Here is a 538,452-nt window from a genome sequence, read left to right as displayed (position 1 = left end):
GCACAACAGAACAGCTAATTAGGAGTCCTGGTCCACGCCCTAACAACTTTTCCATTTCTTTTTTGGGAGTGTATATATATTTTTTTAAGTTTATTTTTATTAAATTATGTTCCACACTCCCTGCCTCTGTATAGCTTTTCCAATTCAGTGCCAGTCAATTCATCTTACTTCATTGCTTGTATGCATAGTTTGAGCAGTTTACAATAGCTCTTATTCATACTTTTAAAATTTCCTTTTAGTTTTTTTTTTTCTTTTTTTTTTAAATGTGATTGTGGTCTGTCTCCTTGACTGAACTAGAGATTGCTTTGGTCAAGAGCAATTGTCCTCTCTGGGATTGGCAACACCCTCACGGGGAGTATTTGATCTTCTCTGTTTCCTATTTTCCCCAGCTCCCTCTGCAAGCAAATGGTGCCCCCACTGGGTGATGACCTGTATACAGTTTTCTGGGTGTTCAGTGGTTGTTCTGTGTTAGTGGTTGTCTGTTTCTCCACCTCACCAAAGGGGCTTAGGGAAATGGCTTGGTTTAAGGGCCACCCTTCCAGAGAAAAAAAGAGAATGTAATGCATGATCTTCCAGAGGAAAAAAAAAAAAAAAAGAGAATGTAATGTGTTATCCTTCATGGTTCCCAAGGATTGGAGAATGAAATGAACTTAAAATGATACACGTGAGATGCAAAATACTTATATGGTTAGACAACATAAGTGTTTAGGTATTCATCTCACCATGAATGGGAGGGGGCACGGATAATTGCAAATCATCATTAAAACACAACTATAGTGAACTTTCCATTAGCCCAAACTGGTAGAGGCGGGGTTGTGTTTTAACCACAGTTACAGTGCAGCAGGGACTCAAGGACTTGGAATGTGTTTACCTCTTTGGCAGCAGCTGGTTAGAGCTGATTGCCAGAAGGAGCTGTCTTAGGGCTGGGCCTCTCGGTAGAGGCCACGCTGTTTTGACCCAAGCCACCGAGGGCCCTGCAGCAGGGAGCTGCTGTTTGGTCACTGTGGGATTGCTCTCCCTGGCATAATACCCCACTTTTACCTCCTTCCATTCCCTCTCTCATATCAAGGCTCCACTGGCAAGGTGAGCTCTGTTCTTCAGCAGACCCTGCAAATAGGTTTCCAGAAGCCATTGACAAACCCATTCTCCCTTGCCTTTCTCAACTAAAGAAGTTAGAAATCTACAATATTCACCATCCCAGACTCCCTGGTAGCTCACAATTGCTATGAGACCAAGTTCTGACCAGTGAGATTGTAATACAGAAGACAGAGGATGCCTTCCACAAACTCTCTTTAAGAGAAGATCAGATTTGGCCAGGCGCGGTGGCTCACGCCTGTATTCCCAGCACTTTGGGAGACCGAGGCGGGCGGACCACGAGGTCAGGAGATCGAGACCATCCTGGCTAACACGGTTAAACCCCGTCTCCACTAAAAAATACAAAAAATTAGCCAGGCGTGGTGGTGGGCGCCTGTAGTCCCAGCTACTTCGGAGGCTGAGGCAGGAGAATGGCGTGAACCTAGGAGGCGGAGCTTGCAGTGAGCCGAGATTGCGCCACTGCACTCCAGCCTGGGCGACAGAGCGAGACTCCGTCTCAAAAAAATAAATAAATAAATAAATAAATAAATAAATAAATAAATAAATAAAAACACAAAAAAAGATAGGGCCAGAGACTCAGAGGTGGCAGGTTGGGGACATCATGAGGACAGAAACAGGGGAAGTGAGGCTGAGGAGCAAGCATTCTAGGTCTGGGAGAGGGGAGTCTCTCCATCCTTGCCCAAGTGTTTTGGAGGCAGGGTCTCTCTCTGTCACCTAGGCTGGAGTGCAGTGGCACGATGATAGCTCACTACAGCTTCGAACTCCTGGGCTCAAGGGATTTTCCCACCTCAGCCTTCCCAGTAGCTGGGACTACAGGTGCATGCCACTAGGCCCTGCTAACCTTTTTTTTTTTTTTTTTTTTTTTTTTTTTTGTAGCGATGTGGTCTTGCTATGTTTCCCAAGCTAATCTCAAATTCCTGGTCTCAAGCAATTCTCTCAACTCGAGAGGCCGAAGCGCTGGGATTACAGGTGTGAGCCATTGCGCCTGGCCCCCAAGCATTCTTAATTGGGTTCTATTGGGATGAGGAGCAAGTGAAATTCATAAAATACGTGGCTGTCAGTGCTGAGGAGCTGTTTTTGAGGTTGGCAAGCCCTGAAGAGTCCATGAAGTAGTAGGGCCCACTCGAAGATCATCTGATTCACTCCCTACCCCCAGCCCTATCACTCACAGGGTCCTAATGTGGGAGTCTCTCCTATTCTCAAGATTCCCAAGAAAGGGGTTTCATCCTTCTTCACCTGCATATTCTAGGAATGTTCCCGGAACATACAGTGAGGCCCTCTGTAGCACACTACTCATCTGGAAAATTGTACCTGCTTGATGAAAGATTCTCAAATAGCACATTATGGTTGACCTGGCTTCCAAAGCTCACTATATACTTCCAAGGCCCAGCCTATCATGATAAGAAGCAGGCTTCACAAAAGTCACTTGCTCACTCTCCAGGGGTAGAGATCCTAGTCTAGTACAGCATGGACCACAATAGCACTCCATAAAGACTTTCTGAAGAATAAATGAAGGCCCCATGAATATGTCATCTAATCAATATGTGACTCTCCGCAAATAACATATACCTTTCTCTGATTTACTATTGTGGACTATAGCAAGTGTTTGAACCAAAGACCTTGGTTAAATCCCAGCCCTGCCTCTCACTGCTGTGTGACCTCAGCATGGCAGGAAACTTTCTCAAGCATAGTTTTTGTGATGGTTAACTTCATGTGTCAACTTGGCTGTGCCACAGTGCCCAGATAGTTGATCAAGCATTATTCTGGATACTTCTGTGAAGGTGGTTTTGGATGAGATTAATATTTAAATTGGTGGACTTTGAGTAAAGCTGAGTACCCTCCATAATGTAGGTAGGCCTCATGCAATCAACTGAAATTCTTAATAGAACAAAGACTGACCCCCACCCCGCAAGAGGGAACTGTGCCAGCAGACTGCCTCAGGACTCCAACTGCAATGCTTCCCTGGGTCTCCAGCCTGCTGGCCTACCCCTGCTGGTCTACCCTCCAGATTTTAGACTACCAGGCCTCCATAATTACATAAGCCAATTCTTTAAAATCAGTCTCTCTCTCTCTCAATATTCATATACTACATCCTGTTGGTTGTTTCTCTGAATCTCCTATTAGTAGGAGAATCCTAAAAAATACAGTGTTCTTCAACAACAACATGGGATGAAAATTATTCCACCCTAAAGTATTGTTGTAAAGTTCAAATGAAGCAAAATAAATTGAAAGCCTCTACCTCAATAAGTTCTTCTGAAACTTGGAAGGAAAAGGATGCCTCAAAATTTCAAAGTCTTTTTCATCCTACCACTTATGTGGTCAGTATCAATCTGCTGGCTCTTAGACTCTGTTCAGGGAGGTGTCAAACTTTGTTATCAGGTGTGCTGTTAATGCCTAGAAGGCAGAAGCAACTTGTCTTGAACTGGACCCCATCCAGCACAGACACATCACACTTCAGGTATTTTGATCATGAGCCTGATCCTGGGGCCTATCCTGCTTCTGTCACTTCTAGTAAGGGATACAACCTCCACTGTTCAGGACAAGACTCCTGGACTTCTATTATCTCACGGTAACTTCCAAGGATACAGCTAAAGAGAGAAAAAGCCCATGGCTACCACAATTTCTTCCTGAAAGTACATACTTATCAATAGAACATGAACTGCATGTCCCAACAACTTGAAGATATTTTAGGTCCTCATTGTCATGTGGTAGAAATGACCCCAGAATATGGCATGAGAAAAACCTGGTTTCTAATTCCAGCTCTGACTCTTGTAAGTAAGAGCATCATTTCACTTCTCTGCAAAATTCAGACTAATAGAAGGACCAATCCCATGGTGCGAGAGTAAGGATTAAATTGCAGAATATTTGTACCTTACAGATGACCACTGTTCTTATATGCCTTTTCTTCTCTTTGCCCTCTTTCCTACCTCTATACCCACTCCCTCCACCCAACACACACAGCTCCTCTGTTAGTTAATTTTAAGAATGTACTCAACGTTAACGTACAGGTTTCTGGAGTCCAGCTTTCTGCAAACCTCTTTCTTGGAGTTAAGAAATCTCCCCTGGCTCAAGCATAACCACAGCAAATAGGCAGCAATCAGAAAATTGCCCCCATAAAGGCCATCTCCTCCTGAGGAGCAGGACTGCATTTTTGAGAAGCCTTCTCAGGTTGTTTGCAGCAGCTTTGAGGGTCGGCTCTGCTGCCTTGCCTACGTCAAAACCCCAAGTGTTTAACCACAAGACACACAATTCCAGGACATAGTGGCGGCGGCCCTCCACCCCCGCAGAGAGACAGGCCACGCGTATGTCTAATCTGGCATGTGGCCTCCCTCAAAGGCCAGCAAGGCAACTGTGGCCCACTGCACCACACCTGGCCAAATTGAGAGGGACTATCGCACAGTGAGTAGAGTGCCAAAATGGGTGGGAAATGGAGTGGAATTCTTTTCTGACCATCCTCCTGCCAATCTGTGATCAGAGCCCAAGGTCCCCAGTCTGCAAAGGCCATTCCTGCTAGTAGCCACCACCACTTTTGTTATTTCTGGAGCCAGGGTACTTGCACTGTCATGATCACATACAAAACTTCCATTATACCCCATTTTCAGTAGCTCAAAATCCTTTGAAAAATAATGCTCAGGGCCAAGTATTCCAGTTAGCTTCAGGGTAAAATTATATTTTGGAATATTTAAAAGAAATAAGTTTCCCCAGGTGATCTATATTGGGGGTGATGATGGGTCTCACACACACACACATACACACACACACACAGACACACACAGACACACACATACACATTTTTCTCCATTGAAAAATAGTTTGAAACTGCTTACAATGTTCAGGATGTGTGACTTTGGACTGGCATATGGATGTGTGTGCAACTGAGCAAAGACTCAGGGACATCAGGAGAAGCATGACACATTTCATCATTCAGTGGTTTTGTCTTTTAAAGGAAAATAGCTTAAAAATGGTAAAGTGATAATGTTAAGAATCTGTTCTTAATTACCACTCAGTAACTTGGCAATCTGTTTTATCCCATTCATTTCTTTCAGAAAGTTCTTAGCAACTCGTCTCTTAAGCTGTGTGTACACAATCACACTCACAGATATAAAGAAAAAGAAAACTCAACCTGGTTGCCCTTGGAAAGAGCACAGGACATTTGCACATTTAATTTGCATACACATTCTTCTGTATGCCAAATATTTATAAGCACAGATTTTCACACACTGGCAGGTTTCATAAGCACCCAATAATAGGCTTGTCTGACTATTGCATGTCGGTGGTTTGGGACCCCAGTGTGGAGACCTTTCTTACTTTCTTTAAAAGAAGAAGTAAAGAAACCCTCCACTAACACTTTGGCTCATTCGGTCCTGCTAGGTGCCAGGCACTTTCATAAGCCCTGGAGATATAAGATGAATAAGACGAGGTTCCTCTCCACAAGGAATTCATGGTCTAGTGGAGGAACTACGCCATTAAGCTTTACCACAATCAGGTTTAAAAAAAAGCAAAAACATAAAAACACATGAAACTTTCAAAATTCCCAGGATGAGGAGTAGGTGAAGGACAATAACATGTTGTCTCCCTTAGGCGAGTTTTCTGGATGAAGAAGAATATACCTTTCCTTTCCACTGGTACCTTCCAGGCTAATATTTCCAAAATACCTCCTATAGAATACTAATCCTTTGAAACAATTTTCAAAAAAGGTAGGGGAGGGGTCCTCATGGTCAAATAATTTTATAAAATCTATAGTCTATATGCCCTACTTGTAACTTCGTAGTTCATATTAACATAGTGAAGAATTTGAGAATTCCTATAGCAAAAGAGATCTGCCTACCTTTGCTTACCACAGTATTTATTCCCCAAAGTTATTTTTTCCTAGGTCCCATTTTTCACGTAATATCTATGAATATCCCATAGCTTTAAGAAACAGTGTTTAGTCTGATAGGGACCAGAAGTCTCTAAAAATAAACACGAGTGTAATAAAATGCCAAATTGGAAGTTTTAATGGGGGCAACAAGATACAATAGATAAGAAATTCTAAAATAATGTTTCAGAGTAAGAAGCAGATTTTCAAAAGGAAATATTTGGGAACCAGTTTTATGCCTCCAAAAATCCCTTCCTACAAGGAGTTTTTAAAAAGAATTGGAAGTGTGGGGGTTGAGAAAGAATGTTATGAGGAGGATTTCTTTGAGAGAACTGTACTGAATTTTTTACCCATTCCCACATTGAGGAGAGCTTCAGGGAGATGACTCAAGGACCTCACTAAGTGCCCCCTAAAGTTGGAACTTATGGGCAGTGTTGGACTCCAGCCTGGAAATCTAGAAGACAAGAGACACAGACGGTGAATTGATTTGGTGGTGGATTAAAGAAGAGTAGTTGCTTTGTTGGGAAGGCTGGTACTCCTTGAACTTGCCAGGACAAGGATTAATGCACATTTCCTGAGGACCATATATGGGCCACATGAAGAGAAAGTGAGCCAGGAACTATTTTCAAGATCTTTTCCGAAAGGACTACCTGAAAAAATTATGGGACCATGATGTTGAGAGTTAGTGTGAAGTGGACCATTGAAAAAGCCAGCCAAGTAAGAAAGAAGCAGCTGAAGGAAGAGAATACACAGCCAGTGTCATAGGGGTTTCAGTTAGAAGGGCCCAACTGAATAGGCTCTCAAGAACCCACCAAAGAGCTCACAGAAGAAAGAGTCTAATAAAGCCATTTTACAAGTATACCAGTCAAGTAACTACTTTCCTATGGAAGGAAGAACTTTTAGCTATGGCTCAGGTAAGGAGATCAACAAAGCTTATACCCCCTAAAGCAACTATACATCTAGATATAATTAACAAAAACAACCATTTCAGCACTCTGAAAATCAATCAAAGGCATATAATAATCTGAGAAGTATTTATACTTTAAAAACTGCTAAACTTTGGGTAAGAATAGTGGAACTCTTCGGTGTTCTAGCTTGTGACTGAGTCAAATTATTGGCTGACCACTATACTAGGCAAATACAAAGATGACCCTTAGAAAGGCAATCTTATAAATAAAAATTTGAATATTAAAAACAAAATTGAGCTGAGACATAATTGTTCACATGCTGCAGATTTCACTGATTCAGCCCAGGCAAGTTACAAAACAAATAAATTAAACAGCAACCTTCACGGGGAGAAATATCAGAATCCAAAGTTGTTGTAACAGATTATCTCAAATGTCTAGTTTTCAACAAAAAAAATCCAAGACACACAAATAATAAAGTGTGATTTATATGCAAAAAAAATTAAATCAATACAAACTGTCTTGAGTGTCCTCAAATGCTGGCTTTAGACAACAAAGACTTAGGCCAGGTGCAGTGGCTTACGCCTGTAATCCCAGCACGTTGGGAGGCAGAGGCAAGTGGATCATGAGGTCAGGAGATTGAGACTATCCTGACTAACACAGTGAAACCCCATATCTACTAAAAATATAAAAAATTAGCTGGGCATGGTGGCAGGCGCCTGTAGTCCCAGCTACTCAGGAGGCTGAGGCAGGAGAATGGCGTGAACCCGGGAGGCGGAGCTTGCAGTGAGCCGAGATTGCACCACTGCACTCCAGCCTGGGTGACAGAGCGAGACTCTGTCTCAAAAAAAAAAACAAAAAACAAAGACGTCATAGCAGTTACTATAAATATGTTTAAAGAACTAAAGAAAGCAATGTTTAAAGAATGAAAACAAAAAGGAGCAATAATCAACAATTTGAGATTCTAAATTAGGACACAGAAATTATTTTAGAAGAAACTAATAAAAATTATGGAGTTGAAAATAATAGAGCTAAAATAAAATTTACTAAAGGGTCCCAGTAGAAAATTCAAGATGGCAAAAGACAGAATCACTGAACTTGAGGATTGATCAATAGAAATCACCGATCTGAAGAACAAGGAAGAAAAAAATGAAGAAAAATAAATGGACCATCACAGACCAGACCTGTGGAACAACATAAATTGTGCCAAAATATATGTAATGGGAGTCCCAAGAGATATCAAATAGAAAGGGACAGTGAAAACATTTGAAGACATAGTGGCATAAAATTTCCAAAGTTTGATGAAAATCTTTAATCTACTGATCCAAGAAGCTCAACAAACTCTAAGTGGGATAAATAAAAAATTTAGACCTAGACATACCATAAACTCTTGAAAGACAAAGAGAAAATCTTGAAAGAAGCAAAAGAAAAATAATTCATCATGCACAAGAAGCATCAGTATGATTAATGGCTGACTTTCATCTGAAACAATGGAGGCCAGAAGGCAGAGAAATGACATTCAAAGTGCTGAAAGGAAAATATTGTTAACCAATAATTCTATATCCAACAAAACTGTTCTTCAAAAATTTAGGCAAAATACACCAAAACATAGCTAAAAATAAACATTAAACAAAATGGTACCCTTAAATTTTTATTTAATATACAAAGCAAGCAGTCAAGGAGGAATAGGAGACATGGGAAAAAAATAGCAAAACGGCAAATGTAAATCCAACTATAAAAATAAGTACATTCAGTATAAATGGTCTAAAAAAACAAGAGGCAGAGATTTTTAGATTGTATTTTAAAAGCAGGAATGAATTATACGCCACCTGCGAGGAACATATCTTAGGTTCAAAGTCACAACTAAGTTGAAAGCAAAAGAATAGAAAAAGATGTATAATGCAAACATATCCATAAGAGAACTGAAGTGGCTGTATTATTATCAAACAAAATAGACTTCGAAACTCAAAATAGTTTCAGAGACAAAGAAGGATATTTCACAATTTAAAAAATGGTCAATACATTAAGAAGATGTAACAAATAACAGAATCCCCAAAATTCATAAACTAAAAACTGATAGAATTGAAAGGAGAAATAGTGAATTCAATAATAGAAGTTGAAGAATTCAATATCTGACTCTCAATAATTGATCAAGTTCTAAACGATAAATCATCAAGGATTTAGAAGACTTGAACAATTCTATCACCAACTTGACACAACATTTGTGTATGTGTGTGTGTGCTCCTGTACACTATGCTTTGACTGTATCCCCTCCAAAATTTGGATGTTACCAAAGTGGTAGTATTAAGAGACAAGACATTTAAGAGGTAATTAGGCCATGAGGGATCCTCCCTCATGAAGGGGATTAAGGCCTTTATAAAGGAGGCCGTATGCAACATTTGGCTAGCTTGCCCTTCACCTTCTGCCATGTGAAGGCATTTCTCCCTTTTAGTTCTCAGACAATCAAACCTTCCGGTACGTTGATCTTGGACTTCCCAGCCTTCAAAACTATGAGAAAATAAATTTCTCTTCTTTATAAATACCTAATCTCAGGTATAGTCACATGCTGCATAATGACATTTCAGCCAGCAATGGACTGCATATATGACAGTGGTCTCATAAGATTATAATACCATGTTTTTGCTGTACCCTTTCAATGTTTAGACTTGTTTAGATACACAATAATTTTCATTTTATTACAATTGCCTACATTATTCAATACAGTAACATGCTGTACAGGTTTATAGCCTAGGAGCAATAGGCTATACCATATAGCATAGGTGTATAGTAGGCTATACCACCTAGGTTTATATAAGTACATTCTAGGGTGTTGGCATAATGACAAAATAACCTAATGATGCATTTCTCAGAACATATCCTTGTCATTAAGTGATGTATGACTATATTCTGTTATAGCAGCACAAATGGATTCATGGGTGTGTGTGTGCGTGTGTGTGTGTGTGTGTGTGTGTGTGTGTGTATTGTGGCCTAGTATATGGTATTTCCTGAAGAATGTTTCAGATGTGCTTGAAAACCATACGTATTCTGTAGCCATTGGATGACCATTTTATCATTATGAAACATCTTCTTTGTCTCTAATACTATTTCTAGTCTAGCACACCTGGAACATTCTTCAGGAGAAAAACCATATACTAGGTCATAAAACAGGTCTCAATAAATTTTAAAGGATTTGAATCATAAACTGATCACAAAGGAATTAAATTATAAAACAACAACAAAAAGAAATTTGGGAAATCTTCAATTATTTGGAAATTAAAAAACACACTTCTGAATGTTCATGGATTAAAACACTCAATATTGTTACAATGCCATTTCTCCCCAGATTGATCTATAGACTCAGTGCACATCCTATAAAAAATCTCACCAGGGTTTTTTGGTTGTTTTTGTGTTTTAGCAAAGAAAGAATTAGCAAACTTATTGAAAATTTATATAGAAATGCAAATGATATAGAATAAGGAAAATGAATTTGAAAATAAGGGACAAACTTGGAAGATTTATACTATGTGATTTCATAACTTACTATAGCCACAATAATCAAGACAGTGTGGTGTTTGGCATATAAGAATGGGCATATAGAATCTACACATGATCTATATTATAGATCACTGGAACAGAATTAAAGTTTAGAAATAAAACTTTACATTTCTATACAATTGATTTTTGATAGTTCCATTGAAAAATGATAGTTTTTCAACAAAGAGTTCTGAGACTATTGGAAACCCACATGAAAAAAAATTAACTCAGATAGATCATAGTCTTAAATGAAAGAAATAAAACTATAAAACTTCTTAGGATAAAAACAGGAGAAAAATCTTTGTGACCTTGGACTTAGCAAAGAATTCTTAGATATGACACTAAAAGCACAATCCATAAAAGAAAAAATTAATAAACTAGACTTCATCAAAATTTAAAATTTTTCCATTTCACAAGACACTGAAAATGGAAAGACAATAAAAATAAAAAGGCAAGCCATATATGGATTACATATTTTCAAATTATTTATCTGATAAAAGACTTGTCTCCAGAAATATAAAGAACTATTAAAACTCAATAAGAAGACAAACAACCCAATTTGAAAATGGGTAAAAGGTTTGAATAGACATTTCACCAGAAAAGTTACACAAATGACTAATAAGTATATGAAGAGATCCTCAACATCATTATCAAGGAAATACAAATTAAAACCACAATAAGATACCTCTACACACCCACTAGAATGACTGCGATAAAAAGACAGACAATAATAAGTGTTGGTAAGGATATGGAGAAACCGGAACCTTCATACATTGCTAATGAAAACATAAAAACAGTTTGGATGTTTCTTAAAATCTTAAATACAAACTTAACATTTAACCCAGAAATTCCTCTTCTAGGAACAAACTGAAGAGACATAAAAAGAGATATCCACTCAAAAACATATATGTGAATGTTTCTTAGAGCACTGTTCATAATAGCCAAAAACTGAAAATAATCTAAGTGTCCATCAGCTGGTGAAGGAACAAAGAAGACATGGTATATCCATATAATAGAACACTATTTAGCAATAAAAAGCAAATTTCTGGTTAATTTTATAGAGACAGGGTTTTCCATGTTGCCCAGGTTAGTCTCCTGAGCTCATGTGATTCATCCACCTCGGCCTCCCTAAGTGCTGAGATTACAGGTTTGAGCCATTGTGCCTAGCTAGACATGGTCTATTGACGTTTGGTGAGCAGTACTAAGTTCCTGGAACAGAAAGGTGAAAAGTCTACAGGGCTATATAATACAGCGGTTAAGACTAGGGATTCTAGAGTCAGACTGCACTAATACCTAGACTGAAATCTAAGTCCCATCCTTTTTAAGATGTGTTAGTTGGGCAAGTCATGTATAACTTAACCTCTCCAAGAGGGGATAATAAAATTTATCTATTAATTATAACCACTAATAGGTATAATAGTTATCTAACAGTTACACCGACCTTATAAAATTGGTGTAAAGATCGAACAAGTCAGCTGGGCGAGGTGGCTCACACCTGTAATCCTAGCACTTTGGGAGGCCGAGGCAGTTGGATCACGAGGTCAGGAGTTCAAGACAAGCCTGGCCAACATGGAGAAACCTCATCTCTACTAAAAATACAAAAAATTAGTCAGGTGTGGTGGTGGGTGCCTGTAATCCTAGCTACTTGGGAGGCTGAGGCAGGAGAATCACTTGAACCTGGGAGGCAGAGGTTGCAGTGAGCCTAGATCATGCCATTGCACTCCAGCCTGGGCAACAGAGTGAGACTCCATCTCAAAAAAAAAAAAAAAGATCAAATGAGTTACATGTGTAAGAACAGGGCTGAGGCACAAAGTGGGGACTCAACAAATGATTCGCTTTTCTTACAGACAACAAAAATGCAGATATCACTGGATTTGGACAGGAAGAGATTGTGCATGAGGCTCATGAGAGGACTGTCGATTCAATATGGAAGTTGGACTCTATATGCCTCTGACTTGAGGTACAGCAGGAGAGGAGCAAACCTAGGGTGTGTTTAAGTGACCACTCTGCCATTTCAATCTGTGAGACCTGGGGCAAGTCATGCACCATCTCTGGGCCTCTGTTACCTCAGGTGTAAAACAATAGGGCTGATCTCCATGATTTCCTGGGCCTCTCCCATCTCTGACAGTCTAAGACTGTACGTTGACTCCAAACAGCCATTTGATGTGTGTCCCTCCCTCCCTGCAGCCATGAGAGCTCACCTATAATCCCAGCAGAGAGAGCATCAGCCAAATCCCCGCAGCTTTTTGCACCAGAAGTGGATCCAGCAAAGACCTGAAAGGGGTTTTTAGTATTTAGAAAAGCTCTGGCAATAGTTCCCACACATACAACAAAACTATTTTAAGCCCTGGCCTTTTGAAGAGTGGGTGGATTTTAAGACAAACTGACTAATGAGGTATATGTTAGCATTGCCACAAAAGCAAAACAGTCAGATTTCCCAACACAATGCCAAGTTTGGGCTTGGAATTTGGAGGATTAGATGGGAAGCCCGGTGGTAATTCCATTTCTCACGCCCTACAGTCTTGGCTTTCTAGTCAACCAGCATCTCATCAAGCCTAGTAAGGGGAGCCTCCAGGAGGGTCCCCATTGGGTGTGCAGGGGTGGGGACAGTGATAGTCCCTCCTTTTACTCTCCAGGCCCTAAGTTAAGAGCAAAGACACCACAGACACTTAAACAATTAGGGAATAATTTAAAACAAATGTGTGCTGGAGTCCACACAGTGCAAAGGAGAATTGGTTTAATGTGCAGTGAAGCAAGAGTCTTCCTAAAGCTGCTTCTTTCACTGGGGAAAAGAGACTCCTTCCTGCACTGAACACACCCAGGACTGGATAAATTCTGCCCCCTCCTCCCACCACCAAACACACACAGGCACCTTATTATTTTATTTGCTGTCCCAAAGCAGCCTCTAGCCCAGTGGAACTGCCTTTGAACACAAATTCCCTGGTGCACCAGCTAAGTAAGTTCTGGCTGCATATAGCAAAAGATCCAAAATAACAGTAGCATAAATAAAATAGGCGAGTGCTTCTTGTTCAAATACAAGAAGTCCATGGGTAGGGATTCCAAGGCTGTGGCATATAGGGTGTGAGAATGTACCAGGAGTAACCAGGGAAGAAGCCACCCTGTTGGACCTTGCAGGGACGTGACTCTGCCCTCATGTAAGCAAGGAGGAGGGCATCTGCCCTAATCTGCCTGTTGGCTTCCTTATTGGGCATGTATAATTTTTCATTCATTCAACCTACAAAATATTTCCCGAACCCCGAGCAGTCACTGTGTGCCAAGCGCTGTGCTAGGGCATAGTGTGACAAGGCAACTAAGGTCACACTCTCGTGAAGCCCACAGTCTAGTGGGGAAGATAGAAAAGAAATAAACAAATGAAATTAAAATTATAGTTAAGTGGTATGTAGGAAACAGCCAGACTACTGTGACAGAGAATAGCGGGGGTGACCTACTTTACACAGGGTGGTAAGGACACAGCTAGAATTCCACAGACAAGGGAGGGGAAAGACAAACATGGAGAACATGGAGAAGGTCTCAGGCCAGCCAGGATTCTCAAGCAGCAGACAGAAATGCTGGCAGACCTTCTGAGCATGGCTGCAGCCAACCCAGTGGCCGCCGGCCACACTGTGCAAGGACCAGATGGACTGAAGTGAAAGCACGTGGCACCTGTGCCAGGCCTTGCACAATTCTGCTAAACCTGGGTGCAAGAGAGGTGAGGAGGCCTATTTAAGGCAGCTGAGGCTCACTCAGGAGAGCTGTAGTGACTGGTGTCTGCTTCAGATCAAACAGCAAGAAAGAAGCAAAGCTGAGATTTGAAATCAGGTCCTTGAAAACCAAGTGCAGGCCCTTTGTATACACAGCAGCTCAACTGAGAAGAGAAAGCCGACCTATTTTTGGAGCATCCATTGGAGTTAGGGAGTTCAGGACACCCGCCTAGCCTGAAAAACTCAGTGCCCACGGAGAGACAACAGCCCTACAGGGGCCACAACAGCCACAAAAGGATCGCATTACACTCCCCAGACCTAATTGCTTTACAGACTAAACAGCACAATTTACAGTCCGCTCTGGGATAATGACGTCTCCCCCTCCAGTTCCGCTCTGTTCCGAGGGATTCCAGCATTTTCCTCAGAGACATTAGACAGAGGCCTGCATGACTGAGGATCTCTGTACTCAAAGGCAACCATTGTGAAAGACCCTGAGGAGGGGCCTGTCCAGAGGAAGAGGAGCTAAGCGCTGTTGCAGGCTCGAGCTCAACTGAGGGGCCACCCCAGATAAATCTCACCAGAGCTCATCTGGAAAGGACATGCTGACATGGAGGTCAACCAGAAAGCCGACAAATTAACTGCCTTATGCTCATTCAAGTCTTTAAATAATCAAATAATTCAAACCAAGGTGGACAGTCTTAATCCCCAGAAATAGCTGGCTTTATAAATCACCCACAGAAAACTATTTCTTTATTTCCCCCAAGTCTCCCTTTTTAGTAGAAAGTAGTCATTTCTGAAAGATTAAAAGTAAGCCTTTGCAAATAAGTCAGATTGTCTTTCTGTGGTCATCACTTTAAAAAATAACACCTGAACTTCATAAAGGGTTCCTCCCTTTCTCTACAGAGTAGCATCTTCATCCGTTTCCAGGCCATGCCCTTTCATTATAACCAGAAGGCCCCATGTTCTGAGTGCCATGATCTGATGTGTAGGAATGTCAATGTGAGCATTCTTATCATTCTTATCTAAGTGTGTCCCCCAGTGTGTGTGTGAGAGAATCAACAAAGTCACTGCCAGCGGGCTTCCCCATTCTCTTTATTCCCCACATTTTTTTCTCAATTTCCCTTTGAAGCTAACAAAAAGTAAATACATGCTGGAAAAAACTGGGGGCATAAACAAATAAACAAACAAAAAAACAAGTTGAAGCTGAGCCAGTATCATATTTATTCATGGAGTTTTCATCAATTGTTCAGTGGTCTGCGTTTCTATTCAGGTTGGGCATGCAACTATCATTGGCCTTATAATGAGGTCAGATCACAACCACTTAGAGGGCCAGAGCTCTGTCCACTTTATTCTTACCCTTAAATGTCCCTGGGGCACCTTTCCACTTTGCTGCTGAAGTGGGAGTCCATGGCAGAAATAATTCTGCTCGTTTGGTTTTATGAAATTTCTTGGGCTATACACATATCTGTAGCAGCAGCCAACATCAGACAGTAATGTGACTAGAAGGCAGACTCAGGAGGGTGACGTGCCTGGGTTTGAATCTCTTTGCTATGCCTTAGTAGCTATGTGGTTATGATCAAGTTACCTAACCTCTCTGTGCCTCCATTTCCTCCTCTGCAAAATGGAAATGATAGAAATGATGACAACATAATTCATATGTGCCACAGAGCATGGTACACAAAACACTAGCTGCATTGTTATAATAATTATTATCATCATCATTATCATCAGTGTAAACAAGCCTGGAATGAATATCACTGAAGTATGCCTTTTAATAAAAATGGATTTCTTCCTTCAACAAAATCATGTATCCATAAGTCACTGATATATTATTTTCTACCTTTTCATCTGACAAACCCAGAAAATAAATAAACTCACACATATAAATGCAACACCTCTGTAAACATGACGGTGGGAGGGAACAGTGGTGTGCATAATCCTACCTGGCAGATAATCAGGATTTGAATGTTCAGCACATGCAATACCTGCTGTGTAGACAGACCCGGACATTCCTTGCTGGTCTCTACAGTAAGATTAAGGGTGTGGCTCCAAAGGGCAGGGCAGTGTGAATAGGAGCTGGGCTCCTGTTGGTCCTGCTTCTGCCTCAGCAAGGGCACTTCTAGGACAGACCACCAGCCCTCTAGGTCCTAAATGAGGGGGTGGGAGGATGGGATATTCAGGTCAGAGTCTGAGGGGTCAGTTCCAAACCCAAGACCCAGAGCTTGGGCAGCCAGAAAGGCCAGGTCAGAGACAAGAATCCAGGTAGGGTAGCTGGATCATGGCTGTGATCTCACCTCAATGTAAGGCTGAGACAATGTCAAGGCTCCCGGGTGGTCCCCTGGATGCCCTTTCCACCCTTCCTCTGCACACCTGCTACCTGTGTAGCTGTCATTTCAGTTGCCTGCTTCTGTACTTCCTCTTTGGAGGCTTGTCTTCTGGCTCCTGGAGCCACTTTGGCATCTCACACAAGAGCTGGAAGGTCTGCTTCTGGACCTCTCCTCACCCTCAAAAGCCCTTAAGCCATAACTATGGGGTAGGGAACATAGAAGTTTGGATCATTGGCCTCGGGTTGCAAGTTCTGAGGCAGGGCTCGCGCACCATGAGGCTGAATCCTTCCCCCACTGGACCTGCACCTGAATTGGCTCCTTGCTTCTTTTCCCCTACTTCCCTGCCCAGCCTCCCACTCCCTTATGGGTATCCCCAGGAGTAATTTCTTTTATTTTCTTTTTTTGAGACGGAGTCTTACTCTGTTGCCCAGGCTGGAGTGTGGTCACTCGATCTTGGCTCACTGCAACCTCCACCTCCTGGGTTCAAGAGATTCTCCTGCCTCAGTCTCTTAAGTAGCTGGGATTACAGGCACATACCACCACACCTGGCTAATTTTTGTATTTTTAGTAGGGATGGGGGTTTCACCATCTTGTCCAGGCTGGTCTGGAACTCCTGGCCTCAAGTGATCTGCCCGCCTCAGCCTCCCAAAGTGCTGGGATTACAGGTGTGAGCCGCCATGCCTGGCCCATAATTTCTCAATGAATTACTCATACATAAGTTCTCAGGTCTGCTCCTGGGGAACTCTACCTAAGACATGGGTCAAGGCCAGAGCCTAGAGCCTGTGAAGCTTCTGAACTCACCCCAAAATTCTTTTCCCTTTAGCGAGATACAGAATCCACATTTCCCTTTCTACTGGTCTTTTGGAATTTGATCCCTTCTAGATAAGCCAAGTCTCTTTCTTGCATTTGCCCCATTCTGATCCTTGGCTTTTATTCTTCCTCAAACCTGTAGCACACAACAGTGGCACGTGAGGTCCTGGGACTGAGTGCACCATCTTCCAAGTGGTCAAACCTCCTGACTCCATGCCAGTGGGTGGAGCTGCTGCGGATGAGACAGTGGGTCCCAGTCTCACCAGCAGTACCCCTTTACATACTTTCTGTGACTGGTAGTTCAGCTTTGGCCATCGTTCTGCATCCATAGGTTAGCCTGATCAAATCATGAGTGAGAGTCCTTTCAGCATTGGAACTTCTGATTGGCCCACAGCTTTTTCCCTCACTCTAAGCTCCTCAGCAAGGCGCCTTGGTGTATATCCAGGACCCACAATGAGGCCCTTGGAGGATAAAGCCCTGTTGTGTTCCCCACCAACCCTCCTTGCTGATGAGACCTCTGGAGAAGACAAGTAAGGAGGCCAGGAAAGTCCTCATTCTTGTGTTCTCTCTAGTCTGTCATCTGTGTGTAGAGGGTAAACTGGGAACGCAAGCTTGGGAGAGAGAACAGAATTCAGCAGCTCCCACATCAGGATGAAGCAAGTGTTGTATCTCTTGGAAACCTAAGTGAGCAGTGAGGAACTTGGAAGGATACACACTGGGAGAAAAGGAGAAACTTGGCAGGGGCTCTGGCAGCCAGGTCCAATGCCATAAAGAAGTCCCGCAAATCCAAAGTAGCCATAAATAGCCAATCAACATTTATGAACAGGACTGAATAGCATTATGATGTTCTGAATTGATATAATTTTAGCCATAAGCAAAGAAACCTATTATTTACTCAAAATGTGCAGTCTTAATATAGAAGAGGTAGGGTTCTTGTTGGTTGGTTGGTTGGTTGGTTTTGTTTTAGCTTTCTTGAAATACTGAAAACAGCTCGTCACTTTTGATGGACCTTTACAGCCTGGAAACCTCAGGCAAAAGGCAGCGGTTTCAAGGGTCATTGCCATCCATGATGATGTCTCCAGTGGGGGGCTTGAGGCAGGTCAAAATAGAGCTGGCTGCACTGATTTTTCCTAAGATAACCCCAACTCCAACCACTGACAGACCCCTGCTAAAATATGGGCTATTGTGAGGGTGGTGAGAAAGCCTAAAGTAGCCTTCAGGAATCAGGGCCAGACTACTCCTCTCTTGGTTTCCAATTGTTCAGAGAGGCAAAAGGGTGGACTGCACTAGAGTCAGAAACAAATGTTTCCCCTGTCATCCTGGTCTCATCCAGAGAGACCAGGCCATTCCCCAACTCTCCAGCTGCATATTTGCTTTGGTGTTTCTCTCTGCAAAAAGGAGACAAATAAACATCAGCAAACCTACCTTGTGGGCAAGCTAAGAGGCTCATTGCAAAATATCACAGGGAAGCAATAGTTAGGAGTCCTCTCTCATATGTCCCAGTGTCCATACATGGCGCTTCTGTAGACAGCAGAATGTGTCTGGAATGTCCAGACAGCAGACTCGGCTGGGCAGTTTTGGGTTGGGATATTTGGCTGCAACACCAATGGCTTCCCTCCATTGTACACTACTTGTTTCTTTTTATCTTGCTCCTAACTTTTTATGGGAATCCGCATGTAAGGCCAAAGTTATAATGCCAGCAAGCACACAGTGTATCCATGGGGAAATCATTATTCTTGTGTGTTTGAAGCGCTTGTTTGAGCCATTTTTAAATTATTTCTTTGGAAATAGGTCTGGCTTAAATGTGTTTATCTCTTTGCCTTTGTTAGTCCTTGTTTGCATTCACTGGGCATTAGTAACAGATGAGCACAGTCATATTAAGGTATTTAGCTCTTTGAGGCAGTGTCATTGCTTTCACATTTCTAGCCTAGATAAGATCAACAAGAACCAGGGAAGGATGCTGTGGCTAGAAGCCCAGGAAAAGTGAAGTTGGGTTTGACTGAAGATAGACAAATCACTATGGAGACGCTTGAGAGTGTATCGTCATTTATATAACTGAGTGTATGTGTGTGTAGACATGTATTCATTGCTAATATTAAAATATATTAATACACACACCTTTTTTTCCTTCTGAAACACAGGAGATATTGTGGGAGTCCCAAATCAGAAGTGAGGAAATGAGGGGATAATAAATAAGATGCTCAGAAACTTAAAATAAAACAGTATGGAAGTACCAAGTTGGGCCTTCTGTAATCCCTTTGTGAGCCTAAATAAGCCACCTTCCTTCTCTGAATAGTGGAAAATGTGGACCAGAACCAAGAGCTCCCCTGCCCCCACAATTTGGATTTTCCATGGTTCTAAAATTCAGAGGGGTTAATGGTGGAAAGAATTCCTAGGTTGGCCAGGCAGATTGGCTTTCCTAGAATCAGAAGGTGTGCTTCGAGTGGGAAATGGAGAGGTAGGTGGTATGACATCATAGTTAATAGTGTGGGTTCCAGAGCTCTACAGCAGGGGTTCAAATCCAGGCTCTCCTACTTCCTAGCTATGCAACTTTCAGCCGGTTTTTAACTTCTCTATGCCTTTATAACCTCATATGTAAATTGGGACTGATAGTGATAGTGACCTCAGAGGGCTTAAAGGAGGAATAAGTAAGTTAATGTGTATAATGCATCCATAATTCTACCTGCTCACATAGTAAGTGCTCAGTGGTTACTTTTTGGTTTTTTTTTTTTTTGAGACAGAGTCTCACTCTGTCACCCAGGCTGGAGTGCAGTTGTGCTATCTTGGCTCACTGCAACCTCCACTTCCTGGGTTCAAACGATTCTCGTGCCTCAGCCTCCCAAGTAGCTGGTACTACATATGTGCGCCACCACACCCAGCTAATTTTTGTATTTTTAGTAGAGACAGGGTTTCACCATGTTGGCCAGAATGGTCTCAAACCCTGGCCTCAAATGATCTGCCCACCTTCAACTCCCAAAGTGTTGTGATCACAGGCATAAGCCACTGTACCTGGTACACCTGGCCACAGTGGATACTTTTTATGTAAGTATATATCCATACTTACATTTATGTGTGTATATATACATATATCACTCTGGTGCGGTCTGAAGGTCTATCAGTGAGTGTGGCAGAGGGTGCCAGATCCCTCACAATAGCCTTTCTCCTTTAGGGAAAAAATCATTTCCCACAGAGGTAGGATTCAAAGCTCAGCAAGCTGATTCCAGAGCCTGGACTGCAGGGGTGTGAGGAGAGTTAATAGGCTATAAGGTTAGGAAAGCTAGTTAGGGGTCAAAGTATGAAGGACAAGTCTTGTCGTCTTGTCTGTGTCTTGCAAATACCATGGAAGCCTGGGGAGCTTTAGAACAGGGGCGTGGCTTGATCCAGAACGCTTAGGAAGGTCCAGGGTAGGGTGGAGGAGGATGGATCATGGTGGCCAGAGACTGTGGCAGGAAAGCTGATGAGGAGTTGTTTTCATCCTTCAAGTGAGTGATGAGGGAGACCTGGGCTAAGCGAGGTGACAGTGACAGTGAGGATGCTGATGAGGGTGTGATCTAAGCACTAGGGGATTCAGAGTGCTCTGAATTCCCTAACTTAGGATAATTTGGCAGCGGTCATGCCAATGACCAAGGTAGGGAATGAATCAGGGGAGGCATTTCTGAAGAGGAGAACATGGTAAGCTCAGTTTGGGATATTTAATGAGTCACATTCAGTGGTTATTAAAAGGGGAGTCTGTTGCTCGGAAGAGCAATCCAGGCTGAACATAGAAATTGAGAGTGGAGGGAGGCATATTCATTAAGGTGGAGGCCAAAGCCCTAGGAAGCCTCACAGAACAGAAGACAGCATGGCAGGAAGCCAGCATGCAAGGCCTTCTGCCCATCTGCCAGTACATCCAAGGCATCAGACACCAACACTGGGAACTCCATTAGCTCCCAGATTTTCACAGTGTCCTAGTATGCTCTGTGGCTTCCCCTGAACTAAGCATGGGGACTGCCATCTAGCGCCATCTGCCATCTAGCGTCTTGGCTCCCTTACAAAGCCCTCCTAATCCCTGGACTAGGATACTATTACCAACCACTGACCACACTGCCCAGCCCTCCCTATGATCTCCGTCCATGGTGGGCAGCCTCCCTCTGCTCAGTTCTCATTCCCAGATGAGCCGGAGACTCTTTCAGAAGAGACCAGACTGGGAAAGCCTCTTTGCCTTGATCTTCCAACCACAGGAGAGGCCTCTCGTGCTGCACACAGATGCAGCCAGCTGTGCTGAATGGTATCTGAGGTCCAGGCAGGAGAGGAGGTCTCTTCGGCGCTCCTGGTCTTCTGTGTTCCTGTCAGCTGAATCGCTACAAGGACATTTCTCAGCAAAGAAGTTTAATACAGCAATTGCTGTTACATTTTTACATCCAACACAGTTCCCCTCATTTCCAATTTCTGTTTCTTTATCTATCTTTTAACTCAAGGGTCTTGGGGAATTGGGGGTGGAGGGAGTACATGGGTAGGAAGGATTGTTGAGAGCACTAAAGATGTATTCCATGCTAAATTTTTTAGGTGGGAGAGACCAGGAAAGGTTAAAACCTAACTGAGTTCTAAAACATGAGATGGATTTTCTCAGGCTGCTCCATTGTCTGTACTGACAGGCTGTGTTCTCCTGTGTCCCAGAAAGGCCAGTGAGCAGCACCTTCACAATCCATTGGTCTTTGAGGTGCTTTTATGTGAAGCTGCCCTCCCTCTACAGTAAGAGCATAGCAAAAGAGAAGGCTTCAGAGTACAGCAAGAACTATTTGGGTCAGACATAAGAAAGAACTTCTTGGCAGTGAGAACCATTTGGAGAAAATACTAGAAATTATTTATCTGAGGTAGTTTAGATGTAGTTTCATTGGAAGGCAAAAGAACAAATAAGGCAAGAGTTTCTTTCCAGACCTAGTAATGCATACCCAAGAAGAAAGTTAAATATCCCTAAATTCTGGGGGAAAATTAGTTGGTGTGGCAGCATGGTGAAATGGCTGATGCCTGCATGGGTTTTGGAGTCCAACAAACATAATATTACATCCAACTTCAGCACTTGTTAACTGGGTGGCTTTGCCTAAGTGGAAATAACCCCATCAAGCCTGGATTTTCTAGTCCAGAGATTAGATCAAATAGGGATCAAAGTGAACTGACAGGATTATTTTACCTACTAGAGAAAACACATGTAAAGCAATCCACACATAGTAGGTACTCAATTTTTTAAAACTTAGACTGGGTTTTCCATTTATTTCTCCTTTTCTCTGCACATAATAAAGCCCCAAAGCGCTTAGCTCTGGTTTCTATTACAGCTGAAAATGCATTCAGAACTGACTGGGACTGAGCACAGATTCTCAGGGTGAAAAACAAACTCCATTGTCTGCTTGTTTATAATTAGTGACATATAAGCCATTACATCGAGGACTGGCTGTGACTGGTGAGGGAAACAAAGCTGTGGCACTTTTCCAAAGCCGCTGTGAAGTGTCTAGTTTGTGTTCTGGTTTAAGCTGCGGAGTCTTTATGACACCAACATCCATGGCTTACTGTCATGGGAGCGTGGTCCAGATCCCAATGAAAATGCCCAAATGACCCATGGGGAACATAATGAGGGAGAATTTCACATCAAAGTAAAGTTAAAGGCAATACTTCATGTTTTCATTATGTCTCCAGTGTTTACCATATTGCTTCTCTTATACACAACTTCCATTCCCTCTATTGGCCCAGAAGCAGATTTTTTAAACTCTCTATCTTGGAGGCCTCTCAACAGCCAAGGTAATGATGTTGCCGTTGTATTTGTGAACTCAAGGGAACAAGAATGGCAGGACAGCATCTCCTGATAAAGTGTTGTATTTGATGAACGGAGAGGACCTACCACCTTCAGGTCTTTCCAGAGCAGAAGGATCCATTTGCACCATCTCGTCTGCACCATCACTGGAACTTTGTGTAAGATGGCTGGCAGGGTGGGCATCCTTTATGATCATGGACAGATGGGGTAAGCAGTCTTCACGGCCCAAGACCCTTCAGCCACACGCTCAGTGCAGCAATGTGCCTAGCTAACCGCTTGGTACATATGTCTCTGAGTGAGTTCTCGGGACCATTTTGACTACTAAGTGTCATGTCTTTGTAATTTTTGTTCTTGTCCTGTTCTAGAAGGATCTCAGAAATCTCGAAGATGAAATCAGCCAGATTCTTCTCTTTTATATATATATAATATATATATTATATAATATATATTATATAGCATTATATAAATTGTATATTATATATTATATATTATATAAATTATACAATATATTATATAATATATATTATACAATATATTATATAATATATATTATACAATATATTATATAATATATATTATACTTTAAGTTCTAGGGTACATGTGCACAATGTGCAGGTTTGTTACATATGTATACATGTGCCATGTTGGTGTGCTGCACTCATTAACTCGTCATTTACATTAAGTATACCTCCTAATGGTATCCCTTCTCCCTCCCCCCACCCCACAACAGGCCCCAGTGTGTGATGTTCCCCTTCCTGTATCCAAGTGTTCTCATTGTTCAATTCCCACCTATGAGTGAGAACATGCGGTGTTTGGTCTTTTGTCCTTGAGATAGTTTGCTGAGAATGATGGTTTCCAGCTTCATCCATGTCCCTACAAAGGACACGAACTCATCATTTTTATGGCTGCATAGTATTCCATGGTGTATATGTGCCACATTTTCTTAATCCAGTCCATCATTGTTGGACATTTGGGTTGGTTCCAAGTCTTTGCTATTGTGAGTAGTGCCACAATAAACATACGTGTGCATGTGTCTTTATAGCAGCATGATTTATATTCCTTTGGGTATATGCCCAGTAATGGGATTGCTGGGTCAAATGGTATTTCTACTTCTAGATCCCTGAGGAATCACCACACTGTCTTCCACAATGGTTGAACTAGTTTACAGTCCCATCAACAGTGTAAAAATGTTCCTATTTCTCCACATCCTCTCCAGCACCTGTTGTTTCCTGACTTTTTAATGATACTTTAAAGTTCATATGGAACCAAAAAAGAGCCCCCATTGCCAAGTCAATCCTGAGCCAAAAGAACAAAGCTGGAGGCATCATGCTACCTGACTTCAAACTATACTACAAGGCTATAGTAACCAAAACAGCATGGTACTGGTACTAAAACAGAGATATAGACCAATGGAACAGAGCAGAGCCCTCAGAAATAATACCACACATCTACAACTATCTGATCTTTGGCAAACCTGACAAAAACAAGAAATGGGGAAAGGATTCCCTATTTAACAAATGGTGCTGGGAAAACTGGCTAGCCATATGTAGAAAGTTGACATATGTAGAAAGTTGAAACTGAATTCCTTCCTTACACCTTATAAAAAAATTAATTCAAGATGGATTAAAGACTTCAATGTTAGACCTAAAACCATAAAAACCCTAGAAAAAAACCTAGGCAATACCATTCAGGACATAGGCATGGGCAAGGACTTCATGTCTAAAACACCGAAAGCAATGGCAACAAAAGCCAAAATTGACAAATGGGATCTAATTATACTAAAGAGCTTCTTCACAGCAAAAGAAACTACCATCAGATTGAACAGGCAACCTACAGAATGGGAGAAAATTTTTGCAATCTGCTCATCTGACAAAGGGCTAATATCCAGAATCTACAAAGAACTCAAATAAATTTACAAGAAAAAACAAATAACCCCATCAACAAGTAGGCGAAGGATATGAACAGACAGTTCTCAAAAGAAGACATTTATGCAGCCAACAGACACATGAAAAAATGATCATCATCACAGGCCATCAGAGAAATGCAAATCAAAACTACAATGAGATATCATCTCACACCAGTCAGATTCTTCTCTTAGATCACAGACTCCACACAAAAAAATCTCCAGTTGGTATTAAAATTTGCCCTATCAATTAAAAATGAAATGGGATGACGAATGGATCTGGAGGGCCAAATGGAAGCCATCTACCACAGTCATTGAACAGAAATATGTTCTACCACCACCTGTCTGGTGCTTGGTAATCTTTCTACATAATGAATGAAATAAACCCACTGAAGTTTGGTCTGTTACAGAGCTGACTCCATTGGTTTTGGGAAATGGGTCAGAAAGAACCTCATCCACCATAAGATAATTAACACCACCATCAGGGAGTTTTCTTAGGTTTCGGTGAACTTCTTAACATGACCCAATTTGGACATCTGATTACCAAAGACTAAGCCAAATGTTAGCATTAAAATTTGGTGTCATGTTTATGCATTTAGTGTAAAGGTAGTGCCTGACCTGTATTTGAATTTGCCACAGAAAGATCAGGTCTGATATTTCATGCGCAGCAGGAGGTTCATGGGACCTGAATCGCTGTAATGAAGAAAAAGCCGCTGAACAGTTCCCTGGTGACGAGTTAATCAGATTTCACCAAAGATTTTGCCACACTGTGGAAAAGAATTTACATATGGGAGACTTTGGCTTGTTGCCTCTACATTTTGTCTCTTTCTTCTTTGAAGCAAAGTATTTACTACACGGTGACTTTTTAAAACTGACCATTTAATTTGGGGAAACAACTTTTTTGTATAAAGGGAAAACTCAACTTCATGTGTTTTCCTCCAGCTCCCCTGACTTTTTGAGACTATGTATTTTGCTGTTGGGGAACTTTTCCCTCGTCAGTTATACAATAAAGTCTTTGTTGTTCAGCATTCTATTAACCACAACCCTCCAGTAACCAGCACATCTGTAAATCTCTAGTACAATAATTGTTGTTCATAATCATGACCCAGGGGCTCTGCGTGGTCTCAAATGCCTTCTGAACCATCAAAGAGAACATACTGAAATGAGCTTGCATTCCCAGAGCACACATCAACCAACCACAGAGGGCAGGAGTCCAGAAAGTGCTAGGTAGAAGAAGAACTAAAACAGGAATGTTGAATTTGCCACAGGTACTTCCCCCTGTGGATAATGAATACCTACAGTACACTGGTTAGACCTTTCTGCTGTTTCTGTGCGTTTCTTTGTGCACAATGTAGACTCAACCAAAATATTAATGCTTGTGCTCAACTTTTGAAAGCACACAGCTGTAAAGGCAGATGTCAGTGTACCCAATTAAATCAAGGCTGTTTGTGCTTAATTTGTATTATCCATTGACAAATTAGAGTTAGTTAAAAAGCTTTTAAAATTTGAAAGTTTCTGAGCTTAAGAGTGGGTGAGATGTACCCTCTCTACTTGGCTGCTCCTACACTATAATTCCCATATGCTGACCACAGAGCAGCAAATTCATAGGTCATTTGCAGGCCTCAGGATGGACAAAACCAAGCATCACATGGAATGCTCTGTGTACATGAAAAAATGAAGAAGGTAATCAGGAAAAAGAGATTGGAGTTGAGAGGTGCAGTTTTATGACCAGGCTGATCAGGAGTCCCAGATCAAGCTCACTTGTTACATATAACACTGCAGGAGAAAGATTAGACAGTATGCTTCTTCAACATGAGGTGAATTTCATCCTGGAGGAAAATCAACTAATTCAGCCCAATGTAAGGTTTAAATATAAGTTAGGTTTAACTATCATCAAGCACTGGGATTGAAAATGTATAACTGGTTGATTTGCAGGTGGGGAAAAATCAGTTAGATTAGGGAAGATTCTGTGCATAGTTACCAGGAATGTCTGTTCATAGCAAAACAGAACATATTTTATATTGAACAACAACAACAAAAGCAGGATGTCATGATTTCTACAGATGCAGATAAGCCAATCAATAGAAGGAAGTTTTCAAGTGTTTATGGTACAGTTGCCCTTGTTCTCTCTACCTTCCTTCCCCTAACCAGTTCTAGTCTTGTTTCTATATAAAATTATAACCCTCCTTGATTCACCATTTAACATTTCATAAAGACTATGCCACTGAGATAAATGAGAAAATGCATGTTTTCAATGATAGACCTTTTTTTTGGTATGTGATCTAAAAAGTGTATTTTCTATAGGCACCATACTTCCTGCAGTTGAGCATCATACCTGACTCTGGTCCTACCAGAAGACAACAGCCTATCATGGGTTATGGCCATCCTTGCATCTTCCAACATCCATATTTTCTACCCAAATACCCTACATCACCCCAGTGGTCTACCTAGCACCTAGGATGCTACTTGCATTTGGGCCAGAACAATTCTCCCCAAGAATGTGGCATGCTTGGATATTTAGCATCCCTGACCTCTCTCCACTAAATGCCATAGCACTCTTACCACCACCAAAAGTCTTTAGGATGACCACATTTGCAAGAACTCCCTAGGAGGGTACTTCTGTCTTCCTGAATGAAAACCAGGGATTGCAAAGCAGCAATAGGGAAGCCACTTGCAACCAGGACAGGGCCTGGCAACTGGCTGTGCTTTTCTGGCCCTAACTTTTCTGGGCCACTAATCTCTTTTCCCTTTACCTAAAGCCACAAACTTACAATGTCATCAGTGATATAAAGACGATGCAAAAAGGCTTTGTTTTTGCACAGATGTTTAATTTTTAAAGATCCATGGTATCACAGGAAGTCTGATTAGTGTTAGTATAATCTTTCCAGCTCCTTTTCTTCTGTCCCCTGGAATTTCTCTGAATCAACTTTCTGTTGTGCTATCTCAGAACTTCTACCTGAACTTGGTCCCAAGCTGTCTCAGCATCACTGGCTTTGCCTCTAGATAGAACTCTCTCTGCTTACCCTGACTTCACTCTCTTCCCCAAAGCCATCCACTGCCATCCTCACCTTCTCAGACTACAGTAGAAAGTCTCCAAAGTGTACTGCCATTGCTTCCTCTCCTTTTCACGTGTGCATGCTACTCCATCAAGATGAGGGAACTATTTCTCCTCCCTTTGAATCTGGGCTGGCCTTGTGTCTTGCTTTGACCAATAGAATGTGATAGAAGTGACAACTGAAAACTTCTGAGACAAAGTTGTGTCTGTTTTCTCCCTTTTAAAATACCCATGGCCACGTAAGAAGATGGACTACTCTAAGACCACCACGTATAAGAAAGCCCAAGCCAACCACATGAAGAGGCACATGAAGGAGCACTAATTCAACAGACATGTGAGCAAAGCCTTCTTGGTTCTTCCAACCCAAGCCAGCCACCACCTGAATATAGCCAAGTGTCCCCAGCTGACAAAACTTGGAGCAGAAAATTGCTCAACTGAATCCAAAATTGGAGAAATAACAAAATGTTGTTGTTTTAAGCCACTAAGTTTTGTGGAAACTTGTTATGCAGCAGTAAATGTAAAGAAGTCTCTTGCCCGGGATGCATTTGTGGCTGTGCTCTAAATTTCTTTCCTTTTTTTTTTTTTTTTTTGAGACGAAGTCTCATTCTGTCGCCCAGACTGGAGTGCAATGGAATGATCTTGGCTCACTGCAACCTCTGCCTCCCAGGGTTCAAGCAATTCTCCTGCCTCAGCCTCTTGAGTATCTGGGATTACAGGCATCCACCACCACGCCCAGCTAATTTTTGTATTTTTAGTAGAGACAGGGTTTTATCATCTTGGTCAGGCTGGTCTCAAACTCCTGACCTCAGGTGATCCACCAGCCTCAGCCTCCCAAAGTGTGGGGATTACAGGCATGAGCCACCATGCCTGGCCCTAAATTTCTTAATTGGACGGGACTCTCTTAAACAGATAGAATGTGAATGTGATGGGTTCCTAACTCACACCAGGAAAGGAGGAGAGGCCTTTCTGCTGCTACTACAGCTGTGGTGCTAGCCCTCATTCATTGGCATATCTGAATAAGGATTCCACTTATTTGCAACATTTTGTATACAACAGAGACCTCAGAAATAACACCACACATCTACAACCATGTGATCTTCGACAAACCTGACTGAAACAAGCAATGGGGAAAGGATCTCCTATTCAGTAAATGGTTCTGGGAAAACTGGCTAGCCATATGCAGAAAACTGAAACTGGACCCCTTCCTTACACCTTATACAAAAATTAACTCAAGATGGATTAAAGACTTAAATGTAAAACCCAAAACCATAAGAATCCTAGAAGAAAACCTAGGCAATACCATTCAGGACATAGACATGGGCAAAGGCTTCATGACAAAAACGCCAAAAACAATTGCAATAGAAGACAAAATTGACAAATGAGAGCTAATTAAACTAAAGAGCTTCTGCTCAGCAAAAGAAACTATCATCAGAGTGAACAGGCAACCTATGGAATGGGAGAAAATTTTTGCAATCTATCCATCAGAAAAAGGTCTAATAAATATCCAGAATTTACAAGGATCTTATATATTTACGAGAAAAAAAAAACAACCCCATCAAAAAGTGGGCACAAGATATGAACAGACACTTCTCAAAAGAAGACATTTGCGCAGCCAACAAACATGAAAAAAAGCTCGACATCACTGATTATCAGATAAATGCAAATTAAAACCACAGTGAGATACCACCTCACACCAGTCAGAATGGCGATTATTAAAAAGTCAGGAAACAATAGATTCTGGTGAGGTTGTGGAGAAATAGGAATGCTTTTACACTGTTGGTGGGAATGTAAATTAGTTCAACCATTGTGGAAGACAGTGTGGCGATTCCTCAAGGATCTAGAACCAGAAATACCATTTGACCCAGCAATCCCATTACTGGGTATATACCCAAAGGAATATTAATCATTCTACCATAAAGACACATGCATGCCACACGTATGCTTATTGCAGCACTGTTTACAATAGCAAAGACATGGAACCAACCCAAATGCCCATCAATGATAGACTGGATAAAGAAAATGTGGTACAGCTGGGCGCGGTGGCTCATGCCTGTAATCCCAGCACTTTGGGAGGCCAAGGCGGGCAGATCATGAGGTCAGGAGTTTGAGACCAGCCTGACCAACATGGTGAAACCCCATCTCTACTAAAAATACAAAAATTAGCCAGGCCTGGTGGCTCATGCCTGTAATCCCAGCTACTCAGGAGGCTGAGGAAGGACAATTGCTTGAACCCGGGAGGCAGAGGTTGCAGTGAGCCGAGATCGCACCATTGCACTCCAGCCTGGGCAACAGAGTGAGACTCTGTCTCAAAAAAGAAAGAAAGAAAGAAAGAAAATGTGGTACATATACACCATGGAATAGTATGCAGCCATAAAAGGAATGAGATCATGTCCTTTGCAAGGACATGGATGAAGCTAGAAGCCATCATCCTCAGCAAACTAACACAGGAACAGAAAACCAAACACTACATGTTCACATTCATAAGTGGGAGGTGAACATTGTGAACACCTGGACACAGACAGGGGAACAACACACACCAGGGCCTGTTTTGGGATGGGGGTTGATGAGAGAGAACTTAGAGGACGGGTCGATAGGTGCAGCAAACCACCATGGCACACATATACCTATGTAACAAACCTGCACGTTCTGCACATGTATCCCATTTTTTTAAGAAGAAATAAAGAAAAAAAAAGAAAGAAAGAAAATCATGTGTCCTAAGTGCCACAAATTCTCTATGTAGAGGTAAGAGACCTATAAATAATTTTAATATGAATAGAAAAAAAAAAAACAGAAAAAGACTACTCAAGTGAGACCAAGCAAAGTCTTGCTCATCCAGAGCTTGCTATCACAAGGAAGTAGCCACCATCACTTGCATTTCACAGAGACTCAAAAGCAGGCAAAGAAGTGAGAAGTATACCTACAGTCAGGGAATTTAAAAAAAGAATGCTTTAGGGATGGTCTGACTGGAAGCTGTTGGCATGGGGAAGCTCTAAGGTTAATTAGAACCTGGGCATCCTATGTGATTGATTAAAGGTGCGTATTTGACTTTCTTAAAAAAAAAAAGTGGCATTCTTTCTATCACTGCAGGTATAACCTCTTCTTTCTGTACAGAGGACACAGGATCAGTTCTGGCTAAGTATTCTAGGAACTGGCAGTCTACTCTTGTGGTTATTACTACATCCCGGTTATCTAGTGGCTGGAATTTTTCCTCAAGGGATGTCTTGGCAACTACATTCAGAATTCCATTCTATTCTTCCAGAAATAATTTTTCCCCAAAGTACAGACTCATGTTTAAATAAATTAATAATATAATTTGTATGATTTATTTTACCTTTGAACACTAGTTGCTTATCTAGCAGATTTTTAGCATTATTCTGAGTGCCAAAAGGTTTTAGTTACATTTCTATTTCTGTTTTAACTTGGAGGAGTGCACCATCACACTTGAAAAATGGCAAAAAGGTCATGAACTGCCTGTTACTATCTTTGCATAATCCTGCCCTTCGCCTTCACAAAGCTCTCAAGGACTTTCCAATCCATTTTGGGGGACTAACTTTCTCTGAAGTTTAAGATCTGTAAGAAGTAAATTTTGATTTGCAACCTCTGTTACCTAACCTTAACCCATACCAAATCCCTTGCAAACTAAGAAAGAAAGAACAATTCTAAATTAGGCATCATTTTGGCAACTACTTTAGGAAATGTTCTGATTTTTTTAAATGAAATTTATACCAATTAGTTTATACGTTCTTTTGAAATTTGGACACATCAAAGCCCAAAAAAATTAGGCTGTTTAAAAAGATTATTTTACCATGACTACTGTTTTGATGGTATTACTTACTGTACTGTTTCAAAGTTCATTCTGAAAACACTTTAATAGCATGTTTATAGGGGCCAGATGTGCTCAACATTGAGGCAGAGGGCAAGGATTCCAAATCAGGTTGATGAAATCAAAGCCAAACTGTGGGGAAATAATTGGCTTTATTGAACTGGCATGTATATCTATCAGTATTTGAAAATGACCCTGAAACTCTGATAACACCCCCAGACTGTAGGAGTGAATGACAAGACAGTACAAGAGTAAGGAGTGAAAAGTCCTGTGCATCACAATCTAATAGTTCCATGAAGACCTCCAAAGTGAAGATAGGCTATTTGACTTATGGGACTGGCAGTTTTGGAATCCTTTTAGGTTTTGGAACTCTGCTCTCCTAGAGAAACAGCTGGGCTTATCTGGGCTCTGTAGGTGGGTTAGCTCAGTGAGCCAAAACAATGCTAATGAAACAAGGTGAGACACCCATTTATTCGGCCCCTATGATGTGCCAGGAGTTTTTATGTATATCATCTCATTTAAGCTTCACAATAGCCCAAAAAGGTATAATAAATTCAGAAATTAGGAAACAGAACCTCAGAGAACTGAAATAATTTGCCCAAGGGCATTCATTCCTCCAGTAAGTGAGATAGCCTGGGACTTGAACTCTGATCTGATGACTCAGAAACTCTTTCCTATACACATCAGAGACTCTCTGAAGCCAAGATCAAAGACTGTTAGCTTGCTCCTGTAACAACCACAGACCCCACTCCTAATACTGGCAGATAGCTGCTGAATGGATGCTCTGAGTAATGGAGATTAGACAGAAAAATGTGAATGGGTAACAAAAAACTCACCTAGCTATGAGCAGATGGTGGATCTTGCTCACTTCTGTATCCTATCCCTACCCCCACAAACACATGCACACTGCACTAGACCCTAGCGTAATATCTGGCAAGTGCTCAAGATCTTTCTTGAATTAGATCTGTCACTAGTAAGAATGATAATGATAATAACAGCAACAATCATAAGAGTTAAAATGTCATGAGCAATTTACTACATCATAGGCACTGTCTTACACACTCAGTAACCATCAACTCTTTGGGTCCCCGTAGCATCAGGTGACAGAGGCACTGTTCATTATTGCACTTTGCAGGGAAGAAAGTAAAGCACAGAAATGTTAGCTAATTTCTCCAAAGTGACATAGCAAGCGAGGGTCAGAATCTAAAAGAAAACATAATCAAGCTGGCTTTATGTACCCAGGTTCTTAACCATTCTACTAGTATCTTTCAAATACATCTGATCCTGAGGCACTTGTTAGAAACACTTTCCCAGTGCCATTTTTCTGAGCAGACTAATTTGGAAGTATAGCTTGGGACGCAGAGTCCTGTAATATTTTTAAAGAGCCCCCATGAGACTCTTATCATGTTAAACATTTCACTTCCCTCAGCTGTCTCTTGCTACTAAAGAAACCCCTCTACCAGCACAGTTGAGCACTGTCAGAGGCATCATCTTGGTGAAAGAGGAGTCAATTTGTTTATGGGCATGGGGAGAATAACTCCCCATGGAAAAAAAAATGTTATTGTTTTGTTCTTTCTCCCTTTAACATTCAGAGCTCAAAAAAAATGTGTGGTATAGAAGGGGGCAAGGATGGAGATAAAAGGCTGAGCTTGACCAGGCACAGTGGCTCACGCCTGTGATCCCAGCACTTTGGGAGACCAAGGCAGGTGGATCATGAGGTCAAGAGATGGAGAACATCCTGGTCAACATGGTGAAACCCCATCTCTACTAAAATATACAAAAATTAGCTGGGCATGGTGGCACATACCTATAGTCCCAGCTACTCTGGAGGCTGAGGCAGAAGAATCACTTGAACCCAGGAGGCAGAGGTTGCAAAGAGCCGAGATCATGCCACTGCACTCCAGCCTGGCAACAGAGTGAGACTCCATCTGAAAAAAAAAAAAAAAAAAAAAAGCTGAGCTTACCTTGGTGTTTCTGCTCTTCTCATTCATACAAGGATTCCTGGGCACACTGTTATAGCCTCTGTAGTGTTGCACAATGATTTCCCTTTTGCTGCTAAAAAAGCTTGAGAGGAAAGGAGGAGTCTCGGATGAAGCAGAGGAAGCCTTTGTTCCTTCCACAGTCAGGTATCTAGAAAGGCAAGACACAATCTCACTGACAACTGAGGGACTGGCAAAATTGAGGAGGGGGCTGGATAAAGAATGGCCTTACCTGTTGTGTCAGTTCAGGTCCTCTGAGAAGCAGATGCCAAGACCGGATTAGGCATGTAAGAAATTTACTGAAGAAATACCTGCCAAGCCTGGTGGCTCAAGCCCGTAATCCCAGTGCTTTGGGAGGCCAAGGCAGGTGGATCACTTGAGTCCAGGAGCTTGAGATAAGCCTGGCCAACATGACAAAACCTCCACTCTACTAAAAATACAAAACTTAGCTGGGTGTGGCGGTATACATCTGTAATCCCAGCTACTTGGGAGGCTGAGGCATGAGAATTGCTTTAATCCGGGAGGTGGAGGTTGCAGTGAGCCCAGATCGTGCCACTGCACTCCAGCCTGGGTGACAGAGCAAGACTCTGTTTCCCACCCTCCAAAAAAAAGAAAGGAAGAAAAAAAAAGAAACACCTGTAAAGATGTGTTAGTCCCTTGGAAATGCTATAAAAGAATACCTGAGACTGAGTAATTCATCAAGAAAAGAGGTTTATTTGGCTCACAGTTCTGCAAGCTATACACCACAAAGCAAAGTTTTGGTGTCTGCTTCTGGTGAGGGCCATAGGAAGCTTACAATCATGGCAGAAGGTGAAGGGAAGCCAGTGTGTTACACAGCAAGAGAGGAAGCAAGAGAGTAAGGGAAGAGAAACCAGACTGTTTTAAACAACCAGATCTCACATGAACTCATAGAGTGAGAATTCCCAGTCATTACTGCAAGAATAGCACCAAGCCATTCATGAGGGATCCACCCCCATAAGCCGAACACCTCTCACTAGGCCCACCTCCAAAATTGGAGGTCACATTTCAACATGAGATTTGGAGGGGACAAAACATCCAATCATATCAAAAGATAAAGGGACAGAGAACAGGACATGGGAGGAAGAGCCTTCAGATTGTAATGTAGGTCTGACATCTGTTAAGGAAAGAGGGAAGAAAGGAGTGAGTTGGACAAGCCTCAGAAAGCAGCAGTTCCAGAAATCATTGGCCAGGCTGATGAGGAGTTCCCAGGCATAGGTGGCCTGTTAGAAAACTCTTGCATTGTGCAGGATGGCTCAGCTTTAGTGCAACCATCTGCTCAGTGACTGGATAAGTACAGCCTGGACCAAGAGTGGAGATGGCATGAGTGCTGAGATGGATCCCCAGTGTGGCAGCTGGAGGCTGTCAGTCAGCTCTGCTTCTTGCAGCAAGTTCTTTGAAAGGAGATCTGAATGGCACACCTCCGTAAGTCATCACACGTATGGCTAAGAAGTTGGTGTTTAATCCTGAAAGCAAGAGGCACCTAAGAAAATGCAACATGGTGGTAAAGAGACTGATCACTAGGCTACTGCAAAAGATCAGCCAAGAATAGAAAAGAGCCGAACTTAAGGAAGTGACTGAAAAAAAAAAAAAAAGAAGAATGAGCCAGATTTAAAAAGCTAAGCTCACCATTCACAATTGCAAAGATACGGAACCAACCTTAGTGCCCATTGACAAATGAGTGGGTAAAGAAAAGGTGGTATATATGCATGATGGAATAATACTCAGCCATAAAAAGGAATGAAATAATGTCCTATGGAGCAACTTGGATGGAGCTGGAGGTCATTATTCTAAGTGAAGTAACTCAGGAATGGAAAACCAAATACCATATGTTCTCACTTGTAAGTGGGAAGTAAGCTATAAGGACACAAGACATACAGAATGATATAATGAACTGTGGGGACTCAAGGGGAGGTATGGAAGAGGGTGAGGAATAAAACGCTACATATTGGGTACTGTGTACACTGCTTGAGAGATGGGTGCCCTAAAATCTCAGAATCCACCACTAAAGAACTCATCCATGTAACCAAAAAACCCTGTACCCCCAAAACTATTGAAATAAAAAAAATTTAAGTAAATAAATACATAAGTAAAAGAGCTAAGAAATTTAAAATGTTGGCTCTTCAAAAGACATTAATAGGAAAATGAAAATGCAAGTCACAGATACAGGAAAATATTGGGAAAGCATATAACTGATAAAGGATTTGTATCCCAAAAATATAAAAATCTTTATACTCAATAGTAACAGACAAACAACCTAATAAAAAAATAGCAAAATATACGAATAAATACCCACTAGAGAAGATAGATGGATGGTAGATTTCATGAAAAGATGTTCAACATCATTTGTCATTAGGGAAATAGAAATTAAATGATAATGAAATGCAATGGTACTCCTATTAGTACAGCTACTGTTAAAAAACAGACAATAACAAGTATGAATAAGGATGTGGAAAACTCGTACCTTAACACACTGCAGGTGGGAATATAAAATAATACTTCCAATTTGTAAAACAGTTTGGCAGTTTCTTAAAAAGTTAAACATACGTTTACCACATAAACCAGCAATTCCAGTCCAAGTTATCTATCCAAGAATAAGGAAGAAAACCTCTATCTACAGAAAGACTTGTATGAGAATGTTCATAGCCACATGAGTCATAATAGCCCACACTGGAAGCAACCCAAATGTCCACAGATAAGCAAAATGTGTTATAGCCATGCATGGAATACTGTCAACAATAAAAGGAAACAAACTATTGATATATGCAACAACATGGATGAATCTTAAAAACCTCATGGAAAGTGAAGAAACCAGACACAAAAGACTTTGTATTGTATGATTCCATTTGTATGAAATTTCCAGAAAAGGTAAAACTATAGAAACATATAAGTGGTTGCTTGGGACCAGGATGGTGTGCAAAGAGTCACCAGGGAAATTTTTGATGTAATGGGAGTGTTTTAAAACTGGATGATGGTTGCAAAACCACATGCATTTGTTAAGACACATCGAATAATATATTTAAAGTGTATGAATTTTATAGAATATAAATTAAACCTTAAAAAACTGTTAAAAAATAAAGAGCTAAGAAGACAAACACAATGGTATATAGCAACTGATTCAATCTGGAGAGTAAGGTTGAGGGAAACGTCAGGCATGATGCCAAGGTTTTTGGCTGGGGTCCAGTACGAAGGATGATGTTGTTACAAAATAATATTCGGAATATGAAGAAGAGCAGCTTTGGAGTTTAACTTTGGACATATTAACTTTGAGCTGGCTGTTGAGCACTCAAGTAGATATTTCCAGCAAAGAGTTGGATTGGATGGCCCAGAGGTCATGAAAGGGATAGGAGCTGGAAAGACATTTGAGAAGTATTCACTTTTAGGAGGTAGCTGAAGCTGCAAGGGAGGCTGAGGTCATCCAGGGAGAATGTGCAGTGTGAGAGATTCTAGTCAAGTTGAAATACAGTTTCAGATAATTAGGAGTAGCCTAATGAAAGCCGGCTTCCCTAGAGAGTATTTTACTATTTGTGTGGTGATAGGAGATAACTTCCCTGTATTTCATGTATTTTTCCTGTAGCTTAAGATCTTAGAAAATCTGTTTCAGGATCTCAGGCGAATTAGGTAGAGGTAATTTAATCCAGCCTGTATTGTCAAACATTTATTTTATGTCACATAACTGGAAGCTGAAATATAGCCGACTTAACAAACAATATCTGAGGATCTACTGTATGTAAGATAATGTACTAAACATTCTTAGGACTCTGAGGAAATTTAAGGCTCAGAAGCTGACTTCAAAAAATTTACAATCTGGTCCTATAGATTCTATACTTTTTCAGCATAAAGATTTTGAGGTGGGCAGGGAATGGTGGAAAAGAAACTAAAGAATTAATTGACCTATTAGGTTAAAGAAAAGTCTAGAAGGATCTGTTGGGTTGTCTCTATAAATAAGCCCTTAACTGGAGTAAATTTGAGGAAGTTATTCAGGCCAAAAACTTCTGTTTTGTTTCCAAAAAGTTTAGTTTATGTGGGTTTCTTTTTTAAGCTTGCATTGGTCATTTTATTTCAGATAAATTTTATCCTAGTTTTCCAAGAGGCATGGTAAGCCTTATTTTCAGAAGCCGTTAATACATTGTGCAATTCCTTGCAAAGATGGGTATGTTCCAGACAACAGAGTAATGAGGCAGCCCCGATGGCCCGTTAGTCAACAGCCTCCCTACATAGAAATTCAGATAGAGGAGCTTGAGCTGGGTCTGACAAGTGAGTTGAATTATGGAAAAGGAAGAAAGGCAGCCCTCTAACTCTGTGGCCAGAGAGAAGGAGCTTATTGGCTGAGATTGGCAAGTGGATAAGGAGGCCTTTGAAAACCAGTGAGGAGGATAAAAATAAGCAGACATTGGAAGTGAGGACACAGAGACAACATGTTCTGATGATACTGAGCAGTGGATGGCATCCCACTGTAGCATGTTAAGGAGACTACTGTGAAGACAACTGCAATCATGCTCCAGTGACCCCACGTGACTAGGTGAGAGAGGGCTGAAGTGAGCCATAGGTTTCACTGTCAGACAAGGGAAGGAACCCACTGTTGTCTGTGTTAGGTCTGTGTTGACTATAGCTAAGCTTAAATCAAAATGTTATCCTTCAAGTTTGCTCCCCCCAAAATGGTAAGCTCCTGTCAGAGGCATTTGAAAGAGTGCAACCCCATCTTGAATAGGGGGTGGGTAAAATGAGACTGAGACCTACTGGGCTGCATTCCCAGGAGGTTAGGCATTCTAAGTCACAGGATGAGATAGGAGGTTGGCACAAGGTATAAGTCACAAAGACCTTGCTGATAAAAGGATGTGGTAAAGAAGCCGGCCAAAACCCACCAAAACCAAGATAGTGACAAAAGTGTTACCGACTGAGGGTGTCTAGGTCCTTGGTGTTTTGAACAAATAGTTGGACAAAACACACAAATAAAGCAAGGAAAGAATAAAGCAACAAAAGCAGGGATTTATTGAAAGTGAAAACACACTCTACAGGGTGGGAGCAGGCCCAAGCAAGTGGCTCAAGGGCCCGGTTACAAAATGTTCTGGGGTTTAAATATCCTCTAGAAGGGCCTGACGTGGTGGCTGAGGCCTGTAATCCCAGCACTTTGGGAGGCCAAGGTGGGCGGATCACAAGGTCAGGAGATCGAGGCCATCCTGGCGAACACGGTGAAACCCCGTCTCTACTAAAAAAATACAAAAAAAATTAGCCGGGAGTGGTGGCAGGCGCCTGTAGTCCCAGCTACTCGGGAGGCTGAGGCAGGAGAATGGCGTGAACCCAAGAGGCGGAGCTTGCAGTGAGCCGAGATCGCGCCACTGCACTCCAGCCTGGGCAACAGAGTGAGACTCCATCTCAAAACACACACACACACACACACACACACACACACACACACAATCCTCTAGAGGTTTCCATTGGTTACTTGGTGTATGCCCTATGTAAATGAAGAGGATATTTCTTGTCATAGCTGAAGTGTTTTCATTTGATTTAGTTCTAGGAAGTCCTTAATTTCCCTGCCTCCACGCCCTATTCTCCTGCTGCATCTCCCCAGTGAAAGATGTGATCCCTATAAATCTTTATGGGACGCAGAGGGACTGATGGTCTTTCTTCTGTAACTGCTTCATGCTGGCTTGGGGGATTGTCCCTACCTATTGAGGATCATGGAACGCTCACCCTGCTCTGTCTAGTGGAGGCAGGGTAGCTCCATGATGGCCAGGGGTGGTGTCTTCACCTGGAACCAGCTGAAACCTTTGTAGCATGATCATCTGAAGCTTGATGGTCTCTAGGTGAGAGGAAATGAATTTGGTTAAAAGATTTAATGGGAACTTCAGGGGTGGATACCTATGCTGTCAGGAATGTTTGTTATAGAGGTTTGCAGGAGAAAAACAAAACCCGGTCTGTGGTCTGTTCTAGAATCTATGTGTTTCCTTAAAGTCTTAGCACGAGCAACTCCATTTTGGTTTGGTTTGGTTTGGTCTGTTGGAGCCTAGTGCATCAGCTCAGTCCAAAACAATGGCCTCCCATAATTTTATTTAAAAATTTGCCCCTTTTTGGTTAGGTTCTCAGGTGAGAGTGTGACCAAAACTTAGGGCCTTAGCGCCACTCTCAGTTACCATCATTTTGGGTTTCTGGTCCCAGCACGTCATTTATAGGTGTCCTCATGGCTGCACGTTTATTTCAGTTTTTATTCTAGTTGAAGAGAGACCATTTGATATTCTAGAGATGGTTGCATGTAAACATTTAAAACCTTTGAGAGAATACAGTGCACCAGGGAGACTATTATTATGACTATTGAAAGGATACTGGATAAATACCAGGCACATAAAGAGATTCTTACATAGTTATAGTCACCACATCTTGCCTAAGAATTGTTTTTGTTGTTGTTCTTAAAGATATCACCACTAGGGTATGGAAGGTCAAAAAACAAACAAACAAACAAACAAACAAAAACCTAGCCTGAGGTGAAGGAGCTCACACATCCCTGAGGCCTTGGGTTAGCTGAAGAAGGGGCTCAGCTGGAGGTCCCAAATCTTGTCAGTCGTCCCTCTGACTGTCTGAGACCCACAGAAAGCAGTTGGCTCAACCCACATATCCATCTGTCCTGGACAGGATTGTGAATTCTTGTGCCTATGTCTGGCTTTGATGCCTCTGAATTCTGTAATTATGATCATTTTCTTTAAGAAAAATCTTTCAGCTGGGCACCGTGGCTCAGGCCTGTAATCCCAGCACTTTGGGAGGCCAAGCGGGGAGGATCACCTAGATCAGGAGCTCGAGACCAGCCTGGCCAACCAACATGGTGAAACCCCTTCTCTACTGAAAAATACAAAAATTAGCCAGGCATGGTGACGGGCACCTGTAATCCCAGCTATTAGGGACCTGAGGCAGGAGAATCTCTTGAACCTGGGAGGCAGAGGTTGCAGTGAGCCGAGATCGCGCTACTGCACTCCAGCTGGGGTGACAGAGCGAGACTTCTTCTCAAAGAAAGAAAAATCTTTCTAGTAACTCACAGGTGTTTTTGCACGTGGTGAGGGCTTGGGTTTTATTTTAATGTGTATTTATTTTTTTCCTGCATAAGATTTTATTAAGCCCATTTGGTTTGAAATTTGTCCCACCTCATCTGATGCTAGGGATGATTTAAAAGTGGTGTACTCACCTTCTGAGATGCAGTGGAGGCTCACGGATAGCTTCTTCTAACCATTCAGGAGACTGTTGACCTTAGTATCAGTGTCTCAGGTAAAGCCAGCAAATACAGGACATTCTGTGATATTTTAGGCTCTTTATATGCCATATCAAAAAGGCACAGTATGTCATAATCTGCGGGCTTACTATAAGCATGAGTTTCACCTTATAAATAGAGTGCCCAAAAGTAGTCTCATTGACTACTTTTGTTGAAAGATTGTATTAGTTTCTCATAAAATTCAACTTTTACTGTCATTGTTTTTCGGTGACTCTAAAGTCCCATTTTATATTCTCCAAAGTATCTGTTTGTGTCATAATTTACACTTAACCAAATTGCCACTCCAGATAAGCTCTCACTGTCAAAGACTCTGTCTGCTCAATGGAAAGCATTGCCCACACAGTGCCATTCTCAGCTTGGTCCTCGGATGTGAAGATCAGTCATTATGTGTAAAATCAGATTTTTCTTCCTAAAGAATGAGAGTCCTACTGTAAAATATTGGATGTAGTTTTAGATTATTTAAGGCAGATTTATAAAGATTGTTAGTTCTAATGCTATTTGCATTTATGTAAACTAATATATCTATTTGTTTGCCACTACTCTGGATAAAGATATATTTTTAACTATATTTTTAGTGTAAAAGAGAATATTGATCACATTTAGCAGAGTATGTAAATCACCGCTCTGCCTTCTATTGGCTTCAGTGTAACACAGAAATGAACTTTTGTATATTCCTTCTGAGGCATATTGTATATTCCGATATATATCCCATCTCACTTGATATTTTATGATGTGACTGTTCCTCTCTTGAGCCCGCACAGGAGCTCCTGACTGCTTCAACCAACAGAGTATGGTGAAAAAGATGCTATGTGACTTCCCATCTAGATCAAAAGAGTTTCTGCCTTAGCTTCTCTTATTATCTGTCTGAAGATGCTAACTCTGAGAAACCAGTCCTAGACCATGAGGAAGCTCCAATTACCCAATGAGGAAAGTCCCCATGATGGCCCCTTGATGGAGAGTTGCTCAGCACCCAGCTAATGGCCATCATCAATAGCCAGACATGTGAGTAAAGGAGCTTCCAATGAGTATTCCTATCCCCAGCTTCCAGTCTTCCAGCTGAGGCTCCTGACATTGTGACACAGAGACCAGCCTTGACCCCTCTGTCCTTTCTGGATTCCCGACCCAGAGAATCCATGAACAAAATAAATGGTTGCTTTATGACACTAAGTCTTAGAGTACTTGATTATGCACCCGCAGGACCTGGAATACCTTCCTTTTTCCTTCCCATCTTTTCTTTCCGAGCCCTCTAGGATTAGCACAGAATGGTTCTGAGGATATTGAAAAAGATGTAATAATAAGGTTGGTGGAGGTATACTTTTTGACATTCTTGTTTAATTTTCCTTTCTGCTTCCTTTTTTCATGAACCAATAAGTAATTAAGAAACTGGATTCTGGGGCGGGGCCAGGCCGCTTGTGTCAGAATCCTGGCATAGTTTTTTACTAACTGTGCGACTATGAATAAGTTATTTAACCCTTTTGTGCCTCGACTTTTGCATTTGTAAAACAGGCATAATAATAATATTGCTCAAAGAGGGTTTCTGGGAGGACTAATTTACTTTATAGATGTAAAGAGCTTCAAATAGGGCCTGGTACATAGTAGGTGCTTATTAAAATATTGGCTATTATCATTTTATCTTTAAGACACTCAATTTTTCATGATTTGAACTTACTACCCAAACATATTCCAATATAAAAATAGAAAATTTAAACACACACAATCCCAATACCCTATCGATTTATTTTATTTTCCATGTTTTCTTCAAGACCCACCTATATACAAATATTATTTTAAAAATCATAAGTTATTGCAAAGATACAAGAGGACAGAAATAATTACTTAGGGTTTACTCTACAAGAAGACTATCACTGTGAGCCAGGCAACTACCCCAAGAGGTAGACATATCCTCATTTTAAAAATGAGGAAACTATCATTTCTTTGATCAACAGAATGTTACACAGATATCAAAATTATAAGTAAGGACATTAAGTAACTTTGTGTGTATAACATAATGTGAAGTAAAAAGAATAGGATATAGGATTCCAGATATTAGAATCATTAGAGACAGGCTAGAAAAAACAAAACAAAAAAACTATGCTTATTATGTCCAATGAGCTAAAAAGGACAAGCTGAAAATTACAGCATGGAACTGGAAACCATAAAAAGTGACCTGCAATACTTGAAAATAAATTAAATAAAAAATATAGAATTAAAAAATATAATAACCAAATCAAGACTTCAACACATAGAGTTAGTAGTATCTGAAGAGAAAACTATAGAATTGGCATATGGGTCAAAAATATTAAAAATGAAGCATGGAGAAATAAATAACCAACTCAGAAAATACAGAAGCAAAAATTAGGGAATCACTAAGCTAAAGGGAAAAGTAAAGCTGGGAACTGCTTAGGGCAAACCTGCCTCCATTCTATTCAAAGTCATTCCTCTGAGACTCACCTGAGACAAATTCATATCTGATTGCTTCCTCTGCCCTATTGTTTATGTAAAAATGCAGACTCACTGAGCCAGACTAAATTAGGTGTTCAGTGGAAGGCTGATCAAGGACTAAAAAGAATGCAACTTTTTGTCTGGGCGCGGTGGCTCACGCCTGTAATCCCAACACTTTGGGAGGCCGAGGCAGGTGGATCAAGAGGTCAGGAGATTGAGACCATGCTGACTAATACAGTGAAACCCCGCCTCTACTAAAAATAAAAAAAATTAGCCGGGCATGGTGGCAGGCGCCTGTAGTCCCAGCTACTCGGGAGGCTGAGGCAGGAGAATGGTGTGAACCCGGGAGACAGAACTTGCAGTGAACCGAGATCATGCCACTGCACTCCAGCCTGGGTGACAGAGCGAGACTCCATCTCAAAAGAAAAAAAAAAAAAAAAAGAAGAAGAATGCAACCTTTTGTCTCTTATCTACTTCTAACATGGCAGCCCCCAGTTCGAGCTGTCCCACCTTACTGGACTGAACCAATGTACAACTTACACATACTGATTGATGTCTCATGCGTCCCTAAAATGTATAAAAGCAAACTGTGCCCCTGATCACCTTGGGCACATGTCATCAGAACTTCCTGAGGCTGTGTCATGGGCACGTCCTTAACTTTGGCAAAATAAACTTTCTAAATTGAATGACACCTGTTTCAGATGTTTCGGGTTCACAACATCAAACCAAAATTTATGCTCTAATTCAAGGAACATAATGAATTCCAAACCATGTAGATAAATGAAATTCTTATCTAGTTGCATTGGAGAGAAACTACAAAAAGTCAAAGACAAGGAGAAATCCCAAAAGTAGCCAGATAAAAAAAAGACTACCTTCAAATAAGCCGCAGTTAGACTGATAGCTGACTTCTCAATAGCAGCAATGGATGCTAGAAGCCAGAGGATCAATATCTTTGGTGTGTTGAAAATAATAATAGTAACTGCTATTCTTCATCAGGAAAAATATTCTTCAAGAATAACATTTTCTGTCAAACACTGAGATAGTTCACCACTAAGAGATCACAGTGAAGGACATTCTGAAGGTTGTTTCTAGGCAGAGGAAAATAATTCCAAATCTCAAATTAAACCATTTGGATGGTGAAACTAAAGTCTTATTTATTTATTTATTTATTTTTTTTTGAAGCTGACTTGATTTTTTTTAGAGGGAGAATTCTCACTATATATAATACCAGTTTTGTACATTTTGTATTCCATTCTTGATTTAATTTAATAAGCCTACATAGAAAGTGTTACTCATAGTACTCTCTATATAGTAATGTAACAAGATTAAAAGAAACTTAACCGAAAGTTGTGGTTAGGAAATAGAAAAGAGAGTGACAAGAACTGCTTTTAGAACTGCTACGGCAGATGGTAAATTAACGTTTTCTCAGCCATAAAGTTACACATGTACAGCTGACCCTTGAACAACATGGAGGCTGGGGACACTGACCACCCCTGTAGTCAAAACTCTGTATAAAATTTTTGACTCCCCCAGAATTTAACTACTAATAGCCTACTGTTTACCAGAAGCCTTACCTATAACATAAATAGTGGATTAACACATATTTTATATGTTATATATTATATATTGTGTCCTTACAATAGGGTAAGCTAGAGAAAAGTAAATGTTCTTAAGAAAATCATAAGGAAAGGAAAATATATTTACATTCATTAAGTGGAAGTGCATCATCATAAAGGTTTTCATCCTCATCTTCATGTCAAGAAGGCTAAGGAGTAGGAAGAGGAAGGGTTGGTCTTGGCATCTCATGGGTGGCAGAGACAGAAAAAAATCTCTGTATAAGTGGACCCACACAATTCAAACCCATGTTGATCTAGCGTCAACTGTGTTTATGTCTCTAGACAGTGGGGATCAACTGTAGATGTAACGAAAAACTAACCAACACAATGCAAAGAAATGGAATGTTTTCCATCATACACATTATCTTTTAATTTAGATTTCACAGAAGCCAAACTATTCAGAAGGACATATCAGATTCAAGGCTACGAATTTCGCTTGTCTTTTCCATTTCATCCTAGAATAATAAAAATATTATGGCACTTGGTAGTCTGTATTGTCCCAGCTAAACAGCACAAATGCTTGTGTTGATAAACTATAAAGAATCAAATAGACCAAATCATAATATCTGGGGACTGGCAGATACTCAGAGACACAAGAATTCCCTCTCTATTATGCCTAAGAAACTTGAACACATCCACTGACAAGGAGCTCACTGCTTTTTGCTCTTGTATTGGACATTCCCAGTTGTTTAAAGCTTTTTAATTGGGCCCAAACTTTCTATCTAAAACTGGCTCATATTTGTCCAGCTCTGTTCTTTCAATGGCAAAATAGGACAAATGTACTCCCTCCTCTATATAAGAGACCAGTAAACATTAAAAGGAAACTACAATATCTCCCTTCAGAATTTGTTCGTATAGGCTAATCATGTCTCATACAATTAAACCTTGCCCAGTCAGCCTGTGCTTGGGCAGCCAGAGGATAAACAATCTGATTCAATGAGGAAGGAAATAGTGGTATGAGAAGTAGAAAAGGTCAAGGTGGAGAAGGGGAGGTAGGTTTTGAGAAAATAAAGCATGCTAACGCATATTTTATAACTTAAGTAAGATTTTCTGTACTTGGTGATTATTTTTAAAATTTTGGGACTTTGCATGATACATTGAAAGTAGGACAACTATTTGACCAGATTTGTAAAGGTACAAATCTGGAGCAGAAGGTCAACTAGAAACTTTCTGCTGGTAAGATAATGGCATTCAATTCTGAGACATGCCTTGTAAAGGGACTATCAACCTATGTCCTTCAATGTTGAAATAGCACATTGATTACAGTGTGCTAAATGATTCCAATTAATCTATCTAGCTAAAGATCTGGGTGTAAGAAATTACACTTGTGAGGTCTGGCCAACCCTCGTAGTGTAACTACAAAATGCACCTATAGTCATGGAGAAAGGGATGCCAAGAAATGTATTAATTTAGGAATAAAGGTGAAACAGGAGTAGACTGTTATTCCACGTGGATACTCTCTGAGCATTGCAATAGATGTTTTATCAACTGCTAATAATCAGGGTTTGTTAATATTATTAGGGAAAGACTGGATTTTAATGGCTCTTCCTACTGCCAAGAAATTTGGCTCCTACAGCTCATAACCTGTGCCATCACTCCATGCATAAATCATAATACAGCAAATTGACAGAAGCTGCAGGTCCTGGGATCTAGCACTTATGAGGACAATTAAGATGTGACAGTGTTTACATTCTATAATTCTGGATACATTCATCTTACTAAAAGCATACTGAGAGAATCTGCTCAGAGTAGATTCTTGAAGAATGAACCTGGCTGAAGAAAAATTCATGAGAAGATAGTTATTATGTCTGCAAGTATTCACTTGTTTGTTTATCCTACCAAATAACAATTGGTGCTGGGTTCCACATGGACATGACTGTCCATGGGAAACATGATTGGGAGACTGGGAGATGGATAAGTGTATTAGTCAGCTATTGCTATAACAATGCCACATAACAAAACTCAGTGGCTCATAAATAACAGCATTTTATTTATTTATTTATTTATTGTTTACTCACTGGTCCTTGGCTAGGATAGCTCTGCTTCAGGATAAAGGTTGCCTGGTTTAGGTCCAGGCTGAAGATCAGGTGTGGGTTAGCTCTATGTGTTTCATTCTGGGTCTAAGCTGAGGGGATAGAAGCTAACTGGGTCATGCTTTTTTCATGATAATCACAGGAGCACAAAAGGACAACCAAACCATGTAAGCATACATAAAGCCTCTGTTCATGTCACTTCTACTATATTTCATTGGCCGAGTCCATATTCAATAAAGAGGAGTTTAGGGGGAAGCAAACCCCTCTCACTATCTCATTGTCCTGTGGAGGAACAATGCAATGCTACAAGGCAAAGGGTATAGATGTATAATCCAATTGCAGGGGAGTAAAAAGTTGGAATGAATAATTCAGTCTTCCAGAGTACATGTTCTGTACTTTTTTTTTAAAGGCTGGCCTACACCATTGCATTTTTTTAAGTTCAAGGGTAATATTTTAGGCTAAAGCCTGACAGAATCATATTATAAGTGAACCCATAAACCCTAATGAATCAACAATAGTGAGAAAGTCATCAATCATAAATCCAAGAAATTAAAAAATGCATCCAGCTGTGTGTGAAGGTTTCATTGAGTCCAGTGGTGATGGAGATGCCTCAGGCCTCAAACACAGTGGGCTTGGCAGAAAAGCCATGCTGCTGTTCTCGCTGATTTGGGGCTAAGAAAGGCACTCAAGCGTCTTGACATTGCCAGCAGCATCAAAAGGGATGTGCTGGTTGCCAGCAAAAGTGCCATTAAAAATGGAAATAAAACATACAAAATATGAAAGTTGGGATAAAATGTCAAAGTGTGTTTATGGGAAGACCTATCCATTTCTAAGTGATGTAATGGAAAATCTATCTTTGGTCTACCCAAATCAAGGACATTTTATAAACTGGATAATGTGACAATTTATGACAAATCCTAAACCCACTAACCAAAATCTCCTGCTTCCAGGAAAAGGGTAGCTGGAATTTCTAAACAATTATGGCTTAAAGGTCTAGAGAGAGGCAATTGCTGATACCTCTTTAAGTCTACAGATATGTGTGTGTGTATAAACGAATTGATAAATACATAGATAAGCGTGCATACTTTGTGTTGATTTTGCCAACCAATACTTTGTGTTGATTTTGCCAACCAATACTTACTCAAAGCAAGGAGTAGATATTTTCAGCATTTAATATATTTATTCTTTATTAACAGTCATTGCAGTCAACCTACTTAATTAAAATTAAGCCTTTCTTTGGTTCAAATTTGCTCAGCCTTAAAGGGGATTCTTATTAGAGTTATAACCCTGATATAAGAAAATGGAACATCTTAAGGCTTACAATGGTTGAACTGGAAACAGGGCCTTCCAACATAAAGAAAAAATGTCTCTCAAAGGTGTTCAATTCAATTCAATGTACCTCACACCTTATACAAATATTAGTTCTAAATGTATAAGAATGCATTATAGAACTAAATGTGAGATTTTTGATACAAAACTATAAAACTTCCAGAAGAAAGTCTTCATGACCTTGGATTAGGCAGAATTTTTAGATATGACATCAAAAGCATGAGTCATAAAAATAATAATAATACATTAGACTTCATCAAAACTTTTTTAAAACTTTTGCTCTATGAAAGAAGTTATTCAAAAATAGAAAAAATAAGCTACAGAATTGGAGAAAATGTTTGGATATCATATATTCACAAACACACACAATATTTCAACAAAAAACAAATCAGCATCTCAATTTAAAAAGTGACCAAGGGCCAGGCACGGTGGCTCACACCTGTAATCGCAGCACTTTGGGAGGCTGAGGCAGGCGGATCACGAGGTCAGGAGATCGAGACCATCCTGGCGAACATGGTGAAACCCTGTCTCTACTAAAAATACAAAAAAATTAGCCCAGCATGGTGGCGGGTGCCTGTAGTCCCAGTTACTAGGGAGGCTAAGGCAGGAGAATGGCACAAACCCGGGGGGCGGAGCTTGCAGTGAGCCGAGATTGCACCACTACACTCCAGCCTGGGCCACAGAACAAGACTCCGTCTCAAAAAAAAAAAAAAAAAAGACCAAAAGATTTGAATTTTATGAAATAAGATATACAGACAGCAAATAAGCATACAAAGAGATGCTCAACATCATTTGTCACCAGGAAAATGAAAATTATAAGCACATAAGATACTAGCACTTATTTATTTATTTATTTTTATTATACTTTAAGTTTTAGGGTACATGTGCACAATGTGCAGGTTTGTTACATATGTATATATGTGCCATGTTGGTGCGCTGCACCCATTAACTTGTCATTTAACATTAGGTATATCTCCTAATGCTATCCCTCCCCCTTCCCCCACCCCACAACAGGCCCTGGTGTGTGATGTTCTCCTTCCTGTGTCCATGAGTTCTCATTGTTCAATTCCCACCTATGAGTGAGAACTTGCAGTGTTTGTTTTTTTTGTCCTTGTGATAGTTTGCTGAGAATGATGGTTTCCAGCTTCATCCATGTCCCTACAAAGACATAAACTCATCATTTTTTATGGCTGCATAGTATTCCATGGTGTATATGTGCCACATTTTCTTAATGCAGTCTATCATTGTTGGACATTTGGGCTGGTTCCAAGTCTTTGCTATTGTGAATAGTGCCACAATAAACATACGTGTGCATGTGTCTTTATAGCAGCCTGATTTATAATCCTTTGGGTATATACCCAGTAATGGGATGGCTGGGTCAAATGGTATTTCTAGTTCTAGATCCCTGAGGAATTGCCACACTGACTTCCACAATGGTTGAACTAGTTTACAGTCCAAACAACAGTGTAAAAGTGTTCCTATTTCTCCACATCCTCTCCAGCATCTGTTTTTTCCTGACTTTTTAATGATGGCCATTCTAACTGGTGTTAAGATGGTATCTCATTGTGGTTTTGATTTGCATTTCTCTGATGGCCAGTGATGATGAGCATTTTTTCATGTGTCTTTTGGCTGCATAAATGTCTTCTTTTGAGAAGTGTCTGTTCATATCCTTTGCCCACTTTCTGATGGGGTTGTTTGTTTTTTTCTTGTAAATTTGTTGGAGTTCATTGTTTTCTGGATATTAGCCCTTTGTCAGATGAGTAGATTGCAAAAATTTTCTCCCATTCTGTAGGTTGCCTGTTCACTCTGATGGTAGTTTCTTTTGCTGTGCAGAAGCTCTTTAGTTCAATTAGATCTCATTTGTCAATTTTGTCTTTTGTTGCCATTGCTTTTGGTGTTTTAGACATGAAGTCCTTGCCCATGCCTATGTCCTGAATGGTATTGCCTAGGTTTTCTTCTAGGGTTTTTATGGTTTTAGGTCTAACATTTAAGTCTTTAATTCATCTTGAATTAATTTTTGTATAAAGCGTAAGGAAGGGATCCAGTTTCAGCTTTCTACATATGGCTAGCCAGTTTTCCCAGCACCATTTGTTAAATAGGGAATCCTTTCCCCATTGCTTGTTTTTGTCAGGTTTGTCAAAGATCAGATAATTGTAGATATGTGGCATTATTTCTGAGGGCTCTGTTCTGTTCCATTGGTCTATATCTCTGTTTTGGTACCAATACCATGCTGTTTTGGTTACTGTAGCCTTGTAGTATAGTTTGAAGTCAGGTAACGTGACGCCTCCAGCTTTGTTCTTTTGGCTTGGCGATGCGGGCTCTTTTTTGATTCCATGTGAACTTTAAAGTAGTTTTTTCCAATTCTGTGAAGAAAGTCATTGGTTGCTTGATGGGGATGGCATTGAATCTATAAATTACCTTGGGCTCTATGGCCATTTTCACAATATTGATTCTTCCTACCCATGAGCATGGAATGTTCTTCCATTTGTTTGTATCCTCTTTTATTTCATTGAGCAGTGGTTTGTAGTTCTCCTTGAAGAGGTCCTTCACATCCCTTGTAAGTTGGATTCCTAGGTATTTTATTCTCTTTTCAAAGAGAATTGAATTCTCTTTGTGAATTCAATTGTGAATGGGAGTTCACTCATGATTTGGCTCTCTGTTTGTCTGTTGTTGGTGTATAAGAATGCTTGTGATTTTTGTACATTGATTTTGTATCCTGAGACTTTGCTGAATTTGCTTATCACCTTAAGGAGATTTTGGGCTGAGACGATGAGGTTATCTAGATATACAATCATGTCATCTGCAAACAGGGACAATTTGACTTCCTCTTTTCCTAATTCAATACCCTTTATTTCCTTCTCCTGACTGATTGCCCTGGCCAGAACTTCCAACACTATGTTGAATAGGAGTGGTGAGAGAGGGCATCCCTGTCTTGTGCCAGTTTTCAAAGGGAATGCTTCCAGTTTTTGCCCATTCAGTATGATATTGGCTGTGGGTTTGTCATAGATAGCTCTTATTATTTTGAGATACGTCCCATTAATACCTAATTTATTGAGAGTTTTCAGCATGAAGAGTTGTTGAATTTTGTCAAAGGCCTTTTCTGCACCTATTGAGATAATCATGTGGTTTTTGTCATTGGATCTGTTTATATGCTGGATTATGTTTATTGATTTGCATATATTGCACCAGCCTTGCATCCCAGGGATGAAGCCCACTTGATCATGGTGGATAAGCTTTTTGATGTGCTGCTGGATTCGGTTTGCCAGTATTTTATTGAGGATTTTTGCATCGATGTTCGTCAGAGATATTGGTCTAAAATTATCTTTTTTTGTTGTATCTCTCCCAGGCTTTGGTATCAGGATGATGCTGGCCTCATAAAATTAGTTAGGGAGGATTCCCTTTTTTTCTATTGATTGGAATAGTTTCAGAAGGAATGGTACCAGTTCCTCCTTGTATCTCTGGTAGAATTCGGCTGTGAATCCATCTGGTCCTGGACTTTTTTTGGTTAGTAAGCTATTAATTATTGCCTCAATTTCAGAGCCTGTTATTGGTCTATTCAGAGACTCAACTTCTTCCTGGTTTAGTCTTGGGAGGGTGTATATATCCAGGAACTTATCCATTTCTTCTAGATTTTCTAGTTTATTTGCATAGAGATGTTTATAGTATTCTCTGATGGTAGTTTGTATTTCTGTGGGGTCGGTGGTGATATCCCCTTTATCATTTTTTATTGCGACTATTTGATTCTTCTCTCTTTTCTTCTTTATTAGTCTTGCTAGCAGTCTGTCAATTTTGTTGATCTTTTCAAAAAACCAGCTCCTGGATTCATTGATTTTTTGAAGGGTATTTTGTGTCCCTATTTTCTTCAGTTCTGCTCTGATCTTAGTTATTTCTAGCCTTCCGCTAGCTTTTGAATGTGTTTGCTCTTGCTTCTCAAGTTCTTTTAATTGTAATGTTAGGGTGTCAATTTTAGATCTTTCCTGCTTTCTCTTGTGGGCATTTAGTGCTATAAATTTCCCTCTACACACTGCTTTGAATGTGTCCCAGAGATTCTGGTATGTTGTGTCTTTGTTCTCGTTGGTTTCAAAGAACATCTTTATTTCTGCCTTCATTTCGTTATGTACCCAGGAGTCATTCAGGAGCAGATTGTTCAGTTTCCATGTAGTTGAGCGGTTTTGAGTGAGTTTCTTAATCCTGAGTTCTAGTTGGATTGCACTGTGGTCTGAGAGACAATTTGTTATAATTTCTGTTCTTTTACATTTGCTAAGGAGTGCTTTACTTCCAACTATGTGGTCAATTTTGGAACAGGTGTGGTGTGGTGCTGAAAAGAGTGTATATTCTGTTGATTTGGGGTGGAGAGTTCTGTACATGTCTATTAAGTCTGTTTGGTGCAGAGCTGAGTTCAATTCCTGGATGCCCTTGTTAACTTTCTGTCTCATTGATTTGCCTAATGTTGACAGCGGGGTGTTAAAGTCTCCCATTATTATTGTGTGGGAGTCTAAGTCTCTTTATAGGTCTCTAAGGACTTGCTTTATGAATTTGGGTGCTCCTGTATTGGGTGCATATATATTTGGGATAGTTAGCTCTTCTTGTTGAATTGATCCCTTTACCATTATGTAATGGCCTTCTTTGTCTCTTTGATCTTTGTTGATTTAAAGTCTGTTTTATCCGAGACCAGGATTGCAACCCCTGCCTTTTTTTGTTTTCCATTTTCTTGGTAGATCTTCCTCCATCCTTTTATTTTGAGCCTATGTGTGTCTCTGCACGTGAGATGGGTTTCCTGAATACAGCACACTGACGGGTCTTGACTCTTTATCCTATTTGCCAGTCTTTGTCTTTTAATTGGAGTATTTAGCCCATTTACATTTAAGGTTAATATTGTTATGTGTGAATTTGATCCTGTCATTCTGATGTCAGCTGGTTATTTTGCTCATTAGTCAATGCAGTTTCTTCCTACCCTTGATGGTCTTTACAATTTGGCATGTTTTTGCAGTGACTCGTACCGGTTGTTCCTTTGCATGTTTAGTGCTTCCTTCAGGAGCTCTTTTAGGGCAGGCCTGGTGGTGACAAAATCTCTCAGCATTTGCTTGTCTGTAAAGGATTTTATTTCTCCTTCACTTATGAAGCTTAGTTTGGTTGGATATGAAATTCTGGGTTGAAAATTCTTTTCTTTAAGAATGTTGAATATTGGCCCCCACTCTCTTCTGGCTTGTAGAGTTTCTGTTGAGAGATCAGCTGTTAGTCTGATGGGCTTCCCTTTGTGGGTAACCTGACCTTTCTCTCTGGCTGCCCTTAACATTCTTTCCTTCATTTCAACTTTGGTGAATCTGACAATTACATGTCTTGGACTTTCTCTTCTCGAGGAGTATCTTTGTGGCATTCTCTGTATTTCCTGAATCTGAATGTTGGCCTGCCTTGCTAGATTGGGGAAGTTCTCCTGGATAATATCCTGCAGAGTGTTTTCCAACTTGGTTCCATTCTCCCCGTCACTTTCAGGTACACCAATCAGGCTTAGATTTGGTCTTTTCACATAGTCCCATATTTCTTGGAGGCTCTGTTCGTTTCTTTTTATTCTTTTTTCTCTAAACTTCTCTTCTCACTTCATTTCATTCGTTTGATCTTCCATCACTGATACCCTTTCTTCCAGTTGATCGAATCGGCTACTGAGGCTTGTGCATTTGTCATGTAGTTCTCATGCGGTGGTTTTCAGCTCCGTCAGGTCCTTTGAGGACTTCTCTGCATTGGTTGTTCTAGTTAGCCATTCGTCTAATCTTTTTTCAAGGTTTTTAACATCTTTGCCATGGGTTTGAACTTCCTCCTTTAGCTCAGAGTAGTTTGATCATCTGAAGCCTTCTTCTCTCAACTCGTCAAAGTCATTCTCCGTCCAGCTTTGTTCCATTGCTGGTGAGGAGCTGCATTCCTTTGGAGGAGGAGAGGTGCTCTGATTTTTAGAATTTTCAGTTTTTCTGCTCTGTTTTTTTCCCATCTTTGTGGTTTTATCTACCTTTGGTCTTTGATATGGTGACGTACAGATTGGATTTTGATGTGGATGTCCTTTCTGTTTGTTAGTTTTCCTTCTAACAGTCAGGACCCTCAGCTGCAGGTCTGTTGGAGTTTGCTGGAGGTCCACTCCAGACCCTGTTTGCCTAGGTATCAGCAGCGGAGGCTGCAGAACAGCGGATATTGAACAGCAAATGTTGCTGCCTGATCATTCCTCTGGAAGTTTTGTCTTTGAGGGGTACCTGGCCTTGTGAGGTGTCAGTCTGACCCTGCTGGGGGATGCCTCCCAGTTAGGCTACTCGGGGGTCAGGGATCCACTTGAGGAAGCAGTCTGTCGGTTCTCAGATCTCAAGCTGCGTGCTGGGAGAACCACTACTCTCTTCAAAGCTGTCAGACAGGGGCATTTAAGTCTGCAGAGGTTTCTGCTGGCTTTTGTTTGGCTATGCCCTACCCCCAGAGGTGGAGTCTACAGAGGCAGGCAGGCCTCCTTGAGCTGCGGTGGGCTCCACCCAGTTCGAGCTTCCCGGCCACTTTGTTTACCTACTCAAGCCTCGGCAATGGCAGGTGCCCCTCCCCCAGCCTCACCGCCACCTTGCAGTTTGATCTCAGACTGTTGTGCTAGCAATGAGCAAGGCTCCGTGGTCGTAGGGTCCTCTGAGCCAGCCGCAGGATACAATCTCCTGGTGTGCTCTTTGCTGAGACCATTGGAAAAGTGCAGTATTAGGGTGGGAGTGACCTGATTTTCCAGGTGCTGTCTGTCACCTCTTTCCTTGGCTAGGAAAGGGAATTCCCTGACCCCTTGCACTTCCCACGTGAGGCAATGCCTCGCCATGCTTCGGCTCACGCTTGGTGCACTGCACCCACTGTCCTGCACCCACTGTCCGACAATCCCCAGTGAGATGAACCCAGTACCTCAGTTGGAAATGCAGAAATCATTCGTCTTCTGTGTTGCTTATGCTGGGAGCTGTAGACTGGAGCTGTTCCTATTCGGCCATCTTGGCTCCACCCCCACTAGTACTTACTAAATGGCTAAAAAATTTCTTAAGTGTCAATACCAAGTGCTGATGAGGATAGAGAGCATCTGGAATTCTGAAATATTTCCAGTGGGAATGCAAAATGGTATATTCATTTTGGAAAACAGTTTTGGGAGTTCTTATAAATTTAATCATACACTAACAATATGACCCAGAAATCCTTCTCCTAGGCACTAACCCTAGATAAATGAAGGCTTACATCCTTAAGTGGTTGAAAGGATAAACAAACAGTGGTACATCCAATCCATGGAATACTACTCAACAATACAAAAGAACAAACTATTGATACTTGCAAAATAATGAATGAATTGCAAATACATTACACTGAGCAAAGAAGCCAGACTCAGAGGTTACATATTGTATGATTTTATTGATATGACATTCTAGAAAAGGCAAAATTATAGGGATCAAGAATAGATCAGTAGCTGTCAGGAGCCCAAAGTGAGGAGATGATTTGATGACAAATAAGCAACATGAGAGAATTTGGAGGTGGGAGGAGTGATAGAATTGTTCTGTATCCCAATTATGGTGATGGTTATATGGCTGTATACATTTGTCAAAATTCACAGAACTGTGTATTTCAAAAAAGTGTACTATACCGTAAGTGAATTTTACAATCAAGTTTAAAAATTCAACTCAACAAACATTTAACGTTTGAGTATTATATGCCAGGCACTCTACTAAAGGTAGGATAGAATACAAAAATGAGAAAGTCATGGATCTGCCCTTGAGGGAACTTTAAACTGTCTTAGAAAGGCATTAGGCTAGAGGAAAGAATGGCACATTCTGAATGCTATACTAGAAAGCAGTCTACATAAAGAGCTTCAAGAGAAGTAAACACAGAGACTAGAGGGTTTAAAGGCAGATGAGATGGAGACCTCACTTTGTAAGTGTGATGAGAAATGAAAACTTATGGGATTTAAGATGTACCTTAAAAGGTGGCGTGATTTAGCAGGCAGAGATTGGAGATGGGGGAGAAGAGAGGTCAGGGCAGAAGGAGGCCCACAGAAGGTGATGGGTGCTGGCGGTGAAGCAGGCTGTGTAGGGACAGAGACGCGTGGTTCAGTTTGATTGGAGGGAAAGGGGAACATGTTGGAACTAATTTGTGGAGTGTCTTGAATGGCTTGGTAAGATGTTCTTAATTCAATGGAAAGTGGGGAACCATTAAAACATTTTCAGTAGAGCTTGACTTTAAAACAGAATTTTCCAAATTTCTTTGACCATAGGGCACTTAAAAATTATAATGTAAACACAGAACACCAACACATTGCCCGGGAGAGTTAATGCCAGCTTTTTGTCCTTTAATCCTTTAAATCCTTGATTTAGCAACTGATCCACAGAGAAAACATTGTATAGTACAAATGTTTAGTATATAAAAAAGTGGAATATTATCAAAACTATATATTATAAGACACACACAGACACAGATTAGAGATCATCAAATAGGTAAATAATACTAAAAGGATGATTGGCTGACGAACGTGATCTAAGCATCTATGATTGGATGTTATGTGTTCCTAGAGCAGATGAATCTTGTGTGGTTTACTGTGATTCTATAGGATGTTATACTATTATCATTTAGAGGTAGATGCTGTTACTTAGATAACCACATACTATAGGATGTTATAATATTATCATTTAGAGGTAGATCCTGTTACTTAGATAACCACATAAAACTTAGAAGTACACAAGTATGCTTGGTAATTTTCTAACATACATGTTTTTAATTTAGAAATTTAGAAGAAAAACATCAATAGTGCTGACCATAGAAGACACTGTTGATACTCTGCCCACTTCTTCCCAGTCCACCCCGCAGATCATTGCAACTTTAGTGGACATACCTATACATGCCAAAAGCATCCTGCCTCCAGGGTCTGCACCTCTCTCTGCCCAACGGCTTTCTCTGAATGTCAGGGCACACAGGGTAAGTTGGAAGTGCTGGGGAGGTAGAATATTCCCACCTCCGAGAGCAGCCCTCCAGCAATGAAAAGCAGGAGCTGTTGAATAAATACCCTGCTTCTTCGCCCCTTGGGGAGCAATGCTGAGGTGTGCTCTGTAACAGTCTTGTGGAGGGTCCTGGTGGGAATGAGCCCTACTTTCCCACTGGGAAAATCCACCCATAAATGCACCTATCACTGGTTTTCTTCCTTTCCCTGTTTTCTTGGGATCATCTCCCAAATAAATTCCTGACACCCAAATCCTCATCTCAGTGTCTGTTTGGGGAGAATGCAATCTGAGACAATGTTGTTTTTTCCCCCAGCAGGCATGTTTTTACCAGTTTAACCATTATGTCATTTCTCATTAAATAAGTATTTATTAAACACTTACTACATACAAGAATGGAATACGATGATGAGCAAGTGAAAAGTGATCTAGGCCTTCATTTAACCTAGACTAGTAGTAATTATAAAGTCCAAGGTGCTAAGGGCACATGTAGCTAGGGCTCTGAATCTAGTCTGAGAGGGTCAGGGGAGACTTCTCAAAGAGAGTGATGTTTCAGTTCTGCCTGAGCAGTGAGCAAAGGCTTGGAAAAGAGGAGGGAGAAAAGTGTTACAAGCTGTGTAATTTAGGAAACATTCTTTTTGTATTTGGGGAAATAAAAGTCATGGCAGAGGAGGAAGAGCAAACTGCCTTTGTCAAACATCTGAAAGTCCATTTTAATACGAAATAAAAGAAGGTGAATAAGTATTTAATTGGTGATTTGTAAACGATGCATTCTTTTTAAATTAAAAACAAATTGATCCCTAGAGTCATTAAATGCTTCCCAGACATCCTGAAAGAAACTCACTAATTTAACAGTGGGCCACTGTGCTTCTATACCTATCACTCCCTCAGATCCTGTTTCTGTTGTCTTCCATTGATACAAATGTTAATGTACTCTGTTTATCACCCTGGGAAATTTGCAACCATTTTTTTTTTTTTTTTTTTTGCCTGAAAAAAGAAGGTTCAGAAATGGAAACCATGATTTAATTCTTTCTCTTGCTAAATGTCTACTCAATTTGTAGATTGTCTTTGTTTTCTTGGGTGAAACAGGAAGAGAAAGTAATTTTCACTATGAAAATATGAAGCTCTAATAAAAATTTTTAATTTGTAAAGGTTTTATTGAATCAATTCCTTGCAATGAGTTCTGCATCCACTCATTCATTCAATACACATGTAGAAATCTCCCCAGTACCTAAACCTTGTTAGTCACTGGAAATACAAAGATAAACAGGGTTTAGTCGCTGCCCTTAAATAATCCTAAGAATGATGAGGAGACAGATACATATTGACAACATTGGCAGCGAAAGAAGCACTAATACAAAGGAACGTATAAAGATGTAGCTTCACAGAAGAGGGTCACTAACTTCGCTAGGGGAGATGGAAGGGATGGCTTTCCAGACCGGGTGACATTTGAGCTGGATCTTGAAGTATAGGTCGAATTTTCCTGACAAAGTGGGAGGCAGCACTGAAAACAGAAGAAATGGTCCTGACAAAAGCATGGAGAAATGAAAAAACACGGCGTGCTTGGGAACTGCAGGAAATCTGTGGCTGGCGTACAGGGGCAGGGAAGAGGAGGTGGAAGACATGGTAAGGGCTATGAAAGTGATGTAAAGACAGCTGGGGACCAGGTTATGAAGGACTTTTGGCCTTGATTCTATTTGTAACAGGGATTGGAGGTCTTCAAACAAGCACTGATGTGAACTGGTTTGCATTGTATAATCTTGCAGCGGTTGTAACAGACGGAATAAAGGGGAGGGCGGGATTAGAGGCAGGAAAAGCAGTTAGGAGAACTTTGCTAGTTCTGGCAAAGAGACTAAGAGCCAAACTAAAGCAAGTAGTAAGTAGTGAGGACAAAGTTGAGGGGAGGGAGGAAAAAATTATTCAGGAGGCAGCATAACCAGGACTTGGAAACTATTTGGATGTAGATATGCTAGAGAGAGGAAGCAGCAAAGGGCAACTTTGAGGTCATGCCTAGGCAACTGGCTCTATCATGACAATATTCCAAAATGTACAGACAAAAGGTGTCACTCTGGAGGTGCAAAGTTTAAATAGGTCCCATGGAGGAGGAGAGACAGAAACTAGACTGCAGGAGGTTGAAAAGTAAATGAGAGATTAGGAAGTAGAGACCTGGATAGATTCGACTGCCAAATACCCAGATTCAGGATGAATAAGGTGTGGTTGGATGTTGTGACAATAATAATGTGTCAGATAAGGCTCTCTGCTATGTGAGCCATTTTCTTTTACGTTTTCAGTTATTTGTTGATAAGCATTTTTTCTAATTCTGAAATATGCAAAGAAGCACATTTAAGTAAACACCCTCAGGAGATAGGACAGCATGGGTAATTTAGTTAGAAGAGAGGCGTTCTAGAGCTATTTTTAACTCAGCCCATCCCTTGTTTCCTCGGGATGTTGGTGAAACATTCAGGTTGTTTATGAGGAGCCTGTGTATAAATACACAGTCATATTTTCCATTCAAAACTGGAGGCTTTACCAGCTTTCCCTCGATGCCATGGCACTGTCATTTGGTTCATATGTTATAGTCTATAATCCGGCAAGAGCCTGGGCTGTAATTCCATATGGCTGGCCACCAGCTTCCAGCCCTAAATGGCTTTGATGTTGTTCTTCAGGGGGAGCTCCAGGGGGTGCTGCAGGAAGAGATCAGATAAATTGGGAGAAAGGGGCCTCTGCTTCTTAGCCAAAGAGGTAAGAACCAGCAGGAGAGAGAACCGAGTGTGATGGCAAAATCCTATCGACCCAAGTGCTGGTGACGTTTTATGAATTCCACTCCGCTATATGTGGAAAGATGGTTATGCTAATGAAACTATGCTTTAAATTAGCTGAACATATTCTCAGAAGAACATTTTTTGCTAAAATTATATATTACAGATTTTGTGGTACCCTTGCTCTGCAATTTAACAGCATGTTGTTATTATTTGGCATTTAATGAGTACCAGAAATTGCTCTGAGTATTCTCCACTTGGTTCAGAAACAATGAAATAAATTACCTTCTTAGACTGCCTGGTATTAGAGGATCCTTCTGGTACTGACCACCCACAGACTGATAGGGAGGGGATTTCTGATGAAAGTCTCCTCCGCAGAAAATATGTTTTTTCTTCCTCTTCTTTTGACTACTTCCCATGAAATCCTCAATCAGGGACACCCAGGAATCATACAGTGCCCAAAGTCCTACCCAGTATCACCAAATATAAAGGGACAGTTTACATAAGTTGATTCTTTTTTTTTCGAGACGAAGTCTTACTTCATCGCCCAGACTGGAGTACAGTGGTGCAATCTCGGCTCACTGCAACCTCTGCTTCCCAGGTTCAAGTGATTCTCCTGCCTCAGCCTCCCCAGTAGCTGGCATTACAGGTGTGTGCCACCACGCCCGGCTAACTTTTGTATTTTTTAGTAGAGACAGGGCCAAGCTGGTCTCAAACTCCTGACCTCAAATGATCCACCCGCCTTGGCCTCACAAAGTGCTGGGATTACAGGTGTGAGCCACTGCACCCAGCCTTGGTTGACTTTTGTTCCATTAATATTGCTATTTATTAATAAGTGGCAAATTTCTGATGACTGGCCTTGCTTCTTGGAGGTAGTTATTAAAAGAAGACCCCAGTCAAATGTTTTCTCTCTTGTTAGTGAAGTCTCCAGCACCTGTCTGGAAAGTCTTGTTCACCTTATAATGGCGGGGGTGGGAGGGGACAGTCATGCTGTGACCATGAAAGATTTTTGAACAAGCAAAAACATAAATTCCCCAAAGCCATGGATAAACTAGGGGAGGAGGAAATTGACTGCAATTAGGTAATTTTATGTACATATTCTATATCAAAATTACAGCCCATAACATTTTTACTGGTCCCTCTTCAGACTTGTAAAATAAAATAATGCATTTTATAGTTGTAGCAGCAACAGCTAAAGAGGTATTTGAAAACTAGTGCGAGAGCGTAGTTTCATTTTTTTTTTAAACAAAACAAAACAAAACGAAACATACAAGCAAACAAATCCAACTAACTTACCGATAGACTAATTCATTTCAGGCACAGCTTAATTTCTTTCAGATTTGAGGCTTATAAACCCTGGCTAATTTGCCTGGTACAATTATCTGTTATTTTGGCAACTACAAAGTTCAAGCATCTTTTAAATAGTTGAAAAGCATCTTAATTCTCACATTTAAACAAGCAGATAAAATACAAATAATAACACTGAATATAAATCCAGGGGTGGGAAAGACACTGTGACTTGGAGATTTAATCTCAAAACCTATTTTGTACACATTACAGCCATCTGTTTGAGATTTAGGTAAACCTGTCAGAGGCAGTGGGCCTGGGAGTTACTGAGGTCAGTTATACCAGAAACAGAAAAAGGGGTTGAAGTATGGTCCTGCAAATGTGCTTTATTTAGGCAGTACTGTGCTGTAACCATTTTGAATGTGAATGGTTTTAGTTGGGGCACTAGTCTCCAGTTCACCATGACGCTCCCTATTGTCATATGCCTGTCTGCTTGATGAATTTACATCATTGGTCTGGCCCCAGGAGACATTTGAGTTTGCAATCTCCAATATGTCTTACATGCATATGTATGCCATTGTTTCTGCTCTTTAGAAGGTGTTTACAATCAAAGGAATTCAATCCACAGGTCAGAACCCTTTAGATATGAGCATTCTCTATTCACCGGAAACCACGTTAATGCCCACATTACATGTCCATGATAACCCCATGAGGTAGCTATTGTTATTATCTATCTTCATTTATTGGATGAGGCAACTGAGACTTAAAAGCATAAATTACTTGCCCAAGGTCACACAAGTAAAGATGAACACAGGATTTGGGAATGACAGATGCAGGATTGGAACCCACATTTTCTCTCCATCGAAACATTTAATTGTATGACCCAGAGCTCAAGACAGGAATTGTTAAAGATCCCACATCCTGGACCCACAGATTTCCCTTCTTCCTTTTGCAACACTTCTTCAAAGACCACAGGTATCTTTAAGCAGCCTAGACTTCATGATTAAAATGCTCCTTTGTGAATACCCTTGGCTCCCTGGCCTTGTCACCTTCCATTACACCCTCTTGGTAAGTGCAATTGCTCATCTGAGGAAAACACCCATTCTCTTCTCTCTTCCCCATACCGTCAACCTCCCCTTGTTTATTAGATATACCCCTTTGGATATGGACAAAGACCACTGGTACGCTGGGTTCCTCTAGCTCTCACCTGTGTGTTGCTTCTTCACAATCCTTCACAACTAGGCTTCTGTGAAAAGTAGCCTATCTTGACTGCCTCCACTTCCTAACTTCCCACTTATTCTTCAGCCTCTGGCAACCTGACTTCTGACACTGCTACTCCACTGAAATCTATATTACTAATGACTTTCTAGTTGCTGAATGAAATGGGTGTTTTTCAGTGCATTGTCTTTACTATTCAACACCGTTGAATACTTTCCTCTCAAAATGTTCTCTTCCCTTGGCTTCCATGGCATAACATTCCCTTTTCTCTCTCAGACCTCTCTGGCTGCTTCCTTCAACTTCTTTTGCAGCCCCTCTTCCACCTCCAACCATCAGTGTTAGGATTTCAACCTTGATGCTCGTGAGTGACTTGGTTACTTTCTGGAAAAAACTTTGTGATGACTCCCAAGCCTATATTTCCACCATAACTTACTCCTAAACCTTATCCAGTTACTTCTGAAGTCCCACAAGCAATTGAAATTTAACATGTCCCCAACTCCTTATTTCCTCCTTTTTCCCACTCCCATCTATTTTGCTTGTCCAGGTGAATACCTGCACCCAATCTTGAGTCATCTCTTCCTTGCTAGGTGAAAAAGCCCCAAAGTCTATATAATAAATACCTGGTTCTCTCTTCTTCTCAATTCCTGATATTGCAGCACCTGTTCATACTCAATCTTCTTCTTTTTTTTTTCTTTTCTTATTGTGGTACAGTTTATATACAGTATAATTCACTCTTTTAAGTGTATAGATAGTTCTATGAGTTTTAACAAATGCATATACTTATGTTACCACAACCACAATCTAAATATGCAACAGTTCCATCACCCCCCAAAAAACTCTCCCATGTTCATCTGCAGTCAACCCCTTTTCCTACCCTCAGCACCTGGAAACCACTGATCTGTTTTCTATCCTTACAGTTTTTTTTTTTCTCGAATGTCATATATATATACAGATATAAATATAATTATATATGACATATAATATATAACATATATAACATATTATATATGATATATATAATTAGATATATATTATATATAATTCAATTATATATGGAATTATAAAGTACGCAGTGAGTCTGGTATCTTTCACTCATCATAATAAATGTGAGACTTAACCATGTTGTTGTAGGCATCTGTAATTCATTCCTTTTTACGGCATAGATATATCAGTTTGTTTATCTATTTACCAGCTGAAGAACATTTACTTTGTTTCCAGTTTTTGGCAATTGTGAATAAAGCCACTATACACATTCATGTTTAGGTTTCTATGTGAACATAGTTTTCATTTCATTTGGGTTAATAACTAAGAGTGGGATTGTTGTGTCATATGGTAAGTATGTGTATAACTTTATAAGAAATTACAAAACTATTTTACAAAGTGGCTGGTCCATCTTGTTTTCTCATCAGTGATGTTTGAGAGTTCTAGATGCTCTGCATCCATGTCGGCACTTAGTTTTGTCAGTTTTATTTTCTTATTTTTCGCCATTCTAAGAGATGTGTAGTGGTATCTCATTGTGGTTTTAATTTCATTTCATTAATGATTAATGATATTGAGCATATTTTTCATGTGCTTATTTGCCATCCATAGATCCTCTTTGGTGAAGCGTTTGTTCAAATCTTTGCACCCTCCCTTCACCTTAAACAAATGAATTGTTTGTTTTTCTATTATTAGGTTTTAACAGTTTGTATATATTCTGGATGCAAGTCCTTTATCAAGATACGTGTTTTGCAAAAGTTTTCTCCCAATCTGTAGTTAGTCTTTTTGTTTTCTTAAGTGTCTTTCAGCTGGGTGCAGTGGTTCATGGCTGTAATCCCTGCACTTTGGGAGGCTGAGGTGGGTGGATTGCTTGACCTCAGGAGTTCAAGACCAGCCTGGGCAAGATGATGAAATCCTGTCTCTGCAAAAAATACAAAAATTAGCTGAGTGTGATGGCACATGTCTATAAGCCCAGCTACTTGTGGGGCTGAGGCAGGAGAATCGCTTGAGCCCAGGAGGTTGAGGCTGCAGTGAGCCGTGTTCATGCCACTGCACTCCAGCCTGGGGTACAGAGCAAGACCTTGTCTCAAAAAAGAAAGAAAGAAAAAAGGGTGTCTTTAATAAACTTTTTGTTTTGTAAAAAATAATACAGAGAGAACTCGTATACCCATCTCCCAGTTTTCCCCAGTGGTAATGTTTTGCATAACTATAGTACAATATAAAAATCAGGGAATTGACATTGATACAATCCATCAATCTTATTCAATTTTATGTGACTTTTGCCAGTTTTACATGTGCTTATTTGAACATGTGTGTAATTTGTTCTATGCAATGCTATCACATGTGTAGATTTCTGTGATCACCATCACAGTCAAGATACAGAACAGCCCATCACAAGGATTTCTTTTATAACCATACCCTGCACACCTCCCTGGCAATAGTAATAGAACCATACGGTAGTTAGCTTTCGAGTCTGGCTTCTTTCATGAAACATAATTCCCCGAAAATTCAACCAATTTGTTACGTGTATCAACACTTCCTTCCTTCTTAATTGCTGAATGGTATTCCAGTTATTTTAAACTATCAGCTGAAGAACATCTGGGTTTTTTTTCCAGTTTGGGGCTATTACAAATAAAGGTGCTAAAACTATAAACACACATGCGCAGGTTTTTGTGTGAACACACGTTTTCATTCATCTGAGATAAATGCCCAAGAGTGCAATTGCTGTGTCTTAGAGTAGTTGCACCTTTAGTTTTGTAAGAAACTGTCAAACTATTTTCCAGAGTGGCTGTACCTTTATACAGTGTATGTTTTACATTATACATTCCTACCAGTAAAGTGCAACTGATTCAGTTTCTCCACATCTTTGCTAGCATCTGGTGTTGCCACTTTTTTTTTTTTTTTTTTTTTTTAAGCCATTCTGATAGATGAATAGTGATGCCTCATTGTGGTTTTAACTTATATTTCCCACGTGGATAATAATGTTGACTATCTTTTCATGTGCTAACAGTGTTTGAAGAGCTCATCCTTTCTTGCCGTGACCATTGTGTGGGAAACAGTCCCCTTCATCCAGTTTTATCCTTTTCCAAAACAGAGCTAGCCCCACTTCTAATTCCATCATGGCATAGTTTGTATTCCTTGGTTTTGATTTCCTGTTGAAAATCTGTCTCCTTGTCACTTGAGAGACCTTGTGAAGGAAAAAAAAAATCTGTCTCCTTCTTCAGACTGTGATCTCCAAGTGGGCTGGAGCAGTTCTGCAATCTTGGCTCACTACAGCTTCGACCTCCCGGGCTCAAGCGATCCTCCTGCCTCAACCTCCCGAGTAGCTGGGATACAGGCGCGCCACCACGCTTGGCTAACTTTTGTATTTTTTGTAGAGACGGAGTCTCACTATGCTGCCCAGGCTGGTCTCAAATTCCTGGGCTCTAAGCGATCCTACCACCTCGGCTTCCCAAAAACTGCTGGGATTACAAGCATGAGCCACCACGCCCGGCCCAGTGCTGTATTTTTTTTTAAAGGCAAGGGCATGGAGAATAAAATGGGTGAATGAGCGGGGCGGGGCAAGGCATGGTGGTTGTTCCCCTTTAACCACACGGTCCAGGCCGGGTCCGGCGCTAAACCCAGAGCCCAGACACTCGCTCATGCGCATGCGCAGCGCTCTCCTCTCCACCCCCGCCCTCCCCTCCCTAGCCCCGCCCCGTAGTGGCCTCCTTCCGGTCGCGACCAATTAGAGGGAGGAGGCGGGATCCTGGCTGCCAAGGTGCTCACTGGGTAGTGTCCCTAGCTACTGTTGCTAAGACTGTGGGTCGCCGGAGGTGGTGGGAGTTAGTTTTGGCAGCCCGGGCCTGAGAGAGGTCAAGGGTCATTGCAGAGCCAGGGAGGAGATGGTGAAGCAGACTATCCAGATATTCGCGAGGGTGAAGCCCCCTGTCCGGAAGCACCAACAAGGGGTACGGGCTGGAGCCTCCGGGGCGCCGGCGCGGCGGGGCCTCTTGGGCTGGGGTCGGGCGGCGGCACGCGAAGGGGCTGGGCGGAGGTGAGGGGCTTGCTGGTGGGCGCCGAGGCCGCCCGGAATCCCGCACACACTGACCGAGGAGCCCTGCAGCCGCGAAGACCCCCGCGCACTGCTGTCAGCTACGCGACCGACAGCCAGGCCACTCCTACCTGGCACAGCGCAGACCCGGCAGAGAGCCATTTTTTTTGCACCCAGGCACACGTGTTCACGCGGGGGCAGACTAGTGCATGTTCAGTATGCCTGTATAGTGTGCGCTTCAACTACACATAAGCACTTATTGCACCTTTCTGGGAAACTCACGCAGCACCGCACATGCAGATACACTCAAAGGTACATTTTGGCACTCGGGCAAAACGTGCAAGCAAGAGATGCGTGTTTATGTACCTCTGAAATAATACAAATATAGATAGACACAAATGCACAAAGCATACACATATGTAGTACTTTGCACCCAGTGGGGCCTCAGTAATTAGTTGACTGTTGTTATTCTCCAACATAAACGTGAACCTTTACATATACTCCTTGTATTAATAGATATAGGTAGATGCTTAAGCATCCTGACCCAAAGAATACGCATGTGTACTTCATTCAGAAACAATTAACTAAATATTTACCAGGTGCTTCCTCTAGTGTGCTAAATTCAGAAAGGTATAAAGAAGGTTAAGACATTGCCCTGACTCTGAGCAATGATACTTTGTATGCACCTTTTTTTTTTTTTTTTTTTTTTGAGACGGAGTCTCGCTCTGCCACCCAGACTGAAGTGCAGTGGCGCGATCTCGGCTCACTGCAAGCTCTGCCTCTTGGATTCACGCCATTCTCCTGCCTCAACCTCTCAAGTAGCTGGGACTACAGGTGCCCGCCACCACGCCCGGTTAATTTTTTGTGGTTTTAGAAGAGACCGGGTTTCACCCTGTTAGCTAGGATGGTCTCGATCTCCTCCTGATCTTGTGATCCGCCCGCCTCGGCCTCCCAAAGTGCTGGGATTACAGGCGTGAGCCACCGCGCCCAGCACTTTTTATGCTTCTTAAATATTTCAAAACATCCTCTCTTCTGCCTAGAAGGGAGCATAGTCATTCTTATGTATCTTGAGAAATGGCCACCTGACAGGTGCTTTATCTGCATTATCTCTCATTCTCACAAGAACCCTGCAAGGTTGGTGTCATTTTCCGCATTTTACAGATTAGGAAACTGAGTCTCAGGTTAAATAATGTGACCAAGGCACCCAGCTGGGGAGTGGCATAGCTGTAATTTTTTTTTTCAATTTTAGAACATTTATTTTATTCGTTATTATACTTTAAGTCCTGGGGTGCATGTGCAGAACGTACAGGTTTCTCACGTAGGTATACACGTGCCGTGGTGGTTTGCTGCACCCACCAATCTGTCATCTACATTAGGTATTTCTCCTAATGCTATCCCTCCCGTAGCCTCCCACCCCACGACAGGCCCCAGGGTGTGATGTTCCCCTCCCTGTGTGCATGCGTTCTCATTGTTCAGCTCCCACTTATGAGTGAGAACATGTGGTGTTTGGCTTTCTGTTCTTGTTTTAGTTTGCTGAGAATGATGGTTTCCAGCTTCATCCATGTCCCTGCAAACGACATGAACTCATCCTTTTTTATGGCTGCATAGTATTCCATGGTGTATATATATGTACCACATTTTCTTTAACCAGTCTATCACTGATGGGCATTTAGATTGGTTCTATGTCTTTGCTATTGTGAACAGCAGAGCTGTAATTTTAATTAAGGATTTTTGATTTCAAAGCTATCCCCTTTTCGGAAACCTTTTTTGCCTCTCAAAGTGACAATTTAGGCAAGGGCAATTTGGATCATATTTGTGAGTATATGGAGTGGGCATATTAATAATGTTGTATTCCTGTTCCATATATATACTGGGTATATGTCTATGTGGAATATCATAGCATCTCATGATTAAGCATTTGCCTCGTATAATTTATGTATTTAAAACAGGAATAAAGTGGTGTAGAAAGAACCATGGGTATCTTCCCATTTTCTCTCCTCTAATAATCACTTACATGCATTTCTTTTTAGAGTGCATCATATGTAAAAAGTGTATTGTATGTAACATTTCCCCCCAGATTCTTAGCTTAAACTGTTGAGCTTATCTACATGGGCTCAGCAGTCAGAGCAGAGGCTGGGATAAGGTCAAGAGACAGGATGGGTAGGGGTGGGGCTCAGGGAAGTGGATGGAGAGTCTTGGATTTAATACTGAACTTTCTTTTCTCTTAAAATGCAGTGTTTGGATATTTTAATGTACCTCATTTTGTATGTCTTTGGTGAGTCTGTAGAGTGGATTGTTTGATCCTCCAGGAAGTAGTTTTAGGTGTCATATTTTTAGGTGTCACACACACATACACACAAAGAGAATGGGAATGAATAAATATTGAATTAGTATATCCCTGTTCGCCCTTAAAAACTCCACAGTTTAATGCCATATCTTCTTGTCCGCAAAAGATTGTAGAGTTCTTTCTCTGACTAGAAATGCTTTTTGTAGTATTAAATTGAGAGTGACTCAAAGGAATTTTTTTCTTTCTCTTCATTTTATAGCTTCATTACTGCATTACTTTTATTCTTTAAGGCATCATAAAGTAAATTGTAATAACAGATTAATAAAAAGGATATATAAAATGAATCTTTGATAGTTTTAACAGTGGTAATGCTTTCCATTTGTACAGTGCTTTATACATTTCAAAACATTTTCATAATCATCCTTGCACTTGTTCTGTCTTCTTAAAAAAAAAACTTCACTATCTCAAATAATATTTTTATGAATAAGGATAGAAAGCCAATATTACACTAAACAAGTGATCTGGTTCTAAGGGACTTTTCTTAAGGCCTCAAAGAGTGTCTTAATCAGAGTAGTGGAGGGTCATTAATGGCAGTTAATATTCTTTTCTGTCTGCTGAGCAGAGAAATATAGACTTTTTAAAAATGGATGTAACTCCTCACTCTTGTATGTTTCATGTCTTATACACCCCCTTCACTCACCTGTCTGGCTATAAAACTTTTTTTTTTAATGTAGTGCCCAACAGGATATAATTTTTAAATGTCTCTTGAGAAAACCTAGCCAGAAAGCCTTGAACCTGATGCCATTGCTTTCTACAAATACTTTATTTTATGTAATGACTTTTCTGCATGAATTCTTCACATTTTAAATGAGAAGTTTCAATAAAAATATACTTAGGAAAATATTCAAACTTTCTGGAGATTTAGGTAGGCTTTTACTTGCTTAGGAATATGACTTTTTCCTCATAACCAAGCATCTAAATGGGTCTTAAACAGGAAGTATTGCCTGTTAGAAGGAATTTTATTTCATGGTAAAAGACAAGAAGCCTTTAAAAAAAAAAAAAAAACCTTTAAATCTAATGACTTTTTTTTTTTATGGTGCATTACAATTTTATGGTGATTTCCATTACATCATTTGATCCCCACAGCAATCTTGTAAGGGAGGTAATTCTGTTTTCCTCATTTTATGTACAAGGAACCTCAATTCTGAAAGTGGTGGCTGGTCACACAGCTGGTAAATTGAGCTCAGTGTTGGACCCAAGTCTTGGGACAAATCTTATGCTTTTATTTATTCCACATGACCTCTTTATAGGCTTGACTTTTAATTTTCCTGGCCAATAAAAATGATGGAGTAGGAAACCAGGAAGAGAATCAGAGAATGTTACAGTCCTAAGGGTGTTGGTTAAGACCCTCTATTTCCATATCAGCTTAGAAAGGCTTAAGGATTTCTCCCAGGTCACTTGCTAATTAGTGGCTGAGTTGGAAGGAGAACCTTGAAAATGACATCAAATACATGAATTACATGTGTCTTTTGAAGCCACATCTCTCTTATCAAATGCCTGAAAATGTCTCATGGAACCTTAGGCTTCTTTGAACATAACTTGAATTAGAGCATTCTTGGTGAGCTATCTGAGATGGCTCCAAACCTAGTCCCTTTATCTCTGGTATTTTGTAAATGCTCAGAAATGCTTATTGATTGTAGTAAAATGTTAACTCCTGATACACAATACTAAAGCAATACTTAGATAAAATGTTGCTTTCAGGCTATTAGTTTCTCAATGACAATAATAACAGAGATAGTCAAATACTTATATTTGAATGTTAGATCATTCAAAGATGATCTGACTTTGATACAGCATTAATTTAGGTTTTACTTCTGGTTCAGTTCCATATATTTGTCTGAATCCACACAGTTCAAAGAGAAAAATTATTCAAATTATATGATATTATGACTTTTTAATCTTAAGAGTATAATTTTCATATCATTACAAGTCATAATAACATGGTGATAGTTCAAGCCATAATTTCACCATTTTATATCCATTTGTTGTCTTCACATTTGCAGATTTATTCCATAGATGAAGATGAAAAATTAATACCTAGCTTGGAAATCATCTTACCACGTGATTTGGCAGATGGGTTTGTGAATAATAAGCGAGAAAGCTACAAATTTAAGTAAGTTTTTCTTTCTCCTTTTTTCATTTCTGTTTCATTATTGAACTAACTCTTGTACTGCATTAATATTCATTGTGAAATCATTAGCACCATTTCTTGTGGAAAATGCAACGCAGCTCTTCATCTCACCTAGTAGACTGAACTCAAGTTGCCTTTTCACTGCTGTGCCCAAGGTCAAAAATAATGTGTATTTCTATATCTGAGATTGTATTCCAAGATTCCAGCCTTTCTTTACTAGCTCTGTTTATCTAGTATTTTCCTACTCAACCCACTCTTGTTTAGCACTTACAGAAAGTTCCAATGCATGATTAAACTTCACTGACGGTAAGAACTTACAGTATCATTTGTGTGCTACATAGGTAAGCCTTCTTTATAATATATATGATATTTGGACCTCATATACACATATGTATACTCTATATCTGTGCTGTCCAATATAATAGCCACAAGCCACATGTGGTTCTTGAACACTTGAAGTATGTTCAAACTGAATTGAGATGTGCTGTAAAGTATAAAACATATGAAGGATTTTTGAAGACTTAGCATGAAGGAAAAAGAATGTAAAATATCTCAAGACATTTTTCATATTGATTATTTGCTGAAATTGTAACATTTTGGTACATGAAACTTCTAACTTTGGTTAAAAGTATATTATTAAAATTAATTTCAGCTGTTTCTTTTTGTTTCTTAAAGTTTTATTTATTTTATTTTAAATTTTTAAGATGGGGTCCTGCTCTGTCACCCAGGCTGGAGTGCAGTGGTGGAGTCATAGTTCACTGTGGCCTTGAACTGCTGGGCTCCAGTGATCCTCCCACCTTAGCCTCCTGAATAGCTGGAACTACAGGCCTGCACCACCATGCCCAACTAATCTTTTTGCTTTTTTAAAAACGTGGCTAGTAGAAAATTTTAAATTACATATGCCCTCACATTTAGGGATGCCATTATATTTCTCTTGGGTAATGCTGAACTATAATGGCTCAGTTGAAAAATACCAAACAGCTACCCTTGCATGGTCATCAGTGTCTTTGGTCTGAATACTCTTTTTGTAGCTAGGTCTTGAATTTAGGGAGTATAGCTATTTCACATTCTCTTTAGTCTCCATTTTCAGATTAATCTATTTCTTTTAATCTCCACTTTTGATTTCTGGGGAAGTTTGAGCCCAAATTAAATCCGTCTTTGATCTCTGGCCCAAATTTTGGTGACGGATTTCTGGATCCTGCTGAAAGAATCCTAATTCTTCTCTTCAATGTATCTCTAGACTGTTTTACAAAGGCCCTGTTTTGAGACTATTCCTGCCTTTGCCCTTTGGATAAAACTATCCCAGATTTTTTTTTATTCCTCTCTCTCTCTCTCTTTTTCTTTTTAAATTCTTTTCTTTTTTTTGAGACAGAGTTTTGCTCTGTCGCCCAGGCTGGAGTGCAATGGCGCAGTCTTGGCTCACTACAACTTCCGCCTCCCGGGTTCAAGCGATTCTCCTGCCTCAGCCTCCCAAGTAACTGGGATTACAGGCACCTGCTACCATGCCCAGCTAATTTTTGTATTTTTAGTAGAGACAGGGTTTCACCATGTGGGCCAGGCTGGTCTCGAACTTCTGATCTCAAGTGATCCACCTGCCTCGGCCTCTCAAAGTGCTGGGATTACAGGCATGAGCCACCGTATCTGGCCTTTTTCTTTTTAAATTCTTATTTGCTTTTTTTGTTGTCTCATAAAGAATTTCTCCTTGGTCTTCATAACTCTACCTTTTGTCTTTCATATATAATATACATCTCTCCCTCCACTTCCACCTCATTTTCTTATTGTGTCTTTTACAGTAAGTACAAGCAAGGCTTGCTAACCTATTGTTGCCTAGTGGGGCGGTCCTCACCTTGTCTTTATGTCTCCCCATTGTCTTTCATTATATCCTTTAAGGAATAGCCCTAAAACCTGTGCTTTTCTTTTTCTTTCTTTCTTTTTTTTTTTTTTTTCTAAGACAGGTTCTCACTCTGTCACCCAGGCTGGAGTACAGTGCTACAATCTCAGTTCACTGCAGTTCTGACCTTCAGGGCTCAGGTGATTCTCCCACCTCAGCCTGTGAGACTTCAGGTATGCACCACCACATCCAGCTAATTTTTTTTTTTTTGGTAGAGACTGGGTTTTACCATGTTGCCCAGGCTGGTCTTGAACTCCTGGGCTCAAGCGATCTGACCCTCCTTGGCCTCCCAAAGTGCTGGGATTACAGGTGTGAGCCACCGCGCCTGGCCCCTGCTTTGCTTTTTCTGAAGAGGACGTTCTCCCACTGATGTAAGCATGCTACATACCTTCATAATTGTGACTTGTTACCAGCTGGCCTAGGCCAAAATCTATTACATAAAACAACAGTTTGCTGAAATATTTTATTCAACATGATTCCATTTGATTGATAAGAACAATTTACTATGTCTTTATCTATGGACCCTATCCAAAGTATTCTTTTTTTTTTTTTTTTTTTTTTTTGAGATGGAGTCTCACTCTGTCGCCCAGGCTGGAGTGCAATGGCGCGATCTCGGCTCACTGCAACCTCCGCTTCCTGGGTTCAAGCAATTCTCCTTCCTCAGCCTCCTGAGTAGCTGGGATTACAGGCATGCAACACCACACCTGGCTAATTTTGTTTCCATTTTTAGTAGAGACAGGGTTTCACCACATTGGCCAGGCTGGTCTAGAACTCCTGACCTCGAGTGATCTGCCCGCCTCGGCCTCCCAAAGTGCTAGGATTACAGGTGTGAACCACTGCACCTGGCCCCAAAGTATTCTTTATATAGATACAAACAAAGTGCAATTGTTGTAAAAGCACCATTGGCTTATTTTTAAATCTCTGAATTGAAAATAATGGTTTTAATATTCAAAATTAAAAATTAATAAAATATTCAACTTACACATATGTTCAGAGATAAATATTTAAGCATTTTAAAGGCTGTTTTCCCCCAAGAACATTTATTCAACCAATAAATACTTATTGGCTACCCACTGTGAGCTGTTTTAATTGCTAGGAATACAGCAGGGAACACAACAAAGCTCCTGCTCTTAGGGAGCTTACATTTTAGTGGGAGGAGATAGAGGAGAAGATCAGTAAGCAAAATGTACGTCAGAAGGTGCTACGTGCCATGGAGAAAAGTGTGACAAAGAAGGGGAATGAGGAGTGCTGGATGAGGGGGGTGAAGGAGAGGAATGGTTGCAACATTTAATAGGTCAGGGAAGGTGTACAGCAAAGGAACATTTGAGCAAAGACTTGATGGAGGTGAGGAAGCCAGCCATTCAAGTATCTAAGGGATGAGACTTTCAGGCCAAGGGAATAGCAAGAGTGAAATCCCTAATGGGGAGAACGCCCGGCATGTTTGAGAAAAAGTGATCTATGTGGCTGGAGTAGAGTAAGCAAGAGGTAGAGGGGAGTAAGCATGAGTAGAGTAAGCATGAGGAGTAGAGTAAGCATGAGGAGTAGAGTAAGCATGAGGCAGCAGAATGGCCAGATCACTTAGAGCCTTATAAGTCATTGTGAGGACTTGAGCCGTGAGAAGGCAATGGAGGGCTTTGAGCAGAGGAATGAAATTATCTCACTTATGTTTTAGCAGGATCACTCTTGTTGACATGTGGAAAACAGGCTGGAAGGGGGAAAAGACTAGTTAGGCTATTGCAAGAGATACCAGGCAAGAAATTATGGTAGCGTGGACCAAGGTGGTAACAGTGGAAATGTTGAGAAATAATTGAATTCTGGATATATTGTGAAGGTCTCACCTGACAGAGTTTGCTGATGGATTAGACATAAAGTATAGTAGAAACAGAGGAGTCAAGCAGATCCTAATGGTTTTGGACTGAACATTTAGAGGGATAGAGCTGTTGCTTTCTGAGATGAGGAAGAGCACAGGAAGTGCACCATTCTTTAGGGTGGGAAGAAGTCAGCATATGCTGAGTTTGAAATGGAGTTTAGAAAAAGCCTACTCAAGTTCCTAACAAATGAAAAGACCTCCTAAGAATCAGGAAACCTAAGTTATGTCTCAAGGCATATTATTGATGAGCTCTAAGACTCTGAGTAATTACTTTATCTCTGTGGATCTCGACTTCTTCCTCTGTTAATCATTAGACTGAACCTGTTAAAATCCCTTCTAATTGTGATCCTATTGTGCTCTTCAGTGGTTTTCAGAAGACAGCTGATCAAAATGCCTTTTCAGATTACTATGCAACTATATTGTATAAAATGCAATATTTTGGGATGATGACATTTGATGCTTAATATATAGTTAATGGTTTATTGTAAACTTTGGTGCTAAAATCGTTCTTCTAAAATGTGTGGGGAAAAGTCAATAAAAAGGGAGATCTGGATTGCTTGTGTTTCTACCACCTGCTATTTTAAATAGTGGAGGATGTCATTTTCCCCCAAGGAATTCAATATCCTTTATAGATATTTTTAATTTAAATCTTGTTAGAAGTGACTGGTACATGGTAGGCCCTCAGTATGTGTTTGTGGAATGAATAGATCAATTAGAAATGAAAATGCTATCATTAATTTTACACAAGGTACCTTTCAGAAGATATTCTGTGTGTGATTCACTGCCTTCTTTAAAACTTCTGCTATCTCTTTTATTTACATGGTAGTAGATATAATTACTCTTTTTTTAAAGAAGTGGGGTAGAAAATGGCTAATTGATTCACCCAGTCATCACCCATCTGATAAAAGAAGTGAACCAGCGTTATCATCATTCTCCTCAAAAGCTGAGAATATGTGCTCAGACCTCATACTACACAGTGCTCTGAAAAGCAGTTCAGCAGCTATGTGTTATGTTGACCTCTGTGTTATGTTGGTGTTCATATCTGAAGCTGTGATACATCTATAGAGTTTTGAGAAGCAATCTGGGCACACTAAACAGTAAATATTACTGTCTAAAATACAATCTTCCCTGCTAAATGACATACTAGCCAGAGTGCCTTAGATTATCTCTTTGTATAGTTCATTGTTTGCTTCTCTAAAATGGAGGTAGGTCAGCTGTCTCTACTAAACTCTGTCGCTACTGAAAATATGAAAATTAGCCAGGAGTGATGGTGCACCTGTAATCCCAGCTACTCGGGAGGCTGAGGCAGGAGAATCGCTTGAACCCAGGAGGCAGAGGTTGCAGTGAGGCGAGATAGCGCCACTGCACTCCAGCCTGGGTGACAGAGTGAGACTCTGTCTCAAAAAAAAAAAAAAAATAGATTCTGTGTCTTCTACCCCGAGTGTTCCACTGTGCTTGCAATCCAGTACTAAGCTAAGTCAGAGAAGCATTGCAAGAAGAGTGAAATTGACACCACACCTCCACTCTCTTCCCCTAAGCCATTGCCAATCTGATTAAACCTTCTCTCTGTGGGACAGGTCTATCATAATTTACTTTTTGACTTTTGACTCATGGTCAACAAAATGAAACAAAACCATCCTGAGAATTAAATGGTTGATGCTAGGATATAGCACCAAATTAGTGGAAAAATAAACTTTAGTTCAAAATACTAAAACTAAGTTCAATAATCATACAATTCACAGTTGCATTCTTTTCTCACAGGTCAGATATTAGAAGTTCCTTGGCTGTTTACATCCTGTTCTTGGATTTCCATTTCATGCAGCTATCTGGTTTTGAATTTCTTGCCAATTGTAGACACTGTCCCTCTTGAGAGCTAAAAAGCACACAATTTGTTATTTGGTTCAAAGCTGCTGCAGTTTTTCAGAGGGATTTATTGTGCAGATCTTGTCAAAGCAATACTGTTTACCCACCATTTGTATACAGGAGTACAACAGCACAGTGTGGTTGAGACTACAGGGCAAACATTGTGCTAAGTTAGGTAAGCCCAGTGATGTAAATATGGGGTAATTAATAGAGCTTTCAGAAAAACAAGATTTATTAATCTGATAGTGTTTGGAGGTGCAGCTTTTAAATAATTACTATTTTTCACATTGCAGATTTCAAAGAATTTTTGATCAGGATGCAAACCAAGAGACCGTTTTTGAAAACATTGCCAAACCAGTTGCTGGGAGGTAGGATTTCCCATATTTTGTTCAGTGGGCTCGTGGTTTTTCATGTTGCCTTCAATTCTCAGATAACTGTGGTAGTGTGCTTAAGTGTATCAATTATATACTTAGGCTGCAGGACATGTAATGATGATGGCATTAATACCTTCTGTTCCTATAACCATTTGTTTTAGATTTAGATTCTGAGTCTCAAAACAAAACAAAACAAAATAACGCAGCAAAATAGACTAGCTATTGTTACTCCTATTTGTAAAGATATATAAACTGAGGGTCACAGAAATTAAGTGACACTACTCAGGGTTGCATGGGTAGTGGTGGCAGAGTCCTAGATGATTTTCTGACTGTTAAGTTCAGTGTTCTTTCCTCAGTACGGTACTTCAAACATATGGTTAGATGGACAAAGGATAAGGTATGGGTGGCACCTGGGAGGCTGCCTAATGATGCTGGCCCTGCTCTACCTCAGTGTCATTTCAAAGCTTGGCCCTTTGCTTTAATATATCTAGCTAATTCTAGGCTGCTGACTACTAGAACCAAACTCACATGAGGGTACCAAATAAATCAGAATGCCAATTTATTAATAGGAATTCACAGTCTCCTAGGGACTAGACACTCAAGCACAGAGTCCTCTTATAAGGAATCCATATGGAAAACTACTGCTCATAAGCTTGCTTTCTGATCTGAAATCATCTGGATGATGCTAATGACCTAATGATAATCCCAAGACACATTCATCTTTACAGTTAAATAATGAAAATTATACCTGCTAAATGATCCCAGTTTTCAAGTCTGCTCATCAGTACACCTTTTTTAGTGGACATTGCTGGGAACACAGTGCCACATTTTGTCTCTCAAACTCCTGTTTTATGAATCCTATGCAAACCATGCCCTTGTCTTTTTAATACAGTCTCCTTCATTAGGTAACTTACAATCAAGTAGGCTTAAACTATTTCAGAGTTATAATCAAAATCCAACAATCCAATAACACCTCTTTAGATGAAATTCAAGTCTCCTTGATTAGATGTCAAACATTTCTGAAATTCCCTTCTTTTTAGTAATCATTTGGGTTGTGTCATTTTTCAGATAGCTAGTTTCGTGTGTTTTATTTTTAAACTTCCTAACATCATTCAGGAAGGGAACCTTAAGTTTCTTTTTCATGGATGCCTGGGTTTTCCTTCCACTACAGACTCTCTCATCTTGACCCCACTTTCTCCTCCAGCCACTGCCCTTTGCTTCAGCTTTACTTTACAGAAATGGCCTACTATATTCACTACTTCAGTTCCTCTCCTAAACCCTGTTCTTGTCAAGCTTTCGCCTCCACTGCCTCACTGAAATTGTTTTTGTCAAAGTCAACTATGACTTCTATTTGCTAAATTTAATAATGATCATTTCCCAGTCCTCATGCTATGTGATATGTCTGCCATTTTGACACAGTTGATCACTCCATCCTCCTCCAAATACTTTGTTCACTTGTCACACTCTCCTGGTTCTCCATTCCTTCTCAGTTAATTTATGCAGCTTTAATTGTGTGCGGTGACCATTTCCTCTTGCTGTTCCCTCTGCCCGGAATTCTCTTCCCTCAGAAATCTGCATGGTTTCTCCCTCAGCAACTTGAAATCTTTGCTCATAGCGGCTTTCTCAGTAAGGCCTTCCTGCAGTACCTTATTTAAAATTGCACCTCCGTTACCCTTCCCTATTTGACTTTATTTATTTTAGCACATATCACCATCTGACATTTTTTAAATTATTATTTTACTTTAAGTTCTAGGGTACATGTGCGCAACGTGCAGGTTTGTTACATAGGTATACACGTGCCATGTTGGTTTGCTGCACCCATTAACTCGTCATTTACATTAGGTATTTCTCCTAATGCTATTCCTCCCCCTGTCCCCAACCACATGACAGGCTCTGGGGTGTGATGTTCCCCACCCTGTGTCCAAGTGTTTTCATTGTTCAATTCCCACCTATGAGTGAGAACATGCGGTGTTTGGTTTTCTGTCTTGTGAGATGGGGTTTCACCATCTTGGCCAGGCTGGTCTTGAACTCCTGACCTCGTGATCCACCCACCTCGGCCTCCCAAAGTGCTAGGATTAGAGGTGTGAGCCACCGCACCTGGCCCTGACATATTATATAGTTTAATTCTATATTAGTTTTTGTGTCTATTTGCCTCCACTAAAACAAAGCTCCATGAAGGCAGGGGCTTCGTTTTATTCACTGATGTGATAAACTCCATGATAACAAGGTTTCAAAAACGACAGGCAAGAGCACTTTTATCCAAGCAGCTCAAGTTGGTCCCGGTGGGTTTTATCTTTTATCAATAAGAAATATTCCTCTTTATCCTTTTTATTACTTTTCTCCTTGTATTCTTTTTTTTTTCCTGAAATTAGTTTTGCTATTTTTTTCTGTCAGCCTTTGTCTTGTCTTTCTCCTTCTCCTAGTCAACTGCCTTGTGACATTTTGTTTTTAAGAATGGGCCTGATAAATAAAATATAGCTGCTTTTGCCTTTTTAGCTAAACCCACAGTTCTTGATCTTTAATTAGTTACTTTAACCAGTTTATCTTTTTTATGATCGCCATAATTTGGAGCTATTCCTCCTATGTTATTTTCTTTCTCCTCTTTATTATACTCCCTAATTTTTTTTCCTTTCTTGCTTTTTGTTGGTTTGACTGTTGTTGCTGCTTCCATTTTCTTTCTCAAGTTGTACATTGTACTTCAACAGCTCTAGTTTAAATTCAGATATTTAAACATTTGTATTTTTCTCAATATCAAAAACTTTGTCTCTGTCTCTGTCTTGCTCTCTCTGTCTTTTCTCTAGTCAAGAATGTTAGGATACTTTTACTTTGCCTCTCCTATACCTCTACAACTTCCACTGTGGAGATCAACTGATATTTCTGTCTGAATTATTATTATTAATTTTTATTAACGTTTATTTTAATTATCTCAAAGTTATACCTATTTCTTTGTCTATCACTGTTTCTTGTATTCATGTCTAATTCTTAGATTCCTTTTGGTAATCATCCTCTAATAACCTCTTAGAAAAAATTCAGGACTGGGGAACTTTCTGAAGTCTTTCCTTTCCCTTCACAGTTAAATGAGCCCAGGAGTTCAAGACCAGCCTGGGCAACATAGTGAGATTTTTGTCTCTGTAAATAATTTTAAAAATCAGCTGGGCATGGTGGTGCATGCCTATAGTTCCAACTACTCAGGAGGTTCGGGTGGGAGGATCACTTAAGCCCAGCAGGTTGAGGCTGCTATACCCAGCCATTTGACTGGGTATAGCACTCTGTGTTAATAGTTCTTTCCTCTCCAAACTGTGAAGATACTGCTTCATTGTCTCTTTGCATACAGGGTTGTTGAAAAGATGTCCATGCCAATCTGATTCTTATTTCTTTTTAGACATACTTTTTTTTTTTTTTTTTTTTACTTTCCAGGTGTTTTTAGGATTTTTTTCTTTTTTTGTTTTTATGAAATTTGATATTAATGAGTCTAGGTAAGGATTTTTTTTTCATGTATTCTTATCTCTCAGTCAGCTATTTCAATCTGAAAACTCAGATTCAAGGGTCATCACATGGACCATTTCTTTGGTAATTAAAAAAAATTCTTTCTTTTTTTTTTAAAGTGATCTCATTTTTATTTATTTATTTATTATTTAATTTTTTAATTTTTAGTTTTTGAGACATAGTCTCACTCTTTTGCCCAGGCTGGAGTGCAGTGGCATGATCACAGCTCACTGCAGCCTTGATCTGCTGGACTTAAACGATCCTCCTGCCTCAAGGCCTCCCGAGTAGTTGAAATTACACATGCATGCTACCACACTCGGCTAATTTTTTGAATTTTTTATAGAGATGGGGTCTCAGACTGGTCTCAAACTCCTGGGCTCAGGCGATCCTCCCACCTCGGCCTCCTAAATAATTTTCTTACCTCTAACATATCTATTCTTTATTTCTGGACCTTGCAGTCCTATCCTTCAAATATTACAACTTCCCATTCATAGTTCTCCTCTCTTTGCCCTGTGGTTCTGAGTTCTGCAAGAATTTGTCAGCACAGACTTCCAGCATGGTAATTTGCTTTTCAGTGGTGAATTCTTCTTTATCCCTCTAAATTTTTTAATTTTTGCTATTATTTTTCATTTCTAGGAAATGAAAAAGTCTATTCTTGCTTGTGAATGTGGTATCCTCCCTTTCCCTCTGAAGATAATGATCTTTTGAAACACTGGGTTTTTTTTTTTTTCTGTCTTCTTTTTCTTTATGTGCATGTTCTTCTGATGAGTTTGGTGCCTCGCTTTCCTGGTGCAGATTTCCCTCAGATACTGGTGATTCTTAGAGGTGGGCTTATCCCTGTCATTTGAGAATGCGTTTGTCTGTTTGAGCATGCTGTTTCTGTTCACTGTGGCCTACCCATGTGTCTATGGGGAAGGGATGGCATGTGCTGAGGGCATGGTGTGTTTATTTGCTAGGCGTGAGGCCCTCTTTCCTCCAGGGTGCTAGGAGTATCTTACTGTCCCTAATCCAAGCTTCTCCTCTGCAGAAACATGTACTGCACCAGTGAATAGACAGTTGGGGGCAGATTCACATTTTCTTCTCATTCATCTCTGTAGGAGAGTGTTGTTAAGCAAATTGACTTATTTAAGAGCCTGGGGAGGGAATCACTTTTTTCATTGACTTTAAATATGCTGTATACAGGATGTTTATATTTTATGCAAATTGTATGACTTTGAAATGGTAAAACATAAAATACTGATAAAATAAAGTGTCATTTATGCACAATATTTAAAGTAATGTATCCCCATACATTGAAAATCAAATTTTTAAGAATTACATAATTTGGCAGGCCTTTGAATAGACACTATACCACTTCAGATATTAAACAGAAATGTCCGCTATTCCTAGTGAAGATTAGCCTTCAAGAACACATTCCCAACATAAAATCTGACCACTTTAAACTAGCCCTTTAAAGTTATTCTACTGGGTTAACACATGGTAACTTAATTCTGGTTACTGTATGCAATTAAGGCTAAATAAAACTAATCACATTTCTGTCCAAAATTCTGTAATTCAGGAATCTCACCAATTTAGACATCTTTTCTACTTCGTCCAAACCAGTGATATTATGTGCATGACTATGTAGCAGGGGTCCCCAAAGCCCCAGGCCATGCACCGGTACCAGTCTGTGGCCTGTTAGGAACTGGGCCACACAGTAGGAGGTGAGTGCTGGTGGAGGGAGCATTACTGCCTGAGCTCCACCTCCTGTCAGATCAGCTGCGGCATTAGATCCTCATAGGAGCACAAACCCTATTGTGAACTGTGCATGCGAGCAATCTAGGTTACACACTCCTTATGAGAATCTAACTAATGCCTGATGATCTGGGGCGGAACAGTTTCATCCCAAAACCATCCCTCCGACAACACACAATTATTTGGTGGAAAAATTGTCTTCCACAAAACCAGTCCCTGGTGCCAAAAATGGCAGGGACCAAAGCTGTATAGGACTGCATGTATGGGGAGAAATAGTAAAGCTTGAACTTTGTATTATTGGAAATAAAGTAAAATAATCTTTGTGGTTATTTATTATTTAGTACATTTCCACTAGGAAGTGCTTCATCATGATGCCTCTTCTAATCTCAGGTGTCTTTGAAATCTATTTGGGTTGATTAGTAACATTGTCAAAACTGCCTTTTGTCATCTGAATTTTGCTCATTAATTTCTGGATGAATTTTTTTATAAAGGTAAGATTTAAGAAGTCTACAAATGTCTATGGTATTGCAGTATACAAAAGAGCGTCTTGTTTTATTTGTTTTTTTTTTTTTATCTAGTGTTGTGCTTCTCAAACTGAAGTGCATCAATCTCTGGAATATGTGGTAGGCTATCAGAGAATACCTGAAGCTTCAAGCAAAAATAGTACATTATCCTTGAGTGCCCATTTCATTCAAAGACTTAGGGAGGAAAACTATGAAGTCTAGACATTTGTGAGGTCTTAGCACACATCTGCAAGTTTGCAGAATTCCAGTTTTCTAATAGAGCCAATCTATGTTTTACCTAAAAGCTTGGGGTGTAGGAAATTTACTTTATGTGCAGTGAGTAATTTTGCAAAAATTTGGAAATTCAATGTTTTGTAAGAGCATGATGGTTTGACCAAAATGAATAGAATGTGCACTGGCAGGAGGACTGGCTATGCTATGACACAGTCCCAGTAGCTGGTGCTGAACAGCTAAGGCACCTACACTACAATAAGGCCAATGAGGTTGGCTTTTGGAAAGCTATTAGTCATTATGAGCCACCACTGGTTAACCTTTGATTTCACCAGTGATGAACATTATCAGGAGCAGCCTTTCAATTTATAGTAAGAAGATTTCTCTTTTCCTTCACTCTCTTCTTACTGTAAAGGGACGCTACCCTCTCAGGTTTGGAGAAGGATGTGCTTGACAACTTTTGCACATGAGCTCTTGCTGGGTGGGAGGCCAAGGCTTGATGCAGGGGATTTTCTCATGGCAGGGGGCAGTACCACACTCTCAGTTGTGCCAAGGTCATTGCCCAGCAGGACTTTTGCCTGTTGCTCTTTAGGAAACAGGCTTTGCTGATAATGCCGTGGGTTGCCTAGCACACCCAGTTCTGCTAATCCAACCAGAGAAGAGATCCTGCTCTTTCAAGACAAGGAGGACAGAATAGGGAGAAAAAGGCTCACAAAAGAGGATTAAAAAAATCTTAGTTATTCACTTCTGTGTACTCATGGTTTTACCTTTTCTGGCTCAAAATATTTGGCATCAAGTCAAATAATCCAATTCTGGCCCTAGCCCTGTGACTAACTCCCTATGTGACTCTGAATCAGACATATCACTTCTGAATCAGTTATCCCTTCTGAGAAAGGGGATGCTAATAACACCAAGTTTACAAGGTTGTTTTAAAGATGAAAAGAAACAATGTGCTTTACAAGCGTCAGTGCCCTATTCAATGTAAGGGATGAAAAAATTAGAAATCTTTAATTTCTTTGCCACTCAAAAAACATGCTTAGTGACCTCTGGTTCCAGACCAAGATAGAGTAGACACACTTCTCTCTATTCCCCTTACTAAGTACAGCTAAAGACTCTGGACGTCATATACAAAGAAACATGACTCTGAAAGTTGAAGAGAAGATAGCCTAGCTAGAGACCTCAGGACCTGAGAAGTGACAGAATGGTGAATCCCCTTGGATTTTTCCCCTCATATATCTGCACAGAGCGGGGACACTTAACCACCCTGCCCAGATTGGATGCTGGAGAAACCAGACACCCAGAAACACCAGTGGGCTCAGACAAAATCCTCAAGAAGAGTCTACTGTCTCTAGCAAGAGGGCCAGGGGACTGGCAGCCTAGCAAGACAGAAAACTTGTAGATACTAGTTGCCTTACTCCGTCCAGATACCATGGAAAAACCCGTGACTCCACCCCTATGTGTTTTAAAGAGAAGGGGGCCCTAAGGGAAGTAAGGTTTCTACACTTCATTCAAACTGGTAAAATGTTAACACCAGTAGATTTCTATAGTGATAGAATAGTTCTGTATTTTGATGGCAGTGGTGATTGCTTAATTCTACACATGTGAGAAAACGGCATAGAACTATACACATACATTCTACCAATGTCAATTTCCTGGTTTTGAAAATGTACTACAGTTATGCAATATGTAACCACTGGGGCAAATGGGGTCCAGAGAACTATTCTATACTCTCTTTATGACTTCCTGTAAATTTATCATTATTTCAAAATAAAGCAGTAAGAAAATCCTCAGTTATAAAAATTTTAGTGACATTTGTTCTGTGATATTCTTCTATTCTGTAAATTAGGCAATCTCAGTTATTGCACTGGAACTTCTCCCCCAGGGGATTCAATAAAGCTAATCCCATCTGAAATTCACAAAAACACCAGTGACATTTTGTTTTTTTTCCAAGTTTACAGGAAACGTTATTCACCACTGAATTGTACAAAAACTCATTGCCTGTTCCCTAAATCTGTTCAACTTCTGGCCACAGTTGCACTTTGCCAGATGCGTTGTTTATAAACATGTACCTGCACTTGGCTTTACTTGCTGCTATGCTGAATTTCCTGATGACATCACATTTCTGGCTTTTGTGACTTTACAATTATACTTAAATCTAAACTTTTAAGTGTGACAATTTTAAAATTACATTTTCAACTGAGAACATGGTCTTATGATTAAAAACAGGGACACTAACATATCAGCTTAAAGCCATGTAATTATACAAGATGATGACCTTGACAAGCTCCATCAAGGACTTAACAAGGAAGGGGATAATATTCCCATTCTACCTACAGCTGTTGAATGTGAATAAAACAACAGCAGTTGATGTAACCAGTATAGAATGTATTAAAGATGCACATTTCAAACACAGATTTTATTACTGTAGGTAAAAAGTGAGCCTAAATCTCGGTTTCTCTTCTTAAGAATAATTGATCAAGAAATTGCATACTATCATTTTTGCAATAATAACTACAAGTTATTCATAATTTTTGATAAAATACCTACAGAAAAAAAAGCATAAGAGTTGCATGAAGCTATTTGATTGTAAGAAGTAGGATTCCTTGACAGAATATTGTATATGCAAGGGGTGAAAATTACTGGGTCAGCGGTAAAATAAAAAGCGTTACTTGGATTAAAAAGTTAGTTGGGGGTTTCCTAAGATAATAAAAGAGACGAACCAGTGGATCGGAGATGCACTGATTCTGCAGCATGAAGAGACATCTCTTAAGCTGGTGCCACCAGAAGCAGATCCTGAGGCTAGGATTCCAGGGAAAGTAATTTGTTTGGGAGGTGAGTTCAGGAAGCACCAGGAGTGCAGTAGGGAAGTGAGAAAGCGAAGGAAAGGAAGGTAGGGTCCTTTAAGGAGCAGGTTACCACTGTAAGCAACTGGGACTTATTTCTACTGGTACCCACTGGGGAACTGTTAGGAACATGTCTCAGAGTTGTCCCACCCAAGGGGCAAAGAAGCCAGGGTACTTGACCACTCCTGCCCATTATTGGTTGAAGGCTGCTTCTGGGGTGTTCACATCATGGCACTTTGAGCCTCACCTGTGTGTGAATTAAACTTCATGGAGGCAAGGTCTCCTCTTTACCTTTGTTCACTGTAGTGTTCCTGGCTCCTAGAATAGTGTCAGGTGTCTATTAGATACTCTGAGTATTTGTTGAGGAAGAGAATTGGCAGATAGAGGATGATCCTTTAGCACCTGTCAGCCTTCCCTTTATTGCTTAAATGCACAGTGATGGGCTTTATTTCTTATAAAGTGAGTTTTATTTCTGTTTCCTTCCTGAAGTACTTTTTGGACAGAGATCTTTTCAATGACTAAAATCACGCTATATAGACACCTGCTCTTTTGTCTAGGCCAGTGGTTCTCAAAGTGTGGTCCGTAACCCAGCAGCATCAATGTTACCTGGGCACTTGTTAGAAATGCACATTCTCAGGCCTCACCCAGACCTATTGAATCAGAACTATCTGTAGTTTAACAAGCCCTCCAGGTGATTCTGATGCACACTAAGGTTTGAGATTCACTCACCTAGGCCTACAGCTAGGCTGTGGGGTGATGCAGATAGGGACAGATGATACCAGTGGTATTTGTTGTTAGTATCTTCCTCAGAGATCCAAGATGTGCTCTAAACGACTTTACAATTCCGAAATTGGTATTTGTTTGTTTATAATTTACCTCCCACTTATTTCTAAAATAAATTAAAGCACCTTATCCTAAAGCCAGAACCGGCTTCATATACATGAGACCTATGTCATAACACAGGGCCCCATGCTCAGAAGGGACCCACTCTTGATTTAAAGCACTATAGTTAACATTCACAGGAACGTTACAAGTTAAGAGAAATCTGAAACTATTTAGACTAAGTTAGGTGCTTAACAGATTATTTTCAGAAAGCTGAACATTTTCTCTAAAGATATAATTGGGGGAGACCATATAACACATTGACTAAGAGCAGGGACTTTGGAGCCATATAAGTGCAGTTCAGATCCCAACTTTAATACTTATTAGCTCTATGTCCTTGGGCAAGTTATTTCATCTTTCTCTGTTCTAGCTTTGCTTTTTTTTTTTTAAAGACGGAGTTTCTCTCTGTCACCCAGGCTGGAGTGCGGTGGCACGATCTTGGCTCACTGCAACCTCTGCCACCCAGCTTCAAGCAGTTCTCCTGCCTCAGTCTCCCAAGTAGCTGGGATTACAGGCATGTGCCACCCCACCCTGCTAATTTTGTATTTTTAGTAGAGACAGGGTTTTACCATGTTGGCCAAGCTAGTCTTGAACTCCTGACCTCAGGTGATCCACCTGCTTTGGCCTCCCAAAGTGCTGGGATTACAGGCATGAGCCAACGCGCCTGGCCTGAACCAGCTTTTTATCTTTAAGTGGGGAAAATGATACTGTAATATCTACCTCATTTGCCATGACAATCCAATGAGCTGTACGTGAAAATCACATGCCCCAGTATATGTGATTGCTCAGTAAGTACATAGTGCATGCTCAATGAGTATTAGCTATCATCCATTTTTGGCTCCCCACTGACATTTTTATAGAAAAGGATTTTCATCCCAATTCAGAATTTTACCAAGTTATGAATGTTTTTCTGTATGATTTTTTTCCCCCTTAACTCTTTTTAGATTTGGTTTCTCCCGAGGCACCAAAAAGTTTGCAATTTTATATCAGATCTTCAATTCAGGACTTGAGGATACACTTACAAATAAACCAAAGATATTTCTAGTTATTATTTCTCACCTTGATAGCCTCCAAAAGAGAGATATAGAAAGAACACAAGTAGGAAGCAAGGTGTTCTGGAAAATCCTTCCTATACAAATGTGTAGTGATTGATTACAACTGGCAAGATTTTTACTATAGTTATTTGACTTTATAATTGACTGGCAAAAGCAAAATCATACTGAAAATATGTTGTTAGAATGGTTGGAGAATATACAGCAGTAAATTTATCTCGTGCTTTATCACTTGCAGATCTAAATATCTTCATTTAAAAGTTCCTTTACTTGGAGCAGAGCACTTTTAGCAGAGTTTCTATCATTGTCAGTGAATTTGAGCCTTACTTTTATACTAGGCCATGTGTTTCTGGTCAGAATTTTTAGTGTAATTCTTGCTAAATAATAGGAACAAATTTACTTATTAATTGATAACACTAAGAATATATATTATTTTATATAAAGCTTTGCCAATATAAGAGCAGTTTCACGTATATTATCTCACCTAATTTTTATAATGACCCTATGGGTTGATAGATATTATTATTCCCATTTTAGATGAAAAACGGGACCCTGAGCATTTAATTGGTTTCTGCGGGGTTACCCAGTAATTAGGTTGTGGAGCTGAAACTAGAATAGATCTTCCTTTCATAGTCTTTTGTTTCTTAAATTGCTTTATCACACCCAGCATTTATGTGTTTCATTCAATTTCATTGAAATCATCCTTGCTAAATTCACTAATGATGTTCATGTCACTGAATCAGTGGGCTTTGTTCAGTCTTCATCCCATTTTACCTTTCAGTAGCAGTCAACAGTGTTAACTCTTTCCTTGTGGCCATGACAAATAGGCAAAATTGAGATGTTTGTTTTGTCTTGGTGGCCGGGAGTGGGGGTGGGGGGTTGGTGGATTTTGTCTTGGTGGCCGGGGGGTGGAAATGGGGGTGGGGTGGAGTTGGGAAATGAAAGGCAACTTTCCCTTTTACTGCTCACCTCCTGAGTTTTTTCTCCTGTGCTCCAGATGCCCAAGTACTTTACCTACTGCATCCAACTCCCATGCTCTGTCAAATTTTTGCATGCAAATGACATTTCTTCCTTTTGTTTATAAAATTTCTTCATTCAGTGTAGCCGTTCTCAGAGGAAAATAATTAAATTAGATATATGAAACTTCATTTGACATTCATTCTGCTAATATTTACTGAGTGTCAGCTGTATATCAAGCACTGCAAATAAGTCTAACTTTCTTAAAGGAATTTGTGTTATTAACAGAAAGATCCTGACTGCCTTGGTGGCTCATGCCTACAATTCCACCACTTCGGGAGGCTGAGGTGGGAGGATCGTTTGAGCCCAGGAATTCAAGACCAGCCTGGAGAAAAAGATTTTTGTTTACCAAAATTAGTCCAATTTCAGGCACAGCAATACACTGAAATGAAAGATATTAAGTTGTGTGAGAGACATATTGGGCAAGCATCCAATTATGTCATTGCCATACTTACAGTCCTCACAGCTTTTGATAAGGAAAAATGTTCTACCCAGTTTCCAGTGGAACTATGTTGTGATCCTGTGACACTGTCGTCTGCAGCCATGGCCGAAGGAATCTGAGTCAAGGGCAGCAAAACAAAGGCTGCCTGCTTATGGTATAGGAGGTCAATCTAGGGGCTAGAAGCATTGCCCAAATAGAAATGAGCTGGGGCCATCAGACTATCACTCTTGGCGGTGTGAACTGGGAAAATCTGGACAAATCAGGCTATTACCAGGAACAGAAGCTGAAAGGCATTCAGGTAGAGAGAATGAGAGTCTGGAAGGATCACTATGGACAAGGAGATGACAGTTAGGAATCAGCAGAGGCTATACTAGACAAAGGTAAACAAGGAGAAGGGTCCTAAGAGATCTGGAAGTCTGGAGGAAATTCCCATTTCCACATGCCCTCATATTCTTACAATTACCTTCCTTCTTGTTGGTTTTTATTCATTATATCAGAAGCATCTAATTAAATCAGGGCCACATTTTATAAGTAGACTTGATCTATTTTGTGTATACCAAATTTGTTGACCTGAGTAAAGATTGAGAAATTCCTTTTGAGTTCATATTGAATGTCCAAAAGCAAAATAATAGTTGTGTAAATGAAGTTTAATGCTTGAATCAGAGGATTTTATTGAGCCTAGTCTCTAGTGTGAAATGCAAAACCAATATTCTTCACTAGTGACTGCAGGTGAAGGATATGATGTTACTTCTCTGCTCAGAACCCTTCAGTGGCTCCATATTTCACTCAGAGAAAAAGCCAGCTCCTTGTGATGGCCTAGAAGGAACTCTGGCTTCCTAGGCCTGGGCCTCGTGCAGTCCATTTGTTTTAATGCTCAGCGGTTGCTGTCTTGAAATTCTTAACAATTTTATCTTTGAACGTATGTTTTGTAAGTGAAGTCCTGTGAGACAACAAAGCATAAACCTGAACAGGGGAGATCTGTGGAGCAGCAGCACACGCAAGTTGTTATGCTCCAGCAGCAGTTTGTGCGCAGGCAGGCTCGGGCACAGAGCAGCATCCACGCAATAGCATTTGGCCCGCTGTATACACCTCAGAGCAGTCCAGGATACCATGGGGACCCCAGCAGGAGGATATCCTGGAACCTGGACCCAGATTGGTGGTAGCAGCTGTGACAGCATGAGCAGAAGTGGCAGTGTGGCCATGCCAGAGCAGGGCTTCCCGTGGGGGCTGGACCAGGACTTGCCTAGGAGGTGGCTATCCCATAGGTACCAGAGCCAATCTCTTTGTCCTGAGTGTCTGAACAGAAACTTTTGGAGCTCAGGCAGCAAACTTAATCAGTAAATTATTACAAAATTAAAGTGTGCATGTTAACATCGCAATAAAACATATCAAGAAGTTGTTAGAATTCTTCAGAATTTAGAATTACCAGTTTTGAAAACTGCTGCAACTTTGTAAGGCAAATATCTACAGGCTTAGAAATAAAAATTAAATTTAAAGGCTAGGTGCGGTGGCTCACACCTCTAATCCCAGCACTTTGGGAGGCTGAGGCAGGCAGATCACCTGAGGTCAGGAGTTCAAGACCAGCTTGGCCCTGTCTCTACTAAAAAATACAAAAGTTAGCTGGGTGTGGTGGCATGTGCCTGTAGTCCCAGCTACTCGGGAGGTTGAGGTATGAGAATGGCTTGAACTGGGAGGCAGAGGTTGCAGTGAGCCGAGATCGTGCCACTGCACTCCAGCCTGGGTGACAGAACAAGATTCCAACTCAAAAAAAAAAAAAATTAAAATTATGGATACCATTTTCATGTGAAACTTCAGATGAACCAATTATTAATAAGGAAGACAATTTTGAAGTTAATTTTTTTCTTGTAATAGTAGATACAGTGAGGGAATGCATAAGCAGGTGTTTTGAATTATGAACTTACCATGAAGCTTCTTTCAGTTTCTTGTTCAACCTCCACAAGTGACAGGAAATATCATAGGAAACATTAAAATGCATTGTATATATTTACATTTAAAACAAAATTCAAACTTCCATGAAACTGACTTGCATGTAGGGTTAAATCTTTTTAGAAAAATTAGTTTGCAAGGATCATCAGCTTGAACATACTAAAACTTACATTTCGAAGTAATTTACAGAAATTTACCTTAATGTTGTCACAGTTTATAAAATACTCTTAGCTCTAGTGATAACTGAGATCAACTGAAAGATCTTTCTCCAAATTAAAAGTTAGCAAACCTTATAGAAAGAATGAATAAGACCTACTATTGAATAGCACAACAGGGTGACTATAGTCAATAATAACTTAAGTGTACATTTTAAAATAATTAAATGAGTGTAATTGGATTATTTGTAATACAAAGGATAAATGCTTGAGGGGATGTATGCCCATTCTTCATGATGTGATCATTATGCATTGCATGGCTGTATAGCCATATGTATCGCCTTAAATATTTACACCTACTATGGACCCACAAAAATTAAAAAGCTAAAAAATAAAAATGAAAATCAGAAAAAATGATTTGTGAGCTGGAATGTATCAAAAATAATTGACATTGCTTTCAATTATATCCATTGAAAATGAAGTTGCTAAAAATATAAACTTCAATGATCAAATAAATGAATATGTAGAAAAGTAAGCGAGGAAATTTGTGTGATCAGTCAAGATATATTAATAAAGTATTATTGTTTTATATTGTATAAAATTATAGCATCAACATATTATATTTTTGCAATTTGGAAATTTATCCCTTACTCATTTATTATTATTCCTCTAATTATGTTATCCCTATATTACAAATACTAAAATGTTTTTAAGGGAAAAAGTTTTATATTTTGGTACCTTTAACAGCACTTTTCCTCTACTTTTTCAACAAGGGGCCCTGCATTTTCATTGTGCACTGGGCTCCACAATAGTTTAGCCAGCCCTGCCAAAAAGGCCAGCTTCCATGATCCACTTCCCCCTTGTAAACAAAGGGGACCTTACCTTATAGTTTTGTTTTGTTTTTCTAATATTCTCCCTTTTGCTTACTCTGCTTCAGCTTTTAACATTCCGGAAACCTCTAGCCTTAAAGGCTCTTGCCCTGGCTGTTTTCTGTGTCTGGAATGCTCTTTCCCCACATACCCAGATAGCTCACACTGTCACCTCTTTAAAGTCTTTGTTCAAATGATACCTTCTTAGTGAGGCCCATTCTGACCAGGCTACTAAAAACTGCAGCCCATCTCTGCCCCAACCACCATGGCATTCCTCACTCCCCTACCTGATGCCACATTTTTTTTTTCATAGCACTTATCATCTTCTAATATATAATTTACTTATGTGCTGTGTTATTGTACATTACCTATCTCCTCTGCTAGAATGCAAGCTTCACAAGTACAGGGATCTTTTTGTTTTCTTCACTAATGATTCCCAATCACATATAATAGTGCCAGCCCATAGTAAATACCCAGTAAATATGTGTGGAATGAAGCCTGAAACTACCAGTTAGACATGCAGCTGCTACGCAAGCCAAAATTATTCACATAACTGCAAGGTGTTTTTCCTTGTTGTGCAATAGGCAAATTAGATTCTTGATTCCTCAAATTGTTTACAGCTACTGCTTTTGTATTTCCATTGATTTTAATTAATGAAAATTCCCATTATAGAGCCATGCACTGAATGTGTGCTAATTAAATAGTGTTGTTCATGTAATTGTAGCATATTTAGAGCCATAAAAAGCTTTCAGAGTGCTAAAAACTTTGTTATAAAAGCTAAAACAGTTGTAAAATAAGAAAATCCCAATGGCTGAATTCTTTATTTGCTTGTTAAGAATATTTATTTCTTAGGAAACCCTATTTTGCCTCAATCTAAATGATAATAGAAGTACAGTATATTTTCACTTGGGAGTGTCTGTGTTTTCACTCTGAGTTTCGGTGCCTAGCCAATTGTGTCAGGAATTATTCTTATTCATAAATAAAATATTCTTCATCTATGGCTCTGTCGAGATTTAAATGTATGTTTACTAACTTGTATTCACTCTCAAGCACTAGAATCTTTGGCAATCAATATTTCTTTTTCTTATAATTTAAGTTGTGTTTACTTTATCATAAGAACACCACATTTTCTTCTTACTGAGACAAAAATCAGGTTTAATGTTACAACTAGGCAGTATCCTTTTTAAATAAAATAACAAACTTCTTTTGTATGATTCTTTTTAAAAAATGGAATTGCTTCTTTAATGAGAGAAATTGTGCTGAAAGCTGCTATGCTGTGTTTATGTATCTGGTAGAGGAAGTATTTCTATCAGTACATGAAAATCTGGATTTCCAAGGAAGCCACAAGAATAATGTAACATTTAAGTAGCAAGCCAAAGTCATTTTCTAAATGTTGATATGTAAAAACTGAATTAGCTTCTTGAAAAATAATTAGAAGGATGAAAATCATGGCAATAGTCTCATATCTATATTAGATGAAGTCATGCTGCAAAGATTTCCCAATTTCCATGTGATATTAATAATTATATGAGTAATATTATATGAGTAAACAATGTAAGGTGCTAAGGAGATATTAAGATAGACACTGAAAAGTTGTTGATGCTGTAGTTTCCCAATCTGTTTTATCCTTAATATGCCAGTGAACTTGTTAGGTCACATAGAAAAATGATCAGTCTAGGCCGGGCACGGTGGCTCATGCCTGTAATCCCAGCACTTTGGGAGGCCGAGGCAGGTGGATCACCTGAGGTCAGGAGTTTGAGACCAACCTGGCCAACACAAAGAAACCCCATCTCTACCAAAAATACAAAAAAAAGATTAGCCAAGTGTGGTGGTGTGTGCCTGTGATGCCAGCTACTTGGGAGGCTGAGGCAGGAGAATCACTTGAACCTGGGAGGCGGAGGTCACAGTGAGTGGAGATCATGCCACTGCACTGCAGCCTGGCAAAGAGAGCAAGACTCTGTCTCAAAAGAAAAAAAAAAAAAAGAAAGGATAAAGAAAAATGGTTAGTCTAATATTAGTCTTGAGATCTTTTTCAATGACAAGAGATGGAAACCCCCTGCAAAAGGGAATTTATTGGCTTACATAACTGGGAAGTCTAAAAATATGTTGACTTCAGTCTCAGTTTCCTCCATGTGGCCGACAGCACCAACCTGATAGGCTTATGAACCACGACCCTTAAGACAGGACATTGTCCTTTCTACTAGCTTCAGTAGAATTTCCATATGAGGATTCTGGAGTCACATCCCCATCCCCAGACCAATCACTGTCACTAGAGGCATGGAGCACTCTGATTACCTTGGCTTCCTCAACCTGATTGTCAGTCCTATCTGCACCATTTGGAAATAGGGAGAGGTTTCACCAAAGGACAGAAGTTGGTGATGCCAGAGAAGAGAGATAAGAAAACAAACTTGGCAGATAAACCTCCGCTTTGGGTTAATAGGAAAAGTAAACAAACCCAAATCAATTAGAAGATACCTAGGAGATATTTCAGGCTTGAGGACTTTTAGAGATGACTATAGAAAATAAAAAAGAGTAGGGCTTGTTCACATTTTGGCTGTACCTGTGGCATCTAACAATTTTTTTTTTCTAATTCTGCCATCTGTCTAACCATGGGAGGTTTACAGATACCTATACATTTTGAGTTGATTGTAGTTATACTAGATTTAAAAAAGAGCTAACATGTATGAGGTTCCTACTATGTTTCAGGCTGTGAATACTTTGAGATGTGTGTGTGTGTGTGTCCAGTATTTACACTGTACACACACACACAAACTTTGAGATACACAGACATACACAATATCTCAAAGTATTTACAGCCTGACACCTAGTAGGAGCCTAGTTTATGTTAGCTGTTTTATAATATATATATTTATATATTATATACTGTACACACACACACACATTCTAGTTGAAATCTGTGAGGTGTAGATTCATCAGTGAAGAAAAACTTAAGACAATAGTGACTTAAAGTCATAACCACTTACTATTTCACATACAAGAAACCTGCAGGTAGGCAGTCCAAGGCTGTATTGGCAGCTTTCTGGTCACTAGGGACTCAAGCTCCTTCTCCCTTGCCGTTGCACCATCTTTATCACATCAGCTTGTGACACAGGATGGCCGCTTGAACTCCAGCTCAATTATGCACCTTCTAGGCAACAGGAAGGAAAAAGTGGGAGAAGAAGTTTGGAGCCCCTCATTTTTAAAGAGAATGTTTAGTACTATTATTTTTAAATTTTAGATTCAGGGGTACATGTGCGGGTGTATAACATGGGTATATTACGTGGTTCTGAGGTTTGGGCTTCTAATAATTCCATTGCCCAAGCAGTGAACATAGTACCCAACAGGTAGATTTTCAACTCTTGTTCCTCTTCCTCCTTCCTCCCCTCCACTCCCCCTTTTTGGAATCCCCAGTGCTTATTGTTCCCATCTTTGTGTCTTTGTATACCCAATGCCTAGCTCCCACTTACACGTGAGAACATGTGGCATTTGATTTTCTGTTTCTGTGTTAACTCACTTAGGATAATGCTGCTGCAAAGGACATGATTTCATTCTTTTTTATGGCTGTGTGGTATTCCATGGTGTATATATACCACATTTTCTTTATCCAGTCCACCGTTGATGGGCACCTGTGTTGATTCCATGTCTTTGCCATTGTGAATAGTGTTGTGATGAGAATACGAGTGTGGGTGTCTTTTTGGTAGAATGATTTGTTTTCTTTTGAGTATATACCCAGTATTGGGTTTTCTGGGTCTAAAGGTCATTCTATTTTTAGTTCTTTGAGAAATCTCCAAATTGCTTTCCACAGGGGCTGAAGTAATTTGCATTCCCATGAACAGTGTAGAAAGATTCCCTTTTCTCTGCAACCTTGACATCTGTTATTTTCTGACTTTTTAATAATAGCAATTCTGACTGGTGTGAGATGGTATCCTATTGTAGTTTTGGTTTGCATCACTCTGATGATTAGTAATGTTGAGCATTTTTTATCTTGGTTGCCCATTTGTATATCTTCTTTTGAGAAGTGTTTGTTCTTTGTCCACTTTTCAATGTGGTTGTTTGTGTTTTTCTTATTGATTTCTTTAAGTTCCTTATAGATTCTGGATATTAGTCCTTTATCAGATGCATAGTTTACAAATATTTTCTTCCACTCTGTAGGTTGTCTGTTTGCCCTGTTGATAGTTTCTTTTGCTTTGCAGAAGCTCTTTAGTTCAATCGTCAATTTTTGTTTTTGTTGCATTTGCTCTTGAGAACTTAAGTTATAAATTCCTTGCCTAAGCCAGTGTCTAGAAGGGTATTTCCTAGGTTTTCTTTCAGAAATTTTATCATTTGAGGCCTTTCATTTAAGTTTTTAGTCTACTGAGTTAATTTTTGTATATGGTGAGAGGTAGGGGTCCAGTTTGATTCTTTTTCATATGGTTAGCCAGTTTTCCCAGCACCATTTATTCAATAGGGTATCCTTTCCCCATTGTTTATTTTTGTTAACTTTGCCAAAAATCAGTTGGTTGTAGATGTGCAGCTTTATTTCAGGAGTGTCTATTGTATTCCATTGGCCTGTGTGTCTGTTTTTGTAATAGTACTATGCTTTTTTGATTACTGTAGCCTTGTAGTATAATTTGAAGTTGGGTAATGTGATACCTCTGGCTTTATTCTTTTTGCTTAGGATTGTTTTGACTCTTTGAGCTTTTTTTTGGTTCCATATGAATTTTAGGATAGTTTTTTTCTAAATCTGTGAAAAATGATGTTGGTAATTTGATAGGAAAAGTGTTGAATTATTTGATTGCTTTGGGCAGTATGGACATTTTGGTAATATTGATTCTTACAATCCATGAACATAGAATACTTTTCCATTTGTTTGTATCACCTATGATTTCTTTCAGCAGTGTCTTGTCATTCTTCTTGTAGAGATCTTACCTCCTTGGCTAAATCTAGTGCTAGGTATTTTTTTGGTGTGTGTGGCTATTATAAATGGGATTGCATTCTTGATTTGGTTCTCAGCTTGAATGTTATTGGTGTACAGAAATGATAGTGATTTTTGTATATTGATTTATGTATTCTGAGACTTTGCTGAAGTCATTTATCAGGTCTAGGAGACTTTCGGCAGAATCCTTAAGGTTTTCTAGGTATAGAAACATATCATCAGTGAAGAAATAATTTGACTTCTTCTTTTTCTGTTTGGACGCCTTTTATTTCTTTCTTTTGCCTGACTGTTCTGGGTGGGACTTCCAGTCCTATGTTGAGCAGGAGTGGTGAGAGTGGACATCCTTGCCTTGTTGCAGTTCTTAAGGGGAATGCTTCCACCTTTTGCCCATTCAGTATGATGTTGGCTGTGGGTTTGTCATAGATGGCTTTTATTATTTTGAGGTATTCTTTTGATGCCTCATTTGTTGAGGGTTTTTTTTTTTACCATGAAGGGATGTTGGATTTTATTGGATGCTTTTTCCATATCTATTGAGATGATCATATGGTTTTTGTTTTTAATTCTACTTGGTGAATCACATTTATTGATTTGTGTATGTTGAATCATCTTTGCATCCCAGGAATAAGATCCAACTGATCATGGTGAATTAACTTTTAGATGTACTGCTGGATTTGGTTTGCTGGTATTTTCTTGAGGATTTTTGCATCTATGTTCTTCAGGGATATTGGCTTATAGTTTTCTTTTTTGTTGTGTCTTTGCCAGATTTTGGTATCAGGATGATGCTGGTTTTGTAGAATGAGTTAGGAAGGAGTCATTCCTCCTCAATTTTTTGGAATAGTTTTAGTAGAAATGGTACCAGCTCTTCTTTGTACATCTGGTAGAATTCTGCTATAAATCCTTCTGGCTCAGGACTCTTTTGGTTGGTAGATTTTTTTTTTATTACTGATTCCATTTTGGAACTCATTATTGGTCTTTTCAAGATTTCTGTTTCTTCCTGTTTCAGTCTTGGGAGATTGTGTGTTTCTAGGATTTATCTATTTTCTCTAGATTTTCTAGTTTATGTGCATAGAGATGTTCATAGTAGTCCCTGAGGACCTTTTTAAAGATAATTATTGACAGTTACACACACCACATAGAGCTCATTAGCCATAACTTAGTCACATGGCAATACCAAGCTGTAAGTGACTCAGGGAAATGTAATTCTTTTAGTTGGGTGACAGTGTACCCAATTAAAATCTGGGGTTTTGTTACTAGAGAAGGAGAGAATAACTACTGGGAGGCAGCCAGGCATCTCTCCCTCACACTTTATCTCCTAAGATATGCATCAAGCATTAGTTATTGAGCTGGAAGACCTTGTGACTTGAGTTAGGAAAGTCTTAATATCTCTGGATTTGTGCTACTGTGGTGCCCTTAACAGCTCTCTTCCTTTCCTTGTTTAAGGCCTCAGTCAGACGAGCTAAAACAAAGTGGCTCCTGGAGGATATTCTCATAGTACCAACCTCCCAGGGGCATATGCGTACATTGATCTGGGCAGCGCAGCTGTACGCCAGTTCCATGTGTGACCACTACTGAGTCATGCCCTTTCATTACCACCTAAGTGAATCCATTCTTCCCTGAGGGAATTGATAGGTGAGAGTTGTTTATGATAGTTATATTTTTGATGCTGAGAGGCTACTTCATTTCTATCCTAACTAGCAGGTGCATTGCTATATGACTTTTAAAAGTGAGGCTTTTTTATATTAAGTACAGTATACTCTTCTCTAATGAAAAAAAAATATGGAGGATAACTCTTCTGTTTCATCTCATGTATTGCAAATCCTTTAAGGACGAGTAAGAGTACAATAGGGTTGTTTATTAATTAACCATCAGTAAATTTATCAAAGTATAGGTATGGTAAAAATGTTTCTCCTTAGAAATTACTTGACAAAATAAGTAATGAATGGAGGTTCAGAAGTATCTCAATGATATAACCATCATTCTATCACAGTTTTAGCTTATTGAGGAAGTACTTGGCAACTTACCTGATGTTGTCAACCTAAGATTAGAAGTACCAGCAACAAGTGAGTGCAAAGCTTCCACAATGTAATTCTTCCTGTGCGTGATTCTGAATATCTATTATAGTGACCTCAAACAAAACCAGACTGCACAGTGTCTCCATGTGACCATCATGTTATGAAAAGAATAGCAATATTTACTTTGGGGAAAGTTAGGTGATTGTTTAAAAGTGAGTACAGACAAGCTGATTTTCTTTAGTTTTAAGTTTGAGCTTTTGTTGGTTTCTTGCTCTACCAAAATATTGGAAGATAAAAATGAGAAGAATCAGGGCAGGGGAGACAGGTTTGTTTGCAAGTTCTTTATTGACCAGGTTGAGATGTTCTGAGGATGATGATTTACGTTTTTTCTGTACACAGTAAAGAGTTATTTCCTGAATGCTGAAGAATCTATGTTTTTGTTTTTGTTTTGAAACGGAGTCTCGCTCTGTTGCCAGGCTGCAGTGCAGTGGCGAGATCTCAGCTCACTGCAACCTCCGCCTCCCACGTTCAGGTGAAGAAATCTATGTTTTTATCTGGAGTAGTATCTTCCAAATGTTTTCCCTTGTATTGTTAATTAACACGTTAGTCTTGATTTGTTCCTTTTGGTTTGTTTTTGTTTTTTAATAGAAATGTATCCTGTATTCTGTTAAATTGGCCACGGTGTTACACGGTGACTGTAAGAAGTGAGAATTCATATCTCATTTTCTATCTCAGTCCTACAGGAACTGGATCAACCCAGCAAGTCTGCAGTTCCCAAGGTCTTCAGGATGAGGCACCAGTGCAGTTATGTAGTATTTTTCCGCCAAAGTGATATGTTTTAAACTGACAGATTTTCATTGTTCCATTTGATGCTAATATTTTCTTCTAACAATAGCTTTTCTCTTAATGATGCCTTTTACTTATGTAAACATGTTTTTCTCATAAAAACTTAAATAGTCATTTTGCTTTTTATTAATGGAATCACCACCAAGCAATCTTTATAAGATTGTCATTTATATGGCTACATTAAATAACACAGTTCTGTTTTCATACATAGAAATTCTAATAATATAAAAAATTATGTAGCCAAAAATATTGAAACATTTATACATGAAAAGCTTGAGTCACAGAAACCTAGGGTTGAAAGGAACTTCAAGGTCTTTAGCCTTCCTCCAAGAAATATAACTTACAAAAGTGAGCAGAAGTTTTTATATATTCACTTGCCCTTAGGCTCTTAATTTAACTCCACACTGAGCATTTTCGACACTGACTTGTTTTGAGAAAGGTTATCATAAGGGAGCTTTTCCGTTTCTGCTACCTCAAATGCGTGTATCTTTTTTCTTAGCCTTTCTTCCTTTACTCTTCTCTCAGAAATATTTCTCTTTACTATCCTTACTACATGGAGCTTTGTTTCCAGCTAAGTTTGCTTTTTTCAGAAGTTTATCTCCTAATTCAGTTCCAACCAGGGTTGCCAGATTTAGAAAATGAAAAATATAGGACTCCCAGTTAAATGTGAATTTCAGATAAATGGTGAACACGTTTTTAGTATAAATATGTCCCAAATGTTGCATGGGTCATACCCATAAAATTATTCATTGTTTCTCTGAAATTCAAATTTAACTGTATTTTATTGGACAACCCTATGTAAAACCCTTATGCCTGCAACCTTGTCTGTAAATTTCCTTTGCTGAAGTTCACATCTCCATCAGTGCACTGAACTACGCAGAGGACACTCTTCTGTGGCTGCATTTTCCTCTGCCTGCAGCCATTTCCATCTGGATCCTGCTCTGTTCTCCCCTTGCTGGTTTCTCAGCTTACCTGCAGTCCCCCATTGGCCACTCTTCTTGAGCTGTCTCCTGTTGGTGGCACAGCAGTGTTTATTATGCTTGACACTCCTAGGTTACCTTGAGTCCTCCTTTACTCTTGTCCTGGACAATAACAATTCCTGTTCATTCTTCTTCCGCAGGGGGATCTTTCCCTCCTTCCCTCCTCATCTTTACTTCCCCTTCCCCTTCTCCCTCCTGTCTGTCCCTGCTTGTCTGTTCCCTACACTGCCCTCATTCAGGTTTCTGCCCACCCACTTGCCCACCCAGCCTCCTGCTCTAGACACTCCCTGTCCAGGCCATCTTGCACTGCCTGGTTAATCATTCAGAAATATTGTACCAATTCTACTCTTTCCCTCCTTCAGTGACTTACTATTGTCTGCAGAATGAAGTATAAGTTCCTTATTCAAGGACTCATATGCAGGAACTTTCCAGAATTGTCCTCTTCCTATTTCCCTAGTGCCATTGACATCGTTACTTTGCATCAGTGCCTACCACCCTTTCCGATACTCTCACTCTTTCACTATAATATATTATTGAAAACTCCCTTCGGGAAGTTTTAAATTATGTAATCATTTGGCATACAGATAAAAGGAAGCATTATTTTAGTTTATATCACTGTATTAGTAAATGTTACATTATATAGTTTATCCTAATAAAATGTAATAATATTCACATTATATAAATAGCAAGAAATGTTTTGACTTTTCCCTATTTAGCAAATGACACACACTTTCTTGTATTTGAATTAATTAGATAATTAAAAATGTGATTTTTAAATAAAATTTAAAATGGCACCTTTCATTATGTTTGGCTTCATAACCAAATATATACTGAAATGTACATTATTGTTAACCTGTACTGACTGGGTGCGATGGTTGACACCTGAAGTTTTTAATTCCGGCACTTTTGGAGGCTGAGGTGGAAAGATTGCCTGAGCCCAGGAGTTTAAGACCAGCCTGGGCAACATAGCAAGACATGGTCTCTACAAAAATTTTAAAAATTAGCTTAGCATGGAGGTGTATGCCTGTGGGTCCAGTTACTTGGGAGGCTGAGTGGGGAGGATCCCTTGAGTCCAGGAGGTCAAGGCTGCAGTGATGCAGTGAGCCATGTTTGTGCCACTGCACGGGCCTGGGTGACAGAGTGAGACCCTGGCCCTCTGAAAAAAAAGAAAAACAAAAAATAAATTATATGACAGCAGAATTCATGACTGACCTGATGTTTAATGCTTGCATTTTGCATTTTTATTTATTATTATTATTATTATTACTATTTTTTGAGAAAGTTTCTTACCCTGTCACCCAGGCTGGAGTGCAGTGGTGTGACCAGGGCTCATTGCAGCCTCAGCCTCCCCACGCTCAGGCGATCCTCCCACATCAGCCTTCTAAGTAGCTGGGACCACAGGCACGCACCACCACACTCAGCTAATTTTCATATTTGTTGTAGAGACAGGGTTTCACTATGTTGCCCAGGCTTGCCTGAAACTCCTGGGTTCAAGCAATCTCACCTCCCAAAGTGCTGGGATTTCAGGCATGAGTCACCGCACCCAGCTGCATTTTGCATTTTTAAATCAAATCTCAAATCAACTAATATATTTTCATATTTGTTATATTTCTTTTCTCTTTTCTTTTCTTTCCTTGTCTTTTCTCTTTTTTTTGCAGACAGCGTCTCACACTGTCACCAGGCTAGAGTGCAGTGATGCAATCATAGTTCACTGCAGCCTCGAACTCCTGGGCTTCAGTGATCCTCCCACTTTAGCCTCCCAAATAACTGGGACTACAAATAAAAAATTATCCAGATGTGGTGGCACACACTGGGCTAACTTTTTATTTTTCATAGAGATGGAGTCTCACTATGCTACCCAGGCTGGATTTACATTATATTTCTAAGTGTTGAGCTAAGAAAGTGGATTGCAGGTTGCTATTTCTAAGAATTTTCTACAGTGAATATCCTTCAGACTTAGATCATCTTTATTCACAATAAATAAAAAGCCAGATTGTATACAGTTCTCCACTTCCTCCTCATGACTCTCCATTTGTTTTTATTGCACAAGCCCAAGGCTCTGGGGAATATGTCTCAGAGGTGTACCTTACCACACTTCTTTTTATGGGTTTGGCTTGATTACAAATGCTGTGGCAGCTTCTTGGGAAATCTGAGAAAGGCTACTACTCGTTCCTGTGGTACTTCTTTTCTCATTCTTTTCTCCTGGGCCACAATATATTGAATAAACAATGAGTTCCTGGCCGATATCTATCAAATGAAAATAGGGTTCTATTCATGTGAACTTCTATCTCGGTGCATTTATCCTCACAACTGGTACTGATTAATATGATGTAATTACATTCATTACAGCGATATATATTTGGCAAAAGTAAGATGTGTAGTCATCAGGTGTTTCCCAGTACAGTGAAGTGCTTGAGTGGGATCTCTTCATTTGCCCTGCCATGAAGAGATCTCCTGTCTTCCCTTCTCCATCTGCTGTCTGTCCTGGTAGGCTGACCTGTGTGGGCTCAGTAACCTGCCTCCTGCCCTCTGGCCTCCCAGTGGGGTCAGCCAATGGGAAACCCCAGCAGGAGATCAGAGGGGAGGACAGTGAACTCAAAATATGTTTCCCCCTTGCATTCTCCCCTGCAAGGTCACCCTGGATTGGCAGTTTCTCCAGACTGAAGATGAGTTCCTTCTCAAGACCACCTATTCTGTAGAACTTTCTCACTCCTTTTGGATTCCAGTAACCTTTCAGGCCTACGGGGGTTAACAAATCTACTGCTAGCCGCAGGTTTCAGCACTATGCTTTGTGGTTCCCCTGTATATACACACACACATCTTTGTCACAAGACCCTCTATGAATGGAGTATGCCATCTATTTCCTATTGGGGTCCTTGTTGATATAGTGCTTTACATGGAGTAATTAAATAATCCTCTCAACTAGAAAAGTATCCTCATTCTGTGGAAAAGAAAAGTGCAGCACAGCTACACTCAATGACCTGCAAAGGTTGCATGGCTAATATGTGATAAAGCCAGGATTTGAGCCCAGAAAGTCTGGCTGCAGCCTAGTGATTTTAACCTAAGTATGATAATATGTATAACACAGTTATTACATTGTTGCTTTAGGAATATTTATACTAACAAAATGTATTAAAATTAATCATGCTGATGACAGATAAGGTTGATCACCCAAATTATCATTCCTCCCCACCTAGCCCTTTCATCTGCATACTTCAAAAGATGCTGATTATTTTTTCCCTTTTACCCAGGAAAGAATGAAAGAATGATACTCTTTGATGTTAAGGAATAAGAAGTTCAAATTTTACTTATTACTTTCAGACCTTTTAGAGAACAATTCTTTGCCAACAACTAAGTATTCTCTTTAAAATATGAACTCTCAAAGGCTCAAATTTAGCTTCTTTCTTTTCTTAAGAGCCCGATGTTGGGCGTTAGTATTCATTTTTCAGAATGACCTAGTTTCTACATAATTTTGGTCCTGTCCGTTGGTTCCCAGAACTGATGTAGTCGTCATTTTGTTGTCTGCTTTGTGTTGGGGGATGTGTCTTCTTCTGCCCTGCCCCCTACTTTCACCACTCAGTATTCATTGTTCATTGTCTTCCATATTCATCTGTGGTGTAACCGGTCACATTTTCCATCCTCTTGGGCTTGTGTTGTGGCGCTGCTATTGAATGCAGCTGCAGTGTGTTGATTCTGGACTCTAGGTATCCTGGGTTGCTACAGAATACTGCTTCTAGATGACTTATTTGGCAGCTGAAATTTCTTCCAACACAGCAGCCTCCTAAAGTGTAGCTTCATTTCTTCATGCTAAAATACTAAAAATAAAAAACCAGCCCTGTTCTTTATTTTGGGATCTTTGGATCATTAAAATGTCATAGAATGGTAGCCTGTAATTATACTAGTCTCAGGTATACACTAGCTTTAAAAATGCAATTGGTTTCTAGGAGCTCAAAGAAGAAAAAAACATGCATTAATGATTCAGGTGTTCTTATTGTTAAAAAGAGTACAATAGAATGAGTGGTTGTTTATGCTTTGGGTCTTGGGTGGTTATTCTATAGTGAAGGTCCTGGTTTTGACAGATTTGTTCACAGTCATTTTTTTCTAATGTGGGGGGTTAGGTTATGAGAGAAAGCCAGGGTTTCTTTGCAGTTCACTCTGCTTGCCTGGAATCTCATTTGATATTACCATGGGCTAAAACTGCCAAACTAGGGAATTTGGCCAGAAAATCTAATCTGTGAACACAAGCAATCATTTATATTTTCTCAAACTACTCACCTTGGGTTGTATTTAAGACTTATTCTGAAATAAACTGTAGCTTTAAGACTATAAGAGAAAGCTGCTTATTAAAAAGTTTCCATTTGCCATGTGATTGGCATAATTAGCATCTTTTCTATCAAATGTTTTTGCCTACAGAAAGTAAATTTTAAGTGCATTTTCAAAGGTTTGTTAAAATAAAAGGGGTAATTCTGGTTGCATCTATTTTTCAAGGCAAATTGCCAAAAAAAGATCAATGTGGTAGTGCCTTTTGTTTAAAAAAGCATTTTACATACATTTGAAATCCAGACAGATCTATTAAGCTAAACACCTTACAAAATATGATTTATTCAATTGTCCTGGCAAAGACTTAAGAAGAAGATGTCATTTTGAGCTCTTTTGTTTATTTTCATCAAAAGGCTCTTTCATCTGCCATCCAAATAAGAAGATATATTTACGTACAGAGATGGTTTAAAATCCAACCCTCATCATGAAAGAATAAAATTTCAAAAAAAGTCATTAAAAATCAATTAAAACAAAAGTAGATTTATGCAGCAGATTTTTGCATTGTATTCATTAAAAACGTCAGTATCTGTGAGTTTAATTTGCTACAAAGGAAAAGTAAATAAAGAGATTGCCCAAACAGAGGGGAAAATAGGAGTAGAAGTTTTTCTAGAGCGTTGGAAATTTGGAGGGGCTATGACCATTCAACCATCAGTTCTGTCTGCTGGCAACTACTGTGCCCCATGTGGGGTTGGACCTGTGGTCAAGAAACACCATTTAAGCCTTCCATTTCTTTTTCTGTCATATACTCAGCAAAATTTCCCCTCTGGTTAAACTCGATCATCCACCTACTCTATCTCTATGGCTGGGCTGCTGAATATTGCTGGAGTAAAATATTAACTGAAATGATTGAACTCACTATAGACTCATGCCTGCATATTTCAAATGGGCACTTAGTGCAGACTTACAGTCCTAATACGCTTCTCTGGTATGTTCACCTTCTCACTGTCAGAGATGACTGTTTCCCAATTTGGTTCTTCTCAAACTTCCTACATTCCCTTCCCTTGCTCTCACTTTCAGCTTCCTCATACTTCGCTGAGTAAATAGACCCAACCAATCAAGTACAGCCTCATTCTCCCACGTCATATCTGCCAGCCTGCATCTGCACCTAATTCCTTGGCCTCCCTCCTGTTACTGTAGTCAGAGCTCTACTGTCTCTGCCAAAGGCCAGTCCTCCATTTGTTTCCTGAGGCCTTGTTGTCTTGCCATCTCAAGTATATTGCACTTGCAGTTTTCTTCTTTCCACAGCATCGCTGATTTTTCCAACTCTATGAGATCATTCTCATCAGTTCATTGTAGTATCTGCTCTCTTAAAATAAAACAATGACCTTCATTTACTCTCATCCCTTCTAGCTATTTCCCATTTCTGTGCTCCCCTTTTCCACAAAAACTACCTGAAAAGAGTTGTCTGTCCTCTTGCCTATACTTCACTTCCCATTTATTTCTGGACCCTCTCCAACTGGGCTTCTGTCTGTCTTCTCTGCCCTGCTGAGACTGCTTTTGCTTGTTAGAGTCATTAGTGATACTCATGTTGCCTGAAAGCATGGTCATGTGCCCATTCTTGTCCTATTTGATCTTTAAGCAGCATTTGACAGGGCTAAATTTCTTCCTCCTCCTCTTTAAAATACTTGTTTACTCTTAATTTTCTTTCTTTTTTTTTTTTTCGAGACAGAGTTTCACTCTTACACCCAGGCTGGAGTGAAGTGGTCCAATCTCAGCTCACTGCAACCTCCGTCCCCCAGGTTCAAGTGATTCTCCTGCCTCAGCCTCCAGAGTAGCTGGGATTACAGGCACTTGCCACCACTCCCAGCTAATTTTTGTATTTTTTTTTTTTTTTTGAGACAGAGGTTTGCTCTTGTTGCCCAGGTTGGAGTGCAATGGCGTGATCTCGGCTCACTGCAAACTCCGCCTCCCGGGTTCAAAGTGATTCTTTTGCCTCAGCCTCCCGAGTGGCTGGGGTTACAGGCTTGTGTCACCATGCCCAGCTAATTTTGTATTTTTAGTAGAGACAGGGTTTCTCCATGTTGGTCAGGCTGGCCTCGAACTCCCAACCTCAGGTGATCACCCACCTTGGCCTCCCAGAGTGTTAGGATTACAGGTAATTTTTGTATTTTTAGTAGAGATGGGGTTTCTCCATGTTGGTCAGGCTGGTCTCGAACTCCTGACTTCAAGCAAACCACCTGCCTTGGCCTCCCAAAGTGCTAGGATTACAGGCGTGAGCCCCTGCACCCGGCCTACTCTTAATTTTCATAACATCATACTGTGGTAGCTATGGAAGTGTCCTGTGTCTCCCTTCATGAGTATCTGCTGCAGGGCAAGAGCTGACTAGCAGCCTTCAGCTACCATACCCCTAGATTGAACACAGTGGAAACACAATCCAGGCTTCCTTGGAGTGTTCCCAGTCAATAACTGAGCATGATGGGGATACTAGAATTGGAACATTCTTTCATTACATGAGAATCTTCTAATTGGCAATGTTGAATCCAAACTCTCCTTTGACTAGGTCAAGTCTTTCTTAGAACTGAGCTCTTCGTATCTAATCCTTACTATCCCTGCCTCCTTTCACAGATGTCAGATCCACACCAGGTCTGAACCTCTCATTACCTAATCCTACTTCCTCCTCTTTTATATCTCTCTTGTACATCTAATTCCATCTTGGTGTCAGATTTCCAGAGGATGACCCAAACAGATACACACTATCCTATTCCCTTACCCACTCGGCTGTTCTTCTGTCTTCTTTGCCTATTCCTCCTCTCCTTCATGAGCCCTTAACACTGATGGCCCCAACCTTGGACTAAGTCTTCTCTTCTTGATCTCTTTATGATCTCATTCAGTTCCATGACTTTGAATATAATCTTTATGTCATTGATTCTCAAATCTGTATCTCTAGCTCTGATCTCTCCCCAGAACTCCAGACATCTGTATCTAGTCACATTCTTGACATCTCCACTTGGGTATTTATGAACATCTAAAAGTTGGTATATTTTAAGGAACTCTTGATCCTCTTTATCCAAATCTGTCCTCCCTCAATTATCCTTTTCTTAGTAAATGGCTCCAGTCATTCTGATTTGCTCTTTTCCTCATCTCCTTTCAGCAGGTCCTGTCAACTGAACTCTAAAGTATCTCCCGAATCAATCAATTTGTCTCCATTTTCATTACTGCCACCCTAATCAGTTTTGCAGCAATCCTCTAACCCTTCACTCTCTTGGCCACTTATAGTCCAGTCACCATTCACTAGCCAAAATGAGCTTTTAAAAATGCAGATCATATCCAATCATCCCCCTGTTTAAAGTGCTATAAAGGCTCTCTCAAACTTTGCATAAAACTCAGACTATACCTTGTTTGTAAAACCCTGCCATCTGGCCTCTACCAGCCTCTCAGACCTACCTTTTCCTTTCCTTTGCCCAGGCTCAGCAGCTTTCTTTTGTTTCCTAAAATAAGACAAGATTGTTCTTGCCCTTTGGCCTGTTACCTTATCTCTAAGTGTCCTTCCTCCTTATCGCTTAGATCTCAGTTTTACTGTTAGCTCCTCAGAAAGGCTTTGCTGACCTCCCAATCGCATTAGAAATATCTAGTCACGCTGGCGCGGTGGCTCATGCCTGTAACCCCAGCATTTTGGGAGGCTGAGGTGGGTGAATCACAAGGTCAGGAGTTTGAGACCAGCCTGACCAACATGGTGAAACCCCATCTCTACTAAAAATACAAAAATTATCTGGGTATGGTGGCACACACCTATAATCTCAGCTACTCAGGAGGCTGAGGCAGGAGAATCGCTTGAACCCAGGAGGTGGAGGTTGCAGTAAGCCAAAATTGCGCCACTGCACTCCAGCCTGGGCAACAGAGCAAGACTCCATCTCAAAAAAAATAAAAAGAAATTATCTAGTCACATTGTAGTGCATTATTTTATTTGCATTCTCTTCATAGTTCGATTATGCACTGCATAAGGACGTTTAGATCATTGACAGACCACATATACAAAAGTTATCCCATGAGATTATAATACTGTATTTTTACTGTACCTTTTGTATATTTACATATGTTTAGAGACACAAATGCTTAGTACTGTGTTACAGTTGCCTACTGTATTCAGTACAGTAACATCCTGCACATGTTTGTACCTTAGGAGCAACAGTCTATGCCAATATAGCCTGGGTGTGTCGTAGGCTAAACCATCTAGATTTGTGTAAGTACATGCTATGATGTTCACACAAGGACTAAATCTCCAAATGAAGGATTTCACAGAATGTATCACTATTGTTTAGCGATGCATAACAGTACTTATGCTTTCTGATCTTTTTCTTGTTTATTTATTATCTGTCTCCCCGATTCATACATAAGTTCCATGAGAACATGGTTCTTTTCTGTCTTCTTATTACTGCATTCCTAGCAGTGAGACCAGTGCCTGACACATGATATGTAGTAAGTATTCATAAATATCTGTGGAATGAGTAAGTTGACAGAATTCAGTATTTCCCCCGATGAGCATTTTTTTTCTCTGAAAGAAAAAAATGGTGAATTTTCCAAACTCTACATACCCCTGTAGTTCTTCCTACATTCATCATTCCCTAAGATGTGCTTTTCTTTGGATTTGTACATAATGCCAATACAGTTAAAATCCCATTACAGTGAATTCCACGGGGCATGCTATTGGCTTTGTTATAGCGGAATTTGTCACAGGGCCAGAAATTGCATTTCCAGTCCACAGAAACTAAGGATGAAACTGCTTATTGTCCATTTCTCCGTGGAATTGGGAAGGGAAGAGTTCTGACTCTGAAATGAGAAGTGAGATCTATCTAGTGAACCTCCTGCCTCTTCTCTAGCCTCCCTGATATTTTACATGGAATGTTGGCTTTGGGTTTTTTGTTTGTTTCTGGCTGAAGGATTTGAGTATTGAAAGAAGTAGGGGTAGTTGAGGAAGAGAAAAAAATTAAAAGGCAATTATGATTTGTTGACAAGAAAAGATTCTAGAGTTTTTTTTTAAAACATTAAGGTAAATAGTATTCTCTCCTACTTTTTGTAGCATAAAAAGCTACATCCTCAGGTGCTGTTTTTATACATGAAAATATACATGAACAAGGGCCAGAAAATGAAACAAAACAAAACAGAATACAGTTCCTATAGTGAACTATTTGGTGTTGGCAGTTTGTTGTAAATAGAGAAGTGAAGGTCTTTTTGTTTTTGCTTTTAATTGGGTATTCTTCTGAAATATGGAAACAGCTTGGTTATATTATGAAGATCTTTCCTTCATTGTAATGGTCATTGTGTTCAAATCGGATCATCAAAATTTTGCCTTAATGTTATAGTATAAAAATGTCTTGAGTTATTTTTTATTTTATTTTATTTTATTTTATGTATTTATTTGCCCAGATTCAACTTCTCAGCATTGAATTACTTTTTGAAGTCATTTATTAAGAACTTTTATTGGCTTTCTCAGACAGACACATTTATTCCCTCTTCCTTGTACCCAAAGTACTTGATACATGGCCTTTATCATATTGTAATTGTATTTATCTGCCTGTGTCCTGTACACTGACCATACTAAAGACAAGCACTGTGTTTTATTCACTTTTGCATTCCCCACCTGCAGTCCTTCTTCTATTCCCTATTTTACCTAATAAAATGGGACAAAAAGGGTTTTAAATACATGTTTATGGAATGGTAGCACCACTTCTGTAGCTACCTTAGCTTATTGCCTTACTTTTATAACCACTTACTACATCTTCTACTGGCCTTTTTAGCAAAGCTGCTGGCTTAATGACCACCTATTTCTAGTCTTTGTCAAGTTGTCAGAGTAGCATGGGGTATTTGTTTCACTGCCTGTTAAACTGCATTCTCTCTCTTTTAGTTCTTAGATTAAGGTCTTCATTGATAAGCCCATCATGTCTCCCTCTACTATCTATCTGTGAGAAAGGTAGCTGACCCATTTCCCTTCTACAGTTTCATATATGCATTAGTGAATTTTCTGTTGGTGTTCTCCTGTTTACTGTATTGAACTCTAAGTTGTTTGAAGGCCTATCTAAACCAGTCAGTGCATAGTCACTGAAAGCCAGAGCTATGATGGGTACAGCAGGAATTACTGACAAATATTAAAGTGCCATGTCTGCTCTTAAGAAGCTGATAGTTTTCTGAATTAAAAACTAATTATACACCCGGGCATGGTGGCTCATGCCTGTAGTCCCAGCACTTTGGGAGGCTGAGGTGGGCGGGTCACTTGAGGTCAGGAGTTCAAAACCAGCCTGGCCAACATGGCGAAACTTTGTGTCTACTAAAATTACAAAAATTAGCCAGGTGTGGTGGTGTGCCGCTGTAATCCCAGCTACTTGGGAGGCTGAGGCATGAGAATTGCTCAACCCGGGAAGTGGAGGTTGCAGTGAGCTGAGATCACGCCACTGCACTCCAGCCTGGGCAACAGCATGAGACCCTGCCTCAAAATAAACAAACAAAAAAACTAACTATACTTGTTTTATTTGAGATGCCAGAACTTTTAAGATATACTGTTAGGTTATAACAGCTTCCATGTAAGAAAAGAAACCCTGCCAGCCAGGCATGGTGGCTCACGCCTGTAATCCCAGCACTTTGGGAGGCTGAGGTGGGCGGATCACGAGGTCAGGAGATTGAGACCATCCTGGCTAACACGGTGAAACCCCTTCTCTACTAAAAAAATACAAAAAATTAGCCGGGCATGGTGGCATGCACCTGTAGTCCCAGCTACTCGGGAGGCTGAGGCAAGAGAATTGCTTGAACCCAGGAGGTGGAGGTTACAGTGAGCCGAGATTGCACCACTGCACTCCAGCCTGGGCAGCAGAGTGAGACTCCGCCTCAAAAAAAAAAAAAAAAAAAGAAAAGAAAAGAAACCCTGCCATGTATTATCTATGCATTGATTATAAGGCTGATCTCCAATTCAGAAACATGGACATTCTGGATAGCATTCCATGGAGAGAGAATGACATGTTCAAAAGCCAAAGGGAATTTCAGAAGAAGCCAAAGGATCTAAAATTCTACTGGACAGATGACTCCTCTGTTAACTTTTCTTCCGTCTTCCTTGCCCTGTCCCCCACCGTTCCATTTCTAGGTATCTCACCCCTGGTGGTAAGGTAAGCATCAGTGAGGATAATACCGCCCTAATGCATCCCTTAAAAATGATATGATGTAAGCAGATTAACTGGACTCTTTAAAAAGAGACTGAGATATCATAAATTTGGCCATGTGAATTCATGTATCAGTACACACAGCACTGTTTTCCACACAAGTAGGTACAGTTAGTACCAATTAAATGATGGCTTCCTTTTGTCTTCATCTGTTTTTAATAACAGAACTCTAATTGTGTATACAAATTGATGTTTGGGCCAAGTCTGTTTTTACAAAGATGTTAGTTGTAAATTTAGCCCAACATATTATTTCAACGTGTGCTTTGTAACTTATTCTTCCTTTTAAAATTCTGCTGTCATTTGTTTGTTGAACATCAGTATGTGATTTTTTTATTTTCCTCTGCGGTGAATGTCTAGGAGGAAATACTGCTCTCTGGAAGAGGGTACTGGGGCCTTTTATGATTTATTTCTTCAGTTATTTTATTCCATGGTAAAGACTCCAAAATGTTCTATTGTAAAGACTCCAAAATGTTATAGAAGCTTGAATAGTTTCAAGTTAATTCTTTTAAAATCAAGCCTTTTGTTCATCTTTCAAACTCAACAGTGTCCTGATATGTCTGAGGTTTAGGAAAATTTGGCTCAAGTTGATGAGGGGGTCTAATATAGGTCTTTGTTGCTGAGTGAAATTCAGTGGTTTTGGCTCATGGGAATTTGTGCAAAATTGTTGGTTCGTTTGATTTGGTTCCCTTTGGGCTACACCCATGAAGTTTTCTTTGGGTTTAGATTGGTGATCCCCACCCCACACCAAACTCAAAGTGGAACACAGTGGGAATGTTGAGGTTTATACCTCAAGCTATAACTCATCCTAGAGCTTTACCCAGTTTTGAAAGAAAGAAAAGCCTGGCCTGTATTTTAAATCTGTAAGTGAAATATTTATTGAAACTAGACTAAACAATCCCAGAGTCAGTTGAGATCTTAGAGGTCATTTGACCAAACTCTCCACCTGACACATGATTCCAAGAGTCAATTTAAAATTGTCTGAATTATACTCATTTGGGTATATACCCAGTAATGGGATGGCTGGGTCAAATGGTATTTCTAGTTCTAGATCCCTGAGGAATCGCCACACTGACTTCCACAATGGTTGAACTAGTTTACAGTCCCACCAACAGTGTAAAAGTGTTCCTATTTCTCCGCATCCTCTCCAGCACCTGTTGTTTCCTGACTTTTTAATGATTGCCATTCTAACTGGTGTGAGATGATATCTCATAGTGGTTTTGATTTGCATTTCTCTGATGGCCAGTGATGATGAGCATTTCTTCATGTGTTTTTTGGCTGCATAAATCATGCTGCTATAAAGACACATGCACACGTATGTTTATTGCGGCACTATTCACAATAGCAAAGACTTGGAACCAACCCAAATGTCCAACAATGATAGACTGGATTAAGAAAATGTGGCACATATACACCATGGAATACTATGCAGCCATAAAAAATGATGAGTTCATATCCTTTGTAGGGACATGGATGAAATTGGAAACCATCATTCTCAGTAAACTATCGCAAGAACAAAAAACCAAACACCGCATATTCTCACTCATAGGTGGGAATTGAACAATGAGATCACATGGACACAGGAAGGGGAATATCACACTCTGGGGACTGTGGTGGGGTCGGGGGAGGGGGGAGGGATAGCATTGGGAGATATACCTAATGCTAGATGACACATTAGTGGGTGCAGCGCACCAGCATGGCACATGTATACATATGTAACTAACCTGCACAATGTGCACATGTACCCTAAAACTTAGAGTAAAATAAAAATAAATAAATAAATAAATAAATAAATAAATAAAATTGTCTGAAGTCTTTTTAATAACTAAAAAACTTCCTGCAATATTCCACGTTTATCCATTTGGATCAAACCTGTTGACTTTGTGGTCCAGGTTTGCTATATCCATGTGAATTTTTTTTCTGTTTGATTTATCAAGAACCAAGGGAGATGTGTTAAAAACCTTCAGATGCATATATTTCTACTTGTAATTCTGTCAATTTATGCCTTATATATTTGGAGGTTGTGTTATGAGTTTAGAATTGTTTCACCTTCCTGAAAATCCTCTCTTTTATCCTATGTAATGACTGATTTTATCTCTAACAATTCTTTATATCTTAAAGTCTATTTTACAAAATTATAGGTCTACTATATCTTTTCTAAAGCCCACAGTACAGAATATTATATAACACCAGCAAAGGATCTGGGCCAGCATTCAGTAATCAAGCATATTGATATGATCACAATAAAATGTGTGAATCTTTACACTAAGTGGGATATATAAAAATATATATTTTTTGTTTTTATTTTCAAGCTTCTTATATCCTTATGCTTTAGTTGAGTCTCTTTATAAATGACATGGATGATTTTTACTTTTATTCAAGTTTTAGTCGATTTAGTGGTTTGCCAACATTTGCAATCATTTCTATCATATTTACTTTTCAATTTAACCTTTTTTTCTGTGCCTTTTTCTTTTTTCTCCCACCTTTCCTACTGCCTGTTTTGCTGACAAACTTTTCCTTATTTGTTTTCTCTGCTAATTATTTGAAAATTTTGTACTTTCTTTTCTTTTAGTGGCTATTGTTAAAAATTTTTAAACATACTTGACTTTATAAAGTCTAAAATTAATGTCGCTACTTATCTGATATATATGATTCACTTTAATCACATACCTCCCATTTTCTCTATTGTTAAATGTTTTAATTCTATCTTGTTTTTATATGACTCATTAGTAATTACTGTTATTTTATTTAAAAAATCTGTGCATGTTTAGCTTATTCCCCGTGTTATCCTAGTTTCTTTGCTAAGTGTTGCCTGTTTTCACTTCTTTCTGGTTTCAGTTTCCTTCTTCCTGAAGTACATCCTTTGATGGCTTATTCAGAGAGGGTCTATTAATGATTAACTCTTTCATTATTTATTTCATTTGATTTACATATTAGCTGGGTGTGGAATTCTTGGTTGACAGCATGTTCTCTCAGTATGTTGAAGATAACGATTCCATCACTCTTTAGCTTTTGCTTTTGAGAAGTCTGCTTTAGTCTAATTGGTCTTTTTCAGGCAATGTCTTTTCTTGCATTTTTTAAAAGAGTTTTACTTTGTGCAGGTGTTTTATGGTTTCTCAATGATGCATCTCAATGTGGATTTATTTTTATTTATCTATCCCAGTTGGAACTAATTGTGCTTCCTAAATCTGAGGATTCATGTCTGTCACCAATTCTGGAAAATTCTCAGCTAGTCTTTTTTTTTTTTCCATATTTCCTTTCCTCCATTCTCTGTAGTGCCTATTTCTGTAACTCATATTAAACATACATTTTTCTTTTCATTCAGTGTTATCCCTTAGACTTTGAAAAATATATTTTCTTTCTTTTTATTGCTCTTTCTTGCATTTTGAGTAGTTTCTTCAAATATTTCTTCTAGTTCATTAAGCCTTTTCTCACCTATGTCTAATCTTCCATTTAACCCTTATATTGAGTTTTTAAAGTTTCAATGGTGATATCTTCATTTTTAGAAGTTCTACTTGGTCATTTTTTTTTCCTATCTGTTTTTGTGTTTCATAGTGTCTTGTTATGTTATTATTTTTTATAACTTATTTTGGGTATTTAATAATTTTAAACATGTCTATTATATAGTCTTATGTGATAGCTCTTGTATGTCTACACTCACTCTTTGTTATACCTGCTGACTCTTTTATGGTGGAATTGTGTTCTTGTGGGTTTTGTTGTTTTAGATTGTGAGCTCATGTTTGGTGGGACATTGTCTACTGGAGTCCTGTTCTGCTAGTTTATGGGCACATCACTATAGAGTAGATTTATTTTTGCTTCTGCCTGCTACTTCAGGGCTAGTCATCTTCAAACCACTTTTTATATTACTTTCTGTGATTGAGATTTGCATGACATTTGGGTAGTACAAATTTACACCTCAATTATGTACATGGATAGAGTCAATGTTTACAAATACTGAAGGAAGACTTTTCCCACCCATAGTTCAGGTAGAAAGGCAAGTTTCTTTGACATTCCTATTAGTGATAGCTTCAGGTTTATAAAGCCATCTTCAATTCAAATTACCCACTCCCTATTGGCCTAAGACCCTGGTTTCTGATGTCAGCCTTCTTTCTCCATCCCACACTCCTATGTGTGCCCCAGGATTAGCTCATAAGCTTTTATTTCGATTTTCATTTACTTCTTTGTTTTGGGTCCTTAGATATTTTCCTTACATTTTTGCAAATTTATGCATTAAAAGGAGTATGTATTATATTTTATCCAGAATCTCTAAGTAGATTTTAGAAGGAGAGATTTTAGGCTTTCTGGACAGCTATAGTGGGAGAATTGAAAGTCTGAGTCATTTTACATTTCCCTCTCCTGTACTAATGCAATTAATTTGTTTGTTATTATTGTGCTGCAAGACTTTTTATTGATCCCTGTTACTTTTTAAAATTGTTATTGTTAGGTTTGGTTCTCTCATTCTAGCTTTTTTGTCTTTAATCCTGACTCAGTTATCTAGTATGTTAGTTTTACCTCCCAGCCCTGAGTCATTTGTAAATTTGATGTGCATATTATCTGGGTATTCCATAATTGTTTGGTAAAAATATTAAACAGGAGCCATTCATGTACATAGCCCAGGAATAGGCCACTAAAGATTTTCCTGTCAGTGGGTATTGATCAGAACTCTTTGAAACTGTTGCAGATGTCTCCAACTCTGTTTGTATATTTCAGTTCACATTTCCACATTTTACCCACAAGGCTTGTTCTTAGTCAACTTGCTCAGCTCAGTTCAATTTGGTTCAGCCCATATTTCTTAAGTGCGCACTCTGGGCCTTTGTGTATACGGTATGCATCTGAGATATAAAGAAGAAAAAGCCACAGCTCCTTCCTTCGTGATGCTCATAGTCTGGTAGAGGAAGAATTCAGGTAAGCAAAAAAGCCAGTCATATGATCATCTCTTTCTGCATTTTGCTCAGGATCAACTTCTACACGACTGATCTATAGCTTATGGCCCCTGTCCTCTTTCCTTTCTTGCTAAGTCATAGACATACCAGTTGAATTTATACAATTCATCTGTGGGGAAAGTTTCACAAGGCTGATTTTTCCATATATCTTCTCTGTATAATTTATTGTTAATAAATTCATTTAAGTATTTTAAAATCCTAAAATATATGTCAGTAAAGGGTGCTAAAATGTTAAACAAATATTACTTTCAGATTTTCTTTTCTTCTCTTTTTATTCCTATTCTATTTTCCCCCTTGGTTAATTTTATTTTTCTCAAAATTCTCCCTTTCTTTTCTAAACCTTATATTTCCCCAAAAGAATAGTACCAGATAGTCTCATATCAATTTGATCTTTTTTGGCCTGGTTCCTTATATTGACTTTCCTGTCCAAGTCTTTCTACTTGTTCTAAGACTTCATCTCATTTTTTATTATTGGCCTTTCAAGATTTGTTAGACAAACAGTTTTCAGTGAAAGAGCTTAATTTAGTTAAGCACTAAGTTTTTATCTGGGCTAGAAATTTTGGATCTTACCTTTACTCTTTTCTCACTATAACCCCAAACAACATTCATTCATCAGGAAAATCTGTCAATATTTCCTCTTTGAAGCATTTTACATCTGTTTCCAAAGCTTTATTCCCATATTTAGTGTCACAGTCCATGCCCTTATCTTTTCTCAGCTGATAATGGGATAACCTCCTAAATATTTCCCATTTCTTCTGACATTAATCTTAGTCTTTTGTTTTTCAAATTATGATTCATGTTCCTGTAGGTTATAAACTCAATTTACTTGTTCATGATCATAACTTTTTAGTGATGTAAAATAGAACATATACACAATATTGGAGTACATGGCACATAATAAGAGATTTCATGAAATTGTTTTAATTATTTACATATGTATGCTAAGTGTTAACTTACCACTTGTAATGGGAGATTATAATTGTGTTGGTTGTCCTTTGGAGGGGCATCTATCTAGCATCTGAACCTTTCCCCATGATTAGAATATTCTGTATTATATGAGACTTGGTAGGATGTAGGGCCTGCTTCCATTATAGAAGCTAAAAAATAGCCCAGGTCTTGTCTTTCCCAGCATCCCTTGCAGCTAGGTTGCTTACCTGTAACCTAAGCTTGCTTAATCAGATGCCTGGTTTGTTGAACTGGCACTTACAGAAGCAGGGAAAATGAATACCAAGGCTGCTGGTGGTGGCGGACACCAGCATTTGGCTTTTGAGGCAGCAGCGGCTGACAGCCAGTGATAGCAACAGGGTCCTCATCAGAATGGTTCTGGTCATGGTTTGGCTATGATTCTGGCTACCTCACTTCCTTTTGCTCCTGCCTATTTTCTGAGCTGGCACTTTAAACTTCCTGGAGATTTTATGAGCTACTCTAGTTTCTTTCAACCAATTTCTTTTCTACTTGCTATGGACTGAATTTTGTCATCTCTCTACTCCTCCATTCATATGTTGAAGTCCTAACCCCCAGTGTGACTATATCTGGAGGTAGGATCTTTGGAAGTAATTAAGGTTAAATGAGGTCATAAGAGTGGGACCCTAATCAGATAAGACCAAGACTTTATAGGAAGAGGAAGAGAGAAAGAGAAACCTCTCTCTTTCATGTGAGGATGCAGCAAGAAGGCAGCTGTCTGCAAGCCAGGGACCTCACCAGAAACCAAACCCTGTCAAGCCTTGATTGTGGACTTTCCAGCCTTCAGAATGTGAAAAATAAATTTCTGTTATTTAAGCAACCCAGTCTTTGGTATTTTGTTATGGCAACCCAAGCTGACTAATATACTGCTTAAATCAAGTAGAGTTGGTTCTGAAAAGAATTCTGAAAAGTTCATAGGGTTGTTGTAAATATTAACTGAGATTATGTATATTATCTGTCACATGGTAAATTTTCAACAAATAATTGTTATATTATTAGTAGTAGTATTCATTAAGTCCTCAAAGTCATTGATATGTTCTTGGAAACTATGGCTTTAAGCAAAACGTATAACAAAACCAATGTTACCATAAGCTAATTGATATAAACAAGAGTTAAGTTTCTAGCTGGGCGTGGTGGCTCATGCCTGTAATCCCAGCACTTTGGAAGGCTGAGACAGAAGGATCACTTGAGCACAGGAATTTGAGACCAGCCCAGGCAACATAGTGAGACCCTCTCTCTAAAATAAAAAAGTCAACTTCCTACACCGTATTTCTGGTCACAGAACTATCACCAAACATCTAAATAAAGATCAAAACACTTTTAATATTAAACATGTAAGGTAATTATTTTCCTGCTTATTTCCAGTTCAGGGTTGGCAACAGCTTAGGGTACCAGGTGGGAACCAACCCTGGATAAGGCACCATTCCATCACAGGGTGCATTCACACACTGACACTCACTGAGACTGTGACCATTTAAACACACCAGTGAATCTAACATGCACATCTTTGAAGTATGGGAGGAAACCAGAGTACCCGAAGACAACCCACAAAGACATGGGGAGAACGTGCAAGCTCCACACAGACAGTGGCCCTGGCCAGGAATCAGTCTTTTTTCTTATCAATATTATAACAAAACAATGTTGAATGAAATGACATAATTTGAAAAGCCCTGCTATATTGTTATTAGGGACAAAGCAAGGTAGAGCTTTAGAAAAACAAAACAAAGATGTGGGGACATCAGATACAGAGTTTTGTCATTGAGGGAAGTCAGCTTGAGATGTCTGGGATGGCGTGAGAAGCACAATAGTGGGGAGTGCCTGGAGAATGAGCTGAACAGGAATGACATAGGAATGTAGGCCTCAGCTGGCCATCAGGAACATAGGGCAGGGCTCCTTTCCCCTGCCAGCCTCAGCTTCAGGCACCAATGCCTAGGATAGAAGCGGGCTAGACCCTCACACCAATACCCTCACGGAGATAACTAGGAAGCTGCTGTTGGATATTATTATCACTAGAGTCTAGAGAAGTCTAGAGATCTCTCCAGGCATTGCAGTCCTTTGATGAAAACAGCAAAATCCAATGTCTGCCTCCAGGGAGGGTTGAGGCAGCTAAAAATGGGACATTCATTGCAAATATTGAGTCTACAAATACTACAAATCCTTTCACATCCTGCTTAAAGCACATTTCCTTAGTGAAACTTCCAGTCACCCCAACGGAAGTAAATCACTCTTCCTTTTTGGCTTTCTCAGCATTTGGTCTGTGTCTTTAGTAGTTTGTCTTGTGTATTGTGCATCATTTCGCCAACTGAACTATAAGCTTCTTGAAGTCAGGAATCCTGTCTGATCCATTGATATATTCCCACAGTAATTATCAAAGTGCTTTGTATGTGACAGGTGCAAAATACATATGGAATTAAAAACCAAATTAGTGATTTTTTAGATAAGTGGTGACATAATGCAGTTTATTTCCTAAAGCTGTTTAACTAAGTGTTAACTACTAATGAACTACAGGTGTGAATTATAGGTGACATCTACAATGCCCTCATATGGTTGGTTTGGGGAGGGTGCTCAAAGCCTACCCTTATTCAAACAGCCAGAGGCAGAAGGTAATACAGATTTGCATATTGATATACTATTTCTAAGGGAGGAGGACTCACTAAAGGCAACACCTAGAGCACTTTTTGAGTGAGCCAGACCCTAAAGTCAATAAACCAAAGTACAGTTGACCCTTGAACAACATGAATTTGAACTGTGCGGAGGATCCTATTTACTTCCATTTTCTCCCACCTCTGTCACCCACCCCGAGTCTGCAAAACCAATGCCACCTCTTCTACCTCCTCTTTCTCCTCACCCTACTCAATGTGAAGATGAGGATGAAGACCTTTATGTATGATGACCCACTTCCACTTAATAAATAATAAATATCTTTTCTTCCTTATAATTTTCTTAATAATATTTTCTGTAGCTTTATTGTAAGAATATGGTACAAAATTTGTGGAAATTGGCCATTTATGTTATTGGTAAGGCTTCTAGTCAACAGTAGGCTATTACTAATTAAGTTTCTGTAGAGTCAAAAGTTATATGCAGATCTTTGACTGCATCATTCAAGGATTAACTGAACTTTGTGAAAACACCTTGCCTTAATATCTGTAGTCTAAAACAGCATTATGATGAAGTGTCATCATATTAACAAATTGTTACTATAGAGATCTAGTTACTCTCCTTGGATGTTCCCCAAACGCTCTTTGAGGCTGGGGTTTCTGTTCCTTCTCCCGCGCCCAGAGTAGCCACATGCTGTCATGGAAAGAGTGAGGCAGAGCTTCATGGACTGCTCAGGGCGTTGTCACGGGTGTAAGGACCTTCTCACTTATCTGAATTGATGCCTGGTAGCTTTTTCCATTAAAAGACCCTTTCCCAGTGACTTTGAGGAGAGCAGGCCATCTGCTTTACACTCAGTCTTGTCTGGGCTTCTCAGAAAAGCAATTTTAAAGAAAGAGAAGCAAGCAACATGTGGTTTGCCATCACTGGCAATGTTTCCTTAAGTCTGCGTATGCTGGAGTCCAAGCCCAGATATTCAGGAGCCAGCTCAGCCAGCACCTGGCCACCTCTGCCCTGCCTCAATTACACCAGTTACTGCAGACTCCACACTGCATCACCAAAGGTGCCGCCCACCTCGTGCTGCCCCGCATAAGGTCTAAATATGTCTATTCTATTCCGGGGAACAGTACTTCTTAACATCTTGTTTGAGGTACAAAGCCTAAGTACCTTTGTGACAGAAGTCAGACGACAGAAAAAACCTGAGAGTTTATTATTACAATTAAAGCTTTTAAAGTAGCGGGCTATGAATGAATGGTAACATTTTCAAAAGAAAATAAACTGAGAATGGACCTATGTGAGATGTGGAAAATATTTTAAAGCAAAGGAAATGATTCACCACCTCAAAGACGTGAAACTTAGATGAATTATGCAGGTCAGCTTTTAACTTCTGTGGAGAGCCTCTATGTCTTGGATAAATCCATATGTGTGTGCTTTGCATAACACAGAAAATTATTTAACATTAGTATTCAGAGAGTAAAGAACTCTTTGAATGATTTTAGCCATTTCCTCTTAGAATCAGAGTGGTGGTGGTGTTGGGGGAGGTAGCATGACTTGTGGAGTAGAGCTTTGTTTACATAATGGACCCTTTGTAAAGTAATTAAAAAGTGACCTTTGAAATATTTAACTTGGTTTGTTTTGTTAGATTTTCCTATGTATTTATTTTTCTGTGGAGTCTGTTTTTGCAACTCTGCAAGATATCTAAGCGAACACTTTAGGATAACATATTTTATCCTTTGTTTCATGAATCAAATGGCTGTACAGGTATTAAGTAATAAAAAATTATTTTGAAAAATAAATTTATTCAAGTTACTTTCTCACCACTAGCTAAAATAAGGATTTTATGGACTAGTCAAAGTTGCTCAATATCTAGTCATCCGAATAAATGTTTCTATTATTATAATTTAAAATTTTTTTCCACATAAATTTCATTTTTAGATTTCATTTTTCATTACTGAAAATGGGCCTAAATATGTATTCACATAATTGCATTACTACTTTGAAAGTAATATAAAATATTACTTAAAATTATAATGGAGGAGGGTCTGAATTGTATTTGCGTTTCTTATTTGGGGGATAATTAATAATTAATTTACATTGGAGGATCTGGCGAGGCAGAACAGAAGCAATCAGGAAAAGTTTTCATGAGATGGCCTGGGGTTCTGGATACAGAAGGCATGTGTAGCAATTAAACTCGATCAAAAGTGAAATGGCTGTTTTGTGAAGTAATGAGCTTCTCATCACACGAAGTATTCAAGCAAAGCCTGAATGACTTTATACTGGAGATTCTGAGGTGCAGTGGGTTTCTTTATTCTGTGAGGAGATGTTCAGTAGGGAGACACTTCTAAGGGCTCTTTGGATTCTAGGACAAAAGTTCTAAATAGTTTAGTTTGTCCTAATTGTGTACTTTTTGTTGAATTGAGTCAGTGTTTGAACTTATCATATGATTATTTTTTTCTCCTAAAAAGAAAGCCGGAAGGAATCACTCTTAATTATTTAAGGTACAGTTGAACACTTAACCTTTTAAAACTTCAGAACCTAAAATAAATAGGTTTATTTAGATCATAATTCTGAAAGACATGTGTTAGTCTGTTCTTGCATTGCTAAAAAGGAACGCCTGAGGCTAAGCAATTAATAAAGACAAGATCAATTTGGCTCACAGTTCTGCAGGCTGTACAGGGAGTATGGTGACGGCATCTGCTTTTGGTGAGAGCCTCAGGAAGCTTACAATCATGGCGGAAGGTGAAGGGGGAGCTGGTGTCTTCTGTGAAAAAAGCTGGAGTAAGAGAAAGAGGGGCAAGGTACCACCCACTTTTAAACAACCAGATCTCTCATGAACTCAAAGCGAGAACTCACTCATCATCAAGGGGATGGCACTAAGCCACTCATGAGGGATCACCCCCATGATCCAAACACCTCCCACCAGGCTCTATCTCCATTACTGGGGATTACATTTCAATGTAAGATTTGGAGGGGACAGACATCCAAACCATATCAGACACAATCCTGAACACCATTATCCTGAATGTTGAAATCCTGAAAGATCAAAATTCCCAAAGTCTAAAATCGCTAACATCTAAAATCTCAGTAATTACACTCACAGGATAATTGCATCATGCTCAGCAGTACTATTACCTTGTTATTGTCTTTATTTGGAAATTAAGTATGTTTTAAGGAGATATGTATGGGTGCCAAGTTGACATAGAGTGGACTTGAAGACTTAATTTTAGGTGTCAGTTTGACTAGATTAAGGAATATCTAGAAAGCTGGTAAAGCATTCTTTTGGGTGTGTCTGTGAGGGTGTTTCCAAGGGAGATTAGTGTATGAGTCCGAGTGGATTAGGTGGGTGTGATTTGCCCACAGTGTTAGCGGGTGCCATCCTATTGGTGCTGGCCAGAGAAAACAAATACAGAAGGCAAACTGGTCTCTGAGAGCTAGGACAGACTTTTCTTCTGTTGCCTTAAACGTCAGAACTCCAGGCTCATTGGCCCTTGGATTCCAGGACTGACTTCATCCCCACCCCTCCCACCCCATCCTGAGGCTTTTAGCCTGAGCCAGCTATGGGCATCCCAGGGTCGCTGGCTTTCAGATGGCCTGTTGTGGGACTTCTCAGTCACCATAATTGTGTGAGCCTTTCCCCTAATAAATCCTCTCTCATTTGTCTATGTAAATATCCTATTGGTTCTCTCTGGAGAAACCCTGACTAATAGAGATTTGGTATCGGGAAGCTGAGTATCATTCCTTTTTACTCTATTTCTTACAACACAGTGAAAGAGATCTGTGAAACTGTTCCCGTGCAAAAAGGCTGTGATAAATTAAGTGTATGAGGAACTTAATGAAATGAAAGATAAAAGTTTAAAAGCTAATTATTATTGGTGCTGCAAAAGCAGAAAATTGCTTAATTGCAATGGCCACACAATTAGACTCTCAGATAGACAGAATATATTTACAAAATTTGTAGGCCACAATCCCCCTTCAAATACGAGTGCTGCAAGTGTTTCAAAGATCATAGAAAAAGTGAAAACACAGGCGAAAAATGCAAGAAATCTCCCCTGCCAAATTGTTCAATCATGTACGACTTCTGCCCCTTCACACATAACACCATGCTTGCCTTCAAAAAACATCCTTTGTCAGAGAGTAAAAAGAATTCGAGAAGCTCAGCAACTTTCTGGACCAAAGACACTTGCTAATATTGAGCTTTCTCCAGTGTTACAGAACACACTAGGTGGTGAATTATCCTTGACTAGAGATTTGACTGTAGAAGAAGATAGAGTTCTTACGTATATATTTACCACAAAATCTAACATAAAAACTAGCACTTTTTTCACTTTGGCTAATGGTTGGCACTTTCAAAGCTGTCCCCACTATTTTTTAAATCAACTGTATACAATTCATAGTTGTATATTCATATATACAATTCATAGCTCCTGTTAGATCATAAAATTCTAGAACTGATATGCTTGTTTATGTACTAATGACTGGAAAAAACAAAGTACTTTATAAATGCTTATTCAAAGATGTGGTGGACTTTGCAGAAGAAAATAGATTTCAACTGAATTGCCAAACCATAATGACAGATTTGGAATTAGGTGTGATCAAGGCTTCTAAAAATGATTTTTAAGGTGTTACCAACAAAGTTTGTTTTTGCCCAGTGCATTTGGTGAAAAATTCAGATGAGTGGATTGGCCACGAATACTTGAATTTAAAAATGCATGATTTGCCTGTATGACATTCCTTCCAGCTGATGACATTCCAGATTTTAATGAATTAAAACCACATTTGCCTGAAGAAGCCAGTGAAGTAACTGATTTGAAAATAATTATGTTCATGGTAGGATAAGAAGACATGGTGTTGCTGTTTGATCACCAGTATTGTTTCTGTCAAATTTGTGGTCTGTATATGAGTGTATGCAGAATGGATTTCCATGTACCCAAAACAACAAAGAAGCACAGCACAGAAAATGGGAAAATTTAATAGACACTCTTCATGTTTGTGCATGCCAAATAATAGAAGGATTTCAGGAAGATCAGCGTCACATAGAAAATTAATGTGAACATATTCTGCAAGGAGAGTTATGTCCTAAAAGAAAAAAAAAACAGCTCTTCACTGCGATGTAAGACTTCAAAATATAATTAATGATCGTGAAAGTTGGCCAGCTCTTCTGGACAGATCTGTGCAGTTGCTTATAGTCTATTCCTGTAATACACTTTTTCATGTTGAATTTTCTTTTTGGATTTGGGTTTTATTTACTTTTTATAGTTTTTTTAACTATTTAAAATTGTCGGCATTATTTTTTTCCAATTAATTATGCTATGTATTTCATCTTCACATCATTTCCAATACTAGAGTTATAAATTGTGTTGAGACTTTTAGAGAATTCTCATTTGTTGTATGCAGTTTTTGCAAATTTGACTTCACAAAAGTGCATTGTCACCACATTGACTTTGTGTGTAAGCATTGTGCATATTGACTTTGTGTGTAAGCATTGTGCATGTATGCAAAAACATTGTAACTTCCTCTCTAAATGAAGAGATGTCCATTTTGTACGTCTGCATTTGTGAAAGATAAAATTTCTCGAGATTTTGGCTCTTTGGATAACTGAATATATGGGGGTGACCCATCATGGTTTTCCATCAATTTCGTCTTAGGTTGTTCATTTTGGTGTTTCAGATGACCACAGTTATAAAGCTGGGTGCATGCAATTGCCAACCATAGTAGTATATGTTTATACATTTCCCTTTTCGACCTATTTGTTTATGAATACAGCTCATATGCTCATAACTTCATACTCTGCAACTGTCATTGTTATACATGAGGGTTTACACTTGTAAAAATATGTTATTATTGCCTAGTCTGTTGTGTAAAATGACCTATGAAATGTTTTGTCATGTTTTTGTGTTTCTCAAATAAATTCCCTTTTAAAAATGTAAATAAATATCTTTTAGAGAATATTTAAAATTATTCTTCCCAGATTTTGATCTTCCAGGATTTCAACATTTGGCATTACGGTATTAAGGATTGTATCTTTGGGGATTATGATTGACTCCCAAATTAAATCACATAGGGAACAAATGATTTATTCAAATTTTGGAAAGGATGCAAAAAAGCGTCTCTAACTTCTTACTCTCACAACTTTAATTCAAGCTAGAGAAGAGAAAAATATATATGTCTTAGCTATTTTTTGTCTTCCAGATCTCCTGTACTTCAAGCAATTAAATCTTGCTCCCACCCAGTTCATGTTCCTTCTTTACATATCTAATTCACTACCAAATATATTTCACAAATTTTTATGTGAAGTCAACTGTCATGAAAAACACTGTATATTTTGGGTCCGGAGGACACGAATTTATTTAGAAATATCTTGAGAGGACACATAATCCCAGCTCCTTCCGCATGCAGCCATCTGTCAGTGAGATGTTTAGGGGTGAAAAATGAGTTTAATAGTTTTCAGTCTCAGAATCAAGGCTGCCATCATGTGGGGGAAATTAGAGGTAATTGTAAGGTCATTGTCTAAGACTGATTGATGTTTCCAGAAATGGTGATTCTCAGGCTACCTTACCTTCTATTTCTTCTTTGGGATCGCTACTACCCCACCCTGAAACACCAAGCTTGAACTCTCTGACCTGCTTGTTTATGTCTTGACAATCCTAGACAATCCTTTGATTCTCTCCTTTCCCTGGTTTCTTATTATTTATAACAGTTATCACCACGTGAAATCATATTATATACAGCATTTATTTTGTTTTAAACTTGATATTAGTTCCAGTCCTAATTAGTTCTACTAAAATGTAAGCCTCATGAGGACAGGAAGCTTGCTTAATACATATAAGTACTAGGAACAAATCTTTCAACATGTTTATTGGCTTATTTATCTGCTTAGGTATCTAGTAGTGGTGATTAAATTGCTTTACATTTCTTTCTTAAAACTACACTGTCTCATGTGATGTGATCTCTGCCACACCTTCATTCTCTCTTTTGATGTCATTATAAAATGCTGTCTTCAGTCTGTACCTTTAAGGGAAGCCAAATATCACAACTGTTTTTTTCTTTAACAAAAGGCAATTACTTCTTTAGATTTATCTATTTTTTTTAACTTACTGCTCCTTGTAATTCCTTTCCTCCCTGCTCAGCTCATGTCTTAGAAGTGACTGTGCACTCTGCTGCATTGGCTCCGTTCTCTCCAGTTTGATTTGTGCTATATTCATATTTTATAAATTCCCCTCATCAACATATTTTCATAAAGCTTCTTATAGCCAAATCTAAAAGTGCCTGTATTATACTTATTCTGACCTTTCCCAGTTCCCACCTGCAACTGGCCATGCTTCTGCCTTTGGTTTCAGTAGCACATGGTCCCATGTGCTTCTTGAGGGATCTCTGGGACTGACTACTTTTATTTCTAACTCTGCAGTTTATGGCTTAACTCCCTACTTCTCCTCTTCCTGTCATCCATCTGCAATCACCAACCAAGGAACAAATCCTTATAGTCCTATACTTATAGTTCTTATTTTCCACAGTGTCCCTTGGAAATCTTGTTTCAAAATTTAAATTTCCTTGTATCTACAAATAGTCCAAAACAGATTTTTTTCCATTAGTGTTCCTGTGACTGGTTGCTCTAATTTGATCTTCAGAAAGATAGCAAGTTCCACCAGGCACACTTTGGGAGGACGAGGCCAGTGGATCACTTGAGTCCAAGAGTTTGAGACTAGCTTGGGCAACATGGCAAAACCCCATCTCTACCAAAAATACAAAAACTAGCCAGGCATGGCGGTGTGCACCTGTAGTCCCAGCTACTAGGAGGCTGAAGTGGGAGGATCAATTGAGTCTGTGAGGTTGAGGCTGCAGTGAGCCATGATGGTGCCACTGCACTCCAGCCTGGGCAAGACCCTATAAAAAAAAAAAAGAGAGAGAGAAAAGAAGAAAAGAAAAAAAGATACTAAGCTGAAGTTGAATAAACAACTCCATGTGGACGCGTATTTTTGACTATGTGTGTGTGCAGACAATTTTTGGCTCTGAAGACATTGGGGTACGCCAGGCAGAGAAACACCTTGCTTTTGTGGATCTTGTTTTCAGTTTGAGTATTTTATTATTCAAGATAATTTTTTTTGAGATAGGGGCTCAGTATATTGCCCAGGTTGTTCTCAAACTCCTGTACTCAAGCAATCCTTCTGCCTTAGCCTCCAGATAAATCTTTAAAAGGACTTCTTACATTGGGTTTCGAATTGATATTGTCTCTATAAAAGCTGTGTGTTCAAACACCTACTTCAACCTACAAATCTTATGAGACTATTTTTACATTTAGTTATTATATAAGAATAGTCTCTTTCATTTGTTACCCTATTAACATTTGATTAATTCAAATTTAACAGTTGAAATTTTCCTAAACAATTAATTACAATTCTAATTTAGCTAATTAAATTCCCTTAAACATTTTAAACCTCATTTACACATGTAATGTATGTGACTGTCTCAAACACCTCAAATGCCTTGTGGGGCAGACTTACAAACCTAACAAATCATTTTAAGCACATAGCAACTTAAAAAATAGTAAGCAAACATATACCCATAGTAAATCAGCCTCTCTTAACATTTTAATGCTATTTCCAAAATTGAATCAAATGTACTTACACCACTTAATATCCCAAATCTGGAATTGATTATATGTTTTAAATTAAAGTCATAATATTTTTAAGTATTTCAAACTCTTTAAATAAAACAACTAGAATGGCCCAATGATATGAAAAGTACACTTAAATATATTCTATAATGTTATTAAGAGTATGGGTTTGATTTACTTTATCTCTATTCTTAATTATTTAAACTTTCCTGGGGTGCCAAGGTCTCCAGTACAATTAAAGTAAGCAGTTTTACCATCCATGGATGGCTGAGTATACCAGGTTGAAAAATCAGAATATCAGTATGATGAATTATTGGTCAGAGACTGACCTGATTTGTATTTTTCAAAGATGGCTCCTGGTTGCTAAGTGGAGAAGGATTGAGGGAGGTTAGAAGGTATCCATCTGGTAGTGACCCTTTTGTTCTGTGTAACTCTTCAACGGCTTTTCACGGAAAGGGCCTTTATTTTGTTCTCCCAGGGTACTCCTTATTAGCTCCCAAGGCTCTGTTCCTTCTTGTACCTCTCTTTTCTGCTATGGCCCTACTTCTTTCCCCGCTACTGCATGCCCTTTTAACTCCTTTTCTGATGTTTGATTTTTATTTCCTCTCAGTTTTACTACCATAGGTAGAATGGGATGCTTACATTCTTGGGGTAGAGGAAAGTTGGTCCCCAGGAAGAGAATGAGTTAAGGGAGAGAGAGAGAAAAAAAGAATGAATTCTTTACACATAGGCAATAGACACAGAAAAAAATCTAAAAGTGTACATAGCATATGTTAACCTGGGTTATCTTTGTGGAACATTATGGAGTACTTAACTTTGTGCTGTATGACATGATGTGTTTTTGACAAAGAACATATACTATTTCTATAATCAGTTAAATAAAAATAATTATGAGAAATGCAAATCAAAGGATTAGTGTGGCAATAAAATCAGAAAAATAGAAGTGAATCTTGGTGAAGAATTGAGCCTAACCATTTAAAAAATTATTATTATCAAATATTTTATCAATGCATAATTGTAGAGTAAAAATTGCTTTTAAAATAGCAGAATTTGATGTGTCTTTTCAGCCTGGTTGTGAGTTATAGTCACTGTGAGTAGGTTCATTTTGAAACAGTATCAGCTTTTCAGAGTGATTGATTCCATAGTGCAATAATTATGGTCTTATGGAAGTAAGACCAATTTGGATTTTGCAGCTCTCAGGGAAAAAGCAGCAGTGCAATAAACAAACATGTAAGCACCAGATTTTTGTGTGAAGCACTGCAAGGTGATTTCATGGGGACTCACAGGCAGTGAAAAGGAAACTATTACTTGCCTTAGAAAACTTGATATAATTATGGAATAATCCATAATGGCTTTGTTGACCAGAATAATTATATTTTAACTTTTGATTTATTTAGAAAGAAAATGGACGCTTCTGGATCACATTAATCTATTTTGTTATTTCACACTCATGTTAGTATTTTGAAGTTGCTGTAAAGTTTTTTATGAGGGGCACAGTGCTGACTGTGCTTAGACTGACAACATTCATCTCACTGAATCGAATAAATTGAATATTGGGGCTCCTTAGCTCAAAAAAAAATTTAGCTTTTGAAAGACTGTTTTGGATGACCCAGAAAAAAAAGGTAGAGGATTTCTGCTGTTGAAGGAAAGCTTCATTGACAAGATTGTGTGAGCATTTTATGTATCTGAACTTAGCAAGCTATAACTTCAAAACCTCCGAAGGGACATTGACAACACAACTAGACAGCTTATACCCCCATAGGTAGTTACTCACCCACTATGCTGAGATGATTTGATGATACCTCAAGCGGTTGAGAAAGATTCTGTGCTTAGGACTTCCCACCCAAGTATACACTAGCTTGTATACTCCGTATGAACTGTGACAGCACATGAATTTTACATGCATCCATTATATTGTACCTAGAACATTGCTGTGGAAAAAGGGGCACCATAAATGTCTTTTGCTATGAATGCATGAAGAAATAGATGCTTGAGGGAATAAATAATACAACTTCAACACATTTTTTATTGGAAATTTTTAAAAATTATTTTAGAGACAGGGTCTCACTCTGTTGCCCAGGCTGGTTTCAAACTCCTGAGCTCAAGCAATCCTACTGCCTCGGCCTCCCCAAGTGCTGGGATTACAGGCATGAGACACCATGCCAGGCCAGATTGGAGATTTTAATGAAACATATTATACTACATATATAAACTTATGGATAAATTTAATATGGCTAGGTTGGCCAGTTCTCAGCATGGCCAAATTTAAGCCATTTCTTTGAGGCTAAGTAAATCATTCAAAGTGAAATTTTACTGATTCAGATTTGTTGTGCTGATCAACCATGACTTGATGTATTAGTCCATTCTCACACTGCTGTGAAGAAATACACAAAACTGGGTAATTTATAAAGGAAAGAGGTTTAATTGACTCACAGTTCTGCTTTTGCTGGGAAGGCCTCAGAAAACTTACAATCATGGCAGAAGGCGAAGCAAACATGTCCTTCTTCACATGGTGGCAGGAGAGAGAAGTGCCAAGCAAAGGGGGAAAAGCCCCTTATAAAACCATCAGATCTTATGAGAACTCATTCACTGTCATAAGAACAGCATGGGGTAACCGCCCCCATGATTCATTTACCTCCCACAGGTCCATCCCACAACACGTGGGGATTATGGGAACTACAATTCAAGATGAGATTTGGGTGGGAACACACCCAAACCGTATCACTTGATCATTCATTAATAAGGTGAGAAAGCCAATTTGAGTGCTTACTGACCAGTTCTGTGGCAATATACAGAAATACACTTTTTTTGTAATCTGCTGCTTTGCTGGCCTTAGAATGGTGACCACAATTAAAGAAAGAAAATCAGATTAATGAGATAATTTTCCAAATACCGTAACAAAATAGGACATATATTTTCTATATGTAGCACTTTCTTGGCCCAGATACTCTTCAGTAACTGTTGGGAAATTGCTATAAAATACATAAAGAATTGGTCCTATTGTATGCATCTTTATGGTACAATATAACCTCCAGGTTAGGAGACCACATGTTCAAGTCACATTGGGGCCAGTTTTCCGGTTTAAATTTCAGCACAAAGGATTTATTGGAGATATTGGGAAGATTTCTTGACAGAGCTATTTAATACTAGAATGAGTTATTAGGAGCAATTGTGGATTCTCTTGGCAGGCTGTAAATATAGTTCAATTTCTCCTCTGTCCAGGATAGTTTGGGTGGGCCTACCTGAAAGCAGAAGGACAACCCAGACTGGTCCTTCTAGCCCAAAGTTTGTGTGATTCTTTATAACTCAAAAGAAAGCCCCAGTACTTAAGTGATTTAGTAGGTCTTTTTTGTGCATTCAAGTAGGAGCCACACACCATGTTGGCTAACTGCCCCCTGTGTGAAGACCTTCATTATTGAGTTGTGTTTTCATTGACTCTAAACTTTTCCCCCTGGGTGGAAATATATGTGCTTGGCCTCAGCTCACAGGGAAATTATTTAATGTATGACTCTGAACTTAACATGTTAAGTAGTGGTAGAACAAAGTAAGCTTTTTTTCTTATATGTGAGGCAAATTATGCTCCTCACAAGAGGTGAGTTCTTATTTCCAAGCTGACAGAATTCCTTCAAAAATTTATATATAATGAGAATCTGGAGGGAAAATAAAATAATAAATAGAATTGGAAACATGTTGTAAGAGTATTAGGTATAATTTTTTTGGTCTTTTAACCATTATAGAATTTTCAAGATACTTTAAAAATCTCGTACTTCCTTTATTTTGGAAATAGGTGCTTTCTATACTTTTGTTTTTATTTTCCGAACTAAAAGTGTCCGAAAATGCATAGCAATTTTTAATGCAGTGTGAATAACTTTAAACCACCTGAATATTTAATGAAATAGGCTCAGTTCCAACTCTCCTTCTGTCTCCATTATGTATATAGAAAACAGATTATATTAGTGTATAGTTCTTTTAAAATAAAGGTAGATATTCTAAGCAAGATGAGAATTTGGACTGTGTATATATGAGTATGCCAGCTCAATGCTTAACCTTTTTGTGTCTAAACTTAACACATAATGCATACATAAAATGGGTAAGTTACAGTTATTATGAGAGCCATAACTTCTCAGTTTCCTGTATGTTTAAATTTGAAACTTTAATGTTGTACTAATGGAATTTTGTGTGTTTTATGTATATGCACAAGTCTGCTAGACAGATGCTAAAAATGCCAAAATGGAACCAGTCAGAATCTAAGAATGTTCTGTAAAAGTGATTGTAGGGTTTAGGCATCTTGTTGAGATCACTTTTGGGGTTTGACAAAGGTGGTATAGCTGAGTGGTCTTCAATATGAAAGAATGTTCATATCTGCCAAGGAGAATCCTTAAGTCTTATGTGAGTGCAGGCTATCTTAACATTGCAGACTACTAAATACCTATGTGCACAGTAAATATTTGCATATTCGATCACTTATTTCCACCAAATTCCTTTAGTATTTTGGAAATGAAAATAAAAATTATATCAACTGCAAGGCAAAATAACTTTAAAAACCTTACTTTTAAATTTAGAGAGAGATAATTTGTCTGTGATATTTACTTTACTTGCACAACTTTTATGTTTGTCAGAGAAACAATTATGTAATTGTGTTGACACTGCTTGTTAAAATGTGGGAGAAAGTTAAGTCCATTCTCTCTTTGGAGATTTAGTTGTTTGGTCACGCTGGCTATACTATTATTTTAAATAATGAGCAGAACTCTATATGACTCTAAGCTCCCCAAGAGTGCAGGCAATGACTGATTTATTAAGCTCTCCCTCCCTTCATTCATCTCTCTACACTTCTCTTCCTTCATTCCACAGATTTTTTCAATCCCTACAAAATTCTAGTTACCCTGACCTAGGCTTAAGAGAAATAAAGAATTTCTCTGCAAGAAGAATAAAACCTTTTTTTTTTTCTTTTTTCTTTTTTTTTTGAGATGGAGTTTCGCTCTTGTTGCCCAGGCTGGAGTGCACTGGTGCTATCTCTGCTCACTGCAACCTCCGCCTCCAGGGTTCAAGCGATTCTCCTACCTCAGCCTCCCGAGTAGCTGGGATTACAGGCACGCACCACCAGGCCTGGCAAATTTTTTTGTATTTTTAGTAGAGACGGGGTTTCTCCATGTTGGTCAGGCTGGTCTCAAACTCCTGACCTCAGGTGATCCACCCACCTCAGCCTCCCAAAGTGTTGGGATTATAGGCGTGAGCCACCATGCCCGGCCAAAGAACACAATCTTATGAGTCAAATAGACAAGAAAATTAGTGAAAGGTATGATGAGTGGAAGAGGGACATAGAAGAAGAGCCTCCATTCTCTCTTAGGAAGGTGAGAGTTATGGGGCAAGTGGTCAGAAAGAGCTTTAAAAAGCAGGTAGCAATGGAATTGAGTCTGAAATGTGGAAATATAGGAGTTCTCCATGCAAATGAATGTGAGGACAAAAGAAATTTGGTTGGGGCAGAAGAATGGAGGCTGAGGTTTGTGATGTAGATGACTTGGCCTTCTACACAGGAAGAACAACTTAAATTGAAATATGAATGAATGTGTGGGAAATCTTTTGGGTACTGTAGACAGGTTAAACAGCTAGAGAAAGGATAATGTGGAAATCATGGGAAATGACATGTGAGAAATATTCCAGGTTATGGAAAGCCTCATGTGGCATACAGAAAAAATTGGATCTTATCCTAAAAGGAATTGGAAGTTGCCAAATAATTTAAATCATAGTGGAGGCCCAGTTATATGTGTATAGAAAAGTCATTCTGGTGGCAGTGTAGACAGAGGATGAATTTGAGGGACATGAAACTATTTAGAATGGTATTACAATAATGCAGTGTTCTCAGAGGCAAAGGCAGTCTAGAGTATAGGTAGGTAGCACACATAATCGAAATGGGCCCATTTCAGAAACTGGAGAACTTGGACTTAGAGCCCATGTAAATGAAGGGAGTAGTCACCACTTGGCCTCAGCCAGTTGTTGCCATTTGGGAAGACAGAGACACCCTATCACACACATACACACACCCTGTTGCACATTTATTCTTTACTTTTGGCTTTCAGATGAGTGTCAAACATTTTAAAAAACATGAATGGGTCAACACTATATTGATCAAACAAAGTAAATCCTTGGGCCAGATACAGCCTAAGTCAGTGTATCACTGAAGTGTGTTCTTTTGAACATTGATCTTTGAAAAATGTCTTCTGTGGTCAAATAAATTAGGAGCAACTGAGACTTGACAAAACTGATTTTAAAATTCACAAGGAAAGGAACATGTACAAGAATAGTCAAGATAATTTTGGAAAAGAACAAAGATGGTAGACTTGCTTGGCAGATATCAGACTGTATTATAAATCTATGATAAGTAAAATAGTGTTGTATTGTCAGTTTGTTTATTGACAATAAACAAATAAATTGTTGAGATAAAATGGTTAGCTCAGAAATAGACCCATGTATATATGAGAACTTAGTTAATGATATAAGTGGCATTTAAAATGTATCAGGGAATAATGGATCATTTAATAAATGGTACTGGAGAAATTAGTTATTAACTGAGCAAAAACAAAGTTAGATTCTAACTCATGTTACTAAAAAATGTAAGTTAAATAATTAAGAAAACAATAAATAGAGGGAAATGCAGAAAACACATTTATCATGTTGGAGAACTGAAGGCCCTGTGAAGACATGAAATGCAAAAAAAATGAAGAAAAAAATTTGACTTAATTAAAATAAAATTTTTGGACAACAAAGGCCACTATAAGCAGTATTAAAAGGTAAGCTACTATCTGGGAGAAAATATGCAACATAAGCAGAGGATTAATATGATTAAATGGAAATAACTCCTCCCAAAGAATAAGAAAGAGACTCAAAATCTACTACAAAAGTAGTCAAAGGACATTAACAGGCAGTTCCCTAAAGAGGAAATATAATTGGTCAAAAAACGTATAAAAGTATGCTTAACGTGAATATAAAATATGAATATGAAAATGTTTGATCACATTACAATCAGATAAAAGAAAATTTAAAATAAGAAATATCTCTTTCATCAAATTGGCAAAATAAAAATTTGATAATATCAAAAGCAAGTGAGGAAATAGGAACTCTTCTGTTACAGGTCTGAATATACATTGGCAAGGCCACTTTAGAGGACATCATTGTCAGTATCTATCAAAACTGAATGTATACCTACTATAGAGAAATGGTAAAGACTGTTGTTCCTTCCAGCACTGTTTGTAATGGCAAGTAATTGGAAAGGATCCAGTTGTTCATCAGCAGAGAATTGGTTAAATAAACGATACATTTATACTGTGAAATACTATACAGACTTAGAGTATAAAAAATTAGGTGGATCTACTGATGTGAGAGACATTGTTGAGTGAACAAATTGCGCAGGAATACGTAGAATATTAAGCCAATTATTTAAAAAGGTAAAAAGACATGAAGCTGTGCTATATGTAAAATGTCTGGAAGTATGCATACAAAAGGGATAACTAACAGCGATAACTATGGTGAAAGTTGGAGGATGAGGAGGAGAATTATATTCAAAGGAGACTTTAAATGTAAATATTTTTAACAAGCATTTGTTAATTCATGCATTTATGAATTACTTGTATAATCAAAAATAAGTAAAGGTATTTTCAGTAATGGGAGAAACTTGAGCCTGTTTATTTTCTAAGGAGGAGCAATTAATATGAAGGGAGAAGTAGAAAATACAGGAGAGGAGTTAATTGATGGAGAAAGGTCCCTGACAGACAGGAAAGAATGGGTACAATCTAGAATTCAGCTGGAAGAGTTTAGCTTTAGATAGGAGGACGGCCAATCTCTATGACCAGAGAGGAGGAGGAATAGATGAGACTAAGAGAGATAAACTTCTGTTTGTGGGGGTGGAGGCTGAGAGTGGAGAGAGGAGCTGGGGAATTTGCTTTATGATGACCTCCATTTTATCTTCAAAGAAACAGTTTGTCCCCCACCACCCTGGTGTCTTGTCCTCCTTGCTGTAGATACCAGTAAATATGACTGACTGTCTTCCCCACCTGTTCATCTCAATCACATTAAATGTTATTAGCCTCTCGTTACTATCGGACTCTTTCCTCTTGTCATCTTTGTAAAGAGTAGCTTGTTAATGCCATTACATAGGCCCCCACGTCCTATAGTGCTGTGGTGAAAACAACAAGGTCCTAATAATGGGCCATACCAATGAACTAATTTCTACTATTTAAAAGGACACGGGAAACTGCTTTCAGTGGCCTGCCTTCTTAGTTCTGGTATATTCTGCTCTATACTCAAGAGTTATTCTGTTTCCTGTGCCTTCAGAGGACCACATTCCCAGCTTTATGCCCAGAGAAGTCTATGAAACTACCCCCCACCGGCATCCTACAGAGTTGGGATTTTTTTCAGCCTCACAAAGCCCTCTGTTGTTCCTCTTTAACAGTCAGCTAACTGAAGTTAGGGAGAAGTGGTGGGGAGCACTTCTGCCCTCTCCCTCTCCTTTAGATTTTAAGAGGCTTCCAGCAGCTTGACCTTACCTTTTGTGTAAAATATATTTAGTCACTCATTACAAGTTGCAATCCCTTTTTGGTCCTTGGGTTCCAGATGGGGAATTGAAAAGAGTTTTTAGATGTCAGGCATCAAAGGAAATTGAGGAAAGTATCTGCATTATTCTTTCCTCTCCTCTGAATCTTCTGACTTTCCTAGAGGCTGTGCCCCAAGTCTCTGGTACTTTCTCCTTTCATATCTGCCTTTAGGAGGAAAACCTTAAAAAGATTAGTAATTCTTTTCTGTTTTCTATTCTTTTAATCCTATTGTAAACATGTTGATGATAAAGTCACATCCTTTGCTTCTCTCTGAATGGTGATACAGATTTTTTGTTGTAGTTAATTTTCTTTCCTGTTTTTACCCATCCTAGATAGTGGTGTTATAAAACAGTACTTTGCAAGATTGTGCTATGTAATTAATGAAAATCAAGGTACTCCAGAGGAAAGTATTGCAAATCTGCACTGCATTCCTACCTGTAAGATGCTTGCTACAGGCTGTGTCAGCAACAAAGGTGTGGTTTTAAGATGAGAACAAATGAAAAGTAGTGGAATATGTAATTTAATTGTAGATAACTTAAACCGTTATATTGATCTTAATCTGTTTATTCTGATTAGCCCTCGCATTTTAAAAACATGAAGCCAGTATACTTAATCTCTAAGACTTTTAAGTTATTTTTTCCTACTAACTTCTGTGGAGAGCAACTTTGAGACAACTGTTTAACTGGATATTATTCTACCAAACATATCTGATTATTATTAGCTTTATAAAAAGATGGTAGGTTTGTTTTATAACTTAGGTAGTAGAAAGAATATTATATTTAGAATCAAATAGACTTTGGTATTACTCTTATCACTTACTAAGTGTGACCTTGATATAGTTAACTTCTCTAAGGCTAAATTTTCTCATCTCTAAAATGGGAGATAATAGAAGTCTCAGAATAGATTGCCTAGAGAATGAAAGAGGAAGAATATGTCTAAAAGAAAAAAAACATAAGTTCAGTTTTGATCAGACTGAGTTTGAAGTGCTACAGAAAAATTTGAATATATAAATGGTGATTGCTTTAAGACTAAAGTTTTTTTGTTTGTTTTTCTTTGTTTGTTTTGTTTTGTTTTTTTTTTTTGAGATGGAGTTTCACTCCTGTTGCCCAGGCTGGAGTACAATGGTGCGATCTCAGCTCACTGCAACCTCCACCTCCCAGGTTCAAGCGATTTTCCTGCCTCAGCCTCCTGAGTAGCTGGGATTACAGGCATACGCCACCACGCCCGGCTAATTTGTATTTTTAGTAGAGACGGGGTTTCACCGTGTTGGTCAGGCTGGTCTTGAACTCCCGACCTTAGGTAATCCACCTGCTTGGCCTCCCAAAGTGCTGGGATTACAGGCATGAGCCACTGTACCTGGCAAGACTAAAGATTTTTTAGTTTATTGAGACTGTATTGTTCATTGCAGTTAGTAAGATGATGCTGTATCTCTACTATCCATAAGCTAATAGTAGGATATGTGTCTCACGGAATTTTGTGAACACTATTCCCTTCTATTTTCCCTATATCTCTTCTCATAGTGTGCCCCTAGAAGACTCCTCGTGTGATTTTTGCCCAGCCAAGACTGATTTCATCATCTCTGCTGCCATGCCCCTCTAGTTCACAGGCCATACATAGTTCCATAGGCCATAATTGTCTATGGCCTGCAGGGTAGTTTGACATTACTTAGCTGAACAGTCTTTTCTGTTCCTTTTTCCTGATCCCTTTATGAGTGATCTCAATCAAGCCACACCTTTCTGCTTCAAACTCTGGCTCCTAAATCTCATTAGATCGTTGTGTATCCATGATGCAAATAAAGCCATGATGATTATTAGCAGCTTCATGAGATGTATTTTTATTTACCTTTCTATGCCAAAGGGCAATTTTCCTCCTTGATTATTATCCATTGAAATCAAAGTGTGTTTGAATTTTCCCAAAAATGTGCAAAATGTCTTCCATTTTACACAAAATTGAAGTCAAATAAGGTCTTATTTGGCAAGTAATCTTGAGACTAGAAGTATGGAGAAAAAGGCTCATAACTTAAATCTAAACTAGAGCTCCATGTGGTCCAGTCAGTGTACAGTGTCACTTTTGGAAGTACTCAAAGGTCAGATTGTATGTGGGCTCTCAGGAATTATAGGAGTTAGGGAAACGCATTTTCCTCCACTGCTGCTTCTCTCAGCACCCACCACACTGACGGCAGCCACCTGCTACCCTCCCCCGCCATCCTGCAGTGCTCAACTTTCCGCTTTCCAGTCTCTCTCCAAACTTCTCAGACAGATCCTCCCCTGAAGATAGGCCCTTTGTCTTTTCATTTCTATGCCTGTCTCCCCTACTTCTTCACCTAGATTCTCGGATCTCTGTTTCCACCTATTCAGATGGCTGGAGGACCCAGAAGCTCGATTTACTTTACACTTGGCAAGGAAAAGGATGGAGTCTCTAGGAAAACACAGTTTTCTCACTTGGCCTCTCTAATTATAAATTTTTGTAGAAGACTTTCTTTAAATGCTTTCTATCTCTCCAAACACATTTATAAATTAGCCCTTTGGGTTTTTAAAAATTATAGATTGATGTGTAAATTAGAAGGTTATACAGGTGAATATGTGCACATGCTCAGATATTTAAAGATGCTTATCTTGGTGGTTATCTTGCTTTACCTTGCACTGCAAATTTCTTGAGAAGAATTTTTTTTTTCCTGTAAATTCACAAAGCACACAGTACCAGGCTTCTCATATAATATCATGAATGCTTAAGAAATGTGATTGATCAATTTACTGACAGAGAACTCAGGATTTTAGGAAAAAGTATTTTCTATTTTCTTTTGTATCCCTATAAAAGAAACCCAAAGTAACCAGTTCAGATTTTATGCACGATTCTGTCCTAATAAATTTCTATAGACAATGAATTTCTCCCACATTGTTGTATAAAATTTTGTGGTTTCATTTTAGTTGCCTCCTTAGATGGTTATCTGAAAATGATTATATATTTAATTAATCTAAGTGTTTATTCTGAAGGATCATAGGAAAAATATTGGTCAGAAATGCTACAGTAAATGCATTTTTTATAATGTAATTATAAATTATGTAAATAAGATAATGTAAATAAGATAAAATAATGTATAATATAATGTAAATATATACTTTTTATAATGTAAATAAGATAAAAATGCAGCCCTCACTTTTCAATACTGTATGCTGGACTTCAAACTGAAACATTTAGAACTGGATTATGTTCAGAAGGGGTCATTTTCTTCATTAAAGTTTCATGCATTTCTGTTCTTTTACCAGACTTAAGCTGCTTATTATTAATACTAACACAAAACGGTTTCTTCAGAAACTTGGGAAATAATAAACAGCCTCATTTAGAGAGCACTCTGGCCTGGATTTGGTCCATGAACTTATGGATGTGAAGCTGTTTAGTGTGCTTAAGACCTCGAAGATCCTTTAAGAGGGGCTGTTTGGATTAGGTGCCCCATGATGTGTTTGCTTCTTGCAAAGTTTGGTTTGAAGTAGTTGGGACAAGACTGTGAACAAAGCCCTGAGAATCATAGAACTGGGAAGGATCTCAAGAGATCCCCTTACTTAGCCCCTGTATCCAAGGAGGAGAATTTGCAAATCATTCAAGACAGGCAGCTGCTGATCCTGTTTTGTGAGATATCCAAGAGTGGGAGTCCTGATTGTGCCAAAGTGACTGTTTTAGAAGAAAGCACCCAACATTCTTGTTTTCCTATCACACACGAAATGTGAACAATGATGGGTGGGATAGCCATTTGGTTTCTTGGGTGGTTAATGGTGTGAGAGGATTGCTTACGACATTTCAAAACCTGGAAGATGCTGATATTTAGTTTAGTTTCTTTTCTTTCTTTCTTTCTTTCTTTCTTTCTTTCTTTCTTTCTTTCTTTCTTTCTTTAATCAGAGTGTTACTCTTACCATTTATCTGAGTCACTTTATAGCAGTTGCAAAACTCAACATTCCATGGAAGGCAAACAATTAATCTGAAGTAAACTAGTGAGGGCCAGATGGAGTGGTGGTATCTGTGCTTAAATTGGGGACTAAGACCACTCAGACTGAATTTTTTAAAAAAGACAGTGTTGACCAAACAAATGCTCTGCTAGCTATATTTTGCCTGTGGGTCTCTTTCTTTGTGACTCTAGTTTAATAACCAGTATGCCCGCAGATGTATAAATTACCAGTTAATCCATGTTTGCAGTTTCATTTTTCTCACACAAAACAATTTTGGTTGTGTGGGGTAACTATTTCTAATCTAGATATTCTTGGCCTTGGATATTCCTTTCCAAAATGATTGATGATTTGGTTTAGGTTGACGAAGGCTAGCCATGTAACCTACTTTATTTCTCTATCAGGATTTATAACCAGATCAATATATCATAGAACTGAAGCTGTAAGAGATCTTAGAATGATGTTGCCAGAACATGCTTTTATTTTATTTTTACTTTTATGACTTATTTTATTTATTTACTTATTTATTTAGAGACAGGGTCTTCTTGTCACCCAATCATAGCTCACAGTAACCTTGAAGTCCTGGGATCAAGTGATCCTCCCACCTTAGCCTCTCGAGTAGCTAGGACTCCAGGAGCACACCACACACCCAACTAATTTTTTTTTTTTTTTTTGGCAGAGACAGGGTCTTGCTATGTTGACCAGGCTGGTCTCAAACTCCTGGGCTGAAGCAATCCATCTGCCTCCTGTGCTAGGATTACAGGCATAAGCCACTGCCCTGGGCCAAAACATGCTTTTAGAAAGGACAGTATCTAAACTAGGGGAACTAAACTCACATGCCTTTACGCAGGACTTCTATATTGTACACCTCCAGGGGACATGCTTCACAGTGGCCTACACAAATGGCTAGGCACTGCACAAAGGTGAGGGGGCACCGGCATTCGCATGGACTGCACTGTGATTATGCAGTGATGCAGCCCTGCTTTCAAGTCTAGGCAAGTAACATACCTTTAGGAAGCAGTTGATCCTAAGATGTTAGGGAATGTTGGGGACCACAGCAAACTGAAGAACATGTCTCGCAAAAAGGCATTCAAATTTAGTTAAGTTTAAGCATTCCTGTAGGCAAGTTTTACTGCCAGCTTGAGATCCTTGCTGTAAATCAAGGACTAAGAGGTGTCTTTCAGATCACTCTGGAAACTTTGCAATAATTATGATTCTCTTGGTTGCATGTAACTGAATTCCAACTCAAAGCAGAGAGGATTTCTTGTCTCACATAACTGGTTTAGCTCAAAGAAGAACTGAAGGGAGTGATATAAAAATCAAGGCCCTTGGCTGGACATGGTGGCTCATGCCTATAATCCCAACACTTTGGGAGGCCAAGGTGGGTGGATCACCTGAGGTCAGGAGTTCGAGACCAGCCTGGCCAACATGGTGAGGCACCCCCCCCCGCCCGCCCCCCGTCTCTACTAAAAATACAAAAATTAGCCAGGCATGGTGGCAGTTGCCTGTAGTCCCAGCTACTCGGGAGGCTGAGGCAGGAGAATCGCTTGAACCCGGGAGGCAGAGTTTGCAGTGAGCCAAGATCATGCCACTGCACTCCAGCCTGGTGGACAGAGTAAGACTCTGTCTCAAAAAAAAAAAAAAGAAAGTTAAAAAACATTAGCTGGGCTTGGTGGCTCATGCCTGTAATCCCAGCACTTTGAGAGGTTGAGGTGGGTGGATCACCTGAGTTCAGGAGTTCAAGACCAGCCTGGCCAACATGGTGAAACCCCGTCTCTACAAAAATACCAAAATTAGCTGGGCATAATGGCGGGTGCCTGTAATCCCAGCTACCCAGGGAACTGAGGCAGGAGAATCACTTGAACTGAACCCGGGAGGCGGAGGTTGCAGTGAGCTGAGATCGCACCATTGCACTCCAGCCTGGGTGACAGAGGGAGACTCTGTCTCAAAAAAAAAAAAAAAAAATCAGGGCCTTCACTGTTTGACCTAGGTTCCTGACATAGCCATAATCCTTCACCCATCTGAACTTTACTTGGCCCTGCTTCCTTGTGCTGAAGGGCAGGGGATACGGCCTCTAGTAGGGACCCCAGTAAAAATAAAACTTATTTTCTTCTCAAAATCTATACAGGAGACACAAAGGCACTCTTTTTTGCTCGGCTTGAGTCATGTCACCAGCTTCTTGTAATGATATAATAGCTGTTACAGGTGGGACAGTGGTTGGAGGAACCAAGATGGGATCAAGTGGTATGACTGGCCAGGCCTGAGTCATGGGGTCCATACACCTGCCTGCCCCTCTTGAGCTTGTAGAAGGAGACTGGGAGCCTATTACCATAAGAGGGACTAAGAAAGCTTGCTAGGCAGAAAAACAGACCTCTCAAAGTCTACTATTCTCTTAAATTCCCCAGAAGTGTCGGCCTCCTCACATTTTTTTCTCCCTTCTTTGCAGCACAGGAAATGCCCCGTGATCAAAATCTTGCTGGAAATTTTACAAGTTCCATGTTCATTTGGCTTAACCAATGAGAAGATTATTTTTATATATGGCAAAACTGAATTGTGTTAATTGTGCTAATTATGAATTGCTATTGTTTTTGGTTGAAATCTCTAAAATTTAAGCTACTGAATTTATGCACTGTGAGATATTCTGAAAGTGAAACAGTTAGGAGTCATTTACCGTATTTCTCTATAAAAGATCCAGTTGCCCCTTGGGACTGCTTATGAGGGATTGAGAGACTTTATTCTAGAAAGAGGGTTACAGTAGACAGAAGTTAACTGCTCTGGGGATTTCAAAATAACTGAGTTTCACTTACTCGGGATCTCAGAACTGTGTGAAAGGCAAGTATGGATAAGGCGGAACTGTGTATTTAAAATAGGGGAGCTTAATTTTCATTTGTTCCAAATTAGTTGTGTTGATTTATGCAAAGATGTTTTGTCAGATTAAACATGTATATAGCGTATTTCTATTAGCTTAAAAAATTTGTCCTTAGTACCAATTGTTTGGTTTGTGTTTTCTGAGTGAACTAGTACGTTTTGCTTCTAGCAACTGTTTTTAAATACATATAAAATGTATTTGCCTTTGATTTTTAATTTTTCTAAAGCTAAACTGTTAAACTTAACTATTAAACTAAGACTAAACTTTTAAGGTGCTGCTTCACCTGCCCCTCCCCTCTCAAAAATGAAATCAGCCCTGCCCAGTTCTCTAAGTCCAACCTGGTCCTGTCTAAGCATACTTTGTGTAACTGTTTTTCAGAAATACCTTGGAGGGAATTCTTTGGGTGGACAAAATGTAGTTAGAAGACCTCTGCTGACATCAATTATAAAATCCATGATCCTATTACTATATTTTGTTTCTTTTTTTTTCAACTATGCTGTCTCTTTGAGGGACTATAATTCATGTCTTGTTTTTTGGTTTAGTGAACTAAATTATTACTACAATAATGATTTGTTGTTGATTACTTTCATTTAGACATTGTATCTTGAGATTCTTTTTTTTTACCTCTCTGAGGCTCCATTTTCTCATCTTTATTTATTTATTTTATATATATATATATTTTTCTTATACGTTAAGTTCTAGGGTACATGTGCACAACATGCAGGTTTGTTACATATGTATACATGTGCCATGTTGGTGTGCTGCACCCATTAACTCATCATTTACATTAGGTATATCTCCTAATGCTATCCCTCCCCCCTGCCCCCACCCAACAACAGGCCCCGGTGTGTGATGTTCCCCACCCTGTGTCCAAGTGTTCTCATTGTTCAATTCCCACCTATGAGTGAGGACATGTGGTGTTTGGTTTTTTGTCCTTGCGATAGTTTGCTGAGAATGATGGTTTCCAGCTTCATCCGTGTCCCTACAAAGGACATGAACTCATCATTTTTTATGGCCGCATAGTATTCCATGGTATATATGTGCCACATTTTCTTAATCCAGGAGCTGGTACCATTCCTTCTGAAACTATTCCAATCAATAGAAAAAGAGGGAATCCTCCCTAACTCATTTTATGAGGCCAGCATCATCCTGATACCAAAGCCTGGCAGAGACACAACAAAAAAAGAGAATTTTAGACCAATATCCCTGATGAACATCGATGCAAAAATCCTCAATAAAATACTGGCAAACCGAATCCAGCAGCACATCAAAAAGCTTATCCACCATGATCAAGTTGGCTTCATCCCTGGAATGCAAGGCTGTATCTTGAGGTTCTTAAAGCCTTTGCATCCGGAGGTAAACAAAATGAAGTCTCACTTTGTGCAGATCCTCCAGACAATCTTCTACTTGGAGCCTAGTTAAACAAAGAGTAATACAAATGGAAAAACTAAACTTTAAAATGACTTGTATTTTTTTCTAGCATGTAAATGTGTTGTGTCTGGAGTGACACTTCAGTTTATAATCTCCAAAAGGGTTGAGGCTTTATTTTTGTTTAATTCATGCAAATATTAAAAGATAAGAAATGACAAACTACCTTAGCTTCCTAATTTAAACTTCTAGGAAAAGTGCATTTTGCAAAAGGAAGGAGAGAATTTCTACAATGGAAATTTCCTCTGATCATCAAACTCTGGGTTTATAAAGGGTTGATTTATTTACATATTAGGACTGTCTCTAGCTGAGATGAATTAAGCAGCAGCCTGCATTGTTGATTTTAGGAAGTTCAGAAATACTTCTGAACAAAAATGTTTATCTCACTCTTCATTGCTGAAATGTATCATTAGCTTTTCATTCCTTTTATTAATTACCCTTCTCTCTGTCTTTAAAAAATACTACTGAAAAGATAGTATACACATCTGGTTATTAGCAAGTGAGTATAGACTCTTCTTTACTATTTTATTGTTACAACAGCTTTGTTGAGATGTAATTCAAATACTAAAACATTTACTCTTTAAAGCATGCAATTTAGTTGTTTTTAGTACAAATGTGCCACCATCAATCACCATTATTTAATTTTGAAACCTTTTCATTACCGCCAAAAAGAAGCTCTGTACCATAGCCATTAGCAGTCACTCTCCATTTTCCCTTCCTTCTAGCCCCTGTCTAACACTAACCTACTTTCTATCTCTATGGAATTTTCTTATCCTGAACATTTTCTAGAAATAGAATCACAATATATCATCTTTTTTGACTGGCTTTTTAAAATTTAATGTGTTTTCAAGTTTTATCCTTATTGTAGCATGTATCTGTACTGCCTTCTCCTTGCCAAATAATATCCCATGGAATGGATACAGTACATCTTGTTTATCCACTCATCAGCTGACGGTCACTTTGTGTTGTTTCCACTTTTTGGCTAAATAATGAATAATGCTGTTGTGAACATTCACTACAAATTTTTGTGTGGACACATGTTTTTAATACTGCTGTGTATACACCTAGCCGGGTCATATGGCAATACTAGGTTTACATTTTGAGGAACTGTTAAGACCTCAAAATGTACCATTTTACATTTCCAGCAACAATGTATGAAGGTTCCAATTTGTCCACATTGTCACCAGCACTTCTCATTGTCTCTTTTTTTTTTTGTTTTAGCCATACTAGTGGGTGTGAAATTGCATCTTATTGTGATTTTGACTTGCATTTCCCTAATGACCAATTATGTTGAGCATCTTTTTATATGTTATTGGCCATTTGCATTTCTTTTTAGAGAAATGTCTATTCGAATCTGTTGCCCGCTTTTTAATTAGATTGTTTGTCTTCTTATTATTGAGTTGTAAGATTTCTTTGTATGTTATGGATTATGGATATGATGACAAGTCCCTTGCCAGATAGATATGATTTGCATACATTATCTCCATTGTGTTGTCTTTTCACTTACTTGATTGTGTCTTTTGAAACACAAAATTTTTAATTTTGATGAAGTGCAGCTTATTTTTTTCCTTTGGCTCTTTGTGCTTTTGATGTCATATCTAAAAAACATTGCCTAATTTAGCTCATGAAGATTTACTCCTAAGTTTTCTTGCAAGATTTTCTTTTAAGTTTTATCTCTTACATTAGGTCTGTGATTCGTTTTGAGTTAATTTTTGTACATGGCCTGAGGTAGAGGTCCAGCTTTATTCTTTTTCATGTGGATATCCAGTTGTCCAAGGATCATTTGTTAAAAAGACCATTCTTTCCTCCATTGAATAGTGTTGGCACCCTTGTTGAAAATCAACTGATCATAAATATAAGGGTCTATTTCTGGATTCTTAATTTTATTTTATTGATCCATATGTATGGCCTTATGCCAGTATCCCTCTGTCTTAATTATTCTAGCTTTGTAGTAGGTTTTGAAATAGGGATGTGTGAGTCATCTACCTTTGTTCTTTCTTTTCAAGATTGTTTTAGCTATTCTGTGTCCCTTGACTTTCTGTATAAATTTTATAAGAATATTGTCAATTTTTGCAAATAAGCCAGCTTGAATTTTGATAGAAATCGCACAAATGTAGATCAGTTTAGGGAATATTGCCATCTACACAGTGTTAAGACTTGTACCCTACAATCCTGCTGAACTTGTTTCTTACTTCCCATAATTTTATAGTAAATTCCTTAGTATTTTCTATATACAAGATTATGTCATGTGCAAATAGAGACTTCTATGTCTGGCAATATTATTCTCAAAAATGAAGAAGAAATTAAGACATTCCAAGATAAACAAAAACTGAGCAAATTTATCGTCAACAAACTAGCCAGTAAATTTAGGCAAGATAATGAAATAAATTTCCTTAAATTCCTTGAACTCCTCCATCTCCCAGCCTACATACAAGGGTCCCTACATGTTTGTTGGGGCATACCTTCAATGCTGAGGAAGTTTGTAACACTGTCTTTCTTCTCACTTTCTGTTTGTGCAGTCTAAAGGCCAGCCAGAGGTGAGTTATAATGCCCTTCTCAGGTCTTTTCTGGGCATACATATAGTCCTGCACATGTGTGTGGCCTTCCCGATTCCCAGGAATACATTAGAGTTTTTTGAAACCCCTTATACACATTTCTCAGGTTTTTCTAAGTTTTTGGTTACGTTCTTGTTTACTTCACTGGCATTGCAGCTTTGCCAGCTGTGATGTTAAACACTTGCCACTGATTTTTTTTCAACAAACACCCCGAGGACAGGGCTGCTCACACTGAGTGAACTCTGAATCAGGTCTAACAAAGACAAGTACCATGAGTGGAGCTTTTCCAGAGAGCTCCCAGACGAGTCAGAGAGTGGCAGCTCTTTGAGGATGGGGCATTTTGAGGAGCCCCAAATCCATACTGCCCCCTACAGTGGTTGCTAGGCTGCTGGATTTCACAGCTCCAATGTTTCAAGGCTGTTGTTTTTGAAGGCTACCATGGAGCTAGGGAGAGGTGCTGGGAATGTTGAAGTTAAAATACCACAAAGCTCATGGTTCCTACTGAGTTTAGCTGTTTGTCTTACATAAACACTTCTTGGATTGGTGTGAGCCTTTGGATAATTTCCAGAGTTCTGAAAAAGTTGATTTTGACAATTTTTGCCACTGGTATTATTGTTCTTGTGGAGTAATGGATTTTCAAAGTTCATTACACCACTATTTCTCTTTCTTTATTTTTAACTAGTATTTTTCCTTAGGACAGATGAGACCAGAAGCACATGAAAAGGCCTAGTGTCCATTGAAGAGTGGTTACAAGACTGAGTTGGAATGGAGGCTCTACAGAAGGGACTGGAGACAAATTTTGCCTGATTACATTTCCTTATTTAACGTTTAATTGTAGCAACGTAATAAATAAATAGCCATGGGAGTATATATAGGTCAAGCCTTACCCTTTTTATTTTACAGTGTTCTATGAAGCTATGTCATCTGGTTTTCCATCCCACAGTAGATGGGGGTAGGGGGAGCACATATTAAAGACAGACATACTAGGACAACTGGCAGTGAGAAAGAAGATTTTAGCATAAAAAAGTAGACATAACACTTAGCAGATGCCAACGTAGTGTACTACCTACTCACTTTTCGTAGTCTATATCTATATCAAAATGAAAATATTAATTTGTGCTCTGTAGTTTTTTCCTTTTTTTTTTGTTTCCTTGGCAGTGGCTTTTTTTTATATATATTATACTTTAAGTTTTAGGGTACATGTGCACAACGTGCAGGTTAGTTACATTTGTATACATGTGCCATGTTGGTGTGCTGCACCCATTAACTCGTTATTTAACATTAGGTATATCTCCTAATGCTATCCCTCCCCCGTCCCCCCACCTCACAACAGTCCCCGGTGTGTGATGTTCCCCTTCCTGTGTCCATGTGTTCTCATGTTCAATTCCCACCTATGAGTGAGGACATGTGGTGTTTAGTTTTTTGCCCTTGCGATAGTTTGCTGAGAATGATGGTTTCCAGCTTCATCCATGTCCCTACAAAGGACATGAACTCATCAATTTTTATGGCTGCAGAGTATTCCATGGTGTTTTTCAAGACAGATAATGCCTAGAATATTTTACATCTATTCTTTCTATCAAGAATCAATAAAATGTTTAAGATTAGATATTTGAAATTTTAGACTTCATTTACCTACAGCATTTATGGCCAAGAAATATCATATATCCAAATGATATTGCTAATGGGACATCAATGTTTCATTGGTAACAAATTCTGTTGAGGAAAAAGATTCTGTAATTATATATCTAATTTTGTCATAGTTCCAACATCTTAGAAATTGAGAATTTCAACAGTATATTGTCTCCATGTAAAGACACACGAAGAAAAGTGATTACACTCCTCAAAAGTAGAACATTGAATCACACAGTTACAATACTTTCTTGCGCATTCCCTGTACTAAGTCCATTAAATTTGTAAGCACCAACAACACTTTCTACCTACACAGCAACAGATGCATTGACGTGTTGCTGAAGATATTATTGTTAGTTTAATAGTTGCATAAGGTGGTCATAAGTTTAATAGTTGCATAAGGTGGTCATAAGTGACCACTTCAGAATAATCTCCAGTCAAACCTGTGTGTTTTAGGAGACCCTTATAATGACAGATCACTCAACACACAGGCATGAAAGCATATGAAACATAGAACTGTAGATAGGATGTTGACAGAACTAATAGGGAGGAATTCTAATATGAACAGTGAGGGGTGAACTCAGAGGAGCCATCTATCAAAAAATCCACCCACAACATGGGGACCAATAGCTGATGTCATCGTAGCTAGTTTAATGAAAACATCTCAGAGATCAAGGAGCCACTTGTATCAAAAAACGAACATAAAGCTACAAAAGTTTACTGTTCCATGTAGCATAGATTAAAGACACAGTTTTGAAAGTCTACATCATTTCATGCATATTTATAAAAGCTTATATTACAGGTGGTGCTCTTCAAAGGCTGAGAAGATCCAGCCTTTGGGTTCTTAAGACCACCATCAAATCAAGGGCCGCTCTGCAGGGCTGAAGAATATATATGGACTAGCATCTTCTACCAAAAAGTCATTCCAAGAAAAGAGAAGAGGGGAATTCCTAGAGGATTTTCAGTTGGTGCTTAGTATTAAGTAGGGAATTACATTGCAAGGTATATGGTGGCAAGCAGAGTGTGTTCCTCCTGTTCTAGGAAGTAACTACTATTGTGAGTGTTTACACCATGTGAGGTACCAGGTGTCAGGTTGACAGTTTGCCAAATTACAGGTATTGTTTCCCCAGAACTTTTTTTCAATATATTCTTTGATTCAAGTCCAGTGTGTACTAAAAGATGAAGAATATATTTAAGATGACTGAACTCCATTTGTGTTGCACATCCTTTCTTAGAGAACAGGATTGATGTGCTGCTGTTCCTAGATAAAAATGTAAATTCTAGCTAGATATTCACATATATAAATTTTTAATAGATATTTCTATAAAGTTTTTTTAATAGTGTTTAATAAGATTGTTATTAGAATACAAGCCATTTAATTCATATGCAGTTAGCCATGTTGATATTGAAAGTGTGTCATTTCTTTATTGCAGTGTCCTGGCAGGTTACAATGGTACCATCTTTGCATATGGGCAAACAGGCAGCGGGAAGACATTCACTATCACAGGGGGTGCAGAGCGTTACAGTGACAGAGGCATTATCCCAAGGACACTGTCATACATTTTTGAACAGTTACAAAAGGTATGAAACTTTTCGTTCATATCATTTTGTATTTGATATATTCAGCAAAAATATACTGAAAGCAGGAAATTTATTATGACATGTATTTTATTGTGTCTAAATGATAAAGTCTTATTGTGTCATAACTTTGGCCTTTACCTTTAAGGAGAGGTTGGGATTTTGCTGTACAAGTGAAAATTAAGAAGGTACTTCTCATTAAAGGGCTGCTATTTCAGCAAAGGCTCAAGGACATTTCCTTCTGATATACGCACGAAGGTTGAAAGAGCAGACAACACCTTTTACCAACTAATATCTTATATTCCTCAAGAAACTGAGGAATGTCTTCTTATCAAAGCAGATCTTTCTTTTAGCTACTGAAACACTAAACAGGATAGTATAATTGTTACTATTTTACACTTGATAGAAGCCCAGAGGAATTTACCAAAGTACAAATACCGTTGTAATTATTACCATTGTAAAAAAGGGTTATCTATCTAGATTATATGTATCATTTATTGAGTGCCTCAAAATGCCAGTAGCTTTATCAGTTTTACCAGTATTTGATATAACATATAATGCAACTTCCCATTTCACAGTTGGGAATACTGAGCCTCAGGTTAAATATTTTCCTCTGGGCCCACATCCTGTAAGTAGCTGATCTAGAGTTCTATCCCAAGTCCACCTGATGTCTAACTCTGTGCTTTGTGCCATTATGTATATTGCTTCTATACCTCGGACTGGCTTTATTTTGTTGGTTATGTTCAAACAAATTCCCCGTAATGAGTCACATACCTTCTCTGAGTTTCGGTTTTCCCTTCTGTGAAAGCAGAGATTGAATTGTATTAGAGAATCTCCAGTGTCCCTACTAGTTCCAGCAATTCCTTGGTTGTATTACTTCTGTATAATACATGTCTTAACTAGGTCAATATAACAGTCACTCCAAAATTTCTTGACTGTATATTGTTTGCATTTTGAGTTGCAAAGATGAGAAGAAATTGCTGAGATCTGCATAATTCTAATTGCCATCCATAAAGTAGCAATTATCCATTAGTTCAGCTCATCTTTCTCTAGCTCAAACATGCCAGCTTTGCATGCCAGAAAATTTGGATGAGAAAGGATTGAGTATAGCATATATGTTGGATCCAAAGCCCTTTTTTCATTTACTCACTTATTTCTGACATTGCCTGTTTTGTTCCCACATTTCACAACCTGGGAATATAATTCCTAATAGTTTTCATTGCTGTGGCCTAATGTGGAATCCTTTTGTCTTAGAAAGATCACTGGAGGTACAGGTCAACCTGGTTCTGAGAAAGTGTACTGCTTACAGCATGTGGCCTTGGGGCGGTTACTTAATGCCTCAGTCTTATGGATTGCTGTGAGGGGCTGAACATACTGTATTTAAAGATATTGTCCAGATTCTTGCACACAGTATATGCTCAATACATGATAGTTATGATCACAGCCAGTAATATCCACATATGGATATTAATGTGGCCAAGTGATCCCTGACCAATTTCAGAGAACCCTTGAAACTCTCAAAACAAATGAAGCCAAATCCATGATTAAGTTAAATAGAATAAACTCATCCTCTCCCAAAGGAAAATATTTTTTGTCCCTTTAAAATTTTTATCTATGGTTACTAAAGTATAGATCCAAATGTCTAAATGTCTCCTTAGTACTTACCATTTGTCAGGTTCATTGTTTTAGATCTGTTTGTCATTGACATTACCGTAAACTCCATTTCATTCTGAATGATCCTAAATAACTTCCTGGACTTGCAGCGAGCCCATTGGAGCAATTTAAAGCCAGAGTAACTCTTTGTAAATGAACATATTTTCATGATGGGGCATAACACATTCATTATAATCAAACAGCTGCGGTGAAACTGGTCAAGCAACTTGAAGTGCATCATGAAGTTTGTTCATATTGTATAGCTGGAAAATGCAGCTTAGTACTCAGAGGTCCCCAGCTGATTGCCTTAGAGAGGTACATGGAGCTCTCTAGAATTCTTAAAGGAAACATTTGACCTATGCAAAGTCTTCATTTCAAGATACAGTAAGAGCCCAGTGCCTACTGGGTCCTGAAATGTCTATGAGTATGCCAGGAGTACATTTTCACTGATTTTAAGAGAAGAAAATTGATGCCATTTATTTTAGAAATCACTCTCATTATTTTTGGTATTGTGAGTTTCAAACTTGTTTTGGGGCAGGAGAAAAGGCTGTCTGCAGGAAACATGTGTGTTACATTACAGTCTGGCAATCCTAAACACTAAAAAGGAGTAATAAGGAAAGGTAGCTTGCCACATAGCTCAGTGAATTTTAAGTGTATTTTCCAATGAAAGTCCAGAAAATGCAGAAGCTGAAAGAGCCAAAGACATTATCCCTATCACCTCAGGGCAGTGGACCTGCTGTTTTCCTGACGTTTTATGATTTATTCTAACTTCTGGAAGAAGAGATTTTCTCCACTGCAGATAAACATACAAGTTGGCTGTCCATTTTGCTTTTATTTTCCTTTCCTTTTATATTCATATACTGAATTCTCCATTTGAAGGCTTCTAGAAATAATAATAAAAACAATAACTACAGCAATAATAATAGCAACAGCAGCAACAATGATTAGTTGATATCTGTTATGGGCCACACACTTTTGTAAGATTTTAAATATAGAATCTTATTTCTCTGTTATAACAGAATGCAAGATCAGGGCTATTATCCCCATTTTTATGGTGAAACAGCTGAGGATAAGGGTGTGGGATTATTCTGTTATAAATGGAGTTTCAATATTCAAACTCAGTTGTTATCTGATGCTAAGAAGAACTCAGAAATGTATACTAAACTCTCAAATCATAATCTCTGGGTTATTTCAGATATTTTGGATAAATTTTAAAAATATGTTGGTTTAAACAGGATCTCAGAATGTTGCCAAAATATCCCCTAGGGCCTTTGACATGCTGCAGAGAGGGACAGAGTCTATGTATATGTTGACCATGGAACTCTGTTTTCCAGGAGTATTCCATGGAATATTTTAGAAACATTGGATTAGACTAACAGCCACACCAAGTCTTTTTAGTGTTTATAGTCTCTGACACCTGTGCTAAGCCAAGTTATAACCCAAAGAATTATATTGAAATAGTACCTTTACTAAACTAGGATACTAATGTAATCAATAGGCCATTTGTTGGGATAAGCATTAGAGTCATCCACATCAGAAGAATTTTCAGCATTACGCTGAAAAAAAATTGCTTGGTAATTCGGTCCATGTCACCTTCACAGAACACCGGAATATAGAATTTCAGCTGTAGCTTGAGTGTTTTTATTATAGTCATGGAAGGCTGAGAGTTGCTTTAATTGTTCATTTATCATTTTGTTTTTCTGAAATGACAGTATCTTTATTTGGATAATTGGAGCCATTTTAGAACCAAAGAATCATTCATTTTACACTGAAGAACAGATAGGGATTTATTAGCCAACTTCCTCACTTTAATGAGTTTGAAAATGAAGGCCTGACATGGTAGAGGCTCAACTCTAGTTAGAGTAGGAGTCCAGCTTTTTATTTATGGGCCACTATTCTCTCTCCTATCTCTGTGACTTGGTCCTCTCTCCCTTTGAACAAAACCTATTAAATGGATTGCCTTGGAAATGGGTGAGAATCAATCAGGAAAGTCATCCTAAGCAAATTCTCTGTTAGTATACACTCTGACACCCTGGCAACCTGCTTGCCACAAGACCCAAATATACTCTCCTCTTATGAGAAGCATGATAATATTTGCGGAAATGGAAGCATTTGTATTTTTGGAGGAAGAAAAAGAAGGTGCTATTGTTTGATATTTTGTATTGAAAACTGAACTTTCTCAAGAGTTGAAAAAATTCCTTATTTTATTCCACCTCAGAGGGAATGGGTCATTTTTGTCTATTGGCAGAATTGAGACTAGGACCAGGCACCTTTACTTTTAGCCTCATTACATTGATGCCTATGTCATTGCATTTCAGCAGTGACCCACCACAAACATTTCTCTCATTTCTCTCTATCTAATAGCTAAACATCTCTGATTTGCCCTCTTGGGCCAGGAAAATTAACTCCACAGGTGAGGTATTGGCAGTGAACTATTAATGTCCACTCATACCTGACTAATCAACTATTTTCTGTCCTCTGGATGTCACTTTCATTGTTATCTATTTATGTCATCAGAAAATATTGAATATTAGAAAAGTAGAAAAAGAATGATGATTAAAGATGGAAACTATTTTGCTCCTAAAATTTTTAAACCAAAGTAATGATCTGTGTTCTTTTTTATGAATAGACTATTCACAGAATATGTTTATTTTTTTTAGTAACCTTTTTTGGTCTGGAAAGTAAAAAAAATGGTGTGTTATACAGTTCTGCAACCAAGTTGGCTCATTGTAAGTGTATATTGACTTTTTATGTATAATGTGGAACCAATAAAAAATAACAGACTGAAGTTGCTTGTAATCATGGGTGTTGGCCATTAAAAAAAGCTTCATGCATATGGTAACTGGCAACTTGAAAGTGTCATGAACTGAAAATGTAAACCATATAAAGTGAGAGAAAAAGAGAGAAACTATGAGGAAACTGAGTGCTAAATGTGTTCATCTTCATCTAAGCAGAATCATTGTTATAACCGATAAATAATACCTTTCCCTTTTCCAATCAGGACAGCAGCAAAATATATACAACACACATTTCCTATTTGGAAATCTACAATGAATGTGGTTATGATCTTTTGGATCCAAGACATGAAGCCTCCAGTTTGGAAGATTTGCCGTGAGTAGCAGAACAACAAAGAATGGAGGGAAATTACTTTCAGATGTTCTCTTCAATTGTTTTCTTTGAAACTTTGTATGTTTCTGGTCTCAATCATAATTAGCAAATACTGGATAACCGTATCTTTTTGTAATATAATGGATTTTTTTTTCAGTTATGACAAATGGACAGTAGTGATGGGAACTAAAATTGCCTGAAACTCATTTCTTGGGAAAATCTCTTTTGGAGTTGGCAGAAGAGAGTGCAATGAATTTTCTCTAAGATTGGGTGCTTAGAGGATTGATGGGATATGACAGTACTACTTTCTTCCTGCCACATGAAACCCTGTTGCTCTTCTAATTGTGGCCTCTTTCTGAGAAGAAGGTATTCAAATTAGAGTTCAAGCAGCAATAAGAGAATCTGAGACAGAGAAAATAACATTTTTACGTTTTCCTCAAATGCTTCTCTACTATGGTTAATGCTAACTTTGGCAATCATTTGATCAGATTGGCACTGATTGTTTCATGACTGAAATTTAAATAGCGTCTTCAAAATTTATCTAATAATGGAGCAAGTTACCCTGCCAGCATTTATATAACATTGCTCAATGCTTGTTTGAATATCTGCCTATATTAGACATATATTAATTGGCAACTGTTCATATACTTTTGTTCAGACATCATATATCAAAAGTAGCCTATAGCCAAGAAAATGTATCTTTATATTCTTATTAAATACTCTAATTTAGAAACACATATTCATTCTCTCCCAAAAAGATTACAAATCAGTTGTTTATTTTAATTTGCATTATCTCCACACCAAAAGGACTATCCAATTCTTGAATTGCTCTGAAATTTTATAGTAGTGAATATATTCGAAGAAATAGGCTATTGACTTGGATATGGGACTCTTCTTTCTTAATGACATTTTTATTTTAATGGGATCTGTTGTCATGTAATTACAGTCCAAAATGTGAGAATAAGAACAGTTTTAGACCACTTTTGTGTATGTGTGTGGAAGTTTCTTGAAAACAACTGTTATATAACTGAGGTCACTTCTAACTTGAGTCAGTGAACTCTCCAACAAGAGGACAAAGCTACTAAAGGAGGGGAAGTCGTTGAAGATGAAAGCTAGCAACATCTCTGGAGACAATCTGACCAGCATTGAGAATGACTGCTGAATGCTAGCCATGCTGAGAAATGTGGAGGACACAGGGTGGACTAAGGCATTGCGCTTGCTCTCAAGCTTGCTCTTTTCTAAAAGAAGCCCATTTGAAAATACTGAAATCACTTTTTCTTCTTTTGTGAAGGATAGAAAACTCAACAAATAAGTCCTCTCCTGTGAAGGTCACCAGTCTTTTTAACTCTTGACATTGGAGGTTGAAAGATTGTTAAATATTACTTAATCCAATGCCCACATTTTATAAACAGAGAAATCCAGAAAAATGAAATAACTTACCTAAGACTGTAGGACTGGGACTGGAACCCAAATTCCCTGACTTCTCATCAAGTACTTTTTTTTCTATATATTATGTTACCTCTCTTAAGGGTTCAATGGACTTTTCTCATTCCTAGCTCTTCCCATTGTTAGGCTGCACCAAACCATGTCGATTAGATTCAGATGAAAAGAGCTCATGCTCTGTTCTTCTCCCTCTACACTCTCATTTCAAAACGTCTGCTTCACAGTTTCAATTCCACAAATAATTTTTAAAAGTTATTAAGGACTTATTCTGGCTTAGGCAGTAGAGACACTACTAAACCAAGTAAGGCATATTTCCTACCTCTGAGGAATTTATTGTAAATATAAACATCTAGTATGATATCCTTAGACAGCAAACTTATCTATGTAAAATTTATTATCATCACTCAATCAAACTTTCTAATGGAAATCTCCTTTTTAAGTCAATGACTCCTTAATTCTCTAGGTCCCACTATAAAAATTTTGAAGCTTGGCCAGGCGCGGTGGCTCATGCCTGTAATCCCAGCACTTTGGGAGGCCAAGGCAGGCAGATCACAAGGTCAGGAGATCGAGACCATCCTGGCTAACATGGTGAAACCCCACCTCTATTAAAAATACAAAAAATTAGCCGGGTGTGGTGGCTTCTGTAGTCCTAGCTACTCGGGAGGCTGAGGCAGGAGAATCGCTTGAACCCGGGAGGCAGAGGTGTGGAGATAATGAGGTTTGACTGGTATTGAATCTGCTAGTTTTCTGAGGGCCTTAGACAAGTTTGCCTTTTACTAAGATGATAAAATAATTATTTATAATGAATTTTTTTTTTTTTGCTGTACTTGGATTTGATTAAGCATATGTGCTATTAATTACAAACTCTTGAACTGGGGCATACTATAACTCTGAAATTCTAGCTCTCTGGTTGACTGATTTCATTGTTGTGAGCTGAAATGTCTCAAACACTTTGAATGCCTTCTAAACATAGTAGGCAAAATGTCTGTTGACCTTGATCCCCACTCATAGTCATCCATTTGAGGGACAATGGCAATATACCCATTTTATCTCTTTTGCATTCTTATACAAGGCTTAACTATATAAAATCAACTCAGGGTCATGTTGGTGCTGCACAATAATAGCCATCAGTAACAGCTTCCTTACCGTTGAGTGACACAGCATCCCCAAATATCACCTGCGAGACGCTCTTCTCACATACACTCTGCCTTTTCTATTTTTTTTTTCTTTTACATTATAAGATGTACCACTTGCCTGCTCTTGCAGAACTTTTGCCTATAAAACTGTCTGTGGATTTTGTATATATTATGTCAGGGCACTAAACTAAAGTCATTTGCTTTTTTCAAATGTTGCTATAGTCATTTGTTTAGTAAATGTGAGAAATACTGACATCTAAATTAACAATCAAAGGTGATTAAACCAAACTTAACCAAGATGAAATACATAATTGAATACTTCAATAACTATTATAGAAGTTGAATTCATAATTTTATAAGTTTCACAAAGTGAAATCTTTAGGCCTAGATGGTTTCACTGGAAAATTCTACCAAATATTTAAAGAAGAATTAACACCAATTTTACATAATCTCTTTCAGGAAATAGGAGAGAGAACAATTCCCAGGTTATTCTCTGAGTCTAGTATTGCCCGAATACCAAAACTGGGCAAAGATTGTACAAAAAAAACAAAAAAACAAAAAAAAAAACTACAGACTGATATCTCTCATGAACATAGGCTCAAAAATCCTCAACAAAATATTGACAATTGAATCCACAAATGTATAAAATCAATACTATATCATGACCAAGTGAGATTAATTCTAGATTGCACAGCTAGTTCAACATTTGAAAAGCAATCAATGTAATCCGCAGGCTAAAGAAGAAAAATTATACGAAGCTCAGAAATAGTATTTAACACCCATTATTGATAGAAATCTAAACAAGTTAGAAATAAGGAGAATCACCTCAGTTTGTTAAAGAGCATCTACAAAATCCTACAGCTAACAAATGTGTAAAGGTGAAAGACTGAATGTTTTCCTCCTAAGATCAGAAACAATGCAACAATGTCCATTCTCACCATTTTTCTTCAATATAGTATGGAAATACTAGTCACTTCAGTAAAAGAAAAACAAGAAAAGACATACATATTGTCTACTAAAATATCCCAAAGAATTTGCAATCTCTTCTGAAAAAAAAAAAGCAGAGGAAACATGTTTTAACTCATCCAGTGATCCCAGCATTATCCAAATACCAAAAGCAGACAAATGCATTACAAGAAAGGAAAACTACGGACTAATATCTCTTGTGACTACACATGCAAAAATCCTCAATAAAATATTAGCAGATTATATTCAAAAATGTATAAAAAGAATTATATACTACAGCCAAGTGAGATTTATTTAAGGTATGCAAGACTAGTTCAACATTCAAAAATCAATTAATGTAGTCCATGGCATGAACAGTCTAAAGAATAAAAATCATATTATCATAACAATAGATGCAGAAAAAAATTTGACAAAATCCAACAGCTTCTCATGATAAATACTCTCAGGAAACTAGAAATGTAGGAAATGTTCTCAACCTGATAAAGAATATCTATAAAATGCCTGTAGGTAACATTATATATAATGATGAGAAGCTAGATGCTTTCTCCCAAGATCAGGAACAAGGAAAGTATGTCCCTCTCACCACTCTAATTCAACATTGTACTGGAAGTCCTAGCCAATTGCAATAATACCGGAAAAAGAAATTAAAGTTATTGGGAAGAAAGAAATACAACTGTCTTTGTTGACAGATGATTCAATTATCTATGTAGAACATCTCAAATAATTGACAAATTCCTGGAATTCATAAGTGATTATGGCAAGGTTGCAGAATACAAGGTTAATGTACAAAAGTCAATTGTTTTCCTATATACCAACAATAAATAATTGGAATTTAAAATGTAAAACACAATACTGCCTACATTAGCATCAAAAAATGAAATACTTGTGTATAAATCTGACAAGATATGTACAAGATCTATATGAGGAAAACTGCAAAGCTGATCAAATAAATCAAAGAATGTCTAAATAAAAAGATATTCCATGTTCATGGATAAGAAGACTCAATATTGTTAAGATGTCAGTTCTTTCTCACTTGATTTGTAGATAAAGTATAGATCAATTTAATCTAAAGCAAATTCCTAGTAAATTATTTTGTAGATATCAATAAAATGACTATAAATTTTACAGGAAAGGCAAAATAGCCATAATAGCCAACACAATACAGAAGAAGAACAAAGTCAAAAGACTGACATCACCCAACTTCAAGACATACTATAAAGATGGTAATTAAGGCAGTATGGTAATGGCAAGAGAACTGACACATATATCAATGGAACAGAATAGGGAGCCCAGAAATAGACCCTTAAAAATATAGTCAACTGATTTTTGACAAAGAAGCGAAGGCAATTCAGTGGAAAGGGGGTAGTCTTTTTTATAAATAGTACTGGAGCAACTGGATATGCACACATGAAAAAAGTGAATCTGGACAGGGACCTTACACCTTTCACAAAATTAACTTGAAATGAGTCATAGACCAGAATGTACCATGCAAAACTATAAGTCTTCTAGAAGATAACACAGGAGAAAATCCAGATGGCCTTGGGTTTGCCAATGAGTTTTTAGATGCAACACCAAAAGCATGACCAGTGAAATAAAAATTTATAAGTTGAACTTTATTAAAATTAAAACTTCTGTTCTGTGAAAGACACTGTTAAGAAAATGAAAAGGCAAGTCACAGGCTGGAAGAAATTAATTATCAAATACATATCTGATAAAGATATAAATATACAAAGAATTTTTATATCTGAAATATGCAAAGAATTTTAAAAACTCAACAATAAGAAAATAAATGCCCAAATTTTTAAAATGGGCAAAAGATCTGAATAGCCACTTCGCTGAAGAAGATACACATATGGCAAATAGCGTATGAAAAGAATCTCAACATCACCTGTCATTAGGGAATTGCAAATTAAAACAGTGATATACCACTACATACAAATTAGACTGGCTAAAATCTAAAATACTAACACCAAATGCTGGCAAGGATGTGGAGCAACAGGAACTCTTATTCATTGCTGATGGGAATGCAGAATGATCCCACCACTTTGGAAGACAAATTGGCAGTTTCTTAGAAAATTAAACATACTTTTACCATATGATCCAGCAACTGCGCTCCTAGGTTTTTACCGAAATGAGTTGAAAACTTATGTCTACACAAAAACCTTCCCACAAATACATATAGCAGTCTTATTCATAATTGCTAAAAATTGGTAGGAACCAAGATGTTCATCAATAGGTTAACAGATAAACTGTAGTACATCCATACAAGGGAATATTATTTGGCAATGAAAAAAATTAGCTATTAAGCCACAAAAAGACATGGAGAAAATGTAAATGCATATTGCTAAGTGCAAAAGTTAGCATGAAAGTCTACATACTGTATGATTCAAACTATATGGCATTCTGGAAAAGGCAAAACTATAGAGACAGTGAAATGATCAGTGATTGTCAGAGATTGAGGGGGACGGGTAGAAGAATAAATAGGTGAAGCACAGGGGGTTTCTGGGTGGTGAAACTGTTCTATATGATACTGTAATGGTGGGCACATGATATCATACATTTGTCAAAACCCACAGAATTTACAATACAAAGAATGAACCCTGATGTAAACTATAGGCTTTAGTTAATAAGGTGACAACAAAAAGTAATGAACTATTGAGATAATTAACAACTTGGATGAATCTCCAGGGAAATATGTTGAGTAAAAAAAGCCAATCCCGAAAGGTTTACATGCTGTATGATTCCAATTGGTGAACAGATTAGTGGATACAGAGTTAGGGAAGGCAGGGGAATGGTTGGACAAGGTCAACACAAAGGATCCTTGTGATGATGCAGTGTTCTGTGTCTTCACTGTGGCTCTGGATACACAAAGCTACCCATATGATAAAATTGCATAAAACTAAATGCACACACAGACACACACAAGGGAACATAAGCAAAATTGGGGAAATTGCATATAATTAAATATTAAATGTACACACAAGCACATGCAAGTGAATACAAGCAAAACTGGGATAATTGCATAGAACTAAAATGTATACACACACACACACACACACACGTAAATGAGTACAAGCAAAACTGGAAAAATCTGAATAAGATTGGTGGATTGGATTGCCAATGTCCTGGTTGTGATATTTTAATACTATAGTTTTGCAAGATGTTACAATTGGGAAAAACTGGGCAATGGGTATATGAGATTTCCCTGAATTATTTCTTATAGCTGTATGTGAATCTACAATAATCTCAAAAGGTTTAATTTAAAAAGTAATTGGCTATATATTTGTATATAGACATACATATGCATATACACACATATGTGTATTAAACCTATTCTGTATTTAGAAATTTTTTAGTATTTCAAATGAAAATAGAAATTCTATTTTTGAAAGCTTCTTATGTCACATGCTATAAAAGGACTATAGTTAGAATCTAAGTTTGTCTCATGAAGTAAAACAGGATAACTGTTGGTCTCAGCTGTAGAGAAAATAGTCACCTTACTTTAGTATAATTTTAGTATTCCTAAATAGGGAAGCATATTCCATTTAAGATTCTAACGATTGTCATGGTTATTACTATAAAAAGGAACCAGTAAATGCCAGCATTCAGTATTGAAATCTTGGCTGTGTTGTATTTTTTGAATAATTTGTCATCAAAGGGGAAAAAGTCACCAAATGTTAAATTTAAGTCACCACATTTCTAACACCTACTGGATAGAAAACACTGCTAAGTGATGCAGGAGTTACAAAAAAATTAATGCACAGTCTCTGCTCTCATGACTTACAGTCCAGTCATGTGAATTCATTCATATACTCAGCAAACATTTGTTGAGACCCAACTTTGTTCCAGCCATTGTGCTAGGCACCATGTTTGCTAACGTAGTCCCTGTTTCCCTGGAACTCGTAGCAGAGAGGATAAAGCTAGTATAAAATAACATAAGGTGGAATGTGAAAAACATTGTAAGAGAGCCAAAAAAAATGACAAGAGCTCACAGGAGAAAGAAATCACATCAATGCAAGAGATCAGGCAAAGATTCATAGGGAAGATAGCAGATGAAATCATCCTTGAGGGAAGGGGTAGGACTTGGGGCAGCGGAGTGTGGCTTTTGTGTGGAAACAAAGAGAAGTTGAAGCATAGGGCTTGTTCTGTGACAGTTAGTAGACCTGTTTGACTGGAACCCAGTAAGGGAGTAGGCAGGAGCATTAAGACTGGCAAGGTACAAATGTGAGGATTTGGCAGGCAAGGTGTAGCCCTTGGAGATTTTGATTCCAGGACATAGCATAATTGGAATTGCCTTTTAGGAAGAAAAATCAGTTAGTAGTGTGTAGGACTGGAATGAGGTGGACAAGAGTCAGAGCATTGTGGGAAGTTACTAGGACTACTTAGGTGGCAGTGGGAGTAAAAAAACAAAGGAACTAAATTGGAAGGCTTCATAATCCAGTGGCTTGAAATTTAACTAAGTGTAAGAATCACCTGGGATGATTGTTAAAAATGCTAATTCCTGGCTTCCACCCCCAGAAAATTCACATGTTTGAATAAACATCCCAGGTGATTCTAATGCCGGAGGTTTGCCTGAATCCCTTCCCTCATCCACGTAGGGAAAGTTGTTTTTTGAAATACCAGGAAAATCTCTCCAAAGAGGATAGTGAACCAGTATTTATTGAGCACTTATTTTATGCCAGTTTTTATGCTAAGGACTGTGCATACATTATCTCATTTAAGGAAGTAGGTATTATAATCCATGTTTTATGGTTGACAAAACTGAGGTTCACAGAGATTGTGTGCTGTTACCCCAGGATTTCATGTCTGCTAAGAGCTAGAACCAGGATATTAACCGTGTTCCATTAAACATCAGAGCTGGGGGTGCTGGTGTTCTTTCCTAAGAGATCTGTGTCATATCCCAGTATTCCACCTGAAGCAGACTGTGGTTTCTAGGTTTCTTTAGGCCTCTGGAGCCACTTGTGTCAGTCTGGGTGAGCCAAAGCTTGTCCATTTCAGCCCCATCTGGTGCATGTCAGACTCTCTGCAAAGGTCTGAAAGTAAATGTTCTTGGCCTCAAAGGGCTGTGGTTCTAATAGAACAGACTCATAAACTGATCATTTCAGTTGTGCATAGTAAGTGACAAGATGCCCTGGATTCTGTGGGGGCAGAAGAGGGGAAACTGATTTCAATCTGGGGATTCAGAGAAGACTGGAGTAGGCTCCACCACATTATGGTCTCCAACCTCAGCTGGGCCCTCAGCCTGCTGAGCAACACATTCATGTGCCCGCTGCTTTTTGTTCCCATCCTCACAATGATTATACCAGACGTTCATCTCTTTGGTAAACTACTCCCTGCCCTAAATCTCTTTGGAACCAGTTGTATCCCTATCTCAGAAAGAATATGGAAACTGTCAAACATGAATTTCCTCAGCTTCCTGCCTCTCACCCTTTTTCTCACTTACCTACTTTCCTCTAGTCTCAGGAACTCTGTCCTTTTGGAAGCCAGTTCTCCCCCATACACTTTGGACCCTCCTTGTGTCAGCCCTAAACCTGTTTTGTTTGGCCTACACATTTTGTGTTTAAGAATTTTTTACTTAGTGCTTTTAGATGAGGCATGCATCCTTCAGTCCTTACTACTACCTTTTGCATTACATGTTTCATTTGTGTTATTTTTTTCTGTCTCCTATGGGGATTTGAGGGGACTCCTAGGCCTATAAGCATAGATCTCAAAGTTAAAGCTAACTCCAGTCTTTTCTTAAACTGAGTTAATTACTGACACAGCTGGAATGGCAGCCTCTTGAGGAGTTGGGGGTGCTTTCCTGTAGGATGAAATGAGTAACCAGTGACCAGTGATGTTAAGTCCTACTCTATGTCTTGGCCAGGGACTGTGTACATTGAGAACTGAAACACTGTCAGTAATCATGATGAAGGAATAGAAAGCCCCCATAGCCCGAAAATGACATAATTCCACACGAAGCCTAGCCCAACCTACTAGAGTAATAACAAGGGAGAAAGCTGGCTTCCTCTACTCTCAGTAGCCAATTGAAGGAGATTGTTCTCAGTATCAGAAATGTCTTAGACAATTAGGAGGTTGTCTTAGTCAGCTTGGGTTGCCATAACAAAATACCATAGAATGGGTAGCTTAAACAACAGACACTTACTTCTCACAGTTCTGGAGGCTGGGAAGTCCAAGATCAAGGTACTGGCAGATTTGGTGTCTGGTGAGGGCTCTCTTCCTGGCTTGCAGACTGTTGCCTTCTTGCCTGGTGAGGAGAGAAAGAGAGAGAGAGCTCTTCTTATAAGGATACTAATACCATCATGGGATTGGGACCCCACCCTCATGTCCTCATTTAAACCGAATTACCTCCCAAAAGCTCCATCTCTAAATATCATCACATTGGAAGTTAGGGCTTCAACATATGAATTTGGAGGGGACACAAACATTTAATCCATATAATAGAAATGTTAGCTTTCACCAACCATTGCCTAATAAGTGATGCGTGGAAGGATGGGAAGAAAGAGTTTCAGTGTTTTCACTCGTATATCTGGAATATAGAAATATATCTGTGATATTTAGAGCTTTTAGTGACATGAATTAATGACAGGAAAAACACTGTCACCTCAATCTATTCCATTTTCCTTGTGCTTTGTGTATGAACAAATGCATACACTTTCTTCAGCCATTAAGAGGTGAAATACACATTCTAAACTGTGTATTAGTATGGATTTGTCTTGCTTTGACATATTGTCCTGTTAGTCTCCACGATTGCATTATGAATTGATTTATTCTGATAGTACATCATTTTCAGAATCCATTCTCAATTTTCAGTATATGAAGCAAAACCTTAGGATTATTTCAAACAGCTTTGAATGATTCTAAGCTTGCTTGATCACTTTATTCTGTTCTTTAGAAAAATGTACAGGGTTTAGAAACACGTCTATTATAGCTCAACTGATAGAGAAAAAAATTATTACAACCTTTTGAGAGTGTTAATACCATGTATACCAACAATTTACCATATTGCAAGAATCTCAATTAGCTCTTTTGAGTGCATTATAAAGAATTTAATCTGTATTCGTCTCTTCAATTAACTTACCATTTAGTTGGAAAATGGGGTATACACATGAAACACCTGAAGAGGCTTCTGCACCACACTCGACTATCCCACTAATAATGTATGTACATGTGAAAAGAGCATACACATGATTTAGAGCTGCAGTCATCTCATAAAAGGAGCCCACTTCAGCCAGTTGTTTCCTGTCACTACCTACTCAGGCCCCTTTTAACACCCCCGTCTCTGCTCCCATAACCCTCAATGGTTTCCTAATTTTACTGACGTATGGCAAGTTCTGACTGAGCCAAGAGCTGACAGTGCTGCTGAGGTGGGAGCAGAGCTGAGCTGGCCTGAGAGAGGGGACACATGGGAAGAGCCTTTAGAATGAAGTCTAGGTGAGGGAAGTGAAGAGATTACGTCAGATGGCTGGAGGAGTTATCTGGGCCAGGTGATGAAGGTCACAAGCAGTATATTAATCTCCCTGCTCTGGAACTTCCGTAGCAGTTAGCCTATGTGTGATTCCACAGTTAATTGTAATTGGCTTTGTGTTTTTACATTGAATTCTAAGGTAGTTGAAGATGTTCTACAAAACGAAAGTTAGTTATTATGAAACAGAGATAAGACTGATGGTATTCAGACCAACTGGCCAGCTATTATCTATTAGTATTTACCTAACTCGATCTAAGAAGCAAGCCCTAGGAATAATCCATTTAGAAAAATAATGGCTAAATAGATCTCTTTTACAATAGCAAAAGAAGGTAAAATGCTCAGGAAATGTTCGAGAACTTTATGAACAAGATAGTACATTTTTCTGTGAAAGTAAAAGAAGACTTGAAAATAGATAGTTATTAATCTGTTTCTGAGTGTGCAATAGGAATACCTTAAAGGGGTGTTCTCATATTAATGAGTAGGTTCAATGAAATTCCAAACAAAATCACAGAGGCTTTAAAAAACATATATATGATTCCAAAGTTTATCTGAAAGGATAGACAACCAAGAAGAACAAAAGTTTCAAAAAGTAGAGAAGTGAGAGAAAATTAATGACACTATCTATTCAAATTAAGTAAAAGTTCTAATAATGAAATCATGTTATACTACTTCTAAATTAAACAGATGAAGAAAAGCAAACAGATTAAACCAGAATCATATTCTATACAATGTAATCATTTAATGTAGGTAGAGGGAAGAATTCTTCAGTCAACAGTATTGGACATTTGTGTTAGTAAATTAACAACTGCAGGTAATAGCAGCCTAACTTCCAATGGCTTAACCAAATAGTCTGTTCCTTGCCACACCCCAAGCCTCACCTCTCCCACACCACCGCACCTTAAAGATTCTAAAAATAGGCAGGGAGGGCTGCTGTGGAAGCTCCAGGATGCCTTCAGGGCTTCCTTCCATCATTCTGCACAGCCATTCTTAGTGGGCAGCTTTAGTCATCATGCAAAATGGCTGCCTCACCTCCAGCATCTCGTGCACATTTCTGGAAGGAAACAGGCACCTGCTGCCTGAGGCTGCTCATGTCCAGGAAGCTCCATCCAATGACTTTCACTTATTTGTCACTGACCAGAATTTTGTGATATGGGCAGCCTTAGTTGCAAGAGAATCTGGGAAAGTCTAGTGTCTTTAAATAATTCCCTGAACAAAATCAAAGCCTAATAGTTAGGGAGAAGGGGAGGACAGATCCCATACAGGCAAACTGCATCATGAGCCACACAATCATTGATGGAGAGGAAAAATCCATTTAGAGCCCTTATTTCATTCCATCTACTCATATCCCAAAAGAGTACAAGAAAAGTCAATTTTTATATACTCTGTTGATTTGGAAGGACTTTAAGCTTAAAAAGTACAGAAATAAAAGAAAAGATTGATACATTATAAGAATTTAAACTTTTATGTGTTAAAACAAACAAAATTTCTAATACATCAAAGTTAAAAAGCAAGCACATATAAAATTTGCCTAATAAATATAAGAAACAAAATATTTTATATATAAAGAGCTCATACATTTAAGTACCCCAAATAAGTAGACAAAAGACAAAACAATATAACGGTTAAAAAACAGTTGGAAATAGGTTCAATTTCTTTGTTTCTTTTTTTTTTTTTGAGCTGGATTTTCGCTTTTGTTGCCCAGGCTGGAGTGCAGTGGTGTGATCTTGGCTCACTGCAACCTCCGCCTTCTGGGTTCAAGCCATTCTCCTGCCTCAGCCTCCTGAGTAGCTGGGATTACAGGTGCCCGCCGCCCCACCCGTCTAATTTTTGGAATTTTTAATAGAGATGGGGTTTCACCATGTTGGCCAGGCTGGTCTTGAACTCCTGACCTCAGGTGATCCACCCACCTCGGCTTCCCAAAGAGCTTGGATTACAGGCATGAGCCACCACGCCTGGCTGAAATAGGTTCAATTTCATTAACCATTCAAAGAATGTAAATTAAACAGAACATTTTAACCTAAAATATTAGCAAAAATTTAAAAACTAATGTTCAGTGTTATTAAAATAATAGTGAAACAGTCCCTCTCATACAGTAGGAATGTAAATCAGTATAACATTTTTGGAAAGCATTTTACTGCCTACCTTCAAGGAAGTTGCTATTTATTGGATTTTAATGTGCAACATACACTACTAAGCACATTTGTTCATTCATCCAATGTATTATTGTGCATCAAACATAAACAGGTGTCCTTTTAGGCCTGGGGCACAGCGATGAACAAGGAACTTAAATACATGATTTTTTTCTCAACAGTCCATTGTAGAGGTGATATTGTCCTCAGTTTATAGAGGAGACAGAGATGCAACGAGAGTTCCTAAGATGCCAAAGACTTACTGCTAGCACATGGCGGGAGGCCAGGATCTCAGCCCAGGTTTGTCCATTCCACAGAGGGTGCTATAGGCTTCCCAGGTATGATGAGAGCCTTAAAGCTGTTCATAACTTTTGATCTTGTAACGTCACCCCCAGAAATCATCCCTAAGGAGAAAATATGAATTATTTCAAAAGCTTCAGGAACAGATATATATTGATACAGTTAAAGATATATGTGTACGTGTGTGTGTGTGTGTGTGTGTGTGTGTGTGTGTGTCTATCTTACGGTGTTATTTAAAACAGCTTTAAATTGGAAACAACAAATTCTCATAAAGGAATGGTTAAAATATTTCATTAATACATCCTAACCCTAAAATATTGTGTAACTATTAAAAAAATGTTGTAGGCTGGGTGCGGTGGCTCACACCTGTAATCCCAGCACTTTGAGCGGCCAGGGTGGGCAAATCACCTAAGGTCAGGAGTTCAAGACCAGCCTGGCTAACATGGCAAAACCCTGTCTCTACTAAAAATATAAAAATTAGCTGGGTGCAATGGTGAGCACCTGTAATCTCAGCTACTTGGGAGACTGAGGCAGGAGAATCGCTTGAACCCAGGAGGTGGAGGTTGCAGTGAGCCAAGATCGTGCCACTGCACTTCAGCCTGGGCAACAGTGGAAGACTCTGCCTCAAAATAAATAAATAAATAAATAAATAAATAAATAAAATGTTGTTAAGGGGTGATCAAAAGAGAGTAACATGCATACATTTATAATTTTATGACAAATCTGCAAAGTGTGTGTAAGAAAATTAAGGCAATATATTAACATACCACATTGTCCTTGTGATGAGGCTCTGCTTTCTTGGTTCTTTCTACTTTCATACTTTTTCACAAGAAGCATGTATTATGCTTATAGTTGGAAAAATAATAAACTGAATGTTAAAATGAAAATAAAAGTAAATAAATTCAGAACTTTTAAAATGTAGTATCATAAACTAAGAGGTGTATAAAGCTATTTACCTGGCAGAGGAAATGCTATGGTTTTCCAGAATTACAAATCCATTGCCTCTAGATGTATCTATTCTTATAGGTTTCCCAAATGTGGAAAACTTGAGTACATAATTTGTGGTACTATCACTATAAAATCTGAATAAGAAAGCAAGTATTAGTAAAAATGGGAGAAAACTTCCTTTGAAAAAAAGTTGGTAGCTCTAAAGAAAACAAATTTTAGTGCACGGCTGTATAATTACTATATGGAATTAGGCCAAACAAGACATTTCATTAAGTGGTGGGTTATTTGTAAGCCTGGAGCATCAGAAGGAACATGATATGGCTGAATGTTTTTAGAAATTAGCAAGGAATACTAGCGTAACAAGCACAGTTTTTTGATTATCTAAAATATTCACTTTTGGAAAAGCATGCAAATGATGATGTCTGGCGGGCAATAGATAAGTGTATGATAAACCATGTTTCAATACAGTAGATTTGGGCGCCATTGATGGTTGTGAAGTGATATTGTTAGGGCATGGAATAGTTTGGTTAGATTAACATAATACAGAAAGATATTCTTATCAAGTTATTAGCAATCTAAAACTTTATTATATTTGGGTATTATTTTGAAAAAAGACAATGGAAATAACATAATGTTTCGTATTTATGCTCAATCTTAGTGAAATGATTAAATTATAGTGACTAATAAATAAATGAGTGCAATCACCCCTGAGAAAGCGTTGGTTCTCCTACACATTAATTGCACCTAGTATGGTTCTATCTTTGCTGATCATAGATCATTCTTGTTTGGGCTTCACATGTCCATAGCAGTGGCCAACAGCTTCCAGTTATGTCCTGAGTCCCTTTGGTGACGTTCATTTTCATGGCATATTGAAGCATACGAGCACAGTAAGCAGCAGACACTTCTGGAGAGTGTGCAGCTGGTTCCTCATTGTCACTATGCATCCTTGAACCCTGTTGGTTACATTACATTAAATGACTTTATCCATTGGTTATTTCAATTCTGTTCCTCTTCAGACAGGGAATAAATCATTTACAGATTGCCAGCACTTCTGAAATGGCAGGCTTATGGTAGCAGGATAACCTTAGGAGGTTGGTTAAGATCTTTGGGAATTCAGACTTACAAGAGTCCAAGTCTATTAACATTATTATTTAGCAATAAAGGTAAATTAGAAATAAAAATGATAATATTTAGAGGAGATATTTGCCAGTTTGAAATAAAAGAAATTCATGTGGATAGCAAAAGAAAAATTTATCACAAGAATTACTCAGAATATTTTGCAGTGCTGAGTTTGGACTTCTTCTGATAAAGTATTTTATTTGTTAGTGTTTTCACTTTTATAAAAGTTAGAACTTGGTGTTGTAGGTTGCAGATTATATTAACTAACTTAGTTTCTAAAACGTGTTAACAGAAAAAGGAAACTCTGTAAAATATTTTAAAGAGATTTATTTTGAGCCAATAAGAATAAAATAAAAAGAGGTTTATTTTGAGCAATCTGGTTACAGATTGGTTTTGTGCATTTCAGAAAGACAGGAATTATAAAATCATAAATCAACAGATGAAAGGCATACATTGGTTCAGTTTGAAAAGGTAGACCGTCTCAAAGGAGGGACTTAGAAGTCAGAGTTGGGTTTTAGGGATTCTTTGGTTGGCAATTGGTTGAAAGAGTTAAGCTTTGTCTAATGACTTGAAGTCAGTACAAAGGAATGCTTAAGTTGAGACTGGGGACGTCTGTTATCTGTGCTGTGATGCTACATCACAGTCAGGTTGGAAAACAAGCCACATTATATTGGATTAATTTTTAAAAACCTTTTAATTAGATTTTGTGATTTGTAGGGTGTGACTTAACACTAGTCTGGCATGGCCTTGGGTCTTGTTTATAATTTGGTGTCTTATTGCCACAAAAAGTTTGTTCTGTGAGTCTTATGATCTCTGTTTTAACATTAATGCTAGTCAGTTGTGCCGAAACTCCAAAAGGGAGGGCGCATAACGAAGCGTGTCCAACCTTCTTTCCTATCATGGCTGGGAATTCAGTTTGTCAGGTTTTCTGGGGTCCCCGTGGCCAATAGGGGGTCCATTCAGTTGGATGAGGGGCTTAGGATTTTATTTTTAGTTTACGAATGTCATGTGATCAGCTATATTCTTCATTGTCAGTGAAAAGATATGATGTTAGATAAAACTACAAAGAAAAGATACGGTTTTCAAGCTACTAGAAAGAGCTTTTGAAATATCTCAGTAATGGACAAAACGTCCATTGCTTTTAGCCCATTTTGTCTAGGTCAACACTAACACAAAAATATATTGCAGGTTCATGAATCTTTCCCAAGAAACATATTTCAAGTATTTATATTTTATAACCAAAGAAACCTTTTAGAAAGTTGTAATCAATCTAAGAAAATCTACCTTTGAAATTGTTTAAATGCAGAAAGGAGGGGTCACCTTACATACTTTTCCTAAAACTTTACATCTCTGCTTTTCCCTAAACCTTCACCATAAAGAGCTTCTGAGAAAATGTGTTGGGGAGAAACAAAAAGGATATTGAGAACTGACAAACAAGTGAATGTTCTCTTTATTTAAGTGACTTGTGTTGGGACTATGTTTACAACATGTGAAACATATCTAGTTATTTAGAAGAGCCTGGTGCACCCCCACCCATTGTCATGAGGCCCACCTGCTCTTGACATTGCTCTAGGTCAGGGTGTCTAGACGGAATGGCCTCTAGTCTGTATGACCTCAAGTCACCTTTATGTCACTTATTAAAAGGCACCTCTGCCATCTATTGGAAAATTGTTGCAGTATGCTGATTTTGTTAGGAGGCTCTTCATTGCCTTATGACAGACATTTGTCGTGATAACTATACAAACCCATGATGTGAATAGCACCCCCTCAGACATGGCGCCATTGCATAGTGCATGACCTATACCATCATAGGGGACATTTGCAAATAGATAAAAAATAGAAATCACCATGGCAACACTTATATATAACATGAACGTTAGAAACCATGTTCCTTGCAGTAATGGCTGGGAAGTTCCTTTTCAGCAAGTTGATGGTACTGAAATGTGGAGGTAGGGTGTGGGGTGGAGGATTCTTTCATTGATAGCTTCCATTATTGAGAACAAGAGCCTGCCTATTGCTCTTTATATGTGCTTCAGTCAGTTAAAAAGAGTCTACAAATTCCAACTACTTAGCCAAATGGAAAAGATTCTCTGTTTACAGAGAAAACACAAAGCTTGCTTCTTCCCCATCATTAAGCAGGCTGAGTACACTTAGCAGAACTTTTCCACTTAGGTATCCAAGTTAAGGCTATCAGTGACTTTTCTTGAAATCTAAATATTTTAGAAACATTTTGTAGGGAAAGCTGTTCACAGGCCTGTTAAAAAAAATCAAATAAATAGTTTGGGGGTTTCCATCTTGGAATTAGAATGTTTATTTAAGAAACTCTAATAAAGCCCTCTTTCAAGCCCATGAAAATTACAGTCAGAACCAAGTGGTAGATTAAGGATTCAGGAAATAGCTATTGATTTGTGAGGGACAGAGGGAAAGAAAGGGCCAGGAAAGGAAGGAACTTGATGAGAAACTTTTTGTAATGGTCCTTATTTCCTTCAACTTTGAAAAACCATTTCACTGGCAGTAGAATTTAAAACACTCTCATTCTGCAACTACCTCTCCCAGGCAATAGACGTAGTGCCCAGGGCATGGCTCAGGCTGGGCTTCTATGAGCAAAGGCATGAACATAGGTGGGGCTGACGCACTGGCTGCAAGACTTAGTGCAAAAAGGATTTTCAGTGGGAGGCAGGCGGGGCAGTATGGGAAAGTCCAAAGCATCATGCCCAAGGGATTGGGCAGAAATCAGAAAAGAATCTGAAAACTGGCAAGAAGAGACCCTGATTGGTGAGGGAAGATTGTGTTTCAAAGATTCCAGAAGGATGCCAGAAGTGGACCCTTTTATAGCGTGCCCACAAATGAGCCCTAAGCAGGGGGAAGCCCATGAAAGAAAACTCTAACCTGCCTTTGTATTTACTTTTCAAAACCTCCATGGTCAAGAAATCAGAAAAAAGTGAGGAACACATGATATTAACGCACAGGGATGTGTTACAAAAGATAGCCGAGAGTTCTATGAAGAAACGCCAAGGGCATGTACAAAGTGTATTTTGTGACAAAGCTGGACAAGCACCTGGAAGTAAATGTAGAAGTGTAATAGTTCTGAAGTAGCTACATTGGAGATCAAAGGCTCTGGGTGATTTAGAAGAAAAAAGTAGCTTAGCCAAATATCACTGATGACATTTAACACTTTTTACCTTATGCATGTAATTATTCTATATAAATATAATCGCAAATCAGTGACCCATATAAGGTTTTCTAATAAATGAGCATGCTTAGAATTCCATACTTGCTTGTTCTCTGCATTTCCTGTTTCAGTGAAGTAATGGTGAGAGATATAGGTATTAGGTGTCCTTACTATTACTTACATTTTTTGATTCAGTAATTATATAAACCCTATGGATGTTTAGGGAGACCCATAATCCCCAGTTGAGCGTTAGTTATTGTGTGGTTAATGTTGTGTGGCTTAGTATACTCACCAACTGCATGGTCAGGGAGGTAGAAAAGAAACTTGCCCTGGAAAGACAGTCTTTTTAAAATTTTCAGTGACCTTGCCTATTAGTAGATATGACTCATCAGTGTCTTCAGGTGTTTTACAACCAAGAAAATTAGTAATTTTACCCTTTGGGCATGAAGTGGAACAGGATGGAAAGTAAAGATAAAAAATCAGAAACCTCCTCTCCATGTGTCTACTAGAAGGGATATTAAAAATGAAGTCAGTGGCTCTCACCCTTGGCTGCACACTAGAATCACCTGGGACTTTTACAAATTCTAATACCCAGACCATACCCTGGACCAATCAAATCAGAATCTCTTAGGATGGGACCTAAGCAGCAGTGCTGTGTATGGGGGTCTGGGGAGAGTGGGGTGGGTGGGGGTGGGTGTGTGTATCCACAGATAGTTCCTTTTGGGAACACCTGGATTAAATGAAATAAGGCAAGTGCCTGACGTACATTTAGTGCCCAATGAGTGTATGCACCACCTTTGAATTGTTTGCTGCTACCCCATCTCTCCCTTTTCCAAACTTGCACAAGAATAGTATTGTATCTGTCTTGGTCTTTCAAAGTGTATCATAGGTGACTTTGCCTTAGAGTTAGATAATTCGTTTTTGACTTCATGCTGACAAAGGCAGAACTCTCTTCTTTTCTCTCTCTCTCTTTTTATTTTATGTAGTTATTTTTTTTTTTTTAGAAAAGGCCTCGCTCCGTCTCCCAGACTGGAGGACAGTGGTACAATCATAGCTCACTGCAGCCTTGAATGCCTGGGCTCAAGCCATCCTCCCACCTCAGTGTCCAAAGTGCTGGGATTACAAGCTTGAGCCACTGCACCTAGCCCTTTTCTCACTTTTAATATACCATCTCATTATTTATTTTGTTACTTTATCTTCCAATATTACTTAACTTCTCTCACCTATAAGCCCCAGAATCTGTCGGTTTAGGAAGAATCATTACTTCCGTGTCTCTAGGGATTTAATTTAGCCAAACCTTCTTGAGCACTTCAGAAAAATCAGGGTGGAAATAAAGTTTAAGGAATAAAGGGAGTTTTTAAAAATAGAATACAACTCATCCATTTCAATTCAATTCAATTCAAATGCCTTTCTCTTTTCCAAGCATTTTTAATAAGCTCACTTAAGAGTCTTGTTGAAAAATAAATAAATTACACTTGTTTTCATTAAGAGAAAAGATCTTTTTCCATTTTTGCTGGTATTGTTGAAGGAAACAAAAAAGAGTCTAAAACTTGGCAAAGGAGGACATTATTAGTGACATATTGGTCACAGATGTGCTGGTAGAGCTACATTTTCTTCCTGCCATTAGGATTTTAAGTGCTCACAAATTACATATGAAAGTCCAGATAACTTTCTTACAAAAGGGAAAGATGAAAAAAATTATGATACTTGCAAAATCTTCATTTTTAAGATATTCTTAATAAGTTTTTATAAAAAAGAAAATTACACATGTCCATCTGCTAGTTTTTCTTTTAAAGGAAAAGTAGTGCTGGATGATGCCAACATTTACTTAGTGTCAACAATTCCAAATGTTTTAAACGAGTGAAGATACCTGAGATACTCTTTGGCAATACTTGTGAATAATAAGATTTCCTTTCCTTAACAATTCTTAAGAAAATCAAGAAGGCAAAATTTAAGAGGTAGAAAGGAACTCTCTTTAGTAACTTTATGACTCAAATCTGTAGGCCTGTGAAGCAGAGTATGAGGAGTTTAGCCAAATTTTGTTCCACTGCAGAAAGTCCTGAAAGGACTTTAGGGAGAGTATTGACAAGCCAACTCTGGAAACAGGGTTAGGATTCACCTGGGAGGAAACGGTGTTGGCATCAGGATGCCCATTAAGGTAGTTGTAATAGAGGAATGTAATTCCAGATCTAAGGCTCTGACTAAAAGGATGTAATGGAAGGAAAGGTATGTTGTAAATGAAAAAGGATCAAGAAATGGATTTGAGAGGCATTAAAATAATAATGGCAAGCTAAATCTTTATTATAAGACTTGAAAATTTTTTATTCACCTTGATGAGAAAACTCAATAGGGGAATAACTCCTAGAAGGATGACAGATGCCTCAATTTTCATCACGTTTAAGTTGGTAAGTGAACCAGTTTGAAATGTCATGTAAATTGAAAGTGATATGAAATTGAACAAAGGAATGAGTTCACTGCCTATGTAAGAAACTGAATCATGACACAGAAAAAATATGGCCTAGTTTCCTGATATGCAGATAGAAAATTATTATCTGTATTTTTAATTCAGAAAGAATATGCATTCTAAGATGATTTAGCGATCTGATTATTACAATGACAGGTGGCTTTAAATCAGGAGCTTGTAATATATTTTTCAGTCTCAAAGCTATTTGATAGTACTGTGAAGGGAATGTCAGTGTTTGATTCTAATCCAGTGCTGTCTGGTATCTTGTGTGTTATTTGCTTTTATAAGTTCAAGACGTCATACTATACAGCTTTTTAAAAGCCTGTAGGGAAGACTTCAAGTTCTTTTCATTCTCAGCAGTACCTTGTTTTCTTGCTTCCCATTTGCTTAGGAAAGTGACAATACTGGAGGATCCTGATCAGAACATTCACCTGAAAAACTTGACTCTCCATCAGGCAACCACAGAGGAAGAAGCTCTGAATTTGCTTTTTTTAGGAGACACCAACCGAATGATTGCAGAGGTAATAAACTTCTCTCTGCAAGCTGTTTCTTCAACATTATAAGATACAGTATCTGAAGCCAAGGCAGAAAAAAAAAAGATATAATAGAAGTTTAGGGCCAACAATGACCTTAAAAATAATCTCGTCCAAACCTCACATGCAGATAAAGAAACCCAGATCTAGATAAGTGAGGAGACTTTCCCAAGGTCACCCAGCTAGCTAATGAGCAGGAACAGAAATCTAGACCCCTGGATTCTCAATCCACTGCTTTTTCTACTTTAGTGTATCTACCTTTAAGTTTTTATTTTTATATTCTAAGTTGTATACAAATTGGTTTGTACATTAATGACAATGTATTACATGTCTTAATTGTAGGAAGTTTTGCATATTTTCTAAAATTTAAAAATACTCAGTCCATTTTTCCTAACCTGAAATCATCCATATGTTGGCATGTGTTTACATATCCATATGTTTTCATTTAGTTAGTGGGTTAATATGTATAAAGTACTTAGAACAATGCATTGAACATAGGGAGTATTCTATGCATTTGCAGCTATTGTTGGCATATCTGGTAACACCACTATAGTGTGTATATCTCAGTGCAATATTTGGAACATGCTTATATTTAAAATTATTCATTGTTAATCTGACATTCAAATTTAACTGAGTTCCTATTTTATCTGAGAATTCTATATAGGAGCTAGGATTGACCCAGCTTGGTCAGGGGCCCAAATTGTAACTGGTTTCTGATTGCAGATGGAGGGTTATGAAGCTCTCATCCAGCTACACTGTGGTGAAGGGAATGGGATGGTGGTGGTGGTGGTGGTGGTGTGGGAACAGTTCCCCAAATGAACAGCTTACTGTTTTCACTGGCATTTTCTTTTTAAACCACCCTTCCAGAGTTCTGTATTTTACCTTGTCTCTGATAACAAGTATTAGGTAGGCATAGTAAGCTGAAAGCATAAGTAGTCCGAGAAAAATCTCCGTCAAGGGACCTTTTATTCAGCCCCATGTCTGCCCTCTAGAATGCCCTGCCTTAGACGCAAGATAGACCAATGCAAACCAAATTCAGATACTGAAAGCATCGTATTGATATCTGTTATTATTTTGGGCCCTTAGTTTTTGTTTTTGTCACAGTTGTTTACCAGTTTTGCATCAATACTTTTCAATAGACTAGCTAACTTATATAGGTTGAGTTTATGTGCCATATATATGGATTTAAGGTCGCTTAAATTTTTACTTTTATTTGAAACAACATTCACGTAGTTTTAAATCTCAGAATATTTTGTTTTGCTTTACAAATTTGTATTTGTGCTCAGTACTCCAACATTTTGCCCATTTGATCTTTGTGATGCTCTTATTTGTCATAATAATCGAAGATTAAGGAATAAAGGTTGAGTAAGAATTTGGGCGTATGATGACAAAGGATTTAGCATGCTCCACTAAATCCTGTTCCTCCATATATAGTTTAATAAACAGCAAACGAGGAGATACAGAATAGAAATGGGTCCTGTCCACCAATGCTTATGAAAAAGAGAAAAGATAGATTCATAAACTTCTATAAGGAAAACAAGTAGAGGAGCCTGTTGCCGCCTCAGTGCTAACTGACTTTCTTTCGGAGGCGATCCATCCCTAGAGAAGTACAGGCCTCATCCTTGCCAATTACTTTCCCTCACCTTCAGTGGGTTATGGAAAGGCCCTTAACCTGTTCCACCATGATCTCCAGTAGCTTAAAAGCTTGGCCATTTGCTCTTTCAAAGTTATGCATGAACTTTAACTACATGGTTTCAGGCTGGGGTTTTGCAAAGTTTTAAGGAAATTCCTTTGTGAAACTTACCTGTCTTACCACCTTACAAAATTCCAAGTCTTTTTTAAAATTTTTCTTTTTAATTTTTTATTTTTTGAGACAGTCTCACTCTGTTGCCTAAGCTGGAGTGCCATGGTGTGTGTGATGGCTCACTGAAACCTCCATCTCCCGGGTTCAAGCCATTCTTGTGCCTCAGCCTGCCAAGTAGCTGGGACTGCAGTCATGCGCCACCACACCTGGCTAATTCTTTTGCATTTTTGGTAGAGACAGGGTTTCGCCATGTTAGCCAGGCTGGTCTGGAACTCCTGGCCTCAAGTGGCCTGACCACCTCAGCCTCCCAAATGCTGGAATTACAGGTGTGAGCCACCGCGCCCAGCCAGAATTCCAGGTCTTTTCCTATTACTTACTGATGAGTGTTTAATATTATAAATAGCTGAAACCTGAAGAAGGCTAATCCTAATAATGCTGGTTGTGCATTAATTTTTGTTTAATTTGTTTATTTTTCCTATGTAAAGCCTGTTTTATTTAAAAAACCAAGTCTAATAGGTTTTGGTTGCTTCTGTGCTTGCTTTTGTCTTTTCTTTGGTAATAATAATTACCATGTTACAATGACAGCCTGCTTAGTGTAAGTCTTTCCATTGTTGTAGACATGTTATATATATATTTCTAAATTATTTTAAAAGTATACCCAATATTTAGCACCTTAGTTTATACCTTGAAAGCAATGAAAGCAAATACATAAAAATATAAATGACAAGTAACTGTCAACCACTAGAAATTCCTTATTATTCACAGTCTTCTAAAAAAGCATGTTTTGGATTACAACCTGTCAGAATGCAATTTGTCAGCACAGAACGATCTTACCAGGATAAAAAGAACAAACGAATCATTTTTTTAAAAAACGAAGTTCCCAATTTCCCATTTACACAGAGGAATCCAGAAGTTGCCTTGGTAACCAGAAAACATTTGCAAAACAAAGTCTGAATATGTGGGACACAAAGTGGAGTGCTCTTTCCTTTCATGTTCTTTACCCATAGCCAGCATTTTAAGGAAAAGTTATTAAGAGTAGCTTCAGCCTCTTCTTATTTATTCAGAACTCTTAAGTAATTTCAGCAATCCTACCAATGTTTTGAATAAAACTTGATTATGTCCCTAGGATAAATTTTTTTTTAAGTTGAACTGCTGGGCCAAAGAGAATAAATATTATAAAAGCTGAACTGTGTGTGACCCAGCATCCAAGTCCACCAGTCGCAAGTATAACTTGATACTTTTTTTGTCTTATAGCTGAAATATTTCTATCAAGTCATCAAATCTAACTGAAGAAAGCAGCCTGCATTCAATGATCAGGCCATGCATAGTGCCATAGATAGGACCATTTGCCCCTACCTTGAAGGCATAGTCCTACCCATGGTCTAGGGCACTCTGTGCCCAAGTATGGTCCTAGGAAAACCTGTGTTAGAATACCCTGTGATAATTAAATGATGCAGTTTCTTGGATTACATTTCTGGTTGATGGATTCAGAATCTCTTCCATGTGGAGCCCAGGAATGTGCATTGTAGCATTTTAAATGTGCTCAGGCTAAATTTGGGAGCAGTCTGGGCTTTACCCTTAAGAAAGCTGGTTGAAACCCACTCCCAGAGGCAAAAAAAACCAAGCAGGTCTATATTCTGCACCCTTGTCAACACCACAACATTTGAAAATTCTGCCAATTTGGTAGACAAAAAAAGAAATCTTGTTTTAATTTGCATTTTGATTACCAAATACTTTTATATCTTCGTTGGCCATTTGCATTTCTGTTTTTGTTCATGTCTTCTGTTTGTTTCTCTCTTGAAGTGTTAGGTTAGGTCTGATTGATCCGTTGACCCCATGAGGGCTGGAACTTCATCCTATTCAGCAGTTTGTTGTACTGTGTACTGGCAGCTGTAGGAAGTGAATACTGTGTCCGAGTGGTCTAGCATATAATTTCTTATATAGGTATTACCTGGTGTAGTTATTGACCTGGATGGATTCTGGAGCAATAATATGCTGTATCTGGTATAAAACATTTGCTGTGAAACTGCTTGCAGGGGACCTTTGGTGAGAAAGGAACACTCGGTGCCGACTTTGGGAAAGTCCGGGGTCCCCTGGGTGGGCAGCTTGCTTTCTTTCCGCCTGGCTTCCTTTCCCACGTGAATGGTCAGGTGACTTCCTCCAGTCAGTGTTGGTTCTACTCTGTGGTTTCTTCACCATCTCCTGCCATCCCCGCCAAGTAGTGCTGAAGAGCATGAGCTTTGGAGACCTTCTTTTCTACCCCTGGCTCCACCCTTTGCCAAGTGTGTGTCCTTGGACAAGTCACTTAACTGGTCTAAACTGTACTTTCTAACCTGTAAAATGGGCATAATAATACCCACCTTCTAGGGATATAGAAACAATTGAATTAAATAACATTTGGACAGGCCCTGGAGTTCTTAGCTGGCAACTATTTAAAGACAAGACTTTCGTCTTGTTCATCTCTATTCTCTCAGCACCTGGCAACTAGTAGGTCATCAGTTACTGATTAACTGTTTTGTGGAATTCATGAGAGAGGAAGACCTGGTGATTTCAGGCAATAAGACCTCCAATGTCAGGCCCAGAATTGAAAGTGATTTTATGGTACACTGTGCCTATTAGTGAGTACTGAGAACATCACAGATGACTTCAACATTTTGTGTGTGTGTGTGATACTTCAAATCTTTTGAAAGAGGTTACTTTCCAAATAATTAGCCTATCAACAAAGTTTATGGGATTTATAAATAATTTCCCCAAGAGGGATTAGAGGTCTTTATACCTAATTCTTTGCTTGAAATAAAAGACATACAGACACTCCCCAACTTACAATTTTTCAGCTTTAAATGGTGCGAAAGTGATATGCATGCAGTAGAAACTGTACTTCAAGTTGTCATACAATGATTCTGTTTTTCACTTTCAGTACAGTCTTCAATAAATTATATGAGATATTCAACACTTCATTATAAAATAAGGTTTGTGCAAGATGATTTTGCCCAACTGTAGGCTAATATAAGTGTTCTGCGCACGTTGAAGGTAGGCTAGGCTAAGGTATGATGTTCAGTAGGTTAGGTGTATTAAATGCATTTTCAACTTATGGTATTTTCCATTTATGATGGGTTTGTGGGAACATAACCCCATGTCATAAACCGTGGAGCATGTGTACTAGATTTATCTGAGTTATGCTGATGTGCTTTGTAAGCTCTCAGGCTTTGCACATTAGCAAACTTTTGGAGTAAGTTGTATGACCTTGTGGAAGTGCAAATAATTGGGAGACAGGGTGTGAGTTGGGGTTAATAGGTTTATGTGAGTTATAGGAACAGCTGTTCTTGGACGTGTTGTCTAATAACATAAGGATAGGGCAGGAAGGAAGGAGTAGCTTTATTGTGTGATTGTGTTTGTTAACACAACTTTAAGCCCCAATCTCCTTGTGGGATGTGTGTGGAAAACAAGAGGATTTTGGTTTCAATTAGTTCCAAAATCATTAAAGGGATACTGACTAACACATCCTCACAAATTTTTGTTTGAAAGATATGTTAGTTATATATAATTAGCAAGTTTGTTATAAAATTTGTGAACCTGGTTAGAGCAAAATATACAACAGGCAAACTATATTTTGGCCTTGATCTTATTACAGTAAGAATAGCATGTTTAGCAGGGCGCAGTGGCTCTCACCTTTAATCCTAGCTGCTCAGAAGGCTGAGGCAGGAGGATTGCTTGAGCCCAGGAGTTTGAGGCCAGCCTGGGTAACATAGTGCGACTCCACCTCAAATAAATAAATAAATAAATAAATAAGAATAGCATTTTCTTCTTATTAGGCCCTGATAAGTAGCTAGAAGCCTTAGTAAAAGATATATTGACAATTCTAACCTCTTTTCTTATCTATTATACATACCTACTAGGTATAGAAGAAAAGAAACTTTAATTTTGAGCACTTACTATATGACAAGCATTTCTTTCTTGTTCTTATATTTTATATATGAAATACATGAGAAATATACAGTGTTCTTTAAATAGCACTTCTGTGTTATAACACAGTTTGCATTCTGATCTAACCTGATTTAATGGTATTACATGAACCATGAGATTTGTTCTAAAACATCGATTAAAATAAATGAGTGGTATGGAACAGCTATTATTAGAATTTTAAGATTTATATACTCCATATACATTATTAAAAGAATAGTCTTTTGGCTATAAAATTTAGTCCCAGAGTTTCTTCTGATCTTTAAAGTTCTCATCTCGAATTAAACATAGCATATGAAAGTCACTTTTACTCTATTCAGTATTATTGACATTCACCAACAACAGCAACAAAAAATGAAAGAGAGGAGAAAAAAGCCATCTTCAGTGAAACAAGGAAATAGCCATAACCTCAAACTATGAGAAAACCTGCCAAATACTATGAATTTGACTTATGGTGAGAGAGGGTGCTGAGAGCCAACTCATATGTCCTCCAACCTCAGGCAGGATAGAGTTTCCCTTTAAAGAAAGGGTCACAATTCTCAAATGCAAATCCAATGATCTTTTGGTTAGAGTGATGAGATCTGAAACACAGGCAAGTATGGAGGAAGACTCTGGGAATGTTATATAGATATTCATTCTAACTATAGAAGGTGGATCCAAAGAAGAAACCTTAAATACAAGCCATTTTTATGATCAGTGATGTAGGCTCATGCCAAAGAAGATGGCCTTTGGTGAGTGGGGTTCAGGGAGTTTGTTATTTAAGGGACTTAACTGTGAGCCATCCCAGACCTATTCATGTGAAATATTGAGGAAAGTTTATGCTCTTGAGGCTAAAGACATAACAGATGTAATGTAAAAGTATTCAGGATGTAAACCCAATATGAATATTTCCTCACCTATCCTCTAGGCTACTCTTTAGGAAAGGGATAGTCATGTTCAAAGATAAAATTATCAGAAAGAAAACATCCCACAACCTATTTATATATATGGAGTAGGTGTCAGGGCTAAGGAACATACATCTGAAGGCTGATTAAATCAGAGAGCACAGGGCTTGTTCTTCATAATCTTAAGTATGTTATTTAAAGACAATCTTTGTTTTTTAAAAAATAGCTTAATATTATAGAAGAGCCCAAAGAAAAAGATTACAAGACAAAGAAAAGCAAACTTGAAAAACTTCAGAAAATAAATGAAAGAGAAAAAGCCATTAAAGAGATTAAAGTGCCATTAGAAGTGAATAGAAAGGAAGAAGAAGAAGAGGAAGAGAAGATATAGGAGAAGGAGGAGGAGGGAAAAAGAAGAGGAAGAAACGTGACTGAAAAATAACTAAGTATATAAAAATTAATGAGAGAAGGTGTATCTAGAAAGAGAGACAAAGGAGCATCCAATTATGCATAGTTAGAAATCCTGAAGAAGGGGAGGGAACAAAGGCAACAGAAAAACTAGAGAAAAGTTTTCTGAAACTTGGAATTACTTGAATCTGCAGATGAAAAGGACGTAACTGAAAAAATTGGAAGAGCTCAAAGAAAAAATTGGAAGAGCTCAATTCCAAGACATCCTCTATTGAAGTTACTAAATTACAAAGCTAAAGAAAGAGACTTAAGGGCATCTAGTCAGAAAATACAAGTCAACTATAAGTGAAAATAAAATAGGTTGTTATGCCTACCACTGGACATCTGTGCTTCTAGAGTTCTTTCTTCGGCATCTGTACTCTGAGTGACATTGTCCTAAAATTTATGTCTGTTACTGATCTTGATGTCCAAACTCGAAGATTGCATTGAGTGCTATCCCAATAAAGTTTCACAGTATATATTTTTTTTCATTAGAACAAAATGATACAAATGGATATCTAAATTCTCCTTGGTGTGTTATCATTACCTGTGTCTTAATTGTTTATACACAGGATAGTAAAAGGTAATTTCAGCTTGTCTATAATCCCAAGGTATGTAGTATGTATAAAAAAGACAGTTTGAATAAACTGCTAAAATTCTTAGGATTGTTAGTTCTTTTAGCCCCATAATATTATTATTCCACTTATGTGAATAGTCAGACTTGGAAATTTTTAAGCGAAGGCTGAATTTTAATAGGAAGAGAAAAAAGAAAAAAATTCAAACTCAATTTAAAAGATGAAAAATGGACAGAGTAGACAATTATGATAAGTTACTGTTTTGATGGCTAAATTTAGCTTATAATTCTTTTTGCAATCAAGTGAAAAATACAGCAGGGGGTTGGGCAGACATTTTGGGTTATATAATTTTCATTGTTCAGAGAGCAAACCTTAATGCTTGTGGAGGATATGATGCTATCTAGCTCAAGAATGATGTGTAAGAATGATAATTGAATGTAGTTCCAATTAAAGATACAGGCAAAATTCCTTCTCAGTTTCCCATATGTACCACAATTTAGCCGACTTAGATTTTGATATAAATGTGTTTGACTTTAATTTGCCAAATCCTGGAGAAATGACCCTTAGGGAAGTAATCCAAATCCTGACATCCACAGAGGAAACTTCAACAGAACCACTAATTCTGACTTTGTTTTCCCAAAATTTTTGAGTCGGCCAATAGATCTTTGAGGATGTAAAAGTCAAAAATCCATCAAATTGATTCCAGACTTGTTAGGAGGGATACACAATAAAACATACTAGACCTATTCTTATCATAAAGGTGAATCATAATTATTAGAACATTCTTATTATATGTTCCAGATTGCTCCAAAGTTTGTTTTTAAATTTTAAATAAAATTGGTGTGTCTAGTCTATTTCTCTTTTACAAAACTACTTTGACAACATGCTGGATAAGAAAAAGACCTAGAATCCTGCAACTGGGGAAAATCATTTTGACTACTTTCCTAAAAGCCAGGTATCTTATAAACAGAAAAGTCAGAAAGAAAAATGAGAAGTTTAGGATCATTAATTCCAGTAGAGGAATATCCACTCAGGAATATTTTGTTGCTAGGCAGTGTGTTCTGAAACAACTCCAGAAAAGTTCAAGGTAGGTGTTTGTAGGGTCACGTGCTAAACCACTAGGTTTGGTCAGGTCTCACTTTTCCAGGCTGAGTTAGAGTACATCAAGGGCATAGCAAGCTTCCTAATTCAATTCATTTAATATGGGAAGAACTATATAAAGAATCACTTAACCAATAGGTAACAGATTCGGTAATTCTTCATTAAGGGTGAGGTTTAACCTGAAAGGCCAAGATGCCAACCCAGAAAACATTTAGAAAACCACATGGAAGTTAGCATTTTCAGTCTTCAACTCAGATAGAGCAAGTGAGCAGAGGAACAGATCAATTAGAGTATCAGTGTAGAAAGTGTTATCAGACAAGGAGAACTGAAGTGGAAAGCTGAATTCTAGATCCTGTGGTTGCTATTGTTGTTCTTAGTTGGTTTGTTTTAAGGAGTCTCAGGCATATGCTTTATAATGTCCTGTTCAATCGAAAAGAGATTTCCTTTATTTGATCTATTCTAGATTAGTGGAAATTCCTGTCGAGATATTTTACTCCAAGATAACAAAGTGATTGAAAAAAAGATTTTGGTACACAGGAATGGAATAAAAGGTATAAGTTATGGCAAGAAATAAGTAAGTGGTACCCTAGAAAATTTTTAATATGATATACAGAGGTTATTTGAATCATTGAAGGCTGCATTAACTGTCTATAATCATTTTTGAAGTGATTGAAAACATTAGTTTAACTAAAAGCAGAAAAAAATTAATTTTACAAACATCCACAAGAGCATATTATGTAAACCTCAAGAAATTATATTTCACTTATTGAATAGGAAGAGAAAAAAGAAAAAAATTCTTTTTTGCCCCCAAATCAGAATTATCATTACTAAAAATGGCTGGACACACACGCACACACACACACCCCCCACAAAAAAAAAATGCATCACCATTTATTTTCAAATTTCTCTTTCAGCAGACAGGTATCTCCTGCTGTATAGAAAAGGATTATTATTCAATGAGATTTGAGGTTTTTTACCATATGAAATAGCTTCTGAGAGTGGTAGCTGAATCAGTGCCAGGGAGAGGAATAAAGGGCAGTAGAAGGGGCCTTAGCACCTCTCTCCTGGCCTCAATCCAGGCATTTGATGTTATGTAAAGTGTCCTAACAAAGCAGCATCAACCCCTGCCTCCACAGTCACATTGCTGCTCCAAGCCCCTTCTATATGAACATTTTGAAGCCACCATTGTCTGACAGGGTCATTTTTGAGTCACTTTTTACAATCTGCACCATTCTGTTTACACTGCCACAAAATGAGCAGGACGCCAAACACTCACTTGTAGCCCAGTGGATCACACCACTACTTCACTACGCACTAGAACAAACAGTTCATTACAATAACACTATTTAAACAATGTTCCAAATGGATTTTTTTATGAACATTTGAAACTCCATTTGGAACAACAATTTTTTGGATTGTTCCAGGGTTTGGATATTAATGACTGTCTATATGCGCAAATGTTAAATGTCTTTTCTGAACACAATGGCTAATGCCAATTGGGGATAGTTCCAGGGAATTCATGAAGATAAATGAATTTTGAGTAGGCTTATTTGGGGAGTAGGAAAAGGGTATACTTGAGTGATAAGCTAGAGGACATTCTAGACAGGAGAAAAGGCAATTGAAGATGTAGAGAGTAGTGATTAAGAGCTCTGGAATCACGCACAGCAAATAACTGAAGCCCAAGACTGATAGGGAGATTTGAGTTAATCTAGCTGTTTCAAATAGTTCTAATTTTTAGACTCAAATGAACTATATTCCATGGACTTAAAAAGCTTGCAGATGTAGTCACAGAATTATTTGAAGATTTTTAGAAATTATGGAGCATGCTGTAGAGATTCCAGAACACAAGAAATGAGCAAGAGTCAACAAATTAACAAACATTTTTAACACTACTGTGTTATGCTAGGCAATGACGCATAAGACACAGTCCCTGTCCTCAAGGAGCTTGAAGTCTAGGAGGGAGGAAGAGGGAAATGGAGAGGCTTTGTAGGAAGTAATCTTTCAGATGAATGGAACTTCAGTGAGAAGTAAAGTTTTGCTACACTGGAGATAAGAAAGAGGAAAAATAACTTTCTTTAACCATAGACTGCAGATATGATGACTCTGTAAGGAGTCCAGTGAGCCTAGGTTTTTCAATTTTCACCCCATAAAAGAAAGTCTATTCTCCATTTTCCGAAAAAGAAAACATATATGGAAGATAACAAGCTAATATTTTTGATACAAGCCCTAAAAAAGAAACTGATAAAGGATTATTAAATAATGGTCAGTAAGCTATTAAGAAAAAGTCAGCATTGATTTTACCTTAAACTAATTTCATTCACTTTTCTGATAGCATTTAAAATTTTATAGATCAAATCAATTCTTTTTTTATCTCTCAAAATATCCTTGGGGATATAAAGAGAAATTGAAGGTAATAAAAGTACTTGGATTGAAGTCAATTGTAGAATACCTGTAACAGTTACCTAACCGGGTGGAGAGCAGAGGTGGTCTTCTGGGAATGTTGTTGGTCTGCCCCACTGCTTCATGTCTTACACATTGTTTGGATGAGAATATACAAGATATTTTCATTTGTAGATAGCACAAAATTGACAAAAAGACCAAGATCCAATAGATTGTAATGTTGACATAAAAACTAATCAAATGCAGTCATGAAATAAACTAATGTGTGTGTGTGTGTGTGTGTGTGTGTGTGTGTGTCCCAAAGAAATTCCATAGCATGTAAGGGCTGGAGCAAATCCGGTATAGTAACACTTCATGTGATGTGCTATTTACTGGCAATATTAGATTTAGATTGTCCAGGTTCCAGGAAGTAATACATCCAATGTCCTCTGCTGTGGTTAGGCTACTTTTGAAATAATAATATATTCAATTCAAGTGCCAGAGTACCATATTTAAAAAGGATTTTGATAAACAGTTGCATAAGGCCCAGTTGAGAGGAAGAGAGATATTTAGTCTTAGGGAGCATGCTAGTTTAATTCAGTGATGTAGATAGGATTGGCATTAATCAAATATGCCTTTTAACAATACTACTTTGTCTGAGAGATGGAGAACAATTGGAAGGGACAAGAGTAAATACTGAGACTAGAAGGGAGAGACTACAGTAACCCAAGTGAGAGATAAAGGATATTTGGCTACTGGGGGAGATACAGATAAGTGGAAAGAAATCCAGCAGGAGTAGGATGGGTTGGATATCCATCCATGGGACACAGAGGGAGGGAAGGAGATACAGTTGTTTTGGGAACATTATGTACAAGATGCTGGTAAGACATTTTAATGACAATGATCAGTCAAACTGCTGGACATTCCAATCTGCTATACAGAACAATTGAGGTAAGAGATAAGGATACAGGAGGCATCTGAATAAAGTGAATATCAACAGCGACGTTAATATGACCTTTTACACTTCCCAGATCACTTCAGCACTCAGTAATTCAGTTGGTATTTAATATAACTCCCTGCAATGAAGCAGGTCTTAATATGGCATTCTAGAAACATGAAAATCAAAATTACTTCATGTAAATTTGCTTATAACACTAGTAAGCTTTTAACACTAGTAAGTGACAGAACCAGGACTTGAAACCAGGTTATCTGACACCAAATTCTGAGATTTTTGGTGTGTGATTTTTATTACACTACAGAGCCTATGCAATGAGGATTTGAGCTGTAGAAGATGAGTTTCCAAGGGGAGGAAATATGGTCACCATAGCTTAGGACACACCTATTTTTAGGGACTGCAAAGAAGAGAGCAGAGTAAAGGAAAAAGCGATAGAGAAGGAGAAAGTGACTGGAGAGTATTTGGCACTGGAAACCAGGTGGTGGGCAGAGGGTGGCGAGCTCCTAGAATGAGGGAATGGCTAGCATTTTCAGATATTACCTAGAGGATCAGCATGTTCATTGCTAAGAACAGATCACTTTCTTTACTGCACATTTTGCTTTTCTCATTTCATGCTCATTCTCATTTCACACATTGTGGCTTTAGATCCTGACTAGATTGTAAGTTCCTTGAGGGCAACATCCAGGTCTTATTTTCCTTCTTGTCTCTGTACTGCCTAACACAGTGATATACATAGGCTAATAGGAAACGTGAAAGCTCTCTGCATGCAGGTGATTAATCATCACTAAAATTTTTCCAAAGGCACAGTCGCTAGTGCCAAAAGCACATTTGTTTAAAATGTGTGCTTAACTTTGAATGAATCTGCCTAAATGGTGCCATCTGTTCTTAGGCAGTTTCAGAAACATTTTAATACAATTTTACCTTTAAAAGGACAAACATAGGGCCATGCCTATGAGACATAAAGACATCCTTAAATAAACACAGAGCAGACACAGCACATCCAATAACACTTAAAAAGCTCCACATAAAGAATGTTTTCTGAGGTTTAAGAAATTTTTATCTAAGAGGACACCAACTGCTACTTCATGCAGAAAATATTTATGAGAAGTTACAAAACTGTAGGCACGGACTCCTACAGCATATTACTGCATTTTAATTACAGACTCCAGAATATACAATTTTAGTTTATGTGAATCTCATATTCCTTTGAAATGGGTACACTCTACCAGTATTCGTTTATGGCTCACATTTTATGGTGGTTTCAGAATATCAGTTTCGAAGCTAAAGACAGCTGTTGAGAAGTCTCCATGTTATTTGTTTATATTGATTGTCAGTTTGACTTTTGTTACAGTATTGTAGGATTTATTGTTGTGCGACTATCACAGTGAAATGAAACCCATGTTTAAGTTCTGCAAATAACTTACAGTCACTTCCAAAACACCTCAACTTAGGTTCTAAATTTGAGTTTGCGGTTTTACATGCACAGTTATTTGCTGATCCACTTTAGCAGGCAAAATCACACACTGGCCAGGTTTGGGCATAGTTATTGTGGCAACAAGTAATGGGTCAAATTTTCAGCCTGTTTGACTCACTAGCTACATCATCATCACCAAAACTATGCCAGCATTTTGACATCTTTTTATTTTGCTAGTTGGTGTAAATCAACTCTGGTGTATATCAAGAATTTATATTTACAGAAAGAATTTCTGGTTGAATTGCCATTCAAATGTGTTACTCTGTCTGCACACATGTGCATCCATATTGAAATTCTTTGTTTAAATCTCATTTTGCAAAGGTGGAGATCTGAACATATTTACTCATATGAATACTCATTTGGAATATTTTTAGTTTTTTTGTTGAGAGGATGATACTACTAACTTGTCACTTGTATCTTGAATCAGATTAATTTCTTTCTTGTTCCAAAAAATGTAAAACACAAAAAAGTACAGAGAATAATGTAACCAACATCCATGTTTTCCAATCCAGGATTTGCTTCTAATAATTTTTAACTAAATGAAATAGAATATTGCAGATAAAGCTGAAGTCCCTTTCTTGGCCTTTCATTTCCATCCCTCACAAACACAACTGCTATCATTAATTTGCCGTATGCTTCTGGTCCATGTTTTTATACTTAATGACCTAAGTTATAGCTTCATGAACAATAGATAATATTGCTTTTTTAATTATGTAAATTCTATCATAATGTTCATATCATTATTTAACTTGCTATTTTTTCCCAGCATTCTATTTTAGAAATCCATTTATGTCAATCTATCCCAAGTTGCTTTATTTTAACATCTCTGTAATTTGAATTATCTCAGTTTACTAATCTTTTCTGCCACAGATGTCTACTTAGGTTGTGCGTCTTGCACCAATTTCTTGCTAACCCTAATAATGTTGCAGTGAATGTCCACATATATATGTCCTTATCGCATATTGCGCATATATAGATATATAGATATATAGATACACACACACACACACACACACACACACATATATATGTATACCTGCCCAAGATTTCTCTCTAGGAAATATATCTAGTAGTTTATTGATGGCTGTGTGTTATATGTATTTGGAACTTCGCCACATATTATCAGATTGCTCTCAAAATTTATTCTTAATTTATATTTCCACAAGCAGTACACAAAATTTCCCATTTCCTTATATCTCCAACAACACTTATTTTGTTAGACTTTATTTTTTAAACCTTATGGTTCTAAGTTATGTGGTTCTGATTATGTATAAATTTGAGCATTTTATCAAATATTCATTAACCATTTCCAGATTTCTTCCTTATGAGTTACCTAGTCATATTCTTTGCTTACTTTTTCTCACTGATTTGCAAGAGTTCTTTATTTTATTTATGTATTTATTTATTTATTTTTGAGATGGAGTCTCACTCTGCCACCCACGCTGGAATGCAGTGGCATTATCTTGGCTCACTGCAACCTCTGCCTCCGGGGTTCAAGGTATTCTCCTGCCTCAGCCTCCCAAGTAGCTGGGATTACAGGCATGCCCCACCAATCCTGGTTTGTTTTTTGTTTTGTTTTGTTTTGTTTTGTATTTTTAGTACACACGGGGTTTCACCATTTTGGTCAGGCTGGTCTCAAACTCCTGACCTCAAGTGATCTATCTACCTCAGCCTCCCAAAGTGTTGGGATTACAGACGTGAGCCACCACACCCGGCCGAGTCCTTTATTTATTATTAATGTTTTGTCAGCCATATGTATTGCAAATATCTTCTAGTGCTTTAATTTTATGATGGATTTTATCACACTGAAGTTTTTACATTTTGGATTATCTTGGTCAAATATTTTAAATCAATTTATTTTTGTGTTTTATATCTTAAAGTATCCATTACCTCCTTGGGTTGATTACAATATGCTTCCATGTTTTATGGTATTGGTGCTAAAGTTGTGTTATTTCACACTTAAAGCTTTAATCTATTCTGGAATTTCTTTGTGTGCATTGTGTAAGGAAGCAATCTAAGTTTATTTTTTTCAAGATGGATAGTTGGTTATTCCAGCACCTTTTACTAAATCAGTGCATCCTTTCTTTGCTGTGGTATGATGTCACATCTGTCCCATACAGAGCTCCTCAGTGAGCACAGCATGTCTCACTGACCTAGCTGTCTGCTCCTGCACCAGCACCAGCACCACACTGTTCTAATTACTGTAGCTTTGTGGTATACCTTGATAAATGGCAGGAAAGTCCCCTTTTATTGTTATTCTTTCACAGAATTACTTTTCATTTGTTTCTTTTTATTTTTTGATGGAGCAACTTTAGTAAGGAAGTGCAAACAGCATTACTTTTCATTTTATTTGAAGATTTCTTTCCTGTATGCCATTTAGGATCAATTTGTCTTTTTCTGTAAACAAAACCTGTAGCATTTTTATTTCAATTGCATTGAATATATAGGTTAATATATAGACATTTACATATAGATTAATTTTGAGTTTTCCCATCTATGAAATGGTGCATTAATATCCTGCACACCATTTACTCCAGTTCTCTTTGTCCTTTAATATTATCTTACCATTTTTCCTATAAATTACATATCCTTTAGAAAATTCATCCCTTATTATTTCATTGTCTTTCTTGCCATTGTGAATAATATTATATTTTCTGATTAATCATTGCTCTGAGTTATTAGAACCTCATTGATTTTATATATTCATCTCATATCCAGCAACCATGCTAAACTTTTTAGTTCTTAAGCCATTTGTTTGGAGATGCTCTTGCATTTTCTATGTAGACCACCATATTTTTTTGTACATAGTGACATTTTTAATTTCTTCTTTTCCTACTATTATGCCTTCTATTTCTTTTTCTTGTTTATTGTATTGTCTAGGGCCTCCACTTTAGTGTTGAGTAGTAACAGTGATGGTAGGTTTCTTTGTCTGTGGCTTTTGTTTACAATTGTGATCATGAATTTTTCTGATACACACATTCTCACCTCTTTTCCCATGAGATTAACATTAAGCATTTTCAAGCATTAAGCCAAGGTTAATGCATGGATTATAGACAGGTAATGAAATAAAGTTATATTGGCAAGAGGACTTGATCTATACCTCATTAGAACTCTTTTCTCACTTTCTGAATCAACCCATCCACATTTGTCATCAGTAATCCAAGAGGTAATACATTAAAAAGAACTTACTTTAAAGGTCTCAGTTACAAGTGGTTTTGCTCCAGTTGACAGTTGGCTTCATGGGAAATGTCTTATCACTAGAAATATTATTTTAAATCTTTTGATATTCTTTAAAAATTTTCATTGTTCAAATAATTTTTGTTTTGCAATTTTTTTATAGACTCCTATGAACCAAGCTTCAACCCGTTCCCACTGCATTTTCACCATTCATTTGTCAAGCAAGGAACCAGGATCTGCAACTGTACGACATGCCAAACTCCATCTGGTTGACCTGGCTGGTTCAGAGCGAGTTGCAAAGACTGGAGTAGGGGGCCATCTTCTAACAGAGGCCAAGTATATCAACTTGTCACTACATTACTTAGAACAGGTAAAATGGGCAGAGTGGGATGTATTAATAACTATAGCTACCATGTGTTGACCACATACTATGTATCAGGCATTCTATTAGAATTTTTTTTATTATGATGAAATATATATAACATAAAATTTGCCATTTTAATCATTTTTAAGTGTACAACTCAATGGCATTAAGTACATTCATAAAGTTGTATAACCATTGGCACTATCCATTTCTGAAAGTCTTTTATAATATCAGACAGAATATCCCCATTCCCCTATACTCTAGTCCCTGGTCATCTCTACTCTACTTTCTGTCTCTATGAATTTGCCTATTTCAGGTGCCTCGTGTAAGTGGAATTATGCAACATCTGTCCTTTTGTGTCTGGTTTATTTCACTTAGCATAATGTTTTCAAGATTCATCCATATTGTAGCATGTATCAGAATTTCTTCCTTTTTCAAATTGAACAATATCCAATTGTATGTCTGCGTCACATGCTGTTTATACATTCATCTCTTGATGGGTATTTGCATTGTTTCTACCTTTTGGCTATTGTGAATAATGCTGCCAGAAACATTGGTAGATCTACTAGCATTTTGTGTATACCATTTTATTGAAACGTCACAACAGCCCTACATTGTAGGTGTTAGTTACTATCCCCCTCTTACAGATTTTAAAATTCAAGTCTTCCAAAGGCCTTCCCACAAGATTACCCAGCTAGGGGAGGGTGAAGATTAGAACCTAGATTTACTTGGCTTCACAGCCTATACCTTTTTTCACTTTTTGTCTTACTGCTTTATTGTAAAATTTAGTAGTTGGTGTAAATAGAGGTTACAAATGGCTTCCTTTTGCCTGTTTTCAGGCTAGTAGATTAACGATGGGAACATGACTTTGAGATAACCGACATGTTTTCTGTTTGGGGAGACTTCATTTAGTTGGTAATTTTGACCCCATGATGGTTCTGTTAGCCTTGTAGCTTTCCCTTCCTACTTCTACCCCAGGCTGATTACAATCTACCCCAGTATGTGCTCTATTTTTAATTTCTGAATTTAATGCCAGGGGAGAGAACATTCATCTGAATTTAGCTAAATAAATCTTTCAGAAAAAAAAATTCATCTCTAAAATGAGTGGATTGAATTAGATGATTTCTCAAGTTCCATTTAGCTTTTTGAGTATAAGGGCTGTGAGATGAATGTTAAAGATGGCAACTACTTCCAAATTCTAAAAAAAAATAATAAAATAAAAAATAAGAAACATGATCAAAAATTGGAGTGGAGAAGTACAGAGTCTTGTGAGGCAGAAGGACTTGTTAACAAATGTTGCAGCTAAAAGATTAGAGGGGAAAAAAATAAAACCTTTTTTTAACTGCTTAATGAATCCTTCTGAGACTGATGTTGCCTCGATGTTAAATGCTATGTAATCATCACATTGGCTAAAAACGCAGATGGAGAGAAACCTAAGGGACCCTATCTGAACAAGGTGCACATGGCCACACTCCAACCAGATGAATCCCAGTCAGGCAGCACCAAGAGATTAAGGCCTGCCTGGTATTCAGATCATTCTAGTGTTTTTAACAAGAGTCAGCATTCCTAAGCTCTTTCCTGCTCAAATATTACACACTACTTATGCTTAACAGAGCTTTTTACTTAATAGAACACTTATAGAACATTGATATGAAAACATAATGGACTGTATTCAAAGTGCTTTATTTCAAAGAAATGTGTCTGCTTGTTTTGGATGGTAGCACTGTCTGTTTTAATTTCCATTATATCCATCTGTTCATGCAAAATTAGGTTCATCAGTTGAATCAGACTTCCCACCAATTGTAATCACTCAAGAGAAATGTTCTGCCCTTAATTCTTTTTTTTTTTTTAATTCTATAAGCCTTTGCAAACTGCTATGTGTCACTAAAACTATTCCTCTCCTCACATTTCTTCTCTTCAAAATTCTTAATGACAGCCTCGTGTGAGTAGTCTTGGGGGCTATGTGGCATTGGATTTTCTATATCATTAAGTTATTTATCAAACAAATATTTATAATGACCTACCATGTGCTGAGGGCTGTGCTAGGCACTGGAGCCTAGTGTGAACAAAATAGAAACAGTCCTTTCCCCAAAAACCTCATGGTCTAGTGCAGGGAGACATGAATTAAAGATGTAATCTTTAAGTATGTGGCTGTAAGCCAGGTGAGAGCAGTGAAGAGAAAGTAAAAGGAGTGAGAGGAGCTTGTAGCAGGGTATCTGACTCAGACTGAGGAGGTGAGAGTTGAAGATGGTTTTCTTAGGGCCTGATACCACGCAGAGGAATGAATAGAGGCGAGCCAATCAAGGATGGGGCAGAGCATGTCAGGCAGTGGGAATTGCAAGCCTGTCAGCTCTTAGTTCCAGCCCAGGGGGATGAATTTGCTCAGAGTCTCAATGACATTCACATGTCATTGCCCCTTGGTCTCTGTAACCGATGTTTCATTTTCACCCACTGCATCACTCCAGCTGTTAGCCATTTACACTGATACACAAGTGTCTTCACAGGAAAATAGAAGGTTCAACATAAGATAATAGAGAAGAGATTAGTGGGAGAGGAAAGAACATAAATATGGAAAAACTCATCTGTGAACATGGAGATGTTAGGCTGAGTAAATCTAGGAGTAGCTGCTAGAGAGCAAGTAGGTCGGTAGAAGAGAAATTTTTGAATTTCACACAGAAAGAAGAGAAAACCAAACGGTACATAGGAATAAGAATAATAAAGAGAGTGGGAAGATGTTTAATGAATAACAAAATTCAAGGACTTTTGTTAATCAATTTCTCTTTATGTAGTACTTTATTATGGCACTAATGAGACTGGAAGTGTAACACAATTTAGTTTAATTAGCTTCATTCATTCATTCATTCAACAAATTGTGATTGAATGTTTACTGGGTGCTGTGAGTTACGTTAGACAATGAGGATAAATGAATGACTGAGAAGTAGGCAGGACTATCATGTTAGCCAGCAGAACAGCAAAGCATACAAATAAATACTTAGCAATATAGTAATTTAAAACCTATAATAGAAATCCATGTGAGTGTTGGTAATCAATTATATCCCTATCCCCTCTCTCGGTTTCAATATATAAGACAGAGATGGAATGGGAAACCATTTGGTAACTTGCTTTACCTTAATTAGCCTACATTGGTTCCACAAATTCCATGCAGCATTATAATTACTCTTTTGGCCATAACTGTGAGACCTCACACCTGCTCAAAGGGTGCAACCTCTCTGAGTTGAATGGACTTTATTGTGTTCACAAGTAAATAACTTTCTTTTTGCCAGAGTATGGTTGGTTTTGGAGTTCTCCTTGTATATGCAGTACTTTTTCCAAAAAGTTTCCTCAAAAACATTTTAAGCCACAATAACAGGGTACATCTTGGCCTTAGAAATTGAGTTCATGGGAGGAAAAGGGAGACATACATACTTGTCCTAAATCTCACTGAGTGCTCCCGGTGTGACCCACAGCCTCTATCAGCCCAAACATCAAGTGAGAAACCACTGGAAATGAAGTGCTTGCTCTGTACTGCTATGGAAATCAGAATCAGAGTTGCCTTCAGCCATTTATTCAACATAAATGGGACTTTCTCAGAGTTTTAGTTTCCATTTAGTTTCCAACTGAATGTGTTGTGTTTAGGAGAAAAAGTAATGGTGTCAGTGCCAATTGTAACACTCCAAATTTTGTCAATTTTCATAGGATAATTTTCCAAACACTTCTGAGCTCTTTTTTGTTTAAAGTCTTTAACTCATTAAATAGTAAATAGAATTATTGATTGCAAGCACAGTTTCTAGGTACTTGGAGATATTATTAAGCATAATGTGAGGTTCTACTCCTTGTCAGTTAGAGAATAACTTCAGGAATATTTACCATTGTATTTGTACATGCAATCTAAGATGGAAGGAAACAATAAAAAAAGTCAGGTTTGTTTGTTTGTTTGTTTGTTTTTTTGAGACGGAGTCTCACTCTGTCGCCCAGGCTGGGGTGCAGTGGCATGATCTCAGCTCACTGCAACCTCCATCTCCCGGGTTCTTGCCATTCTCCTGCCTCAGCCTCCCGAGTAGCTGGGACTACAGGCGCCAGCCACCACACCTGGCTAATTTTTTGTATTTTTGGTAAAGATGGGGTTTCACCATGTTAGCCAGGATGGTCTCCATCTCCTGACCTCGTGATCCGCCCGCCTCAGCCTCCCAAAGTGCTGGGATTACAGGTGTGAGCCACCGCTCCTGGCCAAAAAGTCAGGTTTTATGACCACCGCATTTTCCTGTGCCTTTCAGATCATTTGGCTCCTGCCCAATTTAAGAACTCACACCAGCCTCACAAAGAATAATCTACCTCTGCCTCTTTCCTGAATACCTGCCATTTCTGGGTCATTCCAAAGTTTTACATCTGCTCCAGGTGGGCTGGGCTTATAGTATTCCTCAAGCTCCTTGAGAGCTGATAAGGTACCTTCTCACGGTCCTCTTCTAAAGAAACGGCCCAGGACTGTGTTTATATGATGAAGATCAGTCTTCAAACGTTTCATAAAGAACATTTCCTTCCATATCACTGAGTGCTTTTTTGCTTACTAAGAACTATTCCAGAAATAATCTCTATTAATCTTTAAAACATTTTTGTGAGATAGACATTCCAATACCACTTTTACGAGTGAGGGAACTGAGGCTCACTTTATTTAAGAAGCTCACTTTATTTAAGAGATTTCCCTAAGATGACTGCCTTCATTTTCTCCATTTTTGAGACTATATTTTCTAATCCATAATTCCAGTTTGATCTCTAATTCTTTAGAGAGCCCTTTCTAGAGAGGACATAGGAATTGCCTCTGCAATGTCCATAACAATGAGAAGCTCGGCCAGGAGCCCGTCCCAGCGCCCCAGGTAGATCCTGACTTATCTAAGTGAATTGGAGACTGTCTTTCTCCTGGCTACAGTGATTAGTTCAAGGATGGGCCCAGGACCCACGCTCATGCCTACTGAACCTCAGGAATTTTGTTTAATGATTAGGGAAAAAGAATTCTTTCTCACCTAAGTTATGAATAAGGAAGTATATAACATCAGGGCTTTTGGCAACCATTGTGGGGCCGCAAGAAGAGACTGACTTCTACCACATGGAAGATATAGCTGAGATATAGGCAAAAACTAAGTCCTTGATAGTAGCATTAATCTTTTGTTTCCTTCTAATCTAAAGCCTTTCCTGTTTCAATCACATGAACCAATAAATTTCCCTTATAATTAAAACCAGTTTGGGTTACATTTTCTGTTTCTTGCAACCAAAAGCAAGTTTACTAACACATGATTTAATTTAATATCAACAGGGGTTGGGCATGGTGGCTGATGCCTGTAATCCCAGCACTTTAGGAGGCAAAGGTGGGTGGATCACTTGAGGTCAGGGGTTTGAGATCAGCCTGGCCAACATGGTGAAACTCCATCTCTACTAAAAATACAAAATTAGTTGGGCATGGTGCTGCATGCCTATAATCCCAGCTACTCGGGAGGCTGAGGCTGGCGAATCGCTTGAATCCAGGAGGCAGAGGTTCCAGTGAGCCCAGGTTGTGCTATTACACTCCAGCCTGGGCAACAAGAGTGAAACCTCCATCTCAAAAAAAAAAAAAAAATATATATATATATATATATATACACACACACATACACACACATATATATATATCATCAAGAAGTTTAATAAGCATATTCTCCTTTAGGTTCTCTAAGTTGTCAATAAAGCCATTGAATGAAAAGACATCAATATTGTTTCCTAGAGCAGGAAAAAAAGTGAATTTGTTTTATATAAGAACTTCAAAGTACTTAGAGAAATTATTTATAAGCAATAATGCCACACTGTCTGCACAACTGTCAGCCCAGCCCCTGTTTGGGTATTTGGGCACACCTTGCCTGTTTCAGATACTTAATCTGTCCTCTTTGTTCTTAGAGGCTAGAGTTCTGCTTGGCATCTCTTGCCACTCTGACTTGGGTCTGCCATATTCCCCACCTCCTTTCCAATTACACTGAAACTTGGTTCTCTCAAACCTCATTCCATGCTGATGACCTTCATACTGCCTTCCTAGGACATACTAAGTAATCTTCTCATGCATTCATTGATTTACTTAACAAAAATTTGTTGAGCACATTTTATATTTGTCAAATTTCTTAATTGTAAACTGGAAAATCTGCTCTAGCTATTTTAAGAAGCATGGTTTATTAAACATAAAGAATCTCAAGAAAAGTCAGAAAACTGGGTTTGGCTGCTACACAGAGCAACCAGGAGACACACCTAACCACACCACTAAACTGCTCTGCAAAGTACTACTGTATAGCCACATGGCACTGGATTCCAGAAACTTCCCTGCAACTGCCTCAGAAGAACCAGATGCCTCTGCCACCATGCCCCCCGCAGATCTGATGTTCCTCCTTATGGCTACCACCTCTCACTGCTCACCTCCAAACCCCACATAGGGCTGTCTGCTTGGTGGAGCTACATCTTAAGCAAAACATGACCTTCAAGACAACTAGGAAAAGTAATTTCATAGGAAGTCAAACTAGAATGAGGGCTGCCACGAGAACTGAGGGAGACAGCTTTGTTTCTGCCATGTTAGCAAGTGCTGAGCACTGTTCTCCGCAGTGGGGGTCGAGCTATGAAGAAGAGAGACAACGTCTCTGGCCTTGCAGAGCAGAAAGCCTAGAGGGGAAGCAGATAACAAATAAGTACCTAAATATAATTTTAAATAGTGATAAGTAGTATAAGAAAAATAAAAAAAGATTAACAGGCTGGAGATAGGTTTATTATTTTTGATAGGGTGTCCAGGGAAGGCCCTTGTGAGAAAACAAAATTTGAGCAAAGATGTGAATAATGGAAGCAGAAAGCTGTATGCTGTATGGAAATCTGGGGCAAGAGCATGCTAGGCAGAAGGAACAGCAATTTCAGAGGCTCTGATGTGGGGATAAGCTCGACAGGCTGAATCAACAGTCAGAAGGCCAGTACAGGCCCAGGGAACATGACAGGACATGATGTCAGATAAGTCGAACAGGGATGGACCACACAGGAGCTGGGATATTATGCTAAGTGTATTAGGGAGCAACTTGGCATAACTTAGATTGTGTGAAGATTTCTCTGGCTGCTGTGTGGAGAACAGATCGTGGAAGGGCAAAAGTAGAAGCAGGGAGACTAATCCAAGGCGTGTGTGGTTTCCCAAGCAAGGGATCCCAGAGGTTTGAACTGGAGTGGTGGTGGTAAGAAGTGGTCCAATTCTTGGCAAGTTTTATAGGTAAACCTAATAGAAATTGCTGATGGATTGGATATTGGGGATGAAGACAAATCAAGGATGATTGCCTAAGGTTTTGGCTTGAGCAACCGGGTTGATGTTGGGGCCTTAATAATAATGGGTGAGATCTGGGAAAGAATCAGGCTTGGGGGCAGAGAGGAAAGAAAATCAAGAATAGAAATCCAGATGGAGATGTAGAGTTGCCAAGATGATAGTAGCACAGGGAAGAGGTTGAGATTGATGGTATAAATTGGGAAGACATCAGGATATAAATGCATTTAAAAGCCAGGCAATGGCTGGGCACAGTGGCTCACACCTGTAATCCTAGCACTTTGGGAGGCCGAGGCGGGTGGATCACTGGAGCCAGGAGTTTGAGACCAGCCTGGCCAACATAGCAAAACCCCAACTCTACTAAAAATACAAAAAATTAGCTGGGTGTGGTGGTGCACGCCTGTAATCCCAGCTACTCCGGAGGCTGAGACACAAGGCTCACTTGAACCCAGGAGGCAAAGGCTACAGTGAGCTGAGATTGTGCCACCACACTTCAGCATTAACAGAGCAAGACTCTGTCTCAAATAAATAAATAAATGAATTAAATAATAATTAAAGCCAGGTGATTGGATGAGATTACATAGGGAGAAAGTGTAGATAAGACAGAAAACAGGATCAAGAACTGAGCCCCGGGGCACTACAAAGTTTGTAATTTGGGAATAAGAAAAAAGAAACATTCATTAACTAGTTTTTGAGGAAAGATGAAAACCAGGAAAGTGTAGTGTCCCAGTTACCACGTGAACAAAGTGTTTCCCAAGGGAGGCAGTGAGTACCAGTGTTGCATGCTTACTCAGCTCAGAAGTCTAGTAAGATGGCAATCAGTGCTCTTGGTACAATGAAGGTTGCTGATGACCTTGGCAAGAGCCATCTTAGTTTAGGACTGTAGTGGGCATGCAGAATGGGAATTGTCCAGATGAAAGGGAAATTAATTCAGAAGAGAGAGGAGGTAATTGTAGGAGAAAAGTAGGAGGGAGCAGATGAGGCCAAGGATGGAGGGCTGGCCTTAGACAGGAGCAGGACAATAAGAAGGTGAAGGGCAGAATGTACAGGGGATTTAATGATGGAGACATGAGATAGTCCTGGTCAGGGTTCCGAATCTATATCTATCATATCTAGTAGAAGTGTGGCCATCAGCTCGAAGTGAAATTGAGGAGAGGAGAGGGTGAACAAAGGTTTGAAGAAAAAGGAGAAAAGTGTGAAGGTCTCATTTCTGAGAGCTGAAAAGTGATTTTTGAGAGAGAGAGATCACAGGATGACTGAATTTACCAACACCTGTGGTCATGAATTTAGAATGAGACTAGTGGTATAGTTACATATGTTGCTTAAAACAGCCTTCAGAAAGCAATGCTCCCTTTTCGTTTTGTAAACCAAAAGAGTAGAGGAGGTTCTGGTGATGGAAATCACACACCTGGAAGGAGGGAGGACTAGAACAATGACAGGCATTGGCGGAGGTATTCTCAGGAGCTAGGGCTTTGTGATGCCCTTAAAGACACATCCTGTGGGTGGCTGATTCCTGCTGCTTTGTAATGAACATTCTAGCACTGGATTTGTCTGCCCGGGATAACCCTGAGCCCCAGGTGCCTCCTTTCGGGACAACCCCAGCAGCCTTTGCTCCATCTGCCATCCATCTATCTAGTACCTTCCTATTAAGTACCTAAGGAACTCATGAAGAGTAAGGTGAGCAAGCCTGAATTGAACCAAGGTCAACTACCCATTGCTTACAATGGGAGCAAACCTATATACAGCACTTGTTATGGGCTAGGTACTATTCAAAATAATTTGCACATTTTAACTCTTTTAATCATCTCAACTACCTGTGAGGTAGATACTATTTTTATTCCTATTTTACAGATGAGGAGACTGAGGCATGTTGAGTGATGTGCCCTAGGAAAGCCAGGACTTGCACCTAGACAATCTTGCATGAGAATCTGGGACCTCAACCACTATCCTATACTGTTTCCCTTAGTTCTTGCTTACTGGTGTACAGCCCAATTTTGGTAGTATTAAAGTAATTGAAGTAATCAGGCATGTTTTACTCTTGTGTTTTCATACAAATTTTCCAATCGTTAAAAACAGAATAATAGTGTATCCAGTTCTATACAGGTTATTTCATTTGTCCAAAAATTATGGGGCTCACAATGCTACAGTTACACTACATTTACTTTATTCAGTCTTCACCATCTTGTACTGAATATTGTTGTCAAGATATTTATTCTGTACTTAAGTTTTGGGCTTCACCGTGCATTTAGTTATTATTTCCTTTTGCATTTTTATTGCTATTGAAGCTCTGTTGTTTGTCAGGAGTGCATTTTCTTGCTAAATTAATCCCATTATCTTTCTACTTTACCACAGGTTATCATTGCCCTTTCAGAAAAGCACCGTTCGCACATTCCTTATAGAAACTCCATGATGACCAGTGTCCTAAGAGACAGTTTGGGAGGGAACTGCATGACAACTATGATTGCAACACTCTCCTTGGAGAAAAGGAATCTTGATGTATGTGGGCTCTTCTTTCTGGAGATCTTAATCTAGGTTTTTACTGCTAGCACGTGAGACGGAGTTGAGGCTCTTGGGTGGGTTTCTACATTTTCAGCTGGGTATGCCTTCAGAGGGCAGTACCCTACAGAGTTCACAGCTGTGGGCTATTTGTTATAGCTGTGGGCTATTTGTGGGTCATTGTTATAATAACCCCATTTGAGAATTGACTTCACATAGCACAGGATAGTTTGAAGAAGCCTCATACACAGATTTTGGAAGGCCTACTGATGGGTTGGCAATGTCACCCAAAGAAATGGGAGAGCTGACCCATCCGCTTCTCTTGCTTGATTTTGCCCTGATGACTAAGATCCGGATACCTTGGAGATATCTCTGAGATGTGTCCCTAGAAATGTTGCTGAGTGAAGCAACCAGGATGCTTTGGCAGGAGCCAGCTGCTGAATGGCTCTTCTGGGTTGCTTTAGAGTCAGCTGATGTTTAATGTTTGGAATCCAGACACTCCTCAGAAGAGGAAACAAGGCCAAGACTTTGATTGTAAGATGCCTTGACAAACCTCTCTTTTTGACCTATTATGAATCTTTATTTTGTGATCTTTCATGTGTGTGGATTATGGCTCTTGCTATGATTATGATTTATATATGTGGTTCTGGTCTAAGTGATCAACAACTGAAAACACATACTATACCAGCTGCCACTTAGGACCTTGTGATCTCTCACTTTTTGTCATTGGTAATTTTATTAAGCCAAAATAAAATTTGGTTAAAAAATAATGTTCTAGAGCAGGGGTCCCTGACCCCCGAGCCATGGACCAGTACCAGGTCTGTGGCCTATTAGGGGCTGAGCTGCACAGCAGGAGGTGAGTGGTGGTGGAGCCAGCATTACTGCCTGTCAAATCAGTGGTGCCATTAGATTCTCATAAGAGCGTGAACCCAATTGTGAACTGCACATGCGAGGGATCTAGGTTGCCCGCTCCTTATGAGAATCTAATGCCTGATGATCTGAGTTGGAACAGTTTCATCCTGAAACCACACCACCTGCACCCTCTGTCCATGGAAAAATTGTCTTCCACAAAACCAGGCCCTTGTGGCCAAAAAGGTTGGGGACTGTTGTTCTAGAGCAAAGCTTCCTAATTTAGGGGCATAGTTCCTCACTGTGAGTTTTATACACATCACTTTTTAGGTGTGTATCTTTTTTCTGTGAATAAAAGATAAGTTTTATCTAGAAAGAAATATCTCTCTATGCCATAATATTTTAAGAAGTTACTTTGCTTTCTTAGGAGTCTATATCAACCTGCAGATTTGCACAGCGAGTGGCACTCATAAAGAATGAAGCTGTTCTTAATGAAGAAATTAACCCCAGATTAGTAAGCAACTTTTAACGATATTTTAAAAAATATATTAAAGTATATCAAAGATTAGCTAAAACTTGTAGGTGCACTTGCTCTGTACTGGGAATGTTCTAAGTAGTGGAAACATATTAACTCATTTAATCCTCTAAATAACCTATGAGTAGATGCTATCTCTATCTCCACCTTAAAGATGACAAAACTGAGGTAAAAAGATGTTTGATAACTTGCTCAGAGTCATAAGTGCTAATAAGTAGCAGAGTCAGGCTTCACACGCAGGCAATCTAACTCAAAAGCCACTTGCTCTTCCTACTTGCAGCTCCCCATTGTTTCACTTCAAAGACATGCAGGGAATCCTAAGGACTCATACAACAGAACCACACATGATTACATCTATATGCAGAACTTAGCCTTTCAAAATACATCAGTTTAACTATCTAGAGACAATAATAGTCTTTTTTTTTTTTTTTTTTTTTTTTTTTTTTTTTTTTTTTTTTTAGAGACAGAGTCTTGCTCAGGCTGGAGTGTGGAGTGCAGTGGTGCAATCTTGGCTCACTGCAACCTCCGCCTCTCAAGCAATTCTCCTGCCTCAGCCTCCCAAGTAGCTGGGACCACAGACACACGCCGCCACAACCAGCTAATTTCTTTTGTATTTTAGTAGAGACGGGGTTTCACTGAGTTGCCTAGGCTGGTCTCAAACTCCTGAGCTCAGGCAGTCCACCCACCTTGGCCTCCCAAAGTGCTAGGATTATAGGTGTGAGCCACCGCGCCGGGCCAATAATAGTCCATCTTATATAAAAGCTCAGAAAGAAAGAAAAGTCCTAATAGCCATTCAGTAGAACCATATTTTACATACTTGTTCTGTTATTTGTTCTAGAGTTTTTTAAAATTCATTATTGGCTTGATCTGTCAAACTTCTAGTTTTATAACAGTAAATCCTGCTTTATCAAAGAACTGTTTTTAAGCAAAAAAATTTACATGGTAATAATTTAGCTCATCATAAATGCAGATATTTTCTGTTCTCTATTTTGTTAGTTTTCTGTAAATGAAATGCAACACTGAATCCATTTATGCCAACATTGAAAATGTTAAACTATCTCAATTGTATCAAATTCCATAATTAAGATTGCATCATTTTTCAAATCACTCAGTTTTTCTTATTTCTCTAGAAAATAAGCTGGTAGGGGCTTAGTAATCTGCACTGTAAAAAAAAAAAAAAAAAAAAAAAAAAAAAAAAAAAAGAAGTGAAATCCTACCAACAGTGTTTCACTTATAAATTTCTCAAATCAAAAAAAAACCAACAAATTAATTGTTACCCATATTAATTACTTCCTCTTGATTGTTTGTCCTTTCTCCTCTTTCTCCCCATGGAAGGACAGAGGGGGAAGGAGGACAAAGGAATAATGGGGCTGTCTGTTATGTTCTTCTTGCCTCAGAAAGCACCAAGCTCCTCTGATGGAGTTCTCTTCTGCAGAAACCAATGAGTGAGGCAGGATCTGTTTCAGCAAAGGCCCTGGTCAGGTATCAGCATCACACAGTGTTCCTGCTGGAGAGAGGAGACAGCATGCAAAGTCAAGATTCAGGTGGAACTGAACTGCTAGGGTGGATTTTGTTGCTGTCCCTACCCTTCCAGAAGCCCTATAGCATTACAGTGCTGAATGAGAAAGAGAGTTAACAAAGTTATTAGCCCCAAGACAAAAACTAGTTCAGAATTTAAGGAAAATAAACATATTAGACATTGGAGGGTTTTGTTTTTGTTTGTTTGTTTGTTTGTTTGTTTTTTGCATTTGGCTAGAGATTTTTCTTTGAAGGAATGTGAAGAATTTGAAGAAAGGTAAACATTATTATGTGTTTGATATAGGTCTGTGAGAGATTTGAAGAAAAGAGAAATCAGGAATCAAAAGCTAATAGCTGATAATTGAACAAATGTTGAGGTCTTCCTGGTGCAGATTAATCTGGTAATTGACAAGTGTTGTTTCCTGGTCTCTTTTATAATTGCCTCTAAAAACTGACATTACTGTCAGTCATTTTATGTATAGAGCTTGTCTGAGGCACAAATGACAGTTGAGAATTTGTCCTACAAACCACTCAAGACAAAACTTGGGTGGCATTTCCTATGTCTTACTTTTAAAATTTAATGGCAAATATGGAGCCAGCCGATAAGGATTTGCCCTGCTTTCTTTAAAAGTATTGGTACCTCAGGCCAGGCACGGTGGCTCACGCCTGTAATCCCAGCACTTTGGGAGGCTGAGGCGGATGGATCACCTGAGGTCAGGAGTTTGAAACCAGCTGGATCAACATGGAGAAACCCCATCTCTACTAAAAATACAAAAAAAATTAGCCGGGCGTGGAGGTACATGCCTGTAATCCCAGCTACTCCGGAGGCTGAGGCAGGAGAATTGCTTGAACCCAGGAGGTAGAGGTTACAGTGAACCGAGATTGCACCATTGCACTCCAGCCTGGGCAATAAGAGCAAAACTCCATCTCAAAAAAAGCCAAACCAAACCAAACAAAACAAAACAAAAAAAGTATTGGTACCTCAGAGAGACAAGGTGGTAAAAGAACTATGAACAAGGCCAGAGCCTGTGGTGACTGGGCATGAGCTCAAATCTCCTAAGGATGTCTCTAATGCCAGGGTTCCTTCAGTAATTGGATGGGAGGCATAACTGTAGTAATCTCAAAACCAAAAAAACTTGGCTTAGTTTTGAGATTTTTATTCAATAAGACAGGAGAATAATTTGGTATTAGATTTGACTTAAAAGCCTTAGTAAAAATAGAAAATATGGCATCAATATTAGTTTAATAGAGAAGGGTGCCAATGTAGTTACTATCTCAGGATTTTCATTCTGTATAGATTGATGATCCTAAGAATATTTTTAAAAAAGAAGCAAACAAAACCCACATGATCCGATACATTTCAGTAAAATTCTAGGAACAGTGACATGTTCAAAATACTCAATATCATGTTCTTTGGGATTTCTGGTCCTGTTGATATGGCCCAAATAATCTGAAACTCACCTATATACCTAAGCATCTTTGAAATACATATGTAAGGTTGAAAGGAAGTAAGGGAATTCTCCAGGGCCCAAAAACTAAGCTGAGGCTGCAGTTGTCCTGGAGTGGAGATGTAAAGGAGGTTGTAGCAAAGGAATAGAGATTAAAGCCCTGGGATGTTGCAAGATGGATGCTGAACCTAAGACATCCTCTCTTTTCCCCAACATAAAACCAGTAAAAGGGACAACTATAAAAAAAAAAATCTATCCACTACCATATGGAGATGTCAGGGCAGCTTGTCCGCTTTCAAATGGACTATAGGTAAAACAAAAAGTAGTTTTTCTGAAAACTACTTTGAAAAATTTGAAACCCTAGCTCTACCTCATGTAGGTTTGAAATTCAAATTTACATAACCCCTTTAGTCTGACAATCCCCAAGCAAAAGAAGTTAGAAAATGAGTAAAGCGGGCCGGGCGCAGTGGCTCATGCCTGTAATCCCAGCACTTTGGGAGGCCGAGTGGGTGGATCACCTGAGGTCAGGTGCATGGCCAACATGGTGACACCTTGTCTCTACTAAAAATACAGAAATTAGCCGAGCATGGTGGCAGGCACTAGTAATTCCAGCTACTCAGGAGGCTGAGGCAGGAAAATCGCTTGAACCTGGAATGCGGAGGTTGCAGTGAGCTGAGATGGCACCATTGCACTCCAGCCTGGGCAACAAGAGCAAAACTCTGTGTCAAAAAAAAAAAAAAAAAAAAAAAGAAAGTAAAGCTACTAAGAGGAAGAAAGGAAGGAAGGACAGACCAGATCCTATGGTGTTTTTCTTTCAAGTTTTGAGTACTACCAAATATTCCAGAAAGGATGAAAGCTGGATCAAGCCTGCTAATTTTTTTCTTTTAGGAATTTTGCATTATGATAGGAAGATTATTAATATGACATGTACTATCATGAACTAGTTGGGTTTATTTTGGGAATTCAAAGTAATCTATCACTAGAGAATGCATCAATGTATATTGTAAGAAAAAAATGAGAAAAGTTAAAACAAAATTTAGGATAATGGTAATGGGGAATTCATTCAGGGAAGACTATGCAGGGGTGAGGTCTTCAGACAGGTCTGTAATGTTCTATTTCTTAAGTACAGGGTACATGGATGTTCACTTAAGCTAAGTAGTGGGTACAAGGTATTCTTTTATACTATTTTATATGCCTGAGATGGTTTATACTAAAATACTAATCACATGAATTAATATGATTCATCACATTCAGAGTTTAAAGAAAGAAATTATATTATTTCATCCCTAGTTGCAGAAAAAGTGTTTGAGCACATTAAACATTCAACCATACTTTGAAAACATCATTTTAAAGGTGAAATTTTAGAAGAAATAAGACAGGAATGTCTTAAGAATTGAACTTGGAAGTCCTAGCTAGGAAAATGAGACAATAACAAGAAATAAGATATATAAGAATTAGAAAAGAAGAAAAACATCTGTCATTACTTACAGATAATTATGTTGCTTACATAGAACATCCAAGAGTATTTAATGATAAATAGAACCCCCAAAGTTTCAGAAAATTATTTGGTATGTAATCCATACATAAAAATGAGTTGCCTTCCTATATGCCAGAAGCCAACAGTTAGAATATATAATTTTATAAAAATTCTATTTACAGTGTCAACAAAAACTTTTAAATTCCTGATATAAAATATAATTAAAGACACGTAAGGTATTTAAAAAGAAAATTATAGATCCTTATTGAAAGGAATCAGTGGAAAGCTATACCATGTTTATGGATGGGATAATTTAATATCATTAATTTGATGTCTGACGAAATTAACCTTTTAACTAAATGTAATAATTCCAGTTAAAATTTGAGGAGAGCCTTTGGTAGAATTTGACAAGTTGGGTCTAAAATGTACATGGAAGAGCAAATGGCCAAGAATAGCCAAGTCTATTTTGGAAAAGAACAGGATGAAACGGGCTTATCTTATCTAGATGCCAACTTTCTTAAGATTTAGTAGTTAAATTAGTGTGGTATTGCCATATATAGTAAAATAAACAAATGTGTTTAACCAATAGCCCAGAAATAGACACATTTATATATATAAACATATTATATAATTATAATAGCAAATCTTGTATGGTTAGCCATTTAAAATAAATTAAAATTTGATCCCTATTTCATACCTTATACAAAGTAAAATCCACCTAAATGTGAAAATCAAACCTTTAACACTTTTAAAAGATCATATAAGAATATATTCCTATGATTTGGGATAAGATAGATTTTCTTTCAAATGACACAAAAGTACAACACATAAAGGAAGAAGGTGCTAATTAGATTATATTGAAATTCTGAACTTTCATTTAACAAAAAGAACACTGCAAAGTGAAAAACATGACAGAGATTGAGAGAAAACAGGTGCATTGCATAAAACTAACGAAGGATTCACATCCAGAATATAGAAAGAAGCTACCAAATCAATAAGGAAAGGAAAAACAAGTAAATGGAAACATGGACAAGAATGGGAATAAATAATTTGAGCAAGGAAGAACCCAAACTGCCAATATACATATGCAAAATGACCTACTGCACAAATAATCATGAAAATGCAAATTAGAACTAAAATGAGATATCATTTTACACCTAACAGATTGGCAAAATGAAAGTACCTGTCAATATTACATAGTGACAAAAATGTGGAAACAGGAACTTACATCTGTAGTTGATAGGAATGTAAATTTGTACTACTCTGAAGAGCAATTTAACAATATATAATAAAGGCAAGATGCACATACTCTCCAGCCAGGAAATCCTACTTCTAAAGTGCACACTACAGAGAAACTCTTACATACGTGCTCAAAGAGATTCATAATGTTCATAGCAACACTGTTCGTAATAGCAAAAGTAAAAATCCTAAATGTTCATCAACAGGAGACAAATAGATTCTGATATATTCCTTTACTGAAATACTATATATCCATGAAAATTAATGAACTAGAGCCACATGAAGCAATGTAAATAAGCTTAAAAACATAATGTGAAGGACAAAAACAAGTTGCAATTACATGCAGTAATGTAACATTTACATAAAGTTTAGGGCATGCAAAATGATACACTACATTATTTATGAGTACATGCATACATATGGAGTAAATGTATGAAAACACACAGAGAAATCAGACCCCTTAAATGCAGTACAGTGATCACCCCAGGAAGGACGGAGGGGGGATACCAATAGGGGGTTCCAGTTACATCAGTAATGTTTTATTTGTTTTAAAAAAAATTATAGAGGCTGGGCGAGGTGGCTCATGCCTGTAAACTCAAACTTTGGGAGGCCAGGGTGGGTGGATCACGAGGTCAGGAGATTGAGACCATCCTGGCTAACATGGTAAAACCCTGTCTCTACTAAAAAAAATACAAAAGATTAGCCGGGCATGGTAGCATGCGCCTGTAGTCCCAGCTACTCGGCTGAGGCAGGAGAATCGCTTGAACCCGGGAGGCGGAGGTTGCAGTGAGCCAAGATCATGCCACTGCACTCCAGCCTGGGTGACAGAACGAGACTCTGTCTCCAAAAAAAAAAAAAAAAAAAATCTAGAACTATTTTGACAAAACGTTAAGATTTAACAAAGCTGGCTTTTTATACCATTACCCATTTTTGTGTCCATAAAATTGTCCATAATTTTAAGAGCTGTATGTTCTCTGTCACCAAGTTCACCTTAATGAGAAGTTGACATTTTCTCTGCCTCTTTGCCATTTGTAGGTGATTAAACGCCTACAAAAGGAAATCCAGGAACTGAAGGATGAACTGGCCATGGTCACTGGGGAGCAGAGGACAGAGGCACTCACAGAAGCAGAGCTCCTTCAGTAAGTCTGCAGACTTTTTTTTCTTTTTCTTTAACAGTGAAAGTTTGTGTTAACTTCTTTGTTGGCCCTAATGTTATGAATTCACCTCAAAGCATGAAGGTCTCCTGGGACAGTCTGAAATTGCATTTAGGCGCCAGTTAAGAGTGGCGGCTTTCCATGAAAAGCTGGATAAGGCTGGCAGTGTTTTTGCCGCCTCAGCTTTGAGGAAGTAAAGAACAGAGCAAAGAGAGGATGGGAATATCCTTCTCATGCCAGCTGAAGAAAAGGAATTGTATAATAGTCATGCAATTTTAAAACACACACACCAAACACTCTTGAGCTGTGGGTCTCAGATCTGAAAGGAATTCAAGAGACATCCTTTGTATTAAACAGCATCTTGCCACAAGCACCAATTTATCCCATGCCAAAGTAAGCTCTCTCTTTTAATAAATGGATGGCCCATATATTATAGCTCGAACACTCTAACTGGGAATGAAAGCAGGTATTCAGGGCTTTATACAACTGCGGCATCTTTCAGAGCCTTTAGATTTGCAGCCATATGGCATATCAGTGGTGCAATGTGGCTCTCATTCTCTCTCTGATCACAGTGGGCTTTCTTGTTTCTGTGCTGCTTATTAAGCATGTGTTGGGTAGTAAGAATGGGCCAGGCTTTGAAGGCCATGGCATTCTCTATTTCCAAATGAGAAATAGAGCTACATAGGATTTCTAAAGATATACTATAATTTCACCTAACCCTCCCTCAATGGAGAAAATGGTAAATTAGAGAGAGAATAAAAGTGGTTGTCTTTAAACTATTTCATAGCTGCCCCTGAGGTAGGTCTAAAGCTTGAGAAGCCTCAGCAAGGTTTCTGTTATAGTCAAAGCTTTCACTCCTACGGGGTAGTGTTTCCTAATTCCAGAACACTGTATTTAATAACATGATAGGCCCCTAAGGCTTTTCTTGCAAGACTGCTTTGTGGCATATTTGCAATTAAGGGGAAGCATATTGACAAAAATTCACTTTAAAAAAAGTTTTATGTCATTTCTTCAAACAACTTGGGATATCATAGATATTGAGAACACTAACCTCAAACTATCTTCACTATGGTGTTCCTTTCCCCTCAAAGAAGGGAATTACCAATTATTGTCTTTGAAAATGTCTCTTCAGAATTTTGATCTACAAGTCAGGATCCAGCCAAGAAAACAGAACCAGTCTAGGCCTTTTAACAAAAGGAATTTAATATAGGAAATTGACTGCCAGGAGACAGTTTTGCTGAGAAACTAAACAGGAAATGAAGCAACACCCCAGAGATCAGTAACAGCAGGAGCTTCTATGCCCCTAGGATTGCAGGGACAACAGGAGAAGGTGATGATACCAGAACCTAAGAGCAGGAGCTGACAGGCAGAAGCTAGACCATACTGAGTGCTGTGTGACAGCCGCTGCAGCCACTGAAGAGCCACAGGTGCTAGTCGAGACACTGTCCAGAGGAACATCCTTGGCTTCTCTCACGTCCCCCTTTCAGTCTTCCACCAGTGCTTCCTGTTGGCTGAAGTTATCCAGAAGCCAGTTGCTAAAAAAGTCTAGGAATGTAGTTTCTTGTGATGCAGAGTCAAAGATGGGAAGGGGGAAACTGAGTCTAAAAGCAACATATTCAATCACTACCAATGTTCACATCTGTAATCCCAGCACTTTGGGAGGCTGAGGCGGGTGGATCACCTGAGGTCAGGAGTTCGAGGCCATCCTGACCAACATGGAGAAACCTCGTCTCTACTAAAAATACAAAATTAGCCGGGTGTGGTGGTGCATGCCTGTAATCCCAGCTACTCGGGAGGCTGAGGCAGGAGAATCGCTTGAACCCGGGAGGCAGAGGTTACAGTGATCCGAGATCGCACCATTGCACTCCAGCATGGAGTGAAACTCCATCTCAAAAAAAGAAAAAAAAATCAGTACCAGTGTTTCTGCGAATTCCTGTGTATCCTGTATGTTTTTCAGGAGGCTTAGTTTAAGGGTAAGATTTTGAATATGGTGGTTTCAGTATGTCAGACTGAGTGTGCTGCAGGTTCCCTCTATTGTATCAAATCTAGAGAATTATAGCACTGGGATAAACACATGGATCTCTCGTCATACCTAAAAACAGGAAGCCGACTTCTTGATGGTCTAGAGACTTCAAGGAATTCCTGAGGGACCGAGAGGTGGGACTTGAGATGGACAAGAGTAAAGGATAGACTAAGGCATGGGTGCAGCATAATAATTGCTCCACGTCTGGAAGTGTGGAGCCCTGGAGCAGGAGAGGGCTAGGAACAGCCAATGAGCATTTGGTAGAGCTGTTGTAGTGGGGCAGTTTGTCCTGTGAACTCCTGAGCCCTCCTCCTCTGCAGTGTTAAGAATGGAGAGACAGGGAAGGGCCCCAGGTAGCTGACAGAGAGCCCAGAGAAGTTCTGAAGACCAGTTGCTGTCTTTAGCTTTATTTACCCATCCCCTATTCTCACGAAAAATAAGAGGAAGCAGCCGGGCGTGGTGGCTCACGCCTGTAATCCCAGCACTTTGGAAGGCCAAGGCGGGCGGATCACAAAGTCAGGAGATCGAGACCATCCTGGCCAACATGGTGAAACCCATCTCTACTAAAAATACAAAAAAATTAGCCGGGTGTGGTGGCGGGCGCCTGTAGTCCCAGCTACTCGGGAGGCTGAGACAGGAGAATGGCGTCAACCCGGGAGGCAGAGCTTGCAATGAGCCGAGATCGCGCCACTGCACTCCGGCCTGGGCAACAGAGTGAGACTCCATCTCAAAAAAAAAAAAAGAAAAATAAGAAGACGCTCAAGCACTGGCAGCTGCTTCAGCCCCTCATCCCAGACAAGCTGCTCAAGCTGAGATACCTGAGAGTCCAGGAAAGATGAGCCCATGGTTCAGGTGTGGCTGGAATTAGAAATATGAGGCCAAAAGTCTGAGAATGATAAGAACAAGAAGATTGTACAACCCATAGGGCCTTAGAACTAAACATTACCCAAAGTGATTAATATCTTTAGAGAAATAGAATATGGTATTACATCTATAAAACAAGAACAGTAGTTGACTTTTATGAAGCAAAATCAAGGGGAAATCTTGGAAATGAAAAAATATAGTTGTTGTCATTAAGAACTTAACAGATGGCTCAATAACAGAATGAAAAAACCGAGGGGCAGATTGGTGAGCTAGGAAGATCAGGGCTAAGGATTTCTTCCAGAATATGAGATAAAAGGATAAAGAGAAAGGTTAAAAGAAAAGTGTCATAGAGAATAGCTCTATATTTACCAATATCTGATGAATAGGTGTTGGTGAGGAGAAAATAGAGATGATGCAGAGGAGCCAATAGTTAAGAAATAATATCTCAGAATTTCCTAGAACTAAAAAAATAAGACATGCAACTTCAGAATGAAAAGCTACCAAGTGCTAAGCCATATAGTCATATTGTAGAAAATTTTTAGAGCCACAAAATACAGAAAAGAATCATGAAAGTTACCAGAGAGGAAAAAAAATTACTCTAAATCAATAATCTGATTTAGAGCAAACTTCTCATCAATAATTCTGAAAACAAGAACATCTAGTGCTAAGGAAACAAACAAAAAGTACTTTAAATGTATTTTTCTGTATCTAGCCAAATTTGTATTCAAATGTGAAGATGAAAAAAGGCATTCTGCCGACATGCAAACTTTCAGACCGAAAGGATAGCACCCTAGATCCTTTCTCAAGGAATGACCACAGACTGTAATTTAACAAAAGAAAAATGCAGTAAAGTATATGCAATAAGAATGAGCAAATTTTGTTATATCTTCTTTATGATTCTTACTATTGTATAATATTTATATTATATCTTTTACTAACTTGCCATGTATTCCATAAATGAATTTTTCTGTTTAGAAGGCATAGCAGTCAAATAACAATTAAATTTTTCTTTCACAAGAGTTTGGGCGATAGAATGAAAACTAAAATTGTGACAATAGATTGAAATACTGAAGGACTTATAGATCCTGGATTGATTTCTGTTGATCTATAGATGAGAAATATACAAATGTCAACCTCAACAGATCCTATAGACAGTATGGAGGGTTGCCAGTAGTTTTTTGTGCAATTAGTTTATTTGTTCATTCATTTAACACTCATTATTTATCTAACATTCACAAAACTCTATGTTAGGCCCTGAGTGGGGCACAAATATGAGCAAAACCTAGATCCTGCTCTCAAGAAACTCATAATTTAGTGGTGGTGACAGACATGAGCACAAGTAATGATGTGATATATAAACATTATGAGAAGATATAAACAAAATACAACGAGAATGCAGAGATATCAATAATTACTTTTGGGCTCAGGAATCATGTAAAACTAGTTCACGTGCTACTAAATAAACTTCAGCATTTCCCAATGAAATGACTTGTCTGCTGTCAAGAGAAGTGTGCTATGTATCATTGTGTCTTATTAGTGATTTCTGACTAGCAGTTAGGGAGAACAAATGTTGCAAACGAAAATCACCCTGCCAAAGCAAATCATACAGTTTCACAAAAGTAGTAAATTTGGCACTCGTTCACAACTGACAGTGCAGATTATTCAGACAATGTGTTCTGTTTTTATTGTTTATGTTAAATTGTTATCATTATGTTTCCCATAATTACCTAGATTGAACATTAGTACAACCTACATTTCAACGGACTTAAGAGTCTTTTATCATCTTAAAATGAAAGTGATAAATTAAAATTTACCCCTAAAGTGCTACTGCTATTTAACACCATTAGTCTGTACTGCTCTGTGTTCTAGGGCCCCTGGATATTTATTCAGGAATGTGAATCAGCTTCAGTCCTCTTATTGCGCCCAAACTCTCCAGGAGACAGGCAGGAGGGGGATGATGGTACTGAGAGAGTATGTGTCCCAGAGCTTGTCAGGACACAGTGGCAGAATTGCTCTCATCCTCTTCTACTTCTCTGTCCTGCAGATTCCTGCAGGTTTATGTTGATTGGCATGGCATAAGGATATTACCATCAGACATTCTCTGAAGAATATCAGAAAGCAGATATTTAGTAGATACGGTATTTTATCTAGTATGAATTGTGCAGTTTGAAGATGTCTGTTAATGACTAGCCCTATCAGATTTTTTGAGCCATTTCCCAGCATTTCTATGCTTAATGTAAATATTTGTTGCATGGACTTGGATGCTTTAATTTAAGAGGATTTCAGATGTCAGCCTCCAGTTATTATGATATTTTTAGTTTACATCTTTTTTGGGGGGTGGGGTGGCTGGGTATATTTGAAAAGAGACAGCTGGATAAAGGCTGTATAGCCAAGTTAATGTATACAGAACTTCTTCGGTGAAGATTTGATTGTGATTGAGTCTCTAAACACATATACAATTGTTTCTTTGGTAAAAAAAAAAAAAAAAAAAAAAGCCTGTAGATCTTTGGCTAGGCTTGGAAGCATTGTATCCTGACCCAAATCTAAGCGAGTCAAATATTTTCTGTTAGCAACGTTTCACTTCCGAGATGAAATTGAATTGGACCTCATTAACTCTTGCCCCAAAGTGTCTGGATACCTCTAAACATCTGGATCCTTTTCTAACAGAAAAAGAGGTCTTCTTGCAGTTAATCCTTCAAGCTGAATTTATTGAGCACCTACTAGACGCTAATCATTTTAATAGGTGCTTTGGTGGGGGGTTAGAGGTATAGGATACAAAAAATTACAAAAAATAATTCCAAGGAGTTACAGTTTTATTAAGGAAAACTTACAGACACATATATACACACAAATACATACACATGTATATGTATATATAAAACACAGAACAAAGGAATATATTAATGGAGAGAATAAATGGATGCTGATAATTTTAACTTTAATTCTAGTTTTTATTCTACCCATATTAGTTTTTTAATGACTCTGCAGACTTAAGGTTTCTTATGTGTAAGGTGAGAGAGTTAAACCAAATGTGATCTATGCACTCTTTTCAGTTCCATGTTTAAAAATGTAATAGCAGTTTATTACATATGGTTAATACATTATTTACTCACTATGATAATAAAAAGCAAAATAATTATGTAGGAATTCAGAAATGAGGGAAGTCACTGAAGATTTCACCCATGGAGTAAGCTGAAAAATTTCTAAAGGATGTCAAGAGGAAGAAGGCACCCTTCTAACAAAGATTCTGAAAGGGAATGTGAGAGGGTGGGAGGGGTGGGGTAAGGAGTGTAGAGAATAGCAGGAGACCAACATAGGAGTTTGCATATAGCAAACACTAACTGATGAGAATCTGAATTGAAACTGGCCTGGCAGGAGCCTGAAGTTCTCATGGAGGAATTGAAGAATAGGACTAGACAGATGAATGGTGACCTCATGGTGGGTTATGAATACCATATGCAGAGGAGCTGGTATCTTCCTTAATGGTATCTAGGAAATGAATTGTGGTCTGAGAGTATTAAATTCATTCATTCATTTAATGAATGTTTATTTTGCTCTCTCCTTGTGCTAGGCACTGTTTTAGGTGCGGGAAATATGGGAATAAACAAAATAATGTTCTTGCCCTCATGGAGCTTACATTCTTGTGGAGAGACAGTACACAAGATAACTAAAATATAGAGCATTTCAGATTGCAGAAGCTGAAAAGGAAAAATAAAACAGGAGTTGCAGCTTTAGCAGGGTGACCATGAAAGAATTTATGTGATGACGTCTTTTTTAAGATTACTCCTCTCATAGAATTGGACAGAATTGGCTGGAGTGAGAAATCAGAAAAACATTATAATCAGTTTGGGAGTGAGGATGAGGGAAGAGACTTGAATGGTGACGATAAGAACAGAGAAGAGAAAAGTCTGAGAGATCTTGTTAATGAAGAATCAATAGAAGTGATGGTTTCACATATAAAAGGGGTAAAAAAGGGAAAATAGTGATAACTTATGACTGTAAAACAGGTTATCAAGAGGTGGAAAAATTGGGAAAGGAAAGATAAGAAAGGCTCAGTTTTTGTGTATGACGAAGAAATACACAGATTGAATTCTGGAACTTCAGAGGAAGGTTAAAAGTGATGATTTAAATTTTAGGGTGACTGGTAGTGAGTTGATATAATACTGAGGTCAAGACCAAGAGTCAGTTAGGAAATTCTCTGATCTAACCTGAGGTATGTAATAATTAGTGTATTAGTCTGTATTCATACTGCTAGAAAGAACTGCTGAGACTGGGTAATTTATAAAGAAAAGAAGTTTAATTGACTCACAGTTTAGCATGGCTTGGAAGTCCTCAGGAAACTTACAATCATGGCAGAAAGCAAAGGAGAAGCAGGCACCTTCTTCATGGGGTGGCAGGATGGAGTGAGTGTCCAGCAAAAGTGGAAAAGCCTCTTATAAAACCATCAGATCTCGTGAGAACTTACTCATTATCAAGAGAACAGCATGGGGGTAAACACCCCCATGATTCAGTTATCTCCTATCAGGTCCCTCCCATGACACATTGGGATTATGGGAACTACAATTCAAGATGAGATTTGAGTGGGGACACAGCCAAACTCTATCAATTAGTATCCATAGGATCATAATCTTCCTACGTGCAAGCTTACTATAGGTGGATTGCCAACTGAATTCATCCTTTCACTTAGCCACATCAATCACCACATCTCCTCCCCAGTGTATTTTTACATGGAATTAAATATTCCAGTCACTGGATATTTAACAATGAAGAGAAAAGGAGCTCCTACCTAACAGGTGGCCCTGAACTCAACATGCCCCAAACTGAATTCCTCTCCATTTTTCCCCAGACCTGGTCTCTACCACTGTATCCTCCATCAGTCAATGTCTCTCCAAGCTGTACTGTTGCCCAAGCCAGAAAGTTAGAAGTTTCTTGTGGTTCTGTCCTTTTTCTCATACTCCAAGTCCAATCGGTTTGGGGCATTTCTTTTAAAAAGTAATTATAACATTAAATAATTTAAGACTAAATATAGTTTAAATCCAAACACATAGTATTATAAAACCCACACAGAATTTGTTTCAAAAGAACATATTTGTACTAATAAAAGCTTCATTGATGTCCAAGCTTTATATTGAAATGCAAATAAATATGCCTAAAGGAAGAGTCTTAAATGCTCGTTTATCCATCAAATAAATCGCACTTTGAAATAAAACAAATTTATACCTGTATTCATTTTTTCCAGTGGATAAACACTGACTGAGTACTAACAGGACCATGTTGGGCACTGTGTTAGGAGCTGGGAGGCTCAGAGACAAACTAAATAATCCCTCAGGAAGGTGGTGTGCCACAGACAGGGGAAGATGTCCAGACACACACGCTCTTTGCTGATGCCCACCTGCTGTGATAGACAGCTGGTAGAGATGGAGGTGGAGGAGTGTTCTGTGAAGGGGAGGAAACAGAGAGGAAAGATTTTATATAGGAAGTGACAACAAAACACCCATCAATGCTTTCATCCTTTGAAAGTTAGCATTTAAAGGTAACTCTAGGAGAAGCCATTTCCACCATATTTAAGTTGCAGTTCAAATTTTTTTATTGGCTAATCAAACAAAAGTTTAATTTGATTTAGTTCTTCAATATGTTTGAAGTTGAATAAATTTCAACTATAGGTACAGTGGCTCTCTTGAGCCTAAAATTTGATAACTTATTCCAAAAAGCGTAAGACAGAATAATTTTTCAAAACCATCTCATATAATTTGATATATACCATCCCAATGACTATATGTCTTGTAACGTGATCCTCAGACTATTTTAAAAATCAAATGAAACAAACAAATAAAATAAATAAATATTCTACAGTATTTGAGTTAATACAGTCCTAGTGAAAATTAGATACCAAACCAGTCTTTTAGGGACAGTCTCTTGTCAGTACTTAATTCTGGACCAATAGTGCTTTATCCTTTTTATATTCAGTTTATTGTCACTGGCCTCCAAAGTGGTTTTAGTTATAAAACCACTATTAAAAACATTTCAAAATCATGACTCATCCTCCACAAGTTCTGTGACATGACAAGCCCTCCGGATTGCACTCTGCAAGAATCTTCACTGTAAAGGCAGGAGGAGTGGATTTCAGGAAACTATGAACCTCAAAGATGAGAAGTAGACCTGGAGAGAGAGAGAGTGGAGAGAGACAGAGAGAGAGAGAGAGAGAAAGGCCTACAGAAGAGTCTAAACCATCTATTGAAGATTGTTTGAAACATGACTGAACTCTGTCCTATATAGACTGCTTATTAGAAAATGAAAAATCTCGGCCAGGCTCAGTGGCTCATGCCTATAATCCCAGCACTTTGGGAGGCTGACGCAGGTGGATCACCTGAGGTCAGGAGTCCAAGACCAGCCTGGCCAACATGGTGAAACCCCATCTCTACTAAAAATACAAAAATTAGCCGGGCATGATGGTGGGTGTCTGTAATCCCAGCTACTCAGGAGGCTGAGGCAGGAGAATTACTGAAACCCGGGAGGCAGAGGTTGCAGTGAGTCCAGGTTGCGCCACTGTGCTCCAGCCTGGGTGACAAGAGCAAGACTCCATCTCAAATTAAAAAAAAAAAGAAAAGAAAAGAAAATGAAAAATCTCAAGAAAGTTTGTGCCTAATTTCTTGTAATGGATGAAACTGTTCAAATGATATTAACCACACCTCACTATTCAGAACCCCTCCTATGACCCAGGTCCCAAATGCAAAGGCCCTAAATGGCCTAGCCTGTGGCAACTGCTAAGACCCCGTTCCCTGCAAGCATCTCTTTCATTCTGGTCTCCTCACCATTTCTCCCTGAAAACGCCTTCTTCACTTCCTTGATCAAATGTCTCAGATCAGAAAGACCTTCCTGGGCCACTTGATCTAGAATATACCTTCCCCCGTCACTCGTTACCCCCTGTATACAGAGTTATTTTCGTTTATAGCAGCAGTGTCCTGTTTAATGTTTCATTGTCCTTTGTCAATCTCTCCCTGCTTTGCTGCATGAGGACCAGGACGTTGTCTGAGTTGTTCAGCACTGTGCCTGCCCCAGAACCTAAAGCAGTACCTAGCACATGGGCTCTCAGTAGTAAATATTTGTTGCATGAATTAGTGAATACTCTGCCTGGCGCTCAGGCCCCCTCTGGCTTCTTTCATGAACCATTCATTTCAAATCACATGGATCTCTACTCAGGGTCCCCAGGACCAGCCTCTGTTGATAGAAATCACTTCTGTGTCCCAGGCCAGGCTCAGTGGCTCACACCTGTAATCCCAGCACTTTGGGAGGCCAAGGCGGGCGGATCACGAGGTCAGGAGATCGAGACCATCCTGGCTAACACAGTGAAACCCCGTCTGTACTAAAAATACAAAAAATTAGCCAGGCGCGGTGGTGGGTGCCTGTAGTCCCAGCTACTCGGGAGGCTGAGGCAGGAGAATGGTGTGAACCCAAGAGGCGGAGCTTGGAGTGAGCCGAGATAGCGCCACTGCACTCCAGCCTGGGCGACAGAGCGAGACTCCGTCTCAAAAAAAAAAAAAAGAAATCACTTCTGTGTCATTGATTTGGTATCCACTGGATGCTAGGCCTTGTGGATTTCAGTTCATGAGGATGAATGACTGAGGAATTACTGGAAATACTCAGAATTTTGTGACAACTATTTTCTAAACTGTTTAGTCACTAAGATCAGGCAGGGAACTTTTATATGAATAGACTGAGAGTTAAGAGGCTTGAATTCTCATCTTGACTCTCCTAGTCTAAGGAGACTAGCTATCTTAAGATGGTCATGCCTTTTCTGTAGTCCTCAATATTTTCATCATGCATGAGCATTTATATCATCTCCATGCATCTGTTACTCATCTTTTGTGTGAGAGTAGTAATGGCACCCACATCACAAGGCTCTTACGAGGATTGATGGGGTAATTCGTGTTATGTACTGAACACAATGCCAGGCCCACAAGCACCCCATCAGTGTTACCTGTTACTATGATTCCTTGATACAATTTTTATTATTGCTGAGGAATCTACTTCATTTATAGAAGTCTTTTCAAGCTTCTCTACTGGAAAACAAAGAAGCAAATCATGTTTTAATGACCCTCTTTAGAACATACACTCATGCATGCACACAGGAAGAAAAAGTGCCCGAAAAGAAAACTATAAAATTGTTACTGGAATTACAAGTGATTTTTTTTGGTTATTTTTACCTGGCTGTATTTACTAAAATTTCTACAGAAAATTAAAGGTCATTCTTAAAAGAATTAATGTCACTTGCTGATTTTACACCTCCAAGTGACAGAAAAACAATGTTTCATTTAATTAATGAACCTTGGAAAAAATGCTTTTCTTACTCTACTTTTATACTAAATTTCACAGCTAATTAAAAACAAATGTTCTCCCTTGGCATATACCAATTTATTGTGCAATATATGTAGTTGGTTTTGAGATCTAAATTACATCTGCTTCTGGAATCTTCAAATTATTTTCATCATTAACATTTGTATGATTTTTGTATATTTGGACTGTAATATTGCATACTGTTAATTAGTCATTTCAAAGTGGTGCTTTTCTTAGACAGTTGATATAAGACTGCTTATCTAAAAGGCTAAACAAAACAAAAACTATAAATTGCCAGAATGGAATGTCCATAAAATGCTTCCAAACTGGAGCTATTTGCTTTGCATCTTACTGTCCACACTCTTACCCATAACAGAGTTCCACATACTCCCTGAATAGGAGATGTTTGCCGAAACCTTTAAGATATTTGGAAATTCAAAAGTAAAGTAGCAGCCTGAATCATAAAAAGAGCTGATGCATAAACATTACATTTTATTTAAAATAAAGTGATGATTTTTTTAAAAATTTGCAAATGTGTGTGTTTATATGATGTAATATATATAAGTGGATAAGTAATATGTACTCATTGTAGACTTTCTAAAAGATACAGACAGACAGGAAAAAGAAAGCAACATGTATATGCACATACTCATATCTGAGTGCATGAGAAACATGCCAGAAGTGAAAGGCAGCCACTTTGGGCTTGAGTGAGGGTGGTGAAGACTTTTTCCCCTAGATGATTTTGCAAGGGACTTGTAAATGTTATGTCCAACATCGAGATGTGGAATCCAGGCCCCTGTTTTCTCTTTCACCCTCTTCTTCAGGATTCATGCCAGGTGGAATTCTCTGCATCTCTTTGTAGAAGTTCAGCAGGGATACTTTATTTTAATACCTTAATGCTTCTTTCAGGTACTGCCTAGTTGTGTTTATTTTGAACTCTCTGTTCTTTCAAAACTGGACATGTCAACGAAACCTCCTGTTTTCCATTTTCTGAATTTAGCATTTCAACATCTGTATAACAGTTGTACTAAAAATACTCAAATGTTTTATGAAATTGTGAATATCACACAGTCTTATAAATGGGCAAGATGAATTGAGATTTGTTGTTATTGTTGATACTGAGAAGGATTTCATTTGTTCACCTGTTTTGTTTTGCTTTGTTTTGAGGTAGGAGGTGGTGCCAAATTTTTGTATTAGTGAAGAACTTAACCTTTGGGTGTATATTCTCATTTATCTCATTTGCTTACAAACCTGTGGGCTAAAGAGAGTTCAGAGAGAACAGTTTGTCTTAGCTTCATACCTGAGACTTGGAAGAGGAGGTATTGAGATTTATCCTCCTGTTTGATTCCCTGGGCTTGCGGAAAATGGAGATTTGGATCTGTCCTGAGGCCTTAATTATCAGTCCTTGAGGATTATTGAGCACCAGCAGTACTTTGCTAGAGCTGTCAAAGAAGCAGAAGAATCATAAAGCCTGGTGCCTGCCTAGAAAGACCATATGAGGAAGCATGGCATCTGCTATTAAGAATAATAAAAATTAAAATTAAGGCAAGTAAATGATCATATACAAAATGAGCAATAAAGATCAGGAGCACAAAGAACTTACTGCAAAATTATCCAAATAACTGTCTGTATAGATCAAGTGTTTAAAAATAAAATGAAAATAAATGACGTTTCGAGAATTGTCCATATGCAATGTCAAAGCAAGCCTACGCTCTCTCAGAACTGCCACCAAATCTAGAATTAGACACTTTGCTTTTATTTTTCAGCTCTCTTCTCAGTACAATATGGATACTTGTCCCTCTGACATTCAGATAAAGATTTGAGAACTTGTAAGAAAAATCCAAAGTTTTCATTTTGTTAAGGAACCCCAGTGTAGGATTTCCTAGTGCTGATAAAGTAGACAATGCTTCCAAATGGAATAAGGATAATTCGTGTTATTCATTGGTCTGTGAAATGGTATTATCTTCGTATTCAGCTAAGCATTGGAATAAATTCTACTTCTTTTAAATTTTACACCTATTAAAAAATGGTAGTTTGGCAGAGCCTTCTAGTTGGGCACAACATAATGGAGCATTGACTCCAAATAGCACATGAATTTGTGTTCGCAGTATACATCCAACTTACAGCAAAAGCACACCAAGATAAAATGTAAGATACCTCATGAAACTATCCCCCATTTCCTCTTCATATTAACCCTAGCTTGAGCATTCACCTTTGCCTCTGGTGTTCACAGGCTCTTTTGTAGAAGCTTGGCTGTATTGCCTGCCTTTATATCCTTATAGGCAAAAAGACAAACATTCCCCAAGACAGCCCAAGGACTGATCTCAGCCTGCCCTGATTGCCTAGCAAATAATTAGTCCTAGTTCTTGAAACCTAACTCTAAGAAGCTAAACTCAGTGATAACTTAAGACTGCATATTTTTCTACTCTATTCCTCAAAGTACTCTTTATTCTCATTCCCATCCTTCAAACCCAATTTCCCCAGTGGTTCCCTCTGTGTTTATCATTAACTGAGCATACTTACGACTTTTGCCACATCCTCAAAAATTTGTCATTATTATGGTCAAGGTAGCTACTGCCTGTTGTATCATTTCCACAATTTCCTGGAGAAATCAGATTTCCCCTTCTTTTTCATGAGCCCACCTCCTGCTATTAGAGCTTCTCAGCTGCTTTGCTCATCAGTGTGCTTTCCAGATCAGTCAACTAGCATGTGTTGGGCAGAGTACAGGACTGTATACTTACTTGTCTATTTAGTCTGAAACCCTGAATTGAAATTGGCAGCCACAAGTTTCCTCTTTTTCCTGCGTGCCACTTTTTCTTATGTTCCCTGATAGTCTAACTTTTCCTGTAAGTTTGGAGAATGCAAGTAACCATCAAGAAACAACTGGTTAATTATCAAAGAAATGCAAATTAAAATGAGGTGCAATTTTTGGCCAACCTTTTTGGTAAAAATGAAAAAGGCGATGAGACCCTGAGTTGGTGAGGGTATAATGAGCTCTTACACAGCTAGTAGAGTGAATGAGGCCAGTGACAGACAGGGAAGCCTGTTCCTGAGGCCTGGGGCAAGTCCTTTGTAAAATTTTTTTCATGTTACCACTTGCTGGGCAGCCCTGAAAAGCATTAATACAAACTCTTTCACTGAGTGTGCTTTCAGGTCCAGCAATTTTACTTCTAGAAATTTGTCCCTAAGGACACAGATACAAAGATATTTATCACAAACTATTTATAATAGAGAATTGGGTTATGGTACATTTATGGAACATAACGCAACAGTTATCCATGTCAATGAAGACATACATATATAAATAATATGCATATATTATCTACATATATATACATGTATCTACATATTGATCTGGGAATATGTCTAAACTATACTGTTAGTTTTATAAAATATTCTGATCTCACTTTTGTGATGAAAAATACACATGTATGTATATGCTATGTACATAGATGATAAATATATGTGTATATATGTGTTTACAAACAAGTCTGGAAAGATAAACGCCTAAAGTTTACAGTATTATCTCTGGGTTCCAGGATGGAGTAATCTTTTGTCTTCTAAATTTTCTTTTCTTTTTGCAGCAGGGCCTCCCTCACTCTATCACCCAGGCTGGAGTGCAGTGGCGCGATCTCACTGAAACCACCACTTCCTGGGTTCAAGCGATTCTTCTGCCTCAGCCTTCCTAGTATCTGGGACTACAGGTGCGCACCCCTGCACCTGGCTTATTTTTGTATTTTTGGTAGAGATGGTGTTTCACCATATTGGCCAGGCTGGTCTCGAACTCCTGACCTCAAGTGACCTGCCCACCTTGCCCTCCCAAAGTGCTAGGATTACAACAGGTGTGAGCCACCACACCCAGCCTTTCTTCTCTATTTTCTAAATACATTTTGCAATGAACATGCATTACTTTATGATCAGGCAAAATAAAGACATTTAAAATTATGTTAAAGTACAGACATGAAATATTCTCTACCTCATAGTGTTTTTCATGTTATAATCAAATCATTCAGCAAATGTTCATAATTATGGTATAAATAAATGCCATTTATTGAGCATTTGCCAGTAGGCATTGGATTAGACATTTTATATTAGACTTTTTATATATGTAGTCTAATATAATTTTCCCAGTAACCTCATGAGGCAAATAACATTCAGCTAACTAGATGCATAGTCAGAATTTGAATCCTGTTTGGTCTGTCTCAAGATCTGCTCTTTTGTGACCCCTGAGCCATAAAGGTGTGAGGTTTACAGTGGTGACTTAAACTTAAATCCTTCTTCTAAGGAGTTTATGTGGCAAAATGCAAGTGGTATTCTAGAATTGGTGTGCGTGGTTCGGTATCAAAAACTAAGGCCTATCTGGAATGCTGTATTTTCTTCACTGTTGTTCCCTCATTCTGGGTATGTCTTATAGAAATGATATTTTCTGGGATATCCAGTAGGAGGCAAGAAAAGGACTCATGTCTCCTCTGGTAGGAAAACGTATCCCCCTTTTCATTCTAAAGACTTGCTTCTACTAAGACAGAGAATAGGTCCATAAAGTAGATATCCACCACTGTCTTTGACTGATTTTTGGTGTGTTAGAAGTATATTAACCAGTGCTTGTTTTAATATCAGACAGTTTATGTAGAAGTAACCACAGCTGATAAAACTCATGAGTTCATGCCAGTAATGAAATTCCTCACAGTTCAAGTAATCATGGGGCCACTAACTTATGAGGTTGTTACTAAGAAACACAGGACAGAGCCTAATTTTTCTTATTAGCCACCCTTTGGGTCAAATGTCTGACTTTCCCAAAGTTTGTTGCTTCATTATTCATTGTCATCAGCCAAAGAAGAATAGCAGATACATAGGAGACTTCTTGTTTCGGTCAGTATCACTTATTTCACAGAAACATTTCTCACGTGGCATTCATTGAGCAGTTACACAACTAGAAGCTCAGATGGCTGGTAAGAAGCCCTGAGACCACTTCATGCCAAACCTTGTAAACACAGGTTCCTGTCTGGGGACTCCCTGGGTAACCCTGTCCTGCCCATGGCTTCCCTAGGCACATTTCAAAACTTTCTTGGCTGAGCTGGGCTTTCAGCCTCCAAAGCATCATGTTTCCTTGCTGAGTTAGGAAAGCAAAGGTTTCACAATGTTTGTGCATAAAAGATTTGAGTTGGCCAGGTGCGGCGGCTCACACCTGTAATCTCAGCACTTTGGGAGCCAAGGCAGGCGGATCACTTGAGGTCAGGAGTTCAAGACCAGCCTGGCCAACATGATGAAACCCCATCTTTACTGAAAATACAAAAAAAAAAATTAACCGGGCGTGGTGACCTGTGCTTATAATCCCAGCTACTCAAGATGCTTAGGCAGGAGAATCTCTTGAACCCAGAAGGCGGAGGTTGCAGTGAGCCGAGATCATACCAACGCACTCCAGCCTGGGTGAGAGAGTGAGACTCCATCTCAAAAAAAAAAAATGGTTTGAGTTTAATATTCTCCTTTTAACATTCTCAGTTTTCTTTTCTTGAAAAACACTTTATGACTTAAACTCACTTTCATAAATATTCAATGTAATCTAGATTTGTAATAATTTAGTGTGTAGGACTATTTTTAGCTGCCAATTCTCTACTAGTGTAGGATTTCTTGTGACTCTTGCTTAGGTACTTTTTCTTTCATGGTCTGGTTCTGCCTTTTCTGACTCAGGTGCATGCTGTGCACTCATACTGGCCATGCTTTCTGGTTTGATGCTGATCCTTGCTTATATTGCAAAGGCAGATTATCTGCATAGTCCATAAGTGCCCCCAGTCAGCCTTCCATAATGCAGAGACTTCCTACTGCAATTACATAATCTCAGGAGTGTATGCAACAGTATTTTCATTGCTTTAGCTATTTCTACTCCTGTTTGCTACTGCTCAGGTTAGTACAAAGCACAAAATTTTAGAGAGTCTGTCTTGAATCAGAAAATGCTCAGCCAATGACTTCTGCAAAATGCCCCTAAAAAGGCTATTTTCTGCAGAGAACACAGAAAAGGTACTTACTTAGCCCACAACATTGGCAGCAAACAAAATGAGCTGGGATGGAAGGGTGGGGTTGCAAAGATGTATTAATGACAGATTCTGGCTTCAGAGACCTTCAATCTTGTAAGTGAGATAAGTATGTGAATATCTATAATATAAAGTCAAAATTCTACCTGTCACAAGAGAAGTGCCGGGGTAATTGCGGGGAATAGAAATTACTTTTGACTGGGAAGAACAGGGATGTGCAGACTCGTGAATCAAGACAAGATTTAGAAAAGCAAAGCTGGACAGGGAGAACATTTCAGATAGAGGAATCAATATGAGCAAAGCCGTAAGTGTGGCTTCCTTATTTTAAAGATGCGTAAACAGATCCAGAGAAGTGATGTGACTTACAAAGATTTCTATCAAGTTGGATTCTTGCCTGAGAAAATCAGTCTTCACAAATTCTGGCCCCCTAAGGGTTCTAAACAGTTTTATAGCTCTCTGAATTATTAGCTTTAAAATCAATTGAAAATGTAGTATATTATTAGTGGGGAAACATTTAGATGCTGTGGGCAATGCTTGCACTACGTTTTATTCTTTCAGAATAAGAGCAGCAGCACTGGGCCTAACTTCAATTTATTACTGGTAAATGAGTTAATGACTAAGAGCAGTTGTTGAGGCCTTTCTTCATGCCTGGGTCCACACATCCCAGCAGTGAGCACCCACCGGTCAGCTCCAAGCTGGAATGCCTGCAGGTTTTCTGGCTTTCAGCTTAGGGTGGCCAGATTTAGCAACTAAAAATACAAGATGCCTCATTAAATTTGAATTTCAAGTAAATAACAAATAATGTTTTGTATAAATATGTCTGGTGCAATATTTGCAACCCTATTTTAGCTTTGTTTTATATGATCAGAGTTTATATTTTTATTTTCATAATTTGATGAATAGTTTTGCCTTAAAAACAGTTAGTTAGTTGATATTTGCTGTTATACCTTTTTTTTTTTTTAAAGTACCACTTAACACAACCTCAAAGGTTTTCAAAGGCCAAAATCCAAGGGAAGTTAAGGTGGATAGACTTGGATGTGTTTTATTCATCTTTATATAACCAACACCTGGTTGACAATAGGCAGTCAATAAACGCTCTGAATAAATGTAAATGAGATAGCATATTATTGATTTTTTATTCCCTGTCTTGTTAGACTCTCCCTATATGCAATGGCAAATTTAAGCAAATTTAATTCCTCTTTGCAATCTCTACCTGGCCATCTCAGCTCATTTTTACTGATAATGTGGGCTGAGGAAGCATTATCATATTTACTGATAATGTGGGCTGAGGAAGCACCTTTTCTGTGTTCTTTGTGGAAAATAGTCATTTTAGGGACATGTTGCAGAAGTCACGTAATTCAAATATAGTCCTTTTCTAAAATGTCCCAGTGGTTGAGAATTGAGAAACATCCTGCATCATGATCAGTATTTACCAAATGATTAATTCACACCACCTGAAGAGGGGAGGCCCAAGTAATTGGGCAGTTTTAAAAAAAAAATTTAGCAGATTATCTGCTAACTTAGTCCTGAATTCATATCCCTTGACTCCTAGGCTCCTTCTTACCAGCTTCTAATAATGGCTGTCTATAAAGCAATAACCTAAACTTTGTGGATTAAATATCCCAGAGGTCATTAATGGCTCCCTTGCATTTTATAAGAAATCAGATCTCTAAAATCATTCATGAAATATAATTCACTATAGATGAAATTTCTCCACTTTGGTACAAAGTGTTTTTGGTCCTGACACTACATTTTGAAGATATTAAAACCAAAACTAAAAGCATGGTCTACAGCTTGTATTAATTATCCTTGGGTAGTTTATGGAAGCATTTGAGTTCTTAAGAAATAGTTATCTCATATGATTAAAAAGGCCTGTCTCCATCTCAGGGCTGTTTCTGTATTTTAATGATTATTTTAGTCTCCTAAAGTTTAATTAAGTGTTTTGGGTTCTAATAGGCCAAATGAATGAAAAGCAAAAGCAAATTTAAAAAGGATGAGGCATAAATGGCAATTCCATTTGTTGGACTATGGCTGATATGTTGGATTCTTTTGGCCTAGACAGCTCTTTCATCAGAAGTCCAAGTACTTGCTTCTAAATTAGAAAGTTTTGAGTGTGAAAACATGAACATACTGTTTTATTCTTCCAGTTGTTTAATGCTTTCTCAGTGTTAATGTTCCTTGCTCTTTGGGTTTTGTGAGCTCCAGGAAATTCTTTAAAACAAGAAATGGGACCCTTCATCACAACCAAGAATATTTGTCTTTCTCTCTTGCTTTCCCCAGTATGCTTTTCACAGAAAATCTTTTTGTATGTGTAGAGCTGGATATTTTTAAGACTTCCTGAAACAAATGTTTATTCTGATTACAGTTTTATATGGGTTCTACCACTTAAAGAAAACCCACAGTGTGAAAATGTGCACTTATGGAAATAATAAATTACATCAATCCCTAACACCTGGTTCCTGATAGCCTGCACAAAGGATGGATAAACAAATGCAGAAATAGTCACCAACCACTGTAAGCAGGACCATAAAATAAGTAATTAGATCATATCAACAAATCAAACCCGTCTGGAAGCAACAGAAGGAACAGCTTTGGGTTTTCACTGTGGAGTTCATTTCAAGAACCTAACAGCAAGTATGGTATATCTCTCTCCTATAGCTTAAGGAAAGTAACTTGAATAGTTATAAATTATATGTTTTTATAATTTATAATATATTTTAGAATTTTACCTTTTGAGTTTTTTAAACTTTGCTCTGAGAGTTGTGAGAGTTGTAAGAGTTTTATGATTTTTATTTTGTGAACAATTCGCATTCATTGTACAAAAGTGATAACGGGCAAAAAAAAAAGGGGGATAGAAATCACTTGTGATTTCACCAAAGATAACAAGTATTATTACTGGTTGTAATCCTTCAAAATTTTTAATGAATACATATAAATATATATTTTAATAAAAATGGACTCATCCTTTATTTGCTGTTTTTTAACTTGTGTTTTTCATTTAATTGTGACGTCTTTCTATATCTGTATATGTGTACATCTCCAACAGAGGTTCTATGGGCTTTCTATACAAAAGTTCATTTTTTGACTTCTGAGGATTTGTGGACCCCTCCGTCCAAAAAAAATATATACAAAATTTTGTTGGTTGTCTCTGTATATGTATTTTTTTCTGGAAAACAAAACTGCAATGGGACTTTTATTAGGTTTACTTTTTTATTGTTAAATTCAAGGAGAGATTACAATCCTGCATCTTCCCATTCAGGAACATACTAAAACTCCCAGTATGTTCTTGTCCTCTTCATTTGCTCTCTAAATTTGCACTTTTCCTTTTTGTAGGTCCTGCATCATTGTTTTAACAATTTCATGGTCATTTTCTTTTAAACACTTAAGTTTTCAATACTCTTTATCAGATTTTATTGCATCCTAAGATCTGTCTTTGCCTTGTAAACCCATCTTCAATTAATACAGAACTCAATGATAATGTATGATTCAATTTACATACACTTGCTTTAGATTTAATATTACATGAACACGTTTCCAGCTATATACTGTTTTCCATATGAAAGGATAAAATACATTATTTTTTATCAAATGGAAACACACCCACAAGGATTTACTTTGCATTTTTACATAACAAAATCCTTTTAATATGTCTTTTAAAACTTTTACAAGTTTTCCGTTAATTTTATATCTATGTATATAATCATATACATATATATGTGCACATATATATGTGCATATGTATGTAGGTTCTGCATTTTCATATATAAACCAAAGCTGTTATTTAAAAATTTCAGCTAAAGAAACAGCTGAAAAAAATGTATATTTCTAAACTTCAATGTTGTCTACAAATTTAATTTCATACAAGACAGAACCATAGAAAAAGAAGTTCAGAGATTTGGAGCAAAGGATGGGTAAAGCTTCCACTACTCCATCAAATTAATGAACTGTCAGGAAACTCCCTAGTTTGGAAACTTTAACCATGGAGATAAATAGCTTTGGTAGGGCTAGCCCACTTCCAACTGGCCCTTATTCTCCCAAATTTCCCAATAAACTTCTTTCTCAAAGGTGTGCTCTAGTTTTATCCACTTGAGGCCTGTCTTTCTCTCCACTCCTTCCCACCTTTCCCACCTTCCTAACCTTGTTCTCCCACCGGCCGTCTTGCCTCTCATTCCTTGATCCTCAGACTTGATCTCTGGCCCCTGTTCTGGTCAGAGGGGCTGCTTTGGTGGCTTCTCAACAGTCTCAGATTTGCCTCTTTGCCCAGTCCTTTCCCTAGGTAGCTATCTCTCTACTACACTCTTTTGTCAGCTTCGAAGCCAGTTTAACTTCTCTTTCACAGCTCATTCAGCCTTCGTCATGATGATAGGAGGCCTCTTCTATTTTCTAAAACCTTGTTTCTGTTGACTGTCATTTCCCCCTTCCTGAATGTGGCTTATCTTCCACATTTTCCTGCTGCTAGATCTCCTGCTCACTGACTCCCTTCTCCACTCCCACCTCACCACCATTCTCTTTCCTGTAAGTCAGTTTCTTATTTATTATAGACTTATGTAGATGAGTGTACTTGTGTTAACATTAAACACAATCAACAGTGTTTGCCTACAGAAAAAAGAAGTTCAAAAAGTAAATGTAGAATTTAAAGAGGGAGTTATTAGTATCTATGGATTGATTAATTTATCTAATTTTCTTCTCTCTTGTTTTTTAGCCATAGGCATGATCTTTACTCACTTGGGCATGTACAAATATTACAATTTCCTTTTGCTGCAAAAAGTATAAAAATAATCTTTATGTAAGAATCCATTCATTACTATAAATCTTCTTTTTTTTTTTTTTTTTTTTTGAGACAGCGTCTCACTCTGTCGCCCAGGCTGGAGTGCAGTGGGGTGATCTTGGCTGACCGCAATCTCTGCCTCCCAGGCTCAAGTGATTCTCCTGCCTCAGCTTCCCGAGTAACTGGGATTACAGGCATGCACCGCTACCACCTGGTTAATTTTTGTATTTTTAGTAGAGACGGGGTTTCAGCATGTTGGCCAGGCTGGTCTCAAACACCTGACCTCAAATGATCCACCTGCCTCAGCCTCCCAAAGTGCTGGGATTACAGGTATGAGCCACTGCACCCGGCCTCATTACTGTAAATCTTTCTAACTCTCTGCAAATGGCTCTAAATAAAGGTAAATGAATAAATGGAAATGAGTGGGAGGCTATGGGACCGTGGGAGGTTAGGCCAATCCTCAGGGACTGAGCCACCCAGAGTCCTAGCTAGAGACCTCTGTTCCATTCTGTTAGCACCCTCCCCCACCCCTACTCCTACCCCCTACAAGTACACGGGGCTGAGGGCCCAGCAGGGTAGCATACACAAGAGGTCCAGGAGGAGCCGTAAGGCCAGAGGGTGGGGGGCAGCAAAAGACACTGGGGTGATGCTGGCCAGCATCCAGTTCCCCTGCCATATGGGTATAGGGGGAGGGGCATGGCTGGAGCAGGACATTGGGCTGGCCGGGCTGCCTTGGGAGGTGGAATGTGGGTCCTAGGTTCTGTGCCACTAGGTGTCAGCCAAACTGGGCTTGGGGAGGGCTCCAGGAGGACATGAGGTGGGGAAAGCCCCAGAAAAGGAGAGGCAAACACTTTGGCTTCATGGTGCAGGGGGCTGGAGCTTTCCCCTGATCTCTAAGACAGTCCAGGTGCTGGTGCAGGAGTGGGATTTGTGGCCAGAACTGTGCAGTGAAGGGGGGCGGGGAGAAGTCCAGAGCCTGTGGCTCTCAAGCTGTGTAGTGATGGGGTAGGGGTTGGTCCCCAGGCAGCCTCCAGGTCAGACAGTCTGTGTCTCAGCCACACAGGACATGTCCCTGTCAGTCAGAGGCTGAGAATAGACACATCAAAGAGGTCACAGACACCCTTACTCTCATCCAGGTTGTAGGTGTAACCATGATCTCATGATCTTGGCAGATGGAGAAAGATGGAGGAGGAGGGAGAATATTTCTGAGAACATCAATGCCTCCAGCAGCTCTGAGCTCATGTGTTCTTGTGTGAGATCCAAGAGTGGCAGCTCTTCGGGGAGTTCCAGAATGCCTGTAGGGTCTGCCTTGAGGGGTTCAAAGGAGATAGCGGGGTTGGGTTCTGATGCATTGGTATCATTGCTGCAGCTGCTGCTATCCAGCAGGAAAGAAGACTGCAGGGGGCCAGTGTCTCATGCTGCCGGCCCAGTGGGAGTGAGCTCAGCTCACCACTGGGCTCCGGAGCTGTCAGGGTCAGAGGTAAGGGGTGGTCAACTGAGTCCTACATGCATGTGAGGTTTCCTGGAGATGGAACAGGGAAGGCTTGGGCAGAGATGGAGGGCCAGAGACAGCAGGTGGGCTCTGGAGGGTGACGGCATAGACACAGCCACAGGTGGTGAGCTCCATGCCTCCTTGTTCACCAGCCTTGAAGGGGCCAGTCAGGCTGTTCAGGTGAATCTCTTACTGTTGCCCACTGGGGACTTCTGGGATGGGTGCCTGTGGGCTGCTACCAGACAGGGTCTGTGTGGCCAGTATGGTAGGAGGGTGTCTCCAGCAAAGCCTCTACCCATGTCCTCATGAGTCACATAGGCCAAGCAGCTATGATGTTCCAGATGTTCTGCTTCCCCCACACCTTGTGCTGGTCCGGTTTTTGCTCTTGCTTCTGCGGTTCCTCGATCTCTGCCTTGAGCTCAGTCAGCTTGTCTGCAATCTCCAGCCCTATTGCAGCCAGGCCCCATGCCTTTCCACTGATGCTGTTCTTGGATATTTTTTCTCCATTAGCCCTATGCCTTCCAATACATTGGTAATGCTGTAAACCTGCGGTTTCTGGCACACAGATAGGATGTCAGCTGCCAGCTTGAGGTCAAGCACGCTGTCCTTGGCCTCCTACAGAAGTGGTGGGAGCTTGGTGGTGAGAGTCTCAAATACTTCTCGTATCCCACTTAAGGTCCCCAGGGGCAGCAGTGCCTGTGGCCCAGCCTCTGCTTCTCCTCAGCCAGGCCAGCTATTTTCATCTCTTATTTACATTTGTTCTAGACTCCTGAGCCCGTCTCTACCTACTGAATTTAAAATGTTTAGTCATAAGACATATATACCTTTAAGTAAATTGGATATATGAAAATCTGGATTGACAAAAACAAAATCAATCGTATAACTTTTCAAAACCCTTCATCATTGCATTTAAAGGACCTTGTAAAATATGCCCTACTGTCTTTAAAGTTGTCTTAGTTTATTTAAAAATTATTTCAAAATAGTTTTTGAAATTCTGTAAACAGAAGTACCTGGCCATGAATGCATACATGCACCTATAAATAGGCCTTATCTTCACCATTAAAAAGGCAAACCAGTCTGGATTTTAATTTTGATTTTTCGCATTTGCTATTTCAAATCACTAAAAGTATCAAGAAGTTGTGCATTTCTGCATTTGAGGTACTACATGACTGTGCTTTTGTTGAGGTGAAGGAAATATGCATTACTAAGATGAATTTACCCTACAGAAGGAAAACTCTATAGGAATTTCCTCTGCATCACCAAAACCATGAACTTTCTGGCCCCCTACTGTTATTTAAAAAAAGAGCTCATTCCAACAGAGTTGCTGACATTGAACTCAATTCCTTGCATGTAAGGGTCCATGTCTTTCACTAACTGGTTAGGGCTAGGGGAGCATATAATGTATATAATACCTGTCACAGACCAGGAAACTGCAAAAGGAAAAACTCTTGAAGTGACTACTTTTAAGTCAATTGGAATTGATTCTTTCAGCAGAATCTCAGAAAAAGCAAACATGAAACTAATGACCCTGAAAAATTTTTGTATAGTTTCCTTTGGTCATAGTCCTATTGGCACAATCTCAGCCTTCAGCTTTTCATGTCCTTGGTGGATTGTGTAGTTATGTAGTTAATCATAATTATGAATTTATTGTTATCTGAACTTTCCTTTTGTGCATTACCTGCTATCTCAATACTGTATGTTTTAAAGGGCCACATCCCAAAAAGAACCCCATCCTTTGCCCCCTACCATTTCAGCCTGTTAAAAACTCTTTTTTTTAATATGGCAGACTAGTTACTATTTATTTGATGATCTCATTATGTTTATTTGATATTCTCATTAACTATGTTGTTTGCATCTTTCCTGGTTAAAAGTTCACAGGAACATTCTAAATTGAAAATACAAATATAGTATGTCAGAGATTATGGCATGTGGAAAGCACTTTTCTGAATTAACTGAGAGTCTTTGTAGTATGAATGCAAAGAGTGGGGATTCTTGAGTCAAAAGAATTGTTTTCAAATCTCAGTGTTTCAATTTCCTACCTTAGTGACAATATGCAAGTTACTGAACTTCTCTTAGCTTTCCTATTCCCATCTGTGAAAGAGTGATAATAATTTATAGACTTATGGAACAGATGAATAACAAAATATATGTGAAAGTGCCTGACATGTTTTAATGGATATTGAATGAAAGTAATAATAAAATAACTGGGACAAGGCGGGTATAAAGAGAACCAGACTATGATAGTCCCTAAAGGGCTCTTTTTCCACTTAAATAAGAAAACATGTGTAAAGTCACTAGCAGAGTGCTCAGGACATGGTTGACTATCAAGGGATGTTAGTTCCTCCTTCACAGAACATTTCCAGTTACATCTTTGTTTGGTGTTCCGAACTGAAAAGATGTGTATGTATTCTTGTGTCAACATTCAATAACCAGTTGCCTTGTTGCAATGCTTCTTAACATTAGTGTGTATGCAGATCACCTGGGAATGTTGTTAAATGTAGATTCTGACTCAGGAGGTCTGGGATGGAGCCGAAAATTCTATATTTTCAAAAGTCTCATAGCCGATTCCTATAAAGTTGGTCCAGTCGAATAGCAAAGCCTTAATAGGCCAGGCGTATTCTCTCTTCGTTCCTTGCATTATCTGATTTCGTAAAGCTAATAGTGTAAAGATGGTATTATTCTACACATTTTACAAATGAGAAAGTTTTAACCCACAGAGGGTTGATGAATGAAGATCATTCAACCAATCATTCTGCCATATTTCTTATGCTACCACAGTCAATTTTTTAAATTGTGTAACTATTCTCTCAATTCTTCCTAGTTATCATATTCCTTTAAGTTAATAATTATCAAGTTTCCTTTTATACTTTCTAAAGTTTTTTTAATTTTTAATATTATGGATATATATTAGTTGTACATATTTATAGGACATGTGATATTTTGATACAAACGTATAATGTGTAATAATCAAATCAGAGGAATTGGGATATCCATTGCCTCAAGCACTTATCATTTATTTGTGTTAGGAACATTCCAATTCCACTCTTTTAGTTATTTCGAAATATACAATAAATTATTGTTAACTATAGTCACCCCATTGTGCCACTGAATACTGGATCTTATTCCTTCTGACTATATTTTTGTACCCATTAACCATCCTCTCTTTATCCTCTCTCTCCCCACTACTCTTCCCAGCCTCTGAAAACTGTTATTCTATTCTTTATCTCCATGAGTTAATTTTTTATTTAGTTCCCACGTGTGAGTGACAACATGTGATATTTGTCTTTCTGTGCTTGGCTTATTTCACTTAACATAATATCCTCCATTTCTAAATATGTTGTTGCAAATGACAGGATTTCAGTATGGAGTTTCCTCCAAAAACTAAAACTAGAACTGCTGTACAATCCAGCAATCCGACTACTGGGTATATATCCAAAAGAAAGGAAATCAGTATATGGAAGAGATATCCGCACTCCCATATTTATTGCAGCACTATTCACAACAGCCAAGATATGAAATCAACCTGTGTCCATCAACAGATGAATAGATAAAGAAAATGTGGTGTGTGTACACAATGGAGTATTATTCAGCCATAGAAAATAATCCTTTACATCCTTTTATATCTTTGTCACTATCTCCCATTCTTTTCCCGATCTTTGCTCAGGTAATATGTAGCTTTAGTTTGTCAGTATCCCCATGTTTAACCCTGTCAGAGACAACTCACCCTCAATGGAGACATCTTTAAGTGGCAAAATGATTTAGAGCAGTGAGGCAGATTTTGATATGTATTTGGTATAATTAATACAAGTTAGTTTTATAAATCAGAACTCCTTTCTAGCTCTCTGGAATGAGCTGTCAAATCGTCTCCCCAAACCAGTGAGGAGACAGTTGAGCTAAGAACCATCAGCTCTGGAATACCAATTTCCATGGTTCTACCACAGGGAAGCTCTGCCCCACCAACTGGGGTATTTTTCATCCCCCTCACTATTTCCAGCTTGATATTAGAGGATGCAGTCCCATTGCTTTGCATCCCCCGAGCCTTGTTTATAGTAAATTCTCTAGAATAATACTGTGCTGCTGCATGCTTCTGCTATCTCTGCCCCAGTTACAGCACCAGGCTCCCCTCCCACTCCTGGGGCACACCTCCCATTGCTGTCCCAGTTATTTGGAAACAGCCAGCATTTCCATGCCCTGGGTTAGGTTTGCTCTTGTTTCTAATATCCCACTCTTCTGTTCTCCCAACTTTCCCACAGCCAGTGCCATAGAGATATGGTTTCTAGCCAATTTCTAGAACCCACTGCTGACACGAACATGTTCATATTTTTTTACAAAGATTATTTGAGAATAATGAGAACATCTTAATCACACTCAATGTATAAATGATGAATTTTTTAAAACAGTTAAACATAACATAATCATAAAAATATTGAAGAAGAGTGAGGTTAGCTTGGGTCGCTGGTCTCTTTTTTCAACAAAAGATGATGAATGTTCTTGAGCCAAAGACAACTAGCTGGCCAAAAATTTCGGGACTGCTGATCTGCTCCCCTCCCTCCCTCTCTCCCTTCCCTCATGCCTTTCCTTCCTTTTTGTCTCTTCAGTCTTCTTATGTGTGTTACAGTGTACTTGCAGAATCCCTGCAGAGGGATTCATCATTAAGCTATCCATATATAGTATGAGTGTTTTTAATGTCAATAAGTACAACACTTTGCCGTCACTTAAATTGCTGCTTAACTATGTACATAGCTATGCCATAATTAATTTAAGTAATCTTCAAATACAGCACATTCTGATTCCTTCCCAACTTTTTTTGCCGTTACAAGTCATGGGGGTCCGTGGCCTTGCTAAGATCTAAGCAACTGCTTTTCAGTTATTTCCCACTTCTTCGTCCACCTATTTGCCTCCTCAATGAATGCTTGCAGGTGTGGGTTCTCCCTTTTAGAAATACATCACCCAATATGGTATTCAAATACTTTGAGTAACTTTGTTATAGTATGGTAAGTATTGTGCTTCAAAACTTGGATTTTACCTGTGTGCTTGCTGTGTGAGCTTGGACAAGATACGTAATATCTCTGTGCTTCAGTTTCCTCACCTATGACATGGGGATAATAATAGCACTTTTCTCATGGGTTGTTGTAAAAATTAAGGAAATGATATATGCAAATAGCACAGAAGAGTGTCCAGCATTTAGTGCATGCTCAATGTTGGCTGTCATTAATGATGAGAAGCTTGCTTTGTCTTTTTATTCATGCTATTAAACCTAAATTTTTAGGGACATATGGCTACAGAGAGAGCTTTTTTTTTTTGTACAAGGAATATAAGGAGCAGAGAGGGGAGTGCAGTGGCCTCAAGAAGGTAAAGCACATGTTAGGAAATATGGTCAGTTCTAATTATGTGGCCATATATCAAAATTTCTAATATGATGGAGTTGCTGAACCAGGACACAGGCTGTCAGAGGTATTTCATTAGCAGTCAATTTGGCTGAGATCTGTATAGTCACCAGACATCAAACCATCACCTACCATCAGCGAAGTCATGTGTTCAGACACACTAAATTATTACAATATTTCTTGTTACTGAATGGTGTGTATTTCTTTTCTCTTTCCCCTAGGATTCTTTTTTCTTCCTTCTTTTCTTCTAGTGTAAGTAGAGAATAAGGAAAGCTCTTGTTGACTTGGGCTTGTCCTAAAAAATAGACTTTATTGTACTCACTTGACCTCCTTAGCGAGACTTTTCTGCAAACAGTTTTCCACTGTTCAGCAGAGTTCTGGCAGCTGGGAGACCCCTTAGAGGGAGCAGGGACTAGGTATAAACTTGGACACTATTTTGGTAGATAGGAAAATGTGGGGAATTTGGGTTCATTTGTTCACTCTCAACTACTAGAGGAGTACAACGAAAACATCTGAATTAAGCATTTTTCTGCATTTTAATTATTAGACCAAGTCCTTGCCTGATAAGGAAATAAACCCAACAGTAAATCAAATGTATGAAGGAAAGACCAGGCATGTTTCTTTGTGTTCTCAAGTGCTGAAAGCAAAATAGCATGTCAAAAGGCTGATCTTCATTCTTAGTTATGTACTAGACTAATCAAGTCCCAGAAAGAGTAAAGCGATCAGTTCTTTTACTCAGGCAGAAGTTCTTGCCCATTTCTTTGGATCATGTCCCTGGTCCTCCTTGTATTCTACAGTGTTGCTGTGTGGGAGAGGAGCCTTGATGGAATACCAAAGCCCAGTGCACGTGAGCAATCTGTGAGTGGTCCAGCTCATCAGCAGGCTTGTATCTTACGAGGTTTCCTTCTGAGCTAGGAGTCCACTTCAGCCTTCCTTCAGAGAACGTTTCCTAGAATATGTACTTGTGATTAAACTATTCAAAAGTTGTTTTCTAAAGAAAAAGCAAGAAGAAAGAATTGATTAACCATTACTTCCAACTTAATATTGTCTGCTAGAAATTTTATGGACTCTGGAAATCACAAAGTGCTTTCACTCCAGAAAACGAGTGTATATTCTAGAACCCACAGTGATTTTTGAAATTTCAAAATTTCTGCTATGTATTCAGGGAAAATACAAGTAGCTAAACATTACTATTTTTTAAACCTCATTAAGTCAGGTTTGTAGATCAAGGTCTCATCATGGGTTACAGAGGAAAGTAGCAACTGTATGAGTATGTCACCTCAGTGTCCATCAAGAGAGGAATAGTAGTACATCCATAGTATGGAATATTATATAGCCATTAGAAATGAAATACCTTTACTGTGTATGCACTGATGGAAAAGCTCATCTGCCATAAATGCTTTAGAAATATAATGATGTAAAGCATTATTCAGACTATGATCTCATTTTTGTAAAAACAACAAACCAAAATGTATAAATGAATATATAAATATAGGTATCTGCTTCATTAAGAATAAGAATAATATATTTTAACTGTTAACAGTGGATTTCCCAAGGTATCAAATTTTTTTAAAAAAAGGTGGAGGGGAATGGTGGCAGGGGAGTGGGAGGAGTTTTCACTTTTTAATATATTCACATCTGCATTGTTTGGAATTTTGTTCATAAACATGTGTTTTCATAATAATTTACATGATTTTTTAAAAAATGTATCAGGAATAAATCCCTCTGTATATCTGATGGTTTGAAGCTCTAATCCAAAAGGAAACACACTGTCAATCAGCAAATAGTGCAAATAAGTATCTCTTCACCTAAAGAAACTCCTTAAAAGTAACGGTATAAATTGTCTCACACTTGTAAATATATAGCTGTCACATGTCACAAATTACAAGAGGTACAAATGAAATCCAAGGCTGTTCTATGATAGAAATCATTACATTTTATCTGGGTGGGCTGATAGTAACAGCAGAAGAGAAATGTGTAGATACAGTTTTAAAAGATGCTGAAAGTATGCAAATATTTTCATAATAGTACTAGAAAGATATGCTGCTGCTGTATTATGATACATAACATCATAGATACTGATTGTCATCCTTAAACCTTCCTTATTAAGAGTTCCATCTCAACCTAGAGGGGAACCATGTCCATGGCAGTGAATCCAGTAACTAGTGAACATATTTGTGTTGAGAACCTAATGTTAGGGGGACGGGAAGAACAAAGATAAATAAGAGCCAAGAATTTCCCTCTGATACAAAGTACTAGAATGCTACATTGGCACGTGGTGCTATGAATAAACTAGGACTTTTTTTTTTTTTTTTTTTGAGACAGGGTCTTGTTCTTTTGCCCAGGCTGGAGTGCAGTGGCACAATCTCAACCCACTGCAACCTCTGCCTCCTGGGTTCAAGTGATTCTCCTGCCTCAGCCTCCTAAGTAGATAGGATTACAGGCACATGCCAATTTGCCTGGCTAGTTTTTGTGTTTTTAGAAGAGAAGGGGTTTCACTCTGTTGGTCAGGCTGGTCTTGAACTCCTGACCTCAAGTGATCCGCCCACCTGGGCCTCCCAAAGTGCTGGGATTACAAGTGTGAGCCACTGTACCCGGCCAAACTAGGACTTTAGAATAGAGTGGTTGGATGGTCCCTCCAAAGGGAGGTGTTTTGTTTTCTATTTCATTTTGTTTTAGGATAGGAAAAACAACATGATTGTAAGCAAAGAGGAAGGAGTCAGTATAGAGAGGAGATAAAGAGATGATTAAGGGAAAAGAGGTAATTAACTAGATAAGCCCTGGAAGAAGCAGAGAGAGAGCCCAGGGGAGAAACTGGCCTTCAGAAAGAGGAAGAATATCCACAATCTATAAAAGCAGGAAGAGGGCCTGAGCAGTGAGGCAGAGACACTCTGAGGCAAAGGAGGAGGAAACAAAGGAGTCTGCATGGCTTTCACCAATAAAGAAGTGACTTTATTGACAGAGAGTGAAAGAGTAGTGGCAGGCTTGGGGGCTGTAGAAAGATTTGGAATAGGCACTGTGAAGAATAGAAGATCACCTGGAATGATTAAAAAAATAGTGGGGTATCACTGAGGTGCCAGCTGAAGCGGAGTCACATGCATTTTTAGTGAAATTAATTTAAAATACATTCTCATTACTTTTTCTAGCAATGCAGCAGCCAGGCACAGGGGCATAGAAATTCAGAGTGGCTAGAATGGATGGACCATAGAAATCAAATGATTTCTATATTGAAAGCTTCATAAGAAAATTCACTGGAAATTAGTCAAATAATGGCTTCACTATAAATTTCACTTTGTCAATGTTTCTTTTCCCTTAATTTTTATACTCAAATCTGTACTTCTGTAAAGAGGTGGGAACAATATTCTGTACTTCAAATGTTAACCAACTAGATAATGCCATTAGAATTTTTAAAGCTTCTAGCTCACAGTTGCTTCTCATACATTATGTATTTTTAGGCTGGAAAAACTAATAACATCCTTTTTGGAAGACCAGGATTCAGACAGTAGATTAGAGGTTGGCGCGGATATGCGTAAAGTTCATCACTGTTTTCATCATTTAAAGGTAAACTTAAATGTTTCCCCAATAGAAGCCATTTTCAGCCATGTTCAAGCTGCAAAAAAACTTTTCTAGTTGACCAGTTCTTGGAAGGTTAGGATCCAGCATTGCATGTCCAGAAAATGGTACGATCTTTGAATCAATAGTATGATTATCACTGAGTTTCTTCAGAGATTGTATCTTACTTGCCAATAAATAAACTCAGGCCATGGACTTCTAATTCTTTTGTCAGGAATCTCTACCTTCTACACAGAATAGTTCCATATTTTTTAAAAAACTATTTTCAAGCTATATCAAGAGAATTGCATTCTGTATTTTTTCAGCAGTTTGATATACCCATATGATATTTCAGTTTTTCTCTGCCTTAGGTTTTAATTTTCATGACAAGGGGCTGGGAATATAATCACTTTTACTTTTAGCTCACTTGTATTTTTGCATACTTCTTTAAGATAATAAACATTTGTTGTGAGTTACTAAGGGCCAGGTATAGATAAGACAAAGTTTAATAAGCAAGTCATGGAGATGACAGATGTTGTAAAGAATAATCACAATACATGATAAGTACTAGAATAAAAGTGTAAATTAAGTGGAATGATGTATAGAGAAAGGGAAAGGAGTCCAAGAAGAGATAATGTTGAGTAGGCATTTCCCAATTTAGGGAAGGAGAGATAAGATGGGGAGAGAGGGTTGAGGAAGGAGGAGGGGAAAGAAGGCAGGTAGAAGGGAGAAAACATGCCAAGCCAAAAAAGCAACTGCATCGCAAAGACATCGCACCTGCATCAGACAGGTCACACATGCCTGATGTGTGCAGGGAATTGTTAAAGGAAAAAGAGTCAAAGAAACAAAGAAATTTGGACTAGAGATATGGGTACTAAGCTCTTATTTTATCTTACAGAAACTATTGAATGACAAGAAGATCCTTGAAAACAATACAGTCTCCTCTGAAAGCAAAGACCAAGATTGTCAAGAACCATTAAAAGAAGAAGAATATAGAAAGCTACGAGATATTCTGAAACAGAGAGATAACGAAATCAGTATCCTTTCTGAAGTGATGAAGAAACTTCCTCTATCCTGGTTTGAAAGGGGTAAACAGCAGTCTTTCCTGAGCCACATGGCTGAGCTCCCCACCCAGCTTCCATTTCACATTGCTTCTTTCCATTGAGAAGTCAAAGGTCCCTTCAGCAAAGTATTGCAACCAGTGAAAAAGAGTTTCTATAAAAGAAAAAAATGTGTTTGTTTTTATCCTGACATAGTTACTCTTGCAGGGAACATTTTAGTTTATTTCAAAGTATGAGCCTTTTTACACCATCTTTTAACATTAATTTTTTAAAATATATTTTTTGGCTCCTCTGTTGTGTTCTCTTTGTGTTAGCCCTGAGCCAGTAAGTTAGCTGGTTATCTTTAGCAAGCTGACCAGACAACAGGCTGACCACAGACTCACCATGGCCCAGAATCTGTGGCTGGTGCGTGGGTGAAACTCAAATGATGGCTGAAAAATGACAAATGGTATTTAGCTTATGAAGAGCAGAGATTGATTTAAATGTAACTTTTTATTTAAAAGCCAGATCTACTGCTTTGAGTTACACTTACAAATGTTCCCAAATTTGGAAGTGAGTATAGATGAGTGTTCAAGATAGAATTCTTTTTTTTAGCTAAACTGATCAGTACCAAATAAGATAGAATTCTTATTGGCTCCAAGAGGCAGTGTATTTTGGGTGCTGAAAGTGGTAGTAGCCCATGGGAGCATGTGCTGCCTCCAGTTGCAGACGAAGTGGTTACTTCTATGGAGCCCCTGTGGGGTTGGGTGGAACTCAGGCCTCCCAGATATTTCTTTGGTATTGTTTCTCATTTTATCTTTCAAGCTTCTTGTAAAAAGATTTGACATTTTCATTACGTTTGCAGAATTTAAACATGCACAAGAAATCCTTTCGGTCAGTTCTTTATAAACAGATATTTTTGTTCTTTTTTTAAATTACCAAAAGATGCTTTAGCTTCAGCTATTTATGCAAAATGCATGAAAATAGTCTACATAAAGGAAACCCAGTAATAAAGAGGTAAGAACAAACCAAATGGGAGGTAGACATGTTGCCTGATTAACTTTGGTCTCTAATTTTACTTGAGTATCAGCAGATCCTGTGTGTCAGATTCAAGTGAGTTTTAGCTGGCCAGGGAACAGTAGGTTCAGCTGAGAATCCCCCCCCACCCACACACACACACACAAGCCTTCATCCGTCAGTGCTGCCCATGGTGTTGTCACCCTCACATTCCTTTTCCTTCCTCTTACACCATCCATCTCCTGGCATGGTCTCGGCCTGGACCTCAGTCCTGGCCCCAGCCCCAGTCTGAGCTCTGTTTCTTTTCCTGGCCTTGATCCTAGTCTAGGATCTTCTCCTTTAAATACTCCTACCAACTTCTTAATCCCCTTCTGGGCTTATGAATGTCTGTGCATATAGGAGGGATGAAATGAGATATGACAGAGAGAGAACAGTCCAAGTTTGTTCCTATATGTTTATTTTTAAAAGAGAGTGAAAGAGAGATATCCATCACCTCCCCTCCTTCACTGTGGTGAATCCAGGCATCACCATTCATGTGGGGTTACCCTAGATTCTTTACTAACTGTCAGCAATTCAAACAGGGCTCCCTCCATCTGACACTCTTATTCAAAATGATGGTGTATGGGAGTCAGAGTGGAAAGAATACTGCACTTCAATTCATACCTGGATTGAAATCCTAGCTCTTCATTTATTAGCTCTGTACCTACTCAGTGACATTGCTTTCTACTCTTCAGGAGCAGGACCATAAGACCTGCTGAGAAAAGCCCATAAGTGCTTTGAGCACTGCGGAGTGTGATGTAATTGGAGTTATGACTATGAAGACAATAAGCAATCTCAGAAGAAGGAAGAATAGCAGCTAAGATTTAATCCTCTCAAAGCTGTGCTTATCAAAGACCAACGACTAAGAAAACCTCCTGAAATCTCACAGTTATTCAGAGTCAGGTTGGAGGATGTTTTCATATCTTTCTTTGTAGAACCCAGAAGGCTAAGACTGTGACACAACAAATGGGAAAGATATGGCTTCCAGGAAATAAAAAAAGTGATTATAATTGAGTTTCACAAAAGACAGTAATGCACCCAAATGACTGCGAACGACATCAGATCTTCTTGGAAAGAGACTGAAAATGATGTCCTGTTGGTGACATCCTCAGCTTGAATAAAGTTCACACACCCCTTCACAAAATATATGACAGGGGGATCCATGACCCAGCAAAGTGTTTAGCACAAAGGCCATTCCCATAAATGGGAATAGGGAGGACAAGAAGACAGGGGAAAGGTGAGAAGAAGGAAGGCAGCACAGAAGATAGATTCGTATTGCGATCTTTATGAAATGTACATCAGAACGCATCATTATTCTCATTAAAGTCTTCAAGGGGCTTCCCATGATATGAAGAATGAAACCAAACTCCTTGCTCTGGTTTACGAGGGCCTGGATGATCTTGCCCTGCCTACACCATCCCCTCCCCCACGGACCTCATTTCTCATGCCTCGTCCCACGTGTGCTAGGCTTCAGTCACAGTTACCTTCTTGTTGTTCTTCTAACACGAGGTTCCTCAGCCTTGGCACTATCAACATTTGTGGCTGGATAATTCTTCATCTCAGGAGCTGTCCTGTGCATTGTAGGAAGTGGGATCACAGGACTGTAGCATTGGGAGCCACTTCCGGGCCTGTTTCTCTTTAGGGAAACTTCCTGTTTCTCCTCTGCATTGATGTTCTTCCTCTGGCTGGTTCTTCTTATGGCTCAGATCTCAGCTTAAAGGTCACTCTTAGGCCTTTTGTAGCACCCAATGTATAGCAGCTGCCCAGTCACCCTTGACCTTCTTCAGATTAGGTATGTGGCATTCTGATGTTGTGTGTGTGTGCATGTGCATGCATGCATGTGTGAGACGTCTTTCCCCAGTAGGACGTCTGCTTCGTGAGAGCAAGAAACTACTCTGCCTTGTCATTGCTCTATACCGATGCCTAGAACAGGGCCTGGCATCTATAGCACAAGCTCCAACAAATATCACTGAATGAGTGAGTCGATGGAGTCGATGGATATTGCCATCACAGTGTGTGAACCAATGGAAGTGTATGATGACATTGGTAATCAGTTCCATACAAAGAGGAGCAGCGTGTTCGGCCAGAGCCCTGTTCTTCTCTGTCATGTTAATGCTTAGACACTAAGAAGCTGTGAACATTTTTGGTAAGTACATGTTGTTTTGGGGCAAGGAATGGAAGCCACATCAGAGAGAGCAAACCTGATTATGCTTCCAGAAATCACCAAGTGGGAGTTAAAGCTGAGGAGGAAGATGAAGGTCAAATGACTTCCACGCTGCTTGTCCAAGAATAAATATCATCTGGGTACCTGTCCGCCTTTCTAAGTAGCAGTGCTCTCTGTATCCCCTTCCTCTGAAAAGTTTACCCTTTAGGACACATACCACATTTAGACTCCCATTTTAATGAGCCTTCTCTAGCGATGCAAAGGCATTGAATTCATCTTACCCCATATGCAGTTAGAGCTCTGAGATTCTCAGTAGGGGTTACAGTCTTTCCATTTAGCAGATTGGACAAAAATCTCTTAGAGTTCTAGGCATCGTGAACACAGAATGAACACTGAAGTAGGGTAGAGGGGAGTGGTTTTATCCTTTATCATCAATGGTCCTGGCATATCTCAATGGCCTACAGAAGGTGCATTTTAAAATGATATGTCTGTGCTAACAATTCGCTTCTTTTCTGTTACATTTGAGACCAAACATTAGTGGCTTAAAAAGCCCCCATCTGAGTGAACTCTACATAAGCACGTGCTGAGCTTGGGGTGCTCTGGCTGAACCTTTGTCACCGCACCGGCCGCCAGGATGAAGACGGCTGATCTGCCAGCCGGGTGGGTTTCACCATCCTCCCGCTCTGCTCTGCTGCTGCCTCCCGAGCAGGCGCGTGCTCGCCCAGGGGGCTGATACATATACATGGGCTATGTGAGTAAATTCATCTTTTATCTGGGAAGATGTATACATAGCCTATTGTCTACTACTATTCAGCCTTCATTTGACTTTTTATAAGCACTTTCATAAGATTGTTAAGATGTACCTGGTTTAAACTCAGAACATTGTAAAGACCTTGCGTTTGCTAATTTTTCATACAGTGGTGCTATATAGAAAGCAAGCCTCCTAAATTGTCCATTGCTATATATGGGGCTTCAGGAAGTTGAAGCCTTCCTTCAGTCTTTACCACATGATAAATAGCAAATGTTAGGAACATTAATGACACTTAGGACATTTGTGTTTTGATTACTATAAGCTAGCATCAGGCATTAAATCCTTAAGTCAAGTTTCAGATATCCTGGTCAACATGTTAAAAAAAGAAAAGAAGAAAGCTCAGGAGGCTCTCCACTTGGCTGGCATGGATAGACGTGAATTCAGACAGTCCCAGAGCCCACCCTTCCGCCTAGGAAACCCAGAAGAAGGTCAAAGAATGCGACTATCCTCAGCTCCCTCACAGGCCCAGGACTTCAGCATTTTGGGGAAAAGATCCAGTTTGCTCCACAAGAAAATAGGTCAGTTGACTAAATTTCCAGTATTTCTCATTGTCTGTAATGGATTTCGATGTAGCACCCTTTAGTTTTACATGTATCAGGATGAAGGCTCAATTTCTTTGTTAGAATTATTTTTTATAACTATCAATTATCTTAAATTAAATACCACTTTCCCAAACTGATGACTGAACTGAGGGGAACCAACTATGAATTTTCTCAGAATTCAGCATTAGAATAGATGGGTTCAGGGTAACAGTAAAAAAGTTAATTTTAGAGAAAGGGAACAAATAAGATCAGATATTGCTGATATGATGACGAGGCAGCGTTTATTTATAAATCCAAATGAACTATCTGCAGGAAAACTATTTAAAAATATTACCAGGCCAGGCACGGTGGCTCACGCCTGGAATCCCAGCATTTTGGGAGGCCAAGGCAGGCAGATCACAAGGTCAGGAGTTCAAGACCAGCCTGGCCAATATGGTGAAACCCTATCTCTACTAAAAAGTGCAAAAATTAGCTGGGCGTGGTGGTGCGCGCCTGTAATCCCAGCTACTCAGGAGGCTGAGGCAGGAGAATCATTTGAACCCGAGAGGTGGAGGTTGCAGTGAGCCAAGATCAGGCCACTACACTCCTGCCTGGGTGACAGAGTGAGACTCTGTCTCAAAAATAATAAAATAATAATACCACAGACTTAAATGACAATAAATTAATAAAACTTTGTCACGTAATAGCATTTGGCAGGGTTGGGCCAACTCAGAGACACCTTTCCTGTTTCCAGCTTTTTTTTTTAATTTTATTTTATTATTATTATACTTTAAGTTTTCGGGTACATGTGCACAATATGCAGGTTAGTTACATATGTATACATGTGCCATGCTGGTGTGCTGCACCCATTAACTTGTCATTTAGCATTAGGTATATCTCCCAATGCTATCCCTCCCCCCTCCCCCCACCCCACAACAGTCCCCAGAGTGTGATGTTCCCCTTCCTGTGTCGATGTGTTCTCATTGTTCAATTCCCACCTATGAGTGAGAACATGCAGTGTTTGGTTTTTTGTCCTTGCGATAGTTTACTGAGAATGATGATTTCCAATTTCATCCATGTCCCTACAAAGGACATGAACTCATCATTTTTTATGGCTGCATAGTATTCCATAGTGTATATGTGCCACATTTTCTTAATCCAGTCTATCATTGTTGGACATTTGGGTTGGTTCCAAGTCTTTGCTATTGTGAATAGTGCCACAATAAACATATGTGTGCATGTGTCTTTATAGCAGCAAGATTTATAGTCCTTTGGGTATATACCCAATAATGGGATGGCTGGGTCAAATGGTATTTCTAGTTCTAGATCCCTGAGGAATGGCCACACTGACTTCCACAATGGTTGAACTAGTTTACAGTCCCACCAACAGTGTAAAAGTGTTCCTATTTCTCCACATCCTCTCCAGCACCTGTTGTTTCCTGACTTTTTAATGATGGCCATTCTAACTGTTGTAAGATGGTATCTCATTGTGGTTTTGATTTGCATTTCTCTGATGGCCAGTGATGATGGGCATTTTTTCATGTGTCTTTTGGCTGCATAAATGTCTTCTTTTGAGAAGTGTCTGTTCATATCCTTTGCCCACTTTCTGATGGGGTTGTTTGTTTTTTTCTTGTAAATTTGTTTGAGTTCATTGTAGATTCTGGATATTAGCCCTCTGTCAGATGAGTAGGTTGCGAAAATTTTCTCCCATGTTGTAGGTTGCCTGTTCACTCTGATGGTAGTTTCTTTTGCTGTGCAGAAGCTCTTTAGTTTAATTAGATCCCATTTGTCAATTTTGGCTTTTGTTCCATTGCTTTTGGTGTTTTAGACATGAAGTCCTTGCCCATGCCTGTGTCCTGAATGGTAATGCCTAGGTTTTCTTCTAGGGTTTTTATGGTTTTAGGTCTAACATTTAAGTCTTTAATCCATCTTGAATTAATTTTTGTATAAGGTGTAAGGAAGGAATTCAGTTTCAACTTTCTACATATAGCTAGCCAGTTTTCCCAGCACCATTTGTTAAATAGGGAATCCTTTCCCCATTGCTTATTTTTCTCAGGTTTGTCAAAGATCAAATAGTTGTAGGTATGCGGCATTATTTCTGAGGGCTCTGTTCTGTTCCATTGGTCTATATCTCTGTTTTGGTACCAGTACCATGCTGTTTTGGTTCCTGTAGCCCTGTAGTATAGTTTGAAGTCAGGTAGCGTGATGCCTCCAGCTTTGTTCTTTTGGCTTAGGACTGACTTGGTGATGCGGGCTCTTTTTTGGTTCCGTATGAACTTTAAAGTAGTTTTTTCCAATTCTGTGAAGAAAGTCATTGGTTGCTTGATGGGGATGGCATTGAATCTATAAATTACCTTGGGCAGTATGGCCATTTTCATGATATTGATTCTTCCTACCCATGAGCATGGAATGTTCTTCCATTTGTTTGTATCCTCTTTTATTTCATTGAGCAGTGGTTTGTAGTTCTCCTTGAAGAGGTCCTTCACATCCCTTGTAAGTTGGATTCCTAGGTATTTTATTCTCTTTGAAGCAATTGTGAATGGGAGTTCACTCATGATTTGGCTCTCTGTTTGTCTGTTGTTGGTGTATAGGAATGCTTGTGATTTTTGTACATTGATTTTGTATCCTAACACTTTGCTGAAGTTGCTTATCACCTTAAGGAGATTTTGGGCTGAGACAATGGGGTTTTCTAGATATACAATCATGTCATCTGCAAACAGGGACAATTTGACTTCCTCTTTTCCTAATTGAGTACCCTTTATTTCCTTCTCCTGCCTGAGTGCCCTGGCCAGAACTTCCAACACTATGTTGAATAGGAGTGGTGAGAGAGGGCATCCCTGTCTTGTGCCAGTTTTCAAAGGGAATGCTTCCAGTTTTTGCCCATTCAGTATGATATTGGCTATGGGTTTGTCATAGATAGCTCTTATTATTTTGAGATACGTCCCATCAATACCTAATTTATTGAGAGTTTTTAGCATGAAGCATTGTTGAATTTTGTCAAAGGCCTTTTCTGCATCTATTGAGATAATCATGTGGTTTTTGTCTTTGGTTCTGTTTATATGCTGGATTACATTTATTGATTTGCATATATTGAACCAGCCTTGCATCCCAGGGATGAAGCCCACTCGATCATGGTGGATAAGCTTTTTGATGTGCTGCTGGATTCGTTTTGCCAGTATTTTATTGAGGATTTTTGCATCAATGTTCATCAGGGATATTGGTCTAAAATTCTCTTTTTTGGTTGTGTCTCTGCCCGGCTTTGGTATCAGGATGATGCTGGCCTCATAAAATGAGTTAGGGAGGATTCCCTCTTTTTCTATTGATTGGAATAGTTTCAGAAGGAATGGTACCAGTTACTCCTTGTACCTCTGGTAGAATTCGGCTGTGAATCCATCTGGTCCTGGACTCTTTTTCGTTGGTAAGCTATTGATTATTGCCACAATTTCAGCTCCTGTTATTGGTCTATTCAGAGATTCAACTTCTTCCTGGTTTAGTCTTGGGAGAGTGTATGTGTCGAGGAATTTATCCATTTCTTCTAGATTTTCTAGTTTATTTGCATAGAGTTGTTTGTAGTATTCTCTGATGGTAGTTTGTATTTCTGTGGGATCAGTGGTGATATCCCCTTTATCATTTTTTATTGCATCTATTTGATTATTCTCTCTTTTTTTCTTTATTAGTCTTGCTAGCGTTCTATCAATTTTGTTGATCCTTTAAAAAAACCAGCTCCTGGATTCATTAATTTTTTGAAGGGTTTTTTTGTGTCTCTATTTCCTTCAGTTCTGCTCTGATTTTAGTTATTTCTTGCCTTCTGCTAGCTTTTGAATGTGTTTGCTCTTGCTTTTCTAGTTCTTTTAATTGTGATGTTAGGGTGTCAATTTTGGATCTTTCCTGCTTTCTCTTGTGGGCATTTAGTGCTATAAATTTCCCTCTACACACTGCTTTGAATGTGTCCCAGAGATTCTGGTATGTTGTGTCTTTGTTCCTGTTGGTTTCAAAGAACATCTTTATTTCTGCCTTCATTTCGTTATGTACCCAGTAGTCATTCAGGAGCAGATTGTTCAGTTTCCATGTAGTTGAGCGGTTTTGAGTGAGTTTGTTAATCCTGAGTTCTAGTTTGATTGCACTGTGGTCTGAGAGACAGTTTGTTATAATTTCTGTTCTTTTACATTTGCTGAGGAGAGCTTTACTTCCAACTATGTGGTCAATTTTGGAATAGGTGTGGTGTGGTGCTGAAAAAAATGTATATTCTGTTGATTTTGGGTGGAGAGTTCTGTAGATGTCTATTAGGTCCACTTGGTGCAGAGCTGAGTTCAATTCCTGGGTATCCTTGTTAACTTTCTGTCTTGTTGATCTGTCTAATGTTGACAGTGGGGTGTTAAAGTCTCCCATTATTATTGTGTGGCAGTCTAAGTCTCTTTATAGGTCACTCAGGACTTGCTTTATGCATCTGGGTGCTCCTGTATTGGTTGCATATATATTTAGGATAGTTAGCTCTTCTTGTTGAATAGATCCCTTTACCATTATGTAATGGCCTTCTTTGTCTCTTTTGATCTTTGTTGGTTTAAAGTCTGTTTTATCAGAGACTAGGATTGCAACCCCTGCCTTTTTTTGTTTTCCATTTGCTTGGTAGATCTTCCTCCATCCTTTTATTTTGAGCCTATGTGTGTCTCTGCACATGAGATGGGTTTCCTGAATACAGCACACTGATGGGTCTTGACTCTTTATCCCATTTGCCAGTCTGTGTCTCTTAATTGGAGCATTTAGTCCATTTACATTTAAAGTTAGTATTGTTATGTGTGAATTTGATCCTGTCATTATGATGTCAGCTGGTTATTTTGCTCCTTAGTTGATGTGGTTTCTTCCTAGTCTCTATGGTCTTTACATTTTGGCATGATTTTGCAGTGGCTGGTACCAGTTGTTCCTTTCCATGTTTAGTGCTTCCTTCAGGAGCTCTTTTAGGGCAGGCCTGGCGGTGACAAAATCTCTCAGCATTTGCTTGTCTGTAAAGTATTTTATTTCTCCTTCACTTATGAAGCTTAGTTTGGCTGGATATGAAATTCTGGGTTGAAAATTCTTTTCTTTAAGAACGTTGAATATTGGCCCCCACTCTCTTCTGGCTTGTAGAATTTCTGCCAAGAGATCTGCTGTTAGTCTGATGGGCTTCCCTTTGTGGGTAACCCAACCTTTCTCCCTGGCTGCCCTTAACATTTTTTCCTTCATTTCAACTTTGGTGAATCTGACAATTATGTGTCTTGGAGTTGCTCTTCTTGAGGAGTATCTTTGTGGCATTCTCTGTATTTCCTGAATCTGAATGTTGGCCTGCCTTGCTCGATTGGGGAAGTTCTCCTGGATAATATCCTGCAGAGTGTTTTCCAACTTGGTTCCATTCTCCCCATCACTTTTAGGTACACCAATCAGACGTAGGTTTGGTCTTTTCACATAGTCCCATATTTCTTGGAGGCTTTGATCATTTCTTTTTATTCTTTTTTCTCTAAACTTCCCTTCTTGCTTCATTTCATTCATTTCATCTTCCATCACTGATACTCTTTCTTCCAGTTGATTGCATCAGCTCCTGAGGCTTCTGCATTCTTCATGTAGTTCTGGAGCCTTGGCTTTCAGCTCCATCAGCTCCTTTAAGCACTTCTCTGTATTGGTTATTCTAGTTATACATTCTTCTAAATTTTTTTCAAAGTTATTAACTTCTTTGCCTTTGGTTTGAATTTCCTCCTGTAGCTCAGAGTAGTTTGATCGTCTGAAGCCTTCTTCTCTCAACTCGTCAAAGTCATTCTCCGTCCAGCTTTGTTCCATTGCTGGTGAGGAACTGCGTTCCTTTGGAGGAGGAGAGGTGCTCTGCTTTTTAGAGTTTCCAGTTTTTCTGCTCTGTTTTTTCCCCATCTTTGTGGTTTTATCTACTTTTGGTCTTTGATGATGCTGATGTACAGATGGGTTTTTGGTGTGGATGTCCTTTCTGTTTGTTAGTTTTCCTTCTAACAGACAGGACCCTCAGCTGCAGGTCTGTTGGAGTTTGCTAGAGGTCCACTCCAGACCCTATCTGCCTGGGTATCAGTAGCGGTGGCTGCAGAACAGCAGATTTTCATGAACCGCAAGTGCTGCTGTCTGATCGTTCCTCTGGAATTTTTGTCTCAGAGGAGTACCCGGCCGTGTGAGGTGTCAGTCTGCCCCTATTGGGGGGTGCCTCCCAGTTAGGCTGCTCGGGAGTCAGGGGTCAGGGACCCACTTGAGGAGGCAGTCTGCCAGTTCTCAGATCTCCAGCTTTGTGCTGGGAGAACCACTGCTCTCTTCAAAGCTGTCAGACAGGGACATTTAAGTCTGCAGAGGTTACTGCAGTGGTTTGTTTTTGTTTGTCTGTGCCCTTTTTGTTTGTCTTTTTGTTTGTCTTTTTGTTTGTCTGTGCCCTGCCCCCAGAGGTGGAGCCTACAGAGGCAGGCAGGCCTCCTTGAACTGTGGTGGGCTCCACCCAGTTCAAGCTTCCCGGCTGCTTTGTTTACCTAAGCAAGCCTGGGCAATGGCGGGCGCCCCTCCCCCAGCCTCGCTGCCTCCTTGCAGTTTGATCTCAGGCTGCTGTGCTAGCAATCAGCGAGACTCTGTGGGTGCAGGACCCTCCAAGCCATGTGCAGGATATAATCTCCTGGTGCACCGTTTTTTAAGCCCATCAGAAAAGCGCAGTATTAGGGTGGGAGTGACCCGATTTTCCGGGTGCCATCTGTCACCCCTTTCTTTGACTCGGAAAGGGAACTCCCTGACCCCTTGCGCTTCCCGAGTGAGGCAATGCCTTGCCCTGCTTCGGCTCACGCACGGTGCACTACACCCACTGTCTTGCACCCACTGTCTGGCACTCCCTAGTGAGATGAACCCAGTACCTTAGACAGAAATGCAGAAATCACCCGTCTTCTGCGTCGCTCACGCTGGGAGCTTTAGACCAGAGCTATTCCTATTCAGCCATCTTGGCTGCCCTCCCTCCTGTTTCCAGCTTTTGAAAGGTGTGTCAGTCCTGCTACTACAGACTGTGCTGGGAGCCCAAGTTCATTCGCGTGTGTTTCTGTTAGGCCAGCAGAGCATGATGTGCACTCAGGTGACTGATGCCTTTCCCTTAAACACATTGAGGAACCAGATCTATGGAATGTCCTAGAACAAATGGGTAAAGCCCTTCCCTTTTTGGCAACCTAAGATGAAATGTTTTGTATAAACATGTGTTGGAATGGACTACCTGACATGCATGGTTTTCTGAAGGATTCAGCCTGGAAATAATTAAGCAGTATGGTGCTCATTAAGAAGCATATATTTTAGTTAAGACAAGATTGAGAAGCATGGAAATACATTTTGTGACATTACAATTCTTTATCTCTTAATTCCATTTCTCCTTGCTTTGAATATTTTTTCAGCAACATGGTAGAATGAACTCAAAATCCCAGGAAACCAAACTTGCTGTTTTTACCACTTATTGTGATGGCAGTAGACAATGAAGATCAATAATTCCTCCCTGTGATAGTTTTCTATACATCTTTGCTGGTTGGGAAAAGGGGGCCATCTGGATTGCTGAATTCATTAATTTATTCATTCATTTATTCATTCCTCTTTCATTCAACAAATAATTTATAGAGCACATCCTTTGTTCTAGGCATAGTGCTAATTAGTATTACTATGGCCACAGCTTACACAGTCCTTATATACATCAGGTACTATTCTAGTTCTCTGCCTGGATTAACTCATTTAATCTTTATCCTATAAGTTCTTGTTTTATTCCATATTACAGAATAAAATATACATGGACAAATACAGCCTCTGACCTCAGAGTATGTACAGATTGACAGGGAAGACAGCCACTGAACAATCGATTACAGAAGTACACGTCTGTATTACTGAGAAAGCACATACCAGGAAGCCAACCTCCGGTTAAGACCAGGAAAATCCCAAAAGCGGGGGTGAAGGTAGAAATGTGGCTAGAAGGAATATTACAAGCAGAGAGAATCAATGGCATGAATAGCTTTCCAGGCCTTTGTGGTGGAAGGAGCATTTTAGGAAGTACAAAAGCCAGGTGTGGTTAGGATCTGGGGAGTGAAAGGCTGGGACGACAGGTTGATTGACATGGGAAGAAGGGATTGACAGAGGACACTAAGACTGCATGACAAGTTAGGAGGCCATAGCAGAAGTCCAGGCCAAAGGACAGGGATGATGAGAGAGAGGCAGGGGCATCAGAAGCATTTATGAGGTCGAGTGGACAGGGATCTGGGGCAGATTGGATGCTGGGGGTAAGGGTGAGGATTGGCCCCCTGGTGTCTGGGTGGCTGGTGAGGCTTTTCATGGAGACAAGAACCGTGAGTGCCTTCCCTGGCCCCACAATTTCCCCAATTGACATTGTTGGCTATAGAGAGCATGGGATTGGCATCTCTGCTGAAATAAAATCGGTACTCATGTTAGAACCTCATGGCTTATGATAGAGGAGGAGCTCTGTTTACTGGCCTTTTCCAAAGGCACACACTATTGTACCCATGCAGAAATGGCCTCAGATATCACTGCCCAGCCCCTTGTTGTGTGCCAGGCCTTTTCTATTTCTATGTCTTCTTGCCCACACCATCTCCCTTCTCATAATTCTTCTTCCCCACAGCATCTTATAATCACTCTCCTTCCTTATAATTATAGTCAAGAGTTTCAGTAACTCTTTTCCTCCCTTGATATTGCTATTGAGACAGACTAGAGTTTTGTTTGGAGAATGAATAAAGTTTACTTGAATAGAAAATCATTGAAAAAAGAATGGAAATTTTTTGTAAGGTCCAAATACAAATGAGGTTAAAGTTTTGAAGAAGAGACTTCTATCTGAAAGGGTTTTTGAGTTGTTTTCACTGTTATTGGATATAGTTCTACCAATAACTTTAAGCAGAGGTAGGCTCACAAATGGAATGATAATGATCTCACCATTTGGGGGAGGGATTGATTGGGGATTGATGTGTTTTTTTTTGGCAAAACTACAAATAGGATGAAAATTGTTGTGGATGAATCAAGGCGGCAAAGCAACAGGTAATGGGATAGTTCATTACAATATTTAAGATTCTAGGAGCTGATCAGGCTTTTATTATTCCATTATTTTATATACAAGAGGCTTGTATAAACTAAACCAAATACAAAAAAATTAATAAGTATGTTGTTTTGAAAGAATTTCTGCCTTATGTCAGTGTTAACAGTTTCTATTAACTGTCCCTAGGGCTGCTTCTAATGCAGAAAGTAAGTAAATCTGACCATCTCTGAAACTGCTGTGAAACTGTCTCCCCTTTGACAACCCTCTCTCATTTCCCATTCACCTCCACTTTACCAATTTATGCTGAAAATAACTCCCTTCAGATTAGAAAATGAAACCGAATTCATGGTTCCCTAGAGAGCCCTGCAGAGTCATTGCGCAAGCAGCCTGACATGGCCAAGGAAGGTTAGGGGCTTTGGGGCTTTTTGTTGTTGTTTTGGAGTTTAAATGTCTGTTTTGGTTTCATTGAAATAATGAGAGAGATTGTTCCGCTCCGTAGTTTGGAAAGAGTTGTATTGTTCACTTTAAAATAGGAGGCATTTTAAGGTTGGAGTTTTTTAAAAATTTCTTTCTGTTTTAGTTTTCTGACTGCCTATTCTAAATAGTCACCTGGAACCAGTCAGTGTTCTGAGAGCCCTGATGACTCACCACCTCCTTTAACTCTTTGAGATACCAACAGAACCCACTCATCACAGATGATGCCATTGGCATTTTAAAAGGTGAAATGAAAGCCAAAGCTGTAGCCTGGAGGCTCCAGACCCTTATCTCCTCCTCAATGAGAATTTGTTGAGTCCCTGCTGTGTATATAGAAAGGCCCAGGGTACCAGGGTACATGCTGTAGGCAATGCCAAGGTGAACGGAGAATGGGTCTCTGGTTTGGGGAGCTTACATTTAAACAGTGGAGGCTGGCTTTGTACCCAAAGAGCAGAGACTGAAATAACAAGTGCTCTAAGCAGGAATTGGAAGAAATACTCTGTGAATTCAAAGGAGAAGGAGAGGATTTAATAAGTAGGTTGAGAAAAGCATTACAGAGCAGGTGACATGAAAGTTAAATCTCAAAGGATGGGCAGAATTTGGACATTCAAAGATGGAAGAAAGAACATCTCAGTCTTAAAGAATAATGTGAACATTTATATGTCTTCTTAAGAGGAATGTCTATCAGGTCACCCTTTTTTTTTTGAGACGGAGTCTCGCTCTGTCGCCCAGGCTGGAGTGCAGTGGCATGATCTTGGCTCACTGCAAGCTCCGCCTCCTGGGTTCATGCCATTCTCCTGCCTCACCCTCCCAAGTAGCTGGGACTACAGGCGCCCACCACCACGCCTGGCTAATTTTTTGTATTTTTTAGTAGAGACGGGGTTTCACTGTGTTAACCAGAATAGTCTCAATCTCTTGACCTTGTGATCTGCCCACCTTGGCCTCCTAAAGTGCTGGGATTACAGGCATGAGCCACTGCGCCTGGCCAGGTCACCCATTTTTAAATTGAATTATTGGTTTTCTTTCTGTAGAGTTATTGGATTTTCTTATAAATATCTTATCTATTTCAGATATGAATCCCTGATCAGCTGTATGGCTTACAATATTTTCTCCCAATTCATAGGTTGCCTCTGCTCTCTGTTGTTTACATTGTTCTGCAGAAGCTTTTTATTTTTATGTAACCCCATTTGTCTAATTTTGCCTTTGTTGCCTACACTTTCTGGGTCAAATCTAAAAAATTATTGCCCAGATCAGTGTCATGTAGTTTTTTCCCCCATCTTTTCTTCTAGTAATTTTTCAGTTTCAGATAAGTTTAACTCTTTAGTCCATTTTGAGTTGATTTCTGAATATGGTGTGAGATAAGCATCCGGTTTTGTTCTTCTGCATATAAATAGTTGTCCCAACACCACTTATTGAAGAGTCTCTTTTTCTCCTTGTGTATTCTTGGCATCTTTGTCAAAAATCAGTTGAGTCTACATGTGTGGTTCATTTCTGAGCTCTCTATTCTGTTCCATTGGTCGATGAGTCTATTTGTATGCTAGGACCATGCTGTTTGTTCTTTTTACTCATGATAGCTTTGGATATTCAGGGGTTTTTGTGGTTCCATATGAAATTTAGAATTTGTTTTTTCTATTGCAATGAAAAATGATTTTGGAATTCTGATAGGGAATACATTGAATCTATAGATCACTTTAGTAACATGGACATTTTAACAATATTAATTCTTCCAGTCTATGAACAGATACATGAAAAAATGTTCAATATCACCAATCATTAGTGAAATGCAAATTAAAAACTGCAATAAGATACCAAGTCACACCTGTCAGAATAGCTATTATCAAAAAGACAAGAGATGACAAGTGTTGGGGAGGATGTGGAGAAAAGGGAACCCTTGTACACTGTTGGTGGGAATGTAAATTAATACAGCCATTGTGGAAAACTATATGGAGGTTCCTAGAAAAACTAGAAATAGAATTACTATATGATCCAGTAATGCCACTTCTGGATTTGAAATCAATATGTATCCAAAAGATTTGAAATCAAGATGTCAAAGACATGTCTGCATTCCCATGTTCACTTCACCATTATTTACAGTAGCCAAGTGATGGAGTTAACCTAAATGTCCATCAACAGATGAATGGATAAAGAAAATGTGGTACAGATACACAATGCGATACTGTTCAACCTTTAAAAGGAAAGACTTTTTGCCATTTGTGACAACATAGATGGAACTGGGGATCATTATACTAATTGAAATAAGCCAGGCACAGAGAGACAATACCACATGTTCTCACTTATACATGGAATCTAAAACAATCGAACTCAAAGAAGCAGAGAGTAGAATGGTGGTTACCAAAAGCTGGGAGGAGGGGATAGGGAGATGATGGTCAAAGGGTACAAAGCCTCAACTAGATGGGAGAAGTGTTGTCTTTTACTTTGAGATATATTGTACTGCATAATGAATATAATAAATAATGTACATTTCAAAATTGCTGACAGAGTAAATTTCAAATATTCTGACCACAAAGAAATGATAAGTATTTGAAGTGATGGATATGTTAGTGTTATTTAATTATTCCACATTGAATTCATAAATCATGACATCACTTTGTACCTCATAAATATATACAATGATAATTTGTCCATTTACAACTAAAAATACAAGTTAAAAAAAGAATAATATGAGCAAAGTCTTGGGAGCAGGGACACAAGGAAACCCGTGTAGAGTTGGCAGGGATATTTGTTTAGCCAGAGCTTTGGAGGTGTGCAGGAAATCAGAAGAAATAAGGCTAGAAAAATAAGTGAGAAATTGCTAGAATGGTTGCCTTAGGGAGAGGGAGTAAAGGAATAGATGGGAACTTCTTTTAACTTTGTATGCTTTCATATTGTTTTAATTTCTTACTTTTCTTTATTGAATAAGTGGAGTCATGTTATAGAAATCTTTGAATGCCAAGCCAGGGGATTTTTTTTTTCCATTTGGTTGTAAGAGAACCACCAAAGCAGAAGGGGCTATGGTGATAGTTGTGCTCTGGGGAGGTATTTTTAAAGGAACTCTTTGGAGTATATTGGAGATGAGGTGCCTGGAGAGCAAGTAAATAGTTTAGGAAATGTAATAGACCAGGCTGGGAGTAATTGGAAACAAAGAAGAGGAGAGGAACATAGGGAGATAGAGGGGAGGGAGCCCACCGCAGGTCTTCATGGCATAAAGGAAGGCTCTGCTTCTCTCTCTTCCCAGCTTTCTCAGTGCTTCTGGCACTTAGATGCTAATTATGCAGCTATAGACACAAGAAGGAGAACAGTGGAGCTGGTGCTTCCCTAGGCTGCTGCTTCAAACCTTGAGTCAGTTCCTTGAGTTTGTTTTACTCTTGCTCAAAGAGTATATTAAGCCTTTACAAACTGCTTACAAACTACTATTTGTAAAGTCTCAATATACCCAATCCTCTAACAGGTTTAAAAGAAAAGCTCAAGGAGAATTTGATAGAGGTAAAACTCACTCATAAAGCAACCAGAGAAATAGAATAAAAATCATATTGTTTCTAAGGTTCTTTCCAGCTTGCTTTGTTGCAGGCCTTAAGCATGAATGCCTACCTCTGCTTTGAAATCACCCATGATCCATCTCATCCTCTCTTTTGGAACTGACCACACTTTGATCTTTGCATTTCCTCATGAATGCAATTAAAGAAACAATCAGTAAATGGACCATTGACTTCTCTATAGCTCTGTGGTCAATCGCACTTTTGCAGAGCACAGTACTGACCAAACAGTTATCAAGGTTTATTCTAGGTGCTACATCAGAGAAATGCACCTTTGTATCCTGCCTATTTGAAGGCTATATGGCTTGGATGAAATGAATAAATGATACCTGATAAAGAAGGGGTTGTGGGGGAGAGAGAGAAAGATAATGCACACATGAGAGTGAGTAAGTACACGGATCTCTGCTTTCTGGTGTGAGTATTTGTTTTGTCTAGTAGTCTTTGTGATCCCATTAAGGTCTTCAACTTGAAGTCACCATTTATGAGCACCTCAGGAGTTTTTAATCTGGTGGGAGAGATAAACAGGTTGATGGAGCTGTCTTTCAGTGTAATAAACGCACAAGAAAAGGGACTGGATAGTTGAGGGTTTCTGCAAAAAAGTATTCCATTCAGTCATCACTTCCAGACTCTTTGGAGAAAAGGGTATGATCAGAACAAAAAACACAGATTCTAAGTTTGTAGAGGATTCAAACCAGAGGCATCAAAGAGACAGAAAGTAAGCTTGGTAAAATGCATACCTATTCCCTATGGATATTAAAATTGTCCAAGGTGACAGCTGGGATGGACATATAGAGGAAGCCCATGACTCTGGTATCCAAGTAGCCAGTGACAGCAGGGAAATGACTAGAAGGGAGGTCTGCCAAGGACAGTGAAGAGTAGAGGGTAAAGGAAGAGATAGCTAAGTGGAATGAATCTGAAATGGAAAAAGAGTTGCTTGTATTGTGTTATTTGCTTGTTTGTTTATTTTCAACAAAACAAATGAGCATTGTTCTAGAATCACCAAGAGAAAACAAGTAGAATCCCGACCAACATTTCCATTTTCCCATCTAGTTGTAGGGGGAATCACATGCCCATTTTTCTCAGTTTGCCCTGAGGTTGGGGAAAAAGGCTTTATTTATTTATTTATTTATTTATTTATTTATTTATTTATCTATTTAGTTAGTTATTGAGATGGAGTCTCACTCTGTCGCCCAGGCTGAAGTGCAATGGAGCCATCTCGGCTCACTGCAACTTACGCCTCCCAGGTTCAAGGGATTCTCCTGCTGCAACTTCCGCCTCCTGGGTTCAAGGGATTCTCCTGCCTCAGCCTCCCGAGTAGCTGGATTATAGGTACCCACCACCATGCCCAGCTAATTTTTGTATTTTTAGTAGAGACGGGGTTTTGCCATGTTGGCCAGGCTGGTCTCGAACTCCTGGCCTCAGGTGATCCATCTGCCTCAGCCTCCCAAAGTGCTGGGAGTACAGGCATGAGCCATTGCACCCAGCCTAAAAGGCTCTATTTATATTCAGTTGTGTCTATAAACTAGGATGAATATTGCCTACTCAAGAAAATGAATTCTTCAAATAGGAGGAATACCTTCAAACCTCCATTCAAACACTTCTGGGGCCCAAGTACAGTAGCTCTTGCCCGTAAACCTAGCACTTTTGGAGGCCAAAGCATGATGGTGCATGCCTGTGGTCCCAGCCACTTGGGAGGCTGAGGTGGGAGGATCACTTGAGCCCTGGAGGCAGAGGTTGCAGTCAGCTGAGATCATACCACTGCAACTCCAGCCTGGGTGACAACGTGAGACCTTTTCTAAAAAATAAAAAAAATTCTGGGGAGAGGGCACTCATCTCAGGCCTGGTAAAGAACCCTAACCAAACAATCATAGAAGACAAATTGCCCAGACTGATTTACTTGTAGGCAACAGAAAAGTTAACTATGGTTCTGGGCATGGGAACCCTATCTTTTGGCTCCAGGATAAAAGATTATAAATACTAAGCCTGAGTCAGAACACAGATAATTTTCATTTTATTGAACATTGCATCCCCAAATTACTTTGCCAGTGGATTATTTTGAGCTCAGGTTGCATTTCCCCATATATTAGTAGGCTGGATTCCTGGGGGAGCAAAGTCTGAGCTGGATGCTTATTAGGGCGTGCCCCTGGGGCCAACACCTGTGGAAGTGAGAGGACAGGAGCAGGACTTAGAGGACGGAGAAGATGAGCTGTATTGCAACTTTGCCAGCTGACAACAGCCTCAGTTGACCTAACAAGGGGCTCTGGAGCTGGGCAGGCCTTTCAGAGTTGTCCTAAGTTATGGCTGGGGACAGGGCCTTTCTACCCTCACAATGGTCAGTCGTTGGATGTAGTCCTGCCCCTGTAAGGAGCATGGCTTTAAATCAGGCAGGTTTTTTCCAGCTGAGAAAATCCCCAGATAGGCTTGACAGTGAGTACTTTCCTCTAACATGCTCCCCGCAGCTGGAGGAATACGACCTTTATTCTTCAAGGGGTATCTGGATGGCGCATCACAGTATCTAGCACAGCCAGTAAGTTTTCCAGGATTTCCAAGATACCAGCGTAGTCCCTAATTTAGCTGAATTACATAACTTTAAAGCCCACAATGTAACTCTATAGTAATATGGCCCATAAAGTTGAATAAGTATAGGAATTATGTAATCTAATCACTATTTTTAACATTGTTTTCATGACAAAATATATGCTGTATTTCTACTTTGGATGCCAAGAGCACAAGCCCTGTCAGGGAACAGAAGGTCCCTCTCTTTCTCACTCTCTCTCTGTTTCTATCTCTCTCTCTCTCTCTCTCTTTCACACACACAGACACACACACACACACAGCCTTGCCCAAACTTTGGAAATAAAACATTATTCTTTCGCCAATCATGTATTTACTCTGTGAAACACATGAAGTACTGTGCTATTCTAAATGAGGTGGAGAACATAAGACATTCTACTGCAGGAGCACTGGGAAGCATAAAGACCTATCCTTAACTAAAGGAGCAGTGGCTCCTATTCATTCATTGAATAAAAATTCATTGAATTCAAGCTAGGTACCAGACACTGTACAAGGTGTTGGAGTTTAGAAGGTAAATGAGACCCAGTACCTGTGTCAACTGGCTCACAATCTCAAAGAGCACCTATGGTGCACAGATGTACAGGGTGCCCTGGGACATGGAAAACGGATGCCAACTATTCCCAGATAGGTTTAGGAAAAACCTGTCTGGAAGAGGTAGTAGTTGAACAACATCTTCAAAGAGTAATCATATATATATATATATATATATATATATATATATATATATATATATATATATGGCAGAATTAATAGGGGAGGGAAGTAAAGAAGAGAGCACTGAGGCCTAGGGAACTTCTCAAGCAAATGTGCAGAGGTGTAGGACACACAGAGGGTCTGTGATGTTGCAAAAGCATTTGGTTGGGTTGGATTGTAGGGTTTGTGTGGATAGGATGGTGTTTAGCAAGAAACAAAGCTAAAGAGAGACCAGTTCATGAGATGCTTAAAAGCCATGCTTTTGAATTTAGAACTTTATTTTCTTGGCAGTAGGGAGCCGTTCTGGCTTTTTAACAGAAAAGTAGCATGGCCATATTTCTGTTATAGAAAGAGCACTGATAGCAATGTGCAGAGTAATTTGGATACTGGAGGGAAGGTAGACAGGACGTTGTAACAGCAGTCAAGCTACGTAATTATAAGGACCTCGACCAAGCCAGCCACGGTAGGGACTGAAAAGATGAGACAAACATTTGAGATACATAGCAAAGAGAACTGATTAGAATGGAGGTAAGATGAATAACCTAGGATTACACTCAGGTTTCTGAGTGGATACAGTGCCATTTTCCAAGAAAAGTAGGTTTGGAGGGAGGGTTGATTGGTTAAATTATGCATATGTTAAGAATGAGCACGAGATGGGAATGTCTATGCAAACGAATGTATAGCTTTAGCGCTCAAAGCAAAGGCTTAATTAGAGAAATGAATGTATAATTGACTGTTGTAGCCATGAGAGCAGATAAGGGGGTCCAAGGCTTGAAACTGCCTCAGTTATAGTTTCATTTCATAAGGAGAAGGGTAGCCAGGAAAAGAGGAAAAGAGGACCAAAGGCAGAATGCTTATTAAGGAGCCCCAGTATTGGCAGAGTAGGCTGAGGCAGAAGATCCAGCAAAGGAGAACTGTGAAAGGCAGAAGAGAGCTGGGCAAGAGAGCAAGATCTCAGAAGGAAAGCTAGAGGTTGAGTTTGAAGGAGATGGATGTGGTTCACAGTACTGGACATTGCAGAGTGGTCAAGTAAGATGAGAACTTCAAGGAATCTGTTGGATCTGGGTGGAAAGTGATCAGTGACCTTTGCCAAAGCAGTCTCAGAGAGTGTAGGGGCAGGCAGAAAGCTCACTGTAACAGATGGACAACTAGGAGGTAAAGAAGTAGAGACAGAAGTGGTCACACAGATCATTGGAGATTAAGGAATTTTGAGGCTAGAGTTGTTAAATGGAGTTCCTTTGTGGGTGCTGCAGTCATTCAAGATATTGAGAAGAAATTAGGTGGGTAGGAAAACTGTGAACCAGGAGCCCAGGTTGGCTGGGGGTACTGGATGATTTTTTCACTCTTTGATCCAATATACACAGGGCACCCTTAAGTTACATCACTGGAAAGAGTGGGTAGTGGGACCAAATGTTACAAATCTCAACGGAGGAATAGTTTTTAATTCTGAAACGGTATCTGGGAGCCAGAAGGCCAACACTGTCTCTGGCCCCTCTGATATTTACATTGTGGGAGAATAAACATCCTCCCCTTGATAGGGCTCCAGAGAAGGCAATGTCCTTAAGGGGAAAGTGAGATGTCAGTGAAGGGAAAAGGCTGAAGGAAAATTCCATGAAAATGTGGAGTGTGTGGGAGAGTTAAACTGCAATGGAATGAGGGTTCCAGAGAGCAGAGTGGGCAGGTTCTCAGGGAGGCCAGCAGTGGAAGGAGGAATGGGTGGGATGAGACAGAGGTGGGGCAAGGAAGCAGAGAATAATATATGGGATGACAGTTGCCTGGAGGGTCTTGCATTTTGTGGGTGGCCAAAGATGACAGGATAAAAGTCATGGTAAGATTGATTATCCTTGAGGGTACAGGCCTGGTAAGTGCAGCAGATCTAGTCTCTTATTGGGTTTTTAATGATATGCTTCTGAGAATTCCCTTTGAAATGAACTCTTCCTGGATGATGTGGTAGAATGGGGGTGGAGGAGATCAGCTGGCTTCTGATTGACTGACTCTCATTGAAATCACAGCATCCTGTGGAAGTTGGAACCAAGGTACTGCCCAGAAAGGCTTGGGAAGAGGTTGGAAATTATCTTTCTCCAGTAGATTTTTCCCTACATTTTTAGGGGGACAGTTGGTATGGTCCTCACATACTCATCTCTTGACAACCCAGTGTGGCTCCAGAAGCTGCAGCAGCTCTCCTAGGGATGGGGGCACTGACTTGGAGGCCGTTCCTGAAACAGTAGCAACAGTTTTGCGGCTTCATAGATATGGGTCATTCCTAAGTTGGATGTTTATAAAATTGGTGTTGTATCTCCTAAATTCTAAGTTCCTAAATATGTCTTCACTACTCAGAGGCCTCCTCAGAGCCCACTCTAGAGGTAACATACAGACACTAAAGCAAGAGCAATAGAATTAGATCAAGGAGATTCTTTTTCTGGTCTGTTTGATTTGGGTCAAACAGAGCTGAGAATGCTGAAACCTCCTATCTGACAATGTTAACTGTTACTTCCCTCTGACCATAATGTAATCAGACTTCATCCTGTGATGAGAGACAATAATTACACTGAGTAACAGCATCTGCCTTCACCCTGGAGTTTGAGAATTCCAATCAGCACTTCATTTTTCAAATTTGATTTTCTGGGATTTATACCAACAAAGATGAAAATGGTTTCTGGCAGTGCATTCAGTAGGGAATGTATTTTGGAAACACGATAGATGAACTCTGCCTTTGTTTGTAGCAAAAAACATGATCTTTATAAAACATCTATCAATTGTTCTGACAACCCAAACCAGAATTTACCACTCTGCTCCTATGACAGTTAGGTCTAGCTGGTTTTCGTGTTCGTGATTATGTTATCAATATTTATTATAATTAGTATATGTGTGTGAGGGGAAATGAGTGTGACCGAAAAGCCCACCTTGGAAGCAAGAAGCCGTTTTCCACTGTGCATATGTGAAGTTTGTCTTTTGATTGGAACCTCAGTCATTGCTTGAAAAGCCCTCTGTCACCTGTTACACTGTCTTTTAACCTCCCTCAGCCAGAAAGCTTTGCTCAGACATAGTACCACATCCGCTCTAACTGCATTTCAGGCTGATTTGGTTCCTCACTTTCTGATTCCCTAATTTCTAGTTATGCAACACTGGCTGAAGCTGTGCTTCGGTGAATCTGCTGAGTTCTTAGCTTTTGGTTATTCTACTGCATTTTAGTGAGCAGAGGTTCTTGGAGATTCCACAACCGTCCCTTCTCCAAACATCTTGGGCCTCAGAGAATTGTGTGTTGTGTTGGGCACTGTTCTGACACTGATAGACAGGCTATGTGCTTTGGTTGGAGCTGCCAGCTTTATTAAACGAAAATAGAGGACAGTTCAATCTGAATTTCAGATAAAAAATTATTTTATTTTTTCCTATAAGTGGGTCTTATGCAATATTTGAGACACACTTGTACCAAAAAATTATTCATTGATTATCTGAAATTCAAATTGAACTTGGAATCCTGTCTTTTACCTTTAACCCTTCTCCTGGCCCTTTTCTTTTGTGATGTTGCCATGGTAAAGGGATTCATAGCTAGTATATAAGAAACTGCTCCGGAAGAGGAATAGGGAAGTCTATATGGATTCATTAGCATGCATGACCTCTGCAGGGCTTATTTATTTATTTTTTTGTTAGTTTGTTTATTTGTTTGTTCGAGATGGAGTTTCACTCTGTTGCCCAGGCTGGAGTGCAGTGGCACGATCTTGGGTCACTGCAACCTCTGCCCCCCGGGTTCAAGCGATTCTCTTGCCTCAGCCTCCGGAGTAGCTGGGACTACAGATATCCACCACCACACCCGGCTTATTTTTGTATTTTTATTAGAGATGGGGTTTCACCCTGTTGGCCAGGCTGGTCTCGAACTTCTGACCTCAGGTGATCCACCCGCCTTGGCCTCCTGAAGGGCTGGAATTTACAGGCATGAGCCGCGGCGCCCGGCTGGCTTGTTTTTGTTTTGTTTTGTTTTGTTTTGTTTGGAGCGGGGTGGGATGTGGGGGCAGTTGATCTTCATGTCATATTAACACCAGACATGGCAGGTTTCTACTCTTTGTTCCATCCATTTCCCTTCCTAGACTCGCAGAATCCCAGGTTTTGGAACCAGGAGGGAGACAGGGCTGTTATAGTATGTAGAATTTCTCAAACTTTTGCCTCAGAATACCTGTCAATATGTCATAGGATGCTTATGCTCTGTAAAACACCGTAGGAAAACCTGCCATGCAGCATTACCCTTGAACATTTTGTTGCTACATATACAGTCTTTCTGGTGCTGCTGTATCCACCTATTTATTCTTCATATTTATTGTCAATGCTTAGTACTGGCTAAAACCATGACATGATAAACTATGTCTTGTGGATATGTTCCTAGAGCCTAGTCATTTGTATATGGTTATTTTTGGAAATAAGTTTTATAACAAAGACTTTCATCAATAATGTGGCCTATTCCATTGGAAGTTTTTCAGATGCCCAGGAATACTCTGCACTTAGTTTCCTCAAGCTGACAAGCCGAAATATAAGTATTATTTATACATTTTCTGTCTCGGTACCCCCCACTCCAACTTGACCAACCATGCAATCAGGCTAGCCTAAGAGTGTTCATGAACTTCTCAATGCAGCCACACCTAGTATCTTCCAGAGCTCAGTTCCATGCATGGTGTCAAATGCTTTTGTGAAGCTAACAGACACAACAAAGAGATATTAATGTTTCACCCTGTAGTTTTCCCATCTTCACTGCATGATGAGCATCAACTCAAGGCTACTCTGAGTTTTCGGATGATGGGGTTTTCTTCTCCAGTTGTGCCATTGAGATGTGTTTACAGATCTCTTTTTAGAAATTTTATTTCTCTAGAAGTTAAGCATTTACCATTTGAATGACTGGAGTGACATTTTGCAGCATACGAATGACCTCACCCACAAAAGCTCAACGAGTGTCAGACAGTGATCATTCCAAGAAGTGCCATGGAACAGTTATCTCACCCTTTCAGGTCTTATTAACAGTTATCTAACTGATGTACAAGCACTGTCTGGATTTTGAATATATACATGACATCTTTTCCTTTTTCTTCAGTAGAAATATATATTTGTGATCACAAACTAACACCCAGCGTATTCTTTTTAGAAGACTGTAGTATAGTACTTCATATTTCAAGTCCTATGTTGCTCAATCGTTTTCCTCATATTAAAGTAAAACTCTCAGTAAAATATGTCACCACAGTATTTTACAATCCACTGATATGACATGAAAAAGAGCTGTTGAACATTTTTTAACCATTAGCCTGCAGTTCTCATCACTTAACTCAGATATAATAACACAGAGTAACTCTAAATTGCTTCAGTCACAGCTGTGCAAGCATGTGTGTGTACATACTTTCATGTACACACACCATAGAGCTCACATAGTCCACACAGCACACACATACACACACAAGGCACACATGTGCACATACTAGCTCTTTCATCTTACCATGCTTTTCTAGTACATCTAGTAAATCTCACAGTGCTGTTCTTAGTCTGTACTATATTAAATGAATGTCCTTCCACACTTAGTGTTCCAGAACTATCTAAAAGGTTGATTTCCTGAGTCATAGGTTAATTTTCCATTTTTAATTCCATCAAGTCTAGCAGCTACTGGGGTGCTCAGCTCCAGCATTTATCTTGCCCTTTATGATCTCAGTAAATTCCTTTGACCCACTTTGTTCTGTAAACATAAGCAGGACCAGAAAGCATTTGGTATGTATGACATAATGGAAAAGTGATGTTCTGCCTAATGTGGTTTTTTTGTGATTTTTCTCACCAAGGCTCAAGATATTGTTTTGATAATGTCCTACGAGGAGATAGGCAGGATTTGGCAGTCTGTTGTTCTCTCTGAATGCATCAAGGTCTGTTAAACTGATTATATTAGTTTCAATATACAGTAGATGGGCTATTCTAAATTATTTTAAGCAGAAGTAAAAACCTAATTGATTATCATATTCATTTTATAACTTCACTGCTCATTACTCCTCTCCACTTTAATTAGATGTGCAGTGTGAAATAATCAATTCCTGCCGTTAGCAAATAGAACCCACAGGACCTCATTATCCCCAGACTCATTGCTTCAGTGTTCAATTAACCATTTTTGTGGAATAGTTTTGTTTTATGGAAGATTGACACTGCTTAAGGTCCCATTTTTCACTAAGTGGAGGGAGGCAGGAGATGACAGTGCCATAGGTGGTGGTTCATGTGTCCAAGGAGAGGGATTCCCTTCAATCTTTGTTATCCACTGTCAACAGTTTGAACCTACCAAAGGTTCAAATGCAAGATAGTCATCTGACTCAACTACAACCAATGTTCAGTGTCTCCTTAACACTTTCTTCTTTCTGTCTTTCCCTAATGCCTAATAGTAAAACCTTATGGTGGGAGCTGGGGGTGCTCTGCCCAAAATATCCTTCTTTTCCCCTCAGCTTGAAATTGCCTAAGTTACAGTGTCATTTGGGTAAAGGAGATAACCTTAAAAAGGTTAAGCTGGGCATAGCAATCATTCTACTTTAGTGTGTTTCATTTGGTCACCTCCTTTCTTAGCTGTGATAAATGACACACTTGGGTAGGGTATTTCAGTACAGTATGGATGCCCGTTTCCTAGAGGCCTGGAGAGCAGGAGCATCAACCAGTGGAAGAAGGATAGGGCCACAGTGTCGGAGGAAGGAGAATGAAATTTGCTACTCTGAAATGTTGCTACTCACCTTCCTTTGCTCCCAGGGCCCCTCCAAGTCAGGTACAACTGTCATTTAACTGAGAGTTAACTCCTGCGATTTTAGAGGTCAAGAAAGAGCAGGAAAGGGGTGAGGGGAACCAACCATAGTTAGCTGGCTTTCTGGTAATCTAGGCATTGTATCATTAAGGCCAACCCATGATTTGCCATGTACAGCCACTATAAGAATTTTCTAAGATTTTTCTTTGTTGCATGTGGCAACACATCCATAAAGCTTAGCAAGAATGATGCCATAGAAGTTTTAAATTTCACAAGTAATACTTGCACATGTTTTCCTTTTAAAAAAATTAAAACTTTACAAGTAACACTAAATTTTCTTTGACAACTCACCCCAGTCTCCCAGGCTTCTCCCACTTTCCCAGTAATAACTGTGGGTATGAGATCATTTCCTTTATTTATTTATATTTAAATAATATATACATTACTTTTAAAATACATTAAAAGTATAACTATATTTTATTTGTATTTATATAATATAAATAATATATTAGATATTTTATAATATATACAGTATGACACAATATTTTACATATAATACATAAGATATAATGATTATATATTTTTAACATGTATTTACTATATAAATATATATCTAACATATATAATGTATAGTTTCCTCTTTATATATATATCCATTGAAACATGTAACATTATTTTATGTGACTGTATCTGGATATTTTTTCATAAATTCATTTATTCAAGATTCAGTAAATATGTAAGTGCCTGCTCTGTACCAGAGCCCTGTGTCCACATGACACATTGTAGTAGACACAGGTTGCATATCTCTTACCCAAAATGCTTGAAACCAGAAGTGTTTCAGATTTTGGGAATATTTGCCTTATACATACTGGTTGAGTATCTCTAATTTAAAAATCCAAAATCCACAATGCTCCAGTGAGAATTTCCTTTGATCATCATGTGGGTGCTCAATACATTTCAAATTTTGGAGCATTGTGGATTTTGGATTTTCAGATTAGGTACTATTATTCTGAAATTACTTTTTTTCCTACACTCAATATGTCTTGGAGATTTATCCATTTTCATACATATAGATCCATCTCAGTGATTTTAATAACGCATAAGTATGATATCTCACAGTCGATTTAGATATTCTCCTACTGCTGGAATTATTGTCTTGGAATTTGACCTAGCCTTCCTCTGTTCTGCTGAGTATTTCTCCAGAGTCAGTCAGCAGGGGAAAGGGACCCCTGGCAGCTTTTCCTTCCCTCTCACAGTGGGAGGGGTGGAGAAACCACATCTCCTATGTGGCTTTGTGATGACATGTTAGTCGTATTCCGGGTTGTCACACCAGACATACTATATAAGAGAAGTGTTTGAGATGGCTTTTTCTATTAGGATAGTGCATGAAAGTTTTAATGATAAGAATCAAAATAGGAGTGGTGACAAGGAGAGTAGAAATGGAAAAGAGTTGTGGTCAGGGGACTTGTGAAGGGGTGGCTGTAAGCCGGGAGGAATACATCTGGACCACAACAGCACGCAAAGATGATTGCGCCCAAGGAGAGGGCACAGAGTGGGCCAAGTTCATGTGGGTACAGATCAAATGCCAGGGAAAGGTCCGTTTTGGTGTCAACTCCTATTTCTCGCTTTCCGATATGGTTCCTATTCATGATCTTTGTTATCTAGTTCTCTTTTTAAATCCTCCTGAACTGTGAAAGCCTACATTCCTGTTTCTAGACATTCAGGTTTGATAAAAATGTGAAAAAGCCTTTCTGTCTGAACAAACAGAATGAGGCTTACAAGAAGATCTTCAAGAATGGGATGAAATCCAGTCCTCATAATTGAAATGTTTTCCTTACCTCATTCTGATCCACATGAATTTAATGTGCATTATATATAAAAGGTTTTTCATATAGTTTGAAAAATTAGTAGGTTTCATAATTTTCTTTTTCCAGTTGAGGTTTCAGAGCATTAATTTTATTATAGGTCTACTTCATCACAATTTAATGTAAAAACACATTACTTAAGCTTTCCTTTGGTTTGTTCACTTTAATCATCAGTGAAAACAATGCTGGTCTTTCTATCATTAATCAAATTTTGATCCACAAACAAGTGTTATATTATTTTCCATTTGTCCATCCATTCATTTAACCTGAAAACACTTAAACCAAATAGTAGAGAAAATCATCCCCGGGGGGGAAAAAAAGCCTTGAGTTTGAACGATTACTTTTGGAAATTTCATCCAAGTAGTTTTATAAATGAGATAATTAAAGATGTCATTACATCTTTTTTCCCTATATGACTGTTACATACAGCTTCTATATATGTTTGTCAGCAAAGAAAATATTAGTGGGCATACTAAAGTTTGAGTAATTTTATGTCTTTGTATTGCAAGGTTATTCCCCAGAATGCAAAAACTAAATCTTACACATTTTATGTACATGTATGTATGTAACTAATAGACATTGAGAGAACTCATTTGCATTATTTTCCAATTCTGTGCCCTACATTAAAGAGGTTTTTCTGACCGTTTCGATCTCACATGTCCTCCTTTCTGCTTAAATGCTGATGGACGCTGGATGGGCACTGCTAGATTACAGCTGGTACCAGGGAGGTAAAGGACAGAGATTGTTCTTTATTTGAGCCATTTAATTTCCCAAAGGAAAGAGAAAAACACTAATAACAATAAAGCTGTTCTTAAAATCTTCGACTTTTCACAAGTCACATGCCTAGATCTAGACATTTTATAAATGTCACTGTCAGGGGAAGATCCGATCTTGTGGGGACTGCAATTTGGGGATCCCCTTTTAAGAAAAATAATATACAATTATGAATTCAAAAGTAGGTATGAAATTGGGGTTCTTATGTAAATAATGAAAATAGTGAAAAAAGAAATCAATCACAGCAAATTACAAATTGTAAAAAGCTAACAAATAACCAAATCCAGAAAAAGATTTAATTAACTGCTTGATACATCTCTATAACACTTTATCTCAACATTTTTTGTTGCCAAATCTTTGATCACCACTTTATGTAAAAACTTTTTTTGTAATATTATTTTCCATAGAGAGGATAGAAAGATTGCTCAAATTTTCTAGTGTGGTTGGCCAAAAGTTGTTTAGAAACCCACACATTCAAACCTTGTTATTATTCCAGTACCAGAATCCTAGAGTACTGGGTGCCATAAGGTGTGTTCATATCATAACAGACCTCTAGACCTGGCATGTTGCAATGCCAGGGGAGAAGGCACAGTGGGTGGAAATTGTACCACTAGCAGTGACTTAAGCATGAACAGAAGCAACTAAGAACTACACAAATATATCACCCCAAGCCCAGATTAAATGCTCCCCTTAGCCAGATCCTAAAAATGCCCATGGTGACTCAGCACTCCACACTTCCAGACTAGATGGAAACGTGATGGAGAGGGAAGTCTGAGTGGGAAGATCCAGAGGTTTTGACTAATTGTGATTATACCTAATTTACCATGTGCCCATACTACTAAGACCCTCTCAGGGGCCCATGAAAGTAAGGGGCCCTGATGCTTAAACTTCCTTTGCTTCAAGGTAACAATGTCTCAACATATTGTGGATTGTGGTGAGTGGGGACTGAGCATGTAGAAGTAATCAGCCTGCCATTACCTCCTACTTGCATGACTTAGGCAGGCTTAGGCACGTGGGGGTCCACTAGGGAGGAGGAAAAGGAGGAAGCTGATGCAGATGCCACAGGTGCTGGGAGAAACTAACCTAGCTGCAGGCTAGCTAGCCCAGAAGAGCAGTCAGACCATTTGCTGTAGGATCTCAAATGTCATGGCAAACTCAGATGGGAACACTAGCAGAAGGCCAGGTATTATGAACAGAACAACAAACATGAAGTTTGTAGTCATGAAGACCTGGGTTAGAATCATCTGTATCCCCTCAATAGCTGTGTGATTTTGGGCAAATTATTTAACATCTCTGAGCCCTACTTCCCTTATTCACATAAAAACTGAAGATGGTACTTTCCTCTTTGGGTTATTGAGGAGCTAATTGGAGGCAGGGGTAACACACATATAGACGTGCCTGGCTCATGGTACCAAGTTTTAGTGGATTTCTTTCCAGAAGGCAAGCAAAACTCAAAGTCAGAAAGGGAGCATTCGAATTCATATAGATCCTCATAATCAGTCAATTTGCAATAAGACCATAGTCTGTGGCTAGAGGTGCAAGAAAGAGAATCTAGGCCTCTGGTTGAAAGGATCTGCAGGAGCCAGGATAGATGTCAGGGACGCAGCCAAGGTGACTGAAGCTTAGGGTGGGCCTGTATTCTGATGGGAAATGAAAGCAATTAGCAAAGAAACTGGGGGAAAACTCTCAAACATAACCTGTGCCAGCATAGAGGGAGTAAGGGAAAGACTGTGACAGAGAGACACACAAGCCTAGGCTCACTGCTGGGAATTTAAGAACCCTGACTTGGGAGGAGCAAGACTAGCCTCAGACCTAAGCAGCCAAGGCTATGATGTGCAGCCTACCATGGTCAAGACAGGTATGGGCTGCAGGTGGGAGGCCTTGGAGACTCCAGATCTTACAGGACTGGAGAAGAGAGTTAACTGACAACTTTCAGAAAACCCGGAAATACCTCCCTTCTTTAGGGGCCACCAGCATCTCCAGAAGATGTCCAAAGGACAGCAATTAAAACATGCACAAATTCTTATATTAGATAACAAAAAAGAATCACAGGACAAAAGAAAATAATATAGTTTAAAAAAATATTGTTTCAAAACATCACCACTACCCTTCAGTCTCTTGGCAGAGGCAAAGGTTCTTTTATTTCTGATTCTTTATACCGGCAGCCTCTGGAACCATTCCCTGTAGTCCATCGGTTATCAATTTTTTTAAAAATTTTTAATCATACTTTAAGTTCTAGGGTACATGTGCACAACGTGCAGGTTTGTTACATAGGTATACATGTGCCATGTTCGTGTGCTGCACCCATCAATTCATGATTTACATTAGGTATTTCTCCTAATGCTATCTCTCCCCCAGTCCCCCACCCCTCAACAGGCCTGGGTGTGGGATGTTCCCCTCCCTGTGTCCATGTGTTTTCATTGTTCAACTCCCACTTATGAGTGAGAACATGCAGTGTTTGGTTTTCTGTCCTTGTGTGATATTTTGCTGAGAATGATAGTTTCCAGCTTCATCTATGTTCCTTCAAAGGACATGAACTCATCCTGTTTTATGGCTGCATAGTATTCCATGGTGTATATGTGCCACATTTTCTTAATTCAGTCTATCATTGATGGACATTTGGGTTGGTTCCAAGTCTTTGCTATTATAAATAGTGCCACAATAAATATACATGTGCATGTGTCTTTATAGTAGCATGATTTATAATCCTTTGGGTATATACCCAGTAATGGGATTGCTGGGTCAAATGGTATTTCTAGTTCTAGATCCTTGAGGAATCACCACACTGTCTTCCACAATGGTTGAACTAATTTGAACTCCCACCAACAATGTAAAAGTTTTCCTGTTTCTCCACATCCTCTCCAGCACCTGTTGTTTCTTGACTTTTTAATGGTCACCATTCTAACTGGTGTGAGATGGTATCTCATTGTGGTTTTGATTTGCATTTCTTTGATGACCAGTAATGACGAGCATTTTTACATATGTCTGTTGGCTGCATAAATGTCTTCTTTGGAGAAGTGTCTGTTCATATCCTTTGCCCACTTTTTGACGAGGTTGTTTTTTTCTTGTAAATTTGTTTAAGATCTTTGTAGATTCTGGATATTACCTTGGTCCAGAGCTGACGTCAAGTCCTGGATATCCTTGTTAATTTTCTGTCTCATTGATCTGTCTAATATTGACAGTGGGGTGTTAAAGTCTCCCATTATTATTGTGTGGTAGTCTAAGTCTCTTTGTAGTTCTCTAAGAACTTGCTTTATGAATCTGGGTGCTCCTGTATTGGGTGCATATATATTTAGGATAGTTAGCTCTTCTTGTTGAATTGATCCCTTTATCATTATGTAATGGCCTTCTTTGTCTCTTTTGATCTTTGTTGGTTTAAAGTCTGTTTTACCAGAGACCAGGATTGCAACCCTTGCTTTTTTTTTTTTTTTTTTTTTTTTTGCTTCCCATTTGCTTGGTAGATCTTCTTCCATCGCTTTATTTTGAGCCTATGTGTGTCTTTGCACATGAGATGGATCTCCTGAATACAGCACACCAATGGGTCTTGACTCTTTATCCAATTTGCCAGTCTGTGTCTGTTAATTGGGGCATTTAGCCCATTTACATTTAAGGTTAATATTATTATATGTGAATTTGATCCTGCCATTATGATGCTAGCTGGTTATTTTGCCTATTAATTGATGCAGTTTCTTCATAGCGTCGATGATCTTTAAATCTGGCATGTTTTTGCAGTTGCTGGTACCAGTTGTTCCTTTCCATGTTTAGTGATTCCTTCGGGAGCTCTGGTAAGGAAGGCTTGGTGGTGACAAAATCTCTTAGCATTTGCTTGTCTGTAAAGGATTTTATTTCTCCTTCACCTGTGAAGCTTAGTTTGGCTGGATATGAAATTCTGGGTTGAAAATTCTTTGCTTTAAGAATGTTGAGCCGGACGTGGTGGCTCACGCCTGTAATCCCAGCACTTTGGGAGGCTGAGGCAGATGGATCATGAGGTCAGGAGATCTAGCCCATCCTGGCTACCACGGTGAAACCCCATCTCTACTAAAAATACAAAAAATGAGCCAGGCGTGGTGGCAGGTGCCTGTAGACCCAGTACTCGGGAGGCTGAAGCAGGAGAATGGCATGAACCCGGAAGGCGGAGCTTGCAGTGAGCCAAGATCATGCCGCTGCACTCCAGCCTGGGTGACAGTGCAAGACTCCATCTCAAAAAAAAAAAAAAAAAGAAAAGAAAAGAATGTTGAATATTGGCCCCCACTCTCTTCTGGCTTGTAGGGTTTCTGCCAAGACATCTGCTGTTAGTCTGATGGGCTTCCCTTTGTGGGTAACCCGACCTTTCTCTCTGGCTGTCCTTAACATTTTCTCCTTCATTTCAGCCTTGGTGAATCTGACAATTATATGTCTTGGGGTTGCTCTTCTCAAGGAGTATCTTTATGGTGTTCTCTGTATTTTCTGAATTTGAATGTTGGCCTGCCTTGCTAGGTTGGGGAAGTTCTCCTGGATAATATCCTGAAGAGTGTTTTCTAACTTGGTTCCATTCTCCCCGTCACTTTCAGGTACACCAATCAAATGTAGATGTGGTCTTTTCACATAGTCCCATATTTCTTGGAGGCTTCATTCCTTTCTTTTCACTCTTTTTTCTCTATTCTTGTCTTCATGCTTTATTTCATTAATTTGATCTTCAATCACTGATATCCTTTCTTCCACTTGATCGAATCAGCTATTGAAGCTTGTGTATTCTCCACAAAGTTCTCATACTGTGGTTTTCAGCTCCATCAGGTCATTTAAGCTCTTCTCTACACTGGCTATTCTAGTTAGCCATTTGTCTAACCTTTTTTCAAGGTTTTTAGCTTCCTTGCAATGGATTAGAACATGCTTCTTAGCTCAGAGAAGTTTATTAATACCAACCTTCTGAAGCCTACTTCTCTCAACTCATCAAACTCATTCTCCATCCAGTTTTGTTCCCTTGCTGGAGAGGAGTTGTGTTCCTTTGGAGGAGAAGACATGTTCTGGTTTTTGGAATTTTCAGCCTTTCTGCTCTGGTTTCTCCCCATCTTTGTGGTTTTATCTACCTTTGGTCTTTGATGTTGGTGACCTACGGATGGGGTTTTGGGGTGGATGTCCTTTTTGTTGACGTTGATGCTATTCCTTTCTGTTTGTTAGTTTTCCTTCTAACAGACCCCCTCAGCTGAAGGTCTGTTGGAGTTTGCTGGAGGTCCACTCCAGACCCTGCTTGCCTGGGTATCATCAGCGGAGGCTACAGAACAGCAAATATTGCTGCCTGATCCTTCCTCTGGAAGCTTCATCCCAGAGGAGCACCCACCTGTATGAGGTGTCTGTCGGCCCCTACTGGGAGGTGTCTCCCAGTTAGGCTACACAGGGGTCAGGGACCCACTTGAGGAGGCAGTCTGTTTGTTATCAGAGCTCAAATGCCGTGCTGGGAAAGCCACTGCTCTCTTCAGTGCTGGCAGGCAGGGACATTTAAGTCTGCAGAAGCTGTCTGCTGCCTTTTGTTCAGATGTGCCCTGCCCCCAGAAGTGGAATCTATAGAGGCCTTGCTGAGCTGCGGTGGGCTCCACCCAGTTTGAGCTTCCCTGCCGCTTTGTTTGCACTGTGACCATAGAACTGCCTACTCAAGCCTCATCAATGGCGGAAGCCCCTCCCCCCACCAAGCTCCAGCGTCTCAGGTTGATCTCATACTGCTACACTAGCAGCGAGAAAGGTTCTGTGGGCATGGGACCCACCGAGCCAGCCACGGGAGGGAATCTCCGGGTCTGCCATTTGCAAAGACTGTGGGAAAAGTACAGTATTTGGGCAGAAGTGTACCATTCCTCCAAATACAGTCACTCACAGCTTTCCTTGGCTAGGAAAGGGAGATCCCCTGACCCCTTGCACTTCCCAGGTGAGGCGACGCCCTGCCCTGCTTCGGCTCACCCTCCATGGGCTGCACCCACTGTCCAACCAGTCCCAATGACATGAACAATTTACCCCAGCTGGAAATGCAGAAATCACCTGTGTTCTGTGTCAGTCTCGCTGGGAGCTGTAGACCAGAGCTATTTCTATTCAGCCATCTTGGAAGCGACCCTGATTATCAAATTTTAATGCACGTAGAACTCCCCTGTTAGAATCTTTGTGGGTGATACCTGGGACCATGCATTGCTAACACATGGACCACACTTTGTGAACTTTGCTCCAATTTTTATTAGAACTATGAGGGTTTTCATGATACCTAGCTGCACAACAACAAAAAAAAGAAAAGCAGAGGAAGAGGACAGAAGAAGAAAGAAAAAAGAGAAGAGGGAGGGGAAGGGAGAGGGATATGGGGTTGTGAGGGAGGAAGAGGAGGAGGAGGAGGAGGAAGGGGAAGGGGTGGGGGGAGGGGAGTAGGAGGAAAGAAAGAGGGAAAGGAAGGAAGGAGGAGAGAGAGAGAGAAAGGAAAGAAAGAAAGAGAATAGAAAGAAAAAGAAGAGTTTCCTGTGACAGAATCAAGTGGTCAAGTGGTAGGAGATGGCCTTTTAGGGAAATAATATTATATATAGGCATCCCCCAGGTTACGTACACCCAGTGTGATGGAAGGAAGGAAGGAGGGAAGGAAGGGAGGCAGGGAGGGAGGGAGGAAGGAAGGAAGGTAGGAAGGAAGGAAGGAAGGAAGGAAGGAAGGAAGGAAGGAAGGAAGGAAGGGGAAAGGAAAGGAAAGGAAAGGAAAGGAGATAAGCTTCCTGTGACAGAATCAAGCAGTTATATGGTAGGTTATGGCCTTGTGGGGAAAAAACGTATACCGCCCTCCCCCAGGTTGCATATGTCCCATGTGATGGAGGAACAGCCCACCAAGGGCCTCCAAAAAAAATTACCAGATTAGGCCTATTAGGAAGGTCAGGACCTTCTGCATCTGCCTGCAACAGCTCCACAAATCCTTGGCTCCCAAATATTTTGTCATCTCCTTCTATCCTAAAAGAAAAAAACTGTTTTTCTGTACTCATACAACACTTCTAACCCCCAAATATGTGGGATTTTTCCATTCCTAGCAATTCTCCAGTTCTCTGGGCACCATCTGAGCATCCTACATTTAATTCAATTCTGACACTGTCTACCTGGAGTAATCATCAGATCTCACAAGTTAAAGGGCTCAGTCCCACAACACTGCCACCACTTCTGATGCCAGTCACAAGTCCCAGGTTGCCACTTGTACTTGTGACTTGATTAATTAACCTTCTATAAATCACAAATTCCCATGAACCTTTCCTCAGGTTCAATAATTTGTTAGAATGGCTCACAGAACTCAAGAAGTTACTTCACTTACATTTAATGGTTTATTATAAAGATACAATTCAGGAATAGCCAAGTGGAAGAGAGGCACAGGGCAAGGCATGGGGATGGCCTGGAGTTTCCAGGCCCTCCCTCTGCACACTGCCCTCCCAGCACCTTGATATATTCACCAGCCCAGAAGCTCTTAACTCAATCTCTAAGCCCTTCTCCCCTTCCTGTGAAGATGAGGGTAGTGGTCTGAAAGTTTCAACCCTCTAATCATGGCCTGCTCTTTCTGGTGGCCAGTTCCTATCCTGAAGTGATCCAGAAGCCCACCAAGAGTCACCTCATTAGAATGAAAGATACACCTGTCACCCAGGAAATTCCAAGGGATTTAGGAGCTCTGTATCAGGAACTGGGGTCAAAAATAAAATATTAGAACAAAAGATGTTCCTAGCATCCTTATCACTCAGGAAATTCCGAGGGTTTTAGGAGCTCTGTGTCAGGAACCAGGGGCAGAGACCAAATATACATTTGGTTTTTTTTTACTTTCCAACTTTTATTTAAAGTTCAGGGATACATGTGCAGGATATGCAGGTTTATTACATAAGTGTGCCATGGTGATTTCCTGCAGCTATCAATCTGTCACCTAGGTTTTAGGCCCTGCATGTATTAGCAATTTGTCATGATGCTCTCCCTCCCCTCGTGCCCAACCCCCAACAGGCCCCGGTGTGTGTTGTTCCCCTCCCTGCATCCATGTGTCCTCATTGTTCAGCTCCCACTTGAAAGTGTAAGTCAGAACATGAGGTATTTGATTTTCTGTTCCTGTGTTAGTTTGCTGAGGATAATGGCTTACAGCTCCATCCATGTCCCTGCAAAGGATATGACCTCATTCCTTTTTATGGCTGCATAGTATTCCATGGTGTATATGTGCCATATTTTCTTTATCCAGTCTATCATTGGTGAGCATTAAGTTGATTCCATGTCTTTGCTATTGTGAATAGTGCTGCAGTGAACATATGCATGCATGTATCTTTACAATATAATGATTTATATTCCTTTGGGTATATACCCAGTAATGGGATTGCTGGATCAAATGGTATTTCTACCTCTAGGTCTTTGAGGAATTGCTACACTGTCTTCCACAATGGGTGAACTAATTTACACTCCCACCAACCGTGTAAAAGCATTCCTCTTTGTCCACAACCTTGCCAGCATCTGTTGTTTTTTGGCTTTTTGATAACAGCCATTCTGACTGGTGTAAGATGGTGTCTCCTTGTGGTTTTGATCTGCATTTCTCTAATAATCATTGATGTTAAGCTTTTTTTCATATGTTTGTTGGCCTCATGTATGTCTTCTTTTGAGAAGTGTCTGTTCATGTCCTTTGCCCACTGTTTAATGGGGTTGTTTGGTTGTTTTCTTCTAAATTTGTTTAAGTTCCTTGTAGATGCTGAATATTAGACCTTTGTCAGATGGATAGATTGCAAAAATTCTCTCCCATTCTGTAGGTTGTCTGTTTACTCTGATGATAGTTTCTTTTGCTGTGCAGAAGCTGTTTAGTTTAATTAGACCCCATTTGTCAATTTTTGCTTTTGTTGCAATTGCTTTAGGAGTGTTCATCATGAAATCTTTACCAATGCCTATGTCCTGAATGGTATTGCCTAGGTTTTCTTATAGGGTTTTTATAGTTCTGGGGTTTTACATTTAAGTCTTTAATCCATCTTGAGTTGATTTTTGTATGTGGTGTAAGGAGTGGGTCCAGTTTCAATTTTCTGCACATGGCTAGCCAGTGATTCCAGCACCATTTATTAAGTAGGGATTCCTTTTGCCATTCCTTGTTTTTGTCAGATTTATTGAAGATCAGATGGTTATAGGTATGCAGTCTTATTTCTGGGTTCTCTATTCTGTTTCATTGGTCTATGTGTCTGTTCTTGTACCAGTATCATGCTGTTTTGGTTACTGTAGCCTTGTAGTGTAGTTTGAAGTCTGGCAGCATGATGCCTCTAGCTTTGTTCTTTTTGCTTAGGATTGTCTTGGCTATTCAGGCTCTGTTTTGGTTCCATATGAATTTTAAAATAGTGTTTTCTAATTCTGTGAAAAATGTAAATGGTAGTTTAATGGGAATACCATTGAATCTATAAATTGCTTTGGGCAGTATGGCCATTTTCACAATATTGATTCTTCCTATCTGTGAGCATGGAATGTTTTTCCATTTGTCTGTATCATGACTGATTTCTTTGATCAGTGGTTTGTAGTTCTCCTCAAAGAGGTCCTTCACTTCCCTTGTAAGCTGTATTTCTAGGTATTTTATTCTTTTTGTGGCAATTGTGAATAGAAGTTCATTTATGATTTGGCTCTCAGCTTGCCTGTTGTTGGTATATAGGAATACTAGCAATTTTTGGACATTGATTTTCTATCCTGAGACTTTGCTGAAGTTGCTTACCAGCTTAAGAAGCTTTTAGGCTAAGATGATAGGGTTTTCCAGATATAGGATCATGTCATCTGCAAAGAAAGATAGTTTGACTTCTTCTCTTCCTATTTGAATATCCTTTACTTATTTATCTTGCCTGATTGCCCTGGCCAGGATTTCCAATACTATGTTGAATAGGAGTGGTGACAGAGGACATCCTTCTCTTGTGCCAGTTTTCAAGGGGAATGCTTCCAGCTTTTGCCAATTCAACATGATATTGTCTGTGGGTCTGTCATATATGGCTCTTATTATTTTGAGGTTCAATACATAGTTTATTGAGAGTTTTTAACATGAAGGGATATTGAATTTTATTGAATGTTTTTTCTGCTTCGATTGAGATAATCGTATGATTTTTGTCTTTAGTTCTGTTTATTTGATGAATCACATTTATTGATTTGTGTTTGTTGAATCAGCCTTGCATCCTGGGGATGAAGCCTACTTGATCATGGTGGATAAGGTTTTTGATGTGCTGCCAGATTCAGTTTGCCATTATTTTGTTGAGGATTTTTTCATTAATGTTCATCAAGAATATTGGCCTGAAGTTTTCTTTTTTTGTTGTATCTCTGCCAGGTTTTGGCATCAGGATGATGCTGGCCTCATAAAATGAGTTAGGAAGGAGTCCCTCCTTTTCAACTTTTTGGAATAGTTTCAGTGGGAATGGCACCTGCTCTTCTTTGTACCTCTAGGAGAATTCAGTTATGAATCTTTCTGGTCCTGGGCTTTTTCTTTTTTCTTTTTTCTTTTTTTTTTTTTTTCTGGTTGGTTGGTAGGCTATTACTGCCTCTGTTGCAGAACTTGTTATTGGTCTAATCAGGGATTCATTATCTTCCTGGTTCAGTCTTAAGAGGGTGTATGTATTCAGGAATTTATCCAATTCTTCTGGATTTTCCAGTTTATGTCCATAGATGTGTTCATTATATTCTCTGATGGTAGTTTATATTTCTGTGGGGTCAGTGGTGATATCCCCCTTATCATTTCTGATTATGTTTATTTGAATCTTCTCTCTTTTCTTCTTTATTGTTCTAGCTTAGTTGTCTATTTTTATTAATTTTTTCAAAAAACCAGCTCCTGGATTTGTTGATTTTTTTTTGAAGGGGTTTTCGTGTTTCTGTCTCCTTCAGTTCAGCTCTGATATTGGTTATTTCTTATCTTCTGATAACTTTGAGGTTTGTTTGCTCTTAGTTGTGATCTCAGGTTGTTAACTTGAGATCTTTCTAGCTTTTTGATGTGGGCATTTAGTGCTACAAATTTCTCTCGTAACACAGCTTTAGCTGCATCCTAGAGATTGTGGTACGTTGTATCTTTGTTCTCATTAGTTTCAAAGAACTTCTTGATCTCTGCCTTAATTTCATTATTTACCCAAGAGTTATTCAGGAGCAGGTTGTTCAATTTCCATGTAGTTGTGTGATTTGGAGTAAATTTCTTAATCTTGAGTTCTAATTTGATTGTGCTGTGGTCTGAGAGATGGTTTGTTATTATTTCAGTTTTGTTGCATTTGCTGAGGAGTGTTTTACTTCTAATTTATGTGATCAATTTTAGAGTAAGTGCTGTGTGGCAATTAGAAGAATGTATATTCTGTTGTTTTGGGGAGGAGAGTTCTGTAGATATCTATCAGGTCCACTAGATCCAGAGCTGAGTTGAGGTCCTGAATATCTTTGTTAATTTTCTGTCTCAATGATCTAATATTGTCAGCGGGGTGTTACAGTCTCCCCCTACTATTGTGTGAAGCCCAAGTCTCTTGGTAGGTCTCTAAGAACTTGCTTTATGAATTTAGGTGCTCCTGTATTGAGTGCATATATATTTAGTATAGTTGGATCTTCTTGTTGAATTGAACCTTTAACCATTACGTAATGCCCTTCTTTGTCTCTTTTGATCTTTGTTGGTTTAAAGTCTGTCTTGTAAGAAACAATGATTGCAACCCTGCTTTTTTTCTGTTTTCCATTTGCTTGGTAAATTTTCCTCCATCCCTTTATTTTGAGCCTGCATGTGTCTTTGCATGTGAGGCAGGTCTCTTGAAGACAGCATAACAATGGGTCTAGGTTTTTTATCCTGCTTGCCATTCCATGTCTTTTAATTGGGGCATTTAGCCCATTTGCACTTAAGGTTAGTATTGTTATGTGTGGATTTGATCCTGTCATCATGATGCTAGCTGTTTATTTCGCAGACTTGTTTATGTGATTGCTTCATAGTGTCACTGGTCTGTGTACTTCAGTGTGTGTGTGTTTTTTTTAGTGGCTGGTAATGGTTTTTCCTTTCCATATTTAGTGCTTCCTTCAGGAGCTCTTGCAATGCAGGTCTTGTGGTACCAAATTCCCTCAGCATTTGCTTGTCTAAAAAGGATCTTATTTCTCCTTCACTTATGAAGCTTAGTTTGGTCAATATGAAATTCTGGTTTGGAAATTCTTTTCTCTAAGAATGTTGAGTATTGGCCCACAATCTCTTCCGGCTTGTAGGGTTACCACTGAGAGATCCACTGTTAGTCTGATGGGCTTCCCTTTGTAGGTGACCTGGCCTTTCTATCTGGCTGCCCTTAACATTTTTTTTCTTTTTTCATTTCAACCTTGGAGAATCTGAAGTTTGTGTCTTGGGGTTGATCTTCTCATGGAGTATCTTACTGGGGTTGTCTTCATTTCCTGAATTTGAATGTTGGCCCATCTTGCTAGGTTGGGGAAGTTCTCCTGGATGATTTCCTGAAGTGTCTTTTCCAACTTGGTTCCATTCTCCCTGTCTCTTTTAGGTATATCAATCAGGCACAGATATTCAGTCACTTCACATAATCCCATATTTCTTGGAGATTTTATTCATTCCTTTTAATTCTTTTTTTCTCCATTCTTGTCTGCCTGTCTTAATCCAGAAGCTAGTCTTCCAGCTCTGAGATTCTTTCCTACACTTGATCTACTCTGCTATTAATACTTGTGATTGCATTATGAAGTTCTTGTAATATGTTTTTCAGCTCTTACAGGTCGGTTATGCTCCTCTCTCTAAATTGGCTATTTTGGCTGTCAGCTCCTGTATTATTTTGTCATGATTCTTAGTGTCTTTGCATTGGACTACAACATGCTTCTTTAACTCAGTAAAGTTCATTATTATCCACATTCTGAAGCCTACTTCTGTCATTTCAGCCATCTCAGCCTCAGCCCAGTTCTGAGCCCTTGCTGGAGAGATGTTGTGGTCATTGGAGGAAAAGGGGCACTGTGGCTTTTTGAGTTTTTAGCATTTTTGTGTTGATTCTTTCTTATCTTTGTGGGCTTATCTACCTTCAGTCTTTGAGGTTGCTGACCTTTGGATAGGGTTTTTGTGATTTGTTGTTATTTTCTGTTTGTTTGTTTGTTTTTCTTTTAACAGCCTGACTATTCTTCATAGGTCTGCTGTGGTTTGCTGGGAGTCTGCTCTAGACCCTGGTTGCCTCAGTTCTTCCCATACCTGGAGGTATCACTGGTGAAGTTGCTTCCTTTGGCTAGGGGTGGGAATTCCCTTGGCTCTGTGTTGCTCCCGAGTAAGCCGTCACCCTTTTCTTCATTCTTCATGGGTCTAGTTGTTTCCCTGATCAGTCCCAATGCAACAACCTAGATATTTCAGTTGAAGGTGCTGTATCCACTCGCCCCTTCCATTCCTCTCCATGAGTTCCGCAAACTGCAGCTGCTTCTAATTGGCCATCTTGCTACATTTCTTATATGCCACTCCCCTCTCTCCCCAAAGGATTTCTGTCCTTCTCAGAACCTGCTTACCTTCTCTGAGGGCTTCCACCTCTCTGCTTCTAAGAGAGCTTCCACCTCTCTGCTTCTCAGAGAGCTTCCACCTCTCTACTTCTGGCTCTCTGCTTCTCTCTTGAACTCCAAACTCCCATTTCTATAGAGATGACCCTATGATAACAACGATGGCATGTGTCAAGTACTTTGTGCCAGGCTTAGTGCTAAATCTTTACTTACATTACCGTTTAACCTTCATAGAACCCTATGAAGTAGTAACATTGTTGTCCTCATTTTGTAGATGAGAGAACCCAGGAGGAGAAAGGTTAAGCAACTTGCCTCAGATTGTAACATTAGTAAGTAGCAAAACCCCCAGGGTGCCTCAATTAGCACCTTTAATAAAATGTGCCTCCAATTTCACGCATTATATTTCCCTAGCTCTTCCTCCTATATTTTCTACCTCAATGAGTGATATCTGCAGTTGTCTAAGTGGGAAAGCTTCACCTAATTTCAGATTCCTTCCCCTAGTCTCCCACAGCTGAATTGCTTATTTATTCTTGCCAGTTCTCCCTCTGGACTCTGGGGACTTTCTTTTCCCGATGTGAAGTGTACCTGTCTTTCCGTTTAATAATTTCTCTCTTGTATTCTTGCAACTGGTTTCTTTGTGTCCATTCTTAACTTCTCCAATCACTTTTCATGCCATTGGCACTGCCTGGATATCCCCCACCCATTCAGTTAACCTTCTATGCCTTCCCATCCCTGACACATTAACGTTTATACTTCAAGTACAGCACAGCGCCAAGCCCTTTCTCTAGCCCCATCTGTGTGCATCCTACTCTGTCTTTCCCTGATGATGGCCACTCCAGATGTCATGCTCCACTTCAAACACACCTCTACACATCATCTCCACCACTCCCTGGGTGGGGTCAGGACCTCACCAGCTACAACTCCCCACCTTCTTTCCCAGGGACCACAGTACATTGCTTATACCTTCCTCTGTTGAGCAGTTACTTTATCCTTTCTTGTGATAGGGAGCTTATATATCTAGCTCACCAACTAAATCATAAGCTCTTTCAGGAAAAGCTGAAACCAATTTTGCTATCTTCAGCTCATCACCACCTACCTTGAAGGTATATGAGGGAGGTTGAAGAGGACAGACGTGGGGATTTATTTGGTAAGTTACTGGTGACCTGTGACTTTCTTACTGATAGCTCAAGGGGGAAGGGAGGATGTGCTTACCCATATTCTCAAGCCAAACATTTTGGTCCTAGGAGGAAAACAGAAGACAGGTAGCATGCTCAGCTGGGATTTTTGAAGAGGTTTTTTAAGGAAGGAACTACTTACAGAGTTGTATGCAGGGGTTAAGGAAACGAACTGGGTATACTGGGGTACTATGTCCTACTTGGAAGTAAATCAGATATGCCATACTCCTACAGTGGGATACACAGCCCCATTGGCCCAAGGCTTCTCCCCTCCCCAGGCTTGGGCTAACTATTTTGCTCTTTCTTATCTTCATATTTTTGGCTCATGCTTTTGCCTCTTCTTATAATACCTTTTCTCCCTCCCCTTTCTTTAAAAAAAAAAAATCTGGCCAACTGCTCTTCATTCTTTAAGACACTGCCTGTGCCACCACCTCCAGGAAGCCCTCTTGCACCTCCAGGCTATGACAAGTCATCCTGCCCTGGCTCTCTACTACCCTTATACATGCAGTTTTAACCACCTGGCTAGGGGCCTGTACCCTATGGGACTCTAACCCCTCTAAGGGCCAGGTCTCAGTTTTCCCACTGCCCAGCACAGTGCTCAGCCCACAGGTTGTGCCTAGGACTTACTTGAATAATGAGTAAAGGTCTTTTGGCTACAGATTCTTTGCTCTTTCCACAGCATCTCCATATCACACCCTGTAGTTACAGGTTATTATTCATTCTTTCCAAAGCATTTATCAACTGTTTATTTTTAAATTAACATATTTTTCCCTTTTTCTATTTATTTCCCCTTCTGTGTGCCCACAGGAAAGGCCAGGTGGCTTTAATATGCCACTCTCATTTACCTACAAAGGGGGGTTCACTTTCAGTAAGTACGCTAGTCAAATTTTCCCTTACTAGCTGTTTTTTATAACAATTTTTAAAATGCTGTTAGAACCTAAAAAGTTATCATCTCCTCTTCCTCTATAATTTTATTTAAAAATATTTATTATATTGACTCTACAACAGGCATCAACAAACTGTGGCCCACACCCTGTGGGCCAGCCCCCATTTTTATACATAAAGTTTTATTGGAACACAGTCATACTTACTTGTTTATATATTGTCTATAGCTGCTTTCACACTACAACAATAGATGGAGTAGATGCAACACTGACCATATGGCCCACAAAGGAAAAAAAATCTACTATCCTGCCCTTCACAAAAAAAGTTTGCCCTGGAAGAAATTGTGAAGCAGTCAGAATTTGTAGCCATCCACCCTTCTTTTTTCTGTTATAGCTACAATTGCTCTAACATTCATTGTGCTGTTCTTTCTTCACCTTCTAAATGACCAGCTCTCCTCACCCGCAACTCTCTGTCACCTAGGGGAGAAGGATTTCTGTTTCTTTAAAATTGAGCTTTAAAATTATCAACAGCTGATTAGGGAGATATTCTAGAGGGAGATAAGGGAACTACGTAGACTGGTGTTTTCATCATGAGTTCTGTAGCTCAGCTGCATCTGAATCATTGGAAGAGTTATTATTTTTTTAATGTAGATTGTGCAGGATCCAGGAATTGGGAAGGAGGAAAAATTTTGGTCTCTGTATAGGCCCATGTTTCTCAAAGTGCCAAATCCCAAGCTGCATGCAGACAATTAGTGAACATGGGCCCCACTACAGGCAAACTGCATTTTTACAAGTTCTTTGTATGATTTTGATGCAACCTAAAGTTTGGGAATTATGGAATTCTCCTTTCTCTAAGACATCCTAGATTCCTAGTTTATAGGACAGAACGTTTCTTTAAAGATGAACAACAAGAATAAGTTTCCAAAATAATTAAGTTGGCTCTCTAGTTACCAATAGTTTATAATCTGTTTGTTAGATGTTCACTTACAGAAACATGAAGTGGAACAGAACAGGGGATGGACTGCAAGGTAAAGAGGACAAGGAGATGGAATCTGTCAGAACATTATAGAAAACTTAGGAAGCTTGAGTACTTCGTGATGGGGGGAGGGATGATAGGAGAGTGAAGAGTTGTCAAAAGCAACTTCAGTATTGTCCCTAGAGGTCTGGCCCCATCGAACCTCATGGGATCTGTCACTGTGGATGAAATTTCTCACGTTGTAATGTATGGACCAGGTTTGGGTTCTGAGCCTGCCTTAGACTGATGGTTAGGACCCCTGAACACTGGGCTTTGTGCTACAGTTGATTGATTGGTAAACACATGGAATCATCAATTTCTTCCTTTCCACACAAACCATCTGCCTAGGATCTTGGGAAGTTAAAAATAAGATCTGGTGAACCCAAGCGAGGGGTGCATCAGAAGCCTGAAACTCTTACGGCCTTCCCCAGACTTGGCTAATGACAAGGGACTTAAACAGCATTGACTTCTCTATTTGACAGCTATCCCAATCTTCATGCTGACAGATCTGTTTTTCTGGGATCTGGAAAGTCGTTTTTGAGCAGGAATAGAGGGTAGCAGTGTAACTCTAATTCAGTGCATTAGCCACATAATGCTGGGTGTTTATGTTGGACCAAATCCTGTTGCTGACATTTTGGCAGGCTGGCTCCTGTCACTGAAGAACTTACCGAAATTGCGAAAGAGAGTCTAATGTAGAACGAGCAGTTTTCCACTTTTAGTGGAGTCCAGCTGCTGCCCCACAGAGGAGCTGCACATGGCCACACGGCTCCTGCACTGAAGCCTGCCTGCAAAGGCGGGCAAGGCACCTAAATATAAAGTTGTAAAGCATCAGTGTGGAATCTTTCTTTTGTGACCCAAGCAATTAATCTAGCATGGTGGCAGTTTTGTAAATCTGTACAAGAGTTAGACGTTTTAAGTAACTTGATTAAGTGCTATAAATCAAAGTGGAATTCCTAAATTTGTTAATTTTGTGAAGGGTCTTGAAAATATAAAGATGAGTTCCTGAAGCATAAACTTATATTCACCCAGGATTTGCCTCATTTTAGTCATATAATAAGTTTACGAATTTATATTCATCATCCCTGGTTTGATGTGAAAATGTTGATAATTTACTATTATCAAGAGGCTTCTGTTGGCTTTAGACATTGAGTGTAATGGGGATTTCCCTGTAAACAAGATTTTCTCATAAAAATAGATGACCCTTACCCTACGACCATCTCAGGCTTGCAGATGGAGTTGGGGGGGTAGTCACTTTTCTCTAAACTTTATTCCCTCCAGTGAGGATGAGCAGGGAGAATAACAGTGTAGGGGCTGGACTCTGCCACTCAAGGAAAAAAGGAAGTTACTTATGCCCTCACAGGGGTACTGTGAGTCTTCAATGTGTTAATATTTAGTGTTAATATGAAGTGCCTAAAATAGTGGCTGAGCAGAATAAGTAGTCAAAAAACGTTAGCAATTCTATCACTGCCACTATTATGGGAGCCAATTGAGCCATTCGAAACTCAGTCTAGATTGGAAGGTTCTGCCTCCCCTGTTGACATCCATCCGTCCTGTGGTCATGTGGCAAATGAAGTGTGATGTGACAGTGAAATCTGAGGGACTTTAGGTAGATCTCTGTCGGTAGATAGTGGGCACTGGAGCCAAAACATAATGGGATGCCGATTATGTGGGATTCGAAGAAGCAGAGCAGGCAGTTTAGAGGTTTAATGTTAAGGGAAAGAAGAAAAACAGGCTGGCAGCTTGAGGAAAAGATAGAATTGAAGAAATGATTGGGATAGGGAGACTTTTGAAGATGTAGCTCAAGTTTCTCCAGACCACAGCAGCCTGAGATGAAATGGCTTTCACATTTGGCTCTCACTCTTCTTTCTTATTCTGGGGTCCCCAGGCCCCTGAAGGTATCCCCCTCCATTACTTTTCAGAGTTTTCAGAAAGCAGTTCACATTTATACATGACAAAGGGCTCCCTCCTCCATCCCCTCCCCCATCCGGAAGCTGTTTTTCTCCTCTCCATGAAGTATAGTCCTGGCAGAAACTCAGTGAGAGAGGGATTCTCTGATCAGAAAAGTTTGAGATGCAAAATACTACATCCTCCCCGTAAAAAAGTCATACTCTGCATAGATTGACCGAAAGGAAATTAATCTTTTTAATCCACCCATACAACTATTTGTTTTGTTTAATCCATCATTTTTCAGGCTTATTTGATCATAGCACCACCCCACCTCTTTTATTTGCGTAAAACCTTTAACCTTCCAGAGAATCACTGCTCTTTGCAATATACTATAAGGAAAGCTGGGATAAGGCAAGAGGTGGCCCCTGGGGAAAGAGGGACCACATATTAAGATGGCAATCGCCTCACCTACCCTCAGGGAGCTGATATCTCAAGCTAGGGTGGGGCTGGGAGAGCAGGATGCTGCTGAGGAAGTTCCCACTGAGCCCAATCCTGCTGCCTTGTTTGTACCAAGTGCTTCCTCTTCCAGGGACACGCGGACATATGGGCTGCTGCACTCTCGCTGCTGCAAATCGCTAAACCCAACATCATGTGTCTGCCCCATTCTAGCTCCACTTTGGTATGATGACGTGGCACACAGAGCTCAGACGGAGTCCTCCACAGTTACCCCTCCACCAGTGCCTTAGCAGAACAAGGACTCTGTGGAAACAGGGTTTTAATTACAGTAATTTGTCCCATTTTGTGGCTCTTTGGGAATGCAACTATCTCATCTGCAGGAAATGTTGTTGGTGACTAGTTAGCTCGGGAGTGACCACCAACATGGAGTGGGAGTTGTGGATACAGATTTTTTCCACCTGTATTTCCTTTCCCTAAATAAATTGGGCAGTTCTGAGGCCTCTGATGTCCCCATCCCCACTTCCCCTGTGAAACTCCCCTGATGTGAAGAGTATGTTTGGGAGCTGATTAAAGATGATCCTGCAGCTACCCTGCTGTTTAAAAAGTACCTGTGGATTCACCACATTTGTACACTTTTTCTTATCTTTTTTTTTGTCTGTAAAAAATGAAAAAAAAAACTTGTCATAAGGACATTTCTTATGGATTTTACCTATTTGGTTAAAATAGTGGGAATACCTAACCATTCATTTATCTTGATTTTTTTTCCTATTAAAAAGAACCAAAAATTAAGAACAATAAATTATCACAATAGTTTTTCTCTCCATGAATAAAATACCCCATTCTTTTACGTCGGAACATTAGGATTTCTTTCTAGAGAAAGATTTCAGAATTCTAGAGGCATTGATTTGTTATTTAAATTTAACATATGCTTTTGTTCAAATGATGTAATTCTCCATATTTCTTTCATAAAAATACTATTGGAAGTATCTACCTCTTCTCTAGAGCTCCAAAAATGCCTATGGTTATTTAACCTTTAAAATACAGTATTTTCCTTCTTGGCATTGAGTGTTAATTTCTGTCAGTTGTTTAATAAACCCTTAATTTTAAAATCTTCTTAAGGAAGAGGATGTATCTACTTCTTAATGTATAAACATCCTTGTGACTAAAACTGAGCAATGTTCCTGGGATTTAGCTAACTAAATGAGTGGGAAATTTTATACTCAAAAGATAAGTATTAAGTTCTCTTGAGTGTGTGATAACATACCAGAGACTACCAGAGTCACTCATCAGATATAAACCTTACTTTCCAAGCTATATATCAAGTCAGTAATAAACATTAGACAAAAAAGAAAGTGGTAAGGATGGGAGAATCCACATTTCCACACTTGCATTCCCTAAAGGATTAAAGAGGAAGTGGGTTCTTCAGTGAGCTTTTTTCCAAGAATATCAAGAAACTTCTTAATGTTCTTGGAAATGGAGAATATTCCTCCTGTAGGGAGTTGTGCAACAAAAGGAGTGGGGAAATTTTTGATAAAAGATGCCAAGACCTCACCAAACTGTGTATAGAAAGAGGCCAAAAGAAGGCTCTGAAAGCCAGGAGGAGCTCCTAGTTGAACTCCATCTTACTGCAAGCCAGTGACAGGTTTTGGGAAAGATTAGGAAATAGGCCAGAGCAGCTGGTAAGAACAATTGCTATAAAATTTTGAACTAAATGAAATCGTGTACAATTTGAAAGTAGCCCCTTGAGCAAGAAAAATATTCTGTTTGGAAAATAGCCAATTTACCTAGTTCTTGATGATCTGTGGCAAGGTGTTACACAAAGTGTATGGCATAAATAGTACCAATTCACAGACAATACTGTGCCAAGGGCAATAGTTTTAACACCTCCACCCATCACACCTTTTCTAGAACTACTAAGAAGGGACTCAGTAGACTGGCTTGAATGCTTCTCTGCTTCCTGATTCTGTTGAACATCATCTAGTGAGTACAAAGGGAAACAGAGAAGGAAAGAATCTGTCACATGCCTTGCAAATAGCAGGCTCTCAGAAAAGTTTGTTGAAGGAAGGAATGTAATGACAGGAGGAATTTCTAGTCTTGGCTCTGTCATTAATTACACAACCTTGGGCAGGTCACTTAACCACTTTATGGTAAATCATCCCACTGACCAATAAAACCTCAATGTCCTCATCTGTAAAATGAAGGGGTTGAACTATTGGACCTCTAAGGTCTTTTTCAGTGCTAAAATTCCATAATATACATGGTTTATCATGCATGAATAGTTTCTGAGTCATTCAGGATTGACAGTGTTGGAACTAAGAATTCTGCAGCAAGGAGGAGGATATTCCCTAGGTTCTGTAGAAGGAGGAAAGGTGTAAGGCTTTTTCACTATCATCAAGCATATAATGTTTAATAAATGTAAAACCCTGAATCATGTGCTGGGCAAACACAAGCTTCTTTCCTGCTCCAAAGGTGCTTATTTTCAGTCATGAAGCAGTCAGCTTCATGGAGGAAGTAAGACCTAAGTCAGTGCTTTAGATGTCAATGAGAAAAGGAAGTCACAACAATAAATATGACAGGTTCTGTGCTTTTTGACTATATTTTTTTCTATAAAAATCAAGAGCTTGCAGAAAGCATCAGGCTCAAGGTCAAGGATCTAAATCAAGTCCAGGTGTTGTTCCTTGGGTTCTTTACCCTGAGAACTATCCTTCCCCAACTGTAGACCTACAGATATAAGTTACCACCCCACACATGTATAACATACAATGGATATTCTGAGCCTAGTACCAAACTTAGATAACTGCAAAAGACAAAAAGGAGGAAGGGGGAGGCACACAACAGTCACTGAGACACAGCAATTACAAAATCCATCCAGGCACATATCTCCAGGTCCTTCACTGGAACTCAGCTCCACTTCTTGGGAGTCATTTCCCATGGTTCTTGGCTTTGCCCTCTGAGTCCTTGGTTGCAGTCTTTGGGGCATCCCTTGTGTTCCGTAAGAAGTGATCTGTATTTGCAACTGAGGAAACTTCTCAGCTTACTTCCTAATTGTAAAAGGTTGAGGTTCCAAAGACTTCGTTACACTTTATACCATCTCTGTTCCTTTAGCCCAAACTGATACAATATCCTTAGAAAATGTATGGGCTTCCTGCATATTAATTTATAATCCACTCCATTAGACAAAATCCATGCATCTCTTCAAGATAAGTCCTTCTCCACTTTGGTTCCCTGTGAGCCTGCTGTGCAGCAATGCCCTTAAAGTCGTTAGAAGCCCTATTGTTTAACTGTGAGTATCTGTGAGGAATGCCCTTTTGATCCTTTGGAGAACTTCTGTCTAAAGGGTCAGAGAGGTACTACCCTAGATTTTTATGAGGTCTTAATAAAGAATCTTACAGTCTCGCCGTGGGTGTCATCTTTTCCAGGAAGCCATTTCTTAACTCAAGAACCTTTTGCTGACTGAAAAGGCTGTTCCGGATCCTTTAAAATTCTTCCAACTTCCACTCAAAAATGGAATAGCTTTTCCTTAATTCATTTCTCTCGTTTTAATATAGGCAGCTAAGAGAAGCCAGATAGCACCCTCAACACCCTCAATTTTCCAGAAGTCTCCCTAGCTACATCTTTGAGTTCATTAGGTACAGTCTCTATTTTTCACATTATTGCTGGTGACAATTTTGCTGAACTTCCCACTACTACATAAAAAGAGTTTCCTTCCCTCCAGCTCAAGTAGTATTTCCTTCACTTTCCTTTAAGCCTCACCAATAGGCCCCTCAAGGCTTCTGCTAACACTGTCTTCAAAACTTTTCAGGCTTTCACTAACAGACTCTACAAGTCCCTTCTGGCTTCTTACTGCTGCCTGGTCCCAAAGCCAATGTTACAGATTTTTGTTTATGGTAATATCCCAATTTCAGGTACCAAAAGTACGGAAATCTGCTGGTTAGCTATTGCCAAGTAACAAATAACTCCAAACATAGTCGTTTAAAATAATAACACTACTATTATTATCTCTGACAGTTTTTCTGGATCAGGAGTTTGGGAAGGGATTAGCTAGCTAGCTCTGGCATTGGGCTGCTCATGTGTTTACAGTCCAATGGTGGCTGGACCTGGAACAATGTGAAGAGAATTTGCTGGAAAAGTTGGAGTTGTCTGTTATCTCTCTTCACACTGGCTCAGGGCCTCTCCATGTGTTCTCTGTGTGAGCGTTCTCACAACATGGCAGTTACCAACATCAAAGCAGCCAGATTGCTTATTTAGACACTAAAGGCTTCAAGAGAGTTAGTATTCCAGCTAACAAGACAGGAGCCACACCTAGGAACTAGCCTCAGAACCCCTGCAGAGTGACTTCTGCCACATTCTGATGATTACAAATGAGTCCCAGATCCACTCAGATTCAAGGAGAAGGAAATTAGATTCCACCTCCTGATGGTGATGGGACAAAGTTCTAGAAAAGCATGTGTAATGGGAGATATTGTTGTGTCCATCTTTAAAAAATACAATCTAACACACCTAATGTGCAGAGTGTAGTGAGGGTTAGGGATGGTGAATGTAACATATCTGCAACACAGCTCTACATTTATGTAGTAGCTACTAAATAAATTATTATTACTCAGTTCGTTATTATTACTCTTATTATACAGGGTGGGGTTTTTTTTGAACATTGTCAGAATCTTCTCAGATGAAGTTTTGTTTTGACTTTCTTCCTCCTTTATGACTTTTATCATAGTCTTTAATGGCTAGTAGAGCACTTTAATGGATAATTTGATATTTTATAAACCACAGAATATTGGAGCTAGAATACACCATATTAATCCTAGGGTGTGCTCTGACTTCTCCAGCATACCCTTTCCCAAGCTCCAGCTACCTTCAGTCTGCAACATGAGCAGCCTTTTGCCAGAACTAGCTAGATAATCCCTTCCCGAATTCCTCAACCATTTTATTTTATAGGCGACAAACCCAACGGTTAGTGTAGCCAAGTCATTTGCTGCATTCACAAAGATACACACCTCATTTCTAACAGACATTAGACTCACTCACTTGTTTGGTTTCCCAACCTAGTACTTTTTCCCCGGTAGCATTCCTATCTCACTCACCAATAAAGATGTGTTAATGTGATAACTCACACTTTTACCTTGGAATGAAAGTCCGTATTTTCCCTTACTTGACGATTTCACAATCCATTCTGCTTTCACATTGTCTGGGAGCCTTCTGCTGCATGGATCAGACTGTTTAGTTGGAAGACAGCATGCTTCTGTGGACTCATGTAAGTGTCAGTGAGAAGGTACTGATGTTAGAGAGCACAGACATGGAGCCTCTCCAAAGGAGAAAATAATGCATTGTCTCCTCTCTCTCCCAGCATTTCTTATCTGAAGCAGGAACTCTGATGGCCTAACAATCATTTTCACTTCTCGTACTTTATTAATATCCTTGGAAAGATACTACAGGCCAAATTTGTCCTATGAGCATGCACATTTAACTTCCATTTAATTTAGTAAGAGCTTTTACATATATCCAAGGGTGAAATTTAGCCAGAGGATAAGAAGAACAAAAATGTCACAGGTCAAATATGCCGTCAGTAGTTCATTTCTGAATATATTTTCTGCTTTCTGCTCTCTGTCATTCCCTGGAGAATTCTCTGTGCGCTGCTCTAAAGAAGACCTTAATTTTTCTTTTTGAAATGACTGATAACAATATAAAGTCATTGAGCCTGTAGGTTTGTATCGAGTAGTTTCATAAGGTTTGTTTTACTCATTTATAAGACCTTTATCCTCCTACCCCTTGTCACATAGCTCTCCTTAGCAGCTGTTTTCTTGCTTCTATTAAACCAGTCACTGGGGGAAACACACTCCATCCTGAAGACTGTTGCTACTTGGAGGCACTGAAATATGGCTGCTGTTGCCACTGTTGTCACTCCTTTCTGTTCTTCATATTTTTCTGCTTGAGGTTTTTGCTCAAGTGCTAGTATTCTTCATTTTCTATCCTGGTTGGAAATTTGCATCTTTATCCCTCCCTCACCACAAGTAAGAAATAAGTAACCCAAGATGATTTATTAATAACATCAATTCCATAGGCCCATGCAGACCTAAGTTCCAGTTGGGATATCTCTAAAGTCTATTGCGATGACCAGCTCTGATTTTTAAATGAACAGATGTGTTCATTGAGCACCAATGAATGTGGTTTGAGACCAAAAACAAAATTTGGAAAATTGTTAACAGCCTTCCTTTAAAAAACTGAGCTTCAAAAAGGAAAAGATAAATCCCACAAAAGAAATTCAAATATTCAAAGGCAATTTAGAAAACAGATATTATACCAAATCAAGAGAAAGTAGAAGATAGCTTAAAGCTGATTTCTATGGCCATCACTTTAATTGACATGAAGATATAGAGGGTAGCTGTATTTTAAAAAGCCTTAGATTTCAAACATTTTCCCTGAACTTAAAATTGATGTCAAGGGGGCAAAATAGGGATATCACAGTCAGACATCAGATGGCTGCTGTCAAGACTTTGGAAGACAACATTAATTAGGTGAAATCATAAAGGTTTGGGAATCAACTCTGCCATTCTAGAAACTAAATTTTGTGATTCCTCCAGAGTTAATGAAATTAATGAGGATGGGCTCATGCAAACTAAACCCACAGGAGAAAGAGCTATAAGTCCCAAAATATCAATTGACAAGAATTTACAATATCATTTATATTTGCCAAACAAGCCCAAATTCTAATGTTTAGTTGGTGAATGGCTGGTCAGGACAGTGTCTCTCTCTAGTAGGAATATGTACATGGCTAGACAAATATTTGCATATTCAGCAGATATTTACCAATTGCATACTGAGTGCCAAGCACGATGTCAGGTCCTAGGGAGTCAAAGATAAATAAAATACAGTCTGTAGGCTCTTAGTTCCCACCATCTAGTAAACAAGCAAGACCAATACAGTCAGTTTTGACTACACAGAAGGAGACCTAACCCAGGCTCCTAGAGTCATAAAAGGCTTCTGGGAGAAAAGGGCATCTCTGCCAAGTCCTGAAGTGAATAGCAGTTGTAATCAGACAACCAGTGGGGCAAAGCAGAAACAGCAAGTCCAAGACAGGGGAGCAGACTATGCAGAAACCACAGGGCAAACTATCTAAGATGATTATTGAGTGTGGATCAGAACAAGACAATGAAATGGGAGATCTTAACCCTTGTGTCATGAGGCTGGACCCCTACTCTGCCTGCCAAGTAAACTGAATATCAGGGTTGGCTGATTTTAAGCATTACTTCTCCTAGAGAATGCTGCCAATTCTTGGCAAGTGGGTATCCTCTGTCAAACTAAGTGTCGACTCATTGGTGGGTCAAGAAAATAACTTCGTAGGTCATAATGAGCAATTTAAAAAATGAAATATAATAGAAATTATTAGAGGACATTATGTATAATAAGGGCAAGTATTATTTCATGAGATTTTATTTTAGATGAGTGGATGGATGATTAGATAGATAGATAGATAGATAGATGCCTATAAATGCAAGTATATAGTTTGAGGTGCCCTGACTATATCTTGGCCAAATGCCAAATGGCCAATGTTGAGGGTTAATATTCACCTGAAGTGGAGGCCAAAGCTTCATAACCCCATGATGAAATAAATTTTGGGGATATAGGAATAAATCTGAAATTTTATGAAAAATTACTGCTTGGATTTTTAGAAGTCTGACATTTAAGATAGAAATAATCACATCTCAGATTGTCATCTATAGGACTGTTTTTCAGCCACTAAACTGCCCATTCGCAAAACAAAATAGCACTCACCTGGATTCAGTGGTGAATTTAGATGCTTTCTGAGTTTCTCCTTTCTCTAACACTTTCTTCTTTTCTTAATACTCTGTATATTTCTTACCTCGTCTGGAACAAAAATAATTGTAGGGAGAACTCTTGGCATTGACACCTGTGGGGGAAGGGAGAAAGCAGACCTAGGCAGAGAGAAGCTAGACTGTGAAGCTGTCTCAATAAAGGCCTCAGTCCTCTCCACAGCAAGCCGGAAAGCTAAAGGGTGGCCTTCCAGAGCTGGCCCATGTTAGGGTAGGTACATGGACCAGTCTTTGGGTGCTGGATGCCCCTGGGGAGGGAATCTGACTTTGGATGAGGCAGTAGCAGAGGGCAATTCCCAGAGAGGGCTGACCTCTGACATCTGTGGGCCAGCAGCAGTCCCAGCAGCTGGGAGACCAGGTCCTGAATGGGGATATAGCTGACACCCACAGTATCCATGACAGCAACGTAGTATATAGTTTGTCAGACTTACAGCCTCAGTTGAATTAAGTTATTAAAACATAAATTCATTTAAGTAAAAAGAATCAATCTAATTTTCTATTTTTATTTATTACTATTTTTAAATTTAGAAAAATGTGTTGGCTCAGAAAGGATAGAATGCTGTTTTTAAAGTAAACTGATACACACTGTGGTATTATTTGTTGTTACTGTTAACAACATTTGGTTGTTATTTTGAAATTTTTTTAATTGTTTTGTTTATAGCATTATAATTGTTATGGCTCTGTTTTAGTCTTGCAGTAATAAATGTACATTTATAATTCAACTTACTGATGCAGATATAGATTTTCATTCTGGGTTATATCTAGAATATTTCAAAGTGAATATTCAGATATTTATAAATCCAACAGCCTTCCTTGTTCTATTATTAACATTGCTGGGTTCATGCAACCTTTGCAATCATGTTATTGCTGATCACTCACAGGTTCAGAAATTCTAGAAATGATGTTGAACTAGGCATTCAGCCACTTGGACTTTCAAAGACTGGATCCAAAGCTAAACTTCAGGGTTTCTTTAGTATGTACATATGTAGAGTTTGCGGCAAATGTATTTCTTTCTGTGCATCTCAGTCGAAAAATTTGATGAACACTGTTCCAATTAACACAGTATAATTGCATAACAAACTATTCCAAAACTTGGTGGTATAAAGCAGCAATCATTTTATTATAGCTCATGATTTTGTGTATTGGGAATTTAGATAGAGGTCAGCTTGGTGACTATTAGGCTCCACGTGACATCCAATGGAGTTACCCAGTGGTAGTCAACTAGGCATTGCTGAGGGCCCCAGATGGCCCATCCACATGACGGGTGCTCTAGAAGGGACAACTGGAAACCTGGGCCCTGCAGGTTCCCTCTGTCTCTCTGTGGAGTCTCAGGGCTTCTCCACTTGGCCTCTCCAGCAGGGTAGTCAGACCATTTACATGGAAGCTCAAGTTTCCCAGAGGAAAGAAATGGAAATTGCTAGTCTTCTGAAAAGCTAGGCCCAGAACTGGCATAGTGATACTTCCGTGATATCTTATTAATCAAGTCAGCCTCAGGCCAACTTGGATTCAGAGGTAGGGGACATAGAGTTCACTCATTGATGGACAAAATGTCAAAGTGTTCACAGCCATCTTTCATCTGCCACAAGCATTGTTCTTCATTGCCTGGCAGGGACTCTGGAGGCTGACTGTCTGAATTCGAATCCCACATCCTAGCTGTGCCACCTTGACAAGTTACTTAGTTTCTCTGTGCCTCAGTTTTCTCATCTATGAAATGGGGATAATATATACACCTATCTCCCTCATAGAAATGTTGTGAGGATTCAATGAGTCAAAAAGGATAAAGCACTCGGAGCTTTACTGGCCTAGAGTAAGTGCTCTATGGGTGCAAGCTCTTTCTTTTACCCTTCCTTCCTGTGTTGGCACATTCTTTCTAAATATGTGTTAAATCCCTTGTTCAAACAAAATCAGTGGCTTGCTGTTTGTTGTGTTCTGACATAGCTGAGAGGCCAACATGCTCCTTTCGTGACAGTGGCTCTCTGCACATTGATAATGTGTAGAAGAATGAGAATCTTTGGGGAAAGGCAGAAGAATGGAAGATGCTTTGTCAATCTCTTCACTTGAGAATCGCTAAACTACAGATTTTATGGATTCCTGGCCTACTATGTGTCAAGCCCTGTTCTAAGTGCTGGGGATCAAAGTTAGATGAAGATGCAGTCCCCAGCCTTTAAGGAACTCATATTCAAATGGGTAAGATGGTTAGCAATCAAAGAAGCAAATACATCATGAGTGCTGTGAAGAAAAGCCAAGCATAATAAGGGGATAAAGAGTTGGTGGGGGATAGTGGTTTTTAAAGAAATTGTCAAGGACAATCTTGCTGATAAGAAGCTGTGTGCATTTTCACATTTCATCATACTTGATTAAATTTCCAGAGCTTTCTTCTTTCCTTAATTTTCTGAGACATCCTGTCTATGAAATGGCTCTGCAGGTGGCTGATCTCATCTGTTATGTGTAGATTGCACCAGCTTCACTACCAGAAAGTAACACAGAGTCCTAGTTCTGGAAGTACTACTGCAGGTCCTTTTCTACTCACTATGCTTACTAGCAGTGGGACAATGGGCAACCTCACTAAGATGTAAGTTCCTCATCTTGAAGATGGAGAAATATGCAGGCCAAGGAGAGAGCCCTGGGGGAGATGACAATGAATTGCTGGGGAGAGAGAGGCTGATAAAGAACCCCCATGGGATCAGCCAGAATCCAGAGGAGAGGGCAGAGAAAGGTGCCTAGAGTGGCTTCCCTGGGGGAGGCAAACCCAGATTGAGGAGAGGCAGAGATGATAGTCACAGATGCAAGCTTCCCATCTAAGTGGCTCCACTGCACCACAGCCTGGCCCATATATGAAGGGATAGTGACACCTTTATATATACAGGCCCAGTCCTTAGGAAGAGGAATGTAGCTTAATGTGGAGAAAAATAGCCCCAAGGTTTATAGTCCAGGTGGCTCTCAGTAATTGCTTAACTACAGTAATATTGCACGTATCTGGGACTCTTGAAAGTAATCATTTTCATCAATCAACAATAGACTTTTTCTTATCTCAAAAATAAAGTTCAAAGTCTTTAAGGGGCATTGGCCTGTCTACATTTCCAGCTTCTTCTTTTACTCCATCTCCCGCCATTTCTTGCCTGTGGTCCTGCTCCATAGGACTCCATGCTCTTTCCTCTCCCTTGTGGCTTCCTTATCAGTCCTAACAGAATTGACCCTTCCTGGCCCTGCATTCCTAGCACTTTTGCTTGTGTCGCTTTTATGACACCTTATCATATTACATCTTCATGGTCACTGAACTGTAATCTCCTTGAATGTGGAAATGAATTTATTCATCATTATTAGCCTCCTCTCTACTTTGTGTCTCACACCAGGTACAAGCTACTCAATAAATATTTGTGGGTCTAATTTGTTAATTAAGCATCTGCCATGGAGCAGGCCCTGTAAAGACAACAAGTAAGTTGACCACATGGCCCCTACAACATGATAGGGAGATGAGATGGAAACGGCCATGTGCACATGGAGGGTGGTATGTAGCGAATGCAGAGTGAATGATGGCAGCAGTAAGTTCCTTTAAGTCACTTTTGGAAGTGTTCTCACAGCACTGCTTTGTCTTCATCTTCATTATCATTTGTCACACTGCACTGAAGTCACCTGTTTACATGTGTATATAGCCTCTCCCACTCTTTATGAATTGAAGAGCATGGAATATGGCTGATTGATTTTTGTTATCCCTGGTTCCTGACCCTCGGCCAGAATTCAATAGATGTTTTTGGAATGAATAGAACAGCTAGTTACTGAGAAATGTCACTTTTAGATACCTGGTCTTTCACCAGAACCTGTCTCATTTCATTTACTGATCCTGAAATGCTGGTAGGCTTTCTTCCATTTCCCTTTTCTCTTAGGGCTGATATCCTGGATATTATAGTAACAGTCCTTGAGGTTCTCCTTTGAATCTCGGATAAAGGCCTGGAAGAGCAGCAAAACATTCAAGTGCCTGGACCTTTACTGTTAGGGTCAAACTTTAGATCTCTTTCAGATGCTTGAAATGCACTGGTTTAAAACCTGCTCTAAATCAATGGATTTCAAGTTGTTTTCATGAGCGAGGGACAGCCTTTTAAAATGCTAACAGAGAAAACTTGGCATGTCAGACAAAGGTACACCCCAGTGTGAGGACTCATAATATGATGTGTCAGGTGGGAAATCTTTTTAAAAGTTACTGTTTCCCCATAATCCCAGATGCAGAAATCAAATGTGGAGCTGGGTGAGGGTTTCACAAGCAAGAGATGGAGGAAGGGACTTCAGGAAAATCACAGTTGTGGAGAGGAAAGAATCTTGGTGCATCCAAGCAAGTTTACAGGCACCATTGATTCTGGATTATTTACACAGCTTATGCAATAACAAATAGTGCCCTACTTATTTTTCCTTCAGACTGCCTATATTTTGTCTATTCTGTTCCCTTTCCCCAAAAGATCAGCAGGGAGCAAGAGAGAAAGGAGGAAAATCTCTCAAATCGGCTGAATATTTTCTTTTAAAACAGCTTCTTTGGCAGAGAGAAGGGAAGGAATGAAAGATAAAAACTCTTTACTGAAATGAAAGTTTTGGATTATTTGTTATTTTGATGATCCTTACTTTTCCATTGATCTAAAAAGCAAAACAACCTGACAGGAAAGGGAAGCCTGGATCGGGAGAGAAGAAGCCTGGGCTCTGGTTCTAGGTTGGTCATAAGACCTGGGAACAAGCCCCTCCCCTTCTCTAGGGCCCAGTTTCCTTGTCTGCATAGGAGCAAGGATGACACATCCAATCCATAGAACATGTGTCCTCGTACCCGGAGCCCTTGGCAGACATCTGCAATGGCTTATGGTACTCTCTCCCAGTGGGCTGGACTGGGCTTCAAAATGTTTCTCAGTGAGACTCCAAACAGCCCTTACCAATGGATGGGAGGGAGGCAGCTCTCCAAATGTAACCTCCTGGCCATTGCTAACATCAAATTATGTATTCATTATCAGTAACATCACGAGCCCAATACTGCATGAGGAACTAGTAAATGAATATCAGATATAAGCTAAATTTCTCAAGGTGTCATGTATTTGGGAGGGTGAATGAGGTTATATGAAAAGAAATAATGCAAATTTCTCTGGCTCTTGTCACTACCCAGACACTTCCATCCTCAGCCTCTTGTAGAACCCACTTCAGGTTCAGCCTCATTCTCTTGCTCCAGAGGGCTCAGACAAGGGCCTAAAGGGACTGGGAACAGATATTGCCCTCTTTTCTCTTGGAGAACTCAAGTGTCCTCACAGCTCTTCCATCATCTGGTGGTGATAGTGGTAGTAATAGCAAGAATTTACATGAGACCTCCCTGCAATTCACCAGGTAGAATCAGTGAAGTTTGAATTTCAGTTTGATCTAAAGTAAGGTGCCTGTTATACAAAATGGTTAACAGGAATCTGAGAATTTGGCTCAGTGTCCCTAAAACTCCATTAGGAAAGATGAAATGGTGAATGACTTGGGGTCTAGCCATTCCTTATAGCTGTGACCTGGAAAGCATCTTCTTAGTAAGACCCAGAAAGCTGGAGTTATCTGTGGTTGATATTGCTGCCTCCCACGGGTCCCAGTGGGGTGTGTGTGTGTGTGTGTGTGTGTGTGTGTGTGTGCCTAAAGGTCCCGTTGTCTTTATCTCTAAGGAACTAACGGTTTTATTGCAGAATCTGAGTTAAGCACAGAGTACTGACAGTATCATGGAGGTCACATAAGGGATAGATCAGAATGGGCTCAAAATGCAGACTTTAGGGAAGGGAGCGGCCTTGGAAGACAGTGAACTTCAGAATAGTCAGAGGGGAAAGTGTAAGTCATCCCCACAGATGGGAAATAGCTCAAGCAAAGGCACAGGGATGGAAACGTTCAAGAACAATGATGAACCCACCCTGATAGAAGCAAATGATGCTTGTTGGAGATCTCAATTGTGGACATTAAATTGCATTGGTTGGGTGGGGTGAGTTTGTGGGGAGCCCTAGAAGTCAGAGATGTTTGAATTTGGTGCAGAGACCATAAGGAATCATTTCTGGCAATCTGTCTAACAAGGTATTTGGGAAGATTAGTCTGGCAAGGATTTATAAGAGAAATTGGAGAGGGAGAAATGGAGAGATTCGTTTAAAAGGCTCTTATGTAATTCATCCCTGAAGGAGTTTTAAATTTAATTAGAAAATAAGGCAGAGATGTGTATAGTACATATTATTGGGACATGTATATCTTTCCTATAAAATCTTTAAAACATATTTATTTTATATGTTGAAGAGGTAATACATCCACATGCCTCTTAGACCAGAACAATATAAAGAGATAAACAGTAAAGGGTTTTGTTCCCACTTCAGTTCCTATCTGTTCCATTACCACCTGACACTCTACACACCTCCCATCATTCCTGAACACATTCATTATTTCCTTGTGTATACTTCTGGAGCTTCTTTATACAACCTCAAGAAAATATTAATGTATGCTCTTATCTTTCTTCATTTTTTAAAAAAAGATAGCATGCTATACGTGCTTCTCTGGACCTTGGTTTTCTCACTTAAATATAGATTATGGTTTAAGATCAGAGCAGAACTAAATGAAATTGAAAGAAAAAAAATACAAAAGATAAATGAAACAAAAGGCCGGTTCTTTGAAAAGATAAATAAAATTGATAGTCCATTTGCAAGATTAACCAAGAAAAGAAGAGAAAATATCCAAATAAGCTTAATTAGAAATGAAATGGGAAATATTACAACTGACATGACAGAAATACAAAAGATCATTTGAGGCTCCCATGAACACCTTTATGCACATAAACTAGAAAACCTGGAAGAGATGGATAAATTCCTGGAAATATACAACTCTCCTAGCTTAAATCAGGAAGAATTAGAAATCCTTAACAGACCAATAACAAGCAGCGAGACTAAAATGATAATAAAAAAATTACCAACACAACAAAGCCCAGGACCAGATAGACTCACAGCTGAATTCTATCAGACATTCAAAGAAGAATTGGTACCAATCCTTTTGACACCACTCCACAAGATACAGAAGAGGGAATCCTCCCTAAATCATTCTGTGAAGCCAGCATCACCGTAATACCAAAACCAGGAAAGGACAATAGCAAAAAAAAAAGAAAACTTCAGACCAATATTCCTGATGGACATAGATGCAAAACTCCTTAACAAAAATACTAGCTAACTAAATCCAACAGCATATCAAAAAGATAATCCACCATGATCAAGTGGGTTTCATACCAGGGATGCAAGGATGGTTTAACATGCGCAAGTCAATAAATATGATACGCCATATAAACAGAATTAAAAACAAAAATCCCACGATCATCTCAGTAGACACAGAAAAAGCATTTGACAAAATCCAGCATCACTTTATGATTAAAACCCTTAGAAAAATCAGCATACAAGGGACATGCCTCAATGTAATAAAAAGCCATCCATGACAAACCCACAGCCAACATTATACAGAATGGGGAAAAGTTGAAAGCACTCCCTCTGAGAACTGGAACAAGACAAGGATGCCCACTCTCACCACTTCTATTCAACATAGTACTGGAAGTCCTAGCCAGAGCAATCAGACCAGAGAAAGAAATAAACGGCATCCAAATTGATAAAGAGGAAGTGAAACTATAGGTGTTTGTTGATGATATGATTGTATACCTAGAAAACCTAAAGACTCCCCCATAAAATTCCTAGAACTGATAAATGAATTCAGCAAAGTTTCAGGATACAAAATTAATGTACACAGATCACTAGCTCAGCTATACACCAGCAGTGACCAAGCCAAGAATCAAATCAAGAAGTCAACCCCTTTTACAATAGCTGCAAAAAAATAAAATATAATAAAATAATACTGCTGAAAGAAATCATAGATGACACAAACAAATGGAAACACATCCCATGCTCATGGATGGATAGAATCAATATTGTGAAAATGACCTTACTGCCAAAAGCAATCTACAAATTCAATGCAATTCCCATCCAAATACCACCATCATTCTTTACAGAACTAGAAAAAATAATCCTAAAATTAATATGGAAACAAAAAAGAGCCCACATAGCCAAAGCAAGACTAAGCAAAAAGAACAAATCTGGAGGCATCATATTACTTGACTTCAAACTATACTGTAAGGCCACAGTCACCAAAACAGCATGGTACTGGTATAAAAATAGGCACCTAGATGAATGAAACAGAATAAAGAACCCAGAACTAAGCCCAAATACTTACAGCCAACTAATCTTCAACAAAACAAAAACATGAAGTGGGGAAAGGACACCCTATTCAACAAATGGTGCTGGAATAATTGGCAAGCCACGTGTAGGAGAATGAAACTGGATCCTCATCTCTCATCTTACATAAAAATCAGCTCAAGACAGATCAAGGACTTAAATCTAAGACTTGAAACTATAAAAATTCTAGAGGAAAACATCAGAAAAACCCTTCCAGACATTGGCTTAGAAAAAGACTTCGTGACCAACAACCCAAAAGCAAATGCAACAAAAACAAAGATAAATAGCTGAGACCTAATTAAACTAAAGAGCTTCTGCATAGCAAAAGGAACAGTCAACAGAGTAAACGGACAACACACATACTGGGAGAAAGTTTTCACAATCTATACATCCAACAAAGGAGTAATATCCAGAATGTACAAGGAACTCAAAGAAATTAGCAAGAAAAAAAACAATCCCATCAAAAAGTAGGCTAAGGACATGAATAGACAATTCTTGAAAGAAGATATACAAATGGCCAACACACATATGAAAAAAATGCTCAACACCATTAATTATCAGGGAAATGCAGATCAAACCACAATGCAATACCAACTCACTCCCGTAAGAATGGCCATAATCAAAAAATTTAAAAAAAATAGATGTTGGCATGGATGCGGTGAACAGGGAACACTTCTACCACCAAAAAAAAAAAAAAAAAAATAGATGTTGTCATGGATGCAGTGAACAGGAAACACTTTTACACTGCTAGTGGGAATGTAAACTAGAACAACCACCATGGAAAACAGTGCGGCGATTCCTTAAAGAACTAAAAGTAGAACTATCATTTGATCCAGCAATCTCACTCCTAGGTATCTACCCAGAGGAAAAGAAGTCATTATACAAAAAAGATACTAGCACACTCATGTTTATAGCAGCACAATTTGCAATTGCAAAAATATGGAACCAGCCCAAATGCCCATTAGTCAACAAGTGGATAATGACATGATATATATATGATGGAATACTACTCAGCCATAAAAAGAAAGAATTAATGGCATTCACATCAACCTGGATGGAATTGGAGACTATTATTCTAAGTGAAGTAACTCAGGAATGGAAGACCAAACATCATATGTTCTCACTCATAAGTGGGAGCTAAGCTATGAGGATACAAAGGCATAAGAATGACACAATGGACTTTGGGGACTTGGGGGAAAGGGTGAAAGGGGGGTAACAGATAAAATACTACAAATTGAGTTCAGTGTATACTGCTAGGGTGATGGGTGTGCCAAAATCTCACAAATTACCACTGGAGAACTTACTCATGTAACCAAATACCACCTGTTCCCCAAAAACCTATGGAAATGAAAAATTTTTAAAAAATAATAAAATCATGTAATAAAATCCAAAAAACAAAGATCTTGGTGATAGATATATGTTAATTTATTTTGCTGTAGTAACCATTTCACTTTCTATATATGTATATCCCATGATATCATGTTGTAAACCTCAAATATATACAATAAAATTTATTTTTTATTTTTATTTATTTATTTTTTTGAGACAGAGTCTGGCTCTGTCACCCAGGCTGGAGTGCAATGGCATGATCTCGGCTCACTGCAACCTCCGCCTCCCGGGATCAAGCCATTCTCCTGCCTCAGCCTCCCGAGTAGCTGGGACTACAGAAGTGCGCCACCACGCCCCGCTAATTTTTGTATTTTTAGTAGAGATGGGGTTTCACTATTTTGGCCAGGATTGTTTCAATCTCTTGACCTTGTGATCCACCAGCCTTGGCCTCCCAAAGTGCTGGGATTACAGGCGTGAGCCACCGCACCCAGCCAATAAAATTTATTTTAAAAACAGATCTTCAACATTTTTCCAAATTGTTCTTCTCAGTTGCATAGTATTCCATTATGCAGAGAACCAGCCCCTTATCGTTTATCACTAGATAAACCCCTTATCTCTTTTTTAACAATCTTTTGCTGTTATAGGTGATGCTGCAACACATAACTTGCCCTTATATCAGTTTGTATGTGCATGTATGTCTACAAAATAAATTTCCACACATAGGCTCACTACATCAAAATCCGCATGCATTTATAAGTTTTACAGAGATTTCCAAATTGCCCTGTTTGGGGATTTTTCTGTACTAATTTACATACCCACCGACAATACCTGGGATTGCCTGATTCCCTGTAGCCTTGTCAACACAGGGGGTTCTCACTTTGGCAGTTTTTCTGCTCTATTAGGTGAAATCTTCATGCAGCTCTAATTTGCTTTTCTCATATTATGAGTGAGGTTGAGCACCTTTTCATATGTTTATGGGCCCAGTGTATTTTAAACTCTTTAACTGAGGGGACTGACTTCATCATTTCTGTATCCCTCCCAGAGCCTTCCCAAATGCCTCGCTACAAAGTAGATTTTCAGTCAAGATTTGTAAATCCAGTAAATGTTTATATGAAGAAGTTGGTAAATGATTGAATAAATGCTGATGTTATTGAAGCTATAAATCTTAAATTATATGTGATCCTTCCCTCAAGAAGCATAAAATATGATAAGCTCACAGTGCAGTTATAAAAGCAACATACAGATGTTCAAAGATTACAAACAGTATTCTGGGTGAATAAATTATTTATGTTAGACTGAAAAGTGGAGAATCCCACATGAAATACCTTATTCATCCTCAGAAAGGTGAGGGACTGGGAAAAGAAGAATCCCACACCTCTTTTCCATGAGTTCTTGTTTATTTAAAGAGTGGTTTGGAGCTGGTATGGTTAAGTGGTTTTCATAGAACTAACTAGTAGATCAGGAAGAGAGATAAAATAAGACCCTCACACTGGGTTCCTCAGGCTACTTCTAGCTTCATTTCTTCTTAGAGTCCACCCAGAGCCCAGCTCCTTCTGATGGTGCAGGCCATCATTGGCTGGAGTTAGAAGCTTGAGTTTCTTCGCTTCTGTTGTTTCTGTATGCTCTCACATCAAAATACCATAAGCCACAAGCAAAGCATGCTTGATTGTCTGTTAGTTTTATGAACTTTGTGGGATTCCATTCTTCAGGAGCACATTTGCCCTCTGCTTGTTTTAGACCATCTCCAGTCACAGGGAAACCACAGCTAGTTAAGTGGAGGATGGGAGCAACTGTTAAGATCACAGCAGGAATCTCCATGGTGCCCTGGTACTTGAAGTGACTTTTCTTTTTTTTTTTTTAATTTAATTTAATTTTAAGTTCTGGGATACATGTGCAGGATGTGCAGGTTTGTTACATAAGTAAACATGTGCCATGGTAGTTTGCTGCACCTATCAACCCATCACCTAGATGTTAAGCCCCGCATGCATTAGCTATTTATACTGATGCTCTTCCTTCCCCACCCCCACCACAGGCCCGAGTATGTGTTGTTCCTCTCCCTGTGTCCATGTGTTCTTTTTGTTCAGCTCCCACTTATAAGTGAGAACATGCAGTGTTTGGTTTTCTGTTCCTGTGTTAGTTTGCTAAGAATAATGGCTTCCAGCTCCATCCATGTCCCTGCAAAGGACATGATCTTGTTCCTTTTTATGGCTGCATAGTATTCCATGGTGTGACTTTTCTAACAGCTGTGCTGAAGCTGAGCTGTGGCTACAAAAGGAAAGCCTACCTCAAAAGAAGTGTAAAACTCTCCAGCTGCTCATGAAGGCGCCTCTCGCTGCTTAGAGAATGAGAGCTACCTCCACAGTCATGGGAAGGCTGTTCAAGCTGAACTGAGCTCAGAATATAAAATCACATGAAGCCTGGGACTGAGTCAGGAGCAACAGCCCACACTTTTCTGCAGGTATGCAGAAAAGGGGACAGGCAAAGAAGAATGAGAAGGTAGAAATTGAAATGTCAGGTTAGAATCCTGATTTCAGATTCTGTATGACTGAAGACAATCCTAACAAATATTGTCAGGGACCTAGGAAAATAATGTGAATGGGGACTCTACTTGTTATTTCAAATAGCCCTGTTGATGAAGATAAGCTGTTTAAAATAAGCATACTTGCAAACTTTCCATCACTGGTTCTTTTCTGTTGTTATGTTTGGTGCTTGTATGTTTGCGTGTGTTTTAAAATGGCAGGTCAACAAGAAACAACTTTGACATATGTTCAGCATTTAACAGTCGATTTAATACATCTGTGTTCATTGTGTCACTTCCTCCCCAGAACACCCATATGAGGCAGGGAGGGTAATTATTTCCATCTCCACCCACTCCCCATTTTGTGGGCAGGAAGGAACCAGGCTTAGAAAGGTTGAGTGACTTGCCCAAGGTCACACAATTCATATAAAGGAGCCAAGACTTTGACTCAGGGCTTCCAAATTCCCAAATGAAGCTCCTTCCAACATTTGTTTCTTAACTCATTGCAAAATTAGTTTAAGTAAAGGAATTCTAGCATTGAGAAATGCAAGAGAAAGAACATTATGCTCACCTTCAGCAACAGGACCATCATATAATTGTTTTTGTAATAATCTGAAGTCATAGCAATCGTCCTAAATCCATACAGGAATAAATGAGTAATCAATATGTCTGGACGACCACCCTGGTGATTATGCCACAGGCAGTAGGCCCACTGCAAGGCAGTTCAACTGCAAATTAGAGTTGGAACCATCGTATGAGGCTTGCCACTTATCCAGAGATAAGCATGTTATGTCACAATTCACAAATCACAGCGTTACCACACACAGTTCTCACTGAGTATTTATGTAGCCTGCCACATACCCAGAGTTCCTCTGAAAGAGGTGGAGGAGAAGCTTCAGACCACAGCTCCTTCACAGGAGAAGCTGGCAGTCTAGCCCATTTATTATGTTTTTTTGTGATCACTTATTACCCCCATGGAAATATTTGAGTCTGGCATTCTGATGTGAAATACAAGGTTTATAAGATGTCCTTCGTTCATGCAAGTAAAGAAGGAAGATTTATTGAACACTTACTATGTGCCAGTTACCTTAGTTACTGCATACCTGCAATTAAACAGACCTCTCAACTAAGAAGAAAATTTGATTTGAGAATAAATATGTTAACCCCTGAATAGAGGCTACCTACGACTGAAGACAATCCTAACAAATATTGTCAGGGACCTAGGAAAATAATGTGAGTGGGGACTCTACTTGATATTTCAAATAGCCCTGTGGATGAAGATTAGCTGTTTGATGAAGAGACCTCAAATAGGTATCTTCATGAATTGTTTTCCCTATTTAGCAGTTAGTCATATATCATGACTTACAGATAACCAAAGATTTTAAATGTTTCAAACTCTTAAAAATAACTGTCCCTTTAAACATTTCCCTGTCAGAGATCCTCTCCCCAGTTGTTACCTATTTTCAGATATTAATTTTTCTACACAGTCACATGGAAATAACAGGAAGCCTCTGAGGAAGTACACATCTATTTTATTTTCGGGGATCGGATTTTCCAGAGACCAAATAAAGAACAGAAGTAGGTGGTATTGTCATGGTCAGAATCATGGTCCCAGATCAAAACTCAAATGAATTTTTACAGAGAAAATTATTCATTGAAAAAGATGTGTCCTGAGTTTTCTACCATACTCATGTTACCAAATTAATCAATGAAGCTCCTCAAAAGAGGGGAAAATAAAGCTAGAAGTCAAGTTAGAGACAAATATATCTAGTGTTCTAAGCCTGCTCTCTATTTCATTTTTGACCTGTATATCAAGTAGAATCATTTATCCTGTTGTGGTAGGAAATGAAGTTTTTCAGATAAATAAAACTTGCAAAAACAAAAAACAGCCCCCTGCCTCCAAAACCCCAAAGCATATTGCTTTCTTTTTCATTCTAACCAAGTTTGAGAAATATCATTCTAAAAATCTACTGCATACTGCTCTGTCAGGAGAAGCAGACAGAGCAGTATTAAATATTATACAACATTTAGTCTCTTTCTAATGACATTGGGCCCCGCTTCCTAAATTTGATATCCTCAGGTTAGCAGCAGGGGATTTAGAGGACTCAAAGCCACTGGATAAACATGGAAGTAAGTCTTCCTAGATCATCCATTAAATTGGAAAACCTGTAGGGAAAAAGTGTAAACCTCAGAGCTCTTAAAAGGTTTTGTCGCACATGTTCAGAAAAGTTAGCAAAACCTTATTTTTTTTTTACCTAAATTGATTTTGTATTATCCTTTTTTTCTTTTCTTTTGCTTTTTTGTGAATGCCTGGGATGTAGAAGTCTTTTAAGCCCAGTAAGTGATTGAAAAATGTGCACCTTTTTTTTTGACCGGGTGCTGTGGCTCACGCCTGTAATCCCAGCACTTTGGGAGGCCCAGGTGGGTGGATCATCTGAGGTCAGGAGTTCAAGGCCAGCCTGACCAACATGGAGAAATCCTGTCTCTACTAAAAATACAAAATTAGCTGGGCATGGTGGCGCATGCCTGTAATCCCAACTACTTGGGAGGCTGAGGCAGGAGAATCGCTTGAACCTGGGAGGCAGAGGTTGCGGTGAGCTGAGATCGCGCCATTGTACTCCAGCCTGGGCAACAAGAGTGAAACTCCAGCCTGGGCAGCAAGAGTGAAACTCCATCTCAAAAAAAAAAAAAAGAAAATGTACAACACTTTTGTTATTGAAGAATCTGGTGACATTAACACTGTAGTTGCATCAAAACAAAAGGTGTGTGGTGATGTGTCAGAGAGAGTGTGTAAATCCCACTGGCCTACTTGGCCAGGGCTCATCTGTAAAAGCACAAAACCTGGAGTATTTTATTTTTCTGCAAGGTCAAGAAAGTCAGGCAGCTCCTTTAGAAAAACAAAACAAAACTAGAGTATCACATTGGAATATGTTTTTATATTCGTGGGAAGGGGGAGAGAGGAGGAGGTGGTGTTATTGTTGGTTTTGGTTTTGGTTTTGACTTTTCATTCTGCAAAAGCCCCACAAATCTGCTTGATTTCCTATTGCAGTTGGCACTGACCACAGATTTTGTTTAGAGCATGTGGCTATGCTTAGTTCCCTGATAATACAAAAGGCAAAAGTCTCAACAATTTATCTTTTGGAGTCATTCATTATTTGCCATTTTAAGGGTACTAATTTTTGAATGATTTTTTCACCCCGAGACATGGAAGTGTCTGGCTGGAGGAGAAGAAAAGAAAAAAGAGCTAGCATTTAAGGAGAAGAGAAGCCTGGCATGAAAACTGAAGAGGAACAGACACAGAGAAGGGAATTGGGCTTGGTTGTTAGTATCAAAGAAGATAAGGTGGTGGTAGGTGAGCTTGGAAGAGCAGTTTCAGTGAGGTGCTGAGGATAGAAACCAGACTGTAGGGCATGAAAGGTGAAGAGTAGTTGAGGAAATGGAGCCAAGGAACGCTGACAGCTCTTCCAGGAGTTTGCTTGTGAAGGGAAAGGTGCAAGTTAGTAAAGGAGTGGAAGGGTGGCTCCTGGGAAGGATTTAGGCTGCTTCTTGCATGAGGACGTGGTGCTCTTAGACATAGATTCTAAGTGCCACGGGTACTTCAGGCTGCAGTTGGAATACTTTGGTGAATCAGCAACATCAATGGCTTCATTTAAAAATGGAAGAAGTAAGGGACATGTATTTACAATTTACTCTATTCCAGATGGTTTCCTTGATGTTTATTCATTCTTCAGAAGGTCATGCTATATCATCTCTATCTAGATGCTCAGCAAGCAGCTCTGTCAAGACCAAGGTACATATGTAAAAAGAACTCCCTTCTCCTAGAGCTAAGGTAGTTCCACTGGGAAGATTACAAAAATAGGAGTTACCTAGACCTTTTCTACCTTGAGCCAGTCCTCAGATGTGCTGGCAGATGATTTTAACACTCTCTCCCCAGCTCATGATGACATTGAGGATCAGGACACTGAGACCCTTTAGGTAGACAGCCTGCAGCCATCATGGGTACACATTTGCTGAAGAGGTGTGGCCTCATGAATGGAGGACCTATAAAAAGACCACAGTTAAATAAAATCCAAGACGTAGAGTGTCGAGCGCTGGCCCTGTGACCAGTGTCCTTGCCCAGAAACAGTAGAGAAGATCCATGTAGGTAGCTGGCCCAGGGCACAGGGAATGGTCAATCTCGTGGCCAGACAAGAAGGCAGTGAGAAGGCTGAGTGTGGGCCTGCAGGCAGAGGCATCATGGAAAGAAAGGTCAAAGAGTCAGAGAGGAGGAAGCACAAGACACGCAGCAAATGCAGCCGTACTGAGTTCAGTAGAACCTTCTTTGGGAAGAGGTGGGCCCATGTGCTAGAGAGGCTGCCTCAGGAAGGAACCATGGAGACTATAAAAGATACCAAGGGAAAAGAAGAACAGGAGAGAAGGAAATGAAAACCTAGCAGAGAGGTGTCACATTTCTTTTGGCATTTAAAACACTTCCAGATTGCATCCTTAAATTTTGCTGGACCAAGGATTACAAACTTCTGGCAAACTCAAGGCCTTAACTTTGGCATCCCAGGCCTTGTAATATCAAATCACAGCTCAATGTTAAGTTTTATTATTCAACATGAATGAAAAGGTCAGGGGGAAAAAGAGCTCTGTGGTGTTCCATTAAAGGAAAAACCTGATCATCTTAAAGAAATATGATAAGGGAGCCCACGTTATAAAGGGCAGTGGGTAGAGGAATACAGACAGTGAGTGCTTATTACTCCCTTGGAGTGCATTTGCATGCTGGGAAGGCCAGTCCTGCTCAGGGGTCTTTTTCTGGCCTGACAGAGTTAACACTTCTCTCCAAATCTTTGATTGATGGGGAATAGTGGAAACAGCTGTCAGTAGATGGTTACACATTTAGGTGAAACATGACATGTTACTCCTCTTTCCTGCCCTAAAATATGTTGTTTTCTAAACCTGATCCTGTGTCTATGCAACATTCTCCACATCACCCGGGGAGTATGAAAGGACCTCCCCCGCAATCATCCTCCTGGGTTTCACAGGCATCCTTCTTAGATAATCTTGAGGACAGTCAACTGGCAGATTTCATTTTGGAGTGCTCAGAGATAAATTCATTAAGATACACCACTGGATGTTCTGCTATGACCAGTCCAAAATGCTCCTACAGAGAAGTCTGTGACCTCCTGCGTCACAGGCAGGAGCTGCAAGGCAGGCATTTGAGTTGCACTTAATCACATTGTACGGCTCAGCTACCCGTCAGACTGAGCTGCTGTTACTGCATTGGTTTTTTCACCATGTGCAATTGCTCCTAGACCTCTGAACTTTGAACTTTAAATCCCAAAGTTCCCTACTCTACCTCTTTACCTGCTCCTGACTGTGCCCTGATATCCCAACTCTCAACCCTCCCCTATTCTCTGCTCTATAATCCACTTTGGCCCTCCCTCCCACCATTCTGTGATGGAAGAACATACTTTGTATGATCTTGATCCTTTTATATTTATGAAGGCTTGTTTTATGGTCAAAGACATGATTTATCCTAGAGAATGTTTTCGTGTGTGCTTGTGAAAAATCTGTATTCTTCTGTTTCTGGATACAGTGTTCTACACTGTCTGTTAGGTCTAGTTGGCATATAGTGTTGTTCAAGTTCCCTATTTCCTTATTGATCTTTTCCCTAGTTCTACCCATTGTTGAATGTGGAGTATTGAAATCTCCAAATATTATTGTTGAATCATCTGTTTCTCTCTTTGATTATGTTAGTTTCCTTTATCTTTCTTGGAACTCTGTTGTTAGTTGTTTATATGTAATTTCTGTGTCTTTCTGATGGATTGATTGATGCTTTTATCATCATGAAATGTCCCTCTTGATCAGGAAACATAACTAATGGGTGCTAGATTTAATACCTGGGTGATGAAGTAATTTGTACGAAGAACCCCCATGACACAAGTTTACCTATATGACAAACCTGCATATGTATCCCTGAATTTAAAGTAAAAGTTTTAAAAGTTCCTCTCCATCTCTAGTAACATTTTTTTTTGTTTTAAAGTCTACTTTGTCTAATAACATAGCCTGTTTAGCTTTCTTATGGTTACTGTTTTCATGATACATCTTTTACTTTTGACTAATTTGTATGTTTGAAGGTAAACTGTATCTTTTATAGCATACAGTTAAATCTTGGTTTTTTTTAAATCTCATGTGACAATCTCTGACTTTTGATTGGATTTTTAATCTATTTGCATTAATGATAGTATTTATATAGTTGTATTCATTTCTGCCATTTTATTTTTTCTATGTATCATGTCCTTTTTATCTGTCTCCTCCTTTAATGCTTTATTTTACATTAAGTGAATATTTTCTAGTGTAGCATTTTAATCCCTCTAATGATTTTTTATTGTTTATTTTGGAGTTATTTTCCTAGTGGTTGCTTAGGGCTTAAAATATACATCTCAGCTCTATCAGAATCTACTTCATATTTATACTAATTAATTCCAGTGAGATAGGTTAATCCTATATATCTCTATTCATGCTTCCCTTTTTTATGCTATTATTGTTGTATGTGTGTATGTATGTATTCAAGTTATAATCTGGTGTCATTTCATTACTCCAGGACAGCTTTGCTTCCACCCCCTCCTTTGTGCTATTACTAACAACTACATTACACTTATATGTTATAGTTTCCACAATAAAATTATATACATACTATTTGATACAATTGCTTTTTAGATCAGTTTAAAAAAGAAATATGCAATTATACTATCCTTTATAATTACCTATATAATTACTTTTACTGGTGTCCTTTTTTTTTTCATGTGGAATTGAATTAACCTTTAGAGTCACTTGCACTTAAACTGAAGAAATTCCTTTCATATTTCTTGTAAGGCAGATCTGTTTGCAATGAATTCTCCCATTTTTATTTATCTAAGAATGTCTTTCACCTTAATTTTTGAAGAATAGTTTTACTGAATACAAGAGTCTTGGTTGACAGCTTTTTCTTCATCAGTATTTCAGTGTGTCATTCCATTGGCTTCTGGCCTTCATCATGTCTCATTAAACGTCAGCTTTTAATCTTATTGTCCATGACAAGTTAGTTTTCTCTTGCTGCTTTCAAGATTTTCTCTTTGTCTTTAGCTTTCAACATTTTAACTATGATGTAGTTAGGTCTGGATCTCTTTGTATTGATCCTACTTAGAATTTATTAAGACTCTTGGATCTATAACCTAATATTTTCATCAAATTTGGGGTGTTTTTGCATTATTTCTTTAAACATTTTTTCTGCTTTTTCTCTCTCTCTTCTCCCCTCCGTCTTGTACTCTCATTACTTGTATCCTGGTGTCCTCAGTGGTGCCCCACATTTCACTGAGGCTCTATTCCTTTTGTTTGCTTTATTCTTTTTTTTTTCTTTGCTCTTCAGAGTATGTAATCTCTAATGATCTATCTTCAGGTTCACTAATTCTTCTGTCAGTTCAAATCTCCTCTTGAGCCCTATAGTGAATCTTTCATTTTGGTTATTGCACTTTTCAACTTCAGAATTTCAATTTGGTTTTTAAAAATAATTTATATCTCTTTATTGATAGTCTCTATTTGATGAGGCATTGCATTATAGTGTCCTTTGCTTCTTTATTTATTTATTTATTAGTTTTCATTTTCAGCAAGTCCTCAGAGCCAAACCTTTACTTCTTTAAGCATTGCTCCCTTTGGTTCTTTGAATATATGTATATGACTGGTTTGAAGTCTGTCTGCTAAGCTAGCATATATGCCCTTTCATAGGCAGTTTCTATTGCCTGCTTTATTCTTGTGTATGGGTAGCGCTTTCTTTGCATTTATCATAATTCTTTATTGAAAATTGGATGTTTTAGATAATATAGCAGCTCTAGATATTGATCCCCACCCACCTTTTCTGGGGCTTGTTTATACTTGTTTATTCGTCTAGTGGCTTGGATGGACTATCTCAGTGAAGTCTAATTTCCCTTAGCGTTAGCCTATGATTTTGTTCCTCAGAGGGCATAGCCTTGGGCATGTGCACAGTCACCTTAGGATGACAATGGTTTTAGCAGGGCTGCCTCTCTCTGTGTTTTTTTTTTCCCTGATATCTCTGCTAAGCTGACTGCCTTTGTTGATATCATGTGTAAATATTAGCCTTCACTAATTGACACCTGATGGTTTTATTGTTTTCAACAGTGTCTGAGCATAAATTTCCTCACAGTTTGATGCAGTTAAATTCACCTTATTTGCAGGGGTAGTCTTTGAGGCCATTCTTTGAGTTTTGTTTCAAACCCAGGAAAGGCTCTTATTAACTATCTCTTTTCCCTGGTTCTCTCTGTTAAGCATCTAGCTGATCTTTGCTAAACTTAAACTGGTTTAGCTTGTTGCTCTCATGGAGCTACTAGTGAGTGTCCTTTTCATTGGCTACCACCAGAATCTCCATTGTTTTCTACAGCACCTTCAGGCTTGAACTTCCTCATAGTCTCTGTTCCAAGTACCCTCAGTTCCTTGGGGAAAGCTATAAAGCTCTCTGTTGTTATGCCTGCCTTGTCCTGTGGAACAAATCTCTAAGCCATTGCTCTGGAACTGGCAGTGGGGACAGTGGTCTGCTTCTCTGGAAGCAACACCCTGCTTTATGAGTGAGGTGCTGGGAAGGGGGGAAGTAGCCTTTTGCCTTCTCAGCTTACTTCTCCTGGCATGGAGCCATCACTTTATGAGCAGGCAAAGGCAATCGAGACCTGGTATTCTTGGCCTGCTTCACCTGGAAGAGAACTTCTGCCTTACAAAGAGGGGCCTGGGTGGAGGAAGGAAGCCCCAGATCTCTCATTTGCTCTTGCCTGGCCTACAGCTTATGCAATACAGAGATAGGGGTCATGAGAAATGTGGGTGGCCTGCTTTTCCCAGGGAGATACCATAACCTTAGACTGGGAGCTAGGGGGAGTGGAAGCTTCATGTTCTAATTTACAGTCATCCAGAGTAGAGCTTCCATCATGCAGAGGTGGGGGGTGGGGAAGGAGCAAGTCATGGCTCAAATGCCAATGGACTCTTACTCTTCTTACTGAGATTTAGTAGATTTCCTTGAATGAATATTTCTCCATTTGCTGCGTGCCTTTAGACAATTTTCAGATATTTCAAATGGTTTTTGTTGTTGTTCTTTGTTTTAATAATTTTCACTGACTTTGATTGTGTCACTGGTGATGAGGTCCTCTGAGCTACACCACCATTTTGGAAATAGCAACTCCTTTATCTCTGATGCTTGAAGCTCAGAAACCATTGTTATGTGTTCCTCCAGAAAGTCCAAAAGAATCCTGGCAGCCGGTGTTTGAAGGAAGGAAGAAGGAGAGAAGGAAGGAGGAAGGGGGGAGGAAAGTTGGCCTTGTTGTTACATAAAGCTTTATCAGAACAACTTTTTACACAGCCGTATTTATGTATTCAGCAAACCTGATTGAACACTACACACGTGAGACCCTGTGTTAACTCCTGGAGTGCAATGTCCTGTGGTCAAGGAGCTCACAGAGATGTCTGTCAGAGAGACTGACAAAAATAAAGAAGCACTTGCCATGTAATATGGAAGGGATGATGGGGGCAAGAGCCGAGGACTATGCCTGGAAAGAAGGGAGTGACATTCTGCCAGGAAGAATTAAAGTGGGCTTCAGGGGCAGCAATATTTTAGCTGCCTATTGAAGTAAATTCATCAAACAGAGGTGAAGGAGAAGAGGATTTGAGGAATAAGGAATAGTATGATCAAAAAGAACAGAGGCATGCAAAATCATGGTATGTCTGAACTGTTTAGAGGATGCCAAGTAGTTGAGTGTAGTTAGAACACAATGTACCCTTTATGGTGGGGAGTGGCAGAAGAAAAGTCGTAGGGTAGGGCCCAGTTGTTAAATACACAAGACTGGGACATGATGCCATAAACACTGGGGAACCTCTGAAAGTATTTAAGCATCAGAGAGAAGCTTCAGATTTATTTTGGAAGGATGTTTCTGATGTGCATAGGAAGACAGACTAAAGTCAGGGAGACAAATAGGAAGGTATTGCAGCAGTTTAGGCATGAGATGATGAGAGTTTGAACAAAGACAGTGGTGTTGGAGATAAAGAAGAGAAGGATAGGCGAGGTCCAGATGAGAGGAAATCAAAAGGTCTGTGTGACCAATTAAATGCCAGTGAAGAGAAGGGAGGAGTCCAGGATGATTCTGAAGTTTTACTTTTGGCAACTTTTCAATTACCTGCTATTGTCTCTTGATAATAACGTCATTACTTTGATTTCTTGAGACCAGAGTCACACGTCAAAAAGTCTTCATTTGCCAAAGATGCATCTTGCCATGCTCTATGAAGACATCTGCCCATGCTTCTTGCCCTCCTTTGATAACCTTATGGCCAGTGATGCTGCAACCAGAGACCATCTCTTTCAAGGCATGTGCAGACATGGGGTATGATATCCCCGCCCGCCTACCGAAGCAGCAGAGTTTGTCCATGCCCTATTCTGGAAATGAGAAACGCACGGACATCTGGTGGTGCCATAAATATTTGGAAAAGTGGGCTACTAGGAAAGAACTCCTGACCAATTAAAATTTACAGATACATCTTAGAGCTGCTAGCTCCTGTTCAACTGTTTGCTCAAGTGGCTAACAAGCACAAAACCAGATTTCTTTTGTATAGGCTTTCTTTTGCCATAAACTGGGACAGCCATGCTTTCAGTGACCCAATGTTTGTTGCATATTAATAAGAGTCAAATGATCAATTTTTAAAAAGCAGTTCTCGGAAGGCTTTTTTTCCATTGTAGGTATATCACTATAGTAAGTCAACAAGTTGTGCTGATCTCTCATAGTCAAGAGTCCAGTGGGCTCCTGTGGGGTCTTGTTAGCGTGAATCCTGCTCCACTCAGTGGTGCTTATGAGCATTCCAGCTGGCCCCACCTGGCTGCCCTAGCCCACTAGCATCCAGGCTGTGGAGATGAGCTGCCAGGCGATGGCCTGGCTAGGTGAGGAGGAGGAGGCAAGTGGCTGCTCTGCATTCCAGATTCCACTTTTAAACAGATGCTCATAGTTTCTGATTATAAGAGAATGGCTGTGTGAGGTCAAGAACATTAGATCCAAAAGTAGGGACACTTCACTGGGACCCTTAAGTTAGTGCACAGGTTTATGCTTAATACGCTGGCTGATCTAAAGCAGACATTGATCTAATTGAGATCATTTTTTCCAAGAGGAGGGTAAGCCTCCCTTATGCACATGGTTCCCTCATCCTCCAGATACTTAGCAGCCAAAATAAATATGTTTTCGTTTAGGCTGAAAATGCAGATGGTCTCCAAATGCCTGATAGACTATCTTGTTAATCAAAGCCGGGCCAACATAATCACCCTCCACTGCTCAGCTCTGAGCATGAGAATAGTCCTGCCTCATGCCTCCCTTTCAGTGCTGACCACCTCATCAAGCACGACAACGGTCAGATGTGGCCACCATCTGCAAGCTCTTCTCCTGCTGCTTTTGGTCCCACCACCCATCCTGGCCCCTGCCAGTCTATCAGACCATAACACACATGTAGCAGAAACATAAATATGATCAGCCACAAACTCTCAAAGTAATAAATATGTACACCTACTAAACAAGGATATTTGAAAATATAAAGAAAGAGACAATAGGAGATTACCCGAGGTAAATTTTAAAGACAGCAGTGATTTGACAGAGATGTGGGAGGAAGAAAATGAATGATGACTCAAAGGAGAGAGGAGCAAGCCAACTTATTTGGTTAAAATCTGAAAGGCCAGCAGAAGATAGGGGCAGATTTAGAATGACAGCATCCAAAGGGTCCAAGATTTGGAATTTTTATTTAATAAAAGACAACTGACAGTCACTATGGGGACTCAGAAGAGATGTGTTGATATGAAAAATGTTTAAATAAGATTTAAAAAGTGGCCATCTGATGGGACATCATACAATTATTTTTTGAGATGATTTTGAGGAATTTTTAATTACTCAGGAAATGTTTTATGATGTGATGAGAAGTAAAAAAGATGAGTACACTTTTATAATTTCAATGATGTTAAATAGATCTAAACATGCATAGAAAAATGTCTGGAAGAAAATACACTAAAATGTTATGGTTGCTATCTCCTGGTAGTCAGATTAGAGATTATTCGTCTCTTTTGTTGAAATATTCAAATGTCCTACAAAGAACATATTATTTTAAAATCTGAAAAAATAACATGTTTTTTTAAGAATATTTTCAGAGAAATTTGATTGGATAGTAGGTTGGGATTGATGAGGCTGGAGGCAGATTGGACAATAGAGGCTTACATAGTATTTAAACTGTTAGTTGGAGGCCTAGTCTCACACTGTGGAAGTGAGATAAAGGAGAGAAAATGGGGGAGCTTAGTTCAGAGGAATAACAGAAGGGACACCATAAGATTACATGTTACCCATTCAAAGAGATGAAAATAGAAGCCAAATGTCTTAGGAAGAATAAGGTATTACCAGTAATTAAGTTGAAAGTAGAGAGGGTTGGGCAAAATTTAACTCAGTGTAGTTAAATTTCATCTTAGCTGTTGTCTTAGCTGTTGATGGAACAAAGTTAGGCTGAAGACATTCTATTTGACGTGTTAATATAGGAACTCTTAATAGATTTTCTCACTAAGGGCTTTAGTTTGCTGAATTTTCTTTAATGTTGAATATTTGATCCATGCTAAAATGCTAAAAACCAGCCTTGATACCTCCAGCTCTATATCTAATCATCAACTAATGAAAATTAACTGAATATTTTCTCTGTACAAGTTCCTAGCCCTTATAATCTAGTAGCAAATATATATATGTGCATATATTTATGACATATATACAAACTACTATGGAAAATACAAAATATGATAAGGTCTCTGAGACAAGGACAGATGCTTTGCTGTGGGCCTCTCATTTCAGATATCTCGTCAGCCTTCCATTATCTGGCTCCACCCCATCTCTGTAGACTCATTTTTCATTATTCTTCAGTAAATACCTCTACCCTCCTCAGGCTGGCTATTGGCTCTCTTCCCAGCCCATCATGCTCATTGTACCCATTAGGATGCTTTCAGCTACAAGTGTTATCAGTCTATTAATGACTTAAGTTATAAGGACAGTCACTGATTTCTTATAATGAAGTTCAAAAGGTAGGTGATCTCGTGTTGATCTGGCAGCTCAGTGATTGTCATCAGGGTCTCACTTTATTACTTCATCATTCTTAGTGTACTAACTTTGCATCTTCATATGAGTTTGCCTCATGGTGATAAGATGTTTCCTATAGCTCCAGACATTACATAATGTTCACATTTAAGGCAGGAAGGAGGAAGGAATGGTGCCAACAAGTTCTCCTCTTGAGTTTGTCTCTTTATCAGGAAAGCAAAAAGCCTTCCAAGAATACCCCTCCAAACGTTCTCATACATTTTCTTTGGCCATAAAGTAAATGTATCACACAGCCATGCCAAGCTTCAAAGGAGCCTGGAAACATAGGTATATGGCTTTTCCAGCCTCCAGAGCTGCACCATTCAATATGATAGCCATGAGCTGCATGTGACTATTGAATACTTGGAATGTGGCTAGTGCAATTGAAATTATCTCTGAATTTCTAATTTTATTTCATTTTAATTAATTTAAGCATAAAATGGAAGCAATAAAAAGTCTCTATTACATACAACTTTCTTGTTTTGAAAGGACTACATGTCACTTTAGTATAAAATATTAGTATTATAGTACATGTGTCAACAGGTACACACACTTTTTGTATTACACATAAACACTTCATTGACTGGTTTTGTCAATACAGATACAAATATTAAAAAATAATAATTTTTTACTACTCAGTTTGGCTACATTTTACACTTGTAAATTTATAAAACAGATGTAGATCAAATTTTTCTACTGTAAATTCAGTGTCTGAATTAAGATGTGCTGTAAGAATAAAACATGCAAATGAGTATAGTTATTTAGCATAAAAATACATGTAAATATATCAATAATTTTATGAATATTGATTACATGTTGAAATTATATTTTTGATATGAGTTTAATAAAACATATTAAAATTAATTTCACCTTTTCTTACATTTTTAATGTAAAAATTAAAACTAAAGCTATTAATTTCTAGTAAAAATTACTAGAAAATCTAAAATTATATGTATGACTTACATCATAGTTTCATTGGCCACTGCTGGTCTAGAGTGAGAGGAAGGTAAAGGTGAAGAGAATTGGCCATGATTTGTAGGTTAGTCAACCAATAGGGTCCACCTCACTTGTATTGCCTGTGTTACCTGCTGATGAAGAACACTTCTCCTCTCGTAGGTCTATAATAGTCATTTTAGACTATTACAGATGAATGCCAATAATATGATGAATGCTATAATTGTCATTATAGACCTATGATTTATTGTTAACTTTACTCTCATTGTTATTAAGTTGGACATTAAACAAGATCTAGCTGGGCTTAAAGCAAATCCTAACTTAAGGCTAACCTCTTGCAAAACTCTCTTTTGACCACTTAATGTAGTGTTTTCATTCATGCGTGCTTACTTTCATAAAACATTTATTATATATTGAAATGAATGTGAAGGAATGCAAGAATGAAGTTAATAATTTTTCCAAGAGGAGTGATGAACGGTTTCTCAGAAGAGATAGCATTTGAACTGAAATTAGAAGAATGAGTTGAAGCCTGCCATGTTGGAAAGGGTATTCTAAGCCAAGGAAGCAGTATTACAAAGGTATGAAAAGACAAACCGCATTTGGACACTGAAATTTTTATGTACCTGGGGTAAAGATTGTTTGGAATTGAGGCTAGAGTTTGCACTTTCTATAAGAGTAAAGTGCAGAAGTGAGTATTTTGTCACCCACATTCAAGTGGCAATTTAGCTGCATATAGAATTCTAGGTTGATACATGTTTTCTCTCAATATGGTAAAAGTACTATTATGTTCTTTTTTATTCCCATAGTTGTTATCAGAAAGTATACTGTCAATGTAATTGTCATTCCTTAGTAGACAATATGCCTTTCCCCTGGCTACTTTTAAGATCTTTTTTTTTTTTTTTTTTTTTTTTACTTTTTTTTTTATTATACTTTAAGTTTTAGGGTACATGTGCACATTGTGCAGGTTAGTTACATATGTATACATGTGCCATGCTGGTGCGCTACACCCACTAACTCGTCATCTAGCATTAGGTATATCTCCCAATGCTATCCCTCCCCCCTCCCCCCACCCCACCACAGTCCCCGGAGTGTGATATTCCCCTTCCTGTGTCCATGTGATCTCATTGTTCAATTCCCACCTATGAGTGAGAATATGCGGTGTTTGGTTTTTTGTTCTTGCGATAGTTTACTGAGAATGATGGTTTCCAGTTTCATCCATGTCCCTACAAAGGACATGAACTCATCATTTTTTATGGCTGCATAGTATTCCATGGTGTATATGTGCCACATTTTCTTAATCCAGTCTATCATTGTTGGACATTTGGGTTGGTTCCAAGTCTTTGCTATTGTGCATAATGCCACAATAAACATACGTGTGCATGTGTCTTTATAGCAGCATGATTTATAGTCATTTGGGTATATACCCAGTAATGGGATGGCTGGGTCGAATGGTATTTCTAGTTCTAGATCCCTGAGGAATCGCCACACTGACTTCCACAATGGTTGAACTAGTTTACAGTCCCACCAACAGTGTAAAAGTGTTCCTATTTCTCCACATCCTCTCCAGCACCTGTTGTTTCCTGACTTTTTAATGATTGCCATTCTAACTGGTGTGAGATGATATCTCATAGTGGTTTTGATTTGCATTTCTCTGATGGCCAGTGATGATGAGCATTTTTTCATGTGTTTTTTGGCTGCATAAATGTCTTCTTTTGAGAAGTGTCTGTTCATGTCCTTCGCCCACTTTTTGATGGGGTTGTTTGTTTTTTTCTTGTAAATTTGTTTGAGTTCATTGTAGATTCTGGATATTAGCCCTTTGTCAGATGAGTAGGTTGCGAAAATTTTCTCCCATGTTGTAGGTTGCCTGTTCACTCTGATGGTAGTTTCTTTTGCTGTGCAGAAGCTCTTTAGTTTAATTAGATACCATTTGTCAATTTTGGCTTTTGTTGCCATTGCTTTTGGTGTTTTGGACATGAAGTCCTTGCCCACGCCTATGTCCTGAATGGTAATGCCTAGGTTTTCTTCTAGGGTTTTTATGGTTTTAGGTCTAACGTTTAAATCTTTAATCCATCTTGAATTGATTTTTGTATAAGGTGTAAGGAAGGGATCCAGTTTCAGCTTTCTACATATGGCTAGCCAGTTTTCCCAGCACCATTTATTAAATAGGGAATCCTTTCCCCATTGCTTGTTTTTCTCAGGTTTGTCAAAGATCAGATAGTTGTAGGTATGCGGCGTTATTTCTGAGGGCTCTGTTCTGTTCCATTGATCTATATCTCTGTTTTGGTACCAGTACCATGCTGTTTTGGTTACTGTAGCCTTGTAGTATAGTTTGAAGTCAGGTAGTGTGATGCCTCCAGCTTTGTTCTTTTGGCTTAGGATTGACTTGGCGATGCGGGCTCTTTTTTGGTTCCATATGAACTTTAAAGTAGTTTTTTCCAATTCTGTGAAGAAAGTCATTGGTAGCTTGATGGGGATGGCATTGAATCTGTAAATTACCTTGGGCAGTATGGCCATTTTCACGATATTGATTCTTCCTACCCATGAGCATGGAATGTTCTTCCATTTGTTTGTATCCTCTTTTATTTCCTTGAGCAGTGGTTTGTAGTTCTCCTTGAAGAGGTCCTTCACATCCCTTGTAAGTTGGATTCCTAGGTATTTTATTCTCTTTGAAGCAATTGTGAATGGGAGTTCACTCATGATTTGGCTCTCTGTTTGTCTGTTGTTGGTGTATAAGAATGCTTGTGATTTTTGTACATTGATTTTGTATCCTGAGACTTTGCTGAAGTTGCTTATCACCTTAAGGAGATTTTGGGCTGAGACGATGGGGTTTTCTAGATAAACAATCATGTCGTCTGCAAACAGGGACAATTTGACTTCCTCTTTTCCTAATTGAATACCTTTTATTTCCTTCTCCTGCCTGAGTGCCCTGGCCAGAACTTCCAACACTATGTTGAATAGGAGCGGTGAGAGAGGGCATCCCTGTCTTGTGCCAGTTTTCAAAGGGAATGCTTCCAGTTTTTGCCCATTCAGTATGATATTGGCTGTGGGTTTGTCATAGATAGCTCTTATTATTTTGAAATACGTCCCATCAATACCTAATTTATTGAGAGTTTTTAGCATGAAGAGTTGTTGAATTTTGTCAAAGGCTTTTTCTGCATCTATTGAGATAATCATGTGGTTTTTGTCTTTGACTCTGTTTATATGCTGGATTACATTTATTGATTTGCGTATATTGAACCAGCCTTGCATCCCAGGGATGAAGCCCACTTGATCATGGTGGATAAGCTTTTTGATGTGCTGCTGGATTCGGTTTGCCAGTATTTTATTGAGGATTTTTGCATCAATGTTCATCAAGGATATTGGTCTAAGATTCTCTTTTTTGGTTGTGTCTCTGCCCAGCTTTGGTATCAGAATGATACTGGCCTCATAAAATGAGTTAGGGAGGATTTCCTCTTTTTCTATTGATTGGAATAGTTTCAGAAGGAATGGTACCAGTTCCTCCTTGTACCTCTGGTAGAATTCGGCTGTGAATCCATCTGGTCCTGGACTCTTTTTCATTGGTAAACTATTGATTATTGCCACAATTTCAGCTCCTGTTATTGGTCTATTCAGAGATTCAACTTCTTCCTGGTTTAGTCTTGGGAGAGTGTATGTGTCGAGGATTGTACCCATTTCTTCTAGATTTTCTAGTTTATTTGTGTAGAGGTGTTTGTAGTATTCTTTGATGGTAGTTTGTATTTCTGTGGGATCGGTGGTGATATCCCCTTTATCATTTTTTATCGTGTCTATTTGATTCTTCTCTCTTTTTTTCTTTATTAGTCTTGCTAGCGTTCTATCAATTTTGTTGATCCTTTCAAAAAACCAGCTCCTGGATTCATTGATTTTTTGAAGGGTTTTTTGTGTCTCTGTTTCCTTCAGTTCTGCTCTGATTTTAGTTATTTCTTGCCTTCTGCTAGCTTTTGAATGTGTTTGCTCTTGCTTTTCTAGTTCTTTTAATTGTGATGTTAGGGTGTCAATTTTGGATCTTTCCTGCTTTCTCTTGTGGGCATTTAGTGCTATAAATTTCCCTCTACACACTGCTTTGAATGTGTCCCAGAGATTCTGGTATGTTGTGTCTTTGTTCTCGTTGGTTTCAAAGAACATCTTTATTTCTGCCTTCATTTCGTTATGTACCCAGTAGTCATTCAGGAGCAGGTTGTTCAGTTTCCATGTAGTTGAGCGGCTTTGAGTGAGATTATTAATTCTGAGTTCTAGTTTGATTGCACTGTGGTCTGAGAGATAGTTTGTTATAATTTCTGTTCTTTTACATTTGCTGAGGAGAGTTTTACTTCCAACTATGTGGTCAATTTTGGAATAGGTGTGGTGTGGTGCTGAAAAAAATGTATATTCTGTTGATTTGGGGTGGAGAGTTCTGTAGATGTCTATTAGGTCTGCTTGGTGCAGAGCTGAGTTCAATTCCTGGGTATCCTTGTTGACTTTCTGTCTCATTGATCTGTCTAATGTTGACAGTGGGGTGTTAAAGTCTCCATTATTAATGTGTGGGACTCTAAGTCTCTTTGTAGGTCACTCAGGACTTGCTTTATGAATCTGGGTGCTCCTGTATTGGGTGCATATATATTTAGGATAGTTAGCTCCTCTTGTTGAATTGATCCCTTTACCATTATGTAATGGCCTTCTTTGTCTCTTTTGATCTTTGTTGGTTTAAAGTCTGTTTTATCAGAGACTAGGATTGCAACCCCTGCCTTTTTTTGTTTTCCATTGGCTTGGTAGATCTTCCTCCATCCTTTTATTTTGAGCCTATGTGTGTCTCTGCACGTGAGATGGGTTTCCTGAATACAGAACACTGATGGGTCTTGACTCTTTATCCAACTTGCCAGTCTGTGTCTTTTAATTGGAGAATTTAGTCCATTTACATTTAAAGTTAATATTGTTATGTGTGAATTTGATCCTGTCATTATGATGTTAGCTGGTGATTTTGCTCGTTAGTTGATGCAGTTTCTTCCTAGTCTCGATGGTCTTTACATTTTGGCATGATTTTGCAGCGGCTGGTACCGGTTGTTCCTTTCCATGTTTAGCGCTTCCTTCAGGAGCTCTTTTAGGGCAGGCCTGGCGGTGACAAAATCTCTCAGCATTTGCTTGTCTGTAAAGTATTTTATTTCTCCTTCACTTATGAAGCTTTGTTTGGCTGGATATGAAATTCTGGGTTGAAAATTATTTTCTTTAAGAATGTTGAATATTGGCCCCCACTCTCTTCTGGCTTGTAGGGTTTCTGCCGAGAGATCCGCTGTTAGTCTGATGGGCTTCCCTTTGAGGGTAACCCGACCTTTCTCTCTGGCTGCCCTTAACATTTTTTCCTTCATTTCAACTTTGGTGAATCTGACAATTATGTGTCTTGGAGTTGCTCTTCTCGAGGAGTATCTTTGTGGCATTCTCTGTATTTCCTGAATCTGAACGTTGGCCTGCCTTGCTAGATTGGGGAAGTTCTCCTGGATAATATCCTGCAGAGTGTTTTCCAACTTGGTTCCATTCTCCGCATCACTTTCAGGTACACCAATCAGACGTAGATTTGGTCTTTTCACATAGTCCCATATTTCTTGGAGGCTTTGCTCATTTCTTTTTATTCTTTTTTCTCTAAACTTCCCTTCTCGCTTCATTTCATTCATTTCATCTTCCATTGTTGATACCCTTTCTTTCAGCTGATCGCATCGGCTCCTGAGGCTTCTGCATTCTTCACGTAGTTCTCGAGCCTTGGTTTTCAGCTCCATCAGCTCCTTTAAGCACTTCTCTGTATTGGTTATTCTAGTTATACATTCTTCTAAATTTTTTTCAAAGTTTTCAACTTCTTTGCCTTTGGTTTGAATGTCCTCCCGTAGCTCAGAGTAATTTGATCGTCTGAAGCCTTCTTCCTTCAGCTCGTCAAAATCATTCTCCATCCAGCTTTGTTCCGTTGCTGGTGAGGAACTGCATTCCTTTGGAGGAGGAGAGGCACTCTGCGTTTTAGAGTTTCCAGTTTTTCTGTTCTGTTTTTTCCCCATCTTTGTGGTTTTATCTACTTTTGGTCTTTGATGATGGTGATGTACAGATGGGTTTTCGGTGTGGATGTCCTTCCTGTTTGTTAGTTTTCCTTCTAACAGACAGGACCCTCAGCTGCAGGTCTGTTGGAATACCCTGCAGTGTGAGGTGTCAGTGTGCCCCTGCTGGGGGGTGCCTCCCAGTTAGGCTGCTCGGGGGTCAGGGGTCAGGGACCCACTTGAGGAGGCAGTCTGCCCGTTCTCAGATCTCCAGCTGCGTGCTATGAGAACCACTGCTCTCTTCAAAGCTGTCAGACAGGGACATTTAAGTCTGCAGAGGTTACTGCTGTCTTTTTGTTTGTCTGTGCCCTGCCCCCAGAGGTGGAGCCTACAGAGGCAGGCAGGCCTCCTTGAGCTGTGGTGGGCTCCACCCAGTTCGAGCTTCCCGGCTGCTTTGTTTACCTAAGCAAGCCTGGGCAATGGCGGGCGCCCCTCCCCCAGCCTCGCTGCTGCCTTGCAGTTTGATCTCAGACTGCTGTGCTAGCAATCAGCGAGATTCGGTGGGCGTAGGACCCTCCGAGCCAGGTGTGGGATATAGTCTCGTGGTGCGCCGTTTTTTAAGCCGGTCTGAAAAGCGCAATATTCGGGTGGGAGTGACCCGATTTTCCAGGTGCGTCCGTCATCCCTTTCTTTGACTCGGAAAGGGAACTCCCTGACCCCTTGCGCTTCCCAGGTGAGGCAATGCCTCGCCCTGCTTCGGCTCGCGCACGGTGTGCGCACCCACTGGCCTGCGCCCACTGTCTGGCACTCCCTAGTGAGATGAACCTGGTACCTCAGATGGAAATGCAGAAATCACCCGTCTTCTGCGTCGCTCACGCTCGATCTTTTTTTTTTTTTTTTTTTTTGATGCTCTCAGTATCACTATTATATCTAAGGAAAGAGTTTCGTTTATATTTTTCCTGATCAGGATTTATTGTGCTCCTGGATATCGGGTGTCACATATTTATTATTTCTGGAAAATGCAGAGCTATTATCTTTTCTAATATTGCCTTTCCTCCATTCTATCTATTCACATCTTTGGAGCTTCCTATTACACATGTGTTGGATCTTATTACTCTCTCTCTTTCACATCTCAATCTCTCTTTCATCTTTTCCATTTCTTTAGATGACTGTACTGCATTTTGAGTGACTTTCTCTGATTAATATTTCCTCTTTTTTTCTTTTTGAGTCTTTGTATCAAAAAGTGTCTGAAGCTTAAAGTTTAGGTTTCCACTATTGCAACATAAGAGTTCTAATACATACTCACCATGCTACTTAGTCATCATGTTCTGTATTTATCTACTGTATTTAACACTTCTTTTCTATCTACTGTATTTAACAGAAATATCTACTGTATTTAACACTTCTTTCTATTTCTTTTCTATTTCTATTACTGTATTTAACACTGCTTTTCTATTCCAACTGACTCCTCATTGTTGGTTATATTACTTAGATGATAAGGCAGTGTAGTAGTCAGTAAGGGAGGCTCAGAAGGGGCAGTCACAGACATACAAGGGGAATATGGAGAGAACTATGCCAAGAAGCCAGAGAAGAAAATTTTAATAATTAAGGAATATTTTTAAATACCTCAGAGAGGCCAAGAGGCATGAGAATTGCAAAACGTGCACTTGAATTGCCAGTTGGGAGGTGATTAATGACTGTTATATTCTGCCCTTTTTTTGTGGTTTTTATTGATTCTTTATCAACTACAGTGATTACCAGAAAGCAGAGATGATAAATATTCAAGAAATATTGGGTGATCGATTAATGGATTTTATTTTAGGGTTTGGGGAACATACAAAAATAGCCATTTGGTAGCCATTGTTTTTTTATGAAGGACGAGAAGTGATAGAGTCAAGATATAAGAAAAGCAGTATTAAATTGAAAGTAATTTAGAAAGGATGTAACAGTTGGAAGTCAGACAATTTGTCCCAGAGCCAAATTCCTCATGCAGCTTATGGTATCTTCTTCAGTGACATAGATGAATGGGCAGCTATTGTAAAAGATTAATTGGAAATCTCAAACCATTCCAGAAAACACAAACTCGGACGACATTGCCTTTCAGTCCACCCTGGACCCATTTCCCTTTACTGTGGTCCTGGGCAGTGTTAATACACCCCAGACATCGGAGAATAAAATTTGTCTTTTGAGATCAGTTACTACTCTTGCAGCTGACAAAGAGGTAATGATCATTTCAAATGTTTCCTCAGCCAAAGACCATTAATGAAACAGGTGTCCTCAGGAAAATGCTCTGTAGTAGAAGGCCTTGGGATTCTTCATACATTGTAGATCCATCTCTGGATCACATTTGTTTAAATTGATTGCTTTGTCTATCAGTTCATCTGTCTAAGTAACTAGCTTTGGGCAACTTGGAGGCATCCGTCATCACTGATTCTTTAACAAAGTTGTGGGTTAAGTCATCTAAAGAAAGATGTTTCTTCCTTGACCTCAATTCCAGTAGGTCCAAGGGAGTTGGAAGTGGGAGGGGAGAATGTCCAAGAATCATAGCATTATAGGAATCTTATGCTGTTGACTGCAAGGGTTGATTTTGCGCCTGTTCTGAAATGAATTTTCCTGACCATTTGCTTTCTGTGCCATTTTTACTATTTATTTTGTTGCTTGGCTTACACTGGGCCTGAACTTGACTTTGATCCATACGTCTGGAAATCATAGTTGCAGTTTGCTCTCCTTTTTCACATCCTGCTCTTTTAATAAAAATGTTCCCTTTTTTCTTGAACAGAATGGTTGATCACAGCATTTGGTAAGGGCGAAAGCTGATAATTTGCTTAAAATGAGTCACTTTTGTGCCAGACTGGGAGCCCCATGACTCATAATTACAAGTTCAGAGACTAACTGTTTGTAACAAGAGGAAACCCAGCCAGAGGGGCTTTCAGCTTACCCACTCTTGCATTCTTTATATCCAGAGAGCAAATTATTGCTCAAGGCAACCAAAAGCTCATTAGTGAACCCAATGAAGTGAAAGGCAGCTTCCTGGGCTTGGGCAGAGAGGATGGTCACTACCAAGCCATACCAGCTAAAGTTAACTAGGTCCTGGAGCATCCGCCAGTGAACATTTTTCACCACAGATGAATGCCAAGCTGAGTTTTTAAGCAAATCCAATTTAGATTCTTCTTCATCCTAGCAGCTTAACTTTTAGCACCCTTTCCTTCCTTCTCCTCTTCCTGTCATGTAACAGATGAGGGCAATTGGGGCCCCAAGCCCTTGGTATTGTTTTCCACAATCCAGTTCTGCTTCTGGATTAAAGACAAGACAGGATTTGTAAACCAAGAGCAGCAAAAACAGTTGCCCAAAACAGCCCTATGAAGTAGACATTAGCCCTATTTCATGGATGAGGAAACTGAGGATGCCGCCTATCTGCAGGCTCATGAATTGCAGGCTCGCCCATTTTGAAGGGCTGTCTTTGTAGTATCTGATTCACAAGCCACACTGAGCCTCTGTGTGATCATTCAAGACATTTTCTCCTAGCTACCCATTTTAAGTAAGCTCTTCTGGACAGATTGGGTGCTTCCTTTCATTCAGTATATATTATGACTACCTAATATGTGCCAGACACAGTAAGTATTCATGTCACACCTTCCAGAACCCTTTTTCAGTTAGGGTTTTTATCACCTGGAATGCCCTGCATGCATTTCACAGCCTGACCATTCCCTTTTCACAGACATGTGTTTGCTCCCTAACCCAAGTTTTCTGGGATGTAAGAACCTTAACATTCCATCCTCACAGCCATGCCCCTCCCTCAGCCTTACCACACACATATACATATAGATGTACACATACAGGTGTAATCGATTCCACTGCAGGCAGGAAAACCAAGGAGCAGAGGAATTAAGTAATTTTCTCAAGGTTATGCCCTAGTAGAGTGCATTTTTATAACAGTTCTTTCCTCTAGAACTGCTGTCAGTGAATAAACTGGCTTCCTAGAAAGCAAGAACTTCAATTCCTCCCTCTGAGAATCCAGCCTACAGAAATAATCCAAAATGCCTTTGTGCAAATACACTTTTTCAGAGAGACCTTCCTGTATTCTCCCTCAGTAAAATAGCCTGCCCCATCATTCATATCTTTCTATCCTCTTACTTTTCGTCATCTCTTTTCATAGAACTAATTAATAGCATGTGCTTATTTGATTCTCTTGTCTGTTGCCCTCAGTAGAACATAAGCTCTCCAAAGGAAATAAGCCTTTGCTCACCACCATATTCCCAGCTCCAAGAATAGTAACTGACATATAGTGGCCACTGAGTAAATACTTGTTGAATTAATTAATTTATTAATGCACCAAGACACTCGGTGCAGCATTATTTGCATAGTGTATATATATAAAGCAATGTAAAATCCAGCATTAGAGAATGGACTACAATGGTGAATATTATCCAGCCATAAAAAGCAACATTCCTAAAGACTTTCACTACTGACGAAAAAAGGATTATGAGATAATGTTAAGTAAAATAAACAGGCTACAAAATTGTATATATAGTATCATCTTAACTATGTAGTAAAACAAAGCATAGAAAAACTGGAAGGAAAGTAGAGAGATTGTGAGTGATTTTTCTTGCTTCTTTTATTAATTAATGTTTTGAAACAGCATCTCACTTTGTCACCCAGGCTGGAGTGCAGTGGTGCGATTATGGCTGACTGAAGCCTCAACCTCCCGGGCTCAGGCAATCTTCCCACCTCAGCCCCCTGAGTAGCTGGGACTGCAGACATGTACCACCAGGCCCAGCTAATTTTTGTGTTTTTGGTAGAGATGGGGTTTCACCATGTTGCCCAGGCTGGTCTCAAACTCCTGGGCTCAAGCCATCTGCCCACCTCAGCCTCCCAAAGTGCTGGGATTATAGGTGTGAGCCACTGTGCCCGGCCTTTCTTGCTTCTTTACATCATTCTGTTACCCCAGTTTTCTTCAATGGGCAAGCCATACTTTGATAATTAGAAAAAGTAAAGTAATGCCTTTTGCATATTCTTACCTCCTCAGGCATAGATGAGGTTGACATCTTTAGGACTTGCCTTCCGTATCGACTATATCCCTCTCTGAGCTCCTATAGGATAATGCATCTATGAAAGCAAAACTCCTCTGAAACTTTCCTAGATAGCCTAACATAATCCATCCATAATGGTCAATTACTTCTGTCTGTTGAGGATGTACAACAGGTACAGATATTAGCTTGGATGACCCCATAGCATTCTGAAATGATGATAGATGTCTCCAAAGATTCTCATGTGTCACTTTCAGAAATGGAAACTCTTGCCAGGAAAAGAGAGTGGCTCTCACTAGCCACCTTGCCATTTATACGTGGCATTTTGTTTGGCCCCCTTTGGAGAGAATTATTCATGGAGTTAAAATGTAGAAAATAAAAATAAAAGCAAAACAAACAAACCACAAACTCCCAAAAATGAAAACCTAGTGAGAAAGAGACAGCAGAATAGTGAGGTGATGAGGTTAGTCAGGGTACAGGTTAGCAAGGGCCTGTGGATGTTGACATGAGCCAAGTCCCCCAGAACAGAAAGGTTATTTAAAAAATTCTGATTGTGGGGGCAGAGAGGAAAAAGCTCAGTTCCAGGGTTGGCACCTTCATAGGAGAGCAGTTTGGGCTTGATGTGGGCAGGCAGGTGTGCCAATCTGGTACCTATCAGAGGACCTGTTTACAATGGGACTGCGACTGCTCTCTCCCTTCCTTCCTCTCTTTCATCCTACTGTACTGGAGAAGGAGCACTGAACAGGACAGGTTAGCCTCTGAGGAGTTTTCATTCCATACAATACATACATACATGTGGTTTCAGAGGGTGATAAGTGCTAAGGAAGGATATGAAACAGAAAAAGAGGGTAGAAAATCATTGTGGTGGGTTGGGGACAAGGGAGCTGCAAACTGAATAGTGAGTTGATAATCATAAAGATCCCAGAAAAGAACATTCCAGACAGTGAAACAAGCAGCAAGTATAAAGCCCCAAAGGCAGGAACACTACTTCCATAGTTGAGCAGCTGAAAGGCGGCCAGGGAGCCAAGAAGGCATGAACAAAGAATACCTGGGTGTGGCATGAAGAGGGAGGGATGTAGCCAGGGACCAGATGACGCCAGGAGGTCCTGGTAGGCTGAGGAGGTTGGGGTATATTCAGGTTTGGCTTTGTCCATGGGAAGCCACAGGAGAGTTTAAAGCAGAGAGTGACGTAATCATATTCTTAAAAGATCATTTGGGTTGCTATATAGAGAATATATTGCAGGAGGGCAAAATGGAAGCTGGCAAGGCTATCAGGAGACAGTCCAGAGAAGAAATGGCAACGACTTGGGTTAGGCTAAAAAAGAGACAAAGAGAAGCAGAGAGGTGTAAGGCATTATTCTGAAGGGATTGTTGGCAGGAGTTGCCGCTAGAGCTGATGGCATGTGGGGGTTGAAGAATCATGGAAGAATCTTAGGATTTTTTGCTTGAGCAAATGGTGCCATTTACTGATATGGAAACAATTAGGGGGAACAGCTTGGGATAGAGCTTAGAATGGAGCATGAAATTAAGAGTTCTGTTTGGGGTATGTTAAGTTTGATATGCCAATTAAACCTTCAAGTAAGGATTCCCAGTGGAGTGGCCTGTCAGATGTCCCACTTTGGCACTCAAAGGGAAAGTCATTTTGGAGCCATTTGTGTGTAATACATCGTAAAGCCATGCACCTGAATGAAATCACCTGTTGAAAGAGAATAGTCTCCAGAGCTAAACAATATCTGAAGGTTGGAAAGAGAAGCCAGGGAGGTAGGACAAAAACTTGGAGGGAGTAATGTCACAGAAAGCCAGGGAAGGAAGTGCTTCAGGCAGGAGGGAGCTTGTCAGCTGTTTCACCGACTGCATATTGGTCAGACTAGACTAAGTTATGCTCTGGTAATAAATGAACACAAAATATCAGTGTCACTTAATACAACATATTTTGGCCGGGCACGATGGCTCACACCTGTAATCCCAGCACCTTGGGAGGATGAGGCGGGTGGATCTCCTGAGGTCAGGAGTTCGAGACCAGCCTGGCCAACATCGTGAAACCCTGTCTCTATGAAAACTACAAAAATCAGCCGGGTGTGGTGGCAGGTGCCTGTAATCCCAGCTACTCAGGAGGCTGAGGCAGGAGAATCACTTGAACCCAGGAGAAGGAGGTTGCAGTGAGCCAAGATCGCACCACTGCACTCCAGCTTGGGCGACAAGAGCAAGACTTCATCTCAAAAAAAAAATTAATAAAATGTACTTTTTGTTCATATTGCATGAATAATGTGGGCCAGAGAGGTAGGAGCTCTGGTCCCCAGAGACCGAGGCTGATGGAGATTATATCTGCGATGACCCCCATCACCAGAGTGAGGAAAGAGAGAGTATGAAGAATCGCAAAGGGGCTCTCCACTGCTTTAGCCAGGAAGAAACGTATCACTGCCGCTCACAGCCCGCTGACCAGTAGCAGTTACGTGCAGTTCCCTAACCTTATTGCTGTACCATTTACCGAGAGGCCAACTCAAATAAAAACAGAAAACTGACCACTGGTTTTGGCAATCCAGGATCACTGGGGATCTTGAAAGGACAATTTCAGTGGAGTATAGGGGATGGAAGTCCATTGGACTACAGCAAGGCGAGAACAGGAAGTGGGGGAATTGAGAGGTGAATGTAGACAGCTCTGTTGAAGCATTTCCAAGAAAAGGGACCAAAGAAATTGAAAGATAGCTGGAAGGTTAATGGGGTAAAGGAAGGATATTGTTAAAAGAGTATTTTTTTTTCCTCCCCCAAGTGTCTAAGTGTTCTTAAGTCCCCTACGCTGCCAGTCACACTACAAATAGATTATCTTTTCTCCTCTTCCATCAATGAAATCAAGGCCAGTAAACATGAATGTTTTAACCTTCCATTTGGTACCTACAAATTCAAATATAGCTACATTTAACTATAACCGATTCAGCATACATTTTAAAATATGACTTTGTGCTGCTGGAAATAATCCAGTGGGGGAAATTGTTCAGGCAGGAGATAAGGGTTCAGGGAAGAAGGCCAGGAGAGGAGTTTGGGAGCCACAGCCCAGGTGAAGGGGGTGGGCTTTGATAAGATGGTGGATGATGTTTAGTTGTTACCAGAGGGAAAGCTTGGACTTCTGGTATACATGAGAGTCCACTGGAAGACATGGTGGTGGAAAGCCCCTGTCCTGTCACATTCATTTTCTCAATGAGATGAGGTTGTTACTGTGGAATGAGCCTGGCTGGTGTGGTTGGGAAGCAGAGAACACAGAAACAGTAGAGGCAGACTGACCATTTCAGCCACTGTCTCTCCCTACATTGCTAACCCGTCATTTGTAACTACCTTAAAATCCTCCTGCTGTGTTAAAGTAATTCTTTCACTCGTAACAGATTGCTGTGGGTGGGTTTTTAGGTGACTCATTATTACTTATGATGGTAATTATAACATTTTTACACTTTCACTTTTTATAGTATATTCCACATTTACTCATTCATTCTGTCAGAGACTTTTAAATAAATGATTCATTGCTGCCATATTGTTTTCTTTATTTTTATATAAAATATATTCACAGAAAACTACATTAAAGACATAAGTACAGTTTAACAAATAACGTTTTTAAGAAAAACAATTTTGGCCAGGCTCAGTGGCTCATGCCTGTAGTCCCAGCAATTTGGGAGGCCGAGGCTGGTGGATCATCTGAAGTCAGGAGTTTAAGACCAGCCTGGCCAACATGGTGAAACCCCGTCTCTACTAAAAATACAAAAATTAGATGGGCCTGGTGGCACCTGTAGTCCCAGCTGCTCAGGAAGCTGAGGCAGGAGAATTGCTTGAACCTGGGAAGTGGAGGTTGCAGTGAGCCAAGATCACACCATTGCACTCCAGCCTGGGCAACAAGAGTGAAACTCCATCTAAAAAAAAGAAAAAGGAAAGAAAAGAAAACAATTTCACTGGAGATCTCTCCTTCTTGCTCATTTATTCAGTCAAGAAATCTTGTTTGGAGCATCTACTGTATCCCAGGCAGTGAGCTTGGAGCTAAAGTCACATGCCTTTGGGGGCTCATGGCCTGAGGGGTAGGGGAGGCAGAGAGGTGAGATATCATGGAAATATTACATCATTACAAAGGCATTGGATAGTTCTAAAATGGAGAGATGCACAAGGTACTGCCCACTCCTAACTCCTCACAATACCATTAAGAGATAGCAGTTATTATGTGTTTCATTTTATAGATGTGGAGCCTGAAACTTAGAGCAATATAAATGGCAGATCCGGGGCACACAGCTAGTAGTCGAAACCAGCACTCAACCCATGGCTTCTGCCTCCAAGTCCTATCTCCTTTCCCCCACCACTGAACAGGAATCACAGAGCAGCCTGCTGTTACACTAAAGGAAATCTTCTTCAATCATCTGAAGGAGGGAGGGAAAATTGCCTGACAAGCCTGTGGAAAACTTCATTGGGTCTCTGCCTGGGAATACCTTGGGCAAACAGGGAACTGGTTGAGGGTGCAGTGTCTGGTCCCAGTGGCCACTTGAGCTTGAATGCCCCTGGCAACCAAAGGAAATCCCCAAGGTCCTGCCAGTCTCCATGCCAAGCCCTTCACCTGGTGGGATCCTCCCCATCCCTGTGGATTTGCCATTCTATTTCCTGTGCAGAATAACACTGACCCCCTTTCCTCTAGCTCCTGCTTCTCAGTGCTTCTAAAACCTGCCTCAGGAGGAACATTCCCTGAGAAATCCTTCTGCAATCTGACCACCCGCTTCTCTGCTCTCTCCCAGTCATCTATACCTTCTGAACCACGTGACCTTTGATGCCTTGTCTATCTGCTTCACCTGCCTTTTAACATAAACTTTGGCCTTCCCATGCCCTCAGTGCTGAGCTAAATTGTATGGTCAAGGACAATATTTCTTTTACTTATCTCCAACTAACCATAGAAAAGGGTGTCAATAGCGTAGACACTCAGTGCTTATTAACAGATGGTCTGTTTCACCAGTTGACTCAGCCTGAATGAATAAACGAATGTTATATTTAAACAATAAAATGCTTTCCAGAGAAGAAGCTATTAGGATACAGAGAGGTCAGAGGTTAAAGGATCACCTCCTGGATGCTTCTTGCCTCTTTTCACCACTGTTCACTGGGGGATGGGAGTTTCTTCTCCTCAAAGCCCACATTATTAGAACCTGGGCCCTGCCCCTTCATCTTCTCTGTAGTGCCCCCACCAAAACTCAACTCCAATCCAATCACCATTTCAAGTGTATAACCTATTTAATGTGGAGACTGTTCAGAGTACAATCGCTGTACAGATTGGGGAAAGATAATTACCGTACTTAATTGAACCTAACAGAGTTCTCTAACCAAAAAGTCCTTAATGGCAGAGTCAAGGATTCACTACAAGCCAGCCAGATCTTCACTTTCCCCTGCTCCATAACCCAGACCCTGGGCTCTCAGGTGATGCGGCTCCTCCCAGGTGTCAGGTGTCTGGTGCCTTCCCTAGTTTCCTGTTCACAGAGATCTCCAGCTCTTGTGAACTGCAAATTGATGGGTTTTGGTCCACGTTCCAGCTCACAACCCTCCAAAAATTTCCTTTTTTTTTTTTTTAACCATCTCTGACCTTCTGACCCTTAGGTCTGATATCAGTGGTTTGCTGGTATTTATGAGATCATTTCTAGTTGACAAATGACTTTCACTTAGCAACATAGCATGCAAAAGGAGCGTTTTGGAAAAAATTGAACTCATAGAAACAGAGAGTAGAATGGTAGTTGCCAGGGGCTGGAGTTCGGGGAAATGAGGAGGTATAGAGCCCAACATCTGGGGCTCTAATGCACAGCATGGTGACTGTAGTTAATAATACTGTATTGTATACATGATATTTGCTAAAAGAGATCTTAAGATCTTAAGGGTGTCAATAGCGTAGATTCTCAGTACTTGTTAACAGAAGGTCTTTTCACCTTAAGATCTTTTCTCACCACAAAACAAACAAACAAACAAAAAAACAGGTAACTAACTATATAAGTTGATGGATGTATTACCTAACTTGATTGTGGTAATCATTCACAACATATACCTGCATCAAATCATCACATTGTAAACCTTAAATATATGCAATTTTATTTGTCAATTATGCCTCAGTAAAGCCGGGGTGGCCTGTGCAGAAATAAAGGTTCCATTTCCAAAAAAAGAAAAAAAAAGAAAGGTGGGTTTTGGAGTCAGACAAACCTAGGGTATAGTTATGGCTTTGCCACTTACTAACTGTTGACTTGGAGTCACTTTTAACCTCTTTCAACCTTAATAACCTTGCCAACTAGGCCCAATACTACCTAGTTGACTCGGTTATTGTAAGAATTAAATAAGAACATATGTAATGCCTCTAGTATATGCAAAGTTCTCAATAAGCATCAGCTTTCCACCACTACCAATAGAGTTGTGAAGATTAATTGAATTAATATTTGTGAAATATGGAACAGTGCCTGTCACATGGAAGACACACAAAAATTAAATTTCCCCTTCCTTTTTTTCCCCAAAACATGAACATAAGCATATCTAAACTCCATTTTGCATCTACTTACTTACAAGCTAAGGAAACAGAATTTTACTTAAATCCATACATATTTCAGGGAAGGGGTATTTTTTGCTCCTTAGCTAGAATGCAATTCTTTAATTCTCTTTTTAAAATGTATGAAAATTGACCAGGCATGGTGGCTCACACCTATAATTCCAGTGCTTTGGGAGGTCACGGTGGGCAGATCACTTGAGGCCAGGAGTTCGAGAACAGTCTGGCCAACATGGCGAAACCCCATCGCTACTAGTTATACAAAAATTAACCAGGTGTGGTGGCACACACTTCTGGTCCCAGCTACTTGGGAGGCTGAGGCACAAGAATTGCTTGACCCTGGGAAGCAAAGGTTGCAGTGAGCCAAGATTGCACCACTCTACTCCAGCCTGGGCAATAGAGCAAGACTCTGTCTTAAATAAAATAAAAATAAATAAAATTAAATACATGAAAATAAATGAGTCTATAGTGAATCCATTCCTAATTTAGGCATAGATAGAAAATTTGCCTCATTTTTCAGACAACAGGACACGTTAACAATGCTTTAACCACTGCCTCTGAAGCACAGGCTCACACAAGAGCTAATCTCATTAGGGTGGAAGCCACTCAACAGGACCCTGTGAACCATGGCCTTTGGAAGCAGTCAAGGACATGTGAGACTCAGGGAATCCTATGTTCTGTAGAATCTGGAGCCTCTTTCTTTTTTTTATTTTTATTTATTATTATTATTATTATTATTATTATTATTATTATTATTATTATTTGAGATGCAGTCTCACTCTGTCGCCCAGGCTGGAGTGCAATGGCGTGATCTCGGCTCACTGCAAGCTCCACCTCCCGGGTTCACGCCATTCTTCTGCCTCAGCCTCCCCAGTAGCTGGGACTACAGGTGCCCGCCACCACGCCCGGCTAATTTTTTTGTATTTTTAGTAGAGACGAGGTTTCACCGTGTTAGCCAGGATGGTCTCAATCTCCTGACCTCATGATCCGCCCACCTCAGCCTCCCAAAGTGCTGGGATTACAGGCATGAGCCATCGCGCCCAGCCGATCTGGAGCCTCTTTCTAAGCTGAAGAAAACTGCTGCCTTTCCGTTCAGGGAGCTGTCAGTCAACCTACAAAGAATTCAGACACACGCGTTCTTCCACTCAGATTCCCAGGATTGGTCCAAATATTGAGCCTGGAATTAGACATCCAGGCTTTTTCAGTGCTGCCACATCTACGGGCTAAAATCAATAGAAAAGACTCAATAGATCCAGTTTGGCCTGGCAGCAGGAGCCACAGCGTGCTGTCTTATTTAATGGAAACGTTGCTGGCCTCCAGATGCCTAAGCTGGCTCCAAAATGCAGAAATGCCACCATGACCCAGGCGGCTTTCCAAACTCAGTGCCTGCGTCTGTCCACGGATTTCTGTAACAGCCCATGTGGGCACTTTGTCCTGGATGAGAACATTTACAAAATAGAAACCCCAGAGATGCTAGGTTAGGAAAATGAGTGTTTTCTGCAGATGCTCTTGAGGACCACTGTTTAGATGTCTTTTGTTATTGCTGGCAATCAGAAGCTACCCCAGAGCAGCTGCCATTTTTTCAGAGGCTCCAGGCCTGTCCACTCCTTTGGCAAGCCAGCCCTTTCCTCACCTGCTCAAGGGAAAGTCCAGGAGGCAGCCGCAGCAGGTGGGTGAATCAGATGCAGTTACCAAGACAAAAGGAAAACACAACCTGCCTTGAGCACTGCCCCCTTTATTCCACCCAGCCCGCGTGGTCTGCACTGCTGGGCCAGTGTGGGTTGCCCGTGGGATGTGTGATTTCTGGCATCAGGAGTCAGGAACCCATTTGATTTATTTAGATGTGGTGCCACCATTGGGTGGGTCTCCTAAGGTTTATGTGGCTTTCCACTTCAGATTTTCCCTTCGCTCTCCTCCCTAGAGCTCCTGCCAAGCCTACCATGCTTCAGCCTGGTCCAAGCCAGCCCTCAGAACCTACTAATTAAAGGTTCCTTTGACATCTTTCATGTGGCTACTTAAGAAACTCTAAGGCAAGTCCTAATCTGAGGACTTTAGCCCAGGTGATATTATCTGAGTTGAACATAGCCCTTTAACCTCAAAGCCTTGGGGCACTAGCCCATTCCAGAAATTGTCAATCGAGAGGAGGAAGTAGGTTGAGTGAGTGTCCTTGGTCACCCCAAAAGATCTGATCTCTGGTCTTCACATCTGCAGTCACTTTGGCCGTGGCTTTTTTTCTTCCCCTCATCCTCAGATTTCATACCCTGCGGTACCAGCGCAGCAACCCCTCAAATTGTAGCTGGGCTACACCAGGCCCTTTAAAGTCAGCAGAACCGTGACAGATGGCTCTGCTTACTGTGGTGACCTCCATCACCCTGGAGGTGGAGGAACATGAATGGAGGGCTCCTCAGTGATACACACATGCTAGGGCATGATGCTGCTCTCCAGGGGAGACCATCTGCACAGTAGTTCCTAAAGCGATGGGACCAGGTGGCACCGGCATGATGACAGTAACAGTAAATGATGACATTTGCTATTATCAAATGGCAGTTGTCATTTAATTGGTTAGTAATCTGGAAGCCACCTATTAAAGGAAGAGCTTCTATGCCAGGGATGATTGACTGGCAGAGGCTGCTGAAAAACTGTGCTGAGAACTCTAATGCTATGATTAGTTTCCCAGGAAAGATGCTGAGATTGATCAGCGATGTCTTCTAGGGGTATGAAGAGTGAAAGCGGTAACATAGGGTCTGCATATTCAACATCCTTGTCTTTCATGCACCTTTCAAAAACTCCTCCTTCCTAAATCACAAGCATCCTTGTGGGAGGAAGGTAAAGACACTATCTCCACTGTTCCATCTAATCTTTCTTGGAGATGGCTCATTTCTCTTATAAGATCTGTTATAGCCCCCAACCCCATTCCATGCATGTATTCAGTCCAGTGTCAGTGCATCCTTGGCTCTCCATCGTCAAAGCTGCTGGCTTGTCCTGCACCTGGGTTTCTGGCTGAAGCCACCATTTCCTCTCTATGCCCCTGGAGACATCCAGCACCACTCCCAAGAGTGTGGGCTCACTGACCTTCCCCCTGACCTTCCTATCCCTCTTGACCTTTATATTTCATGCTACAGCTCGATAGATTATCCCTTCCTCAGCTCTGCCTTGTCTCTCTTCTAAATCCTTATTTCCTTTTCCTCCCATCAACCCGTTCATTCTACCTTCTCCACACACTCAGGGACCTCAGTTCTCTCCAACTAAAGAAGAGAGGGGAGAGAAGACCAACAGGGGACGATGAACAGTGAGGGGGTGCTGGATTCCAAGGAGACAGGGGTTTGGAACACACTGAAATGGAATTCTCTTCTAATTATTTAGGTGACGATATTTTTGTCTATTTCACCCAAGTCAACACTTACCAAGAAATTTCACTTCAGATAGAAGGTTATTTCAGGCACCATACAAAAAACACACTTGATCTCTGCCCATTGCTTCTCATTCTTGTATGCACCTCCAGATTCTACACGTTGTAGGTATTCATCATACTGTGGTATCAGAGCTGTTCCCTTACCTTCAATTTAAAGAGCTTCCACTATTGAGCCACAGAGTATAATCATCCTTCAATACGATTCCCACCGTGAATCATCAGCTTCCTTCCTGCCTTAGCACCACATGCTCCCCACCCAGCTCTGAGCCTTCTCATGCTTTCAGTCCCAAACAGTGTGTTCCAAACCCCCATCTCCTTGGAATCCACCCCCCTTCTCACTGTTCATCGTCCCCTGCTGGTCTTCTTCTCATCCCTCTCTTCTTTAGTCAGAGGGAACCGAGGCCCCACGCGAGTGAATATCTCCCAAGGAAAATATATTTTTGGCTCCGACTAGGAAATCATTTTTCAGCATGAATAACACAACTCTCTCCATCATTGTACTTTTGTCAATTTTTAAGCAATAGCTTAAGCAGCAGTAGGTTGTTTAGGAGCAGCCAGGAAAATAAGCTCTGGCCCATGTACCCCAGACTAAAGGAAATCAGACCGCAGGCCCAAAGGCAATAGCATAAACTCTCCACTTCCGATGTTTTTCCTTTCCATTTGGTTTCCATGGGACCCTGTGTTGGGGATGGGGAGGGCTTCCCAAAGTACCAAGTTGTATTCGTTAGCAAAATAAGGAACTGAATTTCAGGTTGAAAAAAAAAGAAAGCATTAAGAAGTGGGTAAGGGACCAGCGCACAAGAATTTGGATGCCTAATGTTTCAGAAACCCAACCCTGAGGCTGATGTTGAAAGCCCCTTGTTGACTACCATTTCTACCTATGTGCTCTTTGACCACTATCAAAGTTCAGAAGAGATTACACCTTTGGGACTTGCAAATATTTTCCATCCAACTTACAACCGAAATTGCAATGTCGTCTTTTGGAGAATGAGACTCAGAAATTCCTCTCTTTTAGGTTTTAAATGGTTCTGTAACTCAGCAAGCCAGCAGGCTTCTCTTAATCATTCATATTTCAGGGATCCAGCGCTGGGAACCTGTGATTAAAATTCACTAAAAGCAAACAACTAAGAAATGAGCTCTAGAAATGAGCATGGCAAGTTCCCAAGGTCCTCAGCTCTGTTGAGGAGCTGAGTCTGACAGACTAAACAAAGTTGGGAAGAAGATAAAATGTATGTCTTTGCAGTACCTCTTAGCTAATTGTCAATAAATTGTGGAATTTTTCTTTGCTAGCACTGAAATAATGATACCTTCAAGAGTATAGTCTTGTGTCACTTAACAACTGAGATACATTTTGAGAAATGCGTCATAAGGTGACTTCATCATTTTGTGAACATCATAGTGTGTACTTAAAGAAACCTAGATAGTATAGACTACTACACACCTAGGCTAGATGGGATAAACTAATGCTCCTCAGCTACAAACCTGTACAGCATGTTACTGTACTGAATACTGTAGGCAATTGTAACACAATGGTAAGCATTTGTGTGTCTATACATAGAAATAGTACAGTAACAATGCAGTATAAAAATAAAAACACCTGTACAGGGCAGTTACCATGAATGGAACTTGAAGGACGGAGTTGGTTTGGGTGAGCCAGTGAGTGGTGAGTGAGTGTGAAGGCCTAGAACATTACTGTACACTATGTGTATTTTATAAACACTGTACACTTAAGCTACACTAAATTCATTTTTACTAATATTTCAATAATAAATTAACCTTAGCTTACTGTAACTTTTTATCTTATAAGCCTAATTTTTTTAACTTTTTAATTCTGTAATAACACTTAGCTTAAAACACACATTATACAGCTGTACAAAAATATTTTTTTCTTTATATCTTTATTCTATCAGCTTTTCCCTATTTTAAAAATTTTTCATTTTTTTTAAGCTTTTAGACTTTTTTGTTAAAAATGAAGACACAGTGTCAGGACCTTCAGTGTCACTGTCTTCCACCTCCACACCTTGTCCCACTGGAAGGTCTTCAGGGGCAGTAACACACATGGAGCTCTCATCTCCTATGATAACAATGCCTTCTTCTGGAATACTTCCTGAAGGACCTGCCCAAGGCTTTTTTACAGTTAACTTATAAGTAGAAGAAGTACACTCTAAAATAATGATAAAAAGTATAGTATAGGCCAGGCGCAGTGGCTCACACCTGTAATCCCAGTACTTTGGGAGGCTGAGGCAGGTGGATCACCTGAGGTCAGGAGTTCGAGACCAGCCTGGTCAACATGGTGAAATCTCATCTCTACTAAAAATACAAAAAGTTAGCCGAGCGTGGTGGCGGACAAATCCCTGTTACTCGGGTGGCTGAGACAGGAGAATCGCTTGAACCCAGGAGGCAGAAGTTGCAGTGAGCCAAGATCAGGCCACTGCACTCCTGCCTGGGCAACAAGAGTGACACTCTGTCTCAAAAATAAATAAATAATTAAATAAATAAATAAAGTATAGTAAATACATAAATCAGTAAAATAGTCATTTATTATCAAGTATTATGTACCGTATATAATTATATACGCAATATTTTTATACAACTGGCATCACAGTAGGTTTATTTACACCAGCATCACCACAAACATGTGACAAATGTGTTGCACTATGACATTATGACAACTATGACACCATATGGGACCACCGTCGTACATGCAGTTCACCATTGATTGAAACGTCTTTATGTGGGGCAGGACTGTAGTTGCATTTTTATAAAAGCTTCTTGGAGTTGGAATTCATCTCTAATGGTGGGCCAGTAAGCATGGTGACATGTACTGGGGAGAAGATGGTGCTGAATTTCTAAAATCATACTATGTAGGAGATGAAACTGTCCAGTAGCATGGTGGCAGAGAGAGAGAGAGCAATGGATACATGCCTCATTTTTCACACCATCACAATATGCTATCCAGAAGGAAAGACGTTAAGCATCTAAAGCACTTTTTCATTCATTCATTCATTCAAAAGATATTTTGTGTGCCAAATATGCTATAGTGCTCTTGTATGCCAAGTACTATCTGGATTCTAGAAATATTGCTGCAAACAAAACTGACAAAAATCCTTGCTTTTATCCAAATTGGAAAAGAGAAAGTCAAACTATCACTGTTTGCCAATGATATGATCTTATACCTAGAAAATCCTAAAGACTTCTCTGAAAGATTGCTAGATTTGATAAATGAATTCAGTAAAGCCTCAGTTTACAAAATAAATGTAGACAAATCAGTAGTTCTGCTTACATCAACAAGGACCAAGCTGAGACTCAAATGAAGAACTCAATCCCTTTTACAATAGCCACAAAAAATATATAAAATACCTAGAAATATATGTAACAAATGAGGTGAAAAATCTCTACAAGGAGAACTACAAAATACTGATGAAAAAAAACATAGATGACACAAACAAATGGAAAAACATCCCATGCTCATGAATCAGAAGAATTAATGTTGTGAAAATGACAATACTGCCTAAAGCAATCTACAGATTCAGTGCAATTCCTATCAAAATACTAATATCACTTTTCACAAAATTAGAAAAAAACTCCTAAAATTAATATGGAACCAAAAAAAGAGCCTGAATAGCCAAAGCAATCCTAAGCAAAAAGAACAAATCTGGAGGAATTACATTACCAGATTTCAAATTACACTACAAAGCTATAATAACCAAAACAGCATGGTACTGATGTAAAAGTAGACACACAGACCAATGGAACAGAATAGAGAATGCAGAAATAAAGCAAATATTTACAACCAACTGATCTTTGACAATGCAGACAAAAACATACACTGGGGAAAGGACACTATATTTAATAAATGGTACTTGGAAAATTGGATAGCCACATGTAGAAGAATAAAATTGGATCCCTATGTCTCACCATATACAAAGATTAACTCAAGATGGATTAAAGACTTAAATCTAAGACTTGAAGCCATAAAAATTCCAGAAAAAAAAAACCTAGGAAAAACTCTTCTGAACATTGGACTAGGCAAAGAATTCTTGACTAAGACCCTAAAAGCAAATGCAACAAAAACAAAAGTAAATAAGTGGGACCTAATTAAACTAAAAAGCTTCTGCACAGAAAAATAAATAATCAACAGAGTAAACAGACAACCTACAGAATGAAAGAAAATATTTGCAAACTATGCTTCTGACAAAGCAGTAATATCCAGAATCTACAAAGAACTCAAGCCAATCCGCAAGAAAAAAAACAAATAATCCTATTAAAAAGTGGGAAAATGACATGAAGAGACATCTCTCAAAAAAAGATATAAAAATGGCCAGCAAACATGCAAAAATGCTCAACATCATTAATTATCAGGGAAATGCAAATTAAAACCACGATGAAATACCATCTTACCCCAGCCAGAAAGGCCATTAATAAAATGTCAAAAAACAATAGATGTTCGCACAGATGTGGTAAAAAGGGAATGCTTATACTCTGCTAGTGGAACTGTAAATTAATATAATTTCTATGGAAAACGCTATGAAAATTTCTCAAAGAACTAAACGTAAATCTACCACTTGATCCAGCAATCCCACTACTGAGTATCTCCCCAAAGGAAAACAAGTCATTATATAAAAAAGACACCTGGATGCATATGTTTATCACAGCGCAATTTACAATTGCAAAGATACGAAATCAACACAAGTGTCCATGAACTGATGAATGGATAAAGAAAATGTGGTGTGGATTACTGCTCAGCCATAAAGAACAAAATAATGTCTTTTGCAGCATCTTGGATGAAACTGGAGGCCATTATCCTAAGTAAAGTAACTCGAGAACAGAAAACAAAATACCACATATTCTCACTTATAAGTGGGAGCTAAGCTATGGGTATGCAAATTTGTACAGAGTGGTATAATAGATATTGGAGCTCAAATGGGGGAGGTTTGGGGGGTGAGGGATGAAAAACTACCTATTGGGTACAATGTACACTATTCAGGTGAGGAGTGCACTAAAATCCTAGACTTCACTGCTGTACAATTCATCCATGTAACCAAAAACCACTTGTACCTCTAAAGCTATTGAAATAAAAAAATTTTTTTAAATACCTGCCCTCATGGAGCTTACAAATTCTAGAAGTAATAATAAAACATATTAACAGATGAAGTAAACTATGCAGGTAGTAAAAAACATATATGGTTCTGTTTTTCTGTGATATTGTAAAAATAAATCAACATTTTAGATAGAGAAGCACTAATAAGAGTACGATCTCATGGGTAAATCTACTATTAATATTACGAGGTCATTTTGAGCCCCACCACCTTGCCCTTTCTGTCAGGCCTACTTTCCCTGGAAAAACTGATCTAAGAGCCGCAATGACTGCCTCTAAAAGCTGGGCATTTTTCACCCCTTTATAATCACTTATTTATGTAAGCCTCAGTTTCCTCATCTATAAAATGAACTTATTTGCGGAGATCATAGAGAAATTTAACTGAAATAATATATAAGAAAGCACATGATACTATCCTTGGTATAGAGTATATAAGAAATTCATTTTTTAATCACCTAGAGATCATTTCTATTGGATGGCAGAGCCACCCATATTAATCAGGTTGCCTTTGTAATCCACACTCCATCTCTGCCCCCTCCACCTGGAAACTTCTTCCATGTCTTCTCTACCTGGGAAATGCTGCTTCATCCTTCAGATCCTTCTAGATGAAGTTCACTTGCTCCCTCCTGCTTGCAGCCTTCTCCCACTCTCGCTGAGAGTCCCTGCCTCCCTCCCTCCCTCTCCCGCATGCTGGACACATACCTCTCTACAGCAAGCAGCAACCTCCATTGTAAATATTTGTTCACTTTTCTTGTTTTTGTTTTGTTTTGTTTTGTTTTTTTGTTTTGTTTTGTTTTGAGATGGAGTCGCACCTTGTCACCCAGGCTGAAGTGCAATGGTGCTATCTCGGCTCACTGCAACCTCTGCCTCCTGGGTTCAAGTGATTCTCCTGCCTCAGCCTCCCAAGTAGCTGGGATTACAGGTGCGTGCTGCCATGCCCAGCTAATTTTTTTTTTTTTTGTATTTTAGTAGAAATGGGTTTCACCATGTTGCCCAGACTGAACCTGAACTCTTGAGCTCAGGTGATCCACCCACCTCAGCCTCCCAAAGTGCTAGGATTACAGTCGTGAGCCATTGCGCCCTGCCATTTTTCATTTTTCTTTCTCCCTTACTGGACTCCAAATTCTTTAAATCAAGAATCAAAGCTTTAATGTTCAACTTTACATCTCTGTCACATGCCTAGCACAATGCCTAATATAAATAAATACTTCTTGAGAGAATAAATAGACGATTGTCTCATTAGCAAGGTGAGCTTTTAATCACTCTTTTTGCTCCTTTGCTCTTTCTCTTTCAAATGCATACAGTGCATGCTCAGGGACGGGAACTGCCATAGGAGAAAGAGCCTGTTTTCTAAATCCTCAGAGGGACAAGGAAGTGATTTCTTCAGTAAATAAAAGCCGTTCATTAACTTTGCAGCTGATCCCAAAATGGGGTGAGAAGTGGTATATTAGTGCAATCCAAAGGAGCTGCGCATGAGCTCTGAACAAGCAGAATGGGGATGGGCAAGGGTAGGGCCAGGCTGGGACCTGGGCTCACACACTGGAGCTGCCCGTGAGTCCTTCCCATGTGCCTCCCTCTGTGGACCTCAGCCTTGCCCCAAGTGGTGGCCTTGAAGTCTCTGCAGGCATCCTGGCCTTGCCTTGCCTCTTTGCCTTCCAGCTATGCTTCAGCCACCTCACCTTGGCCTCCCTGAGTGGACATTTGGGAAAACAGCTGACAAGATAATAGCCATCATTCTGATGGCCTTCACCTGTGGTCACCACAATCAAAGAACTCCAACTCCAGAATACTTTGTCCGTGACAGAAGGAAAACCAAGGTTATGTTCCTGATGATAAGCCCTTGGCACTTCAGGACCCCTAAGTGCCTTTTAAGCCACCAAGAGTATTAAATCCTTCCAGTGTAACTTTCCCATAATGTGTACTTTATTCCATTGTAAGTCTTTGAAAGTTGGCGATGCATGTAGAATATGTTATGCTGCTGGCCCCGAATTTCTTAGTAGGACCTTCAAGACCGTACACAACGATCCCAAACTGCCTGCGCTTGTCTCCTCTGTGCCCTCCACGTCCTTTCTGCTCCCACGGCCCAGGCCCCAGTGCACCTCAGGGAAGGTGTGTTTCATGTTGTTTCGTGTTTTCATATTGTCACTTACTTTTGTGTTGTTCGTTGTTGGGAATATAGTTAGTCCCAATGGTTGCTCAGTGCATTGTAAGTTCTCCCAGGAGTGGCTGCCGCCACAGTGCCGTGGGCTCTGGAGTGGTCCTTTCCACCCAGCTGTCCATTCACAGTCAGCTCTGCAGAAAAAGCAGAGCCTGGGAGGGAAGAGGCTGTGAACCCTTCTTCCCTGCAGCTTAAGCAAGCTTTCACTCCCACCCCACACCCCTTTCACCCACCACCCCCACACCTCTGTTGGTGGAAGGCTGCTCATCAGCTCCCCTGCGGGGGGGAGCAATTTGGAGATCCCCCAAGCAGGCTCCAGTGTGGTCTCTGTGGAGCTTTTCTCTTCCCATCTCCAGTCCAAAGTCTCATGCCCTCTACTGTCTGTTATTATTTTATTATGTAGCAAAAGGCATGCACTGTTAGAACTGGGTGCAGACCCGGACAGGGGAAAGGTATGGAATGAATCCGCTGGCTCCTAATGGGCTCTGCTGGTGAAACGTGCCCCTCAATGTCTCTCATGCATCAGGGATCATCTTTCTGCGTCTCACACAAGCGGATTCCCAGGCCTACCCAATTCTAGAGTGTGCAAGGCAGATGTGGAGACAAAGCTGAGTCGTGCCCATTTGCTTCTGATCAGAAAAGGGTGGGGTGTATTTTTGTGCCTCACCATTTAGACATTCTTCACGGTGCTATTTTTATCAAGAGTAATCATTAAATTGGTGTCAGATGGGCTAGTCCAGTTACTCACCCTTAGGATGGGTGATGGGACTCAGAGAGTTTTTTCCAGGCAAGAGGAGACGTGGTATGTGGCCCATATGAAAGCCTCTGCGGAACCCTTGGCCTCAGAGTGAGCCTCACTAACCCTGGACTGTGTTCCCGCAGCAATAACAGCAAGGCTCAGCACCACCCAGCTTCATTCTCAACCTGATTCATTTAACAGATGTATGCTGAGCACCTTCTAAATGCCAGACTTTGAACAAGACACAAGGATTCACAAAACAAACAAACAAAAAACTATTATCTCTACCCCCTGAGAAACTTACATTTCACCAGAAAGGATTGCCATGTGAAGTGGCAGTGTCCACTGGGCTGTGCATATTATAGGTGTATTGATAAGGAACATGGTGAAAAGAGGGTTTGTTCTGCCTGGGCTTTGACGAAAGCTCCACGGAGGTAGAGTTACTGGAGGAAAACATGAGAAAAGGCCTCCCAGGCAAAGGAACCAAGGGCAGAAGCATTAAAAAAAAAAAAATGGCTCTATAGATGCATCCAAAATCCAGCGGTGAATTCAGCTCTCACTGAGGGGTCCCAGGCATACATCTGCGCTGACCCTCACTCCGGGAGGTGGTGAGGAGGAGAGCCTGGTCCTGGCTGTACTGACCGTGGGTCCCAGAAGTTGAACTCTGAACAGCGCCCAGCAGTGAGGGTTGGCCTTTATTGGCAAAGGCGATACAGGATATTGAAGTTAGAGATGACCTAGGGACCCCTGCCATGGCCAGCTCATGAGTCTTGTAACTGAGGACCTAACTCCTGAAGAAGAGCCGAGACCCCCTCACTAACCACAGGAAACAAGAATGAATTGTTATACAGAGACTAAGAGCAGAATTTTCTAGATGCTATCTTTCAGTTTGGATTATAATTCCTTTAACTAAATGCCTGGAAATTTAACAGAAAAACAAAATAGGGCATACCAGGGAGAAATGTGGCACTGAACGATGGTAAGAAAAGGCATTTGCAGACATCCTCGGCAGTCCAGGGCTTGGCGCTGTGGTTTTCATTTCCCCCGAGCAGGCATTCCAAACCCCGCCCCCCACGAGTCACATGGCTGTGCAGGCACAGTCCTGAGGGGTGCAGCGGGTGGCACTGGAAGGGCCTCCTCAGCAGGTTGTCAGCCAGCTGGAAGAGCCTGGGGCCACCTGTCTGGTCAGAGTCTCTCTGCTGTGGGCCTCTTGGAGCCAGGGCTGGTTTTGTGGTCTGACTGAAGTGACAATGAAATTAATAGGATCCTGATGCTGTGACTGAGGCCATTTCCCTGTGTCTCCAAACAGGAATGAGAGAGGAAATGTCATTAGGATGCCAGGAGGCTTTTGAAATCTTCAAGAGGGACCACGCTGACAGCGTTACCATCGATGACAACAAACAGATTCTGAAACAGAGGTAAGGCTGTCTCAGAGAGCAGCTGGTCCTCCGAGGCTCAGCCAGGCCAGCCTAGAAGAGATTTGCTTACTCTGTCCTTCCTAATCTGCCCAACATAACTATTACAAGAAAAGCATAATGTTTATTCAGTTTCACATTTAATTATGTCCAGCCTGGTACAATTCTCCTTCATGTGTGAGCCTCACCATCCCAGTACTACTGGGGTAAGCAACTTTAGGGCAGGGTCTGTTACTGACAGTATCAACGTGATTTACAATTCTCACATCATACATTCATTCTCATCAGCCTGTACTCTATCCATGTCTTACTGTTGCAAAGGAGGGGGGAAAAAGTCTATGGACCAAATTATATTCTTAGAACTGCAGGCACTCCAGCTGTTCTGGAGAGCAGTCCTGTCTTAGTCAAAGAAAATATGTGCACATCTTGTGACCCAGAAGCCTTTGGTGTCTTCTCCAGGCCAAAATTAGAGCAGGCAGGATTATCTGCTGACATGTTGTCAGATGGGGCTGTGCTCTGGACCCCTTCAAAAGAAGCTTACTTAGAGGTATATAATTTCTTTTAGCTAGTCTGTGAGGTATATGCATATCCTCAAACTGTAGCAAACAAACTCTATCAGATGTAGGGGTCTAGAGCTCAGAAGAAAGGGTGAACTCTCATATGTCACATGAGACTGTGGATCCTAGCACACAGTAAGTTTTCAAGAACTATTTGTTGAATTAAAATGAGATCTGAGTTTGAGAATCATATGACAACTCAGGAAGCCTAAGAAGTAGATGAGCTCTCAGGAGAACATGTGGCAGTGCTGAGGCCTAAAGAGGGGAGCCATAAGGGAAAGGAGTTTGAAGGGAAGGTAGAGAGAAAGGAGGCCATAATGGAGACTGAGAAGAAGCATAAAGAAGAGGGGGCGAACCAGGAGAAAATAATGTCCTGATAGCCAAGTCAAGAGGAGAGCCGGCTCCAAGAAGAAGCAGACTGTCAGTAGTGTCAGATGCGACAGAGAAATAAGCAGGAGGGAACTGGGAAGTGTACAGAGATTTTGCAACTAGAAGGCCATTGGCTGGACTGCCGGGCATGGAGGAGCGAGTGAGAAGAAATGTCATTGCCTTCAAAAAGTTGGTGATAGATGAAAATCATTTTTTTTTTTTGAGACAGAGTCTCACTCTGTTGCCCAGCCTGGAGTGCAGTGGTGTGATCTTGGCTCACTGCAACCTCCACCTCCCGGGTTCAAGCGATTCTCCTGCCTCAGCCTCCCAAGTAGCTGGGACTACAGGCACCCGCCACCACACCTGGCTAATTTTTTGTATTTTTAGTAGAGACGGGGTTTCACTGTGTTAGCCACGATGGTCTCATCTGCTGACCTCGTGTTCCGCCCACCTTGGCCTCCCAAAGTGCTGGGATTACAGGCATGAGCCACTGCGCCTGGCCTAAAAACATTTTTAGAAAGAACAAAGAGAGGTAGCTTAAGTAAAAGGGAAGTTGGTTTCAGGATGGGAAAGAATTGGCTAATATTATAGGCCACAGAATAAGCTAATGGTAAGAGAAAGGTAGAGAAACAACAGGAAAAGCTGACACAGCAAGGCTCCTGGAAGACAGGAAGGTAGGGAATAAAAGCTCAGTGGAGGTTAGCCCTGGAAGGGAGCAAGAATGGAAAAACAAATCAAGATGGGGCTGACATTGGCACACTGAGAAGAAGAGAGAGAAAATTAAAGATGACCTAAGTTTTCTCTGTGAAAAAGAAGTTGAGGTAGAATAAGAGACTTGAGGGTGGTGATGAAGGTTTAATACAGCAGCCACAGGGAATGGGAAAGAAGGTAGACCCGGAAGAAGGAAAAAGAAAGGCAAACGGAAAAGCAAACCGCAATGAGGGTCGAAGGCCCAGCCTAGACTATCATCCTGGCTTTTACACTTTACCAGAAGGCAGATCTCAGCTCATTCAGGAATCCAGTGAAGGGAGTGGGAGTACATGGCTCTGTATATGGACGGCAGTCCAGCCCTTCCTAGTCAAAAGAACTACTTGCTTCCTGCTGTGACCCAGCAGTTCCTCTTCTGGGTCTATTTCCCAAGAAGTTCTCGTGCATGTTTATAAGGGGACATACTCCAGGCTGCTGTGAGCAGCCTTGGCTATTCATGGCCAAGGAGAGTTGGAAACATGCTGAGTATCCATCACTGGGGAAGTAGACAGGTAGAATAATGCCGATGCCCCATGAAGCAGGACGCAGCAGGTGGGAGTCATGGATTAGATGTATGCATACCAATTAACATAGACCTTAAAAGCATAGCACTGAGTAAGATCACATCATTCAGATAAATTACAAATAGATCCACAGAAAGCAAAGAAAAACATGCAAACAAAGATATGCTTTAGCAAAAAAGGTATACTTTATGAGTCCCTGGTATACTTTATGAGTCCCAGATATACTTTAGCATACTTTACCCACAAGAATGGGAGCAGGGCATGGGGATAAAAAGGAATGAATGAATAAACGAATAAAACAAGGGGATAGGGAAGAAAATAAAGTGAATCCAGTGAAGCTGAATACTCTCTCCCTAGAAAGGGGGACATATGCACATCTGCACAAATTTTAGCCTGTAAATCCAAGGGTTTCACAAGCCTTCTAATGCTTATCCATGTTGTAAGACATGAATTTTTAATATGGCTAGTTGGACGTGTTGGGGCAGGATACCTTGTCTGTCTGAAGATAAGCATGTTAAGCTAGCTGTCTCATCCAAAAGACTTCCAAAGAACCTTCAGCCATGTCTATACGAGAGGCTTCTTAGCTTACACCAGGGACTCGTAACTGGCTTCATATTAAAACAACCAACAGAGCTTTTAAAAGCTACCAAAGCCTGGCCCTGACTCCCCAGATATTCTAATTAAATTAGGTGCAACCTGAGCATCTCTTTTTAAAAAGCAGATTCCAGTAGCATGTAGGTTTGAAAACCACTGGCTTAGACAGTGTCCAGAAACCATGAGATCCAGAATCCCTAAGGTAAGATCCCCCAAACACTACAGGTTAGAAAAAAATTACCAAGTGATTCTTACACATGCTCAAATCAAAGAACCACTAACTTAGGGAGAACATAGTACTTCATCTTTCTTATTATAAAGTTGGCATTGTTTCTGGTTCTGGTTTGTAACCTGAGTTTAGGTCTATTTTCAGCAGGGATTTGGGTCGGGGCTGAGTGGGATGAGGATGTTGTGGTCTTCCAAAGCCTTCTAATATAGAGCTCACTTAACTCTGTACAGTAGAGTTCTGACAACCCATGTGACAAATGTGCTTTTGAGTTTAAACATACCTAAGTTATGCAGGATGGGCTGGCAATACCAATGATCCCATCTTCCTTGTGGCCATAGTGCAAGGGAACTAAAACTCACACAACCTTTCCTCTGAAAAGAGGTTTTCCCAGCAGTAAATCAGTCTTTTTAAATCAAATGAAAAGTCAGGAGACCAGCCCATATTTTTTTAAAAATTTCTATATCTGACTAATGTTCCTGTAATACTAACCATTAAAGGACTATTTGGTATAGGGGATGTAACCCAGAACCTACCCCTTTCTTAGGATTGGAGCTCTTATTTGCATTGATGGAGAGTATTGAATTATTAGATATTACATGTTCATAACTGCTTAAGGAAGGGGAATAAGAAAAATGTTCTTGTATGAAAACAAATAACTGCATAAGCAGGGTTTCAACAACAGACATCAAAGGAAGGCTTCACAGATGCTCATAGGGTCACTTCCATGCCACCCTTACTTTAGGAAATGCCCTTCCAGTAACCCGGGCCCCTTCCACACATTTGCTTCCATTCCCTCTAGTGACAGGAAGGACTCATGTGGCCCAACTGTGGGAAGATGGGCAGTTCTGGGAATACAGACACAGACTGGAGGGGGTTGACTTAGGGTGAAATTCAGCGATGGCTTCCTGCCTCATCTCTAAGCCTCAGCTTCCCAATAGACCTCAGCAACCAGGACCCACCAGCCTGGACTCCCATTTCACCCCAGACTTCTCACATCAGACTAATTCTGTGGTCTGACCATGCTGGTGTTGGGACATTATGTTGGCAAAGTGCCACTAAATAGGGGCTGGAACTAATTGCCCCCATGCAAAAGCCTTGAATGAGTTCAGCCTCTCTACCCCATAGCAAGTAGGTTCTAAGCACAAATGTAGGGATTATTGGTGACCCACAATCTCTTCTGACTCTCTCAGCCCTGACCCAGAGTATAAGAATTGATTTAGAGTTGCAGGAGGGGACAGTGAGTGGTTCCCCCATCCCCTTCATTCCATGTTACTTTTTTTTTGAAGAGACAGAGTCTCACTCTGTCGCCTAGGCTGGAGTGCAGTGGTGTGATCATGGCTTACTGCAGCCTCAACCTCCCAGATTCAAGTGATCCTCCTGCCTCAGCCTACCGAGTAGCTGGGACTACAGATGCATGCCATCACGCCTGACTAATTTTACCTTTTGTAGAGATGAGGTCCCTCTGTGTTGCCAAAGGTGGTCTAGAACTCCTGGGCTCAAATGATCCTCCCCCCTCCCTGGGCCTTCCAAAGTACTGGGATTACAGGTGTAAGCCAATGCACTCAGCCCCATGTTACTTAATAGAAAGGTTTTTCTTCCCCTTTTTCCTGCACCCTTTGCTGCTCTCACGGGGAATTTCTAGCATCTCTAAGCTCTGGTCTCCAGTCTGAGGAAGTTGTGCTGCCTGTATGTGACAAGAGAAATAAGATGTTGGCACATGAATAGGATGTTCGCCCTTTGGTGAACTAGAGCATGTGAGCCAATTCTTAAGCCAGATTTTTCAGCAGAGAACAATTGCAATTCACAATCACATTTTCCAGGCATGACTCATCCCTATAGTATACAATAATATGAAGAGAGGCTGGAAACCCCATGCTTGGCAAATACCAGTGCCCAGGCACTGCAAGCTTTCTTTTGTGGCAGATTTTTCATACAAACTGAGTCCATCAGTCTCAGAGTCCCATTCAATAACAAAAGAAGAAATAAATGGGGAGATTAACTGCTATTGGAAATGAAGGTGTTGAAAATGTAAACTAAACAAAGCAAAGCACCCCTTCACTCAGTTGGATCCTTCTAACATAGAATCAAACAGCCATCTAAAACCAACAGGAAAACCGGACCGAGGGTGGAGAGAAACCGTGTGGCACCATCAGGAGGTAACTCCCATGGTGAGGAGGAGTTTCCTGGCTCCCATTAGACTTTCATTTTAACCCTTATGATTTTTCCTTTTTTTTTTTTTTTTGTATTTACATCTTTTCTGCTGAACTAAAATGATAAACTCTGAGAGCAGAGATTAGATTAGAATCTTCTCAGCCTCTCCACAATTTTAAAAGCAGTGCTGGCCACAGGAAAAAAAAAAAAAGGTACTCAAAAAACACTTTTTTTGTTTGTGAATGACAATTTGAAATTGACTTTGAGAAATCTTGGCAGCCAAGAAAATGGCTGGAGAAGACTTTACAGCTTCCGAGAAGTAGGAGGATGCAGCAGGCTTCTGGAGGGTCAGGGGAGGAGCTGATCAACTGGAGGCGGGAGAGGGAGGCCATAGTGGGAGAGATGAAACGGGAAAGGAATACTAGCATTTTTTAAAAAGCATAAGGGGAACAAAGGGTGGATCTTTATTACAATAAAGTGGAGGCAGCCAGGGTACAAGGTACAAGTTTATGGAGGAAAAAAATGGCAAAATATAGGCCCAGTCTTCTGTCCTCCTCTCTGACAGGGAAGGGTATTGGATGTTCACTCTATGAAAAAGCAACATATTAAGTTAGTTGTTCTAGACAAGAAAAGTAGGAAAGATATTGTAGGAACCCTTTGCCCTCAAACACATATTGGCCCACCATTCTCAGAAGGCAATCTCAGCTGGCATGACAGAGCATCTGGTTGCAGAGGCTCTTGGGGACTGAGTGGCTGCTGAACGAACACCAGCCCCTCTCTTTGGCCCATGGGTAAAAGCAGCCACTGCCCATGATCCCTAGTGAATGGTGTGTGGGGCAGAGCCAGCTGCTTCCCCAGTCATGATGAGTATCTCCGCCTGACACACCCCACAGCAGGATGGGATTCTTTCTGGAACTGATCTTGGAAGTTAACGTCAGATTCACCCTCAATTCCTCCATCCTTTTCATTTCCATTGAAAATGAGAAACTCAGCAACCATCTTGAGTGTCCTTGACCATTGACTTGCAGAGATCCTTTCTAATACTTTGGTTTGCTGAGACAAACTATTGTCTGTGGTTACTGCTTCCAACACACATTCCCACTTCACAGTCCATCACATTCCCTACGGGGGGTTCCTACACTGCCAGGCCATGGTCATAATGAATTTATGACACACAAAACATATTTGCATGCATGCTCTTTCCACATCAACCCAGCCCTGACGGCATCTCATTCTAATCCTAGAAATGAAGAGCCTGAGACCCAGTCGCTAAGAGGTGAGGTAGGCATTTGGTCCTACTCTGACTTCCAGTCTAGCGCTCCTCACTTGTGCACGTTGCCTTGGCACACACACTTGCTCACGTGCTTATCTTCTTTTATTCTACAAATATTTATGGAATGCTTACTAGGTGCAAGCCCCTGTTCTAAGCCCCAGAGAAAAGAGTGAATTAAGCAGATGTGGTTGCTGTCCTCATGGAGCTTACCATATTGAAAGGGAAACAAACAAGTAAACAGGCAATTCACATATAGTATGCCATCTGCTTATGATGGCAGAAGTGCAGGGTGCTGGGGAGCACCTGGGGGTGTCATGTATTGTAGACCTGCACAGTCCTGGAATGCTATCCAGAGGAGGAGACATCACTGTGGAAACTAAGGGGTTAGGCAGAAATTAGTCAGAGGAAAAGACAGGCTCCAAGTAAAGGGGACGTCCCCAAGATGAGAGACAGTGTGACACTTGACGAAACTAAGATTCAAGCCTGCCTGGGAATGTTGTGGGGGATGGAAGAGAAGAAGCTGGAGAAGGCAGCAGGAGCCAGAGCGTGAAGAGTCTACTTCGCCCTGTTAGGGAATCCGGACTTTCTCCCGAGGTCACTGGGGAGCACTTGAGGAGTTTTGAGCAGGGGAGTAACAGGACCAGGTTTGCATTAAGAAGAATCACTCAGGCTAAAATGTGGGGACTAGCCTGCGGACAGGCAGTGCGATTGCAGGGGAAGGAGCAAGCAGTGGTTGCAATAATCTGGGAGAGATGGCAGCGTTCTGCTCTCAGGCAGTTGGAGCTAAGTGGAATGCTCTGATAGATATTGAGGATAGAGAATGGCTGAGACTCCAGGATTGAGGGAAGGCGCTAATGGAGAGAGGGGCAAAGGGTGGCGTGCAGGTTACTGACATGAGCCATCCGTAAGTGATGGTGCTGTGCATTGAGACAGGAACAACAGGAAAAACAGGGGAGGTGTTCAGGGCAGATGATTAGTTCTTTTTGGGTACAGTCGATTTTAGTTATCTTCAAGGTATCAAACAGGCTGTTGGATACCTGAGTCAGGAACTAAAGCAGGGCTGAGGTGGAGATTTGAGAGATGACAGTTGAGATAGCCAAGGAGATGCTGGCATAAAGGGAATGCCTACAGGGAGTAGGGAAAATGAGGAGTGGGCCTAGGACAAAATCCTGTGGATTATCAACATTCAAGGAACAGGCTGCAGAACACATCAGCAAAGGAGACTGAGAAGGAGGTGCCAGAGAGAGGGGGAAAAAGACAGAAGAGCCGGGGCCCTTGGAAGCCAATAACAGAGCATTTCCCCAGGGTCTGCAAGTACCTGTCTGGCACACAGTGGGAGCCATAGTTGAGGAGGGCTGGGTGTTACGGGAAGCCAGGCTAGTAGAAGAACAGCAGAGCATCGCATTCCTTCTCCCTTCCAAGCCCAGCCCCTGCCCCTGCACAGGATTTTGTGTGCAGGTGACATGGCAGCCTGCCTGCATCCACACTGGAACTGCACCCAGCTATCTTACACTCCCCAAAGCCAGCCACACAACTAACGACGCCCTAATAGGAATGCTTTGGCACCAATAGAAAGAAACCCTCGGGCGCTCATCAGTGGTCCTGGCTGAGTTACACAACCTTCCTGCCCCTCCTCAAGGTGCAGCCTCATCAGCATAGCAGTGAGCAGCACCTTAGGATATCGTACAGGGGTGCAGCATACCCTTGGCCAAAAGTTGGCTCCCTGAGCCATCTCATGGATGAGGATGCGCCTTTTAGATAATCAGGAGGCAGGAAACTCCCCCTGGTGAAGTTTAGGTGAGCAGAATTCAGACGGAGGGGCAGGAGGAAAGGGAGTAAGTGAGGAGGGAGGGAGACTGGGGCTGGCTGGAGAGGCGTGGAGATGCAGGTGGGCCAGGAAGAACGTGGCAGCACTGATGGGGTCACCCTCTTTCTCGCATCTTTCCTAACCGAGTCCTTAGCCTTCTCATCTCTCCCATCTCCTTTGACACTTGCTCTTTCCCTCTACACACTCAGGGTTGGGCCTTTCAGAGTTCGTCTTGACAACCAGGGATCAGGAACACATGTGGGTGGGGTGGCCTGGAGTGGTGACAACTTCCAGAGTGACGGGAAAATGGTCTCATGAAGACTGCACAGCCCTCAGACCACACCTCTCCAGTGGGAAAGCCCTTTTTAGCTCAGGACTGGGCTGCAACAGAGAAACAGGAACAGCTCGTGGCTTTCCACACAGTTTCTGCCAGCTCTGGAGCAGGGCGGCTCTTTGGAGAGAGTTGACCACAGCACTCAGCGGCTCCCTCTGCCAGGCCCCCCAGACACATCTGGGCACCGCCAAGGCTGGGGGACTCCATCCCAGGCTTGTCAGGGATTCTCTGGGCAGCACTGCGGTGGAAAGTCCTTCTTCTGCTTATGTTGTCTTCCTTTTCTATCTGTACTCTGGTTTCCTCCAGCATTGATGTGAATTTCAGTGTGAATTTCAGCAGTTTTGCACCCTTGCTCTTGTATTTTCCTTATTCCGAAGAGTCTAAAGCTTCCAGAAGCCTATGGAACAGGAAATGGGAGGAGTCACTCGTTGAGCAACGTGTGACTGTCAGATCCTATGAATCCTAGGTACTAGGGATGGACAGAGCAGTGATGAAATGATCATAGGCCCTCCCTTGGCAGAATGGAGAGTTGAAGATGGTCCTCATCTTCCAAATGGCCTGCAGCAAATGTCGCCTTATGCCTGCCCAGCAGCAGAGGCCATATGAGCCCACAGAGCCCAGCACAGTGACCTGTGCATCATGTAAATGTCTGAATTGCATCAAGTGGAACTGTACTTCTCCCTGGAAGGTGACAGGCCGTCGCTGAGGAGAGAACATACATAATCTACGATGAGCCTGAACAGCCTTAATAAGGGAGCCAGGGGCGGAGTCCCAAGAAACTAACATTGAGAAAAACTTTAGTCCCCTTCCCTGGAAACCTCCTGTCCACAGTCCCAGGCCAAGCAGACAGATTTGGAAAATAGCAATGACATAATTCACACTTCTTTTCCATCCAACACAGAGCAGTCGTGGCACTCTGGCCTTTGCTTTTGTTGTTCCCCTGCCTGGAATGCCCTCCTCTGCTCACTTCCTCCAACACAATCCCAGTCAACTAAAGTGTTCAAGGATGAAACAATAGGATATCTGGGATTTGCCGGGATATTAGAGATGGGGAAGTGAGAAGAGAAGAGTGCGGAGGAGGAGGGGAAATAGTTGAAATAAAACTGGACAATTAATAAAATGTGATACTGGGTATGTTAGGGTTCATTCTACTATCCTGTGTATATTTGGAAATTTTCATAATAAAACATTTTCTAAAAACTCCTGTGGATCCACAAAACCCAGGTCACTCCCACCTTGTACATGAAGCTTTCCTGACAGCTCTCCGCTCACTCGTGGACAGGCCACTCCCTAGTCAAACGCTAATGGCATGACTAGCCCCGCCAAGGTACAGCCATTTAATTCAGCTATCTATTAGGTGCTTGCTTTCATAGGCTTTCAATTGTCTCTTTAACTTCATGGCAGAAAGGAGAGGAGGGAAAGCAACTAACATTTCATGAGGGCCCACTATGTATAGGGACTGAACTACATGTTCTCACATAGGCCATGTCCTGTCTGCTTCTCTAGCGCAAAGTTGGCTCATCGTGGGTGTCTCAAACATAGGCCAGAAACATAAAGGAATCACTCACTAAACATTAGCACAGCAATCTAGTAGACTAGCATGAAGCCATCAAAGGTATGCATCTCATAATACAGGGAAGGACTTATGTTACAATGCTAAGTGAAAAAAAAACATCGGGGCACAAAATCATATCTGTATTATGATCCCAACCCTATAAAAACTGGCTCTATAAAAGACGGGGTGGATACGTGTATCCAATGTGCTTATTTCTGGGTAGAGGAGTACTTGAGAATTTTTTTCTTGTTTTTGTATTTTCAAAATCTGGCTTAATAACGGTATATAACAGGAATCAGCAAACTTCTTCTATAAAGGGTGAGGTAGAAAATATTTTCAGCCCTGTAGGCCACGCAGTCTCTGTCACATCTAGTCGACTCTGTCTTGTAGCGTGAAAGCAGCCACAGAAAATGCGTCAGTGAATAGGAGTGGCGGTGTTCCAGGGCAACTTTATTTACAGAAACAGGCAGCAGGCCAGATTTGTCTCATAACCAGCCATAGTTTTACAACCTCTGATATATTATTTTATAATCAGAAAAAAGTTATGTAAGTATATATTCTTTGGTTATAAGATCTTGGTATCATAATCAATAGAACACAGCACAGAAACCTTACAGCCAGGCTTTATTCTGATATCTTTGCATCATGAAATAATATAAATTAAAAGTCATAAATGAGAGACTATGAGAATACAAATTCTGTGCTGGATAGAGTAAAAATTAACAATACCTATAATTAATACCAATTTTCTCTCTATTTTTAAGCCTAATATATTTTACTTATTTAGATTTTTCTTTTGTGTCTTTCAATAAAGTTTCATCATATTTTAGTGACCTCTAAGAAATCTATTATTTTTAAAACATCTTGTAGGATGAACAGAAAAACTACAATTTTCATTTTTTTCCCCTCCAGATTTTCTGAAGCCAAGGCCCTGGGAGAAAGTATAAATGAAGCAAGAAGTAAAATTGGTAAGCAGATGATATTCTGTGAGCCTCTTTCAGAAACCATTTTCCTGGTGAAAATCAGGTCATGATGTGCCTCCAAATGGCCATGAAGCCCCAAATGGCCAGTTTCAGGAGAGCCCCTGCCAAGGAAGCTGCTTTGAGAGCCTTCCCTAGGAAGTGTGTGATCCCTCCCACCACCCAGCAGGAAAAGCACTTTCTTTTGTCTAGAACTTGAACTTTTCATCCTCAGGCAGACCTGAGCTCCAGCATCCCAATCAGAGAGTTGTGCTTTTCCCTGGTGTTTTTCAGCAGTAGCTCAGCTAATCATAACTTCACGGTTACAGTGAGACGTCATTTCGTATTTCAAGTATGGGGAAACACTCTTACACCTCCCAAAGCTTCTGCTTAGCATATTTGGCACAGGTATGATATTTTAGCATCAGTCAATAAGCTGGTGGAAGGATAAGAAGCAAAAACAAGCCATCGTGCCTTCCCAAGGTGGAGGCTGCCACGGAGGGCTCCCCACTTAGGTGAGTACCCCTGCAAAGGTGAAGTTAAGGCAAGAGGCAACTCAGTAAAATGTGCCTCGAATTCTCTTTTTTTTTTTTTTTTTTTTTTGAGACAGAGTCTCACTCTGTTGCCCAGGCTGGAGTGCAGTGGCGTGATCTCAGCTCACTGCAACCTCCACCTCCCAGGTTCAAGTGATTCTCCTGCCTCAGCTTCCCATGTGACTGGGACTATGGGTGCATGCCATCACACCCAGCTAATTTTTGTGATTTTAGTAGAGATGGGGTTTCACCACGTTGGCTAGGCTGGTCTCGAACTCCTGACCTCAAGTGATCCACCCACCTCGGCCTCCCAAAGTGCTGGGACTACAGGTGGTGAGCCACCACACCCAGCCTCAAATCCTTTTAAAAGTAAGAGGACAATGTTTTTTTCATCCCAAACTAAAAGATACCACAGAGACCCATCTCCCAGGCCCAGGGCAGCTTCACAGAGGCGATCCCTGTGCCTCACCTCTGTGCTGGAGAAGGCAGCAGTTACTGGCTCACAGCTGGCCCGCTGGGTCTCTCTTACTACCCCCTTTTCTCCGCCTACAAGTGAGGACAGGACAGAAGCCACTGTGAGTGCCCCCTTTAATTTTTCTAACAGAATATAAAAATCACGATAGCCTCAGTTTGTCTCGGTCGGTAAACAGGAGCCCCACAGTCCCCTCTGTGGCCTGAGACAGAAGGGGCTGAGGCAGCCAGACCCAGAGACACAGCCAACAGCCACACTCAGAATCCTTGTGTCTCAGGAGTTCTTGACCTAAGGTCCAGGATCTTGATAGGAGAGAAATGCCCCTGTATTTCTACTAACCTCTAACTGAAACTTAGCACCACCTCAATGATGAACCCAGTGGAAGTCACAGAGGCCTGCATGTCATATCACAGAGGGGCAGACGTTGTAAAATATCTTTTGTGCTATCAGTACAAAATTACAGTGGTTATTAGACTCACCATTAGATCTTTTTATTTAATACATTTATATAAAAGTACATAGATATTTCTGTATCACAAAAGGTTTTACAATTTTGATAACTATTTCAATATAATTGGTTTATCTTAAAAGCCTGCGTATTTTAATTTATGCACCAAATTATTATCCTGAGAAGGGGTCCGTAAGGTCATCAGACTGCCAGAAGATCGCTGGCACAAAAAAAGATTTCAAACCCCTTTCTTGACCTGGATTCCTGAACATCCTAAAACTGCATGAGAAAAACTGGGAGTTAGGAATGTTTGTATTTTTCTGAAGATTATGTCCATCCATAGCTCATCTGATTCTCAGAGGGCCCAGTCACCCACACCAATAAGGAAATTGATCCTAGGCTGATCTCCTTCAGGTGGGAAGGCAGACACTCTGCTGGGGGGCATCCCAGTCCCAGACAGTGGGCAGTGATAGTCTACTTGGCTTGAAGGGGAGAAGGAGGGAAAGAGGAAGCTGACTTCAGTGGAGCCAGGGCCAATTTGTCAGCATCCTCTTACCTCAAGGGACCCAGTGGTCTGTTTTCATCCTTGGAGGGATAAGAGAGAAGACCTTTTATAAACTGTTTCTCCCTAAGAAATAATATAAACTTTTGCTCTTAAAAAATATCTTACTCTGTAAACCAAAATAAAACCGTTCCAACATTAATGAAATAGACTAATGATGGAAGGCACCAATTGACTATACTAATATACTTAGTTTTTTCACTCTGAGTACAATGGAAATAACTACAAATTCCCCATAACTGTGGTGCAATCGTGTATGTTGGTGGAGCAAGTTTGCCACATTCTGAAGATTAGGCAGGTTGGGGGCTGCCTTAAAATCTGCACAGGTGTTTCCTGCCCAAGAGCCAAGGGCCAACCAACTGAGGGCTGTCATTTGATCTGCCCAGAGAAGATGTCTGCTTATAATTCATGTTCAAAGGGCCCAGATATGCTAGGAGAAGATCTGGACAAGTAAACATTTGTTTTATCCAGAAAATAACAAGCATAGTTCACACCAATATTGAGATTCAAGCTTCCATTGCTGCCAAGAACATAGTTAATTCAGTGATGCCTATAAAGCCAATGCCAGTCTTCACTTCACTTTATGCAAATACCACAGTGAGACCCATTCCTGGCCACCCATCTTTCAAATTGTGCTCTAATCCAAGGGGCCCAGGTGAGTGGGTCATTGAGACTCAGCCGTATTACTGAATACCCCCTCACGGTGCTTGACCTCAGGGAGTAGCCTGCCATCACGACATCTCAGACACCAGGTTAGGACTAAGGAGGAGGAAGGTGGAACTTGCACACACATTTAAAATTTCCAAGGCAACCTTGAAGGACACAAGTTTCTGGAAATTTAGGATATGAGTGAGTGCATTTTTCTTAGGGAGAAATGAAATCAAATGGAATTTGCAGTCCCCAAGGAGTCCTTCAGTGAATCTAGGAGGCAGGAGGCAGGAGCATGACATGAATTTGCCCTGTCTGCACGGGATGGTGCCTCAGCTCCACTCCCAAACTGGGCTACATCCTGCCTCTGGACCCTGAGGCAAGATTGAGATGCCGAGGGGTACACACGTAATTGGCCTGCAGAGAAGAAACAAAAGCTGTATTTGTGAACTGCAAACCAGTCAGCCCACATGTTTAAAGTTCAGGTTGCCACTGTCTCCTCGGGTAGTTTGTTTTTTCTCTGACATTGTGATCCACAGCTGCCTCTTGAGCTGCCTTCCTTCTCAAAACTCCCTAAAGGCTATCAATTTAGTAGTGGCTGTATAATATCTAATTTTTATATGGCATAATCAGTCTGAACTTCCATATAATTTCCTTCTCTTAAAAGAAGCCAACCCAACTAGGTAGATAAACTCTTGCCACAAACTCCTTTTTGTCTTTCTCTAGACGCCATTTACATCAATCCTGATGTTGAAATAAGTTGAAATAAGAAATGGGAGGAGTAACCAATTTAAAATCTCCCTGAAAAATAATAAGAGTCTGTGTTTCTGTCGGAGAGCCATTTTTATTGTATCTACCTGTTCCATATACAAGATCATTCGGCTGCTTTTCTTCACATGGGCTGGGGTTTCGCACATGTTCATTTACACCCTGCTTCCATCTGTCATGTCTCCAAAAACGCCACTGAGCCCAAACTGGGAAAAGAAGTAGACTGCTTTAGAGGCAGTGGCATAAGCCAGGCATGGTTTTGCTTACTAGAATCCAGGCATTAGTTTTTTTACATCATCACTGTTTTACCACTGGCAGCATTGTCTTTGGCAACAAAGGACAATGAATGGCTGTTCACTGGCTTAAGGCCCACTCCAGACTAGTCCTGAAACAGCTGCCTTGCAGGCAGGTAAAAGAGCTTGACTGACACCTCTTGGCACCTCTTCATCCCTCCACAGACCCCTCCAGGCCTAAATGAAAACTCACATCACAGGAGGCTGCACAGTGGGTTTTCACTAGTGAGGCACTCAGCAATCAATTCAAAAATCACGGGGAATGTAATAGAAGAAGCTGTTAGTGAGAGGCAAAGAAAGAGAAAAACAAACACTAGAAAAGCTAGCAAAATATTCTGGAAGTTTTTTTCCCCCTACTCCAAATTCAAAGAACCCCCCAACCCACCATTTGACCAATGCCCTTTTAAAAAATGTTTCTCTTGTACATCTGGGATTTGGGAAAATCATTTCTCAGATCTGGGTCTCTGTCGGCAGAATAAACCAGACTGTTTTTGCTATTTGTCAGTTCTGTGCATGTTCTGTACTTAAGCGTCATTGGAGGTTTACTTTTGGACCTACCTCCTGCATGTCTGCTTCTTGTAACTTATCCTGGAGTAAGGAAAAGACAACATCCAGGCTGTTTTGCTAGATTATGATGACCCGGATCAAGTATATCCTTTTGTTACTATTTGTTGCCAGCTCCAAATTACAAGGACAACACCAGCAGTAACAGCAGCCTTCAGCATTTATTGAGCACTTACTCCAGGCTGGCCTGAGAACTTGACCTATGTTATCTCATTTAATCCTCACAGGGAGGAGACACACCTGTAAGGTGGGTTTTACCATATATGTCACAGATTCTAAGGACACAGTTTTTACACTCTTAACATCTGTGTTGTCGGGATGTATTTAACCGTCCCATTTGGCCTTTTTTTTTTTTTTTTTTTTTTTTACATTTTAAAAATCTCTGTATTGGCGATTGGTCTTCTAGTTGACATTGTCTTAGATTCTATGAAATATGGTATTTTCACTGTTTTATAGGTTTTGTTTCTTTGTTTGTTTGTTTTGAGACAGAGTTTCACTCTGTCATCCAGGCTGGAGTGCAATAGCGCAATCTCGGGTCACTGCAACTTCTGCCTCCCGGGTTCAAGCAATTCTCTGCCTCAGCCTCCTGAGTAGCTGGGATTATAGGCGCCCACCACCACACCTGGCTAATTTTTTGTATTTTTAGTAGAGACAGGGTTTCACCATCTTGGCCAGGCTGATCTTGAACTCCTGACCTTGTGATCCACCTGCTTCAGCCTCCCAAAGTGTTGGGATTACAGGCATGAGCCACCACACCTGGCCAGATTTTTTTTTTTCAATGAGTTGCAGTGAAATGGCCTTTGTAAGTGGCCAGACTAGAATTTCTGTCCAACTCCAGAACTTTTTAACACTATATATGATCTCCATAAATTCACATTTACCTGACTTTGACATTGTCTTCTGAGTTTAAATTTCTCTCAGTTGTTATTCAGTTTCCCTGATTCTTTGGCCTTTATCCTACACGATATGCCTAACAAAAGGCTCAAACTAGACCCTAGCTCAGGAGCTTTGAGCATAGCCCACGAAAATTAAAAGTCTCTTTGTAGCGTGATTAATGACAGGTCATCTTTGGCACTTTGGGGCCCAGTTGTGGCAGTGAGTGGGGCTGAAGTCCAGCCTGCCCTTGCTCTCCATCCCATGTGCGCCACTCAGCGTTACATCTGCCCATAGGAAGGCACACCTTTTTCTAGTTTGCACAAAGGTCCCCCATGGGTTTGCAGCAGCCGTGGTAGGATTCAGTGTCCCACATGTGTTTCAACTATCATTTTCAGTGGTTTGGAGAATAGAGTTGAAGGGTTGTATTCTCAGGCTGTATACAATTCCAACTGAGTGGGTTTACTGATGCTTCAAAAAATACAAAAGAATTCAAAGCATAAACGTAGATGTGGTTTAGTAGGAATAGGTGTAATGAAATATTTATGCTTATGTACCAAAACCAGCACAAATAAGGACTCGAGAAAGCCTGATTAAGGGCAGGCAGAGGAGTCATCGGGGACCAGAAAATCAAAATGTGTTACCATAAAGTAAAAAAAAATATTATATTCTCAAAAGTAAGAAATATAAAAGCCAAGATGTCATCCCTTCCCTCTACCCAGCATTTCCATGTCAACATTATACTGCATTTCCTCAGTAATTCCAGATCCCTACAAGAATAGAAATGGTTCAGAGAAAAGCAGGTAAAGAGATGATTTAAAAGTTACAAAGTAATTTTTGATTTATTAAATGATTCACCACATTTATTTTCAATAACACACTCTGCTAGTGCACTAGAGTATTGTCTGATTTTTAAAATTACGCTTATCAAAAACTTCAATTAATTTTTTGTACCCAACTTGCATTGGTTACAATGTTTGACTGTAAGAATAGAAGGAAATGTGTTGTCTCAGGTAAGTGGGGAATCTAAGGAGTACAACTAGCTTCAAATGCATCTCTCTCTCCTCTCCTCTCCTCTCCCTCCTTGTCTCAGTTCTGCTTGACTACATTGTCTGACAGCCTCTCCCCAGTTAGTGGCAAGATGCCCCTGGCAACTCCAAGTTTACGTGGTCTTTAGAATTCGTACCTTCGTTGAAAGGGACCTTGCCCAACAACACTGGCAAAAGTCATTGGAGGGACGAATGATCGACCTGGCTTAAGTCAGGTACCCATCTCTGAACCAATCCCTATAGCCAGGGGAATAAAACACTCTGACTGACTAGGCCTAGATCATGTCCCCACTCCTCAGGCAGGTGCTTAGCCCATCTGCACCACATAAACTGAACAAAATTTTTAAGGAATAGAGCAGGTATCTTTCTCCAAAGGAAGAAATGCTAAGCACACAAAAATTATGTTTACTACAGACCTTACAGAAATTTATCTATGGCCTGAAATAGGAGACATCTGTAAAGCAATGGGAGGTAGTTCTTATGAGAAAAGACAACAGTTAGACTTCTTTATCCTGGAAAAAAGAAAGCTGTGAATGGGGAGCTTAAAGATTGGATTTAAGTATAGGTGCTATAATGGAACAAATACAAAATGGCACACTGAAAACTCGGGGATTATAGGAAAATTAAGACTGAGGGAGACCACTCAGAACCCACACTGCTTTAACTCTAACAAAACCAATTACAACCCTATTAAAAATAATGATAAAAATGGCATGCTAAATTCCTAATACATAAGGCAACACAATCTATTATTAAAACATCAGATTTTTTTTTTCCAAAATAAGGTTATCATGATAGAAGAGGATTTAAGGAAGGGTTGAGGCTGCTGAGAGATGGAGACATGAGCATCATGTGCAGAGATGGGGGACAGCAGCACGATAAGCCCCCCCTAAGAGACAGCACCCAGCCACGCTGGACCACAAAAAGGAACATGGAGGCAAGGGGGCTGCAGTTCAGTCCTGCATTTCTCCACAGCTTCCTGGGCTCAGCTGTGCCAACTTACTTTGTATTCAGTTGTTTTTACTTGGTGGTGCAAAATTTTAACATACGAGGAGAAAATCCTATGTGAACAAATAAGACTATGTATTACACTGACATCAGTTCCCTGTTAACCAATTGCATATGAGATAATTCCTGTTAAAGAAACATGGTTGTAAGAGAACCGACTGTGTATTACTTGATGATATACAGAAGGACCAATAAATTATAATTCAGCTTTAAAGAGACTCCAAAAAGGAAGAAATAATTTGCAATTGTATTGAAAATGTATTTGATCACGTGAAAGAACATTTTGACAAGAAGGTTATTAAATGATAGAGATCACGGGACTCTTGAAAAGCAAGACACAAAAGCATCTTTCTGAGATGACTCAGGTATCTAGAGACGAAAAGAGCAAAGATGACTTATTAAGGTCTCTCTGTAACAGTTCAGGTATCACTGAAATTGCAGAATATTCCAAGACATGAAGTTATCTGAGTAACAACCCATAACCAGTATGACTGATATCTTCATGAAATTTAATGTTTTGCTGTCATAGTTTGGAGATCAAACAAAAAAAATGATTTGAAGCAAGTTGGAGGGCTGTAGTGTACCTTCACTAGCAAGATTGAACACTAATAATTATCATATATAGAGAAGGAAGCAATGATTTGGTTGGAATGCCACCAAGAAAAGATGGATGGCTACCTTCCAAGAGTCCTGACAGAGTAGTCTTGCCTTAGTGAGTGAACCAAGGTCCACGACCTGGCTAGGAGAACAGAGGAATGCTGACCCATGCCCGTCAAATGGACTGCAAATCAGGGGGACAACTTATTTATTTACCATGGTGGATGTTCTTTTATAGCCAGGAACTCTTAAACCACCTCTATCCATGGCACATCCTCCCAGGAAACAAGCTAGATTAGTTGTTGAAAGGCTGATAAGTGAGCCTCTCCAAGCACAAAGGGAATCAAAACTAAGAGAAGTAAAGAGTTTGGAGAGATAGGTTCCCATGGTCACAATTAAGCCTCACAAGGCTTCCATTGCTCACAGCAGTGAACATTCCTGCAACAATGATAGGCCTTGGTCCAATCCCTGCCTTCTCTGGACAGTGCTCACTCACCATTGCCAACCTGACTCATCTGTTCTCCAGGCTGACCAGCCTCCTTCTGCACACAATACCTCTTTCACCAGACACAGTAAAGCACCATTTGTGAGGCTTCTTCTTACTAAACCATAATTTTATCCCACTCCTACCTCTCCAGGATGAACCGCAAGTCACTTTTCATAGGATTTGGGGTCACAGAAACAATCACTTCTAGTTTGGCTCTTTTGATTTTAGAAACATAAACCTGATGAGCTAGCTCAGGGTTAGGATACATGTGTGGTGATGACAAGAATCCCATTAAGATACGATCATAAGATCTGAGGCCCCTCCAAGCTGTAATAGGAGCTGGAACCAGGACCTGGAGAGCCAAGAGGACCCAGGGTGGCCTTAGAGCCCAGCGTTCTGCCTCCAGGCCTCCCTCAGCGCCTCTTGCTCCCTCTGTGCCTGTCTGCTCTTGTAACCGGCTGGCCCTGCTGACCATAGTCCCACTTCCTCATGGCTTTGGTCTTCCCTGGTCCCAGCTGTACCTGAAAATATCCTTTAATATCCAGTCCCCAAGGCTAATGAGCTACTTATCTGCTTATTTCTTAGCTCAAAGGTATGAGAAAGAGAATTTGACTGGACCAATTTGTGTTTTCTAGGCCTTTAGGACAGTAGCTGCTGGCAGGCTTAAGCATGTGCTGCTTTGGGGTCAGGAACCCACCTCTGGTCCAGGAAACTATGACCAAGGAGGAAAAGAGGTCTTGTATGTCAGAAAGTGGTCACCTAGGCAGCAAAGGGGAGGAAGCTCTCTCTTTTAAAAAGGGTATAGGTAGGACAGGTGCAATAATTGATATCGCATATGCTCTTGGTTTTATCTCAGGGAGAGCTGTGTGAAGATTTTTTGCTAGTTCAGCTCTTATTAGGTGACATCAATTCCTTAATTTCCAGGTTCTCAAAGAAGCAACTCACTATTGCCCCTTTGTTTTACCAGTAGTAATAGTGATTAGTAAGGTACATTATAATTTATAGTACATTATTATTTTTCATACAGTCAAATCCATTGATCTTTTCTTTTATGAGTTCCTCCATTGCTTTCATATTTAGAAACAGTCAATGTAATAATAATAATGGTAGGTTGTTCATTGTCAGGGATCTGTTTAATACCTTCCTAAATTTACTTATAGTGTTTTTTATATTGTTCAATTTTTCACACTCAACTCATTTAGGATTTATTATAGAATATGGTATGTAAGCTGAGGCTCTAAGTTGAATCTCTTTCAAATAACCAACTTTCTCAACACCTATTTCATTTTAATGAAATGCCTTAAAATGAAATTTCTTTCCCTTATGGGAGAGTCATTTCACATTTTCAGAAAGCAGCTGATGCATTCTAAATCTCATCGTAGTAGTAATGTACATTCTTGACATGATAATTTTCATTCAAGTATTTCAAAAATAACTTTGCCAGCAGATATTATTATCTAGATATCAGAATAACCCTGCAGAAAAGTGGCAGCTGTATATAAACCAGGACTCCTGGATGCAGAGCCACAGGGGCATATTGGTAAGCGTGTGGTCCCTCCAGGCTGAGGCCCTCTCGGCACTCTCTAAAAGGAAGGAGACTCTCTTTAAATATACCAGCAGGAACTGTGCTCCACTGACTGATTTGCCCAGGGCAGATAGTTGGTAATTTGTTGTTTCACTTCTAAGAAGGAAAAGTGTGTTTTATTGTCTTGTATTGATTAGAAGGATGAACATTTATAGCTGGGACAGAGGTGGGGAAGAGGGTTTTGTCAGTGATGCTGAACAGGGAATACCTGCAAATAGCAGAAGGTTTGCTGTGTCTCTTGTCAACTACTCTGGAAACACTGATGAGTCCCCCTGTTGAAATCCACTGAGAGCCTCCAAAAGCAGAACACACAAGGGTGGGAATAGCCCTCCTCGCAGCCGCCATTCCACTCAGCATGGAGACGGCCTCAGTTTGGTGCTGGCTTCATGTGGTAACATGATCCTGTGGACCAGACTGGCTCTCTAACACATAGTCTGCACCAGAACTTATTGAAGCCAGCCTAAAAGTATGCATGTGCAGCCCTACAGCAAGCTGTTTGTTAAAGCACAGACCTTCAGAGGAGATAGTGAAACACCACGCAGACACTTGTCCATCCTCAGGGACTCAGCACTCCCCTTCTGGCAGGTAGATGACTGCCACTGGGCAACATTGAAAAAGCAGAGATGCTCCCAAGCACATCTAGGCTATGTCACTGATGAGGCATCTCATGAACAAAAGCCCAGCCCAGGCAGTTTCGGTGGCAAAACTAGTAACAGCAGGACCCTGGCAGCTACCTGAACAAGGCCAAAAGGGTGGCCAGGGACTTCAACTAGGAGTGCCATGGGGACTTCCCAAAGTCAGGTGTCAATGCTTGGACAGAGATAGGATTGCCTGAAAGGACTGGTGGCAAACAGAGAAGCCCACTGCCAGTGACTGTGTATCTAAGCACAGACCGTAGGCCAGCAAGAGTCAAAGAAGTAGAGTCCCCGTCATCATCATAATAGCTAACTTTGATAGAGGCACTATTATTATTATAATACCCCTACTACAGATGAAGAAACTGAAACTTATGAATATTGCTCATATTCATACGCAATATTCCTTTATTGCTAGTAAGGGATGGAGCTAGTAAGGGATGGAGCTGACAATAAAGGAAAGAGGCAGAGAGGTTAACGGGAAGAGGACTAAGTTAGTCAAGGGAGGACAGGCCTTCCTTCCTAGGTTCTCTCCCTTAATCTGGAGTTCAGAAAGTCATAGATTCATTGGGGTGGTGGGTTTTGTCTCTTTTTAACTGCATAAGTGATTCATGGGTACATTTTGCCATAGTTTGAACAATACATTAATATACATAGCAAAATGTAAGCAGCCCACACATTTTCTCTCACCTACTACCAATCATGCCCCTGCCCCAGAGGAGAGTAGCCACTTTCAACAATTTGATGTATCTCCTTCCATCCTCTTCTGTGCATTTGGAGAGAAAGAAAGAGAGAGAGAGAGAGAGAGGCACCTATGTACAAAGATATCTTGTTTTGTTGCATAAATAGGACCATAAAGTATCATTCTGCCCCCTTGCTTTTCTCATTTAACAGTGAGTATGTTAAATGAGAAACTCACCATTTTTTATGGTGAAATAAACTATGTAAATACTATTAACTACTTTCTTGTAACAGACATTTCACCTTTTTTTCCAGTTTTTCTCTATTACAAACAGTGCATGCATTTTTGTGTACAAATGTGAATGTTTCTTTGCGATAGATGAGTAGAAGTAGAATTAGGGGGAGCAACAGTATACGTGTATTTTTAACTTTCATGACTACTCCCCAGTTGCCTTCCCAAAGAGCTTCATTAGTTTATATTCCTTCCAGTGTGTGACAGTACTCATTTCCCTGCATCCTTGCTTGTACATGATCATATCAGCCATTTTAGTTTTTGCCATTTGGAGAGCAAAATATGGCATTTCGTTATTGTTTTCATTTGCATTTCCCTAAGAGCTGGTGAAATTGAATACTTTTTCATGTATCTCATATTCTCTGCCCATTGGTTAGTTGAATTTCTCTTTCTGAGTTGTAGGAGCTCTTTGTGTCCTCTGGATATTAGGCCTTTGTCTATAGAATACGTAGCAGATGTTTTCTTCCAGTCTGTCACTTGTTTTAATTTTCTCTTATGATTTTTGGAAGAACCCTAGGACAGTTGCTTTTTTCTGTTTTTCAAGTTGCTTTAAATTGGGAGGTACTGACTCTACCTCACTATAGCACTGGCCCAAGGAAGATATTTAAAGTAACCTTGGTCACACTACACTGATTGTCACTAAAAACATGTCCAGATCAAAACTAGAGATGGTGATTTCAGATCATTTGTTTCAGAACCACTAACCACTACATGAATAAATGACTCCTGCATACAGATGGTTAAAACTTGCACCAGACCACAAGTCTGATGAGTTTACTGCTGAAAATATATGTTTCGTAATGAGGTAAAGACTGATTTTATTAATTTAATCCTTATTGAAGACATTACCAATGATGCATGAATATTTTTAAAATTTAGTTGTTTTGCCAAACAGCATATTAACACATGTTGAGATGATGCTGAAGTCTAGAAGACATCCTAATAAATAACTGGAATGTAGCAGAACCTAGCAACTCATTAGCAAACACTAGGATCCTTGGGCCCTCCTTTTTGTTGGAAGACAAAAGCAAATAATTAAGGAATGACTACAGAAATGGGTAATGTACCAAATAAACTCAACAGGCAAAAAGACATCAAGGGGCATCTTAATAGGCAAGGGACATCAAAGATATAAAGTTTATAAAGTGCCTGCATCAGTAATCTAAAGCAAAGCCAGGTCTATTTTTGAAGCTTATGAAGCAATGTATTTTTTGAAGTAAATACTGCAATCTTGTAAAAAGGAAAAATTAAAAAACCACAGCTCAAAGAAGGCTTATTGGAATTTGTGACCTGAACCTAATCAGGCTGATTGTCTGCTTAAACGGCAACAAAAAAAAAACAGGAGTCTTTTTTAGAATTTAAATAAGACCCTGAACATGTTCTGGATATGATCCAAAATTACTTGAAGCTGGGCACAGTGGCTCATGCCTGTAATCCTAGTGCTTTGGAAGCCAAGGTGGGAGGGTCACTTGAGGCCAGGAGTTCAAGACCAGCCTGAGCAACATAGTGAGACCCCATCTCTACCAAAAAAAAGAAAAAAGTTTAATTAGCTGAGCATGGTGGCACATGCCTATAGTCCCAGCTACTTAGGAGGCTGAGGCAGGAGGATTTCTTGAGCCCAGGAGTTTGAGGCTACAGTGAGCTATGATTGTGCCACTGCATTCCAGCCTGGGTAAGAGAGTGAGAACTTGTCTCCAAAAACAACAAATACTTGCAGGTTAAACAACACATTTCCAAATCACCTAAGACTCAAAAAGAAAGTCCCAAGATAAACTAGAAATATTTTGAACTAAAGGAAAATAAAAATAAAATCCACCAAAATTTGTGTGCTGCAGTTGAAACAGTATTTAGAGGGAAATTTATAGCATTCAACACATATAGTGGCAAAGAGAAAAGATCTAATCAACAAGCTTAGCTTCCATCTTAAGAAACTAGAAAAAGAACAAAAATAATTCCAAAGCAAGTGGAAGGAAGGAAATAATAAAGATAAGAACAAAACTCAATAAAATACAAAAGAGAAACACAATAAAGAAAATCAGTGAAACCGAAACTGGTTCTTTGAAAAGATCAATAACATTGATAAACATCTAGCCAGGTTGACAAAGAAAGAGAAAAGACAAAATAACCAATACCAGGAACGAAAAAGGGGATATCAGCCTAGCAAGCTGGCTCAGGCCTGTAATCCCAGCACTATGGGAGGCTGAGGCAGGCGGATCACTTTGAGACCAGCCTGGACAACATGGTGAAACCCCATCTCTACCAAAAATACAAAAATTAGCTGAATATGGTAGCACACCCCTGTAATCCCCAGCTACTCGGGAAGCTGAGGCACGAGAATCACTTGAACCCAGGCGGAGGTTGCAGTGAGCTGAAATCGCACCACTGCACTCCAGCCTGGGCAACAGAGCAAGACTCTATATCAAAAAAAAATAAATAAGAAAGAGGAAATATCATTACAGACATTGAAAGGATAAGAGAATATTATAAACAGTCTACACAAATGTGACAATTTAGATAAAAGTAGACAAATTCCTTGAAAGTCACAAACTACCAAAACTCATTCAAGAAGAAATAAATAACCTGAATGGTTTCATACCATCTACTAAAGGAATTGAATTCATACTTAAAAGTCTCCCAAAAAGAATGAAGGCCCAGAGAGTTTCATTGTAGTATTCTACCAAACATTTTAAAAAGAAATAACACCAATTTTATATAATCTCTTCCAGAAAACAGAAGAGGGAACACTTCCCAATTCATTTTATTAGGCCAGTATTATCCTGATCCCAAACCAGACAAAGACATCACAAGAAAACTATAGACTAAATCCCCCATAAATATACACAAATACTAGCATATTGAATACAACAATATATAAAAAGACTAATATACCATGACCAAGTGAGGCTTATCTCAGGAATACAATTCTGGTTCAGTATTCAAAAATCAATCAATATAATCCACCATGTTAATAGATTAAGGAAGAAAAACCTCATGATCGTATAAAGTGGCACAGGAAAGTATTTGATAAAATTTAGCATTCATCACAATAAAAACTCCAGCAAACTAGAATACAAAGGAACTTTCTCAACCTGATGAAGGACATCTATTTAAAACTTGCAGCTAACATCATAATTAATGGTGAATAACTTAATGCTTTTCTCTAAGATCGGCAGCAAGACAAAGTTGTTGACTCTCACCACTCCTGTTTAATACAGTACTGAAAGTCCTAGACACTGCAAGTAAGCAAGAAAAATATATAAAAGGCATAGAATGTGAAAGGAAGAAGTAAAGCTGTCCCTGTTCACACATGATGTATTTGTCTACTTAGATAATTTCAAGAATTTACAGAAAAGCTCCTATAAACAATAAAAGAGTTTAGCAAGACTGTAGGATACAAGGTCTACACATAAAAATCAATTATATTCCTACATTCTAGTAATAATTGTTTACCAAAATTAAATATTATTTTATACTTTTAAATATATTATAGTCATATATATATTAAATGCTAATATATAATTTATAGTAATTCCAAAAAATACAGAGAGAAATATTTAGGTATAAAACTATCAAAACATATGGAAGATCTCTACATTGAAACCCAACAAACTCTAATAAAAAAAATCAAAAAAGACATAAATAAATGGAGGCAAAAAAATGTTTATGGATTAAAAGACTCAATATAGGAACGATGTCAATTCTCCCTAAACTGACCTTTAAATGTAATGCAGTTCTATTCAAAATCCCAGCAGAACTTTGTGTAGCTATAGTGAAGGTAATTGCAAAATTTGTATGGAAAGACCATAGAATTAGAATAGCTAGAATAATTTTATAAGAGAAGAATAAAGCTGGAGAAGTCACACCACACAATTTTAAGACTTACTGTAAGCTGCTGTAATTAAGACAGTGTTGACACTGGCAAAAGAATAGATATGTAGATCAATGGAACAGGATACAGAGTCCAAAAACAGACCCACACCTGTAAGGTTCATTGATTTTCAACACTGCCGAGGCAATGAAGAAAGAATAGGGTTTTTTTCAACAAGCAATATTAAAACAATTGGATATCCATGTACTGAAGGAAAAAAGAAGAATCTCAATGTAATCTTACACCATATACAAAAATTGAGTCAAAACAGATCATAGATCTAAGTAGAAAATGTAAAACTATAAAATTTTAGAAGAATGAGTATGAGAAACTCTTCATGTCTGGGGTTTCGCAACATGTTCTTAAACATCATACCAAAAGTACAACCAATAAAATTAAAGTAATAAATCAGATTTATCAAAATTAACTACTTTTGGTCTGTGAAATTCACTGTTAAGAGAATGAAAAGACAAGTGACAGACTGGGAGAAAATATTTTCAGATATCATATCTCACAAAGGACTTCTATACAGAATATAAAAAATACATAAATATTAACTCTCAAAATTCAACACTCAGAAAACAAACAGTTCATTTATTTTAAAAATGGTGGGGGTGCAAAAGGCCTGACCAGATACTTCACCAAAAAGGACGTACAGATGGCAAATGAACGCATGCAAAAATGTTCCCCCTCATTAGCATTAGAGAAATTTGAATCTAAACAATGATGAGATATGACCATTTGTTTATTAGAATAGCTTAAAATGTTTTTAATTTTTTAACTGACAATACCAAGTAATAGCAAGGATGTGGAGCAACTGGAACTCTTGTATGTTGCTAGTCAGCATGCAAAATGGGGCAGACACCTTGGACAACAACTTGGCCATTTCTTACAAAATTCAACAGACATACCATACAAGCCAACTACCTACCCTAGAGAAATGAAAACTTAGGTTCACACACAAACTTGTATGCAGATGTTTGTAAGGGTTCTCTTCATAATTGCCAAAAACTGGTGGTAACCCAAATGTCCTTCAGTGAGTGAGGGGATAGACTTCAATAGAGTGCATACAATAGAACATTACTCAGCAATAAAAAGAGCAGACTGCTGGTAAATAAGACAACATGAGTGACTCTCAAAGGCATTGTGCTGGATGAAAGAAGCCAGTCTCATAAAGCCTCCTACTATCTGATTCCAGCTATATGACATTCTGAAAAAGTGAGAACTTCCACAATGCAGGGCAGGGGTGGGAGAAGGGTGTGAGTCCAACATGGCCTTGTGAGGGAGTCCAGGGGTGACAGAACTCTTGGGGATCCTGCTTTTGAAGGTGGCTACACAAATCTATGTGTGTGTCCAAACCCATGATGCACACACATGCTCCCAAGTCAATTTTACCATATTTAATAATAAATAAAAAATAAAACAGTATGAATCCACCAAGGAAAGAAGACAGGAGGGAATATCAGACAACCCACCTCAGCTTTTATAAAAGAAATGACCTCAGCTGTCATTTTAAAATGAATCTTATGTTGGAGAACAGAATTTTTTTTTTAATTTCTCTAGAAAGAGCACTTTAGGTAATTGGGTATGGGTTGATGATACAGGTTGTGGTGAATTATTTCAGGCTGAACGCAGTAGGAGCTTTTGCCACAGCTTTTCCTCAGTTTGGTCAGGGCAAGTAGGAAATTGAGGGCTTCTACGATGAGGACTTTGGGCAGAAAGCCTTGGTCTCAGGTTTATTCATTCAGTAATTTATGTACATCTGTAAAGTTGGAGGCCCTGTGGAAAACACACAAATCCATAGGAGAGTCCCCAGCCTCAGGATACCTGTAAGGTGGTTGAGAAGATAGGACACAGGAGGCCCTCAGGATTGAGCCTGCAATTACTCTGCAGACTCCCCTTATAAACCACCCAGTGGGGGCTTCTCAGTCAGGCCTCGTTGGTGGAGTAATAGGTCACTACAAATAAGTGCCCTGTAAAAGACTTGGGAACATTTCATCAGAGATAATCATTTGCAGTGCAATTTTCCCTTCTATGGCCAAGCCAGCAAAATTGATGGGTTTCTTAAATGTGCCTCAGGAGATTTTCTGATCTCTGTTCCACTTAAAGACCGTTTGGTTATTTTTTAGTCTGTCTCCACAAAACAGTATTTCATCAGGTTCCGCACAGCCAGAAATGTCTCTCCCTGACTTCCTAAATCACTGCAAGTTTCTGCCGGGCACAGCACGGAGTGAGTAAACAGGCCCATAGACCCAGGATTGAGGACAATTGTTTGCATTGTTCTAGGATGAGTCCTCGAAACGGCTTGAGTCCCTCATGCCCCTGGCACCTCTGCCAGGGTTGGTTGACAGTGCTTTCCATCACAGTAACACATCGTACCTTTTCCATTGCCCCAAGTAGAAGCTGAATTGAAGAGCTTCTGATGTCAGAGCTTCCTATCTGAGGTGTCACTGCAAAAAGGGAAACTGAGGCAGCAAGTGAGGAAAGAGTAGCTCACCTCAGCATGCAGAATGTGAGCCAAAGTCTAAGCAGTCTGCATTCTATTAAAATAGGGTCCATAGAAAACCAAGGGCTGCTACAGTTACTCCTATTTGCCAGGCCAGAAAACAAACCTGACTCCCAAAATACCAGCCAGGCCTATAAGAAATCAGGCAATAGACTAGCTAGAATGTTTCATTTCCTCTGCCTCTTTCTCTGCTAGTTTTGTTGCCAAAGAATTAGGTTTGTTTGTAAGAGACTATATTAACTACAGGCAGTAGTAATATTTTTCAGACAAGGATAATGAAAAACAAGAAATAAGGAACAGGGTAGATGTTGTCAGAGCCCCACCTGCATCCCTTCCACATGCCAGGCATGTGCACACTAGCATGACTTCACCTGCTAGCACTACCCACTCCCCCGAGAGCATTTTTCACCTACTCAAGAGATATATGTGGGGCAGGCTGGTGCTGGGGAATTAAAATCCCCTGCCCCGGGAGGACTCAATCAATGACTGTTGGCAGTTGGTGTATACGTACCCCAGCTCCCTCCCTCTGCAGGAGTGAGAGCTCTGAGGCATGTATCCTCTACAGGCCCCTAGAGTCTCCAAGTGGGATTGAGCTCCAATTGCCCATAGTGGAAAATGGCTTGCCATTGCCCCCTAGATTGGCTGCCTTCCCTCCATGTCTCACTTCCCTTGTCTGTTACCAGTGCTTCCAGGGATCATTTCCCAAATAAACTACTTGTACTAGGGTCTGCTTCCAGGAGAAACCACACTAAGATAGGGGGTATGGGGTGTTACCTCTGAGATAACTCAGATGGTGAAAAGAAGACAGAGGAAAATGGGAGCTGGATTATGCAGGCTTTCTCAACCAAAGTGACTTGAGCAACTGCAGAAAGGCTACTGGCCTCCGGCCACTGTAACAACTTCCTAGAAGTCACTGTCCTCATTGATAATGTTACACTATTAGGAATTAGGGGCACCTATTTGCCATTCAGATACTTATCTCTTCTTCATGTACGTGCAACATCTTAGCTTACCCATTGTTCACCCATTGTATTATCATCATTGGTGATTTCCTAAGATCCAGGTAAAAACCACCAATTCCTCTAAACACTGCCACATTGTTAAAATACCAACCCACAAAGGACTGTTGACGTTAGTCAGCTGACATGTAATCAATCCTTAGAAAACAGATTCCTGTGATTTCTGTGGTACAGAAAATCATTACATCAAGTGTATTGTCTCCAGCAGAAAATATCCTAAGGCCCACAGTAAACTTCTCACCAAAAACTGCATGTCATACACATTCACTCTTCATTGATACCCTTGACTGCAAAGAGAAAAGATTACAAATATCACCGTGGAGAAGGGGTCAGATCTGTTTCCAGTGACAGGCCAGAGTCAAAATCCTGTCGCATGAAGCTGAATGGATTCAGAAGCTTCTCCCCCACAACCCTCTTCCCCTCTCCTTGCCACACACTCACATGACTCCCCCAAAGCAAGAACTATCTCAAGTGGCAGCCTTTGGGGATAGAGAAAAATCTTTAGATTCCTTTATTAATTCCTTGGCCACCTCTCTGGCCTCCCAATGCTGACCAAGTCTAGCTCAGGTGTGTTTGTTTTGGAGCCCACAAGGCCTGGCCAGTGTGGCCGGTATAAAGCTGTCTGAAAAATACTTGCTTTTGATATTTTTAAGAAGGGCAAAAAGGAACACATTTAACCAGATTTCATTTCTTCAGCAGTTTGTGAGTTAGGATTGGCATGAGTTAGGAATATAATCATCCAGCCTGTGTCTGAAAGAATGCCGCCCTTTTCCAGTTTGCACAGCTTTCTTGCCTCTTGCTCGCCTTTATAAGCCACCCATCCTTGTTCCTGGAGGGGTGACAGCACTAAAGGAAACTTCTCACAATGAGTCCCACATGTCCCAGGACTCACCAGCCTGTGACAGCCAAACAGGGTGCGTCTCCTTCTTATTCCCAAAATATTATGGCCAAAGTCCCTCCTGGCTTTACTGCTGGAAATTAATCCACTCCCATCAAAGCAAGTCCCCAGACTGTACCCAGAAGTCTCTTCAAGCACTGCCTCCAAGCACTGCTCTGGAGCGCCTGCCTGAGGCCCTTCCCCTCTGTCTTCCTTATCTGCTCTCGTGCTATAGGGGCTGCTGCCTGCTGGGCACGCTATCCTCTAATGGTGCCATTGCTGGTGGCTGCTACCAAGCCTCAAAGACCCTGTGGCCCTGGCGATGGCATCTGACTAGGTGAGGCAAACTTGAACAAGGTACTGTTGGAGGCTTAAGCTTAAAAGAAATGCTTCTTGGAGAGCAGCTGAAAGCTCCTTCTGGTTTCTTGGAGGGCTTTGACCCATAGGCTTCCAGCCTCATTCATGGAGGCTTCCACACACCCTCAGGCAGGCCTGCTCCAAGAAAAACCTGCAGTGGACACAGGGCCCAACAGCCTATTTGTATGTTCACTTTCTCCAGAGCACTGCCTGGACCCATAGCTCTCACAAGATAGTTTATAGCAGTTTGTTTTCCAAAACTCTGGGCCATTCAGTCTTCAATGACACAAGCATGTCATCAGTCAAGGTGGGACTCCCCCCAGTGACCAACAACTTGTTCCATCTTTCCTCAAAAGCAGCGTTTCTCAATGGGGGTGCCATTGGCCTGATGAGACAGGCGGTTCTTTAGTCGCAGGACCCGGCTCAGCTCACTCAGTACAAAAGTGTCTTTCCCTCATTGTTGTGACCACTATTGAGTACCTGGATGAAAGTCTCCATTCACATGTGAGGTGGGGACAAGATCAGACCTACATATTCATCCCACCGTTGACTGCCCACTGTTCCCAAAGAGCTACAGCAGGTGCTTGGACAAGGACACATCCACATCATCTGTATTAGTCAGGGTTCTCCAGAAAAACAGAGCCAAAAGGATGTGCATAGATACAGAGAGAGAGAGATTTATTTTGAGGCATTGGCTCATGAGATTGTAGGGGCTGGCAAGTTCAACTCGAACAGGGCAAGCCTATAAGCTGGAGAGCCAAAGAAGAGTTGATGTTGCAGGTCAAGTCCAAAGGCAGTCTGGAGGCACAATTCATTCTGCTCTGGAGGACTTCAGTCTTTTTTCTCTTAAGGCCTTTAACTGACTGGGTGAGGCCCACTCCCATTATGGATGGTAATCTATTTTTCTTGAAGGCTACTGATTTAAACATTAACCACATCTAAAAGCAACCTCTAGACTAGTGTTTAAGCAAACATCTGAGCACTGTAGCCTATACGCTTTGACATATAAAACTAACCATCACAACATCCAAAGTACAAGCATTACTTTTTAGGCATAGATAAACTGTATGAAGATATTTTTTAATCTCTAGCTCTGCAAACCTATAGTTCTGCTAAAGAAGCACCCGATCTGTGTTTCTGAAGACAGAATACTAAATAGAACATCTAACTCTTACTTAGAAGCACCTACCTGCATTTGGGTTATTTCATTTTTAGAGCTTCCCCCAAAATAATGGTGTATCTTTACCTTACATGTACAAACCTCAAATGCCCCATTAAAATGATTAGCTTGTCTCCAACAGAGCCATGTTTTTCTCAAAGATAATATCCAGACTTTCTCATAGAAGGCAAAGGCTGCTCCTTATTCTGGAAATTTTACCTTCCCAAGTTCAAAGAATGTGAAGGTTTGGTCTCCTCCTGGCACCTGTTAGACCCTGGAGCAGCTGATGATCAATATGCTCCATTAGCTGAAATGAAATCAACTTCTGCTTCGATGAGGATTAGAAACAAGTGCTGTGCTCTGGGATGTACATTATCACATCTCCCACATTATAGGAAACAGTTATCCACCTGTCCCTAGCCACGAAGGAACTGAACATCCCTGTGATAGAAAAAGCCATAATTAAGGATTACGCCTTTATGTGAAAAGCAAGATTAAGTTTACAAGTAAACCTATAAAAGTCCCTACAAATATTTTTATATTCACCAAAACAAAACATTAAAACCAATACACTAAAGAATCATAATAACATTTCATTCATCATAATGGGCTCTGTATATTTAGCCTCCATTTACTATCCCTTGGACGCAGAAAATTTTTCAGGATCTCTCTCCCCTAAAGATTCAACCTGAAGCTTGTAAATTATTTTTATCTTTGCATATTGTGGCAATTCCCTCTCCATCTCTGTTTTTCTTCTCTCTGGGTATTCACTGCCTTCCTGATATTAGCCCTTGGAATTGTTGACTCCCCAGAGACACAGCACCCAAAATCGTGCCATCAGCCCTTCTTACACACCTTCTGATTTCCCGCTCCCCCTGCTCACTCATTTTGTTGGCTGAAGAAGTGTAGTTCTCGGGCCATGTGTACTGCAGCTTCCCTCATCTCCCAAAGCTTCACTGCAAAAACCTCTCATTTGGTTATGTTGTCTGCTTTGCCTCTTTTTTCTAGTCCTAACTCCCTAGATTTCCTTATTATGCATTATCCCCAAAATGACCAGCTTATATCCACCAGGACTGAGATCGGTAAGAAACAGAGCCATGCGTACTGGAATTTCAGGCAGGCAGAACTCAAGTTCAGGGAGGGGGAAACGATGTTCTTCCTGAAATATGTCACTCCTGAAAAGCACCGTCTGTAAAATGGTGGGATGTCCATCTCCACCTCTCTCCTTCCTCTTTCCTCTTTGAAAATATTTAGCCTCAGAGGAAACAAAAGGAGAAAGAGCTCTGGTGTTATTTTTCTGGAATAAAATAAAGTAAAATAACGGGATGGGGATAGAAATCATCCCAGGCTCTGAAAACAGAACCATTACCACCAGCATTTCAAGCAAGCTTTTTAAAAAGTCATTTACTTCCAATTACAGAAATCAATCATATTTGACTATAACGGAATATGGAAGACCCCATTACTAACTAAAGTGATGGTGAATTTGAGGGTAAATAACTGATCAGAAGGGAGAAGGTTTAGTAAAGATAAACTAAATTTGTAAAAAGTTGGAGTCAGCGAGTGCTGAAAGGTCACAGCTCTGCTTTGTGAAACCCTGATTTGGACAATTGCAAGGACATGTGACTGTCCCCCCTTCCTCCCCACCGAGGCGGAGAGAGGCACTTCAGCAAAGTCTGCTGGGCCCACGATAACTTGTTAATTTAGGCCTGAAAGATGCTTTTCTAAAAGGGAACAGGGGAAAATACAGATGTCCTGCCATATTTGAATGTGATCAAGACCTTAGAAACAATTGCAATAGGTTAGCTTGCTTCAATCCTCCATGCAGTGTTATTTGTAATCAGAGCCACCCACCTCATAATCATTACTTTTTATTACTACCACCACCATGATGACCACCACTCATTGTGCACCTACAATGTGCCAGGCACTGTGCTGGGGGCTTTATGTACCTTGGGTCTAATTCTTGCAGCAACCTTGCAAGGTTGGTGTTATCACCCTATTTTAATGAAGAAATTGAGGCTCAAAGGGATTAAGTAGCCTAGGGTCACAGTAGGAGGTGGCAGTGCCAGTCTACCTGCTCCCAGAACCCATGCTCTTTCCATTATTGTAGGCCCAGGATTCCCTCTGCAACTTCTCCTGCCGTTTTCCACTCCCTCTCCTCTGACGGGCCTTCACTGCTGTTCAGTTGTCTCTGAAGGCTAGCCACCTTTCTCTGGCTCCCCACTCCACCACAGTTTCCCAGTGCACCTGCTGGGCTCGGCCCCCGTTGGCTCCCTTGGATGGTTTTCCTGAGATGCACTAATGTATCCACCCCCATGCCACTCCCATGGAGGTGAGTGCAGAGACAGAGCACAGGGAGCCTCACAGATTCAATGGTGGGCCTGGCCCATTGCACCAGAAAGACGCAACGTGCATATGCAACATCTAACAATGACTTTTGAACCTGGAAGCTGAAACCATTTCCATTCAGTTTTGTCTTTTATTCACAAACTCACTAACACATTCCTCCTAATCTCCAGTCTCTTCAAATGGAGAACAATTCCCACATCATGAAGCACCAACTCTGTGTTAGGCAATTATTTTACAGGCCAGCTGGAAGTTTGTCCAGCAGTGAGCCTTAATTGGGGCTTGTTTTTTCCCACTGACTTTTTTTTAAGCACTAACTGATTTAAAATTAAATGAGTAGAATCAAGTTTTATTTTGGAGTGAAAGAGTTGATTATTTATATCAAAGAGCCATGTAAAACTTGCTGTTTTCATGTTAGAATCCAAGTTTTTAAAACTATATTCACTGCAAAATCAAACATCTCAGTGCTTGGGGTTGATTTTATGTCCCTTCAGTGAACCTGCCCTCTACCTCCCAGTTAGTGAGGGGTCCTACAAACTAGCCTCCAGTGCAAGTAGGAGCATGTTGGGAACAGATGGAATATACCTGTCCCACCCACACTGGAGTAGAGGAGATTTGAATGCCCCCAGGTACTCCTAAGAGTGTACCCTGGGCTACTTCTGGGGATATAAGGATGGAAATCAGAGGCAGTGGCTACCTGGGCCCTGCCCTCACCCCCCACAACATTTCTGGCAACCGGAACCACATCTTCAAACAGAAAGAACAATTGTGAACTACAGCTACTCCTCCAGGGCAGGCCTTGGAAGCTGGTTATATCCCCCTTTGCTGAGAAGAACTTTCAAGCATCTAAAGTAACATCTTTTGAATAGATACCAACACAATCATGAGCCCTCAGCTCCCTGAGATGTTTAGTATTTAATAATTCATGCTGGTTGCTGAGCTGAAAATTTTCCTAATGCTCACCTACTTGCATCTCCACGTTTGTTTGAGCTTTTAACAAATGTGCTTACTTAATTCTCTGAATCTGTTTATATAATAGTATCACATACAGAAATAGTGATATCAATAAGCTTCTTAGCTTAATTACACATATACAATAGCCAAATGCTTGAGCTTCAGGCAGAACGTGCTAATCTTGTGTGATTATTTTGATTACTTGGGTAGCCCAAGTGAATATCCCACAGCAAAAGAAATTGGGTCTCCCAGACATGGTATAATTTGGTCATTTTTTGTAAATGAGAGCATTCCCCAAAATGTGATTATCATGTACCGTCATAATGATAAGCAAGGAGCTGTCTTGAAAAGCCCAGACTACTGTCTGGTGTTTTCATCCCAAGCTGAAATGTTCATTAATTACCAGGCACATCCTCCTCCACAAGATAGGGCCGAGGTGATGGGGAGCCCTTGAGAAAATCCCCACGGGGGGAAATCAAGACAAGTTCCGGTGATGTTTTTCTAGAAAGTATTGATATCTTTTATAAGGAGCTGCTTTCCCCCTCTCTCTGTGACTCGATTATGTTATCAACTGTGATGTTTAGCATACTAAATGGAAGAAGAATCTTGAATTCTGGAGAAATGAAATGTCAGTTTAGAATAAGGCAGCTTAAAAACATTTGCCTAGCATTTAGGCCACTCCTGGCCTCCCACTGTATGTTCCATTGCTGGACCTTTCTCTTTGAGGAACCCATGGAAGGACCTGTTGCCCTGACCTCAACAAGGGAAGAAGGCTTCTCAGAGGTGCCCCCACCCCTGGCCCCCAAGCCAATGGAAATCCCTTGCTGTCTTGGGCTGCCTCTGGGACTCTCTGTCTTCCACCTTCACTTCTTTGCCAGGCTGCTGGTGAATAACACAGCTCTGCCAAATAATCCGATGCTGAAACCCTCCTTATTTCCCCTATCCCTGTCGCTGAGACTTCGGTTATGAATATTTTCAGTCAGCACACATGGCAGATGACATCACATGTGTGGCAGGTGCTCAAGCGCAATTTCCAGCATGCTATAGTAACATCACATTTCCCTATCAAGGAAGTGCAGTGGGTATTTAATTTTTATTTCTTTTTATAAATATATACAAATATAGCTTTTATGTGAATCGTAAATCATGCGCCTTTATTAAAGTACATTTTCTATTTTGTTTGATCTTGCTCGGCTTTATCCTCTCCTACCCAATTCACTCTCCACCCCACTTCCACCCTCAGTAACCTGTCATAGCATTGTAGATATTCATTCACATAACCTCCATGGTCACAGCATCATACATATACATATATATGCACAAGGGCATATGTGCGTGCACAAACACACACACACAAACACACAGTTATTTACATACGTATATGTAAAGCTCTTGCCATTGTTTGTTTCACCAAACACAGGATCATTTATACCCCATTCTTTTCTCTGATTCCTTTTTTCTTCTTCCTTGGCTTCTGTCGAATTGTGAAAATGTTGGCATTCCCTCCCCACAACACCCATCCCTTGCCTTTTTTTCTGATCTTCTATTGATTTGGCTGCTACTGTACATATTTTTATTCTTCTAGAGTTAAAAAGTAACTATAACAATGTCTGTAGTTGTTCCAAATATATCCTCCTCCCAACCACATCCAGGGTCACAGCTGGTTTTAACTCCCCACTGAACATCTCACTACTTTATCTTCACTTTGTTATTATTGCCTAAAATGTTGGTTTTCAGATACACACATACACATACACACAGAGGTTTTTAATGGTCAAATAATAAAATATTTTTACTTAAATATTTTATTTACATTTTATGCTATTACTTCTTTTATCCCCCATCTTTGTGTTTATTTTTCTTCTTGCTGATCATAACAACTTTCACACTTACACAGTTTTTATTATATGTCAGGAACTCCTTAAGCACTTGACACATGTGACCTAATTCAGTTGTCACAGCACAAATGCTGTTATTATCCCCATTTTTCAGATGTCAAAACTGAGGCACACTGACATTCAGTCACTTGCAGGAGGTTACACAGTAAGTGGCCCAGCTGGATGCAAACCCAAGGGGGTTGGCTCCAGAGTCCACGCACTCACCCTCCACGCTTGGCTGCCTCAGTTGAGTTCTTTTAGGGAGAGAGGGCCTGCGGGTGGTAAATGCTCTTTGTCTTCTTATGACTGATAATGTCTTTACTGTGCCCTCACCTGTGAATGATAGTTTGGGTATGAATAAAATTCACGTTGACAGTTGTTTCCCTCCACTATCTCCCGGCACCTGTGGTTGTCACTGAGGAGTGGGCGGTCATCTAAGTTCCTCCTTTGCAGGTCCCCTGGAAGCTGTTAATAGTGGTTCTGATTCCCTGAAGTTCTGTAATTTTACTATGATATGTGTGGGGGTGGATTTATTTTTATTTATCCTGCTCAATACTCAAACTGCACTTTCAACCCAAGGGCTTATATTTTTCTCGAATGCTGGAAAATCTCAACTGCTATCTCTTCACCATTCTTTACCATTTGCCTCCATTTGCTTCTTTACCATTTGCCTCCATTCTCTTCTAGAATTCTAGACAAATGAGGAAGCCTCTCAGTCTCTTCTCTGTGACTTTTAACCGCTTTCCCCATTTTTATGTCTTGCTTTCTGTGCTGTGTTTGAGTCAGTTTTTCCAACTGTCTTCCAATTCACTAATTCACTTTTGAAATTTACCCCATCTAGGGTTTATTTCCTTAGTCTCTGTACTTTTTATTTGTTTCAATGACTAATTTTTATTTCAAAATTTCTGTTCTATCCACCTATTCTTGTATCATTTATACCTATTTGTCACATATTTCTTATTCTTTTTAAAGAAAATGTATCCCTTCATTAATCTCGTTAAGTATCCTCAACATACTTTAAGGTCTTTGCCTTGGGCAGATAGACTAGCACAATCATTATGGAGGGCAGCACTCAAATTAATTATGCAAATCTGCTGAGACCCAGCAGAGAAATGTTCTCACAGACTTATAAGACTACATGTTTAGGGATGGTCATCACAGCACTGTTTGTGTTAGTGGGAGTGAGGTGCAATCCAGTTGTTCAACTATCAAAAAATGGAAGTAAAAGTTGGGGTGCATTCTGTGGAATGGATGTAGCAGTCAGAAACTGAGAATTAGATGCATATACAGCAAAACAGATGTCAAAAACAGTACTAATAAATAAGTAAGAAACAGAATGAGATCTATAGCACAATATTACTTTCACAGCTTAAAACTACACAGAAAACTTTAATACAAATTGTAAGAACACCTACAATAAAAGCACATACATCAAACCAACTAGAATGGTTGCCTGTTGGAAGAAGAGGAGAATAAGAATAGGACATGAGACATGAAGTATCAGGGCCAAAATACATGTATACACACACACACACATATATATATATACATGCATTCATATATACATACATGCATATGTATACATACACCTATACATACATACAAACATACATACCAGAGAGGCATTGCCCAGGCTGATGAGTGGTGTACCCTAAACTGAAGAGTAAAATTAACTCAACCCTCTGTGCTTCTGCATCAACAAATGTCTTCATCTGCCTGCCCAGAAAATTACTTTCATCTGTAACTAATTCATGTTCCAACTATTGAACTTGACTATCTTTTTTTTAGCATGAGATTTATTCATATATTTTGGCATTTTGCTGGGCAGGCCCATTTTTAACGAAACACGTTTTATTTATTTCTCTTACTCTCTTTTTCTTTGTGTTCATCCCTCTCTGGCTGACAGACCCTCCAGGCCCCCAATCCAGAATCAACTCCAGTAAAGACAATTTGGAGTGACTGCTCCGTAACAGTACTGGAGATGAGCAGACCCTGTATAGAGCCCGTGAGCAGCTGGGCTTAGCAGCTGGAGAGGGGCTGAGTTTGTACGTTTCTTCCTCCTTGGGCTTGCATTGAGTTGGAAACCATAGCCCCAGGCAACATCTGGTGCACGTTTCATCAGTCCCCTTTCACTCACAGATTGGGTGGTAGGGAGCCTCACTTCAACCCGCAGCCTCAAACAATGTGCCAGACTCTTACCCTGTTCCGCATGGCGCTGTTTTAGTTACCTTCCTACTTCTGGAACCAGTGCTTTGCAAGTTCAAGGCCTCAGCTCCACTCACCATTTTTGCATTTCCGTCCTACTTCTGGTCTTCAGAAATATGTCTCATAATCAAATCCCACAATGTCTTCCTGATAGTCTCTTTTCTATTTTATCCACCACTGCTATGGTGAGAAGAGGTAGTTCCTGACTCAATACATTTTCAAAGTATACCAACAAGTTTGGATAAAGCCTGATGAAATATATATTAGCAAGGGGGACATGAATATGTCTGATTTTAAGGTTTCAAAGAATTTACATCCTCCTGTTAGTTGGGAATCCGTGTAAGGATTACACAATTTATTCTAGGCCCATTATTTTTACAACTAGCCTTACACACAGCCTTTAGGGATCTAACCTTTTGGTTATCATGATCCTCCATGTTAGTACCAAAAAAACTGCTTCTCACATGACAGCTGAAATTGTCACTCAGAGTTCGGAGCCTCTAACTAGACCTTCCATTTCAAAGAGGCCCCTCAGGCAGGAAACATATTCTGCATATTCTCCCCACACCCCAGTTCTACAACTGATGTTTATATTAACCAGATTTTGCCCAGAAACTCTAGTAGTATAGTCAAACAGACAAATAGCATTTATCTGGGTCCAGAGCTCTTAGTAATTACCCAGGACCCCAGACTCCAGTATGAATACAACTTAGTCTTCCCCAGCCCTAGTCCTCCACTCAACCTTCCCTTGCCGCCCCTGTCCCAAACCAGTATATACTTGGCCTCTGCATTATTGTCCCAGCAGTTCTCTCAGACTGAGGTGCCCTTCCCAAGCGCACCTTAACACCCTTGCTCTTTTCTGAGCCTACTCAATTCGCCTGTAGTAATTATGCCTTTCCCAATGTCTCCTTTCCCTCCTCTAAATGTATCTCTACCATTGATTTGACATTTAGCCGCTTGACCTGTCATCTTAACCATGTAGTATCCTTCCAATATGTCTGAAAGTGCCTGAATACCTAAAACGAGTGTGGCATATCATACATGCTGGTGCGTTATCCCTTGCTCCTCTGAAAGATCTTGAGATATAGCAAAGCAGATATTATTGCAGTTATAATATTTTTCCATTTTTCAAATGATAACATTGAGGTTAGAGACGTTGGTTAGCCCATTCAACTAAGAAGTAGCAAAACTGGGATTTGAACTCAACTTCGTCTACCTCCAGATTTGTAATTATTTCCTTTTTTTTTTTTTTTTTTTTTGGAGACAGAGTCTCATTCTGTTGCCCAGGCTGGAGTGCAGCGGCGCGATCTTGGCTCATTGCAACCTCTGCCTCCCAGGTTCAAGTGATTCTCCTGCCTCAGTGTCCCAAGTAGCTGGGATTACAGGTGCCCGTCACCATGCCCAGCTAATTTTTGTATTTTTAGTAGAGATGGAGTTTTGCCATGTTGGCCAGACTAGTCTTAAACTCCTGACCTCAGGTGATCCACCCACCTTGGCCTCCCAAAGTGCTGGGATTACAGGCATGAACCACCATGCCTGGCCCAGATTTGTAATTATTTTCTAGAATAACTGAAATAGCAAAGAGGTTTGCTTCATCTCAAGTCCAACTTCAAGTGATGGGCTATAGCTGCCCAGAGTGCTGTGTGGAAGAGCCAAACTCAGGCTCAGCAGGAAAGCAAACCATCCCTGATGGAGGAGCAAGGCCAGCCGTTGGTCCAGCACTTAAAAGAAAGAGCACACGGGCCACCTATTTGCTGATCCCTGTACTGCACTGACTTTCCTAGGTTAGGATAGAGCCTTCTACGAGTGTGTATATTCCACAGCACTTAGAACATAGTGCTTAACCGATAGTAGATGAGAGATAAGTATTTATTGTTTGATAGCAACATAAACATGTTGAATGAGGCACAGCATCCCAGAAATTGCAGGAGCAGCAGACAGCCACTCAGGGAGTCGTAAGTGAATAGCTCTCCTCCAGGCCAGCCAAGCAGCGTTCACGTGAATAATCTCAAACTAGCATGCGTGCAAAATAGAGTGTGAAGCTTATGGAAAATGGTTTTATTCAGAAGACTGAATACTGATGTAAAAAAATCAGTTTCACTTCTGCATGATGATAATACTTTCCCTAGAACTACTCAGTAACAGAGAAAACCCATATACCACACAGAGCACCACCTCCACATACCCTGCTCGCGGTCATATTTAAGGTCACCCGTCTCCTCTGGAGCTTTCCCGTGGATTGCTGTAAGCTCTGCTCCCCGCTGCCACCCACAATCCATCAATTAATGTATCAAAAGGGAGAGAAGGTGTTTCTAGCATGTACTGTGGTAAATTACTGAAGGAAAAATTACTAATTATGGACACTCCTGCAGGCAGAGCATTCCTTCCCTCCCCTACCCTTTTGGTTTTCAGCCCCATTCTGGGCTCCCTACTTCCCTCCCAGACTGTCTCCGGCCTCAGGCTGGGAGTTCTCTGTTTCCATTTCATCTCTTTTCCATACCTCTGGATGGGGATGTGTCCAGGAACCCAGGCCAAAACCAGCAAATTTATCACCGTGGTAATGACAGCAAGCTGCATGCTGAGTGAATTCTGCAATCCCCCTCAACTCCTTTTTTTGCCAAAACCCATAAAGCTGCAAGATCCAGCAGGTTACAGAGACTGTTATCTGCACATGAAGAATAGCTCTGTTAGAAATGCAATTAGGTATCAGCCATAAGGCTATTTTTGGAAGCTTGTTTGGGGGAAATAAAAAAAAACTTGCCATGTGGTGGGAGATGTTAGTCAATTCACCAAAACTGAGTATCACTAGCGGCATTGTAAAACAACCTTTATCAATATGTAACATTATAAAGACCCACCTTTTGTTCCCTGGTGGTGCCTCGTTGTTCTGAGAGTGAGTATTTATGCTTGTGGTGGCAAAATCCCCTCTTTATTTACGTGAGCAGCTCCTCCCAAACCAGGGGCAGTGGAGAATCCTTAAACCTGGTCATTCCAAAAAAAAAAAAATACTTCCTTAGGGTTTGGGAAAAAGGAACTTGGTCGTTCCAATAGGCGCTGAAGAAATTGTAACATACCAGGTTGAGCACACCTACTCTGGTCAAGGCATGGGGTTTGGAGGCACAGACTTGAGGAAGCATGTGTCAGGAGGCGCATTGTCAGGGAGGCTTATTACTGGGAAGGCTTATTAGCAGGGAGGTAGTTTCCAGGAAGCAGTGCAAACCAGTGTGTGCTCTAAAGGAGCAAGCCACTGTCCAGGCTCATTAGGAAGGCAGTACCCAGTCATATGAGAGGCTCGTGGTATAAGGCTGTGCCGGATACCCAGGAAACAGGCAGGGCACCAAAGCACCACTGACTCTCCATACTGCAGGATTAAAAAGCTTTTGATGACTCACTCTAAATCAAGAGATGTTTCTAAATGGTGTGTTGCATTTGTCACAGCAATATCTCCTTTTATTTGGAGCATGCATGTGCTATCCCATCTTAAAATTTAATTCAGCAGTGTTTGATGCAGCCTAGAGTCTCAGTCCAGCAGCAGCCTTATGTCCCCAACTTCTTTACTCTGCTTATATGGACAATAAGGGTCAAATTGCACTGAGTAGGGAAAAGATCCATTTGGGGCTGTGGCTGGCTCAGGTGTCAAGTCATTTTCCTGTTGGATCCAGGTTCACCAATACTCATCATTGGGTCAAGTTTCCACTTCCCCAAATCCCCCTCAGCACACTCCTGAAGTTCCCACCCTTCCCCCACATGGAATAAGGGTGCAATTATTGTTTAGTCCCAATGCCTGCCACGCTCTCTATGCATAATTCTCTCCAGTAGGGACACATGGAAACCAAGGCACAGACATGCAGGTGCCCCAGACCCTTTCCCAAGACAATGATGTGTCTGGAGATAGTGGCCTCCGAGGTATTACCTAAGGACTGGTGATGTTTGACCTCCATAAAGGGCAAGTCGAAGTAGAGAAATCAATCATAGCATCCTCAGATATGTGAAGATCCTATGCCAATGACAGAGGATCTTTTTCTGTGCTGATCCAGAAAACAGGCCAGGCACATAGCTGAAGATTATAGGGAAGCAGATGCAACTCCACATAATTAATTCCTTACATATAACTTAATGGAATAGCTCGAATACATACAAGTCAGAAGGGAAATGCCCATTTCCTTCTGTAGAAGGGATTCCTAAATTGACTGCAAAGTTGAACTGAATGACCTCTGCCATCTCTCCCAATTATAACATTCTAGAGGTGCCCTAAAACTCTCCATAAATGATAAAGTCTCTTGTGACTGCTTCCTCATCTACTCATCTTTTGAATACTCAATTCAGCTATAGCCTTGGAGGTATAGAATGTACTTATGTGAGGAAAGAAATATCTTAAACAAGGAAGCAATGAATTTTCCAGGCTTTCTTGGAATCCCCCAGTGGCCTGATCACATCCCCCAAATGGGACATGCCATACAGACAGCACTGACATTTTAACAAGTGTGCTGAGCCCTTGGACATAAACAAACTCCGGGCTGCTGTTTCACCCCTCCTTCATGCACGAAATCATGGAATTTTAGAGACGGAGGAAGCCTGGAGGTCATTGCCTCCCAGATCCTACCCAGGGCAGGAATTCTCACTCTAACAACCCAACAGATGGTCACCCAGCTTCTGCTTGAACCCTTTCAGGAAGGGGCTCACTGCTTTGCCAGAAGATTTAATCCATTTTGAGACAGTCCTCATTGTGAGTTGTTTCTTCCTTGTATTAAGCCCCAAGTCTGCTTTCATTAGACTTGATTTCTGCCCTCAGGAGCAAGATAAAAATAAAGCTGTTTCTAATTCATATGACAATGTTCAGATATTCAAAGACAGCCATTATCTCCATTCCTCCTCTCCAAGTCTTGTCTTCACATCTAAATGTCTCATGTCACCTTAAATATTTCTCAGATGGCATGGTTTCAGACCCCTCACCATTCCAGTCACCATCTTCTGAATATTTTCTATTTTGCAAATGTTCCTTATGAAGAGTAACTCCCAGAACAAATACCAGCTGATGTCTCCTCACTTGTAGAGCAGAGTGGAACTATCACCTCCCTGAAGGGAACTATCACTGTTCTCTGTGCATCATACCTTTATTAATGTAAACTAGAATTATATGAGTTTCACACCAAATGACCAACTATTAGGGTTATTGTCAGTTAAAACCACCATCTTTTTTTATTTGACACAGTTTCATGTAGCTTAAATAAAGATGTGGATTTTAAAGTAGGCCTAAATATTATTAAAAGACCAAATTCTGCTTTTCCCTTTATTAATAATAGAAAGAACCATTTAAGAGAATAGGGGCCTCAGTGAAAGTTATGGGTGACAGGCTAAGATACTTGAATCCTAAGATGATTGAACTCAAGGGTGAAATGTGTGTTTGCACTGATGTGCCAGCACCTAGGCCTTTGCAACCTCTTCTTCCAACACGATCTAGGAATCATGGAAGGTCATTTCTTGGAAGCTATGCCTGCTTTTGTTTCCCTTACTCTACCTTTTTTTTTTTTTTTCTGTAGCTTGCCACATGCTTCTGAGGCAGTCTTCCTCCAGCCCATTGGAAACCCACTGGTAGTTTTCTTTTGTGTCTTTGGCAGGTCACCTGAAGGAAGAAATCACCCAGCGGCATATACAGCAAGTAGCCCTAGGTAGGTACAAAGAGAATCTGCAGGAAGAGGATGAAGGTAATATAAACTGACCTGATTTTAGGAATCCAAACCCAGCTAAAAGATAACCCATTTAAAACCCTCTCTGAGGTTAAGGATGGCAAGGGTTGCTATCCACACAGCTTTCCTTGGATGCCCCTCCTCTAACAGGATCTGTTTCCCCAGCCTGTGTTCTTGCGCCTGGCCATCAGCACCCAGCACCCTACTCTTCCAGCTGTTGCCTCATCCTCCCCTCCTTTCCCACCCCACATCCCCACCTAAATTCACCCACTGTGTCCCAGATTCTCAAGGTCCTATCTGAGCTTTTCAGAGCCACTACTAACTAATCCTAACAGAAATAGTTAATGATGAAAACAGCATTTGTTTACAGACCCGTGTCTGTTGCACAGCCTCATATGCAGTCTCCTTTCATCCACAGCAGTCCAAAGAGGTAAGTGCATTTACCAGATGGGGGAGATGCAGTGCCTTCCCAAGGTCATGTAGCCAGTGAGTGTTGAAACAAGTATTTGAACCCAGTTCTGTTCCAAGCTTGGTGCTGTTAGCCCTCATGCTATTTACTGCCCACTGCAATGATCAACCCGCTTTAACGCATGAAGAATGCAAATACAAAACAAGGACAGTCATATTCTAAGAGGCCCTTGGCACCTTTTAAGCAGTGGACATCTGCAGAAAACACCCTTTTTTGATATGTGACCCAATGAAGTCACCTAGGAGAAGAGTATAGCTTGCAGAGGACTGGTGGAGTGGGTATCCTGGGTAGAACCTCCTCATTTCCTCTCCAGCTAGCTGGGACCAACAATTTATGGAGAACTTTGATTAAATAAGAAATTCATGTATTCCAGACAAAAAAAGTTCCCCTTGAGATGGTGTGGGCCCTCAATTACCTGTAATCGGAGAAATCCAGCACCCAGGGCCAATGGTGGGGAAATAGAGGAGAGCCTCTAAAGTCATGACGATGGCTCATTTGACTTTGGTAATTTGTATTATTAGGAAAGTTGGTTGTTTCGTTTCAGTAGTAATAATGATGATATAGAATAGCTGCTGATTACATCAGGAACATAGAACAAGGGCACCTAAGCCACGGCAACTGGAGCTCTGAGCTTCCCACTGTTGGCCCTGGGACTGGGGTCAGGTACACTGCCCTCCCAGCGCCAGAGACTTGGGCACACACTTAGCATTGAGATTCTGCGAAGTGTCTTCAACAAAGAGCCAGGCTGCCCCAGGGCCCTAACTCCTTGGGCCAGGCTTGGGAAGGCAGAATGACCTCTGCTGGAAAACTGTACCAAGGTGACCTTATGGGCCTCTGTATCCTGCTTCGTGCTCACCCTGGCAGGTCCCTGGATATGGAGTTGTCCCCAAGGGCTGCCACCTGGCCCTGAAACATCTGCCCTCTTCTTCAGCCTTCATGTTGCTGGTTCAATAGGAATAGCAACGTAGGAAGTCCTAGCCAGAGCAATTAGGCCAGAGAAAGAAATAAAAGGCATCCAAACAGAAGAGAAGTCAAGTTATCTCTCTTTGCTGATATGACCGTATACCTAGAAAACCCTAAAGATTCTGCCAAAAGACTCCAAGACCTGATAAACTGCTTCAGCAAAGTCTCAGGATACAAAATGAATGTACAAAATCAGTAGCATTTCCAGACACCAAAAACTTTCATGCTGACAATCAAGAATGCAACCCATTTACAATAGCCACAAAAAAATTAAAATACCTAGGAATGCATCTAATGATGAAGGTGAAAGATCTCTATGAGGACACCTGTAAAACACTGCTGGAAGAAATCATAGACAACACAAACAAATGGAAAAGCATTCCATGCTCATGAATTGGAAGAATCAATATTGTTTAAATGTCCAAAACAATCTACAGTTTCAATGCTATTTCTATCAAATTACCAATGTCATTTTTCACAGAATTAGAAAAAAAAACTATTCTAAAATTCATATGGAACCATAAAAGAGCCTAAATAGCCAAGGCCATCCTAAGCAAATAGAACAAAGCTGGAGATATCACATTACCCATTACAAACTAAACTACAAGGCTACAGTAACCAAAACAGTACGGTATTAGTACACAACCAGACATATAGACCAATGGAACAAGACAAAGACTCCTGAAATAAAGCTGCACACCTACAACCAACTGATCTCCAACAAAGTCAACAAAAATAAACAATGGGGAAAGAACACCCTATTCAATAAATGGTGCTGGGAAAACTAACCGTTTGCAGAGAATGAAACTAGATTCCTACCTCTAACCATACACAAAAATTAACTCAAGATGAATTAAAGACTTAAATGTAAGACTTCAATCTGTTAAAATTCTAGAAGAAAACCTAGGATATACTTTTCTAGACATTGGTCTAGACAATGAATCTATGATGAAGACCCCAAAAGCAAATGCAGCAAAATCAAACATAGACAAATGGAACTTAATTAAACTAAAGAACTTCTGCACAGCAAAAGAAGCTCTCAACAGAGTAAACAGACAACCTACAGAATGGGAGAAAATATTTGCAAACTATGCATCCAATGAAGGATTAATATCCAGAATCGATAAGGAACTTAAATGAATCAATAAGAAAAAAAGAACCCTATTAAAAAGTGGGCAAAGACAGGAACAGACACTTCTCAAAAGAAGACATACAAGTGGCCAAAAAACATACAAAACAATGTTCAACATCAGTAATAATCAGAAAGATGCAAATCAAAATCGCAACGAGATACCATCTCACACCAGTCAGAATGGCTATTGCTAAAAAGTCAAAAAATAACGGATGTTGGCAAGGTTGCACAGAAAAGGGTATATTTATACACTGCTGGTGGGAATGCAAATTATTTCACCTCCTCTGGAAAGCAGTTTGGAGATTTCTCAGAGAACTAAAAATAGAACTGCCATTCAACCCAGCAATCCCATTACTGGCTATATACCAAAAGAAAAATAAATCATTCTACCAAAAGACACAGGCACTCAAACTTATGTTCATTGCAGCACTATTCACAATAGCAAAGACATGGAATCAATCTAGGTGCCCATCAATGGCAGATTGGATAAAGAAAATGTGGTACACATCATGGAACACTACACGGCCATAAAAAAAAACAAAATCACATCCTTTGCGGCAACATGAATACAGCTGCAGGCCATTATCCCAAATGAATTAACGCAGGAACAGAAAACCATATACCGCATGTTCTCACTTGTAAGTGGGAGCTAAATCTTGAGTTCACACAGACATAAAGATGGAAACAACAAACACCAGAGACTCCAAAAGGAGGTAGGAAGGGAAGTGGGCAAGGGCTGAGAAACTTCCTATTGGTTACTAGGTTCACTACCTTCGTGACGAGATCAATACAAGCCCAAACCTCAGCATCATGCAATATACCCTTGTAATAAACCTGCACATGTACCTCTGAATCTAAAATTTAAAAATGGAAATTTAAAAATAAACAAACAATGATGTGAAAAATACCACTCAACTCTAGGGGCAATTTTCATCTTCGGTCTGGGAAGCCATTTCCATGACTTTGTGGGCAAGAGATCTTCCATCCTCTCTGCTGCCCAGTCCCCACCCCTCCCAGGGATGGTCCTTCCAGCTGGGGCAGACACTTCCTGGGCCTTTGGAAAACTGCTGTATGTTTTCAATCACAGGCTTGTGCCTTAATTCCTCTGCTCATCTCTCTGGGAGTCTTCTGAATTACAGCAGGTGTTAGGTTCAGTAGCGCCTAGCTTTGCCTGAAGTAATCAGCAAACTTCAAACAGAAAGCACTTTGGCTGGAAGTCTAATTAAGAGCATTTGAAATACCTATTTATTTTAAAAGCATACTATCCCAATTAGAGAAGAAGTGTCAACATCTCCCAGCTGCCATTCTGAGATTAAATGCCATGTTGCCGTCCAAGCTCCTTAGGAGGTTGTCTGATGGAGATTTGGAACTGCCAGAGCTTGTGTGTCCCAGGTGGCCGCATTTCAGATGGGAATTCTCCTCATTGAGAGAAACCTCTCAAGACAGATTGCTTATAGAACCTTAACTCTCGCCCTTCAGCCCAGCAGTTGGGCTGAAGGCTAGGACAGAGGGCTCCGGTAAGAGTAAAGGCAGCCTACTCGGTGTATTTGGATTCCCTGATGTTTTGTAATTCAGGCTTCAGATCTAAGAGTAAAGAAGTGACTCAGTGGTACGCCCCCTTTCATTTCTGTCTTTTTTGTGTATCTTCTACTACCATCACCCTTTTCATTCTGTTCCCTTTGTCTGCTTCTTTTCACTTTCTCTCACTCTCCATTCTCAGTATTTCCTCTGTTATTGTTTCTTTCTTTTGCCTACATGTTCCTATGGTTTCATGAAAGTGTGGGTGTGATCGGTTTGGGTTTGTCGTGGGGAAGGGTGATGAGCAAGTTGGATCAGGAGAGTTTTTCTTATATGTTTTGCATAAGAATATGTCTCTGGATGTGTAAGTAGATGTGTGCCCAGGGAAATTTCTATAAAGGCAATCCCATATCCCAAAGGAACAAAGATTTAGTGGTAATGTGAGAGGCACCATTTGGAAGAAATCATTCATGGATGATGATAAGCCATTCCCAGTGGTGTGCTGAGCTGGCTCAGTCCATAAAAGCATAAACTGTTAGTACTCCAGGAATGTGGGGAGCCGTTTTTAAACAAAGATGTTATTAAAATTAAATTAGATAAGTTTACAATTAAATGTTATATTAAGAAACAAAGGTAACAAATACTCAAAATTCACCACTTCCTAGTTAATTTACTACATTGTGTTATTATCTGTGCTTTTGAAGTGATCTGTATCCACTGTATCTGTGTGGTGGGAACACTGTGTGACGAGGTGCTGCGGTGCCTCTCTTCCCAAATCCACATTTAGCGAGATCATACTGGTGGCTTCAAATCAGCCATGCTGGAAATATTTACACCAAGGAAATTGGCAAGTATTATAAATGTGGCTTTTTTTTTTTTCCAAAGAGTGGCTGTTAAACATTTGCCACCACACCAATGGCATATGGATGGCCCTTTCATGGCCGGGTGTGTGCGTGTGTGTGTGTGCGCGTGCATGTGCACACACGCGTGACTGTGCATGTGCTTTTATAAGGATTCCTACTCTCTTTCCTGGCTGAAAGTCAAGACTATGGTTCTTTCTTCATTTACAACTCACCCAAGATACATCAGGAAACATAAACATCTACCGAACCCTGGTCCTTTTAAAACTTAGTGGACAGGAGAACTAATGAAGACAAAAAGGAGGCTGAAGAAGCATTGTACCTTGTGAGCTCCCTAGATGTGACAGTCAGAGCTGGGGGTGTCTTTTAAGACAAACATCAATAACCATCTCTAAGAACATCATCAGGGCTTATAGGAGGGCTGACTCCCACACACTATTTCAGGAAACAATAGAACAATGTTATTTTTAAATTAGGCGTCAGTTGGAAATGATACTAACTTAACTAGATTCAGCTAGCTGAGCTGAGAGTGCTTTGCTGAATTCAGTTGTGTGTGTTTTTACCACTTTACTGTACTATCGACCCCAAATGATTTAGTATTGTTGATAATGCAGATGAGACTAATCAGCAAATGTTTCTTGAGTACTTTACCATGTGCCAGGCATGTTACTAAGTTCTCTACATGTGTTTCTTTCTTTAATGCTCACAACCCAATGACGTAGATGTTACTATTATCCTCACTTTACATTTAAGGCCCAAAGGGGTTAAGGAAACCTGCCTAACTTTGCTCCGCTGTGGATGCAAGGCCAGTAGCCTGGGTCCACAGCAGTGTTCCAGCCATCACGCTGCACTGCCCTTAGCACTTTGCCAGGCATCATGGAATCCACAGAGGGCTGTATCCAGTGCCTGCCCTCAAAGAGTTTCCAATCTAACCAGGATGAGTTGACATGTGCATAAAAAGACAACTCCTTTTTTTAAGTATCAGATTCAGCTACCTACATTCTTCCATTCACTGTCCTCTTCCCACTGTAGCCACAAAACCAATTCAACATTGACCTCCTCTGTGAAGCCTTCCCTGACCCCTTCTCCCAAAATCTGCTTTTGCCTCCGCCTCATGGGTCTCTGTTAAAGCACCAACCCTATTTTGTAATTATTTATTTCCATATATATTCTCCATGCTAAAATGTAAGCTCCAGGAAAGGTGGGTGCAGTCAAATTCATCTTCGAATCCCTAGCAGCCAGCACAAGCAATAAATAGGCCAAGTCAATGGCCAGATGAATGCTTCCCCAGGTGACTTCCAGACTCACACATTTTGCAAAAGCACAATGAGACATTTGAGCATAAAATAAAATAAGCCCATTTAAAAGAAGTAGAAGGCATAAGTGCTTTTGGACTCCACAGCTGAGCAAATTACAACACACAGGCAATAAATTTGGCTCTCTCTTGTCTAGCTGCTAAGCAAAAAAGAGGCACCCAGAGTTACATAGTTTTCATTTTCTGACAGCAGGAAGCATACTAACTAATTTATCTGCAGAAAATAGAATTTCTTCCTGGAACTAAATACAAGCCAGAATTTATCGTGCGGATCCTTGTATAAAGGACACTGAGTGACACAGTGAACGATGTCTTCAACTGCAGTTTTACAAAAGATACCGAAATGTTATTCAACCAGATGATTCTTGTATCGACCCTCTATAAAAGCTAGAGGCCTGACATTAAAGCATAGCTCACTGAAAGCGTTTATGTGAGCGGCCAAGATAATAGGATCCGGGTACTCAGCTTTCTGATGGCCACACAGAGCAGGACTAAAACTGGAAGAATCCAGCCCCAGGAACGTGGGCTGTGGCCTCTCTCTCAAATATCTCTTCTAAGCAATATTTGATCAGGGCTGGATCTTGTTCAGTTCACAATCAAAACCCTTAACAGGTGCCTGTGGTTAAAATTTAAAAGATACATCACACTACCAAGCAGCATGTGAAATGTGTCAGGTGAGAGGGACAGGCCATGAGAACTTCCCGTTCTTACCAGAAGGAGTGGCCCTGGGGGGTTGTCACCAAGACCACAGGCCTGGGCTGAGTCTTGAGGAATGGGCAGGATTCTGAACCACAGAGAAGAGTGGGAAATAGTTTGGGTTAGTTGGGGTGTGTGTATGCGTGTGTCTGTTGTGTATGTACGTGTGTGCTGTGTATATGCGGCATGTGGTGTGTGTGTATGTGGTATGGATATATGTTGTATGCATGTGTATATGTGGTATGTGTGCAGTGTGGGTATGTTGTATGTATTGTATGTATATGTGGCACGTGGTATGTGTGTATGTGGTATGTTGGATATGTTGTATGTGTTGTATGTGTGTTTTGTGCTTGTGTGTGTGGTGTGTATGTGTGTGTGGTTTGTGGGTTTGTGTGTGTGTGTGGTGTGTTGGTGGTATGGATATGTTGTACATGTTATATGTGTGTGTGGTTTGTGTGTTTGTGTGCGGGATGGGGGTTTCTCTGCATTTACGCTTCTCTGCGTTTACCCCTTGACCCAACTTCTGTGAAAACAGAGCTTACTGGAACATCCCATTTCCTCGACAGCGAGCATGTTTCATATACTGTTATAGAAGATAGTTATACTGATAGTATTAATTAAAAAAAGAAAATATCTTAAACTTAAGATCAACAAGTTCCAAAGGATGGCTGAGATTCCCCCACGAATACTACCTCTTGGGCACTACCCCTCTTTCCACCTCCCTCCTCCCTCTTCTCACTGCCCCAGGAACAAAGATCTCCTTGAACAAAAGCAGCCCCCAAGAACAAGCCATTCGACTGTGATGCCACGTGGAGCCCTGGGATTGCCACTGGCTGGTGTTTCACTACCTGACCCGGGAAATCAGGCAGAGGCAGCTCTGAGTCCCCTGCAAGGGCCTTACGGGTTGGAGAGAGGCTCTGAAGCTGCTGGCTCCCTGTTTCACTGCGTTGTTCTAGTTTAGTCCTCTGAGAGGGCTCTTTTCCCCCAACCAGCATTCCTGCAGTGACCTCTTGTGGCATCCCTGTTGTTCTTCAAAGACAGGCCTCGGCTGTTGATGCCACTTTCTCCCATTTGATGTAAAATTGGTAAAGACTGAGTTTTGAAATGCTTTTTGCAGTTCTGCACCTAGGGACAACAAATTTAAGAGAAAGCAAAAGGCCAGACTGTCAACCATTTATTCCCCAGATTTCACTGAGCACCTAGCATGATCCAGTGTGTGAAACTGGGAATCCAAGGATATGGAGAGGAGCCACTGATTGAGACTGAACTGAAACCGGGGTTGGGGGGGGATGGGGGACGGCAGGGCAGGCACAGTGGCTCATACCTGTAATCTCAGCACTTTGGGAGGCCAAGGTAGGAGAATCGCTTGAGGCCAGCAGTTGGAGACCAGCCTGGGCAGCATAGCGAGACCTCATTTCTAGAAAAGATTAAAAAATTAGCCAGGTACAGCAGCACATACCTGTAGTCCTAGCTACTTGGGAGGCTAAGGCGGGAAGATTCCTTGAAGTCAAGACTGCTGTGAGCCACTGCACTACAGCCTGGGAGACAGCAAATTTAAAAAAATAAAAAAGAAAAAGAGAAAACAACGGAAGGGGATCTTCCAGCATCCTCTAGCCCAGTGGTCTGCAAAATGTGCTCTGTGCAGCCTAGATGGTCTCCACAGCCCCTTCAGGACCACGAGGCAAGGGTGAGGACAGCCACTGTGCAAACAGCGCAGCTTTGGGATTCTCGCCCACTCAAATTCAACCAAAACAACTTCAGATCTTTTTTTTTCTTTCCATTAAGCTTGTATTTGAAGAAAGAGTTCTGCAGCTTTTAATATATCTTCTTTCTTCCAATATCATGGCTCTGTTTAAAACATTTCCAAAGTCAGATAGTCCAAACTTCCCCTCCCCAGAGCTATCTCAGCTCCCTCTGGGCTCACACAGAACTCTGCATATCCCTCTGTGATGCAGCTAGTCACACTAGACAGTGATGATTAGTCTGTGTCTCCCACACTGGACAGATTGTCTTTCTTTCCCCAACACCAAGCACAGTGACTGTCACGCAGTAGGTCCTCCATAAGTGTTTATTGAATGAATGAGTGAAACTTAGGCATCACATTTTTGCCTTAAAGATGTGCCAGCAGCTGAGGGGCTCTGCGCTCAGGTTTCTACATCTGTAAAATGACGTGGTTGGACCAGATGATAGCCCAGTGCCGGGCACAGTTCCTGAGGCTTAGCTGGCCTTCACTGACTGCTTGTTGAATGAACAGATGAATCTCTAGCACTCCACAGCCCTCAAGTGTCACAGTATTACCTCTGTGAAGGCAGGCTTCCTTCAGACATGCAGAAAACACTCGCAACCTTGGTGCGGAGACATGGGAGAGCTTGGATGGATTACAGATGTTTTCACCCTCTCAGAAATAAAATTGTTGACTCCTTGAAATAAGGCAGGATATAAAGGATGCAGCTGCCCTCTAAGGCTGAGATAACATCTCAGTTGGTTCCAAAAGAATTCAGGTAACTCTGTAAAACCATCAACAGTGTGTCTCACCACTTAATTCTAATCCACAGTTGCTTGTGAATATAGGGCCATCCTCAGTGACATGAGGTCCTTAGCCGAATTTCCATGCTCAAGGGAGAGGCTGGGAGTGAGGAGGAGCCTGCACACCATTTCCCTGCCAGTTCCCAACTGCCAAGGGTTCAGACCCATTGAGTGGTTTAAGGCTCCTGCACCAACCATTCTGGAGGGCAGAGGAAGACTCTATGTCAGCCCTGGTGCCAGCCTGCAATAGCAACTGTGGTTTAGCAAAAAGAGCATTCACCCTGTGTATTGGTCAGGGTTGTCCAGATAAGCAGAACCAATAGGAAATATATTGATATATGGAGAGAGATTTTTTGGAAGGAATTGGCTCACTCAGTGTGGAGGCTGAGAAATCCTATGATCTGCCATCTGCAAGCTGCGGGCCCAGGAAAGTCTAGCTGTAGTTCTAGTCCAATCCTGCAGGCCTGGGAACCAGGGCAGCCAAAAAAGTAAGTCCCAGTCTGAGTCCAAAGGCCTGAGTGCCAGAGTGCCAACGTCCAAGGGCAGGAGATCGATGTCCCAGCTCAAGCAGAGAGAGGAAATTTGCCATTCATTACTCAACCATTTTTGGTATTTTTGTTTGCTTCTCTTAATATTATTTCTAATTGAAAAGCCATAATTGTATATATTTTGGGGGTACATTGTGATGTTGTGATATGTGTATACAATGTAGAATGTTTAAATCAAGCTAATTAACATATTCATTGCCTCACCCATGATTTTTTTTGTGGTGAGACATTTGAAATTTACTCCCAGCAATTTTGAAATGTCCATTATTACTCCTTGTGTTCACACTGCTGTGCAATAGATCTCAAAAACATTCCTCCTATCTAATTGAAACTTTGTACCCTTTGACCAACATCTCCCTCTCCTGACCTCCCACCCCTGGTAACCACCATTCTAGCCTCTATTTCTATGAGTTCAACTATTTCAGATTCTCACATAAGTGAGATCATGCACTATTTGTCTTTCTGTGCCTGGCTTATTTAACTTAGCATAATGTCCTCCAGTTTCATTCATGTTATTGGAAATGACAGAATTTCCTTCTCGTTTAAGGGTTAATAGTATTCCATTGTGTATATATACCACATTTTATTTATCCATTCATCTGTTGATGGGTTGATTCAATGTCGTGGCTATTGTGAACAATGCTACAATGAACATGGAAATGCAGATATCTCTTCAACATACTGATTTCAGTTCCTTCAGATGTATACCCAGAAGCAAGGTTGCTGGATCACATGGTGGTTCTATTTTAGTATTTTGAACAACCTCCATACTGCTTTCTATGACAACTGTACCAATTTACATTTCCACCAACAGTGTACAAGGGTTCTCTTTTCTCCACATCCTCACCAACACTTATCTTTCATCTTTCTTATAGCCATTTTAACAGGTGTGAGGTGCTATCTTATTGTGATTTTAATTTGCATTTCCCTAATGATTAGGGATGTTGAGCATTTTCTTATGAACCTGTTGGCCATTTGTTTGTCTTCATTAGAGAAATCTCCGTTCAGGTCCTTTGCCCATTTTTTTAATAGGGTTATGTGTTTTCTTGCTGTTGAGTTGCTTGAGTCCATTATATATTTTGAATATAAACCCTTTATCAGATGTATGGTTTGCCAATATTTTTTTCCACTCTGGGTTATCTCTTTAGTCTGTTGATTGTTTCCTTTGCTGTGCAAAAGCGTTTTAGTCTGATATAATCCAATTTGTGCAAGTTTGTTTTGTTGTCTGTGCTTTCAGGGTCACAGCCAGAAAATCATTGCCTAGATTAATGTTGTTGAACTATTCCCCTTATGTTTTTTTCTGGTAGTTTTACAGTTTCAGATCTTATATTTAAGTCTTTCATCTATTTTGAGGTAATTTTTCTTTATGGTTTGAGATAGGGATCCAATTTTATTCTTGAGCATGTGGATATCCAGTTTTCCCAACACCTTTTATTGAAGAAACTGTTGTTTCCCCATGTATGATCTTGGCACCTTGGTCAAAAATCAACTGGCCATAAATATGTAGGTTTATTTCTGGGCTTTCTCTCCTGTTGCATTGGTCAATGTGTCTGTTTATCACAGTGCCCTGCTGTTTTGATTACTATAGCTTTGTAGTAAATTTTAAAAACAGAGAGTGTAATGCCTCCAGCTCTGTTCCTTTTGCTCAAGATTACTTTGACTATTGAAGGTCTTTTGTGGTTCCAGATGAACGTTAGGATTTTTTTTCTATTTCTGTAAAAAAATAACATTGGAGTTTTCATAAGGATTGCATTGAATCTATATATTGCTTTGGGTAGTATGAATATTTTAACAATATTAATTCTTCAAATCCATGAATACAATATATCTTTCCATTTATCTGTGGTTTTTTTCCATTTCTTTCATCAGTGTTTTATAGTTTTCAATTATACCTCCTTAGTTAAATTTACACCCAATTTTTGTTTGTTTGTTCTTTGGGTTTTTTGTTGTTGTTACTATCATTAATGGAATTTTTTTTTAATTTCTCTTTCGGATAGTTTGTTGTTAGTATATAGAAATGCTACTGGCTTTTATATGCTGATTTGGTATCCTGTAACTTTACTGAACTCACTTATCAACCAAAAGTTTTTTGGTTGAGTCTTTAGGGTTTTCTATATATAAACTCAAGTCATCAGCAAACAGAGACAATTTCAGACTCCTTGCCACAGAGCTGACCATGGCTCTGGGCCACCAGCAGCATTGAAGGCCTCCACAAGACACAGTCACTACACTGCTCTAGCCATATTTACTCACAGACACCATTGATTACTCTTTCTTGCAAAAAAACGCAATCACATCCAAGAAGGGGCTGTCTATTCCTTTAAGCGCTGAACCCAGATGATCTTGTTACCAGTTGCCAGAGCCATTTTTTTCATCATGCAACTGTGCAGAAATCATGGCTGCTGCTTTGAGCAAATTAGGCATTTGACCAAACATATAGAAGACAAAATTCTAGCCTCTGCATCTCATCTGCTAGACTAGAATGTATTATGGCTGGCCCCTCTATCTGTCCTCTTTTTCCTTTACACATGATGAAAATCGCCATCTGTGCTCGGCAAATCTCGGACCAAGAAAGGCCTCGGTGTTTCCTAGGAACAGTTCTGTTGCATGTGTAATGGAGTTGGGTAAGACTTTCCCATCTCCCCAGAGAAGGTGATGATTAGTTTGGGAAAGAACAACCAACAGGAAACCAAGGTTGGCTGTGCTGAAATACAAATGATGGGTGCAAATAACCAACAGAAAGCTTTAAGTGGTATTTTGAAAATCCTGATATCTATTTGAGAAATAATTAGGGAGCTGTTGTAAAGAGCCAGGAGCCTGCCCAGGAGAAAGGGTAGAGTGAATTGTGAAGGATGCTTCTACCAATTCCGTAATATTCTATTTAAAATTAAAAAATGAAACTGCAGCAAACTATTTAGATATTTCAAAATATAGTCAGTACATGGGTGTTATTTATCTCATTCTCTGAACTTTTTGTGTTTGCAATGGTTTATAATAATTCCCAGAACTCTATGAAGGATTAGATTCCAAGGCTTCATAGATCAAATAAAAATTACTGTTTTAGTGGAATCATTGTGATAGAAGTGGTAGTAAAAAGTGAATCCCAATTCAATTCTGATTAATCTTAATTCTCCTTACTACCATTTATGTCAGGATCATTTTACTTAAAGGTGAAAACAGAAAATTTACCACTTATTTTCTTCTCCAGGCGCATTGTAATTTTTGGTAGGGACTTAATAGCTGTTGGTGGTGTGCCTGACATGAGTGATACAGGGAAGTGCCCTGAAGGTTACTTTTTTGTTGTTCTCCCACCGTCTCTTCCCATCTTCATAGGAGGGAAAGTTCTTCCTCTGCCCCTGGATGGAAATTGATCAACCCCATAACTGAATTGGTCATTCATTGTTAATTACAAACCAAAAAGAGTGGTCATTTTATATAGTAATTGCAATCTTAATAATTCCAATTTCATCAAGAGATAAGACTTCTCTCCCTTACCCCAACTCAGGCCAACTGTGAGGAGGAGAGGGAAATAGTCATCTCTCTTTCTAACTCCCTCCCTTCCTTAGCCTGCTAAGGCTCGATTTCCTCAAGAAGGGATTAGAGGAAAGAAGGAAGGGAGGAAGGGCCATTGGTAAAATCTCACTTGAATGGTTCTGCTGTAATGTGGCCTTGGACTCTCTGGGCCTGGTAGATATTCAAAGCAGACTCTTCCTAATTTGGGGTGGTTTCATGGGTCTCTGGAGATCCCTCACCAGCAGGTCCCTTAACTTGAGGGAATGTGCCTTATTGGGCGGTTCCTTACCCAATTTGAATCTATATGGGTCAGGGTCCTAACAAGAAGCAGATGTCAGCACTCAGATGAGACGTTGTGAAGAGAATTGGATAAAGACCTATCTACAGAGGCATAAGCAGAGTGTAGGGAAACTGCAAGGGAGAGCACCCCAGAGATAGTCACTGCAGCAAGGCAGGAAGCATTGCTGTCCCTAGGCCTGGACAAGACAGGGAAAAGTTACTAGAATTTAAAGACTGTCAGGGCTGTGCAGAAAGGCCCTGGCCATCTGATACGAGCTGTGACCTTCAGTCAAGCCATGTGTCCAGCTTGTGACCCCCGCAGAGAAGTCTCCCATGAAGAAACAGCTTGGCCTCTCTCTCCTCCTACCCTCCAGTTACTTGCTGCTGTTCCCCACTGGAGGAGCCCAGACAGAAGGCAGAGGGTGTAAGGAAGGTAAAAGAGGGTGGAGAAGTCAATGAGCTAGGAATAGGCCCAGCATACCACCCCCAGGTTGCCCGCCTCCAGGTTTCCTTCTCCTGCATTCCCATTGCCCCTCTAGGTGGCCCCGTGAGAAAGAATGTAAGTGTCAAGTGTTGTGGTAGAGGAGCTCAGAGGCGTGCTGGAGCCAGCTCCCACTGGCTCACAAGGGCTGATCGTGTACATTTTTTCCCAACTCCAAATTCAGGAACATCATGTTGGTAGACTGAACAGGAATATTTGTACCCCAAAAATTGGCAAACACTGAAAATCAGGGCTTTTTTCTTCCAGAGAGCTGGTTGTTAAACACTTACCAGCACACCACTGATCCAAAATGCCCCTAACCTCCCTCTCTTCTGTGCTTATAGCCCATGTTGGGTCAACAGAAACACAGTAGTAACCCTGCTCTTGCCACTAGCAGATCATCAGCCCATGCCCCACCCTCTAGAGCTCCTGAATAAAAATCGACAGTAGTGCACTCTGGCCTTCTTGCCCCCCACCCCCAGCACCCACACAGATCCCCGAGAATTCTCAGCAAACTTTCTGCGTGGTCTCTCGGGCTCCTTCACTGCCCCTGAGGGAGGAAGAAGCATCTCCACACACACCACCCCCAAGGAGGGAGAGGAGGTAGGCTTAGGCAAACTGCTAGCTCTTTTTAAAGGAATTCTTGTCAAACATTTATTTTGGCCCTTTTCAAATGCTGATGTGAGTGTTTGGGTTGTCTAGCCAGCTCTCGCCATTTCACTTTGAAAATGTGCCAGTTCTACTGTGTGGTCTGTCTCAGAACTCACTTTTGACTCCAATATATGATAAATTATTGCCAAATGAAAGGATTAATTTACAAATTGGCTAGTAGCAGGTATGTTTTCCAAAAGAAGAGGGAGACAGCTTGATGAAGGATCCACAACTCAATTTTTAAAACTCCTGAAATTTCTCTAATTAGCCAGTCAAGAGAATCAATGGAACCCTACTAACCATCTTCATTAGAGGTTTTCATAGGAAGAATGCCTGTGCTGGCTCTTATAGGTGCAAGAAAAACTGCTCTCCCCAAAAGATCATATGCATCCTGAGAACACTGCCCCCTGGCTGGTCCAGTGCAATAAAGATGCAGCTGGACTGTAGGCATGCCAAGTTTCCTACTAATGTCTCTAAGAAGCCACTGCACTGAGCCATATGGTCACCACGAGTCCATGAGGCTTAAGTGACAGGAGGGAGAACTGCCAAGGTACTCAGAGCTTTGAGAGAAACCTGAGTTCAGAACTTCAGGCACACTTCCAATGGAGGAGAGAGAAAGTCACAGTGGACTGGAAGGCTGCCCCTGGAGGGGTAGGCTGGGAGAGGTGCTGTGCACCAGGGAAAAAGGGGAACCTTGTGGGTCAGACCCAGAAATCACCGAGCCAGGCTCTTAGTGGTGGTGATAAGAGAAATGCAGACCAGTAACCAAAAGATGGATCTGGGGTTCCAGCAGAAGGAGTCGTGGAGAGAGATGAGAGAGAGCTCCCATTTGAACAGAGGTGACCATGAATAGGATCCATGCCAAGTTCAAGCAGTAATAAGATTAGGAATGTCTTCCCTGTGTATGGTGTATGGCCCTAGGGTCTCCTTTATATTGCCGACTGACCCTAGTACACGCTGACCCTCTGACTTTACAGTCTGCCTCCTCCACAGAGAACATGCTGGTGAGAAGGAGCAGATCTGAAGGAGAGAGGCCGCCATCCCTGGGGGACAACCTTGGACAGAGAGGCCCACAGTCGTAGCAGGGAAGATTACTCACACAGGAAGAGATGGTGGATGGCCTTCTATGAGGGGACTGTCAGGGCCTGGGTTTTGCTACAAGCAGGCATCTGGCACGTTTCTGATTGTAATAAAGTACAGCCATTTATCTTCTCACAGAGTGCCCTGCTCTTCCTGAGGGGAAGGCAGTGGCAGTGAGCGCAGGGTCTGTGGCAGTGGGGGTGAGTGTGCCCAAGAAATTATCAGGTACAGCCATGTGTCCGCAGGGTCATTCAGCACACCCTTAAATCTGGGCATGCTTGGGTCCGCTAAGGTGTTACAAAATCAGCACCAGGATGGATGGCAGCACTGAGCACCCGTCGGCATGTGACGGCTCCAGCTGACAGTAAATTTGAGCCATTAAACAGGAAATGGTCTGATTGGGAAGCCAGAATCTTTGCCTCTGAGCTGCTGACCATTGTGGTAATTGAGCTATGAACACCATCAATCTCCGTAAGAATAGACACTTTGTCTTCTCAAACAAGGTGAGGCTGAAGTGATCTATGGTTGTGTGAGACAGCTGAGCCCCAAGGAGGCCCAGAGTGGGTATTCAGCAAATGAATCATTAGTTGGGTAGTTGGATGGCCAAGACGACCACCTGGAATGCCTCCTGGCTCTGATGTCTTGTCTGCCATGGTAGAGCCACATAACTCACTTCCCCTTCCCACGCAGGGCACTGGTTAGGTGACAGCCATGTGGGCCCCACAGCCTTTGCTCTACAGAGGCCCAGAGGGCCCCTTTTGGCTTTGGTGAATGCTTGGAAATTTCAACATCATCTTCTTTAGGATTCCTAGTCCAGCCAAGGGCATGGAACAGGCTGGCTGTGGGCATTCTGTGGGCTGACCCTGGAGAGTGGGTATATAGCTCCTCACACCTAGCAGGCAAGCTGCAAATGCCATATGGGATTGGGGCACAGGTCATGGATTTCGGTTATTAAAGGGCAGACTTCACAGGCCAGCACCAGGGGAAGACACTAAGACTGTCTCTCAGCCCCAGCCCCAGATCTGAAAGGCATTCATGGAAAAGAGCAACACCTTCAAATACCAACGACGAGTCAATACAGACTTCAATAATCTGCCCTGTGGCTTCCTTCATTATTGGAATCACTTACAGAGGAAAGAGCACCAGCTTTGAAATCGGACAGAGCCAGTTCTCCCACTAGCTCTGCTTACCAGCAGTGCCATCCTGGGCGATTACTTCCTCTATCAAAGCTCAGTTTCCCCACTTGGAGTGGGAGTTGTAGATTATACAAGACAATACATATGAAGTTCCTAACCCATGTAGCAGCTGTGCGATGGTTATGGTTATTCAGATTTTATCAAGCACCTACAAGGGCCCGATGCAGGCAGTTTCAACCTTACAGAGAGTGTGCTTTCCTGGTTGCAAACCCCTGAAGCCCTATTTACTTTTATCACAGTGGCTCCCAAATGTCTGGAAAGCAGGCAGGCATGTAGGGGACGTGCTGGCTCCTACACACCATCCTATCTAAACTTCTGTAGGGCCTGTATTCTCAGTAACTTCTGCACAGAGTACTTGCATTGAAACTGGGCTTGAAGCCATAAGCAGTGTTTCTTAACAAGGGGTGAGCATTGGAATCACCAGGGGACCCTATTGACAAATTTTAACTCAGTAGGTCTGGAGTAGGGCCCAGCTGTCTGTGTGCTTTTACAAGCTCCTTAAGTGATTCTGATGTGCACCCCCAGTTGAGAACCATTGAACCAAAAAAACTATTCTGCACATTTCAAATATCAGATAACTGCGTGGGAGAGAGAGCGTTTGAGAGGAGGGCATGGGGAAGTGGGACAAGGAGTTGCAGAGATCTTTCCAGTAGAAATTATGTCAGGAAGGAGGGGGTCCACATCTTGACTGGCCTTCCCAGCAAGAGCCCCTCTGGTCCTTGCACGGCTAATTCCAAAACACCCGTGACTTCAGAGATAAGGTCAGCCTGGGACTGTGCGTCTGTGCGTCCTCCCAACTTGAAGCTTCAGTTACTGTTTGACTGCTCAGGGCTTCTTCCTGTGTGCCATTCAGACCTACAGCCACTGAGTGAAACCCTTCTCTTGCTTTTGTACTGCTTTGGAGGCAGCTGCCTCCCCACAGATGAACAGTGTGACCTCGCAGGCCACTCGGCACTGTGAGCTCCTGTGCTGCTGTCCCAGCCAGAATCCTGTCCTTGAAAGGAGGGCTCCCTGTGCCTCCTGTCAGGTGATGGGAGGCTCTGTCCCTGGCCAGAGTCCCCGTGGGGATGGAGACCTACAAAACTCAAATGCCCTTTGTAGTTACTCCCTCTTCTTCTGTTCTTGCTCAGTGGCTTTTATTTGGTTCCCTTTGAGTTCCCAGCCCCTATTTCTCTTCAGAGGTTACTGATGAGCCAAGCCTCAGAACATATCAGAAGCAGCCAGAGGCTGTCTCCTGGTGAGGCTGCAATGCATTTCACCAAGCAGACATCACCTTGGGCAGCAGGCCCATTTGGTTGTCATGACAACGTGGGTAGTTTGTGTCGTGGAGTGTGCTGTGCCCTCATTCTGGCTTCCCAAGGTCCCTTGCCCCAGCTTTCTTTCCCAGACCCTTTCAACAGACTCCCGGCTTCCTGGCGCCACCTCCACATTAACTGTTGTTCAATTTGGAGTAGCTTTGTCTTGATCAGCAAAAAAAAAAAAAATGCTCAACTTAGCTTTCAAAGGAATAGATCGAGCCCATTCCTCTCCTCAAAATACTCCCATCTCTCTCAAAGCCAGTGTCCTTACCATGGCTCCCAAGATCCTCCAGGGTCTGGCCTCAGTTTCTTCACTGACTTCAGCTCCCACCACGATTTCCCTTCCCAACCGCTCCTGGCCTTCTCATTGTTGTTAGATGCAGCAAGCAGGCTCACACCTCAGGCCTTTTGCACTTACTGTTGCACATTCTGTGCCCCGATTTCTGCATGCCTGTTCCCTTCCTCCATTCAGGTCACTGCTCAAATGTCCCCCCACTTAGAGGCCCTCACCCACCCTACCTAGCATGGCAGTCTTCCACCCTGTCATCCTGTCTTTTTACCCAGCTTTGTCTTTCCTCATAGCACCTTCCGATCCCCAGCATGATGTTGCAGACTCAATTGTTTGTGGTTTTAGTGTCTGTCTTCCCCACTGGAATCCCCCTAGAACAGGGGCAGGCACATAGTCAATGCTCGATAAACATTTGTTAAATAAGCGGATGAGTGACTAGACTTGGATCCAAAGCCTGGCGCTGCTATTTGGTAGCTTTGTGGCATCGCACAAGCCACCCAGTCACCCTAAGCCTTGGTCTTCCTGATTGTGAAGCAGAGGTGATCATGTCTGCCAGCTGAGGTGGTGAGAATGAAAGTGGTGTTGCGCAGGGAATGGGCTCAAGCGACTCCCCAGATGGCGTTGATGTTATCATTCTGTGCTTGTGTCAGCTGCATTCAGAATGTGCTCCTTGCCTAAGGCTCCCGAGCACCCCACACACTTCCAGGGCACCTGAGACTCTGTGACCTGCCAGGGAACCTGCAAGATGCCCAAGGAAAAGACAACCAGTCATGGGCTGAGGCAAGAGCCTGCCTCCTACAGAGGGGCTCTGCGTTCACATGGGGTGACCGCAGCCTTTAAATGGAAAAGCAGGCCGCCCTGGCCGTCCCCCCTACCTTCTGCTGTCTGTTCACCAAGGCCTGGAGACTGCCTCTTCTGGCCGGGTGAGATGGCCCTGTGTGAGTCCAGCAGCCCTTCCTCCGCCCGCCTCCAGCAGTCTCTCACGTACTGGGCTTGCAGCAGGACGTCTAGCCAGTCACCGCAGAGTGGGGCTTCACTGAATTTCTTGGGGGTGTCCTTGGGGTGGGGACAAAAGTGTTAAAAGGAGGAAGGAAATTCACAGTGTTACTTTTTTAGCAGGCTGGAAGATACCTGGGCCCATTTCTGAAACTTTTTAAAAAGGAATTGTTTGTCCATTGAAAGTCCTACCATTGTCGGTTTCATATTAAGATACTTCCTTCAGTTTATCATGTCTGATGACTTTCAAAGAAGGCAAGGCCAGCAAACATGCGAGGCACTGAGTCACCCTCATGGAGTGACTCATGGAGTCTGAACACAGCACTGGGGGAAGACACTAAGAGCAGGAGGACCCCAATCTCTGCCCTTGAGGGCTTCCTGTGCCTGAGACTTGGGGGGCTGTGGGTGATGTGGACAGGCGGGCTGCCTCATCTGAGCCAATAAATTGCACCAACACAGATGACAGTGTGGACTTCAGGTGGGATGTTGATGGTATCTGCATGTCCTGTGTTTAGATAATGAAATAAGACACTTGCTCTGCCTGTCGATTTAAAGTTGGCAATTGACATAAGGAAAAGGGGGGTCAATGGCACCTGGAAGATGACAGACAGAATCGTGATCCAGTTAGCATAGTTATCAGTAAGCTAATGACACAAAAGACACAGGTAACAAATGGGTAAGGGAGTCAAAGGGGAAGAATAATGGCGTGACAGAATAAGGACCTCTCAGCAGACTAGGCTGCCAATAAATGTGAAGTGTTGCCTTTGGGATCAAAAGGACAATCACACTGAAACAGGACGCATTTTAACAATCACTTATTTTTAAAAAATGCAAGTTTTAAAACTGACCACAAGCTTAATAGGGGCCAACCACGACAGAGCTGCTAAAAATCATAAGCAGTGTTGGGGAGGCTGTCTGGTAGAAACATTTAGCTCCTTGGAATCAGAAAAAAACAAATGGGTTCACATCCCAGCTCTGCTATTTAGTAGCTATGTAACCTTGAGTTATCCATGGCCCTCTCTGAGACCAAGAATCTAGCTGAAAGAAGATGGCAATGCCATCCTTGAAGGGTTATTTTGAGAATTAGCAATAGGGTACATGGAGGACCTAGCCCAGTGCCTAGTAGAATTTGGCAGAACTTAGAACATAGAAAGTCCCCAGTAAATGGTCATTGTTAGTAATTCACCTACTACAAAAATATAGAGCTTAAATTTTTAAAAGGTAAGAGGAGCCCTACTCTACTCTATACCTTTCAGACCCATGGAAGTATTATGTCAAGACCTAGCCTTCACACTTAAGATAAATGGGAAAGTAACCAGGTCACTGAGACTTCAGGTGAGGGATTGAGCAGGAGTCAGTCTAAGAAAAAAAAGGGGGCTGGGCGCGGTGGCTCACACCTGTAATCCCAACACTTTAGGAGGCCGAGGTGGGTGGATCATGAGGTCAAGAGATCGAGACCATCCTGGCCAACATGGTGAAACCCCATCTCTACTAAAAATACAAAAATTAGCTGGGCGTGGTGGTGTGCACCATACCACTACCACACCACCCTGGGATGGACTACATCCCAGCTACTCAGGAGGCTGAGGCAGGAGAATCGCTTGAACCTGGGAGGCAGAGGTTGCAGTCAGTGGAGATCGCGCTGCTGCACTCTAGCCTGGTGACAGTGCGAGACTCCATCTCAAAAAAAAAAAAAAGTTCCAGACACATGTGATATTTTGATGTTGTTGTTCAGATATTTAAGGGACCATCAGATTAAGAAGAAAGATATGCTACACTGCTCCAAAGAGCCAAAGTAGAGGTGAAAAGAAGTTAGCGGGAAATGTCTTGGCTCAAAAGTAGGAGGAAACAGAGCTGTCCGCCATGAAATGCACTACCCTGCAAAGTAGTGAGCTCCTCATCCCTGCAAGTATTTGAGCAGAAAGCAGATGACCCTCTGTCAGAAATGTTATACGAGGGATTTTTGAATCCAAGTTTCCTGAAGTTAGCCACATAACTTGGGCAGTTTACCCTCTTTGAACCTCAATATCCTTATCTGTAAAATGGGCATAATAACACTTACCACAAATAAATGCTATAAGGATTCAGTCTGAGCATGTCTGGAAGCACATGGACTGTAGCAGAGTCTTCCCTACATAGAGTAAAAAGCAGGGCTGTACGACTTCTAGGATGTTGTCTGTGGAGCTCAGAAAAGCAGGGCAACCACGAAGAGACTCCTAGAAGAATAAAAAGTCCCCACACTCTGGGCTAGGAGACAGCCAGCTTCAGATGAGCACACTAGCCAGAGCAGGCAACCAGGCACCAGTGGCAGTCATGTGGGGGAAGACAGAGGTCGGCATCAGCAGGGACGCAGACACACGCAGCAGCTGATCCCTGCTGACGTGCTCAGCCCTCCCCTGGGCCTCATGATGGTCCCATCGCCAAGGCTTGGGCTCATCCCTGGTTGTGAATTAACATGGCCTGCGTTCATCAGGCTTGAGAACCACTGCTGCAGAGGGAGTGAAAAACAGGAGACACGATTCTGAGGCTGGAAATTAAGCACCTCCACTTGTGCAGAGAAAGATGTCAGATGGTTTAGAGAGGTTTCCTTTTTTTGTGAAGGGCTTTTGTTTTTGTTTATCTGTTTGTTTTTGTTTGTTTGTTTGAGATGGAGTTTCTCTCTTGTTGCCCAAGCTGGAGTGCAATGGCATGATCTCGGCTCACTGCAACCTCCGCCTCCCATGTTCAAGCAATTCTCCTGCCTCAGCCTCCCGAGTAGCTGGGATTATAGGCGCCCGCCACCACGCCCAGCTAATTTTTGTATTTTTAGTAGAGACGGGGTTTGACCATGTTGGCCAGGCCAGTCTCGAACTCCTAACCTCAGGTGATCCTCCTGCCTCGGCTTCCCAAAGTGCTGGGATTACAAGCGTGAGCCACTGTGCCTGGCCCTGAAGGGCTCTTTATCAGAGGATGGGGAAATGCTATTTTGCGTCTTCCCTGGAAACTCAACAGGAAATGAATGAGCTCAATAGTAAAAGGATTAGTAGACACAGAGGAAGATTCCCTTCCAGTGACAGATGTTGGCAGTGGGAGGGACAGCAGAGGGACAATAACCCTGGAAGCTGCTCCTCTCAGGGCTTTCAGCTGAGCAGAGGTTGCCACCAAGAGGCCCCAGAAGGAACTCACAGAGGCTCCTTTCTTCTTGGGGTGCCCTTGAACTCTGTCATCTGCCCAAATATCACACTCTTCCTTTTACCCTTCTTTCTCACCATCCCATTGGCACCTTCCTTCTACAGGAATCTCGGAAAACATGGCCGTGCCTCTGATGCCAGACCAGCAGGAGGAGAAGCTGCGATCACAACTGGAGGAAGAAAAGAGAAGGTGCCCTTCCTTTTAGCCACACACAGTCCGAGCCCAGCCTCCCAGGGTCTCAGTGTCGTCCTGGAGCTTCCCAGGGCTGCAGCTACTCAGGGATGTGGGTCCAGCAGCTGGATCCTAGAACAGCAGGAGGAGGAGGGGCTGCCTTTGAGCAGGCAGGTGTGAAAGGCAGGACCCCAGGCAGTGTGAGGTTAGAATGCAGAACAAGCCAAGCCAGGCCCGGGAAGCAGCTGGGCTTGTCCACTGCTGCCACCTACGGGAGCCAAGAAATATGACCACGGTGGTTTTCCGCGTGCCTATGGCTGAAGTCCACTTCCCTCCGAGTCCTGAGAACGTCATACTCTCACGCAGCCGCAGGCATTTGGGGTCTCCAAACGACTTCACTTACAGAGTGAGGAGCCTCAAGCATAAACAGGCATGTAGCCATTCCTGATATACAGCATGGTCACCGAATCTTGCTCCACATGCTGATCAAGCTGCATCCACTCATTCATTGATGCATTTAGCACATGTGTGCTATCTCCTCCATGCCATGGGTAGGCTCTGGAGAGACTACAGTCATCTTCCCTGCCTCAAGGAGCTGGTGGTGTCACTGCAGCACACTCCCTGCCCCACCCCAACCCCCAGCTGACCTGGCATGCACCACCGCCCCTGCCCCCCGACGCACACCCAGGAGATCAAAGCCCCAGGCGCTGGTCTTCAGGTCGCTCCTGGCAGATGTGCAGGTGTCTTCCTACAGAAGTCTACCTGAGCACACACGCTGCTGTCGCTCTCCACTCCCTTGGGGCCCTCGCCAGTCGTCCACCTTCTCCCTCGCTCTGTTCATTTTCCTTAGTTTCTTTCCAACACCCCCCGCTTTTTTTTTTTTTTTTTTTTTTGAGATGGAGCCTCACTTTGTTTCCCAGGCTGCAGTGCAGTGGTGTGATCTTGGCTCACTGCAAACTCCATCTCCCGGGTTCAAGCAGTTCTCGTGCCTCAGCCTCTTGAGTAGCTGGGATTACAGCCACGCACCACAACACCCAGCTAATTGTGTATTTTTAGTAGAAACACGGTTTCACCATGTAGGCTCAGGTTGGTCTCAAACTCCTGACCTCAGGTGATCCACCCGCCTCAGCCTCCCAAAGTGCTGGGATTACAGGTGTGAACCACCACACCCAGCCTCCAACCCATTCTTCTTGTGTCTCTACTCCATCTTCATCTTGTCCCCTTGGCCCACATTTCCAATCTCAGTGTCACCTTAGAGGCCAACTTATCTCTTCGGCCTGGCTATTGGACTGTTTCCTATTGGACAATTTCTGATTCATTATAGCATTCTCAAAACCAATATATGTATGCGTTCATAAGCACAGTGTTACTTTTGGTCCTCAGCATGAAGGTGAGCCAGCGGAATGGTGAGGCAGTTAAGACTGTGGTTCTAGAACCAGACCACCTGGGTTCAAATCCTGGCTCCTCAGTTATCTCTGTCCCATAGAGCAAGTTATATAACCTCTTCATACCTGTCTCAGGTTCCGAATCTGTAAAATGGAGGTGATAATCATAGTATCTCCTTCATAGGGTTGTGAGGAGAATTAAATGAGTTTATATATGTTGAGTGCCTGCAGCAATGCTTATCCCTTAGTAAGTGCTCAGCAAATGGCAGTTCTCATTCTTGGGGGAGAGGCTATTCATCTCACACACAGATTCCCATGGGCCTACTGGACCAAAATGTCTCCGTCTGCTTCTCTGTGATGGACTCAAACCCTGGTGCCATAGCCTGGCCTCCGAAGCTCCTATAGGGTCCCAGTCCCTGAGCACCAGGGCAGCTCTGACGGGATTCTGAGGCACGGGCCCCATTCATTTACAGCCCTGCATCCATGCCGTGCTTTCAAGACAGCAGTGCCCTGACTCTTCCCCGATTCCACCGCAGGTATAAAACAATGTTCACTCGCCTGAAAGCCCTGAAGGTGGAGATCGAGCACTTGCAGCTGCTCATGGACAAAGCCAAGGTGAAGCTACAGAAAGAGTTTGAAGTCTGGTGGGCAGAGGAGGCCACCAACCTGCAGGTATGGCCTGGGGAACATCAGGGAAGCTGGGGAGGGGCCAGTCATGCAGCCCCACTGGGGCTGTCAAGAGACACAGTGGGGGCTTTGACCCACAGGCCCCCATGGTCTCAGCCCCTGCTCATGAAGCAGGTGCTCACTGTAGTAACAAGGATGACAAAAGGGCAGGGGTTCATTGTTTCCTTGCTGTCATGCCTAAAATTCTGCCTGATTAATGGAAAAATTAGGGATAAAAGATGCAGCTCCCAAAAATCAGTGGGTTTGCCACCAATGCTTTGTGTGATATTCTCCACTGATTTCCTACTGACATTTATTGTTTTTCTTATCATAGTCATATATATGTGAATATGAATTATAGAAATTTTACTAGGCAGAAAAACACAAAGAAGAAAGTAAAAATCACCATAATTCCTCTACTTAAATGTAATTGATATTAACATGTTTGATTATATTCTTTTACCTTGATTTCTATGCATATATATCCATATGTTTTTGTACAAATAGAATCAGGCTGGGCACGGTGGCTCATGCCTGTAATCCCAGCACTTCAGAAGGCTGATCACCTGAGCCCAGGAGTTCAAGACCAGCCTGGTTAACATGGCAAGACCCTGTCTCTACCAAAATGAACATAAAAATAATTAGCCAGGCTAATTATGTGGTAGTATGTGCCTATAGTCTCAGCTACCTGGGAGTCTGAGATGGGCAGAGTGCTTGAGCCTGGGAGGTCGAGGCTGCAGTGAGCAGTGATAGACCCACTGCACTCCAGCCTGGGTGACTGAGCAAGGCCCTGTCTCAAAATAATAATAATAATAATAATAAATCACATAGCTGTTCAAGTATCGCAAATGGCTTTTAAAAATTAATTGTATAGCATGGCTACTTTTTCATGTTATTATCCTACAGCGTTGTTTTAATGGCTGTTACTGTTCCATCATGTAAATATGTTTTAATCTCCTATCGCTGAATATTTAGGTTGTTTCTAGTTTTTTACTCAAAACATATTTGCAGATAATTTTTTGCATATTTCCTAGACAAATTCTTAGAAGTTTTCTGTTTGATGAAGGCTAAAATGACCTTTCCATAAGTGTTAGCACAAAATCCCAGTTTCAGTTTTCCTCATGTAACACCTCAGTTGTGGCACAGCGGAAGTGCTAAAATACGCACAATCAGATCCCTTTTCTGGCTGGCAGAATGCTTACTGATTATCTGACAGGCTGATCCCTTCATTTTAAGGACAAGAAAACTGAGAGCCAGAGAAGATGATTTGCCAAGGACATAGCCAAGCAATAACCAGTGTGATAGCAAGTGGCCACGCGGCAGGACAATGGAGAAGAATATTTGGATAAAATTAAATACACGAGATAACAAAGAAAACTAGTTAGAATGAAATACGGTTATCAAAATATTTTGAGTTATGGTATAGTAATACATGTACCACTTTTAAAACGCACTAATTAATAAGATCTAGGTGTAGGCCCAATATTTATCATAACTTCAAAGTCATGATGAAATGACACAATATTTCAAGATCTCTACACCAACTGTCAGGTGATATGAAAATATGCTTGATTTCCGTTGGTGACAAAGTCACAGGTATTGCTAATACTTTTGTGGTTTCTTGTCTGCATTTATCACTGAAAGAAATAATTTCAGGTAGCAGCTAGGGGAAATGCAGCTGTGATTGGCTCCCATCCACATTGGCAGAGCCCCTGGATTCTGTCTGTGGACTCCAGGTTAAGAGCCCTTCCTGGCAAGTTCATCAGTGAATGAGGCCTTCCCCAGCTGGTGCCCGAGGGAGTCCACCACTGACCGGTCGACAAGGGTCATACCAGCGAAACTCAGGAAGTGTCCAGGCAAAGCTGACACATTCAGACAGTGTATGACTTACAGAGACAGCGAAAGCCAGAGTAGGCAAGGGTGTCAGCTCCATGTGTCCCCTGCCCCACAGGATGTCACTGAAACAAAAGGGACCAGATGACAGCAAGGGGGATGGTGGGATACACTGGTACAGAGGGGCCAATTCCATGCTGCCCCTGAGCAGTTCTATAGCCTGCAGCTGTACCCTCAGTGGGCAGAGGCAGAAAGCTCCAAACCTCATTAGAACAAGAGAGGTGACAAGAAACTTCTAGGATAGCCTTCTGGGAGGATAGGGAAGCAAGTGGGAAATAACCTAGTAGCAACCACTCACAAGCTTCCTGTATGCACTCACGTTCCAGGAGGCTTACAGGGCATTCTGCCAAGACTTAGACCAGCTGTGATCTATGCCTTGCTCTTGAGGCCTATGTGGGGACATGCAGCTTGCAGAGCTGTTCCCCTACACAAAGTGCTCGGTGGATGTCTCCTGACTTTAGTAGGGGGTCTTTGGGACAAGGAGAAGCAAAACCAGAAAGTATTTTTGAAGAATGAAGATAACATTTTAAACAATTTTTTCCTATCTTTAAAAAGGAATACATGTTCAACGTGGAAAACTTGGAAAGCACAGGAAAGCATAAAGAATAAATTAAACATTACCCATAATTCTTTACCATCCCTAGACAATATGTTGAAGCCATCATTATGGTCATTACCATGTCTAGATTTGTTTTTGGCCATACACCTTGTGTACACTAACTTTTATAGCTGGCTTGTTCCCCTTAAGAATTACATCAAGGCCGGGTATGGTGGCTCATGCCTGTAATCCCAGCACTTTGGGAGGCCAAGGTGAGCAGATCAACTGAGGTCAGGAGTTCGAGACCAGCCTGGCCAACATGGCAAAACACCGTCTCTACTATAAATACAAAAATTTGCCGGGCATGATGGCGGGTGCCTATAATCCCAGCTACTCGGGAGGCTGAGGCAGGAGAATTGCTTGAACCCAGAAGGCAGAGGTTGCAGTGAGCTGAGATCGCGCCACTGCACTCCAGCCTGGGCAACAGAGCGAGACTCCATCTCAAAAAAAAAAAAAAAAAAGAATTACATCAAAAACATCTTCCTATGTCATTAGATTCAAGCTAACACTGTGAAACTCCTTCTGGGGCCAACAGGTAAATTCTCCAGCAGTGAATTCACTCGATCACACGAAGCCATTTCTCCAGACATCTGACTCCCAGCATGAATGGTCCCAACTCCTCTCTAACAAAAGGTAAGGTGAGAACTCACCGGAGGTGTTAGAGTTCCCAGAAAAGGCTCCCTACCTTTCTGTTTAACCTATTCCTGTGGCTCTCATGTCTCTTGATAAGCCATATGATCCAGCAGGATTAATTCCTTTTACTGTTTAATTAGTCGTAGATACTCAAGACAGTGGCTTTCAAGTTGGTTGGAGTGCACACCCCTTCAGTCCCTCACTCTGACAGCCAGTAGACCTACTGCCATGGTAACAAGAGACAAGAGGTTTCACAATCAAGCCCTGGTCCTGCCTCCTGAGTGGGAAGAAGGGATTGGCAGGAATGGAACAGGGTCATAGCATGGGAGAAGGGGGTTTGGGGGACAGTGGTGGTGGGACAGTGGGTAGCCCGCCTACTGAGACACAGGGGAGCTCTTCGTCCTAGCCAGGATCCAGGTAGCCTCCAAAAACACCACATGAGGATGGCCCAGAGCCAGTCTCCCTACATGATGGGATGACCAGCAGGGACTCTACTTCCCCACAACCATGTTATTGTCTCTTTCCAACCACACAACCCAGGGGGTAGCACCGAGGAAGCACGCCTCCTGCCATTGTCCATCTGATGCCAGAGGCCAGGATAGTATGTGTGGGGCCTCCGTCTCTGCCACCAAGGAGCAATCCTTTGGGTTTGAAGGGGTGCTGAGCCCTCACATTAGAAATATAAAATAGGGCTTTAAAAAAGGTGTCAGAGGGCCGGGCACGGTGGCTCATGCCTGTAATCCCAGCACTTTGGGAGGCCAAGGTGGGTGGATCACCTGAGGTCAGGAGTTCAAGACTAGCCTGACCAACATGGGGAAGCCTGTCTCTACTAAAAATACAAAAATTAGCCAGGTGCGGTGGCACACGCCTGTAATCCCAGCTACTTGGGGGGCTGAGGCAGGAGAATCACTTGAACCCAGGAGGCAGAGGTTGTAGTGAGCTGAGATCGTGCCACTGCACTCCAGCCTGGGCGACAGAGACTCCGTCTCAAAAAAAAAAAAGAAGAAGGTGTCAGACAGTCCCCATGATATGATGTGATAAGAGTGGCACTCTACCTCTGTGGCCTTTCTCTCAGAAACCCATAACATCAGTCAAAGAATGAGGAAAACATCAGACACATCCCAATGGAAGGACACTCTACAAAATACTGACTAGCATGCCTCAAATTGTCAAGGTCCCCAAAAACCAAGTGTGAGACTCGGTCACAGCCAAGAGGAGCCTAGGGAGACACACCACCGAGATGTAAAGTGGCGTCCTGGGTGGGAGCCTGGAACAGAAAAAGGCTTTAGGGAAAAACTAAGAAAAGTCCAGTAAAGTATGGCCTTTAGTTAATAACAATGTATCAATATCGGTTCAGTGATTGTGGCAAATGAACCACACTAAGGTAAAACTGCCCGATAGGGGAAGCTGGGTACAGGCTACATGGGATCTCCATGCACTATCTTTCCAACTTTTCTGTAAATGTAAAACTATTCTTTAAAAAAAAAAAAAAAGTATTCTTAAAAAACAACTATTGTCCAGGCGTGGTGGCTCATGCTTGTAATCCCAGCATTTTGGGAGGCTGAGACGGGCGGATCACCTGAGGTCAGGAGTTCAAGACCAGCCTGGCCAACATGGTGAAACCCCATCTCTACTAAAAATACAAAAATACCAGGTGTGGTGGTGCATGCCTGTAATCTCAGCCACTCGGGAGGCTGAGGCAGGAGAATCGCTGGAACCCAAGAGGTGGAGGTTGCAGTGAGCCGAGATCGCACCACTGCACTCCAGCCTGGGCGACAGAGCGAGACTCTGCCTCAAAAAAAAAAAAAAAAAAAAAAGACTTCTTAAAATTAAAAGGCCAGCCAGTGAGCCCTCAACACCAACCAGGTTGAGATTTTCCTTGGACTTTCCCAGATCCTCCAATCTGGCTGTTGGTGCCAGCACTTCAGCCTGTATTCTAACTTTTTGGAGTGACTTTGTTTTTATACTTAAAGAAAAAAAATGTTTAATGTATATAGATACATATATATGTGTATATATATAAAACAGATCAATATGCAGAATATAAACAACTCCTATGGATCAATGAAATGAAAAACATTCTTTTTTTCTTTGAGACAGGGTTTCACTCTCACTCATGCTGGAGTACAGCAGTGTGATCACGGCTCACTGCAGCCTCGACCTCCTGGGCTCAGGCAATCCTCCTGCCTCAGCCTCCTGAGTAGTTGGGATTACAGGCACGTGCCACCATACATGGCTAATTTAAAAATATAGATATTGTTTGTAGAGGAAGAGTCTCACCATGTTGCCCAGGCTGGTCTTGAATTTCTTGGCTCAAGTGATCCTCCCACCTTGGCCTCTCAAAGTGCTGGGATTGCAGGTGTGAGCACCACACCTGGCCAACATTTTTTAAATGGGCATGGGCAGGCAGTTCATGGAAGACAGGTGCTCAACTTCACTAGTCATTAGCAATGCAAACTAAAACAAGGCAGTAGCACTTTTCTACCTATCAGACTGTTGAAATTAATGAAATCATGGTATAGCAGCAAGTGCTGATTGCATGGTGGGGCAGCGGGTCCTGTCCTAGGCTGCTTGCTGTGGGCCACTCTCTCAAGGGCTTTCCCAATGCTTACCCAATTAGTGACCACCATGACTTTGAGGCCAGGCCCTATTATAACCATTCTCAGCTTCCAGATGAGGCAACGGAGAAGTAGGTCAAATGACTTGTACCAAGGTCATTCAGCTAGAAAGCAGCTTTTGTCACCTATTCCATATTTTCTTCTAGTTCCTACATCATTGTGTGTTTTTACATTTAGATCTTTAATCTTGCATTGTGTCTTTGCATATGGGATGAGGTAAGGACATAACTTCTTTTTTCCAAATGGATAGATGTCCCATGTGAGCCAGTTTGGGATATGATCATCTGTCCAAGCCTAAACACTTTCAGCCCCACCAAACCTACTCCCTTGCTTCCACAGTGGCCAGACTGGGGGTCTCCCTGGGTCTTCTAGCCTCAGTTTCCTGCCCTGCAGTATGGATGCTGAACAAGATGGGGGCTTAAAAACCTGGTCTGTGTACCCTGCAAGGGCAGCCTGAGACAGGAGGGTGGCAACTCAGCTAGCCAGCAGGTCACCGTTGCAGGGCAGCAGGTCACATGCTAGCCATGCCTTCCATCCCAGATGGCCTTCAGGGCTAAGCTATGTTGCAACAGGAGGGAGCAAATGTCCACGTGACCGTTCTCAGGAGCCTTATGTAGGCTGGTCATTGCCATCGTCATCTATCAATCTGGGCTTGGACCCATGTGAAAACAGAGGCCATGCAATGTCAGTGTGCCCTCAGTAGCAGTCCTGCTGCAGAGCAGTGGCACCCCCATGGGTCTGGGCATCACACTTAGCTCCACTTAGCAGTAGGAACTGGCACACAGCATAGTGCCCATTGTGGCTGGCATAGTGCCATCCTGAAGTCCATCTCTCCAGCATCTGCTGCATGCCGGACACCGCACTAGGGAAGGAGCCACTGGGTCCATCTGCCCAGGGCTACAGCACCGCCATCCCAGACCCAGTGCCCTCTCACTGCCTCACATTCTGGTTTTAGGACACATCTCCTATGTGAGCCCCTGAGCCCAGGGTCAATAACTGACATGATGTGTTTTGTTTGGCTAGCCTGGTGTTTTGGAAGACAATGCAGATTCATGAAAGAAAAAATTGATGTTGGACTTTATTTAAAATTAAAACACCACTCTGCAAAAGATATTTTTAAAAGAATTAAAAGACAAGCTACAGACTGGGAGAAAATATTTGCAAAACATATATCTGATAAAGGACTTGTATCTGAAGTATACAAAGAGCTCTAAAAATTCAACAATAAGAAAATAAACCACTCAGTTTAAAAGTGGGCAAAAGATCTGAACAGCCACTTCACCAAAGAAGAGATACAGATGGCAAATAAGTACATGACAAGGTACACAACATCCTGTGTCACACAGGGAAATACAAATTAGAACAACAATGAGATACCACTACATACATATTAGAATGGCTAAAATAAAACAAAAAATGACAATTCCAAATGCCAGTGAGGATGTTGAGCAATAGGAACTCTCGTTCATTGCTAGAGGGAATGCAAAATGGTTTTGCACTCCCACAGCCACTTTGGAAGACAGTTTGATGGATTCTTGCAAAGCTAAATATGATCTTACCATACAATCCAGCAATTGCATTTTAGTTATTTACCTAATTGAGGTGAAAACTTATGTCCACAAAAAAAAACAGAATATGATTGTTCATAGTAGCTTTTTGTATAATTATTTATAATTGCCCAAAACTGAAAGCCACCAAGATGTCCTCCAAAAAGTGAATGAATAAACAAACCGTGGAATATTATTCAGCTATCAAGTCTGGGTGCAGTGGCTCAGGCCTGTTATCCCAGCACTTTGGGAGGCCAAGGTGGGTGGATCACTTGAGGTCAGGAATTCAAGAGCAGCCTGGCCAACATGGTGAAACCCAACCTCTACTAAAAATACAAAAATTTGCCAAGGATATTGGCATGCACGTGTAATCCCAGCTACTTGGAAGGCTGAGGCAGGAGAATCGCTTGAACCGAGGAGGCAGAGGTTGCAGTGAGCCGAGATCAAGCCACTGCACTCCAGCCTGGGTGACAGAGCAAGACTCCATCTCAAAAAAAAAAAAAAAGAGCTATCAGGCCATGAAAAGTGATGAACCTGCAATGCATATTGCTTAGTGAAAGATGCTCATATGAAAAGACTATGTATTATATGATTCCAACTATATAACATTCTGGAACAGGCAAAATTATGGACACAGTGAAATAGTCAGTGGTTGTCATGGACTTGTAGGGAGGAAAGGATGAATAGATGGAGCACAGGGAATTTTGGGGGCAGTGAAACTATTCTGTATGATATTGTAATGTTGCATAGATGATGTCATGCATTTGTCAAAATCCATAGAGCTGTACAGCACAAAGAGTGAACCCCTGCATAAACCATGGACTTTAGTTCATAATAATGTATCTATATTCATTCACCAGTTATAACAAATTTATCACACTAATACAAAATGTTAATAATAAGGAAAACTGAAAGGTGGGGAAGAGGAGTATAAGGGAATTCTCTGTACTATCTGCTCAATTTTCTGTAAACTTAAAACTTCTCTAAATAATAGTCTATTGATTTTTAAAACTGCAGAAGCAGAATAACTAGGCAGCTGCACTATGCCATGGCAATGCAGGCAGCTTAGCATTTGTGCCCTGCACCTGGCCCACTCCATGCATTCACCTGGGCACCTGCCAACCTCTAGAGGCCAGTAAATTTGAATTCCAACCCCTGTATACCTGCACCTTCCACACACGGAGCCCTCTCGCTGAAACTCCAGGACTCCACACAGCACATCTGAAAAACACAACGAGGAGGATTCAGCTTCCTCAATCATTGCTCTGGCTCTGTGCTGAGCCCTTGTGTATCTGCCCCATGAGAATAAGCTCTCCTTTCAGCTGTGAGGCTCAGAACCCCTGGCTATTTCTGTACCCTCTTTTCTGATCTCTTGGGTAGCTTCTACTGGTAGCAATATCCTGCTCAGCGAGTAGAAAGCCCTGTCTCTCATTTTTCCTTTGGCTTCAAAGACATTGAAGTGTGTACATGTGCATGTGTGTGTGTGTGAGAGAGAGAGAGAGGGGCAGGTGTGTCAGCAAGGGGCCCGACAGATGCAAGGTAGAAATACACTATGCTTGCCCAGGGACAGTGGTTCATGCCTGTAATCCCAGTACTTTGGGAGGCTAAAGCCGGTGGATCGCTTGAGCCAGGAGTTCAACACCAGCCTGGGCAACAAGGTGAAACCCCGTCTCTACAACAAAATATGAAAATATCCTTACCTCCCCACAAATCCATAGCCGGGCGTGGTGGCACATGCCTGTAGTCGCAGCTACTCAGGAGGCTGAGATGGTAGGATCTTTTGAGCCCAGAAGGTCAAGGCTGTAGTGAGCCAAGATCTGCACCACTGCACTCTAGTCTGGGTGACAGAGCGAGACCCTGTCTGAAAAAGAGAAAAAAAAAAGAAAGAAAAGAAATACACTGTGCTTGCAAAAAAAAAAAAAAAAAAAAGTTTAATCCTAGTGTTCAGAACCTTGAATTTGAAAGGTGTGCATCAGATCACCCACAGGAGCTTTTCCAAAAATCCTGCTCCCAGAGTCCCCACCCCCACCCCAAGCCCCTTCGGTGACTGCTGGCAGAAGGGTCTTGGGGAAGATGGCTCTCAGCCAGCCCTAGAGCGCTGTTCAGCCCTGTCCCCTGTGGTTGCTGCCGGCGAGCTGGTTGGATGCTCTAATTCCTGGGCAGAGATCACTGAGTGTCCTGAACAGTGTTTGTTAAAACACCTCAACTTGAGTGGCTGGCTGCCCCATATTTCCTCCTCCAACAGTTGTTGGAGTGCCAGCATTCCTGGATGGGACGGTCACACTAGGCAGGTGAGAGGAAAAGTAACCCCGCCAGAGACTGGAAAGGAAGAGCTCTAGGGGCTCCACCTCTGACAAAGAAATCCTTGCCACTTGCTTTAGATGCTGGTAGTAACGGGCCTACAGAACTCTGCCACGGTAAGCCAGGTAGGGAACCCTGTCTCAGGCCATCATGGCGTCTCAGACATTCCCTGTGAACATCTCACGTGAAGGATTCGCTGTTGGCATTCCCACGTTCCCAAGGGAGACAGCACTGGCCTTCTCCTCTGACGGCAATAATATCTCGTAGCCTTTGTAGAGGGCCCTCCTGGGCCAGGTGCAAAATACATGAGCACTGTGCCTACTATCATGGTCCCCCACTTTACAGGTGAAAAAATTCAGGCTCAGAGAGATGAAGTAGCTTGCCCAGGGTCACCAGCTAATCAGTGGTGAACTCAAACCCAGGCCTGTCGGAGTCGTGCACTCCCCTCATTCCTCACAGCAGTTGTGTTTAGGATCAATGACTGCCTTTTAGGGACACATGTCCATAATGTTATCTAGTAGGTGTTGGCATTTACCAGCCCACATTTTGTAATATTTTGTACAAGGCGCTTTCTTTATGTGCTTCCCACCACCAGATCCTCCTGCCTGGGGTATCCGCTCTTCCAATGTGTCCACACCGTCTGATTTTCCCAAGAGGCCAGGATTTTTAAAGGGTAAAGCTGTGTTTCCTTAAAAGGCCAACCTTCTAAGGTGTGGAAACCCAGAATTCCCTGTGACTGGCCCTTGCCATTTCAGCTGAGAAACCCAGAGTTCAGCCTCCCCATTCTGTAAATGAGGACACTGAGGCCCCGAAAGGGAATGAGATGCTTTAACTCTGTAGTTAATAACACAAAGAGCCACAAATTAGGCCAGGGATGATGGCTCACACCTGTAATCCCAGCACTTTGGGAGGCCAAGGTGGGTGGATCACGAGGTCAGGAGTTCAAGACCAGCCTTGGCCAATATGGTGAACCCTCATCTCTACTAAAAAGACAAAAATAATTAGCCAGCCATGGTGGTGCGTGCCTGTAGTCCCAGCTACTCAGGAGGCGGAGGCAGAAGAATCGCTTGAACCCAGGAGGTAGAGGTTGCAGTGAGCTGAGATCACACCACAGCACTCTAGCCTGGAGACAGAGCAAGACCCTGTCTCAAAAAAAAAAAAAAAAAAAAAAAAAAAAAAGAGCCACAAATTAAACCTAGACCTTCACACTCCATGGCAAGTGCCTTTTCTTCCTTCCACCCACTGCTCCCCCTGCCCTCTGCCTGCCTCCTTCCCTCCTCCACTCGCCTCTTCTCCCATCCCTCCCTCCACTGTCAGCTCTGCCTATCTCTATTCCTGCCTTACATCCCCCTTCTCCTTTTCTTCCTCCTCTCTGCCTCATTCCCTTTGTCATACTCCCTTGCAGCCAGGGCTGCCTCTTTACTGCTTGTTTGTTGATCATGCCGCTGCCAGCCTTTATCCGCCGGCATCTCCGAGAGAGTCCATGGTGGAATAGGTCTAAGGAGTAGCCCCTGGGCAAGGCCTCCAGGGACTGTCTGCTGTGCCACCCATCAGAATAGTGCTCCTTCCACCTTGTCTTGGCCTTGGGCATTCCTGGAGATTCCTTAGGTATTCCAACTTAAGATGATTCCTGGATGTGCTTGCCTAGAGACCTTTAACCCTGCAGTCGAGAACCCTGGACTTCAAAGGTGTGTGTCACGTCATTATTGACCACCTCCAACAAGTCCCCTTTATTGAGATTTGAATCACATGAATCCCAGTCATGGCCCCTCCGACAGCACACCCTCGGGCAAGCCAGCTCCCCACTTTGGGATTCCCTTGCCTCATCTGTAAGATGTGCAAAGGTCCCTCCGACACGGTCACTCTGTGAGCAGATAAATGTTGCCCGGTCAGTGCCCGGTCAGAGCCGCCAGGGTGAGAGAGCGAGGGCCCAGCGGCTGTTGCTGCCCGAGCTCCAGAGCGGCTGCTCCTGAGAATTGCCGCAGGTGGGGAACTGGGGGTAGCGGGGCGCTGGTCTTCTGCTCATCAGGTTCTGAAAGAAACCTGATTCATCACTTCCCCAGGGATGCTCAGGTCCTGGAAGCTGATCCCACTAAACACTCTGATTGGCAACCCAGAAGGCCTAATTACTATTAATATGGCTTATTAATCCTTATTAAGGAAGATACTTCATTCTGATGGCTGGTATGTTCTCTCTCCAGAGGGGCGTCAACATGAGAAATTAATTCGGTGTCAAAGGCTGGTTGGGCAAAGGGAGAGGGCAGAGGTCATTTATGGCATCATCCCCAGAATTACAGAAACCAAGCTGTGGCATCCAGGAACAGGATGCTTGAGCAGCTTACAGGTTTGAGGAGTCATTTCCCTCGAGAGCCCCCAGCCTTCCATTGCACTGCCCTCCTGCATGAGGTGGGGCAGCTGGGCCTCCGCAAAGAGTACTAGATGCCCCTATTGGCCACGGTGTGATCGTGCCCTTCTACCCTGCCCCATCCATCTCTCCATCCTCTTCCACCCCCTCCCACCTTTCAATAGTTTGGCACCTGTGAACTCTCCCTGGAACCTGAGCCAAGGCTCCACTGGGAAGCCACTGAGTGAATGAGCCATTTTTGTGCCAGTGCCTTGGTCTTGCAAATTTGCTACAGCTTCCAAACTGACCTTGACCCGTTGTCATGAAAGCACTTGCAGGATGGAAAGCCCTTTCTCCTTCCCTTCTCCAGGCTGCACCAGGAACCACTCAGCAGGAGCCTTGAGAATTGGTTACTGTTCTCTGAAGAAAAGCGTGCAGAGCCTGCCACCTGGTGGCTACCTCTGGTCCTACATCGGTCCTCACTAGACCCAGCACAGGGATCTCTGCTTTCCCACCATGAAGGGCACCTCGTGGAAAGTCTCTCCACTGCTAGGAAATGGACATTGGTGGGTGAGGGGGGGCTTCCCCAGGCTCTGGTGTCTTTTCTTGCTTGTTTGACCACAGTCGTGACCTATGGAAGCAGCCTTGCCATTGGCTGAGATCGGAAGGCGGAAGGCCAGAGCCGGGGAAGGGGCCATACTCATGAGTGAGACACGCAGTTTGTCAGGTCTGTAGAGTACCTTGGACTGAAGATGCAGACTCCGCGGAGCCGGCTCACCTGTCTCTAACCCTAGCCTGCCTCTCAGCCCAAGTGTCCCCAGAGTGTAAAAGGAGGGTTGTACCCAGGTGACTTCTTAGGCCTCTTCCAGCTCTGAGGTTGTCTCCAGGCAGGAAGCGAGGAAGATCTCCTTACAGCACAACTTAGAGTAAGGACCTTGTAACCACAGGCATGTGGAATACACTGGCCTCCAACCAGCCGTGTCCACGCGCCTCTTCACCTCCCAAGAGGAGCTTCTGGGTTCCACTGCACTTGGCCAGGAATCCAAGGCAAGGCGCACATGTCAGCAGCCTAGGTGAGCAGGCACAGCTGCATCTAATGAGCTGTTGGATCTGACTCCTCTCTCAGCATGAAGCTAGGTCCCAGGGGCAGGCAGTGTGGTCAGGGGTAGGCCAGCGTGTGTTCCTAGAATGCCACAGAGTCAAGCCCAGTTAGAAGGCATTGTGGCTGAGAGCACAGGTTCTGAAGCCTCAAAGAATCCTGAGTAGTTCCCGATTCTGCCACTTACCAGCTGGATAACTTTAGAATTTCTTTAATCTGTCTAAGCCTCAGTTTTCTCATGTATAAAATGGAGACGATGACATCTACCTCTTAGGTCATTGAGAGGATTAAATGGCATGATATTTGCAGAGCACTTTCACGAAGCCTGGCGTGTCTATCAATGACAGTTGTGGCCATCGTTTGTTGTTCAGCTGCTACAGCCAACAGATGCATGCTCTAACAATGAAAATTACTGTGTAGGCCGGGCACAGTGGCTCACGCCTGTAATCCCAGCACTTTGGGAGGCCAAGGTGGGTGGATCACCTGAGGTCAGGAGTTCAAGACCAGCCTGGCCAATATGGTGAAACCCCATCTCTACTAAAAATACAAAAAATTAGCCAGGTGTTGTGATGCATGCTTGTAATCCCAGCTACTTGGATGGCTGAGGCAGAAGGATTGCTCAAACCCAGGAAGCGGAGGTTGCAGTGAGCCAAGATCATGCCACTGCACTCCAGCTTGGGCAACAAGAGTGAAACTCCATCTCAAAAAAAAAGAAAAAAAGAAAATTACTGTGTAAACCATCCAAGACAGGACTCTTGGCTCTTGTCTTAGTCTGCTCAGGCTGCTATAACAAAATACTATAGACTGAGTGGCTCAAACAACAAACGTTTATTTTTCACAGTTCTGGAGGCTGGGAAGTCCAAGATCAAGGCACTGGCAGATTCGATGTCTGGTGAGGACCCCCTTCCCGGTTCATAGACAGCTGTCTTCTCGACGCATCCTCACATGGTGGAAGGGGCAAGGGAGCTCTCCAATGTCTCTTTTATAAGGACTCTAATCCCATTCATGAGAGTTCTACCTTCATGACTTAATCACCACCCAAAGGCCCCACCTCTACTACCATTACATTGGAGATTAGGTTCAACACATGACTTTTCAGGGACACAAACCTCCAGTCCGTAGCACAGCAGATTTAGTTCCTGCTGAGGGCTTCCTTCCTCGCTTGCTGGCACCTCCTTCTTATTGTGTGCTCACATAGGAGAGAAAGAGAGAGAGAGAGAGAGAGAGAGAGAGAGGGAGAGGGAGGGAGAGGGAGAGGGAGGGGGGGAGGGAGAGGGGGGGGAGAGAGAGAGAGAGAGAGAGAGAGAGAGAGAGAGAGCACTGTAGTTTCTCATCCTCCTCTTATACCTATAAGGACACTAATCCCAGTGCAGGGGCCCTACCCTCAGGACCTCATCTAAATCTATTCACCTCCCAAAGGCCCCACTGCCCAATGCCATCACACTGGGAATTAGGGTGTCCACATAGGGATTTTGAGAGGACACATTCAGTCCATAACAGCTCCTAGATATAAACCCTGAATTTCCTTCTATAAATTTGCCCCCATTCCTTTTGCTTTTGTTTGTTTGTGTTTTGCAGTGATGTGAATGCCAGGAAAATCCTGCCCTCGCCTTGCCCCAGTCCACACAGCCAGAAACAGAGCAGCACCAGCACCCCACTGGAAGACAGGTCTGTGGTCTTCTCCTGTTATGCCTGTGACAGCCCCTGCAGTGGGCGGAGTGGGCCTCCATCTCCAGTCTACTCCCCGAAAAAGCCCCTCGTCCAGTAGCCACACAGACAGAACCCAGGTCTGGCCTCTGCCCTGGTCCCCTGGGAATTCCCTGGAATCTCTCACACAGGCCAACTCAAAGCGGGGAGGTTTTCTCCCACAGTCACCAGGGCCCTGTGTTGGGCAGAGTTGTTTCATATCTTCTTGTGAATAGACGTACCTGGGGGCCAGAAAGGGAAAGAGCCAGCCCAGGGCAGCCCCACCACAGAGCAGAGCAGGGAGCTGACAAGCCTGGCCTGAAGACCCAGCAGCATTTGCTTCCAGGCTTACCAGAGTTGATCAGCACCATGGGCATTTGTATCCTCCGGCTAGAATGGCTGCTCAGCCTCTTTCACCAGCACAGCCTCTGCCCTGCCTGCCTGGACTCTGCTTTAGTGCTTCCGGCTGGCCTGCAGCGGGAAAGCCAACACCCAAACTACCTGCGGGAATGGCCAGCCCCTTGTTACATACCGTCCTTACTGCCTTCTAAGGAAGTGGCTACCACCTCCTGCTGTGCAGAGGCACAGGGGTGAGGATGGACGGAAAGTTGGCAAGGCCAGGCAAGTGTACTGCTCTGAGTTTGCTGAAGGGGAATGCTATATGGAGAAGCTGGATGGAAAAGGGGATGGGGGAGGGCACACACAGCCCTCCCTTTCTAAGGAGATTCCCACACAACACTTCTACTTACAAATCTCATTGGCCAGCACCTGGTCACCCGGCCACACATCGCAGCAAAGGAGTCTGGGAAAGGTAGTTTTTTTAGTTGTGGCAACTTAGCTAAATATGATTCTGTTTTTAAGGAGAGACAGGAGAACAGTAATCTCTGCCTTGAGGTCAACTAGCTAAGCCACGTGGGGAATGAGGGTGCTCTGAGGACACAGCACTGAATGATATGACATCTAAGCTGGGCACAGAAGTTGATGGGCCCCAGGTTAAGGGGTGCTGGTTTGGGTAAATCAGGGATGGGAGGACAAGAGTGGTGGTGGTAAGAGGATAGAGAAGGCAGCGAGAGAAAGCACAGCCGCCATGTGACGGGTGGTGGGGAGGGCAGTCCAGGGAGAGGAAGCATCAGAGCAAAGGCCCTGAGGCTGGAAGTGGCTTGGTAAATGCAAGTCACTGAAAGAAAAGGGGGCAGCTGGAGCCCCTGACCCGGGGTCATATCATACACAGCCTGGTAGGTCATGGGACAGAGTTTAAGTTTTATTCCATGAGTGGTGAAAAGCCACTAAAGGGTCTGTATTAGTCTGTTTTCACACTTCTGATAAAGACATACCTGAGACTGGGTAATTTATAAAGAAAAAGAGATTTAATGGACTCACAGTTCATGTCACTGGGGAGGCCTCACAATCATGGTGAAAGGCACGTCTTACATGGTGGCAGCCAAGACAGAATGAAAGCCAAGTGAGAGGGGAAACCTCGTATGAAAACATCAGATCTCATGAGACTTATTCACTACCACGAGAACAGTATGGAGGAAACCGTCCCCATGATTCAGTTATCTCCCACCTGGTCCCTCCCACAACACGTGGAAATTATGGGAGCTACAGTTCAAGATGAGATTTGGGTGAGGACACAGCCAAACCATATCAGGGTCTATGGCAGGGAATGACTTGACCCAATTTGCATGACAAGAGGCTTAGTGTGGCTGCCACACAGAGAAGGTAGGAGGGAGTGAGAAGCAGGCCAGCCGTGTCATGTAGCTTTCTGAGTGAGATCAGTCACCTAAAATGGAAAAGCATTTTGGAAATATAAGTGGTGAGTCCAGTTGTAAAGTGTAGTAAAATGTGACACGTGGTTGCCTCCAGCATCCCCAAGAGGCCAGTGTCGTCCATCCCTCTCACCGGAGACAGCCAGACGGACTCGGACATCATCGCCTTCATCAAGGCCAGACAGAGCATTCTGCAGAAGCAATGTAAGTGCACCTCCCTCGGTGGCTCCTCCTGGGCAGCAGGTCACCAACACTTGTGGGGAGCACACAGTGAGGTGGGAGGGGAGTAGGGAGTTTCCTGCATATTCCTGAAGCCACAGGACTGGCCTGCCTGTCAGTCACATGTGCCCAGCCTCTGATTCCTTCTCGAGAAAGCCTCAAGGGGCAGCATCAGAAACACCAAGACAGGCCCAAGTGGGTGGGCGGCCCAGGTGCTCCTGTCCCTCTTGGCAGAGCTTGCTCTCTGTCTCTTCCAGATCTTCAGCTCCTTTGTTCTCTGTTCCCAAAGTCAGCTGTCTCCTCTGCTCAGGCTTCTACAAACAGGAAGGGGCTGAGTGATGTTTTGGTAACTCGTTGAACCCCTGGCTTAAAGTCTCACTCCCCTATCAGAGTGTGGTTCTTGCCAAAGAGCTGTGAGTGTAAACACTGCTTGAAGGCCCAGGCCCGAGGACACCATAACAATCACAGAGGAAGTAAGAGTGGCGTGTCAGACAACAGGAAGAGAAGAAGGCTCTTCTTGGTCTGCATCACTGCCCCCTCCACCCCCAGCCCCGTCCTCTTGGCAGCTGCCCATCTCCCATCTGCTGTGGCTGGGCCTTTTCTCTTTCTGCCTTCCATCCCCAACACACCCACAGGGCAAGCCCCAGGGCCCCTTACCCCAGGCCTGCATTTTGTCTTAGCCTCCTCCCCATAACCCAAAGGCTACTAGGCAGGCTTAACATTGCCTTCACATTGCCAGAAAGGCGCCCCCACCGTGATGGTATGGGCTGGCAGATTCGATGTATAATGACTGATGCCTGCCCTGTGGCGCCTGCACTCAGCTTCTCCACCAGCCGTGTGCAGTTTGGGCAGGAAGAGGTTTGTGCATGGATGGAGCGCCGCAACTGAGAGCCGGCCTTGGTCCTGTACTCGCCTTGCTTGGCCGCCAGCCTGCTTATTTACTATCCTCTCTTCACCACCAGGACCAGCAGCCTCAGCAACACTGTCAGGTCCTTTCTTAAGCCTGAGACAGCCCCACCTCTGCTGTGATCTTGTCTCATTCTCAGTTTCCTTGTCTAAAAATAAAAAAAAATAAAAAAAAATAAAAAAAAATAAAAAACTGGATTCAGTGATCTCCAAGTCCCCATCTATGCCCCAAATACTCTGATGATAGGTATCAGGCACTGAACAGCAATGAACAGCCAATCAGTCAGCAAACACTGTATATGTTGGGTGCCTTCTTATGCCAGGCACTACTACTAGTGCTGGTGCTACAGCAGAGAACAAGACAGAACCCAGCACGTGAGAAACTGACATTCTAGGGGGAGGAAGGAGACAGACAATGAACACGTCGACAAATACGTAAGATTGTTTGAGGGGATAATAAGTGCTATGAAATAGCTAAACTATGTAATGTTGTAGACAGTAACTGGGAAGACTGCTTTTAGCTGGGTAGGTTGGGGAGGCCTTGCTGGAGAAGATAACTTTAAACTGACAGCTGCATCATGAGAATGGAGCAGCTACGCCGCGTTCTGGGAATGCACAGTCCTAGCAGACAGAGCGGAAAGCGAGAAGCCTGAAGGGGAAGCTTTGCTTGGCCACAGGGTGGGAAGGAAGCTAGAGTGGCTGGAGGGCAGGGAGCAAGAGCACAAGGGCCAAGTCACACCAGCCTTATGCACAGGGGAAAGAGATTTGGATTTTATTCTGGATAGAGTGGAAGCCCACTGAATAATTTTAACCATGGAGTGATATGATGTGATTGATGCTTTAAAAAGCTCACTTTGTCTGTCACATGTAGTGTAGATTGTAGGGGCCAAGGGTAGACCAGTTACCAGGCTACCATGAAAGTGCCAGCAAGGGATGATTGTGGCTTGGACTCACCAGTAGACCAAATATGAGATGCAAGAGAAAGAGGAGAGTCAGGGCACCTCCTGGGCTTTTGATCTGAGCAGCGAAGAGAATGGCAGTGCCATTTACTGAAATGAGAAAGGCAGGGAGGCATGACCATCAGAGGCAAGGAGCTGGAGGGATGGAGAGTTCTGGCTGCCCTTTTTGAAGTTTCAGATGACATTTGATGTCCAAGAGGAGGTGTCGAGTAGACAGGTGAGCATCAGTGGAGCTCAGAGAGAAAGTCTAAGCTAGAAAAAGAAATATGCAAGTCATCATGTCTGGTTGGTGTCTGAAGCCACAGGACTGAGTACAATGTCCTCTGAAGACCAGAGATGGAGGTATTCAAATTGCTGAGAACAGCCCCCTGGGGTTCTCCAACAGTTGCGGAGAGAGAGGAAGCAGAGATGCTGAGAAGGCACTGCCAGGGTGCGAAAAGGAACAGCAGATAAGTGGGTATGGCCTCAGGCACAAGCTGGAGAAGCACAAGCTGGAGAAGCACAAGCTCCAAGGGGAGACGGGCCAGTAGAGTGTGGCAGGATGGAATGTGGACCACTGGCCATTTTGCATGTCAGGGTGATCATGGACAAGCACCATTTAGCCAGGGGACTGGGAGTGGCTGGGGAGAGGGTGGAAGGGAAAGAGGCTGAGGCAGTGAGCAGATACAACCCCTCCAGGGGGTTGAGCAGTGACAGGAGCAGAGAACTGGGCTGGAGCTAAAGGGAAGCAGGAGCCCAGAGGGATGCTTTAAGACATGCTCACGTGCTGAAACATGCATAGAGAGGGAAACTGATGCTGTGGTGGGAGAGGGGAGCAGAGCTGCAGGAAAAACTTCCTTGAGAAAGTAGAGGGGACAGTGTGTGGGGCACAAGTGGAGGAAGGCTTGGATACGCAGGATATCCTTTGAGCTGAGATATCCCTTCCCCTGTAACAAATCCATAGAAACCAACCATCATTCCTCCCCTCAAGAAGCCTACAAGCAAGCAATATCTTTAAGTTACATTCACTAAGCTTTTGTACATATAAGAGATGTGATCATCTAACTCTCTCCAAACAGAAGAGGCGGAAGTCCAGGTCCCTGTCAGAGTGGTGTCCTCCTGCTAACACTGTCCCCAGGCAGTGCAGAGAGCTGGATTGAAGGGCAGGCACTTTTATTAAAATATGTATGGCAAACTACCATTTATAAATGTTTTCATTTTTATTGTTTCATTTGATGCTCTTAACGCTCCTGTAAGGCATGCAGGGCCAAGATTATGATCCCCTGTGGACAGGTGAGGAAAGGAAACTGAGGCACACAGAGGTTGTATCACTTGCCCAAGGTTACACAGCTGATAAATGGCAGAGCCAGCATAACCCAGGTTTTCTGCTCTCTCCCCACTGGGCCACACTGTCTTGAAAAGCTGCAACTACCAAGATATGCCCACTCTGCTGTCAGGAGTTCTCTCGGCCTCAGGAACAGGAACCAGCATTGACGAGGGGAGTGACCGCAGCCTCTACCCACCCTGCAGCTGGGGAGCTTTGCTCTCCAAATAAACAGCAGCCTGGAAGTAATTCATCAAAGCAAACAAAACTTCCACAGCTCAATTTTTATTCCGAAAGGAAGAATATTCATTCTGGCTTTTCAGTGACCACGGGGCCACAAAGGAAGCCAAAGACAGGTTGACACGGGGTCCCTCTGCCACCAGGTCCCAAAGGGCCAGCAGGCGTGACCTCTCAGACATACAGCAGATGGTTCTGGTCCCACCATGTGGCACTTAATATGCAGCCCACTTATCAGGGCACCCAGGCAAACACACAGGCCGGGGCCCAGGCACCTTCTCAGCCAAAGCAAACACCTCCCTCTCCCTGCCTGGGCTCTCGAATCTTAATTTAGCTCACAGCGCTGCCTTGGTTACTTCAGGAGTGCTCATTAAGGGGAATTTGTGACTGTCAGCTCAGGAGCAGGAGCCCAGAGAGGGCAATTTAACATAAGCCTCGCCAGCTCTTAGGCTTCACCAAGGGCCAGGATGAATCTATTTGATTTAGGATTCATGGAACAGCATGGAATGTTTAAATCCCTGCCAGGGGCAGGCGTGGACAGGTATATAACACCCGTAAGGGGCATCAGTCATCCGTGGAGTCAACTCTGCTGTTTCCAACTGCCAAGGACAGTTTTTATGTCTGAGGAAATGAGGTTAACCCCTTTCTAGAGGGCCTTTTTGTTTTTAATCTTGCTTAATCCCTGAGTTTGGAAGTATTCCCATCTGGAAAGGAACCATGGTGCGACCCCCATAACCACAAGTCTGTCTTCTCCAAGAGGTGTTAGGAAGAGGTCCTGCCTCTCCCAGCCCTCCAGCCCCACTCAGAGAAACCCTCCAGCTCTCTTCTGTGTTCAGAAACCCTCCCAGGGAAAGAGAAAGAGCCCCGAGCTGGGAGGGAAAAGGCGGAAATTCCAAGGCCATCTCTGCTCTGCGTGACACTGGGCAGGTCACCTCCCCAAGCCTCCCTCTCACTGTCTGTCATGTACAGATTCCACCCTTGCCCAGGCTCTGATCCTTTCCCAGATAATCTCCATTAAAGTCCCTTATCAACTCCCAAGCACCAAGGAATTATTAACAGGGAAGTGGCCTCTGTGGTGAGAGCTGGCCCAACACCATGAGGTGTGATTTTGCTTTTTCTTAATGGTACATCTGTAGTGTGCCCTCCTTTCTGGGAGCCCACGGTAATCAAAACCCCAATACAGACAGAGCTTCATCACTTAACTGGGGCCCATAAAGTGAATGAGTTTGAAATGGTGCCTTTTGTGTTGAGGTCTGTGCATGTAAGGAGCTATGTCTTGGGGCAGAGCGTGCTCTCCCCCCTATTCTGTAGCATTTCTTCCCAGGCCCCACCCCACCCACCCCCTGTCATTACTGCATGCAAGTGTGTGAGGGGCTCAGAGACCATCCTGGGTGGGAGATGGCTCAGACTCCATGCTCCCTACCACCGGCAGCGTTCACAATCCTGGCCCAGGCTGCATTTCAACAGTGCAGCAGAAACATCAGAGCCCAGATCTCATCAGCAGCCACGTGCCCACGGGCCCCCAGCTCTTGCCCTGCCAGTCCTTGTACTAGAGAGACAAAAGCAGTGAGTTTCAGCCATGGCCATGCCTCAGAATCACCTGGACCCACCCCAGTGATCCTGACTGAATGGTTCTGGGCTGTGGTCTGGGCACCAGGATGTCTAGAGATTCTCCAGAGATTTCCGTTGTGTAGCAGAGCTGGGAACCACAAGTCCAGAGTGACAGGAACACATGACCATCATAGGCTCGGTGTACTTGTCTTCTTACTTCCCGTTCTAGAATTCAATTCAGACAGATCAGAATGTCTTAAAAATAAGGACCATATTTGTTTAATTAAACAGCAAGGCCTGCCAGAGGTCTTGCACACAGAATTAGAACTGAAAGACCAAGGGCTCACAGCCGTGAATTATTTCCAATCTCTTCCTCCGCACTAGCTGGCCATTCAATGTATCACCAAGAATTACCCTTTCTTCCACAGCAATATCAAGCCAACCAAGCTAACACTCGTCACCCAGTACCAGGTTCCTGTGGCCGAACCTGGAGGGCTGCAGCTGCCTGCTCACCTGTTCCCTGAGCAGCCTCACCCCTCAGGCTCTCTGTCCACTGAAATTTTTTTAAACATTGTATTTATTACTTCATCCAAGAATCTCAGAAATTCTCTCTTGCTCTTACTAAATTAGCCAAACTTTAAGCAAAATAACTGCATATCACTCTTACCAGTTCTCACATTTTAATGTGCTAATGAATCGACAGGTTTTGTCAAACTGTAGATTCTGATCCAGTAAGTCCAGGGTGGACCATGTCTTAGACTCTGCCTTTCTTAACAAGCTCCCTGGAAATGCCAGCACTGCTGGTCCATGGACCACATTTTGTGAAGCAAGAAGCCACCTTGCTTTTTCCAGGTATCTCATCTGCTCCAGCAAAGAGAAATGTTAGGCCCAGAGAACTGACATGACTTGCCCAAAGTCACACCGTGGGTTGGGGACTGTCCTGGCTAGAACGCAAGGGCCCTGGTTCTCAATCCAGAGAACCCTCTCCATGCCCAGCCATGGGAGATGACAGGATAGGGGCCACATGGTCAGGAGGAGCCATCCTGGAATATAATTAATATCTGGAGGAAAAAGCAAGGAGAGAATCTGAGGATTAGGTAGGAGCATCAATGAAAACCATGGGGTTGTCCAGGTGTGGTAGCTCACACCTGTAATCCCAGCACTTTGGGAGGCTGAGGTGAAGGATCACTTAAGCTCAGGAATTTGAGACCAGCCTGGACAACATGGTGAAACCCCATCTCTAGTAAAAATACAAAAATTAGCCAGACGTGGTGGTGGGTGCCTGTAATTCCAGATACTTGGGAGGCTGAGGCAGGAGAATCACTTGAACCCCGGAGGCAGAGGTTGCAGTGAGCCGAGATTGTGCCACTGCACTCCAGCCTGGGTAACAGAGCAAGACTCCGTCCAGAAAGAAAAGAAAGAAAAAGAAAGAAGGAAGGAAGGAAGGAAGAGGGGAAGGGAGGGGAGGCTGGAGGGAGGGAGGGAAAGAAAAGAAAGAAAAAGAAAGAAAGAAAGAAAGAAAGAAAGAAAGAAAGAAAGAAAGAAAGAAAGAAAGAAAGAAAGAAGGAAGGAAAGAAAGAAAAGAAAGAGAAAGGAAGGAAGGAAGGAGGAAAGAAAGAAAGAAAGAGAAGAAAGAAGAAAGAAAGGAAAGAAGGAAAGAAAGGAAAGAGAAAGAAAGAAAGAAAGAAAAAGGAAGGAAGGAAAAGAAAGGAAGGAAGGGAGGGAGGGAGGGAAGAAAGGAAGGAAAGAAGGGGAGAGAAAGAGAGAAAGAATGAAAGAGAAGAAAGAGAAAGAAAAAGAAAGAAAGAAGAGAAAGGGAAGAAAGGGAAGAAAGGGAAGGAAGGGAAGGAAGGACAGAAGAAAGGAAGGAAGGAAAAGACAAGACTCCAGCCTCGGTGACAGAGCGAGACTCCATCAAAAAAAAGAAAGAAAGAAAAGGAAAGAAAACGGTGGGGTAGGAAAACAGGCGTCAGTCTCAGCCTAGGGAGATGGAGCTTCTGCAAAGGGCAAAGGGGGCCTCTTCCTTCAGAGCTTGGGGTATAAATGCAGCTCCTGGGAGGCAAGACACAGATGCAGTGCCCAAGACCCAGGGGGAGTGGCTGGTGGCCTCCCCTCCCCCCGATTCAATCCTGGGAAAAGTCAGTGTCTGCATGCACAGCCTAACCAAAAGCATCCTGTCTCCCTTTCAGGTTTGGGAAGCAATTGAATTTCCAGGAAATATCCATCCATGAATTATGCCAGCAAGAATGAAGCACAGATGAAGGCAGCGCCCCTCACTTGCTCTGGCTTCAGAAGTGAACTATGGGCTGCTGGGAGCAACTAGTGACTTTGATTCCCATGGAGGGGACTGTGTTTCTTTAAGGATGCTGACCTGGAGGCCACCGAGAGGCTGGGGCTGGGGCTGACCACAACATCCTTCCTGTGGTTGCTGGAGCTGCTGGCAGGGCCAGGCAAGGCCAGAGTGCTAGGGGCAGGGTGAAGGCTTCAGCTCACTGTTGTAGTGACGTTTTGTGTAGATCTTTATAAGCTTTTGAGAATGTGAAATAGCACCATCAAAATATAATGTCAGAGGATGCTCACACCAGTGGAATGTGGGGGGAATATTTTTATTTTTAACGATTTGCCAGCTCTCTCCCTTGGCCCGTGCTCTGGTTTGGAAGCCCAGAAATGGCCATGACAGGTCCAGGCAGGATGTCCCAGCCACAGGCAAGGCAGTGGAATGCAGGGCATCCTGAAGGCCAATCCTGATCTCCCAGACCACATCTTTCACCATCAGCCTCTTGGCCAGGATGACCTGGAGGCAGTGCCTGAACAGCTGTGTCTCCAGGGAGCCATCTGCCCTGCAGGGTCTAAGGACATCATAGCACCCAGAGAACAGTGGGCAGCTCCCAGGGGCTCTGCTGAGAGCTTGAGAGAGGGCAGTGTGGGTACCTTGGGCCTCACAACCTTCACCCAGCCACTTGGGAGGATTTGGGCTGACACTCCCCACTTCCACAGGGAAAAACATAGCTGCCTGGGGGTCTTGTCTCCATGGGCCCTCTCCATGACAGATCCAAGGGAAGGTGGGCAGCCCTCAAGGAGGTTCTTGAAGAACTGCCCCCTGGGCCAGGGGGTTCCAACCCAGCTGCAGCCAGGGAGGGGCAGCGGAGGGTGAGCAGGAGTGGCACCTGGAAATGAAGCTAACTGGATAAAAGTGCTGGTCCACTGCTCCTGGTGTCTCTGTCCTATAAATACAGGACCTGATGACCCTGGAGGGGAGCAGAGTGGTAATATAGTATAATTGGCTTGATTTTCTTTTTCGTTTTTTAGGACTGGGTAACAGGATCATGCAGGAGAAGATTAAACCATTACATTTCTAAGCTAGGCAGGCCCATCGAGCTCCTCTAATCCACACCCCTATTTTATATAATTAGAAGGCCAGAGTGAAGGGGAGATTCAGCTTGCTGTTCTATGCCACTGACAAATGTCCCCTCTTCAGGGGGCTTCCCCTGACCACTCCATCTCGAGTCACCCCCTAGTTATCCCCTATCCCATTACCATTTTTTCTGCATCACTATCTGACATGTTATCCTTCCGAACTTGCCTATTTTTGAAATACCTGCAACCCCCCATAATACTAAGAGCTCCAATGCAACAGGGACCTGTTTGTCTTGCTCATTGCTGTGTCCCAAGCACAGAGTCGCTGTTCAGTAAACGGTCCTTCAGTTCATGAGTAGACGAGCCAGAACCCAGATGTGTTTCTCAGGCTGGTGTCACTCTGACTTCCCCCAGGCTCTGACTGAATCCCATCGGGACAGGGGCCAGCATCTCTGGTCCACTCCTGGCCCTCACAGTTCAATGGAACATAGTAAGCCCTCTGTAAAGTCTGTAGAACCAGAGGAAGACCAAATTCTGATTCTAGAAGCCTCCCCAAGAGTCCATGGAACACACATGTAACTGCACACACACACACACATACACACACACACTCTCAAGAGCCCTGAAGATGGCATGGCATTTGCCCCAGTCCCCTATGTAGCAGCAGCAGTATTCTTGGCATGCCTTAGTGCCCTCAGCCCTCTAGAGCTGGGTAGAGTCTACTAACTTTTATTTTCTTTTATTTTTACTTTCTTTTATTTATTTTTTGAGATGGGGGGGGTCTCTGTCAGCCAGGCTGGGGTGCAGTGGTGCGACCATACCTCACTAGTCAGCCTCCAACTCCTGGGCTCAAGCCATACTCAGCCTCCAACTCCTGGGCTCAAGCGATCCTCTCACCTCAGCCTCCAAAGTAGCTGGAACTACAGGCATGCACCACCACACCTAGCTCGTTTTAAATTTTTTGTAGAGACAGGGTCTCACTGTGTGGCTCAGGATGGTCTCAAATTCCTGGCCTTAAGCGATGCTCCCGCCTTGGCCTCCCAAAGTGCTGGGATTGCAGGCATGAGCCACATACCCTGCCAGAGTCTTTCAACATTAGATCTCCCACTGAGACATCATCTCCTGGATCCAAAGGCCTTACTGACAGAGATGTGTGGCATGGCCCCATGCGGGGTGTGAACCAGCCTCCTGGGGCAATCACTAAGACAGGAAAGGAAATGAAGACAGAAAAACACACAACATGGGATCTGGGGCCACTGGTGTCCAGAGCATATGCAAAGTGTGTGCAGCAACTGGCCAAGGGGCCTTTTGCTCCGAACATCCCCTAATGGAAGCCCAGCCTTTGATATGGACACATGCTTGACAGCAGTGCACCTTCCCAGAGTTCACTGGCCTCTGCAAATGGGAGAAATTGATGCAATGTTTTGAAAAGACTTTCCAGCAATCCACCTGGGATCAGTGGAGCCACGGATGACAAGAAGTATCTGAGTTCACTCTAGGCCAAAATGTGGGATTTTCAAAAACATTTTCTGGAAAGCAGCCTAGCCAGTGACTCCAGCCCAGTCCCTGCTAGAATTCAACTGGCTCTACCAATCCCTTGACAAGAAGTAGGGTGGACGGAGGTTGGAGGAGGGAAGTTAAAATGTAGCTTGCCCAGATCTTGCTAAAAAGGAGTTTTAGAAAGCAGATAGAGAAATTGTGGTATACTGAATACATCATTTTAATTCTTCACCACCAGTATAGAATTACACATCCAAAGCTTTGTCATGGCCCACTTTGACTAATGTGGTGTTGGCAAACCTGATCCAGGCAGAGGCTTGAATTGTGCTCTCATGGTTGAGCTTGCCTCTTGCTCCAGTGATCTCTCTTGGGATGAACATGCCATGGGTAGCTGCTGCCCCTTCAGCCTGGAACATCCAGAGAGCAGACCTGAGCCCAGTCTACAGCCTGGAGCAGAGCCTCCCAGGCAAGCCCAGCCCAGATCAGCTGAACTATGGCTCACCCAAAGACCTATTGGCATGAGAATATATGCTGCTTGTCATAAACCACTGAGGTTTAGAGTGGTTTGTTATATAGCATTAATTGTAGCAATAGCAGACTGGCACAGAAATTGGAACCCAGAGACAGTATATGACTGGATCTAGGATTTCTCAGTGCAGAGTTCATTGTCTCTCCATGCAGCCTGTGGAAAGGCACTGAGAGCATCCTGTATATGGAAAAGCAGGACCACCACCTACAGCCATGATGAAGCAACAAGGACCTGATTTACCCTCCTGCTTTAAATGACTAAAAATGAGACAAAATCCTCTATACAAACCAATGGTTTTCAGCCATTGGATAACAAGCAATATAGGGTATGATTGATCCGCAAGAGAAGGGAAACAAGTGAGGGGAGCCCTATGATTGCTCCAACTTACTGCCTGCAGTGAGTTTTCAGGCTGCAGCCCAGGAAGGGGGAACCAGGTAGAGCCCAGTGGTTTCCCTGAGTTGAGGAAATGGAGCTGGGAATCCAGGGAGGACAAAGTGGCTTAAATTTGCAAGGCAGAGTCCCAGGGATGAGAGAGAGAGAAGGAGAGAGAGAGGAGAAAAAAGAGAGAGAAAGAGAGAGAGCATGCTCTGGAGATCTTCAGAGGGTTACCCTTGAGTCTTCAGCTAACTACCGATCAACATCTGCATGTGAAGAAATTACCCAAGGCAGGGGAAAGAACCACCAGGAGGAAGCAGGTGGAATAATTTCCTGAGATAACACTGTGTTGGGAAGAGTTCATGTTTCCAACAGCCAGAGTGGAGAAACCTCCCAAAACAGTCATTGTATAGAGACACATAAGGTACTGCCTCAGAAGTGGGGCCAAATTAGTCCTAGATGATAGATTGCTCTGGTCCCACCTAACAAAGCTTAAAAAGCCAGCCCCAAAGGAGTCAAATTGTTTCCAGTAAGTTTCCAAGTAACTTCAATGAGTCCCAAAACAAAGCTTCAAAATATCTAAAGGAATATGAAAAACAAACCAAAAAGAAACCAGCATCCAACAATATAGAATCCACAATGTCTGGTGTCCATTAAAAAATAATCAGGCATGCAAAGAAGCAGGAAAATATGGGCCATGAGAGGAGAAAAAACCATCAATAGAAATAGAGGCCGGGTGTGGTGGCTCACTCCTATAATCCCAGCACTTTGGGAGGCCGAGGCAGGAGGATCACCTGAGGTCAGGAGTTCAAGAACAGCCTGTTCAACATGGGGAAACCCCGTCTCTACTAAAAATACAAAAAATAGCCGGGCATGGTGTTGCGTACCTGTAATCCCAGCTACTCAGAGGCTGAGGCAGGAGAATTGCTTGAGCCCAGGAGGCAGAGGTTACAGTGAGCCGAAATTGTGCCATTGCACTCCAGCTTGGGCAACAAGAGTGAAACTCTGTCTCAAAAAAAAAAAAAAGAAAAAACAAATAGAAACAGCCCCAGGCATGGCACAGTTGATAGAGTAAATAGACAGAAACATTTTTTAAAATGCAATGGGTGTGTGTTTCAAATCTAGGCAGAAAAAATGCTCCTTGTAATTCCTTAAACATAAGCATGTCTCATTCATCTGGTCATTGTTTTGACAAGGATGTGCCATCCATTGTGCTAAGTTCTGAGGAGTCAGAGGTGACAGAGACAGAGAAAGTGCCAGCATTCTTGGAACCTTCTAACGAAGGAGAGGGACAAGCCAGGCATGGTGGCTCACGCCTGTAATCCCAACACTTTGGGAGACTGAGGCTGGCGGATCACGAGGTCAGGAGTTTGAGACCAACCTGGCCAACATGGCGAAACCCCATCGCTACTAAAAATACAAAAATTAGCTGGGTGTGGTGGTGCGCACCTGTAATCCCAGCTACTCTGGAGGCTGAGGCAGGACAATCACTTGAACCCTGGAGGCAGAGTTTGCAGTGAGCTGAGATCGTGCCACTGCACTCCAACCTGGGCAACAAGAGCGAGACTCCTTCTCTGAAAAAAAAAAAAAGAGAGGGACAATAAACAAGTAAGCAAGACAATCTGATTAAGAAGGAGTTGGGGTTAGCTGGGCATGGTAGCAAGCGCCTGTAGTCTCAGCTACTCGGGAGGCTGAGGTGGGAGGATCCTTGAACCCAGGAGGTTAAGGCTGCAGTGAGCTGTGATCACACCACTGCACTCCAGCCTGGATGACAGAGCAAGACCCTGTCTCAGAAAAAGAAGAAGGAGTTGGGGGTGGGGTAGGATGGGCTTGGACTCACTATCAAGGTGGGTGGGAGTGTGAGAACCCGGCAAGGTGCAAAGAGAGAAGCAGGGAAGGGAAGCTTAGGACAATGATGGCAGGTTGGGTATTGGGTGATGGGAAGAGGCAAAGGACGTGGAGCTTGGCAAAAAGGGGACTTGTGGGGATTTGGGCCATGTGAGCATGTGGGGGAGACAGTGTTCCTTCCATAACACGTGTCCAGGGACTGCCAGGGCTCCGAGGCAGAGCAGGTGTAGAGAGGTTGGCTGTGAATGTTGGATGTTGAAAACATATGTGTCAAATGTGGGAGGAAAAAGCAGTGTTTCCTTGAATACAAGCTCCTCCTCACCTTGCGAAAAGTGGCCTCTGAGTGTAGCCCTGAATGCATCTCCCAAGGAATAGGAGGAAGCAGCAACCTTTTCAGAGTTAACTGCTTTATTTGGGTTTTCCATGGCCTCGTGCCAGCCAGCAGGGCTGAGCCAGTTTCACCCACACTGAGAGGGAACTCAGCAAAGAGCAAGCAGCATGCCAGCTGGTACTCTTCCCTCTCCATTCACTCAGCTCCTGATCTCAGGAGGGCAGCCCCTCCCCAGGCCAGCACCCCTCCCCTTCTGGCCCCAGGTGTGGGATGTTGTTGTTTTCTTTTCTCCGAAACATCTCCTGGGTTTGTCTTTTCCATCACTGTCTTTAGACTGAGGCAAGCAGTCCCCATGCCTTCAGCCCCATGTTTTGGGGGTAACCTGTGCTTTGACATGCTTTGCTAAAAACTTTCTAAGTCTCCCTCTGGTGCTGGGACCAGCCATGACCAACAACGTCATCCATGCAGGCCACCCCTAACATAGTCCAGGCCTCATGTGGGTCTCAGTTCCCTTTTCTTCTTTCAGGAAGTTCTCCAGTGCATGCATAGGGTTGACCAGATGTCCCAAGGTGCTCTAGGACTTATGCCTATGAAGCTGTTTTAGGGCTTCCTAGTCAGTCCCTGGTTCCAGGAAAGCAGCCTGATGAGGAGATCATTCCCGCTGGCTGGTGTGGCATTTCTTTTATGGCACTACCTGGGATTGGGCCACCAGACCTGCGCTAACATGCTGATTTGATGGACTCTTAACATCATAGGACAAAGAATCGTCATGTGAACCAATTAGACAATAAACAAATGCCTAAGTGCCTCTTCTCTGTCATTATTCTAAATCTACACAAATCAATCATTATACCTCACATGGGCTCATGAATTTGGTACTAAGTTTTTTTCATCAAATTGTTTATACACACAGGGGTCCATCCACAAAAAAATATTTGCCAGGACCCTCACACACCAAGAGCAGCTGGCCCTGTCTCTCCTCTGGTTTCTGGGCTCAGTATCTCTCCCAGGCCCTGGGGACGCTCTGCTCCTCCCTGTCTCAGCGGCACCCCTCATCTACATCCTGGCTCACAGCAGCCCAGGCTTCTTGCTGCTGCTGCAGCTCCAATGACTCTCAAAGCTATGGGTTTTTCTTATAGTCTGAAGAGGTGAGGGGATGTAGGGAGATTCATTAACAGGGGATGGCCAGCAGATCTTTTAACAATATCTTTCATGGCCGGGCACAGTGGCTCACGCCTGTAATCCCAGCACTTTGGGAGGCTGAGGAGGGTGGATCATGAGGTCAGGAGTTCAAGACCAGCCTGGACAAGATGGTGAAACCCCATCTCTACTTAAAATACAAAAATTAGCCAGGCATGGTGGCGGCTGCCTATAATCCCAGCTACTTGGGAGGCTAAGGCAGAGAACTGCTTGAACCCGGGAGGCAGAGGTTGCAGTGAGCTGAGATCGCGCCACTGCACTCCAGCCTGGGCGACAGAGTGAGACTCCATCTCAAAATAAATAAATCAATAAAAACAATTTCTTTTTTCAATTTGAGTGGCCATCAAGAGATGAGGGTATGGTCTTCCCACTCTTGTCATGCTTCCAAGGGCACCGGCCTAATATGCCAGGACAAGCTGACCACCCCTTCATTAAGGTTCACAGAAGAGCAATTTCCCTGCAGGAATGACAAAACCACAGTGACCCAGACAAAGGAGTGGAGAACTAGAGCCTGTGACAGACAGTGTCAGTACTCTGCCAGATCCCCCCAGCCCGCCTGGAGGTCACATGCAGCACTTGTGGAAAGCCTCCATCTATACCAGTAGCATTCTGTCCTAAGCACCTGCATCTTTCTACCCACAGGGACTCTCTGGCCGCAGGAGTGCTCTCAGCCCACAGGCAGGGCAGGCTGGCAGTGCAGGAGTTAACCTCCCCAGGAGCAATCTTCAATTAACAAGGGACAAGAGTTGGTAGATAAACACCCCAGCTTCCTTGCCACTCTGTGGAACAACTCTACAGTGTGTTCTGCACAGTCTCCCAGAGGTCCCCAGCGGGATGGGGCCCCAGTTGCCCGCAACAGTCACCTGTGCGAAAACACACCCTGAATCGACTGCCTTCTGTTCCCCACTCCCCTGCTTGCGCATCCTGGATCAGGTCCCAGATGAACCACGCACACCCGCATTGTGTCTTGGGACCTGCGCTGAGGGAAGTCCAACTTAGACAAGGGCATCCATTTCAGAATTACGGGTAAGGGCTCTTGAAATCACACTCTCTGGGCTGGTGGAAATGGGAGCCCTCTGCCCCTACTTCAACCAGAGCTCCACTCTTAAGTAGGCTTCAGATTGGGGCTCTGGGAAAGATTTCATGTGCAAGAGGAATCCTGCTCCTTAAAAAAAAGAAAGATGCAGTTTCTGAGCAAAATTAGTAACAGGTGTGTTTGTTTGTCTGTTTCAAGGCTTTACCTTGAATCACCCTTCAGCTTTCCCTGGTCTGTCTGCTGGTCACAGCACGAGCTGGCCCACCTCTGAGATCATACTCACGAGGACACACAAAGACCCCTACAAACCCGCGCCACCGCCGCCTCCACGTAGGACGCTGTGGGGGAGACTCCGGGAGCCCAGGCTCCCACATCGAAAGCTTGCCGCTCCAGCCACGTGGTGCAAACTATCTGGGGGGCACAGTTAGGGAGCTGGCATCTAAAACCAGTGCTCTCTGTCTCCACTTGCCCTTTCTACTACAAGGCACACACCTGGGGCAGGTGGGCCTTATCTTCTCCCCTGTGTTCTGGTTTGGAAAGTGTCCTTTTTCACCCATATGGATATGTCTATTGAGGGGCTCCATAGCGAATACCTATGTTGATGGTGGGATGGGCGGCCTGTCCAGTCCTTATCTCCAGGCTCGTTCAGATGGAAAGAGGCTCGTGCCCAGCTGCTCTGTTTACTCTGCATTCTCTGCCCATTGTACACCAAATCGATTGGGCAGATGGGGAGGGGGTGTTGTTTTTCTTCTTTTTCCCCAATCTCCTTATTAGTTCAGCCTCAGAAAGTCCCTTATCACCTCCGGATGTCAGGCCACACTCTGTCATCAGGCCTGGCCATGTCAGGCTCTCCATTAATTGATTTTGCCCTCCCCCTTGGGAAGCATAAATTGGCTCTGCCCATTAGCAGCAATAATTCCCTGAAAGGGATTGTAAATCATGCCTGGTGTCCACCCAGAGCTCACAGCAGAGTAGTGCCCACGTAGGGAGATGTTGGACAGAGAGGTCTCTGCAGCCCTGCAGTTTTTCTCCTAATCTTGACCAAGCGCTGACCTCACAAGACCACAGTGGACTAGGAAGAGTAGCTGAATCAGGTCCCAGAACATGGAGGGCGCTCAGTCAGTGTGTGTAGAATGAGTTAAGGCAGGAAGCGAGGGAGGCAGGATGGGAACATCCTCTCTGGTGCAGAGAGCTTTTATCTTCTACAAGCTCTCTCTCTCTCTCTCTCTTTCTCTCTCTCGCTCTCCCTCTCTCTCTCGCAGTCTCTCTTTTGTTCTCTCCTCCTTATTACAAAAACAATTGTTGCTTGTCCTGGACAGAAAGGCCACCGTATCTGCCACGGCGAGTGCCTTCCAGGTGGTACCTATATGTGTGATGCCCCCATCCCCTGGGCTGGGGCAGGTCAGCTGAGGGGGCTGTTTGATCCAAGGCTGGGCCATCCTCAGCCCACCAGACACCTGTAGAGTAGCCACCATGAAAAGGCACTCTTGGGCACTTAGTCCATCCATAAAGGATTTAAGCCAAGAGATACCAAGATAAAGAAGCAGAGGGCAACGGGCATGGATCTGACCAGATGCCAGGAGGTCAGCCAGGAGTGGAGCCCCAAGGCAGAGAAACGGCAGACGGGAAGCACCTGGGGCGAGTAGAGAGTGGTCAGGCCAGGCTACTGGTGGAAAGCTAGGAGGCTCCAGAAACCTGGCTGCTCCCCAGTTCCTACAGCACAGTCTGTGGGCCTCTTGAGCTGAGATCTCCCCCAAAGTCCACCATTATGTTGCCCTTTCTGTGGCTTTTGTGGCCCTAGGGTTTTCAGAAGTCCCCCATTAAACTGAACATGCTTCTGAGAAAGACTCTATCCTAAACCCCAGCCAGGTGAAGTCTTATTGGGCTTGGGTGGTTTGTGAAAAACTGATGTAAGAGGGAGATGTGAGGGTGTGACCAGAAGAGAGTAGAGAGGCAGCAGTGGAGAGAAAGAGCCAGGAAAGGCAGGAGGAAGCTGTGCTGGCTGACTTTCCCAGAACATGGTAGAGTCTCAACAGATAGCCCCAGCGCACAGTAGGTTCCCAACAGATCATTCATAAATGAATGGAGTGTCTGCCCACAGTGAGCCTGGTACACTTCCTGCCCAGGACCTGAGGGAGGGAGGGCACCTTGATGGCTGATTCATCCCTCCCTCTACCCCAGCCCATCTCAGACGTCCCTGTGGCCCACTACGTTCATCCCCTTCTCCCATGCAGATAGTCCATTCTCTTTTCCTTCGTTTCCGTCCCCCTTAGAACAACCGTCATTACCTGTGGACTGTGTCCAGACTGCTCAAAGATACTCAGTGCTACAGAGTTACTCAGTCCTGCCTGAAGCCCTGCAGACATCCACGGATGAGCTTTCTAAGTGATACACGAGAGAGCTCTCCATGTATTGAGTTTCTCCAGGGCAATCGAATAGGGTTTGACTCTCACGCTGCCTTTCAGATTTAATTCTAACTCTTGCTTAAGCCAGGAGCTGGTGCATCTGTAGCAGAAATGAGTGCCAGCACTCTGTTGCCCCACTGATTCCAGATGCTTCCTTCTCCCTCCAAGACAAGCCCACATCCCAACAAGGTGCCGTCTGGGAAAGCTCCCGGACCATGTGAAGTGGGGCTTGCACAGAACCACTTCAGAGATCCCCAGATGGCCTCAGAGGATTCCAGAAGCAGCAGAATTCCAGAGAAGGTGGGCTCCATCACACCACCCCCAGACAGGGCCGTGCCTAAGCCACAGGGTGGACAAAAGCCTGCAGGTTTGTCACTGCGTCGGGACATTCTTAATGAACAGCCCACACAATGTGGGCTCCACCTCCGCTCACTGTGATTTGTTGTTGTTTGGTTTTTAGCAGAACCCTATGTTACTACCAATCTCTTGATCACCCACATACCTGAAAAATAATGTCTCCCTCTTGCTTTTATCTTCTACAAGGTCTCTCTCTCTCTCTCGCTCTCCCTCTCTCTCTCGCACTCTCTCTTTTGTTCTCTCCTCCTTATTACAAAAACAATTGTTGCTTGTCCTGGACAGAAAGGCCACCGTATCTGCCATGACAAGTGCCTTCCAGGTGGTGCCTACATGTGTGATGTCCCCATCCCCTGGGCTGGGGCAGGTCAGCTGAGAAGGCCGCTTCATCCAAGGCTGGGCCATCCTCAGCCCACCAGACACCTGTAGAGTAGCCACCATGAAAAGGCACTCTTGGGCATTTAGCCCATCCATAAAGGATTTAAGCCAAGAGATACCAAGATAAAGCAGCAGAGGGCAATGGGCATGGATCTGACCAGATGCCAGGAGGTCAGCCAGGAGTGGAGCCCCAAGGCAGAGAAACGGCGGATGGGAGGCACCTGGGGCGAGTAGAGAGTGGTCAGGCCACGCTGCTGGTGGAAAGCTAGGAGGCTCCAGAACCCTGGCTGCTCCCCAGTTCCTACAGCACACAGTCTAATTACCAGAAATACCTGGAGTGTGTTCTGATCCCTTCCAACTCAAATAAGCCTTGAACAGTTTTTTAAAAAGAACTCAGGCCGGGCTCAGTGGCTTACCCCTATAATCCCAGCACTTTGGGAGGCCGAGGCGAGTGGATTGCCTGAGCTCAGGAGTTCAAGACCACTCTGGGCAACATGGTGAAACCCTGTCTCTACTAAAATACAAAAAATTAGCCACGCATGGTGGTGCGCAACTGTAGTCCCAGCTACTCAGGAGGCTGAGGCAGGAGAATTGCTTGAACCCAGGAGGTGGAGGTTGCAGTGAGCTGAGATCATGCCACTGCACTCCAGCCTGGGCTACAGAGTGAGACTCCATCTCAAAAAAACAAAGAAACAAACAAAGAACAACAACAAAAACTCATAATAACAATTGGGAAGTAACATAATACCTAATGGTGGCTGAAACAAGGTTTATGTTTTCAATATAAAAAGAAATCTAGAGAGGAGTGTGCAGGAATTGGTCCAGTGTCTTTGCAGTGCCCATGACCTTTCCCTCAGGGACACAAGATGGCTCAGCAGGTCCAGACAGAAAGAGGCAGAAATGCGGGGCCAGCTGCAGCTGAACCCTTGGTCAACAGACAACAATTTTGCCCAAACCTCCTCAGCCAACTCTGCCCAATCATGGCTGGACCTGGGCACGTGGCCAGCCCCAGCTGCAAGGGAGCTTGGGAAAGTGGGTGCAGGGGACGCTTCGACCCTGGGGTCTCCTCCCCAGGCTTTAATGTGTTTTTCTCCCAGTGGCCTAGCCTGCACCTGGAGCTCTCCTTCAGGGGTCTCTCCACAAGCTCCTGGAGCCATCTTTCCTGCACGTGCGCAAAGCCAGAAATGCATGAGTGACGGACTAATGTGGGGATATGAAGGCCCAGGTCCCCTGCTGGGACTCACTGGGGTGCACTTCACCTGCCAGAGCTCCCAGGAACCAGGCTGAGGCTGGGACTGTGGTGCCTTGTTTGGCTTTCTCCTCAGCCTGGCCCTCTTGCCCACTGTCTTATGGGTCTTCAGTGACTTCACTGCTCTCAGGGGCTGAGACAGAGGGGAGCAAGATTAGCACTATGACTTAGACCAATTATGCTCAATTACCTGGGGTTAACACTTACAAAGCCGGGGTTCTGCTAGCTGGGGAGGAGGGAAAGGATACTCAGCAGGCAACTCACAGTGTCTGCAGCCACAGCTCATTAAAGGAAACAGCAGAAAACACAGCAGAGATATTGGAATCCTCGCCCTGGGCTAGTGAGAATATAAAATGGTTCAGCCACTTTGGAAAATAGCCTGGCAGTTCCTCAAAAAGTTCAATACAGAGTGGCCAGATAGTCCAGAAATTCTACTCCTAGGTATGTACCTGTGAGTAATGCAAACACATGTCCACAAAAAAAACTCATACACAGAGGTTCATAGCTGCTTTGTTCTTAATAGAAGGAAACAGGGACAACCCAAATGTCCATCAACTAGAAATCAAATGGATAAACAAATGTGTTATAGCCACACAATGAAATATTACTCAGCCAGAAAGAAGGAAGAAGTACTGTTACATGTTGCAACAGGGCTGGATCTTGAAGACCCTGTGAATATACTAAAACCCACTGAATTGCACACTTTAAATGTGTGGACGATACAGCATGTGAATTATATCTGTATAAAGCTGTTATACATGTACATAAACAAGCATGTGTACACACACACACACAGGCAAAGAGAAAGGAAAGCACTCTCAATTCCATCCACTCAGAGACAGCCCCTCTTACCATCCCAGGATCAGGATATACTTATAGTTTCTTTTTAATTCACACATATATTTCACCGACATATCCTCTGAAGGTAACCCACTAGAGGGCTTCATGCAAGACAAATTAGCAAGAGTTATAAAACCAATGAATCCAACTTATCAGCAGAATCAACCCTGATACTCTTACCATCAGGCTGAGTGAGACAATCACCTGTCTATTTACTTTGCCCTGATTTGTCACGCAGTTTACTCATCCTGAGGTTCCCCCAATAGGCAGTTCAATTATCCTGCCCCATTTTGTAGCCAAGGCAACTGAGTAGAAGGTTTATTCATACCCATTCTGACCTCTTCCCAGCTCCTAAGCTGGGGTCTTACAGCCTTCAAGGGTGAAGACGCTGGGGGCGGCCGAGAGAGCCCACTGGGGCCTGGACAGAGTGAGCACACCTATCCGATTTAGCCCAGAAACATCTATCCAACTTGGAGACAGAGAGAGAGACATGAAGCACTCAGGAGAACCTGGTAGGTCTCTTTGAAGGGTCCCTGACACTGACTTGCTGCTGTCCATGGAAACAAAGGCCGGGTGGGGGTGGCCGGCCTGTTTGCACTCACAGCATAGCACTTAGTGCAGCCAAGCTGAGCCGCACTGTTCAAACAGTCTCCCCAGCCTCCAGACACCTGTGCCGAGGAGGAGGGCAGGGCAGGCGGCAGCCTGGGCACAGGCCCCTAGGTGCTTACTCCTCACCTGTTTCCCACCTCTCCCCCATAGCCAGCCCCACGGCCCTGGCAGGGTCCTGGCCACAGCATGCCCAGTGCTGGGCTCTGCAGCTGCTGGGGTGGCCGGGTGCTGCCCCTGCTGCTGGCCTATGTCTGCTACCTGCTGCTCGGTGCCACTATCTTCCAGCTGCTAGAGAGGCAGGCGGAGGCTCAGTCCAGGGACCAGTTTCAGTTGGAGAAGCTGCGCTTCCTGGAGAACTACACCTGCCTGGACCAGTGGGCCATGGAGCAGTTTGTGCAGGTGAAGGGGAGCGATGTGGGATTGGGATGGAGAGGCTTGGGAAGGTTGGTGGAATGGGGTTCCTGTGGCAGATCCACAGTCCTCACCCAGGAGCTGATGCCCCATTTGGAAGAAGAGTGTGGTGGGAACAGAGAGCCTGGTGAGATCTAATCCTGGATTCTGGCCCCAGGTCTACAACTGGATTGATGTGTGACCTTGAACAGGTCACTTAACCTCTCTGGACCCAAACAGCCTCATCTATAAGGCAACAAGAATAACCATATCGGTACTGCAGACATTTGACAGCAGATTAAAAGCACTCTCTAAGCTGTCACTTGCTGGATGAATGGGAACTATATGTCAGCGTTATCAACGCTATCCAAATTTCCTCCTCCCACACTTTCATACTTCCCCTTCCCCAACTCCAGGGCTGCAGCTCCTTCTGCCCTCTCCCAGCTCATATCCCTGGGCAGACGGCTGCGGGTGGGAGACACAGATAAATGCCAGGAGCAGCCACCACCAAGCTGTCCTTTCCTGGCCTGTTTGCACCTGGAGTTGGGTTTGGTGGGCAATGGCCAAGGTGACTGAGCTTGCCAGCACTGCACCCAAATGGGGCTCTCTCTTGGTAACAGAGTGGGTCACCCCCTGCCTGGGTCCTTTCTGGTTTCCTCTTTCCCAGAAACAAGACAAAACCAGGTGTTGTGGAGGGAGGTGAATGCATCTGAAATAGGCACTGGAGCGAGTGACAACATCCCCTGCAAAGGAACAGACCAAGTGCCAAATCACCTTGATAACTGGCATTTACTGAGCATTCACAATGTGCCTAAAACAGTGGGAAGCAGGGTGGTCATGACCAGCTTAATCCAATCATGATCCACTCATCACCTGACACTGAGCGTGTTACAGGTGTTTTCTCATAATTACCTATTACAATCCCTATCTCCACTTTGTAGATGGGAACTGAGGTAGAATATGTTGACCAAGGCTGCACAGCTACTGGTAGAGACAGCATTCACTCCCAGGCCTCTGGCTCTGGAGCCCCGGGTCTTCACCACACAAATTAGCATAAGTGCTGGGGGCAGGATGCAACCTGAAGCAGCAGTTCTCAAAGTGTAGTCCCGGGACCAGAATCAGCATCACCTGGGAGCCTGTTAGAACTGGAGATGTCAAGCCCCACTCCGCACCTGCCGACTCAGGAACTCTAGGGATGGGTCCTGCAGGCTGTGTGTCAACAGGCTCTCCAGGTGATGTTGAGGACCCTGAAGACTGAGAACAGCTGGCCTAGAAGATGATGCGTGGGCTGGGTGGTCACAGACAACATTCTGTAGCTGTGAGAGACCAGGAAGTGAGGCCTCCAGCTTCAGGTTTTACTCTCTTCTCCCTGATGGATAAGGTTAGTCAAAGTTGGGGGACCATAGTACCACATCAGGGTTGAGAACAGTTCAGGGGCCTCCCAAAACCCTGGGAGTAAGGCAGAGGCCCTGGAGAAGCTGAAATCTCCTCCCTCAGCTCTGCATTGGAGGTGAGAGCCAAGCTGGAGGGCGTGGGAAGGGTTGGTAGCTGCAACCTAACTCGCTCTGCTAACCAAGACGAAAGGAGGCCATCCGCTTGATTGCAGCCCCGAAGGGATTGCCACTGATTAGCCCCTGGGGCCTCCCCAGGGAAGACAGGACATCCCTTTCCCTGAGAGTCCTCAGCCTCAGGAGAGACCCTTCCTTGCCAGGGGCAGTTGAGCTGGGTGGCAGAAGAACACTGGGGTGAGATTCTGGAAGAAGACACATTCCTGTTGAACTCTCAGACGCACAGGGCGAGTTGAGTAACTAGTATTAAAAGCAGTATTAAACATTGCCTCTGTGACGAAACACTGCTTGCCCAGGTTCACAAAACTGGGAAGTCAGAACCCATGGCCACCTGCATCCGCCCACCGGCACTCAGCACCCTCAGCAGGATGAGGGCTGCAGGCTGGCAGTGGGGGATGGCCCAGGACTAGAGTACTGCCCCCAGAAGTGAGGGTCTCCAGAGAACGAGCATGTTCGGGAATGTTGGGCCCTGGCCACTTTGTGGATGTGGGAAAGAAAGGGAGGCCAAAGTCCACATCTTAAGAGGCCAGTTCCCGTCAAAGTGAGGAGAAGCAGACAGCCTGTGACCGCAGATGCCCTGACTGGCTTGGCCCACCAGGGCCACCCCAGCCCTGATCTAAGCACACCCACCCAGCCAGCGGGAACTGGTTCCCATAGGAATTGGAAGCCAGAACTGTTGTGTCCCTGGCTTCCTCCTGCCTTTGGGGCTCTTCGGTGGCAAGGCTGTGCTGCTGCTCTGAGACAGTCCACAATTAAAGAGGAGAGGGTTGGGGCAGGGGAGGAGAGAGCCCTGCCTATTCTCCAAGGCGGCTGGGCCCAGGGACTGGAGGTTGTCAGCAGTGGGGCAGCGAAGGGAGGTGTTGTAGGCTTGAGCCGGCAAAGGTTCGGGTCTTGTGAAAACACATGCAACACACATACAAACATGCACACATGTGCAACATACAGTTGCCATGCACAACACGTGCATACAACACATCACATATAAACAACCACCACACACACACACACACACACACACACACTCACACGTGCCACCTTTGTCTTGGCCTCTGTTAGAATTTCTCCCATAGGCAAGGGCTGAGGCTCACTAGAGAGCAGCAAAGAGCAAGGGTGCCCACTCGCCTGGACACTTAGGGAACACAGGGCTCTCTTTCCCACCATTAGCTTCATAGCAGGCAGCCCATGGCTTCCCTGTGGTCCCTAAACCCTGTGTTCCCCAGCAATCCCTTCCAGACATACCCAACCTGAAATCCTCCCATTGTTCTAACAGCTGATGTGGGTGCCATCCTTTTGGCCACCAGCAGCATCTCCCACGGGACCCCTCCCTGAGCATCCTCCACCTCACCCCTCAGGCCCATCTCCCGCCCCAGCCCATGCTTGCAGCCCACACCTCAGTCAGCCCTGGCCAGTGGAACAGACAGTGGAACAGACACTGGAGTTGGAGTCCAGTCACCTTGCACAGGTCACTTAGCCACTCTGAGTCTTCATTTCCTTTTTCCATGAAATGGGAACAATATCATCTAAGAGTATCATTAGATGAGATGACACAAAAGCATGCTGCCAAAAGCATGGCAACAACTGGTGCCCAGTAACCATCAGCTCCTTCTTCCTCCCCTGCCATGCCACCCCCTACAGGTCATCATGGAAGCCTGGGTGAAAGGTGTGAACCCCAAAGGCAACTCTACCAACCCCAGCAACTGGGACTTTGGCAGCAGTTTCTTCTTTGCAGGCACAGTCGTCACTACCATAGGTAAAGGGCTGGGGTAGAGAAGAGCTTCCCCAAGGCCCCTGTCTTAGTTTGGGCTCCCCAAAAGCAGATGCTGAGACAAGGATGTGGTTTGTCTAGGAGATTATTCAGGAAGCCCAGGGAGGGAGTGGGTAAGTGAAACAGTAGGGAGAAGGTGGCAATGAAATTTGCATTAATTAGCAGATTACTGGCTTGGGTGACTGAGCTCACTTCTCCTTGGGACCCTCTGAGAGGCTAGATAGAGCCCTTCCTCAGAACGGTCCAGCGAGGGACAAGAATGAGGGGCCATTTAGCTACCAACTCCTGCCCTCAAAGGTTGAGAGCTGGTCCCGAGTATATTAGTTCCCCAGCATTTTGAAACTTCCCATAGACCAAGCATACTCCTTTGGCCAGAAGAATCTCTCAGGTAGAGAGAGATGTGCAGAAACTGGGAGCGGGGGTTGATTTGTATACAGGAACTGTCCACCAAAGCTTCAGGTGGTATCTCATGTGTTCTGAGGGAACAGGGCACTGACAGCAGCTGCTACACCCCCTCGGCCAGAAAACTCACTCCATCCCACCCCAAGGAAACCATCAGATCCAGGTCTACCCCATCCATTCAGTTAAGTCCAATTCCACATACTTTCCTTGAACTCAGGTGACATTCCAGGCAGAGTGATGGAGTTGGGGGTGAGAGATACAAACTTGGATCAGACCCAGGCTCAGCCTGCAAGGAACTTCCAGTCCAACAAAGAGGAACATGATAAATACACAAAAAAAAGTAATAGAAAACAAAGTCGATAATTACATAGCAATGACATAAAACACTATGGGGAACCACACCCAGAAGGGAGAAGGAAATCGGCAGTCAGGAGGGCTTCATGGAGGCAGAGTCATTTGAGATGGGCCTTCAAAGATGAGCAGGAGTCCTATAAATAAAAATCATTCCAGCAGAGTTCATGGGAACAGGGGAGCTTCCCCTTCTCACCCCCAGAGGTGGTGACAGACAAACCTCAGCTAGAGTCTGGGGAAGAGGAGCAGAGGGCGTTCTAGAGTCTCCATATTTGCACACGCCCCCCTTCCCTTGCAGGATATGGGAACCTGGCACCCAGCACAGAGGCAGGTCAGGTCTTCTGTGTCTTCTATGCCCTGTTGGGCATCCCGCTTAACGTGATCTTCCTCAACCACCTGGGCACAGGGCTGCGTGCCCATCTGGCCGCCATTGAAAGATGGGAGGACCGTCCCAGGCGCTCCCAGGTATGCCCCCTAACTCCCTTACAGGCCTGCTGTGACAGATCTGTTGCAAGTGGAGTTCCCCAGAAGCCGATGCTGAGATGGAGTTTGGCATGCATGGTGTTAGGGGTAGATGCCTGTGAAAGAGGAAGGGTGAAGGCAGGGTTGGGCAGAGTGGGGAGTTGGATCTCTATGCATGCTCTACAAAGGCTTGGCCCCAAGGAGCTCTACAGCATGTGAGAGCTGTCAGAGTTGTCCCACAGTGGGCGGAACCAGCCAGGTTTTCATACCTGCCTCAATCAGGCACTGGGTGTGGCCTTCCCAGGAAGGGTATGCCCCTAGGCCAGGAGGTTCTCTGCAGCTGAACACCCTGAAGGAGCTGGCAGCTGGCCCACCGTCCTCCTTTAAGTGAGGGATCTCTGTAGCACATCTTCAAGGTCATCACAGAACTCCAACATCCTTTTGTGCAGTAGCAAACAAGCTCTGCAGGCTGCCCAGCATGCCCTCAGTGCCCACCCTTGGCCAGCCACTTGCAAGGCCAGAAATACGCAGACAGTTCAATGATACTTTTCTGTTCCAGATCTGAGTCCCCAGGGAGCCTGTTCAAGTGTGATCCCCAAGTCCAAAGGGGTCTCCAAATCGCTTCTTGACCCACTAACGCAATCCCTCTGCCGAAATCTTTCCCTGGGTGGGACAAGGTCATGCACACATAGATACAACCTCCACCTCGAGGGTCTGCAGTGCAGGAAAGGGTCCTAGCTATGGCCCAGTCCCATTCCCATGTTTACCCCAGACTCCCCCCAACCTCATACAATCCTGGAGACTTTCAAGTGGACTCAGAGGCCAACTCCCTCCCTCCTAGGTACTGCAAGTCCTGGGCCTGGCTCTGTTCCTGACCCTGGGGACGCTGGTCATTCTCATCTTCCCACCCATGGTCTTCAGCCATGTGGAGGGCTGGAGCTTCAGCGAGGGCTTCTACTTTGCTTTCATCACTCTCAGCACCATTGGCTTTGGGGACTATGTTGTTGGTGAGAACAAAACAGTCACATTATCTCAGGGTGGGGGTGCCCACTGGGATTTGGGGGATGGAGAGATGTCAGCTGAGGACAACTATTGAGGATAAGATAGCCCTTGGTCATTCAAGGGAGCCAAACCAATGATTTCTGGGACTACTGTGGATTCTAAGCAACATTCTCAGAAGTTTCTGGTCTAGGACCCATCACCACCCTGCAGAGACCTACCTCAACTGCTGTTCCTTGTTATGAGGAAGAGGGAGAGAGCATCCTGGCTGGTGAGGGTCCCTATGGAAACTGGAGGTGGCTATGCCCTGAGACCCCTGGCATTGATGCCATTCCCTTCCCTGGCAGGCACAGACCCCAGCAAGCATTATATCTCAGTGTATCGGAGCCTGGCAGCCATCTGGATCCTCCTGGGCCTGGCGTGGCTGGCGCTGATCCTCCCACTGGGCCCCCTGCTTCTGCACAGATGCTGCCAGCTCTGGCTGCTCAGTAGGGGCCTCGGCGTCAAGGATGGGGCAGCCTCTGACCCCAGTGGGCTCCCCAGGCCTCAGAAGATCCCCATCTCTGCATGAGGCCCCCGGGGGGGGCCCAGAAACCCCTTTCATCCTCCCCAGTCCCACCCTATCTGCTCTCTGGATTTCCAGCCCTGCTTTCTCCTCTCCCAACCCCCTCACTTCTCAGCCAGGGCTGGTCTCAGGAGCTCTCCCAAGAGAGAAAGGAGACAGGTATATCCAAGAAAGTAACAGAGAGGAGACGTGAGATAGGATTAAAGACATGTGTGGATGGGGAGGTGTACCCTTGTCCCAGAGCCCCTGCCACAGCCTTCCACCCAAAGGTAGTGGCCAGATCTCCACTGCCCTCCCCATGCCCCCTTCCAGGAGACCTTACACAAACAAAGGATGACTTTACTTTTGCCTCATTTGATATGTGCACAGTGCATTTGCCAAGCCCCTACTATGTGCCAGGTGCTGTGCCAGGGTCTGTGCCAGGGTCTGGGGATACAGCAGTGGAAGTGCCTGCCCTTGATGTGCCTTTAGTTGCTAGGCAAGCAAAGAGGCAGCCCCAACACAGTGCCCAAAATGCTATGATGGGAATAGCCCCAGGGTTGATGAGAGCCCATGGGAATGGCTGGCAGGGAGCATCAAAGAGAGGGGAGACCTGGGCAGAGACTTTGGAACAATCTTAGTGAAAAGAGGATCTCTGCCCTCAGGAAGCTCTCAGCCGAGGGGCAGGCGAGCTGCCTCTCAAAGCTCGCCAGCTCCCCTTGCCTAGAAGTCCAGGGCTGTCTGTGAACAAAGCTTAGGACCTCTTGGGTGTCCTACCCACTTTCCTGAACATGGCCTCCCCTGACCCTCACAGGCCACCCCCTTAACTTCATCACTCCCTCTGGGCTCCTGCCTTCTCAAGAGCCTTTCCAAACACCCCATGGGAAGCCAGAGAGCCAGCAGATCCCAGGATCCTTCCAGAAAGTGAGCTCCATGAACGTCTGGCCTCTCTCAGGAATGCATTCTCCAGGTCTGGCCTTTCCCCTGCCAGACTGCAACATCCCTGACCAGGAGAGATTTAGACCACTCCATCCCGGGGCCTGGAAATTTTGGCCTTTGCCTCTCCCATCATCCAACAGCAAGTGGGCTCCTATGTGGCTGGGTTCCTCTGCACAGGTCTGAGGCAAGGCTGTGGAGCCAAGGCGGCTCCAGGCAGGAGACCCAGGAGAGGCTCTACAGCAGCAAGAGGAGTCCAAGTCACACCCCAGGACTTCCCCATATCCAAGAAAGGACTGGGAAGCTGAGGACCCACGGACTCTTCACACAGCCTAGACGCTTCCTCCACTCCAGGTAGAGGGATTTCGGGGGCCTTCTCAGAAGCAAGGAGTGGACAAGCCTCTTGGTTAAGGCTCCTCTTACCTCCCAAGCTCATGGACAAGTGGCAATCAGCTGGGGTCCCTCTTTTGGGGTACAAAGGAAAGGACAGAGGTGTGGGAGACCCAAGGTGGTCTTGAGATTGACAGACAGCAAGTCCTTGGAGATAGCCCCCGAGTCCAAGAACTTAGGCAGGGGCCCCAAGACAATAAAGTTGGTCTCTACTATCTCCTACCTCTGAGTGCGGTTTCCAGAAGTCCCTCCCATTGTTCATTTCAGGAAATGTGAGGGGGCTCTGGGCCCCTTCCCTCAGCGCCTGCGGTCACCCAGCAGCTTCCTCCTTCTCCCTGGCCTAGGCCTAGCAGGTGGGCACCCCGCACACATTTGAGGCGGGGCCAGATGCCCACAGTTCAGAGCCTCTTTTTGTCCCGGGGATTGGATCCCAGGGCTGGGTGGGGCCAGGCTGTCCCATTCCCCAACACTCCTCCTCCCCGGCGAAACCGGGCACCAGCAGGCGTTTGCGAGAGGAGATACGAGCTGGACGCCTGGCCCTTCCCTCCCACCGGGTCCTAGTCCACCGCTCCCGGCGCCGGCTCCCCGCCTCTCCCGCTATGTACCGACCGCGAGCCCGGGCGGCTCCCGAGGGCAGGGTCCGGGGCTGCGCGGTGCCCAGCACCGTGCTCCTGCTGCTCGCCTACCTGGCTTACCTGGCGCTGGGCACCGGCGTGTTCTGGACGCTGGAGGGCCGCGCGGCGCAGGACTCCAGCCGCAGCTTCCAGCGCGACAAGTGGGAGCTGTTGCAGAACTTCACGTGTCTGGACCGCCCGGCGCTGGACTCGCTGATCCGGGTCAGGGGCGAGCGGCGTCGGCCTGGGCGCGGCGGGATGGGGTAGCGGGCCGCGGGGTGTACGGGCCGAGGGCGAGGGGGCCTATTCAGGCCCTGGTCAGGTGTTTCCTGTTCAGGGAAACGTCGGGAACGCAGACGCGGGCACAACGGGGGTGGGCGTTCCTGCGCGGGGACCAGAGGGTTGGGGGACCTCGGAGGAAAAGACCCTCGCCCTAGCGAGAGGACTGCGAGAAGCCGGGCTGAGTCCTACTTGGGGGCGAGAGGGCATGCTGGCCCGGTGAGGAGGCAGATGCCTGGGGACACATCCAAATTTGGGGGCGAGGACGACTACGGCAGGGGGCGCGCGCGTAACCGGCCCCGCCCGGCCTGACCCGGGAAAGGGCGCGTTTGAGCCTGCTTGGGGGTTGGTCGCACCCGCACCCGTGGCAAAGAGCTAAACGCCACACCTGGCCGCTTCCAGAGGGGGAACCCGGGCGCACGTTTGCGAACTGGGAGCTGGGACGGCAGGGGCGCCGGGTCTAAGGATGCGCAGGAGCGAGGGCGCGGCCGTAGGAGCCTGGGGGAAGGCGCGTTTGTCCCGGAGGGTGGGTGGATTGGGCCCGAGGCGTGCTGGTCGGGGCCACCCTCAACGCAGAGAGGGGGCTCGACGTGCGCAGACCCGGGTTCGAGAGGAGGGCGGACGCAGGGCCGCTCTCTGGCTGAACCCGCTTTACTCCGAGTCTTCGGACACAAGGACTGGGCGCGCCGCCGCCGCGCGGCTGCCCAGAAAGGCTGAAGGCAGGGTTCAGGGGAGGACTCAGAGGTAAATCTGAGCAGAGGCTCCTCAAGGGTGGGGCCTAGCAGGGCGGAGGAGGCCGGGGAGGGTTCTAGGGGTGGCGCATCTTAGGACTGAAGCGACGCCAGACTGGCAGCTGCTCGATTTGGCGGAGGCATTGATGTCCTGGGTCCTGGCTTGGTTCCCCACCCCTTCGTCCAAGAGCCCAGAGTCCAGACAGCTGCGCGCCAGCCCAGAATCCCCGTCTTGCAGTCCTGGTGGCTTATCCGTCCAGAGTCTCCAGTCCAAAGCCAATCCCCGGAAGGTGGCAGGGAACCGTGCCAGGGTGGGAAGGGACCCAGCGCGGAGCGGAAGTGGTGTTCTGAACCCTCGGACTAGGCCGATTCGGTGAGGTCAGGAGGTAGCCAGGGCCAGGCCTATCTCTACTAAGGACCTAAAGTGATTCCTCCAGCTCCCCACCTGCGGACTTCTGCAAATACAGCCCGACTGCTGGGTCCTGGTGCTGAGGCTGCCTGCCATTACCCTTGCAAAGGTGGTGAACTTCGACTACAAGCAGCCTGGGCCCAGGGAGATGGCTATGATGGTGATTATAATAACAGTAAATGCCTCTGTGCAGCACTTATCGTGTGCCAAGCACTGTTGCTGGTACTTTACCCGTATTCATTTGTCTCACCTCCCTCACAGGTGGGTACTGTTTTTATCATCCTGTTTCACCCTCACAGGTGGGTACTGTTTTTATCATCCTGTTTCAGAGGTGAAGAAACAGGCTCAGAGAGGTTACATACGAATGCATGGCTACATAGCCAGGAGCTGGAGCTGTTAACCAGCATAAATACTGCCTCAGTGTGGACCTGTGGATGTGGGTGCTTCCCAAGATTCCCAGCCAGGCTGTCATCTCTTTGGGCTTTCCCTTCAACTCCCTCCACCCCCACCTCACCCCCTTCCTCAACACTCCTGTGGCTTCAGCCAACTCCAGGAATAAGGATGTGGTATCCAGCCCAGATCTTTCTGAGCACCAGATGTGGACATGCAACTTCTGAAATTCCTCAAGGCCAAGAGCAAGTGGTCCTCCTCCTCCCAGCCCTGCTTCTCCACCTGTCCTAAATCTCGATTGTCTGCCCCATGTCCACACACCCTCACAATCCTCTGCAACATCTCCTTTACTGCCCATACTAAATAGGGCCAGAGGCCTGGGCTTCTGAATATCTCCTCTCTGTTCCTCCTGGACCACCTGTGCCAGGAGACAGGCCAGGGCCCGTCTATCACTCACTTCTGCAGGAGTCTCTCCCCTCTGGTCAACCCTTTCTATACTGCCAGCTGCCACAGAGCACACAAACCTGATCCTACTTCCCCTTTGCTCAGTGACCTTGGCTGATACCTGCGACTTCATCCCTGGCATGGCAAAGCCAAGCACAGCTTGGCCTCAATCACTTCTTACCAGTCTCCCTAATCTAGGTCCCAGGCAGTCTCACCTCCCACCTTCTGCACTGCTGTCCCATCTACCTAAACATCCTTCCACCAGAAGCAATCCTACCTGACCCTCAAAGGCCCAGCTAAAACATCCCATTCTCCATGAGGCCTCTGCTCCTACCCAAATGAGAATGAACATCCTTCTTCCCCAGAGTCCTACAACATTATATGCCTATATAATGCATATAGGCAATATAGCAACTGCTAACACCATGTGCCAGGTACTAAGTCTACACATAATACCTTATTTAACACAACAACTCTATGAAGTAGGTACTATTTGTATTACCATTATACAGGTAAGGAAACTGAGGCACAGAGAGAAGTTGAGCACCTTGCCCAGGATTGTGTAGCTGCACTTCCTCCTTAATGCCCAAAGTGACATTGACTGCATCATATTAGAGTTAATTAGGTTTATCTATGTACCACTGAGGGCTGGGGTCATGTCTCTTGTGGTCACGTCCCCTAAAAGCACCACACATCACGCCTGGCCTAGTGTTTGTTGCAGGAATGGGAGTGAGCAGGGGAGAAAATGAGTCGCTGGTTTACTAGGACTCCAACCTGACCTAGCCACTGGGTAAAGGGTGGGGAAGGAGCTGTCCCCATGGTAGCTGTCAGTAGCTGTACCTGGTGAGCCCTTGGTGAGAGGGGTAGAGCCTCCTTGCCCTGGTGGGCTGGGATCGAAGAGTAATTGTGAGGGCTGTGTGTGTAGGTTTGTTTGTGTGTGTGTGTGTGTGTGTGTGTGTGTGTGTGTGTGTGTGTGTGTGCATCTTGGGGTACAGGAAATCCATCACCCCACAGAGCCTGGTGGTCATTGCAGCCTCTTCCCCAGGATGTCGTCCAAGCATACAAAAACGGAGCCAGCCTCCTCAGCAACACCACCAGCATGGGGCGCTGGGAGCTCGTGGGCTCCTTCTTCTTTTCTGTGTCCACCATCACCACCATTGGTAAGGGCCAGATGGGGCCAGGGGGATGGGGGTGGGGGAAGGAGGCAGCTCCCTGAGAGGCAACAGGCTAGTTGCCTTTTGGAGGGATTACCTGGAGTCTCATGACTCCAAGTGCAGTTCAGCTCTGCAGCATGGACACCGCCTGGGAGCAGTCTCGGGCCTCACTACAGACCTGCTGACTCAGCCTCAGCATCTCACCCAGGTCCCCAGGGGATTCATGTGCACTGTTCGAGTTTGACAAGCACTGCTCTAGGGGACTTCTGCCCCACATGGCCTTTCAGGAAGCAGAGGTCTCCCAGTACAGCAAGAAACATGTCTCTGGGCACTACAAGGATGCCAGTCTCCTCAGCTGAGCCCACCCAACACTGAGCCCCGGGAGTGGTGGTCGGGAGAAGTGGAGGGAAAGTTAGGAAGGAAGAAGAAGTAGAAATCCAAAGAAAGAGCTTTAGACCCCCCGTTTCTCAGCCCTGGGGGAGGTGGCCATTCCTCCCATGTCCTTGTCTCCAGACCCCATTCCCACAGTCCTCTCTTCAGCTTGCAAACAGCCCCCTCCACTCCTCATCGCCATCCTCCCCACACACAGGGACACCTGGACTAACCCTCCTCTGCGGAAGAGCTGAGGTAGAGCTTGTCTCAGGAGGGTGCTGAGGGGCTGCTGTGCAAAGAAGAGCAGGCTAGATCCCTGCAGTTCTGAAACCCAGGAAATCATGCAAGTCGAGCCACCCAGATCCTTCTGCCCCAACTCCTGCATGACACAGGACTTGCCACCAGGTGGCAGGCTGGTATCACTGGTGACTTGGGCTACCGCCTCCCAGTTCCTGGCCAGCCAGGATCCTCTCTCCAGGACACCAGTATCCCAGCCTCCCCACAGGGTTGGGTAAGGCAAGAGCACCCAGAGGATTCTCCATCTAGTTTTAAATTGGCCAGAACTTCTTGAAAGCAGACCTCAGAGCTACATGGGAGCTTGGGCAATCCTTGAGACAAGCATGCTTGGGAGGCATCTCAGACTCCAGCGGCCCTGAGCCCCTGAAGGACTGGCAGGATGGGCCGATTCATCTTTACATCCCCAAGGGTCTATTACAAGGCCCAGCATACAGCAGCCACTCAATAAATACTGCCACGTTAAGGAATTCCATTAAATATGCATTCACCAGGCATGTATTGAGTTCCAGGGTAGCAGGAGATCTTAAAACACAGTCACTGTAGGCCAGGCCTCCCAGATTTGGGGGTCCTTTAGTCTGCAAACCCCACACCTCCCACACTCTTCTCAGGGCCTGTGACTTTGGCCCACCAAATTCAGAGTTTTGCTACCTCTCTTCCCAGCTCTACCACCCCTAGCTTGGATTATGCCTCTGTCCTTTCCTCTCCACTCAGTTTCAACCAGCTTGAGGGTGAGGAGGGCAAAGAGAGGAGGGCCCTGCCCCACCCCACACACACAGTACACCTGAGGAAACACCCGAGGTCTTCTTGTACTAGGCACTGTGCTGGGCACTTTGACATTTAAGATTTCAATTTGTCCCTATGGCAACCTCCAAGAATAGGTCTTATTATTTTCTTTCTTTCTTTTTTGAGACGGAGTCTCGCTGTGTCACCCAGGCTGGAGTGCAGTGGCATGATCTCAGCTCACTGAAACCTCCGCCTCCCAGGTTCAAGCGATTCTCCTACCTCAGCCTCCCAAGTAGCTGGGACTACAGGCACTTGCCAACATGCCCGGCTAATTTTTGTATTTCAGTAGAGACAGGTTTTACCATGTTGGCCAGGCTGGCCTCAAACTCCTGTCCTCAAGTGATCCACCCGCCTTGGCCTCCCAAAGTGCTGGGATTACAGGTGTGAGCCACTGTGTCCAGCCTATTTTCATGACACAGATGGGGACACGGTGGCACAGAGATGTTGCACCATCTCCCCCAGATCATACGGCTAGTGAGAAGCAGAGTTGACTAGCCATTGTGGAGTGAACAGGAGGGGAGTGAGGGTTCTGTGATGCTGACCACACCTGTATGCACTTACACATGGGAGGTATTTGGAGAGAGAAGGAGAGGGAGATGGAAGATGAGGTACATCTGGAATGCCACAAGGGAAGAAGGGATATTCTGAGAGGCTCAGCAGAGGGCAGCCTCTTCGGCAAACCCATTACCCTGGGACCAGCACCCTGCAAGGGCAGTACTTTCCAAGCCCTAACACAAATACCTCTGGGCCAGTAGGACAGGCCTGAGCCCAGAAATCACTCATCTATGAACTCCATTCCTGGCTTGCTCATTGGTTCTTTCATTCATCCATCCATTTGTTCAACAAATAAATTGAAGGCTGGGCATGGTGGCTCTTGCCTATAATCCCAGCATTTTGGGAGGCCGAGGCAGGTGGATCACATGAGGCCAGGAGTTGGAGACCAGCCGGGCCAACATGATGAAACCCCATCTCTTCTAAAAATATGAAAATTAGCCAGACGTGGTGGCGGGTGCCTGTAATCCCAGCTATTTGGGAGGCAGAAGCACGAGAATCGCTTGAGCCTGGGAGGCGGAGGTTGCAGTGAGCCGAGATTGTGCCACTGCACTTCAGCCTAGGCAATAGAGCAAGACTCTGCCTCAAAAGATAAGTACATACATACACACATACATACCTTGGTGTGTGTATGTACACATACATATGTACCTAGTGTGGGCCAGACACTGGTGCTGAGGATACAATGGTAATCAAAATTAGCAAGTCCCAGCCCTTGGGGAGCTGACATTCTAGTGTGAGGGGACACACACTAAACAGATACATGGACAATAATCAGGTAGTGGGGTGTGCTTAGAGAAAAGTAAAGCTAGTTAAAGGGGTCTCATAGTGATGGGGGCACCTATTGTAGGTGGGGTGTCCATTCAGTAACATTGAAGCTGATACAGTAACATTGAAGCAGAGACATGAGTAAAATAATGGAGCAAACTGATGATATCTGAGGAGAGAATCCTCTGCCAGCAAGTGCAAAGGCCCTGAGATGGGAATGTGACTTGTGTGTTTGGGGAGCAGTAAGGAGGTCCAGGTAGGTGGAGAGGGTTGGAAACAGGAGCTGCATTCAGAGAAAGTACAGAGAAGACCAATCACAGATAGACTTGTAGGGTTCTTGCAGGATGCCCAGAGATCCCAACAAGATGCAAAGTGGCAGTGAGGAGACATGCTGAAGTGAAAGGTGGCTTGGGTGGGGCTGTGGCTACCCAGCGTTCAACAGGTAGGTGACATCCTTTTGCTGACCTGAGGGATGGCTGAGAATAGTGGGGAGGAAAAAAACCCATTTAATGTCAGCCTGAGAACGCTGCAGGCCTCCATGGGGCTCCTCTCAGAGCTGGAATCTTAGTGTCCCCATCCCGCTGGTGAAAACTGAATGGGGAAGAAAAACCAGTACCAGATGATGGAACTTGGCAGGACCTACAGCTGGAGGAGGAGGGGTTGGTGAGGAGGCAGGCAGAGAGGTGGGTGGAAAGTAAGAGGTTTACCTCGCCCTAGATGCCTACAGAAAGGAGAACTCTCCTTTGGAAGAGGAAACCCATAAAGGCCAGAGGGGGAGGTAGATGGGGACTCAAGAGGCTTCTGAAGTCCTCAGACCAGAAGCCAGTTCACTGGAGTTCTATCATTCATTTATTCAACAAACATTTAGCACCTTGTATATACCAGATGCTTGCAAGCTCACATTCCCTTCTACAGTGTACCTCCATTCCTCATTTCATCATTACCCCCCACTGTAGGTGGATGTCAGCATCCCCATTTTACAGGAGGAAGCAGCATTCAGAAAGGTCAAGCCAAAAGAAAGAGAGAGAGAGGAAGGACAGAAGGAAGGAAGGAAGGAAGCAAGCAAGCTGGGCACGGTGGCTCACACCTGTAATCCCAGCACTTTGGGAGGCCAAGGCAGGCAGATCACAAGGTCAGGAGATTGAGACCATCCTGGCCAACATGGTGAAACCCCATCTTTACTAAAAATGCAAAATTAGCTGGGTGTGGTGGCATGTGTCTGTAATCCCAGCTACTCGGGAGGCTGAGGCAGGATAATCGCTGAAACCAGGGAGTCAGAGGTTGCAATGAGCCGAGATCGCGCCACTGCACTCCAGCCTGGCCACAGAGCAAGACTCTGTCACAAAAAAAAAAAAAAAAACAAAGAAAGAAAGATCGAGCCACTTGCCCAAGGTCCCACAGCCTGCAAGGAGCTGAGCTGGGATCCAAACCTAGGAGGTGCAGCAGACTCCAAAGCACATGCTCTGTACTTGTACATAGTTTGACCTCTCTTGGGACCCCTCAGTAAGGTGGGGGTGGATGTAAACATTGGTTTCAATATAGTACAGACGAGTTTAGGGTGTGTGGGCACAGTGACCCCATCTGGGCAAGCAAGAATGTTAGGCAGTGCTAGGAGGCAAAATGAGAGGCATTTGTTCATTTACTTACACATTCACTTTTGTATTTCCTCATTCATTCATTCACTCATTCTTTATGCATTCAACACATATGTAGTGAAGAGCACCTATTAAGGGTCAGATCCTTTGCCAGTTGCTGAGAATATGGTGATTAAGAACCAGTCCCAGGCCGGGTGCGGTGGCTCACGCCTGTAATCCCAGCACTTTGGTAGGCCAAGGCGGGCAGATCGCCTGAGGTCAGGAGCTCGAGACCAGCCTGGCCAACATGGCAAAACCCCGTCTCTACTAAAAATACAAAAATTAGCTGGGCGTGGTGGCACATGCCTGTAATCCCAGCTACTCGGGAGGCTGAGGCAGGAGAATAGCTTGAACCCAGGAGGCGGAGTTTGCAGTGAGCCAAGATTGTGCCAGTGCACTCCAGCCTGGGCAAGAGAGCGAAACTACGTCTCAAAAAAAAAAAAAAAAGACCCAGTCCCTGCTCTTGAGGGGCTCAGAGCATATACTTGATATACTTGGAAGAGGCAGACATGGAAACAAATCTTTCTCACACAGTGCAAGGGAGAGTGCTGGAGGGGGCCCTGGATGAGGAGCAGCTGCACTGGAGAGTCGAGGACTGGAAGGGTCATTTATATTTATGTGGGTAAAGAGGAGAGACTCTCTTCATAGAGGAAGCATTGTGGTCAAAGGTGCAGAGGCACGAGTGGACCTGGAGAGTTCTGCAGGCCAGCAATGTGGCTAGAGCTGGGGAAGCGGGGGCACCAGACGAGTCTCAGAGAAAGGCTGGGCAAGAGCTTGGACTTTCCCCAGCAGACAGGAGACTGAAGAAGGGTTATAACCTCAATGATGATCTAATCAGTTTTGCATTTTAATAAGACAAGACAGTGGTGGTGATCAAGAAGGGTGGAGGCAGAGCTGGAGGAGAAAAGAATGTCCAGATGGATAGAATCTTTTATGAACATCTTTTCCTCCCCTAGCTTCCCCTCTCCCTATCTTGAGGATCAGAGACCACCCCCCCAACTTCTACCTCCTCCCCTAGGCAGCTGATGACTTACTGTCTGTCCCTCCCTCCCACTGAGCTTTATGAGGGAGCCCCGTTGTGCTAGTTTGGGTCCTCCAGGAATCAGATATCAAGACAGAATTAGATGCGCAAGAGATATATTGAGGGGAGCCTTTGAAGGATAAAAGAGAAGGAGCAGGAATTAATGTCAAAAGCCTCAGACTGCAAGCAGGCCTGATACCTATGAAAGGAGAGAGGGAAGGAAGGAGACTGGTGTGGGAAGAGCTGCTCTCTGCATTGCAGCTGTCAGAAAGTCTGGGCCAGGCCATGGGGATCCCAGAGCAAAGGTTGAAAGAGGAGTGCCACACTGGGCAGGGATGGCCAGCTTCAGTGCCCCACTGTGCCCAAGCATGGCTGGGAGCAGTGTGGAGACAGCATGGCCTCAGCCTGAATGGTGCAGTAGATCCTAAGAGTGCAACAGCTGGAGGCTCTGCCCCCTCCAGCATCCATCTGCCCATCCAGAGAGGGAGGACATGAAGAGAGGAAGAGGAGACTCACATTTGGTGGGTTTGAGCTCATGCATGCAGCTTAGCCTCCTAGAGCTTCTCCAGCCTGTAAAATATGGCACATAATTCTGATTTGGAAGGGTGGTTTCGAGGGTGAACTGAGGGAATGAATGTACAGGGTGCCCTGCACAGTGCCCAGCACAGAAAAGGAGGGCCTTGGTAAGTATCAGCTGCCCACATCTACAGTGGGTTAGAATGAGGGCCCTGGGGGTTGGGCCCAGGAGTGGGGCTGTGGTGGTGAGTGGACAGGGCTGGGCTGGAAATGTCCCCTGAGTGCCCCCTCTCACCTCAGGCTATGGCAACCTGAGCCCCAACACGATGGCTGCCCGCCTCTTCTGCATCTTCTTTGCCCTTGTGGGGATCCCACTCAACCTCGTGGTGCTCAACCGACTGGGGCATCTCATGCAGCAGGGAGTAAACCACTGGGCCAGCAGGCTGGGGGGCACCTGGCAGGTGAGGGGGCTGCTGGACGGGGTGGGGATGGGTCACTTCTAGAATGAGGGGCTGTGGTGGGAATTGGGGTTACTAATGACAAGAGGTGGGAGCAAGTGTTACTGGTGAGGTTGTGTTGGGATTGGGGGTCACTGCTCAGAATAGGGTCCTTAGTGAAAAAGGGCATTAATGGTGGAGATGGGGTGGGACTGGGCAGACAGGAAGGACATGAGGCACAGGCTCCAGGCAGGGAACCTGGAGAACACAGACCAGGTGAAGAGCCCCCTTCTTACTGGGGACAGCTCTGGCCTGCCTCCAGCTCCCTCGGCTCCCACGCATGGGGTGAAGGCCTCAGGAGGCCTGGGGACAATGTTGCACCCACAGGATCCTGACAAGGCGCGGTGGCTGGCGGGCTCTGGCGCCCTCCTCTCGGGCCTCCTGCTCTTCCTGCTGCTGCCACCGCTGCTCTTCTCCCACATGGAGGGCTGGAGCTACACAGAGGGCTTCTACTTCGCCTTCATCACCCTCAGCACCGTGGGCTTCGGCGACTACGTGATTGGTGAGAGTTCCTGGCGGTTGGGCTGGCGGGGACATTCGGCTGCCTATACCTCTCACTCATCTGCTCCCGCAGCTGGCGCACCTGCTGTGTGCACGCCATGTGGGGGCTTTTGGGCCCAAAATCCGGAGACACTGTCCTACCCGCTTTTGTTGTGTGACGGGTCTGAGGTCACTCTGGCCCTTCTTGACCAACGCGGAGAGGTCCAACACGTCCGCGGGCCCACCTATTGTGCTTAGAGCTCTCCACATGACGGGAGTCCCCGCCTCCCTCCGGGGTCCATGCTTGCCCCAGGGTCTCCCTTCCCCACTTCACTCTCTCCCTATGGAAGGCCAATCTGTCCCACTTCTCTGGGGCTGGAGATCACAGTACCCGGGGATCAGACAGTAGGGTCCGGGAGACTCCTGGAACCCCAGCCTCCCCAGAGCCCTGTGGGAAAACAGTTGGCAGGCAGATTCTGAGTGCCAGCAAGAAAGGGCCTCATGGTCAGTGGACCCAGGGTGGGTTTAATCAGTGGCACAACCCAACCTAGGCAAGACAAGGGCCCTAGAAGCCACCAGCCTTGCATAATCAGGCTGAGTCCGATGCCCAGCAGGTGGCAGTGGAGGGACATTCTGTGCCGTGGCGGAGTGGCTGCGCCCCAGCTCAGCCTCATCACCGCCCCTTCCTGTCCCTGAAGGTGCCGCTGGCACCACTACCGCGCCAGCCTCAAGCGGCTTCATGCACTCCCTCTGATCCCAGACCCTAATGTGGGGAGGAGGCCTTGCCCTTCTTCACTTCTTCAGCGACAGAACCCAGCCTGGAAGAATGAAGTTAGTTTCAGCTAACTCCTCAGGCAACCTACAGCAACAATTGTCACCCCCATTTTACTGAGGAGGAAGCTGAAGCTCAGAGAGGCTGAGCCATCTGCCTGAGACTGCACAGCTAGTAAGATGTGAATCCTGATCTATTTGACTCCAAAATTCATACTGTTTCCAGGCCACCTAAAATGTCTCCTCTCTGGGCCTCAGTGTTCCTGCCTATAAAATGAGGCAATCCCTAGAGCCCCTCAGTGCCTTCTAGCCTCTGTTTGCAAGGTCCCCAGGAAGAGGGGTCAGGTGTTGGGGCCTCACACTGCCCCCTTCTGGATCTCCCTCATCCTGGGAGGTCTGTTGCTCTGGAAGGAAATTCTTGGGAAGATTTCTTCCAACTGGGTCATGTTCCCACCTTTACCCTCAGAGTAGAGAGATATGTCCCAGGACAGCTGAGCCCAGTAGCTCCAAGGGCCATACCTGCACCCTCGCAGCTCAGAGTATGATTCTTAGATCTGTCATTTCTTCTCTATTTCCACTGCCATTTCCCTAGTTCAGGCAGGGTTGTTGCATATAGCTGCACAGGTTGGGCACTGCACAATCCTATAGTTTTGCTACTTACACAGAGCATAATAAGGATGGCACCCAGGGACTTGTGCAGCTTCTCTCCTTGTCCCCTGTTGGCTCTTATGACCTTTAAAAATTACAAAGGCTATGATGTCACCTGCCCAGCTCCTCTGAAGAACTTCATTGTTTTCCCATAGTTTTAGGATAAAGTCCAAAATCTGTAACCCCCCTCCTACCAATACAATCTGACTGAGGAGATCTAGTCCAAATTCTGTAACCCCCCTCCTACCAATACAATCTGACTGAGGAGATCTAGTCCAAACTTTAAGCCCAGAGGGACTGCCCAGGCCTGGGGCAAGGATGGGCAAGAACACTCCTGCCCAGCGGCCACTGCAGTTGGCAGAGCTTCTCCCTTCACCACATCTATGGAGACTTGCTACCTCCTGGGCCCCTCTGCAGTCATGGCAGTGCCTCGTAGCAGGTCACCACAATAAGAGCCCCAACTGCTTCACCTGCAGGGGATCTTCCTTATACAGATGGAGACACTGAGGCCTGGAGGAGGGAAGGGAGTTGCATAAGGTCATAGAGCAAGTAAGTCAGGGCAAATCTAGGATAAACTCCCAAGCCTGGGCCCTTCACACCACCCATGTTTCAGAGTCTTCCATGCCTATTCCTCAAACCTCTCAGGTCTCCTTGTCCTCCAGTAACAGGGACAACCCCTTTCTTGGATGGGGATACTGAGGTCCACCAGTTGGCTACTGGGTGTTCACATCCCTGCATCAGCAGCCACAAGAGGCGCTGTCTTCACAGCCACTCCTCTGCCTGAAGGCTGTGGCCAGAGCCGCCCCCAGGTCCCATCCGGCTACTCCTCCCCAGCCCCATAGCCTGGCGCCTCCCAATTGCATTTGCAGCTCAGTTGAGCGCCTTGCCAGCTGCCAGGTCTCCTGCCACTTATGATTTCAGCTTAAAAAAATGAAATAAAAACGGAGAAGAGCGCCTCCTCCCCTCTGTCACCAGGAGCAAGCCAAGCTGGCGGGTGGCAGGGCCAGAGAGCCGGCTCAGTGCCTGATCTCATTTAGGACCATCAGCGGAATCATAGCCCCATAACCCAATCAGCCTAATCCAATCCCAGCTCCTGCCAGGCAGCACAGGTCAGCTCCCAGGTGGCAGCCTCATCCCCATGTGGGGGTCCTAGAGAGGGGCCCAGCCTTGGGGGACCTGGAGAGAGAGGCTGTCTTGGGGCCAGCAGGACAGGATGAGGAGTAGACAGAGGCATGGTACAGGGAGCAAAGACAGAAAAGGATGACGAAGGAATAGGAGGGGAGAGCTCTACCCTTTGAATGATTCCAATCTGATGAGGGAGGCAGCACAGACCTCCAGGGAGGGTACTAAATGATAGGGCAAATCCTTGGCAAGATTTATCTAAGACTCACAGCAGCTCCCATCAGTCCCCTCCCTCAGCTATACTTACCCAGCACCAACTTCGTTGGGGGTGTCCGATGGTGAGTGAAACAAGCAACCACCTATAGATCTTGGGCACCTGTTATGTACCAGGCACCATTCTGAGCACTTGAGCTGCATCAGCCCATGTGATCCTCCCAACAGTCATAGGAGGAGGACTCTTACTGTCTCCATTTTACAGATGAGGAAGTAACTTTCCCAGCAGACACACATAGGCCATGAAAGCAGCACGTGTAACAGAGGAACCCAACGTGGTCTGTAGGGAGTGATGTCTGAACTGAGGTCTGCAGGATGAGGGAAGGTAACCAGGCCAAGAAAAATGGAAAATGAAGAGCATTTGGAGCCGAGAGGCCATAAGTACAAAAGCCCAGAGGCAGAAAGAATGATAGATGGGGAAACGGGAAAAAGACCAGAATGACCAGGCAGTCAGAGGGGAGAGGTGTGCTGCAGAAGCGGGCAGAGGGCCTTGAGGATTTGGACTTCATCCTAAAAGCCAAGGGGGCGCAGTCGTATTCCCCATCTCACAGGTGAAGGAGGTTCAGACAGGTGGCTGAAGAACCGAGTCAGGATACATATTCTTATGGTTCCATTGTTCATCCCAAATCCCCTGGCTCCAGCAAGCTGCCTCATTTCAGATACGAGAAAACCAAACAGAGACTGGCAAACACTAGAGCGGACATCGAAATCCTCTGGGGGCTTGTTAAAATACAGATTTCTGGCCGGGCACGGTGGCTCACACCTGTAATTCTAACACTTTGGGAGGCCGAGGTAGGTGGATTGCCTGAGCTCAGGAGTTCAAGACCAGCCTGGGCAACAATGGTGAAACCCCGTCTCTACTAAAATACAAAAAAATAGCCGGGCGTGGCGGCAGGCGCCTGTAGTCCCGGCTACTCGGGAGGCTGAGGCAGGAGAATCGCTTGAACCCAGGAGGCGGAGGTTGCAGTGAGCCGAGATCACGCCACTAAACTCCAGCCTGGGCAACAGAGTGAGACTCTGTCTCCAAAACAAAACAAAACAAAAAATACGGATTGCTGGGCCTATGCCCAGAGTTTCTGATCCAGTAGGTCTGGGGTAGGGGCCCCATCATTTGCATTTCCAACAAGCTCTCAGGGATGCTGATGCTGCCGGCCCCAGGGACCACACTTTGAGAACTGCTGGGATGGAGCATAAACAGATTCCCTCAGAAAGACAAAGAGGAAATGTAGCTCCTAAACCCAAGTGCCAATCCAGGGAGGCTTTCTGGAATCCTTCGGAGGTGACCATGAGGCTAGGAGTCTCCATGTTCTGTCCCATTGGCACCTCAACTTGCTTATATGAATCAAACCATGTATCTCTGTTTCTGTTTGGGGAATGTGGTCCTGACTTTCCCAGGCCTCCATCGTCTGACCTTGCCTCTTCCCCAGGAATGAACCCCTCCCAGAGGTACCCACTGTGGTACAAGAACATGGTGTCCCTGTGGATCCTCTTTGGGATGGCATGGCTGGCCTTGATCATCAAACTCATCCTCTCCCAGCTGGAGACGCCAGGGAGGGTATGTTCCTGCTGCCACCACAGCTCTAAGGAAGACTTCAAGTCCCAAAGCTGGAGACAGGGACCTGACCGGGAGCCAGAGTCCCACTCCCCACAGCAAGGATGCTATCCAGAGGGACCCATGGGAATCATACAGCATCTGGAACCTTCTGCTCACGCTGCAGGCTGTGGCAAGGACAGCTAGTTATACTCCATTCTTTGGTCGTCGTCCTCGGTAGCAAGACCCCTGATTTTAAGCTTTGCACATGTCCACCCAAACTAAAGACTACATTTTCCATCCACCCTAGAGGCTGGGTGCAGCTATATGATTAATTCTGCCCAATAGGGTATACAGAGACATGTCCTGGGTGACATGGGATGTGACTTTCGGGTGTCGGGGCAGCATGCCCTTCTCCCCCACTTCCTTACTTTAGCGGGCTGCAATGCCGCCGATATGATGGCTGGGAGCTCTGGCAGCCATACGGCACCATGAAGTAGCGGCAATGTTTGAGCGGCACAATAAGATAGGAAGAGTCTGGATCTCTGATGATCACAGAGCCATCCTAACAAACGGAATATCACCCGACCTCCTTTATGTGAGAGAGAAATAAACATCTTATGTAAAATACCATTATTTGGGTTTTTCTGTCATTCATAACCAAACCTAATTCTGAGTATGCCCAGAGACAAAGGCAGCATCTGAGACTGGAACCTACACAGAGAGAAACTACCCTCTCCCCGTGTGAGTTTGTCCAGGGCTGGTGGCAAGAACGGATTGAACGCTGGACTGCGAGCCCCCTACACCTTCAGAGAGCCACCAGGTAAACTCTGTAAAGATTTGCTGATAACTCTCGGGGCTGATGCAGCCAGCAGGCGGCTGGTCTCAGTCCAGCTGCTGAATCCTTACTCTATGGCTCATTCACACCACAGAAAAGCCAGGAGCAAGCCAATGGGCTCCTCCTGCCTTACCCTGCCCCACTGCGTTTGAAGGCCCCATCAACGGTTTGCAAAGCCAGGTAGAGTTTGCAAAGGCTACTTCTGTTTGCAGAGTGTCAGTGAAGGTTGCTACTAAGATAGCACATAACACAGTGGTTTCCACCATACATACATATAAGCCCAGCCAGAGCTCCTGGCAGTACCAGCTAACACCTAGGTTCACCTGGGGCAGCTGGGCTCTTGGCCTCCGTGGGCACCTGTGATTCCGTTCCCTCCACCCATCTTGCAGGTGGTATCCCAGGGACCCAGGGAGTTCCATGTGGCCTCTCCCTGTGACCATCTTGGAACTGGGTCAGGGTCAGCCCTTTGGCCAACGAAGGAGTAAAGGCTGTTACACCATCTCCCTTGCGCCATCCATCCTGGCCCTGCGTGGACCAAGGCCAGACCCAGGAGCAGCACGAGAGAGTAAACAACAGGGCCCACGCCCACTTCCCGAGGCCCCCATTGGCTTGCCCCTGGCTTTTCTGCGGTGTGAATGAGCCATAGAGTAAGGTTCAGCCGCTGGACTGAGACCAGCTGCCTGCTGGCTGTATCAGCCCTGAGATTTATCAGCAAATCTTTACAGAGTTTACCTGGTGGCTCTCTGAAGGTGTAGGGGGCTGGACAGAGGAAAATGGAGGGGAGGAAGAGATTGCTGAAGTGTGGAAGTGGCATGCTTTGTACTTAACACACTCCAGAAAGAGGACCTAGCATTCAAAACTTCCTCCTGGGAGCAAGGAGCAGGCCAGTGTGTTGGGTTAGGCACTGTGGTCCCAACCCGAGCTCACCTCGGACCTCTTTGTCCTCATGCCTGGCCCCACTGTGCTCTCCCACGAAGCCTTCACTCCCATGCCCACACCCCTCATACTCAGAAATGCTTGCCCCAGAAGGAACCAACCTGGGCTGCTGGAGTGCCCAGAGGAAGGCTCATTCTTGGCCAGTTCTTTATCTCCTTCTCAGCCAATGAAAAGAATAGCTGAAACTCTGAAGTCTACACTCAGGAGGTGGGAGGGGGAGTGGGGAGGGGACAAAAGTGAATAGGGTAGGGACAGGGGTGTTAAGAAGCCATGTTGGGAGCCACCTGGAGAGGTCTGGATGTGGGAAATACAAAAACAGAGTATTAGACCTCAGTTCAGAAACCACAGAACAGAATGGACAGTGAGGCCACAGAACAGAATGGACAGTGAGGCCACAAGCACGAGGGAGGGAAGGTAGGAGTGATGACAACATGATGGAGACAGCCCAAGAAAGCTGGTGCGCTTTCTGCAGTAAGGAACTCATTGCTATTTTCCACCTCAGCCAGGCCACCCAAAGCCTGGAGGAGGAGAGAAAGGGGTGCCCTCAGAGCGTGACCCTTAAGGGTGCTGAGTTTGGAGCCAGCCTGCCTGTGTTGAAATCCTGGTTCCACAGCTTGCCAGCTCTGTGACCCTGGGCAAATCTTGCATCTGCAATTTATTTCCTCTGCAAAATGGAGACAAGAGCAGCTTCGATCTGCAGGAACGAAATGAGTGACTGTGCGCACAAAGGACTGAGAAGTGTATATGTCAGCCTTGAGGAGGTGCCACATGCGTGTCAGCTGTCATCATCGTTCCCAGCCAGGCTGAGTGAACAAGAACAGGAGGAAAGCAGACGCTCTGGGGGCCGGCGGCTATGAGGCAGGCAGCGCCTTGGCTGACCCCCTCTCAGGGCTGGCCAGGCGGGAGGGCTGAGCAAGCGGTGACGCAGGATGGGGCCCTGCCCTTGGGGGGCTCCCAGGCTGATACTATTGCTCTGCTGGCCAGGATAAGGCAAGTGGACATGCATGACCCACAGGGAGCCTCGAGGCAGAGACTGGGAAGTGAGTGCCCAGTGTGCAAATGCAGGGCCCAGGGACTGCCCACCGCGGGTCCCACCATGCCAGGAGCAGGCAGACCTCTGGCCCCGGGCCACCTCTCCCCACCCTCTCTGACCGGTGAGGCAAGATCAGACTCAACATCGCTGGGTTATCCCCTTTAAAACAGCAGCATATTTTATCCTTATCATCATTATTTATTATTGTTATTATTATTTATTGTTAGCATTTATTAAATGCTTATTATGTGCTAGGCACTGTTCTAAGCTCTTTACTTGTAGTAAGTTATTTACTCCTCCCATCGACTCCATAAGAAAAGAACTATTATTTGTAATGCTGTTTTATCTCGGGGAAACAAGGTCCTCAGTGGATGTTAAGGCCAAAGGTAGCCACCTGTTCCTGTGGGTGGTCACAGGAGTTGCCGCTGGCCCTCTGCAAGGGATAAATTCCCCTGGCCTGAGAGGCAGGGACACTCTTCCTTTAAGCCCTGTGTGATCTCAACCAGCCACTCCCCTTTCTGTGCCTCAGTTTCCTCACCTGTAAAAGGGGGCTGGCATCAGGGAGTCTGTATCTTACTACTTCTACTCCCTCCGCCTTGGACTGGATTGTTCTAATAAACATGTTTCAGAAGGGCAGTTTCCAACCCCACCCATGTCAATCCTCCTGGGCCCATGTTAAGCATTTGGATCCAAGGAAGGAAGTCTCTCTTTCTCTTGTCTCTGTATCTGTCTCTCTCCCTCTCAGTTACATACACACACACACTCACAGGATGTGGAGGCAGAGAAGAGAAAATCTGCACAAAATTCCCCAGGCCCTGAGCCCCTCCCTCATGGCCTCGCCGATGCTGAAGCCCTGGCTGGAGGAATGGTATCCATTCACTTGAGGAGCCAGACCAGACAAAGAAGGACTTGACTCCTTGGAAGCCAGAGGACCTTCACATCAGGGACGACAGCTATGCTGAAGACTCCCATCTCCAGTTCCATCGGCCCTTACCTCACCCAGCCACGCCCCTGGGCTCCAGGCCTGGAGTGTGCTGCCCTGAAGTAGGCCCCACTGACCCCCCTTCCTCCACCCTCCCTAAACCACACACAGTGCTGGTCTCCACCCACACTGCCATCCCCAGGCCTCCCATTCCACTGTCTGTCCCCCAACCACCCACACACAGTGCTGGTCCCAGCCTCCAGCCTCACTGATGCTCTCTCCCACTCCCCAGGAGACAGGGCTGGATCCTGCATCTCCCGACCCTCCTTTGCCCCTTGCCAGCCAAAACTCATCCCCAGCTAAAATCATCCCTTGGGGCCAAGGAGACAGTCCCACCCTTCCCCCAAGGCCTTCTCATCCCATCCCTAGGGACTTTCCCCAAGATTTTCAGTCCCTGCCCCACTCCAATCACAAAACCTCTCTCAACCTGTCTGGGGACCCATATCAGCTCATAGCCTGGCGGTAGGAAAAGCAACCAGGGTTGGGTACTTCCCACCCTGTGACCTGCTCCCCACACCCCACCAGCACATCGTCCAGAAGCATGAATGCAAAACCATCCAGACCCCTCCCAAGAGCCACAGACAAAACCCTCTGCCCCCTGCTTCCCCATGGGTTTGGGACCCTGTTCAGCTTTTGCTCACACTCCAACCTTTCCACAACTTTATAGGCCCTCATGTATTATTTCCTGGACTCAGGCAGTTGTATGTCTATATTCTGACTCTATCCCTTGCTGTGTGACATCTGAGAAGTCACATAACCTCTCTGAGCCTCAGTCTCTCCATCCATAAAATGAAAATCCTGAGAACAACCTCGGGATTGTTTTGATAAGTGTGGAGGAAGGGAGGTGGGGGAGTTGGTAACAGATGAGAAAGCATCCATGTCCTACCTTATACTTAATAGGGCTCAAAAATACTTGTGCCCCTCCTTTTTTTCTTCCTCTTGGTCTCAACCTTCTCCTTCTCCACCCTCTTTCATCAGGAAGCTCATGAAGCCCAACTGTACCTTTTCCTCCAAGAAGTCCCCCTGGACTTGCCTGTCTTTTAGCCTCCAATGGGCTTGGGAGGGGCAGAAAATGATGTGGGGATGGAAGGAATATATTTTTCAAAGCTCTGTTTTGGAGAGGGCAGCTCCCAACCAGCCCACTGGCTGAGGCCTCTAAGGGTCAGGCTCTTGGCTTGGGGGCTCGGGGCCAGAGCAGAGGGGTGGGCGTGAGTCCTCAGCACCACTCTCTAGTTGTTACTCTGTCTTGGCTCCCTCTCTCCATCCACTCTCTGACTTTCTCTGAACCCCTGAACTCCATGCGCTGTGTCACCAGGCTCCTTCCGTCTTTGACTTCCAGTTTGATCAGGCCTGAGAGGGGCCATGATGGAAGGTAGGAGGAGAGAGAAGTTAGGGTTGTATCAGCCCTCTCTCTGCAGGCCCTGGCTTTGGGAGTGGCTGCACTCCCAGGGTCGTGGCATCAGCTGGGTGATGTAATAGCATCACCCTTGCCCTTCAGCCCCAGAGTAGTAATGACTCCCCACTGTTGCTGATCCCTGGGAGTCATACCGTGTCATGCACGTGGACCTGCCCACACTCTACACATAGTTTCTTCATTACATGCTCTTCAACGGGCCCTTGGAAAGTGCCATCTGTGCCCAGCAAGGACAGGACTGATCCCAACACCCAGTTCATCAATCTTTTACTGTTTCCCTGCAGCCTGCTGGGGGAGTGGGGCTCAAAGTACTGAATTAAAGTCATGGAAGAATCAATTCAGCCACCCTGACTAGGGAGTGACTTGCTCTGAGTGATGGCAAGAGGGTAGAGACCCAGGCAGGAGGCCAGGAAGACCCCGTCGCCCTTGCCTGTGGGGACAGTGGCAGAAGGGAAGGAACAGAAGCTCCCCCAAGCTGTGTTGTCAGCCCTGCAGAGAAGTCAGGCAGGAAGGGACAGATCATGTTCCCCACAAGGAACTCCTCCATCAGACTGGGGGCTTCACGGCATCAGAAACAATGCCTCCCCCATGTGACTAGGTGCTCCCTAGGTGCAGGGGCTGTGTTTAACTCATCTTTTCCCTGTACCCCCAATGTCTAATTCCTCAGTGCAAAACTTAGAGACACAGAAGTGGATAAAATGTGATCCCTGCCATCTAGTAGGGAAGCAGATTCATGTAAAAGGCCCCACCAAGCAGTGCAGTCCATGTTGTGCTGGTGGGCCCGGGTTCAGTCCCAGGCCCGCCACTCACTCCTGTGTGACTTTGGCAAATCACTTCACCTTGGGTGACCAACTCATTTCATCTTTCCTCTCATCCTCACACTGTCCTGAGAAAGTACCATCTCCAAGGAACCCCCTTATTTCCAGGAAAAGCGGGACACTTGTGCCTCCTACTTAGCCTCCCTATGCCTCAATTTCCTCAAATATGAAGTAGAAATGCTAATAGCGGTATCTGCCTTATATGGAAAGCTGTTGTGTGGATTAAATGTGTTAATGTAAATCGAGAACCTAGTGTCTGGCGCAGTGCAAGTTCTATACGATTTGTCTTCTCCATTTGAATTCCCCACAAGTGGATCCTGGGACAGGATCTGGCTGCAAATAGTTTATTTGGGAAATGATTCCAAGAAGCATGGAATTAAAACAAGAGAAGAAAAGGGAAACAATGCAGACAGCATTAATGAGCAGGTGACCACTGTGGGCAGTTGCGCTCCTTCCCGCTGGAGACCTCTGCAAGCCTGCATAGAGCATGGCTTACAGTTGTCCCCTCTAAGGGGTAGAGAGCCGGGGGCATATATTCCCCAAATCCCATTCCTCATCACTTGGAGTAGGATGGTGTTAACTCCCCAGCATTTGCGGATTGGAAACCTGCAGCGTACATGAGCATGGTGGGTGCAGAGCAGGCAGGGCACTGTCAGCGTCTGCTGCGTATATGTCAACCATTCCTGTAACGTACAAGAGGCATGAGGGCAGACAGGAACACCCACTTGGCTATGGGAGAGGGGAGCCAAGGCAGGACGGGAATACATCTGGGTGAGCTTTGAAGGATGTGTAGGAGTTTTTCATGCAGAGGAGAAGGCAGGCCTTGTAATGGTGGGTGCAGAATAAATGTTTAAATGAATGCCTAGTAAGTTGAGAGTGATTCAAATGCTTGAGCTAGTGGGGCTGACTCAGTGCTGGAGAGCCATAGGTGGTCAGAAGGAGAGGTGATACAGTCAGCCTGGAGGCATCAGGAAATTCTGGATCAAGGTATGAGGACCTGAACTGGTCCCTGATCAGCAGGTAGGGAGGAGGGAGAGTAGGCCAGGTAGAAGAACCTCAAGAGCTAGGCAGAGGAGTTGGAATGAGGCGGGACAGAAGGAGTGCTAAGACAGGGAAGAGAAGGGAAGGAAAGGGAAAGGTAAATGGAAAAGAAAGGAAGAAAGAGAAGGAAACAACTGAACTTGAGGAAGAAGAAGAGACACAGGACTCTATATCACAGGGGTAGAAGGAGAACCATGGAGTCTGGCATCACACAGGTCAAAGGAAGAGAGAGCAATGACATGGTGGCATTGCGTTCTCAAGTCCTGAGTCCTACCCAAAGTGGAGGCCAAAGCCATCTGGAACACTTTCCAGGACAGGTGAGCCCTGAACCACCAGGAGACTACTGTGAGCCCAAGAACATGAGCTTCGTGGGAAGAAGGCTGCAGGGACCCTGGGAGTAAGAGTGAGCTGAGGGCAAGGCACTGTCTGCAAGCCAGAAGGGAGGAGGGTTCCAGAGGTTATTACCGGAGCTGTACAAATATTGTTGTTTTGACTGGTAGTGGAGATTGTTTTATTTTTTTCCCCAGGAACCACAAGTGTGATGTGCGGGCTCATTTTAGAACATGACACCACAGGGAGAGCAACAACCTCTGGCCTCTCCTTCCCCACTTCTCCTGGTGAGATAGATGCTTGCAGGCACGCGCACACACACACACACACACACACACACACACACACGATCCACTAAAAAGTAACCCAAACCACAAATGTTCAATCCACCAATGCCAAGGCTCTGCTGGAAATTCCTAACTTCTTGTGATGGTAAGAATACCACTCCCCGACTTTTTTAAATATGTAAAGCAATGACAACAGTACCTGGAATGTAAAAAAAAGGCCAAAAACAAAAAAAAAACAAAGAAAACAAAAAAAACCCATGAATTCATTAGCTATTATTTAGAGGCTGAAAAGCTCAGCGGCTAAGAGCACAGACAATGGAGCCACATTATGTTCGGCGCTCAGCTGCTCCGCTCACTGCTGTGTGACAGACTGTGGAAAGGTGCTTAACCTGTCGGTGCCTCGGTTTCTCCACCTCTAACATGGGAATAGTAATAGTACCTCCCACACATGGTTGCTAGGATAAGGGGGTTAATGCATGGAAAGAGTTCAGAAAATGGTCTGCCTCAGACATCAATAAACATGAGTCATCATCTCATCACCTCCTGCCCATGGAAGGAAGAAGAAATGACCCCCATCCCACCCAAGCCTATGTCACAAACTCCCACTACCTTGAAACCAACTATGCCTTGGGCAGTAGTGTCCTGAGACTGGGAGAATGGAGGGAGGGAGAAGGAGAGAGAGAGAGAATATGAGTGACACCCAAAATTCATGCATCCAACGGAAATATCAGATGCTCAAAGGGCTTGATTCCAAGACTGTGTGAACCTCCTGTTTTCACCCCAGAACTCCATCTGGGGCCTGGGGCCATGATCTCTCTGCCTACCCCTAGTAGGGAGGAGGGAGGTCTCATCCAATCCAGAGGAGACCCTGCTTGTTTAAGTTAAGCTAAGTTCCAAGGCAGAGCCGGCAGGTGAACTGAGGTCTAGATCTGGTCATGGTTAGATTATTATTCTTTGTTGGGTTTGTCTGGGGAGAGAGGAGGTGAAGTGTGCACCATTTTTAGGTTTGGCTTGGAGCAGTGGCTCTCAAACTGAGTGTGCACCTGTATGACCTGGAGGGCTTATTCAACTGCACATCGCTGGCCCCACCCCAAGCATCTGATTTCTAAGATAATTTGCTTTTCTAACAAGTTTTCATGCTGATCCTGCTGGCCCAGGAAGCATGCTTGGAGAACCACTGGTTTAGGAGATGAACAGACCTAGAGAGACTTTGTCTGAATCCCAGTTCCACTCCTAGGAGCTGTGTGACCTTGGTCAGTCTCTTAAACTCTTGGGCCTCAGTCTCCCTCCTTTTTTTTTTTTTTTTTTTTTTTTTTTTGAGACAGAGTTTCTCTCTGTTGCCCAGGCTAGAGTGCAATGGCGTGATCTCGGCTCACTGCAACCTCCACCTCCTGGGTTCAAGTGATTCTCCTGCCTCAGCCTCCCAAGTAGCTGGGATTGCAGACATGTACCACCACGTCTGGCTAATTTTTGATTTTTAGTAGAGACGGGGTTTCTCCATGTTGGCCAGGCTGGTCTTGAACTCCCAACCTCAGGTGATCTGCCCGCCTCGGCCTCCCAGAGTGCTGGGATTACAGCGTGAGCCACCACACCTGGCCAGTCTTTTAAAAATTTAAAATTTTAAAATTGACATTCTAATACTTGTCCTCAGAGTAGCTGTGCAGATTCAATGAGGACATGGAGGTGAAGTGGCCAGCACAGTGCCCAGCTCCCCATAAGTACCCACAGTGACTATTGCTATTATTCCTTCAGTGGCTGGGACTGGGGTTTTGCTCAGGTATGTGCTCTTCCTAATTAATGATGTTCCCCCCAGTCATCAGCCAGGCACATGGCTTCCCAGAATAAAGATCACATTTCCCAGGCACCCTTGAGGCAGTGTCGCCTTATGATAAGTACAGACTGATGGGTTGTGTATTAGACGGGATATTGGTTTGGCTACTAAAACCAGAGACACCCAAAATAGTAGCAGCCTAAGTAAAGGAGAAATGTATTTGTTTCTAATGTAGCATAAGAGCGTATGGCCCTTGTATCTTGTTGGTCTCTCATTCTCAATATAAGACCTTCATCTCATGTAGGATGGCTGCTGCCACTCCTGCCATCATACCCACATCCCAGACAGGGGGAAGTGGAAAGGAAGATCATACTTCTTCCCTCTTAGGTCACAAGTAGTAGCTGTAAATATCATATCTATTCACACTCTACCGGCTAGAACTTAGTCACATGACCACATCTAGCTGTACAGGAGGCTGTAAAATGCAGTCATCAGTTGAGCCGCTCTATGACCAGTTAATGCTATTATCAAATGCTATGACTATGTAAGGAAGTGAGAATGGGCACAGCATTTACCACAGGATGTAGTCAGCAGTTGTGTGTACAACCACTGGGGATTGTCCTTAAAGGGAGGGGCATCCATCCCATTTCAGCCCTTCTTTCTTCCTGTTGTTGGAATGTAAATGTGATTCTCTGAAGTTCTTTGTCTGCCTAAAGTCTGGACCTCCCAAAGAAGGAAACAATTACCTCCAGTCCCTTCCTGAGTTTTCATTAACTGAACCCATTTCTCAAGAAGGAAGACCAAAGTCTGTCAACAAATCTGGATAGGCTTTTGTCAGAAGCCCTTGTCTGCTCTTCGGGCCCTTGTCCTAGACCCTTGTATGTTCTTCAAGACCATTGAACTCTCCCTAGCAACCACTTATTCCCCCTTACCAGAATTCCTCTTCTCCCCACTACCATAAACATGTTTTGCCAGGATCCAAGCCTCCATTCTCTCTGTAAACTCAAGATGGTACACAAGCTTCTGTACCCCATTGGGAGACTGGGTCTTCATTCTGAAGGCTCCTGGGTATATATGGTAAGTAAATTTGTATGCCTTTTCTCCAATTAATCCCCCTTTTATGAGTTGATTTTTCAGCAAACCTTCAGCAGGCCAAGGGGAACTTTCCCTTAGCCCCTACAGTAGTTTGCCATGGTAGACTAAAGAAAGCCCCAGTTCTTCATCCCTCCCAGGATCCCTGCCCTTTGTCATGTGACTTCTCACTCAGGCTGTATGGGCTTGGCCATGGGATTTGCTTTAGCCAATTGGGCTTGAAAGTATTTGTGAAATTGACTTGTTTATTCTCAATCTCTCTCTCTCTCTTTTTCCCTCTCTCCCATAGCCACAAGGACATTTCTGGACTGACCTGCTAGAGGAAGATAGAAAGACATAGTGCCACTGGACATTTCATTTTGGCCTACAGTAACCAACACCCACAGAATGGAACTGCCCATGGGTACCCTTAGTGGGAAACAGGGATAAAAATGAAACTACTGCTTTCTCAACACCTACCGTGTGCCCGGAAATGTTAACTCATTTCAGTGAGATGGTGATGTTGGGGCCAGCATTCAAGCCAGCCTCCAGCCTGACTTGGAAGCTCTGGGTGTTCACACCACCTGGCAGTGCCTCCAAAGACAGCCTTTAACCCTGCTTCCTCGTCTGGCCACACTCCTCACCCACTCCAGCGCCGAGTCTGACCCCAAAACATCTCTGCGAGGGCAGACCTCCATGTTACAAAGTCCGGGAGACACTTTCCAACCTCACCTTACTTGCCCCTCTCAGCAGCTTGGCATCTGTGTGGCTGCGGGTCTCCTGGGTTTCCTCCTGCCTACCTGGCCACACCTTTTCAGGTATAGCACGATAATCTGTCTGTATTTTTTCCCTCTTTCCTTATTTCGTTTTTTCTTTGCTGTCTTCCTTTCTGTCTCCTTCTTTCCCGTCTTGGTTTTTTCCTTCCTTCCTGAAATGGAGGACAACTGTCCCTCTTTGTCCGGCAAAGAGTCACTTCTGGAGAGCATTTAGATACTCAAATGTTGGGCAACGAAGCATCCATTGTTCAGCGCTTAGGGGAAGAGGCGGATCAATTTGCATAAATCCTTTGAGATATTCAGGGAGAGGAACGTGCAGTACCAATTTATAATAGTGACCTGTGGCCTTGAGATTTGTGGACATATTTGGGTTATATAGCTCTAGTTCTCCCTGGTGCTGAAACTCAGGACTTAGCCCTTCAGGGCTGAGTAAATCTCTAAGAATCTTGATAGTTACAGATAAGGGAGTTGCAGAGGAAGACACTAAAGACCCTATAATATGGCCGGTGGAGGCTGGAGCCCTTAACTGGAATTTCCATTGCCAGCTCATCTCTTCTGTAAACCTTGATTTTCCTCAAGGCTCAGCCTTAGGCCATCTTCTTTTCTCATTCTCTGTTTGCTCCCTAAGTCATGAAGTACCCTGCCAAGATTTCAACGACTAACTACAGTTCGGTGTCTCTCAAATTGTTATCTCTGAATCAGATTTCTCCTTTGAGTTCCTAGAGCTAAGCAGTCAGCATCATCCCCTTCTGCATCATCTCGTGGTTCAAGATGGCTGCTTGAGCTCCAGCCATCTGGTCTGCATTCAGTCAGAAAGGAAGAAGGAAAAAGGGGAGAAGAACACACGCCACACTCCACACCATTTTAAGGAGATTTCTTTATTAAACAGCCAGTGGAACAGTTTCTTACATTTCATTGGTTAGAACTTGGTAGCACAGTCACATCTCCCTTCAATGGAAACTGGGAAATGTAATCTCTTAGCAGGTGACAAAGTGCCCATCTAAATAGTGAGATTATGTTATGAAAAGGTAAAAGATTGAATAGTGGGAGAAATCAGGAGTTTCTACCACAATGCCCCAGGTCATAAACATGATCTTACCTCCAAAACAGGCCCAGACAGGGAAATCTATAGAGGGTAAAAGTAGATTAGTAGTTGCTTAGGGCTGGCGGTGGGGAAAGAGGGGTGGAATAGGAAGTGATAACAAGGCCGGGCACGGTGGCTCATGCCTGTAATCCCAGGACTTTGGGAGGCCAAGGTGGGTGGATCACCTAAGGTCAGGAGTTCAAGACCAGCCTGGCCAACATGGTGAAACCCCATTTCTACTAAAACTACAAAAATTAGCCGGGTGTAGTGGCGGGCACCTGCCTGTAATCCCAACTACTAGGGAGGCTGAGGCACGAGAATCGCTTGAACCCTTGAAATCTGGAGGCAGAGGTTGCAGTGAGCTGAGATTGCACCATTGCACTCCAGCCTGGGTGACAGAGTGAGACCCTGTCTTAAAAAAAAAAAAAAAAAAAAGGAAGTGATAACTAAAGGATACAGGGTTTCTTCTTCTTCTTTTTTTTTTTTTTTTTTTTTTGAGATGGAGTTTCGAGCTCAGGCTGTAGTGCAATGGCATGATCTCAACTCACCGCAACCTCCGCCTCCCGGGTTCAAGCAATTCTCCTGCCTTAGCCTCCCGAGTAGCTGGGATTACAGGCATGCGCCACCACACCTGGTATTTTTGTATTTTTAGTAGAGACGGGGTTTCTCTATGTTGGTCAGGCTGGTCTCAAACTCCTGACCTCAGGTGATCCGCCCGCCTCAGCCTCCCAAAGTGCTGGGATTACAGGCGTGAGCCACCACGCCTGGTCCAGGGTTTCTTCTTGAGGTGAAGAAAGTGGCCAGGAGTAGTTGCTCATGCCTGTAATCCCAGCACTTTGGGAGGCTGATGGAGGAGTAGAGCTTGAGTCCAGGATTTCAAGACCAGCATGGGCAACATGTTGAGGCCCCATCTCTACAAAAATAGAAAAATATTAATGGAGCATGGTGGCACACACCTGTGTTTCTAGGTACTCAGAAGGCTAAGGCAGGAGGATCTCTTGAGCCCAGGAGGTTGAGGCTGCAGTGAGCCGTGATCTTACCACTACCCTCTGGCCTGGGAAACAGAGGGAGAACCTGTCTCAAGAAAAAAGAAAGTGTTCTAAAATAGACTGTGTTGAAGTTGGCGCATATCTATGAATTATACTAAGAACCATTGACTTGTACAATTTAAATGGGTAAACTGTGTGGTATGTATATTATATCTCAATAAGCCCATTTTTAAAAAAACAAAACCCACTAGAAGATAAACTTCAGGAGGATGGGACTTTGCTAGCTCCTGACTGTCTCTGGCGTGTGGTGGGCACCCAGGAGCTGTTTTGTGACTGGTAAATGAATGAATGCTTGACCTCTTTCTCCCAACCCCTCACTGCCAATTCAGTGCAAAATCCTATTGTTTGACCTCTAAGTTCTGGCCGCTTCTCCCCAGCTTCACTGCCACCACGCAGTTTCACACTACCATTTTCTCCATCTCACAAGAGCCCCCTCCCATCCATTCTCCACGCAGCTGTCACAGAAGCCTTCTAAAAAGACAGAACTGATCTGTCCTGCCTCTGCCAAAAATGCCTCAATAATTTCCCATTGCTCCCAGGACAATGTGCAAAACCCCAAACATGGCCTCCAGGCCACCTTGCCTGCCTTGGCTTCTCCACCTACCTTGCCTGCCTTGGCTTCTCTGTCACCACCATACTCTGCTCTCCCCTCTCTGCAGTAGGTATCAGCTCTCCTGGTTCCTCAGACACTGCCTAGAACATGGGCAGAGCCTCCACTCACCCCATCCCACACACCCACTCTCCTCTCCAGTAGAGCTCAGCTCCAGGCCATCTCCTTACAGGGCTTCCCAGAAAGAGGCCATAACCCGCTTCGTAGGTCCTCACATCTCCCTGAAATCTCATGGCACTTACCATGCAAGCTTGTCATTATATATCTATTTGGGTGTTTATTTCAATTCAACTCAACCAATATTTATGGATGACCTGCATGCCAGGTCCTCTTTCACAACACCTCCTCCTGGTCCCATCCCCAACCTACAAGGGCTCCCTGTCTGCCTCTGTCCCTTTGCCCCTGAGAGGCCAGGACCAGCCCAGCCAGTAGACTCCTGGGCAGATAATGACAGCAAAGACACAACAACTGGCCATGCACAGTGGCTCACACATGTAATCCCAGCACTTTGTGGGGGCCAAGGTGGGTGGATCACTTGAGGCCAGGAGTTCAAGACCAACCTGGCCAGTATGGCAAAACCCCATTTCTTCTAAAAATACAAAACTTAGCCAGGCATGGTGGCAGGCACCTGTAATCCTAGCTACTTGGAAGACTGAGGCAGGAGAATCACTTGAACCCAGGAGATGGAGGTTGCAGTGAGCTGAGATCGCACCATTGCACTCCAGCCTGGGCGACAGAGCAAGACTCTCTCAAAAACAAAAACAAAAACAACAAAAAGACGCGATAACAACTGCCACCCAGTCCAGCCTTTCCAGGGCCCGACTGGCCCAGCAGTCAGGGCCAGTGAGGAATGGATGGGCAGAGCATGAGCTGGGCACCTGGACAAGTTCTAGATCAGCTCTGCCACTGGCTGGACATGAGGCCTTGGGCCAATCCCTGCCCTCCCTGGACTTCAGTGTCCTTATTTATAAAAAGAGTCTCTCGGTCTGACTTAGGAGAGTATTCTTTGAATCAATGACCAAGATCTTTATAAAAAGTTCATGATGACAGGGCTTCGGGTTTCACTCATTCACTCTTCAATCGTTGATCATTGATTCATTCATTAATCGCCATATATTTATCAAGCATCTCCTCTATAACAGGCCTTATTCTAAGCTGAGTTGTCACAGGGACCAAGACAATGACAGGCAGGGCCTATTGAGGATACAGATATGGGGCCACGGACACAAACACATCAACAGGCAATCCCAGTTCTGTGTGTGAAAGGAAAAATATAATGTTCTTTATTCTTTTTTTTTTTTTTTTTTGAGACAGAGTCTCACTCTGTCGCCCAGGCTGGAGGGCAATGGCGCGATCTCTGCTCACTGCACCCTCCGCCTCCCGGATTTAAGTGATTCTCCTGCCTTAGCCACCTGAGTAGCTGGGATTACAGGTGCTGGTCACCACACCCAGCTAATTTTTGTATTTTCAGTAAAGACAGGATTTCGCCATATTGGCCAGGCTGGTCTTGAATTCCAGTCCTCAGGTGATCTGCCCACCTCGGCCTCCCAAAGTGCTGGGATTGTAGGCATGAGCCACTGCACCTGGCCATAATATAATGTTCTTTATTTTCTAATAATGCCATCTTTATTTCAAGTGCTGCCTCAAATGAGGTAGAAGGAGAATATATCTGTTGTCAATGCTGCCTACTCCTTTTCTGCCATCACCTCCTTTCTTCTAGTCCAGGAAAAGTATTTATCAAGTCAAGGAAGGGATGGGGAGCAGGGTGGGATTCAGTTACTGTGGATATGTAACAAAAAAATTCACAATTCAGGCAGGGCTCAGCGGGGACACTTCTGTTCTGCTGGGCATCCGCTGGGGAAGCTGGAAGGCTGCAGCAAGATCATCTGAAGATTCACTCACATGCCTGGCTGTTGGCTGAAAACTTAGAATATGTACAGGTGGCCTCCCCATGTGGCCTTGGCTTCCTGACAACACGGCGGCTGGTTTTCAAGGGTGAGTATGGACAGAAAGAGAGAGAGAAGCTGAACTGCTGCAATGACCTACCCTGGGAAGATTAGGCTTGCGCCACATTCTGTCCACCTAGTCGTCTCAAGATCCCACTCAGTTTCAATGGGATGAGGAAATATCCAACTCTTGATTGGAAAGGTTCTGGAAGAGCATGTGGAAAAGAAACTATGGCCATGGCCACGTTTGAAAAATACAAGCTACCACAAGAGTGGGGAATGGTCCAGTTTACTTTTTTTTTTTCTAATGTCTCCCCTTTTTTTTTTTAATGACTTAAACCTTTCAGTTCCCCTAAGGGCTTAGGATTCAGGACACAAAGTCCAGTGACTTTTCTGCTTTCTGCTTTGTCATGGTCCTCCTGAGGAAATAAGGACCTCAGTTAACATCTAGCAAGTAACACCAACCAGGTGGAAAAGTGCTCTGAGAGCCACCCTGGCCTGAGGAATTGGGAAGCTGGGAAGGGAGGAGGAAGGAGAAAGTGGCCAGATGTGGAAGAGACAGGTAGGGCAATGAGGGACAGAGGGACGTCAGGGTAGATGCTTAGTGCTCCATGCAGGGAGGGAACAGCATGTGCAAAGCTGCTAAAGGAAAAAAAGAAGAAGTCAGCATTGAGACAGAGCTGAGAGACGAGGAGGGTGAGATTGGCAAACCAGTTAAACTTTATATGAGGAGTCTGGTGTGAAGTCATGGAAGGAAGGGTTTTAAGCAAAATAATGTGATAAGATTTGTATAAAGCCTACCTTGAATAAAGTGAAATGGATTCAAGAAGCATTTGAGAAGCAGAAATATTGGGTCTTGTTGATGTATTGGGTATGGAGGAGGGAAAGGGAAGCTTCCCCCAGGTGCTCACAGCACCTCCTTCTCAGGGTTTGCCCAGATTCTGGCCAGGAGGCCACAGCCACTGCCAGGAGCCAGCACAGCCCACTGCATGCCTGCAAAGGCGGGCCATGGCAGGACAAGACCTCCTGGAATGGGATGAGACATGCACTCCCAACTGTCCACAGCTTCACTAGGGCCTTCATCCGTGAGCAGGATTCCCGTCTGTTCTCTCCCCAGGAGCAGAGCTCAGTAGCCTCTGACAAAGGGACTTCTCAGCCAATGATGCGGGAGTAGAGGCCTAGCAGGCTGGAGGGCAGTGGGGAGGAGGAGCTGCAGGGCATCCTGCAGCCAGAGAGCACCCCCTGGGTGAACAGGTGACCCAATCTGCCTTCCACAGGAATCACCAGGAAAGGTGAGGCCAGGAAGGATAGAGACGCTTCTTGCACACCTGAGTGGGGAGATGCGTCTGCATTGGGACCAAATCTGAAGTTACCTGGGCCCCTGGGCCACCTGCTCTGGGCACCCAGCACTAGCACCATTGTGCCCAGGGCAGGAAAGCCACAGGATGAATGTGCCCCACCTTCCTAGAGCAGCAATTTGGCTCAAAGAATGTGAGGAAAATATTATTTTCACATTAAACAGTATGATGAAGTAGAATGTAAGATGCCTGTGTGGATATTCAATAAACGGAAGACTTGCGATCCCACTGGTGCTCTGGGTTGGCTGTTTTGAGCCAAGCCCACGCCCACACACAAGCCTTCAGGGGAATGTGGTGTGGCTCCTTCAGGTGCCTCTCTGGTGGAAAAGTCTGAGGAAGATCACAGGCTTCGTTAACACCCGCAGTCCCGAGGATGGCTCTGCAACAGGATCTGCTGCTGGGAACGAACAGCAGTGTGTGGAAGGGGCCCCCAGGCCACACAGGTGTCACCTCAAGGAGCAGCTCCCGGTCACCCACAGCACTGAGAGGTGGTGGAAGTGTTGGTAGTGTCTTTCACTGGTGGAAGGTGACCTCTCCTGGAGCTGGTCTAGGCTCCCAGCAGGTCGTTCCTGTCACCTATCCTGCCATGGCAGCGCAAGTCAGTTCTCTCTAGCCGGCAGCTCCCATTGGGGATTGCAGCCAAGGAGAGTCCAGGTGGACTTTAGTCAGCCAGCAGTGGAGAGGAGACAGGAGAGAAGCCCCTCCTTGCACAGTTGACTTGGGCTCTGGTTTTGCTGGCAGTGCCCAGTTCTGGCACCTTTGCCCCCTGGTCAATGAGTACCAGGGTGGCTCTGGGTCAGAACAGTGACCAAAGGGCTGGGTGGGAGTGGACAGGTAGTGGGAGGGGCAGTGAGAGATGCAGGAAAGGGCTGTAGCCCTTTGTGGTCTGACTGAGAGAAGGAGAAAGGAACGAAGAGCAAGCACAAGCACGGGGGAGAAATGAGGGACTTTCTGTGTCGTCATCTTTTCCTGGTGTGAGGAGAGACCCTACCAGGCGGACCCAGGCCATCTGCTCTGCTCTAGTCCGTGGGCCCAATAGGACCTCTGCAGAGGTACCCAATGGCCCATGGCTACAGTGGACCTGGTACAGAAGAAAGAGAGCTGTACCCACTCCTCAGGAAGCCCCAGTAGAAGGGATAGAACGAAGATACAGCCCCGTCCTCAGGGCCCTAGTCTGAGGGGAGACGCAGCCCCGTCCTCAGGGAGCCCCAGTCTGAGGGGAGACGCAGCCCTCTCCTCAGGGAACCCTAGTCTGAGGGGAGACGCAGCCCTCTCCTCAGGGAACCCTAGTCTGAGGGGAGACGCAGCCCCGTCCTCAGGGAGCCCCAGTCTGAGGGGAGACGCAGCCCTCTCCTCAGGGAACCCTAGTCTGAGGGGAGACGCAGCCCCGTCCTCAGGGAGCCCCAGTCTGAGGGGAGACGCAGCCCTCTCCTCAGGGAACCCTAGTCTGAGGGGAGTGGTCTCCTTAGGTCCCTGCAAAGGCCCTTGCCTCCCTCACCACCTGTACTTCTGTGGCTTTGCTCCAAATTCATATAAACTGAGATGGGAAATCCTAGGAACTGAAACACTGTTAATCACCCTTTATTATTGCCCTTCCCTGGGTGACTCAGCCGTAGGAAAATCACAGCTCCTGAAGTGAACCCGGAAAGAAAACTGAAAGGGAGAGTGATGAGTGAGAGTCAGCTACTGCCACAGCCTTGGCAGCCACATAGCCTTGTCCCCAGAGGTTGCTGCTCTCAGCTGGTCACAGGCAGCTCCTGTACGGACAGAGGCAATGGGGTGGGTCTGGGCCAGGGGACGCCCAGTCCCCAGGGAGCCCCTGCAGCAGGGCTGGCCCTAGATCCATGCAGGGGCCAATGCACAGTGGTGAAAGCCTGGGGTGATCTCAGGGCCAGTGATTTGCTGTCCAAGCCTCTGACTCCTGCCCTTCCTGACTCAACCACATCCGGTTTGGGCTCTTGCAGGCTCCCACCTGGAACGCCCTCTCTTCCCTCCTGCGTGCCACACCCCGCTCTCTGGCAGCCCCTGATGTCCTCCTCAGAGCTGTCCTCACACCCTCTGTCTCAGCCCTTCTGGGTACTTGCTGTCACCTGACTGACTTGGGGTATGTGGGGTCTTTTGTCTTTTCTTCTCACTTGGACCCTGAAGCCTCAAGAACAGGTGCTTCCTGCAACAGAATGTGCTCAGCCCTTAGGAAAACCTGAATGAAGGAAGGAAGAAGGAAAACCAGAACCCAAACTTTTAGTTTTCTTGGCAGAACCAGAGATTGGGGGCCATGAAATGCTACGGGACACTGACCTGGCTGCCTTTCCCTAGGAGTGTGAGAGGACGAAACTTCTCCAAGCTAAAGGGGGCTTAGAAATCACTTGAAAACAAGCTCTTTTGAGGGGAAGGACCGGCCAAGGCCACCCTGCTTGCCAGCAGCAGAGCGAATGCTCATGCCGGGGTCTGCTGCCTCACTCCCTCTGCCTGACCCTCCACCCTTGTACCTGGACCCTGGGCTTTGGGCCAGGCTGAAACCCAGAGCAAGACATACTGTTCTGTGCTACTCCAGTGGGGCGAGGCGGGCAAGGCAGCCATGGCAGTGGCTGACCTGCTCCACCCACAGTGGGCACATTTCATCACCATGAGGGCTGGTAGCTTCTGTGGCCCAGGGAAAGCTATGCTTTGCAAACACTGAGCTACCTGGATCCCCATCCTGGTTCTTATGCAAGCACTCGGAACATTCCAGCCCCAGCCAGTGGTGAGAGCACAGCTGCCTGGATACCCTTCTCCTGCCAAGGCAACTCCTGGGGTCACTGTAGCCTGAGGTCCTGGCATGGGCTGCTCAGGAGGGGTCCTGCCCAGTTTTTCCTACTGCCAATGGCAGCAGTGTTTCCTACTGCTGATGGCAACGGTGTTTGGAGATAATCATAAAAATTATGATTCTAGGTTACTCTACCTGGCACTTCACAAACATTTTATCACCTAGTCCTCTTATGAACCCAATGAGGTAGCTACTGTTATTATCCCCATCTTTCAGGAGAAAGGCATTGGGGCCTGAAAGGGGCAGAGACCTGCCCAGCTGGCACAGCCAGCGTGTGGTGGAGTCGGAACTGCCCAGCTCCAGACCCTTGTTTTCCCTCACCGCACTGCCAGTGACCCAGCTGCTGCCACACCCTCCACCCTCGAAAGTGCTCCCAAGGAGAAGGCCACCTGAACTTCGGGCACGAGAAACAAGCCCTCTGGATAAGTTACAAAATGCTACAGGTGCTGGGGAAATAGGTGGTGCCAGGACCCTCTGCTTAGCCATAAACAGTGCATATTGAAACCCACTTAGGTCGGGTGTGGTGGCTCACACCTGTAATCCCAACACTTTGGGAGGCCGAGGTGGATGGATCACTTGAGGTCAGGAGTTTGAGACTAGCCTGACCAACATGGTGAAACACCACCTCCACTAAAAGTACAAAAAGTAGTCAGACATGGTGGCACGTGCCTATAGTCCCAGGTACTCAGGAGGCTGAGGCAGGAGAATCACTTGAACTCAGGAGGTGAAGACTGCAGTAAGCCGAGGCTGAGATCGCACCACTGCACTCTAGCCTGGGTGACAGACTGAGACTCTGTGTCAAAAAAAAAAGAAAAAAGAAAAAGAAAAAGAAACCTACTTAGGATCTCCCCTCTGCCTGATTCACCTGGTAGGGAAAGAATAGAGATGAGAACTAGCATTTGGCATCAGAGAAGCATCCACTGGGTGCCAGCCCTGGGACAGGCACTTATAAGATGATGACATTCAGCCCCAGGCAGAGCAGGTAATTTGGAAGTTCTTCTGTGTTTGAACCATCTGTGTGATGTCCTGAGGGCAACAGCCTCTACTGAGGGTGCTCAGGGCTCCACCCTTTGATCTTTCCTTCTCAATACTATGATTAGAGACCATGATCAAGACACACCTACCTACTGAGTTTCGAGGCCAGCAGGGTGGGCTAGCTAACACGGTGGAAGACAGGCTAACACGGTGGAGGTCAGGATCTGGATGGCAGTCTGCCCCATCAATATGAGTTGGTGTCCTTCAACATTTCCTACAATGGCCATCGAGGCCCTATTTGTGCCAGGCCCTGGACACCCGAATGGACAATAAGGGGTCACAGCCCTGGATGCAAATTGAGGGGGTTGAGTAGAACCACAAGAGCTATTGCCAGCTTCAGAGGCCACCCCCAGGATAGAATGATTAACTTGTGGGGAGGGTCAAGAAATGGTGTACAGGAGAGAGGCTTATCTGAGCCCAATTTTGAAAGACAAATAGAATAATAGGGTTCCTGCCCATGTAACCGCAGGATTCGTGTGAGAATCAGATGAGATAATGGGGACAGAATCTTGTGACAGAATCTCTTAAATCTTTAAAAAAAATTTAAAAACAACTTCTATATTTCCACTGGTTAGGAAATTGAAGCCCAGAAAGGTGGTATGACTTGTTCAAGGTCAACCAATGATTTAGAGGCAAATGCAAGACTCAAGACAGACCTTCTGATTCCAGCACTGTGTTCTGGCTTGTATTAGTCCATTTTCACACCGCTATAAAGAACTGCCTGAAATTGGGTAATTTATAGAGAAAAGAGGTTTAATTAACTCACAGTTCTGCATGGCTGGGGAGGTCTCAGGAAGCTACAATCACGGCAGTAGGGGAAGCAGGCACGATCTTACATGGTAGCAGCCGAGAGAGAGAGAGAGTAGGAGGAACTGTCAAACACATAAAACTATCAGATCTCGTGGGAACTCACTCACTATCACAAAAACAGCATGGTGGACACTGCCTCCATGATCCAATCACCTCCCACCAGGTCCCACTCTTGACACATGCGGATTATGGGGATTACAATTCGAGATGAGATTTGGGTGGGGACACAGAGCCAAACCATATCATAGTGCCTCTAACTGACTTCCATTGCCAAAACTGCTTGTCTAAGTATCTTGTTTATGAATGTTACTATAGAGTGGTGGCCCTTTACACTGTAGTATGAATTAGTGGCCAGCATGCTTGACAGAGAGCGCAGAACAGGGCAGTGAGGGAAATGTAAAAGTGGGAAGAGAGGTTGGAGATGAGAAAGAGACAAGTTGGGAATATGTAAGGCTGGGGGCCAGGAGGAACATTAAACTTCCTAGGGGACAGGTTTGTCCCCCATTTAACATTAAATTAAATGGGGGACAAGGAGGTTTGCATGGAAGTAGGAAGAGAGCTCAGGAAAGAGAGGTGAGGGTGCCAAACACAAACTTTACTATATGATCTGAAGGCCCTGTGTCCAAACCCTTCCTCCCCAGAGTGAGGAGCTGGGCCTGGGGTAAGACAGGAGAGACCTATCCTATGGGCTCTCTCTGAGCCTCCAACTCCACTGAGAGCTGTCCTGGCGGGAAATGGGAGTCTCACCTCCATATTCCCTTCCTTGTACAGAAGGGAAGAGGAAAATAAATAAGAATAGGAGATCTTCATTCAGGCTTCATGGGCCATCCCTGCCCCCACCTGGAGAGGAGGCTTGCAGTGACTCTTCCTTGTTTACTAGAAACCATAAGCTGGCAGTGAGGATTCTTGTTCATTATACCAAAGTGCAGAGTCTAGAGCCTCATCCCCCAGGTTAACTGGGCTCAGAGGATAATCCAGTCTTTTTTTTTCTTTATCTGTCTTCATTTTTGTTGACTTGGCCCACTCCACCCTCTCTCAACCTACATGATCAAGCCATAGAAGCAAATTTGCAGAAGACAAAACAAACAAAAATGTAAAGCAGAAAATTTGAAATGCTCATTATTCCACTCCCTAAGTGAATAAATTATTGGTTAACACTTTGGCACACTTTCTCTCTGTCTTCGTACCGGAAACATACCTGTATATTTCCCAGGAGACCAGATGGCCTGTGTAAAGTCTTCATATGCAGCTCCCTGACTCATAGGGGTGTAGGGAACAGTTTTCTTTTCTTTTTTTTTTTTTTTCTTGTTTTTTTTTTTTGAGATGGAGTTTCGCCCTGTAGCCCAGGCTGGAGTGAAATGGCATGATGTCGGCTCACTGCAACCTCCGCCTCCCAGGTTCAAGCGATTCTCCCGCCTCAGCCTCCCAAGTAGCTGGGATTACAGGCATGTACCATCATGCCCAGCTAATTTTGTATTTTTACTATAGATGGGGTTTCACCATGTTGGCTAGGCTGGCCTCGAACTCCTGACCTCAGGTGACTCACTTGCCTCGGCCTCCCAAAGTTCTGGGATTACAGGCGTGAGCCACCAGTCTTCTTTCTTAAAAGCCCCTTGGGCACCCATAGAAAGGCTGGTCTGTGCATCTTCCTGGTGGATCCTGGTATCAGATCATTTGCATGTATTGACCTTTCAGGCTGATATACATGAACATCCCTGGGACATGGACCAAACCCTAATTCCACAAGTGCAGACAGTCCTTCCACCTCCCTGCCACCACCCACCAAGCTGGGAACTTGAGGATTCTCTGCAAATCCTACTCTTCCAACCTGTCCCTTAATCTAGAGGAACTTCGTCAACTTCATGCCCGTCTGCTGTGGCCTCAGAGTTGGAGCCTTCTCTTATTCTCAAAATTAACAGCGTCTGTCTGGACCTGGTCCATTCGGGGTAGTTCAGCTAATCCCTGCCAAGCTAGCCTGAAGGCACTTATACTCCATGGGTCAAAATGTCTTAATGTGCAAACTAAAGATGCTAACTGATAATAACAGTAGCTGCCAATCACTCAGGGCAAGGCACTATACTGGGTTCTTTAGATTATTGTCTTTACAGCCCCATCAGAGGACACTCCTAGATCCCACTTTACGGATGGGGAAACTGAGACTCAGAGATGTAGGCTGATTTGCCTAATGACACCTGGCAGGGGAGTCCAAAGCCATGGGACTTTCCCATGGGAAAGGAATGGGACCTTCCCATTCCTCTCCACTGTCTCCATGATGCCCAGTGAAAAACATTTTAATATGTCAGTGCCAGATGGAACTTTTGCTCATCCCAAGATAGCTCCATAGTAGTGCACTATCCTGACATAATTCCCACAAAAAGCACAAGATCTCACCTCTTAGTTTACCTGAGTGGCCTTTTCTCAGCTAAAAGCACACATCCCACGAGACTATTTAAATCTTGCAAACAGCTCTATCACCTCTGTCACTGCCTTCAAGGATGCCCTGGGAACCCCAATTTGGAAACATCTAGCAAGGTCAGCATATCCAGTCACTGGCCTCCCACCAGGTGGTCAGTTATCTTGGGGATCTCTGTCCCATTCAGTCACTCATTGGTGAGTTCTTGAGCATCTGATATATGTTCAGGACTGAGCTTTACATAAAGGTACGGCTCAGACCCTGCCCTCGGGCACTCACAGGGGTGTGTGTGTCTGTGTGTGTGTGGTTCTTTGTAATCTGGATGTACCTGTCCATGAAATGTCACAGGTCAGGTTATCTGGGAAGAACCTGCAGAGATGAGGAAAGGTTTGCTGGGGAGTGAGTCCGAGGAAAGGAAGCAGGCAAGAGCAGGATTGGGCAGAGACCATGAGACCGTGAAGCAGATCTGACCCCTATCCACCAGCCCAGTGGGGAACTCCTGAGCAAAGACTGCCCATTAGAGGAACCTTGAGTTGGTAATGGCCAGGTGCTAGAGCCACTACTGTGCTTAGCCACCTGAGTCAAGGCCAGTGAGGCAGCCAGGGCGTAGCATGTAAGGAGGTGCTTGCACACTCCTGCAGGTGAGCACATCCTTAGATTCTTTTTTTTTTTTTTGAGATGGAGTTTCATTCTTGTCACCCAGGCTGGAGTGTAATGGCATGATCTCAGCTCGCTGCAACCTTCACTTTCCAGGCTCAAGTGATTCTCCTGCTTCAGACTCCCGAGTAGCTGAGATTACAGGCGCCCCCCACCATGCCCAGCTAATTTTTTGTAATTTTAGTAGAGACAGGGTTTCACCATGTTGGCCAGGCTGGTCTCAAACTCCTGATCCCAAGTGATCCACCCACCTCAGCCTCCCAAAGGGCTGGGATTATAGGCATGAGCCACGGCGCCTGGCCCACATCCTTAGATTCTGTGCCCTAGGTGCTACACTTCTCACCCTAGTCCCAGCCCTGTAGTCCCTGAAGGGGCCAACAGCTAGAACTGTCAGCACACCACACCTCACGCCAGGCAATCATCCTTTCTTGCAGGGAGGTCTGCATGGCTCATCCCTGCATCTACCCCATTCTTTCATTCAACAAATACTTATTGAGCATCTCCTGAGTGACAGGCTTCAGGGATATAATACTGAAAGAATCAGACCCAGGCCCTGTGCTCTTGAGCTTCCTATCTACACATCTCCCTGTGCTTATTTGTGAATGTGCCTTGGTGTCTGTGTGTCAGAGTGAGGGTGTGTCGGGATGTGTCGGCCAGACCTTTGGCTCTGTTATGTCCTCGTGTGGGTGCATGGTGAGGCAAAGGGGCTCTGGAAGGATTGGGGAGATTTTCAAAGAAGCTGCAGCTTCAGAAGAAAGATGAGAGAACCAAAGAGGGAAGCTTGTAACTGGGAAAGCAGGTCAGTGTGGTCAAGCCGAGTCTGGCAGGGCATTTCCATGCACAAATGAGTAAGAAGCCAGAATGAGCGAGGAGGGCTCATGCAATCCTGGGCTGGGCGGCTGGGCTCTGGCCAGCAAGGAAAACTTTCTGCTTCCCTGAGAACCAGGGAGTGAAGGGAGGAGGCAATGAAGAAAGCCCCAAGACCAAGAACCAGGGCTGGCAGGGTGGGGTTCAGACTGGGAGGAGTAGGCTGGCGGGGGAGGGCAGGGGCATGAGAGCCTGCTGGGTACCAGCACAGGCCCACCCCTTTCACTGGTTGATCGGTCACCACTGGCTGTGAGCCACATGCAAACTGTGCATTTGAATAAGAAGTAGCTGGCCGAGCAGGGTGGCTCATGCCTGTAATCCCAGCACTTTGGGAGGCCAAGGCAGGCAGATCACTTTAGGCCAGGAGTCTGAGACCAGCCTGACCAACATGGTGAAACCCTATCTCTACTAAAAAAAAACAAAACATGAGCCAGGCTTGGTGGCACGCACCTGTATTCCCAGCTACATGAGAGGCTGAGGCATGAGAATCGCTTGAACCTGGAGGCGGTGGCTGCAGTGAGCCAAAATTGCACCACTGCACTCTAGCCTGGGTGACAGAGTAAGACTCTGTCTCAATTAAAAAAAAAAAAAAAGGGTGGGGGGGCTGGGCGAGGTGGCTCACACCTGTAATCCCAGCACTTTGGGAGGCCGAGGCAGGCGGATCACGAGGTCAGGAGTTCGAGACCAGCCTGGCCAATATGGTGAAACCCCGTCTCTACTAAAAATACAAAAATTAACCAGATGTGGTGGCTCACGCCTGTAGTCCCAGTTACTCAGGAGGTTGAGGCAGAAGAATCGCTTGAATCTGAGAGGTGGAGATTGTAGTGAGCAGAGATCATGCCAGTGCTCTCCAGCCTGGGTGACAGAGCGAGACTCCATCTCAAAAAAAAAAAAGAGAAGTGGCGGTAACATTTGCATAGTTCTTTACATAATGATCCCACTCACCTGTTCCCCAATGCCTAGGATCTGGGAATCCTATTGTCCCCTTTATCTTCTTCTCCCCTCAGCCCATCAGTCTCCAAGACCGGAAGACTCCACAAATCTGGTTCTTTACCTGTCCCCATGGCCTCTGCCCTAGCCTGGATGGACCATGATCCCCTCTCTGTCCCTTGGTGTTAATGTTCTCTCGCCTGCCTGTCTCCCATCTTCCTTCCCTCTCTGATTCATTCTCTTTGCGTCAAAATGTATCACAGCACTATTTTTCCTAAACCCCATTGTCCTTGAGACAAAGCCCCATATTCTCACACATACACAGGCTGTCCTGCCTGAGCACTCTTCCCTCTGCCTGAACACTCTTGCCCCAACTAATTCCTGCTAGGACCTTCAGGTTCAGCATATGCATTGCCCACTCTGGAAGACTTCCCTGGATTCCCAACCCCCACTCCAAGATTAGGTGTCTGCCCCAATTCTCTACCATGGCATTTACTAGGTTACTGTTACCAGTTAATTATAGTGAGTCCAAGAGGGACAGTCACCGATCTGTGCTGCGCACGTTATACCCACAGGGTGCAGCACAGTGCCCATGTCTTCAACAAATAGTTTTTGAGCATCTATTAAATGTCAGGCACAAAAACAGGCCCTGGGGAAATGATGGCAACTTAGCAAAGGTCTTGTCTTCACAGTTTACATCCTTGGTTGTATATTCTAAAGTTATTGCAGGCCAGACATGGTGGCTCATGCCTGTAATCCCCGCACTTTTGGGAGGCCAAGGCAGGCGGATCACCTAAGGTCAGAAGTTTGAGACCAGCCTGGCCAACATGGTGAAAACCCGTATCTACTAAAAATACAGAAAATTAGCTGAGCGTGGTGGTGCATGCCTGTAGTTCCAGCTACTTGGGAAGCTGAGGCAGGAGAATTGTTTGAGCCCGGGAGGCAGAGGTTGTAGTGAGTCGAGATCATGCCACTGCACTCCAGCCTGGGTGACAGAGCAAGACTCTGGCTCAAATAATAAACATAAATGAATAATAAAGTTATTGCTCTGAGTATGCATTGATTTTATGGCGGGAAAGGAAATCAGGAAGGAAGAAAGGGAAGAAGGAAGGGAGGGAGGGAGGAAGAGAGGGAAGGACAGAGAAATGGAGAGACACAGAGAGAGAGAAAGGAAAAGAAAGAAAGATTTGTTCTGGTCCAAACTTCTCAGTGGGTGTTCAGGGTTCAGGGCCCTGTCTTCTTCAAATGTCTTGCCTTGCTTTTTTTCACTTTCTTGCACAAATTTTATGTTCCAGAGAAAATGCAGTTCCCAAACTGCCATGTCCATTCCTACCCCTGAGCCTTTGAACATGCTGTGCCACCTTCCTAGAGCACCTTTGCTGATCTCATACCTCCTGGTTGACCTTCAAGATTCAGCTCTCAAGCGTCATCCCCCAAGCTCGTGTCAAATGCTTCCTTCTCAGGGCTCTTATGACACAGTCACATACCTCCCTAGTGGCCTTCATCATGTTGCATGCTAAAGATTTATCTATATGCCACCGCCACGTCTTTCTCCCACCAGACTGTGAGCTCCAGGAGGGCAGTAACCAAGTCTTATTCATCTCAGATCCCTGAAGAACCTAGATCTGTGCCTGGCACAGAGCAGGCACGGTGGTGTCTGCTGGACTCAGCAGGAAGACGCTGACTCTATCCATCCTGTGCTTTACTCGCCACCCCACTGGTCACCTGTTTCTTAGGTCAAGTGCGGGGCTGACTGTCCAGCCCCTGCAGCCCTCGTGGGGTTCATCACGTTCCTCAGACATGATGCCCTCCCTCTGCCTTGGGATGCCCCATCCCCATTTTCCTGTGGGTCCTCAACTCTAGGGCCCCATAGGCCCTGGACAGGCAGGGCCTCTGGGGTCCTGAGCCCAAGCAGGAACCAACAGGGCTTCACAGACCATTGTGCTGGCTGCCCCCACCACTGCCCCTTCTCACCCCGCAAAGTGACTGCTACCCTGACACCTAACACTATTGATTCGTTGTTGTTGTGTTTAAATGTTATGTACATGGAACCACATGAATGTCCTTTTTGGAACTGGACTCCTTTTACTCACCAAGCTGTCTGTGAGACACATTCACATTGTTGCACACAGCAGTTACAGTTCATTTTCATTGCTGTATAATATCCCATTATAAGAGTATACCATAACTTACTTATCCATTCTGCCATTGATGGGTATTTTGGCTGTTTCCAATGTTTAACTCTTACACATGGCACTGTTAGGAGCATCTTGAGCAATATTATGGTGAGCAGACATGCACATTTCTCTTGTGTTAGAACCAAGGGAAATCCTGCCTTTCTCCCTCTGAATATTCAATGGAAATGGACTCACAAAAGGAGATTAATTGGAGAAAAGGCATACGCATTTATTTAAGGTGTACACAGCAGCCTTCAGAATGAAGACCCAAAGATACAAAGGACATCATTCATTTTTATACTTAGGTTCAACAAAGTTTTTATGGACAGCTGTGTGGAAATACGGTTGGACAATAAGGGTATGCTTTAATGCTCATAGATGGAATGGAGAAACCCAGCAGGGCCTGTCTGTCTAGATTCTTCTTGGCCTTTGAGCCTGCATTCCTTCCTTCTGTGTATGGAGCAGGATTCTCTCTGGAATGGGGCTGCTATGACCTATGGTCAAACAAGATAGGTCAGATAATGTCTTTATGACAAGTTTTCACACACAAAGGTGGAAGGAAAGTGAGAGTAATATTTGTTGGTATTATGGCTGGCTTTGGGGAAAAGGGGTTCTGGTTTCTATTATTCACCTTGGGGAAGAGGGATTCTGGTTTCTACACCCAACACTGGTCAGGGAGAATGCAACTGAGAAGTGGGTGGGCAGGGAAAAACGTTTGCTTCTGAGGCTTCTTCTGAGGCCTACATTTAGGGGTATTGTTTTCTGAGCTCCAACAGTTGGAAAGCAACCTAGGAAAGGAATTGCTGGATCATAGGGTATACACTTGGTCAGCTTTAAAGATATTGGCAAGTAGTTTCCCAAGTGGTTGCACAGCTTTGTTTTTTTGTTTTGTTTTGTTTTGTTTTGTTTTTTGGAGATGAAGTCTCACTCTGTTGCCCAGGCTGGAGTGCAATGGCACAATCTCAGCTCACTGCAACATCCGCCTCCTGGGTTCAAGCGATTCTCCTGCCTCGGCCTCCTGAGTAGCTGGGATTACGGGCACCTGCCACCACGCCCGGCTAATTTTTGTATTTGTAGTAGAGACGGGGTTTCACCATGTTGGCCAGGCTGGTCTCAAACTCCTGACCTCAGGTGATCCACCCACCTCGGCCTCCCAAAGCGCTGAGATTACAGGCATGAGCCACCGCACCAGGCCCACAGCATTGTTTTTATAGAAGAGAAAATCTAAGTCTCCATAAACATATATCCATCCCTTTCCCCTGTTTCCTACACAGTGCAGGGGGCCTGGTCAGAGGGCTTGAGGAGAGGCAGCTACACTGGATGATGAAAGGACAGGGCTGGGAGGACATACATTTTACTGTAGCCTTTTATACCTTCGGAATTTTGAGGCATGTTAAAATGTAACCTAATAATTTTTTTTTTTTAATGAAAAAAGAAGAAGGCGGAGAGAAAAACCCATAGGCTTTTCAGATACCTTCTCTGGCTATTTATAACAGCACCCCCAGTTTCTACTCACCCTCAGATCCCTGTCTGAGCATGATGCTCCCCACCCCACCCCTCCATTCTTAACCTTTACATAGATTCCTCCCCCAAGGAGGAGCTCTTAGCATGGGTTGGGGAGCAGGAATGACAGAGCTTTGGAGAGAACAGAGAGGAGGCAGAACAATAGGGGTGGATGAATAAACACAGAGCTAACAGTTTCTACACATTCCAAGGAGACGGGGAACTAAGGTGCCGTCCAGATCCTCTGCAGATAATCCGGAAAGATGAAAGACTTGCTAGTTAGGAAGGGTTTACAGGGTATGGGTGACAGAGGAAAGGAAAGAGGCAGGACACCACCCTAATGGTTAGGGCAGGGGAGGCAAGGGGTGAGGATAGGTAAGCTGTGGGCACTGGTCCCCTTCTATGTTCCTTCTAGAAACATCCACCATCCCATTCCCCCCCCTCACACACACACCACCCTGATCCTAAGAATGTTGGATATTCCTCACTCAAGGACACCCCACCACCACCTCAGGTCCCAGGCAGGCCAGGTCTAGAGGGATAAAAAGAAGGGTCCCTGGCCCACCCCCTGCCCACCCCCCACCCGCCACCCCATGACGAGGGGCCACCTGCACCTCTAACTGGGGCCAAAAGGAAGTGACTGCTGAGCTGGGCCTGGAGGAGAGAGCCAGCACCATCTGGCTGTATCTGCCTCCCTCAATGCCACATCCTCGAGCAGGGCCGAGAAGAGAGATGGCAGTAAGAAGAGTGTCACTGCCAAGCGCTGAGGATCAGTTCTCAGTAGCAGCCTAACACCTGGCGGAGGTGGGGCCAGTCATTCACTCACCCACTCAATCATTCTTCCATTTGCCAAAGCACATACTGTGGGCCAGGCCCCTCTCCCAACTGAAGCGTTTCCTTTAGCTTGCCTGAAATCCCACCATTTTAGTTACTTAACTGGAGATCAGTGGTAGACTGTGGGGTTGGTAGCTCAAACAATTTGAGGGATAACTCTTAGAAAAATAATCCAAAATGCACACATTTCCAAAAACATGTGACCATGGGAGGACCATGCAGGTGAGGGCCAGACTCTACAGCTGGAACGTGCTTAGTTTCTCTGTAAGTCCAGCTCTTTGCAGACAGGAGCACTGCTTCTTAGAAGTGCAGGTGACAGGCCATGCGTGGTGGCTCATGGCTGTAATCCCAGCACTTTGGGAGGCCAAGGTGGGTGGATCACGAGGTCGAGAGATCGAGACCATCCTGGCCAACATGGTGAAACTCCATCTCTACTAAAGATACAAAAATTAGCCAGGCGTGGTGGCGCGTGCCTGTGGTCCCAACTACTCAGGAGGCTGAAGCAGGAGAATGGTGTGAACCCGGGAGGTGGAAGTTGCTGTGAGCTGAGATTGCACCACTGCGCTTCAGCCTGGCAACAAAGTGAGACTCCATCTCAAACAAACAAAAAAAAAAAGTGCAGGTGACAATAGAAGTTAGCAGCCCTCAGGACAGGGCTCATGGGAAGGAGGAGGGCACTGAGGGCAGGCATTCTGATGGAGACATAGCAGCTCCAGGAGGGGCTGAACCTAGAGAAATGGTAAGAAGAGGGGGCCTCAAAGGCTCCTCCATCATCCACCATCTAGCTGACCTCCTTCCCCCAGAGGCTCAGAGCACAGTCCCTGCTCCCAGGAGAATCTGGCTTCTTCTTGCAGCCAAGAGAAGCCTCTCCCTGGTCTTTTGCAGCAGTCAGGGAGTGGGTGCAGTACCCAGAAATGTAGCCCGTTTTGAGCTTCCACTCCACCTGGGGCTGCCTTGAGAAGAGAAAGTGATGGCCCAGAGGGAAGGTGGGTGGTCTGGGTGGCCCTTCTCTCTCTGGGTCTCAGTCTGCACTCTGGTTCAAAGCAGTGGTTGAACCACTCTAGTTCAAAATGTTTTTCTCTGCCCGTCTGCCTCTCAGTCCCATTCTCCCCGCAACCCGGGGTTGGGTGTAGAAACCAGAATCCCTCTTCCCCAAGGCGAGTCATAGAAACCAGAACCCCTTTTCCCCAAAGCCAGTCATAATACTGACAAATATTACTCTCACTTTCCTTCCACCTTTCTGTGTAAAAACTTGTCATAAAGACATTATCTGACCTATCTTGTTTGACCACAGGTCATAAAAGCCCCATTCCAGAGAGAATCCTGCTCCATACCCAGAAGGAAGGAATGCAGGCTCAGAGAGGCCAAAAGAAAATAAGTTTAAACCAACCAAAGTCTTTTGGAAACCCAGGGTCTTCCAAGGTCTTCCTATCCAGGAGCTTCAAGTTAAAGGAGATGATAGGGTCCATTTCCACTTCAGTTTCTTAAAATTTTAATATATTAAATACAGTCATGTAACAGGGATAGGTTCTGAGAAATTCATCTTTAGGCCATTTCGTCACTATGTGAACATATCATGTAGTGTTACACAAACCTAGATGGAATAGCCTGCTATACACCCCGGCTGTATGGCATAGCCTGTTGCTTCTAGGCTATAAACCTTTACAGCATATTGCTGTACTGAATAAATACTGTAGGCAATTGTAACACAATGGTAAGCACTGGTGTATCTAAACATAGAAACAGTGCAATAAAAATACAGTATAAAAGATTTTTTTAGATGAAACACCTGTCTAGGGCACTTACCATGCATGCAGCTTGCAGGACTGGAAGTTGCTCTGGGTGAGTAAGTGAGTAAGTGGTGAGTGAGTGTGAAGGCCTAGAGCATTACTTACTGTATACTACTGTAGACTTTATAAACACTGTACACTTAGGCTACACTAAATTTATTTTAAAAACTTTCTTTCACAATAAATTACCCTTAACTTACTGTAACTTTTTTACTTTAAAAACTTTTAATTTTTTTAACTTTTTAACTCTTTTGTAATAATACTTAGCTTAAAACAAACACATTACAGCTATACAAAAATATTTTCTAACTTTATATTATTATTCCATAAGCTGTTTTTCTATTTAAAAATTTTTCAGCTGGAAGTGGTGGCTCATGCCTGTAATCCCAGCACTTGGGGAGGCCAAGGCAGGTGAATCACTTGAAGTCAGCAGTTCGAGACCAGCCTGGCCGGCATGGCGAAACCCCGTCTCTACTAAAAATACAAAAAAAGTAAGCCGGGCGTGGTGGTGGGCACCTGTAATCCCAGCTACTCGGGAGGCTGAGACATGAGAATCTCTTGAACCCGGGAGGCGGAGGTTGCAGTGAGCCAAGATCGCACCACTGCACTCCAGCCTGGGTGAGAGAGCGAGACCCTGTCTCAAAAATAAATAAATAAATACATACATAAAAGTTTTCCTTTAACTTTTTAAACTATTTGTTAAAAACTAAAGACACAAACATACACATTAGCCTAGGTCTCACACGGTCAGGATGATCAATATCATCCTCTTCTACCTCCACCTCTTGTCCCACTGGAAGGTCTTCAGAGGCAATAACAGCCCGGAGCTGTCATCTACTGTAACAATACCTTCTTCAGGAATACATCTTGAAAGACCTGCCTGAGGCTGTTTTACACATTAACTTTTACATATATATCATATATATATATGTGTGTGTGTGTGTGTGGGTATAAGGAGAAGAAGCACACTCTAAAATAACAGCAAAAAGCCAGGCATGGTGGTCTGTGCCTGCAGTTCTAGCTACTCAAGAGGCTGAGGTGGGAGGATCACTTGAGTTCAGGAATTCAAATCCAGCCTGGACAACATAGTAAGACCCCATCTCTTAAAATACATAAATAAATAAATAATTTTTAAAAGAAAAGAATGGTTTAAAAAGTATAGGATAATAAATGCATAAACAAGTAATAATAGTCATTTATTATCGTTATGAAGTATGATGCACTGTAAATAGTTGCATGTGCTATACTTTCTTTCCTTTTTTTTTTGAGACGGAGTCTCACACTGTTGCCTGGGCTGGAGTGCAATGGCATGATCTTGGCTCACTGAAACCTCCACCTCCCCCAAGTTCCAGTGATTCTCCTGCCTCAGCCTCCCTAATAGCTGGGATTATAGGTGTGCACCACCACGCCCAGCCAGTTTTTTTGTATTTTTAGTAGAGACGGGGTTTCACCATGTTGGCCAGGCTGGTCTCGAAGTCCTGGCCTTGTGATCCGCCCGCCTCAGCCTCCCAAAGTGCTGGGATTACATGCGTGAGCCACCGCGCCTGGCCTGCATGTGCTATACTTTCACATGATTGGCAATGCAGGTCTGTTTACAGCAGCATCACCACAAACTTGTGAGTAACGCACCATGCTATAATGTTAAGACAGCTACGAAATCACTAGGTGATAGGAACGTTTCAGCTCCATTATAATCTTATGGGACCACCATCATATATCTGCTCCATTGTTGATCTAAATGCTGTCATGTGGCCCATGACTATAATTACTTTTCTCACCCTGAAGGCCTTTCTAAGTATGGCATTAAACCTGGAAGCCATAAAATAGAAGCTTGATCAATTCAGCTCCAAACACATTTTTTTTAATTTCTACGTGGCAAAAAAATATTATCAACAAAACCAAAAGACAAACAACAAACTTAGAAAAGTATTTGTGACTAATATCATAAATATACAGTCAATTTCTCTCATATATAAAAAGCTCCTACAAATCAATAAGGAAAAGACCTAGAACCCTCAATAGAAAAAAATGAGCCAGAGACATGAACAGACAATTCACAGAAAAAAGAAATTCAAGTGACTTTTTTTTTTTTTTTTGAGACGGAGTCTCGCTCTGTGGCCCCAGCTGGAGTGCAGTGGTGCGATCTCGGCTCACTGCAAGCTCCGCCTCCCGGGTTCACGCCATTCTCCTGCCTCAGCCTCCCAAGCAGCTGGGACTACAGGCGCCCGCCACCATGCCCGGCTAATTTTTTGTATTTTTAGTAGAGACGGGGTTTCACCGTGTTAGCCAGGATGGTCTCGATCTCCTGACCTCGTGATCCACCCACCTCGGCCTCCCAAAGTGCTGGGATTACAGGCGTGAGCCACCGCGCTGGCCTCAGGTGACTTTTATACACTTGAAAAGATGCCCAACCTCACCTGCAATAAGAGAATTGCATATTTAAACTAGCACTGACTTACCATGTTCACCTATCAGATTGGCAAAGATCAAATGTCTGTCAGTACACTGAGTTGGCAAAGATTTGTTGAAGCAGCACTCAGATCTTTCTGCTGAGCATGTAAATTGGAACAAACCCTCTGGAGAACAGTTTGGCAACCATTGCAGAAATTCTAAATGAGCATTCACTTTGACCCAGCAATTCTACTTTGCTCTTGTGGTTTTTGCATTTGAAACCACCTAACCCTGTTAGCTATTCAAAAGCAAATTAAACAGGTCTGAAAAGCTTCCCTCTAGAGCAAAAGTGAGTGGTTACTGAGAGTGTCTGCCTTGGTCCTGGTGACTCAGATTTACCGACAGCTTTCCTACTCAACTACATGCAACAGTTGATGTGTGTTTTTTGATCATTAAGAAACTTTAAATCATTTTTAGATATTGTCATTTATTATTTTCTGTCTACCCACAAGAGACAGAAATAGGCGGTTGGTTAGGAACGGGAAGTTAGGACAAATACAAGTATAACAACCCAAGGAAGAGTTTCGCAACTTGCTTCAACGGGATCATTATAGGTCCATAATTTCTATTTATCTGATCAAAATTGTTTTAAAGCATGCCAAGGCATCTTGGGTTCTTAAAAATAATGTTAAAATGAAATAAGAAAGGGCTGATTTTTTCCAATTAAGCTTTGCCTTTATTGGAAATATACAGCCACAATGTGTTAAGAGTGGAGACATACTTAGAAAAAGCAGCCTGAAACCTTCTCTCCCATTATGTGGAAGCCAGACTTGAAATGTATGACAATGAACCAGCTGGTTTTCTTGATGTGACATGCAAGTATTCCACATATCACATCCTGAAATAGTTTTTGCCAATTCTTGATGTTCTAATACGTCAAATAGTATCAATCCACTCTTTTATTATTATTATTATTTTCTTTAGAGACAGGGTTTCACCCTTGTCACCTGGAACTGGAGTGCAGTGGCACAATCATAGCTCACTGCAACCTCCAACTCCTGGGCTCAAGCAATCCTCCAGCCTCAGCCTCCTGAGTAGCTAGGGCTACAGGCACACCATCACATCGCCTTTTTTTTTTTCTTTAAATAGAAATGGGGTCTTGCTATGATGCTCAGGCTGGTCTCAAACTCCTGGCCTGAATAGATCCTCCTGCTTTCGCCTCCCAAAGCGCTAGGATTACAGGCATGAGCCACTGTGCCTGGCCTCAATCCACTCTTGTAATAAATACATTCAATCCCTAATCTAAATATGATATAGCTGTCATTTTGAATTGGTCCAACAAATCATGTTTTTCCTTAAGTAATAAGTAGATGTTATATTTGAAAAACTCAAAATTAGTCTTTATACATTATAGATGTTTAATTAATATGAACTCTATAATATTAATATAAGCTTTAACAATACATTACAATTCCCAACTTTATACATTAGCATTAAAATTATCAGCAACTTTTTAAAAACTGAGAAACACTAAGCTCTGATATTCTTGGCTTCCAAGATTCAACAGCCAGTGATATTTACCCTTAGTGTCTGGAGCTGCCCAAATGCTGATCCCTGAAGAAAACCAGGCAAAAGTTAAACATTTTCTTATAAATATTCCCTATGTCTTCAACGATTTATAAATACTTGTGATCTCACATGAGCCTTGCAAAACATCTAGCATCTATCTATCTATCTATAGCACCATCTATCTTTCCATCTAGTTCTTCCCACTTGACAGACAAGGACATTGAGGCCCAGAGAAGTTTCCAGTCCTTGCTTAGGGTCACACCCAGATCTGCGGCTCTCCATACCCTGTCATTCAGACCTCCCCATCCCTATTGTATTCTGAGGACAAACCTGGGGCTTTTATGATAAAAGTGGCTCAGAGCAGAGGTGGATGGAGTCTGGGAGGTAGGTCAAGGCTGAAGGGTTGTGGGGGTGGGGGCCTAGCAGTAGACTGGGAGAGAGGGCTGGGCAGAGGGCACTGAAGTCAACATCAGCAATTCTGCTCTATGGACTACTGAGTGACGCTCAGCAATCATCAGTGCCTGATGGGGCCAAAGCCCCTGGAAAACCACCTTGACCGCCAGGGCTCTGGTAAATGTTTAAGCATTGGGGATGGCAGTAAGAAGCAATTATTGTTGTGGGGCATGGTATTAAGTGCAAGAAGTGCGGAGATGGAGACTTTAACCCCAGAAATGCATAGTCACCCCCACCTCTGTTGTGTTCCTCAGAGGCCAGGAAGGGGCTGCCTGGGTAGGCTAGCAAGCCCCCTGCCTCAAGAGTCCTTCTCTGAGCCATTCCAAGCAAGGGGGAGGAGTCCTCCCCAGGAATTCAAGAGCCTCTCTCCCCACCTTCATCCTAATTAAGGTCAGCCAGTTGGGACTGGGCATGGGATTGGGGCTTTCCTGAGTCCTTTATAAGGTCCAAACTCTTCTGGGTGTGCAGCTATCTGACCCCGTTCCTTTCCACCACCACACTCCCCCGAACACACATCCCTTTGCCACCTCCTGCCAGGCCCACTCCGTAGGTCTCTGCCTTCCCATTGTACCTCAGATTCCTTCTTTGGGCATGGAACCATTGATTCCTGAAGGTCAACAATGGCATCTAGCGTGACAAGTGGAAGGTGGTAAGAATCAGTGCGACTGACTCATTGAAATGGGCATCCAAGTAGGACCAACAATGTCCAACACTGGCTCTGTCCTCAACAAAGGCCACTGGGTTTCCTAAATGGGGTTGCTATCAACTGGGAACACTTGCCTTAAACCAGCAGCACCCACTTCATCACCATCAGCTTCATCACCAGCCCTATTTGGAAGCTGGGTAGGGTATTACACAGGTGGAATGTTAATCCAAGTCTTCTGTCCACTCTGGATTTGAGCCAGTTCCTTTGGGGGCCAACAGAACTTTAGCCCTATGCTGAAGCTGCGGTTGCTAGCTCACCTCTACCCTCCTCGTCTTGTCTTCTTTCCTTTTGACACTGTTGTATTGTTGGAAGTGACAACATACTCAGCTTAAAACAAATAGGCCATTCCCCAGGCTCCCTGTCTTGAGGAAGAGCATGGTGGCCAGTGGGTCAGGGAATGGAGGGGGCTTCAGGGAAAATTCATTAAAGCATCCTGACAGAGCTTGCAGGCATCCTCTTGCCCTGTTTCCCATACTCCTTCTTCCTCCCTTACACTTGGATGTGTTGCCGGGAGCTTCAATTGCCATCTTGGACTAGAAGCTCCCTGAGGACAGGAATCATTCTGTTTACTGTAAAGCCTGGCAGATTGTCTGCTGCTGACTATATTTTTAAGGGCTCTTGGTGATGATGACAGTGGTCATAGTGAGAATGATGCTGCTGACAACCCTGTAAGCTGCTTGTGGACATCCTGGACCACAGGTTTCCTGTGAGTCACTCAACTGTCTCCAGACAAATGTCCTGTAGGCAAGCATTCCAAATAACCAGATCCTTAAACAGCAATTAGCAACCTCTGTGGAGAGCAATTACCCAGCACATCCAAATTTACAAGTTTACCTCCTCTTCGACCCAGAGATTCACTGAGAGAACTTATCCTACAGATCACATATACACAAAATGATATATGTACCAGGTTATTGATGGAAGCCTCACTGATACTAGCAAATAGCTGGAAACAACCTGAATATCCACCAGCAGATCACTGGCTCAAGAAATGCTGGCATTTCCAAGCCGTGGAACGTTATACAGCTGTATAAAAGAACTGGAATAATCTTTATGCAAAGAAAGAACTATCTTCAAGATGTATTGTGAAGTGAGGGAAGAGGCAGAGCAGAGTGAAAGAGGAGATGCAGGTAGCTAAGGAAGGGGCGAGAGAGCGACTTATTCTGGAATCATGTGAATGTATGACCTTGACTAAAAATAAATGAAATAAAACAGCTAGACATCAAATGCAGAGATCTCTCACATTCATATTCATTTATCCCACAGATATCAACAACCTGCTGAATGCTGGGCAGTGGACTACAGATTAGACTAAGAAAGACCTTTGTAATGCCCAGTATGGGGTGGTAGGTGGGGGCCAGGGGAGCCAGGAAATGAACCAGCAACTATAAACCTATGCTGAAAATAGAATAAGTACAAAATGCTGTAGCTATGCAGAATACAGAGTCCAGGAAGGCTTCCTGGAGGAAGCCTTGATGAATGAGTAGCAGATAGCCAGAGAGGAGAAGGGGAGAAAGGGAATTCTGGGAAGGGAGCACTACAGGAACAATTACCAAGATGTGGCCCAGCTTAACAGGTGAGAAGATGCAGAGGGCATTGAGAAGATGGCCAACTTAAGACCAGACTAGACAGAGCTCAAGTTTCAAGGTAAGAGCCTTGATTAAAAAAACCTAGAATATCTCTCTTTTACTGAGAAGTTAAATCAGGATTGGGAGAGGGAGGTGGGCAGGTGCAGAGGCTCATGCCTATAATCCCAGCACTTCAAAAGCCTAAGGTGAGAGGATCTCTTGAGGCCAGGAGTTTGAGACTTCCTGGGCAGCATCGAGAGACCTCATCTCCACAAAAGATTTAAAAATTAGCAGGATATGATGGTGCGTGTCTGTGGTTCTAGCTACCCATCTCCACAGAATAAAAAATACATTAGCTAGGCATGGTGGTGCATGTCTGTAGTCCAGCTACTCAGGACAGTGAGGAGGGAAGATTGCTTGAGCCCAGGGGTTCAAGGCTGCAGTGATTCCTGATTGCACTACTGCAGTCCTGGGCAACAGAGTAAGACACTGTTTTAGAAAAGAAAAGTAAGAAAAAAATTGGGTGGAGATGCTAATCCTGGGGCTTCAGATTGCCTTTTTCCACCTCCCGCTGAGCTCCCTCAACCCAGAAACAGGGCTGCAAAAGACCTGGTTGTCAGAGATGACTCTGGACATGACTTGTGATGAACACATCAACGTTCCCTCACTGCCTAAATGGTGTACTCCAAATTATGTCAGTCAGTGTCATTTACTGAACAATCACAGGGGCCCGCTGGATGCTGGGCAGCGACAGCATTCAGGGGCATGAGCGACATAGAAGATAAAGCCTTTGGCTTGGAACATCTAATTTAAACAAAAAATCATCTAAAACCAGAGTAACTCAATTTAGGACTATCTTTTTTTTTTTTTTTCCGAGACGGAGTCTTGCTCTGTCACCCAGGCTGGAGTGCGGTGACACGATCTCAGCTCACTACAAGCTCCGCCTCCTGGGTTCGCGCCATTCTCCTGCCTCAGCCTCTCAAGTAGCTGGGATTACAGGCACCTGCCACCACGCCCGGATAACTTTTTGTATTTTTTTAGTAGAGATAGGGTTTCACCATGTTGGCCAGGCTGGTCTCGAACTCCTGACCTCAGGAGATCCACCCGCCTCGGCCTCCCAAAGTGCTGGGATTACAGGCGTGAGCCACTGTGCCCAGCCAGGACTATCTTTAAAAGCATAGCCCAAAGCAGAAACTCATACATTTGCTCACGGATATTCATAGCAGCATGATTCACAATAGCCGAGAGGTGGAAGCAACCCACGTGTCCACAGACAAGTAAATGGATAAACAAAACGTGGTGTATAAATATTATAGAATATCATTCAGCCATAAAAAGGAATAATGTTGTGATACATGCCACAACTCAGGTGAACCTTGAAAACATGCTAAGTGGAGGAAATCAGAGAGGAAAAGACAAATACCGTATGATTCCACTCATATGAAATATCTGGAATAGTCAAGTTAACACAGATAGAAAGTAGTTAGGAGGTTTCCGGGGCAATGGGAGTTATTGCTTAGTGAATACAGAGTTTCTGTTTGGGATGATGGAAATTTTTGGAAATAATCATGATGGTTATACAATATTATGACTATAATATTAAATACTGAATATTTGATATTGATTTAAATATGGACTATAATATTAAATATTGAAGCCAGGTGAGGTGGCTTGTGCTGGCAAGGTAGTCCTAGCTACTAGGGAAGCTGAGGTGGGAGGATCACTGGAGCCAGGAGTTCAAGGCTGCAGTGAGCTATGATTGTGCTACTGTACTCCATCCTGAGTGACACAGCAAGACCCTGTCTCTATTTTTTTTTTTTTTTAATGTGGCTCAGGAGCAGGAGATAGTGAGGGCTCAGCCAATTTAGGAAGGCCTCTTGAAGGGGGTAACATTTGAAAAAAGTCTGGGAAAATGTGGTGCAAGAGGAGAAGGAAAAGCATGGTGATGGAAGGTTGTGTGGGAGTGACAAGAACCCCAGAAGGCGGGAGTCTGATGGCCTCCCCTGGACCAGGTGGAGAGTAAGGGGAGAGTCATAAGAATCAAGAGTTTGCTGGATGAGTGAGAGAGAGGTCAATGATATTCATGATACAAAATTACTGCAGGTGGCCGAACATGGTGGCTCACACCTGTAATCCCGGCACTTTGGGAGACCAAGGTGGGTGGATCACCTGAAGTCAGGAGTTCGAGACCAGCTTGGCCAACATGGCAAAACCCCACCTCTACTAAAAATACAAAAAATTAGCCAGGCATGGTGGCAGGCACTTGTAATCCAAGCTACTCGGGAGGCGGAGGCAGGAAAATCGCTTGAACTTGGGAGGCGGAGGTTGCAGTGAGCCAAGATTGTGCCATTGCACTCCAGCCTGCAAGACAGAGTGAGACTCTGTCTCAAAAAAAAAAAAAATAGTACTGCAGGCAAAGATTCAACACTTGAGGTAGGTAATATTAATTCCATTTTACAGATGGATAAACTGAGGCTCATCCAGGGGTAGAGGTTTACTCAAGATGGCACAGCTCATAGGCCGAACAGTGGAGATTTGATCTGAAGTTATGTGGCCCTAAAGCAGTGGCTCTCGCAGGGTGCAGTGGCTCACGCCTGTAATCCCAGAACTTTGGGAGGTGGAGGTGAGTCACAAGGTCACGGGTGGATCACGAGGTCAGGAGATCAAGACCATCCTGGGCAATAAGGTGAAACCCCGTCTCCACCAAAAATACAAAAATTAGCTGGGCATGGTGGTGCGTGCCTGTAATGCCAGCTACTCAGGAGGCTGAGGCAGGAGAATCACTTGAACCAGGGAGTTGGAGGTTGCAGTGAGCCGAGATCACACCGCTGCACTACAGCCTGGTGACAGAGTAAGACTCTTCAAAAAAAAAAAAAAAAAAAAAAAAAAGCAATGGCTCTCAACCCTGGCTACACACTGAGATGCCCCCAGAGAGCTTTTAAAAAACACACTGCCAGCATCCCAACTCCAGAGATTTCCTTCTAATTTCCTGGGAAGTGAGGCTTGAGCATTAATCTTTCTGAAAAGCTCCCCAGTGGATTCTAATGTGCTGACTGGATTGAGAAGCACTGCTCAAAGACCCAACACATCTGATTCCCTCTGCTCTTGGGGTTACTCACTGTCATTGTCAGGCAAGATGCTCAACCGCTTTGAGCCTCATCTATAAAATGGGTAAAGAATACATACCCTGACTAACTAAGCCCAGTATGAGATTAACAGTGTACCTGAGCTTCCCTTCCTCCCCCTCCCTGGCCCCTTCATCTCTTAGCTGCAAGTGTCAGCACAACAGGCAGTCCAGGAAGTGAGGCAGGGAGGGTAGTAGGATAGGGGCCACCCAGAAGCACTGTTGAAGACACAGCCCAGAGGCTGCAGGCAGAGGGGAGCAAATAAGTAACTATATTGAGGATGATGGGAGCTAAGTTTCCCACTGTCAGAGGGCCGCTTTACTCACTGTCCTGGGAGCAATGATGGTTACTGGGAAAGGAGGAAGGCTGGAAAAAACTTTGAGGTTTGGGACTGGAATCAGAAGTATTGGCACAAACTTTTTTTTTTAATAATTCTTTTTTGTTTTTTATTTTTGAGACGAAGTCTCGCTCTGTCGCCAGGCTGGAGGGCAGTGGCATGATCTCAGCTCACTGCAACCTCCGCCTCCCGGGTTCAAGCCATTCTCCTGCCTCAGCCTCCCGAGTAGCTGGGACTACGGGCGCACACCACCATGCCCAGCTAATTTTTGTGTTTTTAGTAGAGACAGGGTTTCACCATGTTGCCCAAGAGTGGTCTCAATCTCTTGACCTCGTGATCTGCCCACCTCGGCCTCCCAAAGTGCTGGGATTACAGGCTTGAGCCACTGCGCCCAGCCGAACTCATGATTTTAAATTATACTTAGACTTTAAAATAGCTATAGATATCTGTGTGTTGTGTATGTATAATGTATGTGTATCTATGTATAGTTAATCTTTTTTTTTTTAAGACAGAGTCTCACTCTGCTGCCCAGACTGAAGTGCCGTGGCATGATCTCAGCTCACTGCAACCTCCACCTCCCAAGTTCAAGTGATTCTTCTGCCTCAGCTTCCCGAGTAGCTGGGATTACAGGCATGCACTACCACGCCCAGCTAGTTTTTGTATTTTTAGTAGAGACAGGGTTTCACCGTGTTGGCCAGGCTGGTCTCAAACTCCTGACCTCAGGTGATCTGCCCGCTTCAGCCTCCCAAAGTTCTGAGATTACAGGCATGAGCCACTGTGCCCGGCCAATTGATCTTCATTATTCAGGGATTCTGTATATATAAATTTGCCCTGTTGCTAAAATTTATCTGTAACTGCAAAATCAATACCCATGGCACTTTTGCAGTCATTCTTGCACATGTACAAAGCAGGGGAAAATATGAGTTGCCTGGTGTACATGTGGCCCCAGCTGAGGTTGAACAAGGCGACACTCTGCCTTCTCATTTCAGTGCTTTACTGTAAACAAGTGTCCTTTTTGTGGTCTATTTGGTGTCATATTTTTTCATTTTTGTACTTTTCCTTGGTGCTTTTGCTGTTGAAAATAGACCTCAACTACACTGCTGCAGAACTGTTTAGATTGCCTAAGCACAAGAAGGCTGTGATGTGTTCGTGGTGAAAGAATATACATGGTAGATAAGCTTTGTTCCAGTAGAAGTTATAGTGCTGGTGGCCATGAGTTCGATGTTCATGAATCAACCATGTATATTAAATGAGCTGTCTTCAAACCGAAACACACATAAAATGAGGTTCTGTATTGGTTGTTTGATGAAAATGTTGTGACCAGAGAGGCTCATGGAACCTAACCCTGTACTTGTCCTAGGAGCAATGTGTCAGTATTTGCCAATTCGTGTTGCCACTGAATTAGCAAATGATGGAAATTGGTTGTGTATGTATGTGTGTATGTGTGTGTATCCTAGCTCTAATCTTTGAGAGGGCCTAGAAGTAATGTCACCCCAATAACCACAAGCACACCAAGCTCTCAGATCTTGGTTTCTAAACATCACTCTTCACAAAAAGGAACCAGGGCTCCCTATTCCAGGGCTGAAGCAAGGAAAGTGCAAAAGAGCCTGGAACATTTTATCATGCCAGAAAGTAAGAAAACGCTCCAAGAATGATGGGGACAAGTCAAAGGACACAAGGGGCCAGCTTGAAGGGGGTCGGTTTGGCCCATTCTGGGACAATTTGACCACCAAAATAAACAATAATATTAACAGATTTCAACCACCTACGTAAAATAGGAATCCATGAGTCCATCCTGATATAAACAAACAAACAACTGGGAGAGAAAGGAAGGTTTTTTCTTATAGTAGAATGCCAACTACTAAATGGTAGAAGGAACTATAGAAATAGAAAAATCACCACTGGCAACCACCATACTGGTGTTTGATTCAGATGGGAGTTGTCAACAGATGTCAAAGCTGGTGCACAGAGGTTTGAAGAGGATTGGCATATTGGCATAATCTCACATTATCTCTCCACAAAATACTTATTAATTACAAAAGGGAGATGGGGACTCTGGTGGAGAAGCCTGGAAGACACCAACTTGACCAAGGGACAAAGGTCCAGAAACATTTCTGTGGTATTTATTGTCAAAACTGCATGTATGGCCTGCGTCTGGTCATGAGGAAACACCAAAGGAACTCAAGTTGAAGGTCATCCAATGGAATAAAAGGCCTGACCTTTTTAAGACTGCTAAGGATACAAAATGCAGGGAAAGACGAAGAAACTGTTGTAGATTGAAGAAGATGGGTGACACATGACAACTAAATGTAATGCATGGTCCTGGATTCCCTCCTGGACTTCTCCCCTCCCCCACCACCCCCCGTAAAATGGACATTCTTAGGACAATGTGCAACACTTGAACAGGATCTGTAGATTGAATGGTTTCCTGTGCCAAGGTCAATTCCCTAATTTGAAGAGCTGATGAAGAATTTAGGTAGGTGATTATTCTTATATTGATGGGCATCATGTCTGCATCTCAAATTCAGAAAAAGATGAATGGAAAGGCCAAGCGCAGTGGCTCATGCCTGTACTTCCAGCCCATAGGGAAATGGAAGCAGGAAGATTTGTTGAGGCCAGGGGTTCAAGACCAGCCTGGGCAACATCGTGAAAACCACCCCCATACACACACACAAAGAATTTTAAAAATTATTCAGTCATGGTGGCACATGCCTATAGTCTCGGCTACTCAGGAGGCTGAGGCTGGAATATCACTTGAGCCCAGGAGTTCAAGATTGCAGTAAGCTACAATTGCACCAATGCACTCCAGCCTGGGTGATAGAGTAAGGCACTGCCTCAGACAAAAAAAAAAAAGAAAAGAAAAAGATGAATGGGCGTATATAAA

At 42.0% G+C, this 538,452-nt stretch overlaps 3 protein-coding genes, 2 long non-coding RNA genes and 3 pseudogenes across 23 annotated transcripts, besides 27 other annotated features; 4 read left to right on the top strand and 4 right to left on the bottom strand.

Annotated features, from left to right (window-relative positions):
• Positions 66,145 to 66,476: a silencer, noted in NCBI's record as "fragment chr6:39693187-39693518 (GRCh37/hg19 assembly coordinates)". NCBI's record gives its function as "represses an EF-1alpha promoter that drives an FKBP-Casp9 reporter gene in an ReSE screen in K562 erythroleukemia cells {active_cell/tissue: K562}" and the evidence as "EXISTENCE:reporter gene assay evidence [ECO:0000049][PMID:32094911]".
• Positions 66,239 to 66,438: a silencer, noted in NCBI's record as "silent region_17168". NCBI's record gives its function as "represses an Ori minimal core promoter by ATAC-STARR-seq in GM12878 lymphoblastoid cells {active_cell/tissue: GM12878}" and the evidence as "EXISTENCE:reporter gene assay evidence [ECO:0000049][PMID:35858748]".
• KIF6 (kinesin family member 6) lies at positions 66,479 to 461,897 on the top strand. Of its 13 annotated transcripts, none has more exons than NM_145027.6 (23): positions 66,479 to 66,642; positions 71,076 to 71,185; positions 77,121 to 77,195; positions 152,130 to 152,277; positions 156,929 to 157,038; positions 178,569 to 178,698; positions 195,627 to 195,833; positions 205,483 to 205,626; positions 206,903 to 206,989; positions 213,728 to 213,831; positions 246,199 to 246,304; positions 247,194 to 247,332; positions 251,666 to 251,884; positions 360,726 to 360,834; positions 371,884 to 371,939; positions 406,215 to 406,265; positions 429,369 to 429,453; positions 431,357 to 431,492; positions 434,513 to 434,610; positions 445,361 to 445,411; positions 446,098 to 446,187; positions 448,072 to 448,178; positions 455,339 to 461,897. In NM_145027.6, exons 1-23 carry the CDS (start codon positions 66,577 to 66,579, stop codon positions 455,353 to 455,355), a joined length of 2,445 nt encoding a protein of 814 aa, NP_659464.3. In that variant the 5' UTR covers positions 66,479 to 66,576; the 3' UTR covers positions 455,356 to 461,897. The 13 variants fall into 13 exon arrangements, 12 of the variants coding, with proteins under 12 accessions (NP_659464.3, XP_011512660.1, XP_005248961.1 ...); XM_011514358.4 differs by lacking the exon at positions 455,339 to 461,897 and adding an exon at positions 448,584 to 449,297; XM_005248904.5 differs by lacking the exon at positions 455,339 to 461,897 and adding an exon at positions 448,451 to 449,297.
• Positions 66,689 to 66,758: a silencer, noted in NCBI's record as "silent region_17167". NCBI's record gives its function as "represses an Ori minimal core promoter by ATAC-STARR-seq in GM12878 lymphoblastoid cells {active_cell/tissue: GM12878}" and the evidence as "EXISTENCE:reporter gene assay evidence [ECO:0000049][PMID:35858748]".
• On the top strand, positions 171,423 to 171,542 carry RNU1-54P (RNA, U1 small nuclear 54, pseudogene; annotated as a pseudogene).
• Positions 236,084 to 236,986: an enhancer, noted in NCBI's record as "H3K4me1 hESC enhancer chr6:39522677-39523579 (GRCh37/hg19 assembly coordinates)". NCBI's record gives its function as "activates a minimal SCP1, AML or CMV promoter by ChIP-STARR-seq in naive H9 embryonic stem cells {active_cell/tissue: H9 hESC(naive)}" and the evidence as "EXISTENCE:reporter gene assay evidence [ECO:0000049][PMID:30033119]".
• Positions 237,317 to 238,067, bottom strand: E2F4P1 (E2F transcription factor 4 pseudogene 1; annotated as a pseudogene).
• Positions 251,215 to 251,392: a silencer, noted in NCBI's record as "fragment chr6:39508271-39508448 (GRCh37/hg19 assembly coordinates)". NCBI's record gives its function as "represses an EF-1alpha promoter that drives an FKBP-Casp9 reporter gene in an ReSE screen in K562 erythroleukemia cells {active_cell/tissue: K562}" and the evidence as "EXISTENCE:reporter gene assay evidence [ECO:0000049][PMID:32094911]".
• Positions 258,603 to 258,792: a silencer, noted in NCBI's record as "fragment chr6:39500871-39501060 (GRCh37/hg19 assembly coordinates)". NCBI's record gives its function as "represses an EF-1alpha promoter that drives an FKBP-Casp9 reporter gene in an ReSE screen in both phorbol 12-myristate 13-acetate-treated (for megakaryocytic differentiation) and untreated K562 erythroleukemia cells {active_cell/tissue: K562 | K562(+PMA)}" and the evidence as "EXISTENCE:reporter gene assay evidence [ECO:0000049][PMID:32094911]".
• Positions 261,101 to 261,180: an enhancer, noted in NCBI's record as "active region_24495". NCBI's record gives its function as "activates an Ori minimal core promoter by ATAC-STARR-seq in GM12878 lymphoblastoid cells {active_cell/tissue: GM12878}" and the evidence as "EXISTENCE:reporter gene assay evidence [ECO:0000049][PMID:35858748]".
• Positions 261,201 to 261,260: an enhancer, noted in NCBI's record as "active region_24494". NCBI's record gives its function as "activates an Ori minimal core promoter by ATAC-STARR-seq in GM12878 lymphoblastoid cells {active_cell/tissue: GM12878}" and the evidence as "EXISTENCE:reporter gene assay evidence [ECO:0000049][PMID:35858748]".
• Positions 261,371 to 261,510: an enhancer, noted in NCBI's record as "active region_24493". NCBI's record gives its function as "activates an Ori minimal core promoter by ATAC-STARR-seq in GM12878 lymphoblastoid cells {active_cell/tissue: GM12878}" and the evidence as "EXISTENCE:reporter gene assay evidence [ECO:0000049][PMID:35858748]".
• Positions 336,398 to 337,072: an enhancer, noted in NCBI's record as "NANOG-H3K27ac-H3K4me1 hESC enhancer chr6:39422591-39423265 (GRCh37/hg19 assembly coordinates)". NCBI's record gives its function as "activates a minimal SCP1, AML or CMV promoter by ChIP-STARR-seq in naive H9 embryonic stem cells {active_cell/tissue: H9 hESC(naive)}" and the evidence as "EXISTENCE:reporter gene assay evidence [ECO:0000049][PMID:30033119]".
• Positions 374,537 to 375,037: an enhancer, noted in NCBI's record as "H3K27ac hESC enhancer chr6:39384626-39385126 (GRCh37/hg19 assembly coordinates)". NCBI's record gives its function as "activates a minimal SCP1, AML or CMV promoter by ChIP-STARR-seq in primed H9 embryonic stem cells {active_cell/tissue: H9 hESC(primed)}" and the evidence as "EXISTENCE:reporter gene assay evidence [ECO:0000049][PMID:30033119]".
• LOC107986594 (uncharacterized) lies at positions 402,447 to 440,636 on the bottom strand. Its single transcript, XR_001744111.2, has 4 exons — positions 440,476 to 440,636; positions 439,939 to 439,996; positions 425,973 to 426,153; positions 402,447 to 403,578 (listed from the first exon to the last, which is right to left on the bottom strand). It is a non-coding gene; the product is annotated as an uncharacterized LOC107986594 (long non-coding RNA).
• Positions 437,383 to 437,882: an enhancer, noted in NCBI's record as "H3K4me1 hESC enhancer chr6:39321781-39322280 (GRCh37/hg19 assembly coordinates)". NCBI's record gives its function as "activates a minimal SCP1, AML or CMV promoter by ChIP-STARR-seq in naive H9 embryonic stem cells {active_cell/tissue: H9 hESC(naive)}" and the evidence as "EXISTENCE:reporter gene assay evidence [ECO:0000049][PMID:30033119]".
• ANKRD39P1 (ANKRD39 pseudogene 1) lies at positions 437,389 to 438,042 on the bottom strand (annotated as a pseudogene).
• Positions 446,547 to 447,048: an enhancer, noted in NCBI's record as "H3K4me1 hESC enhancer chr6:39312615-39313116 (GRCh37/hg19 assembly coordinates)". NCBI's record gives its function as "activates a minimal SCP1, AML or CMV promoter by ChIP-STARR-seq in naive H9 embryonic stem cells {active_cell/tissue: H9 hESC(naive)}" and the evidence as "EXISTENCE:reporter gene assay evidence [ECO:0000049][PMID:30033119]".
• Positions 447,723 to 448,560: an enhancer, noted in NCBI's record as "H3K4me1 hESC enhancer chr6:39311103-39311940 (GRCh37/hg19 assembly coordinates)". NCBI's record gives its function as "activates a minimal SCP1, AML or CMV promoter by ChIP-STARR-seq in naive H9 embryonic stem cells {active_cell/tissue: H9 hESC(naive)}" and the evidence as "EXISTENCE:reporter gene assay evidence [ECO:0000049][PMID:30033119]".
• Positions 448,543 to 448,592: an enhancer, noted in NCBI's record as "active region_24492". NCBI's record gives its function as "activates an Ori minimal core promoter by ATAC-STARR-seq in GM12878 lymphoblastoid cells {active_cell/tissue: GM12878}" and the evidence as "EXISTENCE:reporter gene assay evidence [ECO:0000049][PMID:35858748]".
• On the bottom strand, positions 449,186 to 477,931 carry LOC105375047 (uncharacterized). The gene is made up of 3 exons (XR_926774.3): positions 477,663 to 477,931; positions 453,209 to 453,374; positions 449,186 to 449,248 (listed from the first exon to the last, which is right to left on the bottom strand). It is a non-coding gene; the product is annotated as an uncharacterized LOC105375047 (long non-coding RNA).
• Positions 451,867 to 452,368: an enhancer, noted in NCBI's record as "H3K4me1 hESC enhancer chr6:39307295-39307796 (GRCh37/hg19 assembly coordinates)". NCBI's record gives its function as "activates a minimal SCP1, AML or CMV promoter by ChIP-STARR-seq in primed H9 embryonic stem cells {active_cell/tissue: H9 hESC(primed)}" and the evidence as "EXISTENCE:reporter gene assay evidence [ECO:0000049][PMID:30033119]".
• Positions 455,645 to 455,724: an enhancer, noted in NCBI's record as "active region_24491". NCBI's record gives its function as "activates an Ori minimal core promoter by ATAC-STARR-seq in GM12878 lymphoblastoid cells {active_cell/tissue: GM12878}" and the evidence as "EXISTENCE:reporter gene assay evidence [ECO:0000049][PMID:35858748]".
• Positions 461,645 to 461,724: an enhancer, noted in NCBI's record as "active region_24490". NCBI's record gives its function as "activates an Ori minimal core promoter by ATAC-STARR-seq in GM12878 lymphoblastoid cells {active_cell/tissue: GM12878}" and the evidence as "EXISTENCE:reporter gene assay evidence [ECO:0000049][PMID:35858748]".
• KCNK16 (potassium two pore domain channel subfamily K member 16) lies at positions 468,919 to 477,317 on the top strand. Of its 6 annotated transcripts, none has more exons than NM_001363784.1 (6): positions 468,919 to 469,063; positions 469,446 to 469,559; positions 472,754 to 472,868; positions 473,935 to 474,101; positions 474,940 to 475,105; positions 476,758 to 477,189. In NM_001363784.1, exons 2-6 carry the CDS (start codon positions 469,542 to 469,544, stop codon positions 476,883 to 476,885), a joined length of 594 nt encoding a protein of 197 aa, NP_001350713.1. In that variant the 5' UTR covers positions 468,919 to 469,063; positions 469,446 to 469,541; the 3' UTR covers positions 476,886 to 477,189. The 6 variants fall into 6 exon arrangements, with proteins under 6 accessions (NP_001350713.1, XP_016866835.1, NP_115491.1 ...); XM_017011346.2 differs by lacking the exon at positions 468,919 to 469,063 and adding an exon at positions 477,235 to 477,317 and having other exon boundaries at positions 469,185 to 469,559; positions 476,758 to 476,931; NM_032115.4 differs by lacking the exon at positions 468,919 to 469,063 and adding an exon at positions 475,445 to 475,585 and having other exon boundaries at positions 469,185 to 469,559.
• Positions 477,468 to 492,886, top strand: KCNK17 (potassium two pore domain channel subfamily K member 17). Of its 2 annotated transcripts, NM_001135111.2 has the most exons (6): positions 477,468 to 477,803; positions 480,880 to 480,994; positions 487,232 to 487,392; positions 487,756 to 487,930; positions 491,364 to 491,514; positions 492,150 to 492,886. In NM_001135111.2, exons 1-5 carry the CDS (start codon positions 477,567 to 477,569, stop codon positions 491,489 to 491,491), a joined length of 816 nt encoding a protein of 271 aa, NP_001128583.1. In that variant the 5' UTR covers positions 477,468 to 477,566; the 3' UTR covers positions 491,492 to 491,514; positions 492,150 to 492,886. The 2 variants fall into 2 exon arrangements, with proteins under 2 accessions (NP_001128583.1, NP_113648.2); NM_031460.4 differs by lacking the exon at positions 491,364 to 491,514.
• Positions 487,850 to 488,009: a silencer, noted in NCBI's record as "fragment chr6:39271654-39271813 (GRCh37/hg19 assembly coordinates)". NCBI's record gives its function as "represses an EF-1alpha promoter that drives an FKBP-Casp9 reporter gene in an ReSE screen in K562 erythroleukemia cells {active_cell/tissue: K562}" and the evidence as "EXISTENCE:reporter gene assay evidence [ECO:0000049][PMID:32094911]".
• Positions 488,563 to 488,862: an enhancer, noted in NCBI's record as "active region_24489". NCBI's record gives its function as "activates an Ori minimal core promoter by ATAC-STARR-seq in GM12878 lymphoblastoid cells {active_cell/tissue: GM12878}" and the evidence as "EXISTENCE:reporter gene assay evidence [ECO:0000049][PMID:35858748]".
• Positions 490,003 to 490,102: a silencer, noted in NCBI's record as "silent region_17166". NCBI's record gives its function as "represses an Ori minimal core promoter by ATAC-STARR-seq in GM12878 lymphoblastoid cells {active_cell/tissue: GM12878}" and the evidence as "EXISTENCE:reporter gene assay evidence [ECO:0000049][PMID:35858748]".
• Positions 494,469 to 494,982: an enhancer, noted in NCBI's record as "H3K4me1 hESC enhancer chr6:39264681-39265194 (GRCh37/hg19 assembly coordinates)". NCBI's record gives its function as "activates a minimal SCP1, AML or CMV promoter by ChIP-STARR-seq in naive H9 embryonic stem cells {active_cell/tissue: H9 hESC(naive)}" and the evidence as "EXISTENCE:reporter gene assay evidence [ECO:0000049][PMID:30033119]".
• Positions 499,920 to 500,421: an enhancer, noted in NCBI's record as "NANOG hESC enhancer chr6:39259242-39259743 (GRCh37/hg19 assembly coordinates)". NCBI's record gives its function as "activates a minimal SCP1, AML or CMV promoter by ChIP-STARR-seq in primed H9 embryonic stem cells {active_cell/tissue: H9 hESC(primed)}" and the evidence as "EXISTENCE:reporter gene assay evidence [ECO:0000049][PMID:30033119]".
• Positions 517,913 to 518,412: an enhancer, noted in NCBI's record as "H3K4me1 hESC enhancer chr6:39241251-39241750 (GRCh37/hg19 assembly coordinates)". NCBI's record gives its function as "activates a minimal SCP1, AML or CMV promoter by ChIP-STARR-seq in naive H9 embryonic stem cells {active_cell/tissue: H9 hESC(naive)}" and the evidence as "EXISTENCE:reporter gene assay evidence [ECO:0000049][PMID:30033119]".
• Positions 518,413 to 518,914: an enhancer, noted in NCBI's record as "H3K4me1 hESC enhancer chr6:39240749-39241250 (GRCh37/hg19 assembly coordinates)". NCBI's record gives its function as "activates a minimal SCP1, AML or CMV promoter by ChIP-STARR-seq in naive H9 embryonic stem cells {active_cell/tissue: H9 hESC(naive)}" and the evidence as "EXISTENCE:reporter gene assay evidence [ECO:0000049][PMID:30033119]".
• Positions 527,151 to 527,876: an enhancer, noted in NCBI's record as "OCT4-NANOG-H3K27ac-H3K4me1 hESC enhancer chr6:39231787-39232512 (GRCh37/hg19 assembly coordinates)". NCBI's record gives its function as "activates a minimal SCP1, AML or CMV promoter by ChIP-STARR-seq in naive and primed H9 embryonic stem cells {active_cell/tissue: H9 hESC(naive and primed)}" and the evidence as "EXISTENCE:reporter gene assay evidence [ECO:0000049][PMID:30033119]".
• Positions 527,877 to 528,602: an enhancer, noted in NCBI's record as "OCT4-NANOG-H3K27ac-H3K4me1 hESC enhancer chr6:39231061-39231786 (GRCh37/hg19 assembly coordinates)". NCBI's record gives its function as "activates a minimal SCP1, AML or CMV promoter by ChIP-STARR-seq in primed H9 embryonic stem cells {active_cell/tissue: H9 hESC(primed)}" and the evidence as "EXISTENCE:reporter gene assay evidence [ECO:0000049][PMID:30033119]".

The sequence above is a fragment of the Homo sapiens genome, chromosome 6 (genome assembly GCF_000001405.40).
Source record: "Homo sapiens chromosome 6, GRCh38.p14 Primary Assembly".
In the NCBI taxonomy this organism is placed as follows: Eukaryota; Metazoa; Chordata; class Mammalia; order Primates; family Hominidae; genus Homo; species Homo sapiens.
This window is presented reverse-complemented; position numbering and strand designations above follow the sequence as displayed.

Excerpts from the sequence above, each read along its gene's own strand:
- KCNK17 (NM_031460.4), top strand. The coding sequence starts at position 477,567 with ATGTACCGACCGCGAGCCCGGGCGGCTCCCGAGGGCAGGGTCCGGGGC. Across the intron at positions 487,393-487,755 it reads GGCTGGGGGGCACCTGGCAG|GATCCTGACAAGGCGCGGTG; the intron begins GTGAGGGGGCTG and ends TTGCACCCACAG. Across the intron at positions 487,931-492,149 it reads CTTCGGCGACTACGTGATTG|GAATGAACCCCTCCCAGAGG; the intron begins GTGAGAGTTCCT and ends CCTCTTCCCCAG.
- KCNK16 (NM_001135105.2), top strand. The coding sequence starts at position 469,347 with ATGCCCAGTGCTGGGCTCTGCAGCTGCTGGGGTGGCCGGGTGCTGCCC. Across the intron at positions 474,102-474,939 it reads ACCGTCCCAGGCGCTCCCAG|GTACTGCAAGTCCTGGGCCT; the intron begins GTATGCCCCCTA and ends CCTCCCTCCTAG. Across the intron at positions 475,106-476,455 it reads CTTTGGGGACTATGTTGTTG|GCCACCCCCTTAACTTCATC; the intron begins GTGAGAACAAAA and ends TGACCCTCACAG.
- KIF6 (XM_005248904.5), top strand. The coding sequence starts at position 66,577 with ATGGTGAAGCAGACTATCCAGATATTCGCGAGGGTGAAGCCCCCTGTC. Across the intron at positions 247,333-251,665 it reads ACAGAGAGATAACGAAATCA|ATATCCTGGTCAACATGTTA; the intron begins GTATCCTTTCTG and ends GTCAAGTTTCAG. Across the intron at positions 431,493-434,512 it reads AGGAGGCCACCAACCTGCAG|GTAAATTCTCCAGCAGTGAA; the intron begins GTATGGCCTGGG and ends TGGGGCCAACAG.